The following is a 576,716-nucleotide window of genomic DNA, read 5'->3' as shown; positions in this document are numbered from 1 at the left end:
CAGAATGCTACACAGGGGCAGAATGCTGGACACGCTGGGGCAGAGATGCTGGACAAAGGGGCAGAAAGCTGGACACAGGGGCATTATGCTGGACACAGGGGCGTTATGCTGGACAAAGGGGCAGAATTCTGGACACAGGGGCAGAATGCTACACAGGGGCAGAATGCTGGACACGCTGGGGCAGAGATGCTGGACACAGGGGCATTATGCTGGACACAGGGGCATTATGCTAGACAATGGTGCAGTATTCTAAACACAGGGGCAGAATGTTACACAGGGGCAGAATGCTGGACACGCTGGGGCAGAGATGCTGGACTAAGGGGCAGAAAGCTGGACACAGGGGCATTATGCTGGACACAGGGGCATTATGCTGGACAAAGGGGCAGTATGCTGGACAAAGGGGCAGTATGCTGGACACAGGGGCAGAATGCTACACGGGCAGAATGCTGGACATGCTGGGGCAGAGGTGCTGGACAAAGGGGCATTATGCTGGACACAGGGGCATTATGCTGGACACAGGGGCATTATGCTGGACAAAGGGGCATTATGCTGGACACAGGGGCATTATGCTGGACAAAGGTGCAGTATTCTGGACACAGGGGCAGAATGCTACACAAGGGCAGAATGCTGAACACGCTGGGGCAGAAATGCTGGACAAAGGGGCAGAAAGCTGGACACAGCGGCATTATGCTGGACACAGGGGCATTATTCTGGACAAAGCGGCAGTATGCTGAACAAAGAGGCAGTATGCTGGACACAGGGGCAGAATGCTACACAGGGGCAGAATGCTGGACACGCTGGGGCAGAGATGCTGGACAAAGGGGCATTATGCTGGACACAGGGGCATTATGCTGGACACAGGGGCATTATTCTGGACAAAGGGGCAGTATGCTGGACACAGGGGCAGAATGCTACACAGGGGCAGAATGCTGGACACGCTGGGGCAGAGATGCTGGACACAGGGGCATTATGCTGGACACAGGGGCATTATGCTGGACAAAGGGGCAGTATGCTGGACACAGGGGCAGAACGCTACACAGGGGCAGAATGCTGGACACGCTGGGGCAGAGATGCTGGACATGGGGGCATTATGCTTGACACAGGGGCATTATGCTGGACAAAGGGGCAGTATTCTGGACACAGGGGCAGAATGCTACACATGGGTAGAATGCTGGACACCCTGGGCCAGAGATGCTGGACACAGGGGCATTATGCTGGACAAAGGGAGCCGTATGCTGAACACAGAGGCAGAATGCTACACAGGGGCAGAATGCTGGACACGCTGGGGCAGAGATGCTGGACACAGGGGCATTATGCTGGACACAGGGGCATTATGCTGGACAAAGGGGCAGTATTCTGGACACAGGGGCAGAATGCTACACAGGGGCAGAATGCTGGTCACGCTGGGGCAGAGATGCTGGACACAGGGGCATTATGCTGGACCCAGGGGCATTATGCTGGACACAGGGGCAGTATGCTGGACACAGGGGCAGAATGCTACACAGGGGCAGAATGCTGGACATGCTTGGGCAGACATGCTGGACACAGGGGCATTATGCTGGACACAGGGGCATTATGCTGGACAAAGGGGCAGTATTCTGGACACAGGGGCAGAATGCTACACAGGGGCAGAATGCTGGTCACGCTGGGGCAGAGATGCTGGACACAGGGGCATTATGCTGGACAAAGGGGCAGTATGCTGGACACAGAGGCGGAATGCTACACAGGGGCAGAATGCTGGACACGCTGGGGCAGAGATGCTGGACACAGGGGCAGAATGCTGGAAACAGGGGCAGAATGCTGGACACAGGGGCATTATGCTGGACAAAGGGGCATTATGCTGGACAAAGGGGCAGTATGCTGGACACAGGGGCAGTATGCTGGACATAGGGGCAGAATGCTGGACACAGGGGCAGAATCTTGGACACAGGGGCAGAATGCTGGACACAGGGGCAGAATGCTGGACACAGGGGCAGTATGCTGGACACAGAGGTAGAATGCTACACAGGGGCAGAATGCTGGACACGCTGTGGCAGAGATGCTGGACACAGGGGCAGAATGCTGGACACAGGGGCAGAATGCTGGACACAGGGGCATTATGCTGGACAAAGGAGCATTATGCTGGACAAAGGGGCAGTATGCTGGACACAGGGGCAGTATGCTGGACACAGGGGCAGAATGCTGGACACAGGGGCAGAATCTTGGACACAGGGGCAGAATGCTGGACACAGGGGCAGAATGCTGGACACAGGGGCAGTATGCTGGACACAGAGGCAGAATGCTACACAGGGGCAGAATGCTGGACACGCTGGGGCAGAGATGCTGGACACAGGGTCAGAAAGCTGGACACAGGGGCATTATCCTGGACACAGGGGCATTATGCTGGACAAAGGGGCAGAATGCTGGACACGCTGGGGCAGAGATGCTGGACACAGGGGCAGAATGCTGGACACAGGGGCAGAATGCTGGACACAGGGGCATTATGCTGGACAAAGGGGCATTATGGTGGAAAAAGGGCAGTATGCTGGACACAGGGGCAGTATGCTGGACACAGGGGCAGAATTCTGGACACAGGGGCAGAATGCTACACAGGGGCAGAATGCTGGACACGCTGGGGCAGAGATGCTGGACACAGGGGCATTATGCTGGACACAGGGACATTATGCTGGACAAAGGTGCAATATTCTGAACACAGGGGCAGAATGCTACACAGGGGCAGAATGCTGGACACGCTGGGGCAGAGATGCTGGACAAAGGGGCAGAAAGCTGGACACAGGGGCATTATGCTGGACACAGGGGCGTTATGCTGGACAAAGGGGCAGAATTCTGGACACAGGGGCAGAATGCTACACAGGGGCAGAATGCTGGACACGCTGGGGCAGAGATGCTGGACTAAGGGGCAGAAAGCTGGACACAGGGGCATTATGCTGGACACAGGGGCATTATGCTGGACAAAGGGGCAGTATGCTGGACAAAGGGGCAGTATGCTGGACACAGGGGCAGAATGCTACACGGGCAGAATGCTGGACATGCTGGGGCAGAGGTGCTGGACAAAGGGGCATTATGCTGGACACAGGGGCATTATGCTGGACACAGGGGCATTATGCTGGACAAAGGGGCATTATGCTGGACACAGGGGCATTATGCTGGACAAATGTGCAGTATTCTGGACACAGGGGCAGAATGCTACACAAGGGCAGAATGCTGAACACGCTGGGGCAGAAATGCTGGACAAAGGGGCAGAAAGCTGGACACAGCGGCATTATGCTGGACACAGGGGCATTATTCTGGACAAAGCGGCAGTATGCTGAACAAAGAGGCAGTATGCTGGACACAGGGGCAGAATGCTACACAGGGGCAGAATGCTGGACACGCTGGGGCAGAGATGCTGGACAAAGGGGCATTATGCTGGACACAGGGGCATTATGCTGGACACAGGGGCATTATTCTGGACAAAGGGGCAGTATGCTGGGCACAGGGGCAGAATGCTACACAGGGGCAGAATGCTGGACACGCTGGGGCAGAGATGCTGGACACAGGGGCATTATGCTGGACACAGGGGCATTATGCTGGACAAAGGGGCAGTATGCTGGACACAGGGGCAGAACGCTACACAGGGGCAGAATGCTGGACACGCTGGGGCAGAGATGCTGGACATGGGGGCATTATGCTTGACACAGGGGCATTATGCTGGACAAAGGGGCAGTATTCTGGACACAGGGGCAGAATGCTACACATGGGTAGAATGCTGGACACCCTGGGCCAGAGATGCTGGACACAGGGGCATTATGCTGGACAAAGGGAGCCGTATGCTGAACACAGAGGCAGAATGCTACACAGGGGCAGAATGCAGGACACGCTGGGGCAGAGATGCTGGACACAGGGGCATTATGCTGGACACAGGGGCATTATGCTGGACAAAGGGGCAGTATTCTGGACACAGGGGCAGAATGCTACACAGGGGCAGAATGCTGGTCACGCTGGGGCAGAGATGCTGGACACAGGGGCATTATGCTGGACAAAGGGGCAGTATGCTGGACAAAGGGGCAGAATGCTACACAGGGGCAGAATGCTGGACACGCTGGGGCAGAGATGCTGGACACAGGGGCATTATGCTGGACCCAGGGGCATTATGCTGGACACAGGGGCAGTATGCTGGACACAGGGGCAGAATGCTACACAGGGGCAGAATGCTGGACATGCTTGGGCAGACATGCTGGACACAGGGGCATTATGCTGGACACAGGGGCATTATGCTGGACAAAGGGGCAGTATTCTGGACACAGGGGCAGAATGCTACACAGGGGCAGAATGCTGGTCACGCTGGGGCAGAGATGCTGGACACAGGGGCATTATGCTGGACAAAGGGGCAGTATGCTGGACACAGAGGCAGAATGCTACACAGGGGCAGAATGCTGGACACGCTGGGGCAGAGATGCTGGACACAGGGGCAGAATGCTGGAAACAGGGGCAGAATGCTGGACACAGGGGCATTATGCTGGACAAAGGGGCATTATGCTGGACAAAGGGGCAGTATGCTGGACACAGGGGCAGTATGCTGGACATAGGGGCATTATGCTGGACAAAGGGGCATTATGCTGGACAAAGGGGCAGTATGCTGGACACAGGGGCAGTATGCTGGACATAGGGGCAGAATGCTGGACACAGGGGCAGAATCTTGGACACAGGGGCAGAATGCTGGACACAGGGGCAGAATGCTGGACACAGGGGCAGTATGCTGGACACAGAGGTAGAATGCTACACAGGGGCAGAATGCTGGACACGCTGGGGCAGAGATGCTGGACACAGGGGCAGAATGCTGGACACAGGGGCAGAATGCTGGACACAGGGGCATTATGCTGGACAAAGGGGCATTATGCTGGACAAAGGGGCAGTATGCTGGACACAGGGGCAGTATGCTGGACACAGGGGCAGAATGCTGGACACAGGGGCAGAATCTTGGACACAGGGGCAGAATGCTGGACACAGGGGCAGAATGCTGGACACAGGGGCAGTATGCTGGACACAGAGGCAGAATGCTACACAGGGGCAGAATGCTGGACACGCTGGGGCAGAGATGCTGGACACAGGGTCAGAAAGCTGGACACAGGGGCATTATCCTGGACACAGGGGCATTATGCTGGACAAAGGGGCAGAATGCTACACAGGGGCAGAATGCTGGACACGCTGGGGCAGAGATGCTGGACACAGGGGCAGAATGCTGGACACAGGGGCAGAATGCTGGACACAGGGGCATTATGCTGGACAAAGGGGCATTATGGTGGACAAAGGGCAGTATGCTGGACACAGGGGCAGTATGCTGGACACAGGGGCAGAATGCTGGACACAGGGGCAGAATCTTGGACACAGGGGCAGAATGCTGGACACAGGGGCAGAATGCTGGACACAGGGGCAGAGATGCTGGACACAGGGGCAGAATGCTGGACACAGGGGCAGTATGCTGGACACGGGCAGATTGCTGGACAAAGGGGCAGAATGCTGGACACGGGCAGAATGGAGATACGGGGTATGATGAAAGACATGGGGGCATGACTGGAGACAGATGGGGAAGGATTGGAGACAGATGGGGCAGAATGGAGACACAGGAGGCATGATTGGAGACAAGTGACAGGATTGCAGACATGGGGGCATAATTGGAGACACTGGGGGCAGAATTGGAGACAGATCATGCAGGATCATGGGGCAGGATGGATATGATGTAGACTAATGGGTCAGGATGGGGAGATCATATGGGGCAGAATGGATACTCATAAGGGCAGGATGGGAGAACATATGGCTCACGCAAGGAATGAGACACACGTTGGCCAGGATGGGGAATATTCCATTAGTCCATAGGGACTAATTTAGGGATATTATTACTGCAGTGATGTATTTGTTTTATTTTTTGAGGATACTGTTTTAAATGAGGGGGCGGTCCTGTTACTGTGTAGAGTGATACTATGTCACCTCTTTTTCTTCATGTGGTGTAATGTAGAAGTTGGGAAAAATGAAGTAATGTATTCTACAAGCAGAGCTTGAGATAACTGTGTTATTTCCTGCAGAGACAAGTCCTGGCTGGATGAAATGATGGTGGTCTGTGCTGGATGAAAGATGAAGGACTTCACCTAGAGACGTCACTGGTGAGTCAGTGTGTTACCTATACACTGACAGTATACACTGTATACTGTATACAGAGCTCCTGTGTATAATTTTACTAGTGATTACTGTATTATCTGTACACAGACACTGCATACTAAGTACAGATCTTCTGTGTATAATGGCACGTATGGTGATAGTATGGTGCTTTTTTTATTACTGATCAGAATTGTAGTATTCAGTCACTATATGGTTGTAATATGCGGTCTGGTCATGGTGTAGCGGTATTTGTTCTTTGTATGTGATATTATTCGATCACTGTGGTGGTAATATGTCATCTGGTCATAGTGCTGTGGTATTTGTTCTTTGTATGTGATATTATTGGTCATTTAAAAAATTGAAAAATAAATTAAAATATACCTAAATTGTATTGCATATTTTAACAAATATTTAATAGGTTACAGTAGAGTAGGGCCTGGCCACAATTGTCTACCGTGTTATGGTGGCGGCTTAAAAAATATTTTGACCAAAACAAAAGCTGCTGGCTATATGTGTGATCTGGTGATGGGAACTGTTAATGTGTGATAGGTGAGAAGTGGAGTTTTTCCAAGAGAGAGCGGTGGGACTGTGGACAGTTCGAGGGGTGGAGCGTGGAGGCGGGGCTGGGGTGGAGCATGGGGGGAGTCTCAAGGGGGCCCCAAAAATTTTTCCAGCATAGGGCCCCAAAATTTCTAGTGGCAGCCCTGCTGAAAACCATGAGATTCTATGAGCTGTCCCAGGCCAAAAGTGTAAATGGAGAAGAGCAGGGGCCCTAGAACTGAACCTTGTGGGACTCCGATAGATAGGGGGCGAGGTGAGGTAGTGGTGTGTGAATGGGAGACGCTGAATGTTTGGTCAGTTAGGTATGATGAGATCCTGGATAGGGCCAAGTCTGTGATGCCAAGGGATGAGAGGATCTGTAGTAATAGGGAATGGTCCACTGTGTCAAAGGCAGAAGACAGGTCCAGGAGGAGGAGGATAGAGTAGTGTTGCTTGCTTTTGGCGGTTAATAGGTCATTGGTGACCTTAGTTAGGGCAGTTTCAGTGGAGTGATGTGACCGGAAGCCTGATTGTAAGCGGTCAAAAAGGGAGCAGGAAGATAGATGGGAGGACAGTTCAAGATGGATGTGTTGTTCAAGTAGTTTGTGGCATAGGGGAGAAGAGATATAGGGCTATAGATATAGAGGATGGGTCAAGGGAGGGCTTTTTGAGGATAGGTGTGATTGAGGCATGTTTAAAGCTTGAGGGGAAAACACCAGTTGTTAGTGATAGGTTGAAGAGATGGGTTAAAGTTGGGATGAAGACCGTGGCGAGGTTTGAGATGAAGTGGGAAGGGATCAGGTCAAGTGCACAAGTGGTGAGATGCGATCTTGAGAGTAGAGTGGAGAGTTGATCTTCTGTAATAGCAGAGCAGTTGGTTTTGGAGGTGGAGGGGTGGGTAGTTGGGAGGAAGGGCCCTGGGGGTTGTCGACTAAAACTGTCTCTGATGTTCTGAATCTTCTGCTTGGAAAATGAGGCAAAGTCTTCAGCTGAGATGAGTGGGGAGGGAGAAGGTGCTTGGGGCCGGAGGAGAGAGTTGAAGGCATTGAATAACTGTTTAGGGTTGTGAGACAGGGAGGATATGAGAGATGAGAAGTAGGTTTGTTTAGCTATGGCGAGTGTTGTCTTGAAAGTAGTGAAGGACTGTTTGAATGCGATAAAGTGCTCGTTGGAGTGGGATCTTTTCCATCTCTGCTCTGCAGCCCTGGAAGCTCGCCTCATTTCTTTGGTCAGGCTGGTGTGCCAGGGCTGTCTGTTGATTTTGCAAGCTTTGGTATGTGTGAGAGGGGCAAGAGATTCCAAAGCTGCGGCTATTGTGTTGTTATATAGAGCGGCAACGTCATCCGCATTATGTAGGGAACTTATGTCTGTGAAAGGGAGGAGGGATTCAGAGAGTGAATGTAGATCAAGGTGTTTAAGATTTCTGCGAGGGTGTACAAGTTTGTGGGGTTGGGATTGTAGACAAGGAGTGGAGTGTACGATTACAGCAATATCTCATTTATATCTGTTTTTATGTTTTGGCTCTTTTGTACAAGAAAAACTATTTTAGATAAAAAATAATTAGTTTTGCATTGCTTTATTCTGAGGGCTATAACTTTTTTTTTGCTGATGTTGCTGTTTGGTGGCTCACTTTTTGCGGGACAAGATGACGTTTTCAGCGGTATCATGTTTATTTATATCCATCTTTTTGATCACGTGTTATTCCACTTTTTTGCTTGGCTGTATGATGATAAAGCATTGTTTTTTGCGTCGTTTTTTATTTTATTTTTTTACGGTGTTCACTGAAGGGGTTTATTATTGGGACAGTTTTATAGGTCGGGTCATTACGGACACAACGATACTAGATATGTGTACTTTTATTGTTTTTTATTTACTTTAAGAAATGTATTTATTGGAAAAATATTTATTTTTTATTTTTTTCTTTATTTAGGAATAAAAAAAAATATTTTTACAACTTGTGATTTTTTTTTATAAACTTTTTTACATTGTCCCAGGGTGAGACATCTATAATATAATGCTGAGAGCGTCACTCTGTCCGAAGCCTTTATAGACTGCGCTGGCGCAAGCGTCGGCGCAGTCTGGCCCCCACAGAGTGACGCTCCCAGGAGATCACGGTATGCGTAAGCACTGAACGCATACCGCGATCTCCACCGGAGAGTCAGGGACCGCCAGGAGGGTAAGTATATTCACCTTTCCCCGTTCCAGCGCTGCGTGCGGCTCCGTCTCCCGGCTCCTCTGCTGTGACAGTTCAAAGGGTGCGATGACGCGCTGAATGCGCGCCGGCGCCGCCCTCTGACTTACCAGTCACAGGCAGAGGAGCCGGAGTGTGTCTTCAAGAAAATGGCGTCGGAAAGCGCAGACTGCGCAGGCGCCGATTCCTGCTGCCGGAATCGGCGCCTGCGCAGTCCGCGCTTTCCGGCGCCATTTTCTTGAAGACACACTTCGGCTCCACTGCAGGTGTGTCTTCAAGAAAATGGCGCCGGAAAGCGCGGACTGCGCAGGCACATGACAGAACAGGCGCAGGATGGCAGCAGCACATGACAGAACGGGCGCAGGATGGCAGCAGCACATGACAGAATGGGCGCAGGATCAGAGCAGCACATGACAGAACGGGCGCAGGATGGCAGCAGCACATGTCAGAACGGGCGCAGGATGGGAGCAGCACATGACAGAACGGGCGCAGGATGGCAGCAGCACATGACAGAACGGGCGCAGGATGGGAGCAGCACATGACAGAACGGGCGCAGGATGGCAGCAGAACATGACAGAACAGGGGAGCAGGATGGGAGCAGCACATGACAGAACGGGGGCGCAGGATGTGAGCAGCACATGACAGAACGGGGGCGCAGGATGGGAGCACCACATGACAGAACGGGGGCGCAGGATGGGAGCACCACATGACAGGATGGGAGCAGCACATGACAGAATGGAGGCGCAGGATGGGAGCAGCACATGACAGAACGGGGGCGCAGGATGGGAGCAACACATGACAGAACGGGGGCGCAGGATGGGAGCAGCACATGACAGGATGGGGATGCAGGATGGAGCAGCACATGACAGAATGGGGGCGCAGGATGGAGCAGCACATGGCAGGATGGGGACGCAGAATGGAGCAGCACATTCCAGGATGGAGACCATATACCAATATAAATGCTCGCCACCCGGGCATAGAACGGGTTCAATAGCTAGTTACTATATATTGTCAGATCGCTGATCTGACACTCTGCACAGCACTGTGTCAGATCAGCAATCTGACAGGCAGTGCTGGAGGCTTTCCGGCGCCTGCTCTTATCAGGCGCTCACAAGCCAGCTCCTTGCAGGATCCGGAAGGGCCCCCGCGGCCTTCTTGGATCCAGGACCTGCAGGGAGGAGAACGGAGGAGACTCACGGAACAACGCGATCACATCGCTTTGTTCCGAGGGTCTCAGGGAAGCATGCAGGGAGCCCTCTCCCTGTGCGATGCTTCCCTACACCACGGGTACGTTGTCATCATGATTGATCGCAGTGTTCTGGGGGTTTATGTGCCGGGAGTGGTCCGTGACGGATGTCAGCTGTGATGGCCTACCAGAACGGGTTTTCTCCACCAAACTACCGGTTTCCTTCAACAGCTTATCCCTGGTGCACCATGATTTTACGGACACACTGTATATGTCACTGACATCTTTCTATCTATCTATTCTATCTATATATCCTTTCTGTCTATTGCATTCTTATAGGTCACACAGTGAATTTAATGTACTCAGGTTTTCTAGGATATGGGTGAGTAAAAATTGGGTGGCACATGCATGGTCCATATGCTGTGCAATTTTTTACATGCACCCATTGACTTGCGTTGGCAAATCTCGGACGATATACACTGCCAATCGCAGCATGCTGCGATTTGTTTTTCAGTTTGATTTGAGCTGAGAAAAAAAATCACAGATAAGCTGAAAATCATAGAATAACAATAGTCAGAGCGCAATCTGATTTTTTATCAGCTTGCACTTGTCCATTTTTCACACAGATGAGTATGAGACCTTATAGTGTCAAAAAAGTGCTCAGCTTAGACACTGAAAGCATGGCACTTGGGAGAAAATAAAGTTTATTCCTCCCAGCAGCCACTGGCTTTCAGCCATATGCTATGAGTGGCAGCTGTAATCATAATAATAATCTTTATATAGCGCTAACGTATTCTGCAGCGCTTTACAGTTTTGCACACATTTTCATCACTGTCCCCTATGGGGCGCACAATCTAAATTCCCTATCAGTATGTCTTTGGAATGTGGGAGGAAGCCAGAGTACCCAGAGGAAACCCACGCAAACACGGGGAGGACATTCAAACTCCTTGCAGATGTTGTCCTTGGTGGGATTTGAACCCAGGACTCCAGCAGCTGCAAGGCTGTAGTGCTATCCACTGAGCCACCGTGCTGTAAGCTTGCACTGGCACTTTGACAACTGACTCTTCAGTGCAATAGTTAGCGGTGACTGTAGCAGTGCCTTTACTGTATGGCTTCAAGGAGAAATAAGTTAATTTTCTCCCAGGTGCTGCACTTTCGGTACGTTGGTCAGGAACCTTTCTAAAATGCTATGAACATGAAGATGAATTCTATATCTGTAGGTTAATATCATTATCCAATGACAGGTTCGCTTTTAGTATAAAAATATAGATATATGGGGCCATTGCAATCAAAATGACCTTAACTTGCAAAATAAAGAAAACTTCTTATTTCTACTGAATATTAAAAAATAAAAAGTGCTGTCTTTTTAACCTTTTAGTGTACTAAAAGGTTAAAAGACATAGCAATATGCTACGGACACTAAAACAGTCATGATATATATTTTGACATGTAAATGAATACTAGACACACTATAGCTATAGCATGCACCTCAGAATATTGGCTTATGCAGCATCTGCAAATTTAGAAACTTAGCTTACCAGTAAGATTTATTGAAAGTCTGTGAAGAACACATGTATTTTTTATATTGTTGCTCTACTTTTATACTGTACAATAATGATTATTCTTCTTCCTGCATTTCATTTTACATATTGGAACTCAGTACAAATCTTTAGGCTATTGTATTTTAGGCTTCAAAAAAAAGTTCATTTTTTCACATTAATGTACACTGCACCCCATCCTGACTGAAAAAAAACTGAAATATAGACATGAAATATAATAAAAAAGAAATACTGAAATATCACTTGGTCATAAGTATTCAATTTGCTCAGACACTCGTATTTAAGTCACATACTGTCAATTTCCTTTCCTTTATTGTGATCCTCCTTGTTATGGTTCTACTCCTTCATTGGAGTCCAGCTGTGTTTAATTAAACTGATAGGACTTGATTTGGAAAGGCACATACTTGTCTATATAAGACCTCACAGCTCACAGTGCATGTCAGACCAAATGAGAATCATGAGGTCAAAGGAACTGGCCAAGGAGCTCAGAGACAGAATTGTGGCAAGGCACAGATCTGGCCAAGGTTACAACAGAATTTCTGCAGTACTCAAGGTTCCTAAGAGCACAGTGGCCTCCATAATCCCCAAATGGAAGAAGTTTGGGACCACCAGAAGTAACATAGTAACATAGTAACATAGTAAGGCCGAAAAAAGACATTTGTCCATCCAGTTCCATCCAGTTCAGCCTATATTCCATCATAATAAATCCCCAGATCTACGTCCTTCTACAGAAACCTAATAATTGTATGATACAATATTGTTCTGCTCCAGGAAGACATCCAGGCCTCTCTTGAACCCCTCGACTGAGTTCGCCATCACCACCTCCTCAGGCAAGCAATTCCAGATTCTCACTGCCCTAACAGTAAAAAATCCTCTTCTATGTTGGTGGAAAAATCTTCTCTCCTCCAGACGCAAATAATGCCCCCTTGTGCTTTTGGCTGTCCAGCCAAACTGAGCAATCGTGGGAGAAGAGCCTTGTTGAGAGAGGTAAAGAAGAACCCTGAGATCACTGTGGCTGATCTTCAGAGATGCAGTAGGGAGATGGGAGAAAGTTCCACAAAGTCAACTATCACTGCAGCCCTCTACCAGTCGGGCCTTTATGGCAGAGTGGCTTGACGGAAGCCTCTCCTCAGTGTAAGACATATGAAAGCCCACATAGAGTTTGCTAAAAACACATGAATTACTCCCAGACTATAAGAAATAAGATTCTCTGGTCTGATGAGATGAAAATAGAACTTTGTGGAGAAAAGTCTAAGCGGGATGTGTGGAGAAAACCAGGCACTGCTCATCACTTGCCCAATACAATCCCGAAAGTGAAACATGGTGGTGGCAGCATCATGCTATATGGTTGTCATTGAAGGAAACATGAATGCGGCCAAGTACAGAGATATCCTGGATGAAAACCTCTTCGAGAGTGCTCTGGACCTCAGACTTGGCCGAAGGTTCACCTTCCAACAAAACAAAGACCCTAAGCACACAGCTAAAATAACAAAGGAATGACTTCAGAACAACTCTGCGACCATACTTGACTTGCTCAGCAAGAGCCATGACCTAAACCCTATTGTGCATTTCTGGAGACACCTAAAAATGGCTGTCCACCAATGTTCACCATCCAACCTGACAGAACTGGAGAGGATCTGCAAGGAAGAATGGCAGAGGATCCCAAAATCCAGATCTGAAAAATTGTTGCATCATTCCCAAGAAGACTCATGGCTGTACTAACTCAAAAGGGTGCTTCTACTTAATAACGAGCAAAGGGTTTGAACACTTATGACCATGTGATATCACAGTTTTTCTTTTTAAAAAATGTTCAAATATTATTACATTTCTGTTTTGTTGTTTCAGTCAAGATGGGGTGCAGAGTGTACATTAATGAGAAAAAAAATGATTTTTTTTTAATTTACCAAATGGCTGAAATGAAATAAAGAGTAAAAAAATTTAAATGGGTATGAATACTTTCCGTACCCATTGTGTATCATGATGGGCCAAGGATAAGGACATATAAAACAGGATGGGGTATATATCTTTACTAGGATGGGGCCCAGGAAAAGGGACAGATTTATTCCAATATGGAAGATATGTACCAGGATGGGGCTTAGGGTAGGGGACATATATACCAGGATGGGGCCAGGAAAGGGAGCATATATACCAAGATAGAGTGCATATAAATGTAAGGGAGATCACTGGACCGCGGGTACCTGCGTGCCAGGTCCGGAACTTGAGAGGCTGCATCCACTGTTCCCGGGGGGGGAAGCCTGAGTGAGCCGGACCTTCCTCCTGACCAAGGGGGCAGGTAGAGCCAGAAAAGCACGCGCAGTAGGGAAGAAATAAAAAGAAAAAGCGCACAAAGCAAGTCAGTGTGGCGCCAGCGCAGAGCAGTGAGCAGCACGCCCTGCTTCCTCCATCAGAGAGTGCCGGAGCTGCAGCAGGCCTGAAGTACGGTGACTGCTGCTCAGAGGGGAGTAGTGTGCCCAGCAGCAAACTGGAGAGAGAGACCGCTGTAGAGCAGAGCCATGCAGAGCAGAGCTGTGCAGAGGAGAGCCGTGCAGAACAGAGCCATGCAGAGCTGTGCACACAGAGCAGAGCCGATCCAGGAGTTGCAGCAGCCACTCCACTCCACTGCATTCGGGAGCACCAGTGCCACGCACACCAGCGTCGCCCACCACCAACAGCGGGGACCAGGGAGAGCGGGACATGCGGTGTGTGTCCAGTGACTGCCAGAGTACCGGATGCTGTACACTACGTGACCATGAGTACCGCACATGCACTGCCCAAGAGGGACCTCATATGAGACTGACACTTGCGCTCCTACGTTAGCAGCGAGTAGTTGCCCTGACTTCATCAGTGAAGAATAGTTGTGAAGCCACGTTGAGCTCAGACAGTACCGTGACCCACGCTCCACTGGCCACAGTAGTATACAGACTAGGGGCAATGGAAGGTACCAGAGACCGACCAATGTCACCAGAAGACGGGGTTTTGTTGCATACGGGACCTCCTTGGAAGATATACCGCACCAGCTGTTGCCAGCATTATTGAGTTCCCAGCATGAGTTACAGTTTAAGGACTTCCTAATACATGTGTTACCGAACTGCCGCTATCTGAAACGTTGTTCTTTGCCTCATCTTATCTTTTTGCCATTTATACTGTTAATCCCTTGTTTAACCCATTGCCTCCTTGCGTGGAGTATTCTCCTGTTAATAAATCTGTTAACCCTTGCTCTGCCTCCTGCTCGTCACTGCATCCCACGTCCCTGTGATTCTTACATATACAGTATATATACCAGGGTGGGGCCAGGATTAAGGACATATATACCAGCCTTGCAAAGCGGAGGTGCCGTAAGAAATGAAGAAATTAATATTCGGGATCCCGTGAAAGATGAAGAAATTGATGTTCTGGATGTGACCGAGAAAGATGAAGAAACTGTTGATGTGACTGATACCCTGGATATGACTAATGGACTGAAGGTAATTGACACCGTGATGACAAAGATGGCAACTCTAAAAATGGCAGCAAATGGTGCCAAAATGGTGAACAACAACTTTGATCCCGCCCATCATGACTTAGAAATGGCGTAAAAGAGTGCCTGGCCGAGTCGACAGCCTAACATGGTGTGTCTAAGAAGGAGAATATCTGACCCCTTCCCACAGATTGCAAATGAATGGGTGGAGCTGCCGGAAGCAACCCACCTTGGAATGGGTGGGGCCCAGAAGAAAACCCCTGTACAGCTGTGCAGCCCCATTACAAGCTGCGGGACTGGCAGCGATGGACCACTTGTGTATGCGGTGCTGCAGCGGCATAGGCCGCATTGAGTGGAAGTGAAGACAGGAAGAAGAGAAGACCCGATCCAGGTGACAGAGAGGGGTCGCCGATGAGTTTTGGACTCGGCGTTTCCTTGGTCCAGCGGAGGAGCAGTGCCGGCGGCTGCAGGAGCCAGAATGCCCTCATCGGAGTCCAGAACATCAGCGTCAGGAGTTGGAGGCCTGGGGACCGGAAGTTGCGACCAACACAGAGGAACTCGCTCCGGAGGTGAAAGAGTTGGAGCGCTCAGCTACTACAGTGGAGAAAACCAACAGCCACGGGACAGATGCGGTCCAGTTACGGGAGGTGGTGGTGAATGATCGTCGGCCCCAGATCATAGAGGACAGGCCCGCATTCGGCAACATCACGACCGTGGGCTCATCTCATACCCATCCACCATCGGAGGGCCCTTTCCCATCCCCGAACCAGGCCGCCTGGCTGGAGGAGGTCCTCCTGCAAAAGAAACAGTGGGAGATGAAGGTGTGGGCAGAACTGCGACAACCAGGAGGGGGCACTATGGATGGACGGCGCACCAGCGGGCAACTGGTATATACCAATGTGGGGCATGGCTACGTGTTCATCCAGGAAGACGACACCAACGCTAAGGTGTATGTTAATGCCACCTCTGTAAAATTCGGCAGGCCCCTGAGGGAAGGAGACTGGGTCAATTTCTACCGGGAGGATGGCCCTCGGGGGTATTATGCTGTAGACGTTACTCTACAGGAAGAAGGAGATCGGGGCTTTATGCGGGCTCAGAATCAGCCCAGGCAGATCTCAGTTCCCAGACCATTGCCTGCCAACTAATGCCCCTGCCATGTCTTGGCAGCCTATGATGACTGCGGCCGCAGCGCCATCTTCGGCCCGAACGCAGGCACAGAGTTTAAGAGGAGACTGGGCGAGACCTGACAGATGTCGCTGATAAGTAGACGCCAGTAAACTCTGTCTAGATGTATAGTGCTTGTTGCACCAAAGAAAGTGAGACTGTTCCGTGTCCCGATGAGCAAAGGAGCCTTGTAGCACCAGAACAATGGTGCAGTTAGGCCGGTAAGGCCCAAAGTTTGATGTTTTGTGTGGATCCCCATCTTTAAGTTTTTGTTGCACCTGTTGCACCCCTTCTGCTGGATGGCAGAACTTTGCTCTTAAGGAGAAACGAGTCCTTGGACTAATGGACCATGAGCGGCCATAGCAACAGACTGTGTTTCAGAACCAAGCAGATCATACATGGCTCTCGGAACCATACTCTGCACAAAGGGAGGGGGGAATAAGCCCCTTGGACTAATGACCTGCTGAACAGTTCATGTTATTAAGGAACTGTAAAAGAAAAAAAGTATTGATGGACAGCTTATAAGCTTAAGTCCTGTGAGTAGTTGGGACCGGGGCCATATGGACTAAAGGTGCACCTGAAGGACTATGTGCCAGGCACAGATGTTATATTAAAGGCATTAATGTGTTGTTGTTTTTTTACAATTGGCTCCAACATGGGCCATAAGACTTTCTGCGGTGGGTGTTGGCGGCACCTTTGCCATGCTGAGAGACCTACTACCTGGTTTTACCGTATACCTCCCTGCGTGGAGTATTACATGTATGTAATAAAAGTTTTATAGTGTAATATGGTCAAGGACGACCATAAATAATGGGAGGGGGAATGTAAGGGGTGACAGATTGTCGATGCCCCTACCCCTTTAAATATGTCTTGATAACTGTGTATATGTTGTAATTACTGTGCCTTTTCAAGTGCTGCTGTGTATTATCTTTATGCATATAACATTCAAACACCAAAACATGGAGCAAAGACACCACCAAAAGACCAAAGAATTTTTTGAATAGAAAAATATATTATATTCTTTAATAGCAAAATATAATATAATATTGTAGGGAAAGTGCAGTACTGAAGTTTGCCCACTAGATGGGTTACCTTAAAATAGTGTACAGAGTTTTCTAATAGGAGGAGTCTGCTGTGGGTAAGCCAGGAGCATTTCCTGAATTTAGTCAGTGAAGACAGGGGCCTTGTACAGCTCAGAGGGGCCAGTGAGCCCAAGGTGTCCTGTAGGGCTGTAGAGCCTGGGACAGCACAGCAGCTCCGCAATGTTTTATGAAAAGGGCCTAGCCATCAAGTGTCAGTGGGTCAGAAAGTTACAGCCAAAGAATTGCAGCAGGAATAGGAAGCAGGTTGTTCCAAAATGTGGCAGCTTTCTACATGGGCAGAAGCCCTTCTGTTGGGTTGTGAAACAGACAAGGGAACACCTAAGAATAGTCATGCTGAACAGGGAGGACGCTGCAGGACCGACCGGATCCGGATGAACCGGGTACAAAGTGAAAGACATAGAAGAAAGCACAGGGAAAGTACAGGATGTTAACAGTGCCGTCCGTACTCTGTGTTTATGCTGTAAGTGATGTGGATGTGCTGCGATTGAAACCAAGTAAAGTTACGTTTAAAGTTTGAATTTGACTTTGTCTCTTTGTGGTCATCAACATTAGAGGCCGAACTTCAGCAGCCCCGATGGGACCCAGACGGTGAAGAGGGTGCAGCAGAAGGTATGCAAGAAAAGGGACATTGTTTATACGTGACATGAGGCCAGGGCGTGTGTAACCAGATATGCTCAGCCACAACTACGGCCCTGGCTCTGCCTCTCACAATAATTTAAAGAATCTGTCCACTACTTAGATGTCAGAGCAGAGGGAATCTGATACACAGCACAACTGCTGATCAGTTGTTTGTAATACCATGAAACAGTCTAGCAAGCTATAACAGGAAGATCCATGTATTCGCAGATCTTAGGTGCTGCAGCTCAGGTCATGTTCACTTCAATAGGACCTGAGCTGCAGCACTCAGAAATGGCCTGTCACAGGGTTACCGCAACAGTGCCGAGCCAGAAGACCTTAGAGTCTGATTGCTCCTACTCTGGTGCTGAGAAGAAGCACTTCTCTGTCATATTAAATGTGTGTATTTCTTCTGGAAGAACAGGGGTTAATCGGCCATGTTGGAAATCGCTGTGCTTGGTTAGCCACTCCTTTCAACTATATAATCTGGGCTCTGCTACTAATCCTCATCAGAGGTAGCTTTTGCCATATGGCTAACATAGGGAAAGGAGTGGGTATGAGAAGGAGAGCTGGAGGAATTTTTACCAACTGTTGTTTGGTTTGCATGTGTGGTAATTCCTTATCCTTCTCTATTTTATTTTTGCCTTCCTGCACACCCCTGTGGATTCCTCTGTTATACAGTATGTGAGTGAATACTTTGTGTGTCTGGAATTTCCAGTTAACCCTTGTCTGTGTTGCACCATTTGTCAGGTTTGTGTACTATGGTGCACAGTAATGCCCCCTCTTCCCTGGGTGGGGGAAGGGAACAGATGGAAGGCTAACTTAGGAGATAAGGCAAGGGCAGAGGCCCTGGCATCTTTGCCTTCTGAAGTATCCCAGAGAGCAGGGCGAGCTAGGGCGCTCCCTTGTGTTAGGGCCCGGAAAGGAGCCCCTGGTCCCGGGTCACCCGACAGCTGTATCGTGACATGGCCACTATAAAATGTACAGAGCTATGTTGTTCTGGCTCCATACACTGATGTTGGCAATGCTGCAAACAGCTGATCAGTGGGAGTGCCGGTTGATGGACCTGAACCAATCTCATATTGATTACCTAAAGAGAGGTTATCTATATGTAAGTAGTGGGCAACACCTTTAGAATGTATAAAGAAATAATTTATTGCTTTTGTCAGCTAGCCCAATTTAAATAGCAAGCACTTCAATGGCTCCAATATCAAATGTCATTGTGTACTATATCAATAATTAAAGGATTTTGAAAACAGTATTATACAGCATTAATTCTCATTTCTTTTTATAAACCACTCATAACATTTTAGTCTTGCAATCTAAAAAGACATATCTCTCTAAAAAGACATATCTAATCTGTTGTAAAATGAATAAAATTGTAGCACAATGATACATTTCACAAAGAAACACACATTACAGATCTACTATATACAGTCATGGCCAAAAGTATTAACACCCCTGCAATTCTGTCAGATAATACACAGTTTTTTCCTGAAAATGATTGCAAACACAAATTCTTTGGTATTATTATCTTAATTTAAGTTGTCTTAAATAGGGTTGAGCGACTTTTAGTTTTTTGGGGTCGAGTCGGGTTTCGCGAAACCCGACTATCTCAAAAGTCGAGTCGAGTGAAATCGTCCGATTATCGCGAAAAGTCGGGGATCGACCGAAACACGAAACCCAATGCAAGTCAATGGGGGAGCATAGTCGGCAGTGAGTGGAGGCCAGGAAAACATGTACAGTGCCCATTTTAAAGGCAAAAACATACATTCTTGTTACTTAAGCTTGTCAATCTTAATTTACCTTATAATAATAGTAAGGCATTGGAAATTGGGGGTCATTTGGCTAAAGTTGTGGGGGGTGGGACTGGTTCAAGTATTTAGTGGGCCCAGGAAATCTGAACCACATCACGGCAGTGGAGCAGGGAAGGGTAAGTATTTCAACTTTGCAAGTGCTGTGATCCTGAGCAAGCAGGGGGGAGGGGCCACTCGTTGGCATTGGCACTGGCACAGGGCCCCTCAAAGTACGGCGGTGTGTTTGCACGGCAGGGGCGCCTCCCACCGGCAGCGACACTTTTGCGTACTATGAGGCGCCCTGTGCCAGTGACGTCGCCAACGAGTTCCCCCCCCCACACACCTGATAAAGGAACCTGCACTTTCATCTGCACCTTCCTCTTTGTCCCCGTGTAAGGTGTTATGGTATGCGGGAAGGGTAACCTGACTTTCAGCAGGGTCACAATCTTGCTGTGTAGCGTGCATGGGGAATGTTGCGTTATGGGTAAATGTACCAGCAGACTCATCTATCACTGGCTGGGCAATGGGCAGGATGAGGAGGAAACACAGATATAGGCCCAAATAATAAAGTGGGCTAAATGCAGTTCAAAATTGGTAACAGGACTAACCAGGGGGCATTGCTTTGTTCAGTGGAGTACAACTGTAATGAGAGGCTGACACAGTGAGTAGGCCCAAATCAGTAAGTAGGCTAAATGCAGTTCAAAATTGGTAACAGAAGTAAACAGGCGGCACGGGTTTGTTCAGTGTAGGAGAACATCAAGGAGTGGCAGACACCGTTAGCAGGGCCAACAAAACAAGAAGACCAAATGCAGTGTTATATTAAAAACAATTTAACAAGAGCCTGAAGATAGAAGCTAGAGAAAGGCAACCTGGAGAACACCTTGGAGCGGAAGACACCGTTTGTAGAACCCAGACCCAACTTGTAGGCCTAATGCAGTGTTGTTTCAACAACTACTTAACGAGAGCTTCAAGATAGAAGCTAGGGAGAGGCAACCTGGAGAACACCTTGGAGCGGAAGACACTGTCTCTACAACCCAGACCCAACTTGTAGGCCTAATGCAGTGTTGTTTCAACAACTACTTAATGAGAGCTTCAAGATAGAAGCTAGGGAGAGGCAACCTGGAGAACACCTTGGAGCGGCAGACACCGTCTCTACAACCCAGACCCAACTTGTAGGCCTAATGCAGTGTTGTTTCAACAACTACTTAATGAGAGCTTCAAGATAGAAGCTAAGGAGAGGCAACCTGGAGAACATCTTGGAGCGGCAGACACCGTCTCTACAACCAAGACCCAACTTGTAGGCCTAATGTAGTGTTGTTTCAACAACTACTTAACGAGAGCTTCAAGATAGAAGCTAGGGAGAGGCAACCTGGAGAACACCTTGGAGCGGAAGACACCGTCTCTACAACCCAGACCCAACTTGTAGGCCTAATGCAGTGTTGTTTCAACAACTACTTAACGAGAGCCTGAAAATGGAATTTCAGGACAAGAAACCATGAGAACAGCACGGAGCGGCATACACCGTTAGTAGGCCCCAACCACACTATTAGGCCACATTCAGTGTAATTTAAACAACTACTTAAGGAGAGCCTGAAAATGGAATTTCAGGACAGGAAACCAGGAGAACAGCAAGGAGCGGCAGACACCGTTAGTAGGCCCCAAGCCAACTAGTAGGCCAAATGCAGTTGTTCCATTTAACAACTATTTAACAAGAGCCTGAAGATAGAAGATCAAGAAAGACAACCAGGATAACACCTTGGAGCGGCAGACACCATTAGTAGGCCCCAACCAAACTAGTAGCCCCACTGCAGTTGTTCGATTAAAAAACTATTTAACGAGAGCCTGAAGATTGAAGCTCAGGAAAGGCAACCAGGAGAACACCTTAGAGTGGCAGACACTGTTAGTAGGCCCCAACCAAACTAGTAGCCCCACTGCAGTTGTTCGATTAAAAAACTATTTAACAAGAGCCTGAAGATAGAAGCTTAGTAAAGGCAATCAGGAGAACACCTTGGAGTGGAAGACTCAGTTTGTAGACCACAACGAAACTTGTGGCCCCAATGCAGTTTTATAATTCTGACAGGCTGAAAACCAGCTTTTTTTTTTTTTAGAGGAGGACAGCTGTATTAAGTGGCGCAGACAGACACTGCTAATAGGCCTTACACCACAAAGTAGGCTCACTGCAGGTTGAAAAAAGTTACATGGGTACACGGTCGGCATTGGTGTGCTCAGCGGGGGACAAATGGTAGGAGGGACCGCAGACACACTTAGTAGGCCTAAAATTAAAAAAATAGGCCCAAAGCACCTTCGATTATGTGGCAGGGGTACACAGGCAGCATTGGTGTGGTCAGCGGAGGACGATTGGAAGGAGTGTCTGACACAGTTAGTACTCCCAAAAAATAAATAGATGTTAATGTCTCGCAAAACAACAAAACCAGAAAACAAAAGGGTGGCATACTTAGGTAGAGGGGTGGGCTCCTCTGCTGAGTTTCAGACATAGTAATTTGGTGCTAAGTATTTACTGGTGTCAATATAGGACACTGACCCTGACTATTTTAACTAGCATCATACATGTCAACAAATTGGTATTGTCAGTGCCAGGCATTGAAGGATGTCAGTGCATAGACTAAACATTGTTGGAGCTGTGAGAGATAATTTTGCAAGTGGTAGAGCACTGTTTGAGCTGGGGGGGAACTCTCTTGTGGCCGGCGGTACAGGCCCAGGGCCCCTCATGTTACAATGGTGTGTCTGACGTTGGGTGCGCGCCACCACCGCCAGAGACACTTTATTGTACTATGAAGGACCCAGTGGCAGTGCCGTCGACCAAAAGCGGGCACACCCACCTCTTCAGACAAACGGCACTCTCACGGGTGCTTGCGCCAAGTGGCAAGACCACGGCCCCGTGAGGGGAGTTAGCCCATTTAGGGAGGTGTAAACATGTCGCATGCTGGACAAACAGCTGCTGCAAATTAAGAGATTGGAACAGTCAGTAAGACCAGTCCACAAGCAAGACCTTTTTATAGGAAAGCTAGGTGTCAGTCGGGAAAGGTGGGGCAAAATAATTAGAAATCCATGAGTGGTTCATTTTAATGAAGGTTAGATCATCAACATTTTGGGTAGATTGACGAGTCCTTTTTTTGGTCAGTATTGAACCAGCAGCACTGAATACTCTTTCTGATAGCACACTAGCTGCTGGGCAAGCAAGCTCAGGCAATGCATATTCTGCCAATTCAGGCCAGGTGTCTATTTTGGATGCCCAGTAATCAAATGGGAATGATGGTTGAGGGAGAACATAGATAAGGGATGAAAAATAGTTAGTAACCATACTGGACAAATGTTGTCTCCTGTCACTTTGAATTGATGCTGCAGTACCTGTCCTGTCTGCGGTCATTGCAATATCACTCTACAACCTGGTCAGAAAACCCCTCTGTCCAACGCCACTTCTGATTTGTGCAACTCTAACACCTCTGCCCTGTTGCCCCCTGCAGCTCGTGTGAGAACCATCACCGGCGCTGTGTGCTGGGAATGCCTGAATCAAACGGTCTACAAGAGTTGCTTGTTTGGTTGCTAATATTTGTTCGAGGTTCTCATGTGGCATGATATTTTGCAATTTGCCTTTATAGCGAGGATCAAGGAGGCAGGCCAACCAGTAATCGTCATCGGTCATCATTTTAATAATGCGTGGGTCCCTTTTGAGGATACGTAAGGCATAATCCGCCATATGGGCCAAAGTTCCAGTTGTCAAATCTGCGGTTGTGCTGGGTTGAGGGGCAGTTTCAGGCAAATCTACGTCACTTGTCTCCCTCAAAAAACCTGAACCCGGCCTTGCAACGCCACCAGTTGCTATTGGCCCCAGAGAAGCTTCCTCATTCAAAAAATACTCATCCCCATCATCCCCCTCGTCCTCCTCCTCTTCGCCCGCTACCTCGTCCTGTAGACTGCCCTGACCAGACAATGGCTGACTGTCATCAAGGCTTCCCTCTTCCTCGGCTGCAGACGCCTGCTCCTTTATGTGCGTCAAACTTTGCATCAGCAGACGCATTAGGGGGATGCTCATGCTTATTATGGCGTTGTCTGCACTAACCTGCCGTGTGCATTCCTCAAAACACTGAAGGACTTGACACAGGTCTTGTACCTTCGACCACTGCACACCTGACAACTCCATGTCTGCCATCCAACTGCCTGCCCGTGTATGTGTATCCTCCCACAAATACATAACAGCACGCCTCTGTTCGCACAGTCTCTGAAGCATGTGCAGTGAGGAGTACCACCTTGTTGCAACGTCGATGATTAGGCGATGCTGGGGAAGGTTCAAAGACCGCTGATGGTTCTGCATACGGCTGGAGTGCACGGGCGAACGGCGGATATGCAAGCAAAGACTGCGCACTTGGAGGAGCAGGTCGGGTAACCCCGGATAACTTTTCAGGAAGCACTGCACCACCAGGTTTAAGGTGTGAGCCAGGCAAGGAATGTGTTTCAGTTGTGAAAGGGCTATGGCAGCCATAAAATTCCTTCCGTTATCACTCACTACCTTGCCTGCCTCAAGATGTACAGTGCCCAGCCATGACTGAGTTTCTTTCTGCAAGAACTCGGACAGAACTTCCGCGGTGTGTCTGTTGTCGCCCAAACACTTCATTGCCAATACAGCCTGCTGATGCTTGCCACTAGCTGTCCCATAATGGGACACCTCGTGTGCAACAGTGGCAGCTGCGGATGGAGTGCTTGTGCGACTGCGGTCTGTGGACGAGCTCTCGCTTCTGCAGGAGGACGAGGAGGAGGGGGGGCGAACGCCTACAATTAACTGTTTCCTACACCGTGGGCTAGGCAGAACTGTCCCGAAATTGCTGTCCCCTGTGGACCCTGCATCCACCACATTAACCCAGTGTGCCGTGATGGACACGTAATGTCCCTGGCCATGCCTACTGGTCCATGCATCTGTTGTGCACCTTTGTACTCACAGATTGCCTGAGTGGATGGACGATGCAGTCTTTTACATGCTGGTGGAGGGCTCGGATGGCTTTTCTCGAAAAGAAGTGTCGACTGGGTAGCTCGTAGCGTGGTTCAGCGTAGTCCATCAGGGCTTTGAAAGCTTCGCTTTCAACTAACCGGTAGGGCATCATCTCTAATGAGATTTGTCTAGCAATGTGGGCGTTCAAACCCTGTGTACGCGGATGCGAGGATGAGTACTTCCTTTCCCTAACGAGAGTCTCATGTAGGGTGAGCTGGATTGGAGAGCTGCAGATCATGGAACTAGCGGGGGTGCCGGTGGACATGGCAGACTGAGAGAGGGTTGTAGATGGTATTCTTGCTGGTGCCCTATATGCAGTGTTTCCTACTATGAAACTGGTGATTCCCTGACTGCTTTGGCCTGGCGACGAAATCTGCACATTTACTGCAGGTGGTGCGGGAAATGGTGGGCTTACAGTGAGGAAAGGGATGTAGCGTTGCTGACTAGCTTCATTGGCCGAGGGTGCTACAACCTTAAGGGACGTTTGGTAGTGAGTCCAGGCTTGCAAATGCATGGTGGTTAAATGTCTACGCATGCAACTTGTATTTAGACTTTTTAAGATTCTGACCTCTGCTTAAGGTAGTTGAACATTTTTGACAGATGACTTTGCGCTGATCAATTGGATGTTGTTCAAAAAAATGCCAGACTGCACTCTTTCTACTATCGGATACCTTTTCAGGCATTGCAGACTGAGCTTCTTTAACCGGATGTCCACGCTGTCCTACAACTGGTTTTGGTTTTGCCACGCGTTTTTGGCCAGATACGGGCCTGGCAGATGGAACCTTTTGCGATGTTGATGCCTTCTGCGGCTCCTCCTCCTCCGCTTCAGAGCTACTGCCGCCTGCACCCTGTTCCCCCAATGGCTGCCAATCAGGGTCAACAACTGGGTCATCTATGACCTCCTCTTCTATTTTGTGTGCAACTTCGTCTGTGTCACCGTGTAAGCCGGTGGTATAGCGTTCGTGACGGGGCACCATAGTCTCATCAGGGTCTGATTCTGGATCAGTACACTGCGAGGGCAATGTTCTGGTCTGAGTCAAAGGAACAGCATAGTAATCTGGCTGTGGCTGTGCATCTGTGCACTCAATGTCCGATTCAACTTGAAATGGGCATGGCCTGTTAACTGTTTCACTTTCTAACCCAGGAACGGTATGTGTAAAGAGCTCCATGGAGTAACCCGCTGTGTCGCCTGACGCATCCTTCTCTGTTGTTCTTGGTAAAGAAGACAAGGAATCGACTTGCCCCTGACCGTGAACATCCACTAATGACGCGCTGCTTTTACATTTAGCAGTTTCAGAAGAGAAGGCGAAAGAGCTAGAGGCTGAGTCAGCAAGGAAAGCCAAAACTTGTTCTTGCTGCTCCAGCTTTAAAAGCGGTTTTCCTACTCCCAGAAAGGGGAGTGTTCGAGGCCTTGGGTAGCCAGACAAACCTGGCTCAACAACTTGAGACTTAGGTGCTATATTGCTTTTCCCACGACCACCTGATGCTCCACCACCACTACCATCATTACCAGCTGGCAATGACCGCCCACGGCCACGACCTCCTCCACCAGACTTCCTCATTGTTTAAAAAACGTAACCAAACTAACGGTATTTGTTACTGTAAAACCAGTTACAAAGTGAACTCAAACTTCTGTTAGATTTATATATCCCTTTATAGGTGGGTGAGACTGCAGGGAAAATCAGGCCCAATGTATAACAGTACACAGCTTCAGTGGCAGACAGATATGCCACTAACAGGACTGACACTGATGCAGACACTAACAATTAAAATCTCCCCCTTTTTATTTTTTCTGGGAGAATATTGAAGAAATGTGGCCCACTCTCATACAGTATATGTTCTGTGGCACAAAATTAGAGACAGATGCCACACACAGCACTGGCAATGAGGCAGAATTGCCAATCTTAATCTCCCACTATTTTTTTTTCAGGGAGAATTTAAAAGAAATCTGGCCCAGTATTACACACTAGGTTTAATGTGGCACACAATTTGAGACAAGTGGCACACACAGGAGTGGCACTGAAGCAGAAATGCCAATCTTAATCCCCCACTACTTTTTTTTTTCAGGGAGAATTGAAAAGAAATCTGGCCCAGTATTACACACTAGGTTTAATGTGGCACAAAATTTGAGACAGGTGGCACACACAGGAGTGGCACTGAAGCAGAAATGCCAATCTTAATCTCCCATTATTTTTATTTTTTCAGGGAGAATTTAAAAGAAATCTGGCCCAGTATTACACTCTAGGTTTAATGTGGCACAAAATTTGAGACAGGTGGCACACACAGGAATGGCACTGAAGCAGAAATGCCAATCTTAATCTCCCACTATTTTTTTTTTTCAGGGAGAATTGAAAAGAAATCTGGCCCAGTATTACACACTAGGTTTAATGTGGCACAAAATTAGAGACAGATGCCACACACAGCACTAGCACTGAGGCAAAATTGTCAATCTTAATCTCCCACTATTTATTTTTATTTATGGGAGAATTGGCAAGAAATCAGGCCCACTGTCAGACTGTATGTTTTATGTGCCAGAAAATGAGACACAGATGCCACACACAAGACTGATACAGATTTGCCAATTTTAATCTGCACCCTTTTCTTCTTCAGGGAGACTAGTTGATAAATCTGGGCCACTGTATTAGAGTATATTTTCTGTGGCAGAAAGTGGCTTGAAGAGATATAACGAAACAAAAAAAAAAAAAAGGGACTGTCCTACAATTACTATCTCCCTGCAGTAATCTCAGCAATGTATGGCAGGCAGCAATAACAAGGAGTGGACTGCTGTGTAATAGTATGCAGGTACTGAGTATGTCATCACGGAACAGGCAGACCAACTGTTGAAGGGGATTTATTAACAGGGGTAGAATTCTCCTCGCAGGGAGTAAACAGGGGGTTAATAGAGTGAAGTAAAAGAGTAAACAGTTAAGCGGAATCAAAAGGGTTAACGAGTGTTCTTGTAACTTATCAGCCCAGGTTGATCCTGACTGGAGAGTCCTTTTTCCAATGTGGATACAGTCACCAGCAGGGCTTGAGATCCTGGTCTCTTCTCTGTCTCCTGGAAAGTCCGGAGTTAAATCTCTGCAGCCTGTTCTTCTCAAAGTGAAACTGGAACCATGAAATAGCACAGTCTCTCCATCACTGCTGCAGGAGTCTCCATAAGCCCGGCGGCTTCTCTGTAGTAACGATGTCACACACACTGGGCAGCTACTTATCACACTAAGGGATCTTTGCTTGTCACTGCGGTCACCAGGGCTGCACTGAGTCACTGTCTCTGCACTGTCAGGGGAAGAGTCTTCTCAGATTATGGAGGTTCCCAAGTCCCCACTCTCACTCCAGCCTTAGTGCCCTCACGGGGAGCACTCTGTCATGGGGAGCGTGACGCTGCAGCCTGCCCTCTCTCTGTGCAGCTGTCCCCTCTCTGGCGCGCTCTCTCTCCCGCACTTTTCTGACCACTCCCCTCTCTCTTCCCAGCAGTCTTCCCCCCAACAACTCAGCTGTCTGACTAAGTGGTTCCAGGCAAGGAGCAGGGAAAGCAACCTCCTTACATTCCCCCTCTCTTAATGCTCGCCATTCCACGGGCGAGGACTCTTCGTGCTTCTCTTTGTTCTTTTGAGGGGAGTGGGATACTTGCAATTCTCGCATCTCCTTCTGCCTTTCTTCTTGTACATACTCCCAGACTAAATGGTTTAGGAGCTGCTCATCAGTCCGGTTGAGATATGCTTTCTCTGCTTCATCAACAACTGCTGTCTTCTTCTTCTTCTTCTTCTTCTTCTTAGCTTTGCCACTAGCAGATGTCTGCATAGATGATTCATCCTCCTCCTTGTCATTATCGGAAACTTTATGGACTTCTTGTTCGGGCTCCTCAGTTTGGGGGCTTAATACAAGCAATTCTTCTCCATAGCTCCCCCTCTCTTTGACAGGAGCATTCTCGTCAAAGCTTGAGTCAGATGAATTAAGACCATGCAGGCCGGACTCTTTGTCATCTGCGCCGGGCTCTGCGGGCATCATTTCCCATGGCTTCTCAGCCACACACCCTGTCTCACACAGCTGCTCCATTTCCCCCTGTCGGACCTTGAAAACGTGTGTCGCAGGAACACTTGGCACTTTCTCTCCTTCTTCAGGAACTCGTGCTGGGCAGGGTAGTAAAGCACTTTGGTGGTCTTCTCAAGTGAACGTCACTTTCTTCCCGCCGGACTGAGTCTCACCAACAAAACTTTCAGACCCAGGCTGTAGATCCACCAGGTTCGCCTTTGCGTGTTGGGACAGCGCAGTCATTTCACCAGAGATGCCTGACACCTTCTCCACCTCTCCTTGGCGTCCGACATTGTGGTACTGTCTTGCCCTAGGTGGAACTCTTCAATCTTCCTGCCATACCATTCCCTCCAGGGGCGAAGTTCCCTCCAGTTAGCAGGACCCTCTGAGGGGTGAGCGGATCTCTGCCACCGCTCTTCTCGGGTAGGGCAATTTCTGGACATGTGTCCCACCTTTCTGCACGTCCAGCACTCATGTCTGCATCTGTCTGGAGGGCGCTTCAGTCTGGATCGTCGACCTCGGCGGCGGACATCTCTCATCTGTGGTTGCTCTTTACCCCAGGATACGGAGTTACACTCTGGGGCCACCACCGAAGCAGTCTTCATGCTGCGCACCTCTCCTCGATTTCTTTCTGGCGGCTTCCACATGTTACCTCGGGGTATGCCGCTGGTCTCCAAAACAGCAGTAAGGGCTTTCCCCAGACTCTCAATCTCCTCCCAGATTCTTCTTATCTTCAGCTGGGAATCTCGGGTCCACATCGCCTCCTCTTCATTTTGACTGGGTGCTCCGCAGTTGTAGCATGTAGGCAGTCTTCTTCGCCAAGCGGCACTAGTTTCACTCTGGGGGGTGGTCTCTCTTTCTCGCATCGGAGGGCTGTACTCTGCAGCAGGGATCTTCTTATATTCAGCCACCTCTTCACGGACTCGCTTAACCTCCTTCTTCAAGTCTTCTACCCATGGAGGGGCTGTTACCTCCCTGCTCCATACCTTTCCCACTGGCACTATCATCCCTTGCTCTTGCTCGCGCGTGCGTGCCTCACTCCAGACCTCAGAGAAAGTCATATCTAGCTTTACACGCATGCGCTCTCGCAGGGCCTGTTTCATCAACACATCTCGCAAGCCTGTCACCAGTTGGTCTCGCAGCACAACGTCAACTGACCCCACACCTACGCCGTCCTTCCGTATAATGCCAGTATGAAGCTCCTGCAGTGCATTCATATATTGCGTCATGGTCTCCCCCTCTCTTTGTACCCGGCAGAACAGTCGCATGCGCAGCTCCCCTACGTCAGTGGGGTCCCCATGCGTCTCCTCAAGTATACGTAATACTTTGTCCAGGGTATCTCTCGCCTGGAGGGGTCTGAGCATAACAGAGTCCCGTGCATCCCCCTCTAGGGCCATCACAGCTATTTCCGCCTGCAGAGCCGGTGGCATAGGATGCATCCGCATCATCCCTCGGATGCATTCCGTCCAACTCCACAACATGACATCACTCCCAGAGAATTTTGGCAAGTTAACTAACATGGCTCCCAGGGAAATGCTAGACCTGGGGCCTCCCCCAACTGCTTGGTCTGCCTCTTCCGCGCTACCGTGTGACATCCTGCCGACTACGCCAAGTGTAATAGTATGCAGGTACTGAGTATGTCACCACGGAACAGACAGACCAACTGTTGAAGGGGATTTATTAACAGGGGTAGAATTCTCCTCGCAGGGAGTAAACAGGGGGTTAATAGAGTGAAGTAAAACAGTAAACAGTTAAACGGAATCAAAAGGGTTAACGAGTGTTCTTGTAACTTATCAGCCCAGGGAGATCCTGACTGGAGAGTCCTTTTTCCAATGTGGATACAGTCACCAGCAGGGCTTGAGATCCTGGTCTCTTCTCTGTCTCCTGGAAAGTCCAGAGTTAAATCTCTGCAGCCTGTTCTTCTCAAAGTGAAACTGGAACCAGGAAATAGCACAGTCTCTCCATCACTGGTGCAGGAGTCTCCATAAGCCTGGCGGCTTCTCTGTAGTAACGATGTCACACACACTGGGCAGCTACTTATCACACTAAGGGATCTTTGCTTGTCACTGCGGTCACCAGGGCTGCACTGAGTCACTGTCTCTGCACTGTCAGGGGAAGAGTCTTCTCAGATTATGGAGGTTCCCAAGTCCCCACTCTCACTCCAGCCTTAGTGCCCTCACGGGGAGCACTCTGTCATGGGGAGCGCGACGCTGCAGCCTGCCCTCTCTCTGTGCAGCTGTCCCCTCTCTGGCGTGCTCTCTCTCCCGCACTTTTCTGACCACTCCCCTCTCTCTTCCCAGCAGTCACCTGGTCCCCTCTGTCCAGGGCAGAAAGTCTTCCCCCCAACAACCCAGCTGTCTGACTAAGTGGTTCCAGGCAAGGAGCAGGGAAAGCAACCTCCTTACATTCCCCCTCTCTTAAAGCTCGCCATTCCACGGGCGAGGACTCTCCGTGCTTCTCTTTGTTCTTTGGAGGGGAGTCAGATACTTGCAATTCTCACATCTCCTTCTGCCTTTCTTCTTGTACATACTCCCAGACTAAATGGTTTAGGAGCTGCTCATCAGTCCGGTTGAGATATGCTTTCTCTGCTTCATCAACAACTGCTGTCTTCTTCTTCTTCTTCTTCTTAGCTTTGCCGCTAGCAGATGTCTGCATAGATGATTCATCCTCCTCCTTGTCGTTATCGGAAACTTTATGGACTTCTTGTTCGGGCTCCTCAGTTTGGGGGCTTACTACAAGCAATTCTTCTCCATAGCTCCCCCTCTCTTTGACAGGAGCATTCTCGTCAAAGCTTGAGTCAGATGAATTAAGACCATGCAGGCCGGACTCTTTGTCATCTGCGCCGGGCTCTGCGGGCATCATTTCCCACGGCTTCTCAGCCACACACCCTGTCTCACACAGCTGCTCCATTTCCCCTGTCCGATCAGGAACTGGTGAGCTGACAGCCAGCACATTCTTCACCTCAGGGGACGACATCAGTGGTTCCTCCTTCTCATCGGCTCGGACCTTGAAAACGTGTGTCGCAGGAACACTTGGCACTTTCTCTCCTTCTTCAGGAACTCGTGCTGGGCAGGGTAGTAAAGCACTTTGGTGGTCTTCTCAAGTGAACGTCACTTTCTTCCCGTCGGACTGAGTCTCACCAACAAAACTTTCAGACCCAGGCTGTAGATCCACCAGGTTCGCCTTTGCGTGTTGGGACAGCGCAGTAATTTCACCAGAGATGCCTGACACCTTCTCCACCTCTCCTTGGCGTCTGACATTGTGGTACTGTCTTGCCCTAGGTGGAACTCTTCTCTTCCTGCCATACCATTCCCTCCAGGGGCGAAGTTCCCTCCAGTTAGCAGGACCCTCAGAGGGGTGAGCGGATCTCTGCCACAGCTCTTCTCGGGTAGGGCAATTTCTGGACATGTGTCCCACCTTTCTGCACGTCCAGCACTCATGTCTGCATCTGTCTGGAGGGCGCTTCAGTCTGGATCGTCGACCTCGGCGGCGGACATCTCTCATCTGTGGTTGCTCTTCACCCCAGGATACGGAGTTACACTCTGGGGCCACCACCGAAGCAGTCTTCATGCTGCGCACCTCTCCTCGATTTCTTTCTGGCGGCTTCCGCATGTTACCTCGGGGTATGCCGCTGGTCTCCAAAACAGCAGTAAGGGCTTTCCCCAGACTCTCAATCTCCTCCCAGATTCTTCTTATCTTCAGCTGGGAATCTCGGGTCCACATCGCCTCCTCTTCATTTTGACTGGGTGCTCCGCAGTTGTAGCATGTAGGCAGTCTTCTTCGCCAAGCGGCACTAGTTTCACTTTGGGGGGTGGTCTCTCTTTCTCGCACCAGAGGGCTGTACTCTGCAGCAGGGATCTTCTTATATTCAGCCACCTCCTCACGGACTCGCTTAACCTCCTTCTTCAAGTCTTCTACCCATGGAGGGGCTGTTACCTCCCTGCTCCATACCTTTCCCACTGGCACTACCACCCCTTGCTCTTGCTCGCGCATGCGTGCCTCACTCCAGACCTCAGAGAAAGTCATATCTAGCTTTACACGCATGCGCTCTCGCAGGGCCTGTTTCATCAACATATCTCGCAAGCCTGTCACCAGTTGGTCTCGCAGCACAACGTCAACTGACCCCACACCTATGCCGTCCTTCCGTATAATGGCAGTATGAAGCTCCTGCAGTGCGTTCATATATTGCGTCACGGTCTCCCCCTCTCTTTGCACCCGGCAGAACAGTCGCATGCGCAGCTCCCCTACGTCAGTGGGGTCCCCATGCGTCTCCTCAAGTATACGTAATACTTTGTCTAGGGTATCTCTCGCCTGGGGGGGTCTGAGCATAACAGAGTCCCGTGCATCCCCCTCTAGGGCCATTACAGCTATTTCCGCCTGCAGAGCCGGTGTCATAGGATGCATCCGCATCATCCCTCGGATGCATTCCGTCCAACTCCACAACATGACATCACTCCCCGAGAATTTTGGCAAGTTAACTAAGGCTACGTTCACATTAGCGTTGCGTCGCTGTTGCGTCGGCGACGCAGCAGCGACGCAGCGGCGACGCAGCGGCGACGCGCCCCTATGTTTAACATAGGGGACGCGTGCGTTGTTTGGGTGGCGTTTTTCGCCACGTGCGTCGTTTCCGACGCTAGCGTCGGACGCAAGAAAATGCAACAAGTTGCATTTCCTGTGCGTCCGATTTTCGTCAAAAACGACGCACACGTCGCAAAACGCGCGCGTTTTTCCGTGCGTCGTGCGTTGCGTCGCCGACGCAGGGCGGCGCAACGCTAATGTGAACGTAGCCTAACATGGCTCCCAGGGAAATGCTAGACCTGGGGCCTCCCCCAACTGATTGGTCTGCCCCTTCGGCGCTACCGTGTGACATCCTGCCGACTACGCCAAGTGTAATAGTATGCAGGTACTGAGTATGTCACCACGGAACAGACAGACCAACTGTTGAAGGGGATTTATTAACAGGCGTAGAATTCTCCTCGCAGGGAGTAAACAGGGGGTTAATAGAGTGAAGTAAAACAGTAAACAGTTAAACGGAATCAAAAGGGTTAACGAGTGTTCTTGTAACTTATCAGCCCAGGGAGATCCTGACTGGAGAGTCCTTTTTCCAATGTGGATACAGTCACCAGCAGGGCTTGAGATCCTGGTCTCTTCTCTGTCTCCTGGAAAGTCCGGAGTTAAATCTCTGCAGCCTGTTCTTCTCAAAGTGAAACTGGAACCAGGAAATAGCACAGTCTCTCCATCACTGGTGCAGGAGTCTCCATAAGCCTGGCGGCTTCTCTGTAGTAACGATGTCACACACACTGGGCAGCTACTTATCACACTAAGGGATCTTTGCTTGTCACTGCGGTCACCAGGGCTGCACTGAGTCACTGTCTCTGCACTGTCAGGGGAAGAGTCTTCTCAGATTATGGAGGTTCCCAAGTCCCCATTCTCACTCCAGCCTTAGTGCCCTCACGGGGAGCACTCTGTCATGGGGAGCGCGACGCTGCAGCCTGCCCTCTCTCTGTGCAGCTGTCCCCTCTCTGGCGTGCTCTCTCTCCCGCACTTTTCTGACCACCCCCCTCTCTCTTCCCAGCAGTCACCTGGTCCCCTCTGTCCAGGGCAGAAAGTCTTCCCCCCAACAACCCAGCTGTCTGACTAAGTGGTTCCAGGCAAGGAGCAGGGAAAGCAACCTCCTTACATTCCCCCTCTCTTAAAGCTCGCCATTACACGGGCGAGGACTCTCCGTGCTTCTCTTTGTTCTTTGGAGGGGAGTCAGATACTTGCAATTCTCACATCTCCTTCTGCCTTTCTTCTTGTACATACTCCCAGACTAAATGGTTTAGGAGCTGCTCATCAGTCAGGTTGAGATATGCTTTCTCTGCTTCATCAACAACTGCTGTCTTCTTCTTCTTCTTCTTAGCTTTGCCGCTAGCAGATGTCTGCGTAGATGATTCATCCTCCTCCTTGTCGTTATCGGAAACTTTATGGACTTCTTGTTCGGGCTCCTCAGTTTGGGGGCATACTACAAGCAATTCTTCTCCATAGCTCCCCCTCTCTTTGACAGGAGCATTCTCGTCAAAGCTTGAGTCAGATGAATTAAGACCATGCAGGCCGGACTCTTTGTCATCTGCGCCGGGCTCTGCGGGCATCATTTCCCACGGCTTCTTAGCCACACGCCCTGTCTCACACAGCTGCTCCATTTCCCCTGTCCGATCAGGAACTGGTGAGCTGACAGCCAGCACATTCTTCACCTCAGGGGACGACATCAGTGGTTCCTCCTTCTCATCGGCTCGGACCTTGAAACGTGTGTCGCAGGAACACTTGGCACTTTCTCTCCTTCTTCAGGAACTCGTGCTGGGCAGGGTAGTAAAGCACTTTGGTGGTCTTCTCAAGTGAACGTCACTTTCTTCCCGCCGGACTGAGTCTCACCAACAAAACCTTCAGACCCAGGCTGTAGATCCACCAGGTTCGCCTTTACGTGTTGGGACAGCGCAGTCATTTCACCAGAGATGCCTGACACCTTCTCCACCTCTCCTTGGCATCCGACATTGTGGTACTGTCTTGCCCTAGGTGGAACTCTTCTCTTCCTGCCATACAATTCCCTCCAGGGGCGAAGTTCCCTCCAGTTAGCAGGACTCTCAGAGGGGTGAGCGGATCTCTGCCACCGCTCTTCTCGGGTACGGCAATTTCTGGACATGTGTCCCACCTTTCTGCACGTCCAGCACTCATGTCTGCATCTGTCTGGAGGGCGCTTCAGTCTGGATCGTCGACCTCGGCGGGGGACATCTCTCATCTGTGGTTGCTCTTCACCCCAGGATACGGAGTTACACTCTGGGGCCACCACCGAAGCAGTCTTCATGCTGCGCACCTCTCCTCGATTTCTTTCTGGCGGCTTCCGCATGTTACCTAGGGGTATGCCGCTGGTCTCCAAAATGGCAGTAAGGGCTTTCCCCAGACTCTCAATCTCCTCCCAGATTCTTCTTATCTTCAGCTGGGAATCTCGGGTCCACATCGCCTCCTCTTCATTTTGACTGGGTGCTCCGCAGTTGTAGCATGTAGGCAGTCTTCTTCGCCAAGCGGCACTAGTTTCACTTTGGGGGGTGGTCTCTCTTTCTCGCACCGGAGGGCTGTACTCTGCAGCAGGGATCTTCTTATATTCATCCACCTCCTCACGGACTCGCTTAACCTCCTTCTTCAAGTCTTCTACCCATGGAGGGGCTGTTACCTCCCTGCTCCATACCTTTCCCACTGGCACTACCACCCCTTGCTCTTGCTCGCGCGTGCGTGCCTCACTCCAGACCTCAGAGAAAGTCATATCTAGCTTTACACGCATGCGCTCTCGCAGGGCCTGTTTCATCAACACATCTCGCAAGCCTGTCACCAGTTGGTCTCGCAGCACAACGTCAACTGACCCCACACCTACGCCGTCCTTCCGTATAATGGCAGTATGAAGCTCCTGCAGTACGTTCATATATTGCGTCACGGTCTCCCCCTCTCTTTGCACCCGGCAGAACAGTCGCATGCGCAGCTCCCCTACGTCAGTGGGGTCCCCATGCGTCTCCTCAAGTATACGTAATACTTTGTCCAGGGTATCTCTCGCCTGGGGGGGTCTGAGCATAACAGAGTCCCGTGCATCCCCCTCTAGGGCCATCACAGCTATTTCCGCCTGCAGAGCCGGTGTCATAGGATGCATCCGCATCATCCCTCGGATGCATTCCGTCCAACTCCACAACATGACATCACTCCCCGAGAATTTTGGCAAGTTAACTAACATGGCTCCCAGGGAAATGCTAGACCTGGGGCCTCCCCCAACTGCTTGGTCTGCCCCTTCCGCGCTACCGTGTGACATCCTGCCGACTACGCCAAGTGTAATAGTATGCAGGTACTGAGTATGTCACCACGGAACAGACAGACCAACTGTTGAAGGGGATTTATTAACAGGCGTAGAATTCTCCTCGCAGGGAGTAAACAGGGGGTTAATAGAGTGAAGTAAAACAGTAAACAGTTAAACGGAATCAAAAGGGTTAACAAGTGTTCTTGTAACTTATCAGCCCAGGGAGATCCTGACTGGAGAGTCCTTTTTCCAATGTGGATACAGTCACCAGCAGGGCTTGAGATCCTGGTCTCTTCTCTGTCTCCTGGAAAGTCCGGAGTTAAATCTCTGCAGCCTGTTCTTCTCAAAGTGAAACTGGAACCAGGAAATAGCACAGTCTCTCCATCACTGGTGCAGGAGTCTCCATAAGCCTGGCGGCTTCTCTGTAGTAACGATGTCACACACACTGGGCAGCTACTTATCACACTAAGGGATCTTTGCTTGTCACTGCGGTCACCAGGGCTGCACTGAGTCACTGTCTCTGCACTGTCAGGGGAAGAGTCTTCTCAGATTATGGAGGTTCCCAAGTCCCCATTCTCACTCCAGCCTTAGTGCCCTCACGGGGAGCACTCTGTCATGGGGAGCGCGACGCTGCAGCCTACCCTCTCTCTGTGCAGCTGTCTCCTCTCTGGCGTGCTCTCTCTCCCGCACTTTTCTGACCACCCCCCTCTCTCTTCCCAGCAGTCACCTGGTCCCCTCTGTCCAGGGCAGAAAGTCTTCCCCCCAACAACCCAGCTGTCTGACTAAGTGGTTCCAGGCAAGGAGCAGGGAAAGCAACCTCCTTACATTCCCCCTCTCTTAAAGCTCGCGATTCCACGGGCGAGGACTCTCCATGCTTCTCTTTGTTCTTTGGAGGGGAGTCAGATACTTGCAATTCTCACATCTCCTTCTGCCTTTCTTCTTGTCCATACTCCCAGACTAAATGGTTTAGGAGCTGCTCATCAGTCAGGTTGAGATATGCTTTCTCTGCTTCATCAACAACTGCTGTCTTCTTCTTCTTCTTCTTAGCTTTGCCGCTAGCAGATGTCTGCGTAGATGATTCATCCTCCTCCTTGTCGTTATCGGAAACTTTATGGACTTCTTGTTCGGGCTCCTCAGTTTGGGGGCTTACTACAAGCAATTCTTCTCCATAGCTCCCCCTCTCTTTGACAGGAGCATTCTCATCAAAGCTTGAGTCAGATGAATTAAGACCATGCAGGCCGGACTCTTTGTCATCTGCGCCGGGCTCTGCGGGCATCATTTCCCACGGCTTCTTAGCCACACGCCCTGTCTCACACAGCTGCTCCATTTCCCCTGTCCGATCAGGAACTGGTGAGCTGACAGCCAGCACATTCTTCACCTCAGGGGACGACATCAGTGGTTCCTCCTTCTCATCGGCTTGGACCTTGAAAACGTGTGTCGCAGGAACACTTGGCACTTTCTCTCCTTCTTCAGGAACTCGTGCTGGGCAGGGTAGTAAAGCACTTTGGTGGTCTTCTCAAGTGAACGTCACTTTCTTCCCGCCGGACTGAGTCTCACCAACAAAACCTTCAGACCCAGGCTGTAGATCCACCAGGTTCGCCTTTACATGTTGGGACAGCGCAGTCATTTCACCAGAGATGCCTGACACCTTCTCCACCTCTCCTTGGCGTCCGACATTGTGGTACTGTCTTGCCCTAGGTGGAACTCTTCTCTTCCTGCCATACCATTCCCTCCAGGGGCGAAGTTCCCTCCAGTTAGCAGGACTCTCAGAGGGGTGAGCGGATCTCTGCCACCGCTCTTCTCGGGTACGGCAATTTCTGGACATGTGTCCCACCTTTCTGCACGTCCAGCACTCATGTCTGCGTCTGTCTGGAGGGCGCTTCAGTCTGGATCGTCGACCTCGGCGGGGGACATCTCTCATCTGTGGTTGCTCTTCACCCCAGGATACGGAGTTACACTCTGGGGCCACCACCGAAGCAGTCTTCATGCTGCGCACCTCTCCTCGATTTCTTTCTGGCGGCTTCCGCATGTTACCTAGGGGTATGCCGCTGGTCTCCAAAATGGCAGTAAGGGCTTTCCCCAGACTCTCAATCTCCTCCCAGATTCTTCTTATCTTCAGCTGGGAATCTCGGGTCCACATCGCCTCCTCTTCATTTTGACTGGGTGCTCCGCAGTTGTAGCATGTAGGCAGTCTTCTTCGCCAAGCGGCACTAGTTTCACTTTGGGGGGTGGTCTCTCTTTCTCGCACCGGAGGGCTGTACTCTGCAGCAGGGATCTTCTTATATTCATCCACCTCCTCACTGACTCGCTTAACCTCCTTCTTCAAATCTTCTACCAATGGAGGGGCTGTTACCTCCCTGCTCCATACCTTTCCCACTGGCACTACCACCCCTTGCTCTTGCTCGCGCGTGCGTGCCTCACTCCAGACCTCAGAGAAAGTCATATCTAGCTTTACACGCATGCGCTCTCGCAGGGCCTGTTTCATCAACACATCTCGCAAGCCTGTCACCAGTTGGTTTCGCAGCACAACGTCAACTGACCCCACACCTACGCCGTCCTTCCGTATAATGGCAGTATGAAGCTCCTGCAGTGCGTTCATATATTACGTCACGGTCTCCCCCTCTCTTTGCACCCGGCAGAACAGTCGCATGCGCAGCTCCCCTACGTCAGTGGGGTCCCCATGCGTCTCCTCAAGTATACGTAATACTTTGTCTAGGGTATCTCTCGCCTGGGGGGGTCTGAGCATAACAGAGTCCCGTGCATCCCCCTCTAGGGCCATCACAGCTATTTCCGCCTGCAGAGCCGGTGTCATAGGATGCATCCGCATCATCCCTCGGATGCATTCCGTCCAACTCCACAACATGACATCACTCTCCGAGAATTTTGGAAAGTTAACTAACATGGCTCCCAGGGAAATGCTAGACCTGGGGTCTCCCCCAACTGCTTGGTCTGCCCCTTCCGCGCTACCATGTGACATCCTGCCGACTACGCCAAGTGTAATAGTATGCAGGTACTGAGAATGTCACCACGGAACAGACAGACCAACTGTTGAAGGGGATTTATTAACAGGGGTAGAATTCTCATCACAGGAAGTAAACAGGGGGTTAATAGAGTCAAGTAAAACAGTAAACAGTTAAGCGGAATCAAAAGGGTTAACGAGTGTTCTTGTAACTTATCAGCCCAGGGAGATCCTGACTGGAGAGTCATTTTTCCAATGTGGATACAGTCACCAGCAGGGCTTGAGATCCTTGTCTCTTCTCTGTCTCCTGGAAAGTCCGGAGTTAAATCTCTGCAGCCTGTTCTTCTCAAAGTGAAACTGGAACCAGGAAATAGCACAGTCTCTCCATCACTGGTGCAGGAGTCTCCATAAGCCTGGCGGCTTCTCTGTAGTAACGATGTCACACACACTGGGCAGCTACTTATCACACTAAGGGATCTTTGCTTGTCACTGCGGTCACCAGGGCTGCACTGAGTCACTGTCTCTGCACTGTCAGGGGAAGAGTCTTCTCAGATTATGGAGGTTCCCAAGTCCCCATTCTCACTCCAGCCTTAGTGCCCTCACGGGGAGCACTCTGTCATGGGGAGTGCGACGCTGCAGCCTGCCCTCTCTCTGTGCAGCTGTCCCCTCTCTGGCGTGCTCTCTCTCCCGCACTTTTCTGACCACCCCCCTCTCTCTTCCCAGCAGTCACCTGGTCCCCTCTGTCCAGGGCAGAAAGTCTTCCCCCCAACAACCCAGCTGTCTGACTAAGTGGTTCCAGACAAGGAGCAGGGAAAGCAACCTCCTTACATTCCCCCTCTCTTAAAGCTCGCCATTCCACGGGCGAGGACTCTCCGTGCTTCTCTTTGTTCTTTGGAGGGGAGTCAGATACTTGCAATTCTCACATCTCCTTCTGCCTTTCTTCTTGTACATACTCCCAGACTAAATGGTTTAGGAGCTGCTCATCAGTCAGGTTGAGATATGCTTTCTCTGCTTCATCAACAACTGCTGTCTTCTTCTTCTTCTTCTTAGCTTTGCTGCTAGCAGATGTCTGCGTAGATGATTCATCCTCCTCCTTGTCGTTATCGGAAACTTTATGGACTTCTTGTTCGGGCTCCTCAGTTTGGGGGCTTACTACAAGCAATTCTTCTCCATAGCTCCCCCTCTCTTTGACAGGAGCATTCTCGTCAAAGCTTGAGTCAGATGAATTAAGACCATGCAGGCCGGACTCTTTGTCATCTGCGCCGGGCTCTGCGGGCATCATTTCCCACGGCTTCTTAGCCACACGCCCTGTCTCACACAGCTGCTCCATTTCCCCTGTCCGATCAGGAACTGGTGAGCTGACAGCCAGCACATTCTTCACCTCAGGGGACGACATCAGTGGTTCCTCCTTCTCATCGGCTCGGACCTTGAAAACGTGTGTCGCAGGAACACTTGGCACTTTCTTTCCTTCTTCAGGAACTCGTGCTGGGCAGGGTAGTAAAGCACTTTGGTGGTCTTATCAAGTGAACGTCACTTTCTTCCCGCCGGACTGAGTCTCACCAACAAAACCTTCAGACCCAGGCTGTAGATCCACCAGGTTCGCCTTTACGTGTTGGGACAGCGCAGTCATTTCACCAGAGATGCCTGACACCTTCTCCACCTCTCCTTGGCGTCCGACATTGTGGTACTGTCTTGCCCTAGGTGGAACTCTTCTCTTCCTGCCATACCATTCCCTCCAGGGGCGAAGTTCCCTCCAGTTAGCAGGACTCTCAGAGGGGTGAGCGGATCTCTGCCACCGCTCTTCTCGGGTACGGCAATTTCTGGACATGTGTCCCACCTTTCTGCACGTCCAGCACTCATGTCTGCGTCTGTCTGGAGGGCGCTTCAGTCTGGATCGTCGACCTCGGCGGGGGACATCTCTCATCTGTGGTTGCTCTTCACCCCAGGATACGGAGTTACACTCTGGGGCCACCACCGAAGCAGTCTTCATGCTGCGCACCTCTCCTCGATTTCTTTCTGGCGGCTTCCGCATGTTACCTAGGGGTATGCCGCTGGTCTCCAAAATGGCAGTAAGGGCTTTCCCCAGACTCTCAATCTCCTCCCAGATTCTTCTTATCTTCAGCTGGGAATCTCGGGTCCACATCGCCTCCTCTTCATTTTGACTGGGTGCTCCGCAGTTGTAGCATGTAGGCAGTCTTCTTCGCCAAGCGGCACTAGTTTCACTTTGGGGGGTGGTCTCTCTTTCTCGCACCGGAGGGCTGTACTCTGCAGCAGGGATCTTCTTATATTCATCCACCTCCTCACGGACTCGCTTAACCTCCTTCTTCAAGTCTTCTACCCATGGAGGGGCTGTTACCTCCCTGCTCCATACCTTTCCCACTGGCACTACCACCCCTTGCTCTTGCTCGCGCGTGCGTGCCTCACTCCAGACCTCAGAGAAAGTCATATCTAGCTTTACACGCATGCGCTCTCGCAGGGCCTGTTTCATCAACACATCTCGCAAGCCTGTCACCAGTTGGTCTCGCAGCACAATGTCAACTGACCCCACACCTACGCCGTCCTTCCGTATAATGGCAGTATGAAGCTCCTGCAGTGCGTTCATATATTGCGTCACGGTCTCCCCCTCTCTTTGCACCCGGCAGAACAGTCGCATGCGCAGCTCCCCTACGTCAGTGGGGTCCCCATGCGTCTCCTCAAGTATACGTAATACTTTGTCTAGGGTATCTCTCGCCTGGGGGGGTCTGAGCATAACAGAGTCCCGTGCATCCCCCTCTAGGGCCATCACAGCTATTTCCGCCTGCAGAGCCGGTGTCATAGGATGCATCCGCATCATCCCTCGGATGCATTCCGTCCAACTCCACAACATGACATCACTCCCCGAGAATTTTGGAAAGTTAACTAACATGGCTCCCAGGGAAATGCTAGACCTGGGGTCTCCCCCAACTGCTTGGTCTGCCCCTTCCGCGCTACCATGTGACATCCTGCCGACTACGCCAAGTGTAATAGTATGCAGGTACTGAGAATGTCACCACGGAACAGACAGACCAACTGTTGAAGGGGATTTATTAACAGGGGTAGAATTCTCCTGACAGGAAGTAAACAGGGGGTTAATAGAGTCAAGTAAAACAGTAAACAGTTAAGCGGAATCAAAAGGGTTAACGAGTGTTCTTGTAACTTATCAGCCCAGGGAGATCCTGACTGGAGAGTCATTTTTCCAATGTGGATACAGTCACCAGCAGGGCTTGAGATCCTGGTCTCTTCTCTGTCTCCTGGAAAGTCCGGAGTTAAATCTCTGCAGCCTGTTCTTCTCAAAGTGAAACTGGAAACAGGAAATAGCACAGTCTCTGCATCACTGCTGCAGGAGTCTCCATAAGCCTGGCGGCTTCTCTGTAGTAACGATGTCAAACACATTGGGCAGCTACTTATCACACTAAGGGATCTTTGCTTGTCACTGCGGTCACCAGGGCTGCACTGAGTCACTGTCTCTGCACTGTCAGGGGAAGAGTCTTCTCAGATTATGGAGGTTCCCAAGTCCCCATTCTCACTCCAGCCTTAGTGCCCTCACGGGGAGCACTCTGTCATGGGGAGCACGACGCTGCAGCCTGCCCTCTCTCTGTGCAGCTGTCCCCTCTCTGGTGCGCTCTCTCTCCCGCACTTTTCTGACCACTCCCCTCTCTCTTCCCAGCAGTCACCTGGTCCCCTCTGTCCAGGGCAGAAAGTCTTCCCCCCAACAACCCAGCTGTCTGACTAAGTGGTTCCAGGCAAGGAGCAGGGAAAGCAACCTCCTTACAGCTGCACAAAAAAAGTCAAAAGTGTGGACAAACAAACAAGAAAGCTTTGCAGAAAGGAAGGAGCAACAGGTTTTGTGCTTTGAAAAAAGCAGTTGGTTTGCACAGCGGTGTACAAACAGCAATGCAGCTATCTGGGAGCTTTCTAGGGCAGTCCAATGAGCTACAGCGCTGAGGAAAAAAAAATGTAGCCTCCACTGTCCTTGCTAAGAAAAGTTGGTGTTGGACAGTGGAAATCGCTACAGCACAAGCGGTTTGGGGGTTAATGTACCCTGCCTAACGCTATCCCTGCTTCTGATGAAGCGGCAGCAACCTCTCCCTATGCTCAGATCAGCAGCAGTAAGATGGCGGTCGGCGGGAACACCCCTTTATAGCCCCTGTGACGCCGCAGAAAGCAAGCAAATCACTGCAATGCCCTTCTCTAAGATTGTGGGGACTAAGACCTATGTCATCACGCTGCCCACACTCTGTGTCCACCTTCATTGGCTGAGAAATGGCGCTTTTCGCATCATTGAAACGCGACTTTGGCGCAAAAGTCGCGTACTGCATGGCCGACCCCACACATGGATCGGGTCGGGTTTCATGAAACCCGACTTTGCCAAAAGTCGGCGACTTCTGAAAATGACCAACCCGTTTCGCTCAACATTAGTCTTAAATGAAAAAACACAAAAGAGAATGAAGCAAAAAAGCAAAGCATTGATCTTTTCACACAAAACTCCAAAAATGGGCCAGACAAAAGTATTGGCATCCTCAGCCTAATACTTGGTTGCACAACCTTTAGCCAAAATAACTGCGACCAACCGCTTCCGGTAACCATCAATGAGTTTCTTACAAAGCTCTGCTGGACTTTTAGACCATTCTTCTTTGGCAAACTGCTCCAGGTCCCTGATATTTGAAGGGTGCCTTCTCCAAACTGCCATTTTTAGATCTCTCCACAGGTGTTCTATGGGATTCAGGCCTGAACTCATTGCTGGCCACCTTAGAAGTCTCCAGTGCTTTCTCTCAAACCATTTTCTAGTGCTTTTTGAAGTGTGTTTTCGGTCATTGTCCTGCTGGAAGACCCATGACCTCTGAGGGAGACCCAGCTTTCTCACACTGGGCCCTACATTATGCTGCAAAATTTGTTGGTAGTCTTCAGACTTCATAATGCCATGCACACGGTCAAGCAGTCCAGTGCCAGAGGCAGCAAAGCAACACCAAAACATCAGGGAACCTCCGCCATGTTTGACTGTTGGGACCGTGTTCTTTTCTTTGAATGCCTCTTTTTTTCTCCTGTAAACTCTATGTTGATGCCTTTGCCCAAAAAGCTCTACTTTTGTCTCATCTGACCAGATAACATTCTTCCAAAACGTTTTAGGCTTTTCAGGTAAGTTTTGGCAAACTCCAGCCTGGCTTTTTTATGTCTCGAGGTAAGAAGAGTGGTCTTCCTGGGTCTCCTACCATACAGTCCCTTTTCATTCAGATGCCGACGGATAGTACGGGTTGACACTGTTGTACCCTCGGACTGCAGGGCAGCTTAAACTTGTTTGGATGTTAGTCGAGGTTCTTTATCCAACATCCGCACAATCTTGCATTGAAATCTCTTCTCAATTTTTCTTTTCCGTCCACATCTAGGGAGGTTAGCCACAGTGCCATGGGCTTTAAACTTCTTGATGACACTGCGCACGGTAGACACAGGAACATTCAGGTCTTTGCAGATGGACTTGTAGCTTTGAGATTGCTCATACTTCGTCACAATTTGGTTTCTCAAGTCCTCAGACAGTTCTTTGGTCTTCTTTCTTTTCTCCATGCTCAATGTGGTATACACAAGGACACAGGACAGAGGTTGAGTCAACTTTAATCCATGTCATCTGGCTGCAAGTGTGATTTAGTTATTGCCAACACCTGTTAGGTGCCACAGGTAAGTTACAGGTGCTGGTAATTACACAAATTAGAGAAGCATCACATGATTTTTCGAACAGTGTGAATACTTTTGTCCACCCTCTTTTTTATGTTTGGTGTGGAATTATATCCAATTTGGCTTTAGGACAATTCTTTTTGCGTTTTTTTCATTTAAGACAAATTAAATGAAGATAATAATACCAAAGAATTTGTGATTGCAATCATTTTCAGGAAGAAACTGAGTATTATCTAACAGAATTGCAGGGGTGTTAATACTTTTGGCCATGACTGTAATTGTCTAAGGGTCACTTCGGTCTGTCTGTCCCAGAAATCCCGCGTTGCTGATTGGTCATGGCAAAACAGCCACGACCAATCAGTGACGGGCACAGTCCGGCGGCAAATGGCCGCTCCTTACTCCCCACAGTCAGTGCCCGCGCCATACTCCCCTCCAGTCAGCGCTCACACAGGGTTAATGGCAGAATTAACAGACCGCGTTATGCCACGGTGTAACGCACTCTGTTAACGCTGCTATTAACCCTGTGTGACCAACTTTTTACTATTGATGCTGCCTATGCAGCATCAATAGTAAAAAGATATAATGTTAAAAATATAAAAAAAAATTAAAAATAGTTATATACTCACCTTCCGTTGGCCCCCCATATCCATAAGAGGCCTTTCCCACTCCTCGCGACGCTCCGGTGACCACCCCATGCATTGCGATCTCGCAAGATGATGACATAGCGGTCTCGCGAGAAGGTGAGTATATAACTATTTTTTATTTTAATTCTTTTTTTTAACAGGGATATACTGCCCACATTGCTATATTCTACGTGGGCTGTGCAATATACTACGTGGGCTGTGCAATATACTATGTGGATTGCCAAATATACTACGTGAGCTGTGCAATATACTATGTGGGCTGTGTAATATACTACGTGGGCTGTGCAATATACTACGTGGGCTGTGCAATATACTATGTGGGCTGGGTTATATACTACGTGGGCTGTGCAATATACTACGTGGCTGTGCAATATACTACGTGAGCTGTGCTATATACTACGTGAGCTGTGCTACATACTACGTGGGCTGTGCTATATACTACATGATTGGGTTATACACTACATGGGCTGTTATATACTACGTGGGCTGTGCTATATACGTGGGTTGTGTTATATACTACATGGGCTGTTTTATACACTACGGGGGCTGTGTTATACACTACGTGAGCTGTTATATACTACGTGGGCTGTACTATATACTACGTGGGCTTTGTTACACACTACGTGGGCTGTGTTATACACTACGTGGGCTGTGTTATATACTGCATGTGTGGGCTGTTATATACTACGTGAGCTGTGTTATATGCTATGTGTGCTGTTATACACTCCGTGGGCTATTCTATATACTCCTTGGGCTGTGTTATATACTACGTGGCTGTGCTATATACTCCGTGGGCTGTGCTATATACTCCGTGGGCTGTGCTATATGCTACGTGGCTGTGTTATATACTACGTGGCTGTGCTATATACTACATGGCTGTGCTATGGCTGTACTATGTGGCTGTGCTATGTACTATGTGGGCTGTTATATGCTACGTGGCTGTGCTATACTACGTGGCCACCACGAACAATCAGCGACAGGCGCAGTCCGGTGAATTGGTGCGGGATTTGAACCACGCTTCGCTAATTGGTCGCGGTTGGCCGAATCCTGTGTATTCAATGTATTATTCTAAAATCTTCATAAATAAATTACATACATATTCTAGAATACCTGATAAATTTGTAGGACCCTGATCCAATGGACAGGTCAGAATTCCATGATAATTAGATGGCCGCCCTGCAAACCGCCTCATACCTGTCAACATCACTGGCTCTTCTTTTAATTAGTTAGTCTGGCATGGTGTAATGTATGTGTCATGGCAGAGTTATAGCATTGACCTGCTAATCAAAAGAGGAGCTAGGGATGCAAACAGAAAGAATACGGTTCACACGGCTCCCAACCAGGGACCATGGAATACTAAATTTTAAAGCTTAGAAACCAAAGGTCTACAAGAGGTAGAGATTTTGTGGGGTGCCTATAAAAATCACGGAGGAACATTTGACTATTCCTTAAAACTAATTTGGGTTTGTAAAATTCAATGCACATTGTGCAGAAATAACCTCAAGAAAAAAACAATCAGACTCAGCAATTTCTGTAATAAATCTACTGTGCTAAAAACATACACTTATATTGTCATTGTGCAAGACATACAATATTAGCATTGGCTCATTTAATAATACTGTCTCTTTAAATGTGAGTTCACAAAACAATCAGTGATATATGATAAAATTACTTATTATTACTCGGGCATTCTTGCAGCTCTACCTTATGACTCAGTGTCCAGATATGCAATGTTTGTAATGGGAACGTGAGAAAAATATGATCTTGGTGTAAAATTATCCTGGTGATTCCACCTAGTGATGGAAAAAAGAAAAAAAAAACATGTCACAACATGCCTTTTCTATCTGTAATTCTGGGTAAAAACACAGATCAAACAAAGTTTTCCATCAGTAAGTAAAGCTAATGTATTTCTGCACAGTGCCCCTTTAGGGCTTCTTTCATTGGTTGTTGTTAATCTAACTTTAAGGGGCTGTCAGGGGCTGAGATCGCCTTGATGACTTTGTCTTATCAATGCATCTTTGATGAGCGCTGATCCACTAAATACAAGGCCACCAGTAGTGATTTACCAGCCTATTTACCCAGGCCAGTGGACAATGATGGGGACCAAAAGCGCACTACTGGGCACTACTATCTTGATTCAGTATCATGATATTGGCAGAAGATTCCTTGTTCACATCGGGTGATGTAAAGCCGACAACATTGAGTTTGCTTGTTAATCTGGTGATCTTGGGTTTGATTACACAGGCCGATAATTGATAACAGAAGTTCTAAGCCTGTTTTTCACCAATTCAACTCCTGTAAATACATAATTAGAATTGATGATCATTATCTGATCAGTGATGTCTGACACTCCTTACCCCAAACATCAGCTGATACCTGAGGCACCTGGTTGTGCACAGTGTACAGAACTGGAACACCACAGCTCCGTACTATGTGCAGTCGCTATTTTCAGGTACGGAAGTGCAGCGCCCCAGAGTCCTGGTCGTTGCAGTAATGACGCTCTGCCACTAAGGGGAGTGATGTTATGTCTGATTGCACTAAAGGAGTTCATCTGACCAGGTATCACAGTCACACATTACACTTTACACTCCGGCCACCAGGGGGAACAAAAAGGCACTATGTATTAGGCCACTCCTCACACTGGTAAAACTGGGGGTTGGATAGGAAGTTAGTGAGAACGCAGCCTGGGAGAGCTCCAGGGAGGACTTGCCAGGGGTGGGATCCTGGCAGGGATATAGCAGAAGGACAGAACGCAGAGGAGCCGCACCTGCACTACCTTGCGGCGGCATCCTAAGGAAGGACACGAAGAGAAGGATATTGTGGAGAAGTGAGAAACGAGATTAGAGCACAGAGGAGAGCCAGTAGGAGTCGTGCCCCGAGAACGGCAACATCCTACTGAGGCGCGTAGCCGGTGACTGGAACACCGAGGAAGTAACTGACTCCATGCATTACTTCAAATACCGCAGGACAGTTGATTATAGGTTGGCTGTCTACCATACATCACATAAGAAGACATAGGGGGCAAGCGTGGAGAGGGGCGTCTCTAGGGTCCCAGAATAGCTCCGAGCCTTCCCGTCAAACGGGTGCGTCCTATCCAGATAAACTTGGAGGACGGAGAGAGAGAGAGAGAACGAACGAACATGAGAGTTGTGAGGACTATCCCGAATGCTCAGCAGGGAAGAACTACACACACAGGCGCTAGTGGTAGGCACTGATTTCCACCTGCAAAGGGAACTCTGGATGTGCCTTCGGACAGGCCGGTCTCAGACAGCCCTGTTAGCAGTGCTCTGGATTGTGGATCCCGAAGTCATCAGTAAAAAGGTAAATAGTCTGCAACCCTGTGACTTTGTTATTAACTGTGCCTCACATCATCACCACCTACACTACTGGGAAGCCCTGGGGATATACTTCACCTGTGGGAAGGTATACCATCTAGCTGCCATCACATCACCCCAGTGGACCCCAAGCAGCGTCGGTCACACTGACCGAATACCACAGGTGGCGTCACAAAACCTTAGCCAAATTTCATCACCCCTTTCATTGGACACCCCTTGGCATGGTCACGGACCGGGTCCAGCCACCGTGACAACCCTAGAGCTGAGACAAAGAGGACCGGTACCGAGTAACCCGCGGCCCTGCATCTAGGGGCGCTCCAACTTGGCGTCATGAACAGGATAGTACTTATGCCTGAGGAATCAGGTCATGTGTACCTTGGAACTGTGTTGGAATTGTGCTTGAACTGTGATTTATTGCAAAGACTGTGTATTGCTATATCCCGCAAAGATTCCCGCCAAAACTGCCGCCATTACAGCGCCACGAGGAGCACAGGAGAAGAAGAAGGGCGTGGAGTTGTGGGCGTGAAAGAACTGAGAAGCGCGAAAAGCAATAACCGCCCAGTCCAAATATTTCTGCACGTTGAGGACGTGTCCGTCAGCAGCCGAGATCCACCTCCTGATCCTTAATGGTGGGCGGAGACCAAAGAAACTAAACCGCCCACGGAGGAGAGAGCGGGAAAAGGACGAGGGAGAAGAAGTGGGCCACGTGGGAGACGCCATGGCCAGCCGACCGGGATCGGAGCGTGGGGCCGGAGCACAGGACTCTGTTATGAATTCTGCTCTTGTGCTCCCTCCGGTGGTTATGAGTGGTAGTGTTGCTGTCTTTGGATCGCAGCATTTATCAGGTGTGTCCACTTAATTGCTATTTGGACTAGGCTATTTAGTCTTGCTTCATCCTTTAGTCAGTGCCAGTTGTCCATTGTTTTTGGAGGATTCACATCCATACCTGGTCTCTCCCGTTTTGCTTTTCATTTCAACAAAGATAAGTTCTGGCTTTGTTTTTGCTGTCCACCTGCTGTGGACCTTATAGTTCTGTGCATTTTCATGTTTTGTCTTGTCCAGCTTTGTCTGTGAAGGATTTTTTTTGCAGCCAAGCTGTGTCTGTGGAGATGCAGATATACCCTCCATGTCTTTAGTCAGATGTGGAGATTTGTATTTTCTGTGGTGGATATTTTCTAGTGTTTTGATACTGACCGCATAGTACTCTGTCCTATTCTTTCTTTTTAGCTAGAATGGCCTCCTATGCTAAATCCTGATTTCAAGTCTGCGTATGTTATTTCCCTCTCCTCTCACAGTCAATATTTGTGGGGGGCTGTCTATCCTTTGGGGATTTTCTCTGAGGCAAGATAGTTTTCCCGTTTCTGTCTTTAGGGGAAGTTAGACAAGGAAAATGGTGTGCACTCAGGTCAGGGACAAGGAGGTGCTGGCAAACTGACCGTGAGGTCAAGTCAATCATTCAAAAAAGATTACCGCACACTCAAGACTGGTAGGATGCAAAAGGTGTATGCCAATTTTATTGAAGAAAACAAAACAAAAAAGAAGTGGTTGCCACATTCATATTCATTTGAAATAGACAAAAACCCGACGTTTCGACCCTCCCGGGTCTTACTCATGGGGTTACTCAAGTCCTTTGACATAGATGCATAATAGTGGCAGTGGTAGGGGGTGTACGACCGATCCCTTGTTAAGGCACAACCTTATAATAAAGCCAGTCCGGGCAGAAGTGTCCCGGGAGCACAGAATCTGGGTGGTGAGGGCCGTTAGACACCTAGTGGGTCTGAAAAGGGTCCCTGGGAGGATTAGCGGCGCATCCCGTGCCTTGCTGCGATGTCCTGGGGGGAGACCCGGAAAATGCGGTGCTAGTTCAGGGTTTGCGGTCAGTACAGGTACCACCTTCTCCAGAGTACGTCTCATGCTGCTCCTAGGCCACCAGATCATAACAGTACAACTGGCCAACAATGAGATAATTGCATCTCAGAAGAAGGGAGGAAAGGTTTTGAGCCATTTTTTTTCCCTTAGCCTGTTTTGTCTTTTCCTCCCTCTTAATCTCTGGGTGGCTACGGAACCTAGTAATAACGTGAATGTTCAGGAGTTAGTTTCTCGGGTGGATCAGCTTGCTGCTAGGGTACAGGGTATTTCAGATTATATAATTCAGACTCCTGCCTTAGAACCTAAGATTCCCACTCCTGATTTATTTTTTGGTGACAGATCCAAATTTTTGAGTTTCAAAAATAACTGTAAACTGTTTTTTGCATTGAGACCCCGGTCCTCTGGTGATCCCATTCAGCAGGTTAAAATCATCATATCCCTGCTGCGTAGTGACCCACAGGATTGGGCATTTTCCCTGGAATCTGGCAATCCTGCTTTGCTTAATGTTGATTCTTTCTTTCAAGCATTGGGGTTATTGTATGATGAGCCTAATTTTGTGGATCAAGCTGAGAAGATCTTGTTGGCCCTGTGTCAGGGTCAAGAAGCGGCAGAATCGTATTGTCAGAAATTTAGAAAATGGTCTGTACTGACTAAATGGAATGAGGATGCCTTGGTGGCAATTTTCAGAAAGGGTCTTTCTGAATCCGTTAAAGATGTTATGGTGGGGTTCCCCACGCCTGCTGGTCTGAGTGATTCTATGTCTCTGGCCATTCAGATTGATCGGCGCTTGCGCGAGCGCAGAGTTGTGCACACTGTGGCGTTGTCCTCCGAGAGGAGCCCTGAGCCTATGTAGTGTGATAAGATTTTGTCTAGAGCTGAACGACAAGGATTCAGGCGTCAGAATGGGTTGTGTTTTTACTGCGGCGATTCTGCTCATGTTATTTCTGATTGCACTAAGCGTACAAAGAGAATCGCTAGTTCTGTTACCATCAGTACTGTACAACCTAAATTTCTGTTATCTGTGACCTTGATCTGCTCATTATCGTCATTTTCTGTCATGGCATTTGTGGATTCAGGTGCCGCTCTGAACTTAATGGACTTAGAATTTGCCAGACGTTGTGGTTTCCCCTTGCAGCCTTTGCAGAACCCTATTCCTTTAAGGGGGATTGATGCTACACCGTTGGCTATAAATAAACCTCAGTTTTGGACACAGCTGACCCTGCGCATGGCGCCAGCCCATCAGGAAGATTGTCGTTTTCTGGTGTTGCATAATTTGCATGATGATATTGTGCTGGGTTTTCCATGGTTACAGCTACATAATCTGGTGTTAGATTGGAAATCTATGTCTGTGACTAGTTGGGGTTGTCAGGGGGTTCATGGTCACGTTCCTTTGATGTCAATTTCCTCTTCCCCCTCTTCTGAAATTCCTGAGTTTTTGTCAGATTTCCAGGATGTATTCGATGAGCCCAAATCCAGTTCCCCTCCACCGCATAGGGACTTTGATTGTGCTATTGACTTGATTCCAGGTTGTAAGTTCCCTAAGGGCTGACTTTTCAACCTGTCTGTGCCAGAACATGCCGCCATGCGGAGCTATATTAAGGAGTCTTTGGAGAAGGGCCATATTCGGCCATCTTCTTCACCATTGGGAGCAGGTTTTTTTTTGTTGCCAAGAAGGATGGCTCCTTGAGACCGTGTATTGATTATCGCCTCTTGAATAAGATCACGGTCAAATTTCAATACCCTTTGCCTTTGCTTACTGATTTGTTTGCTAGGATTAAAGGGCCTAGCTGGTTTACTAAGATTGACCTTCGAGGGGCATATAATCTTATTCGTATTAAGCAGGGTGACGAATGGAAAACTGCATTTAATACGCCCGAAGGCCATTTTGAATACCTTGTGATGCCACTCGGACTCTCTAATGCCCCATCTGTGTTCCAATCCTTCATGCATGATATCTTTGGAGTTAACTTGATAAATTCATGGTTGTATATTTGGATGACATTTTGATTTTTTCCGATGATTGGGAGTCTCATGTGAAAGAGGTCAGGATGGTATTTCAGATCCTCCGTAATAATGCTTTGTTTGAGAAGGGGTCGAAATGCCTCTTTGGAGTGCAGAAGGTTTCTTTTTTGGGCTTCATTTTTTCTCCCTCATCTATAGAAATGGATCCGGTTAAGGTTCAGGCCATTCATGATTGGATTCAGCCCATATCTGTGAAGAGCCTTCAGAAATTCTTGGGCTTTGCTAATTTTTATCGTCGTTTCATTGCCAACTTCTCCAGTGTGGTTAAACCTCTGACCGATTTGACGAAGAAAGGCGCTGATGTGACGAATTGGTCCTCTGCGGCTGTTTCTGCCTTTCAGGAGCTTAAACGCCGATTTACTTCTGCCCCTGTGTTGCGTCAGCCAGATGTTTCTCTTCTATTTCAGGTTGAGGTTGACGTGTCTGAGATTGGGGCAGGGGCCGTTTTGTCTCAGAGGGATCCTGTTGGTTCCTTGATGAAACCGTGTGCCTTCTTTTCTCGGAAGTTTTCGCCTGCGAAACGCAATTATGATATCGGCAATCGGGAGTTGTTGGCTGTGAAGTGGGCATTTGAGGAGTGGCGACATTGGCTTGAGGGGGCCAAGCACCGTATTGTGGTCCTGACCGATCATAAGAATCTGATTTACCTCGAGTCTGCCAAACGACTGAATCCTAGACAGGCTCGATGGTCCCTGTTTTTCTCCCGTTTTGATTTTGTGGTCTCGTACCTTCCTGGTACTAAGAATGTTAAGGCGGATGCCCTCTCTAGGAGTTTTTTTCCTGATTCCCCTGGGGTTCTTGAGCCGGTCGGCATTCTGAAGGAAGGGGTGATTCTTTCTGCCATCTCCCCTGATTTAATACCGGGTTCTTCAGGAATTTCAGGCTAATAAACCTGACCGCTGTCCAGTGGCGAAACTGTTTGTTCCTGATTAGTGTTGAGCATTCCGATACCGCAAGTATCGGGTATCGGCCGATACTTGCGGTATCGGAATTCCGATACCGAGTTCCGATACTTTTGTGGTATCGGGAATCGGTATCGGATCCATATTAATGTGTAAAATAAAGAATTAAAATAAAAAATATTCATATACTCACCTCTCCGGAGGCCCCTGGACATCACCGCTGGTAACCGGCAGCCTTCTTTGTTTAAAATGAGCGCGTTTAGGGACTTCCATGACGTCACGGCTTCTGATTGGTCGCGTGCCACTCATGTGACCGCCACGCGACCAATCAGAAGCCGCGACGTCATTCTCAGGTCCTAAACTCCTCATTCTAGGAATTTAGGACCTGAGAATGACGTCGCGGCTTCTGATTGTTCACGTGGCGGTCACATGAGCGGCACGCGACCAATCAGAAGCCGCGACGTCATTCTCAGGTCCTAAACGCGCTCATTTTAAGCAAAGAAGGCTGCCGGTTACTAGCGGTGATGTCCAGGGGCCTCTGGAGAGGTAATTATATCAATATTTTTTATTTTAATTCTTTATTTTACACATTAATATGGATCCCAGGGCCTGAAGGAGAGTTTCCTCTCCTTCAGACCCTGGGAACCATCAGGATACCTTCCGATACTTGGTGTCCCATTGACTTGTATTGGTATCGGGTATCGGTATCGGCGATATCGGATACTTTTCGGGTATCGGCCGATACTATCCGATACCGATACTTTCAAGTATCGGACGGTATCGCTCAACACTATTCCTGATAGATGGACTAGTAACGAATTTCTGAAGTTCATTGTTCTGTGTTGGCTGGCCATCCTGGGATTTTTGGTACCAGAGATTTGGTTGGTAGGTCCTTTTGGTGGCCTTCTTTGTTGCGGGATGTGCGTTCTTTTGTGCAGTCCTGTGGGATTTGTGCGCGGGCTAAGCCTTGCTGTTCCCGCGCTAGTGGGTTGCTTCTGCCTTTGCCGGTCCCTGAAAGACCTTGGACGCATATTTCTATGGATTTTATTTCAGATCTTCCAGTTTCCCAGAGGATGTCGGTTATCTGGGTGGTTTGTGACCGGTTTTCTAAGATGGTTCATTTGGTACCTTTTCCTAAATTGCCATCCTCTTCTGATTTGGTTCCGTTGTTTTTTCAGCATGTGGTTCGTTTGCATGGCATTCCGAAGAATATGGTGTCCGATAGAGGTTCCCAGTTTGTTTCTAGGTTTTGGCGGGCCTTTTGTGCTAGGCTGGGCATTGATTTGTCTTTTTCTTCCGCATTTCATCCTCAGACAAATGGCCAAACCGAGCAAACTAATCAGACTTTGGAAACTTATTTGAGATGCTTTGTGTCTGCTGATCAGGATGATTGGGTGGCTTTCTTGCCATTGGCCGAGTTTGCCCTTAATAATCGGGCTAGTTCTGCTACCTTGGTTTCGCCTTTTTTTTTTGTAATTTTGGTTTTCATCCTCGTTTTTCTTCAGGGCAGGTTGAGCCTTCTGATTGTCCTGGTGTGGATTCTGTGGTTGACAGGCGGAAGCAAATTTGGGCTCATGTGGTGGACAATTTGGTGTTGTCTCAGGAGGAGGCTCAGCGTTTTGCTAACCGTCGTCGGTGTGTTGGTTCCCGGCTTCAGGTTGGGGATTTGGTCTGGTTGTCTTCCCGTCATGTTCCTATGAAGGTTTCTTCCCCTAAGTTCAAGCCTCGGTTTATTGGTCCTTATAGGATTTCTGAGATTATCAATCCAGTGTCTTTTTGTTTGGCCCTTCCAGCCTCTTTTTCCATCCATAATGTTTTCCATAGATCTTTGTTGCGGAATGTGGTGCCCGTTGTTCCCTCGGTTGATCCTCCGGCCCCGGTGTTGATTGATGGAGAGTTGTAGTATGTGGTTGAGAAAATTTTGGATTCTCGTTTTTCGAGGCGGAAGCTTCAGTATCTGGTCAAATGGAAGGGTTATGGCCAGGAGGATAATTCTTGGGTTGTTGCCTCCGATGTTCATGCTGACAATTTGATTTGTGCCTTTCATTTGGCTCATCCTGATTGGCCTGGGGACTCTGGTGAGGGTTCGGTGACCCCTCCTCAAGGGGGGGTACTGTTGTGAATTCTGCTCTTGGGCTCCCTCCGGTTGTTATGAGTGGTAGTGCTGCTGTCTTTGGATCGCAGCATTTATCAGGTGTGTCCACTTAATTGCTATTTGGACTAGGCTATTTAGTCTTGCTTCATCCTTTAGTCAGTGCCAGTTGTCCATTGTTTTTGGAGGATTCACATCCATACCTGGTCTCTCCCGTTTTGCTGTTCATTTCAACAAAGATAAGTTCTGGCTTTGTTTTTGCTGTCCACCTGCTGTGGACCTTATAGTTCTGTGCATTTTCATGTTTTGTCTTGTCCAGCTTTGTCTGTGAAGGATTTTTTTGCAGCCAAGCTGTGTCTCTGGAGATGCAGATATACCCTCCATGTCTTTAGTCAGATGTGGAGATTTGTATTTTCTGTGGTGGATATTTTCTAGTGTTTTGATACTGACCGCATAGTACTCTGTCCTATTCTTTCTTTTTAGCTAGAATGGCCTCCTATGCTAAATCCTGATTTCAAGTCTGCGTATGTTATTTCCCTCTCCTCTCACAGTCAATATTTGTGGGGGGCTGTCTATCCTTTGGGGATTTTCTCTGAGGCAAGATAGTTTTCCTGTTTCTATCTTTAGGGGAAGTTAGTTCTTAGGCTGTGTCGAGGGGTCTAGGGAGTGTTAGGTACTCCCCATGGCTACTTCTAGTTGCGGTGCTAGTTCAGGGTTTGCGGTCAGTACAGGTACCACCTTCACCAGAGTACGTCTCACGGTGCTCCTAGGCCACCATATCATAACAGGACTCCCCCAGCTACCCAGAGAGATACCTCGGTTAAGCGACACCTGTGGGCCCCAACTTCCTGCAGGCCGGAGTGGACGAGCTCAGCGATCAACTCCGGCGGACGCAGCTGAGCACTGAGGCCGGGTGGAAGAAGACCGTCATCGGGGGCCTCACCAGACGTCTGTCGGCAGCCTCGTCTGGTCCGGAGCAAGAAAGAAGTTCCAGCGCTCCGAAGCCAGAAAGCAAGGCCCTGCCGGAAAGCGAGATACTGCAAACAGAGATAACAACGCCACAGCGCAAGGCCCCGCAGTCAGCGTTCCAGAGCCTGCCGTCGGCAGAGTCGGCCGACTCCGAGGACACCGTGGTGGCAGGTAAGGACGCCGACCCTGCCCCAGTGACAGAAGACCTACTGGTAGGCGCCGTAGCAGCGCAACCTGCTGCCATGACTAAGACTAACTCTGAACTGACAAATCCTAATACTACTACCACAGTGGGCATTATTGCCGCTACCGAACCTACTACCAAAATTGACATTCGAACCCAGATTATACCTGAAAAACCTATTAGTGACATTGATACTGCATCGGATGAGAAGTCGTACACAGATCTTTCCAGGCCAGGAAGTGTTCGCTACCAACTGATGCCTTGCAACCTACCGTCGCGAGAATAAACCTCGAAACCTCGACAAATGTAAATAGTAAACTGTTTGTTTCCTGTTCTTTTGCTGTCTAAACCCGTAGGGGTTAGTGAGTCTGAGAACCATAGAGAGATGGTTGATAGAAGGTTGCTGTGAACCTAGAAGAAGAAAGGCAGTAGGCCCGGACGAATAACCAGGCGGTCCTGCATGTGTGTGAAGTCAGAAGAGAGACAGAAAAGTTAGCTTTGTACCATAGTGTTTTGATAGTAAGCCTTTAGTGGGTTCAGCTTATACGCCCTTAAAGGAGAAGTTAAATTATTGTTCAAAGATTTGCACTTAGTAGAATACCCGGCTGGGTAATAGAACTTATCTATAGTCAGTAGGATAGAATGTTATTTAAAATATTTAAACAGGTTTCTGTTTGTAACGTTCAAGCGACCTCACCTCCCATAAAGGGAAGCATGTTATATTTACTTGTTCAAAGCATTCCAAAAATTTTGTATGTCTTTTTTCTAACATGTATTGTTGTTCTTCTTTTCCCAGTCCGGGAGTACTGGATTTAACCGGGGGGGAGTGCAACGCCCCAGAGTCCTGGTCATTGCAGTAATGTCGCTCTGCCACTAAGGGAGTGATGTTATGTCTGATTGCATTAAAGGAGTTCATCTGACCAGGTATCTGTTGTAAATTCTGTGGTCGAGCTCCCTCCCGTGGTCATGAGTGGTACTTCGGCTGGTTTTGTCTATGAGCTTCCTCTGGTGGATGTGAGTGGGGCTGCGGCTTCTGAGTTTCCTTCCTCAGGTGACGAGGTTAAGTCATTAGGTGCTGCTCTATTTAACTCCACCTAGTTCTTTGTTCCTGGCCTCCAGTCAATGTTCCAGTATTGGTCTTGCTCTCTTCTGGATCGTCTTGTGGCCTGTCTGCCCTGCATAAGCTAAGTTCTGCTTGTGCTACTTTTGTTTGCTATTTTTTCTGTCCAGCTTGCTATATTGGTTTTTCTTGCTTGCTGGAAGCTCTGGGACGCAGAGGGAGCACCTCCGTACCGTTAGTCGGTGCGGAGGGTCTTTTTGCGCCCTCTGCGTGGTTGTTTGTAGGTTTTTGTGCTGACCGCAAAGCTATCTTTACTATCCTCGGTCTATTCAGTAAGTCGGGCCTCACTTTGCTAAAATCTATTTCATCTCTGTGTTTGTATTTTCATCTTTACTCACAGTCATTATATGTGGTGGGCTGCCTTTTCCTTTGGGGAATTTCTCTGAGGCAAGGTAGGCTTATTTTTCTATCTTCAGGGCTAGCTAGTTTCTCAGGCTGTGCCCGAGGCGCCTAGGTCTGGTCAGGAGCGCTCCACGGCTACCTCTAGTGTGGTGTGATAGGATTAGGGATTGCGGTCAGCAGAGTTCCCACGTCTCAGAGCTCATCCTATGTTATTAGTAACTATCAGGTCACTTTGTGTGCTCTTAACCACCAGGTCCATTGTGTTTCTGAACCACCAGTCCATAACAGGTATCACAGTCACACATTACACTTCACACTCCGGCCACCAGGGGGAGCAAAAGGCACTATGTATTAGGCCACTCCTCACACTGGTAAAACTGGGGGTTGGATAGGAAGTTAGTGAGAACGCAGCCTGAGATAGGTACAGGGAGGACCTGCCAGGGGTGGGATCCTGGCAGGGACCTAGCAGAAGGACAGAACACAGAGGAGCTGTGCCTGCACTACCTTGCGGCGGCATCCTAAGGAAGGACATGAAGAGAAGGATATTGTGGAGAAGTGAGAAACAAGATTAGAGCACAGAGGAGAGCCAGTAGGAGTCGTGCCCCGAGAACGGCAACATCCTACTGAGGCACATAGCCGGTGACCGGAACACTGAGGAAGTAACTGACTCCATGCATTACTTCAAATACCGCAGAACAGTTGATTATAGGTTGGCTGTCTACCATACATCACCTAAGAAGACATAGGGGGCAAGCGTGGAGAGGGGCGTCTCTAGGGTCCCAGAATAGCTCCGAGCCTTCCCATCAAACGAGTGCGTCCTATCCAGATAAACTTGGAGGACGGAGAGAGAGAGAGAGAGAGAGAGAACGAACGAACATGAGAGTTGTGAGGACTATCCTGAATGCTCAGCAGGGAAGAACTACAACCCACAGGCGCTAGTGGTAGACACTGATTTCCACCTGCAAAGGGAACTCTGGATGTGCCTTCGGACCGGCTGGTCTCAGACAGCCCTGTTAGCAGTGCTCTTGATTGTGGATCCCGAAGTCATCAGTAAAAAGGTAAAGAGACTGTAACCCTGTGTCTTCGTTATTATCTGCGCCTCACATCATCACCACCTACACTACTGGGAAGCCCTGGGGATATACTTCACCTGTGGGAAGGTATACCATCTAGCTACCATCACATCACCCCAGTGGACCCCAAGCAGTGTCGGTCACCCTGATCGAATACCACAGGTGGCGTCACGAAACCTTAGCCGACTTTCATCACCGTTTCATTGGACGCCACTTAGCAGGGTCACGGACTGGGACAACCCTAGAGCTGAGACAGAGAGGACCGGTACCGAGTAACCCGCGGCCCTGCATCTGAGGGCGCTCCAGAAGCTCTTCTCTCATTGAAGCATCTCAGCCACAGGGAGCCTCTTTTACTCTATTACAATTTTACAAATTCGTCTGGTTCTCAAACTATGGAAAATCTATCTATTGGTCCTAATTGCTGGTTGCCTAATTCAGGTCAGTCATTACTTCTATAGGCAACAATTATAACAATGTGACAAAATAGTAAAATGCATATTGGAGCCTCTAAGAAAAGATCATCTCAATATCTTCAAGTTGGTTGTCAATTTCTTTCTATCCATCCATCACCATTTCACATAACTCTTAGGCCGATGACTTTCTCACAGCAATGATTCTCTGTTCTTAAAGAGGTTGTCCAGTCTTAAACTACAAGTATGCAGTCATTCTATGTGACTGCAGACTTGTGAATCCTCACATTGTGCTCACTGCGTTCTGTGAGGGTTCTCCAGTGCCAGCAGTCCTGAGATCGCAAGTACAGTATGTGATATGCAAACTCCCTGCCACATTCTGACTAGACTGCTTCAGGTCTTGCTCAACACACTTGTATTGAGTGAGGCCATGCCCATCTAGTCGGAATGTGGCCGGGAGTTTGCATATCACATACTTGCAGTCACATGATCGCCGTTCCTGGTGCCGGCAACGGAGAATCCTCACAGCGTGCAGTTCACGCAATGTGAGGATTCACAAGTCTGTAGTCACATAGACCGGACAGCACCTTTAAGGGTGAAGGTTGTTCTACATTGGATATAGCTTGGTATATGCATTTGACTTTGGTTGATCCTACCATTATTCTCAAACACTATAATATCTATGAGGTCTGAGAAATGAGAGATGAAACACCTGGTACAGTTGATCTTTCATATCTGGACCACAGAACAAAAAAGCTGGACATTATCTCCACCTGCTCAATCGGGTAGACGTAGATTGATGCATTGTCTAGCAGATGATCACCTAATGAAAACTTTCCACACAACCATAACGTTATCACAATCATCTGCAATTGTGAGAGCTCCTAAAGCTTGGACACATTTATGGTTATTACAAGCCGCATTTTTGGCATTAACTAGTGTATATTTGAAGATTAGTGGTCCTTGAAAAATGTTCTGAATAGCAGAGGCTTCTATGAAGTATTTAACACACCGTGTAACAAGGAAACTAAAGAGTCATTACACAAGGTAAATATTTATTAACTTCCCGAGATAAGATATGAACCATTTGTATAACGTTACATTGCGAGTCATTTCATGCCATGGAACCTTTGGTACTTAGAGGATGTAAGTGCCATGTTAACAGGACCAATGAAATTGAAAACTCATGACAAGTATTTATTGGGTTATAATTACCTAAGACATCATAAAAGAGGGTCAGTCTTAGTTTAACACTGATATAAGCCCTTTACATGTCAAAAACTAACAGTAACATAAAGCCTATATGATAACATAATCCTTTACTCTTAGTTATACATATCATTATACCACAGACATAGAAGGTATTTCACTTGTTTTACAGTGTATAGAGTCTGGGATACAGTATGATCATAACCCTGCAGACAATCACAGGCCATAAATCTGGTTATCATTTTACCATACTGAGACTTACTGGCCGAGTTACAGCGGAGTTTCATCATATTTGTACTGCTAACTAGCACACTTCTCCATGTGACACTATTTTAATGCACATAATGTATATACCAGAAGCGTAGATAGGGCTTTGGTTCGGGGGGTTGGGGGGTGGGTGTTGAAACTTCTGAGTGGGCCCCTAACCAGGTAACCTTGATTATAACTTGGTGACGCACCCTAATAGTGGAGGAGATCCTCAGCACATGACCGCGCTGCTGCTGAAAATAATCTTTATACAAAGACCAACATAGATATTACCGCCATGTGGTCAGTGGTAGATACCAGCCCTACAGAACATACAACAGATCACAGCACCGTTACAGATGGTGACTTACCACTGACGTTCTTTCTGATGGAATTGTTCACTGTATATATATACTGACCCTTTAATATCCCCCAAACTGTTTAATGGCCACAACGCTGTATGATGGTCCTCTCACTGTAATCTCCACACTGTATGATGGCCCCCTACATAGCCACCATATAGCATAATACAACAGATAGTCCTCAATATAGTATAATGCATTCCCCATAGGTCTCCATATTGTATAATGCACTCCCCATGGGTCCTCCATCTCCATATTGTATAATGCACTCCCCATAGGAAGACTCTATATAAAGTATAATGAACTCCCCATAGGGTTCCATATAGTATAATGCACTCTACATAGGCAGACTCTACACTGTATAATGCACTCCCCATAGGGCTCCATATAGTATAATGCACTCCACATAGGCAGACTCTATACTGTATAATGCACTCCCAATAGGCAAACTATAGTATACTGAACTCCCCATAGGCAGGCTCTATAGTGTAATGCATCCCCATAGGCAGCCTCTGTAGTGTAACGCAGCCTCATAGCCACCCTCTGTAGTATTATGCACCCCCATAGCCAACCTCTGTAGTATAATGCACCCCCATAGCCACCCTCTGTAGTGTAAGGCACCCCCATAGCCCTCCTCTGTAGTATAATGCACCACCATAGGCATCCTTTATAATGTAATGCAGCCCCATAGCCACCCTATGTAGTATAATGCACCCCCATAGCCACCCTCTGTAGTGTTATGCAGCTCCGTAAACTAAATACTCACCTCTCTTCCTCCTGGTTCCTGCGCTGCTCCCTGCTACCGCTCTTCTCTGACTGTAGGTGCCAAGTATTGACATCATCACGCCCGCTGTGAGTGTCAGTGCCCGCTGTCAACTGGAGCTCCCTCTGTCATCACTGCTGTCAGCTGTATCGGCATGCAGCAGATACAGCTAACCCTGCGATGATTGGCGTGGGGCCCACTGCTGGCTTAAGTAGCATAGGGTAATGTTAGTAATATATTCCCATCTGGGGCTAGGGGGCAAGTACAGCTCGGGCCTGTGTATTCTCAAATGCCAGTGTTGAACTTCAGACCCAGTCTGTCCCTGCTGCAAGGTCAGACACAGCCATTACTCAATACAAAAAAGGGGCACATGCATAAGATTATCTCAGCACAGGAACATTGGTTTAAGTACATCCAATTATGGAAATTATTATTATTCCAAGATCTATTGATTAAAACTGAGCTCAGTGATTGGCCAGAGCATTTACATGACGTCTGCGCCACAGCCAAAATGTTGACACTGGTGCAGCAATGGAGAGCCAGCATTGGACACAAGAAGGGCGAGTACCTGCTGGGTTTGTTAGTTTATGTAAGGGCTCGGATCGGTCTCACATGTTAATACCCGGCACTGCTGCCGGCGCTCAGATCGGAGCGTGCGGCCGCATAGGAATACATGCAGCCGCACGCTCAGCTCCTCTGTGCCAGGTGCAGTGCCGGGTATTGCCATGCGAGACTCATCCGAGTTTCTCGCAAGTGAGTATGAGCCCTTAGTCACAGAATTGGGGCCCACTTTACTGAAAATGGACAATGACTTTAATAGTTTATTGTTGACCTCATATTGCCTGTTTAAGAACTAAAATCTTAATCCCATTTTACTTAAAAATGCTACATCTTCTAAATATAAGCCCAATAATTATTCAACTAAATATACCCTTAACATAAATAATTGAGTCACCCGCCAGGGCCATGAGGTACTCGGTACCGGGTCCGGTATTTAAAGGGGATGTCACGGTGGCTGCGACCTGGTCCGTGTCCCTTGGTGCCCAAATAAAGGAGAAAGGTCTTTTAAGGGGATTTGAAATAAAGTTTATGTTCATGATGCCACCTGTGGTATTCGGTCAGTGGGGACCGACGCTGCTTAACCCCTTCATGACCCAGCCTATTTTGACCTTAAAGACCTTGCCGTTTTTTGCAATTCTGACCAGTGTCCCTTTATGAGGTAATAACTCAGGAACGCTTCAACGGATCCTAGCGGTTCTGAGACTGTTTTTTCGTGACATATTGGGCTTCATGTTAGTGGTAAATTTAGGTCAATAAATTCTGCGTTTATTTGTGATAAAAACGGAAATTTGGCGAAAATTTTGAACATTTCGCAATTTTCACATTTTGAATTTTTATTCTGTTAAGCCAGAGAGTTATGTGACACAAAATAGTTAATAAATAACATTTCCCACATGTCTACTTTACATCAGCACAATTTTGGAAACAAAATTTTTTTTTTGCTAGGTTAAAATTTGACCAGCGATTTCTCATTTTTACAACAAAATTTACAAAACCATTTTTTTAGGGACCACCTCACATTTGAAGTCAGTTTGAGGGGTCTATATGGCTGAAAATACCCAAAAGTGACATCATTCTAAAAACTGCACCCCTCAAGGTGCACAAAACCACATTCAAGAAGTTTAATAACCCTTCAGGTGCTTCACAGCAGCAGAAGCAACATGGAAGGAAAAAATGAACATTTAACTTTTTAGTCACAAAAATGATTTTTCAGCAACAATTTTTTTATTTTCTCAATGGTAAAAGGAGAAACTGAACAACGAAAGTTGTTGTCCAATTTGTCCTGAGTACGCTGATACCTCATATGTGGGGGTAAACCACTGTTTGCGCGCACGGCAGGGCTTGGAAGGGAAGGAGCGCCATTTGACTTTTTGAATGAAAAATTGGCTGCACTCTTTAGCGGACACCATGTCACGTTTGGAGAGCCCCCGTGTGCCTAAAAATTGGAGCTCCCCCACAAGTGACCCCATTTTGGAAACTAGACGCCCCAAGGAACTTATCTAGATGCATAGTGAGCCCTTTAAACCCCCAGGTGCTTCACAAATTGATCCGTAAAAATGAAAAAGTACTTTTTTTTCACAAAAAAATTCTTTTAGCCTCAATTTTTTCATTTTCACATGGACAACAGGATAAAATGGATCCTAAAATTTGTTGGGCAATTTCTCCTGAGTACATCGATACCTCACATGTGGGGGTAAACCACTGTTTGGGCACATGGTAAGGCTCGGAAGGGAAGGAGCGCCATTTGACTTTTTGAATGAAAAATTATCTCCATCGTTAGCGGACACCATGTCGCGTTTGGAGAGACCCTGTGTTCCTAAACATTGGAGCTCCCCCACAAGTGACCCCATTTTGGAAACTGGACCCCCCAAGGAACTTATCTAGATGCCTAGTGAGCACTTTAAACCCTCAGCTGCTTCACAAATTGATCCGTAAAAATGAAAAAGTACTTTTTTTTCTCAAAAAATTTATTTTCGCCTCAATTTTTCCATTTTCACATGGGCAATAGGATAAAATGGATCCTAAAATTTGTTGAGCAATTTCTCCCGAGTACGCCGATACCTCATATGTGGGGGTAAACCACTGTTTGGGCACACGGCAGGACTCGGAAGGGAAGGCGCGCCTTTTGACTTTTTGAATGGAAAATTAGCTCCAATTGTTAGCGGACACCATGTCGCGTTTGGAGAACCCCTGTGTGCCTATGCATTGGAGCTCCCCCACAAGTGACCCCATTTTGGAAACTAGACCCCCCAAGGAACTTATCTAGATGCATACTGAGCACTTTAAACCCCCAGGTGCTTCACAGAAGTTTATAATGCAGAGCCATGAAAATAAAAAATAATTTTTCTTTTCTCAAAAATGATTTTTTAGCCTGGAATTTCCTATTTTGCCAATGGTATTAGGAGAAATTGGGCCACAAATGTTGTTGTTCAGTTTGTCCTGAGTACGCAGATACCCCATATGTGGGGGTAAACCACTGTTTGGGCGCACGGCAGGGCTCAGAATGGAAGGCACGCCATTTGGCCTTTTAAATGGAAAAATAGCTCCAATCATTAGCGGACACAATGTCGCGTTTGGAGAGCCCCTGTGTGCCTAAACATTGGAGATCCCCCACAAATGACCCCATTTTGGAAACTAGACCCCCAAAGGAACTAATCTAGATGTGTGGTGAGCACTTTGAACCCTCAAGTGCTTCACAGAAGTTTATAACGCAGAGCCATGAAAATAAAAAAAAAATTTCTTTTCTCAAAAATGATTTTTTAGCCCGCAATTTTTTATTTTCCCAAGGGTAACAAGAGAAATTTGACTCCAAAAGTTGTTGTCCAGTTTCTCCTGAGTATGCTGATACCCCATATGTGGGGGTAAACCACTGTTTAGGCACATGCTGGGGCTCGGAAGTGAAGTAGTGACGTTTTGAAATGCAGACTTTGATGGAATGCTCTGCGGGCGTCACGTTGCGTTTGCAGAGCCCCTGATGTGGCTAAACAGTAGAAACCCCCCACAAGTGACCCCATTTTGGAAACTAGACCCTGAAAGGAACTTATCTAGATGTGAGGTGAGCACTTTGAACCCCCAAGTGCTTCACAGAAGTTCATAACACAGAGCAGTGAAAATAATAAATACGTTTTCTTTCCTCAAAAATAATTTTTTAGCCCAGAATTTTTTATTTTCCCAAGGGTTACAGGAGAAATTGGACCACAAAAGTTGTTGTCCAGTTTCTCCTGAGTACGCTGATACCCCATATGTGAGGGTAAACCACTGTTTAGGCACATGCTGGGGCTCAGAAGTGAAGTAGTGACGTTTTGAAATGCAGACTTTGATGGAATGCTCTGCGGGCGTCACGTTGCGTTTGCAGAGCCCCTGATGTGGCTAAACAGTAGAAACCCCCCACAAGTGACCCCATTTTGGAAACTAGACCCTGAAAGGAACTTATCTAGATGTGAGGTGAGCACTTTGAACCCCCAAGTGCTTCACAGAAGTTCATAACACAGAGCAGTGAAAATAATAAATACGTTTTCTTTCCTCAAAAATAATTTTTTAGCCCAGAATTTTTTATTTTCCCAAGGGTTACAGGAGAAATTGGACCACAAAAGTTGTTGTCCAGTTTCTCCTGAGTACGCTGATACCCCATGTGAGGGGGTAAACCACTGTTTGGGCACACGTCGGGGCTCAGAAGGGAAGTAGTGACTTTTGAAATGCAGACTTTGATGGAATGGTCTGCGGACGTCACGTTGCGTTTGCAGAGCCTCTGGTCTGCCTAAACAGTAGAAACCCCCCACAAGTGACCCCATTTTGGAAACTAGACCCCCCAAGGAACTTATCTAGATATGTGTTGAGCACTTTGAACCCCCAAGTGCTTCACAGACGTTTACAACGCAGAGCCGTGAAAATAAAAAATCATTTTTCTTTCCTCAAAAATGATGTTTTAGCAAGCAATTTTTTATTTTCTCAAGGGTAACAGGAGAAATTGGACCCCAGTAATTGTTACGCAGTTTGTCCTGAGTACGCTGGTACCCCATATGTGGGGGTAAACCACTGTTTGGGCACACGTCGGGGCTCGGAAGTGAGGGAGCACCATTTGACTTTTTGAATACAAGATTGGCTGGAATCAATGGTGGCGCCATGTTGCGTTTGGAGACCCCCTGATGTGCCTAAACAGTGGAAACCCCTCAATTCTAACTCCAACACACCCCTAACCCTTATCCCAACTGTAGCCGTAACCCTAACCACAACCCTAACCCCAACACACCCCTAACCACAACCCTAACCCCAACACACCCCTAACCCTAACCACAACCCTAATTCCAACCCAACCCTAACCCTAAGGCTATGTGCCCACGATTCGTATGAGATTTTTCAGCACCATTTTTGAAAAATCCGCGGGTAAAAGGCACTGCGTTTTACCTGCGGATTTACCGCGGATTGCCAGTGTTTTTTGTGCGAATTTCACCTGTGGATTCCTATTGAGGAACAGGTGTAAAACGCTGTGGAATCCGTACAAAGAATTGACATGCTGCGGAAAATACAACGCAGTGTTTCCGCATGGTATTTTCCGCACCATGGGCACAGCGGATTTGGTTTTCCATATGTTTACATGGTACTGTAAACCTGATGGAACACTGCTGCGAATCCGCAGCCAAATCCGCACCGTGTGCACATAGCCTAATTCTAAAGGTATGTGCACACGCTGCGGAAAACGCTGCGGATCCGCAGCAGTTTCCCATGAGTTTACAGTTCAATGTAAACCTATGGGAAACAAAAATCGCTGTACACATGCTGCTGAAAAACTGCACGGAAACGCAGCAGTTTACATTCCGCAGCATGTCACTTCTTTCTGCGGATTCCGCAGCGGTTTTACAACTGCTCCAATAGAAAATCGCATTTGTAAAACCGCAGTGAAATGCACAGAAAAAACGCGGTAAATCCACAGCGGTTTAGCACTGCGGATTTATCAAATCCTCTGCGGAAAAATCCGCAGAGGACCAGAATACGTGTGCAAATCCCGAACCCTAACCCTACCCCTAACCCTACCCCTAACCCTACCCCTAACCCTACCCCTAACCCTAACCCTACCCCTAACCCTACCCCTAACCCTAACCCTACCCCTAACCCTAACCCTACCCCTAACCCTAACCCTAGTTCTTACCCCAACCTTAGTGGAAAAAAAAAATTCTTTATTTTTTTTATTGTCCCTACCTATGGGGGTGACAAAGGAAGGGGGGTCATTTACTATTTTTTTATTTTGATCACTGAGATAACATATCTCAGTGATCAAAATTCACTCTGGAACGAATCTGCCGGCCGGCAGATTCGGCGGGCGCACTGCACATGCGCCCGCCATTTTGGAAGATGGCGGCGCCCAGGAAAGAAGACGGACGGACCCCGGGAGGCTAGGTAAGTATAAGGGGGGGGAGATCAGGGCACAGGGGGGCGTCGGAGCACGGGGGGGTGGATCGGAGCATGGGGGGTGGATCGGAACACAGGGGGGGTGGATTGGAGCACGGGGTGGGGGATCGCTGTGCGGGGAGGTGGATCGGAGCACGGGGGGGATCGCTGTGCGGGGGGGCATCGGAGTGCGGGGGGGTTTGATTGGAGCACGGGGGGTGGGATTGGAGCACGGGGGGAGCGGACAGGAGGACGGGGGAGCGGAGCACAGGATGGAGGGGAGCGGACCACAGATCGGGGGGCTGGGGGGGCGATCGGTGGGGTGGGGTGGGGGCACATAAGTGTTTCCAGCCATGGCCGATGATATTGCAGCATCGGCCATGGCTGGATTGTAATATTTCACCAGTTTTTTAGGTGAAGTATTACAAATCGCTCTGATTGGCAGTTTCACTTTCAACAGCCAATCAGAGCGATCGTAGCCACGGGGGGGTGAAGCCACACCCCCTTGGCTAAACTACCACTCCCCCTGTCCCTGCAGATCGGGTGAAATGGGAGTTAACCCTTTCACCCGATCTGCAGGGACGCGATCTTTCCATGACGCCACATAGGCGTCATGGGTCGGATTGGCACCGACTTTCATGATGCCTACGTGGCGTCATGGGTCGGGAAGGGGTTAGAGGGGTCCTCCTGGGTGATGATATGGCAGCTAGGATGGTATAACTTCCCACAGGTGAAGTAGGTCCCCAGGGCTCCCGGTGTATAGATGAGGATAGTGAGTGGTGCAATAAAGAACGGAGGACACAGGTTTGCAGTCTCTTTACCTGGTTTACTGAAGACTTCAGGCAGCCACAGTCCAGGGCACCAGATCACAGGTACAGGCAGGGTCCGGCCGGCTTGGAGGCGAATTCAGAGTCCCCTTTACAAGGTGGAGTTAGAAGCTTTCCTATTAGCGCGGTGATGTTGTAGTCCCTTACTGCCTATGGCTTCTGGCACGGTCCTTACAATTCTCTCTGTCCTCCATGAAGGTTAGGACACAAACCCGTATGACAGGTGGTTCGAGCCTTTTTATAGGGTTTCTATCACGACCCGGGCTCTATGTGCCACTGTGTCTAATGGGTATTAGGGTAGACAGATGATGTGTAATCCAGCTGTCATGCCGGTTCCTGCTGTGCCTCCTAGAGTCCGACACAACCTCGGTCTTCCGGCTACCGGAATCTGCACTCGGTCAGGGAGGTAGCCCAATGCTGCTATGCTCCCATGGTGTCACTCTTCTGCGCTTCGTTGTCCTGCATGCTCCCTAAACACTGTTCTTCTTTCTCAATTCTCTTTCCCCAGGAGCTGCAGCAACTCTGGCTGCATGGCCCCTTCAGTCCTTCCGACACTCACTGTCTGACTGCTCTCTTCTCTGTCCTCCTGACAGCCTACTCACTCACTTCCCCTCCATCTTTAGGGAAGTTCCCCTGAAAACCGGGTTCAGAGCTCCCCCTTCAGGCCTGGAGTGCAAACATGTTGGGTGCTTTGTGTTTAACACCTGGTGAAAGAGATCTTCCTTTGCTTCCAATGTGACATCACTCTCCCCATGAGGAAAGCAATGCCACTGTAACAACCAGGACCCTGGGGTGTCACATAATTCTTTGCTAAAAACCACATGCAAGAAATAAAGAGATGAATGCTCCAAATGGAATTGACATTAACTGGCTCATAATAATGAAAATTAGTGTACGCTGGTGAGATTGAAAACATCAGAGCGTGTAATGGAAGTGAGCGAATTACTCTGTAGTGGTCTCACAATAATAGACTTACATGAGATATTGAAGCGGGCAGACTCCCATGGATCAGATATGGATAACCTAGCCATCAACATCTAAGGCCTCGTTCACCCGTTCAGTAAGCCAAAATCAAACAATCAGAGGAAAAGTATAATAGAAACACGTCACCACTTCTGTATTTATCACCCACTCCTGGTTTTGGCTTACAGATACTGAGGTAATATACTGACCAAATACTGAACGTGTGAATGTGACTTAAAGGGGAATTTTCACTGCAAGATAATAGTGAATGTGCGCTGCCTATAAACTTTAGATCTTGCTGTGTAAACAGGCTGCCTGTCACCTGATGAATAAGTAAAACACAGCACTCGTTCATGAAGTGAAATGATCGGTTATGCATAATAAAAGATCATCGTTCTCAGTGGTGCATCGTTCTGTGTAATCAGGACTCCCACTGCAAACATCAATGGCAGCTTTTGCGCACTGAGCAATCTACTATAGATCGCAAGTAAAATGGATTGCCGGCACTAACTCCTATGTGGTGTGCAGCCAAATAGAACCTCTAGAGCTTGTGTGCGTGCACCGGACAACGTGAGGAGTACAGGTGCATACCGAGAGCAGAGATATCAGTAATGTCCAGAAAGAGAAAAGGTGGCACTCACCCTCCAAATAAAAGAGTCCTTTCAAACGGTTACAGCGGGAGAATAGTGGCCGTTTCACGCTACCTGTACTTCAACGGGTCCTGTGTCATTGAAACGGAGGTAGCGTGAAATGTTCATCATTCACTGAAGTTATCTACGATTCTCCCGCTGTAACCGTTTTAAAGGACTCTTTTAGTTGGAGGGTGAGTGCCACTTTTTTTCTTTCTGGACCTACAATAGATCATTTACTTTAGTCTGCCCCTGTAAACAGGCATTCAGGTAGGACCGCAGATCATCAAACGTTTACCAATTAGCGATCGTATCGTGACACCAGTCTGGTAGTGTAAGCAAATTCTTAGTCCTGGACAGAGCCTTTAAAACCCACATTTCACCCATGTAGTTTACAACTTCTACCCTCCCTTCTGTTTCTAGGAAGAGACAGGATAACAGGAAGCTAAGTGAGATTCCACAGCCATGATTACCCCCAGACACAGTTGGCGGTGGTGACACATGTAACAAATGTCACGCTGTTTCATTGGCTTGCAAAATATATTGCGGACTGTGAAATGAAGTCAGTAGCTTATGACATGTATGAATAAATCAACAATTTACAATGGTTCTTATTGTATTGCTAAACTGATACCGTGCTGACAATGGATAAAGTATTTGCTGGATAGAGCTAGAATAATTCCGAAAATACTGCAAGGCTTAAATACCAGCCAGCACAAATCTGTAGAAGGGTATGATAATTAGCAGCTAATCTTAGCCTAATACACATTGAAGCGGTGTGCTGTTACTGTAACGTGGCATTGCGGAATGCCTTATGTCGCCTCACACAGTCCGCCAGTGTCTAAGCACACTGACATATTTACTGTCACATTTACTATCTCCACCAAAAAGATGTGTTACGAATCCGCCCTCAACAAGAGGCAATGGAAGCTATTTTAGCTACCTACAAAATTTTTCCAATACTTTCATTTAGGTGAATAAAATTGTCTAGAATCTAGAAGGATGAGGGTCGGTCTATTTTCTCAGATGAAAATCCAATGTCTCAATGTATCGGTAATTGCAGATTTACACTGGGCGAGTACCGTAACAGAGCTTTCTTTGGAACATTTGCTTCTCGATTGTGCAGTGTAAACAGGCTGTAAGTCACCTGAAATACAAGTAAAAAGCTCAATCTTAGGCTGGGGTCACACAGCCGTATTGTCTCTCATCTGAGGGAATCAGGGACATTATGCTAATCACGCTCCGATCAGAGTTTGATTAGAGTGTCATCACAGTGTGATCCAATTTTCTGGGATGTGGAGAAGATGGAAAAAGAAAGATTTTTTGACGGACCCATTGACTTGAATAGCCAAATGAAATCCGACTTTAGGATGCAAATCGTGCATGCTGCGTTTTTTTTCCCTTGGACACACACACTGCCCCATAAAATATCATTCAAAAGCGATCTGATGTTTTGACGGATCGCACTCGGACCAAAAATACAGTCGTCTGCATAAGCACTTAGTCAAACCCTAAGTATGATTAGCATAATCAAACAGATTTTCTGGCATGAGAGAAAATTCAGTTGTGTGACCCTATTCTTAGGGTGAAATGATTTCAAGCTTGCTTAAACCCATTACTTGCCAAATTAGCAATTTTCATTTTTTTTTTAAATGACAGATTTTTTATGATTTTGGGTCCTAAAGAATCTGAAACATAATTTGCCAAATTTTTACAAGTACGGATTTTTCAGAAAAGGGTGTCCCAATATTCAATTAAAAATGACAATGACATGATTTCCTGTTTTGAAAACATTCATTTTACAAACACAACACAAAAAATTGGACCTAATTATAAAAATTATAAAATCTTAGTTGCTAGAAGCAAAAAATTAGGTGTCCCAAAAAAAGGACATTGGTAGATAAAGGGTTAAAAATAATCATTCTCAACAGCACATCGTGTAAATAGATGTAGCTGGTAAGGGATCGTTTATAAGCCGCCATCTAGTTTAAAGACATCCTGAGGCCAGGAACAGACAGTTTATACAAAATAATCAATTTTTCATCCAGAAAAAGGCTGATTTTTCATCCTTTTTATCTGTATGCCATCCATGTGTCCTTTTTTAAATCCGGATGGCATCTGTATAGCATACAGTTTCAACATCAATAATTTAATAAATGAGTACAAGAAAAATAACTTTTCCTATGTTAATTGAAAAGGATCCATAAAAAAACAGATGCGATAAGGATTGTAACCTGTATATGATGTTTTGCATGCACCCATTTAGTTATAATGAGCAAGACAAACCCCCCAAAAAAGGATTAGCGTAGAGCATGCTGCAGTTTTTTACAAGTAGACCATAGGTCCATGTGTAGAAATATTCATATGAACTACCACATTGACTTGCACTGGTCAGTGTGCTGTCCATATGCTTCCCGTTTTTCACACAGATGATATACATAAGCTGCATGTCACGCTGTTAACGGTGATAAAGGGGCAGGATTGCGTACTGGGACCCGCACCTGTCCCTGCCACTATAAAGGGGCCCTGGCTTTCCCTTATCTCACGGGTACCTATGATGGTTAGGAGGCCTGAGCCGCTGTCTCCTGTGCAGGCCCTGTCAGTGGCCCCCTCTCCCCCCAAGGGAGGTGGACTGCACCAGTGTATAAATACAACAATAAACAGGGTATACAGACAAGGTAACTAAAAGTCTCAAACTCACCAAATGCTCACACAACCACAGAGGAAACACAGAGAAGGGAAGAGAAGGAAAAAACTTAGGAAGGAAAACAGTTTTAACATACAACCAAAACAGCAGACACCAATCTCTGTAAATAAACCTCCAATCTCCTAATACCACGATCCTTCACTCTCCAAGCCAGGCAGCTGAACTGATCACTGACAATAGCAGTAGTCAAGGCTGGGTCTATATAGAGGATGAGATTACAAAATCCACTTCAGCTGAGAGACGCAGCTCTCAGCAACTCAGCAAAGGTTAACTCCTGCACTGCTGGCACAAAGAAGCCAGGTCAGAACACAGGAGAAGAGCTTCTGTTCACTGTGTGTGAACAAGGCCCAGAGCGCTGCGGTTCTCTGGAACCTCTCTGTCGCGGTAGCACCGTGACAGTACCCCCCTTCTACGAGGGACCTCCGTAACATCAGGACCAGGTTTCTCAGGATGAGCTGTATGAAATGCCCGAACCAACCTAACCGCATGGACATCGGCAGCAGGTACCCACGTCCTCCCCTCAGGACTGTACCCTCTCCAGTGTACCAGATATTGTAGGGACTGACGAACTAAACGAGAATCCATAACCCTGGAAATCTGGAACTCAAGATTTCCATCAACAAGGACCGGAGATGGAGGTGAAGGGGACGGATTGGATGGCGCCACAACCTTCTTGAGTAAGGAGCGATGAAAAACATTATGGATCTTAAACGACTGAGGCAAAGCCAGCCGAAAAGCAACGGAATTCACGACGGCCACAATCCTATAAGGGCCAATGAACCTAGGGCCCAATTTCCACGAGGGAACTCTCAGCTTAATATTTTTCGAGGACAACCAAACCCAATCACCCACACACAGGTCCGGACCTTCCACACGTCTCTGATCAGCCGCATTCTTATACCTGGAACCCATCTTCTTTGATTTATCAAGAACCCTTTGCCATACGGACGTGATGGATGAAGAAAACCTCTCCTCTTCAGGAACACCTGAGGAATCCCTCCTATTAAATTAACTAAATTGAGGATGAAAACCATATGCCCCGAGAAACGGGGACTTACCAGTAGACTCATGAGTACGATTGTTTATAGCAAATTCTGCTAACGGTAAGTACTTAACCCAGTTCTCCTGATTCTCTGAGATGAAACACCTGAGATAAGTTTCAAGATTTTGATTTACGCGTTCAGTCTGACCATTGGATTGAGGATGAAAAGCTGAAGAAAACGACAAATGAGTCCCCAGCCGGCTGCAAAAAGCCCTCCAAAACTTGGAAATAAACTGCACCCCCCGGTCTGAGACAATATCTGAAGGAATACCATGCAGTCTCACAACCTCCTTGATAAAGACCTGTGCCAGAGTCTTAGCATTTTGTAACGCGGGGAGCGCAATGAAATGAGACATCTTGCTAAATCTATCAACTATGGCTAAAATAACTGTATTACCCTCCGAAACCGGTAAGTCAGTGATGAAATCTATTGACAAATGAGTCCAAGGTCTATTGGGAATCTCCAAAGGTTGGAGAGATCCAGACGGGCGAGAACGAGAGGACTTGGAACGCGCACACACACTGCAGGCAGTGACATATTCCTGTACATCATGTCTTACCCCAGACCACGAAAAACGCCTAGTGAGTAGGTCCGTGGTAACCTTACTTCCATTGTGTCCGGCCAAAACCGAATCATGATGCTCATTTATGACCCTCAGACGCAGAGCAGCTGGAACAAAAAGTTTACCTAACGGACAGGCTGCTGGGGCATCCCCCTGTGCCTCTACCACCTCTTTCTCAAGATCAGAATTAATTGCAGTGACCACTACACCCTTCTGCAGTATAGGACCTGGTTCACAATTATCCCCACCCCACGGGATAACGCCTCAGCCTTGACATTCTTACTTCCTGGCCTGTACGTAATGTATAAATTGAACCTGGCGAAGAACAGAGACCACCTTGCTTGCCTAGGCGTGAGACGCTTTGCAGATACTAAATACAACAGATTTTTGTGATCTGTGATCACCATGACAGGGTGAAGTGCTCCCTCCAAAAAATGACGCCATTCCTCAAATGCCCATTTAATTGCCAACAGCTCCCTGTTACCAATATCATAATTCTTCTCCGTAGGAGATAATTTTTTCGAGAAAAATACACATGGACGCCACTTACTCGGGGAAATCCCCTGTGACAATACAGCTCCCACCCCTACCTCAGAGGCATCCACCTCTACCACAAATGGCTGAGTGATGTCAGGCTGTATTAATATGGGTTCAGTGGAAAAACACTTTTCCAAAGTTTCAAAAGCCTTACAGGCCGCACTGGACCATACAGAGAAGTCCGTGCCTCTCTTGGTCATGTCTGTCAATGGTTTGGCTACCACTGAAAAGTCTTTAATACATTTGCGATAGAAATTTGCAAAACCTAAAAACCTCTGTAAAGCCTTAAGGTCCTCAGGACAATCCCACTCCAAGACCGCCCTGACCTTAGCCGGATCCATACAAAAACCTGTGGAGGACAAAAAAATAACCCAAAAACGGAATCTCTTTAACTGCGAACATGCATTTCTCAAGTTTGGCAAACAATTTATTGTCCCTGAGTACCTGGAGAACCTGCCTAACATGAACATGATGAGACTCGAGGTCAGGAGAATAAATTAAGATGTCACCGAGATATACCACCACAAACCTACCAATCAGGTGACTAAGTATATCGTTGACAAAGTGTTGAAACACGGCAGGGGCATTACATAACCCAAAAGGCATAACCTGATTCTCATAGTGCCCCTCTGGAGTATTAAATGCCGTCTTCCATTCATCCCGCTCCCTCATGCGAATGAGATTATATGCCCCCCTGAGATCCAATTTGGAGAACCACTTAGCCCCCACAATTTGATTAAAGAGATCCGGAATAAGAGGGAGCGGAAAAGAATCCTGGACCGTAATTTGATTTAATTCACGGAAATCTAAGCATGGACGTAAACCCCCGTCCTTCTTCTTTACAAAGAAGAACCCAGCTGCAATGGGAGATGAGGAGGGTCTTATATGACCTTTGGCCAGACTCTCCGCGATATAATCCTTCATGGCTTGTCTCTCAGGGGCAGAGATGTTGTACAGCCTACTCTTAGGCAGTTTAGCACCAGGAATGAGACGTATGGCGCAATCATAAGGGCGGTGTGGAGGTAGCTCCTGACTTCCCTCCTCAGAGAATACATCCTCAAAATCTGAGATGAATTCTGGCAGAACCTGAGAAGCCACCCCGGCCAGCCGGGTGCCCAAGCAATGTTCCTGGCAAAACTTACTCAGTTTAGTAACCTCTCAAGTCTGCCAGTCGAGCACCGGATTGTGTAGCGTGAGCCAGAGTAAACCGAGATCTATAGGCGATGGTAATCCCCCCAACACATAACAATCTATTGACTCGGATTGCAATGCCCCTATTTGCAGGCTCACCCCTCGGACAATCTGGGTGAAAGTCCCTTGTCGCAAAGGTGCAGAGTCAATCGCAATTATAGGTATGGGTCTAGGCAACTCCTGAGCTTTAAACCCCTGGGCCAGCACGAACTCAGCATCGATTAAATTAAACCCTGCCCCAGAGTCTAAGAAGGCAGAAACTAAGAGTTTATTTTCACCAAGACGAATCTCGGCAGGTAAGAAAAATTGTGGCTTACCTATGGAGGACACAAGTACACCCGGGTTGCCAACCTCCCCACAACCTGGGCTCACTAGTTTTCCAGCGGTTGTCTTCTAGAAGGACATACATACGCATAATGACCCTTTCTGCCACAGAAAAAACATACACCTCCCTTATGCCGTACCACTGCTGCCCCCTTAGAACGAGTTGCACCACCTAACTGCATAGGTTCCTCTAGAGACTCAGGTTCTGATAACTCCAAATTCGAGTCACCCTTAAAAAGCGGCGTCTCCTTAAGTCTCTGGCGCAGGCGGCGGTCTACACGAATCGCTAGAGACATAGCAGCCTCCAGAGTGGCTGGTCTCTCCTGTTGGGCGAAGGCATCTTTTATCTTATCAGATAATCCCTGATCGAATTGACTGCGAAGTGCAGGATCATTCCACATAGTATCAGTAGCCCATTTCCGAAACTCAGAGCAGTAATCCTCCACTGGCCGATCTTCCTGCTGGAGATGACGTATTGTGGACTCAGCGAGGGAGATGCGGTCAGGATCATCATACACATGACCCAAGATTTGAAAAAACTCCTCCACAGTCCGTAACGGCAAAGCGTCAGAGGGAAGTGAAAAAGCCCAGGCTTGGGGATCACCTTGTAAGAGCGAGATTACAATCCCGACCCTCTGCCCCTCAGAACTTGAAGTGTGGGGACGCAACCTAAAGTATAATTTACAGGCCTCCCTGAATGTAACAAACTTGTCAAGCCCCCCAGAGAACCTGTCAGGTAATGCAATCTTCGGCTCCAGTGAAGCATGTGGAGGTGTAACAACCCCTGCAGTGGCCACTGGAGTGTGCTGTACAACTGCCGAGCGGAGGTCAGCCACCTCTAGACTGAGTTTCTGCAATTGTCCAGCTAACGCAGCCATGGGGTCCATATTGAACCAAGAAAATTTTTTAGGTCAGTGATACTGTCACGCCGTTAACGGCAATAAAGGGGTAGGATGGCGTACTGGGACCTGCACCTGTCCCTGCCACTATAAAGGGGCCCTGGCTTTCCCTTATCTCACGGGTACCTATGATGGTTAGGAGGCCTGAGCCGCCAGCGTATCCCTGTCTCCTGTGCAGGCCCTGTCAGTGGTCCCCTCTCCCCCCAAGGGAGGTGGACTGCACCAGTGTATAAATACAACAATAAACAGGGTATACAGACAAGGTAACTAAAAGTCTCAAACTCACCAAATGCTCACACAACCACAGAGGAAACACAGAGAAGGGAAGAGAAGGAAAAAACTTAGGAAGGAAAACAGTTTTAACATACAACCAAAACAGCAGACACCAATCTCTGTAAATAAACCTCCAATCTCCTAATACCACGTTCCTTCACTCTCCAAGCCAGGCAGCTGAACTGATCACTGACAATAGCAGTAGTCAAGGCTGGGTCTATATAGAGGATGAGATTACAAAATCCACTTCAGCTGAGAGACGCAGCTCTCAGCAACTCAGCAAAGGTTAACTCCTGCACTGCTGGCACAAAGCAGCCAGGTCAGAACACAGGAGAAGAGCTTCTGTTCACTGTGTGTGAACGAGGCCCAGAGCGCTGCGGTTCTCTGGAACCTCTCTGTTGCGGTAGCCCCGTGACACTGCATTTACACATCTGTATGACTCGTGTGCTGTCCTCTATTTTCTCTAACTGCACACAGACCCATACAGTTTAATTGATCCTTACACAAACATCCATTTTAAATTAACAGATATTTGCACACAAGAACTAGGCACCAATTACTAAAGTTTAGCAGTGTCTTTTTCCAACCAACACCTCATATACCTCCTTTGGATGGCTACAGGGTGGTGCAGTCACATAGATTGTATATAAATGGATCACAAAGACTGAAGGAATTGGAGCACTCACCCGCTCCTAGCTGATGTATTTCTTTTATTCCATTGTTATGATAACATCATAAAATCTTAAAGTGCGGTGAGTAGGTCGCAGGGGAGTTTTGCAGAAGAAAAAGAATAGAGGGGTCCCCAAGCTGTATTTTTAATTATTTAAACAAATAATTTTAAAAAAATAGCGTGGGGTTCCTTCCATTTTGACAACTAGCCAAACTAAAGCAGACAGCTGTGGGCTGATATTCTCAGGCTGGTAAGGGACCATGGATATTGGTCCTTGCAGCCTAAAAATAGCAGCCTGCAGCTGCTTAGAAAAGGCACATCTATTAGATGCGCCAATTCTGCTGCTTTGTCCAGCTCTTCCCACTTGCCCTGTGACGATGGCAAGTGGGGTTCATGTTTGTGGGATTGATGTCACCTTTGTATTGTCTGGTGACATCAAGCCCACAGCTTAGTTATAGAGAGGTATCTGTAAGACACTGATAATTCCAGTACTGTTTTTTCTGGTACTGGTAATATCAGGACGTGTGAAAGAGCCCTAAGTTAAAGCCCTTTAAGGTACAAACAGGAAAACAGGGAGAGAGTGATAGCTCATGAAAGTTCACAAAATATTAATGCACAGTGGCATGGAGAACACGTTACCTATTGTAACGCAAGCATCCCTGCACGCTTTACCTTCTCCCTCCCAGCAGGGACACCAACTTACTCACTGACCAGACTGCCCTATCATGTCTACTGCTCCAGCTCCCGTGTCACAGCGTCTGCGCACTCCATGCAGGTCTCCTGACAGCTCGCATATGGTTCGCACTTCCTGTCTCTTAGAGAAGTAGCATGCACACTCCTAATGTGTCCTCAGCCAATAGCTGGAAGGCACTTAGTACTTAAGGCACCTCCTCTTGTTGGGAGCTGCTTGAGCAACAATTTTCTTAGTCAGTCTGCAAGCTGCTGTTAAGATCCCTGTACCTGTTCAGTTTACTTATAGCAGTGTCAGTCTGGTCTGAATCATATCCTGAAACCACACTTGTGATAACTGATCCTGAAGCCTCACTTGCAGTATGTAAACCTGAAACTGCTCCAGTGGTACCTGATCCTGAAACTGCACCTAAAGTACCTGACCCTCAAACTACTCTGGCGATACCTGATCCCAAACATGTGTCTGAAACCTACATTTTCTCTGGTAGCAATGGTGACGGTCCCATCTAAACCAGCTCCAAAATCTGTTCAATCAGAATCCAGTCCTGCCTTGGATTCTGAGTCCGTGTTTACTGTCCTGACCCTTGGGGTCAGCTGCTGCATTACTAGGATCTATCCTGGAGTTGTACCTGAAATCCACCTGTGGCTCAAGTCTAACACAACCATGAGGGACTCTAGTGAAAGCACCCAATTGCTTGCTTAGTTTCAGGCTCTACCTGGTCCATGGCTCATTGGTCCACACCCACCAGCATGACAGTTTGCTCAGGTCACAGACCCTGATGATCCCAAGACCATACCATTCTTGGAGTTATTTCAAGAGATGTCCCGGCAATGTGATCAGCAGGACAAGCGTCCATACGGGTATTCACTGTACTATCTGCAGACAGTGAATACCCTTTTGGATGCCTTGACGATAGCTCAAGTTGCTTTAGCTGCATTAATGACTACTCTGCTTTCTACTCTTAAATCTGGACTTGCTCCTTATCTGTCTCAATTGCCACATTTCGGCCAGGATCCCAAACAGTGCTGTCGGCTTCTTAACAAGTGCACCCTGCAATATGAACTGCTGGCCCACCAGTTCACTTCTGATGGGACAAAAGTGGCGTTCCTAATGTCTCACTTGGGAGGAGAGGTCCTGGCATGGCTCAATCCCCTATGAGGGAGAAGTGATCCCGTGACCTCAGATTTGCAGGCCTTTCTGGAGGTATTTCATAAGGTCTTCGACGAGCCAGGTCGGATCACTTTGGCAGCCCCTTCCTTCCTCAGACTGTGTCAAGCAGGTCTGACTGTAGGCCAATATGCAGTCCAGTTCCACTTCCTGACTTCCGAACTTAGCTGGAATAACGAGGCACTGGTAGCCACCTTCTGGGAGGGATTGTCTGAAAAAATAAAAGATGAACTGGCTGGCAGAGACATCCCTACTACCCTTGATGACCTAACTTCCCTGGCTATCCATATCTCATACCTCAGGGTCCAAAAACACTACAGAGAGGTGACAGGTGAAAGTAAATTGTTTTGTCTGGTTCCATCCTACCAAAGGTTGCTCACTCCCCAACCATCTGCATCAGCTGTCTCTCCTTAACCCATGCAGGTGGTCCGTGTCAAGCTGGCCGAGCAATGGCAAAAACACTGTTGTGCTAAAGGCAATTGCTTAGCTACTTCTGGGGTAGCACGGAACACGTTATCCGCTCTTATTCCAGGAACTTAGAAATTTCCAAGGCTAGGGTCTATTGGAAAGGCTACCCTGGGTGAAAGTAATACCATTTCCACTGATTCCAGAATTTTTTCATCATCTTAGAGGTGCCAAGATCTTCAACAAGCTCGATCTGAGAGGGACGAATAATCCGATCCGCAATCGCCGAGGAGATGATTGGAAGACCGCTTTCAACTGCCGAGATAGTCAATACAAATATCGTGTTATGCCATTTAGGTCAATAATGCCCCAGCTGTCTTCCAAGATTTTGTGAATGACATATTATGAGATCACCTTTACAACTGTACGGTGGTGAACCTGGAAGATATCCTGGTTTTCTCTCCAAGCCTGATAACATGATCCACCAGGATATCAAGGAATCATCTCCTACATTACAAAACCAATACAGCTTCAAAGGGGAAAGCAATCAGATACAGTACCTCTAGTAGACTCACCTAGTATCCATTGTAGTCACCTACAATCCAACTCTGGAGGTGTGCCTTATTAAAATCTTTATTTCCTGACCTCCACTTTTGTGTTTTAGGCAACTCCCAAATCTAAGAAGCATCATTGTCAGCAGCTCCCTGTTCTATCCAACAAAGCAGGATTTTCAAGATGCAATTCCCTTCCATACCATGCTGTATCTCGCAAAAACAGCATTATGGTTGTTAAATTGAAAATCGTTCATTTTTTGCACTGTCAACCCTCTTCCTGTGTTTCTCTTCCTCTCCTGGGTTTATAGCTGGATGAGGAGAGGGCAGAGCGATATCTTGCTGCTGTGTGAGCATTTGATGTTGGATTCCGGGCGGGCTGCAACAAGACACTATGTCTTAGCTAAATTGTATTTATTTACAGAAGAAAATGAAAGGGTTGGTCCAAAACTAGTATTGATTTAATCATAAATCCCTATCTAATGTAATTATCTAATCTCTTTTCTAATATATTTCAAATAAAAATATCCTACCGTTCCCTCTCTGTTATCTCTGCTTAATTTTTTTTACTTTTCCAGCTATCCCAGTGCATGCTGGGATAATCAAACGAGATGTCATCAGGGGGAAACCTTGGTCCCCACTCTGAAACGAAGCATCATCAGTGACATCCATTTCCGGGGCTGTGCTTGTCTCTGTTCTACTGAGCATGCATCAGTTACCAATACTGATGTATGCTGAGTAGGATCTTGTCTTTGTGCAATATTCTTTTTAATGCAGAGTTAATTTTGAACCACCCTTTTAATCTTTGCCCTGGGTGCAGGTGAAAGCACTTCTGGTGATACCCGCCTCTTAATGGCACCATAAACAACTACCTACCTCGTTTACCGCTCAACTCTGCCCTGAGAAAATAAATTACTGAGTATGATACTTAGTATACAGACCTGTATATTTATTTATTATTATTTCTTTTTAGAGCAGCATTGATTCCATGGTGCTGTACATGAGAGACAACTAATAATGACAGACAGGTACAGAGAGGAAAAGGCCCTGCCCTTGTGGACTTACAATCTACCAGAAAATGGGTAAGGCTAGGTTCACATTGTGTTAATGGGTTAACGCTAATGGACTGCGTTGCACAGCAAAATTGTCACAATTAACGCCGTTAGCGCACCCATTGACAGCAATGTAATTTTTCTCTGTAGCGCATCGCTAGCGCATGCCATTTTCGGCACGCACTAGCGATGTGCCGTTATTTTGTGATGAACCTCGGACGCTGCTTGCAGCGTCCGAGGTGCGTCCGAGGTCCGTTTCTCGCTAGCGCAGATCGGGGATCTGCGCTAGCGGGAACAACAAACTCAATGTGAACCTAGCCTAAGGAGACAGTAGGCTGTAGGGGGTGGTGGTAGCTCCTGTGTTGGTGAGGTGGCATAAGGGTTATTGCAGGCTGTAAGCTTGAAGAGATCAACTTTCAAGTTCCATCTGACAGTTCGAAACTGTCGGATAATCGCACTTGTTTGGGCACAGAATTCCAGAGTATGGTGGATGTTGAGGATAAGTCTTGGAGGCAGTTGGGTGAGGAATTTAAGTATGGTTGACAGAAGAGGGTTTTGAGAGGACCAGAGAATACATGTTGGAAGATATTGGGAGATTAGTTCAGAAATATATGGAGGAGACAGATTATAGATGACTTTGTAGGTCAATGTTAACAGTTTGAACTGGATACACTTGAAGAGCCGATAAAGGGATTTGTAGAGGGGAGAAGCAGAGGAGTAGTGAGGTGAGAGATGGATTAGTTGTGCAGCAAAATTAAGGACGGATTGGATAGGTGCGAGATTGTTAGCAGAGAGGCCACAGCGAGGGATATTGCAGTAATCGAGGCAGGAGATGATGAGGGAATGCACTAGAATTTTAAAAGATTCAGGGTTGAGGAAAGGATGGATTCTGGAAATGTTTTTGAGTTGGAGATTGCAGGAGGTGGCAGAAGTTTGGATGTGCGGTTTAAAGGACAGGGCAGAGTGGAGGGTTACTTAGAGGCAGCAGACTAGCGGTACAGGGGAAAGCGTGACCCCTACAATATAATTTATTGTGATAGATCAGGTATGGGAGTTAGGTGAGATGGAGGTAAGATGATGATGAGTTCAGTTTTGAGTGATCACTTTCTATCACAATCACTTTCTTAAGCGTATATGAAATAGCTAGATTCAGAAGATTAAATCCTGTAATCCCTTATATTATACGTATCACAGACTTGTAACATCGGGTATATACCAACAACATGATATTTACCAAACAGGAGACGATGCAGGCCTACTCTTCTCTGTTTGCACTGACAACACCAGGCCTGATGAGATTGTTTGGGGGCAAACATACTCTCCTCCAACAATGTTTTCTGAAAATATTCAGCTTATTGCCTATTTTCTCAGCAATAGCATAGTTTAGAACACATTGCAGAGAAGACAAGCAGATGTATAAAACTATCACTGAGGAAAAACTCAAATTGTTAATCTCTGTATCAGTCATATGTAGCAATGTGATTCAGAAGAATATACACAACAAACGCTTTCACATAATATTGACACATTCTATGATTCTCCTAGTCTTGTGACAGATCACTACACTGGCACATGCTTGTTTTTTAGCTTTCCTCTAAACATACATAGTATGCGAACAGTCATTGGAGTACTATACTGAAGCTTTAGTTAGAGCTGTTTTATATATGCTTTAAGTTAAATGTAAAATTACCAATTTCCAAAACAAGTGGAAATTCCCCACCACTACATTACAGGAACCATTTAGGCTACATTTCTATGATAAGCCTTTGACGAGTTTTTAATGATGCAGATTTTCTGCATCATTTCTATTAACCCCTTAGTGACTGAGCCAATTTTTACGGTAATGAGCGGGACGAATTTTTAAAATCTGACCATTGTCAATTTATGCCATAACCACTCGGGAATGCTTCAACGTATCCCAGTAGTTCTGAGATTGTTTTTTCGTGACACATTGTTCTTTATGTTAGTGGTAAACTTAGGTCAATATGTTTGCATTTATTTGTGAAAATATCAGAATTTTGACAAAAATTTTAAAACATTAGCAATTTTAAAACTTTCATCTTTTATTTCCCTAGACAAGATAGTGATACTTTACAAAATATTGAATAATTAACATTTCCATATGTCTACTTTACATCTGCATCCATTTTCTAAAGTAATTTTAGAATGACTTTAGAATGATGTCAGAATGGTTAAAAGTTTAGCAGCAATTTTGCATTTTTTAAGACATTTAGAAAACATGTTTTTGGGGACCTATTTAGATTCAAATGGACTTTGAATGGGTCTATATCTGAAACTTCCCAGAAGGGATACCATTTTTAAAACTGCACCCCTCAAATACTTCAAAACTGCTGCTGGGAGACTTATTAACCATTCATGTGCTACACAGGAATTAATACAATGTGGAAAGAAAAAATAATAATTTTTACCGTACATTAGTGCTTTAGCTCCAATTGTTTCACTTTTATTATGGATATCATGAGAAAAGAGAGATCACAATTTGTTATCCAGTTTCATCTAAACGTGCAGATATTGCACATGTGGTCAGAAACCTTTTTTTTTTTAGAAACAGCATGGCTCAGAAGGGAAAGAATACAATTTGAATTGTGAAATTCCTGAAATAGATTGCAGGCACCATATCACATTTGCAGGGCCTCTAAGGTGCCTTATGAGCAGGAACCTCCCACAAGTGACTTTATTTTGGAATCTACACCCCTAAAAGTTTTTATCCAAATGTATAGCGAGCATTTTGAACTGACAGAAACTACACAGAATTTGATAGGACATCCTATAGAACATTTTCATTTTTTTCACAAAAATGTTGTTTTAGCCCAAAACTTTTCCCTTTTGCAAGAGGTGACACAAAAAGTAGTTCTCACAGTTTGTTAGTCAAAAACTTCTGTTTGGACACAAACCAGGGCTTGGAAGGTATGAAGCGACATTTGGTATTTGGAGTGTAAATTTGGTTGCAATAGATTGCAGACACTATGTCTTATTTGCAGTACCCCGAGGTACCAAAACGGCAGAAAATCACACAAGTGACCCAATTTTGGAAACTATACACATCAAGGTAATCGTTTAGGGGTAATTTGAGCATATTGAACTAATGGGTGCTTCACAGAACTTTTTAAAATGTGGATGTGAAAACGAAAATTAATTTATTTCAGCTAAAATGTTGTTTTAGCCCCAAATTTGTAAATTTCACAATGGATATAAGAGAAAATAGGCAAAAAAGTTTGTTACTCAATTTCTCCCAAACGCAATGATACCCCATATGTTGTCAAAAACTGCTGTTTGGACACATGGCAGGGCTTGGAAAGGAAAGAGCGGCAATTGATTTTTGGAGTGCAAATTTGTCTGAAATAGATTGTGAATGCCATGTCGCATTTGCAGAGTTCTTGGAATATTAAAACAGCTGAAACCTTCCACAAGTAACCCCACTTTGCAAAATAGACCATCAAGGAATTCATCTAGTGGTGTTTGAAAAGCAAATTTTGACAGCGTGTTGCATTTGCTGAGCTCCTGAAGTAGCAGAAAGCAGACACACCCACAAGTGACCCCATTTGGCAAACTAAACCCCATAATGAACTTATCTATGGGTATGATGAGCATTTTAACTCACAAATTACATCACAGAAGTTTATAAGATTGGGCTACGATAATCTTTGTCTTTTTTTGGCAAAAATTTTACTTTAGCCTCAAAGTTGAATTTACACAATGGGTAACAGGAGAAAATAGACAGGACAATTTGTTATGCAATTTTTTTCCGAATGTGGCAGTGCCTCATATATACTTGTATGCTACTGTTTGAGCGCATGGCAGGGATCGGATAGGAAGAAACTCTACTTGGCTTTAAGAACACAGATTTTGCTTTAATAGATTGTGGACTCCATGAGCCATGCCCCTGAGGTGCTGTATCAGCGGAACTCCCCACAACCCAAAAGTGGCCTCATATTTGAAACTTCACTACTGCTTAAGGAATTCATGCAAGGCTTTACTGAGTATTTTGAACTTATAGGTGTTTCACAGAATTTTATAACATTTTCGACATGGAAATATAACATTTTACTGTTAAAAGTTAAATTTTTTTATTAGATGCAATTTTGTCAGTTATACAAGGGTTAAGATGTGAAATTATACCCCACAATTTATTGCACAATTTCTTCCGAATGCGGTGATACCCTTTATGTCATCAGAAGCTACTGTTTGGCCACATTTAGATCAGTGCTGAGCAGGAAGGAGCACTAATTGGCTTTTGGAGCGCAGATTTTACTAGAACAGTTTGCCTGCGACGTTTGCAGAGCCCCTGAGGTGCCAGAACACCAGAAAAAAACAAAACTAACAATTTTGTGACATCCATGCTGCGCTTTTTTTTCTAGATAATTGTAAATATGCCAGTTGAGTGCTTGTACATTGTTTCCACCTAGTGCTCCTAGAGACATGCACACCGTAATTTGTTGATTCGGCTCTTCTCACTACAATAATGCCAAACATGAGGCCACTTACTGCGAATTAGGTACAGTGGGGATCAGATGGAGGGAGATATTTGGATTTGGGAGAGCAGATTTTACTGGATTTTATTTCAGAAGGAGGAAGCCACGTTGCTGTTCCAGAGATTTTGTACTACCAGTAGCAGGGTTACCGTGCAATTCCCACAAAAATTTTATTCAGACGAAGTCCTCAGCGGAACCACTCACTATAGTGAGGCAGATGGAGATGCGTTGGACTCCGTTTGGTGTCTGCTCCGGTGAAATCCATCATTTTAGGCATGCACTAAACTGTCGTCGACCAAACTTCTGTTCTAAAAAGATGGAAAAAGTGATGAGACATCACCGGAACAGAGATTAGATAGAGTCCAAAGTGACTTCATTTGCCTCATTATAGTAATCAGAACACCTAACCACCACAAGATAGGAAAACACCAGAAAGTCATACAGCGTTAGGATCAATAATATGCCTTTATTAAATGAAGTGGCAATTTATACATATAGTAAAATGGATATATTTTGTTAAAAATTATATAAAAAAACACACAAAACGCAGGAACAATATTATATGGTACCCAAAACCACCTCAAAAAAAATATATATATGAGCATATGAATAACTCCTCCAAGAAAGATATATAATACTACTACTCACTGTGTCAAAATATAAAATATATATGTATATAAAAAATGATTAATAAAAGGTCACATATGACCTGTAGAGATGTGAAATATTATGTATGTGAAATACAAACACTAAAAAAGTGAAAGTTATAAAGAAAATAAAATTAATTACAGCAAATATGTGTACATAAAAAAAACCCTTTTTGTAAACAGTGAAGCAGTGTATATCCCTATCGGGGGATATAAAATAAAGTGACAACAGTGATGTAGACACAGCGAGGTATATTATCTAAATGGGAGAGTTGTAATAGCACTCTGTGCCCTTATGCAAATAACCGTACAATAATACTCTATATTAAAATATGCCCTGGTACAAAAAGGTTAAATAATAATGCACCCACAGCGAGATAGACTTTTCATGAAGATTACTACATCAGCTCACTGCGAGAAATGTGCACCACATATGGAAATTATAGCAGCGTGTTCAGAAAAGTGCCCAGGTGCAAATAATAAGTGCTCACACAGCAGGGTAGATCTTATGTGTCTGCTTACTGCATAAGACGGTGCCCAAGTATAGCCGACTATCATAAGTAAATGACCATGCGGGCAAATAATTGTAGCAGAAAGTCATGTGGCACTACCTGAGTGGTGAGGCTGGGTCCGGGACCTGCGTGCGCCCGACGCGCGTTTCGGATATATTACCTTCGTCAGGGGGTAGTAAGTAGAGATCCCAGAGGGGGTATTTATAGGACTTTCACCGAGCGCTGCGTTCCGGGTGTGTGCGGCGCATGCGCAGTCTGGAGGTCGGCAACTTCCGGTCCCCGCATCACATGGTCTGTCAGCACAGGAGCAGAGTATCCGGCGTGACCTAGCAACCATGGACACAGAGCGCCGGGACTCACCGACACGGGCCGGGCATGCGCACCACCAGGAGCGCAGTGTAGGTGAAGCGGTCCCAGACTATAAGAAAATATGAATAACATAAAAATGGGGAATTAAGATAAAGACTCAAACATAATACTAGGAGCAATCTGCTCCTTAGGCTGGATGAGTAGGATATAAATGTGTGGTACTGCAGCAGTAATGTATATAATTCCGCTGCCCCATAAATGTATAGGTGTAAATCCCATCTAATATCAGGAGCAATATGAACCTTGGGCTGAATGAATATGTGTAGTACACCAGCAGTAATATATATAAGTCCGCTGCATCGTATGTTTATAACTACACTAAATCCGGTGTATTACATGTAATTGTTCATGTGTATAAAAATTATATTTTGTGCCATAATCATGAACACATTTACACTGTACGTATGAAATTATATAAGATTATATATACCATAAAGGTATTAGATATTATATTAAATATTGTATAAATATACCACCCCACATATGCCATAATGAATATAAATCAATCATTATCCGCCCAAAAACATATGCATACTAATAGATATAAAAAGGCAAAATGACGCGGTTATATATATGGCAACACATAGTACAGTTACCCACGTAAATAATACACCATATACAGATATTATGTGTTCTTCTTTTCTTCATTCTTTGACTGTCATATAATTGGTTGTAGGTTCCATCAGTGCATCAAGCTCTGCAATCAATCCGTCCGACACAGAAGCAAGAAAGCTCCACACAAAGTCCCAATCCATCAGCGGTAAGTATATGACTACAAGTATAAATATAATAAAAGTTAGGGATCATAACATCACAATTAAAAGGATAAAAAAATATAAAAAAAATTTTTAAAAGAAATTTTTTGTTATGTTTTTTAAAAACTATAAAAGATTATATCTAAAAGGGTTACAGAATGGTTATAAAAAAGAAGCAAAACTAAGATTCTCATTCAATCCTTTTGGTGACACCGTCCCTAGGGTCCATATCCATTTTGTTTCTTTCCTAGCTAGAGCCGTACTTATTTCGCCCCCTCTCTCATTCATTTGAATCATGTCTATGCCTGTTACTCTCAACAGGGAGGCATCACAACCATGGTGTAATTTAAAATGTTTAGGGATTGTCTTTAAAGACGATATCTCCTCCACTTCTTTGGCAGCTAAAATTCCCAAAACATGTTCCCTGGTGCGTACTTTGAGTTGCCTGGTTGTCATCCCTATATACACCAGGGAGCATGGGCAAGTGGCATGATAAATAACGGCTTTTGAAGTACAAGTGATGGTCTGTTTGATTTTATACAAAGTAGTACCATTGTGATTACAAAAATTGTTAGTTCTATTAATATTGGTGCAAGCTACACATTGGCCACATGGCTTGCATCCCGGTATGGTCTTTGTATTTGTAAGAAAGGATTGGATTTCTGATTTGTAGGGATAATGACTTCTGACCAATTGGTCCTTTAAGTTTTTGGATCTGCGATATGTAATATTGCATGTTTCACCGATATATTGCGTTAGAATTGGATCAGTTTTTAAAATGGCCCATGATTTATTTATATATGTCCTCATTAACTCGGTTTGGCCATGGTACTGGGTGATATATCTCACTACCTTGTTAGTTTTCTGGGGTCTTGTTCCGTATAAAGCTTGGTGTCTGGTTGTATGTTTAGCACGGTTATACCCCTTCTTCACTGACCGCTTGCTGTATCCTCTTTCCAAAAACCTTTCTTTGAGGTCCATAGCCTGATTTTCAAAGTCTGCTTCGTTTGTACAGATTCTCTTTAGACGAAAAAATTGTCCTATTGGGATCGAATTAATCATGGTTGGAGGGTGTGATGAAGAGGCGTGTAATAGTGCGTTGACCGCCGTAGATTTGCGAAAGATATTGGTGTATAGGCAACCACTCTCATCCCTATATACACCCACATCCAAAAATTCCATAAATTCCATGTCGCACTTGTATGTTAAATGGATATTTAGTTGATTCTGATTTAGATGTTCCATAAAGGTATGGAGTGAGTCCTTGGTGCCCTGCCAGACAAAGAATATGTCATCAATGAACCGCACCCATATAGGGATGCGGTCCATTGACGACTCAAGTCCGGCATGAAATAGGTCCCTCTCCCACAGCCCCAGGAACAAATTAGCATAAGAAGGCGCAAAAGACGCGCCCATTGCTGTTCCCTGGAGCTGTAGGTAGAGGGACCCCTTAAAAAGAAAAAAAATTTTTGAAAGGGAAAATTCAAGTATTTGGACTATAAATTGTTTCATGGATGTGGGTACAGAAGAGGAGTTTAAAAAATATTCCGTCGCCCGGACACCATCGCTATGGCGGATGTTAGTATACAAACTCTCAACATCCCAAGACACTAAAAGTGTGTCCTCTCCAATAAACAGGCCATCAATTTTTTTCAAAAATTCATTTGTGTCTTTTATATAGGAGGGTAAACTCTCGACTAGGGGTTGTAATTTTGAGTCAACGAATTTATTAATTTTCTCAAGGTAATTTCCACATCCAGATATGATGGGTCTGCCAGGCGGTATTTTCTGATTCTTATGTACCTTGGGTAATAAATAAAAGGTCGGTATAGTTGGTTCAGGTACTTGAAGAGCTACATATAGCTCCTTTGAAATGACCTCTGTTTCAAGGGCATCTTTTAGTATCACCAAGAGTTCTGTTTTAAATTTCCCCAAAGGGTTGAATGTCAGTTTTTTATAGTAAATACCATCCCTCAACTGGCGAAATACCTCGGATTCGTACATCTGCCTGGGCCAGATCACGGTATTGCCCCCCTTGTCAGCCGGTTTTATTACCACATCATTTAATTGATCCAAATTTTTTAGAGCTATTTTCTCTTTTTTATTCAAGTTTTCAGTACATGGAAAACGGGGAATTTTATCAAATTCTTTGCTAACAGTTTTAACAAAGATATCAATGATGGGACAGGCTGACAAGGGGGGAAACCTACGAGACCTCGGCCAAAATGGATGAGGGAATCTTACCTCCCAATGGATCGTTGTGCTCTTGGGCCAGTTCCTCCAGAGTCTCTAGTGCCTCTTGCTCCGCCTCTGTGGGGAACAATTTAAATAGTTCTTCATTATGAAAGTGTTTTTTAAACATTAGTTTTCTGGCAAACAAATGTAGGTCTTTGATAGCTATAAACTTGTCAAACTGCGCTGTGGGGCAAAACGTAAGACCTTTTTTAAGAACATTTATTTCGGATTCAGTTAAAACATGATTACTCAGGTTAATCACCTTTAAATTATTATCAGCATTTGGTCGATAGATCCGTTTAGCCGGTGTGTATCGAGGTTCGCGCTTACGTTTCGGTGTAGAAGCCATAAACTTGGCTGGACACCAAGGACTCACTCCATACCTTTATGGAACATCTAAATCAGAATCAACTAAATATCCATTTAACATACAAGTGCGACACGGAATTTATGGAATTTTTTTTATGGAATTTTTGGATGTGGGTGTATATAGGGATGAGAGTGGTTGCCTATACACCAATATCTTTCGCAAATCTACGGCGGTCAACGCACTATTACACGCCTCTTCATCACACCCTCCAACCATGATTAATTCGATCCCAATAGGACAATTTTTACGTCTAAAGAGAATCTGTACAAACGAAGCAGACTTTGAAAATCAGGCTATGGACCTCAAAGAAAGGTTTTTGGAAAGAGGATACAGCAAGCGGTCAGTGAAGAAGGGGTATAACCGTGCTAAACATACAACCAGACACCAAGCTTTATACGGAACAAGACCCCAGAAAACTAACAAGGTAGTGAGATATATCACCCAGTACCATGGCCAAACCGAGTTAATGAGGACATATATAAATAAATCATGGGCCATTTTAAAAACTGATCCAATTCTAACGCAATATATCGGTGAAACATGCAATATTACATATCGCAGATCCAAAAACTTAAAGGACCAATTGGTCAGAAGTCATTATCCCTACAAATCAGAAATCCAATCCTTTCTTACAAATACAAAGACCATACCGGGATGCAAGCCATGTGGCCAATGTGTAGCTTGCACCAATATTAATAGAACTAACAATTTTTGTAATCACAATGGTACTACTTTGTATAAAATCAAACAGACCATCACTTGTACTTCAAAAGCCGTTATTTATCATGCCACTTGCCCATGCTCCCTGGTGTATATAGGGATGACAACCAGGCAACTCAAAGTACGCACCAGGGAACATGTTTTGGGAATTTTAGCTGCCAAAGAAGTGGAGGAGATATCGTCTTTAAAGACAATCCCTAAACATTTTAAATTACACCATGGTTGTGATGCCTCCCTGTTGAGAGTAACAGGCATAGACATGATTCAAATGAATGAGAGAGGGGGCGAAATAAGTACGGCTCTAGCTAGGAAAGAAACAAAATGGATATGGACCCTAGGGACGGTGTCACCAAAAGGATTGAATGAGAATCTTAGTTTTGCTTCTTTTTTATAACCATTCTGTAACCCTTTTAGATATAATCTTTTATAGTTTTTAAAAAACATAACAAAAAATTTCTTTTAAAAAATTTTTTTATATTTTTTTATCCTTTTAATTGTGATGTTATGATCCCTAACTTTTATTATATTTATACTTGTAGTCATATACTTACCGCTGATGGATTGGGACTTTGTGTGGAGCTTTCTTGCTTCTGTGTCGGACGGATTGATTGCAGAGCTTGATGCACTGATGGAACCTACAACCAATTATATGACAGTCAAAGAATGAAGAAAAGAAGAACACATAATATCTGTATATGGTGTATTATTTACGTGGGTAACTGTACTATGTGTTGCCATATATATAACCGCGTCATTTTGCCTTTTTATATCTATTAGTATGCATATGTTTTTGGGCGGATAATGATTGATTTATATTCATTATGGCATATGTGGGGTGGTATATTTATACAATATTTAATATAATATCTAATACCTTTATGGTATATATAATCTTATATAATTTCATACGTACAGTGTAAATGTGTTCATGATTATGGCACAAAATATAATTTTTATACACATGAACAATTACATGTAATACACCGGATTTAGTGTAGTTATAAACATACGATGCAGCGGACTTATATATATTACTGCTGGTGTACTACACATATTCATTCAGCCCAAGGTTCATATTGCTCCTGATATTAGATGGGATTTACACCTATACATTTATGGGGCAGCGGAATTATATACATTACTGCTGCAGTACCACACATTTATATCCTACTCATCCAGCCTAAGGAGCAGATTTCTCCTAGTATTATGTTTGAGTCTTTATCTTAATTCCCCATTTTTATGTTATTCATATTTTCTTATAGTCTGGGACCGCTTCACCTACACTGCGCTCCTGGTGGTGCGCATGCCCGGCCCGTGTCGGTGAGTCCCGGCGCTCTGTGTCCATGGTTGCTAGGTCACGCCGGGTACTCTGCTCCTGTGCTGACAGACCATGTGATGTGGGGACCGGAAGTTGCCGACCTCCAGACTGCGCATGCGCCGCACACACCCGGAACGCAGCGCTAGGTGAAAGTCCTATAAATACCCCTCTGGGATCTCTACTTACTACCCCCTGACGAAGGTAATATATCCGAAACGCGCGTCGGGCGCACGCAGGTCCCGGACCCAGCCTCACCACTCAGGTAGTGCCACATGACTTTCTGCTACAATTATTTGCCCGCATGGTCATTTACTTATGATAGTCGGCTATACTTGGGCACCGTCTTATGCAGTAAGCAGACACATAAGATCAACCCTGCTGTGTGAGCACTTATTATTTGCACCTGGGCACTTTTCTGAACACGCTGCTATAATTTCCATATGTGGTGCACATTTCTCGCAGTGAGCTGATGTAGTAATCTTCATGAAAGGTCTATCTCGCTGTGGGTGCATTATTATTTAACCTTTTTGTACCAGGGCATATTTTAATATAGAGTATTATTGTACGGTTATTTGCATAAGGGCACAGAGTGCTATTACAACTCTCCCATTTAGATAATATACCTCGCTGTGTCTACATCACTGTTGTCACTTTATTTTATATCCCCCGATAGGGATATACACTGTTTCACTGTTTACAAAAAGGGTTTTTTTATGTACACATATTTGCTGTAATTAATTTTATTTTCTTTATAACTTTCACTTTTTTAGTGTTTGTATTTCACATACATAATATTTCACATCTCTACAGGTCATATGTGACCTTTTATTAATCATTTTTTATATACATATATATTTTATATTTTGACACAGTGAGTAGTAGTATTATATATCTTTCTTGGAGGAGTTATTTATATGCTCATATATATATTTTTTTGAGGTGGTTTTGGGTACCATATAATATTGTTCCTGCGTTTTGTGTGTTTTTTTATATAATTTTTAACAAAATATATCCATTTTACTATATGTATAAATTGCCACTTCATTTAATAAAGGCATATTATTGATCCTAACGCTGTATGACTTTCTGGTGTTTTCCTATCTTGTGGTGGTTAGGTGTTCTGATCCCTTTATTTCAGTGGTTTATTCACTGAAGCTTGCACAGTACACCCTATTTCTATTAGGTATATTCCAAACTATTGGACTCTTATATGAGTTAAAATTGTGATTTTAATAGGGTCACTGTGTTCTTTTTAATTACTCATTATAGTAACTAGTTCCGTCAAGGGTTTTGTCTGCTTTGTGGCTTTTAGGATTTACACGGACATCCTGACAAATGCGCTTATCGGAGACCGCAGGATAAATGTAAACTGTCCCTAATTCCGATTTTTGGGAGGTAGAATGAACATATAGACAGTAGTGATAAGTGAGTGTGCTCGTTATTCAGGTTTTCCGAGCATGCTCGGGTGTTTTCCAAGTATCTTTGGCGTGCTCGTAGATTATGTTTGTGTCTCTGCAGCTGCACGATTTGTGGCTGCTAGACAGCATGAACACATGTGGGGATTCCCTAACACAATCAGTCATGTGTTCAGGCTGTCTAGCACGCCCAAGATACTCGGAGAACACCCGAGCATGCTTTGAAAACTCGAGTAATGAGCACACTCGCTCATCACTAATAGACAGCAGTAGACAAATACTTTTTTTTATTTTTGTGCAGTTCATCATATGGCATAACTGATAAGATGGCTATATTCTTCGTGACGGTATGACACCAGATTTATATAGGCTTTTTTCATATTTTGCAATTGTCACACATTAAAAATGCTTTGTAATAAAAAATAGTTTTTTGTTGCCATATTCTGAGAGCTATAACTTTTTTATCTTTTGGGAAACAGAGCTGTGTGTTTATTTTTTTTATGACGAGTTAAAGGGAACCTGTCACCCCCAAAATCTATGATGAGCTAAGCCCACCAACATCAGGGGCTTGGCATTCTGTAATGCTGTAGATAAGCGCCTGATGCATCCTGAAAAATTAGAAAAAGAGGTTAGATTATACTCTCCTGGGGTGGCGGTCCCATCCGATGGGCGTTGCGGTCTGGTCCGGGGCCTCCCATCTTATTATGAGGACGTCCTCTTCTTGTCTTCACGCTGTGGCTCCAGCGCAGGCATACTCAATTACCCTGTTGAGGGCAGAGCAAAGTATTGCAGTGTGCAGGCGCCGGGAAAGGTCAGAGAGACCCAGCGCCTGCGCGATGCACTACTTTGCACTGCCCTCAACAGGTTCAAACAAAGACAAAGTAGGCCTGCGCCAGAGCCGCAGCGTGAAGACAAGAAGAGGACATCATCCTATGAAGATAGGAGGCCCCGGACCAACTGCGACGCCCATCAGACAGGACCGGACCGCAGCAGGACCGCCCCTGGGTGAGTATAATATAACTTCTTCTTCTCATCTTTCAGGATACATCGGGGGCTTATCTACAGCATTACAGAATGCTGTAGATAAGCCCCTGATGCCAGTGGGCTTAGCTCATCTTCGATTTTGGGGGTGACAGGTTCCCTTTTAGCTACCATTTTGAAGTATATAACATATAAGAGCTTTTTATTCAGATTTTCAGATGCAGAATGAATAAACAACAGCAATTCAGTTGTTGTTTTTATTTTTTGTTTTGCGTGGTACATGATCCAGTAAAGGCTCGCTCACACTGGAGCAACATATGGAGGAGTGAAATACGAGAAAATCTCACATTGCACTCTGACCAGTGTTATTCAATGAGGCAAAGCAGATCTGACATGAGAAAAAAAAATCGCAGCCTGATGCGATAGACAGTATATCTCATACGAAGCGCATCTATTTAAGTGAGTGGGTGTGTGCAAAACACAGGATTACAGTCTGATATAGGCAGGATTCACTCTTGAGAGTGTGATGCGAGAAACTTGCGCAAGTCTCTCGTATCAATACCCGATGCTGCCGCTGGCACTTGGGACCGGAGTGTGCAGCTGCATGTATTTCTATGCAGCCGCACACTCCGGTCCCTAGTGCCGGCGGCAGTGCCGGGTATTGATGTGAGAGACTAGCGCGACTTTCTCGTATCACACTCGCAAGTGTGACCTCGCCCATTTGACGAGACAAGCAATGGAGAAGATAGAGAGAGCTCTCCTTCTTCTCCACACCTGTGATTCGATTCTCACATACGAGAGGATCAGAGCACAGAACACCGACACTCATCTCTCGCTCACAGCAGACCTGGAGCCGAGAGTCATTAGCATATCGGATCCAATGCCTTAGCATCTGATGCTATACGATAATGTGACCATGTCCTAAAAATAACAGAATTTTATTCTTCAGGTCAGTACAATTACAGCGATACCAGATTTGTACAGTTTTTTTATGCTATGCTCTAGCAAAAAAAAAAACAGTATTTTAAAAAAATGAATTTTTTTTTTTTTGAATCGCCATATTCTGAGAGCTGCAACAATTTTGTTTTTTTTTTCCTGAATGAGCCATATTAGGGTTTGTTTTTTGGCATTTATACCATTTTTTGACATGACTTTTTGATCGTTTTTTATTAATTTTTTTGCGTCAGTATGATGAAAAAGTTACATTTTTAGAGTGTTTTTTATGTTTTGTTTTAGCGGTATTCACTATATGGAATGAATAACATGACAGTTTTATAGATTAGGTTGTTCCAGATGCGACAATACCAATTATGTGTGCTTTTTTGTTTATTTTTGTTTTAACACAAAAGATGCATTTTTAGTGGCAAAACAGCTTTTCGTGATTTGTGTCTGCTTTTTTTGCTTGCCGGTAATATAGTAATAATTTACTGTGAGCAATTTTCTAATGTGCATTTATAAACACCATATTCACCAAAAAGATGTTATAGGCGCAAATCCTACCTCTAAGATACCCACCCAGTGGAGATTTTAGGAAATTGTGGCAACAGTGCAAACATCAAAAATCCTGTATTTCACAACAATCAAGTAATATGTGCCTGCCCATTTTTTTCTATGCTTGGTCAAACTCCTCTCCACTCTCTTATAAATTTCTGTCCCTACAAGAATAAAAACACAAAAAAAAAATTAACGTTAACTGCAGAAATACAAAGGTACAGTCAGGGACAGGTGTATACTACTGTACTGATATACAAAGATCAATATAACCAATAATAGCACCATACAGTGACCATATGAGAGTCAGATACCAGTTTAACACTAGCAGTCTGCAGAATATTATAAAGCTGCAGACTACCCTAGAAAATACAGTAACTACCAAAATTCACTCTCCACGCAGAGTTGTAAATCAATCCAGATCCCAGATACAACACACAACACGACACCAAGGTATTGAAATTTAAATAATTTTATTAATCTTTAGTCGGCTAAATAGAGGAAATTCACCTTGACCTTCTTCATAGCCTGAGTCTCTACAGTGGGGAAAAAAAGTATTTAGTCAGCCACCAATTGTGCAAGTTCTCCCACTTAATGGAGATGAGAAAGGCCTGTAATTGACATCATAGGTAGACCACAACTATGAGAGTCAAAATGAGAAAAAAAATCCAGAAAATCACCTTGTCTGATTTGGCAAGATTTATTTTGGAAATTATGGTGGAAAATAAGTATTTGGTCACCTAAAAACATGAAAGATTTCTGGCTCTCACAGACCTGTAACTTCTTCAAGAGGCTCCTCTATCCTCCACTCATTACCTATAGTAATGGCACCTGTTTGAACTTGTTATCAGTATAAAAGACATCTGTCCACACCCTCAAACAGTCTGACTCCAAACTCCACTATGGTGAATACCAAAGAGCTGTCGAAGGACGCCAGAAACAAAATTGTAGCCCTGCACCAGGCTGGGAAGACTGAATCTGCAATAGCCAACCAGCTTGGAGTGATGAAATCAACTGTGGAAGCAATAATAAGAAAATGGAAGACATACAAAACCACTGATAATCTCCCTCGATCTGGGGCTCCACGTAAGATCTCACCCCGTGGGGTCAAAATGATCGCAAGAACGGTGAGCAAAAATCCCAGAACCACAAAGGGGGACCTAGTGAATGACCTGCATAGAGCTGGGGCCACTTTAACCCCTTAAGCCCCAAGGGTGGTTTGCACGTTAATGACAGGCCAATTTTTACAATTCTGACCACTGTCCCTTTATGAGGTTATAACTCTGGAATGCTTCAATGGATCCTGATGATTCTGACAATGATTTCTCGTGACATATTGTACTTCATGATAGTGGTAACATTTCTTCGATAAGACTTACATTTATTTGTGGAAAAAAATGGAAATTTGGCTAAAATTTTGAAAATTTCACAATTTTCTAACTTTGAAATTTTATGCCCTTAAATCACAGAGATATGTCACACAAAATACTTAATAAGTAACATTTCCCACATGTCTACTTTACATCAGCACAATTTTGGAACCAAAATTTTTTTTCGTTAGGGAGTTATAAGGGTTAAAAGTTGACCAGCAATTTCTCATTTTTACAACACCATTTTTTTTTTAGGGACCACATCTCATTTGAAGTACTGTATTTTCTGGCGTATAAGACTACTTTTTAACCCCTTCTTCTCAAAAGTCGGGTGTCGTCTTATACGCCAGGTGTCGTCTTATAGGGCAGATGCGGAGTAATCTGCGGTCGCCGCATATTGTGGGGGGAGCGGCCCCAATGACGAGATGAGGGGGCACCTCACCGAGAAGGTGTAAGTGAAGCAGAGGCAGAGAAGGAGATAATAGGATACAAGGGCGAGCCAGATGAGTGAAAGAGGAGTGTTTTTCTAGGCACAGCATCACTCTCTCTCTTTTTTGCATACCCCTGGCATCCCAGACGCTGACAGTTTGCTTCACTTACACATTCCTGGTGAGGCGCTCCGTCACCTCGTCATCGGGACCACTCCCCCCCACTATATACTTCGACCGCAGATTGCTCCGCACCCACCCTATAAGACGACACCTGGCATATAAGACAACCCCCGACTTTTGAGAAGATTTTATATTTTAACTGGAAAAGTTGGGGGTCGTCTTATACGCCCAGTCCAGTCGTCTTATACGCTGGAAAATACGGTAATTTTGAGGGGTCTATATGATAGAAAATAACCAGGTGTGGCACCATTCTAAAAACTGCACCCCTCAAGGTGCTCAAAACCACATTCAAGAAGTTTATTAACCCTTCAGGTGTTTTACAGGAATTTTTTGAATGTTTAAATAAAAATGAACACTTAAATAAACAATTATCAAGAGGGCTCTGCACAAATGCCTGAAACTAATTGCAGCAAATATAAGGATGAAAACCACTCAGTTCATCCATAAAATAAGCAATATAAAAATATATAAAAATATTTGCGCTAAAATTTCAGTAAAAATATAAATAAGGACATAACACCGTGTAAAACTTGCAAAAATATTACCATAGGTGCGTTACCTCAATCTTGTGTGCTCTATGTAAATGCTCTCCCCTGTGTCCTGAAAGGTCCTTCAGATGGCGTCCACTTGTTTTCTATGTCTCAGTTCAGACAGATGCTGGAGGGGAGTGAGTAGTAAAGTGCTAGGCAACAAAAGAGCAATAGTCTGGGGGGCGCCGTCCTGGTCGGTGACAGGCGTACCTCCCAAAGAAAAAGAAAAATCTGCCGTGCACAGACAGAAAAAGCTCTGTCCTAAGATAGAGCCGGCATGGCGCAGCCTGGCTGCAGGACCTTGTGTGACGTCACTGACACATGATAGATCACGTGACCAGCTACGGGGCACACACCAAACCACTTCTCCAACGCGTTTCAGAATCTCTGATTCCTTCTTCAGGGATGGTATGGTTTGCGTTATGTGTGCCTTTCATAAAGTGTCGGATCTCTTACTATTGCCTCATTAGTTAAAAGCGAACAGTTCTACCTCACTGTTTAAACCATATGGTGCCAGGGTGTTCATTTCAAAAATACATTTAGTTTCGCCCGGGACATTTGATGAATAAAATTGCCACCACGTCCATCTTTTTTAACTATTTTAAGTCCGGTGACCTTGATGTTCTTCAATGAGCCCCCATGGTGTGTTGCAAAATGCATAGATAAAGGGTGTCCGGTGAACTTGTTAAGGCCCCTTCACATTAAGCGAAGCTGCAGCGATACCGACAACGATCCGGATCGCTGCAGCGTCGCTGTTTGGTCGCTGGAGAGCTGTCACACAGACCGCTCTCCAGCGACCAACGATGCCGGTAACCAGGGTAAACATCGGGTAACTAAGCGCAGGGCCGCGCTTAGTGACCCGATGTTTACCCTGGTTACCATGCTGAAAGTAAAAAAAAACAAACACTACATACTTACCTACCGCTGTCTGTCCTCCAGCGCTGCGCTCTGCTTCTCTGCTCTCCTCCTGTACTGGCTGTGAGCCGGAAAGCAGAGCGGTGACGTCACCGCTCTGCTTTCCGGCTCACAGCCAGTACAGGAGGAGTGCAGAGCACAGCGCTGGAGGACAGACAGCGGTAGGTAAGTATCTAGTGTTTGTTTTTTTTTACTTTTAGCATGGTAACCAGGGTAAACATCGGGTCACTAAGCGCGGCCCTGCGCTTAGTAACCCGATGTTTACCCTGGTTACCATGCTAAAAGTAAAAAAAAACAAACACTAGATACTTACCTACAGCCGTCTGTCCTCCAGCGCTGCGCTCTGCTTCTCTGCTCTCCTCCTGTACTGGCTGTGAGCCGGAAAGCAGAGCGGTGACGTCACCGCTCTGCTTTCCGGCTCACAGCCAGTACAGGAGGAGTGCAGAGCACAGCGCTGGAGGACAGACAGCGGTAGGTAAGTATCTAGTGTTTGTTTTTTTTTACTTTTAGCATGGTAACCAGGGTAAACATCGGGTTACTAAGCGTGGCCCTGCGCTTAGTTACCCGATGTTTACCCTGGTTACCAGTGAAGACATCGCTGGATCGGTGTCACACACGCCGATCCAGCGATGTCAGCAGGAGTCCAGCGACGAAATAAAGTTCTGGACTTTATTCAGCGACCAACGATCTCCCAGCAGGGGCCTGATCGTTGGTCGCTGTCACACATAACGATTTCATTAACGATATCGTTGCTACGTCACAAATAGCAACGATATCGTTAACAATATCGTTATGTGTGAAGGTACCTTTACTGATGTTCCGTAAATGTTCTCCAATTCTAAGGGTACCGTCACACTATACGATTTACCTATGATCACGACCAGCGATATGACCTGGCCGTGATCGTAGGTAAATCGTAGTGTGGTCGCTGGGGAGCTGTCACACAGACAGCTCTCCAGCGACCAACGATGCCGAGGTCCCTGGGTAACCAGGGTAAACATCGGGTAACTAAGCGCAGGACCGCGCTTAGTTACCCGATGTTTACCCTGGTTACAAGCGTTAAACAAAAAAAAAACAAACAGCACATACTTACATTCTGGTGTCCGTCAGGTCCCTTGCAGTCTGCTTCCCGCACTCAGTGACTGCCGGCCGTAAAGTGAAAGTGAAAGCACAGCCGCTGTGCTCTGCTTTCACTTTACGGCCGGCAGTCACAGTGCGGGAAGCAGAGGCGGCAAGGGACCTGACGGACACCAGAGTGTAAGTATGTGCTGTTTGTTTTTTTTTTTAGTTTAACGCTTGTAACCAGGGTAAACATCGGGTAACTAAGCGCGGCCCTGTGCTTAGTTACCCGATGTTTACCCTGGTTACAAGCGAACGCATCGCTGGATCGCATCGCTAGATCGCTAGATCGGTGTCACACTGTTGTGAGTTCTGTTTTTGGACTCCCTCTGGTGGTTACTGATGGTACTGGGTGACTTGTCTTTCCTGGGTTTCTGGGTTCCACCTGTTCCATCAGCATATGGGAGTTTCCTATTTAACCTGGCTTTGCTGGCATTTCCTCGCCGGTTATCAATGTATCCAGTGTGTCTTGTTACCTCTGCTCCCTGCTCCTAGAACCTTCTGGACAAGCTAAGTTTGGATTTTCCTGTGTTGTGTTTTGCTTAATTTGGTTTTTAGTCCAGCCTGCAGATATGTGATTCTCTGCTGCTGGTTGCTCTAGTGGGCTGAAATTGCTTTTCATGTACCATGAGTTGGCACATGAGTTCAAGTAATTTCAGGATGGTTTTTTGAAGGGTTTTTCGCTGACCGCGCAGTTCACTTTTGTATCCTCTGCTATCTAGCTTTAGCGGGCCTCATTTTGCTGAAACTGTTTTCATACTACGTATGTACTTTCCTCTCATTTCACCGTCATTATATGTGGGGGGCTGCTATTTGCTGTGGGGTATTTCTCTGGAGGCAAGAGAGGTCTGTGTTTCTTCTGATAGGGGAAGTTAGATCTTCGGCTGGAGCGAGACGTCTAGGATCATCGTAGGCACGTTCCCCGGCTACTTTTATTTGTGTGTTAGGTTCAGGGTCGCGGTCAGCTCAGGTTCCATCGCCCTAGAGCTTGTTTGTATCTGTGCTTGTCCTTTTTGTGATCCCCTGCCATTGGGATCATGACAGTATAACCGGCCCACAAAGTGTTAATTGTATTGGCTGAAGTAGGAGGATAAGTAGTCTGAGGAAGTTTTTTTTTTTTTTCCCCTCAGAGTTTGCTGCCTAGCCTTATTGCAGCCTGGCTACTTCCTCCTCCTCTTAATCTTTTAATGGCTCTGATCTCAGCTGTTTATCATGGACGTCCAGAGTTTGGCTTCCAGCCTGAATAATCTTGCCACTACGGTTCAAAATATACAGGATTTTGTTGTACATGCTCCTATGTCTGAACCTAGAATTCCTGTCCCAGAGTTTTTTTCTGGAGATAGATCTCGTTTTCTGAATTTTAGGAACAATTGCAAGCAAGTTGTTTCTTTCTTTGAAATCTCGCTCCTCTGGAGACCCTGCTCAGCAAGTCAAGATAATTATATCTTTACTGCGGGGTGACCCTCAGGATTGGGCATTTGCATTGGCACCAGGGGACCCTGCGTTGCTTAATGCAGATGCGTTTTTTCTGGCATTGGGTTTGCTCTATGAGGAACCTAACCAAGAGATTCAGGCTGAAAAAGCTTTGTTGGCCCTCTCTCAGGGGCAAGATGAAGCAGAAATTTATTGTCAAAAATTTCGGAAGTGGTCGGTACTTACTCAGTGGAATGAGTGCGCTCTGGCTGCAAAGTTTAGAGATGGCCTTTCTGAGGCCATTAAAGATGTTATGGTGGGGTTCCCTGCGCCTGCTGGTCTGAATGAGTCTATGACTATGGCTGTTCAGATTGATCGGCGTTTACGGGAGCGCAAACCTGTGCATCATTTGGCGGTGTCGTCTGAACCGTCACCTGAGATAATGCAATGTGATAGAATTCAGTCCAGAAGTGAACGGCAAAAGTATAGGCGGAAAAAAGGGTTGTGCTTTTATTGTGGTGATTCAGCTCATGTTATATCAGCATGCTCTAAACGCACAAAAAAGGTTGATAAGTCTGTTGCCATTAGTACTTTACAGTCTAAGTTCATTCTGTCTGTGACTCTGATTTGTTCATTATCATCCATTTCCGTCGATGCCTATGTGGATTCAGGCGCTGCCCTGAGTCTTATGGATTGGTCATTTGCCAATCGCTGTGGGTTTAGTCTGGAGCCTCTGGAAGTCCCTATTCCTTTGAAGGGAATTGACTCTACACCTTTGGCTATGAATAAACCTCAGTACTGGACACAAGTGACCATGCGTATGACTCCCGTTCATCAGGAGGTGATTCGCTTCCTGGTACTGTATAATTTGCATGATGTTCTAGTACTTGGTCTGCCATGGTTACAAACTCATAATCCAGTCCTTGACTGGAAATCAGTGTCTGTGTTAACCTGGGGTTGTCAGGGGGTTCATGATGATGCACCTCCGATTTCTATCGCTTCATCTACTCCTTCTGAGATTCCTGTGTTTTTGTCTGACTATCGGGATGTTTTTGAGGAGCCTAAGCTCAGTTCGCTTCCTCCTCACAGGGATTGCGATTGTGCTATAAATTTAATTCCGGGCAGTAAATTTCCTAAAGGTCGTTTGTTCAATCTGTCAGTGCCAGAGCATACTGCTATGCGGGATTATGTTAAGGAGTCCTTGGAAAAGGGACATATCCGTCCATCTTTGTCCCCTTTGGGAGCAGGTTTTTTTTTCGTGGCCAAGAAAGATGGTTCCTTGAGGCCTTGTATAGATTATCGTCTTTTGAATAAGATTACCGTAAAATATCAGTATCCTTTGCCATTGTTGACTGATTTGTTTGCTCGCATTAAGGGGGCTAAATGGTTCACTAAGATTGATCTTCGGGGTGCGTATAATCTTATACGAATAAAGCAAGGTGATGAGTGGAAAACCGCATTTAATACGCCTGAGGGCCATTTTGAGTATTTGGTAATGCCTTTTGGACTTTCTAATGCTCCTTCAGTCTTCCAGTCCTTTATGCACGATATTTCCCGTGAATATCTGGATAAATTTATGATTGTGTATTTGGATGATATTTTGGTTTTTTCTGATGACTGGGAGTCTCATGTTCAGCAGGTCAGGAAGGTGTTTCAGGTCCTGCGGGCCAATTCCTTGTTTGTAAAAGGCTCAAAGTGTCTCTTTGGAGTCCAGAAGATTTCTTTCTTGGGGTATATTTTTTTCCCCTTCTACTATTGAGATGGATCCCGTCAAGGTTCAGGCTATTTGTGACTGGACGCAGCCTACATCTCTTAAGAGTCTACAGAAGTTCTTGGGCTTTGCTAATTTCTATCGTCGTTTTATAACTAATTTTTCTAGTGTTGTTAAGCCTTTGACGGATTTGACTAAGAAGGGTGCTGATGTTGCTAATTGGTCTCCTGCGGCTGTGGAGGCCTTTCAGGAACTTAAGCGCCGGTTTTCTTCTGCTCCTGTGTTGCGTCAGCCAGATGTTTCGCTCCCTTTTCAGGTTGAGGTTGATGCTTCCGAGATTGGAGCGGGGGCGGTTTTGTCACAGAGAAGCTCCGATGGCTCAGTGATGAAGCCATGCGCGTTTTTTTCTAGAAAGTTTTCGCCGGCTGAGCGGAATTATGATGTTGGTAATCGGGAACTTTTGGCCATGAAGTGGGCATTTGAGGAGTGGCGTCATTGGCTAGAGGGTGCTAGACATCGTGTGGTGGTCTTGACTGATCACAAAAATTTGATTTACCTTGAGTCTGCCAGGCGTCTGAATCCTAGACAGGCTCGTTGGTCACTGTTTTTCTCTCGTTTCAATTTTGTGGTTTCATACCTGCCAGGTTCAAAGAATGTGAAGGCGGATGCTCTTTCTAGGAGTTTTGTGCCTGACTCCCTTGGAAATTCTGAGCCCTCTGGTATCCTTAGGGATGGGGTGATTTTGTCTGCTGTCTCCCCAGACTTGCGACGTGCTTTGCAGGAGTTTCAGGTGGCTAAACCTGATCGTTGTCCGCCTGAGAGACTGTTTGTTCCGGATAATTGGACCAGTAGAGTCATCTCCGAGGTCCATTCTTCTGCGTTGGCAGGTCATCCTGGAATATTTGGTACTAGAGACTTGGTGGCCAGGTCTTTTTGGTGGCCTTCCTTGTCGAGGGATGTGCGTTCTTTTGTGCAGTCTTGTGAGGTTTGTGCTCGGGCTAAGCCTTGCTGTTCTCGGGCCAGTGGATTGTTGTCACCTTTGCCTATCCCGAAGAGGCCTTGGACGCACATTTCCGTGGACTTTATTTCGGATCTCCCTGTCTCTCAAAAAATGTCCGTCATCTGGGTTGTGTGTGATCGCTTTTCTAAAATGGTTCATCTGGTACCCTTGCCTAAGTTGCCTTCCTCCTCTGAGTTGGTCCCTCTGTTTTTTCAGAATGTGGTTCGTTTGCATGGGATTCCTGAGAACATCGTTTCTGACAGGGGATCCCAGTTTGTGTCTAGATTTTGGCGGACTTTCTGTGCTAAGATGGGCATTGATTTGTCCTTTTCGTCGGCATTCCATCCTCAGACGAATGGCCAGACTGAACGAACTAATCAGACCTTGGAAACTTATTTAAGGTGTTTTGTTTCTGCTGATCAGGATGACTGGGTTACCTTTTTGCCGCTGGCCGAGTTTGCGCTTAATAATCGGGCTAGTTCTGCTACCTTGGTTTCTCCTTTCTTTTGTAATTCGGGGTTTCATCCTCGTTTTTCCTCTGGTCAGGTGGAACCTTCTGATTGTCCTGGAGTGGACATGGTGGTGGATAGGTTGCATCGGATTTGGAGTCATGTGGTGGACAATTTGAAGTTGTCCCAGGAGAAGGCTCAGCAGTTTGCTAATCGCCGTCGCCGCGTGGGTCCTCGACTTCTTGTTGGTGACTTGGTGTGGTTGTCTTCTCGTTTTGTTCCTATGAAGGTCTCTTCTCCTAAGTTCAAGCCTCGGTTCATTGGTCCCTATAGGATCTTGGAAATTCTTAACCCTGTGTCATTTCGTTTGGATCTCCCGGCATCGTTTGCTATTCATAATGTGTTTCATCGGTCGTTGTTGCGGAAGTATGAGGTACCTGTTGTTCCTTCTCTTGAGCCTCCTGCTCCAGTGCTGGTGGAGGGAGAATTGGAGTATGTTGTGGAGAAGATCTTGGATTCTCGTGTTTCCAGACGGAAACTCCAGTATTTGGTCAAGTGGAAGGGTTATGGTCAGGAGGATAATTCTTGGGTGGTTGCCTCGGATGTTCATGCTGATGATTTGGTTCGCGCTTTTCATAGGGCTCATCCTGGTCGCCCTGGTGGTTCTCGTGAGGGTTCGGTGACCCCTCCTCAAGGGGGGGGTACTGTTGTGAGTTCTGTTTTTGGGCTCCCTCTGGTGGTTACTGATGGTACTGGGTGACTTGTCTTTCCTGGGTTTCTGGGTTCCACCTGTTCCATCAGCATATGGGAGTTTCCTATTTAACCTGGCTTTGCTGGCATTTCCTCGCCGGTTATCAATGTATCCAGTGTGTCTTGTTACCTCTGCTCCCTGCTCCTAGAACCTTCTGGACAAGCTAAGTTTGGATTTTCCTGTGTTGTGTTTTGCTTAATTTGGTTTTTAGTCCAGCCTGCAGATATGTGATTCTCTGCTGCTGGTTGCTCTAGTGGGCTGAAATTGCTTTTCATGTACCATGAGTTGGCACATGAGTTCAAGTAATTTCAGGATGGTTTTTTGAAGGGTTTTTCGCTGACCGCGCAGTTCACTTTTGTATCCTCTGCTATCTAGCTTTAGCGGGCCTCATTTTGCTGAAACTGTTTTCATACTACGTATGTGCTTTCCTCTCATTTCACCGTCATTATATGTGGGGGGCTGCTATTTGCTGTGGGGTATTTCTCTGGAGGCAAGAGAGGTCTGTGTTTCTTCTGATAGGGGAAGTTAGATCTTCGGCTGGAGCGAGACGTCTAGGATCATCGTAGGCACGTTCCCCGGCTACTTTTATTTGTGTGTTAGGTTCAGGGTCGCGGTCAGCTCAGGTTCCATCGCCCTAGAGCTTGTTTGTATCTGTGCTTGTCCTTTTTGTGATCCCCTGCCATTGGGATCATGACACACACACACCGATCTAGCGATGACAGCGGGAGATCCAGCGATGAAAGAAAGTTCCATACGATCTGCTACGACGTATGATTCTCAGCAGGATCCCTGATCGCTGCTGCGTGTCAGACACAGCGATATCGTAACGATATCGCTGGAACGTCACGAATCGTACCGTCGTAGCGATCGAAATGTTATAGTGTGACGGTACCCTTACATGCATTGATCGTATGGTTCGGCCTATATATAATATTCCACATGGACAGGTTAAGCCTCGAATCTCTCCACTAACATGTTTGACTCCATATCATAATCCTCCTGCCTAGAGCAATTCCTGTGTGCTCTTAGAAATTGGCTTTTTGGGACATTCAATAACCAACTTGGGAGGTGGCAATGTAATTCTTAGAATTGGTAGGTTTGTGGTATATCTGAGTCTGGATTGTGTTTTTCTCTACAAAAAAAAATGTAAATCTAAAAACATTTTTAACTACAAAATAAAGAATAAAGTAATAAAGAGATACATTTTTTAGATTTAAAATTTTGATGATCAGACGCCATATTGCATTTGGAGAGCCACTGATGTGCCTAAACATTGAAACCCCCCACAAGTGGCACCATTTTGGAAAGTAGACCCCCTAATGAACTTATATAGATGTGTGTTGAGCACTTTGACCCACCAAGTGCTTCACAGAAGTTTATAATACAGAGCCGTAAAAATAAAAAATCATATGTTTTCACAAAAATCATATTTTTGCCCCCAATTTTTTAATTTCCCAAGGGTAAGAGAAGAAATTGGACCACAAAAGTTGTTTTGCAATTTGTCCTGAGTACGCTGATACCCCATATGTGGGGGTAAACCACTGTTTGGGAGCATGGCAGAGCTCGGAAGGGAAGGAGCGCCGTTTGACTTTTCAATGCAAAATTGACTGGAATTGAGATGGGATGCCATGTTGCGTTTGGAGAGCCACTGATGTGCCTAAACATTGAAACCCCCCACAAGTGACACCATTTTGGAAAGTAGACCCCCTAAGGAACTTATCTAGATGTGTTGTGAGCTTTGAATCCCCAAGTGTTTCACTACAGTTTATAACGCAGAGCCGTGAAAATAAAAATTATTTTTTTCCCACAAAAATTATTTTTCAGCCCCTAGTTTTGTATTTTCCAAGAATAGCAGGAGAAATTGGGCACCAAAAGTTGTTGTCCAATTTGTCCTGAGTACGCCGATACCCCATATGTGAGGGAACCACCGTTTGGGCGCATGGCAGAGCTTGGAAAGGAAGGAGCGCCATTTGGAATGCAGACTTAGATGGAATGGTCTGCAGGCATCACATGTACCTAAATAGTAAAAACCTCCCACAAGTGAACCCTTATTAGAAACTAGACCCCCCATGGAACTTATCTAGATGTGTTGTGAGAACTTTGAATCCCCAAGTGTTTCACTACAGTTTATAACACAGAGCCGTGAAAATAAAAAATCATTTTTTTCCCACAAAAATGGTTTTTAGCCCCCCCAAATTTTTATTTTCCCAGGAATAACAAGAGAAATTGGACCCCAAAAGTTGTTGTCCAATTTGTCCTGAGTACTCTTATACCCCATATATTGGGGTAAACCCCTGTTTAGGCGCACGGGAGAGCTCAGAAGGGAAGGAGCACTGTTTTACTTTTTCAACGCAGAATTTTTGGGAATTGAGATTGGACGCCATGTCGCGTTTGGAGAGCCCCTGATGTGCCTAAACAGTGGAAACCCCCAATTCTAACTGAAACCTAACTCTAGCCCCAACCCTAACCCTAGCCCCAACCCTAGCCTTAACCCTAGCCCTAACCCTATCCCTACCCCTACCCCTACCCCTAACCCTACCCCTAACCCTAACCCTAGCCCTAACCCTAGCCCTAACCCCAAAGGGAAAATGAAAATAAATACATTTTTTTTAATATTATTATTTTTCCCTAACTAAGTGGGTGATGAAGGGGGTTTGATTTTACTTTTATAGCTGTTTTTTTAGCAGGCTTTTATGATTCACAGCCGTCACAGACTAAAACACGCTTTTTATTGCAAAAAATAATTGCGTCTCCACATTTTGAGAGCTTTAATTTTTCCATATTTTAGTCCACAGAGTCATGTGAGATCTTGTTTCTTGCGGGACAAGTTGATGTTTTTATTGGTAACATTTTTGGACACTTGACTTTTTTTGATCGCTTTTTATTCCGATTTTTGTGAGGCAGAATGACCAAAAACCAGCTATTCATGAATTTCTTTTTTTGGGGGTGGGGGCGTTTGTACCATTCCACGTTTGGTAAAATTGATAAAGCATTTGTATTGTTCGGGTCAGTACGATTACAGCGATACCTCATTTATATCTTTTTTTATGTTTTGGCGCTTTTATACGATAAAAACTATTTCATTGAAAAAATAATTATTTTTGCATCGCTTTATTCTGAGGACTATAAATTTTTTATTTTTTTGCTGATGATGCTGTATGGCAGCTCTTTTTTTGCGGGACAAGATGATGTTTTCAGCGGTACCATGGTTATTTATATCCGTCTTTTTGATCGCGTGTTATTCCACTTTTTGTTTGGCGGTATGATAATAAAGTGTTGTTTTTTGCCTTGTTTTTTTTTACCACGTTCACTGAAGGGGTTAACTAGCGGGACAGTTTTATAGGTGGGGTCATTACGGACGCGGCGATACTAAATATGTGTACTTTTATTGCTTTTTGATTATTATTTAGATAAAGAAATGCATTTATGGGAACAATATATATATTTTTTTCTTTATTTAGGATTTTTTTTTTGTTTTTTACACATGTGAATATATTTTTTTTTTTACTTTACAACATTGCCCCGGAAGGGGGGGGGGGGCATATTCTTATTAGTATATACTCACCCTCGGACGCGCCCTGCTTTTTTCCGGCAGCCTTCCTTACTAAGAATCAGCGCTTGAAGGACCTTCGGTGACGTCGCGGCTTGTGATTGGTCGCGTGAGCGGTCACATGAGCCTTCAAGCGCTGATTCTAAGGAAGGAAGACTGCCGGTTAGTACCAGGGCGCGTCAGAGGGTGAGTATAGCAATATTTTTTATTTTAATTCTTTCTTTTACACTTAAATATGGATCCCAGGGCCTGAAGGAGAGTTTCCTCTCCTTCAGACCCTGGGAACCATAGTAACCCATTGCAATGCATTGGGTTTCGGGTTCCGGCCAACCCCGACCCCGACTTTTTTATAGGATCGGCCGATTACACTCGACCCGACTTTTGAGAAAGTCGGGTTTCGTGAAACCCGATCCTATAAAAGTAAAGGTCACTCAACCCTACTTACTACAAAACATTACAGTACAAATCTAACGTTTTCCTTATTTCTTCTAACTTCACACAGATGCAGGACCGCCTGGCTATTCATCTGGGCCTACTGCCTCTCTTCTTCTAGGTCCACAGCAACCATCTCTCTATGGTTCTCAGATTCACTAACCCCTACAGGTTCACTTTCTATCTACAAGGCATCTACTATGCAAACATTATCACTATCTTACTATAACAAATAACATTCCCTTTAAGAGGGGAGATCAATCTTCTCTGAGGTAGTGCAAGCAATAATCAAGTCACTAAGGAACTGTAAGTCTCAGGAAACTTCCACGTCGTTATCTGGAATCGTCTCTTCGCAACGTCTTCTTTCCTTGTAAAACCAGTAGAGAGCACCCTTAAGAGGGTGCGAACTATATACAACACAGTTTGTGAATCATTCACCGCCCATGATTCGGCAGTCTTTTAAACAGTGATGAACTTGTGCAAAAGAGAAAATATAAAACAATAGGGGTCCCGGGTAAACGAAGGGACCCCTTTAAGGATAAACTCTAGACGGGTTTAATGGCTAGGAGCAGGGGACAGTCAACTATATACATATGTCGGGGTTTTGAGGTTTATTTCTATAATATGTGACAAGACATCAGCCGGTAGTGACCACTTCCTGACTGGGGAAGGTCTGGCTCCGTGCTCTCATCCAATACTGTCTTGACGTCTGCGGATTGTCTCTCAGGCATACTCAAGTTGTTAGTGGTCTGGGTACGAACCTCGGTGCCAGTGGCAGACTCCGTAAGCAGGACACCACACGCCGGGGTAGTAGTACTGGGTCCCGCAGAGTCGGGGGTCGGCGGGGTGCCGGCACCAGTTTCGGTCGTGACCGTAGATGGCGCTACCACAAATGCGCATCATTTGGCTCTCTTGGCATACCATCCTCGCTCACTCCAGTGGCGAGTGTAAGTCACATGGTCCCCTCTGTACAAGTTTCCGGTAGGAGGTACGCTGTGGGACTGGGGTTCCACATTACAGCTAGTCACAAAGACTTCAGTCGGCAGCCCTGGCTCCAGTATAAAGCCACAACCCCCTTTGCAGGTGGAAGGCCAGCACTATCCCCTGTTTCACCAAACTCTCAGGGCAACAGTTGATGAGGGGCGTCTGTACCCCTGGTCGGCAGTCTGTTCTGTTCGTTCTCGGTCTTTCCACTGCGAAATCAAGCTTCGCCGATACTGCTCCCAGGTGAGCCCGATGACGTAAGAGCCCTCCTGTCTGGACCCGTCTGGTTGGAACCTTGGAGCATCCCATTCAAAGATCACCCCCTCGGGACTCACGTCTAACGGTTCGCCCATAGATGTCGGTAGCGGGGGCAATATCCCCTTCATGGCGCAAAGGGCTGCCACCACAACCTCGGCAGCGGAAGACCGGTCATAGATGGGATGGGGACAAAGGATATAGTACACCGCACACTCTATGTGATATTTGCAAAGTAGTGGAGAATTTATTTACAAGTGAAACTGTGTTACATGGAAAAGCGACCAGAGGTAATTATAATGACGTTTCGGCCCTACCAGGGCCTTAATCATACAATCGCTTAGATGTGCACAGAGAAGAGGAGAGGAGAAGGTCCTTGTAGATAAAGGCATACACTGCAGTAAAGATATTGCAGACACGTGAGGTTAAGGAAGTACATAGATGGTGGGATTTGGTAATGGTATGAGATGTACCTTAGATGCCTATCAATTGTGCGTGTAGTAACACTAAGGAAGCCCAGAGGTGGGTACTGCTAAGTGGAGAGGCTAAGCGGCGCTTAGCAGCAGGGCGCGGGAGCGCCGCTTAGCCTCTCCACTTAGCAGTACCCACCTCTGGGCTTCCTTAGCGTTACTACACGCACAATTGATAGGCATCTAAGGTACATCTCATACCATTACCAAATCCCACCATCTATGTACTTCCTCAACCTCACGTGTCTGCAATATCTTTACTGCAGTGTATGCCTTTATCTACAAGGACCTTCTCCTCTCCTCTTCTCTGTGCACATCTAAGCGATTGTATGATTAAGGCCCTGGTAGGGCCGAAACGTCATTATAATTACCTCTGGTCGCTTTTCCATGTAACACAGTTTCACTTGTAAATAAATTCTCCACTACTTTGCAAATATCACAGAGTGTGCGGTGTACTATATCCTTTGTACACGTGGGGCTTACAGAGCCCACTACACCAGCACCTCGCTCCCCCATTATCCTGAGTGCGTGCCAATTTTCTTTACATAGATGGGATGGGGAGCAGTCACTGGAGCTGGATCGGTCGGTGGGGCAGGGTCGTTTCTGGTACCTGCGTCTGATGTGGTTTCAACGATGCCGGTCAGTCCCACTGATGAGGACACTGGAGTCTGCTGCGGCTCTGACCACGGCTCTCCCGGTGCGATCTTCTTGCACAGTTCTGACTTCCATTTCTTCGCCGTCACCGACCCCACGTCTGGAGTCGGGCGGTCTGACGCGTCTAGTAGCGGTAGGCTCTGGTCTATGGTTTGCCTCCGGTGGGCTGAGGGGGTCCTGGGCTACTGCGTCGCGGTTCAGGTACCCTCGGGTCGCCGTCTCTACTCCTTGATCTGCGGCGGCACATCTGGTAGCCGTAGTCGGAGGGGGCGGTAGCTACTTTTGTCGCTGCTTTCGCGATCTCTTCCCATGGCATGCCCTCCTTCTTCTCCTGCGCTCCTCGTGGCGCGGCAATGGCGGTGGTTTTGGAGGGAATCTTGGTGGCAAATAGCACTACACAGTCTTTGCAATAAATCACAGTTCAAGCACAATTCCAACACAGTTCCAAGGCACACATGACCCAATTCTTCAGGCTTAAGTACGATCCTGTTCGTGACGCCAAGTTGGAGCGCCCCCAGACGCAGGGCTCTGGGTTACTCGGTACTGGTCCTCTCTGTCTCAGTTCTAAGGTTGTCACGGTGGCTGGACCTGGTCCGTGACCCTGCTAAGGGGCGTCCAATAAAAGGGGTGATGAAAGTCGGCTAAAGTTTCGTGACGCCACCTGTGGTACTCGGTCAGGTCGACCGATGCTGCTTGGGGTCCACTGGGGTGATGTGATGGCAGCTAGATGGTTTACCTTCCTACAGGTGAAGTATATCCCCAGGGCTTCCCAGTAGTGTAGGTGGCGATGGGGTGAGGTGCAGTCAATAACGAGGATGAATGGTTGCAGTCTCTTTACCTTTTACTGAAGACTTCGGGATCCGCAATCCAGAGCACTGTTAACAGGGCTGTCTGAGACCGGCCGGTCCGAAGGCACATCCAGAGTTCCCTTTGCAGGTGGAAATCAGTGCCTACCACTAGCGCCTGTGTGTTGTAGTTCTTCCCTGCTGAGCATTCGGGATAGTCCTCACAACTTCTGTTCTCGTTCTTTCTCTTTCTCTCTCTTTCCGTCCCCCAAGTTTATCTGGATATGACGTACCCGTTTGACGGGAAGGCTCGGAGATATAGAGACCCTAGAGACACCCCTCTCCACTCTTGCCCCCTATGTCTGCTTAGGTGGTGTATGGTAGACAGCCAACCTATAATTAACTGTCCTGCGGTATTTGAAGTAAGGCATAGTCAGTTACTTCCTCGGTGTTCCGGTCACCGGCTACGCGCCTCAGTAGGATGTTGCCGTTCTCGGGGCACGACTCCTACTGGCTCTCCTTTGTGCCTTGATCTCGTTTCTCACTTTCCACAATATCCTTCTCTTCGTGTCCTTTCTTAAGATACTGCCGCAAGGTAGTGCAGGCGCGGTTCCATTGCTTTCTATTCGTTCTGCTAGGCCCCTGTCAGGAACCCACCCCTGAGAGGTCCTCCCTGGACTCTCCCAGGCTGCGTTCTCCACTAACTTCCTATCCGACCCCTAGTTTTACCAGTGTGAGGAGTGGCCTAATACATAGTGCCTTTTGCTCCCCCTAGTGGCCAGAGTGTGAAGTGTAATGTGTGCTTGTGATACCTGGTCAGGTGAACTCCTTTAGTGCAATCAGACATAACATCACTCCCCTTAGCGGCAGAGCGACATTACTGCAACGACCAGGTCTCTGGGGCGCTGCATGAGCACTCCTCCAAGCAGCCAGCACAGGTTTAAAAGATATTAGCCTACTGCATCGAAAACAGTTTGGCACCCAGGATGAGGGAAGAAACCCTGACGTAACTACTCAGCATAGAACACAAAAATGTGATCCCAGCCTTATAATGAAAGTGATCACAAAATATTGCATACCCCAAAATGTTACCAATAAAAACCCTAATTTATCCAGCACAAAACCAAGTTCTAATTGAGGTCCATCACCTATCACTGAAAATATAGGGGGTTCCCACATTACTGATAGTACAAAGGTTTTGGAAAAGCGACATGTCTCTTACATCCACAAATAAATTTCAGTGTAGTCTACGTTCCCAAATCAAAATGCCCCCTCTACTTCTGAGTCCCACAGTGTAAGCGGCCACATGTTTGACATTATTTTAGTGGGCAGAGCCCAATTAATAATTTATGCATGTCTCGAGAATCACATGTTGGGCACTATTTAAATGCACTAAGTTGGGAATTTTACAATTCTTCAGGAAAAAAGAAAAATCTGGTCATTGCAGTATGACACTCTGCCACTAAGGGGAGTGATGTTACGTCTGATGGCACTGAAGGAATTCTACTGACCAGGTATCACCAGCACACATTACACTTTACACTCCGGCCACTAGGGGGAGAAAAAGGCTTTATTTATTGGGCCACTCCTCACACTGGTAAAACTAGGGGTTGGATAGGAAGTTAGTCAGAAGCTTACTGGGTTGGATTCAGGCAACATCCTGTGGCAGGGGGTGTTGCAGGGAGAAGACACAGGGTGGTCCCCTGTCAGGCGTGGGAACCTGGCAGGTGCCTAGCGAACAGGGCAGAACATTATGGAACCACGCCTGCACACCCCGCGGCGGTATCCTAAGAAAGTGACACGAAGGGAAGGATATTGTGGAACAGTGAGAAACGAGATCAAGCACAAAGGAGAACCAGTAGGAGTCGTGCCGTGAGACCGAGGCAACATCCTACTGAGGCGCGTAGTCGGTGGCCGGAACACCGCGGGAGTAACTGACTCTAGGCCTTACTTCGAACTCCGCAGGACAGTTAATTATAGGTTGGCTGTCTACCTTAAATTTCCTACGAAGACATAGGGGGCAACGCATGGAGAGGGGCGTCTCTAGGGTCCCGAAAGAGCTCCGAGCCTTCCCGTCATACCGGTGCATCCTAGCCATAACATTCTGGGGGATGAGAAACTAGTAACATCTGGAACAAGCGAGAGAGAATTAGAAAGAACGAACGAATGAGAACAGCAGTTGTGAGGACTATTCCGAATGCTCAGCAGGGTAGCACTACAGCACACAGGCGCTATTGGTAGACAATGATTTCCACCTGCAAAGGGAACTCTGGAAGTGCCCATCGGACCAGCCGGTCTCAGATAGCCCTGTTAAGCATGCTCTGGATTGAGGATCCTGAAGTCTTCAGTAAAGAGGTAAAGAGACTGCAACCCTGTGTCCTCGTTATTGACTGCACCTCACACCATCACCATCCATCTTATTGGGAAGCCCTGGGGACATACTTCACCTGTGGGAAGGTATACCATCCAGCTGCCATTCCATCACCCCAGCGGACCCCACAGCAGCGTCGGTCACCCTGACCGAACACCACAGGTGGCGTCACGAATCCCTGATAGACTGTACCACCTTTATTGGACACCTCTTAGCAGGGTTGCGGACCGAGTCTAGCCACCGTGACAGCCTCAGAACCGAACTAGAGAGGCCTGGTTCTGAGAACTCGTGGCCCTGTGTCTGGGGGCGCTCTAACTTGGCGTCACGGACAGGATCATACTTAAGCCTGAGAAGCAGGTCATGTGTGCCTTGGAACTGTGATTGAAACGTGTTTGGACTGTGATTTATTGCAAAGACTGTGTATTGCTATCTGCCGCAAGATTCCCGCCAAAACCTCCGCCATTACCGCGCCGCAAGGAGTGCAGGAGAAGAAGAAGGACGTGGAAGTGGGCGTGAAAGAACTGAAGAGCGCGAAAGATAATGCCCGCCCAGTCTAAGTATTGCTGTATCCTGAGGGCATGTCTGTCAGTGGCTGAGGTCCGCCTTCTCATCTTCTATGGCGGGCGGAGACGAAAGAAACGAAACTATGACTCAGACGGAGTGGGGCTGGAAAGCTGGGGAGGCTTGCAGAGAAAGATGGCCCAGTCTAGATCCCCATCACCGGAGGATTATACCGGCATGCCGCCGTTGGAGAAGATCGAGTCCTGGGAGCTGTCCGCAGAGCCCCCGCTGCCTGCACCAGACCAGGAGGCCGCCCCTGAGGAACGGCGTGGAGCTGCCAGAGCCCCCACCTGCAAGCGAGCTCGGTACCCTGGCCGATCGGGGATCGGTGTTCCGCCGACGCATGACCCGACTACCGACGCGGTTGGTGGAGTTCCGGAGTCCGCATCATTCGACCCGGAAACGCGTGAGTGAGAGATGGGCTCCTTCCCCTGGGGGGATTATCGGAAGCACCTCATAGCTGAGTATGCCAGGGACGTGGAATGGGAGGCCCGCGGTGAGCTGCTGGATGGGTCATTGCCAAAATGGGGAGTGGTGATCGTTTACCAGCCCCAGGGAGGAAGAGGCTTTGTCCAGGAAATAGGATCGACAATAAGGGTACATATCACCTGGGAGGTGGTGGAGGCTGGCCTGTGGGGCGACAGTAAGGGTCCCGTCCTGCTGCCGGGGGATGCGGTAAGCTACCGCAGATACCAGAAGGGCCACGGCTGGTGGGCTCGGGATATCCAGCGCTGTACCTCCAACCTGGTTGCTGCCAAGTCCTTGGAGGAAGAACTGGCTGAAGCAGCGGCAGCCGCTGCTGCTGTTCTTTGGATCGTTCACTGGACTCCCGCACTGCCAGAAATAGACCGTGATTTAAGGCTTCCCAGACCCCCGAGGTCTGCCTGCCCGGTTAGGCCCTGGCAGAGGCCACCAGAGCAGAAATAAACCTCGAGGAACCGAGTATGTAAATAGTTAACTGTTTCCTGCTTTTGCTGCTTTAAACCCGTCCAGGGTTATTTCTTAAAGGGGTCCCTTCGTTTACCCGGGATCCCTATTGTTTTGCATTTCTTTTTGCATTGTTTCAAAGACTGCCGGATCTTGAACAGTGAATGATTCCAAAACTGTTTTGTATATAGTTTGCACCTTCTTAAAGGTGCTCCCTACTGGTTTTACAAAAGAAAGAAGACTTTGCGAAGATAATGCTTTTGGACATGACGCAGGAGGTCTTGCTTTCATTGGACTTGCAGACAGAGAGAATCTGCACTATCTCCTAGAGACTCGGCTCCCTCTTAAAGGGAATATGTACATGTTGCCTTAGGAAAGGTTGAAATGTTGATAATGTTGAAATTTAGAAAAGTTTGATAATGTTGATAGAGATTGAGGACAGGAAGGATTGAAAGTGAACCCATAGGGGTTAGAGAGAGAGTCCTCCTGAGAACCGTAGAACGACAGTTGGTTGTTGGAAGAGAAACAATGACAGTAGGCCCAGGCCTGGAGCTAGGCGGTTCTGCATTGGTGAAGCTAGAAAGAAAAGTTGAGTTATTTTATAGTATTTTATAGTAGGCCTTTAGTGGGTTCAGCTTATACGCCCTTAAAGGAAAAGTTAAATTATTGTTCAAAATTTGCACTTAGTAGAATACCCGGCTGGGTGATAAGAGTTATTTATAGTCATAATGTTATTTAAAAATATTTAATCTTGTTTTTGTTTGTAATGTTCAAGTGTCCTCACCTCCCATAAAGGGAAGCATTGTTCTATTTACTTGTTTTAAGCATTTCAAAAATATTGTATGTCTTTTGCTGAAATGTATTGTTGTTCTTCTTCCCAGTCCAGGAGTACTGGATTTTACCGGGGGGGAGTGCAGCGCCCAGGAGATCTGGTCATTGCAGTATGACACTCTGCCACTAAGGGGAGTGATGGTACGTCTGATGGCACTGAAGGAATTCTACTGACCAGGTATCACCAGCACACATTACACTTCACACTCCGGCCACTAGGTGGAGAAAAAGGCTTTATTTATTGGGCCACTCCTCACACTGGAAAAACTAGGGGCTGGGGAGGAAGTTAGTCAGAAGCTGACTGGGTTGGATTCAGGCAACATCCCGTGGCAGGGGGTGTTGCGGGAAGAAGACACAGGGGGGTCCCTGTCAGGCGTGGGAACCTGGCAGGTGCCTAGCGAACAGGGCAGAACATTACGGAACCGCGCCTGCACACCCCGGGGCGGTATCCTAAGAAAGTGACACGAAGGGAAGGATATTGTGGAACAGTGAGAAATGAGATCAAGCACAAAGGAGAACCAGTAGGAGTCATGCCGTGAGACCGAGGCAACATCCTACTGAGGCGCGTAGCCGGTGGCTGGAACACCGCGGGAGTAACTGACTCTAGGACTTACTTCGAACTCCGCTGGACAGTTAATTATAGGTTGGCTGTCTACCTTAAATTTCCTGTGAAGACATAGGGGGCAACGCGTGGAGAGGGACGTCTCTAGGGTCCCGGAAGAGCTCCGAGTCTTCCCGTCATACGGGTGCGTCCTAGCCATAACATACTGGGGGACGAGAAACTAGTAACATCTGGAACAAGCGAGAGAGAATTAGAAAGAACAAACGAACGAGAACAGCAGTTGTGAGGACTATTCCGAATGCTCAGCAGGGTAGCACTACAACACACAGGCGCTATTGGTAGGCACTGATTTCCACCTGCAAAGGGAACTCTGGAAGTGCCCATCGGACCGGCCATTCTCAGATAGCCCTGTTAAGCGTGCTCTGGATTGAGGATCCTGAAGTCTTCAGTAAAGAGGTAAAGAGACTGCAACCCTGTGTCCTCGTTATTGACTGCACCTCACACCATCACCATCCACCTTATTGGGAAGCCCTGGGGACATACTTCACCTGTGGGAAGGTATACCATCCAGCTGCCATTCCATCACCCCAGTGGACTCCACAGCAGCGTCGGTCACCCTGACCGAACACCACAGGTGGCGTCACAAATCCCTGATAGACTGTACCACCTTTATTGAACGCCCCTTAGCAGGGTCTTGGACCGGGTCTAGCCACTGTGACAGCCTCAGAACCGAACCAGAGAGGCCCGGTACCGAGAACTTGTGGCCCTGTGTCTGGGGGCGCTCCAAAAGCATGGAGTGAATTTTGCAAACTGAAAACACCTGTGGGTCCAAAATAGTCACTGCAGCCGTACATGAGTTAATTGTGAGGGTCACCTTAAGGTGTTTTCTGCTGTTCTGGTACCTAATGGGATTTGCAAATGTTACCCACAAACTATTCCCACAAAATCTATGCTCCAAAATCCAAAGAGCGCTTCTTACTAATGCTATAAAATTCTGTAAGGCACATGTGGTTTCAATATGCTCACTATACCTTTTTTGAAATTATAGGGGTCAGATATTTTCTATAGTTCTTGACCAAGTCTGCCCAAACTGTAGCAGGAATTTGGGGCCACTTCTCCATACAGATCTGCTCTAGATCTCACAGGTTTTGCGACTGTTGCTGAGTTTCAGCGCCCTCCAAAGAATTTCTATTGGGTTCAGGTCTGGAAACTGGCTAGGCCACTGCAGGACCTTGAAATGCTTCTTATGGGACCACTACTTAGCTGCCCTGGCTGTGTGTTTTGGGTCATTCTCATGCTGGAAGACCCAGTCATTACCAATTTCCAATGCTCTTACCGAGGGAAAGAGGTTGCTGGACAAAATCTCGTGATACATGACCCCATCCATCTTTCCTTCAATATGGTGTAGTTGTCCTGTCCCCTTTGCAGAAGAGCACCTGAAAAGTATGATGTTTCTCCACCATGCTTTATGCTTGGGACGGTGTCCTTGGGGCTATACTCATCCTTCTTCTTCCTCCAAACATGGCGTGAGGAGTTGATACCACAAAATTCTATTTTGGTCTCATCTGATTTCATGACCTTTGGCCATGCCTCCTCTGGATCATTTAGATAGTCATTGGTGCACTTAAAATGGGCCTGGACATGTGCTGGTGTGGGCAAGGGGACCTTGCATGCCCTGCAGGATCTCAATCCATGATGATGTAGTGTGTTACTAATGGTAATGTTTGAAACTCACATGTAGCTCTGGGCTGCTTCCTGCCCTTTCTCAGAGTCATCATTACCCCACGATGAGAGTTCTTGCATGGAGCCCCAGACTGAGGAAAATTGACAGTCATCTTGTGTTTCTTTCATTTTCTAATAACTGCGCAAACTGTTTTTGCCTTCTCACTGGGCTGCTTTCCTATTGTCCTGTAGTCTATTCCTGCCTTGTGAAAGTCTACAATTTTATCTCTGGTACCCTTAGACAGGTCTTTGGTATTGGCCATGGTGGAGCGGTTGTAGTATAATTGATTTTGTGGACAGGTGTCTTTTATACAGGTAATGAGTTCAAGCAGGTGCAATTAATACAGGCAATGAGTGCAGAGTAGGAGGGCTTCTTAAAGAAAAACTAACAGGTCTGTGAGAGCCAGAATTCTTGCTGGTTGGTAGGTGATCAAATACTTATTTCATGCAATAAAATGGTATTTAATTATTTCAAAATCATACAATATGATTTTCTGTTTTATTATTTTTAGATTCTGTCTCTCACAGTTGAAGTGTACCCACAATAAAAAATTACAGACCTCTCCATTCTTTATATGTGGGAAAACTTGCAAAATCGGCAGTGAATCAAATACTTATTTTCCTACTGTATGGGATATTACCACATTGGTAAAAGTTGCAAAACAAATTGTCTTGTCTATTTTTCCTATTACCCCTTGTGTGAATTAAACCTTTGTGGCTAAAGTAACATTTTAGCGGAAAAACCTAAACTTTTCGTTTTTACAGCCCAATCTTATAACATTCTGTGATGTAATTTGTGGATTAAAAATGGTCACCAAGCTGTGAAATGAATTCCTTATGGTGTTTCAATTGTGATCACTTGTTTCTGCTTTTTGGCACCTCAGTAGCAAATTCATCATGATATCCACATTTGCATTCCTAAAATTAAATATCACTCTTTGCTTTCCAAGCTATGCCATGTTCCCAATCATGAGTTTTTGACCACATATGGGGTATCGTTACATTTGGAAGAAATTGCAACACAGAATTTCAGTGAAAAAAATGTTATTTTTTTCAGGTCCAAATGTTATAAAGTTTTGTGAATCACCTGTGCGATAAAAATACTCAATGTACCACTAGCTAAATTCCTGGTTTCCAAAATGGAGTCACTTATGGTGGATTTCTGCTGTTTTGCTATGGCATGGGCTCTACAAATGTGGCATGGCATTCACAATCTATTCCAGACCAATTTACGATACAAAAATCAAATGGCCCTCTTTTACTTTTTGAGCCCTGCTATGTTCCCAAACTTAAGGGGCATCACTGTGTTCGGGAGAAATTAGCTATGACAATAATCAAAAAGCACAATTTATGTATTAGGGCTGAGAGCATATTAAGGTCAGGCTCTCCCAAAGTATAACCAAACTATAATCACAAAAGTGGAATTCTCCAAAAATGTACCAAGACTAGAAACAAAACGGAGTAACAAGAGACCACCGAAATATAAATATGCGAATAGTATTTATTAGAACATCACATATAAAATCAAATTAAACGCCATACATATAGACATAATAAGAGAACAAATGGAGGAGACATGAAGGTGGGCAAGGGAAAGGCTGAAGAATCAGTATAGGACCTGGGGAAGCAGGGTGAAAAAGATCACAATAAGAGTGCATACAAATGGTTCCTTGCAGCCCCTGACGCACATTTTGCGTGCTTGCTTTATCAAAGGGGAGTGGATAAAGTGTCCTTTCCTATTCACACTAGTTTGGATGTGCCAGTCTTTTTTCTGTCATTTTCATGTTAGCTTATTGACTGAGCACTCCTTCTTTCACCATCTGGTTTTTAATTACATCTATTCACACTTGGTTCCGGCCAACCCATATGTAGGCTTTGCTGAGAGAGGTGTCCATATTCACCCAAGCATGCAGACATTAGCCTTCAGTAAGTATTCACATTTGGACAGGGAGGTCAGGTACCCATCAGTTTTAATGAGGCCACCTTGACGATGGTTGATGGGCTCACACTATTTGGCCAAATTCTGTGCTAAGCGTCTCAAAACATTTTTTCCTAATGTTCAAAAAGCAATTTTGCTATTCATATTTCATGTATTTCATATTTGACGTGTTTTGGCACGATAGAGTGCAACCTTTTTTTTGTATGCAAATTCAGATAAACCGTGTCTTCAATAAAATGGTGCCGGATAGCGTGATATGCGCATGCGCTGACTCTGGCACTATTTTGTTGAAGTAATGTACTACAACGTCAACATATGAGTATGCATGCACCACCTATCGCCATTATCCTTATGACCAGAGCGTGTGCACTGCTATGTTGATGTTGCAGTACACTAGTTCAATAAAATTTTGCTGGAATCAGGAAGTGCTCACACCGCGATCTCCAACGCCATTTTATTCAAGACACGGTATATGCAAAGTTGCAGACATAGTGTCTTTTAAAAAAAAATGGCACTGTATATGTACCAATAAAAATGCTTGCCACCTGGGCGTAGACCAGGTTCAATAGGTAGTTTTAGTTACTGTATTTTTCAGACTATAAGATGCACCCGCCATTTTCCTCCCAAATTTTGGGGTAAAAAAAGGTGCATCTTATAGTCCAAAAAATATGGTCTTAACTCAGTCTTGTCAGAATTTTGAAAATTGTTCTTCTATTCAGTGAGATATTGGTTAAAATCTTACTTTTCAATGGGAATGTACTCTTTTATGCTAATCGCTGTATGTCTACAGTTAACCCTAGAGGAGTTTGTGAGTTTACTGCACACAGTCTAATTACTAATGTGTTGAATTTGGGTAAATGTAACTCACTGATTAACTACGATAATTAAATTATTATTATGCTTGCACCATTTTGTATACTATAATATTACACTTGCAAAGAGGAAAAAGTCAGCTCACCTTCACAGAAGATTCCACGCAGTGCTCCAGTTAGAAGACCATATGAAAAAATAGGTAAAATCCAGGGTGGCAAATATAAAATTGTAATGAATGAGGATTGAATTCCTATGCCAGATTCGCACATTTTCCTTACCCATGCACACTGGTGCGACTTTTAAAATATTTTCAATAAAGATTTCTAATTTTATATTTACCACATTGGATTTTTCCTTTTTTTTTTTAAATATAATATTACACTGGTATGAGAGAACGACCTTCATGTACAATTATAGTGTTATCTATTTAGGTAAAAAAAAAATAGTGTGGACTTATACTCTAGGACTAAAGGGAACCGGTGATTCGAGGCTAACGGCTTGCTGGAGGTTGACATCCTGCCCTGCAAACCGCTGATTGCCATAAAACTAGGTAGTTTCATACACTGAACACTTTATTATGCACGACTTGATTTATTGCATCAGAAGTTTGTTTATGCCAAAGGGAATCTTCCATCAATATATTCGGATTATGATATTTCTAGGTTCCTGAATGTTCTGCTTCTGCCCAACCAAACAATGTTGCCCATAGACGCTCATTGTGAATCAGCAAAACAGTGAGAATTGTAAATATGACAATTGTGCCTCATCTAACAAAATCATTTTAATTGTCATATTTGGCTTCTAAGCATTTGCTAAATATGTAAACCTAATGAATAAGTTGCAGTATATCGTTGATGTTGAGGGAACATACGTTTTTCTGCAGTAAATTACAGTACAGTTCTTTGCGTATTAAGAATACTTCTTAGGGAGCTATTTACCAAAGCTTTGTGCATCAGCAAGGAATGCTGGGAGATTTCAGCTCTGAGGCCAGGATCAGTAAAATGATATGTAATGCTTTGTGTTAACATATAAATGCTTATAACATATGTCATAGAACAGCAATTAATACAGACCAAATGAAGATATTTTAACAGCCAAACTGCATGGAGATTACAAAGATACTCGCAGAGTAATGAAGCTATGAGTCAGTGTGATATTTTTGCTACTCCCTAGAGAAAACAATCCAGTCCTTTACGTGACATAGACTCTGTCTAATGATTTTTTTGCGATGAGCCACCCTGGTGAGTCCGGAACAGATTGTGAGCTATATATAGGGTTACAATGGAGGCTTTCCCTAAAGTATTCGACTTTTCTCTTACATTGCTATTCAAGCTTTACAAGTCTGTGCACATTACAGTTGGTAAAATTAGAAAATCACCATGATATCGATATGTCACAGACCTGACAATCCCAAAACGTAATCATTTACAGAGTTTTCATTATTTTTTTATATTTTTAAATACTATATTCTAGACCTGGAGATGGGGGTTAACATTTATTTGCTGTGGCTGCATGATCCTTCTGCAATTATTACTTATACCGTATTTTTGCCTTTGGCACATGCTCTTCTTTGTGAAAAAATAAGAAAATCAGCCTCACTTATCCCTTTCCTTGTTGCTCCAGTGATGCCGCCCCGCTGCTGCTGCTAGTTTTCTATTAACACGGCTGCTGCAGTGTCATCACAAATACAATGCATTATTGCTGCAGGAAATCACTGTTGTTCTTTTTAACCCCTTCCCGACCTTTGACGCCACGTAGGCGTCATGAAAATCGGTGCCAATCCAACCTGTGACGCCTATGTGGCGTCATGGAGGGATCGCGTCCCTGCAGATCAGGTGAAAGGGTTAACTCCAATTTCACCCGACCTACAGGGACAGGGGGAGTGGTACTACAGCCCAGGGGGGTGGCTTCACCCCCCCGTGGCTACGATCGCTCTGATTGGCTGTTGAAAGTGAAACAGCCAATCAGAGCAATCTGTAATATTTCACCTATGAAAATTGGTGAAATATTACAATCCAGCCATGGCCGATGCTGCAATGGCGGCCATGCCTGGAGACCCCGATCTGGCCCCCCCACCGACTGACGGCGGCGATCTGCAGCCGCAGTCAGTGTTCCATACCCCTCCGTCCTGTCCTAAGCGCCTTCCTCTCCCATCCGACCCTCCCCCGTCCTCCCCTCCGCCCCCTCCCCCGCTGTCCGATTGCACCCCATCATACTTACCTAGTCCCGGTGTCCCTCCCGGTGTCACCGGTCTTCTCCCATGGGTGCCGTCATCTTGGAAAATGCGCAGTGCGCCCGCCGAATCTGCCGACCGGCAGATTTGTTCCCTGTACATTTTAATCGCTGTGATAGGTTCTATCACAGCGATCAAAATAAAAAAAAGTAAATAAAACCCCCCTTTATCCCCCCATAGGTAGGGAAAATAATAAAATACAGAAAATATATTTAATTTTTGTTTTTCCATTAGGGTTAGGGGTAGGGTTGCACTTAGGGTTAGGGTTGCACTTAAGATTAGGGTTGCACTTAGGGTTAGGGTTGCACTTAGGGTTGCACTTAGGGTTAGGGTTGCATGTAATGTTGCACTTAGTGTTAGGGTTGCACTAAGGGCTAGGGTTGCACTTAGGGTTGCACTTAGGGTTAGAGTTGCACTTAGGGTTAGGGTTGCACTTAGGGTTGCACTTAGGGTTAGGGTTGCACTTAGGGTTAGGGTTGCACTTAGGGTTAGGGTTGCACTTAGGGCTAGGATTGCACTTAGGATTAGGGTTGCACTTAGGGATAGGATTGCACTTAGGGATAGGGTTGCACTTAATGTTGCATTTAGCGTTAGGGTTGCACTTAGGGTTAGAGTTGCACTTATGGTTAGGGTTGCACTTAGGGATATCATTGCACTTAGGGTTGCACTTAGGGTTGGGGTTGCACTTAGGGTTAGTGTTGCACTTAGGGCTAGGGTTGCACTTAGGGCTAGGGTTGCACTTAGGGATATTGTTGCACTTAGGGTTGCACTTAGGGCTAGGGTTGCACTTAGGGCTAGGGTTGCACTTAGGGCTAGGGTTGCACTTAGGGCTAGGGTTAGAATTAGGGTTAGAATTAGGGTTAGGGTTGCAATTAGGGTTAGGCCGGTTTCACATGTCAGTGTCTCCGGTACGTGAGGTGATAGTTTCCTCACGTACCGGAGACGCTGACACACGTAGACACATAAAAATCAATGCATTTGTGCAGATGTAATTGATTTTTTGCGGACAGTCTCCGTGTGCCAAACATGGAGACATGTCAGTGTTCGTGGGAGCGCACGTATTACACGGACCCATTAAAGTCAATGGGTCCATGTAAAACACGTACCGCACACGGACGTTGTCCGTGTGCAGTCCGTGTGCCGTGCAGGAGACAGCGCTACATTAAGCGCTGTCCCCCCCACTGGTGCTGAAGCCGCGATTCATATCTTCCCTGCAGCAGCGTTTGCTGCAGAGAAGATAAGAATAATAGTGTTTAAAATAAAGATCTACGTGCCTACCCTGTGCGCCCACCCGCTGTTCTGAAAATACTCACCAAGCTCCCTCGTTGGCTGTCGCTCCTTCCTGTTCTGGCCGCATCTTCTCCTGTATGCGGTCACGTGGGGCGGCTCATTTACAGTAATGAATATGCGGCTCCACCTCCCATAGGGGTGGAGCCGCATATTCATTACTGTAATCGGCGGCCCCACGTGACCGCATACAGGAGATCTTTATTTTAAACACTATTATTCATATCTTCTCTGCAGCAAACGCTGCTGCAGGGAAGATATGAATCGCGGCTTCAGCACCAGATGCTGGTACGTGTGGTACCCAGCACGGTGCGTGTGGTACCCAGTGGTCACACGGTCGGCACACGTGTGCCGCACGTGTGCCACACTGATGTGCCACAGAAACGTAGGGTTCTCCCAGTACAGAGTCTGGACTAGCGGTGGACACCGCGTCTTTATGGCTACCTCCACAGGATAGGACATTGCCCTTACAGCTAGACGATACGCTGTTTACAGCCCCTTGGATATCTTGCCTATTTATAGGAGCACATCCTTTATATAACACACGCCAAGTAGCACGTGACTGATGAAGGTCCATTTTGTTTGGGACCGAAACGTTTTGTTGCTGATTAATAAAATATCTCTTCAGACATTAAGTTGATTGCCAGGTTTTGTCACATACAGAGACGTGGGGGCACACGGACACGGATAATTCCGGTACCGATTTCTTCCGGTACCGGAATTATCTGGACGTGTGAAACCAACCTTAGGGTTAGAATTAGGGCTAGGGTTGGAATTAGGGTTAGAATTAGGCTATGTGCACACGGTGCGGATTTGGTTGTGGATCCGCAGTGGATTGGTGGCTGCGGATTCGTAGCAGTTTTCCATCACGTTTACAGTACCACGTAAAACTATGGAAAACCAAATCCACTGTGCCCATGGTGCGGAAAATAAAGCGCGGAAACGCTGCGTTGTCTTTTCCGCAGCATGTCAATTCTTTGTGCGGATTCCGCAGCGTTTTACACCTGCTCCATAATAGGAATCCGCAGGTAAAATCCACACAAAAAACACTGGAAATCCGCAGGTAAAGCCTGCAGATTTTTCAAAGACGGTGCGGAAAAATCCGCACACTAATCCGCAACGTGGGCACATAGCCTTAGGGTTAGGGCTGGAATTAGAGTTAGGGTTGGAATTAGGGTTAAGACTAGGGTTAGGGGTGTGTTGGGGTTAGGGTTTTGGTTAGGGTTGGGATTAGGGTTAGGGGTTTGTTGGGGTTAGTGTTGGAGTTAGAATTGAGGGGTTTCCACTGTTTAGGCACATCAGGGGGTCTCCAAACGCGACATGGCACCACCATTGATTCCAGCCAATCTTGCGTTGAAAAAGTCAAATGGTGAAAACAACTCTTGGGGTCAAATTTCTCCTGTTACCCTTGGGAAAACAAAAAATCGCGGGCTAAAAAATCATTTTTGAAAAAAGAAATATTATTTTTTATTTTCATGCCTCTGTGTTATAAACTTCTGTGAAGCACTTGGGGGTTCAAAGTGCTCACCACACATCTAGATTAGTTCATTGGGAGGTCTAGTTTCCAAAATGGGGTCACTTGTGGGGGAGCTCCAATTTTTAGGCACACAGGGGCACTCCAAACATGGCATGGTGTCCGCTAATGATTGGAGCTAATTTTCCATTCAAAAAGCCAAATGGCATGCCTTCCCTTCCGAGCCCTGCCGTCCACCCAAACAGTGGTTTATCCCCACATATGGGGTATCACCGTACTCAGGACAAACTGGACAGCAACATTTGGGGTCCAATTTCTCCTGTTACCCTTGGGAAAATAAAAAATTCCGGGCTAAAATATCATTTTTGAGGAAAGAAAAATTATTTTTTATTTTCACGGCTCTGTGTTATAAACTTCTATGAAGCACCTGGGGGTTTAAAGTGCTCACTATGCATCTAGATAAGTTCCTTGGGGGGTCTAGTTTCCAAAATGGGGTCAATTGTGGGAGAGCTCCAATGTTTAGGTATACAGGGGCTCTCCAAACGCGACATGGTGTCCGCTAAAGATTGGAGCCAATTTTTGATTGAAAAAGTCAAATGGCGCTCCTTCCCTTCCGACTTCCGAGCCCTGCCGTGCGCCCAAACAGTGGTTTACCCCCACATATGAGGTATCAGCGTACTCAGGACAAATTGCACAAAACCTTTTGTGGTCCAGTTTCTCCTTTTACCCTTGGGAAAATAAAAAAATTGTTGCTAAAAGATCATTTTTGTGACTAAAAAGTTAAATGTTCATTTTTTCCTTCCATGTTGCTTCTGCTGCTGTGAAGCACCTGAAGGGTTAATAAACTTCTTGAATGTGGTTTTGAGTAACGTGAGGGGTGCAGTTTTTAGAATGGTGTCACTTTTGGGTATTTTCAGCCATACAGACCCCTCAAACTGACTTCAAATGTGAGGTGGACCCTAAAAAAAAGGTTTTGTAAATTTTGTTGTAAAAATGAGAAATCACTGGTCAAATTTTAACCCTTATAACTTTCTAGCAAAAAAAAATTTTGTTTCCAAAATTGTGCTGATGTAAAGTAGACATGTGGGAAATGTTATTTATTGACTATTTTGTGTCACATAACTTTCTGGTTTAACAGAATAAAAAATAAAAATGTGAAAATTGCGAAATTTTCAAAATTTTTGCCAAATTTCCGTTTTTTCACAAATAAACGCAGAAATTATCGACCTAAATTTACCGCTAACATGAATTGCTAGGATCCTTTGAAGCGTTCCTGAGTTATTACCTCATAAAGGGACACTGGTCAGAATTGCAAAAAATGGCCATGTCATTAAGGTCAAAATAGGCTGGGTCATGAAGGGGTTAATAGACAAAAAAATATTTTTTAGGTCTTGTTTTACATATTGTCTTTTTCAGGTGGATTCCTAAATAGACAACCAACTGAAAAACATGTCATAAAATTCTCAAAAGAATGAGCATATGCATTTCTATGTAAAATCAGCATGCTGATCATATGTTCAGTCTTTTTGCTGTCTTTTAACCGCTTCAGGTTTCTAAAAATAATTTTTGAGTATTTTGCCATAGTTTTTGCTTAAAGGGAACCTGTCAGCAGGATTGTGCACAGCAACCTACAGACAGTGTCTGGTCGGCGCCGTTATACTGATTACTATGATATCTTGGTTGATGAAATCTGTCTTGTGGTTGTTGTTTAATCTTTACTTTCAGTTTCGAGTTAATGATTTGCTCGTGCCCCGGGGCAGCCTGTGGGGAGGTCTTCATGTGGTGCTCTGATTACATATTCATAATGCAAGTTGCTGACAGGTCACTGATCCCTCAGCCACCTCATGTCCCCCACATCACTTCCACAGTGGTGATAGAGCTGTCACATGTCCCCATTACCCCTTACATAAGAATACTGTGAAGTGAAAAGTCTATACTCACATGTGTGTGCAAGTGTGTAAGGCCGGCGTCACACTACCGTGTTTTATGGACGTAAGAGGGGTGTTGAAAATACGGATTGCATACGGTAAAATGCTTCTCTATGCCCCTGCTCCTATCAGCCGTATTTTACTGATCCGTATTATACGGTCTTCTCATTTCATGTCGGGTTTAGGAAGGAGATGGCAAAAGCCGGCAATTGAATTACCGGCTTTCTGCTATATAGCGCTGAAATAAATATATATATATGTGTCTCAATGACATACAGTGGGGCAAAAAAGTATTTAGTCAGTCAGCAATAGTGCAAGTTCCACCACTTAAAAAGATGAGAGGCGTCTGTAATTTACATCATAGGTAGACCTCAACTATGGGAGACAAACTGAGAAAAAAAAATCCAGAAAATCACATTGTCTGTTTTTTTATCATTTTATTTGCATATTATGGTGGAAAATAAGCATTTGGTCAGAAACAAACAATCAAGATTTCTGGCTCTCACAGACCTGTAACTTCTTCTTTAAGAGTCTCCTCTTTCCTCCACTCATTACCTGTAGTAATGGCACCTGTTTAAACTTGTTATCAGTATAAAAAGACACCTGTGCACACCCTCAAACAGTCTGACTCCAAACTCCACTATGGTGAAGACCAAAGAGCTGTCAAAGGACACCAGAAACAAAATTGTAGCCCTGCACCAGGCTGGGAAGACTGAATCTGCAATAGCCAACCAGCTTGGAGTGAAGAAATCAACAGTGGGAGCAATAATTAGAAAATGGAAGACATACAAGACCACTGATAATCTCCCTCGATCTGGGGCTCCACACAAAATCCCACCCCGTGTGGTCAGAATGATCACAAGAACGGTGAGCAAAAATCCCAGAACAACGCGGGGGGACCTAGTGAATGAACTGCAGAGAGCTGGGACCAATGTAACAAGGCCTACCATAAGTTACACACTATGCCACAATGGACTCAGATCCTGCAGTGCCAGAAGTGTCCCACTGCTTAAGCCAGTACATGTCCGGGCCCGTCTGAAGTTTGCTAGAGAGCATTTGGATGATCCAGAGGAGTTTTGGGAGAATGTCCTATGGTCTGATGAAACCAAACTGGAACTGTTTGGTAGAAACACAACTTGTCGTGTTTGGAGGAAAAAGAATACTGAGTTGCATCCATCAAACACCATACCTACTGTAAAGCATGGTGGTGGAAACATCATGCTTTGGGGCTGTTTCTCTGCAAAGGGGCCAGGACGACTTATCCGGGTACATGAAAGAATGAATGGGGCCATGTATCGTGAGATTTTGAGTGCAAACCTCCTTCCATCAGCAAGGGCATTGAAGATGAAACGTGGCTGGGTCTTTCAACATGACAATGATCCAAAGCACACCGCCAGGGCAACGAAGGAGTGGCTTTGTAAGAAGCATTTCAAGGTCCTGGAGTGGCCTAGCCAGTCTCCAGATCTCAACCCTATAGAAAACCTTTGGAGGGAGTTGTAAGTCCGTGTTGCCAAGCGAAAAGCCAAAAACATCACTGCTCTAGAGGAGATCTGCATGGAGGAATGGGCCAACATACCAACAACAGTGTGTGGCAACCTTGTGAAGACTTACAGAAAACGTTTGACCTCTGTCATTGCCAACAAAGGATATATTACAAAGTATTGAGATGAAATTTTGTTTCTGACCAAATACTTATTTTCCACCATAATATGCAAATAAAATGATAAAAAAAACAGACAATGTGATTTTCTGGATTTTTTTTTCTCAGTTTGTCTCCCATAGTTGAGGTCTACCTATGATGTAAATTACAGACGCCTCTCATCTTTAAGTGGTGGAACTTGCACTATTGCTGACTGACTAAATACTTTTTTGCCCCACTGTATATATATATATATATACTAGCTGAAGAGCCCGGCGTTGCCTGGGCATAGTAAATATCTGTGGTTAGTTATAGCACGTCACTTCTCTTATTTTCCCATCACGCCTCTCATTTTCCCAATCACATCTTTAATTTTCCCCCTCACATCTCTCATTTTCTCCCTCACACCTCTCATTTTCTCCCTCACTCCTCTCATTTCCCCTAACACTTGTCATTTCGACCTCACATCTGTCATTTTCCGATCACTCCACTATTTTCCCTCACTCCTCTCATTTTGCACTCACACCTTTTCATTTTCACCTCACACCTCTCATTTTCACCTCAGTATATACATGTTTGTCATCTCCCTTATATATAGTATACACCTGTATGTTATCTCCTGTATATAGTATATACCTGTATGTCATCTCCCCTGTATATAGTATATACCTGCTGTGTGTCATCTCCCCTGTATATAGTATATACCTGTATGTCATCTCCTCCTATATATAGTATATACCTGTATGTCATCTCCTCCTATATATAGTATATACCTGTATGTCATCTTCTATATATAGTATATACCTGTATGTCATCTCCTCCTATATATAGTATATACCTGTGTGTCATCTCCTCCTGTATATAGTATATACCTGTATGTCATCTCCTCCTGTATATAGTATGTACCTGTATGTCATCTCCTCCTCTATATAGTATATACCTGTGTGTCATCTCTCCTGTATATAGTATATATCTGTGTGTCATCTCCCCTGTATATAGTATATACCTGTGTGATCTCCTGTATTAGACCTCGTTCACACGTTATTTGCTCAGTATTTTCACCTCAGTATTTGTAAGATAAATTGGCAGCCTGATAAATCCCCAGCCAACAGGAAGCCCTCCCCCTGGCAGTATATATTAGCTCACACATACACATAATAGACAGGTCATGTGACTGACAGCTGCCGTATTTCCTATATGGTACATTTGTTGCTCTTGTAGTTTGTCTGCTTATTAATCAGATTTTTATTTTTGAAGGATAATACCAGACTTGTGTGTGTTTTAGGGCGAGTTTCGTTTGTCAAGTTGTGTGTGTTGAGTTGTGTGTGGGTGTGGTGACATGCATGTAGCGACTTTTGTGAGATGAGTTTTGTGTGGCAACATGCGTGTAGCAACTTTTTGTGTGTCGAGTTGCATGTGACAGGTTAGTGTAGCAAGCTGTGTGCAGCAAGTTTTGCGCATGGCGAGTTTTGCGCGTGGCGAGTTTTATGTGTGGTGCCTTTTGAGTATGTGCAAGTTTTGTGTGAGGCAACTTTTGCATGTGTTGCAAATTTTGTGCATGTGGCAATTTTTCCGCGTGTGCAAGTTTTGCATGTTGCGAGTTTTCCATGAGGTGAGTTTTGCACTTGTGGCGAGTTTTGCGTGAGCCTAGTTTTTGCATGTGGCGAGTTTTGCACGTGGCGAGTTTTGAGCGGCGACTTTTGTGTTTCGACTTTCATGTGGCGAGGTTGGTGTATGTGTGGTGAAATGTGTGCTGAGGGTGGTATATGTGTTCAAGCATGTGGTAGTGTGTGGCGCATTTTGTGTGTGTTCATATCCCCGTGTGTGGTGAGTATCTCATGTCGGGGCCCCACCTTAGCAACTGTACGGTATATACTCTTTTGCGCCATCGCTCTCATTCTTTAAGTCCCCCTTGTTCACATCTGGCTGCTGTCAATTTGCCTCCAACACTTTTCCTTTCACTTTTCCCCATTATGTAGATAGGGGAAAAATAGTTTGGTGAATTGGAAAGCGCGGAGTTAAAATTTCACCTCACAACATAGCCTATGACGCTCTCAGGGTCCAGACGTGTGACTGTGCAAAATTTTGTGGCTGTAGCTGCGACGCCTCCAACACTTTTCATTTCACTTTTTCCCCCATTATATAGATAGGGGCAAAATTGTTTGGTGAATTGGAAAGCGCGGGGTTAAAATGTCACCTCACAACGTAGCCTATGACGCTCTCAGGGTCCAGACGTGTGACTATGCAAAATTTTGTGGCTGTAGCTGCGACGCCTCCAACACTTTTCCTTTCACTTTTTTCCCCATTATGTAGATAGGGGCAAAATTGTTTGGTGAATTGGAATGTGCGGGGTTAAAATTTCGCCTCACAATATAGCCTATGACGCTCTCGGGGTCCAGACGTGTGACTGTGCAAAATTTTGTGGCTGTAGCTGCGACGGTGCAGATGCCAATCCCGGACATACATACATACACACACACACACACATTCAGCTTTATATAGTAGATATATATATATATATATATATATATATATATATATATATATACTGTATATATATAGACAGTATATATGTTTTTATGATTTTTTGAGAACATGGATCCATTGTATGTTCGTATGTCGGTTTAGCAAGCCTGCGAGAAAATCTCGCAGTACGTATGCCATATGGATTACATACGGAGGATGCCATGCGCAAAATACGCTGACACACCCTGCCTACGGAGGAGATACGGACCACTATTTTGGGGACATTTTGCGTATTACGGCCGTAAATTACGGACCGTATTTTTATACGCTGAGTGTGACACCGGCCTAAGTATATATGTGTGTGTGTGTCTACAGTATGTGTATATATATATATATTATATATATATGTACACATACAGTGCCTACAAGTAGTATTCAACCCCCTGCAGATTTAACAGGTTTAATAAGATGCAAATAAGTTAGAGCCTTCAAACTTCAAACAAGAGCAGGATTTATTAACAGATGCATACTGTAAATCTTACAAACCAAAAAGTTTTGTTGTTCAGTTAAATTTGTATAAATTTTAAACATAAAAGTGTGGGTCAATTATTATTCAACCCCTAGGTTTAATATTTTGTGGAATAACCTTTGTTTGCAATTACAGCTAATAATCGTCTTTTATAAGACCTGATCAGGCCGGCACAGGTCTCTGGAGTTATCTTGGCCCACTCCTCCATGCAGATCTTCTCCAAGTTATCTAGGTTCTTTGGGTGTCTCATGTGGACTTTAATCTTGAGCTCCTTCCACAAGTTTTCAATTGGGTTAAGGTCAGGAGACTGACGAGGCCACTGCAACACCTTGATTTTTTGCCTCTTGAACCAGGCCTTGGTATTCTTGGCTGTGTGCTTTGGGTCGTTGTCTTGTTGGAAGATGAAATGACGACCCATCTTAAGATCCTTGATGGAGGAGCGGAGGTTGTTGGCCAAAATCTCCAGGTAGGCCGTGCTATCCATCTTCCCATGGATGCGGATTAGATGGCCAGGCCCCTTGGCTGAGAAACAGCCCCACAGCATGATGCTGCCACCACCATGCTTGACTGTAGGGATGGTATTCTTGGGGTAGTATGCAGTGCCATCCAGTCTCCAAATGTCACTTGTGTGTTTGGCACCAAAGATCTCGATCTTGGTCTCATCAGACCAGAGAACCTTGAACCAGTCAGTCTCAGAGTCCTCCAAGTGATCATGAGCAAAAAAGTAAAGGTACCTTACGGGCTCGTCTGGAACGGAGGCCATTGCGGTGGAGTACGTTACTTATGGTATTGACTGAAACCAATGTCCCCACTGCTATGAGATCTTCCCGGAGCTCCTTCCTTGTTGTCCTTGGGTTAGCCTTGACTCTTCGGACAAGCCTGGCCTCGGCACGGGAGGAAGCTTTCAAACGCTGTCCAGGCCGTGGAAGGCTAACAGTAGTTCCATAAGCCTTCCACTTCCGGATGATGCTCCCAACAGTGGAGACAGGTAGGCCCAACTCCTTGGAAAGGGTTTTGTACCCCTTGCCAGCCTTGTGACCCTCCACGATCTTGTCTCTGATGGCCTTGGAATGCTCCTTTGTCTTTCCCATGTTGACCATGTATGAGTGCTGTTCACAAGTTTGGGGAGGGTCATAAATAGTCAGAAAAGGCTGGAAAAAGAGATAATTAATCCAAACATGTGAAGCTCATTGTTCTTTGTGCCTGAACTACTTCTTAATACTTTAGGGGAACAAAACAGAATTCTGGTGGGTTGAGGGGTTGAATAATAAATGACCCTCTGAAAAGACTTTTCACAATTTAAAAAAAAATAAACAAAGAAATAACATTCTTTTTTGCTGCAGTGCATTTCACACTTCCAGGCTGATCTACAGTCCAAATGTCACAATGCCAAGTTAATTCCAAATGTGTAAACCTGCTAAATCTGCAGGGGGTTGAATACTACTTGTAGGCACTGTATATATATATATATGTATGTGTGTTAACCCACACACAAACCTCAACGTCTGCAGAACAGCATAGTGCTTCTGAAAAACACAAAAATACACACCTCAGTTTCTGCAAAATCTCAAAATATACACCATAGCTATTGCACCTCATTTGTTCGAAAATGATGACCAAACATAAAATCGGCATGAATATGGTACATTTGTATTCGTGATCAGAAACATTCAGAAAAAATCGTAAACATTCAGTAAAAAGTGCAGGAAAATATTTGCTTTGCCACAAAGGTATTTTCAGCATTTTAGCAATGATAATGGGAGTGTATCATGAGCGTTTGGCACAGGTTTGATGAGTGGAGGGGATTTGCAGAGATCAGAGGCGCTGTGTTCTTGTAAACTGTAATTTTTTTTTCTTTTACCTTTATGTGTGCATATTGCAGCTAGCCAATCAGGGCACAGGAAGCACCCACAATGTCCTGACACAACGGCTTGTGTCATTGACTGCTCAAATCACATGTCCTCCATAAAAGAGCGGACATCTTGTTTTAGCTCCATTTTGACAAGCACTGAGAGGCTGCTCCTGAAGCTGGGACTGTTTGCTGCTAGATTTTAGGTGTCTAGCTAAGCGGTTGTTTATTAAACAGATAGTTTAGCTAGGTAGTGTTCTGTGTGGCTGTGAAATCGATCCTCCAGCAGATTTTCTTTTTTACATTACTGAGGTCCACAGACAAAGACAGCAGGGCACATGTCAAACTAGTGTGATGTGCACTGCTTCTATTGTGCTCCATGCATGTGTAAACTGTTATATAACATTTTCTTTCACTTACTAAATGTGAAACAGTATGCCGTATCCCATCCTGTCATTTAGTGCTGTGGTGACATTGTTCTGTGATTTGAGCTGTTGTGCATGAAAACATTTTTTGGGGGGCAGTTGCTACCATGATTCACCATGCCATATCTCACCTTGTTATTTAGTGCCAGTGAAATTCCACTGTCTGCATGTTAGGGCTAGCGGAACGCACCAAATAATAAGACTGATAGTGTACGGTGCGTTCGTAGCCCGGGGTCCACCGTGCAGAGATGGAACCTGCTGCTGAGTAATGACGGACTATATGGCGGTACTCATAAGTATACTCGCGTGGGTTAAACTTCACCCAACGTGAAGGAAGCGATCCTGTTGCGTCACAGGATCGCGGTACCGCACATAGAAGGCGAGCAGTCAGCGAACTTAACCCCAACTAGGATTGAAGTCCGATTAGACCACTTGCTGACACAACACCGCAACAGGGTGTGTTAGGCAACTCTTATAATTAGAGCACCGAAGTGCGAACTGTGCCGTGCTGGCAGGCACCACTAAGCACCCAGACGTGGGTCAGGAAGCGCACTACTGGCGCGTGGCGCCACACTGGTGGTCACAGCAATAGACGCTGATACGTGTGTGACACGTTGAGTGATTTGTCGGGCGCTAGATAGCAGCCATACTCCATACGCGAACAGTCATAAAATAGGGTAGGGGTATTTAATGAACGACTTGCACTCACAACAAACACACGTATTCAATTGTACACTAGCGCATGGCCATGCGGTCATGCGCAGTTTATATAATTGCAGGACAGGAAGTGGCCACAGAAACTTTGCCCTTCCAGGGCCTGCCAAGAGGACCAATGGAATGCGCTGCAGAGCCAGAGCACATGACCCTCGATCTCCAACGGGAGATCTTGCTCTGGGCATGCTCAGTGTGCGCAAACAAGGACTTAGTCCCTGCGTGCGATCCCAAATGTCCCGTGCCTCCACAGCCCAGTCTGCCACCCTGGGATCAGCGGAAGACACAGGCATGGGCACAAGAACACGCGGATGCTGGCCGTAATTTAAGAGGAATGGAGTCTGACCAGTAGAGTCGGCTACGGCATTGTTAAGTGCAAACTCTGCCCACGGTAGCAAGGATGCCCAGTCATCCTGTCTGGCAGAAACAAAATGTCGCAGATATGTGACCAAGGTCTGGTTGGCCCTTTCTACCAACTCATTCGTCTCGGGATGATATGCCGAAGAGAGATTTAACTCAATACTGAGTAGACGACATAGCTCCCTCCAGAATCGAGACGCAAACTGGGGACCCCGGTCACTAACAATTTTGTCTGGCATACCGTGTAAGCGAAAGATATGCTTGATAAACAAGACAGCCAACGCCCGTGCAGATGGTAGCCGTGGAAGAGGCACCAAATGCACCATTTTGGAAAAATGATCGGTGATCACCCAGATAATGGTGCAATTACGAGACTTGGGTAAGCCAACCACAAAGTCCATCCCGACCATCTCCCAGGGCCTGTCAGCCACGGGCAGAGGATAAAGCAACCCAGCTGGCCGTTGCCGAGGAGTCTTGTTCCTGGCGCAAGAGACACACGCCCAAACGTACTCCGCGACATCACAAGCCATATGCGGCCACCAGTATGTCCTCGCCAGTAACTCTGATGTCCTTTTAGTACCAAAATGTCCACCCACCCTGGACGAGTGCGCCCAAGAGAGAACCTCCGGTCGCAAACTAGATGGAACAAAAGTCTTGCCCGGGGGCACAGACTCCAGCGAAACTGGGGCCACGGTTCTCAAACTCTCGGTGGGGACAATAAGCCGAGGCTCCTCCTCCTCCTCCGCAGATGACACAACGGAGCGAGAGAGAGCGTCGGCCCGAATGTTCTTCTCCCCAGAAAGGAAATGGAGGGTGAAATGAAACCGGGAGAAGAACAAGGACCATCTGGCCTGGCGAGAATTCAACCGCTGAGCTGTCTGCAGATACACCAAATTTTTGTGATCTGTGAAGACTTGGAAGGGAAAACGTGCTCCCTCCAAGAGATGTCTCCACTCCGAGAAAGCCAACTTCATGGCTAGCAACTCCCTGTCCCCGATGGAACAATTCCTCTCTGCTGGTGCGAAGGTCTTGGAGAAAAAGAAGCAAGGATGCTTCCGACCTTGAGCATCCTTTTGGAAGAGGACTGCTCCAGCACCAACAGAAGAGGCATCCACCTCCATGATAAATGGCTTATCAACATCGGGGCGATGAAGAATGGGAGCGCTAGCGAAGTGTGACTTTATAGAGATAAAAGCCTTGGAGACCTCCTCAGACCACAATTTGGGATTCGCCCCCTTCTTGGTGAGGGCAACCAAGGGAGCTACCAAAGTTGAGAAATGCGGGATGAACTGGCGATAATAATTGATGAACCCCATAAAGCGCTGCACCGCTTTAAGAGAATGGGGTTCCTGCCAGTCCATCACAGCCTGTAGTTTGGCAGGATCCATAGCCAATCCTTGGGCTGAGATGATGTAGCCTAGGAAAGGTAAGGACTCCTGCTCAAACATACACTTCTCCAACTTGGCATAGAGGGAGTTTGCCCGTAGGAGGTCGAAGACTTTGCAAACATCTCTCCGGTGGGAGTCAATATCTGGAGAGTAGATGAGAATATCATCCAGATAGACTACGACCGAGGTGGAAAGCATATCCCGGAAGATATCGTTCACAAAGTCTTGGAAAACGGCTGGGGCATTACAGAGCCCAAAGGGCATCACCAGATATTCATAGTGCCCATCCCTGGTGTTAAAAGCCGTCTTCCATTCGTCCCCCTCACGGATGCGAATCAGGTTGTAAGCACCCCGCAGATCTAATTTAGTAAATACCCTTGCTCCCCGAAGCCTATCGAACAGTTCAGATATCAAAGGCAAAGGGTATTTATTCTTAACGGTGATGGCGTTAAGACCCCTGTAGTCTATGCATGGACGCAATTCCCCACTCTTCTTCTGCACGAAGAAGAACCCTGCCCCAGCAGGTGACACTGACTTCCTGATGAACCCTCTTGCCAGATTTTCCTGGATGTACTGTGACATTGCCTCCGTCTCCGGGAGAGATGGCGGATAGACTCGACCCCGGGGAGGCTCAGCACCAGGCAAGAGGTCAATAGGACAGTCAAAGGGGCGATGGGGCGGAAGGGTCTCCGCCGCCTTTTTGGAGAATACGTCTGCATACGACCAATACTGCTTGGGGAGAGAGGAAAGATCTGCGGGTACCTCAGTTGTAGCTACCTGAACGCACTCCCTCTGACACCTACCCCCACAAGATTCACCCCATCCCAGAATTCTGCCTGAGGACCACTCGATATGAGGAGAGTGGTACCGTAGCCAAGGTATTCCCAACAGGACTTCATCAATTCCCTCTGGAATGACGAGCAGAGAAATAATCTCCTGATGAGATGGTGACATGGACAGAGTAAAAGGGATGGTCTGGTGAGTTATCTGTGAGGGCAGAGTCGACCCATTCACCACTCGTACCGTTACAGGTTGAGCTAGCATAACCAGAGGTATTGCGTGGCGTTGGGCGAAGGCAGAAGACATAAAATTGCCCTCCGCCCCAGAATCCACGCAGAGCTCTACCGAGTGGGAGAATGAGCCTATAGTAATTGTCCCCTTAAAGGACAATTTAGAGGCAAACGTCGCCGTGTCTAGTGTACCTCCACCTACGACCACTAGACGCTGACGTTTCCTCGACCGCTGAGGACATCTGGTGGCTAAATGTCCAGACTGCTGGCAAACATGACAGACCCTGAGTGCACAAGCGGTCCGGGACTTAGGTCCCGCTTGTGACACTTCCCTGGCCTCATGTGACTCAGGAACCAGGACCGGAGATTCCAGAGGTTTGGCGAAAGTAGGAGCCAGCCGAAACCTCTGCCTACACTGGGCTCGCTCTAACCTCCGCTCGTTAAAACGGAGGTCAATTCGAGTGGAGACTGTTATTAACTCCTCCAGTGTGGCAGGAATCTCCCTAGTGGCCAGAGCGTCCTTTACATGGTCAGCCAAGCCCCTCCAAAATATGGGGATAAGAGCTTTATCCGACCATTCCAGCTCAAATGCTAAAGTGCGGAATTGGACGGCAAAATGACTGACCAAGGACTCACCCTGAGTTAATGCCAGCAGTTGGAGCGCAGTGTCATGGGTGACTTGAGGTCCTAAAAAGACCTGTTTTAAAGTGCTCAAAAACAGAGGAGCACTCTGCACCACATGATCGCCACGCTCCCACAGCGGCGTAGCCCATTCCAACGCCCTGTCCGACAATAGAGACACAATAAATCCCACCTTAGCCCGCTCCATGGGGAAACGTGCAGCCAGAAGCTCGAGATGAATAGAGCACTGACTCACGAATCCCCTACAAAATTTGCTATTACCAGAAAATTTTTCTGGCAGCGGGAGGCGAGAAAATGTCGGAACAGGGGTGGCAATGGACAAAGTTGCTGCAGCCACGCTGGCAGCCTGTACAGCAACTGCGGTAACATCCACAGCTGAGGTTGCGCTCTCGAGAGCCGCCAACCTACCCTCCAGCTGCTGTATATACTGCAGGGATTGCTGTTTGTCCGTCATCACTAGCCAGACCCTGGCGCTAGTGTAATGTTAGGGCTAGCGGAACGCATCAAATAATAAGACTGATAGTGTACGGTGCGTTCGTAGCCCGGGGTCCACCGTGCAGAGATGGAACCTGCTGCTGAGTAATGACGGACTATATGGCGGTACTCATAAGTATACTCGCGTGGGTTAAACTTCACCCAACGTGAAGGAAGCGATCCTGTTGCGTCACAGGATCACGGTACCGCACATAGAAGGCGAGCAAGCAGTCAGCGAACTTAACCCCAACTAGGATTGAAGTCCGATTAGACCACTTGCTGACACAACACCGCAACAGGGTGTGTTAGGCAACTCTTATAATTAGAGCACCGAAGTGCGAACTGTGCCGTGCTGGCAGGCACCACTAAGCACCCAGACGTGGGTCAGGAAGCGCACTACTGGCGCCGTACTGGTGGTCACAGCAATAGACGCTGATACGTGTGTGACACGTTGAGTGATTTGTCGGGCGCTAGATAGCAGCCATACTCCATACGCGAACAGTCATACAATAGGGTAGGGGTATTTAATGAACGACTTGCACTCACAACAAACACACGTATTCAATTGTACACTAGCGCATGGCCGTGCGGTCATGCGCAGTTTATATAATTGCAGGACAGGAAGTGGCCACAGAAACTTTGCCCTTCCAGGGCCTGCCAAGAGGACCAATGGAATGCGCTGCAGAGCCAGAGCACATGACCCTCGATCTCCAACGGGAGATCTTGCTCTGGGCATGCTCAGTGTGCGCAAACAAGGACATAGTCCCAGGGAAGTCCGCTCACCGCTGACCAGCACTGACTTTAATGGCAGGAGCTGAAGAAGCAGCAGTAACTCTCTGTACAGAGTGAGAGCGAGCAAGACACTGGGAGCGACGTCCCTGCTGAGCAGACTCCACTGCGGCTGGAGGAGAATGGGAGACCGCAGCGGAGACGGATCGAGATTCCCCCTGTGCAGCAGAGGAAACTCGACTCCTAACACTGCGTAACTCATGCAGATAAAAAAAAATGTTTCTGTTGCTAAACGTGATACAGCCCACCATATCCCCCCCTGTAATTTTGTGGCAGTGAAATTAAGCTGTCTGTAGACCTCACACACATAAAAAAAAATTTCTGTTGCTAACCGTGATACAACTCGCCATATCCCCCGTTGTAATTTTGTGGCTGTGAACTTGTTGAGTGTGCAGAGCTGTTGCACATAAAAAAAAAATTGAGGGGGGGTTTACAAATGTGATACAGCAGGCTAAATCTGATTTTGAAATTGTTTGGAGTGTATCTTCTAGGTTATACAGGCCTCACCCACTTGAAATAATTTGTTTAGTTATTAAAGTTGTAAAAGTAGGGGAGATCTAGTTTTGAAATTGTTTGTAGCATCTGCGGCATGTTATATAGGCCTCATCCACAGAGGCAAAAACATTTCTTCGGTTACTAATGTCATACAGTAGGGTAGATCTCACTTTGAAATTGTTTGGAGCATCTAGTCTATTTTATACAGTCCTCATCCAGCCCCCCCAAAATATTCTTCTGTTACCAACATCATACACTAGGGGACATCTCACTTTCAAATAGTTGCATCTAGTCTATGTTATACAGGCCTCATCCACAGGCCAAAAAATATTTCTTCTGTTACTAACACGATACAGTAGGGTAGATCTCACTTTGAAATTGTTTGAGGTATCAAGTCTATTTTTTACAGTCCTCATTCACAAGCCAAAAATATTTATTCTGTTACTAATGTCATACAGTAGGGGAGATCTCATTTTGAAATTGTTTGGAGCATTTTTTATTTGCCATACAGGCCTCATCCAAACTCAAACAATTCTTTGTTCTGTGACTAACGCGATTCAGCACGCCATATTTCACCTTGAAATTAAGTAAAAAATCTAATTTTTAGTTATTATTATTATTATTATTTATTGTTATAGCGCCATTTATTCCATGGCGCTTTACATGTGAGGAGGGGTATACATAATAAAAACAAGTACAATAATCTTAAACAATACAAGTCATAACTGGTACAGGAGGAGTGAGGACCCTGCCCGCGAAGGCTCACAATCTACAAGGGATGGGTGAGGATACAGTAGGCGAGGATAGAGCTGGTCATGCAGCGGTTTGGTCGATCGGTGGTTACTGCAGGTTGTAGGCTTGTTGGAAGAGGTGGGTCTTCAGGTTCTTTTTGAAGGTTTTGATGGTAGGCGAGAGTCTGATGTGTTGTGGTAGAGGTTTAGTTGCTAATAGGGTTGAGCGAAACGGGTCGTTCATTTTCAAAAGTCGCCGACTTTTGGCAAAGTCGGGTTTCATGAAACCCGATCCGACCCCTGTGCGGGGTCGGCCATGCGGTACGCGACTTTCGCGCCAAAGTCGCGTTTCAATGACGCGAAAAGCGCCATTTCTCAGCCAATGAAGGTAAACGCAGAGTGTGGGCAGTGTGATGACATAGGTCCTGGTCCCCACCATCTTAGAGAAGGGCATTGCAGTGATTGGCTTGCTGTCTGCGGCGTCACAGGGGCTATAAAGGGGCGTTCCCGCCGACCGCCATGTTACTGCTGCTGATCTGAGCTTAGGGAGAGGTTGCTGCCGCTTCGTCAGAAGCAGGGATAGCGTTAGGCAGGGTCCATTAACCACCAAACCGCTTGTGCTGTAGCGATTTCCACTGCCCAACACCACCTTCGGTGTGCAGGGACAGTGGAAGCTACATTTTTTTTTTTTTCCCTCAGCGCTGTAGCTCATTGGGCTGCCCTAGAAGGCTCCCTGATAGCTGCATTGCTGTGTGTACGCCGCTGTGCAAACCAACTGCTTTTTTCAAAGCACAAATCCTCTTGTTCCTTCCTTTCTGCACAGCTATCTTTTTTGTTTGTCCACACTTTTTATTTAATTTGTGCATCAGTCCACTCCTTATTGCTGCCTGCCATACCTGGCTGAGATTACTGCAGGGAGATAGTAATTGTTGGACACTCCCTGTTTTTTTTTTTTTTGTGGGAGATTAAGATTGACATTTCTGCTAGAGTGCCATCCCTGTGTGCGCCATCTCTCACTCAGTGGGCCATAGAAAGCCTATTTATTTTTTTGCTTGATTTGGGTTATAAAATCTACCTGAAAAAATCACTACATCAATCAGTGGGAGAAAAATATTGGCCTCAGGGCTTGTGTGCCACTATTGACTCCTGTGTGGGCCATCTCTCAGTCAGTGGGCCATAGAAAGCCTATTGATTTTTTTGCTTGATTTGGGTTCTAAAATCTACCTGAAAAAATCACTACATCAATCAGTGGGAGAAAAATATTGGCCTCAGGGCTTGTGTGCCACTCCTGACTCCTGTGTGCATCATCACTCACTCAGTGGGCCATAGAAAGCCTATTTTTTTTTTTTTGCTTTATTTGGGTTCTAAATTCTACCTGAAAAAATCAATAAATCAATCAGTGGGAGATAAATATTGGCCTCTGGGCTTGTGTGCCACTCCTGACTCCTGTGTGCGTCATCTCTCACTCAGTGGGCCATAGAAAGCCTATTTTTTGTTTTATTTGGTTTCTAAATTCTTCCTGAAAAAATCATTTTTTTTTATTATTTTTTTTTTCTAAAGTCTCCCTGGAAAAAAAAAAAAAAAATCAAATCAGTGGGAGATTAATATTGCCCTTTCTGCTTGTGTGCCAGTCTTGACTCCTGGGTGTGCCATCTCTCTCTCTCTCCAATTGTGGGCCATAGAAAGCCTATTATTTTTTTAGCTTGATTTGGGTTCCAAAATCTACCTGAAAAAATCACTACATCAATCATTGGGAGAACAATATTGGCCTCTGGGCTTGTGTGCCACTCCTGACTCCTGTGTGCGTCATCTCTCACTCCGTGGGCCATAGAAAGCCTATTTTTTCTTTTATTTGTTTTCTAAATTCTCCCTGAAAAATCATTTTATTTTATTTGGTTTCTAAATTCTTCCTGAAAAAATCATTTTATTCTATTAGTTTTTTTTCCTAAAGTCTCCCTGAAAAAAAAAAAAAATCAAATCAGTGGGAGATTAATATTTACATTTGTGCTTCAGTGACAGTCCTGCGTGTGTGGCATCTCTCTCATTTGTTGCCACCAGCAACAGAGTGTGTAACATTGTGCCTGATTTTCGTTGTGGTCTCACTCACCTGTAAAGGGGTAGCTAAATCATACTGAAGTTATAGCTCACCGTGTAAGTTGTGTGACAGCAACAAATACCATTAGTTTGGTTACGTTTTTAAAACAATGAGGAAGTCTGGTGGAAGAGGTCGTGGCCGGGGGCGTTCATTGTCAGCTGGTAATGAGGGTAGTGGTAGTGGTGGAGCATCAGCTGGTCGTGGGAAAAAAAATATTGCACCTAAGTCTGGAGCTGTGGAGCCAGGTTCGTCGTCTGGCTACACAAGGCCTCGAACGCTCCCTTTTCTGGGAGTAGGAAAACCGCTTTTAAAGCCGGAGCAGCAAGAGCAAGTTTTGGCTTATCTTGCTGACTCAGCCTCTAGCTCTTTTGCCTCCTCTCGTGAAACTGGTAAATGTCAAAGCAGCGCTTCGTTAGTGGATGTTCACGGTCAGGGACAAGTCGCTTCCTTGTCCTCTTCAGCAAAAACAACAACAGAGAAGAATGCAGCAGGCGACACAACGGGTTACTCCATGGAGCTCTTTACACATACCGTCCCTGGCTTAGAAAGTGAAGCAGTTAACAGTCCATGCCCATTACAAGTTGAATCTGACATGGAGTGCACTGATGCACAGCCACAGCCAGACTACTATGCTGGTCCTTTGACTCAGACCACAACATTGCCCTCGCAGGGTAATGATCAAGAATCAGACCCTGATGAGACTATGTTGCCCCATCACGAACGCTATACCACCGACCGACACGGTGACACAGACGAAGTTGCACACGAGCTACAAGAAGAGGTAATAGATGACCCAGTTCTTGACCCCGATTGGCAGCCATTGGGGGAACAGGGTGCAGGCGGCAGCAGTTCTGAAGCGGAGGAGGAGGGGCCGCAGCAGGCATCAACATCGCAACAGGTTCCATCTGCCGGGCCCATATCTTGCCCAAAACGCGTGGCAAAGACAAAACCTGTTGGAGGACAGCGTGGCCATCCGGTTAAAGCTCAGTCTGCAATGCCTGAAAAGGTATCCGATGCTAGAAAGAGTGCAGTCTGGCATTTTTTAAACAACATCCAATTGATCAGCGCAAAGTCATCTGTCAAAAATGTTCAACTACCTTAAGCAGAGGACAGAATCTGAAAAGTCTCAATACAAGTTGCATGCATAGACATTTAACCACCATGCATTTGCAAGCCTGGACTAACTACCAAACGTCCCTTAAGGTTGTAGCACCCTCGGCCAATGAAGCTAGTCAGCAACGCAACATCCCTTCCGGCAGTGTAGGGCCACCATTTTCCGCATCACCTGCAGTATCTGTGCAGGTTTCTTTGCCAGGCCAAAGCAGTCAGGGTCAGGGAATCACCAGTTTCGTAGTAGGAAACACTGCATCTAGGGCACCGGCGGCAACAATACCATCTCCCACCGTCTCTCAGTCTGCCATGTCCACCGGCACCCCCGCTAGTTCCACGATCTCCAGCTCTCCAGTCCAGCTCACCCTACATGAGACTATGGTTAGAAAAAGGAAGTACTTAGCCTCGCATCCGCGTACACAGGGTTTGAACGCCCACATAGCTAGACTAATCTCGTTAGAGATGATGCCCTACCGGTTAGTTGAAAGCGAAGCTTTCAAAGCCCTGATGGACTACGCTGTACCACGCTACGAGCTACCCAGTCGACACTTTTTTTTCCAGAAAAGCCATCCCAGCCCTCCACCAGCATGTTAAAGAGCGCATCGTCCATGCACTCAGGCAATCTGTGAGCACAAAGGTGCACCTGACAACAGATGCATGGACCAGTAGGCATGGCCAGGGACGTTACGTGTCCATCACGGCACACTGGGTGAATGTTGTGGATGCAGGGTCCACAGGGGACAGCAAGTTTGGGACAGTTCTGCCTAGCCCACGGTCTAGGAAACAGTTGGCTGTAGCCGTTCGCACCCCCTCCTCCTCCTCTTCGTCCTCCTGCAGAAGCGAGAGCTCGTCCACAGACCGCAGTCGCACAACCACTCCATCCGCAGCTGCCACTGTTGCACACCAGGTCTCCCATTATGGGGCAGCTACTGGCAAACGTCAGCAGGCTGTATTGGCTATGAAGTGTTTGGGCGACAACAGACACACCGCGGAAGTTCTGTCCGAGTTCTTGCAGAAAGAAACGCAGTCGTGGCTGGGCACTGTAGATCTTGAGGCAGGCAAGGTAGTGAGTGATAACGGAAGGAATTTCATGGCTGCCATCTCCCTTTCCCAACTGAAACACATTCCTTGCCTGGCTCACACCTTAAACCTGGTGGTGCAGTGCTTCCTGAAAAGTTATCCGGGGTTATCCGACCTGCTCCTCAAAGTGCGTGGACTTTGCTCACATATCCGCCGTTCGCCCGTACACTCCAGCCGTATGCAGACCTATCAGCGTTCTTTGAACCTTCCCCAGCATCGCCTAATCATAGACGTTGCAACAAGGTGGAACTCAACACTGCACATGCTTCAGAGACTGTGTGAACAGAGGCGGGCTGTTATGTTTTTGTGGGAGGATACACATACACGGGCAGGCAGTAGGATGGCAGACATGGAGTTGTCAGGTGTGCAGTGGTCGAAGATTCAAGACATGTGTCAAGTCCTTCAGTGTTTTGAGGAATGCACACGGCTGGTTAGTGCAGACAACGCCATAATAAGCATGAGCATCCCCCTAATGCGTCTGCTGATGCAAAGTTTGACGCACATAAAGGATCAGGCGTCTGCAGCTGAGGAAGAGGAAAGCCTTGATGACAGTCAGCCATTGTCTGGCCAGGGCAGTGTACAGGACGAGGTAGCGGGCGAAGAGGAGGAGGAGGACGAGGAGGATGATGGGGATGATTATATTTTTAATGAGGAAGCTTTTCCGGGGCCACTGGAAATTGGTGGCGCGGCAAGGCCGGGTTCTGGTTTTTTGAGGGACACAAGTGACGTGGATTTGCCTGAAACTGCCCCTCAACCAAGCACAACCGCAGATTTGAGAACTGGAACTTTGGCCCACATGGCGGATTATGCCTTACGTATCCTCAAAAGGGACACACGCATAACTAAAATGATGAATGATGACGATTACTGGTTGGCCTGCCTCCTTGATCCTCGCTATAAAGGCAAATTGCAAAATATAATGCCACATGAGAACTTGGAACTAATATTAGCAACCAAACAATCAACTCTTGTTGACCGTTTGCTTCTGGCATTCCCTGCACACAGCGCCCGTGATCGTTCTCACACGAGCTGCAGGGGCCAGCAGACCAGAGGAGTTAGAGGGGCAGAAATCAGAAGTGGCGTTGGCCAGAGGGGTTTTCTGACCAGGTTGTGGAGTGATTTTGCTATGACCGCAGACAGGACAGGTACTGCAGCATCAATTCAAAGTGACAGGAGACAACATTTGTCCAGTATGGTTACAAACTATTTTTCATCCCTTATCGATGTTCTCCCTCAACCGTCATTCCCATTTGATTACTGGGCATCAAAATTAGACACCTGGCCAGAATTGGCAGAATATGCATTGCAGGAGCTTGCTTGCCCGGCAGCTAGTGTCCTATCAGAAAGAGTATTCAGTGCTGCAGGTTCAATACTAACAGAAAAAAGGACTCGTCTGGCTACCCAAAATGTAGATGATCTAACCTTCATTAAAATGAACCACAACTGGATTTCGAAATCTTTTGCCCCACCTTGCCTGGCTGACACCTAGCTTTCCTATGAAAAGGTCTTGCCTGTGGACTATTCTGAATGCCTTTTCCAATCTCGTAATTTTCTGCACCTGATTGTCCAGCATACGACATGTTTACACCTTACTAAATGGCCAAACTCCCCACACGGGGCCGTGGTATCGACACTTGGCGCCAGCACCCGTGAGAGTGCTGTTTGTCTGAAGAGGTGGGTGTGCCCGCTTTTGGTCGACGGCACTGCCACTGGGTCCCTCCTAGTACAATAAAGTGTCTCTGGCGGTGGTGGTGCGCACCCAACGTCAGACACACCGTTGTAATATGAGGGGCCCTGGGCCTGTACCGCCGGCCACAAGACAGTTTCCCCCCACCCCAGCTCAAACAGTGCTCTACCACTTGCAAAATTATCTCACGGCTCCACCAATGTTTAGTCTATGCGCTGACATCCTTCAATGCCTGCCACTGACAATACCATTGTATTGACATTTTTGTTATGTTAGGCCTTCGAAGCCTGTCTGCGGTCACTGCTTCCACTATGCCTCCACTGACCACACCACTGCTGCCCGTGTACCCCTGGAACCAATTTAAAATTGCCTACAGCCATGTGTTATTATTTTAGGCCTTCGATGCCTGTCTGCGGTCACTCCTTACAATATGCCTCCACTGACCACACCACTGCTGCCCGTGTACCCCTGGAACCAATTTAAAATTGCCTACAGCCAGCCCAATTTTTTTATTTTAGGCCTTCGATGCCTGTCTGCGGTCCATTCTTTCTACTACTACTACACTGACCAGGCCACTGCTGCCCGTGTTCCCCTGGAACCAATTTAAAATTGCCTACAGCCATGTGTTATTATTTTAGGCCTTCGATGCCTGTCTGCGGTCACTCCTTCCACTAGGCCTCCACTGACCACACCACTGCTGCCCGTGTACCCCTGGAACCAATTTAAAATTGCCTACAGCCAGCCCAATTTTTTTATTTTAGGCCTTCGATGCCTGTCTGCGGTCCGTTCTTTCTACTACTACTACACTGACCAGGCCACTGCTGCCCGTGTACCCCTGGAACCAATTTAAAATTGCCTACAGCCATGTGTTATTATTTTAGGCCTTCGATGCCTGTCTGCGGTCACTCCTTACAATATGCCTCCACTGACCACACCACTGCTGCCCGTGTACCCCTGGAACCAATTTAAAATTGCCTACAGCCAGCCCAATTTTTTTATTTTAGGCCTTCGATGCCTGTCTGCGGTCCGTTCTTTCTACTACTACTACACTGACCAGGCCACTGCTGCCCGTGTACCCCTGGAACCAATTTAAAATTGCCTACAGCCATGTGTTATTATTTTAGGCCTTCGATGCCTGTCTGCGGTCACTCCTTCCACTAGGCCTCCACTGACCACACCACTGCTGCCCGTGTACCCCTGGAACCTATTTATAATTGCATAGAGCATCCTTTTTTTAATAGTAGGCGTACAAAGTCTGTCTGCGGTTCACTATTGAAATTGTCCTCCACTGCCCAGAGCACTGCAGCTTGTGTACCCCTGTAACTTTTTTCTGCTGCAGTGAGCCACATTTTTGGTTTGAGTCCTACTACCTGTGTCTGTCTGCGCCACTCAATTCAGCTATGTTCCTTTGAAAAAAGCTGAGCGTCAATAGTCTTGTTTTCAGCCTCTAGGAATTTTAAAACTGCATTGGGTGTACAACTTTGGTAGGGCCTACTAACGGTGTCTGCCTCCCCAAGGTGTTCCCCAGGTTTCCTCTCCATTGCTTCAATCTTCATGCTCTCGTTTAGTAGTTGTTGGAAACTACGCTGCATTAGGCCTACAAATTGGGTATGGGGTGTAGAGAGATGGTGTGTTCCACTCCAAGGTGTTCTCCAGGTTGCCTTTCCTGAGCTTCAATCTTCATGCTCTCGTTTAGTAGTTGTTGGAAACTACGCTGCATTAGGCCTACAAATTGGGTATGGGGTGTAGAGAGATGGTGTGATCCACTCCAAGGTGTTCTCCAGGTTGCCTTTCCTGAGCTTCAATCTTCATGCTCTCGTTTAGTAGTTGTTGGAAACTACGCTGCATTAGGCCTACAAATTGGGTATGGGGTGTAGAGAGATGGTGTGTTCCACTCCAAGGTGTTCCCCAGGTTTCATCGCCATTGCTTCGATCTTCATGCTCTCGTTTAGTAGTTGTTGGAAACTACGCTGCATTAGGCCTACAAATTGAGTATGGGGTGTAGAGAGATGGTGTGTTCCACTCCAAGGTGTTCCCCAGGTTTCCTCTCCATTGCTTCGATCTTCATGCTCTCGTTTAGTAGTTGTTGGAAACTACGCTGCATTAGGCCTACAAATTGGGTATGGGGTGTAGAGAGATGGTGTGTTCCACTCCAAGGTGTTCTCCAGGTTGTCTTTCCTGAGCTTCGATCTTCATGCTCTCGTTTAGTAGTTGTTGGAAACTACGCTGCATTAGGCCTACAAATTGGGTATGGGGTGTAGAGAGATGGTGTGTTCCACTCCAAGGTGTTCCCCAGGTTTCCTCGCCATTGCTTCGATCTTCATGCTCTCGTTTAGTAGTTGTTGGAAACTACGCTGCATTAGGCCTACAAATTGGGTATGGGGTGTAGAGAGATGGTGTGTTCCACTCCAAGGTGTTCTCCAGGTTGCCTTTCCTGAGCTTCAATCTTCATGCTCTCGTTTAGTAGTTGTTGGAAACTACGCTGCATTAGGCCTACAAATTGGGTATGGGGTGTAGAGAGATGGTGTGTTCCACTCCAAGGTGTTCCCCAGGTTTCCTCGCCATTGCTTCGATCTTCATGCTCTCGTTTAGTAGTTGTAGAAAACTACACTGCATTAGGCCTACAAATTGGGTATGGGGTGTAGAGAGATGGTGTGTTCCACTCCAAGGTGTTCTCCAGGTTGCCTTTCCTGAGCTTCAATCTTCATGCTCTCGTTTAGTAGTTGTTGGAAACTACGCTGCATTAGGCCTACAAATTGGGTATGGGGTGTAGAGAGATGGTGTGTTCCACTCCAAGGTGTTCCCCAGGTTTCATCGCCATTGCTTCGATCTTCATGCTCTCGTTTAGTAGTTGTTGGAAACTACGCTGCATTAGGCCTACAAATTGGGTATGGGGTGTAGAGAGATGGTGTGTTCCACTCCAAGGTGTTCCCCAGGTTTCCTCTCCATTGTTTCGATCTTCATGCTCTCGTTTAGTAGTTGTTGGAAACTACGCTGCATTAGGCCTACAAATTGGGTATGGGGTGTAGAGAGATGGTGTGTTCCACTCCAAGGTGTTCTCCAGGTTGCTTTTCCTGAGCTTCGATCTTCATGCTCTCGTTTAGTAGTTGTTGGAAACTATGCTGCATTAGGCCTACAAATTGGGTATGGGGTGTAGAGAGATGGTGTGTTCCACTCCAAGGTGTTCCCCAGGTTTCCTCGCCATTGCTTCGATCTTCATGCTCTCGTTTAGTAGTTGTTGGAAACTACGCTGCATTAGGCCTACAAATTGGGTATGGGGTGTAGAGAGATGGTGTGTTCCACTCCAAGGTGTTCTCCAGGTTGCCTTTCCTGAGCTTCGATCTTCATGCTCTCGTTTAGTAGTTGTTGGAAACTACGCTGCATTAGGCCTACAAATTGGGTATGGGGTGTAGAGAGATGGTGTGTTCCACTCCAAGGTGTTCCCCAGGCTTCCTCTCCATTGCTTCGATCTTCATGCTCTCGTTTAGTAGTTGTAGAAAACTACACTGCATTAGGCCTACAAATTGGGTATGGGGTGTAGAGAGATGGTGTGTTCCACTCCAAGGTGTTCCCCAGGTTTCGTCCACATTGCTTCGGTCTTCCGACTCTCGTTTAGTAGTTGTAGAAAACTACACTGCATTAGGCCTACAAATTGGGTATGGGGTGTAGAGAGACGGTGTGTTACACTCCAAGGTGTTCCCCAGGTTTCGTCCACATTGCTTCGATCTTCCGACTCTCGTTTAGTAGTTGTTGAAAACTACACTGCATTAGGCCTACAAATTGGGTATGGGGTGTAGAGAGATGGTGTGTTCCACTCCAAGGTGTTCCCCAGGTTTCGTCCACATTGCTTCGATCTTCCGACTCTCGTTTAGTAGTTGTTGAAAACTACACTGCATTAGGCCTACAAATTGGGTATGGGGTATAGAGAGATGGTGTGTTCCACTCCAAGGTGTTCTCCAGGTTGCCTTTCCTGAGCTTCAATCTTCATGCTCTCGTTTAGTAGTTGTTGGAAACTACGCTGCATTAGGCCTACAAATTGGGTATGGGGTGTAGAGAGATGGTGTGTTCCACTCCAAGGTGTTCCCCAGGTTTCCTCGCCATTGCTTCGATCTTCATGCTCTCGTTTAGTAGTTGTTGGAAACTACGCTGCATTAGGCCTACAAATTGGGTATGGGGTGTAGAGAGATGGTGTGTTCCACTCCAAGGTGTTCCCCAGGTTTCATCGCCATTGCTTCGATCTTCATGCTCTCGTTTAGTAGTTGTTGGAAACTACGCTGCATTAGGCCTACAAATTGGGTATGGGGTGTAGAGAGATGGTGTGTTCCACTCCAAGGTGTTCCCCAGGTTTCCTCTCCATTGTTTCGATCTTCATGCTCTCGTTTAGTAGTTGTTGGAAACTACGCTGCATTAGGCCTACAAATTGGGTATGGGGTGTAGAGAGATGGTGTGTTCCACTCCAAGGTGTTCTCCAGGTTGCCTTTCCTGAGCTTCGATCTTCATGCTCTCGTTTAGTAGTTGTTGGAAACTACGCTGCATTAGGCCTACAAATTGGGTATGGGGTGTAGAGAGATGGTGTGTTCCACTCCAAGGTGTTCCCCAGGTTTCCTCGCCATTGCTTCGATCTTCATGCTCTCGTTTAGTAGTTGTTGGAAACTACGCTGCATTAGGCCTACAAATTGGGTATGGGGTGTAGAGAGATGGTGTGTTCCACTCCAAGGTGTTCTCCAGGTTGCCTTTCCTGAGCTTCGATCTTCATGCTCTCGTTTAGTAGTTGTTGGAAACTACGCTGCATTAGGCCTACAAATTGGGTATGGGGTGTAGAGAGATGGTGTGTTCCACTCCAAGGTGTTCCCCAGGTTTCCTCTCCATTGCTTCGATCTTCATGCTCTCGTTTAGTAGTTGTAGAAAACTACACTGCATTAGGCCTACAAATTGGGTATGGGGTGTAGAGAGATGGTGTGTTCCACTCCAAGGTGTTCCCCAGGTTTCGTCCACATTGCTTCGGTCTTCCGACTCTCGTTTAGTAGTTGTAGAAAACTACACTGCATTAGGCCTACAAATTGGGTATGGGGTGTAGAGAGACGGTGTGTTACACTCCAAGGTGTTCCCCAGGTTTCGTCCACATTGCTTCGATCTTCCGACTCTCGTTTAGTAGTTGTTGAAAACTACACTGCATTAGGCCTACAAATTGGGTATGGGGTGTAGAGAGATGGTTTGTTCCACTCCAAGGTGTTCCCCAGGTTTCGTCCACATTGCTTCGATCTTCCGACTCTCGTTTAGTAGTTGTTGAAAACTACACTGCATTAGGCCTACAAATTGGGTATGGGGTATAGAGAGATGGTGTGTTCCACTCCAAGGTGTTCTCCAGGTTGCCTTTCCTGAGCCTCAATCTTCATGCTCTCGTTTAGTAGTTGTTGGAAACTACGCTGCATTAGGCCTACAAATTGGGTATGGGGTGTAGAGAGATGGTGTGTTCCACTCCAAGGTGTTCCCCAGGTTTCCTCGCCATTGCTTCGATCTTCATGCTCTCGTTTAGTAGTTGTTGGAAACTACGCTGCATTAGGCCTACAAATTGGGTATGGGGTGTAGAGAGATGGTGTGTTCCACTCCAAGGTGTTCCCCAGGTTTCCTCGCCATTGCTTCGATCTTCATGCTCTCGTTTAGTAGTTGTTGGAAACTACGCTGCATTAGGCCTACAAATTGGGTATGGGGTGTAGAGAGATGGTGTGTTCCACTCCAAGGTGTTCCCCAGGTTTCCTCTCCATTGCTTCGATCTTCATGCTCTCGTTTAGTAGTTGTAGAAAACTACACTGCATTAGGCCTACAAATTGGGTATGGGGTGTAGAGAGATGGTGTGTTCCACTCCAAGGTGTTCCCCAGGTTTCGTCCACATTGCTTCGGTCTTCCGACTCTCGTTTAGTAGTTGTAGAAAACTACACTGCATTAGGCCTACAAATTGGGTATGGGGTGTAGAGAGACGGTGTGTTACACTCCAATGTGTTCCCCAGGTTTCGTCCACATTGCTTCGATCTTCCGACTCTCGTTTAGTAGTTGTTGAAAACTACACTGCATTAGGCCTACAAATTGGGTATGGGGTGTAGAGAGATGGTGTGTTACACTCCAAGGTGTTCTCCAGGTTGCCTTTCCTGAACTTCTATCTTCAGGCTCTCATTAAATTGTAGTTAAATGGAACAACTGCATTTGGCGTACTAGTTGGTTTGGGGCCTACTATCGGTGTCTGCCACTCCTTGCTGTTCTCCTGGTTTCCTGTCCTGAAATTCCATTTTCAGGCTCTTGTTAAGTAGTTGTTAATGTTAGACTGCATTTGGCCTACTAGTTGGGTTGGGGCCTACTATCGGTGTCTGCCACTCCTTGCTGTTCTCCTCAACTGAACAAAGCTGGGCCGCCTGTTTACTACGGTTGCCAATTTTGAACTGCATGTCGACTACTTACTGATTTGGGCCTACTCTCTGTGTCAGCCTCTCATTCCAGTTGTCCTCCACTGCAATGCCCCCTGGTTAGTCCTGTTACCAATTTTGAACTGAACTGCATTTAGCCCACTTTATTCTTTGGGCCTATATCTGTGTTTCCTCCTCATCCTGCCCATTGCCCAGCCAGTGATAGATGAGTCTGCTGGTACATTGACCCATAACGCAAAATTCCCCGTGCACGCTACACAGCAAGATTGTGACACTGCTGAAAGTCAGGTTCCTCTTCACGCATACCATACCACCTTACACGGGGACAAAGAGGAAGGTGCAGATGAAAGTGCAGGTTCCTTCATCAGGTGGGGGGAGGAATACTAGTTGGCGACGTCACTGGCACAGGGCCTCTCATAGTACGCAAAAGTGTTGCTGCCGGTGGGAGGCGCCCCCGCCGTGCAAACACACCGCTGTACTTTGAGGGGCCCTGTGCCAGTGCCAGTGCCAATGCCAACGAGTGGGCCCCCCCTGCTTGCTCAGGATCACAGCACTTGCAAAGTTGAAATACTTACCTCTCCCTGCTCCACTGCCGTGACGTGGTCCAGATTTACTGGGCCCACTAATTACTTGAACCAGCCCTACCCCCCACAACTTTAGCCAAATGACCCCCAATTTCAAATGCCTTCCAATTATTATAAGGTAAATTACGATTGACAAGCTTCTTTAACAAGAATGGATGTTTTTGCCATTAAAATGGGCAGTGTAGGTATTTTCCTGGCCTCCACTCACTGCCGACTATGCTCCCCCATTGACTTGCATTGGGTTTCGTGTTTCGGGCGATACCCGACTTTTCGCGATAATCGGCCGATTCCACTCGACTCGACTTCTAAGATAGTCGGGTTTCGCGAAACATGGCTCGACTCTAAAAAGGTCAAGGTCGCTCAACCCTAGTTGCTAATACTGTGCTCCTAGCCAGGGGTGGATTAAGGGTAGCCAAGGCCCTGGGCTGTTCAGACACTGTGGGCCCCCCGGCCATGTGACGGGGTCAAGTGATGGGGTCATGTGACAGGGTCATTCGATGGGGTCATCATATACCTGAACCAGATTATTCCAGAAAAATAGTTGCTGTATGAAACAATAATCTGTCAAACATCCATTGATCTAATCAATTTACCCTTCAGTTAGGAAGAAAGAAAACACACAATACTATCACCATAAGTGCCAGTATTCACAGGAGATCTGTACTTAGTATGCAGTGTCTGTGTAGAGGTAATACAGTGAGCACCAGTGGTATTATACACAGGAGCTCTGTATATAATATACAGTGTATAGTGTCGGTGTATAGGTAACACTGACTCACCAGTGACATCTCTAGATGAAGTCCTTCATCTTTCATCCAGCACAGACCACCATCACTTTATCCAGCCATGACTCATCTCTGCAAGAAATTACACAGTTATCTCGAGCTCCGCTTGCAGAACACATTACCTAAATTTTTCCCAGCTTCTATATTACACCACATGAAGAAAAAAAGGCGACATAGTGTCACTCTACACAGTAACAGGACTGCCCCCCCATTTAAAACAGTGTCCTCAAAAAATAAAATAAATACATCACTGCAGTAATAATATCCCTTAATTAGCCCCTATGGTAATAATAATATCCCCCATCCTGGCCTCGTGTATCTCATTCCTGGCTCCAGCCATATGCTCTTCCATTCTGCATTCATGAGTACCCATCCTTCCCCATCAGTCTCCATCGTATCCATCCTGCCTCATGATCCTGCACGATCTGTCTCCAATCCTGCCCCATGTCTTTCATTCTGCCCTGTGTCTCCAATCATGCCCTGTATCTACATTCTGCCCATGTCTCCAGTCCTGCACCCAGTGTGTCCAGCATCTCTGCCCTCAGTGTCCAGCATCTCTGCCCCCAGTGTCCAGCATCTCTGCCCCCAGTGTCCAGCATATCTGCCCCCAGTGTCCAGCATATCTGCCCCCAGTGTGTCCAGCATCTATGCCCCCAATGTGTCCAGCATCTCAGCCCCCAATGTGTTCAGCATCCTGCCCCCAGTGTGTCCAGCATCCTGCCCCCAATGTCCAGAATCTCTGCCCCAATGTCCAGAATCTCTGCCCCCAATGTCCAGCATCTCTGCCCCAATGTGTCCAGCATCCTGCCCCCAGTGTGTCCAGCAATCTGCCCAGTGTCTCCAGCATATTGCCCCCAGTGTGTCCAGCAATCTGCCCCAGTGTGTCCAGTATATTGCCCCCAGTGTGTCCAGCATCCTGCCCCCAGTATGTCCAGCATCCTGCCCCCAGTATGACCAGCATCCTGCCCCCAGTGTGTCCAGCATATTGCCCCCAGTGTGTCCAGCATAGTACCCCCAGGGTGTGTAGCGTTAAACTGCTGCAGTGCCGGTAGGGGCCCAGTGAGCAGATGAGACAGGGCCCAATGTGGGCCCCCTCTGCCCACCGTCCCCCATGCAGTAATGCCCTGATGGCGGCTGTCAATCTGAGCGGTAGGCCAGGGCCCCCCACACCACTAGGCCCTGGACTACCACCCAGATTGACCTCATTATAATCCGCCACTGCTCCTAGCACACTATCTGAGCAACAAGACTGGGAAAAAGCGAGGTCGTGATAGAAGGGGGATTAGGCTTGGTGTTCAAGGTGTAATTGGTGTAGGTGGTAGTGTTAGTGAAAACACTAGTGAACCAACATTACATCCTATAAAAAGACAACTGACAACTTCTGTTACTGGTCGCACTACTCCACTATCTTTCTTTGGCAGATGCACAGTGGTATGTGTTGTGAATTCTGCTCCTGGGCTCCCTCCGGTGGTTGTAAGTGGCACTTTTGTGAGTTCTGCTCTTGGGCTCCCTCTTGTGGTTTCAAGTGGTATGGCTGCTCCTTGGAGTTAGCTGTATTCAGCTACCTCCACTTATCGTCTCCTCTCTCGCCTATTTAAGCCTGGCTTTTCCTTCAGCTAGTGCCACTTGTAAATGGTTCCTGGTTGGATTCACATCTCTTTGGATTTCCCTGTTATCCTGACCAGTTCAGCAAAGCTAAGTTTTTGCTTATTTTTTCGGTCCATAGTTTGTGGACTTATCCATTCTGTGCTTTCTTTGTTTGTCCAGCATTTTCAGTTTGAATTATTTTCTGTCTTGCTGGAAGCTCTGGGAAGCAGAGTGACCCTCCACACCTTTAGTCAGATGTGGAGATTTTTTGTTTACTCTGCGTGGATTTTTGTAGTGTTTTATACTGACCGCACAGAGTTCCATCCTGTCCTATCTATCAAGCTAGACTGGCCTCCTGTGCTCATCCTGGTTTCATTCTGTGTATGTCTTTTTCCTCTCCACTCACAGTCATTATTTGTGGGGGGCTAATCTATCCTTTGGGGATTTTCTCTGAGGCAAGATAGTTTTCCTGCTTCTCTCTTCAGGGGTAGTTAGCTCTTAGACTGTGACGAGATGCCTAGGGAGAGTTAGGAGCATTCCACGGCTGCTTCTAGTGTTGTGTTGAGCTTAGGGTCTGCGGTCAGTACAGTTACCACTTCCCTCAGAGCTCATTCCATGTTGCTCCTAGACCACCGCATCATAACAGTACAAGTGGCCAAAGATGAATTAATTGCATCTCAAAAGAAGGAAAAGAAAGTTCTGAACCATTTTTTTTTCTGTGCTCTAGTTTGTCTTTTTTTTTTTCCTCTTGACATCTGGGTGGTTCAAGATATATGCTTTGGCATGGATGTTCAAGGTTTGTTTTCTCGTGTGGATCAACTTACTGCTAGAGTACAGAGCATAGCAAACACTAATGAAAAACATTGGTCAATTCTCAGTAATATACATAAAAAATTATATAGCCAAATTTTCTTAATTTACACCAATTCAATGGACTCAATATGGACAGTCGTTGCTATACGATACAAAACCAGAGGTAAACTACCCCACGACAAAAGCAGTCCAGAGATGTGTAAAAGATATAAATTTTATTGAAAGATTACAAAAAACAGGATAATGTGACAACAGCTGTGAAACTACATAGAGGGCGTTAAAAATGAAACGCTAAAGGTCGGCAGAAACAACAATGAGCCTCATGCAACATTAGAGTACAAAAGAGAGTACAAAGATAGGCGAACAACACACTATATATGTGTATATCCCCATGGGGTATATCGTAATGGGGGTGGATATTTATAGCACTCAATCTAAATCCGCATAGCATGAGGGTGTAAAAAGTATGGACTAATAGTCCCACCTCCAGCTAGCTGCTAGCCGTCCCAAATACAATAGTGCGATATACCGCAATAGTGAAGGTACATAGTTACCTGTGAATGCAGTTGCAAGGATGGCCCAGAGAGACTGCCCGACCGCCCCAACGCGCGTTTCGGTGGGCACCTTCGTCAGGGGGCATGGTTAGGTATCAGGACGCTGGCCTTTTTATACGGATGTGCCGGGAATACCCCCACCGCGCACCGGAAGTGACGCATGCGTCACCTCGGCAACCGCGACGCCGGCCGGCACCCGCGTCATGTAGTCCCGGGCATCAGAAACACGCAAACCCCACGTGATCCGATGCCCAGGGATACATAGAGACGCAGGATCCCGGCAGGCGAAGCGGGGACGAGGCGCGCATGCGTACTGGCCGCGGGGGGGGGGGGGAAAGAAAGGGGAAGGATGGTTTAGAATATGGGAGGAGAATAGTGGCAGATGTAAACAAAAGCTACCTATGACTAATACTGCCATAAAAATGCAAAATAATGTACCATACCTTAGGGGGCAATCAAAATAAATCACTCTATCAATGTCTCAAGGTAATAATTTAACAGCATTAAGAAAATATATATGAATGAAAATAAATAATAAATCATAAAATAGATTTAACAGTTATGATGAACCCAAAAGGAGGATATTGGTTTTGGCAGCCTGTATACGTATACACAAATGATTATACATAAAAATAATCAGAGAACAATATGAACCGTTATATAATATGGACAAAATAGAATAAACTGAACGTTGCACATATTGCTTGATGCCGTGGACTTCCAATGTGGGTGAAGACCAGGATTCAACCAAGATAGATGGAAATGATAAAGACCAGCAAGTGATATAACGATTAATACCTAAGAGAAATAGATATTGATAAGTTAAAATTAACATAAAGATAAAACAATATGTACTAACACCACAACAAGCAAGTGACCGCAGGGTGTATCACAATATATATTACAGAAATGGGGAGAAGGGCAGATACTCATTTAATCCTAAAGGGTGGACGGTTTGTAACGTCCAAATCCACCTGGCTTCTGATTGTGCCAGGCGTTGTGACAACCTACCACCTCTAATATTAATGTCAAGGGAATCTATACCCCTCACCCTTAGGAGGTCACTATTACATTTGATGGAATTCTTTAAAATGTCGGGGTATCGTTGCGAGAGTGGAGGCGTCCGTGTGGCCAGCAGCGGCTCTTATACCAAGCACGTGTTCACGCACTCTTACTTTAAACAAACGTGTTGTAAGTCCTACGTAAATAAGACCGCAGGGGCATACTGCATAGTAGATAACGTATCTTGTTGAGCATGTAATAAACCTTCTAATTCTGTAGCTTTTAGATCCACTAGAATTCGAAAATGTATCACTTCTGTCGATATTGCAACAGGCCACGCAATGGCCACACGGAACACATCCACTTCTACGATTACCCTGATCCAAGAATGTAATTTTAGGTTGCTCCTCATAGTGGCTTTTCGTGAGAAGATCACGTAGATTCTTTGATCTCCTAAACGTTATTGGTGGTTTATCAGGTAAAAATTTGGCCATGATAGAATCAGCCTGTAATACATGCCAAGACCTATTTAGAGCCGATCGTATGGATGCAGAGTGACAATTGAAATTCGTAATGAACCTACTCTGATTATCCATATGTCCACTCTCCCTGTTGTATTTGTATAATAAGTCATTACGGGGGGAGTGCCTCGCCCTATTATAAGCCCTTTTCAAAGTACGACGGCTATAGCCCCGCTCAAGAAACCGATCTTTCAAATCCACCGCCTGTCTCTCAAAGTCTGCATCGGACGAGCAGATACGGCGGAGGCATAGAAATTGTCCGACGGGGACTGATTTAATCATATGCTGTGGATGTGAGGAGGAAGCATGCAGTAACAAGTTCGTGGAGGTTGGTTTCCTAAAGACGTCAGAATTTATTTCCCCGTTAGGGCCTCTTTTTACAGTGACATCCAAAAATTCCCCTGAATCAAAACTGAAGGTATGGGTTAGGCGGATGTTGAGATCATTGCTATTCAAGTCCCTCATGAACAATGAAAGTTCATGAGGAGTATCCTGCCAGACCAGGAAAATGTCGTCGATGTACCGCGTCCATAATAGGACGCGGTCCATCGACGTATGCTGGTCTGACATGAAGAGGTCCCTCTCCCACAGCCCCAAGAACAGATTAGCATAGGACGGTGCAAACGCCGCCCCCATGGCTGTTCCTTGGAGCTGTAGGAAGAAGGACCCCTTAAAAATAAAAAAGTTGTGAGTCAAAGCGAACTCGAGGAGTTCTACTATGAAGTGCTTCATACCCTCGGAAAAAGTAATAATAATAATAATAATAATAATTTTATTTATATAGCGCCAACATATTCCGCAGCGCTTTACAAATTATAGAGGGGACTTGTACAGACAATAGACATTACAGCATAACAGAAATACAGTTCAAAACAGATACCAGGAGGAGTGAGGGCCCTGCTCGCAAGCTTACAAACTATGGGGACATGTCCAAGAAATAGCCAACGGCCCGAAGGCCATCACTGTGTTTAATGTTTGTGTACAATGATTCAACGTCAATTGTCACAAATGCAGAGTCAGATTCAATGGACAGTCCATCTATTTTCCGAAGGAATTCACTGGTATCCTTTAAATATGATGGCAGATTGCAAACCAATGGCTGTAGGACTGAATCTATCCATCGACCAACATTTTCTAGATAATTGCCTCTACCAGATATTATGGGACGTCCTGGAGGGGCATTGATGTTTTTATGTAGTTTGGGAAGGAGGTAGAGGGTCGAGATGGTGGGTTCATGCACCGTTAATGCTAGTGCCAAATCTTTTGTTATAATTTCATTGGTAATGGCCTTTTTAAGAATGGTATCCAGCTTAGAGCAGAAGGCAGACAAGGGGTTGTACGTTAATTTTCTATAACAGGTCTTATCATTAAGTTGGCGAAATGCCTCCTTTTCGTACATGGTCTTAGGCCAAATTACGATGTTCCCCCCCTTGTTTGCCGGCTTTATTACTACGTCAGGCATCTTTTGTAAGGCACTAAGACGATTACGTTCCTCCCTCGTTAAATTATCATACCGTTTAAAATGTGGGATTTTCAAAAAATCTTTTGTGACTAGCTGCACAAACAGGTCAATATTAGTACAGGAGGAAAGTGGTGGAAACTTTTTAGAGTGAGGACGAATTGAGGGAGGTATCTTACCTCCTTCCGGAAGATTATGCTCGATGGATAGATCCTCCAAGATTCTTAACGCAGCTTGTTCTTCCTCTGTGGGGAATAATTGGTGCAAACTGTCATCATAAAAATGGCGCTTAAAGAGCAGTGATCTCGCAAAGATATGTAAATCTTTGATTGCTGTAAATGTGTCAAAACCCATTACCGGAGAGAATGAAAGACCCTTACTTAGTAATGAGAGATCGGTTTTAGACAAAGTATGGTGGCTCAAATTAATTACCTTGTTGTCCTTCCTCCTATATTCAATAGGAGAAGGGTCACGACGTCTATATGGATGAAAGGTATAGTCCGATTGTTTCTTATTAGACACTCCAGAACGTGTGACCATGGACATCGATGGTGCATCAGACTGGTCACTTAGTGAGGAAATAGACGTATGGGAAGACGTCCGCATAATCTGGGTGGAATTAGGAGACTGCTTACGCCATTGATAGACGGATTTATTTCTAAAATCACGCACATCTCGATTAAATTTAGATGTTTGAGACTCATGGATTTTCTTCACTGTTGAATCTAATAGTTTCTCCAACTCATGATTGAAGGTTTGTATTTTCTCAGCTGGACATCCTGTTTTTAATTCAGTCTGGGCAAGGTCGATGGATTTATCCAGGTCACTTATAGTTTTAGTGTTTAGGCCAATCAATAATTGCATGAACACCCCCGAACAGTTACTGCATGCCTCCTCCCAGTTGGTCACGAACATCTCGTCGTCCACCGGAAAGGCAGGGATCACTTTAACACGTAGGCCTCTAGGGATAAGTTTATTAGATATATATCTTTCGAGAAAAGCCCGATTCCACCATAACTTTGTGCGTTTAATGAGTAAGCTCTGAATAGATACACATAGATCTTCCCACTTGTGGTCAATTGGTTGCTGTGTGGCTGTTGCCACATCTCCAAACACCTGATCCATTTGACCGAGCCATGTTTTTTCCTTCGCTCGGTAGTCCATAGTTTCAAAAGAACAACCTGTGCAGAACACAATAATAACATAGCAAACACTAATGAAAAACATTGGTCAATTCTCAGTAATATACATAAAAAATTATATAGCCAAATTTTCTTAATTTACACCAATTCAATGGACTCAATATGGACAGTCGTTGCTATACGATACAAAACCAGAGGTAAACTACCCCACGACAAAAGCAGTCCAGAGATGTGTAAAAGATATAAATTTTATTGAAAGATTACAAAAAACAGGATAATGTGACAACAGCTGTGAAACTACATAGAGGGCGTTAAAAATGAAACGCTAAAGGTCGGCAGAAACAACAATGAGCCTCATGCAACATTAGAGTACAAAAGAGAGTACAAAGATAGGCGAACAACACACTATATATGTGTATATCCCCATGGGGTATATCGTAATGGGGGTGGATATTTATAGCACTCAATCTAAATCCGCATAGCATGAGGGTGTAAAAAGTATGGACTAATAGTCCCACCTCCAGCTAGCTGCTAGCCGTCCCAAATACAATAGTGCGATATACCGCAATAGTGAAGGTACATAGTTACCTGTGAATGCAGTTGCAAGGATGGCCCAGAGAGACTGCCCGACCGCCCCAACGCGCGTTTCTGTAATTTATATTGTGATACACCCTGCGGTCACTTGCTTGTTGTGGTGTTAGTACATATTGTTTTATCTTTATGTTAATTTTAACTTATCAATATCTATTTCTCTTAGGTATTAATCGTTATATCACTTGCTGGTCTTTATCATTTCCATCTATCTTGGTTGAATCCTGGTCTTCACCCACATTGGAAGTCCACGGCATCAAGCAATATGTGCAACGTTCAGTTTATTCTATTTTGTCCATATTATATAACGGTTCATATTGTTCTCTGATTATTTTTATGTATAATCATTTGTGTATACGTATACAGGCTGCCAAAACCAATATCCTCCTTTTGGGTTCATCATAACTGTTAAATCTATTTTATGATTTATTATTTATTTTCATTCATATATATTTTCTTAATGCTGTTAAATTATTACCTTGAGACATTGATAGAGTGATTTATTTTGATTGCCCCCTAAGGTATGGTACATTATTTTGCATTTTTACGGCAGTATTAGTCATAGGTAGCTTTTGTTTACATCTGCCACTATTCTCCTCCCATATTCTAAACCATCCTTCCCCTTTCTTTCCCCCCCCCCCCCCGCGGCCAGTACGCATGCGCGCCTCGTCCCCGCTTCGCCTGCCGGGATCCTGCGTCTCTATGTATCCCTGGGCATCGGATCACGTGGGGTTTGCGTGTTTCTGATGCCCGGGACTACATGACGCGGGTGCCGGCCGGCGTCGCGGTTGCCGAGGTGACGCATGCGTCACTTCCGGTGCGCGGTGGGGGTATTCCCGGCACATCCGTATAAAAAGGCCAGCGTCCTGATACCTAACCATGCCCCCTGACGAAGGTGCCCACCGAAACGCGCGTTGGGGCGGTCGGGCAGTCTCTCTGGGCCATCCTTGCAACTGCATTCACAGGTAACTATGTACCTTCACTATTGCGGTATATCGCACTATTGTATTTGGGACGGCTAGCAGCTAGCTGGAGGTGGGACTATTAGTCCATACTTTTTACACCCTCATGCTATGCGGATTTAGATTGAGTGCTATAAATATCCACCCCCATTACGATATACCCCATGGGGATATACACATATATAGTGTGTTGTTCGCCTATCTTTGTACTCTCTTTTGTACTCTAATGTTGCATGAGGCTCATTGTTGTTTCTGCCGACCTTTAGCGTTTCATTTTTAACGCCCTCTATGTAGTTTCACAGCTGTTGTCACATTATCCTGTTTTTTGTAATCTTTCAATAAAATTTATATCTTTTACACATCTCTGGACTGCTTTTGTCGTGGGGTAGTTTACCTCTGGTTTTGTAGAGTACAGAGCATCCAAGACTATGTTGTCCAGACTCCGGCTTTAGAGCCTAGAATTCCTACTCCTGATTTGTTTTTTGGGGACAGATCCAAGTTTTTGAACTTTAAAAATAACTGCAGATAGTTTTTTGCTTTGAAACCCCGTTCTTCTGGTGATCCCATTCAACAGGTAAAAATCATCATATCCTTGCTGCGGGGTGATCCTCAAGACTGGGCTTTTTCTCTTGAAGCAGGGGATCCGGCATTATTGAATGTTGATGCATTTTTTCAAGCGCTCGGATTATTGTACGACGAACCTAATTCTGTGGATCATGCAGAAAAAACCCTGTTAGCCCTGTGTCAAGGTCAGGAAGAGGCAGAGTTATACTGCCAGAAATTTAGAAAATGGTCTGTGCTCACTAAATGGAATGAAGAGGCTCTGGCTGCTATTTTCAGAAAGGGTCTTTCTGAAGCCCTTAAAGATGTTATGGTGGGCTTTCCTACGCCTACCGGTTTGAGCGAATCTATGTCTCTAGCCATTCAGATTGATCGGCGTCTGCGCGAGCGCAAAGCTGTGCCCCATATGGCAGTATCCTCTGAGCAAAGTCCTGAACCTATGCAATGTGATAGGATTTTGACTAGAATAGAACGGCAGGAATTCAGACGTCAGAATAGGCTGTGTTTCTACTGTGGTGATTCTGCTCATGTTATCTCTGATTGCCCTAAGCGTACTAAGAGAGTCGCTAGGTCTGTTACCATTAGTACTATACAGCCTAAATTTCTCTTATCTGTAACCCTGATTTGCTCATTGTCGTCCTTTTCTGTCATGGCATTTGTAGATTCAGGCGCTGCCCTGAACTTAATGGACTTAGAATTCGCCAGGCGCTGTGGTTTTTCCTTACAGCCTTTGCAAAGCCCTATTCCCTTGAGGGGTATTGATGCTACACCCCTGGCCAAGAATACACCTCAGTACTGGACACAGATGACTATGTACATGGCTCCAGCACATCAGGAAGATTGCCGTTTTCTGGTGTTGCATAACCTGCATGATGTTGTTGTACTAGGTTTCCCATGGTTACAGGAACATAATCCGGTGCTGGATTGGAAAACTATGTCGGTGACTAGTTGGGGTTGTCAAGGGGTACATAGTGACGTTCCTTTGATGTCAATTTCCTCTTCCCCCTCTCCTGAGGTTCCTGAGTTTTTGTCAGATTTCCTGGATGTATTTGATGAGCCCAAGTCCAGTTCCCTTCCTTCGCACAGGGACTGTGATTGTGCTATTAACTTGATTCCTGGTTGCAAGTTCCCTAAGGGCCGACTTTTCAATCTGTCTGTGCCGGAGCATGCCGCCATGCGGAGTTATGTTAAGGAGTCTTTGGAGAAGGGGCATATTCGGCCCTCTTCGTCACCTTTGGGAGCGGGTTTCTTTTTTGTTGCTAAGAAGGATGGCTCCTTGAGACCCTGTATTGATTATCGTCTTCTTAATAAAATCACGGTCAAATTCCAATACCCCTTGCCCTTGCTTACGGATGTGTTTGCTCAGATTAAGGGGGCTAGGTGGTTTACTAAGATTGACCTCCGAGGGGCATATAATCTTGTTCGTATTAAACAGGGTGACGAATGGAAAACTGCATTTAATACGCCCAAAAGCCATTTTGAATATCTTGTGATGCCATTTGGGCTTTCTAATGCTCCATCTGTGTTCCAGTCTTTCATGCATGATATTTTCCGCAATTATCTTGATAAATTCATGGTCGTATATTTGGATGATGTTTTGATTTTTTCCGATGATTGGGAGTCTCATGTGAAGCAGGTCAGGATGGTGTTCCAGATCCTTCGTGATAATGCTTTATTTGTGAAGGGGTCTAAGTGCCTATTCGGAGTTCAGAAGGTCTCTTTTTTGGGTTTTATTTTTTCTCCCTCGTCTATAGAAATGGATCCTGTTAAGGTCCAAGCTATTCATGACTGGATCAAACCCACATCTGTGAAGGGCCTTCAAAAATTTTTGGGCTTTGCTAATTTTTATCGCCGTTTCATTGGCAAGTTTTCCAGTGTGGTTAAGCCCCTTACTGATTTGACGAAGAAAGGCGCTGATGTAACGAATTGGTCCTCAGAGGCTGTTGAGGCCTTTCAGGAGCTTAAACGCCGATTTACTTCTGCCCCTGTGTTGCGTCAGCCGGATGTTTCTCTTCCTTTTCAGGTTGAGGTCGACGCTTCTGAGATTGGGGCAGGGGCTGTTTTGTCTCAGAGGAATCTGATGGTTCTTTGATGAAACCGTGTGCTATTTTTTCCAGAAAGTTTTCGCCTGCGGAACGCAATTATGATGTCGTCAATCGGGAGTTGTTGGCTATGAAGTGGGCGTTTGAGGAGTGGCGACATTGGCTTGAGGGTGCTAAACACCGCGTTGTGGTCCTGACCGATCATAAGAATCTGATTTACCTCGAGTCGGCCAAGCGGCTGAATCCTAGACAGGCTCGATGGTCCCTGTTTTTCTCCCGTTTTGATTTTGTGGTCTCGTATCTTCCGGGATCTAAGAATGTTAAGGCTGATGCCCTCTCTAGGAGTTTTTTGCCTGATTCTCCTGGAGTCCTTGAGCCGGTTGGCATTCTTAAGGAGGGGGTGATTCTTTCTGCTATCTCCCCTGATTTGCGGCGGGTGCTTCAGAAATTTCAGGCTGATAGGCCTGACCGCTGTCCAGTGGGGAAGCTGTTCGTTCCTGATAGATGGACAAGTAAGGTTATTTCTGAGGTTCATTGTTCAGTGTTGGCTGGTCATCCTGGGATTTTTGGTACCAGAGATTTGGTTGCTAGGTCCTTTTGGTGGCCTTCCTTGTCGCGCGATGTGCGTGCTTTTGTGCAGTCCTGTGGGACTTGCGCCCGGGCTAAGCCTTGCTGTTCTCGCGCTAGTGGGTTGCTTTTGCCTTTGCCGGTCCCTGAGAGGTCCTGGACGCATATTTCAATGGATTTTATTTCTGATCTCCCTGTTTCCCAGAAGATGTCTGTTATCTGGGTTGTTTGTGACCGGTGTTATGACCTGGTGGTCAGGACAAAAATGGACCTGGTGGTTAAGAGAACACGGAATGACCTGATAGTTACTGATAATAAGGACGAGCTCTGGGATGTTGGAACTCTGCTGACCGCAATCCCTAAACCTATCAAACACACTAGAAATAGCCGTGGATTGCGCCTAACGCTCCCTATGCAACTCGGCACAGCCTAAGAAACTAGCTAGCCCTGAAGATAGAAAAATAAAGCTTACCTTGCCTCAGAGAAATTCCCCAAAGGAAAAGGCAGCCCCCCACATATAATGACTGTGAGTAAAGATGAAAATACAAACACAGAGATTAAATAGATTTAGCAAAGTGAGGCCCGACTTACTGATCAGACCGAGGATAGGAAAGGTTACTTTGCGGTCAGCACAAAAACCTACAAAAAGACCATGCAGAGGGCGCAAAAAGACCCTCCGCACCGACTCACGGTGCGGAGGCGCTCCCTCTGCGTCCCAGAGCTTCCAGCAAGCAAGACAACAAATTAAATAGCAAGTTGGACAGAAAAATAGCAAACCAAAGAAATACAAGCTGGAACTTAGCTTCTGATGGGAAGACAGGTCACAAGAACGATCCAGGAGTGAACTAGACCAATACTGGAACATTGACAGGTGGCATGGAGCAAAGATCTAAGTGGAGTTAAATAGAGCAGCAGCTAACGAATTAACCTCGTCACCTGTGAAACTCAGAAACACCCACCAGAGGAAGTCCATGGACAGAACCAGCCGAAGTACCATTCATGACCACAGGAGGGAGCCCGACAACAGAATTCACAACAGACCGGTTCTCTAAAATGGTCCATCTTGTACCTTTGCCTAAGTTGCCTTCCTCCTCGGATCTGGTTCCATTATTTTTTCAGCATGTGGTTCGTTTGCATGGCATTCTGGAGAATATTGTCTCTGACAGAGGTTCTCAGTTTGTCTCTAGATTTTGGCGAGCCTTTTGTGCTAGGATGGGCATTGATTTGTCTTTTTCTTCGGCGTTTCATCCTCAGAATAATGGCCAAACTGAGCGAACTAATCAGACCTTGGAGACCTATTTGAGATGCTTTGTGTCTGCTGATCAGGATGATTGGGTGGCTTTCTTGCCGTTGGCCGAGTTTGCCCTTAATAATCGGGCTAGTTCGGCTACTTTGGTTTCACCTTTCTTTTGTAATTTTGGTTTTCATCCTCGTTTTTCTTCTGGGCAGGTTGAGCCTTCTGATTGTCCTGGTGTTGATTCTGTGGTGGACAGGCTGCAGCAGATTTGGACTCATGTGGTGGACAATTTGACGTTGTCTCAGGAAAGGGCTCAACGTTTTGCTAACCGCCGTCCGTGTGTTTGTCCCCGGCTTCGTGTGGGGGATTTGGTTTGGTTGTCTTCTCGTCATGTTCCTATGAAGGCTTCCTCCCCTAAGTTTAAGCCTCGGTTTATTGGTCCTTATAAAATTTCTGAAATTATTAATCCGGTGTCATTTCGTTTGGCTCTTCCAGCCTCTTTTGCCATTCATAATGTTTTCCATAGATCTTTGTTACGGAGATATGTGGTGCCCGTTGTTCCCTCGGTTGACCCTCCTGCCCCGTTGTTGGTTGAGGGGGAGTTGGAATATGAGGTTGAGAAGATTTTGGATTCTCATTTTTCGAGGCGGAGGCTTCAATATCTTGTCAAGTGGAAGGGGTATGGCCAGGAGGATAATTCTTGGGTTGTTGCCTCCGATGTCCATGCCACCGATTTGGTTTGTGCTTTTCATTTGGCTCGTCCTGATCGGCCTGGGGGCTCTGCTGAGGGTTCGGTGACCCCTCCTCAAGGGGGGGGCACTGTTGTGAATTCTGCTCCTGGGCTCCCTCCGGTGGTTGTAAGTGGCACTTTTGTGAGTTCTGCTCTTGGGCTCCCTCTTGTGGTTTCAAGTGGTATGGCTGCTCCTTGGAGTTAGCTGTATTCAGCTGCCTCCACTTATCGTCTCCTCTCTCGCCTATTTAAGCCTGGCTGTTCCTTCAGCTACTGCCACTTGTAAATGGTTCCTGGTTGGATTCACATCTCTTTGGAGTTCCCTGTTATCCTGACCAGTTCATCAAAGCTAAGTTTTTGCTTACTTTTTCTGTCCATAGTTATCCATTCTGTGCTTTCTTTGTTTGTCCAGCATTTTCAGTTTGAATTATTTTCTGTCTTGCTGGAAGCTCTGGGAAGCAGAGTGACCCTCCACACCTTTAGTCAGGTGTGGAGATTTTTTGTTCACTCTGCGTGGATTTTTGTAGTGTTTTATACTGACCGCACAGAGTTCCATCCTGTCCTATCTATCAAGCTAGACTGGCCTCCTGTGCTCATCCTGGTTTCATTCTGTGTATGTCTTTTTCCTCTCCACTCACAGTCATTATTTGTGGGGGGCTAATCTATCCTTTGGGGATTTTCTCTGAGGCAAGATAGTTTTCCTGCTTCTCTCTTCAGGGGTAGTTAGCTCTTAGGCTGTGACGAGATGCCTAGGGAGAGTTAGGAGCATTCCACGACTGCTTCTAGTGTTGTGTTGAGCTTAGGGTCTGCGGTCAGTACAGTTACCACTTCCCTCAGAGCTCGTTCCATGTTGCTCCTAGAACACCGCATCATAACAGGTATGCCTTGCCGATGAGCCCCAGAAAGAGCATGTAATAAAGTGGATGGCAAGAGGCCTCTCCTATTCCTCCACCTCAACACAATACAGTTCACAGAAGTGGCAACCCACTTACCCTTGCCTACCCCCACGTCACAACTCTCCAATGGCCGGACTGTAGGAAATGACAAGTGGGTGAGTCTGATGAGCTGTTCACACATTCTATGCCATGGACATCAGAAGTGTCCTCAAAAGCTTCACAGAGTCAACCGTAGGAAATTATCTGCATTGATGTCCCAATTTTTTTTAACTTGGATCTGGGCAGGACGAAGTAGAATCCAAGCAGCATCCTGACCCTTGTCACCAGCCGCTAATCCCTGTGGGGGAGATGATCCTGATGAGACTCAGATATCTGAGGCATGCACGGACTGTACTGTTCAGTCAGGGCAGGAAGAGGAGGATGGTGACTCTCAGGGCGAGGAATGGGATCACACAGAGGATGATGATGTGCAACAATTATAGTGGAACACTCAGGAACCCTTGGCTTGAGACACATGAGTCAATTGAACAAGAGTACGATTAGCAAGTCTGTTTTACACAAATAAGCGTAAGTGGAGCACTTGAGTAACAGTTCAAGAAAACACAGAAAACAGGGAGATACTAAAAGTAGAAGTCAGCACAGCCATCTCCCAAGAAATTATAGAGCACTTCATACTTCCCTCTGCCGACAAGCTTTGTAAAGAAGGAAATTTCATTCTCCAGCAAGACTTGGCACCTGTCCACACTGCCAAAAGTACAAATACCTGGTTTAAAAACAACAGTATCACTGTGCTTTATTGGCCAGCAAACTCACCTGACCTTAACCCCATAGAGAATTTATGGGGTATTGTCAAGAGGAAGATGAGAGACACCAGACCCAACAATGGAGACAAGCTGAAGGCTGCTATCAAAGCAACCTGGGTTTCCATAACACCTCAGCAGTGCCACAGGCTGATCGCCTCCAAGTCATGCCGCATTGATGCAGTAATTGATGCAAAAGAAGCCCCGACCAAGTATTGAGTGCATTGACTGAACATACATTTCACTAAGCCAACATTTCAGATTTTAAAATAATTTTTCATGCTGGTGTTATAAAGTATTCTAATTTACTGAGATAATGACTTTTGGGTTTTCATTGGCTGTAAGCCTTAATCATCAACATTAACAGAAATAAACACTTGAAATAGATCACTCTATCTGTAATGACTCTATATAATATAGGAGTTTCACTTTTTGTATTGAAAAACTGAAATAAATTAACTTTTTGATGAAATCTAATTTTGTGATAAGCACCTGTATTAGTCAAAAGTGTAAGGTCTATGGAACTGTAGCTAACCTAGACGTGTCCGCAAGATGAAAACTGATGACAAATTAAAGAGACAGATAATATGAATAGGAACTAGTGTTGAGCATTCCGATAATGCAAATATCGGATATCGGCCGATATTCACGGTATTGATTTAATTCAGCCAATGAGGAATCATTAGACGTGTGGGCACATCCTGTTCTGCATGTTAGGCATGTAACTACTGGCATGGCTGTGATTGGCTGCTGAAATGATGTTATGATGCACTATAAAAGCCGCCGCTGCCATTTTGGGTTCACTCTGCTGTGAATTCAGTTAGAGACAGGACGCTTTTGTTCTGACTGAGGGATAGTTTGAGATAGCGATTTGCTTCATTGTGCTCTACCCAGGCTAGTTTAGCAACCACTGTGTGAGAACCTTATTTTTGCCTTGCAGCACTGTTCACGGCTGTCTGCAAGGTGAGTGCAGATCACGCTGTAGTCTGTTCTGCAGCCACAGCTGGTAGCAGTAAGCTCAGCGTGCGTCACTGCCTCATACTGTTCCATTGTCCTTTTTTCAATTAGTGCTGCCTGCTGCACATTTTTCCTGATTTATCCTATTAGTGGGTTTCCATCCGTATCCTGCTAGATTGTGGAAAAACACTATATAGGAGTACATAGAGGAGCTTTTTTTGGCCTTGCAGCGCTGTTCACGGCTTTCTGCAAGGTCTCTGTGTGAGTGCAGCTCACGCTGTAGTCTGTTCTGCAGCCTCAGCTGGTTGTAGTCAGCTCAGCGTGCGTCATTGCCAAAATGCATAAGCTACTGGGAAAATGTACTTTGGAAAAGATTGGAACTTTTTGACAAGTCACATCAGCTCTATGCTTATAGATGCAAATATAAAGCATACAAAGAAAAGAATATTGTACATACTGTGAAATATGGAGGATGCTCAGATGTGTTTTGGGGCTGCTTTGCTGTATCTGGCCCAGGGTGTCTTGAATCTGTGCAGGGTACAATAAAATCTCAAAACTGTCAAGGCTGGAGCAAAATGAGCTGTCTACTAACACATAGCTTGGTCTGAGTTGCAGGTCACAAGACGCCACCAGTCTAATTCACATTCTCATGTGCAAAATGGGTTAAGAGACCGCATTCTCCTGCTGTAGTAAGCAACCAGAGATGTCCACTGGGCACCATTAGTACTTGCCAATCCCTGCTCCTTGTCTGCTTGCTGCTATTGTTCTGTGTGTGGCTGCTCATTTAGTTTATCTGTCAGTAAACCATTTTTCTGTCCATATGAATAGTGGCCGCACAGGCATTGCAGGCCACTTGTGGCCCCTGGACTGCTGGTTGTGCACCCTTGCGTTAGGCAAGCAGTCACCTGGGTGTCTATTTGAGCATTTTCCCAGTTTTTTTACTTCAGAAATCACTAGCTATTCATTGTTAAATGGAGAAAAAAATCAACAACCAAAATATGCCTGCAAAAAAAAGGCCCCAAAACAATTGAAAAACACTTGACAAAAAGGCAAGCAGTCAAAGACGATGATACAAGCACTCAAGAAGTGATCAAAAACAAAAAAAGTTGCTTCAAGACAAAAAATGCTGACATGTCTTGATGTGTTTTCCTCTTGAAAAACACTTTGAATACACTTGAGTTTAAAAGGCATCATGTCCACATACACCTTGGGTGCATTTACACTGCAAGATTTTTAAGGGCGAGTATTCTTAAGAATGTCCGTTTGATGATAATCATGCAGTGTAAACAGGCTGCCGATCACCCAATAAATGGGCAAAACGCTTGTTTGTTTGTTGAAATTATCCAGCAGTCAGACACCACCGCTGCTGCTGCTCTTTCATATGGTGGACTACACTTTTCTCATACCCCAAGATCAGACAACAGAGCAGGTGGAGGCGTTGGTCTGCTAATATCAACCAAATGTACCTTCCAAGTTATCCCCCAAGTGCCCTCCCTTGTCTTCCCTTCCTTTGAAGTCCATGCTGTCAGACTCTACATCCCCATCTCCATGCGAGTGGGGGTGGTGTATCGTTCTCCTGGCCCCTCTCATCAGTTCCTGGATCACTTTGCCACCTGGTTTCCACACTTTCTCTCCTGTGACATCCCCACCCTCATCATGGGTGATTTCAACATCCCTATTGCTTTTTCCCCATTCCCCATCTGCTTCTCACCTTTTATCTCTAACCTCCTCTTTTGGCCTCTCGCAGCATACTAACTCTCCAATGCATGAAGACTTAAACTCCCTCGACTTGATCTTCTTCCGGCTTTGCTCAGTGGACGATTCCACAAACTCCCCTCTCTCGCTCTCTGACCACAAACTTCTTTCCTTCTCTATCAAGAACTGCCATCCCACTCAAGTCACCTCCACTTTCCACATTTATAGAAAAATCCAGGCCATTAACACCCAGAAGCTTATGAAGAACTTGCAGTCCCCATTGGCCCCTATCTCCTCCATCTCATGTCCTGATTCTGCACTGAAGCATTACAATGAAACCCTGCAAAGTGCCCTGGATGAAATTGCACCTCCTATACGTAGAACAACTCGGCACAGATGGCGACAACCGTGGCACACGTTGAAAACACGTTTCCTGCAGCGGTGCTCCAGGTGCGCTAAACGTCTGTGGAGAAAATCTAATCTACCCGAAGATTTCATCCATTATTAGTTCATGCTTAAAACATACAACTCTGCCTTTCACCTCTCCAAACAAACCTATTTTAAACACCCTCATCACCTCACTGTCCAATAACCCTAAAGTCTCGTGGACACTTTTCATTCCCTACTCAACCCAAGAGTGCAGGCCCCAACCACGGATCTCCGTGCTGACGATCTGGCCAATTACTTCAAAGCAAAAATTGACTACATCCGACAGGAAATTATCTCCCAATCCCTTCATACCATACACTGTCCTCCCTCCCCCACTGCATCTAGTTCACTCTCTGACTTTGAACCAGTGACAGAAAAAGAAGTAATCAGGCTCCTTGAATCTTCTCGCCAGACCACTTGCACCAGTGACCCCATTCCGTCACATCTCCTTCAGTCGCATTTCCCAGCTGTCACCTCTCATCTATCAAAAATATTCAACCTTTCTCTCTCTTCCGGCATCTTTCCCTCCTCATTTAAGCATGCCATCATACATCCATTACTTATAAAACCATCCCACGATCAAAACTGTGCTGCTAATTATAGACCTGTCTCTAATCTTCCCGTGATCTCTAAACTCCTCGAACGCCTGGTCCACTCCTGTCTTATCCGCTATCTCTCAGATAACTCTCTTCTCGACTCTCTTCAATCTGGTTTTCGCTCTTTACACTCTACTGAACTGCCCTCACTAAAGTCTCTAATGATCTACTAACAGCTAAATGTAATGGTCACTACTCCATGCTAATTCTCTTGGATCTCTCCACAGCATTCGATACTGTGGATCATCAGCTCTTCCTCACTATACTACACTCCATCGGCTTCAAGGACACCGTTCTCTCCTGGTTCTCCTCCTATCTCTCTGACCGATCCTTCACTGTATCTTTTGCTGGTTCCTCCTCCTCTCACCTTCCCCTTACTGTTGAGGTTCCTCAGGAATCAGTCCTATGCCCCCTCCCTTTCTCTTTGCATATTGCCCCTATTGGACACACAATCAGTAGATTTGGTTTCTAGTACCATCTCTATGCTGATGACACCCAATTATACACTTCTTCTCCTGATATCACGCCTGCCTTTTTAGAAAACATCAGTGATTGTCTTACTACTGTCTCTAACATCACGTCCTCCCTCTATCTGAAACTGAACCTGTCAAAAGCTGAACTCCTCGTGTTCTCTCCCTCTACTAACCTACCTTTGCCTGACATTTCCATCTCTGTGTGTGGTTCCACCATTACTCCCAAGCAACATGCCCGCTGCCTTGGGGTCAAACTTGATTCCGAGCTTTCATTCACCCCCCCACATCCGATCACTGGCTCAATCTTTTTATCTGCATCTCAACAACATTTCTAGAATTCACCCTTTTCTTAATTTTGACTCTGCAAAAACTCTTACTGTTTCACTTATTCATTCTCGACTGGACTATTGTAACTCTCTACTAATCGGCCTCCCTCTTACCAAACTCTCCCCTCTCCAATCTGTCCTGAATGCTGCAGCCAGGATCATATTCCTCACCAATCGTTATACCAATGCCCTACCTTGTGCTAGTCACTACACTGGTTAGCCATCCACTCCAGAATCCAGTACAAAACTACTACCCTCATCCACAAATCACTCCGTGGCTCAGCACCACCCTACATCTGCTCCCTGGTCTCAGTGTACCACCCTACCCATGCTCTCCGTTCTGCTAATGACCTGAGGTTGGCATCCTCAATAATCAGAACCTCCCACTCCCGTCTCCAAGACTTTTCACGTGCTTCGACAATTCTTTGGAATGCACTACCCAGGTTAATATGATTAATCCCCAATCCCCACAGTTTTAAGCGTGCTCTAAAAACGCATTTGTTCAGACTGGCCTACCTCCTCAACGCATTATCCTAACTATCCCTGTGTGGCCCATTCAAAAAACTTAAACCATAATCAGGTTCCTCACATCATGTTCTCATTCACTTTATGCAGTTAATAGCCCTCTGTGTCTGTACTGTTACATATCTAGGCTGTTAACTGGTTCATGCAACTTTATATGAACACCCGATCCTTACACTATGGCTGGTCCGAACAACGAAAGCAATTGTTACCATCCACCTCTCGTGTCTCCCCTTTTTCCTCATAGATTGTAAGCTTGCGAGCAGGTACTCACTCCTTTCGGTATCTATTTTGAACTGTGATTATTGTTATGCTGTAATGTCTATTGTCTGTACAAGTCCCCTCTATAATTTGTAAAGCGCTGCGGAATATGTTGGCGCTATATAAATAAAATTATTATTATTATTATTATTAATGTAAAAAGACCGGTACAGTTGCAATCTATTTTTTTTAGCCTGACATATTATTCATACACTGATCTAAAGGAATTGAAAAAGCCACCTGCTCTCTACGTGCTGCCATGAGGAGCCTCCATCCAGCATCATATTCTTCCCTAGGAGCAATGCTTCTAAGTCAGAGGCTCCTATAATAGTTTTCTAGAGAAACATGCCATCATTTTTTTTTATTATGGATTCCTTCTGGATTTGTGGGAAAAATCATCTGTCTGGCTCGGTAGGAATCGTAGGCATGTAGAAATACAGCCCGGGCCGAGAGATTTCTAGGAGTTCAGTATGATGCAGCCTAAATATAACAATTAGAAAGAATCAATAAGCCATTTCCAAGCAATATAAAGCAAAAAGCGAGTGATCTAGAAAGATTTCTGTTTTTCATTTGTTCATGGTACAAAAAAGCTCAACGTCTGACCTTCAGACATCTGCAGCATACGCCACCTTCTCAAATTAGAGATAACCTCATGTTTGAAGAACACATCATCCTGCTTTACCAAATGATGACTTGAGGGTTTATCCAGCATCTCATCCGGTAAGCTGAGAGTGATTACATCAGAGAGACGGCTGTAAGAGGATGCAGAAATGTAAAGTACAGGCTCAATCAGTTGCTCTTCTGGAAAAGGTTGAGCTATGGCTATATTAAATATAGCCCCTCCTCACATATAAAGCGCCATGGAATAAATGGCGCTATAACAATAAATAATAATAATAATAATTAAATGGGTAATAGGTGATTATTTAATATGTACTGGAAATGCTTAAACACTTAGATATCCTGAAAAAGCATTATACACAGTGGCAACAATGAGGAACAAAAAAAGGCAAGCAGTCAAAAACGATGATAAAAGCCCTCAAAAAGTGATCAAAAACAAAAAAAAGATGTTTCAAGACAAAATTGGAATCGATTGTAAAGAAATTGATAAGTTCAGCTAACTTTGCTCTACTTGTAATATAGCATAATTCTGAAAGAAGACAAACCAGGACTTGCTTCTGTCAAGACCACATCATTGTGCTGCCACTGGCTAAGAGGAATAGTAGCACCTAGTTGATGATGTATTTATTAATATTCAGAAGGAATACCAGAAGGACAGCAATACAAAGGCTTAAAGGGAACCTATCACCAGGTTTGGCCGATATGAGATAAGGCCACCACCTATCAGGCCTGATATACAGCATTCTATATTGCTGTATATCTCCCCCCAACATGAACTGAAAGAGAAGAAAAAGAGCTTTTATTATACTCACCTGCAGAGTGGTGCGGTTCCAGGGGTGTCCCTTTTCTTGTTCGGCGTGTCCATCTTTCTTGTAATGCCATCCTCTTTCGTGCTTAATGTCCACAGTCTCCCCAGCATTGCTCTCCTGCGCAGATGTAGTTCTCTGCCAAAGTCCTGCAGTTCACATGCGCCAGAGCTCTTCCGCCTCTCCCTGCGCATGTGCACTGCAGTACTTTACTCTGGCCTCAACAGGGCACAGGGCAACCTGTGCAGAAGCACAACACCCCTCGGACCAGACCACTCTGCAGGTGAGTATAATAAAAGCTCTTTTTCTGCTTTTACAGGTCGGGTTGTGGGCAGATATACAGAATTATAGAATGCTGTATATCAGCCCTGAAAGGTGGTGGCCTTATCTCATATCATTCAAACCTGGTCACAGGTTCCCTTTAAAGGAAATTGTGTAGAACTGTTATTTTATAGTATTGCAAGTATTAATTAAATAGATAATTCAGATCTGGTTGCAGGTCACATTTTTAGGATATAGCATTTGTGGCACAATAAAGGAAAAATTGTTTTCACCTGGATTGGATGCTGTCCTTCACTTCAACTCATGGTATGTACTCTTCCACTTGGGTCCAGTGGAAATAGAACGGGCGTACGCTTTTGTCAGTTGTGCTGTCAGCCGTCATTTTTCTGTTTTGGATTTTTAGGATATCTGTCATCATAAAAATCTCTTGAACTGCTGTAATGAAATAAACTGGTGTACGTGCGATATGTAAGAGCACATTCACATTGTGGCCATTTCACAGACAAAAAAAAAATAAGAATAAACCCTATAGTAAGTAAATAAGTGAATAGTAATAGTACATGTAAATAACAGAGAGCACTAATGTGGCACCCCTAGGGGTATTTGCCACAAAAATAGTTACTGACAGTAAGTACAAATACTAAAATAGCAAGACTGCACTACCACCTCCGGCCAGAAGGGGGAGCTCCAGAGACTCCCCTTGATCCATTCTGGTCTGAGAGAAGAAATGGCAGTTGGGCCAAGGAGCTGATAGTGAGAGGTCATACAGTTGAATCTCTAACAGCCCTGTGACTGTTACCAGGCCTAAATCTCCGGCCTGAGGAGAAGAGGGATAGAGAAAAAGGACATTGTGAGAACCGGGTAGCATTAATCACTACCCAGAACAGGCGCAAAGACGGATACCGGATCCGTGGCTGTATTCATTATATATAATACAGCAACCGGAAAAACGTGAGGTGATATCAGCTTCACTAGGGTCGGATGCAGCAACAGACACCGAGTTCAGCGGTACTCCCAGAGGGGGTAAACCGATAAAAGGACTCGGGTTGCCCGTCGAACCAGGACCCGGAGGGGACAGATTGGGCCGGCAGCCAGTTCACATACAGCAGCAGGGCCACACAGAAATTGCGCACAATAAGAGGCGAAGACCCCGGCAGGGTCAAAGTAACTCAGAGTTCCCATACAGACTCCGGTGACAGGACTGGTTGTAAATCCTTTTATGTTAAAGTAAACTGGTTAAACGTTTCAGTGCCTCAGTCTTTCATTTGGACAATAGCCATCTATCCAAGATCGAGATCGTCACCGCTGGGAGAACCTGCTGCTGATCAAGTAAGTGCCTGTCCCCTCATGATACCCCTTACACTGTGCATTGCCTGAGGCCACAGCACCGGGTCAAGCCACCCGTGACATCCCCCTCAAGAGACAGACTCCATTGGTCCGGTGCTGGGTATCCCGGTCTCCTGGGCGTCACAATTGGCGTCACGAACAGGATCTAGCCAGCCCGTATACCGGGTATTGTGTGCCGTGATTGGAGCCCAAAACTGTGAAAACTGGGATGAAAAATCTTGAAAATTGACTTTATTAAAGAAAAATCCATTCCCCATTGAAAACTATTGAAAGTGACTTTTCCCCATTGGTTATAATGTAGTAAAGATGGCCGCCATCCCCTGAGGTAATCACTTCATAACCGTTAGGCACGAGACTGTTAATTGAGCTACGCCATCACCTGAGCCCCAGTCTAACTGAAAAACTTCAGAATCCGCCATTACAGAGCGCGGTGGGTGGGAGCAGCAGGGGGCGTGTCATTGTGGGCGGCACCAAGCTGAGCGCTCTGACATCAGAGCAAGGGGAAAATCGATCCTGCTGCACAGCGGAACTAATCTACACTATCCCGACGGAAGCGGAGGACCGGAAGGGTCCGGATTAACTAAGGGGGCACAGTATGTCGCAGCACGGAGACGCCGCAGCACTCGGCAACGCTAATGCAGCTGAAAGACAGAGTGTCAATAGAGAGTCCGGCAGCGCAGCGGTGCAAGGAGTGGCGCCCATCATGCCGGTGCTGATGCCATATACCCCGGGTGGCCCATGGCTTCCAATGTATGAAGGTGAGCCTAATACCCTTGACGATTTCAGAGAAAAGATGCTGGCCCATTTTGACATGTTCCCTGTGGGTGAAGTTCAGCGTGTTAGTCTCCTGATGATGCAGTTAAGTGGCCATGCTAAGCGAGAAGTCACAGCATGGGCAGCTGATCTAAAAGGCACTGTTGAACGCATATTTGCTGGATTAAAAGCTACATTTGAAACCACGGCCAGCAGCAAAGCTAAAATACGATTCTTTAGTTGCAAACAAAAAGCTAATGAGGGCGTGAGAGACTTTGCCTTAAACCTGCAGGAAGCCCTTAAATCACTTACACTGGCTGAACCCATTTTTAACACCGGAGCGGATAAACTGCTAAGAGATCAATTTATTGAGGGACTCTACACCCCTTCTCACCGGGGGCATGTGAGCATGCTTGTTTTTAAGAACCCTGAATTGACATTTGCCCAATTAAAGGAGAGCGCTATACGTCTCCAGCTGGCAGAGGCACCTCGGGATCAGGATCCTGCGCAACCCATGGCAGAGGCACCTCAACAACAGGGAGTGCCAGTGACATCAGCTATGTCTGGGGCCATTGCTAAGCCCCTGGGGCCCAGTACTAATGAGGCTCTTCAACAAAAGCTTGACTCTTTAGCTGATGTTGTTGCTTCAATGGCTAAAACCATGCAGGAGATGAGAGGACACAAGATGGAGTTGGCAAACTGTAGAGAGGATGTTCCATGGATGAGACCCCGGAGATACCCGACATGGAGAGGACGACCCCGCGACCGCTACCAACCGGATGGACAGCCTATTTGCCGCCGTTGCCAGCAGCCGGGCCACTTTGCACGAGATTGTGATTTAAATGGGAATCCCCTGGGAATGCGGGCCGCTTCGCAGGAATGAACTTTCAAGGCCCAACACCCTGGCACGACAGGTACATCGGAGGACGACCCATTATCCCTATCGTGCTGGACGGAATTCCCCTCAACGCTTTGCTGGACACAGGTTCCCAGATTTCATCTATACCGTATATATCCTTTATAAGAGGTACTGGGCTGATGCAGATATTGATAAAGGGCCCTCTGATGTTGAACTAGATATATGGGCCAGTAATGGTAAGTTGGTACCGAAACTAGGATTCAGGGAGATGACCATAAAGATTGGTAAAGTAGAACTGAAGAAACAGGGTATAATTGTTGTTGATGTTGACCGGCGGAACTGTGAACCAACTGTATTGATAGGAATGAATGTGTTAGAGAACTGCTTTTCCGAAGTCATTTCTGTCTTACAGCAAATTGCTGAAACTGCCCAATCCTGCCAGCAGAGAGTTCTCCGGAGGGAAATAAAAGTATTGATGTTAAGGCAACAGGTAGAAGTTGCAGGTGGAGAAATCGGCAGTGTGAGGGTAAGTGATCCAACGTCTATTGTAATCCCACCAAAAACAGAAATGCTGGTATGGTGTAGAGCAGCCATTGGTACTAAGGGACGAGATTATCAAGCCTTAATAGAACCAGTGTACACCGACAGCAGGCCCACTATACTCACAGCACGAGGGATAGTCGAGGTACACCGGGGACGAGTGCCGGTACGACTTTTGAACTGTGGAGAGGAAGAGGTCACTTTGCCAAGGTATGCTACAATGGCAAAGCTATATACTGTTGACAACAATGCCATCACAACCATTGAGCCCTTAGAACCAACCTGTCAGGTGGAAGGCAATGGCTCAGATGGAGAAATGGAGGATTGGTGCCAACAGCTACACGTGGGCATAAATTCAACACCTACCCATCAAAAACAAGGGGTGTATAGGCTAGTAACGGAATATGAACAAGTCTTCAGTAAACACCCATTGGACTTCGGACGGATAGAAGGGGTAGAACACACAATCCCCACAGGTGACCATCCCCCAATAAAAGAAAGATATAGACCCATACCGCCCGCTCACTATCAATGTGCAAAAGATATGCTGAGGGAAATGAAACAGGCCGGGGTAATAAGAGACAGCTGTAGCCCCTGGGCGGCCCCTCAAGTGATTGTCAAAAAAAAGGACGGAACCATGAGAATGTGCGTAGACTACCGGAAGATTAATAACATCACCCATAAAGACGCCTACCCCTTGCCTAGGATAGAAGAGTCCTTAACTGCTTTGAAATCTGCTAATTATTTTTCCACCTTAGACTTAACAAGCGGGTATTGGCAAGTCCCTGTGGCTGAGAGAGATAAGGAAAAGACGGCTTTCACCACACCAATGGGTCTATGTGAATTTAATCGCATGCCGTTCGGACTCTGCAACGCATCCGGTACCTTCCAGCGGCTGATGGAATGCTGCCTCGGACACAAGAACTTCGAGACCGTCCTCCTGTACCTAGATGATGTGATCGTCTACTCAAAGACTTACGAACAACACTTAATAGACCTGGCAGAAGTGTTCGAAGCCTTATCCAGGTATGGCATGAAAGTCAAGCCATCCAAATGTCACCTTCTCAAGCCAAAGGTACAGTACCTGGGACACATCGTGAGTTCGGAGGGAGTAGCACCAGATCCCGAGAAAATAAGCGCCATAAGGGATTGGCCAAGACCTACCAGCGCAAAAGAAGTGAGACAATTCCTGGGATTGGTGGGTTACTATCGCAGATTTATAAAAGGATTTACCAAGTTGGCAGCACCCTTGCAAGACACCTTGGTAGGGCAGACGAAGAAACCTTCAAACCGAAACCCTCCTTTTCAGTGGAACGACGAAAGGGAAGACTCCTTTGAACAACTAAAGAAGGCACTAACCGGAGAAGAGGTTCTGGCATGCCCAGATTACCATAAACCTTTCATCCTCTACACCGATGCCAGTAATGTGGGACTAGGAGCGGTGCTGTCACAAAAGCAAGAAGGTCGGGAGAAAGTCATCGCCTTTGCAAGTAGAAAGCTCCGGCCTACTGAAAGAAATTCAGAAAATTACAGCTCCTTCAAATTGGAACTACTGGCAGTAGTTTGGGCTGTGACGGAGCGTTTCAAACACTATCTGGCCGCTGCAGAATTTATTGTCTATACTGACAACAATCCGTTGACCCACCTGGACACAGCCAAATTAGGTGCATTAGAACAGCGATGGATAGCCCGGTTATCTAATTACAACTTCATAATCAAGTATCGAGCAGGTCGCAAGAATGGAAATGCCGATGCCCTATCCCGGATGCCACACTTGAGAGATGTAGAAGAGGAAACGGGGGAGCTTGAAGAAATTGAACTACCAGCCTTCCATCGTCCCAAGGCAAAACATCATCAGTCAAGTACCTATCAGAAACAACAAGAGGTGAATTTTAATCCGTTAGCACACCATAGATGGGCTGACACCCAAGACAGCAATCCGGCTGTGAAGTTGGTGAAGGAACTGTTGACTGAGCAAAGTGCATATCCCTATGAGGATGCCCCAGAAGAGACGCATCAACTCTGGAAAGAGAGAGGCAAAATGTTCCTGTATCAAGGGAAGCTCTGTAGAAGATACACCAATCCGAAAACACATGAATTGGTTTGGCAGATTATTGTGCCTAAAGAAGATGTGAAGATGGTCCTCGAAGCTTACCATAATGGTGCTGGTCACTTCGGTTGGAAAAAGTTAGAAGTACTTCTAAGAGAAAGATTTTATTGGGTCGGGATGAGAAAATCAATCGAACAGTGGTGCAGAAATTGTGGCCCGTGTAACCTCAGAAGAAACGATCAAAAGAACCAAAGAGCACCACTGCAGCCCATAATCACCAAACAACCACTTGAACTTGTAGCCATGGACCACGTGAAGTTGACACCAAGCCGGTCCGGCTATGTCTATGCCTTGACCATCGTGGACCATTATTCACGTTTCTTGGTAGTAGTACCCGTAAAAGATCTGACAGCAAAAACAGCAGCCAAAGCGTTCCAAACGTACTTTTGTAGACCCCATGGATATCCGGAACAGGTTCTCACCGACCAAGGTACAGCCTTTGAATCAGAGATCTTCAGAGAATTCTGTAATATGTATGGTTGCAAAAAGATCCGGACGACGGCCTATCATCCACAAACAAACGGCTTATGCGAGAAGATGAACCATATTGTAATAGACCTACTAAAGACTTTACCTGAGACAGAAAGGAATCAATGGCCAGAGAAATTGCCTGACTTGGTGGATCTGTATAATCATGTCCCGGTGAGCTCCACCAACTGCACCCCAGCTTACCTTATGCGTGCAAGACCCGGCCAATTACCAATCGATCTAGAAATGGGAATTCTGAAACCAGACGCAGAGGTTCAAGACTCCAATTGGGATATCATACGGCAAAAGCAGTATCGCCAAGTGCAAGAGAGTGTGGAAAGAAGCCTTCAGCAAACTAGAGAAAGACAAGAGCGAACTTTCAACCAGAATGCTCTAGCGACCCCATTAAGACCGGGTGACCAAGTGCTCAAGAGAAATCGTCGAACCAATAAACTGGACAATCAGTGGGAAGCCGTACCCTACACAGTTTTACCAACAAGTGTGGATAATCCTAAAATGTGTCTCATTAGCAAAAACGGAGGCTTAACATCTGTACTAGTGTCAAGAGACAATCTTAAATTATGTCCGGAAGCATTGAAAGAGCCAGACGTTGTCCAGCCAGAACCAGAAGTTATTCAACCCATACAGGTTCAACCAGTAAAGGAAAAAGAAGAGGAAGTGTATCACACCTGTATAGGAGACTTTCCCAAAACCCTACTAACATACCATGGTGCAGTAGTGGTTCCCATGGTGGCCTTTTACCCAACACCGAACCCAATACCAGAAGTCCCAAGACAGGAAGAGGCTGACCCCGTACTACAGGAGGTTCCAGGCCAGGAAGAACAGATTCCTGGTCAGAGTAATCCCATTCACGGTGGACTTGCCAACTCCATAGTCGTGGAATTATCTTTAGCAGAGCGGGCAGATACTATATCCGCAGTAGACAGTAGTACACCACATGAAGAGACACCGCTATTACGTAGATCACAGCGTAGTACCCAGGGTCAATTACCGGCCAGGTATGCAGATTACCAACTATAAAGCTCATAATGTGAATTGTATATATGTTATGCCGTATATAGTTAAACAGAAAATGTAGTATAGTCATTGCTATCAGTCTGCAACGTTTAAGCCCAGTGCCTACAGAGACTTGTCTGTATGAACTTATTGCATATTCTTGAACTTTTTATCAGCCCGGAGGCACTAAATCAAAGCTCCGGAAAGACTGCTTTTTGAACTTTGCTTTTTGCTCTTTTTGAACTTTCTTTAGACTTTATATTAATAACTCCGTTGGAAAAATGGAACTAAATTCCTGGACACTAAGTACAGTGCCGTTCCTAATACCTTCAAGGATAGAACTGTATTAATGGACGCTATTTGAAGTGACTTTTTACAGAACTCTATTTTTGTTTCCTTGAGTGGTTTTTGTAACTTTTCATTTTTAAGACTCTGTACATATTAATTGTTATTTCAAAATGTTATTGTCCCACAGTCCCGGAGTACTGTTCTTAACTAAGGGGGAATGTGGCACCCCTAGGGGTATTTGCCACAAAAATAGTTACTGACAGTAAGTACAAATACTAAAATAGCAAGACTGCACTACCACCTCCGGCCAGAAGGGGGAGCTCCAGAGACTCCCCTTGATCCATTCTGGTCTGAGAGAAGAAATGGCAGTTGGGCCAAGGAGCTGATAGTGAGAGGTCATACAGTTGAATCTCTAACAGCCCTGTGACTGTTACCAGGCCTAAATCTCCGGCCTGAGGAGAAGAGGGATAGAGAAAAAGGACATTGTGAGAACCGGGTAGCATTAATCACTACCCAGAACAGGCGCAAAGACGGATACCGGATCCGTGGCTGTATTCATTATATATAATACAGCAACCGGAAAAACGTGAGGTGATATCAGCTTCACTAGGGTCGGATGCAGCAACAGACACCGAGTTCAGCGGTACTCCCAGAGGGGGTAAACCGATAAAAGGACTCGGGTTGCCCGTCGAACCAGGACCCGGAGGGGACAGATTGGGCCGGCAGCCAGTTCACATACAGCAGCAGGGCCACACAGAAATTGCGCACAATAAGAGGCGAAGACCCCGGCAGGGTCAAAGTAACTCAGAGTTCCCATACAGACTCCGGTGACAGGACTGGTTGTAAATCCTTTTATGTTAAAGTAAACTGGTTAAACGTTTCAGTGCCTCAGTCTTTCATTTGGACAATAGCCATCTATCCAGGATCGAGATCGTCACCGCTGGGAGAACCTGCTGCTGATCAAGTAAGTGCCTGTCCCCTCATGATACCCCTTACACTGTGCATTGCCTGAGGCCACAGCACCGGGTCAAGCCACCCGTGACATCCCCCTCAAAAGACAGACTCCATTGGTCCGGTGCTGGGTATCCCGGTCTCCTGGGCGTCACACTTACTTAGCAATATTTTGATAAAAAAAGCTTAAACACCATCCCACTGCGAAAAAGTGTACCCGCTTGGGATGGTCCTATCCAGTCTCTAGTATTAAGACTTTACCTTGTGTCAGCAGACCTCATTGTAGATAAGGGAATTTCATTGGTTTTGCTGTCGTTTTTTGTGCTTTGTACAAACAGGAGCGTGGCCTCCCTCTTTGTGCTAGGCATTTCATCTATATAACTTCCCATGGGCGGGTGTCTAAACAGCCGGGCCCCTTTCCTGATCTGCCCTTACATTGGCCACATAGTGTATTTTGTCTTTTTTGTCGTATATATTTGGGGGTGTTTCCTTTGGTTTTTATCACATGGAGTGGTAAGACATTAGTGAAAAGAACCATCCATAGTTAGGTAACCCTTTGACGTGGTTGGATGACTCTTGTGCTCTTCGATCAAAAAACAGTAACGAAGTTTTGAACTTTTACAGCAATACAGGGGTTCATGTATTCATTAATTGCAGTGTTGTGATACATCACGTATTCATAGCTTTTACTTTTTGTCTGCTGGCATTCACTAATCTTTTTTGAGCCATATTCATAAAAATGGAGCACATTTTTCATAAGTTTTAAGCAAAGTAAAAAATGGTGGTTTTTTTTGTACTATGTTTCTGACTTCTTACCACAAAAAGTCGCTTGTTTTGCAAAATGTCTCAAAAATTGCTAATTATACATACAATCGATTACCCCAGGTGAGGGAGACTGGAGTGCAACTATTTAAAATGATGAATCAGGGGAAATCATCCGGAAAGAAAAGAAAATTAAAATCTACATAGAAAGTAAATACCAAAAATATATAAAATATAACAGCCTATGAATACCAAAAATAAGAATTCTACAATATTTATTTAAAAGGTAGTAATGTAATAAAGTAATTACTTTATTTATTTGAAAACAAATGCCATGATAATAGTATAAAAAATATATAATTCAGAGAAGACAAGATAAAAGAAAAGGGAATAAAATGAAGGGGAAGGATGTGCCATAACTAAAGGATTAGTCCCTTCTCCAAGATCCTATACCCATATGAAGTAAGGTGTAATAATAACCCTTTAAGCCCCAAGGGTGGTTTGCACATTAATGGGCCAATTTTTACAATTCTGCCACTGTCCCTGTAGGCCCCTTAAAAAATAGTGAGGAAAGAATGGTTGTAGATGACGAGGAAAAAGCTAACATATTAAACACCTTCTTCTCCACGGTATTCACGGTGGAAAATGAAATGCTAGGTGAAATCCCAAGAAACAATGAAAACCCTATATTAAGGGTCACCAATCTAACCCAAGAAGAGGTGCGAAACCGGCTAAATAAGATCAAAATAGATAAATCTCCGGGTCCGGATGGCATACACCCACGAGTACTAAGAGAACTAAGTAATGTAATAGATAAACCATTATTTCTTATTTTTACGGACTCTATAGCGACAGGGTCTGTTCCGCAGGACTGGCGCATAGCAAATGTGGTGCCAATATTCAAAAAGGGCTCTAAAAGTGAACCTGGAAATTATAGGCCAGTAAGTCTAACCTCTATTGTTGGTAAAATATTTGAAGGGTTTCTGAGGGATGTTATTCTGGATTATCTCAATGAGAATAACTGTTTAACTCCATATCAGCATGGGTTTATGAGAAATCGCTCCTGTCAAACCAATCTAATCAGTTTTTATGAAGAGGTAAGCTATAGGCTGGACCACGGTGAGTCATTGGACGTGGTATATCTCGATTTTTCCAAAGCGTTTGATACCGTGCCGCACAAGAGGTTGGTACACAAAATGAGAATGCTTGGTCTGGGGGAAAATGTGTGTAAATGGGTTAGTAACTGGCTTAGTGATAGAAAGCAGAGGGTGGTTATAAATGGTATAGTCTCTAACTGGGTCGCTGTGACCAGTGGGGTACCGCAGGGGTCAGTATTGGGACCTGTTCTCTTCAACATATTCATTAATGATCTGGTAGAAGGTTTACACAGTAAAATATCGATATTTGCAGATGATACAAAACTATGTAAAGCAGTTAATACAAGAGAAGATAGTATTCTGCTACAGATGGATCTGGATAAGTTGGAAACTTGGGCTGAAAGGTGGCAGATGAGGTTTAACAATGATAAATGTAAGGTTATACACATGGGAAGAAGGAATCAATATCACCATTACACACTGAATGGGAAACCACTGGGTAAATCTGACAGGGAGAAGGACTTGGGGATCCTAGTTAATGATAAACTTACCTGGAGCAGCCAGTGCCAGGCAGCAGCTGCCAAGGCAAACAGGATCATGGGGTGCATTAAAAGAGGTCTGGATACACATGATGAGAGCATTATACTGCCTCTGTACAAATCCCTAGTTAGACCGCACATGGAGTACTGTGTCCAGTTTTGGGCACCGGTGCTCAGGAAGGATATAATGGAACTAGAGAGAGTACAAAGGAGGGCAACAAAATTAATAAAGGGGATGGGAGAACTACAATACCCAGATAGATTAGCGAAATTAGGATTATTTAGTCTAGAAAAAAGACGACTGAGGGGCGATCTAATAACCATGTATAAGTATATAAGGGGACAATACAAATATCTCGCTGAGGATCTGTTCATACCAAGGAAGGTGACGGGCACAAGGGGGCATTCTTTGCGTCTGGAGGAGAGAAGGTTTTTCCACCAACATAGAAGAGGATTCTTTACTGTTAGGGCAGTGAGAATCTGGAATTGCTTGCCTGAGGAGTTGGTGATGGCGAACTCAGTCGAGGGGTTCAAGAGAGGCCTGGATGTCTTCCTGGAGCAGAACAATATTGTATCATACAATTATTAGGTTCTGTAGAAGGACGTAGATCTGGGGATTTATTATGATGGAATATAGGCTGAACTGGATGGACAAATGTCTTTTTTCGGCCTTACTAACTATGTTACTATGTTACTATGTCCCTTTATGAGGCTAAAACTCTGGAATGCTTCAACGGATCCTGATGATTCTGACATTGTTTTCTCGTGACATATTGTACTTCATGATGGTGGTAAAATTTCTATGATATTACCATACAGGAAAGAAATATATCTTTGTACCGTGTTAGCCAGTAGATAGAAAAATATTTAGAATTGAGAGTCCTCAGTGGTTGATACCTTTTAATGGCTAACTGAAAAGATGGTAACAAATTGCAAGCTTTCGAGACTACACAGGTCTCTTCATCAGGCAAAGACTAAAACAAATTCTAAAGAATCACATATTTATGCACAACATGGCATAGAAAAAAAAAAAAAAAAAAAAGGGAAAAACCATGGATAAGCCAGGTGACATGAAACAGAATTACCATGGGTGATAAACAGTTACGTCCATAAATATTGGGCCAATTCTTAGATAAGGATTGTTTTATTGTCCTGTGATTAGGGTCTTTGTTGTGATGACCCCACAAGGTCTGATGGGCAAGTTCCTTAGTTGATGTAAAAAGACATAAATCCATGCGACACATTCATTCCTGCAGTCAAAGTGTCAAAGGTCGTCATCAGTTTATATTCCCAGACTCTTCTGTCTCTCTGGGATTTGAAGCTACCTTTTAACACAAGTAATTTCATGCCCATAATGTTATGATTTGGGAGACAAAAATGTATTGCCACAGGTAGATCCATTCTTTTTTCTTTTATTGTTTGTCGGTGAGCGTTCATCCTTGTTCTCAGCTTCTGCCTTGTCTCCCCTACATACAGACCCCCAGTTGTACATTTAGAACAAATAATTAGGTACACCACATTAGAAGTGACGCAGCTGAAAGTACCTGGTATTTTGTAGTCCTGATGTGAATTGGGGATCTTTATCTTGTCCATGGTCATTGTAAATGGACAGCTTTACATTTTTTATGGTTGCATGGAAAGGTACCTGTAGCTGTGGGAGAGGACAGGGAGCTCTTGACAATGATGCTTCTTAGACCCTAATCACAGGACAATAAAACAATCCTTATCTAAGAATTGGCCCAATATTTATGGCCGTAACTGTTTATCACCTACAGTCATGGCCAAAAGTATTGACACCCCTGCAATTCTGTCAGATTGCAATCATTTTCAGGAAGAAAATGAGTATTATCACAAATTCTTTGGTATTATTATCTTCATTTATTTTTTGTCTTAAATGAAAAAACACAAAAGAGAATGAAGCAAGAAGCAAAACATTGATCATTTCACACAAAATTCCAAAAATGGGCCAGACAAAAGTATTGGCACCCTCGACCTAATACTTGGTTGCACGACCTTTAGCCAAAATAACTGCGACCAACCGCTTCCGGTAACCATCAATGAGTCTCTTACAATGCTCTGCTGGACTTTTAGACCATTCTTCTTTGGCAAACTGCTCCAGGTCCCTGATATTTGAAGGGTGCCTTCTCCAAACTGCCATTTTTAGATCTCTCCACAGGTGTTCTATGGGATTCAGGTCTGGACTCATTGCTGGCCACCTTAGAAGTCTCCAGTGCTTTCTCTTAAACCATTTTCTAGTGCTTTTTGAAGTGTGTTTTGGGTCATTGTCCTGCTGGAAGACCCATGAACTCTGAGGGAGACCCAGCTTTCTCACACTGGGCCCTACATTATGCTGCAAAATTTGTTGGTAGTCTTCAGACTTCATAATGCCATGCACACGTTCAAGCAGTCCAGTGCCAGAGGCAGCAAAGCAACCCCAAAACATATGGGAACCTCTGCCTTGTTTGACTGTAGGGAGCGTGTTCTTTTCTTTGAATGCCTCTTCTTTTCTCCTGTAAACTCTATGTTGATGCCTTTGCCCAAAAAGCTCTACTTTTGCCTCATCTGACCAGAGAACATTCTTCCAAAACGTTTTAGGCTTTTTCAGGTAAGTTTTGGCAAACTCCAGCCTGGCTTTTTTATATCTCGGGGTAAGAAGTGGGGTCTTCCTGGGTCTCCTACCATACAGTCCCTTTTCATTCAGATGCCAACAGATAGTACGGTGAGACACTGTTGTACCCTTGGACTGCAGGGCAGCTTGAACTTGTTTGGATGTTAGTCGGGGTTCTTTATTCAACATCCGCACAATCTTGTGTTGAAATCTCTTGTCAATTTTTCTTTTCCGTCCACATCTAGGGAGGTTAGCCACAGTGCCATGGGCTTTAAACTTCTTGATGACACTGCGCATGGTAGACACAGGAACATTCAGGTCTATGAAGATGGACTTGTAGCCTTGAGATTGCTCATGCTTTCTCACAATTTGGTTTCTCAAGTCCTCAGACAGTTCTTAGATCTTCTTTCTTTTCTCCATGCTCAATGTGGTACACACAAGGACACAGGACAGAGGTTGATTCAACTTTAATCCATGTCAACTGGCTGCAAGTGTGATTTAGTTATTGCCAACACCTGTTAGGTGCCACAGGTAAGTTACAGGTGCTGTTAATTACACAAATTAGAGAAGCATCACATGATTTTTCGAACAGTGCCAATACTTTTGTCCACCCCCTTTTTTTATGTTTGGTGTGGAATTATATCCAATTTGGCTTTAGGACAATTATTTTTGTGTTTTTTCATTTAAGACAAATTAAATGAAGATAATAATACCAAATAATTTGTGTTTGCAATCATTTTCAGGAAGAAACTGAGTATTATCTGACAGAATTGCAGGGGTGTCAATACTTTTGGCCATGACTGTATGGTAATTCTGCTTCATGTCACCTGTCGTATCCATGGTTTTTCCCTTTATTGTTTTTTTTTCTATTCCATGTTGTGCATAAATATGTGATTCTTCAGAATTTGTTTTAGTCTTTGCCTGATGAAGAGACCTGTGTAGTCTCGAAAGCTTGCAATTTGTTACCAAATCTTGCCTTGCACAGGCATGTACTATGGAGGACAGAGAATGAACTTCAATCCAATATTGCAGCCAGCATGCAGCCAGCAGGTAAGGAAAGGGTGAATCAAACACCCAAGAACCCCGCCTGCATGGCTAAAGATTGTTCCCTCCAAATTCAGGTGACAGTGTCCCTTTAAATCACAGAGATATGTCACAGAAAATACTTAACAAGTAACATTTCCCACATGTCTACTTTATATCAGCACAATTTTGGAACCACATTTTTTTTTGTTAGGGAGTTATAAGGTTAAACGTTGACCAGCAACTTCTCATTTTTACAACACCATTTTTTTTAGGTACTACATCACATTTGAAGTCATTTTGAGGGGTCTATATGATAGAAAATACCCAAGTGTGACACCATTCTAAAAACTGCTCCCCTCGTGGTGCTCAAAACCACATTCAAAAAGTTTATTAACCCTTCAGGTATTTCACGGAAATTTTTGGAATGTTTTTAAAAAAAAAATGAACATTTAACTTTTTTTCACAAAAAAATTTATTTCAGCTCCAATTTGTTTTATCTTACCAATGGTAACAGGAGAAATTGGACCCCAAAAATTGTTGTACAGTTTGTTCAGAGTATGCTGATACCCCATATGTGGGGGTAAACCACTGTTTTGGTGCACAGGAGAGTTCGGAAGGGAAGGAGCACTGTTTTAATTTTTCAATGCAGAATTGACTGGAATTGAGATCGGACGCCATGTCGCGTTTGGAGAACCCTGATGTGCCTAAACAGTGGAAACCCCCCAATTCTAACTGAAACCATAACCAACCACACCTCTAATCCTAATCGCAAGCCTAACCATAACCCTAACCACACCCCTAACCCGAACATGCCCCTAACCCTAATCCCAACCACACCCCTAACCCCAACACACCCCTAACCCTAATCCCATTAACAACCCAAACCACACCCCTAACCCTGACACACCCCTAAAACTAATCCCAACTGTAAATGTAATCCAAACCCTAACCCTAACTTTAGCCCCAATCCTAACACTAACTTTAGCTCCAACCCTAACTTTAGCCCCAACCTTAACTGTAGCCCCAACCCTAACTGTAGCCCTAACCCTACTTTAGCCCTAACCCTAACCCAAACTTTAACCCCAACCCTAACCATAACTTCAGCCCCAACCTTAACCCTAATTTTAGCCCTAACCCTAACAGGAAAATGGAAATAAATACATTTTATACGATAAAGTCTATTTTATATAAAAAATAATTATTTTTGCATCGCTTTATTCTGAGGACTATAACTTTTTTAATTTTTCGCTGATGATGCTGTATGGCAGCTCATTTTGGGGGAACCGATGACGTTTTCAGCAGTACCATGGTTATTTATATCCATCTTTTTGATCGCGTGTTATTCCACTTTTTGTTCGGCGGTATGATAATAAAGCGTTGTTTTTTGCCTGTTTTTTTTTTTTACGGTGTTCACTGAAGGGGTTAGCTAGTGAGACAGTTTTATAGGTCGGGTCGTTATGGACGCGGTGATACTAAATATTTGGAGCTTTGTATTTAGGAAAGCACGGAATTTGGGCACCTTTGTTGCTCCCACTGTACAGTATCGAGCCCCAGTGGAGAAATACACTGGGCCTTTTAAACAACTTATAAAAGGTTTTTTCCCATGTCGTAAATGCAAGATGTGTAAATCACTGCATTTAACTAAACAGAAGTCTGTGTTATCTCATAATGGCACACAAATAAAAATTACAGACTTCATTACGTGCACCACCCAAAAAGTGATTTATTTGATTGAATGTCCCTGCAAGAAGATGTAGGTAGGGCGAACGAAACGCCCCCTATGCAAGAGAATTCATGAACACTTGCGGAATATAAAGAAAAAGTATGATGACCACCCCCTTTATAACATTTTTCAATTCATCATGGGGGATCCATACATGGGATAAAGGTGTGTGGCATTAAGATAGTGCAAAAATATTGGCGCAATGGTGACTATATAAAACAAATGTCCAGGGAACAAACTCGATTCATCTTTGAACTGGACACCCTTAGGGTATGTGCACACGTCAGGATTTCTTGCAGAAATTTTCCTGACAAAAACCGGACATTTCTGCCAGAAATCCGCATGCGTTTTTTCGCGTTTTTTGATGCGTTTTTGACGCCTTTGACGCCTGAGGCCATGTGCACATGTTCAGTTTTTTCGTGGTTTTTTTCACTTTTTTTGCGCTAAAAACGCTATAAAAACTCATTAAAACGAATACATTATGCATTCTATCATTTAGAATGCATTCTGCATGTTTTGTGCACATGGATATGTTTTTTTCCGCGAAAAAAACGCATCACGGTAAAAAAATGAGCATGTTCATTATTTTTGCGGATTTTCTGTGTTTTTCCCGCAATTCCATGCATTTGGGAAAAAACGCACATAAAGCGCATCAAAAACGCATCAAAAACACGTCAAAAACGCGTCAAAAAACGCGGAAAAAACGCATGCGGATTTCTGGCAGAAATGTCCGGTTTTTGTCAGGAAAATTTCTGCAAGAAATCCTGACGTGTGCACATACCAAGACTAAGGGACTAAATAATGGAGTTGAACTCTTTGCATTTGATTGACATGCAGTTAATGAGCCATGGACATATATAGCCAGTAGAGCACAGCGGGAGCCTACCCTGAAGAAGGAATCCGTGTTATTCCAAAACGCGTTGGTTGTTGTTTGGCTCCTACAGTGCTCCGTACTACCGACAGGGGCACCACGTGACTTACAGGACACGTGACCCGAAGTTACCGCAGGTCCTGTCAGCTGCAAAGAGACAGAGCACCGCGCTCTCACTTACTTTCTACTGCATGGGCGGCTGTCACCGGCCGGGACAGCACGCCGAGGACGATTACTCTGACCACTACAAAGGAAGCGAAGCTAAGTATTAGAAAACTGTGCACGTGTGTGTTGCTCTTATCGATAGTGGACTTTTCCCTAAATATCCTCTGGATCAAGTTGTTCATGCACATATTAGTAGGTACGACTCTCCCCTTACCTTACGTGCACGTCCAATTATAAGGGCACAACTCCGCAAGCCCAGAGTGCACCCGCTGATATTCTTTTGTACAATAAGTAGTATAACTTATAGTTTTATAAACGAAAAGAAAGCGGCAGCACTCACCGGTCTTCTTGCAGGTTATTTATTGGTGAGAAAAATCTTCACGGCACGGGGGTGTGTGGTTACAAAGACATGTGGGGGCTGAACGACGGCCGTTTCGCACCTCCCAGGCGCTTCAACAGGTTCAACAAGTGAGTGGACATGATGCCTTAAGAAGCGTGCACTGAGAGTGCACCTCCCCCCAAGCATCACACCGCCCACCTGTGGTACAAAGTACGTGAATAGTTAAAACTGTGCTGTGACACAAACAGTTAAAAACAACGATAGCAACAAAGCGTGAGTACATACATACCTAAAGTACAAAAAATATATATATATTTATATTTGTATGTTCATTTTAACTCTATATGGAAGTCTATCTAAGGGAGCAATATAATAGCGCTATCCTGAAACATATGTGTTACTACTCCAAATTATCAAAACAATTTAAATACTGTTGGAGTATACCGCGTCAGATATGCAATATGAAGTATAAAATATACCGCAACTCTGACGTGTAGTTCTATAGGACCCACGTCATGGATCGCATAAATATGTCATGACACAAATACCATTATATCATAAAAGATATCAAAAAAGGAGCATCGTCACCGATGAATGCGGAAAATTATTCATTAGACACAAGACTGACAATAGGGTAGGGGAAGGGGAGGAAAAAAAAAAAAAAAACACATTTATAAAAAGATCGACATGTCCGTTTTTTCGTTTAGACCTGCTGGGCCCATAGCTCCTGTCCGCATAATCCAAATAGCTTCTCTCTGAAGTAGTAGATTGTGATGGTCTCCTCCTCTCTTTGGGGTTGGAACTTGCTCTATGCCTGCAAAGGTCAGCGTTCCCAAATTATTATCATGTACATCTCGTATGTGGTCAATCAGTCTTGGTACCCCTTTTCCTGTTTTTATCGATCTACAGTGTTCTGTAAAACGTGTATTGAGAGATCTGATCGTCTTACCTATGTAATATCTCCCACACAGGCACCATATAACATAGACAACGTGTTGTGTGCGACAGGTAATAAAATGCATCACTTTATGTGTGATAGGTCCTATATGTAAGGTTCTGTCAGTTATGTGATATTTGCAATATTTGCAGTGTCCACACCGATAATTCCCTTGAGGGGTGGCTCGTTCTAACCAATTGTTAGTTCTAATATTGGTAACGCGGTTCTGTATTAAAATATCCCTAATCCGAGTACTTCTTCTGTTATTTTAATACAGAACCTGTCGATCTTTTTATAAATGTGGTTTTTTTTTGTTTGTTTTTTTTGCACGCTTCTTAAGGCGTCATGTCCACTCACTTGTTGAACCCGTTGAAGCGCCTGGGAGGTGCGAAACGGCCGTCGTTCAGCCCCCACATGTCTTTGTAACCACACACCCCCGTGCCGTGAATATTTTTCTCACCAATAAATAACCTGCAAGAAGACCGGTGAGTGCTGCCGCTTTCTTATCGTTTATACTCCACATGGCATGTTTTCAGGCTATTAGCACCCGAGGTCTGCGATCCAGCGTAGGTGATCTGACCAGGAAGTGACCACAGTGAGTGGTCGGTGGTGCGGGTTGCTGTTTTCTTTTACGATTAACTTATAGTTTTAACTTGCAGATTCTTCAATATTGATCATTTTGTTAGTATTCCCGGCGTATTGGAACACACTCTCTAGAAAAGTTTTTTTATACATTATATTCCATTGCTTTTTTTGCCTTCAGATTCAGAGTGTTATATCTCTATTCGTATGCAAGTAATACCATCGTCTCTAGTGCCATCTCCTCTTTATCAGGTAATAAGTTACATTCCATTTTATATACTCCTCATGCATTTTTTCTAGCGAAAGTATCATTTTTATTTTCTATTTAAATGTGTACTTTTATTGTTTTTTTTTTTATTTAGATAAAGAAATGTATGTATTGGAACAATATTTGTTTTTTCTCTTTATTTAGGATTTTTTTTTTGTTTACTTTACTTTGTCCCAGTGTGGGACATCACAGTGTAGTGTCAGATCGCTGATCTGACACTTTGCAAAGCACTGTGTCAGATCAGCGATCTGACATGCATTGCTCCAGGCTGGCCGGCGCCTGCTCTGAGCAGGCGCTTGCAAGCCACCTCCCTGCAGGACCCAGAAGGAGCCCCATGGCCATTTTGGATCCAGGGCCTTGAGGGAGGATACGCTTGGAACAATGCAATCACATCGCATTGTTCCAATGGTCTCAGGGAAGCATGCAGGGAGCCCCATCCCTGCGCGATGCTTCTCTATGCCGCCGGAATGCTGCAATCATGTTTAATAGCAGTGTTTCGGGGGTTAATGTGCCGGGAGCGGTCCGTGACCGCTCCTAGCACATAGTGTCAGATATCAGCTGTAATAATCAGCTGACACCCGGCGTCGATCGGCCGCGCTCCCCCCGTGAGCGCGACCAATCACCTATGACGTACTATCCCGTCCCTGGAAGTTAAGTCCCTGGTCACCTCGATGGGATAGTACGTCATATGGGATTAAGGGGTTAATATTACCAAATATCTCCAATTAGAAATGTAGTATAGTTTTTTTTATTAGCGGTCTCTTTCCTCATGTGCAGGCATTCCAGGACCTTAGGTATCCATGGTTACGTCCACTGATAAAGTGACAGCTAGTTGCTAGTGCAGCGCCCCAGAGATCTGGTCGTTGCAGTAACGTCGCTCTGCCACTAAGGGGAGTGATGGTACGTCTGATGGCACTGAAGGAGTTCTACTGACCAGGTATCATCAAGCACACACTACACTTCACACTCCGGCCACTAGGGGGAGCAAAAGGCTTATTTATTGGGCCACTTCTTACATTGGTAAAACTAGGGGTCGGACAGGAAGTTAGGGAGAACGAAGCCTGGGAGAGCTCCAGGGAGGACCTGTCAGAACTGGGAAATCTAGCAGGTACTTAGCGAAAGGACAGATTGTTACGGAACCGCGCCTGCACTACCTTGCGGCGGTATCCTAAGAAAGAGACAAGAAAGGAAGGATATTGTGAAACAGTGAGAAACGAGATCAGCACAAAGGAGATCCAGTAGGAGTCGTGCCCCGAGAACGGCAACATCTTACTGAGGCGCATAGCCGGTGGCCGGAGCACCGAAGAAGTAACAGTCTCCACGCATTACTTCAAACAGCGGCAGGACAGTTAATTACAGGTTGGCTGTCTACCATACAACACCTAAGAAGGACATAGGAGGCAATCGTGGGAGAGGGGCGACACTAGGGTTCCAGAATAACTCCAGGCCTACCTGTCATAAAGGTGCGTCCTAGCCATAACATACCTGGGGGACGGAGAAGAGAAAGATCTAGAACGAACGAGAACAGAAGTTGTGAGGACTATCCTGAATGCTCAGCAGGGAAGCACTACAACACACAGGCGCTAGTGGGTAGACCCTGATTTCCACCTGCAAAGGGAACTCTGGATGTGCCTTCGGACCTAGCCGGTCTCAGACAGCCCTGTTGAAAGTGCCCTGGATTGAGAATCCTGAAACCTTCAGTAAAAGGTAAAGAAACTGAATCATGTGTCCTCGTTATTCCTCGCACTACGCACCATCACCCTTTATTGGACGCCCCTTAGCAGGGTCACGGGCCGGGTCCAGCCACCGTGACAACCCCAGAACTGAGACAGAAAGGAACGGTACCAAGTAACCTGTGGCCCTGTGTCTGGGGGCGATCCACTAGTGGTCGTAACCATGGATATCTAAGGTTCTGCAATGTCTGCACATGAGATAAGACATGATAATGTGTGCAACCGGTAAAGCGCTGTGGAATATGTTAGCGCTATATAAAAATAAAGATTATTATTATTATAGCGAATCATAGCGAATTATAATGAATTATAAGAAATATAAATATATAATTCTAGTGACCAAAAAGAGCAGTAAAATCCATAATGAATCAATGCTAATCAACAGTGCAACCATGTCTGAATAGCAACAGGTAAGATTGAAAAATTGTATGAGTCAATGACAATTTCAAAGAGAAAGTAAACTTAATGGCGATGGGGGTGGCCTGTGACAATGCAATGCCAACCTCTTCCTTGGATTACGGTAAAGAGCATATTTTCAGAACATCGAACATGCAGCATATGGGTCAGTGATCTTCTGGATGAGGTTCATTGACGATATTCTATTTATTCGGCAGGGTTCCAGAGAAGAACTTGAGAAATTCCTTCTTCATCTCAATGATAATATAATGAAAATCAAATTATCTTATAACATCTGACAAGATGCCACTGATTTCTTGGATTTGGGTATCTCGGTTGACAACACAGGACAACTCCACAGTACTATTTACTGCAAAAATACCAGTGTCAATGCCTTTCTGCATGCCAAATCAGCACATGTGATTGTTTTCAATGATTATTTTCAAATTTTCATTCATCTTTTATTACACTGCATCACTCCCATTCATCACTATCTACTATTTATCCCTTCTTTACACTTTGCATCACGCACACTCAATAGTACACTTATTCACTATTTGCTGTTTGTTTTTCATTTTTTGGCGTTTTTTGGGGGTTTAATCACCTCATTGTGTGCTTTTGTGGGTTTTGTATACCTCCACACCTTTTTTTGCCACTTACTATTCATCAAAACCTGTTTTACTTTTTTCATATTTTCACAAATTTAGTTTATATTATTTTTTATTTAGATTTTTTTTTTCCATTATTATGTCTGCATAACACATTCCTGCATTTTTCTTCTTGTTTTTTTTTTCATTCTTATAATTTTGGTATAATGGGGGTATTTTCCCTGCTCAATAATGGCTGTGAGGTCGTTGTGTGCCTCCTTGCGCATGCGCCTGTGCTGCTCTATTAATGGTCTCCTTGTAGTGGTGTCATTAACTGTAACCCCCATCATATTTTGGTGACACCCTCCGGTATGGGAGTTGATCACGGGCATGCACCGGATTTCTTTGATTGTAATTAACAGCAGCTGTTGGTGCCCCATTTATACGACCACTTCCTCTCCACCACACTCCCTGACAAAGCGATAGCGAAACGCGCCTTGGAGTCTTGTGAGGGAGTTATGGTGTGCTCTTTAGTCAGTATTTTTACCCTTCAACTGGCCATTGATTCATGAGTTTTTTTCAACCTTACCTGTTGGTATTCAGACCTGTTTGGACTGTTGAATGACATTAATTCGTTATGGATTTCATTGCTCTTTTTGGTCACTAGACAATGATATATTTATATGTCTTATAATTCATTTTGATATTTTGTCATTTTTAGATATTCATGCACAGTGCACCTTATAATATTGTTTACTGATTAAGTATTATACTAAATCAATTAATTACAGCACATTCTTCTCCCTCATTTTAGCCCCCTCTCTTTTATCTTGTCTTTTGTGATTTATGTTTTTTAAAGAATATCATGTCATTTCAAATATATAAAGTTTTTATATTACACTACTGCTTTTTTATGCATACATATTGTATGAAAACATCCAGAAACCCTAAACCTCACCCACAATGCTGGGAATAAAAGGAAAGTTGAATGCAATAGGAATAAGAAGTAAAATGGGAATAAAAGGAAAGTTGGCCATACACATTTGGAAGCTGTCGGCTGACTCCCTCATGCACAGGAACGTTTGGACCGGCGGAGTATTTTTATGTTCTCTATGGGGAGAGTGGAGTAATCCAATAATCTGCCTGCAGATCCCATGATAACGAGTGAGATTGCACTGCTTAGTGCATAGAGAGCATAGAGGGAATGTTACTGTACACGCTGTTGTCGGGGACATTACTTCCATTATTACAAGACTTTCCACCACTGTTCCACTGCCCATCATCTGCAGTAACTATTGTACCCACAGATTTCCCTACCTGTCGACAGCACCCCTGTCTGCCGTTATCATTCTGCTCTTTGCTGTGATCAGACTCTGTGTGATAACGATTGATACGGAAACTGGAAGCAGGCAGGAAAACTCTTCTGATAAAGTGACACTATGGCCTGGGAGCAGTGTGCACATTATCCGGTCACTCCACAACGGTAAACATGGTCACCACACTGCTCAGAGCAGATAGATCACTTCCACACCGGGGGGGATGTAGCGCTGCGAAGAAACCCGGAAGCTGGCGGGGACTTTCAGTAGATAGTCATATTTACATATCATGGCTGTGCCCCTCAAAGTACTTTACCTGGTGAATTTGTAATCATTTTTATTTTTTTAATCTGTAAAATATTAAAATAATAAAAAATAGGGGTGTTTTTTGATCTGAAAGATAAGAAATGCATATATAAAATCTGGTGATTTTTTTTAATCTATTCACAATATTAAAGGGAACCTGTCATGTTAAATAACGATATTAAGCTGCAGATATGGGGTTATTCCATAGGTTAATTGCATTTTGACGTGAGAGTCCCGCTGCCTGGAGAAACTAACTTTATTCCCACTGGCAGCCTCGCTCTTCCAGTCATAGGTGTGGTTTCAGTCACTCGGTGTATAGAGAGCGGTGGCTGTCACCAAACTCCCACACTGACTGACAGACGACCCTAATGCTGATCCTGCTGTCAGTCAGTTACAGGCGCCGCTTCCGGGGAGAATAAAGTTAATTTTCTCCTGGCAGCAGGACTCTCAGTGCCAACACTGCACAGTGTCAGAATGCTATTAACCTGCAGATTAACCCCATATCTGCAGGTGAATAGTGTTATTTTTCATGACAGATTCCCTTTAACTGGGTTTTCAAGATGACAGCTTAAGCATCTGAAGGTTATTGGCAATTCCATACAGACTCTCCATATACTTTATCCTATAGTTTACAGTATAGACTGCTCTAGTTTTGTCTGTCCTCTTCGCTAATGACGCCATAGTCCCTCAGAATGACAGTCGTGGATCTGGCTTTGTCAGACAGAATTTTTGCCATGTGATAGTTTTTCCTTCCCAACAAAATAACTCAGAGAAACCGTGTCACATGATTCGCTTGTTCATTCAGACTTCAGTTAAGTATTAGATGACATGTGGACACTGGTGAATAAAAATAACCCTGGTTACGATGTCTTGTAAAAGTAGCAGAGCATTAAGTATGTCAGATGGTGGGATTCTATTGCAGGAGGAATCCAAACTGGACTGTCCTTTCACCTCTGCTGGTAAATGCTTTCGTGCGGTTCACAATGTTGAAAATAGCTGCATGTTCCCAGCATCTGCTAAACAGACACTTTTTGTGCTTTCCTTAATGAGTGTTAAGACTTAAAGGGAACCTGTCACCAGGTTGGGCCAAAACTAGTTACGGCCACCCCCTCCCAGGGCTTATATACAGCATTCAATAATGCTTTATATCTGCCCCCAACCCAACCTGTAAGAGAAGAAAAATAACTTTTATTATACTTACCTGCGAGGTGGTCCGGCCTGATAGGCATCGCAGGTCTTGGTCCGGTGCCCATCTTCTTATGATCCCCGCCTCCTGCTTACTTCGTGTGAATGACGCACCCCTGCATCATCCACACAGTCACCTCAGCACTGCGCTCCTGCCCAGGCGCACTTCTCTACCTGCAGAGCAAAGTACTGCAGTTCATCGGGGCTCTTTTACCTTTCCCGGCACCTGTGCACTACAGTACTTTGCTCTGCCCTCAGCAAGGCAGAGAAGTACTCTTGCGCAGGAGCGCGGTGCCGAGTAGACGTGTCATCCACACGAAGTAAGCAGGAGGGCGGTATCGCAAGAAGAAGGGAGGCGCCTTACCAATACCAGCGATGCAGGTGAGTATAATAAATTATTTTTCTTTTCTTACAGCCTGAAAGGTGATGGCCACATCTCATATCGGCCAAACCTGGTGACAGGTTCCCTTTAAGAAAGACTTGATGGTCTTCCTAATTCATCCCAAATAAAAATTATTCTTTGTGCAGAACCCCATAGCTCATTCAGTCTGTCACAAAGATCAGCCTCCTTCCTTCCCCCCAAGCTACATATTTTGGCATAGAGGCCTTTGAAATGTAAATAATCCATCAACACTTTTACATCTTCTATAGCTGTAGAACAAGACAAGGATCACACATCCAAAAATCATAAATTGATCTAATGCCGCTAGACAAAAATTTGCAAAACAGAATATGAGGTTCTTGGTTTTATATTCAGACTGTATGAAGTCCACAACCACGTCACGGTGAACCTCTCAGTTGGTCCCTAGCCTAAAAATTGCAGTACCATGCACTGACCACCGCCAAAGCCACAGAACACAAGCAGGGGGAGCAACCTGGTGCCCCACAGCACTCATAAAGAAAAATTCCCTAACAGCTTTAGATCAATGTCTGATTTTTTGATGTGCAGTCCGTGTATTTTTCTACAGCTATGGTGCATTGCATTTTCCATCTATTTTCTTTTCTTTTACTGGTACCAGCCCTTCTCCCATTTGATCAAGGTGTTTTAATTAGCCGGAAACTGCAATAGAAATTCTGCCTATTTTTGCTCTCGGTTCATAGTCTGAGAACATGTGCAAGGTGAGTTTGTCAGATCTTTTCACTTGGTGTTAGTGCTCTGTGGTGGCCATTGCTCCTGTGGTGGTGTGCCTGTGGGGTGGTGAGACCTGGAGTCATAGGGGCTTATCATTGTATGCTATCGTATTGGCAGTGATTGGCGTATAGCTCTGAAACCATTTAGGTTAGAGCCCCACTGAGTAGTTCATCATGATGTGGTGGTGGGATTCATTCAGTCTGATTTTAATGTAAAACTAAGACCCTCATGTGCAGTTTTGTAAATTTTTAGTCCATGCCTTTTTTTTACAGATATGGTGACTTTTACATCTTCTATCTGTTGCTGCATTCTCATTGATATGCAAATTAGGTGTTAAGTACTCTGGGCATGACAGAGCAATTGAAAAAGCCTCTGCCTCCCCAGATTGTTTTCCTGCCCAGCACCAACCTCTGTAACTTGATTAATAACTCAATGTCTGCCCACATTCACAGGTTCAGTGTTTGGTCAGTATTTTACATCAGTATTTGCAAGCCAAAACCAGGAATGGTTGAACAATTCAGAAGTGATGCATATGTTTCTATTATACTTTTCCTCTGATTGTTCTACTCATGATTTAGGTTTACAAATACTAATGTAAAATACTGACCAAATACTAAATGCACTGAATGAGTGAACATGGTCTCTGTGTGATGTCAGGCACTACGCAAGGAACTCAGACATTGAGCTATCAATGAAGCTAAAGAAACTTGTGGTGAGTGGAAAAACAATCTCAAAAGGCAATGGCTCCTTAAATGCTCAGTGATGCCATGAGCACTTAACACTACCTCATTTGCATATGATGAAAACTGTAATTACTCAGGAATGCAGCAACAGATAAACCATTTAAATGTTTCAATGCATTTTTATATCAAAAACCTTGAGTGCCCATATATGTGGTTTGTGTAAGTCTAGAAGTGGAAACAGAGTGCACAATTGTGTGATACTTTTTGGAGGGAGAGTAGCAGAGTGCTGGTTACGCTCAACTTATGGTGTTGTAACAGGACAACTCCTATGTAGGCAAAAAGAAAAATAGCTTCCACTGCCACGTGACTGGTGGATAAATCCTCCAGGATTTGGATCCAGTTGGATAAACACATAGGTGGGCTGCGCTGCTGCAGTGAGTCAATTCTTCAGAAAGGATGATGAAGAAAAGTCTTTTTATTTACAACGTGTTTTAATGCTTTACCGGCATATTTTTCAAGTGAAATAAACAAATGTCTATATGTAGTTTGGGGTGTTCATCTTACTGACAGAATCCTTTTAACCCTTTAGTGATGCAGCTAATTTTGAGCTTAATAACCATGCAAAATTTTTAAAATCTGATCAGTGTCAATTTATGTGATATTAACTCAGAAACTATTCAATGGATCCCAGTGATTCTGAGATTGTTTTTTGGGACATATTGCACTTAATTTTAGTGGTAAATTTTGGTCAGTATGATTTGCATATATTTATGAAAATATTGAAAATATGACAAAAAATTTTGAAAATATCTCAATGTCCAAACTTTTAATTTTTATGCCCTTAAATCAGATAGGTAATACCACACAAAATTCTCAATTTTACGACAAAATGTACAAAACCATTTTTTTTAGGGACCACACCACATTTGAAGTGACTTTGAGAGGCCACATGACAGAAAATACTGCAAAATGACACCATTCTAAAAACTGCACCCCTCAAAACCAAATGTAGGAAGTTTATAACCCATCAGGTAGTTCACAGGAATTAATGGAATGTAGAAGGAAAAAATACACATTTTCCTTTTTTTAGAAACATTTTTTACTTTCACAAGTTTAACAGGAGAAAATGGACACCAAATTTAGTTGTGTAATTTCTCATGAGTACACTGATACCTAATCTGTGGGGGAAAACTACTGTTTAGGCACATGGCAGGGCTCAGAAGGAAAGCAGCAACATTTGACTTTTTGAATTAAAAAAATGTCTGGAATCGATAGCGGACGCCATGTTGCTTTTGGAGAGGCCCTGATGTGCCTAAACAGCAGAAACTCCCCACAACCCCATTTTGAAAACTATACCCCTCAGGGATTTAAGACTAGGGTATAGTGAGGATTTTTAACCCAAAGTTACTACATAGAATTTGATAACATTAGGTTGACATATTGAATATGTTGTCATTAGTAGGGTTGAGCAAAACAGGTCGGCAATTTTCAGAAGTCGCCGACTTTTGGCAAAGTCGGGTTTCATGAAACCCGACCCGACCCCTGTGTGGGGTCGGCCATGAAGTCGGCGATCTTCTGAATCCGGAATCGGAATTCCGATACCGATTCCCGATATGTTTATTTCGGGAATTGGTATCGGAATTCAGATTTAAGTGTAAAATAAAGAATTAAAATAAAAAATATCGCTATACTTACCCTCTGACGCGCCCTGGTACTAACCGGGAACCTTCCTTCCTTCGAATATATTCCTATTAGGTATATATTCCTATTAGGTATATACTCACCCTCGGACGCGCCCTGCTTCTTTCCGGCAGCCTTCCTTCCTAAGAATCAGCCCTTCCAGGACCTTCGGTGACGTCGTCGTTGTGATTGGTCGCGCGAGCGGTCACATGGGCGGCCGCGCGACCAATTACAAGCCGCGACGTCACCGCGACGTCACCGCAAGGTCCTGGAAGGGCTGATTCGAAGGAAGGAAGGTTCCCGGTTAGTACCAGGGCGCGTCAGAGGGTAAGTATAGCGATATTTTTTATTTTAATTCTTTATTTTACACTTAAATATGGATCGCAGGGCCTGAAGGAGAGTTTCTGCTCCTTCAGACCCTGGGAACCATTGGAAACCCAATGCAATGCATTGGGTTTCGAGTTTCGGCCGACCCCGACACCGACTTTTTTATAGGATCGGCCAATTTCACTCGACCCGACTTTTGAAAAAGTCGGGTTTCGTGAAACCCGACCCGATCCTATAAAAGTAAAGGTCGCTCAACCCTAGTCATTAGTGTTGAGTGCAAGTGCTTGCTACTCGAGTTTGCATTGGGGTGTTTGGGTATGCAGTAAGTATTGTGGGTGCTTGAGCAACCCCGATGCAAACTGGAGTAGCGAGTACTTGCGCTCAACCCAAGTCATCATAGCGTCATCATATTTTTTGTTTTTACTTTTGTAAAACCTAACCCCAATGCTGACCCTAACCCAACCCTAACATAACCCTGGCCAAACCCTAACCTTAACCCTGACCCATCCCTAACCCTAACTTTAGCCCTACCCAATGCTAACCCTAAACACAACGCTAACCCTAATGGCAAAGAATGAAAGAAATACAAATTATAAAATTTAAAAAAATGTAATCTAACTAATGAAATAACACACAGAAAATTGCATACTAATTATTAGCTTTTGATAACTGTGATAGGGTCTATCATAGCAATCAAAATTAACCAATAGGGAAAATCCTTGCAGTTGCCAGGTGCTGGCCAGCAGATTTTGATGGGCGCACTGCCATTTTTTTCAGGAAGAGAAGGTGGAGGGCCAGGGGAAGGAGCTAAAGGGATGGGACATGATGGAGTGGTCATGGGTGGTGGGAATGGGGGAATAATTTCTCTCTACTCTAGCATTTATATCAAGCCAGAAAAGAGGGGAATGTTTTTAACAGCTGGCACACTTTTTTTTTATTTGATCACTGTTATTCATTGAACTGACCCTGATCGTGGTCTCCAGGGTCTGAGCTACTCCCAGTAATTGAAACCACCGAGATTTTCTGACTTGGGGGGACGCTACACCGTTATTTCCAGTTGCCATTTTAAAACAGCAATGAGGAAATAAGGCCCCTTATCAGCCACTGTTTTAATTAATATCGGTGGTCGTCAAGGGGTTAAGTGTCTTAGACTGTTTTAATACCGAGGACTGGACTGTAACTGTGGCATTAGATTGTTTTCTTACATCTTGGCATTTTATGATTCTATTCAAGTAAATGCTTTCTTGACATAAAAAAAAGGTATGAAAAACATTTCAGTTAATCTGTTAATCATATGTTGGTAAACATGAATTTAGCAATATTTTTTCTGCCCCTGTTTTAATGAATATCGGTGGTCGTCAAGGGGTTAAGTGTCTTAGACTGTTTTAATACCGAGGACTGGACTGCAACTGTGGCATTAGATTGTTTTCTTACATCTTGGCATTTTATGGATTCTATTCAAGTAAATGCTTTCTTGACGTAAAAAAGGTATGAAAAACATTTCAGTTAATTTGTTAATCATATGTTGGAAAACATGAATTTAGCAATATTTTTTCTGTTTCTTTTACCTTGCCTCTCAAATTTTCACATCACAATAGGTGGTAGGTATAAATTACCGTAAGTAGAAGCAACCCTGTTTACAAGTGACTACATGGCTTATGAATGAAAATAAATGAAAATAGTCTAATTTTAACCTGTTAAAAAGTGCAGTGATTACCAAGCCTTGTTTGAATAACCATTAACAAAACAATTGTCCCAGTGATAAGCTAACCAGTGGTTTTGACAAGCAAAGCTAAGCTGGAAAGTAAAATGTAAGTGTATTTCACCTTTTAAAATCAGCGCTCCTTCTAGGGCTGGCTTCAGAATTGCCTTCACTGTTTTAGACCCCCTTCACATGTAAGTGTCTCTCGAGTATTAAAGGGGGTGAGAAGAAGACGCTGTGTCAAGAGGGAGTTGAATTTTAAAGTAATGTAGAATAATGCTTTATTGTAATAGGTCTTGTAGGTAAATCTGCATTTTATCCTTATGGCTGGTTTATGTCTCGATTTCCTGGAGGTTTTAACCTTAAGACCGTGGAAGGCATACAGTTAGCAGCATTCAGGGTAAGATATAGGTAAGAGCTTTAAGAGCTTGGGAATAGCCCACATGTTAGGAGGGGTTAGATCTGAAAAATGTAAGGGTCAGCACTTCCTAGTTCAGCAGAGAGAGTAGGCAAGTCTCAGACAGTGTGAAGAGTGACAGGCTCAAGGTCAGCGGATGCATAGACTGAGAAGTGTCCTTTCATTGTCAAGTCTCCCAAACAGACTGAGGACAAATCTGAAGTTTCACACAGATCCCGCAGAGGTCCAGGGCCTAGGGCCCAGAAGAGGCATCGGATTCCATGGCTCTTTCTCCCATAAGTGGAAGAGGTTGGTTGGGTCACAGCGAGAGGGAAAGATGGTGGGCCTCAGAGAAGCTGTAATGCTGGATAGGAAGTTCCTTTTACCAACAGAAGCTGTTGAGGTGGGGGCAGTTCAGGCAGAGCAGAGGCAAGAACTGATAGTATACTGGGCAAAGGGAACACATGTTACAGAACTGCAACACAGAACTAGGATAGAAGTGGGAAAACTGACCCTGCACTGAGACTAGGCTGATACCCTACGATGGAGTGGGCGACCCATTCCTTGCAAATAGACCCACCGATGATCCTAGGTTAATCTCAGCGAAGACCTGTAGATAGGGGGAAGGAGGTCCCTGAAAGATCTAAGGACTGGGTATAAAAACAGGCTGCCTCCTAATAGAAACACAGAGATGACTGCAGAAACCAACTGAAAACAGAAACTAAAGATAGCAAAACCAGAGATGCCAGAACTGCACAATATCAAACACAGAAAGCTATCAATGCACCTAGCCAGAACTCAAGGGGATTAACACTGTTGTCCAGCAAGGAATGGGAGGCAGGTGCTGGGTAATAAACGGTGATACAATCACCTGACCTAAAACAACCCAGCACCAGAGGGAAAAGGCCATTAGCCAGAAAACCATAACAAGATGGCGGATTTTCAAAAAACAAAACCGATTCTAACAGTACCTCCCCTTTTACGAGGATCCTCCAGATCAGGGGTGTTAAACTGCATTCCTCGAGGGCTGCAAAAAGGTCATGTTTTCACGATTTCCTTGTACTGCACAGGTGATAATTTAATCACCTACAGAAATAATGAGTTGGTGATTAAATTATCACCTGTGCAGTACAAGGAAATCTGTTGTGAATTCTGTTGTCGGGCTCCCTCCTGTGGTCATGAATGGTACTTCGGCTGGTTCTGTCCATGGACTTCCTCTGGTGGGTGTTTCTGAGTTTCCTTTCACAGGTGACGAGGTTAATTCGTTAGCTGCTGCTCTATTTAACTCCACTTAGATCTTTGCTCCACGCCACCTGTCAATGTTCCAGTATTGGTCTAGTTCACTCCTGGATCGTTCTTGTGACCTGTCTTCCCATCAGAAGCTAAGTTCCAGCTTGTATTTCTTTGGTTTGATATTTTTCTGTCCAGCTTGCTATTTAATTTGTTGTCTTGCTTGCTGGAGCTCTGGGACGCAGAGGGAGCGCCTCCGCACCGTGAGTCGGTGCGGAGGGTCTTTTTGCGCCCTCTGCGTGGTCTTTTTGTAGGTTTTTGTGCTGACCGCAAAGTAACCTTTCCTATCCTCGGTCTGTTCAGTAAGTCGGGCCTCACTTTGCTTAATCTATTTCACCTCTGTGTTTGTATTTTCATCTTTACTCACAGTCATTATATGTGGGGGGCTGCCTTTTCCTTTGGGGAATTTCTCTGAGGCAAGGTAGGCTTTATTTTCCTATCTTCAGGGCTAGCTAGTTTCTTAGGCTGTGCCGAGTTGCATAGGGAGCGTTAGGCTCAGTCTATCGCCCTACACGTGCCCTCCGTTCTACAAATGACCTAAGACTAACATCCCCCATTATCCGAACCTCGCACCTCCGTCTTCAAGACTTCTCTCGTGCTGTGCCAGCTCTCTGGAATGCACTTCCCCAGACGATCAGACTGATACCTAGCCCCGACCTATTCAAGCGCGCTTTAAAAACCCATCTCTTCAAACAAGCCTACCAAGTCAACTACTCTGTAAACTAACTTTGTCCTGTTCCCTCCTTCCAAATATTATCTGCATGTGAATCTGCACCCTACTATTCATCTGTCTCCACACCCTCCATGCACATGATAACTGCACTTGATGCTTGACTATTGCACTTAAACACACGGGCTGATGACCGGATCATGCAGCTTTATATGAAAATCCCTATTTATTATAATTGCCAGACCTGAAATAACACGCACTTTTCACCTATTGTGTCCCCCCATTTCCTTGTAGATTGTAAGCTTGCGAGCAGGGACCTCACCCCTAATGTCACTGTTTAAATTGTCTTAACTTGTACTGAATTTGTCTGTACATGCCCCCGCTTAATTGTAAAGTGCTGCGGAATTTGTTGGTGCTATATAAATAAAAATTATTATTATTATTATTATTAGGCGCAATCCACGGCTATTTCTAGTGTGGTTGATAGGTTTAGGGATTGTGGTCAGCAGAGTTCCCACATCCCAGAGCTCATCCTTTATTATCAGTAACTATCAGGTCATTCCGTGTGCTCTTAACCACCAGGTCCATTATTGTCCTGACCACCAGGTCATAACAGTACAGGTGGCCCAAAGTACTAATGCATCTCAATAGAGGGAAAAGAAAAGTTTTGAGACCATTTTTTTTTCTTTGCAGTGTGTTTTGTCTCAATTTTCCCCTTTACCTCTGGGTGGTTCAGGACACTGGTGTAAACATGGACATTCAAGGTCTGTCCTCTTGGATGGATAATCTCACTACAAGGGTACAAAACATTCAAGATTTTGTGGTTCAGAATCCGATGTCAGAGCCTAAGATTCCTATTCCTGATTTGTTTTTTGGAGATAGATCTAAGTTCTTGAATTTCAAAAATAATTGTAAATTGTTTCTTGCCTTGAAACCTCGCTCCTCAGGTGACCCTGTTCAACAAGTGAAGATCATTATTTCTTTGTTACGTGGGGACCCTCAAGACTGGGCATTTTCCCTTGCGCCACGAGATCCGGCATTGCGTGATGTTGATGCGTTTTTCCTGGCGCTTGGATTGCTTTATGACGAACCTAATTCAGTGGATCAGGCAGAGAAAATCTTGCTGGCTCTGTGTCAGGGTCAGGATGAAGCGGAGATATATTGTCAGAAGTTTAGAAAGTGGTCTGTGCTCACTCAGTGGAATGAATGTGCCCTGGCAGCAATCTTCAGAAAGGGTCTCTCTGAAGCCCTTAAGGATGTCATGGTGGGGTTTCCCATGCCTGCTGGTCTGAATGAGTCTATGTCCTTGGCCATTCAGATCGATCGACGCTTGCGTGAGTGTAAAGCTGTGCACCATTTGGCGGTACTATCTGAGCATGGGCCGGGGCCTATGCGATGTGATGGGACTTTGACCAGAGCTGAACGGCAAGAACACAGACGTCGGAATGGGCTGTGTTTTTACTGTGGTGAATCCACTCATGCTATCTCCGATTGTCATAAGCACACTAAGCGGTTCGCTAGGTCTGCCACCATTGGTACGGTACAGTCTAAATTTCTATTGTCTGTTACTCTGATTTGCTCTTTGTCATCCTATTCTGTTATGGCATTTGTGGATTCAGGCGCTGCCCTGAATTTGATGGACTTGGAGTATGCTAGGCGCTGTGGTTTTTTCTTGGAGCCCTTGCAGTATCCTATTCCATTGAGAGGAATTGATGCTACGCCTTTGGCCAAGAATAAGCCTCAGTATTGGACCCAATTGACCATGTGCATGGCTCCTGCACATCAGGAGGATATCCGCTTTCTGGTGTTGCATAATCTGCATGATGTGGTCGTTTTGGGGTTGCCATGGCTACAGGTTCATAATCCAGTATTGGACTGGAAATCTATGTCTGTGTCCAGCTGGGGTTGCCAGGGGGTATATGGTGATGTTCCATTTTTGTCTATTTCGTCTTCCACTCCTTCTGAAGTTCCAGAGTTTTTGTCGGATTATCGGGATGTATTTGATGAGCCCAAAGCCAGTGCCCTACCTCCTCATAGGGATTGCGATTGTGCAATTAATTTGATTCCTGGTAGTAAGTTTCCTAAGGGCCGATTGTTCAATTTATCTGTGCCAGAACACGCCGCTATGCGGAGTTATATAAAGGAATCCTTAGAGAAAGGCCATATTCGCCCGTCGTCATCACCGTTAGGAGCAGGGTTCTTTTTTGTGGCCAAGAAGGATGGTTCTTTGAGACCTTGCATTGATTACCGTCTTCTTAATAAAATTACAGTCAAATTTCAGTATCCTTTGCTGTTGCTGTCTGATTTGTTTGCTCGTATTAAAGGGGCTAGTTGGTTCACCAAGATAGATCTTCGAGGGGCGTATAATCTTGTGCGTATTAAACAAGGCGATGAATGGAAAACAGCATTTAATACGCCCGAGGGCCATTTTGAGTACCTGGTTATACCATTCGGGCTTTCCAATGCTCCATCAGTATTTCAGTCCTTTATGCATGACATCTTCCGAGAGTACCTGGATAAATTCCTGATTGTGTGTTTGGATGATATTTTGGTCTTTTCGGATGATTGGGAGTCTCATGTGAAGCAGGTCAGAGTGGTGTTCCAGGTCCTTCGTGCGAATTCCTTGTTTGTGAAGGGGTCAAAGTGTCTCTTTGGAGTTCAGAAGGTTTCATTTTTGGGGTTCATTTTTTCCCCTTCTACTATCGAGATGGACCCTGATAAAGTCCAGGCCATTTACGATTGGACTCAGCCGACATCTGTGAAGAGCCTGCAAAAGTTCCTGGGCTTTGCTAATTTTTATCGGCGCTTCATCGCTAATTTTTCTACTGTTGCTAAACCGTTGACTGATTTGACCAAGAAGGGTGCTGATGTGGTCAATTGGTCTTCTGCGGCTGTAGAGGCTTTTCAGGAGTTGAAGCGTCGTTTATCTTCTGCCCCTGTGTTGTGCCAGCCAGATGTTTCGCTTCTGTTTCAGGTTGAGGTTGATGCTTCTGAGATTGGAGCAGGGGCTGTTTTGTCGCAAAGAAGTTCTGATGGCTCGGTGATGAAGCCATGTGCTTTCTTTTCTAGAAAGTTTTCGCCTGCTGAGCGTAACTATGATGTTGGTAATCGTGAATTGTTGGCCATGAAGTGGGCATTCGAGGAGTGGCGTCATTGGCTGGAAGGAGCCAAGCATCGCGTGGTGGTCTTGACAGATCACAAGAATTTGACTTATCTTGAGTCTGCCAAACGGTTGAATCCGAGACAGGCTCGATGGTCATTATTTTTCTCCCGTTTTGATTTTGTGGTTTCGTACCTTCCGGGCTCTAAGAATGTGAAGGCTGATGCCCTGTCAAGGAGTTTTGTGCCTGACTCTCCGGGTGTTCCTGAGCCGGCGGGTATTCTCAAAGAGGGGGTAATTTTGTCTGCCATCTCCCCTGATTTGCGGCGGGTGCTGCAAAAATTTCAGGCTGATAGACCTGACCGTTGCCCAGCGGAGAAACTGTTTGTCCCTGATAGATTGACTAGTAGAGTTATCTCTGAGATTCATTGTTCAGTGTTGGCTGGACATCCTGGAATCTTTGGTACCAGAGATTTGGTGGCTAGATCCTTCTGGTGGCCATCTTTGTCGCGGGATGTGCGTTCTTTTGTGCAGTCCTGTGGGACTTGTGCTCGGGCTAAGCCCTGCTGTTCTCGTGCCAGTGGGTTGCTTTTGCCCTTGCCGGTCCCGAAGAGGTCCTGGACGCATATTTCTATGGATTTTATTTCGGATCTCCCCGTCTCTCAAAAGATGTCGGTCATTTGGGTGGTTTGTGATCGCTTCTCTAAGATGGTCCATTTGGTACCTTTGTCTAAATTGCCTTCCTCCTCTGATTCGGTGCCATTATTTTTCCAGCATGTGGTTCGTTTACATGGTATCCCGGAGAACATCGTTTCTGACAGAGGTTCCCAGTTTGTTTCGAGGTTTTGGCGATCCTTTTGTGCTAGGATGGGCATTGATTTGTCTTTTTCCTCGGCTTTCCATCCTCAGACAAATGGCCAAACCGAACGAACTAATCAAACTTTGGAAACATATCTGAGATGCTTTGTTTCTGCTGATCAGGATGATTGGGTGTCCTTTTTGCCGTTGGCTGAGTTCGCCCTTAATAATCGGGCCAGCTCGGCTACTTTGGTTTCGCCATTTTTCTGCAATTCTGGTTTCCATCCTCGTTTCTCTTCAGGGCAGGTTGAATCTTCAGACTGTCCTGGTGTAGATACTGTGGTGGATAGGTTGCAGCAGATTTGGACTCATGTGGTGGACAATTTGACATTGTCCTAGGAGAAGGCTCAACGTTTCGCTAACCACCAGCGCTGTGTGGGTCCCCGACTTCATGTTGGGGATTTGGTTTGGTTGTCATCTCGTTATGTTCCTATGAAGGTTTCCTCTCCTAAGTTTAAGCCTCGTTTCATTGGTCCGTATAAGATTTCTGAGGTTATCAATCCTGTGTCATTTCGTTTGGCCCTTCCTGCTTCTTTTGCCATCCATAATGTGTTCCATAGGTCGTTATTGCGGAGATACGTGGCGCCTGTGGTTCCATCCGTTGATCCTCCTGCCCCGGTATTAGTTGAGGGGGAGTTGGAGTATGTGGTGGAGAAGATTTTGGATTCTCGTGTTTCGAGACGGAAACTCCAGTACCTGGTCAAGTGGAAGGGTTATGGTCAGGAAGATAATTCCTGGGTTTTTGCCTCTGATGTTCATGCTGCCGATCTGGCTCGTGCCTTTCATTTGGCTCATCCTGGTCAGCCTGGGGGCTCTGGTGAGGGTTCGGTGACCCCTCCTCAAGGGGGGGGTACTGTTGTGAATTCTGTTGTCGGGCTTCCTCCTGTGGTCATGAATGGTACTTCGGCTGGTTCTGTCCATGGACTTCCTCTGGTGGGTGTTTCTGAGTTTCCTTTCACAGGTGACGAGGTTAATTCGTTAGCTGCTGCTCTATTTAACTCCACTTAGATCTTTGCTCCACGACACCTGTCAATGTTCCAGTATTGGTCTAGTTCACTTCTGGATCGTTCTTGTGACCTGTCTTCCCATCAGAAGCTAAGTTCCAGCTTGTATTTCTTTGGTTTGCTATTTTTCTGTCCAGCTTGCTATTTAATTTGTTGTCTTGCTTGCTGGAAGCTCTGGGACGCAGAGGGTGCGCCTCCGCACCGTGAGTCGGTGCGGAGGGTCTTTTTGAGCCCTCTGCGTGGTCTTTTTGTAGGTTTTTGTGCTGACCGCAAAGTAACCTTTCCTATCCTCGGTCTGTTCAGTAAGTCGGGCCTCACTTTGCTTAATCTATTTCACCTCTGTGTTTGTATTTTCATCTTTACTCACAGTCATTATATGTGGAGGGCTGCCTTTTCCTTTGGGGAATTTCTTTGAGGCAAGGTAGGCTTTATTTTCCTATCTTCAGGGCTAGCTAGTTTCTTAGGCTGTGCCGAGTTGCATAGGGAGCGTTAGGCGCAATCCACGGCTATTTCTAGTGTGGTTGATAGGTTTAGGGATTGCGGTCAGCAGAGTTCCCACGTCCCAGAGCTCGTCCTTTATCAGTAACTTTCAGGTCATTCCGTGTGCTCTTAACCACCAGGTCCATTATTGTCCTGACCACCAGGTCATAACAGAAATCCTGAAAACATGACCTGTTTGCAGCCCTCGAGGAATGCAGTTTGACACCTCTGCTCCAGATCCTCAAGGCCGAGCCTTATTCGGAAATCTCCTTTGTAAAGCCTTAATCAGCCTTGAGGCCGAGACGTCCTCAGCTTTCACCCAGGAATTATCCTCGGGACTGAAACCCTTCCAGGGATACTGCAACCTTCCCCTGTGCCACCTGGAATCTAAAATGCGTGAAATCTCAAACTTGACGTCCTCATCAATTGGCGGAACAGTTGGCATCGCCTCCTTATCTGGTGTGTCAACTTTCTTCAGTAGTATTGAAAGATAGGAGACAAAAAAAAGCGCAACTAGGGTCTTATCCCCAGGATTGTTTCTGATCAATTGTGAGAGAACTGCTCACCTGGTGGTACACAGTACAAGCGTGTAGTTTGTCAGCTGCTGCAGATCCACAGGTCGGCGCTGCGACCTCTCAGAACCGTTATAATAGATGAAATGTGGATTACATCCGCGCTGCTGCGACAAATAATAGATCCAGATATACTTGTAAGATGTTCGGGTGGTTTATTCAACGCGTTTCGAAGCTCATGGCTTCTTCTTCAGGAAGTTTCCACACAGAGACTGTGTGGAAACTTCCTGAAGAAGAAGCCATGAGCTTCGAAACGCGTTGAATAAACCACCCGAACATCTTACAAGTATATCTGGATCTATTATTTGTCGCAGCAGCGCGGATATAATCCACATTTCATCTATTATAACTTTCTTCAGTAAAGATACATGAAAAACTGAATTATTTCTCCAGGACAAGGGGATGTCTAATCTCACCACTGTCGAGTTGACAACCTGAACCACTTTGAAGGGTCCTACAAACTTAGGCCCCAGTTGTTTAGAAGGGATCTTCAAATGCAGATTCCTAGAGGACAACCAGACCATGACCCCAACTGCAAACAACCTGTATAGGATGTCTAGCCCCCTCCAAAGAATGTTGCCAATGCTCATACGTGAATTTAATAGCCAGCAACGCTCTGTTCCCAACATCATAGTTGAGCTCAGTCTACGAAAAAATTTTAGAAAAGAAAGCACAGGGATGCACTTCATCCTCTCCTTCTTGGGACAGAACTGCCCCCACCCCTACTGAAGAGGCATCAACCTCTACCAAAAATGGCTTGGTCTCATCTCTCTGGATCAAAACAGGAGCAGAGCTAAACCTCTCCTTGAGATGCTCAAAAGCCTTAATAGCCTCAGAGGACCATTGGACAGTATTGGAAACCATCTTGGTGAGATCAGTTATAGGTTTAGCGATCACAGAAAAATTCTTTATGAATTTTCTGTAATAATTAGCAAACCCTAAAAATCTATGAACCGACTTCGAACATTCAGGCCTAGGTCACTCCAATACCGCCTCAACCTTCACCGGGTCCATCTCAAACCTATCACTGGAGACAAGGTACCCAAAAAAACTCATTTTCTGTACCGCAAACTCGCACTTCTCTAATTTAGAAAAGAGTGAGTTTTTGCTCAAAATCTGTAGAACTTCGCGGGCTCTCTGCCAATGTGGCTCCAGATCGGATGAGTAGATCAAAATATCATCCAAATAAACAATAACACTCCTACCGATCAACGAACTCAGAATGTCATTAATGAAGTTTTGATAAAAACGCAGGCGTATTAGTAAGGCCAGAATGTATCACCAGACACTGAAAATGACCTTCTGGGGTATTAAAGGCTGTCTTCCATTCATCGCCCTCCTTCACCCGCAGCAAATTATATGCCCCACGAAGGTCAATCTTAGAGAACCACTTCGCTCCGGTAAGTTGGTTAAACAAATCTGGAATGAGCGGCAATGAGTAAGAATTGTGCACAGTGATCTTATTAATCCCCCGAAAATCCAGACACTGCCTAAGGCCCCCATCCTTCTTTTTGACAAAAAAGAATCCTACAGCCACAGGGGATGTAGAGGGTCTTATATGACCTGCAGCTAAACTAGTCTGTAGGTATTCCTTTAAGGCCTCCCTCTCGGGAATCGTCAGATTAAATAAATGACTCTTAGGAAGTGTGGCGCCTGGGACAAACTCAATAGCGCAGTCGTAATCTCTATGGGGTGGTAGAGCTTGCGACTCAACCACCGAAAATACCCTCCAGAAATCCTGAATGGCTTTAGGTAGCTCCTTCTTCACAACAGCAGCAATGTGAAAATTACAACAATTACCATAACACCCCTGACCCCAGGACCTTATAGTACTAGACAACCAGTCCAGCAAAGGATTGTGCATTTTTAATCAGAGTAAACCCAGGATGACTGGGCAAGGTAATTTAGCAAGGACAAACAAGTCTATACACTCCTGATGCTCCATACTCATAGCAAGTGGGAACCCGGTAACATTTTGAGAAATACACCCATGTTCCAGAGGAGTGTTATCAATAGCCACAACAGGAATAGGAGATGACAATGGTGTAGAATCAAACTTATATTTGTCTAGGAATTGTTGATCAATCAAATTCCGTGTAGAACCACAATCCACCATTACTTGAAAAATCAATGGAATGACCATGATATGTGGTATTACCAGAAAAAAATACTCCTACGGATCGATTAACCACAATACGAACTGGAGTGTTACTCCTACTGACCTTCTTTCTTTCCTTATGCGAACCTCACATTGCTTAATAAAATGGTCAGCCTTATCACAATACAAGCATAGCCCTTCAGAAAACCTATTTTCCCTCTCCTGGGAACGAGAGGACATTGCCCCATGTTGCATCGGTTCCCTGCTGTCGACGGGGCTATCCTGAGAGACGGGGTTCAGCATTATAAGAGCCTTCTCTTCATTCTGTCTGTCTCTCAATCTTCTATCCACATGGATAGCTAACTGCATAGCAGTTTCCAAAGTATCAGGTGCAGGATATGCAATGGGCAAATCTTTAACTCTTTCACTGAAACCTGCTAAAAACTGACTCTTGAGCGCTGGGTCATTCCACCTGACCTCTGTGGACCATCGTCTGAACTGGGTGCAATACCTCTCAGCATCAACAGAACCCTGTTTAAGCCGTCTGAACTCTGCCTCAGCTGATGTGACCTGATCAGGATTATCATATAACAACCCAATAGCAGAAAAAAATGCTTCTACTGATGTCAAACAAGGCTCATCAGAATGTAATGAAAATGCCCAGATTTGGGGTTCATTTCGCAATAAAGACATAATCTCCACATGCTGTAATTCACTCCATGAGGATCTGGTTCTAAGCCGAAAATATAGTAAACATGCATTTTTAAATGTAAAAAATTCCTGGCGTTTACAAGAAAAAAACTCCGTTAATACTACCTTAGGTTCTTCAGAGCCTGCTCTAGAGTAATTACTCACGTGCTGTTGCAGGTAGGCTACTTCCAAAGTTAACCCTTGCAAGTGTTGAGCAAGTTCTTGGACGCTGCACATATTGAAGGAATCCGGGAGAGAATTTTTTTTTTGTATGGCTGGACAAACTATTACGGAACTGCAACACAGAACTAGGATAGAAGGGGGAAAACTGACCCTGCACTGAGACTAGGCTGATAGCCTACGATGGAGTGGGCGACCCATTCCGTGCGAATAGACCCACCAACGATCCTAGGTCAATTTCAGCGAAGACATATAGATAGGGGGAAGGAGGTCCCTGAAAGATCTAAGGACTGGGTATAAAATCAGGTCACCTCCTAATAGAAATACAGAGACGCCTGCAGAAACCAACTGAAAACAGAAACTAAAGATAGCAGAACTAGAGATCCCAGAACTGCACAATATCAAACACAGAAAGCTATCAAAGCACCTAGCCAGAACTCAAGCACTCAAGCTCAACACTGTTGTCCAGCAAGGACTGGGAGGCAGGTGCTGGGTAATAAAGGGTGATACAATCACCTGACCTAAGACAACCCAGCACCAGAGGAAAAAGACCAGCAGCCAGAAAACCACAACAAGATGGCGGATGGTCAAAAAACAAAACAGATTCTAAGAACACAAACTGGAGGGGACTCTGTTTCATTCTGTATGCCACAGCTGTATATATCTGAATTGCACAGTAAAGATGAACCTGTTGAATAAGACCAAATGTCTACTGTTAAGTGTGTAGCTGTTTCTCCCAAACGACAAGTGAGTAGAGAACGAATCCCATAGTACAACTCACACATGACAGGTTCCTGTTAAGAAAAGGGATTTCAGGGTGAAGAGAAGTCAGAATCGGCCCACAGCACCGGACATGGCCCTTCCTTCAAGTATATGTGGCAGCCATTTTTTTCACGGATGCCAAGAGTATCCAATATAATCTGTGGTGCTGCACATATGTCTGTGTGTAAAAAAACACACAGAGACATGTTCGTTTTTTAACAGCAGAACAAATGTCAAGGGCCAATACAAGTCTATGGGTCTGTGTAAAACATGTACCGCACACGAATGGCACTCATGTGTCATCCGTGTGCCGTTTGTGTGCTATACATGTTTAACATTGCAAAGTATAGAAGGAGGAATTGATTTTTCTTAGGCCACGCTGGAAAAAAGCAGATGGCACACTGATGACATACTGATGGCTCACTGATCCAAAACATTGATGACACCGGTACTGTGTTTTCTGGTACTGGTATTATACAAATGCGTGAATAGGCCATAGTTGGCAGCACAGCATTTTCTGCTTATTCCAATAGTGAGTCTTGTATAAATCATGCAGAAAATAATGGGGTTAATTTCTTGCTAAGCCCGCTATCCTGCTGGTTGGGGCTTAAACCAAGGGGCTTGAGCTTACTGATCTTTAGTCCAACCACAGACAGAGCACAGCAGATAAGTTTCTACTGCAGCTGGTTGTTTAACAGCCGCACACAGGACAATGAGGAGGAGCATGAGGGACAGAGCTGACACACAGAAATTATTTCTTTATGTATCTCTCAGTTTTAATTTAGAAGCAAAATAAAATAAGGAAGGATGAGATTAAGGGAGAAATTTCTGGGATTTTTTTTAATTCTGTATTTTCCTAGATTATTATTCATTACACTATTCTGATTGATAGGCAAAAAAATGTTGTTTGGTGAATATTATAGATTTAGCTTTATAGAATAGAAATCTAGAATTGTTTATCACTACGAAACATAGGAGGTGCAGGGCCTCATAAATTTAGGAAAATAAAGTTAGTAACTATAAAGGATTGCTATTTCTGTTAATAGGGTTCTTTATCCCTTAATTTTCCTTGATGGATGTACTGTATAAGGCTGGGGTCACACTTGCTAGTGTTATACGAGAAACTCGCGCATCAATATGCAGCACTTCCGCCATCACTCGGGACCGGAGCGTTCGGCTGCATGTATTTCTATGCAGCCACACACTCCAGTCACGAGCGCTGGCGGCAGCGCCAGGTATTGATGCCAGAGACTAGCGTGTGTTTCTCGCATCATACTCGCAAGTGTGACCTCGGCCTAAGTCATGAAGTGGGTCAGGGTGTGTAGAGCTTAACCAGCCAGCACCTGACTAACAACAGCCACCAGAGCTAGCTCCAATTGCCGCATCTAAACCCTTGTCATTTAAAGGGATTGTCCACTACTCAGACACCCCCTTTTCAATCCATGTCTCCCTCTTGTAAAATAATAACACTTATACTCAACTCTAGCCCCAGCGCAGTTCCAGCAATGTCGGCACTTGCTCTTTGGGGATTGCATGTTTGCCGCTCTCACTTTATCCAAATGTATGTGATTGATCCAAAGACAAAGAGAGTGAAGTCAACTCTGATTGGCGGCAAGGATCGAGTGGCATAGCAATGTCACACAATCCCAGGGAAAGCCAGTGCCAACACTGATGGAACAATGTTAATACCGGATATGAGTATAAATATTATTTTACAATAGAGCTATATAGGGGCCGAGCAGAGGTTGTCTGTGTAGTAGAAAAACACTTTAAACTGTGCAAACCTGTCTCGGCATTTATTCTTGGCAGCCACCAGCCCATCCATGATGTGATCGAAGGATGCTGATGGATTATCAAAGCAGCTGGAACCGTCAAGGCCATGAGTTTCATAGGAGAGTGTCAACAGCATTGTTTTAGCAAACATTATCTGTGATAACTCATATCAGGGTCAAATTGATTAACTGGACAGTCCAGAACTGCTTGATCTCTTTTTGACCCTCAGAAAATTACTTATGACCAGGTGAATAACTCCCAATACGCCTTATACCAATCAGGTTAATTCTTTTTTATATTGATAGATCGGGCGATTTTGAACGCGATGATACCAAATACGTGTATGTAGGATTTTTTTAATTTTAATATTTTGAATGGGGAAAAAGGTGTGTGATATGCACTTTTATATATTTTTTTATTTTTTTTAATATTTTTAAAAACGTTTTTCTTTTTACATCAATAGTCTCCATGGGAGACTAGAAGCTACAGTTGCCTGATTGCCTGTGCTACAGATAGGTGATGATCAGATCGCCTGTGTGTAGCCGAAATTATCACTTGATATGAGCGCAGACCACGGGGCGGCGCTCATAGCAGTCTGGCTATGACAACCATAGAGGTCTGCTGGAGACCTCTGGTTGTCATGCCAGCCCATCGGTGACGGGGTCACCGATGAGTGAGATTTCCGGTGCGCTTACTGGAAGCTTGAGATACTGTAAATGCCGCTGTCAGGGATTGACAGCGGCATTTAACAGGTTAACCCCTTTATCCCATATGACGTACTATCCCATCGAGGTGACCTGGGTCTTAATTCCCCCCCCAAAAAAATGTTGTTTGGTGAATATTATAGATTTAGCTTTATAGAATAGAAATCTAGAATTGTTTATCACTCCGAAACATAGGAGGTACAGATCCTCATAAATTTAGGAAAATAAAGCCTCCCTGCAGTGCCTATCAGATCGCTGATCTGACAGTGCATTGCAAAGGGTCAGATCAACGATCTGACACTATAGTATGATGTCCCCCCTGGGGTAATGTTACAAAGTAAAAAAAAAATATTTGTATGTGTAACAAAAAAAATCCTAAATAAAGAAAAAGAAATATTGCTCCAATAAATACATTTCTTTATCTAAATTAAAAAAAAAACAGTAAAGGTACACATATTTAATATCGCTGTGTTCGTAACGACATGACCTATAACACTGTCCCACTAGTTAACCCCTTCAGTGAACATTGTAAAAAAGAAAAAAAAACTAGGCAAAAAAACAACGCTTTATTATCATACCGCCAAACAAAAAGTGGAATAACATGCGATCAAAAAGATGGATATAAATAACCATGGTACCGCTGAAAACATCATCTTGTCCCGCAATAAAAGAGTCACCATACAGCATCATTAGCGAAAAAATTTAAAAAAGTTATAGTCCTCAGAATAAAGCGATGCAAAAATAATTATCTTTTATATAAAAGAGATTTTATCGTATAAAAGCGCCAAAACATAAAAAATGATATAAATGAGGTATTGCTGTAATCGTATTGACCCAAAGTATAAAACTGCTATATCAATTTTACCAAACACGGAACGGTATAAATGCCCCCCTTTCCCCCAAAAGAAATTCATGAATAGCTGGTTTTTGGTCATTCTGCCTCACAAAAGTCGGAATAAAAAGCGATCAAAAAATGTCATATGCCCAAAAAATGTACCAATAAAAACGTCAACTCGTCCTGCAAAAAACAAGACCTCACATGACTCTGTGGACCAAAATATGGAAAAATTATAGCTCTCAAAATGTGGAGACGCAAAAACTATTTTTTACAATAAAAAGCGTCTTTTAGTGTGTGACAGCTGCCAATCATAAAAATCCATTAAAAACACTATAAAAGTACATAAAACTCCCTTCATCACCCCCTTAGTTAGGGAAAAATAATATTTAAAAAAAATGCATTTATTTCCATTTTCCCATTAGGGTTAGGGCTAGGATTACATTTACGGTTGTAATTAAGGTTGGGAATAGGGTGTTAGGTGTCGAGTTCCCACTTCTGCACAGAAGGAATCTTGAACCATCTCCGCTGCGGTCTCCCATTCTTCTCCAGCCGCAGTGGAGTCTGCTCAGCAGAAACGTTGGTCCCAGAGTCTTGCTCAGTCTCACTCTGTTAATAGAGTTACTGCTGCATTTCCTGCTTCTGCCATTGTACTCAGTGCTGGGAAGCGGCGAGAAGACGCTTTTGGGACTAAGTCCTGCTTTTCGCGTTCTGAGCATGCCCAGAGTGAGATCTCTCAGTGGAGATCGAGGGTCACATGATCAGATACTGCAGCTAGCTCATTGGTCCTTCTTGGAAGGTCCTTCTGGGTGCTAGGACTAAGTCCTGTTTTGCACTCTGAGCATGTCCAGGGCAAGATCTCTCAGTGGAGATCTGGGGTCACATGCCCAGGTACTGCAGCAACTCCATTGGTCCTTCTCCGAAGGTCCTAAATGTGCTGCAACTATTTAAGGCTCGCATGGCCGCACGGCCATGCGCTAGTATAGTCTTGATAATGTGTGTGTGCTGATGGATGTATGTCGATGGATGAAAGTCGTTCTTTAAAATCCCCTTCCTATTGTATGACTGCTCGCGGAAGGTGGATGATTGCTACCTAGCGCCCGACTTAACCATCAGCACGTTACACACCTAACAGCCTCTAATTGCTGTGACCGTCAGTGCGGCACCGTGCGATTTCACAGCGCTTTTCTGACTCAAGCCTGGGTGGTTAGTGGCGTTCGCCAGTGCGGCACCGCATGCACTCTTGTGCTTCTTTATTATAATTATTTCAGTCACTCTGACACCTCAGTAGCGGTGTCGAGCGCATGAGGTCTTTATGTACTCAAATCCTGTTTCTTGGGATTGAGTTCTAAGACTCCTTGCTTGCGCTTTTGGTGCGGTACCGCGGTCCTGTGACGCAACAGGGTTCGCTTCCTTCACACAGGGTGAGGTTAACCCGTGTGTGTATTCATATTGTACCGCCATATAGTCCGTCATTACTTGGCAGCAGGTTCCATCTCTGCACGGTGGACCTGGGGCTGCGAACGCACCTTACTCCATCTGTCTTATTATTTGGTGCGTTCCGCTAGCCCTAACATAGGGTTAGGGGTGTGTTGGGGTTAGGGGTGTTTTGAGGTTAGGTTTGTGGTTGGGATTAGGGCATGTTCAGGTTAGGGGTGTGGTTAGGGTTATGGTTAGGGTTGGGATTAGGGTTAGGGGTGTGTTTGGGTTAGGGTTTCAGTTAGAATTGGGGGTTTCCACTGTTTAGGCACATCAGGGGATCTCCAATCGCGACATGGCGTCTGATCTCAATTCCAGCCAATTCTGCTTTGAAAAAGTAAAATAGTGCTCCTTCCCTTCCGAGCTCTCCCGTGCACCAAAACAGTGGTTTACCCCAACATATGGCATATGAGCATACTCAGGACATATTGTACAACAACTTTTGAGGTCCAATTTCTCCTGTTACCCTTGGGAAAATACAAAACAGGGGGCTGAATATCATTTTTGTGGAAAAAAATGTTTTTTTATTTTCACGGCTCTGCGTTATAAACTGTAGTGAAACACTTGGGGGTTCAAAGTTCTCACAACACATCTAGATAAGTTCCTTGGGGGATCTAGTTTCCAATATGGGGTCACTTGTGTTTTTTTTTTACTGTTTAGGTACATCAGGGGCTCTGCAAATGCAACGTGACTCCTGCAGACCAATCCATCTAAGTCTGCATTCCAAACGGTGCTCCTTCCCTTCTGAGCTCTGCCATGCGCCCAAACGGTAGTTCCCCTCAAATATGGGGTATCATCATACTCAAGACAAATTGGAAAACAACTTTTGGGGTCCAATTTCTCCTGTTACTCTAGGGAAAATACAAAACTGGGGGCTTAAATATCATTTTTGTGGAAAAAAATGTTTTATTTTCACGGCTCTGTTATAAACTGTAGTGAAACACTTGGGGTTCAAAGTTCTCACAACACATCTAGATAAGTTCCTTAGGGGGTCTACTTTCTAAAATAGTGTCACTTGTGGGAGGTTTCAATGTTTAGGCACATCAGGGGCTCTCCAAACGCGACATGGCATCCCATCTCAATTCCAGTCAATTTTGCATTCAAAAGTCAAACGGCGCTCCTTCCGAGCTCTGCCATGTGCCCAAACAGTAGATTACCCCCACATATGGGGTATCAGCATACTTAGGACTGTCACGCTCACGCCCTGACTGGTGGGCGTGAGCTCGGGGGGTTTGTGGCCCCACTGCGCCACAAACCAGACTACCCTGGAAGGGGCGTGACTATGACAGCTGCCTGGGTTTTCACTGGAGCCTCTGATGGTGAGGTAAGGCTTGTGCAGCAGGCAGCTGCCAGGTGCTACTCCAGAGTGGTGTCCGGCTGTGGCTGCTGATCCCACTTGGGAGACAGGAACACCAGGATTGGTGCGGGCATCAGGCAGGACTGGCAGAAGAGCACGGCTGAAACTCAGACGAGTAGGCTGGCATGGCAGAGAACACAGGGCTGGCAGAGACACGGCAGAGAACACAGGGCTGGCAGAGAACACAGGGCTGGCAGGGACGGCAGGAAACACAGGACTGGCTAGGATGGCAGGAAACACAGGACTGGAAGGCACGGCAGGACTGGCAGGAACACTGGATTGGAAGGCATGGCAGAGAACATAGGACTGGTTGATGTGGTGTATGAAGGAACAGGTAGGGACCTGTTCACACAGGAGGTGCAGGTATGGATATGTAGAATGAATAAACAGGAAGGGACCTGTTCACACTGGAGGTGCTGGTACGGAAATGCAGTATGGAGGAACAGGTAGAGACCTGTTCACACAGGAGGTGTAGATAAGGAAACAAGCAGAAAGTAGTAAAAGGGAACAGGTTGGGACCTTTTCACACAGGAGATGCTGGTACGGAAACAAGCCAGAAGGAAAGGAGCATGAAGGAACAGGTTGGGACCTGTTCACACAAAGAGAAGTGCAAGACTGCAGATAGGAGCGGAAGAGCAGCAAGATATAGCGTAGCAAAAAAAGCTAAGCAAAGCAGAACCGCAAGGAATGCGGAGAAGAGCTGCAGCAAGAGGTTTCTGCAGCAACGGGAGCGGAGCAGAGTAGAACGGAGCAGAACGTAAAGCCACTCTGTATCTTAGTGGCTTTATGTAAAGCCACTAAGATACAGAGCAGGCAGAGCCGCAAGAGTGTGGAGTGTAAGCAGACTGAGAACACAAGGAAAGACACAGCAGGGAAGGAAGCCACAGACAAGGAGACCGAGATGGGACAAAAAAAGGGGAGAAGCCAGCGCAGCCTAAAGTTAAGACGCAATACATAAAGTGCAAATGCACATATTAATTTCTAACTGTATTATCAAAATGAGACATTTAGCAAACAATTGATCAATTCTTTGAGCCACCCCGCCTCTTCACGGCAATCTCATATTGGGGCAGTCCTACACTACGAGATGGGACAAAGTGCAGACAAGGCAATGGAACAAGACACAAAGACAAAGGGACCAGGATATTCTGCCTCCTGGAGGGCGGGCAACAAGATCAAGGCAATCAAGGCAAAAGCACAGAGAAATGCCTCCAGAGAGGGAGTAACTCAGAGCAAGGCCTGGCAAACTCATCAGCTAAACACTAACTGAGCTAACACATTGCACAGGCCCAGACCACAGGGTGGAGCTGCACTACATACTGGAGGCCTCTTGGTAATTGGTCAGGAACAGATTAGACAGATGCACCTGATTCCTATAAGAACCAGAGAGTTCAGGCGCTGGCCCCCTACACACACAGCCATGAAGCATGCAGAGGGCAGAGGCACAGAACATGGAGCTGGCAACAGAAACCACATCCTGACCTGGAGCAGTGGGTAAGATAGTGTGAGAGATGCGAGGCCATGCCGTGATGCCAGCAGAGTTGTTACAAGGACAAATTTCACGACAACTTTTGGGGTCCAATTTCTTCTGTTACCCTTGGGAAAATAAAAAATTGGAGGCGAAAAGATCATTTTTGTGAAAAAATATGATTTTTTATTTTTACGTCTCTACATTATAAACGTCTGTAAAGCACTTGGTGGGTCAAAGTGCTCACCACACATCTAGATAAGATCCTTAGGGGGTCTACTTTCCAAAATGGTGTCACTTGTGGGGGTTTCAATGTTTAGGAACATCAGAGGCTCTCCAAACGCAACATGGCGTCCCATCTCAATTCCAGTGAATTTTGCCTTGAAAAGTCAAACGGTGCTCCTTCCCTTCTGAAGTCTGCCATGCACCCAAACAGTGGTTCCCCCTACATATGGGGTATCAGCGTACTCAGGACAAATTGGACAACAACTTTTGGGGTCCAGTTTCTCCTGTTACCCTTGGTAAAATAAAACAAATTGGAGCTGAAGTAAATTTTTTGTGAAAAAAAGTTAAATGTTCATTTTTTTTTTAAACATTCCAAAAATTCCTTTGAAACTCCTGAAGGGTAAATAAACTTCTTGAATGTGGTTTTGATCACCTTGAAATGTGCAGTTTTTATAATGGTGTCACACTTGGGTATTTTCTATCATATAGACCCATCAAAGTGACTTCAAATGTGATGTGGTCCCTAAAAAAAATGGAGTTGTAAAAATGAGAAATTGCTGGTCAACTTTTAACCCTTATAACTCCTAACAAAAAAAAATTTTGTTCCAAAATTGTGCTGATATAAAGTAGACATGTGGGAAATGTTACTTATTAAGTATTTTGTGTGACATATCTTTGTGATTTAAGGGCATAAAAATTCAAAGTTGGAAAGTTGCAAAATTTTCAAAATTTTCACCAAATTTCCATTTTTTCACAAATAAACGCAGGTAATATCAAAGAAATTTTACCACTATCATGAAGTATAATATGTCATGAGAAAAAAAATGTCAGGATCCGTTGAAGCGTTCCAGAGTTATAAAGTCGTAAAGGGACAGTGGTCAGAATTGTAATTATTGGCCCGGTCATTAACGTGCAAACCACCCTTGGGGTTAAGGGGTTAACAGGTCCTTAACAGGTTCTTAAACTGAATAAAATGCAAGAAAATAGTTTTATTCAAGAATGACCTATGTTCTAGTTATCATCTGTAAAAGATCACCATATCCAGTTGGAGCGCCCCCAGACACAGGGCCATGAGTTCTCGATACCGGTTTGTGACCATGCTAAGGGGCGCCCAATGAAGAGTGATGGTGTGATGCGTGGTGCGAGGCGCGATGAATAACAAGGACACAGGGTTGCAGTCTCTTTACCTCTTTACTGAAGGCTTTGGGATCCGCAATCCAGAGCACTGCTAACAGGGCTGGCTGAGACCGGCCGGTCCGAAGGCACATCCAGAGTTTCCTTTGCAGGTGGAAATCAGTGCCTACCCACTAGCGCCTGTGTGTTGTAGTCCTTCCCTGCTGAGCACCACGGGATAGTCCTCACAACTGTTGTGTCTGTGTTCATTGTTCTTGTAAGTATTCGGACAGAAATCCGAGAGTGGACCCTCTGGGTCGTGACTCTAGAGCCCCCGGGGTCGAGCGGACCAGATGGAATCACCCCCTATACAGGGAGTGTTAGGAGCAGGACCTCGGGGGAATGGAGACACAACAGCTAGAGCCAAAGGGACGACCCAAAATAAAGAAGGAAACCACAGGCTATAAGGATGGCAGGGAATTATAGGAAAACAAGACTTAACTGAAAGAATGTCTGGAACACGGAACGGCAGGACTCAGCAGGAACATGGACCGGCAGGATACAACAGGAACACGGACTGGCGGGATACAGCAGGAACACGGACAGGCAGGATACAGCAGGAACACGGGCTGGCAGGACACAGCAGGAACACGGACTGGCAGGATACAGCAGGAACACGGACTGGCAGAATACAGCAGGAACACGGACAGGCAGGATACAGCAGGAACACGGACTGGGAGGATACAGCAGGAACACGGACTGGGAGGATACAGCAGGAACACGGACTGGCAGGATACAGCAGGAACACGGACTGGCAGGATACAACAGGAACACGGACTGGCAGGATACAGAGACAAAGCAAGGACTGGGCTGAGAAAAGACACTGGTACAGGGGAGCCTAGGGCATAGGGACACTGACGGCAGACAGTGCACCTACAAAGCAAAGGCGTCTTACCTAGGAAGACGCCGGGAAGAAATACCCGATGGGCGCCGCCATGTTGGGGCGGAGCCACCGGGTCGCGACCTCCCAGAAGGCTCAGCGACGGGGGAGACGCGACCGCGCATACGCGAAGAGACCAGACGCCGAGAGCCGGCGAAGGAGGAGGCAGAGTGGCGCGGGACAGGATCGTGAGCGCGCCGAGGGATGGGAGAAGCCGGGTAAGTATGTGCGGGCATGACAGTACCCCCCTCCTTAGTCCCCCTCCTTTTAAGGCTAGAAAGGAATCTTTTCATGATAAGGGGAGCGTTGATGTTCTCTCGGGGCTCCCAGGACCTCTCCTCAGGGCCAAATCCCTCCCAATCAATCAAAAAATAAGTTTTACCCCTAACTACTTTTTTGGCAAGAATATCTTTAACATTAAAGATTCCATCAGAAGTACAGAGCTGAGGAGAGGAAGAGGTAGCGGAGTGAAAACAATTAAAGACTGCGGGTTTAAGAAGAGACACATGGAAGGCATTGGGGATGCGCAAAGAGGCAGGTAGCTTCAACTTATAAGAGACATCATTAATGCGACTCAAGATAGGAAAAGGACCAATGTAGCGAGGACCCAGTTTGTAAGAGGGAATTTTAAGCTTGATATAGCGAGAGGAGAGCCAAACTTTATCACCCGGAGAATATGGCGGAGCATCCAAACGCTTCTTGTCAGCAAACCTTTTCATATTAAGGCTAGCTTTCTCAAGAGCCACTTTGGTCTCATTCCAAATCGTAGAGAATTCCCGGGACAAGAAATCCGCTGCCGGTACCCCCGAGGAAAGAGAAACAGGAAGAGGAATGTTCGGATGTTGACCATAGACTACGAAAAAGGGAGATTTGGAGCAAGACTCGCTGGGAAGATTGTTGTAAGAGAATTCAGCCCAAAGGAGAAGAGAGACCCAGTCATCTTGGTGTGCATTGGTGAAGTGTCGCAGATATGTAGTCAGAACTTGATTAACTCGCTCCACTTGTCCGTTGGACTGAGGGTGATAGGCGGAAGAGAAGTCCAAGTTAACCTTTAATAGAATGCAGAGAGCTCTCCAAAAACGTGAGGTAAATTGTACTACACGGTCTGAGACAATATGATGTGGAAAACCATGAAGATGGAAGACTTGGTGTAAAAAGATCTTTGCCAACTCAGGAGCGGAAGGCAGACCAGGCAAAGCGATGAAGTGAGCCATTTTAGAGAACCGATCTACAACAACCAAGATGACAGAGCAATTCAAGGAAGAAGGTAGATCAGTGATGAAGTCCATAGCGATATGACTCCATGGAACGGAAGGCACAGGCAGAGGATGCAGGAGACCGGAGGGAAGCTGCCTAGGGACTTTATTTTTAGCACAAGAAGGACAAGAAGCGATGAATTTGGTGACGTCTTGACGGAGAGATGGCCACCAGTAGTGCCGAGAGATAAGAGACAGTGTCTTCTTGACTCCTACATGTCCTGCAATTTTGGAGGAGTGACCCCAACGTAAAACTCTCTCCTTGTCTTGATTAGCCACAAGAGTCTTGCCAGGAGGAGTAGGAATCACTCTTAGAGGAGCAAGAGTGACGATCCTCGCAGGATCAATGATGTGAGCCGGAGAATCCTCCATGTCCTGAGGTTGAAAGGATCTCGAAAGAGCATCTGCTTTGACATTCTTATTTCCAGGTCGGAAATGAAGTTCAAACTCAAATCGTCCGAAGAATAAAGACCATCTGGCTTGTCGTGGATTTAGTCTTTGGGCAGACTGAATATAGGCCAGATTCTTGTGGTCAGTGTAAATGATGAATGGATGAAGAGACCCTTCAAGAAGATAACGCCATTCTTCCAAGGCTAGCTTGATAGCCAATAGCTCCTTATCCCCTATAGAGTAGTTACGCTCAGGAGCAGAAAAAGTTTTAGAAAAGAAACCACAGGTCACCAAACGTCCGGACGAAGATCTTTGCAAAAGTACTGCTCCAGCTCCAATAGAAGATGCGTCGACCTCAAGGACAAACGGTCTATTAGCATCAGGACGATGAAGCACAGGGGCCGTAGCGAAACTTTGTTTAAGGGACAAAAAAGACTCTTCAGCCTCAGGGGTCCAAAGGCTGGAATTGACTCCCTTGCGAACTAGGGCAGAGATAGGCTTGGTCATGGAAGAAAAATGAGGAATAAATTGTCTATAGTAGTTGGCAATGCCAAGAAAACGTTGGATTGCTTTTGTTCCAAGAGGACGAGGCCAATTCAGGACAGCAGAAACCTTCTCTGGATCCATCTCTAAGCCAGATCTTGAGACAATATACCCAAGGAAGGGAAGAGAGGACTGTTCAAAGACGCACTTTTCAATCTTAGCGAACAGATGATTCTCTCTTAGCCTTTGCAGGACTCGGCGGACATCTCGCCTGTGAGTGGAGAGATCCGGAGAGAAGATGAGGATGTCGTCAAGGTAAACCACGACTGAGGAGTAGAGAAGATCCCGAAATACATCGTTCACAAATTCCTGGAAAACCGCGGGGGCGTTGCAGAGACCAAACGGCATAACCAAGTATTCGTAGTGACCGTCACGAGTATTGAAGGAGGTCTTCCACTCATCGCCTGCACGAATACGAACCAGATTGTATGCGCCACGTAGATCTAATTTGGTAAAGATTTGCGCACCCCAAAGACGGTCGAAGAGTTCCGGAATGAGTGGCAGAGGATATTTGTTCTTCACCGTGATGTTGTTTAGGCCTCGATAATCAATGCAGGGACGGAGGGAACCGTCTTTCTTCTTCATGAAAAAAAACCCTGCTCCGGCCGGAGAAGAAGACTTGCGGATGAAACCTTTAGCAAGATTTTCTTGAATGTACTCAGACATAGCTTGAGTCTCAGCAGGAGAGAGAGGATAGATTCTGCCCCTGGGCGGGTTAGTTCCAGGCACGAGATCTATGGGACAATCATAGAGACGGTGAGGCGGAAGCTCCTCAGCCTCCTTCTTGTTGAAGACATCAGAAAAAGCGCTGTAGACAGAGGGTAAGGCGGGAAAGGAAGAAGAAGGAGAAGAATTAGAGGAATATCCCACAGGACGCACCGGAAGCAGACAACGTTCCCGACAAAGCTCACCCCAGCGCAAGATATTACCATTGCGCCAATCTAAAATGGGCTCGTGGCTCCGTAACCAAGGAAGACCTAAGAGCATAGGATGAGACAGACCCGCTAAAACATAAAATGCAATTCTCTCCTTGTGCAGAGCCCCAACCTGAAGTTCCACCTCAAGTGTCACTTGAGTAATGGTCTCCTGTAAAGGTTTACCATCCACAGATGCTAGAATCACAGGAGCCTCTAAGGTTCTGACTGGAACGGAGAATTTCAAAACCTCTTCCAACCTAATAAAATTCCCTGCAGCGCCCGAATCCACATACGCATCCAGAGAAACGCCCTTGCCCGCAATATGCAAAAGAACGGACAAAGTAAGGGGTTGAGAGGAATCACACACACCTAGGGAGGCCTCTCTTACCTGACCTAGGCGGAGGAGTTTTCCGGACGTTCAGGGCAAGAGCGCAATAAATGAGCAGCACTTCCGCAGTAAAAACATAACCCCTAAGTGCGCCTCTCTTTACGACGTTGTTCGGACATTTTAAGACGGTCCACTTGCATAGGTTCCGGTGCGGACGCCTGAGAGGAGGTTCTAGGCTGTGGACTGAGTGGCTTACGGGTGGCAGAAGAAGGACGAAGAGACCTCCGCTCGCGAGCGCGTTCTTGGAACCGAAGGTCAATACGGGTCGCTAAGGAAATTAATTCCTCCAAAACCGTAGGGGTGTCCCGACCAGCTAACTCATCCTTTATGCGCCCAGAGAGACCCCGCCAGAAAGCACCCACCAACGCCTCATTGTTCCAGCCCAAGTCAGAGGAGAGGGTGCGGAACTGAATAGCGTACTGGCCTACGGATAACGATCCCTGATGGAGAGAGAATAGGACTTCAGTTGTAGAGGCCAGTCGTCCAGGTTCGTCAAAGACAAGACGGAAAGTCTCCAAAAATTCAGACAACCGGGAGACTAGGGGATCGTCTCGCTCCCAGAGTGGATTAACCCATGCCAAGGCGTCACCCTCTAGATGAGAAATCAAAAACGCAACTTTGGACCGATCCGTCGGGTAATGCTGGGGCAGAAGCTCAAAGTGAAGACGGCATTGGTTTAGAAATCCTCGGCAGGACTTAGGATCCCCATTGTACCGAGGCGGTTTAGCCAAGCGGGGTGGAGGGTGGGAAGCAGGAGCAGACGTAGAAGCGGCTGTCTGGATGGAAAGCAGCCGATCGTCAATAGAAGACATATAACTAAGTATATGGGCCTGGGTGTCACGCTGCTGAGCTAACTCTTGCTGTAAGCCAATGAGTAGAGCGGCGTTGCCAGGATCGGAGGACTGGAGCGTAGACAAACGAGAATCCATAGCCTTCATAAAGGACATCATACGGGACTGATTCACCCGCAAAAAGAGTAGCTCTTTTTGCGTAGCAGAGGCCCCAGCGGGGTCCATGGCCTTTGCTTCCTGTAAGTATTCGGACAGAAATCCGAGAGTGGACCCTCTGGGTCGTGACTCTAGAGCCCCCGGGGTCGAGCGGACCAGATGGAATCACCCCCTATACAGGGAGTGTTAGGAGCAGGACCTCGGGGGAATGGAGACACAACAGCTAGAGCCAAAGGGACGACCCAAAATAAAGAAGGAAACCACAGGCTATAAGGATGGCAGGGAATAATAGGAAAACAAGACTTAACTGAAAGAATGTCTGGAACACGGAACGGCAGGACTCAGCAGGAACACGGACCGGCAGGATACAACAGGAACACGGACTGGCGGGATACAGCAGGAACACGGACAGGCAGGATACAGCAGGAACACGGGCTGGCAGGACACAGCAGGAACACGGACTGGCAGGATGCAGCAGGAACACGGACTGGCAGAATACAGCAGGAACACGGACAGGCAGGATACAGCAGGAACACGGACTGGCAGAATACAGCAGGAACACGGACTGGCAGGATACAGCAGGAACACGGACTGGCAGGATACAACAGGAACACGGACTGGCAGGATACAGAGACAAAGCAAGGACTGGGCTGAGAAAAGACACTGGTACAGGGGAGCCTAGGGCATAGGGACACTGACGGCAGACAGTGCACCTACAAAGCAAAGGCGTCTTACCTAGGAAGATGCCGGGAAGAAATACCCGATGGGCGCCGCCATGTTGGGGCGGAGCCACCGGGTCGCGACCTCCCAGAAGGCTCAGCGACGGGGGAGACGCGACCGCGCATGCGCGAAGAGACCAGACGCCGAGAGCCGGCGAAGGAGGAGGCAGAGCGGCGCGGGACAGGATCGTGAGCGCGCCGAGGGATGGGAGAAGGCGGGTAAGTATGTGCGGGCGTGACAGTTCTTTCTCTCTCTCTTCGTCCCCCAGATGATATGGTTAGGACGCACCCGTATGACGGGTAGGCCTGGAGTTATTCTGGGACCCTAGAGACGCCCCTCTTCCACAGTTGCCTCCCTTGTCTGCTTAGGTGATTTAGGTGAGACAGCCAACCTATAATTAACTGTTCTGCCGTGTTGAAGTAATGCGTAAAGTCTCTTACTTTCTCGGTGCTCCGGCCACCGCTATGCGCCTCAGAAGGATGTTGCCTCGGTCTCACGGCACGACTCCTACTGGCTCTATCTCCTTAACACTGTGATCCCGTTTCTCACTTCTCCACAATCAACTTCGCTTCGTGTCCTTTCTTAGAATACCACCGCAAGGTAGTGCAGGCGCGGCTCCGTAACGATCTGTTCTCTTTCTAGACCGCTGTCAGGATCCCACCCCTGACAGGTCCTCTCCCGAACACTCCCGGGCTCTTTCTGTCCAACTTCCTGTCCAACCCCCAGTTTTACCAGAGTGTGAAGAGTGGCCTACTAGATAGAAGTGTGAAGTGTCATGTGTGTTTGTGATACCTGGTCAGAACTCCTTTAGTCCCATCAGACATACCATCACTCCCCTTAGCGGCAGAGTGTCATACTGCAACGACCAGATCTCTGGGGTGCTGCACTCCCCCCCGGTTAAATCCAGTACTCCTGGACTGGGAAGAAGAAGAACAACAATACATGTTAACATAAAACATAAAATTTGTGAAACATTATGAACAAATTAGCATAACAGTACTACCCTTTATGGAAGGTGAAGAAGCTTGAACGCTGCAAAAGTTTGGTCACACACAGTTGATGACTCTCAGTTCAGTTGGGTGCCACTTTAAAGCAGCAGGGACCCCGTGTAAACAAAGGGGCCCCTGTGAAGTTTTTGAAGCAATTCACTGTCCATTACTCCGTTGGCCATTTTTAAACTTGTAACAAAGATATTTACACAAACAATAGCACTTATCATTAGTATCTCCAAGCTTTGTAGTGAAGAGGAGTCTGATTCTGGGTGCTACGTGTGGACCTCCGCAGTGCAGGGGCTGTTATGGGCCTAACAGGGCCCGCTAAGTTTGCTATCGCTGGTGTAGTGCACTGTCTTCTAGCTACACTCCTAGTGAGTCTGGGCAGTACTGGCACATTGGAGTTCTCAAAACCGCTACTACTACCGATGGGCATGGCAGATTCACCATTAGCGGAGAGAAGACTTGCCGGTTCAGCAGTTGGCATGGCATCTTCTGGTGAGGTCTGTTGTGATGGTGGATCGGGATGACCTGGCTCCACATCTAGTTCTGGCAGAGTCAGTTGGCGAAACGTCAGGACAGGTACCACGATGGCCTGATTTATTTGCATCCAAGACTGGGGAAAGTCACCAAGAACAGTGTGTATCATCTTTTCTCCTTCCGCGGCCGGATTCATCCCAGGGTCGGCTTCCCCATCTCTCAGTTTATCAGGGCCAGGGCATATCTTAACGTGGTCCCTGGATATTGTCGTTGTGGTTTCCCCTCCATCTTTGCTGATGAGACAGACCTTTGTATTGTCGAAATCAGACGCAGAATGATATATGGTTCCGCTTCCCATTGGTCATCCAGCTTCTGTAGCCTCCTCTTCCGTTTGAGTACTTGCTCTCCAGGGGACAAGAAAGCCGCTGGGGCATGCTGGTTGTACTCCCTTTCTTGTTTCTGTCTGGCTTGGGCAAGGCTTCTTTCCACACATTCCTGTACTTTGCGGTACTTTTGCTGCCTCTCCGTATCCCAATCCACATTGGGCGAGATATCTTTGGGGTCAGGACCCCCATGTCCAGGTCCACAGGTAACTTACTAGACCTCCCTCACATCAGGTATGCTGGGGTGCAATTGGTGGAATATACTGGGATGTGGTTGTACAGATCCACCAGGTCTGGCAACTTTGTGGGCCACAAGTTCCGTTCCTCCACAGGTAAGGTCTTCAGCAAGTCGATCACTACCTGGTTCATCTTCTCACACATCCCGTTGGTTTGTGGATGGTATGGCGTGGTTCTGATCTTCTTACACCCGTACAGATCACAGAACTCCTGGAACACCTCCGCCTCAAATGCTGGCCCCTGATCAGTTAGTACCTTCTCCGGGTACCATGGGGTCTACAGAAGTACTGCTGGAAGGTTTTGGCAGCTGTCCTAGCCGTTAGATCCTTGACCAGCACGACTACCAGGAATCTGGAGTAGTGGTCCACGATGGTGAGAGCGTAGGTATAGCCTGACCGGCTGGGCGTTAACTTCACGTGGTCTAATGCAACCAACTCGAGCGGTCGTTTGGTGATGATGGGTTGCAAGGGCGCCCGTTGGCTGTCACGATCCTTCCTGCATAGGCTACAGGGGCCACACGCTCGACACCACTTCTCAATGGCTTTCTTCATGCCAATCCAGTAGAACCTCCCACGGAGTAGCCTCTCCAGCTTCTTCCATCCGAAGTGCCCCGTCCCATCGTGGTATGCCCCCAGGACCATGGGCAAATCTTGTCTTGGGACCACGATCTGCCACACCAAATCATGAGTGCGTGGGTCGATGTTCCTCCGGCACAGCTTTCCATCATGAATAAACAGCTTGCTCCTCTCCTTCCACAGCTGTAATGTCTCCGGTGGATCATCCGGGCCAGGATGCAATCCTGCCTGCGTCAGGAGCTTTCACTTGACGGACCGCAGGGTCACCATCCTGGTTCTCTGCCCACCCATGATGGGGCAGGGGGTTCAACGGGGCGCCCTGTTTACACTTGCGCCTATTCTCCACCTGATGAGAACACTGAGTCGGCTTGGGGCGATGGAAAGCGGGCAGTTCCACCTCTTCAAATGCTTCTGGGTCTTCCTCCATTTCGGGCAAGTGAGGCATGTGTGACAATGCATCGGCATTCGCATTCTTGTGCCCTGCCCGGTATTTGATGGTGAAGTAGTAGTTGGACAACCGGGCCATCCACCGCTGCTCCAGGGCACCAAGTTTTGCTGTGTCCAAGTGCGTTAATGAGTTATTATCCGTGAAGACAGTGAATTTCGCGGAGGCCAGGTAGTGCTTGAACCTCTCTGTCATGGCCCAAACGACGGCGAGGAACTCCAGCTTAAAGGAACTGTAGTTGTCAGGGTTCCTTTCAGTGGGGCGAAGTTTCCTGCTGACATAAGCGATTACTCTCTCCTTACCCTTCTGGATTTGGGATCGCACGGCTCCCAGTTCCACATTGCTGGCATCCGTATACAATACAAATGGCTGGTCATACTCAGGGTAAGCCAGCACCTCTTCTGCCATCAGCGCCGACTTTAAGCAGGTGAACGATCCTTCCAGTTCGTCGTTCCAGTCAAATGGGGCATTTTTGCCCTTGGGTTTCTTGGACTGGCCCACCAACAGGTCTTGCAATGGCGCGGCCTTCTTGGTGGAGTCCTTGATAAACCTCCGGTAGTAACCCACCAATCCAAGGAATTGCCCAACTTCATGGAGGTTACCGGGCTGCGGCCAGTCCTTGATCACCGTGACTTTGTCAGGGTCTGGGGCCACTCCTTCGGCACTCACCACATGGCCCAGGTACTGCACTTTGGGTTTTAGCAGATGGCATTTGGATGGTTTCACCTTTAAGCCAAAATTGGACAGAGCTTCAAACACCTCGGCCAGGTGCTTCAAGTGGTCTTCATAGGTCTTGGAGAAGACAGTGACATCGTCCAGATATAGCAACACGGTTTCAAAGTTCTTATGCCCCAGACAGCACTCCATCATCCTCTGAAACGTTCCCGGAGCATTACACAATCCGAAAGGCATGTAGTTGAACTCGCAGAGGCCCATCGGTGTTGTGAAGGCCGTCTTTTACTTGTCTGGCTCCGCCACGGGAACCTGCCAGTACCAACTGGTAAGATCTAAGGTAGAAAAGTAGTTAGCGGACTTTAAGGCAGCCAAGGACTCCTCTATCCTGGGTAGGGGATATGCATCCTTATGTGTAATGCGGTTTAGTTGCCTATAATCCACACACATCCTCATGGTGCCATCTTTCTTCTTAACGAGAACTAATGGGGCTGCCCAGGGGCTACAGCTGTCCCTCACTACCCCAGCCTCTTTCATCTCTCGCAACATGTCCTTGGCGCACTGATAATGAGCTGGGGGCACAGGACGGTACCTCTCTTTTATGGGCGGGTGATCTCCTGTGGGGATGTGATGTTGAATCCCTTTTACCTGCCCGAAATTTAGAGGGTGCTTGCTGAATACCCGCTCATACTCATGAACCACCCTGTAGGCCCCCTGTTTCTGGTGAGACGGGGTAGAGTCAATGCCCACGTGCAATTCCCGGCACCAATCTTTTGACTGTCCTGCAGAGCCATTGTCCTCCGCCGGTTCGGACGGAATCAAGGGTCCATGTGTACATTATTACTAACAGTGAACAGCTTGGCAAGTGTGGCGTATTTGATCAAGTGGACTTTTTCCTCCCCACAGTTAAGGACGCGTACTGGCACCCTCCCTTGGCGGACGTCGACCACCCCTCTGGCTGTCAGGAGAGTAGACCTGTTATCTGAATACACCGGCTCTACCAGGGCCTGATAATTTTTACCCCTAAGGCCTATGGCTGCCCGACACCATATTAACATTTCACTCCTGGGGGGTATCGCAATGGGGTTTGAATCACTCACTGTGACCCGGCCAATTTCACCACCAGTCAACTCCACCTGCTGTCTCTGCATCAGAGCTCTGATCTTTATCTGCAAGGCACGCTGTTCGCTGTAACCAGCTGTTTCGGCTACCTGCTGCAACAAGACAATAACTTCTGCAAGACAATTTTCTATAACGTTAGTACCGATAGTCATCATGGGGTTACATTCACGTCGATCAATATCAACAATAATGCCCTGGGCCTCCAATTCTACCCGCCCCACTTTGATGGTGACCTCCTTATACCCCACTTGTGGCAGTGGCTGACCATTACTAGCTATGATGGTGAAATCTTCATCGGGGCCACGGGTAATGTCGGTGTCCTCCCAATAGCGTTTATTGAGGACGTAGGGCATAGTCGTCACCTGGGAACCGGTGTCCAACAGAGCGTTCATGGGGATACCGTCAATCACGATGGGGAGAACTGGTCGTTCTCCGATGTATTTGGCTCTCCAATGTTGCGGGCCTGATCGTCCTATTCCTGGGGGTTGGCCCTTTGCCCCAGGGGTTGCTCGTTTAAAGGACAGTACCTTGCAAGATGGCCCACTTGGTGGCAGCGGCGGCAAATCGGTCGTCCATCCCGATGGAAGCGATCGTCGTCTCGGCCTCTGGGCGATGGGATCCTCCTCTGTCGCTGCCAGGGGACATCCTCCGGTCTGGAAGCCAGCTGGATCTTCTCCTTCGGGGCCTCCTGTAGGGACTGGACGGTCCGGGCTAGGGCAGCAACGCACTTGGTCAGCTCTTGCATCTGGAGGCATAGTCCTGCAGGGGAGTCATCATCCAGAGTCTGGGCATCGGCCTCAGCAGAGACGGGTGTTTCTGGCGCCACCTCCTGGTGGTACGTGAGGGCTTGACGCCTGGGGAGTACAGCATGGCTGGGCTGTCGCTCTGGGAGCGCTTGGATGGCTTTATCTTTGAATTGCGCAAAGGTCAGGTCTGGGTTCTGCATGGCTAAGAAATATAACTGAGCCCTTTGGTTACTGCACAGGAGCCCCTCGATGAACCGCTCTTTCAGGAGTTTATCTTCATCTTGCATGCTGCTGGGGTCACTCTGCTTGATGGCCCGCAGTACCTCCTGAAGATTGAGGGCATAGTCTCGTAAGCTATCCTGCGGCCTCTGCTTGCACCCATAGAATGTCAATTTAATTTCCGTAGCGGTGCGGGTGTCAAAGGTGGTTTTTAGCTTTGCAAGGACCTGCTGTGCAGTTTTCTTATCCGCGGCGGGCCAGGACTTCGCTTCTCTAAAAGCCATGCCAAAGAGCTGTCCAGTTATCATATGAACCTTCCGAGGCTCTGTCAGGGGATAAAACTCGAGCAGGCTGCAAATCCCCTCTTTAAAGTCAGTGAACGTGTGGGCTTCTCCGGAGTATCGCGGGAGCCAGGTGGCTCCTGGTAGGTACGGCATGGAGAAGGGCATTATGGCTCTTGTGGCTGCAGCAGTGTCCAGCTGGCCGATGGGAGAGGCAGGCCCCGCGGCTTTCGGTGGTGGTACCAGGCCCGTGGCTGCGTCTACTATGGGGTCTGGAAGTGCCCCCGCGGCTGTGGCCGCCGCTTCTCCTGGATCTGACATGGCCGTTCCTCCTTCCTGCTAACCCCCCCCCCCGGGTCGGAGTTCCACTTCCGTAATCGGCACTTCACCGCGTCTTTTCGTTCCGCGCTCTTTTCGGCCGGCTCCGCCCACGAAACAATGGCTCCTCCCCTCGCACCCCACACGGCGTGGCAATGGCGGATTTTGGCGGCAATTAGCAATACACAGTCTTTGCAAGGGATCACAGTTCAAGTACAATTCAACACAGTTCCAAGGCACACATGACCTGATTCTTTCAGGCTTAAGTAGGGTCCGTGACCCTGCTAAGGGGCGCCCAATGAAGGGTGATGGTGTGATGCGTGGTGCGAGGCGCGATGAATAACAAGGACACAGGGTTGCAGTCTCTTTACCTCTTTACTGAAGGCTTTGGGATCCGTAATCCAGAGCACTGCTAACAGGGCTGGCTGAGACCGGCCGGTCCGAAGGCACATCCAGAGTTTCCTTTGCAGGTGGAAATCAGTGCCTACCCACTAGCGCCTGTGTGTTGTAGTCCTTCCCTGCTGAGCACCACGGGATAGTCCTCACAACTGTTGTGTCTGTGTTCATTGTTCTTTCTCTCTCTCTTCGTCTCCCAGATGATATGGTTAGGATGCACCCGTATGACGGGTAGGCCTGGAGTTGTTTTGGGACCCTAGAGATGCCCCTCTCCCACAGTTGCCTCCCTTGTCTGCTTAGGTGATTTAGGTGAGACAGCCAACCTATAATTAACTGTCCTGCCGTGTTGAAGTAATGCGTAAAGTCTCTTACTTTCTCGGTGCTCCGGCCACCGCTATTTGCCTCAGAAGGATGTTGCCTCGGTCTCACGGCACGACTCCTACTGGCTCTATCTCCTTAACACTGTGATCCCGTTTCTCACTTCTCCACAATCAACTTCGCTTCGTGTCCTTTCTTAGAATACCGCCGCAAGGTAATGCAGCGCGGCTCCGTAACGTTCTGTTCTCTTTCTAGACTGCTGTCAGGATCCCACCCCTGACAGGTCCTCTCCCGAACTCTCCCGGGCTCTTTCTGTCCAACTTCCTGTCCAACCCCCAGTTTTACCAGAGTGTGAAGAGTGGCCTACTAGATAGAACCACTCCCCCTGGTGGCCGGAGTGTGAAGTGTCATGTGTGTTTGTGATACCTGGTCAGAACTCCTTTAGTGCCATCAGACGTACCATCACTCCCCTTAGCGGCAGAGTGTCATACTGCAACGACCAGATCTCTGGGGCGCTGCACAATAATAAACGGAGATGACTTGTAAAGGCAATGTGCATGTGTCTCTCTGATTATTTTCCTCTTTTCTTAGGTACCTGAGCTATAACAATACCTGAGGTTGGATCATAACAGAAAAATCCTGTCATTGACACGGGTGGATCACGATTCCACACACGGCTGTTAGAGGCACATGTCAGCTGTTCAAAACAGCTGACATGTGTCGGGAAAGATATGAGCTCAGCGCCGGAGCCCACATCAAAGGGAGGGATTCCGACGTGGGCGTACTATTACGCCCAACGTCGGAAAGGGGTTAATATATCAACAACATAATTTTACAGTATGCAGAATAAGCAATGAAATGATCAAATGCAATAAATGTATATGAGATAAAATGTAAATTAATAAAAGTTAAAAACTCAAATTACACTTCCCCCCCATTTTTTCCCAGTTAAAGAGAAAAAACTAATAAACACATTTGGTATCAACATGTCCTTAAAATCTGAGCTATGGGAATGTGTAATTGTTTAATTCACACAGCATTGTAAGGGGAAAAAAAAGTGCAACTTCAATTCAGTTCTTTTTTTGGTCGGTCGGTTCACCTTCCCCAAAATAACGAACAAATGTATCCCCAAAAGTAAACCACTAAAAACTATATTTTGCAACGTGAAAACAAAGGAAAAGTAAAAAAAAAAATTGGTGGCACAAGCCAAACTTCTTTTTAACTAAGTTTATAATTTTTTAAGCCACTAGAGTATTAAAAAAAAGTATATGTTTGATATTGTTGTAATTGTACTCACATGGAGAAGCATGTTGCCAGTCGTTTTCTTTTTTGTACAATTAAAAACATGAATATATATGAACATTAGAATGTACAGTATTCCTACAATGTAGAGGTTTAAGAAGGTTTACATAAAAAGAAAATCAGAAATAATAAGAAAAGCCTAAAAAGGGAGACTTGATCAGTCAGTGGCTTTACTAATAGTTAACTGAATAACTGATCTCCAGTGAGAACCGAGTTAGGAACCGACATGCTCCATCCTTCCTTTACTCGACATCTGCCATCTAAGCAACATCCAGCCATGCTCCATCCTTCCTTTACTCGACATCTGCCATCTAAGCAACATCCAGCCAATCAGTGAGCAGATTTATGATGACGCTCTGAGTGATGGGGGTCTGACTGCTGGAACTCAAACTAACCCTGAGAATGGTTTCCCATGACTGCTATTATTACATTTTATGTTTATGGGGCTTCTCGGCTATCTCTGGCAGTCCCATGAACAATGAATGGTAGTGGAATTAATGTGTAGCCTCGGCTCAATAGTAACAACGCATTTCAGTGTCTCATTCCCAGGATCGGTGGGGTCATAGCGGAATTGTGAATAACCCTTTAACAAGCACATAGCTAAAGGAGTTTCCCAATACATTTTCAGAGGTGCTACACTGGATACACTAAAGATAAGGGTTATAATTTATCTAGCCTTTTCTGTTTGAATTTATTCTATAGGAAAAATTAGGAAATCAACAAGAAAAGAGGTGGGATTCAGTATAAGTGGAAAGATGAGACTGTAGTACAGACAGATGCATGGCTGAGGATTGCACAAATGGGTTTGTCGACAACAGCTTCCAATTCTAACACTTTGGTCTATCCTATCATGGAATTTCGCATTTAAAGGGAATCTGTCACTAGGATTAACCCTCTATCTGTGCATGAAGATCATACAAGATTGAATTAAATTGTACCTTGATATATGTGACTCAACATCTTATTCCAAAGAAATCCGCATTTTTCTTAATATGTAAATGGGATGTTTAGATCTATGGGACAAAGATCTGGAGACTCCTCCAGAGCTTATTTTAAATGATAGGTACCAGTGTGAGTCATGTAACTCAGGAGAACAGACTGTCAAGTTATTACATGTCTCACACTGGTAATGGCCTTTTTAATTTCAAATAAGCTTTGGAGGTAGATTCTTGGGTAGATCTAGATCCGGCTCATAAATCTTAACAGCTCATTTACATCTTAAGAAAAAAGGGGATTGCTTTGGAATAAGACGTTGGATTGCAGATAGCAAGGTATCATTTTATTCAGCTTCCTATGACCTACATGCCAATATAGATGGGACTGTGGATCCTACTGACAGATTCCCTTTTAATATTGAAGGATTTGTTTTGTCGTGCAAAGATTAAAGGCAATCGCATTATAGATCCATCTCTCATCAATAGTTAATGGCATTATCAAACGCAAATGACTGTTTTGGGAAAACAAGTTGCAGCTAATTATTCATGTTCATCATAGTCACAAGTTGGACAAAGTTCTAACAATTAGCGGAGAAATACGTTAGTGTCTCAGTTGTTGTTGCCAAACATGCTCATCTGTCTTACTGTCAACACATTTCTGCTTTGCTTTACTGACCCAAATGGAAAATGTTTTAGTAGACAGTTGCCAACTGCTGAGAAGAAGGGAAGACATAAACTTATGTTACATGCTGATCAGCAAAGTGTACGAGCTCACCGCTGAGTCCTATTTACTCACGTCTCCAGAGTTAGACTTTCTGGAAGTTACATGCTATACTCTTTATCCATTAACACAAGGAACATGTATGCAAGTTCTCTGGTGGTACCATTAGATTTATCTTAAATATAAGAGTTTATGTTCTTCCAATGACAACTTAGTAATGTATATGTCACGCATGCGCCCAGACTGGTTGGCGCGGGCATACGGGGGTGTGGCCCCACTGGACCACAGACCAAACTTCCCTGGAAGGGGCGTAACTAAGTAGCTTCCTAGGTGTTCGCTGGAGCCTCTGATGGTGAGGTCAGACTTGTGCAATAGGAAGCTACCAGGTGCCACTCCAGGGTGATGTCTGGCTGTGGCTGCTGATCCCACTAAGGAACGGAGCGGGCACAGCTGGCACTCTGGCTGACAGGCGGGCACGGCTGGGACACAGGCAGGCAGACGGGTACAACAGAGACACTGGTGGGCAGGCGGACACGGCTGGCTCTCTGGTAGGCAGGCGGGTACGGCTGGAACATAGGAAGAACCGGTAGGGACCGGCCTGCAGGCAGGTATGTGAAACAGGTTGGAACCTGTTCAGACAGGAGGACTAAGTAACAAGTAGAGAAAGACCGCAAGAGCGGATGCAGAGCGAAAGCACAAGAGCTGGAACCAAGAACAGAAACGCAGGAGGCTGAGTACGAGTAGAAGGTGGAACTAAGAGAAGAGAAGGAGAAGGCAGAGCCAAGGGCGGAGCCGCAAGAGGCGAAGCCAAGGGCGGAGATGCTGGAGGCGGAGCCAAGAGCAGAGACGCTGGAGGCGGAGCCAAGAGCGGAGACGCTGGAGGCGGAGCCAAGAGCGGAGACGCTGGAGGCGGAGCCAAGAGCAGAGACGCTGGAGGCAGAGCCAAGAGCAGAGACGCTGGAGGCAGAGCCAAGAGCAGAGACGCTGGAGGCGGAGCCAAGAGCAGAGACGCTGGAGGCGGAACCAAGAGCGGAGACGCTGGAGGTAACGCCAAGAGCGGAGACGCTGGAGGCGGAGCCAAGAGCAGAGACGGAGCCAAGTGCAGAAACACAGGAGACGGAGCCAGATAGAACTGCAAAGAGCGGAGCCAGATAGAACCGCAAAGAGCGGAGCCACAGAGTAAAGCCAGAGAGTGCGAAGCAAGGTCTGAGTGCAGAGCCGTAAGAGTGCGGAGTGTAAGCAGACTGAGAACACAAGGAAAGACAAAGCAGGGAAGGAAGCCACAGACAAGGAGACCGAGAAAAGACAAAGTACAGACAAGGCAATGGAGCAAGACACAGGGACAAAGACACAGGGACCAGGATATTCTGCCTCCTGGAGGGCGGACTACAAGATCAAGGCAATAGCACAGAGAAAAGCCTCCAGAGAGGGAGTAACTCAGAGCAAGGCCAGGCAAACTCAGCAGCTAAACACTAACTGAGCTAACACATTGCACAGGCCCAGACCACAGGGTGGAGCTGCACTAAATACAGGAGGCCTCTTGGTAATTGGTCAGGAACTGATTGGACAGATGCACCTGATTCCTATAAGAACCAGAGAGTTCAGGCGCCGGCCCCCTATACACATAGCCATGAAGCATGCAGAGAGTAGAGACACAGAACATGGAGCTGGCATGAAACAGAAACCACATAATGGCCTGGAGCAGTGGGTAAGATTGTGTGAGAGATGTGAGGCCATGAAGTGATGCCAGCAGAGTTGTTACAGTATATCATATCCAAGTGTCAGTTACTTCACTATTTTTTTTACAGGTGTCGGGGACTGGATTCTAGGATGGGCATTGATCTGGAGAACTAGTCTGATTGCTGTATGTGGAGATGGGAAGGAATATTTCTCCTAATATGGGGTAATTAGCATCTGCCTCATGGGGTTTTTGCCTTTCCTCTGGATTATAGGCTGAACTTGACGGAAATGTGTCTTCTTGCAACCTTAAAACTATGACATTTTCAGCCCGTAGCTGTGTAACACTGTTGGGGAAACATTCCAGTATTTTTAAGAATCAGTATAGCCCGTGTATAAGAACCACAAACACGAAAAATATCACATTTCCAGTGCCCGCTCTTGCACCATTTCCAGCATCGACCATTGTATCAGCCCATATCCGATCCCTAGTCATAGAATGCAGACTTGTGTAACCTTCCTCTATGTTTCAATAATGGTAGGCACTAGGAATTTAATTTCTCAATTACCTAAATTGTTCCTGCTTGCAGCAATTCAGCTAATAGAAGTATAATATTTCATTCGAAAGGCTGATGCCGCAGTGCACCATACGCAACCGGACTGTGCGGATTTGTCACCGATTTCCCTACAGATTCTGACATTCTACTTTGAAATTGGAATGATCAGCAAAGCAGTTTTTCTGCAAAAAAAATCTCATATAATTGCTGGTACTGTGTTTTACTATTGCTTTCTGTCAGAAAACATATTTTGCATACATGTAGACTGTAAGTGGAAAAACTGTAGACATATTCCCTATTGTTAACACATTATTGGATTTGCTTCTTGAGATACAGTATCAAGCTCATTTCTCATCTACTTTATTATTTGATTTTGATTATTATTATACAGTGAATAAAATGTATGCACATTAACATGTTTTAAAGGGAATCTGTCACCAGGCTTTTGCTATATAATCTGTGAGCAACATAATATAGGCATAGAGTCCCTGATTACCGTGATGTATCACTTACTAGGCTGGGTTTTGTTATTTCAATACAATCAGTATTTTATCAGCAGGAGATTATCATTGCAGGACAATGTGGCATGTGTAGGGTATTCCAGCCACGCCCCCAGCACTGATTAGCAGCTCTTTGTCACTATACATTGTACACAGAAATCTATGGTGTAGGCAGGTTATACACAGATCAACATCTGAGCTCCGCTCAATCTGCAGCAGAGAAAACTGACTCTATTCTAACTGCTGCACCCAATACATTTAACTGATATATCACTAGAGCCTCATGGTGAAGTCAGATTATATAGTAAAAACTTTCTGACAGATTCCCTTAAAAAACAATGGCCACCCTTGACAAGAAATCCTTTGTATATATAGTTCTCTATAATAGGTGTTTCTAGAATCATTACTTATAACTTATCCACGGAATTGTCTGTGTGCTTGGGGTCCTTTTTTTGTGCTGATCACATAGACTTTAAATTTATTTATTATTCATTCCTTCATTTCTTTACTGCTTCTGTAAAGTGCTGCAGAACGGTAGCTATAACCAAGCTGCTGTCCAGTTACTCTCTGGCACTTTACAGGCAAATGGTGTCCCAGTCCCAATGTGCTGTCAGGTGTGGGGTGCATCACACTAACTTGAAGGCCACAGGCCTCCGCTGCCTTCGGGCTTCCATCCTAAGGAGCCACCGCACACAATTCAGGGAGACGTTCTTTACAACAGGCAAACAATTACTGGTCAGTTCAAGTTCATCAGGTTGTGACATGCGGGATAGGGCACAACAATTCATGATTCCTCCCTCCTTAGTACAATACCTCTTCAGCCTGGCCACCAGCTCACCCTGGACCTCCACCAAGCCCACTGATAGCATCAGCCTCAGGGATTCCTTGTCCACTCCGGCAGTGCACCCGGGACCGGCCATCTGCCCCCTACGTAATTCCACGTCCACTCATTTCGATATGTCAGAAGATGAGGACCACTCCTTGGTACCTGGCTTGAGCCCTAGGCTTCAGACGTTACAGGAATGTCCATCGGCGAGCTCAATATGGCCTCCCACTGCCTCGAACTATTGGCTTATGCTGCCCCAAGCAGCCCTCTGCACATGAACTTGACCTGCACACTGAATTTCTCTAACCACACACTATCAGGAAGTGCCCCCTTTTTATCAATATTAATTCCAATCTACTGGGCTAGTTCTATCATTAACTATTTCCTATCTTATATACTAAACCTATTGTTCCTCTGCTATGTCCAATATTGTTGCTTAACCACTTGCTATATTACTGTACTGTATGCTTATCCCGCACTATAAACTACTCACATTCTATATTACCACTTTACATGACTCATATGCTGTACATTACCATAGCACAGTACATAAGGCGCACATCACTATTACATATAAAACTGCATGACACCATACACATGGCGTGACTGTTAACTTCAGGGTCAGGAATAATTTAAGAGCGTCCACATTGCTACCTTCATCCCCTCTTTGAACATGGTCGTCATCGACCATTTTGGAACCTGGAAGACAACAATAGGCATATAAAATTCACATAAAACACATAAAATTGGTAGTATTTTCTTTACAGGATATACTGTAGAGTGTCCGAAGAGTGTACTGACCCCGGTATAAAAGAGCACAAGTTCTTGGGCCCGTAGGCCAACATAACAACCACCCAACCACCCAACTAACAACCACCCAACAGTCCTTGGGCGCTTACCAAGGCCTTTTCCTGCACAATGCTTTAATCAGACGGTCCTCTCGGGTTAGAACCGCAGAACAAATATCCATCTAAGTCCATATGTTCTATAAAACAATGGTCCTTAGGCCCACACAACAACAGTTGCCCAACACTTCATAGGCATAGTCCAGTTTCTTCATGCGGTAGCGATATCGTGTCGTCCATTTGTCTCCATGGGTCCACATGACTCCACATGACCCCGGTCTCACCAGCTTGAAACACCCAAATATAAGTGTCCAGGTTCTTTGTAATCACAGGTCCATTGGGCAACACTTCGACAGCTTCAGTACTCCAGAACAACAGTCCATACAGTCCTTTATGAGTCTTTTAAGACAAGGGTACAGTTCACAAGTCCTGACCTGGCTCGAACACTTCGGGTATTCCGTTTCCTCCCCTCCCCATTTTGTGAACAACAGTTCCTTTTAATTGCACAGTCAATAAGGACAGAAAGGGTCTGAGACCATTGAGTGGTTCATAGCTCCTCAATCCAGCAGGTGGGTATGCTATGCAACTATGCATAAAACAAACTGGGAGAAGGGGCGGGGGAAACACATAACTTTGGCTGTCTTGGTCAACATTAGGGGGTTCCTCACACATTTAGGGCCACATTCCCTCTGGAAAGCAGGATAATTCCTTTAGTGCTCTCTTCTTGCAACAAGCACAAGTGAGCTTGCACAATAGGCTCACCTTCTCTTTTTCAGGTCAGGCATTTTTTCTCTTTCTGGGTTTCTTCTCCTCAAGTATGGAGTGGGCTCCTAATTCACAGGCAAAGGCCACAGCCCTCCCTTCACCACCTGGCCTACATCAGACCACTGAGAAGCTGATGATGGCTTGTCCCTTGCATAAGAAATGCACCTTCAACCGAATTTCAGTGGTGGTGTCCACATCACCAATGCCTTCGCTCCTAATGGTGTCACCGGGCCATAAGTCTACTTCCTGTGTGGCCTGTAGCATCACCTCCATTTCACCTGAGTAACAAGAGTTGCGTACGCCGAATCAAAGTTCACATCTGGTAGGGTGTAGGAGCCTTCGGATTCAGCGAGAGATCCTCTGGCATCTGGGCTTGTGGGGTCTCCAGGCGCTTGGACCCATCGCAGGCTGCCGTCAATGGCTCAAGCTCCTACTCAGCCTCGACCCTCTCCAGTCGCGTACCGCATGGCCGATCCCACACAGGGATCGGGTCGGGTTTCATGAAACCCGACTTTGCCAAAAGTCGGCGACTTTTGAAAATGAACGATCCGTTTCGCTCAACCCTAATCCTTAGTTTTGGTTCTATCCTATGTCCTATACTGTTGCTAAACCACTTACTATATAAACCGCACTTATGCTATCCTAAGCTGATCCTATGCTTATACACTACTCACATTATACATTAACATTTGACATGACTCATATGCCATTCATTACCAAAACACATTACATAAGATGCACATCACCATTACATATAAAACCGCATGGCACTATACACATGGAGCAACTGTCTTCAGGGGCAGGAACAGGGTAAGACAGTACACATCCCTATACTTTTTCCATCAAATATAAACCCTGTGTGATCTCTACATTTCACATATTGACATAAAGAGCAGGCCGGAGCGAGCCGTCCACTCCCCCCAGATGGCGTACGTGCAGGCCGACATAACAGGGGTTTGGAGCAGAAGGGTAGAGGGTGGGGTTATGTTTAAGGGGAGGGGGGTAATATGCATTATGGGGGGGTTATAGGGCAATGAGGGGGTGAGGTTTGACCAGTTCCCGCTCTGGAGGCCAATCAAGAGAGACGTACCTGATGGCGTCGGTTGAGCAGGTGCTGCAGAGACTGCAGGTGGCTGCTGCAAATCAGCCTCTCGGCTGGCTGGAGGCCCAGGTAACTGGCATATTGGGCGAAGGCAGCAGGGATGTCCCGTCGGTGGCTGGAGGCAAGCATCGCTCCCAGAGGGTAAGGCCCCCAGAGCAATTGTCTCCGGATGCGCCTCAGCCTCAGCGCAGGCGCAGGAGCCCCTCCAGGGACCCTCCGGACCGAGTGCCTGCTCGCAAGCGCCCGAGCAGGGCCGGGTCTGGGAGGAATCCACTTGCCATGCTGGGGCCTGCGGCGGTGGATAGGCCCTCTCCTCCTTCGCTCCGGGGGGCAGGACCTTCATGCACCGGATCGTCGGGTACTTCCGGTGACGTCACGGCGGGGCGCCGCGGGGATGCTGCCGCCGGGTGGCCCGCTTCCCCAGCATGATCCAGACAGAGGGGGAGAGCTTCTGTGGCTGCAGTGGCGGGCAGCGCCGCCGAACTCGCGGGGCTGCCGTACCCGACCAGGGGCAATGGACCTTCTCCTGCATCGTTGGCCGGATCTGGAGCGAGCCGTATCCAAGGGTCTGTTGGCAATGTATCAACCAAATACCCTGTTTTTTCCATCTTTTTACTAGCACTTGCTGTCCACTGTGATTTTTTTTTTGCAACAGAGTGTTTTTTGTTTTACTGTGCTTTTTTGTGTTTTCATCTATTAACGTAAAACCCACCATTCCAATAACAACCCAACAGCCTCACACTATCCGGATGAATGGGTAATAAATGAAAAGCCGACTCAATATCGGTCTTGGCCAACAGCGCACCCCTACCACAACTACGCACCCAGCATGCAGCCTCATGAAAAGACGTATAAACCACGGAGCAAAGCTCCTTGTCTATCCCATCGTTCACGGACCTCCCCCTAGGGTAAGACAAATTCTGAATCAGCCTAAACTTGTTTGGTTCCTTCTTCGGAACCACGCCCAATGGCGAAACTATGAAATCCTCTAGCGGCGGAACGGGAAAAGGTACATAATGGAATTCGGTTAGATAGACCCCCCGACATTTTAGTTTTGCACGTCGGGGGAAATGATTTGGGGTACGCCCATGTCGTGAATTAATACGGGATATTAAACACGATCTGCTCAGGCTATGGGTGTCTTTCCGAGATTTGCTCGTTTTATGGTCCGGTATTGTCCCGAGGAGGTGCTGGCGACACGCTAGATCTGTGGACAGAATTAACAAAGCTAGAATTAAAGGGAGTCTGTCACCTGAATTTGGAGGGAACAATTTTCAGCCATAGAGGCGGGGTTTTCGGGTGTTTGATTCACCCTTTCCTTACCCGCTGGCTGCATGCTGGCTACAATATTGGATTAAAGTTCATTCTCTGTCCTCTGTAGTACATGCCTGCACAAGGTGGTAACGGCTGGGAGTAAATTATGGTCTGTTTTCTGTCCACTCTATATTATGGTTTACCACCAGTTTGGAGCTTCAAGGACCTCCCCACGTTACTTTACTGTTATGTTTGTATGTTTATAATAAAGGCAGCTGTGGCCAATTATTATCCAAGTTTTGAATCCTGTCGTTATTGGGGATGGGGTTTATCTGGGAAATTGGGGGTAGGGGGCTAAAAGGTGGGAGAATCCTACCGAGCTATCGAACAATACCAATGTCAAGAGCAGGCCGGAGCGAGCCGTCCCCTCCCCCCAGACGGCGTACATGCAGGCCGACATGACAGGGGTTTGGAGCAGAAGGGTAGAGGGTGGGGTTATGTTTAAGGTGAGGGGGGTAATATGCATTACGGGGGTTTATAGGGCAATGAGGGGGTGGGGTTTGGCCAGTTCCTGCTCTGGAGGCCAATCAAGAGATCCCGCCCGCCTGCCGCCCTGTTTTTTGTTTTTTCGTTTGGAGGGTTTTTTCTGGGCTAGTTGCTCTGGGTCATAGTGGCTGGTGGCGGTGGGAGGGGTCCTTGGAGTTGGTACTAAATTGGCCTGGGGGATCCGTCGGGATACGAATTCTGCAGTTGGTATAAAGTTTGGTTTTGAATCTGGTGGTTTGGGGGGATCCTGGCAACGGTGGGCCGGATTCCCAAGTGCTAAGTGGACAATTGTCACGCTCACGCCCTGACTGGTGGGCGTGAGCTCGGGGGGTTTGTGGCCCCACTCTGCCACAAACCAGACTACCCTGTAGGGGCGTGACTATGACAGCTGCCTGGGTTTTCACTGGAGCCTCTGATGGTGAGGTCAGGCTTGTGCAGCAGGCAGCTGCCAGGTGCTACTCCAGAGTGGTGTCTGGCTGTGGCTGCTGATCCCACTTGGGAGACAGAAACACCAGGATTGGTGCGGGCATTAGGCAGGACTGGCAGAAGAGCACGGCTGGAACACAGACGAGTAGGCTGGCACGGCTGAGACAGGGCAGGCAGAGACACGGCAGATAACTCAGGGCTGGCAGAGACACGGCAGGAAACAGGACTGGCTAGGACAGCAGGAACACAGGACTGGAAGGCAGGGCAGGAACGGCAGGACTGGCAGGAACACAGGATTGGGTGGCACTGCAGAGAACACAGGACTGGAAGGCAGGGCAGGAACGGCAGGACTGGCAGGAACACAGGACACACAGGACTGGTTGATGTGGTGTATGAATCAGGCTGCATTCAGATGACACCCAAGTGCAGTCCTATTGTGAGAGTGATGAAGGAACAGGTAGGGACCTGTACACACAGAAGATGCAGGTACGGAAACAAGCCAGAAGGAAAGGAGAATGAAGGAACAGGTAGGGACCTGTTCACACAGCAGGTGCAGGAAAGGAAACAAGCAGAAAGGAATGAGGTATGAAGAAACAGGTAGGGACCTGTTCACACAGGAGGACCAAGTAACAAGTAGAAGGTGGAACTAAGAAAAGAGAAGGAGAAGGCAGAGCCAAGGGTGGAGACGCTGGAGGCGGAGCCAAGAGCGGAGACAAGAGCGGAGACGCTGGAGGCGGAGCCAAGAGCAGAGATGCTGGAGGCGGAGCCAAGAGCGGAGACGCTGGAGGCGGAGCCAAGAGCGGAGACGCTGGAGGCGGAGCCAAGAGCGGAGACGCTGGAGGCGGAGCCAAGAGCGGAGACGCTGGAGGCGGAGCCAAGAGCAGAGACGGAGCCAAGTGCAGAAACACAGGAGGCGGAGCCAGATAGTACCGCAAAGAGCGGAGCCAGATAGAACCGCAAAGAGCGGAGCCACAGAGCAAAGCCAGAGAGTGCGAAGCAAATTCTGAGTGCAGAGCCGCAAGTGTGCGGAGTGTAAGCAAACAGGAAACACAAGGAAAGAAAGCAGGGAAGGAAGCCACAGACAAGGAGACCGAGAAAAGACAAAGTACAGACAAGGCAATAGAACAAGACACAGGGACAAAGACGCAGGGACCAGGATATTCTGCCTCCTGGAGGGCGGACTACAAGAACAAGGCAAAAGCACAGAGAAAAGCTCAGAGGGAGTAACTCAGAGCAAGGCCAGGCAAACTCAGCAGCTAAACACTAACTGAGCTAACACATTGCACAGGCCCAGATCACAGGGTGGAGCTGCACTATATACAGGAGGCCTCTTGGTAATTGGTCAGGAACTGATTGGACAGGTGCACCTGATTCCTATAAGAACCAGAGAGTTCAGGCGCCGCCCCCCTATACACATAGCCATGAGGCATGCAGAGAGCAGAGACACAGAACATGGAGCTGGCATTAAAGAGAAAGCACATCATGGCCTGGAGCAGTGGGTAAGATTGTGTGAGAGATGTGAGGCCATGCTGTGATGCCAGCAGAGTTGTTACAACAATGGTAACCCTTCGGGGTATTTTGGTGCTCCCGAGCCAGGTGGTAACGGCTGGGAGTAAATTATGGTCTGTTTTCTGTCCACTCTATATTATGGTTTACCACCAGTTTGGAGCTTCAAGGACCTCCCTGTTGTGAATTCTGCTCCTGGGCTCCCTCCGGTGGTTGTAAGTGGCACTTTTGTGAGTTCTGCTCTTGGGCTCCCTCTTGTGGTTTCAAGTGGTATGGCTGCTCCTTGGAGTTAGCTGTCGTCAGCTGCCTCCACTTATCATCTCCTCTCTCGCCTATTTAAGCCTGGCTGTTCCTTCAGCTAGTGCCACTTGTAAATGGTTCCTGGTTGGATTCACATCTCTTTGGAGTTCCCTGTTATCCTGACCATTTCTGCAAAGCTAAGTTTTTGCTTACTTTTTCTGTCCATAGTTTGTGGTCTTATCCATTCTGTGCTTTCTTTGTTTGTCCAACATTATCAGTTTGAAGTATTTTCTGTCTTGCTGGAAGCTCTGGGAAGCAGAGTTACCCTCCACACCTTTAGTCAGGTGTGGAGATTTTTTGTAAACTCTGCGTGGATTTTTGTAGTGTTTTATACTGACCGCACAGAGTTCCATCCTGTCCTATCTATCAAGCTAGACTGGCCTCCTGTGCTCATCCTGGTTTCATTCTGTGTATGTCTTTTTCCTCTCCACTCACAGTCATTATTTGTGGGGGGCTAATCTATCCTTTGGGGATTTTCTCTGAGGCAAGATAGTTTTCCTGCTTCTGTCTTCAGGGGTAGTTAGCTCTTAGGCTGTGACGAGATGCCTAGGGAGAGTTAGGAGCATTCCACGGCTGCTTCTAGTGTTGTGTTGAGCTTAGGGTCTGTGGTCAGTACAGTTACCACTTCCCTCAGAGCTCGTTCCATGTTGCTCCTAGACCACCGCATCATAACACCTCCCCACGTTACTTTACTGTTATGTTTGTATGTTTATTTTAAAGGCTGCTGTGGCAAATTATTATCCAAGTTTTGAAACCTGTCGTTATTGGGGATGGGGTTTATCCGGGAAATTGGGGGTGGGGTCTAAAATGTGGGAGAATCCTACCGAGCTATCAAACAATACCAATGTCATGATGAGGAGTATGAGATCTCTCTCCTCTCTGATGTTTCCTTTGTGATCTGTCCTTCCTTCCCTTGGAGATTCTTTCTTAAGGTACCCTCTCTCACTAAATAGCCTGTATAATCTCACTGCTGCAAACCTTGGGATGTTTCATCTCTCACATATTTTGCTGTGCACTATGCAGCTCCACAATATTGAGAAATGGAAGGTGTAGGGCAGAGACACCAGATGATCAGATGATGTCCAGGCTACGCGGACCGCAGCTAGAAGCAGTGGTCTATGTCAGAAGCTGCAGCTCAGACAACTATTTGCAGGAGTTGCACAGGCTCTATTGCAGTGGTGGGACATTTTAACCCCTCTGTGACCTTAGACGTACTATCCCGTCGAGGTGCCCTGGGCTTATCTGACCCTGGACGGGATAGTACGTCATAGCCGATCGGCCGCGCTCACGGGGGGAGCGCGGCCGATCGCGGCCGGGTGTCAGCTGCTTATCGCAGCTGACATCCGGCACTATGTGCCAGGAGCGGTCACGGACCGCCCCCGGCACATTAACCCCTGGCACACCGCGATCAAAGATGATCGCGATGTGCCGGCGGTGCAGGGAAGCACCGCGCAGGGAGGGGGCTCCCTGCGTGCTCCCTGCGGGCTTCCCTGAGACCCCCGGAGCAACGCGATGTGATCGCGTTGCTGCGAGGGTCTCACCTCCCTCCCTGCTCCCTCCAGCCCCGGATCCAAGATGGCCGCGGATCCGGGTCCTGCAGGGAGGGAGGTGGCTTCACAGAGCCTGCTCAGAGCAGGCACTGTGAAGCCTGCAGCGCTGCATGTCAGATCAGTGATCTGACAGAGTGCTGTGCAAACTGTCAGATCACTGATCTGTGATGTCCCCCCCTGGGACAAAGTAAAAAAGTAAAAAAAAATTTTTCCAAATGTGTAAAAAAAATTAAAAAAAATATTCCAAAATAATGAAAAAAAAAAAAAAATATTATTCCCATAAATACATTTCTTCATCTAAATAAAAAAAAAAAACCAATAAAAGTACACATATTTAGTATCGCCGCGTCCGTAACGACCCGACCTATAAAACTGTCCCACTAGTTAACCCCTTCAGTAAACACCGTAAGAAAAAAAAAAAAAAAAAAACGAGGCAAAAAACAACGCTTTATTATCATACCGCCGAACAAAAAGTGGAATAACACGCGATCAAAAGGACAGATATAAATAACCATGGTACCGCTGAAAGCGTCATATTGTCCCGCAAAAAAAGAGCTACCATACAGCATCATCAGCAAAAAAATAAAAAAGTTATAGTCCTGAGAATAAAGCGATGCAAAAATAATTATTTTTTCTGTAAAATAGTTTTTATCGTATAAAAGCACCAAACCATAAAAAAATGATATAAATGAGGTATCGCTGTAATCGTACTGACCCGAAGAATAAAACTGATTTATCAATTTTACCAAACGCGGAACGGTATAAACGCCTCCCCCAATAGAAATTCATGAATAGCTGGCTTTTGGTCATTCTTCCTCACAAAAATCGGAATAAAAAGCGATAAAAAAATGTCACGTGCCCAAAAATGTTTTCAATAAAAACGTCAACTCGTCCCGCAAAAAACAAGACCTCACATGACTCTGTGGACCAAAATATGGAAAAATTATAGCTCTCAAAATGTGGTATTGCAAAAAATATTTTTTGCAATAAAAAGGGTCTTTCAGTGTGTGACGGCTGCCAATCATAAAAATCCGCTAAAAAACTCGCTATAAAAGTAAATCAAACCCCCCTTCATCACCCCCTTAGTTAGGGAAAAATAAAAAAAATGTATTTATTTCCATTTTCCCATTAGGGCTAGGGTTAGGGCTAGGGTTAGGGCTAGGGCTAGGGTTAGGGCTAGGGTTAGGGCTAGGGTTAGGGCTAGGGTTAGGGCTAGGGTTAGGGCTAGGGCTAGGGTTAGGGTTAGGGCTAGGGTTAGGGCTAGGGTTAGGGCTAGGGCTAGGGTTAGGGCTAGGGCTAGGGTTAGGGTTAGGGTTAGGGCTAGGGTTAGGGTTAGGGCTAGGGTTAGGGCTAGGGTTAGGGCTAGGGTTAGGGTTAGGGTTAGGGTTAGGGCTAGGGTTAGGGCTAGGGTTAGGGCTAGGGTTAGGGTTAGGGTTGGGGCTACAGTTAGGGTTGGGGCTAAAGTTAGGGTTAGGGTTTAGATTACATTTACAGTTGGGAATAGGGTTGGGATTAGGGTTAGGGGTGTGTCAGGGTTAGAGGTGTGGTTAGGGTTACCGTTGGAATTAGGGTTAGGGGTGTGTTTAGATTAGGGTTTCAGTTATAATTGGGGGGTTTCCACTGTTTCGGCACATCAGGGGCTCTCCAAACACGACATGGCGTCCGATCTCAATTCCAGCCAATTCTGCGTTGAAAAAGTAAAACAGTGCTCCTTCCCTTCCGAGCTCTCCCATGCGCCCAAACAGTGGTTTACTGCCACATATGGGGTATCAGCGTACTCGGGACAAATTGGACACCAACTTTTGAGGTCCAATTTCTTCTCTTACCCTTGGAAAAATAAAAAATTGGGGGCAAAAATATAATTTTTGTGAAAAAATATGATTTTTTATTTTTACGGTTCTGCATTATAAACTTCTGTGAAGCACTTGGTGGGTCAAAGTGCTCACCACACCTCTAGATAAGTTCCTTAGGGGGTCTACTTTCCAAAATGGTGTCACTTGTGGGGGGTTTCAATGTTTAGGCACATCAGTGGCTCTCCAAACGCAACATGGCGTCCCATCTCAATTTCTGTCAATTTTGCATTGAAAAGTCAAACTGCGCTCCTTCCCTTCCGAGCTCTCCCATGCACCCAAACAGTGGTTTACTGCCACATATGGGGTATCAGCGTACTCAGGACAAATTGGACAACAACTTTTGCGGTCCAATTTCTTCTCTTACCCTTGGAAAAATAAAAAATTGGGGGCAAAAATATAATTTTTGTGAAAAAATATGATTTTTTATTTTTACGGTTCTGCATTATAAACTTCTGTGAAGCACTTGGTGGGTCAAAGTGCTCACCACACATCCAGATAAGTTCCTTAGGGGGTCTACTTTCCAAAATGGTGTCACTTGTGGGGGGTTTCAATGTTTAGGCACATCAGTGGCTCTCCAAACGCAACATGGCGTCCCATCTCAATTCCTGTCAATTTTGCATTGAAAAGTCAAATAGCGCTCCTTCCCTTCCGAGCTCTCCCATGCGCCCAAACAGTGGTTTACTGCCACATATGGGGTATCAGCGTACTCAGGACAAATTGGACAACAACTTTTGCGGTCCAATTTCTTCTCTTACCCTTGGAAAAATAAAAAATTGGGGGCAAAAATATAATTTTTGTGAAAAAATATGATTTTTTATTTTTACGGTTCTGCATTATAAACTTCTGTGAAGCACTTGGTGGGTCAAAGTGCTCACCACACATCCAGATAAGTTCCTTAGGGGGTCTACTTTCCAAAATGGTGTCACTTGTGGGGGGTTTCAATGTTTAGGCACATCAGTGGCTCTCCAAACGCAACATGGCGTCCCATCTCAATTCCTGTCAATTTTGCATTGAAAAGTCAAATAGCGCTCCTTCCCTTCCGAGCTCTCCCATGCGCCCAAACAGTGGTTTACTGCCACATATGGGGTATCAGCGTACTCAGGACAAATTGGACAACAACTTTTTGGGTCCAATTTCTCCTGTTACCCTTGGTAAAATAAAACAAATTGGAGCTGAAGTAAATTTTTTGTGTAAAAAAGTTAAATGTTCATTTTTATTTAAACATTCCAAAAATTCCTATTAAACACCTGAAGGGTTAATAAACTTCTTGAATGTGGTTTTGAGCACCTTGAGGGGTGCAGTTTTTAGAATGGTGTCACACTTGGGCATTTTCTATCATATAGACCCCTCAAAATGACTTCAAATGAGACGTGGTCCCTAAAAAAAAATGGTGTTGTAAAAATGAGAAATTGCTGGTCAACTTTTAACCCTTATAACTCCCTAACAAAAAAAAAATTGGTTCCAAAATTATGCTGATGTAAAGGAGACATGTGGGAAATGTTACTTATTAAGTATTTTGTGTGACATATCTCTGTGATTTAATTGCATAAAAATTCAAAGTTTGAAAATTGCGAAATTTTCAAAATTTTCGCCAAATTTCCGTTTTTTTCACAAATAAACGCAGGTACTATCAAAGAAATTTTACCACTATCATGAAGTACAATATGTCACGAGAAAACAATGTCAGAATCACCAGGATCCGTTGAAGCGTTTCGGAGTTATAACCTCATAAAGGGACAGTGGTCAGAATTGTAAAAATTGGCCTGGTCATTAACGTGCAAACCACCCTTGGGGGTAAAGGGGTTAATGTAGAAAGTGTAAAAATAAAAATAAAAGCCTTTACTATCAGACCACATACCTTCTTTATAGATATATTTGACATTTTTGAACTAAAGGTTGCAAAATTGATGACTAGTGATGAGCAAACGTGATTGGCCAAGGTGCTATCCGATCATGCTTGCGGGTGCTAGCCCAGTGACTTCGGCGTGCTCGAAAAATATGTTTTAGTCCCCGCGGCTGCATGTCTTGTGGCTGTTCGACAGGCACTAGACATGCAGAAATTGCTTGTTTGTCAGAAGACGTCGAAGACACTCGGTTAGCACACGAGCATGCTCAGATAACACCTTATCCCAGCACGTTCGCTCATCTGATCTGCACTAATCTTTCTGAATCTCGATGAAACATTTTAGTTTGAAATAAATACTGTAAGAACTAAATGTTAAAATTTAACTTAGTGGAGATCTGAACTGTATTTTAAGCACATTAAAACAAAATTGTCAATATTATAAATAAATGAAGAGGAAGCTGTACTTTAGGCTTCTACTACATAATATTTTGAATTACTCTTACCCCCTCTCTCTATTATATATACAGTATATATATATATATATATATATATATATATATACACTAGATGGTGGCCCGATTCTAACGCATCGGGTATTCTAGAATATGCATGTCCACGTAGTATATTGCACAGCCCACGTAGTATATTGGCCAGTCACGTAGTATATTGCCCAACCACGTAGTATATTGCCCAGCCGCGTAGTATATTGTCCAGCTGCGTAGTATATTGCCCAGCTACGTAGTATATTGCCCAGTGACGTAGTATATTGCCCAGCCACGTAGTATATTGCCCAGCCACGTAGTATATTGCCAGCCACGTAGTATGTTGCCCAGCCACATTGTATATTGCTCAGCCACGTAGTATATTGCCCAGTCACGTAGTATATTGCCCAGTCACGTAGTATATTGCCCAGTCACGTAGTATATTGCCCAGCTACGTAGTATATTGCCCAGTGACGTAGCACATTGCCCAGCCACATACTATATTGCCCAGCCTCGTAGTATATTGCCCAGTCACGTAGTATATTGCCCAGTGACGTAGTATATTGCCCAGCCACGTAGTATATTGCACAGCGACATAGTATACAGCACAGAGCCACGTAGTATACAGCACAGACACGTAGTATACTGCCCAGTCATGTAGTATATTGGCCAGTCACGTAGTATACCGGCAGCTTCCGGTCCCAGGGTTGGTATGAGCGCAGGACCTGTGATGTCACATGACCGTGACATCATGGCAGGTCCTTCTCGCATAGCATCCTTAGCATCGGAACCTGCAGCTTGCACTGCCGAGGATAGTGCCATGACAGAGGGTGAGAATAACCTTTTTTTTATTATTATTATTATTTGTAACATTAGATCTTTTTACTATTGATACTGCAAAAGCAGCATCAATAGTAAAAAGTTGGCCAAACAGGGTTAATAGCTGCGTAACCGGAGTGCGTTACACCGTGCTCCGGTAACGCTAGCATTAACCCTGTGTGAGGGATGACTGGAGGGGAGTATGGAGCGGACACTGACTGCGGGGAGTGTTATGAAAGGCAATTCAGTACCAAAATGGACATAGCGGTCAGAGCACATACAGTGATCTGACAATAACTCAAAATCATAGAACGAGCTCTGAGACGTGGGAACTCTGAAGACCGCAATCCCTAATCCTCTCCAAACAACACTAGAGGCAGCCGTGGATTGCGCCTAACTCTGCCTATGCAACTCGGCACAGCCTGAGAAACTAACTAGCCTGAAGATAGAAAATAAGCCTACCTTGCCTCAGAGAAATACCCCAAAGGAAAAGGCAGCCCCCCACATATAATGACTGTGAGTAAGATGAAAAGACAAACGTAGGGATGAAATAGATTCAGCAAAGTGAGGCCCGACTTTCTTAACAGAGCGAGGATAGGAAAGATAACTTTGCGGTCTACACAAAACCCTAAAGAATACCACGCAAAGGGGGCAAAAAGACCCTCCGTACTGAACTAACGGCACGGAGGTACACCCTTTGCGTCCCAGAGCTTCCAGCAAAACAATTAGACAAGCTGGACAGAAAAAATAGCAAACAAATAGCAAAGAAGAACTTAGCTATGCAGAGCAGCAGGCCACAGGAATGATCCAGGGAAAAACAAGTCCAACACTGGAACATTGACAGGAAGCCAGGATCAAAGCATTAGGTGGAGTTAAGTAGAGCAGTACCTAACGACCTCACCACATCACCTGAGGTAGGAAACTCAGAAGCCGCAATACCACTTTCCTCCACCAACAGAAGCTCACAGAGAGAATCAGCCAAAGTACCACTTGTGACCACAGGAGGGAGCTCTGCCACAGAATTCACAACAGGGGAGGAAAGAGCGGCCATATTGCTGCTGGACTGTGGCCATTGCTGATTGGTCGTGGCAATGGTCGTGGGCGTTTTGCCACAACCAATCAGGACTTAGATTCCATGACAGACAGAGGCCGCGACCAATGAATATCCATGACAGACAGACAGAAAGACAGACAGAAAGACGGAAGTGACCCTTAGACAATTATACAGTACTAGATTGTGGCCCGATTCTAACGCATCGGGTATTCTAGAATATGCATGTCCCCGTAGTATATGGACAATGATGATTCCAGAGTTCACGGCAGACTGTGCCCGTCACTGATTGGTCGAGGCAACCTTTATGACATCATCGTCGCCATGGCAACCATTATGACATCTACGTCGATACTGTGCCCGTCGCTGATTGGTCGAGGCGAATTCGCGGCAGACTGTGCCCGTCGCTGATTAGTCGAGGCAACCTTTATGACATCATTGTCGTCATGCTGTGCCCGTCGCTGATTGGTCGAGGCAACCTTTATGACATCATCGTCGTCATGCTGTGCCCGTCGCTGATTGGTCGAGGCCTTGCGGCCTCAACCAATCAGAGACACGGGATTTCCAGGACAGACAGACAGACAGAAAAACCCTTAGACAATTATATATATAGATATATATATAAGGAAGACACATTTGGGTGAAACAATCAACTAACAGTATAAAGTTGATTATTTGTACTGTACAATATGTGAGCAGGTTGTAGGATGCAGTGATGGACAGGAGACAGAGCAAGGGTTAACAATTTTAATTAACACTGAGATACTCCACCCAGGGAGGTTAAAGGTTAACTAGGGGTTTGGATAGGCAGTTCAAAATATAGCTAGTATGCAGGAGCTAATGCACAGTGAAAAAGGTATTAACAGTTCTTGGGGGGTTAACTTATCCTGTCAGATGTTTATCAAGATGTGGTAGTCCCGGAGCAGGTGATGGCGCCAACAACAGCTGACGCGGCGCTTTTCTGATATGGTCCTGTAGATAATGACTATCCGTCTTCTGGCGGCAGCGATTGGTCTCTGGTACCTTCCGCTTAGCCACAAGTCCATATACTGATGTGGCTGGAGGAGAGTGGGCCACGGCACTGTCTGAGCCAGACATGGCCCGGCAGTCATACACTGGTGAATGAGGGCACAGATGGCAGTTCTGCGCCCGGTCTCTCTCTGGCAGCATGCGTACAGTACTCACTAGCCCAGCACGTTCAACACCGTGCTTTGTGGTGACCAACAGGCACACTTCACGTCTCTCCTCACAGTCTCTGTCAGCGGTAGCGGGGAAGCTCGAGAACGGGTCTGCGCTCTGTTCATGCTCGAGGGCTGGAGCACTCACGTCCCACTGCTGCGTGCTGTCTCTTCCCACCAAGTCTGCCCATTTCCGCGCACGCTGAGTCTGTAACCACTTACCGTCATAGTTGAGAGCTGTGGAGGGGTGTGTTTCGGGAACAACTTGTGTTCTCTCTGTTTGGTCAGGGTCTTGTGACAAGCAAGGACGTAACATGTTCAGATGATTTACTCGAGTGGAAGCGTCTTCTTCCCCCTCAGGTTGGACCTCATAGATGAGACCTTCAGATCTGATTCTGCGTTTTACCCGATAAGGGGTCTTTTCCCACCGATACTCCAACTTGCTTCGAGGGCGTTTGTTTCAGACTAACACACGGTCCCTGGTCTTAAGAGCTGTTCCTCACAGGGGGGTCACTTCATGATGTTCCAGTTCCTGGAACTTGGTCTGCATAAGTCGATGTAGAGTCTGCAAATGGTGATGATGTTCACCGACCCAGGTGGACACCCCCGTCCGTGGGTAGTCCCCCTCTGGATCAAATTCCAGCTCAGTGATTTCTCGCCCTTTTCAGCCGAACAGGAGAGTGTATGGCGTATATCCAGTTGTACTGTGCACCCAATTGTTGTACACCCAGACTAATTCAGCCACAAACTCGGGCCAGCAAACTGTCCTGTCTTCCTCCAGGTTTCTCAGCATCTAAATCAGTGTCCGATTAAAGCACTCACAGGCCCCATTCCCTTGTCGGCGGGAGTCATCCTGGATTTCACAATCTGATGCAGGCAATTTAGTTCTTAAATAACCGTCCATGAAAACAGGCACCTTGGTCAGAGTGAATTCTCTTTGTACACTTGGATGAAGTCTCTGCAAATGGCCTGTACCGCCGCCTCAGCATTCTCATCCCAAGTTGGAGTTACCACTGCGAATTTAGTGAAGTGATCGGTCATTACCAGACAGCGTTCATATCCAAGGTGGGCTGGGCCCACAGTCAAGTAGTCAATCATCAACACCTCTAGAGGAGCAGAAGGCACGATGGTTTGCATAGTGGTCCTCTGTTTTGGAGGCTTCGCTAACTCACAGCTCCTGCACTGTTGACATGCTTCATCTACTGTCACTTCCTGTCGAGGATGGTAGACCAACTTCTGTAGTCACTGGAACATCTTTTCTGGGCCAAAGTGGGCTCCTCCCTAATGAGTTTCTGTGGCCACCTCACAAAGCAACTTTTCCAGGGGCACCACCTGCCAGGTGACCCCCAACTCCTGTGCCAACTGCATCTTCCTATACAGCAGGCCGTCTTCCAGCTGGAGTCTGTCCCACTGCCAAAGGATCTGCAGAGCTCTCAGGACAGGGCGTCTCTTTCTCATTGGCTGGGGAGTTGTCTTAAAACCACCCAGCCCCTCATCTGAGCGAGTTCCCTATCTTCCAGCTGAAGCCGTACCCAGTCATCACGGGGTCGCCCTAGTGTGTGTCTTCTGGACATCTCCCCGATCTGTCCCTGCATTGCCACCATTGTCCTAGCGGATTTACGAAACTCAGGGATCCCTTCGGCCTCCAGCTCTTCGTTCCGGTAATGTCCAGGTTGTCCATGAGACACTCTGGATAAAGCATCAGCATGTGTGTTCTCTGCTCTTCTCCGATAGGCAATCTTGAATCGGTACTTAGCCATGCGGATCCCCCCATCTCTGCTCCATAACAGCTGGTTCTATCTGAACTTCAACTCCTTCAAGAGGGGTGCAAGCTTGGATAAGTAATGTAAGCACGATCTGATCTGGTGGCAAGACGAATTTGGTGGTGTTGGAATCTGTTTAGTTTGTGACTATCCACCATTTTCTTGTGGTGTTCTGGCTGCTGGTCTTTTCCCTCTGGTGCTGGGTTTGTCTTGGGTCAGGTGATTGTATCACTTTTTACTAACCAGCACCTGCCTCCCAGTCCTTGCTGGACAACAGTGTTAATCAACTTTAGTCCTGGCTTGGTGCTTTGCTTTGTTTTCTGTGTGTATAATTTGTGCAGTACTGGGACGTCTGGTTCTGCCAGTCTTAGTTTCTGTTTTCAGTTGGTATCTGCAGCCTTCTCTGTTTTTTCAATTAGGAGGTGATCCGTTTTTATTTCCAGTCCTTAGATTTTTTAGGGAGCCCCTTCCCCCTATCTATAGGTCTTCGCATGAGATTAACCTAGGATTGTCGGTGGGTCTATTCGCAAGGAATGAGTATCCCACTCCATCATGGGGTATCAGCCTAGTCTTAGTGCAGGGTCAGTTTTACCCCTTCTACCTGTGTTGCAGTTCCGTAACAGTTTGCCCAGCCACACATATAAAAAAAAATAAAAAATCCTCTCCCGGATTCCTTCATTATGAGCAGCATCCAAGAACTTGCTCAACGCTTGCAAGGATTAACTTTTGAAGTAGCCAACCTGCAACAGCACATGAGTAATTACTCTGGAGGACGCTCTGAAGAACCAAAGTTAGGATTACCCGAGTTTTTTTTCTGGTAAATGGCAGGAATTTTTTTACATTTAAAAATGCATGTTTACTATATTTTCGGCTTAGACCTGGATTCTCGGGGAGTGAATTACAGCATGTGGGGATTATTATGTCTTTATTGCGAAGTGAACCCCAAATCTGGGCATTTTCATTACATCCTGATGATACTTGTTTGACATCAGTAGAAGCATTTTTTACTGCTATGGGGTTGTTATATGATAATCTTGATCGGGTCACATCAGCTAAGGCAGAGCTCAGATGGCTTAAACAGGGTTCTGTTGATGCTGAGAGGTATTGTACCCAGTTCAGAAGATGGTCCGCAGAGGTCAGGTGGAATGACCCAGCGCTTAAGAGTGAGTTTTTAGCAGGTTTGAGTGAAAGAGTTAAAGATTTGCTCATTGCATATGCTGCACCTGATACTTTGGAAACTGCTATGCAGTTAGCATAGAGGATTGAGAGACAGGCAGAATGAAGAGAAGGCTCTTATAATGCTGGACCCAGTCTCTCAGGATAGTCCCATTGACAGTGGGGAACTGATGCAACTTGGGGCGATGTCCTCTCATTCCCAGGATAGGGAAAGGAGGTTCTCGCTAGGGCTATGCTAATATTGTGGTAAGGCTGAAGATTTTATTAAGCAATGCGAGGTTCGCATAAGGAAAGAAAAAAAAAAGGTCAATCACAGTATCCCTCCCGTTCGCATTGCATTTTACGGTCCGCAAGAGTTTCTTTTTCTGGTAGTTCTACCTGTCGTGGTCCTTTGATTGATTTTCAAGTGATGGTGGACTGTGGTTCTGCACTTAATTTGATTGATCAACAATTTCTAGAAATGTATAAGATTGATTCTGTACCTTTAATGCAGCGCCCCAGAGTCCTGGTCGTTGCAGTAATGTCGCTCTGCCACTAAGGGGAGTGATGTTATGTCTGATTGCACTAAAGGAGTTCACCTGACCAGGTATCACAGTCACACATTACACTTCACACTCCGGCCACCAGGGGGAGCAAAAAGCACTATGTATTAGGCCACTCCTCACACTTTGGTAAAACTGGGGGTTGGATAGGAAGTTAGGGAGAACGCAGCCTGGGAGAGCTCCAAGGAGGACCTGTCAGGGGAGGGTTCCTGGCAGGTACCTAGCAGAAAGGACAGAACGTTACGGAGCCGTGCCTGCACTACCTTGTGGCGGCATCCTAAGGAAGGACACGAAGCAAAGGATATTGTGGAGAAGTGAGAAACGAAATCGCAGCACAAGGAGATACCAGTAGGAGTCGTGCCCCGAGATCGGCAACATCCTACTGAGGCGCGTAGCTGGTGGCCAGAACGCTGAGGAAGTAACAGACTTCAAGTATTACTTCAAACAGCGGCAGGACAGTTGATTATAGGTTGGCTGTCTACCTTACATCACCTAAGCAGACATAGGGGGCAAACATGGAGAGGGGCGTCTCTAGGGTCCCAGAATAGCTCCGAGCCTACCCGTCATACGGGTGCGTCCTAGCCAGATAAACTTAGGGGACGGAGAAGAGAAAGAACGAATATGAAAATTGTGAGGACTATCCCGAATGCTCAGCAGGGAAGGACTACAACACACAGGCGCTAGTTGGTAGGCACTGATTTCCACCTGCAAAGAAAACTCTGGATGTGCCTTCGGACCGGCCGGACTCAGCCAGCCCTGTTAACAGTGCTCTGGATTGCGGATCCCGAAGTCTTCAGTAAAAAGGTAAAGAGACAGCAACCATGTGTCAGTCTGTCCTGAGGAAGTGGTGTGATCACCACGAAACGCGTAGAAATAAAGTCTATTCTTATTACTTCTATTTGGACTTCTCTGGTACATTATCCTGACAGGCGAGCAGCGCAGTCTGATGCCCCATTCTCTTCATCTAGCCAAGGATATTGCTAACTGCTGCAAGATTCCCGCCAAAACTGCCGCCATTGCCGCGCCACGAGGAGCGCAAGAGAAGAAAAAGGGTGTGGAGTTGTGGGCGTGAACGGACTGAGAAGTGCGAAAAGTAATGGCCACCAAGTCTAAATATTTCTGTACCTTGAGGACGTGTCCGTCAGCAGCCGAGATCCGCCTCCTGATCCTCAATGGGGGTCGGAGACCAAAGAAACGAAACCACCTACGGAGGAGAGAGCAGGAAAAGGACAAGGAGGGAGAAGAAGTGAGCCACGTGGGAGACGCCATGGCCAGCCACCCGGGTTCGGAGCGTGGGGTCAGAGCCGAGGACTCCCCCAGCTGCCCAGAGACATACCGCAGCCAGGCGTCACCTGTTGGCCCCGACTTCCTGCAGGCCGGAGTGGACGAGCTCAGCGATCAACTCCGGCGGACGCAGCTGAGCACTGAGGCCGAGTGGAAGGAGACCGTCATCGGGGGCCTCACCAGACGTCTGTCGGCAGCCTCGTCTGGTCCGGAGCAAGAAAGAAGTTCCAGCGCACCGAAGCCAAAAAGCAAGGCCCTGCCGGAAAGCGAGATACTGCAAACAGAGATGACAACGCCACAGCGCAAGGCCCCACAGTCAGCATTCCAGATCACAGCGGAGACGGAGCAGGCCGGCACCGGAGGGACCGGATCTGAAGCAGGTATGAAGAACGACCCTGCCCCAGTGACAGAAGACCTACTGGTAGGCCCCGTAGCAGCGCCACCTGCTGCCATGATTAAGACTAACTCTGAACTGACAAATCCTAATCCTACTACCACAGTGGGCATTATTGCCGCTACTGAACCTACTACCAAAATTGACAATCGAACCCAGATTATACCTGAAAAACTGATTAGTGACATTGATATCGCATCGGATGAGAAGTCGAACAAAAATCTCCCCAGGCCAGGAAGTGTTCACTACCGACTGATGTCTTGCAACCTACTATAGCAATAAACCTCGAAACCCCGAATATGTAAATAGTTAACTGTTTCCTGCTTTTGCTGCCTTAAACCCTTCTAGGGTTATTTCTTAAAGGGATCCCTTTGTTGACCCGGGATCCCTATTGTTTTATGTTTTTGTACAAGTTCATCAGTGTTTCAAGAGACTGCCGAATCATGGACGGTGAATGATTCACGAACTGGTTTTGTAAATAGTTTGCACCTTCTTAAAGGTGCTCCCTACTGGTTTTACAAGGAAAGAAGACTTTGCGAAGAAACTGTTCCTGATGACGACGTCAAAGTTTCTCTTGTCTTAAAAGTCTATTAGTGACTTGTTGATTGATTGCACTACCTCAGAAAAGACTGATTTTTCCTCTTAAAGGGAATGTTTACTTGTTGCACTTGATAATGTTACCTTAAGTAGTAAGATAGTAATAATGTTTACGTGTAGCTAGAGAGCTAGTAAGTGAACCCGTAGGGGTTAGTGAATCTTACTGAGAACCATAGAGAGATGGTTGCCGTGGACGTAGAAGAAGGGATGCAGTAGGCCCAGACAAGTAGCTAGGTGGTCCTGCATATGTGAAGCCGAAGAAGTAAAGAGAATGTTATCTTTGTACCATAGTGTTTTATAGTAAGCCTTTAGTGGGTTCAGCCTATACGCCCTTAAAGGAAAAGTTAAATTATTGTTCAAAGATTTGCACTTAGTAGAATACCCGGCTGGGTAATAGGAAGTTATTTATAGTCAGTAAGTTGGAATGTTATTTAAAATGTTTCAATATGTTTCTGTATGTAACGTTCAAGTGACCTCACCTCCCATAAAGGGAAGCATTGTTATATTTACCTATTCATAGCATTTCAAAATTTTGTATGTCTTTTTTTTCTAACATGTATTGTTGTTCTTCTTTTCCCAGTCCGGGAGTACTGGATTTAACCGGGGGGGAATGCAGCGCCCCAGAGTCCTGGTCGTTGCAGTAATGTCGCTCTGCCACTAAGGGGAGTGATGTTATGTCTGATTGCACTAAAGGAGTTCACCTGACCAGGTATCACAGTCACACATTACACTTCACACTCCGGCCACCAGGGGGAGCAAAAGGCACTATGTATTAGGCCACTCCTCACACTTTGGTAAAACTGGGGGTTGGATAGGAAGTTAGGGAGAACGCAGCCTGTTAGAGCTCCAAGGAGGACCTGTCAGGGGAGGGTTCCTGGCAGGTACCTAGCAGAAAGGACAGAACGTTACGGAGCCGCGCCTGCACTACCTTGCGGCGGTATCCTAAGGAAGGACACGAAGCAAAGGATATTGTGGAGAAGTGAGAAATGAAATCGCAGCACAAGGAGATACCAGTAGGAGTTGTGCCCCGAGATCGGCAACATCCTACTGAGGCGCGTAGCCGGTGGCCGGAACGCCGAGGAAGAAACAGACTGCAAGCATTACTTCAAACAGCGGCAGGACAGTTGATTATAGATTGGCTGTCTACCTTACATCACCTAAGCAGACATAGAGGGCAAACGTGGAGAGGGGCGTCTCTAGGGTCCCAGAATAGCTCCGAGCCTACCCGTCATACGGGTGCGTCCTAGCCAGATAAACTTGGGGGACAGAGAAGAGAAAGAACGAATACGAAAGTTGTGAGAACTATCCCGAATGCTCAGCAGGGAAGTACTACAACACACAGGCGCTAGTTGGTAGGCACTGATTTCCACCTGCAAAGGGAACTCTGGATGTGCCTTCGGACCGGCCGGACTCAGCCAGCCCTGTTAGCAGTGCTCTGGATTGCGGATCCCGAAGTCTTCAGTAAAAAGGTAAAGAGACTGCAACCCTGTGTCCTCGTTATTAACTGCGCCTCACATCATCGCCACCTACACTACTGGGAAGCCCTGGGGATATACTTCACCTGTGGGAAGGTATACCATCTAGCTGCCATTCCATCACCCCAGCGGACCCCTAAGCAGCGTCGGTCACCCTGACCAAATAGCACAGGTGGCGTCACAAACCCTTGACAAACTTTAATCACCCTTTTATTGGACGCCCCTTAGCAGGGTCTCGGACTGGGTCCAGCCACCATGACAACCCCAGCACCGAGTCAGAGAGGACCGGTACCGAGTAACCCGCGGCCCTGCATCTGGGGGGCGCTCCATTAACATGCCCTTTTCCTGTAGTGGCGATTGACAACACTCCTCTAGAGCATTTGTGCGTTTCTCGAAAGGTCACCGGGTTTAGCCTCACTGTGAATATGGAACACCAGGAATGTTTAGATTTGTTTGTACTTGATAAATTGCCTTTTCCAGTTGTTCTGGGGTTACCCTGGTTAAAGATGCACAATCCTGTACTGGACTGGTCGTCAAGTACGATAAAATCCTGGGGTAAGGAGTGTTATGGGAAATGTTGTGATGTACACATTGCTGCTGTGGTGAAAAGTGAGCTACATGAAGCCATTCAGGAATTCTGGAAAGTATTTTCAGAGGTGGAGTCACAAGCTCTACTACCTCATAGAGGTTACAATTGCGCTATTGAGTTCATCCCAGGTGCTACTCTCCCTAAGAGTCGTTTATTTAATCTGACGATTCCCGAGAGGGAGGCCTTAAAGGAATACCTGTAGACTAGTCTTGCTGCAGGTCATACTGTATAAGACCCTCTAAATCCCCTGTGGCTGTGGGATTCTTTTTTGTAAAAAAAAAAAGATGGGGGTCTTAGGCCGTGTCTGGATTTCAGGGAGATTAATAACATCACTGTGCGCAATCTTTACCCCTTACCGCTAATTCTGGATTTGTTTAACCAATTTGTAGTAGCCAAATGATTCTCTAAGATCAATCTCCGTGGGGCATATAATTTGTTGCGGGTAAAAGAAGGCGATGAATGGAAGACAGCCTTTAATACCCTGGAAGGTCATTGTGAGTGTCTAGTAATGCCTTTTGGCCTTGCAAATGCTCCAGCGTTCTTTCAAAATTTCATTAGCAACATTCTGAGGCCATTGATCGGTAGGAGTGTTATTGTTTATTTGGATGATAATTTGATCTACTCACCCGATCTAGAGTCGCATTGGCAGAGAGTCCGCGAGGTTCTGCAGATTATGAGAGAAAACACACTCTTTGCTAAACTGGAGAAATGCAAGTTTGCGGTACAGAAAACTAGTTTTTTGGGGTACTTTACATCCAGTGATGGTTTTGAGATGGACCCGGTGAAGGTTCAGGCAGTATTAGAGTGGCCTAGACCTGAATGCTTGAAGTCGATTCAGAGATTCTTGGGGTTTGCTAATTATTATAGAAAATTCATAAAGAATTTTTCTGTTATCACAAAACCTCTTACTGATCTGACTAAGAAGGGTTCCAATACTGTCCAATCGTCCCCTGAGGCTGTCAAGGCTTTTGAACATTTCAAGGAGAGGTTTAGCTCTGCTCTTGTTTTGATCCAGACAGATGAGAATAAGCCCATTCTGGTAGAGGTGGATGCCTCATCATAAAATGTGGGGGCTGTTCTGTCACAGGAAGCAGAGAATGGGGTGCATCCCTGTGTGTTCTTTTCTAAGAAATTTTCGGAGGCGGAGCTCGACTACGATGTTGCGAACAGAAAATTGCTGGCTATTAAGCTTGCATTTGAGCATTGGTGAAATTTTTTGGAGGGCACCAGACATCCTATACAAGTCTTTACTGATCATAAGAATCTGATCTACCTGGATGGTGCTAAACGTTTGAATGCCCGTCAAGCTAGCTGGGCTTTGTTTTTTGCCCGGTTCCATTTCTCTGTGACATATATCCCTGGGAGAGGAAGAACCAGGAAGTTGAGCAGTTTTTGAGATGTTTTGTAGGGGACAATCAGAAGATGTGGTCGGAATATCTACCATTAGCTGAGTTTGCTCTCAATAATCATACGTCTTCTTTGGCTGGATGTTCTCCTTTCTTTTGTTGTACTTTGAAGCATCCATCTTTCGGTACTTTTTCTAGGATGGGGGGCAGCGGTGCCTGAGGAGGAGAGTTTTTCTGGAAATTTGGAAAAAGGTTGAGAACAGTGTGCGTCATAATCTGAAACAGGCTAATAGGAGGTCTAAGAAATATTTTGACAAGAGAAGAAGGGAGGCGAGGTTTGTTGTTGGGGACATGGTTTGGTTATCCTCTAGGAATCTGCGTTTGAAGAACCCTTCTAAAAAGTTGGGGCCTAAGTTTGTAGGACCCTTCAAAGTGGTTCAGATTGTCAACTCTGCAGTGTTGAGATTAGACATCCATTCATCCTGGGAAATGAATTCAGTGTTTCAAGTACCTTTGCTGAAGAAAGTTGACACACCAGATAAGGTGGCTATGCCGTCTGCTCCTCCAATTGATGAGGACTGCGAGTTTGAGATTTCACGCATTCTTGATTCCAGGTGGCACAGAGGAGGGTTACAGTATCTTGTGTCCTGGAAGGGTTTCGGTCCCGAGGACAAATGCTGGGTTTGTCTTGAGTCAGGTGATTGATTCACTCTTTATTAACCAGCACCTGCCTCCCAGTCCTTGCTGGACAACAGTGTTAATCAGCTTTAGTTCTGGCTTGGTGCTTTGCTTTGTTTTCTCTGTGTATAATTTGTACAGTACTGGAACATCTGGTTCTGCTAGTCTTAGTTTCTGTTTTCAGTTGGTATCTGCAGCCTTCTCTGTGTTTTCAATTAGGAGGTGACCCGTTTTTGTACCCAGTCCTTAGATTTTTTAGGGAACCCCTCCCCCCTATCTATAGGTCTTCGCTTGAGATTATCCTTGGATCGTCGATGAGTCTATTCGCAAGGAATGGGTCGCCCACTCCATCATAGGGTATCAACCTAGTCATAGTGCAGGGTCAGTTTTCCCCCTTGTACCCTAGTCCTGTGTTGCAATTCCGTAACAGGTGGAGGCTGGAATGATTACCTTGCCTAATGTTCTACCTTCACTCGATGTGTCCCTGGCTTGAGCCACTCGCATCAACTGTTCAAACACTTTTCTCTGAGGGTTGCAAGGGCTCTATCGATTCAGAAATACATTGGCTGACTCGCTGACCAAGATGTTTCCCATTTCCTTCAGTGCGATCATTCATAAAGTTACAGTGGGGCCACTACCAGGATCTCCGGTGGTTAGCACAACTCCCTTCCGGCCCACACCTTTGCTGCACTCAGTGATTTGCATCCAGACCACCCCTGCGATTAGGATTGATCACGGGACCCCATTCAGGTCGCATCGCCTCATGGAACTGATGTCTGAAATAAGTCTCGGGCATCATAGTTACTTGAGAGCCGGTATCAACTAGACAGCAGACAGCCCAGCCATTCATTTTGGCCCAAACAAGATGACTCAAAGAAACTAAACTTATGGAACTTCCTTCTCTCCTTCTTGGCTGCTCAAGCTCCGAGCGGCATCCCCCAGCCACGTAGCTTAATGGACAGCGGTGGAGGGGCCTTCCCTGGCGTGCACCTTCTTTAGCATAATGTCACCGCAGTTGAAACAGGTCGGCGTCCCTTCTACGCGTTGTGTTCTCGGTCCCTGGTGAGGCTCAGACCAGTTCTGCCTCTGGAGGGGTTCAGGGGCACCGAAGGTTTCTTCTTCAGGTCAGACCATTACTCTCATATGTCTTGGATTTCCTTCCGAAATTCTTTCACCCAACTTGGTTCGGTTGCCAACGGGGTGGATACCTCTCCGCTCTGAACCTTCCCTGTTGGGCCTGCCACCCTCTGCTTCTGCTCTTGCACATGCGCTTCGGCCCCTATTCCCAAAAAGGACATGTATGGATTAACCCACAAGTGCTCTTGCAAGGCCTGTTTAAGCAATGTGTCTGTAAAGCCAGCTGATCTCTCAGAACATTTTCAAGGGTCCTACACCTATGCCATCTCGCTTAGCGATCGCAGCATGAATCTCCTGCAGTGCATTCATGTACAGGGTCACGGACTGCACCTCCCCTTGGACATGGCTAAACAGGGGCATGGGCAACTCTACCAGATCCGTTGGGTCTCCATGCATTTCTTTTAAGATTTGTAGTACCTTGGTGAAGGTATCTCGCTCATGAGGGGCCAAAATATGATGGAGCTCCTCGCCTCTCCATCCAGGGCCATCATAGCAATCTCTGCCTCCATTGCGGGGGTCGTGGGGTGCATCCTCAACATACCCCTGACCCACTCAATCCAGTCCCACAGCAGACTGTTGCCTCCTGTAAACTTTGGGAGGTTGCTCAACATTGCCCCAGAGGTATACTAGCCCTTGGGGTACCTATGACCGCTTGGTCTGTCCACCCTGTGCCCGTAGACTGCATGCCTCAGACTACACCAAGTATGAGCAGGTTGCAGGATGCAGTGATGGACAGGAGACAGAGCAAGGGTTAACAATTTTAACTAACACTGAGATACTCCACGCAAGGAGATTAAAGGTTAACTAGGGGGTTGGGCAAGTAGTTCAAAATATAGATAGTATGCAGGATTAAAGAACAGTGAAAAAGGTATTAACAGTTCTTGGAGGGGTAACTTATCCTGTCCCAGAGCAAGCGATGGTGCCAAGAACGGCTGACGCGGCGCTTGTCCAATATGGTCGTGTAGGTAACGATGATCCATCTTCTGGTGGCAGCGGTTGGTCTCTGAATACCTTCCGCTGAGCCCTTAGTCCATATACTGATGTGGCTGGAAGAGTGTGGGCCACGGCACTGTCTGAGCCTGATGTGGCCCAGCAGATATACACTGGTGAATCAGGGCGCAGATAGCAGTCCTGCACTCGGTCCCTCTCTGGCAGCACGCACGCCGTACTCACTAGCCCGGAATGTTCAACATCGCGCTTTGTGTTGACCAACAGGCACAATTCACGTCTCGCCTCACAATCTGTGTCAGCGGTCGCAGGGAAGCTCGAGTGTGGGCCTGCACTATTTTGATGCTCGATGGCCGGAGCAATCACGTCCCACTGCTGCATGCTGTCTCTTCTCACCAAGTCTGCCCATTTCCACGCACGCTGAGTCTGTTAGCGCTTAGCCACACCCCCCATTTCCGCATGCAATGATTGGTCCGTTCTCTTAAGCTTTCCCCTGGACAACAGAGGAGACAGTACCGACAGTTCCGGACCTGGCACAACAAAGGCACCCGCGGCATGGTCCCTCTTCTTACACAATATACTGAGGGTGGCACCGGCGCGGGTTGTGTCACCGATCTGTGTATAGAGAGGCAGCTATAACCACAATCCTGACTGACACTGGCTCTGCATTGGGGCTGGTCTGTTAGAGTCGCTGCTCTCTATAGTCAGAGCTGTGACTTAAACCGCACCAGCATTGCCCTCGTTACTGAAACCAGAACGCTGCCGGTGTTAATAAAGTTAATTTTCTCCCTGAAGCGTTTCGCTAAGTGCAGGCACCAGGCAGGTTCATAACACTATTATCCTGCAGATTAACCCCAAATATGCAGGTTAATAATGTTCTCTGGGGCCAAGTTCTCTTTAACCCCTTACCGGCATCGGACGTACTATACCGTCCGATGCCGGCTCCCCTGCTTTGATGCAGGGCTCCGCGGTGAGCCCGCATCAAAGCCGGGACATGTCAGCTGTTTTGACAGCCCGCACCTATTAACTAGTTAAATGCCGCTGTCAAACGCAGACAGCGGCATTTAACTACCGCTTCCGGCCGGGCGGCCGGAAATGACGTCATCGCCGACCCCCGTCACATGATCGGGGGTCGGCGATGCTTGTATATTGTAGCCATAGAGGTCCCAGAGACCTCTATGGTTACTGATGAGTGGTGGCTGTGAGCGCCACCCTGTGGTCGGCGCTCACAGCACACCTCCATTTCTGCTACATAGCAGCGATCAGCAGATCGCTGCTATGTAGCAGAGCCGATCGTGCTGTGCCAGCTTCTAGCCTCCCATGGAGGCTATTGAAGCATGGCAAAAGTTAAGAAAAAAAGTTTAAAAAAATGTGAAAAAAATAAAAAAAAACATAAAAGTTTAAATCACCCCCCTTTCGCCCCAATCAAAATAAATCAATAAAAAAAATATCAAATCTACGCATATTTGGTATCGCCGCGCTCAGAATCGCCCGATCAATCAATTAAAAAAAAGTATTAACCTGATCGCTAAACAGCGTAGCGGGAAAAAAATTCGAAACGCCAGAATTACGTTTTTTTGGTCGCCGTGACATTGCATTAAAATGCAATAACGGGCGATCAAAAGAACGTATCTGCACCAAAATGCTATCATTAAAAACGTCATCTCGGCACGCAAAAAATAAGCCCTCAACCGACCCCAGATCATGAAAAATGGAGACGCTACGAGTATCGGAAAATGGCGCAATTTTTTTTTTTTTTTTTTAGCAAAGTTTGGAATTTTTTTTCACCACTTAGATAAAAAATAACCTAGTCATGTTAGGTGTCTATGAACTCGTACTGACCTGGAGAATCATAATGGCAGGTCATTTTTAGCATTTAGTGAACCTAGCAAAAAAGCCAAACAAAAAACCAATGTGGGATTGCACTTTTTTTGCAATTTCACCGCACTTGGAATTTTTTTCCCGTTTTCTAGTACACGACATGCTAAAACCAATGATGTCGTTCAAAAGTACAACTCGTCCCGCAAAAAATAAGCCCTCACATGGCCAAATTGACGGAAAAATAAAAAAGTTATGGCTCTGGGAAGGAGGGGAGTGAAAAACGAACACGGAAAAACGAAAAATCCCCCGGTCATGAAGGGGTTAAATAAGCTCCTAAGCTTCCCCTAGTGGCAACTGAAGGCAGCCAGAAAATTATAGTTTATTTATGCAGAAACTATGGAGCTCTGTATCAGACAAACAAAGCTCTGGTCAATATAAAGATATATTAGCCCCATTATGACCAGGACTGAAAAGCCCTAATAACTAGTAAATATTTTTCAATTTTTTGCTGTTTCCTTTTCAACAGCTACAACTGTATTGATTTTTTCGCTGACATGGCTATATGAAGCTTTGTCTTAGCTCTGTTTTAGGATACATATAAATGACTGAAAAATTTATGTAATTTTTTTGTAATTTTTTGTCATGTGAATTTAGAAAATAAACTATTTTTGGTTCCGTTTTTATTGGCTCAATATTTTTTTTCCTATTATTGTTCATGTGTAACACAAAATAGCACGTTGATTGAATTATCCAGTTTATTACAGTTGTGTGGATATCTGTGTTTACATCTTTTGTTGCTTGCTCTATGCATGTAGTAAAATGTATTTTATATGCATTTTCTCGGCGGGTGGGATGGGGCGATACATCTGAGAGGGCCCCTAACCAGTAGCCTTGATTGCAACTATGCTTACACACCCTGATGATGGGTTTAGGAAAGCTTCAGCAGATGACCATGCTATTACAGAAAATAAATCCCAATACAGAGACTGACACCGATATTACCACCATACGGTGACTATAAAGTGGTAGATACCATTCCTGGAGAACATACAAGTGATTACAGCACAGTTGTATATAGTAACTTACAGGCAGATGTTCTTTCTGATGGCGTCGTTCATTGTTCCCATCTTTTCTATCTGGCCCAGACCGACATGACAACTTCTCCAACCATGACTCATCTGCAGAGATTACAGCAAAGACACATTTGACTTCTCACATTTCCTGCAACATCCCCATCTATTCCCAACCTGTACAAGCCCAACATCCTACTGATACGCCAATGCTGAGCTACTGCTATTGTGTCCCTACTACTGCATCTGCTCTTTGGCTTAATAACAATGCTCAATCATCCACATGATGATGTCCACCACTGTTCCCCTTACATAGTAATAAATGCCTCTTTTGTGCTCTTTAGATGGTAAAATTGCCCCTTAAAATATTAATGCCTTATGCAAATGCTCTAGAAAACATTTCCCTAATATGCAGCTCCTCTATACACCATATAGTGGGCTCACAGCTCCCATATAAGAGCATTATGTTGGCCCACAGCTCCCTACAACATAATGCCTGTGCTGTGCTGTGGTCCTAGGAGAGCCTGAAGGGGCTTGACTAGGTGAACACCTTACTTTTCACTGGATCCACTGATCGTGGGATTAAGCTTGGCTCCCAGTGGACACCAGGTGCTACTCCAGAACAGACCACGGATGCCTCTTTAAGAAAGAGGGAGCACGAACGTGCCCTAAACACAGCTCCTGGGAATCTACACACAGAGTAAGGAGGAAGTGCAGTGAGTGAGTTGGCGACCCTGATGAGGAAGAGGGGCAGCGTGCAGTAACGCCAGAGCTACACCTATACATTGTATGGTTGGACCATAATTCTATTATGCACAGTATGATACCCCCACAGCTCCCCTATACATTGTATGATGTCCTCACCATTCCCCAAAACAGTATAATGACCCCCACAGCAGCCCCCAAACTGTATAATGACCCCATCTTAGCCCCAAAACACTGTGCAATGGCCCATAGATTAGCCCCCAAATGGTTTAATGGCTCCACAGTAGTCCCTGCAATGTATGAGGGTCCCCCATACTCCTTCAGTGTCCCCCAAAATAACCCCCACACCTACAATGCCCCACAGTCACACTTCAAGTTTCAATTAAAACAAAAAAACTTATACTCAACTAATCCAGGATACTGACGAGTACATAGGGCAGACTAACACGCTGTTATAGTCAATAGCATGATGTAAGGATGCTCAGTTTCTGCAAATTCCTCCTCATAATCTCAATTCTCAAAATTGCAAGGATTTTTACGTTTTAACATAGCCATGGAGCACGTTATAGATTGCTGCATGTGTATAAGATCAAAACCGCAGTCAGCACATGAGTGCAGCGCCAGAACCACCATCAGTACATAAATTTTGCACTAAAACCACTGTCTGTATATGAATACCTCACCAGAACCACTTTCAGTATATGAATAATTCACCAGAACCACTGTCAGTACATGAATGCAGCTTGGGAACCACCATTACTACATGACTGCTGCATGAGAACCAATGTCAGTACATGACATTGTCAGCACTACTACTACTAAGGGGATTTAAAGAGGATTTTGCACTTTTATTTTCCGTTCTCTGATATGCATCCACTCCGTACTCTGGCGGACCAAGTGACTAACCTTACTCAGATGATGGCTGAGTTATCTGTGCAGAACAGGGCTTTGGTTACTTCCCAGAAGCAGGTGCAGAGGGAAATGGCTGAGAAAGTTAAGATAGCCCGGGGGGCTCCCTCTGTCAGTAAGTCTTTTGAGGTGACTGACATGTCTCTGCACTCTCCTGAGCCTTCTGTGAAACTCCCTGACACCTTTTCTGGCGAGAAGGATAAGTTCCGCATGTTCAATGAGGGTTGCAAACTGCTATTTTCCCTTAGACCCTGATCTTCAGGGGATGAGAGTCAGTGGGTGGGGATAATTATATCTTTTTTGAGGGACGCGCGTTTCGGATTACTCCTTCGTCACGGGTGGAAGGAGTAATCCAAAACACGCGTCGGGGTGCGCTGTGCTTGGAGGAGCGGACCATTGAAGGTAGTGACTATTGTTATAGCGATATCGCGATCATTTGGTTTATATATATATAGACTGTCCTGGAGCCTGGCGGTTTTCATTTATGCTGTGAGCACATAGTATCCAACCCATATAAATGCAGCCAAGGAGGATGAAACCTATGTGAATACTACTAACACATAGGAGCTTTGCGGCACATATATACACACAGTCTTATTATTTTGCACTTAGGCACTTTTTGGTTTTTCATACACATATTTATGCGCTTAGTAACCCGATGTTTACCCTGGTTACCGGCATCGTTGGTCGCTGGAGAGCTGTCTGTGTGACAGCTCTCCAGCGACCAAACAGCGACACTGCAGCGATCCGGATCGTTGTCGGTATCGCTGCAGCGTCGCTTAGTGTGACGGTACCTTAAGATTACTAAGCCTATTCGTATATAAGCTTCGGCCACCGCCATCAGGGGCTTATCTACAGCATTCATGTAGTGCTGCAGATAAGCTCACTTCCCCTCTCCCCCCCCCCCCCCCCCCCCGATGTAATCTGAAACATAAGAAAAACAAGTTATCTTATAATCACCTGGCGGGGTGGTCCGGTGCAGTCCTGTCTGACGTTGAAGGCAGAGCAAAATACTGCAGTGCGCAGGCGCCGGGAAAGGTCAGAGAAGCCCAGCTCCTGTGCACTGCAGTACTTTATGCTGCACTCAACAGGTCAGATAAAGTACGCCAGTGCAGGAGCCGCGACAGGAAGCAAGGAAGAGGACGTCATCACATGAAGATGGGAGGTGCCGGACTCGGACCATGATGCCCATCGGACCGGACCACACCGGGCCACCCCCCAAGTGAGTATAATATAACTTGTTTTTCTTATCTTTTAGGTTACATCGAGGGCTTATCTACAGCATTACAGAATGCTGTAGATAAGCCCCTGATGGCGGTGGCCAAAGCTTATATACGGAAAAGTAGGTGACAGATTCCCTTTAAGCAATTCTGGACTGCCCATATGATGTCACATGTTCGGAAACTTCTGATAGGATGTTTGTCAACATCTGAGTTATTAGAGACACAGCTGTGGATGTATTTTATTGTATGCACACCTGAAACACACTATTCTTTGTGCAGCATTATGGGAATGTCTAAAGAAATCAGCCAAGATATCAGGAAGAGAATTGTGGACTTGCACAAGTTTGGCTCATACTTGAGTACAATTTCAAGATACCTGAAGGTGCCTTGTTCATCTGTAGAAGCAATTATACGCTAGTACAAATTAGATGGGAATGTCCAGCCATCATACAACTCAGGAAGGAGACGTGTTCCGTGTCCCAGAGATGAACGTGCTTTGTCCGACTTGTACATATCAACCCAAGGAAAAAAAAAGCAAAAGACCTTGTGAAGTTGATGGCGGAAGCTGGTAAGATTGTCAATATCCACAGTGAAACGAGTACTGTATCAACATGGGCTAAAAGGCCACTCTGCCAGGAAGAAGACATCACTCCAAAAGAAACATAAAAAAGCCAGATTAATGTTTGCAAATGCACACAGGAACTTAGACCTTAATTTTAGGAGACATGTCCTGTGGTGTGATGAAACTAATATTGAACTTTCTGGGCATAATGACAATTGTTACGTTTGGAAGAAAAAGGGAGAAGCTTGGAGGCCTAAGATCACCATCCCAACTGTGAAACATGGGGGTGGCAGCATCATGTTGTGGAGTTGTTTTGTTGCAGGAGGGACTGGTGCACTTCAGAAGATGGCATCATGGAAAAAGTACATTACGTGGCAATACTGAAGCTACATCTCAAGACATCAGCCAGGAAGTTAATGCTTGGGCGGAAATGGGTCTTCCAAACGGACAGTGACCCGAAGCATACTGCCAAAATGGTAACAAACTGACTTAAGAGTAACAAAGTCAATGTTTTGGTGTGGCCATCACAAAGTTCTGATCTCAATCCTATTGAAAATTTATGGGCAAAGCTGAAAAGGCACGTGTGAGCAAGGCGACCTACAAACCTGGATCAGTTACACAAGTTTTGTCAGGAGGAATAGGCTTAAATTCCTACCAACAATTGAGAGAAGCTTCTGTAAGGTTTATTCTGATTTCATGTCAGATATTGAGAAAAACATTCATATGTGTCTTTTTTTATAGTGTATGTAAACTTCTGGTTTGAACTGTAGATAGATAGATAATGGATGGATAGATAGATAGATAGATAGATAGATAGATAGATAGATAGATAGATAGATAGATAGATATGTAGGAAGATGGACCAGAATAGTAGTCTCTCCTGCGTGTCTGGGCCAGAACTATCCGGTTTGTCACCTTTGTTGCTGGAGGGAAGCACATACTGAGTGGGATAGACCTTTGTACCTGACTTCTGGGGGCAGGTGTGATATAAAGGGGACTGCACGCATGGAAACAGGGCTTTTGGCGGGGACCCAGCGAGTGCGACAACAGAAGGTTGACAGACCGACAACAGCTTACAGGCCCGCTTTTACAGAATTACATCTCCTGCAATCCCAGAGGCTAATCCCCCATCAACTCCTGACCCTAATGGCACCAACTGGTCAGTACAACTGATATCCGCTGACTCTTTTGTCAATGCTGACCCAGCGACACGTGCGGTCCGTATCTTTGGGACTGCGGCCTTCACCCCGAGAGTTTGTACTTTTTTGGCTGTGCAGCAATCCTTCCCCCATACTGCATCTCGTTCCTGGATCACCAATCCATGTATATGAAGATCAGGATACTTCATCGCCGTACAGAGACATTGCTTTAGCTTTCTCCAGGACCGGCTCTGAGACGTCACGTGCCAGCTATGGGGCCATCATGGGATGGGCAGCACGGTGGCTCAGTGGTTAGCACTGCAACCCTGGAGTCCTGGGTTCAAATCCCACCAAGGACAACATCTGCAAGGAGTTTGTATGTCCTCCCCATGTTGGCGAGGGTTTCTTCTGGGTTCTCCAGTTTCCTCCCACATTCCAAAAGACATACTGATAGGGAATTTAGATTGTGAGCCCCATCTGGGACAGCGATGATAATGTCTGTAAAGCGCTGTGGAATATGTTAGCGCTATATAAAAATAAAGATTATTATTATTATTATTATTATTATCTTCCAACCACTATCATCCTGGAACCAGAGTCTGATAAGTTAACCCGTTGTTTTACACCTGTTGCAACTTCATTATTGATAAATATATTTTGTGGGCCCGTATGCTTACACCCCCAAACTCCCTGCATGGAGTATTCACTGTTGGGTCTGCTATAAAATTTGTTAACTCTTGCTCTGCCTCCTGCTTGCTACTGCATCCCACATTCCTGCTAGTACTTTACACATAGATAGATAGATAGATAGATAGACAGACAGACAGACAGACAGACAGACAGACAGATAGATAGATAGATAGATAGATAGATAGATAGACAGATAAAGAGATACTTACTGTACATACATAGATTTCCCATTAATGTTCTCCCTATTAACAAACTTATTAATTAGACAACTGTTGTATGAATTAGAATTGAAATCATATACTGTATCACTGTGCACAAGTAGGCTGTAGAAATCCTCACATTTAACGTGTTAGTGACGTCTGACAATTATTGCAATACTTTCTGTGACCTTGTGTACAACATCAGTATGTCATCAGTGGCGTAGGAAGTGGGGTGCGTGGGGGGCGGTCCGCCCCGGGCGGCACAATGCGGGGGGCGGCCGGCGCTGCAGGAGGAGAAAGAAAGAAAAAAAAAAAAAAGACGCCCCTTTAAATCTTCGGGCGGCGCTGTCCGCCGTCACGACCAGGCTCCCTCCACCCCGGGCCCCCGCCCCCCGCTCTAATACTCACCTCTCCTGGTTCCTGCGGCAGCTACAGCGTCCTCTGACTCTGGAGACCATGGGGCAGATTGCTGGACACACTGGAGCAATACTGGAGACCATGGGGCAGATTGTTGGACACACTGGGGCAATACTGGAGACCATGGGGCAGATTGCTGGACACACTGGGGCAATACTGGAGACCATGGGGCAGATTGCTGGACACACCGGGGCAATACTGGAGACCATGGGGCAGATTGCTGGACACACCGGGGCAATACTGGAGACCATGGGGCAGATTGCTGGACACACCGGGGCAATACTGGAGACCATGGGGCAGATTGCTGGACACACTGGGGCAATACTGGAGACCATGGGGCAGATTGCTGGACACACTGGGGCAATACTGGAGACCATGGGGCAGAATGCTGGACACACTGGGGCAATACTGGAGACCATGGGGCAGAATGCTGGACACACTGGGGCAATACTGGAGACCGTGGGGCAGAATGCTGGACACACCGGGGCGATACTGGAGACCATGGGGCAGATTGCTGGACACACTGGGGCAATACAGGAGACCATGGGGCAGATTGCTGGACACACTGGGGCAATACTGGAGACCCTGGGGCAGATTTCTGGACACATTGGGGCAATGCTGGAGACCCTGGGGCAGACTTCTGGACACACTGGGGCAGATTTCTGGACATACTGGGGCAATGCTGGAGACCCTGGGGCAGATTTCTGGACACACTGGGGCAATGCTGGACACTGGGGGTAATATGTTGGACACACTGGGGGTAATATGCTGGACACACTGGGGCAATGCTGGACACTGGGGGTAATATGCTGGACACACTGGGGGTAATATGCTGGACACACTGGGGCAGACTGCTGGACACACTAGGGCAATGCTGGACACGGGCAGATTGCTGGACACACTGGGGGCAGTGCTGGACATACTGGGGCAGATTTGTGGACACACTGGGGGTAATATGCTGGACACACTGGGGCAGATTGCTGGACAACATGGGGGTAATATGCTGGACACACTGGGAGAGATTGCTGGACACACTGGGGCAATACTGGAGACCGTGGGGCAGAATGCTGGACACACCGGGGCGATACTGGAGACCATGGGGCAGATTGCTGGACACACTGGGGCAATACTGGAGGCCATGGGGCAGATTGCTGGACACACTGGGGCAATACTGAAGACCATGGGGCAGAATGCTGGACACACTGGGGCAATACTGGAGACCATGGGGCAGAATGCTGGACAAACTGGGGCAATACAGGAGACCATGGGGCAGATTGCTGGACACACTGGGGCAATACTGGAGACCCTGGGGCAGATTTCTGGACACATTGGGGCAATGCTGGAGACCCTGGGGCAGACTTCTGGACACACTGGGGCAGATTTCTGGACATACTGGGGCAATGCTGGAGACCCTGGGGCAGATTTCTGGACACACTGGGGCAATGCTGGACACTGGGGGTAATATGTTGGACACACTGGGGGTAATATGCTGGACACACTGGGGCAATGCTGGACACTGGGGGTAATATGCTGGACACACTGGGGGTAATATGCTGGACACACTGGGGCAGACTGCTGGACACACTAGGGCAATGCTGGACACGGGCAGATTGCTGGACACACTGGGGGCAGTGCTGGACATACTGGGGCAGATTTCTGGACACACTGGGGGTAATATGCTGGACACACTGGGGCAGATTGCTGGACAACATGGGGGTAATATGCTGGACACACTGGGGCAATACTGGAGACCATGGGGCAGATTGCTGGACACACCGGGGCAATACTGGAGACCATGGGGCAGATTGCTGGACACACTGGGGCAATACTGGAGACCATGGGGCAGATTGCTGGACACACCGGGGCAATACTGGAGACCATGGGGCAGATTGCTGGACACACCGGGGCAATACTGGAGACCATGGGGCAGATTGCTGGACACACTGGGGCAATACTGGAGACCATGGGGCAGATTGCTGGACACACTGGGGCAATACTGGAGACCATGGGGCAGAATGCTGGACACACTGGGACAATACTGGAGACCATGGGGCAGAATGCTGGACACACTGGGGCAATACTGGAGACCGTGGGGCAGAATGCTGGACACACCGGGGCGATACTGGAGACCATGGGGCAGATTGCTGGACACACTGGGGCAATACTGAAGACCATGGGGCAGAATGCTGGACACACTGGGGCAATACTGGAGACCATGGGGCAGAATGCTGGACAAACTGGGGCAATACAGGAGACCATGGGGCAGATTGCTGGACACACTGGGGCAATACTGGAGACCCTGGGGCAGATTTCTGGACACATTGGGGTAATGCTGGAGACCCTGGGGCAGACTTCTGGACACACTGGGGCAGATTTCTGGACATACTGGGGCAATGCTGGAGACCCTGGGGCAGATTTCTGGACACACTGGGGCAATGCTGGACACTGGGGGTAATATGTTGGACACACTGGGGGTAATATGCTGGACACACTGGGGCAATGCTGGACACTGGGGGTAATATGCTGGACACACTGGGGGTAATATGCTGGACACACTGGGTCAGACTGATGGACACACTAGGGCAATGCTGGACACGGGCAGATTGCTGGACACACTGGGGGCAGTGCTGGACATACTGGGGCAGATTTCTGGACACACTGGGGGTAATATGCTGGACACACTGGGGCAGATTGCTGGACAACATGGGGGTAATATGCTGGACACACTGGGAGAGATTGCTGGACACACTGGGGGCAGGACTTGAGGCATGGGCAGAATGTAGATACGGGGCATGATTGGAGACACGGGGCAGGATTGGATCATGGGGCAGAACGGATACGATGGAGGCTGGTGGGGCAGGATGGGGAGATCATATGGGGTAGAATGGATACTCATGAGGGCAGGATGCGAGAACATATGGCTGGAGCCAGGAATGAGATAAACGGGGCCAGGGTGGGGAATAGTGTTACCATAGGGGCTAATTAAGGGATATTATTACTGCAGTGATGTATTTATTTTATTTTTTGAGTATACTGTTTTAAATGGGGGGGGCGGTCTTGTTACTGTGCAGAGTGACACTATATCACCTTTTTTTCTTCATGTGATGTAATGTAGAAGTTGTGAAAAATTAACTGTGTTATTTCCTGCAGAAACGAGTCCTGGCTGGAAGGAATGATGGCGGTCTGTGCTGGATGAAAGATGAAGGACTTCACCTAGAGACGTCACTGGTGAGTCAGTGTTACCTATACACTGACACTATACACTGTATACTACCGTGTTTCCCCGAAAGTAAGACAGTGTCTTACATTCTTTTACCACTCAAAAGTCCCACTACGTCTTACTTTCGGGGTATGTCTTACATTGGAAAAAAAACGCTGCGTTTTTTTTCCCAACGTACAGTTTACTACCGTACTAGTGTTGAGTGATACCGTCCAATACTTGAAAGTATCAGTATCGGATAGTATCGGCCGATACCCGAAAAATATCGGATATCGCTGATACCGATACCAATACAAGTCAATGGGACACAAGTATCGGAAGGTATCCCTGGATGGTTCCCAGGATCTGAAGGAGAGGAAACTCTCCTTCAGGCCCTGCGATCCATATTTAAGTGTAAAATAAAGAATTAAAATAAAAAAATCGCTATACTTACCCTCTGACGCGCCCTGGTACTAACCGGGAACCTTCCTTCCTTCGAATCAGCGCTTCCAGGACCTGCGGTGACGTCGCGGCTTGTGATTGGTCGCGCGACCGCCCATGTGACCGCTCGCACGACCAATCAGAAGCCGCGACGTCACCGCGACGTCACCGCAGGTCCTGGAAGCACTGATTCGAAGGAAGGAAGGTTCCCGGTTAGTATCAGGGCGCGTCAGAGGGTAAGTATAGCGATATTTTTTATTTTAATTCTTTATTTTACACTTAAATATGGATCGCAGGGCCTGAAGGAGAGATACCTCTCCTTCAGACCCTGGGAACCATCGAGTTTCGGCCGACCCCGACACTACTCAGCACTACGGTATTTACTACGTCTTACTTTCGGGGTACGTCTTACATTAGCCGACCCCGCTAAAACCCCCACTACGTCTTACTTTCGGGGGTGTCTTACTATCGGGGAAACACGGTATATACAGCGGTCCTGTGTACAATGTCACCAGTGATCACTGTATTATCTATACATTATATACACTGCATACTAAGTACAGATCTCCTGTGAATACTGGCACTTATGGTCATAGTTAGGGTTGAGCGAAACGGGTCGAAATTGTTCAAAAGTCACCGACTTTTGGCAAGGTCGGGTTTCATGAAACCCGACCCGACCCCAGTGGGGGGTCGGCCATGAAGTCGGCGATCTTTTGAATCTGGAATCGGAATTCCGATCCCGATTCCCGATATGTTTAAGATATCGGGAATTGGTATCGGAATTCAGATTAAAGTGTAAAATATAGAATTAAAATAAAAAATATTGCAATACTTACCCTCTGACGCGCCCTGGTACTAACCGGCAGCCTTCCTCCTTCGAATCCGCGCTTCTAGGACCTTGCCGTGACGTCGCGGTGACGTCGCGGCTTGTGATTGGCCGCGCGGCCGCCCATGTGACCGCTCGCGCGGCCAATCACAAGCCGCGACGTCACCCGCGACGTCACCGAAGGTCCTGGAAGGGCTGATTCTTAGGAAGGAAGGCTGTCGGAAGGAAGCAGGGCGCTTCCGAGGGTGAGTATATACCTAATAGGAATATACTCGCCCTCGGAAGCGCCCTGCTTCCTTCCGACAGCCTTCCTTCCTAAGAATCAGCCCTTCCAGGACCTTCGGTGACGTCGCGGGTGACGTCGCGGCTTGTGATTGGCCGCGCGAGCGGTCACATGGGCGGCCGCGCGGCCAATCACAAGCCGCGACGTCACCGCGACGTCACGGCAAGGTCCTAGAAGCGCGGATTCGAAGGAGGAAGGCTGCCGGTTAGTACCAGGGCGCGTCAGAGGGTAAGTATTGCAATATTTTTTATTTTAATTCTATATTTTACACTTAAATATGGATCCCAGGGCCTGAAGGAGAGTTTCCGCTCCTTCAGACTCTGGGAACCATGGAAACCCAATGCACTGCATTGGGTTTCGAGTTTCGGCCGACCCCGACCCCGACTTTTTTATAGGATCGGCCGATTTCACTCGACCCGACTTTTCCAAAAGTCGGGTTTCGTGAAACCCGACCCGATCCTATAAAAGTGAAGGTCGCTCAACCCTAGTCATAGTATTGTGTTTTGTTTTTTTTTATTACTGATCAGTATTGTAGTATTCAGTCACTATGTGGTGGTAATATTTGGTCTGGAAATGGTGTTGTGGTATTTGTCCCTTGTATGTAGTATTATTCGGTCACTATGTGGTCTGGTCATGGTGTGGTGGTATTAAGTCACAGGTTTGGCATGTGGGGGTGACACCATTAGGCCCAGTTTAAGTTCTACAAAACAGGAAAACCATTTTTGGTGACCTTTGTGTGTATTGAGACGGGGGAGGGGGGGGGGGCGCCAAACTCGGGAACAGCCCCGGGCGGCAAAAGCTCTAGCTACGCCTCTGTATGTCATGAATGCTAGCGGTGGTCCTGTGATTGCATTAAACGATTTTCACAGAACGTCATCCTCTTTAGGAAAGGACAGAACAAGGTGGCCTCTAGTGCCCCAGCCAAATCTTGATTTTAAAAGCAACACACAAATTCTATGCGCTGACTTATCACAGAATCACAGAAAGTCAATAGAATAATCAAATAATAAAAATGGCAACAAGGCTACATTCCTACGATGAGCTTTTGGTGACTTTTTGATGTTGCCGATTTTCTGCACCATTTATGCACATAGGAGACATCGGGTTTAATGTATATACATCACATAGAAGACACAGAGACTGCTGTATATGCATCACATAGGAGACACTGAAACTGTTGTATATACATCACATAGGATACACTGGTGCTGGAGTATATGTATTGGGGAAAATAAGTATTTAATATACTGCCAATTTTGCACGTTTCCCCACCTACAAAAAATGGAGAGGTCTATAATTTTCATCATAGATAAACTGCAACTGTGAGAGATAGAATCTTTTAAAAAATCCAGAAAATCACATATGATTTTTACTTAAATAATTTCCATTTTATTGCATGAAATAAGTATTTGACACAATAGAAAAACAGAACTTAGTATTTGGTACATAAACCATTGTTTGCAATTACATAGGTCAGATGCTTCCTGTAGTTCTTTACCAAGTTTGCACACATTGCAGCAGGGATTTTGGCCAACTTCTCCATACAGATCTTCTCCAGATCTTTTAGGTTTTGGGGCTCCCTCCAAAGATTTTATATTGTGTTCAGGCCTGGAGACTGGCTAGGCCACTCCAGCACCTTGAAATGCTTCTTACAGATCTGCTCCTTAATTGCCCTGGCTGTGTGTTTCAGGTCATTGTCATGGTGGAAGACTCAGCCATGACCCATCTTCAATGCTCTTACCGAGGGAAGGAAGTTGTTGGGTTGTTGGCCAAAATTTCGCAAAACATTCATCCTCCCTTCAATATGGTGCAGTCGCCCTGTCCCCTTAGCAGAAAATCATCCACAAAGTATGATGTTTTCCCCACCATGCTTCATGGTTGGGACGATGTTCTTGGGGTTGCGCTCATCCTCATTCCTCCAAACTCGGCGAGTGCAGTTGATACCAAAAAATTCTGTTTTTGTCTCATCTAGCCACATGACCTTCTCCCATGCCTCCTCTGGATCATCCAGATGGTCAACTTCAAACAGGCCTGGTCATGTGCTGGCATGAACAGGGGGACTTTGCGTACCCTGCAGGATTTTAATCCATAACTGCTTACTGTGTTACTAATGGTAATATTTGAGACTGTGGTCCCAGCTCTCTTCAGGTCATTGACCAGGTCCTCCCATGTAGTTCTGGGCTGATTCCTGACCTTTCTCAGAATCATCCTTACCACACAAGGTGTGGCCTTGCATGGAGCAACAGACTGAAAAAGATTGATAGTCATTTTGTGCTTCTTCCATTTCCTAATAATTGTGCCAACAGTTGTTGCCTTCTCACAAAGCTGCTTGCCTATTGTCCTGTAGCCCATCCCAGCTTTGTGCGGTGGACAATTTTGTCCCTGGTGTGCTTAGACAGATCTTTGATCTTGCCCATGGTGGAGAGGTTGGAGTGTCATTGATTGCGTGTGTGGATAGGTGTCTTTTATACAGGTAACACGTTCAAACAGGTGCAATTAATACAACTAATGACTGCAGAGTAGGAGGGCTTCTTAACCCCTTAAGCCCCGAGGGTGGTTTGCATGTTAATGACCGGGCCAATTTTTACAATTCTGACCACTGTCCCTTTATGAGGTTATAACTCTGGAACGCTTTAACGGATCCCGGTGATTCTGACATTGTTTTCTCGTGACATATTGTACTTCATGGTAGTAGTAAAAAATTTTCGATATAACTTGCGTTTATTTGTGAAAAAAACGGAAATTTGGTGAAAATTTAGAAAATTTCGCAATTTTCCAACTTTAAATTTTTATGCCCTTAAATCACAGAGATAAGTCACACAAAATACTTAATAAGTAACATTTCCCACATGTCTACTTTACATCAGCACAATTTTGGAACCAAAATTTTTTTTTGTTAGGGAGTTATAAGGGTTAAAAGTTGACCAGCAATTTCTCATTTTTACAACACCATTTTTTTTTTAGGGACCACATCTCATTTGAAGTCATTTTGAGGGGTCTATATGATAGAAAATACCCAAGTGTGACACCATTCTAAAAACTGCACCCCTCAACGTGCTCAAATCCACATTCAAGCAGTTTATTAACCCTTCAGGGGTTTCACAGGAATGTTTGGAATGTTTAAATAAAAATGAATATTTAACTTTTTTTCACACAAAATTTATTTCAGCCCCAATTTGTTTTATTTTACCAAAGGTAACAGGATAAAATGGATGCCAAACGTTGTTGTACAATCTGTCCTGAGTATGCTGATACCCTATATGTGGGGGTAAACCACTGTTTGGGCGCATGGCAGAGCTCGGAAGGAAAGGAGCGCCATTTGACTTTTCAATGCAAAATTGACAGGAATTGAGATGGGACGCCATGTTGCGTTTGGAGAGCCCCTCATGTGCCTAAACATTGAAATCCCCACAAGTGACACCATTTTGGAAAGTAGTCCCCTTAAGGAACTTATCTAGATGTGTGGTGAGCACTTTGACCCAACAAGTGCTTCACAGAAGTTTATAATGCAAAGCCGTAAAAATAAAAAATCATATTTTTTCACAAAAATGATCTTTTTGCCCCCAATTTTTTATTTTCCCAAGGGTAAGAGAAGAAATTAGACCGCAAAAGTTGTTGTGCAATTTGTCCTGAGTGCGACGATACCCCATATATGGGGGTAAACCACTTTTTGGGCGCATAGCAGAGCTCGGAAGGGAAGGAGCGCCATTTGACTTTTCAATGCAAAATTGACTGGAATTAAGATGGGACGCCATGTGGGTTTGGAGAGCCCCTGATGTGCCTAAACATTAAAAACCCCCACAAGTGACACCATTTTGGAAACTAGACCCCCTAAGGAACTTATCTAGATGTGTTTTGAGAGCTTTGAACCCCCAAGTGTTTCACTACAGTTTATAACGCAGAGCCGTGAAAATAATTTTTTTTTTTTCGCAAAAATTATTTTTAGCCCCCAGCTTTGTATTTTCACAAGGGTAACAGAATAAATTGGACCCCAAAAGTTGTTGTCCAATTTGTCCTGAGTACGCTGATACCCAATATGTGGGGGGGGGGGAACCACTGTTTGGGCGCATGGCAGAGCTCGGAAGGGAAGGAGCGCCATTTGGAATGCAGACTTAGATGGATTGGTCTGCAGGCGTCACGTTGCATTTGCAGAACCCCTGATGTACCCAAACAGTACAAACCCCCCACAAGTGACCTCATATTGGAAACTAGACCTCCGAAGGAACTTATCTAGATGTGTTGTGAAAACTTTGAACCCCCAAGTGTTTCACTACAGTTTACAACGCAGAGCCGTGAAAATAAAAAATATTTTTTTTTCCCCACAAAAATGATTTTTAGCCCCCCAAATTTTTATTTTCCCAAGGATAACAAGAGAACTTGGACCCAAAAAGTTGTTGTCCAATTTGTCTCGAGTACGCTGATACCCCATATGTTGGGGTAAACCCCTGTTTGGGCGCACGGGAGAGCTCGGAAGTGAAGGAGCACTGTTTTACTTTTTCAATGCAGAATTGGCTGGAATTGAGATCGGACACCATGTCGCGTTTGGAGAGCCCCTGATGTGCCTAAACAGTGGAAACCCCCCAATTATAACTGAAACCCTAATCCAAACGCACCCCTAACCCTAATCCCAACTGTAACCCTAACCACACACCTAACCCTGACACACCCCTAATTCTAATCCCAACCCTAATCCCAACCGTAAATGTAATCCAAACCCTAACCCTAGCACTAACCCTAGCCCTAACCCTAATGGGAAAATGGAAATAAATACATTTTTTTTAATTTTATTATTTTTCCCTAAGGCTAGGTTCACATTGCGTTAGGGAAATCCGTTTAGTGCTAGCGGATTGCGCTAACGCAATGTCTTTTTAGGTGTCGCGTTTAGTGGTCGCGTTAACGTCCCCGCTCTGGAAGATCGGGGATCGGACCTCGGGCGCGCCGCGGATGCTGCAAGCAGCGTCCGAGGTGCGCCACAAAAGAACGGCACCTTGCTAGCGCGAGCCGAAAATGGCAGACTATAGCGATGCGCTACACCCAAAAATCACATTGCTGTCAATGGGTGTGCTAACGGACCCGTTGCACGGTGTTAATTGTGACATTTTTGCCGTGCAACGCTGTCCGTTAGCGTTAACCCATTAACGCAATGTGAACCTAGCCTAACTAAGGGGGTGATGAAGGGGGGGTTTGATTTACTTTTATAGCGTTTTTTATATCGGATTTTTATGATTGGCAGCCGTCACACACTAAGGCTACGTTCAGACTAGCATTGTGCGCCGCTGCGTCGGCGACGCACGCAAAAACGCGGCAAAACGCACGCAAAAATGCTGCGTTTTGCGACGCGTGCGTCGTTTTTTGCCGAAAATCGGACGCAAGAAAAATGCAACTTGATGCGTTTTCTTGGTCCGACGCTTGCGGCAAAAAAGATGCATGCGTCGCACAACGCAACAAAAAAAAATGCATGCGTCCCCCATGTTAAGTATAGGGGCGCATGACGCATGCGTCGCCGCTGCGTCGCCGCTGCAAATCCGACGCACATTAGCTTAACGCTAATGTGAACGTAGCCTAAAAGACGCTTTTTATAGCAAAAAAGTTTTTGCGTCTCCACATTTTGAGACCTATCATTTTTCCATATTTTGGTCCACAGAGTCATGTGAGGTCTTGTTTTTTGCGGGACGAGTTGACGTTTTTATTGGTAACATTTTCGGACACGTGACATTTTTTGATCGCTTTTTATTCCGATTTTTTGTGAGGCAGAATGACCAAAAACCAGCTATTCATGAATTTCTTTCGGAGGCAGACTCCAAACCGTTCCGCGTTTGGTAAAATTGATGAAGCAGTTTTATTCTTCGGGTCAGTACGATTACAGCGATACCTCATTTATATCATTTTTTTTATGTTTTGGAGCTTTTATACGATAAAAGCTATTTTATAGAAAAAATAATTATTTTGGCATCGCTTTATTCTGAGGACTATAACTTTTTTATTTTTTTGGTTATGATGCTATGTGGTGGCTCGTATTTTGCGGGACAAGATGACGTTTTCAGAGGTACCATGGTTATTTATATCCGTCTTTTTTTTTTTTTGATCGCGTGTTATTCCACTTTTTGTTCAGCGTTATGATAATAAAGCGTTGTTTTTTGGCTCGTTTTTTTTTTTTTTTTTACGGTGTTCACTGAAGGGGTTAACTAGTGGGCCAGTTTTATAGGTTGGGTCGTTACGGACACGGCGATACTAAATATGTGTACTTTTATTGTTTTTTTTTTTTTTTTTTAGATAACGAAATGTATTTATGGGAATAATATTTTTTTTTTCTTCTTTATTTAGGAATTTTTTTTTTTTTTTATACGTGTGGAAATTTTTTTTCTTACTTTTTCACTTTGTCCCGGGGGGGACATCACAGATCACCGATCTGACAGTGTGCACAGCACTCTGTCAGATCGGTGATCTGACATACAGCCGGGCAGGATTAGAGCTGCAGCTGCAGCCTGATCCTGACCCGGAAGTGCTCCCTGCAGGACCCGGATGCAGCCCCGCGGCCATTTTGGATCCGGGGCCTACAGGGAGAAGATGCTCGGTACACGGTGAGTACATCACCGTGCACCGATTGTCTCAGGGAAGCAAACAGGGAGCCCCCTCCCTGCGCGATGCTTCCCTGCACCGCCGGCACACCGCGATCATCTTTGATCACGGTGTGCCGGGGGTTAATGTGCCGGGAGCGATCCGTGTTATGAACAGGTGATTCAGAACCACAATGGACCTAGTGGTTAAGAGCACACAAAGTGACCTGATAGTTACTAACATAGGACGAGCTCTGAGACGTGGGAACTCTGCTGACCGCAATCCCTAATCCTATCATACCACACTAGAGGTAGCCGTGGATTGCGCCTAACGCTCCCTATGCAACTCGGCACAGCCTGAGAAACTAGCTAGCCCTGAAGATAGAAAAATAAGCCTACCTTGCCTCGGAGAAATTACCCAAAGGAAAAGGCAGCCCCCCACATATAATGACTGTGAGTTAAGATGAAAATACAAACACAGAGATGAAATAGATTTTAGCAAAGTGAGGCCCGACTTACTGAATAGACCGAGGATAGGAAAGATAGCTTTGCGGTCAGCACAAAAACTTACAAACAACCACGTAGAGGGGCAAAAAGACCCTCCGCACCGACTAACGGTACGGAGGTGCTCCCTCTGCGCCTCAGAGCTTCCAGCAAGCAAGAAAAACCAATATAGCAAGCTGGACAGAAAATATAGCAAACAAAAGTAACACAAGCAAAACTTAGCTTATGCAGGGCAGACAGGCCACAAGAACGATCCAGGAGAAAGCAAGACCAATACTGGAACATTGACTGGAGGCCAGGAACAAAGAACTAGGTGGAGTTAAATAGAGCAGCACCTAACGACTTAACCTCGTCACCTGAGGAAGGAAACTCAGAAGCCGCAGCCCCACTCACATCCACCAGAGGAAGCTCATAGACAGAACCAGCCGAAGTACCACTCATGACCACAGGAGGGAGCTTGACCACAGAATTCACAACAGTACCCTTCCCCCTTGAGGAGGGGTCACCGAACCCTCACCAGAGCCCCCAGGCCGACCAGGATGAGCCAAATGAAAGGCACGAACCAGATCGGCAGCATGAACATCAGAGGCAAAGACCCAGGAATTATCTTCCTGACCATAACCCTTCCACTTAACCAGGTACTGGAGTTTCCGTCTCGAAATACGAGAATCCAAAATCTTCTCCACTATATACTCCAACTCCCCCTCAACCAAAACCGGGGCAGGAGGATCAACGGATGGAACCACAGGTGCCACGTATCTCCGCAACAATGACCTATGGAATACGTTATGGATGGAAAAAGAAGCTGGAAGGGTCAAACGAAAAGACACAGGATTAAGAACCTCAGAAATCCTATACGGACCAATGAAACGAGGCTTAAACTTAGGAGAGGAAACTTTCATAGGAATATAACGAGATGACAACCAAACCAAATCCCCAACACGACGTCGGGGACCCACACAGCGCCTGCGGTTAGTCCAAATCTGCTGCAACCTATCCACCACAGTATCCACACCAGGACAGTCAGAAGACTCAACCTGCCCTGAAGAGAAACGAGGATGGAAACCAGAATTGCAGAAAAACGGCGAAACCAAAGTAGCCGAGCTGGCCCGATTATTAAGGGCGAACTCAGCCAAAGGCAAAAAGGACACCCAATCATCCTGATCGGCAGAAACAAAACATCTCAGATATGTTTCCAAGGTCTGATTGGTTCGTTCAGTCTGGCCATTTGTCTGAGGATAAAAAGCCGAGGAAAAAGACAAATCAATGCCCATCCTAGCACAAAAGGCTCGCCAAAACCTCGAAACAAACTGGGAACCTCTGTCAGAAACGATGTTCTCCGGAATGCCATGTAAACGAACCACATGCTGGAAGAACGATGGCACCAAATCAGAGGAGGAAGGCAATTTAGACAAGGGTACCAAATGGACCATCTTAGAGAAGCGATCACAAACAACCCAAATGACCGACATTTTTTGAGAGACGGGGAGATCCGAAATAAAATCCATAGAGATATGTGTCCAGGGCCTCTTCGCGACTGGCAAGGGCAAAAGCAACCCACTGGCACGAGAACAGCAGGGCTTAGCCCGAGCACAAATCCCACAGGACTGCACAAACGAACGCACATCCCGCGACAGAGACGACCACCAAAAGGATCTAGCCACCAAATCTCTGGTACCAAAGATTCCAGGATGCCCAGCCAACACCGAACAATGAACCTCAGAGATAACTCTACTCGTCCATATATCAGGGACAAACAATTTCTCCGCTGGGCAACGATCAGGTCTATTAGCCTGAAATTTTCGCAGCACCCGCCGCAAATCAGGGGAGATGGCAGACAAAATTACCCCCTCTTTGAGAATACCCACCGGCTCAGACAAACCCGGAGAGTCGGGCACAAAACTCCTAGACAGGGCATCCGCCTTCACATTTTTAGAGCCCGGAAGGTACGAAACCACAAAGTCAAAACAGGAAAAAAACAGTGACCAACGAGCCTGTCTAGGATTCAACCGTTTAGCAGACTCGAGATAAGTCAAGTTCTTGTGATCAGTCAAGACCACCACGCGATGCTTAGCTCCTTCAAGCCAATGACGCCACTCCTCGAATGCCCACTTCATGGCCAGCAACTCTCGATTGCCAACATCATAATTACGCTCAGCAGGCGAAAACTTCCTGGAAAAGAAGGCGCATGGTTTCATCACCGAGCCATCAGAACTTCTTTGCGACAAAACAGCCCCTGCTCTAATCTCAGAAGCATCAACCTCGACCTGGAATGGGAGCGAAACATCTGGTTGGCACAACACAGGGGCAGAAGAAAAACGACGCTTCAACTCTTGAAATGCTTCCACAGCAGCAGAAGACCAATTGACCACATCAGCACCCTTCTTGGTTAACTCAGTCAACGGTTTAGCAATACTAGAAAAATTATTGATGAAGCGATGATAAAAATTAGCAAAGCCCAGGAACTTTTGCAGACTCTTCACAGATGTCGGCTGAGTCCAATCATAAATGGCCTGAACTTTAACAGGGTCCATCTCGATAGTAGAAGGGGAAAAAATGAACCCCAAAAATGAAACCTTCTGAACACCAAAGAGACACTTTGACCCCTTCACAAACAAAGAATTCGCACGCAGAACCTGGAACACCATTCTGACCTGCTTCACGTGAGACTCCCAATCATCCGAGAAGACCAAAATATCATCCAAGTATACAATCAGGAATTTATCCAGGTACTCTCGGAAGATGTCATGCATAAAGGACTGAAACACTGATGGAGCATTAGAAAGCCCGAATGGCATAACCAGGTACTCAAAATGGCCCTCGGGCGTATTAAATGCTGTTTTCCATTCATCGCCCTGTTTAATACGCACAAGATTATACGCACCACGAAGATCTATCTTGGTGAACCAACTAGCCCCCTTAATCCGAGCAAACAAATCAGACAGCAGCAGCAAGGGGTACTGAAATTTGACCGTGATTTTATTTAGAAGGCGGTAATCAATACAAGGTCTCAGCGAACCATCCTTCTTGGCCACAAAAAAGAACCCTGCTCCCAATGGCGACGACGACGACGGACGAATATGACCCTTCTCCAAGGATTCCTTTACATAACTCCGCATAGCGGCGTGCTCAGGCACAGACAAATTAAACAGTCGACCTTTAGGAAACTTACTACCAGGAATCAAATTGATAGCGCAATCACAATCCCTATGCGGAGGTAGGGCACTGGACTTGGGTTCATCAAATACATCCCGGTAATCCGACAAGTACTCTGGGACCTCAGAAGGGGTGGATGATGAAATAGACAGAAAAGGAACATCACCATGTACCCCCTGACAACCCCAGCTGGACACAGACATTGTTTTCCAATCCAATACTGGGTTATGGACTTGTAGCCATGGCAACCCCAACACGACCACATCATGCAGATTATGCAACACCAAAAAGCGAATATCCTCCTGATGCGCAGGAGCCATGCACATGGTCAGCTGGGTCCAGTACTGAGGCTTATTCTTGGCCAAAGGCGTAGCATCAATTCCTCTCAATGGAATAGGATACTGCAAGGGCTCCAAGAAAAACCCACAGCGCCTAGCATACTCCAAGTCCATCAAATTCAGGGCAGCGCCTGAATCCACAAATGCCATGACAGAATAGGATGACAAAGAGCAGATCAAAGTAACGGACAAAAGAATTTTCGACTGTACCATACCAATGGTGGCAGACCTAGCGAACCGCTTAGTGCGCTTAGGACAATCGGAGATAGCATGAGTGGAATCACCACAGTAAAAACACAGCCCATTCTGAAGTCTGTGTTCTTGCCGTTCAGCTCTGGTCAAAGTCCTATCGCACTGCATAGGCTCAGGTCCATGCTCAGATAATACCGCCAAATGGTGCACAGTTTTACGCTCACGCAAGCGTCGACCGATCTGAATGGCCAAAGACATGGACTCATTCAGACCAGCAGGCATAGGAAATCCCACCATGACATCCTTAAAGGGACACTGTCACCTGAATTTGGAGGGAACAATCTTCAGCCATGGAGGCGGGGTTTTGGGGTGTTTGATTCACCCTTTCCTTACCCGCTGGCTGTATGCTGGCTGCAATATTGGATTGAAGTTCATTATCTGTCCTCCATAGTACACGCCTGCGCAAGACAAGATTGCCTTATGCAGGCATGTACTACGGAGGACAGAGAATAAACTTCAATCCAATATTGCAGCCAGCATGCAGCCAGCGAGTAAGGAAAGGGTGAATCAAACACCCAAAAACCCCGCCTCCATGGCTGAAGATTGTTCCCTCCAAATTCAGGTGACAGTGTCCCTTTAAGGGCTTCAGAGAGACCTTTTCTGAAAATTGCTGCCAGCGCACATTCATTCCATTGAGTGAGGACAGACCACTTCCTAAACTTCTGACAATATATCTCTACTTCATCCTGACCCTGAGACAGAGCCAGCAAATTTTTCTCTGCCTGATCCACTGAATTAGGTTCATCATACAGCAATCCGAGCGCCAGAAAAAATGCATCAATATTACATAATGCAGGATCTCCTGGCGCAAGGGAAAATGTCCAGTCTTGAGGGTCGCCACGTAATAAAGAAATAATGATCTTAACTTGTTGAACTGGGTCACCATAGGAGCGGGGTTTCAAAGCCAGAAACAGTTTACAATTATTCTTAAAACTCAGAAACCTAGCTCTATCTCCAGAAAACAAATCAGGAATAGGAATTCTTGGCTCTAACATAGAATTCTGAACCACAAAGTCTTGAATATTTTGTACTCTTGCAGTGAGATGATCCATAGAAGAAGACAGACCTTTAATGTCCATCACTACACCTGTGTCCTGAACCACCCAAATGTCTAGGGGAAAAGAAAGACAAAACACAGTACAGAGAAAAAAAAATGGTCTCAGAACTTCTCTTTTCCCTCTATTGAGAAGCATTAGTACTTTGGGCCTCCAGTACTGTTATGAACAGATGATTCAGAACCACAATGGACCTAGTGGTTAAGAGCACACAAAGTGACCTGATAGTTACTAACATAGGACGAGCTCTGAGACGTGGGAACTTGTTGTGAATTCTGTGGCTGAATTCACTCCTGTGGTCACAAGTGGTACTGCAGCTTCTGAGCTTCCTCCCTCAGGTGTTCTGGTGAGCTCGTTAACTGCTTCATTACTTAACTCCGCCTGATGCTGCTATCCTTGCTCCTTGTCAATGTTTCAGTGTTGGATCTGAGCTTCTCCTGATTGTTCCTGTGACCTGCTGCTCTGTATAGCTAAGTGCTTTTTGCTTTTTTGTTGCTTTTTTTCTGTCCAGCTTGTCTTTTGTTTTGCTGGAAGCTCTGAGACGCAAAGGGTGTACCGCCGTGCCGTTAGTTCGGCACGGTGGTTTTTTTTTGCCCCCTTTGCGTGGTTTTGCTTTAGGGTTTTTTGTAGACTGCAAAGTTCGCTTTACTGTCCTCGCTCTGTCCTAGAATATCGGGCCCCACTTTGCTGAATCTATTTCATCCCTACGTTTTGTCTTTTCATCTTACTCACAGTCATTATATGTGGGGGGCTGCCTTTTCCTTTGGGGAATTTCTCTGGGGCAAGTCAGGCCTATTTTTCTATCTTCAGGCTAGCTAGTTTCTTAGGCTGTGCCGAGTTGCCTAGGTAGTTGTTAGGCGCAATCCACAGCCGCTTTTAGTTGTGTTTAGGATAGGATCAGGTGTGCAGTCTACAGAGTTTCCACGTCTCAGAGCTCGCTCTTGTATTTTTGGGTATTTGTCAGATCACTGTGTGCGCTCTGATCGCTAAGCACACTGTGTTTCTGGATTGCCTTCATAACACCTGTCATTAGCAAACATAACAGTACAAGGAGCCAAACTAATGATTCTCAATAGAGGGAAAGAAAAAGTTCTGACATCATTTTTTTTCTCTGCTCTGTGTTCACTTTTTTTTTTTTTTCCCCTAGACATTTGGGTGATTCTGGACACAGGTGTGGACATGGATATTCAGGGTCTGTGCTCTTCAATGGATAATCTCGTTATAAATGTACAAAAAATTCAAGATACTATTGATCAGAAATCTATGTTAGAACCAAGAATTCCTATTCCTGATTTGTTTTTTGGAGATAGAACTAAGTTTCTAAGTTTCAAAAATAATTGTAAGCTATTTGTGGCCTTGAAACCTCATTCTTCTGGTAATCCTATTCAACAGGTTTTGATTATTATTTCTTTTTTGCGCGGCGACCCTCAAGACTGGGCATTTTCTCTTGCGCCAGGAGACCCTGCATTGAGTAGTGTCGATGCGTTTTTCCTGGCGCTCGGATTGCTGTACGATGAGCCTAATTCAGTGGATCAGGCTGAGAAAAATTTGCTGGCTTTGTGCCAGGGTCAGGATGATATAGAAGTATATTGTCAGAAATTTAGGAAATGGTCAGTACTCACTCAGTGGAATGAATCTGCGCTGGCAGCTTTGTTCAGAAAGGGTCTCTCTGAGGCTCTTAAGGATGTCATGGTGGGATTTCCTATGCCTGCTGGTTTGAATGAGTCTTTGTCTTTGGCCATTCAGATCGGTCGACGCTTGCGCGAGCGTAAATCTGTGCACCATTTGGCGGTACTGCCTGAGGTTAAACCTGAGCCTATGCAGTGCGATAGGACTATGACTAGAGTTGAACGGCAGGAATACAGACGTCTGAATGGTCTGTGTTTCTACTGTGGTGATTCCACTCATGCTATTTCTGATTGTCCTAAGCGCACTAAGCGGTCCGCTAGGTCTGCCGTCATTGGTACTGTACAGTCCAAATTCCTTCTGTCCATTACCTTGATATGCTCTTTGTCGTCGTTTTCTGTCATGGCGTTTGTGGATTCGGGCGCTGCCCTGAATCTGATGGATTTGGATTATGCTAAACGTTGTGGGTTTTTCTTGGAGCCTTTGCGGTGTCCTATTCCATTGAGAGGAATTGATGCTACACCTTTGGCCAAGAATAAACCTCAATACTGGGCCCAGCTGACCATGTGCATGGCTCCTGCACATCAGGAAGTTATTCGCTTTCTGGTGTTGCATAATCTGCATGATGTGGTCGTGTTGGGGTTGCCATGGCTACAAACCCATAATCCAGTATTGGATTGGAATTCCATGTCGGTATCCAGCTGGGGTTGTCAGGGGGTACATGGTGATGTTCCATTTTTGTCGATTTCGTCATCCACCCCTTCTGAGGTCCCAGAGTTCTTGTCTGATTATCAGGATGTATTTGAAGAGCCCAAGTCCGATGCTCTACCTCCGCATAGGGATTGTGATTGTGCTATCAATTTGATTCCTGGTAGTAAATTCCCTAAAGGTCGATTATTTAATTTATCCGTGCCCGAACACGCCGCTATGCGCAGTTATGTGAAGGAATCCCTGGAGAAGGGACATATTCGCCCATCGTCATCACCACTGGGAGCAGGGTTCTTCTTTGTAGCCAAGAAGGATGGTTCGCTGAGACCGTGTATTGATTACCGCCTTCTTAATAAGATCACTGTTAAATTTCAGTATCCCTTGCCATTGTTATCTGACTTTTTGCTCGGATTAAGGGGGCTAGTTGGTTCACTAAGATAGATCTTCGTGGTGCGTATAATCTGGTGAGAATCAGGCAAGGAGATGAATGGAAAACTGCATTCAATACGCCCGAGGGTCATTTTGAGTATCTAGTGATGCCGTTCGGACTTGCCAATGCTCCATCTGTGTTTCAGTCTTTTATGCATGACATCTTCCATGAGTATCTGGATAAATTCCTGATTGTTTACTTGGATGACATTTTGATCTTCTCAGATGATTGGGAGTCTCATGTGAAGCAGGTCAGAATGGTTTTTCAGGTCCTGCGTGCTAACTCTTTGTTTGTGAAGGGATCAAAGTGTCTCTTCGGTGTGCAGAAAGTTTCATTTTTGGGGTTCATCTTTACCCCTTCTACTATCGAGATGGATCCAGTTAAGGTCCAAGCCATCCAGGATTGGATTCAGCCGACATCTCTGAAAAGTCTGCAAAAGTTCCTGGGCTTTGCTAATTTTTATCGTCGCTTCATCTGTAATTTTTCTAGCATTGCCAAACCATTGACCGATTTGACCAAGAAGGGTGCTGATTTGGTTAATTGGTCTTCTGCTGCTGTGGAAGCTTTTCAGGAGTTGAAGCGTCGTTTTTGTTCTGCCCCTGTGTTGTGTCAGCCAGATGTTTCTCTTCCGTTCCAGGTTGAGGTTGATGCTTCTGAGATTGGAGCAGGGGCGGTTTTGTCACAGAGAGGTTCTGATTGCTCAGTGATGAAACCATGTGCTTTCTTTTCCAGGAAGTTTTCGCCCGCTGAGCGTAATTATGATGTGAGCAATCGAGAGTTGCTGGCCATGAAGTGGGCATTCGAGGAGTGGCGTCATTGGCTTGAAGGAGCTAAGCATCGCGTGGTGGTATTGACTGATCATAAGAACTTGACTTATCTCGAGTCTGCCAAGCGCTTGAATCCTAGACAGGCCCGTTGGTCGTTATTTTTTGCCCGCTTCGACTTTGTGATTTCGTACCTTCCGGGCTCTAAAAATGTGAAGGCGGATGCTCTGTCTAGGAGTTTTGTGCCCGACTCTCCGGGTTTATCTGAGCCAGCGGGTATCCTCAAGGAAGGAGTCATTGTGTCTGCCATCTCCCCTGATTTGCGGCGGGTGCTGCAAAAATTTCAGGCGAATAAACCTGATCGTTGTCCAGCAGAGAAACTGATCGTCCCTGATAGGTGGACTAATAAACTTATCTCTGAACTTCATTGTTCGGTGTTGGCTGGTCATCCTGGAATCTTTGGTACCAGAGAGTTAGTGGCTAGATCCTTCTGGTGGCCATCTCTGTCACGGGATGTACGTACTTTTGTGCAGTCCTGTGGGATTTGTGCTAGGGCTAAGCCCTGCTGTTCTCGTGCCAGTGGGTTGCTTTTGCCCTTGCCGGTCCCAAAGAGGCCTTGGACACATATTTCGATGGATTTCATTTCTGACCTTCCCGTTTCTCAAAAGATGTCAGTCATTTGGGTGGTCTGTGATCGCTTTTCTAAAATGGTCCATCTGGTGCCCTTGGCTAAATTGCCTTCCTCCTCTGATTTGGTACCTTTGTTCTTTCAGCATGTGGTTCGGTTGCATGGCATTCCTGAGAATATTGTTTCTGACAGAGGTTCCCAGTTTGTTTCAAGGTTTTGGCGAGCCTTTTGTGGTAGGATGGGCATTGACCTATCCTTTTCCTCGGCTTTCCATCCTCAGACTAATGGCCAGACCGAACGAACCAATCAGACCTTGGAAACATATCTGAGATGTTTTGTTTCTGCAGACCAGGATGATTGGGTGTCCTTTTTGCCTTTGGCTGAGTTCGCCCTTAATAATCGGGCCAGCTCGGCTACCTTGGTTTCTCCATTTTTTTGCAATTCTGGGTTCCATCCTCGTTTCTCTTCAGGACAGGTTGAGTCTTCGGACTGTCCTGGTGTGGATTCTGTGGTGGATAGGTTGCAGCAGATCTGGACTCAGGTAGTGGACAATTTGATCTTGTCCCAGGAGAAAGCTCAACTTTTCGCTAATCGCAGACGCCGTGTGGGTCCCCGACTTCGTGTTGGGGATCTGGTTTGGTTATCTTCTCGTCATATTCCTATGAAGGTTTCCTCTCCTAAATTTAAACCTCGTTTTATTGGTCCGTATAGGATTTCTGAGGTTCTCAATCCTGTGTCTTTTCGTTTGACCCTCCCAGACTCCTTTTCCATACATAATGTATTCCATAGGTCGTTGTTGCGGAGATACGTGGCACCTATGGTTCCATCTGTTGAGCCTCCTGCCCCGATTTTGGTGGAGGGGGAATTGGAGTATATTGTGGAGAAGATTTTGGATTCTCGTGTTTCTAGACGGAAACTCCAGTATCTGGTTAAATGGAAGGGTTATGCTCAGGAAGATAATTCCTGGGTTTTTGCCTCTGATGTTCATGCTTCCGATCTTGTTCGTGCCTTTCATGCGGCTCATCCTGGTTGGCCTGGGGGCTCTGGTGAGGGTTCGGTGACCCCTCCTCAAGGGGGGGGTACTGTTGTGAATTCTGTGGCTGAATTCACTCCTGTGGTCACAAGTGGTACTGCAGCTTCTGAGCTTCCTCCCTCAGGTGTTCTGGTGAGCTCGTTAACTGCTTCATTACTTAACTCCGCCTGATGCTGCTATCCTTGCTCCTTGTCAATGTTTCAGTGTTGGATCTGAGCTTCTCCTGATTGTTCCTGTGACCTGCTGCTCTGTATAGCTAAGTGCTTTTTGCTTTTTTGTTGCTTTTTTTCTGTCCAGCTTGTCTTTTGTTTTGCTGGAAGCTCTGAGACGCAAAGGGTGTACCGCCGTGCCGTTAGTTCGGCACGGTGGTTTTTTTTTGCCCCCTTTGCGTGGTTTTGCTTTAGGGTTTTTTGTAGACTGCAAAGTTCGCTTTACTGTCCTCGCTCTGTCCTAGAATATCGGGCCCCACTTTGCTGAATCTATTTCATCCCTACGTTTTGTCTTTTCATCTTACTCACAGTCATTATATGTGGGGGGCTGCCTTTTCCTTTGGGGAATTTCTCTGGGGCAAGTCAGGCCTATTTTTCTATCTTCAGGCTAGCTAGTTTCTTAGGCTGTGCCGAGTTGCCTAGGTAGTTGTTAGGCGCAATCCACAGCCGCTTTTAGTTGTGTTTAGGATAGGATCAGGTGTGCAGTCTACAGAGTTTCCACGTCTCAGAGCTCGTTCTTGTATTTTTGGGTATTTGTCAGATCACTGTGTGCACTCTGATCGCTAAGCACACTGTGTTTCTGGATTACCTTCATAACACCTGTCATTAGCAAACATAACAGGAACTCTGCTGACCGCAATCCCTAATCCTATCATACCACACTAGAGGTAGCCGTGGATTGCGCCTAACGCTCCCTTTGCAACTTGGCACAGCCTGAGAAACTAGCTAGCCCTGAAGATAGAAAAATAAGCCTACCTTGCCTCAGAGAAATTCCCCAAAGGAAAAGGCAGCCCCCCACATATAATGACTGTGAGTTAAGATGAAAATACAAACACAGAGATGAAATAGATTTTAGCAAAGTGAGGCCCGACTTACTGAATAGACCGAGGATAGGAAAGATAGCTTTGCGGTCAGAACTAAAACCTACAAACAACCACGCAGAGGGGCAAAAAGACCCTCCGCACCGACTAACGGTACGGAGGTGCTCCCTCTGCATCTCAGAGCTTCCAGCAAGCAAGAAAAACCAACATAGCAAGCTGGACAGAAAATATAGCAAACAAAAGTAACACAAGCAAAACTTAGCTTATGCAGGGCAGACAGGCCACAAGAACGATCCAGGAGAAAGCAAGACCAATACTGGAACATTGACTGGAGGCCAGGAACAAAGAACTAGGTGGAGTTAAATAGAGCAGCACCTAACGACTTAACCTCGTCACCTGAGGAAGGAAACTCAGAAGCCGCAGCCCCACTCACATCCACCAGAGGAAGCTCATAGACAGAACCAGCCGAAGTACCACTCATGACCACAGGAGGGAGCTTGACCACAGAATTCACAACAGGTCCATGACCGCTCCTGGCACATAGTGCCGGATGTCAGCTGCGGCCGATCGCATATGACGTACTATCCCGTCACTGGGAATTAAGTACCAGGTCACCTTGACGGGATAGTACGTCATATGGGATTAAGGGGTTAAAGAAAAACCAACAGGTCTGTGAGAGCCAGAATTCTTGCTGGTTGGTAGGTGATCAAATACTTATTTCATGCAATAAAATGCAATTTAATTATTTAAAAATCAAACATGATTTTCTGTTGTTATTTTTTTATTTTTAGATTCTGTCTCTTACAGTTTAAGTGTACCTACGATAAAAATGACAGACCTCTCCATTCTTCGGAGGTGGGAAAACTTGCAAAATCAGCATATATGTATAAAATATTTACTTTCCCCACTGTACACCACAGGAGACAAGGGTTTCCAACATACATATCACATGAGACATGGAGCTGCAACACAGACAACACAGGAGACATGGGCTGCGGCACAGACATCACAAGAGATGTTGGAGCTGTGGTTTATACATCACAGGAGACACTGGCAATGTGGTTTGTACATCACTGGAGACATTGAGGCTGTGGTATAAACATCACTGGAGACATTGAGGCTGTGGTATAAACATCACTGGAGACATTGAGGCTGTGGTATAAACATCACAGGAGACACCGGGGTTGTGGTACAGACATCACAGGAGAAGCTGGGGTTGCAGTATAGACATCACAGGAGACATTGGGACTGCAGTATTGACATCACAAGAGATGCTGGAACTGTGGTATAGACATTATAGGTGACACTGGGGCAGTGGCATGGATGTCAAGGAGAAGTTGGGGTGCCATTGCTGTCTTGTTCTGTGGGATGGAAGTCCATTGCATGCTAACTCTGCCCACAGAGTACATCCAGACAATGGCACATGTTTGGAAGTAAACTTTCATTGTAGTGAATGCAGTGTGCACATGCTTGCAAAGCAAGAAGAAATTAAAGGGCTGCCAGCTGTCAAAACTCCCAAGCACTGCGGTCCCCAGGAATCTGCCTGGGGGTCAGAGAATAGGTTATCACGTGCTGTAAACGGTCCGTGGACCTAGTATTCCCCAGCTTCGCTATAGATCTCGGGCTGCCTGCAAATAGTAAAATATTTTCAAATAACTATGAAAACTGTAGGCCTCCGTGCAGATGACAGTAAAGTTAGCTGATCCCACTGATTTTGGCATGACTAACCAAACATCTAGTAGGTATAGCCTTCGGACTCTGTAACAGATGATGCTGGAACAAAAAAGGATCAAGCAATTTTAGTTTCAATATCTAGACCTTGATGAGGGTATGTGCACACGTTGCGGATTTCCTGCGGATCCGCAGCGTTTTTTACCGTGCAGAAACGCTGCAGATCCGCAAGTGATTTAGTACAATGTAAATCAATAGGAAAAAAATGCTGTGCTAATGGTGTGGAAAATTCCGTGCGGAAACACTGCGGACTAAAAGAAGTAGCATGTCACTTCTTTTTTGCGGATCTGCAGCGTTTTTGTACCCATTCCATTATAGAAATCCGCAGGGTTCAAAAACTCAGTAAATCTGCACATAATCCGCAGTAAATCTGCAGCAAATACACACAAAAAAACGCGTCAAATCCGCACCTGCATTTTCTGCCAAGAGATGCAGAATTCGCACCAAAAATTCCAAAGCCTAATCCGCAACATGTGCACATGGCCTTAAGGAGACAAACAAATGACTGACCATTTCTTTTTGTTCATTAGTGACAAAGTACCAGCTAAGGCTGCATTCACATTAGCGTTGCGCCGCCCTGCGTCGGCGACGCAACGCGCGACGCACGGAAAAACGCGCGCAAACGCGCGCAAAAACGCGCGCGTTTTGCGACGCGTGCGTCGTTTTTGACGAAAATCGGACGCACAGAAAATGCAACTTGTTGCATTTTCTTGCGTCCGACGCTAGCGTCGGAAACGACGCACGTGGCGAAAAACGCCACCCAAAAAACGCACGCGTCCCCTATGTTAAACATAGGGGCGCGTCGCCGCTGCGTCGCCGCTGCGTCGCCGACGCAACAGCGGCGCAACGCTAATGTGAACGTAGCCTAACTACATTTTGTGCCAGTTTATCATGCAGTTTATCGGTCTTTCTAATTGTAAAACTTTGCTGGCTTTAGCAGCACAAATTCACGTTTTGTTGTCTTCAGTCACAGCACTTAAAGGAAGGTTGGTCAAGAAGGGCAGCAGAATGGATGACCAGCTGCTATTTAAAGACCCATGCATATCACTTAAGAGATGATTTATTAACCAACATTGTGTGCTTCAGTAAATTGTCGCACACGTAGCTACCTTACAAGAAGTTACAAATGAAATATCATGGCACATTTCCAAAAGCTCTTATTTCACAAAGACATTCAATGTATGGAGCTTGATGAAGATTAAAGTAATACAGTATTTTATGGTTTAGGTCAGTCATGTAGCAACAGGCAGACAGCTGCTCTAAAAGTGGTATTTGTGGTGTCTCAATGACATAACAGGCCCAAACTCTGTACACAGTAACCTCATCATACAGTGACATCACATTCTTCAATCTGGTTCATATAAATATTAAGGCTGCATGTCTCATAGATGTTATGTGGATTTATAAAGAAATATAATGGGTAGTCAAGATGTAATTAGTTCTTCATAAAACAGAGGATACAGCATTACGTAACCCAGATAGATGTGGCTAGGGGTGTGATGTTTCAATGCATCATACATTGTCGAGGCGATGTCGTGTCACTCAAAGATAGGCTAAGTGTTAGGCCATGTTCACATGTTCAGTATTTGATCAGCATTTTGCATCACATTTGAAAGCCAGGACCAGGAGTGGATGATAAATACATAAGGGGTGATGTGTTTCTATTACACTTTTCCTCTGATTACTCGTCTCCTGGTTTTGGCTTACAAATGCTGAGGTAAAATGCTGACCAAATACTGAATATATGAACATGGTCTTAGGGTGCCATTGAAGCAAAAGAGTCGGGATACTTCAGGGCTTTATGAACACACAGGGAACACCTGTCTGCTAATATTAACGAGACACATTCAGTATTACTATTTTCTCCTTTTTTCAGGACAGTAGAATCAACGATAGATATCGTTGAACTACGCAGCACTTTGTCAGTTGTTTGGTGGACTCAAACCTGCCAGTATAATTCTTCCACATCTGTATGAATGATCGTTCCCAATCAATTGTGTAAACAGAAGCAGTAATAATTTACTTGATTATTAATCATCTCATAGTTTTTGCTTACATGAAGATCATTGCTCGTCGACACGTAAACCTGTGTATAATAAATCATGTGTAACTGCAATAATTTTCTGGGAGAAATACTTCATTTTCTGGAACAATTTCAAGGGTGCCAACACTTTCGGCCATGACTGTATCTGTTTTTGCGTAATTACACTGCACAAATTATGTACTGAAGAGTTCTCAGAAAGCAAAAAATAGGGAACACATGTGCCTCTGACACTTGACTAGGTGATACTGATAAATGCTTTGCAAGGGTGTTGAAAATAATGACTACAGAACATGTCAAACACTTCATGGAAAGAGAGGTGATATTTCTGAGTAGTTTGGATGTAATTACAAGACATACGCATGGTGACAAATGTCTTGAACAGGGTGACGTTAAAAACATTTTATAAGACATTGACATTTTCACCTCTTAGGCTACTTTCACACTTGCATCGTGTGACAGCCGTCGCAATGCATCATTTTGGAGAAAAAACGCATCCTGCAAAGTTGCCAGCAGGATGCGTTTTTCTCCATAGACTTGCATTAGCGACGCATTGCGACGTATGGACACACGTCGCATCCGTCGGGCGACAGATGCGTCGTGTTTTGGCGAACCGTCGGCACAAAAAAAGTTACATCTAACATTTTTTTGCGTCGTGTCCGCCATTTTTGACTGCGCATGTGCGACCGAAACTCCGCAACCTCCTCCCCGCAACTCATAATGGGCAGCGGATGCGTCTGAAAACAGCATCCGCTGCCCACGTTGTGCTCTATTTTGCACAACGTCCCTCGGTACGTTGGGCCGACGGTTTGCGATGGCCCTGTACCGACAGAAGTGTGAAAGTAGCCTTAGAATGGAGGATTATATGTAGCGTTCTGTTTGTTAAAAAAGTACAGATGAGTATTAAATCCTATTCATGTGTCGCCTGTACTAATGTTTTTCTAATTTTGGCCTTCCTATTCATAAATGTAGAAGTCATTTTTCTATCAAGTGGCATTTGGATTGCCAATCTCATACACATAAATCACTGGTTAATATTCGTACTGTGACTATGTGTTTGCCAGATGGATTATAAGAGCTGAATATTCACGGTATGTAAGAAGTTGTCCGTCTTTATTCCTGCATCCTCCAGACAAAGAAAAATCACAAAAATTTAGCTTGATTTACTGTAAGTTGGTATACATGCAGCACATAAACACAGGTTCACTTTGGCCATAAAGCATACAAAAGCTACAAGAAGCAAAATAAACATAACTGTAACTAAACTGTAACTGTAACTAAATAAGTAAAAAGCAAAAGTGAATTTAAATAACGCAGGGTTCTTAGTAATACTATTTTTGATCAAAAAGAGCACAAAAGCCATCCTACTGTTGACAAGGCGACCCTGATCGGGACGGTCCTATGCTGTCTAATATTAAAAACCTTACCAGGTGTCAGAGTTGACCTCAATGTGTGAATAAGGGCAGACAAAAGGACGGGGCCCTGACCTGCGGACATCAGTCTGGGGAAGCCCTTAAATTTTATTTCCAGCTCAGGAGAGAGGGAGGCGACACCCCGGATTATAAGAGCTGAATATTCACGGCATGGAAGAAGTTGTCCGTCTTTATTGCTGCATCCTCCAAAAAAATGCAATGCCAAATAATGCTGTGATATAATCAAGAATTTGGAGGCTATGGGCCAATTTCATCAACAGTCTTTGCTCCACAATTATAAAGTGAGCGGATGGGGTGTAGTGAAGCTGCTTGGAAAACTCATCAAAATTCATTACAGTCCCTGACTGAAGTAGCATTTTTGGTGAGGTGCACACCTCTGATAAGATTCTCTGAATTCATTAAGTGGTGTGCACTAGAGTTGAGCGACTTTTACTTATTTAGGATCGAGTCGGGTTTCGCGAAACCCGACTTTGTCAAAAGTCGGGTCGGGTGAAATCGGCCGATTATTTTGAAAAGTTGGGGGCCGACCGAAACACGAAAAACCCAATGCAAGTCAATGGGGAATCAAAGTCGGCAGTAAGTGGAGGACAGGAAAACACCTACAGTGCCCATTTTAATGCCAAAACATCAATTCGTATTACTGAAGCTTGTCAATCTTAATTTACTTTATAATAATAGTTAGGCATTGAAAACAGGGGCTCATTTGGCTAAAGTCGTGGGGGGTAGGCCTGGCTCAAGATTTTCATGGGCCCAGGAAATGCGGAATACGTCACGGCGGTGGAGCAGGGAGAGGTAAGTATTTCAACTTTGCAAGTGCTGCGATCCTGAGCAAGCAGGGGGGCCCATTAGTTAGCACTGACACAGGGCCCCTCATAGTACGGCGGTGTGTTTGACAGCGGGCGGCGCCTCCCACTGCCAGAGACACTTTTGCGTACTATGAGGGGCCCTGTGCCAGTGCCAACGAGTATGCCCCCCAACCTGATGAAGGAACCTGCACTTTCATCTGCACCTTCCTCTTTGTCCCCGTGTAAGGTGGTATAGTATGCGGGAAGGGGAACCCAGCAGGGTCAGATTCAGGCTGTGTAGAGTGCAAGGGGAATGTAGTGGTCTGGCTCAATGTGCCAGGAGACTCATCTAGCAGTGGCTGGGCAATGGGCAGGATGAGGAGGAAACACAGAGGCCCAAAATGAAAAAGTAGGCTAAAAGCAGTTCAAAATTGATAACAGGACTAAACAGGCGGCATTGCTTTGTTCAGTGGAGGACAATTGTAACGAGTGGCGCAGACAGACTTAGTAGGCTGTTGTGAATTCTGTGGTCAAGCTCCCTCCTGTGGTCATGAGTGGTACTTCGGCTGGTTCTGTCTATGAGCTTCCTCTGGTGGATGTGAGTGGGGCTGCGGCTTCTGAGTTTCCTTCCTCCAGTGACGAGGTTAAGTCGTTAGGTGCTGCTCTATTTAACTCCACCTAGTTCTTTGTTCCTTGCCTCCAGTCAATGTTCCAGTATTGGTCTTGCTCTCTCCTGGATCGTTCTTGTGGCCTGTCTGCCCTGCATAAGCTAAGTTTTGCTGGTGTTACTTTTGTTTGCTATTTTTTCTGTCCAGCTTGCTATATTGGTTTTTCTTGCTTGCTGGAAGCTCTGAGATGCAGAGGGAGCACCTCCGTACCGTTAGTCGGTGCGGAGGGTCTTTTTGCGCCCTCTGCGTGGTTGTTTGTAGGTTTTTGTGCTGACCGCAAAGCTATCTTTCCTATCCTCAGTCTATTCAGTAAGTCGGGCCTCACTTTGCTAAAATCTATTTCATCTCTGTGTTTGTATTTTCATCTTTACTCACAGTCATTATATGTGGGGGGCTGCCTTTTCCTTTGGGGAATTCCTCTGAGGCAAGGTAGCCTTATTTTTCTATCTTCAGGGCTAGCTAGTTTCTCAGGCTGTGCCCGAGGTGCCTAGGTCTGGTCAGGAGCGCTCCACGGCTACCTCTAGTGTGGTATGATTGGATTAGGGATTGCGGTCAGCAGAGTTCCCACGTCTCAGAGCTCGTCCTATGTTATTAGTAACTATCAGGTCACTTTGTGTGCTCTTAACCACTAGGTCCATTGTGGTTCTGAATCACCGTTCATTACAGTACTGGAGGCCCAAAGTACTAATGCTTCTCAATAGAGGGAAAAGAGAAGTTCTGAGACCATTTTTTTTTCTCTGCACTGTGTTTTGTCTTTCTTTTCCCCTAGATATTTGGGTGGTTCAGGACACAGGTGTAGTGATGGACATTAAAGGTCTGTCTTCTTGTGTGGATAATCTCACTGCAAGAGTACAAAAGATTCAAGACATTATGGTTCAGAAATCTATGTCAGAACCTAGAATTCCTATTCCTGATTTATTTTCTGGAGATAGAGCTAAGTTTCTGAATTTCAAAAATAATTGCAAACTGTTTCTGGCTTTGAAACCCCGCTCCTCTGGTGACCCAGTTCAACAAGTTAAGATCATTATTTCTTTATTACGTGGCGACCCTCAAGACTGGGCATTTTCCCTTGCGCCAGGAGATCCTGCATTATGTAATATTGATGCGTTTTTTCTGGTGCTCGGATTGCTTTATGATGAACCTAATTCAGTGGATCAGGCAGAGAAAAATTTGCTGGCTCTGTGTCAGGGTCAGGATGAGGTAGAGATATATTGTCAGAAGTTTAGGAAGTGGTCTGTGCTCACTCAATGGAATGAATGTGCGCTGGCAGCAATTTTCAGAAAGGGTCTCTCTGAAGCCCTTAAGGATGTCATGGTGGGATTTCCTATGCCTGCTGGTCTGAATGAGTCTATGTCTTTGGCCATTCAGATCGATCGACGCTTACGTGAGCGTAAAACTGTGCACCATTTGGCGGTATTATCTGAGTATAAACCTGAACCTATGCAATGTGATAGGACTTTGACCAGAGCTGAACGTCAAGAACACAGACGTCGGAATGGGCTGTGTTTTTACTGTGGTGATTCCACTCATGCTATTTCCGATTGTCCTAAGCGCACTAAGCGGTTCGCTAGGTCTGCCACCATTGGTACGGTACAGTCGAAATTTCTTTTGTCCGTTACTTTGATCTGCTCCTTGTCATCCAATTCTGTCATGGCATTTGTGGATTCAAGCGCTGCCCTGAATTTGATGGACTTGGAGTATGCTAGGTGCTGTGGGTTTTTCTTGGAGCCCTTGCAGTATCCTATTCCATTGAGAGGAATTGATGCTACGCCTTTGGCCAAGAATAAGCCTCAATACTGGACCCAACTGACCATGTGCATGGCTCCTGCGCATCAGGAGGATATTCGCTTTTTGGTGTTGCAGAATCTGCATGATGTGGTCGTCTTGGGGTGCCATGGCTACAAGTCCATAACCCAGTATTGGATTGGAAGTCTATGTCTGTGTCCAGCTGGGGTTGTCAGGGGGGTACATGGTGATGTTCCATTTCTGTCTATTTCATCATCGACCCCTTCTGAGGTCCCAGAGTTCTTGTCGGATTACCGGGATGTATTTGATGAGCCCAAGTCCAGTGCCCTACCTCCGCATAGGGATTGCGATTGTGCTATCGATTTGATTCCTGGTAGTAAGTTTCCTAAAGGTCGACTGTTTAGTTTGTCTGTGCCTGAGCACGCCGCTATGCGGAATTACGTAAAGGAATCCTTGGAGAAGGGTCATATTCGCCCGTCATCGTCGCCATTGGGAGCAGGGTTCTTTTTTGTGGCCAAGAAGGATGGTTCGTTGAGACCTTGTATTGATTACCGCCTTCTAAATAAAATCACAATCAAATTTCAGTACCCCTTGCCGCTGCTGTCTGATTTGTTTGCTCGGATTAAGGGGGCTAGATGGTTCACCAAGATAGATCTTCGTGGTGCGTATATTCTTGTGCGTATTAAACAGGGCGATGAATGGAAAACAGCATTTAATACGCCCGAGGGCCATTTTGAGTACCTGGTTATGCCATTTGGGCTTTCCAATGCTCCATCAGTATTTCAGTCCTTTATGCATGACATCTTCCGAGAGTACCTGGATAAATTCCTGATTGTATACTTGGATGATATTTTGGTCTTCTCGGATGATTGGGAGTCTCACGTGAAGCAGGTTAGAATGGTGTTCCAGGTCCTGCGTGCGAATTCTTTGTTTGTGAAGGGGTCAAAGTGTCTCTTTGGTGTTCAGAAGGTTTCATTTTTTCCCCTTCTACTATCGAGATGGACCTTGTTAAAGTTCAGGCCATTTATGATTGGACTCAGCCAACATCTCTGAAGAGTCTGCAAAAGTTCCTGGGCTTTGCTAATTTTTATTGTCGCTTCATCAATAATTTTTCTAGTATTGCCAAACCTTTGACCGATTTAACCAAGAAGGGTGCTGATGTGGTCAATTGGTCTTCTGCTGCTGTGGAAGCTTTTCAGGAGTTGAAGCGTCGTTTTTCTTCTGCCCCTGTGTTGTGCCAGCCAGATGTTTCGCTCCCGTTCCAGGTCGAGGTTGATGCTTCTGAGATTGGAGCAGGGGCTGTTTTGTCGCAAAGAAGTTCTGATGGCTCGGTGATGAAACCATGTGCCTTCTTTTCCAGGAAGTTCTCGCATGCTGAGCGTAATTATGATGTTGGCAATCGAGAGTTGCTGGCCATGAAGTGGGCATTCGAGGAGTGGCGTCATTGGCTTGAAGGAGCTAAGCATCGCGTGGTGGTCTTGACTGATCACAAGAACTTGACTTATCTCGAGTCTGCCAAACGGTTGAATCCTAGACAGGCTCGTTGGTCGCTGTTTTTCTCCCGTTTTGACTTTGCGGTTTCGTACCTTCCGGGCTCTAAGAATGTGAAGGCGGATGCCCTGTCTAGGAGTTTTGTGCCCGACTCTCCGGGTTTGCCTGAGCCGGCGGGTATTCTCAAAGAGGGGGTAATTTTGTCTGCCATCTCCCCTGATTTGCGGCGGGTGCTGCAAAAATTTCAGGCTAATAGACCTGACCGTTGCCCAGCGGAGAAACTGTTTGTCCCTGATAAATGGACGAGTAGAGTTATCTCTGAGGTTCATTGTTCGGTGTTGGCTGGGCATCCTGGAATCTTTGGTACCAGAGATTTGGTGGCTAGATCCTTTTGGTGGCCGTCTCTGTTGCGGGATGTGCGTTCGTTTGTGCAGTCCTGTGGGATTTGTGCTCGGGCTAAGCCTTGCTGTTCTCGTGCCAGTGGGTTGCTTTTGCCCTTGCCGGTCCCGAAGAGGCCCTGGACACATATCTCTATGGATTTTATTTCGGATCTCCCCGTCTCTCAAAAGATGTCGGTCATTTGGGTGGTCTGTGATCGCTTCTCTAAGATGGTCCATTTGGTACCCTTGTCTAAATTGCCCTCCTCCTCTGATTTGGTGTCGTTGTTTTTCCAGCATGTGGTTCGTTTACATGGCATTCTGGAGAACATCGTTTCTGACAGAGGTTCCCAGTTTGTTTCGAGGTTTTGGCGAGCCTTTTGTGCTAGGATGGGCATTGATTTGTCTTTTTCCTCGGCATTCCATCCTCAGACAAATGGCCAAACTGAACGAACCAATCAGACCTTGGAAACATATCTGAGATGTTTTGTTTCTGCTGATCAGGATGATTGGGTGTCCTTTTTGCCTTTGGCGGAGTTCGCCCTTAATAATCGGGCCAGCTCGGCTACTTTGGTTTCGCCGTTTTTCTGCAATTCTGGTTTCAATCCTCGTTTCTCTTCAGGGCAGGTTGAGTCTTCGGACTGTCCTGGTGTGGATACTGTGGTGGATAGGTTGCAGCAGATTTGGACTCATGTAGTGGACAATTTGACCTTGTCCCAGGAGAAGGCTCAACGTTTCGCTAACCGCAGGCGCTGTGTGGGTCCCCGACTTCGTGTTGGGGATTTGGTTTGGTTGTCGTCTCGTTATATTCCTATGAAAGTTTCCTCTCCTAAGTTTAAGCCTCGTTTCATTGGTCCGTATAGGATTTCTGAGGTTCTTAATCCTGTGTCTTTTCGTTTGACCCTTCCAGCTTCTTTTTCCATCCATAATGTATTCCATAGGTCATTGTTGCGGAGATACGTGGCACCTGTGGTTCCATCCGTGGATCCTCCTGCCCCGGTTTTGGTTGAGGGGGAGTTGGAGTATATAGTGGAGAAGATTTTGGATTCTCATATTTCGAGACGGAAACTCCAGTACCTGGTTAAGTGGAAGGGTTATGGTCAGGAAGAGAATTCCTGGGTCTTTGCCTCTGATGTTCATGCTGCCGATCTGGTTCGTGCCTTTCATTTGGCTCAACCTGGTCGACCTGGGGGCTCTGGTGAGGGTTCGGTGACCCCTCCTCAACGGGGGGGTACTGTTGTGAATTCTGTGGTCAAGCTCCCTCCTGTGGTCATGAGTGGTACTTCGGCTGGTTCTGTCTATGAGCTTCCTCTGGTGGATGTGAGTGGGGCTGCGGCTTCTGAGTTTCCTTCCTCAGGTGACAAGGTTAAGTCGTTAGGTGCTGCTCTATTTAACTCCACCTAGTTCTTTGTTCCTTGCCTCCAGTCAATGTTCCAGTATTGGTCTTGCTCTCTCCTGGATCGTTCTTGTGGCCTGTCTGCCCTGCATAAGCTAAGTTTTGCTGGTGTTACTTTTGTTTGCTATTTTTTCTGTCCAGCTTGCTATATTGGTTTTTCTTGCTTGCTGGAAGCTCTGAGACGCAGAGGGAGCACCTCCATACCGTTAGTCGGTGCGGAGGGTCTTTTTGCGCCCTCTGCGTGGTTGTTTGTAGGTTTTTGTGCTGACCGCAAAGCTATCTTTCCTATCCTCGGTCTATTCAGTAAGTCGGGCCTCATTTTGCTAAAATCTATTTCATCTCTGTGTTTGTATTTTCATCTTTACTCACAGTCATTATATGTGGGGGGCTGCCTTTTCCTTTGGGGAATTCCTCTGAGGCAAGGTAGCCTTATTTTTCTATCTTCAGGGCTAGCTAGTTTCTCAGGCTGTGCCCGAGGCGCCTAGGTCTGGTCAGGAGCGCTCCACGGCTACCTCTAATGTGGTATGATAGGATTAGGGATTGCGGTCAGCAGAGTTCCCACGTCTCAGAGCTCGTCCTATGTTATTAGTAACTATCAGGTCACTTTGTGTGCTCTTAACCACTAGGTCCATTGTGGTTCTGAATCACCAGTTCATAACAGTAGGCCTAAAATAAAAAAGTAGGCTAAGTGCAGTTCAAAATTGGTTACAGAACTAAACAGGCGGCATTGCTTTGTTCAGTGGAGGAGGACAACTGTAATGAGAGGCTGACACAATTACTAGGCCTAAATAAGTAAGTAAGCTAAATGCAGTTCAAAATTGGTAACAGGAGTACACAGGCGGCATAGCTTTGTTCAGTGGAGGACAACTGTAATGAGAGGCTGACACAGTTACTAGGCCCAAATAAGTAAGTAGGCTAAATGCAGTTCAAAATTGGTAACAGGAGTACACATGCGGCATTGTTTTGTTCAGTGAAGGACAACTGTAATAAGTGGCTCAGACAGACTTAGTAGGCCTAAAATAAAAAAGTAGGCTAAATGCAGTTCAAAATTGGTAACAGGACTAAACAGGCGGAATTGCTTTATTCCTGAGTAGCAGACAGTGGTAGTTGGCGCAAAGTATTAACTGGTCTAAATGGAGGCCAGGGCCCCTGTTAATTTTTACTATCATCTATCATTTCAACAAATTTGTATTGGCAGTGCCATTGAAGGATTTAATAGCACAGACTACACAGTGGTGGAGCAGGGAGAGGTAAGTTTTGCAAGTGGTAGAGCACTGTTCGAGCTGGGGGGAAACACTCTCTCGTGGGCGGCGGTACTGGCACAGGCCCCTCATATTACGACGGTGTGTCTGACGTTGGTTGTGCATCACCACCATCAGAGACACTTCATTGTACTATGAGGGACCCTGTGCCAGTGCCGTCGCCCAAGAGTGGGCACATCCACCTGTCCAGGCAAATGGCACTCGCACGGGTGCTTGCGCGAACTGGTGACCACGGCCCTGTGGGGGGAGTCAGCCCATTTAGGGAGGTATAAAAATGTCCTATGGTGGACATTCAGCAGCTGCAAAAGGAGGAATTGGAGCAGTCAGTAAGAGGAGGCCAAAAGCAAGACATTTTTCAGGCAAGTTACGTGTCAGCGTGGGAAGGTGGGACAAAATAATTTGAAATCCATGATTTCGGTCAGTATTGAACCAGCAGCACTGAAGACTCTTTCTGATAATATACTAGCAGCTGGGCAAGGGAGCTCCTGTAATGCATATTCAGCCAATTCAGGCCAGTTGTCTATTTTAGATGCCCAGTAATCAAAGGGGAATGACCTGTGAGGGGGAACATCAATAAGGGAGGAAAAATAGTTCGTATTCATACTGCAATGTTGCTCCCTACTGCTCGTGTGAGAACCATCACCACCGCTGTGTGCTGGGAATGCCTGAACCAAATGGTCTACAAGAGTTGCATGTTTGGTAGCCAATATTTGCTCAAGGTTCTCATGTGGCATGATATTTTGTAATTTTCCTTTATATTGTGGATCCAGGAAGGCAGGCCAACCAGTAATCATCATCGGTCATCATTTTGATAATGCGGGGGTCCCTTTTTAGTATATGCAAGGCATACTCAGCCATGTGGGCCAATGTTCCAGGTGTCAATTCAATGATTCAATGCTTCTGTTGGGTTGAGGAGCACTTTCTTACAAATCAACATCACTTGTGGCCCGCAAAAACCCTGTACCTGACCTTGCAACACCAACAGTTTCTTTTGCCCCCTGAGAAGCATCCTCCTCCCATAAATATTCATCCTGATCATCCTCCTCCTCCTCTTCATCAGCCACCTCGTCCAGGAGAGTTCCCTGAGCAGACAATGGCTGACTGTCATCAAGGCTTCCCTCCTCCTCAGCTGCAGATGCCTGCTCCTTAATGTGCATCAAACTCTGCATCATCAGACGCATTAGTGGGATGCTCATGCTTATGATGGCGTCGTCTGCACTGACCAGCCATGTGCATTCCTCAAAACACTGAAGGACTTGACAGAGGTCTTGTAGCTTCGACCACTGCACACCAGACAACTCCATGTCTGCCATCCAACTGCCTGTCCGTGTATGTGTATCCTCCCACAAATAAATGACAGCACGCCTCTGTTCGCACAGCCTCTGAACCATGTGCAGTGTGGAGTTCCACCTTGTTGCAACGTCGATTATTAGGCGGTGCTGGGGAAGATTCAGCGATTGCTGATGGTTCAGCATACGGCTGGAGTATACGGGCGACCAGCGGATGTGCGAGCAAAGTCTTCGCAACTTCAGGAGCAGGGCTGGTAACTACGGATAATTTTTCAGGAAGCACTGCACCACCAGGTTCAAGGTGTGAGCCAGGCAAGGTATGTGTTTCAGTTCTGGAAGGGCTATGGCAGCCATAAAATTCCTTCCGTTATCACTGACTACCTTGCCTGCCTCAAGATGTACACTGCCCAGCCATGACTGAGTTTCTTGCTGCAAATACTCGGCCAGTACTTCCGTGGTGTGTCTGTTGTCGCCCAAACACTTCATTTGTAGCACAGCCTGCTGACGTTTACCACTAGCTGTTCCATAATGGGACACATCGTGTGCAACACTGGCAACTACGGATGGAGTGGTTGTGCGACTGCGCTCTGTGGATGATCTTTCGCTTCTGGAGGAGGAGGAGGAGGAGGAGGAGGGGTGGCGAATGCCTACAGCCAACTGTTTCCTAGACCGTGGGCTAGGCAGAACTGTCCCACTATGGCTGTCCCCTGTGGACCCTGCATCCACCACATTAACCCAGTGCGCCGTGATGGACACCTAACGTCCCTGGCCATTCCTACTGGTCCATGCATCTGTTGTGAGGTGCACCTTTCTACTGACTGATTGCCTGAGTGCATGGACAATGCGGTCTTTGACATGCTGGTGGAGGGCTGGGATGGCTTTTCTCGCAAAGAAGTGTCGACTGGGTAGGTCATAGCGTGGTACTGCGTAGGCCATCAGGGCTTTGAAAGCTTCGCTTTCAACCAACCGGTAGGGCATCATCTATAACGAGATTAGTCTAGCAATGTAGGCGTACAAACCCTGTGTATGCGGATCACAGGATGTGTACTTTCTTTTCCTAATGAGAGTCTCTTGTAGGGTGAGCTGGACTGGAGAGCTGCACATGGTGGAATTAGCGGAGGTGGTGGTGGACATGGCAGATTGAGAGAGGGTTGGTTGGTGATGGTATTCTTGATGTTGGCCTACATACAGTGTTTCCTACCAAGAACCTTGTGATTCCCTGACTGCTTTGGCCTTGCTTCAATACCTCCACATTTGCTGCTGGTGTTGTCCTAACCGCTGGGCTTACAGTGAGGGAAGCAATGTAGCGCTGCTGTCTATCTTCATTCTGAGCATGTGCACCAACGTTACAAGACGTTTGCTATTTAGTCCAGGCTTCCAAGTGCATGCTGGTTAAATGTCTAAGCATGCACGTTGTATTTAAATTTTGGAGATTCTTCCCTCTGCTAAAGGTCTTTGAGCATTTCTTACAGATAACTTTGCACTGATCATTCAGATCTTGGTTAAAAGATTCACACACTGCACTCTTCCTACTATGGAATACCGTTTCAGGCATTGCACGCTGTGCTACTTTAATCGGATGGCCACGCTGTCCTAAAACTGTTTTTGGTTTTGACAAACGTTTTTGGCCAGATAGGGGCCTGCCAGATGAAAGCTGTTGCGATGTAGATGGCTGCTGCAGATCATCCTCCTCCGCTTCTGTGCTACTGGCAGCGGCACCCTCTTCCCCCAATGGCTGCAAATCTGGGTCAACAACTGGGTCATCCATCACCTCCTCTTCAATTTCATGTGCACCTTCCTCTGTGTCACCGTGTAAGGTGCTATAGCGTTCGGGATGGGGCACCATAGTCTCATCAGTGTCAGATTCTGGCTCAGTACACTGCGAGGGCAATGTAGTGATCTGAGTCAATGGAACTGCATAATAATCTAGCTGTGGCTGGGAATCTGTGCACTCCATGTCCGATTCATGTTGTAATGGGCTTTTAACAATTTCCCTCTCTAACCCCGGGATGGTATGTGTAAAGAGCTCCATGGAGTAAACTGTAGTGTCGCCTGCCGCATCCTTCACTTTTGGTTTGGGTGAAGGACACAAGGAAGCGACTTGTTCCTGACCGGGAGCATCCACTGACGACTCGCTGCTTTTATATTTCGAACTTTCTGAAGAGGAGGCAAAAGAGCTAGAGGCTGAGTCAACAAGGAAAGCCAAAACTTTTTCCTGTTGCTCCGGTTTTAAAGGCTGTTTTCCTACTCCAAGATAAGGGAGCCTTCATGGCCTTGTGTAGCCAGACGATGACGCTGGCTCAACGCCTCGAGCCTTTGATGCTATTTTGCTTTTCCCACTACCACCAGATGCTCCACCACCACCACCACCATCAGTACCAGCTGGCAACGACTGCCCACGGCCTCTTCCACCAGACTTCTGTTGTGAATTCCGCTCTTGGGCTCCCTCCGGTGGTTGTAAGTGGCACTTTTGTGAGTTCTGCTCTTGGGCTCCCTCTTGTGGTTTCAAGTGGTATGGCTGCTCCTTGGAGTTAGCTGTCATCAGCTGCCTCCACTTATCGTCTCTTCTGCTCGGCTATTTAGGCCTGGCTGTTCCTTCAGCCAGTGCCACTTGTAAATGGTTCCTGGTTGGATTCACATCTCTTTGGATTTCCCTGTTATCCTGACCAGTTCAGCAAAGCTAAGTTTTTGCTTGCGCTCTTCTGTTCACAGATTGTGGACTTATCCGTTCAGTGCTTTCTATGTTTGTCCAGCGTTATCAGTATGAATTAATTCTGTCTTGCTGGAAGCTCTGGGAAGCAGATTTACCCTCCACACCTTTAGTCAGGTGTGGAGATTTTTTTGTAAACTCTGCATGGATTTTTGTAGTGTTTTATACTGACCGCACAGTATTCCATCCTGTCTTATCTATCAAGCTAGACTAGCCTCCTGTGCTCATCCTGGTTTCATTCTGTGTATGTCTTTTTCCTCTCCACTCACAGTCATTATTTGTGGGGGGCTAATCTATCCTTTGGGGATTTTCTCTGAGGCAAGATAGTTTTCCTGCTTCTGTCTTTAGGGGTAGTTAGCTCTTAGGCTGTGACGAGATGCCTAGGGAGAGTTAGCAGCATTCCACGGCTACCTCTAGTGTTGTGTTGAGCTTAGGGACTGCGGTCAGTGCAGTTACCACTGCCTTCAGAGCTCGTTCCATGTTGCTCCTAGACCACCGCATCATAACAGTACAAGTGGCCAAAAATGAATTAAATGCATCTCAAAAGAAGGAAAAGAAAGTTCTGAACCATTTTTTTTTCTGTGCTCTGGTTTGTCTTTTTTTTTCCTCTTGATATCTGGGTGGTTCAGGATATATGCTTTGGCATGGATGTTCAGGGTTTGTTTTCTCGTGTGGATCAACTTGCTGCAAGAGTACAGAGTATCCAGGACTATGTTGTCCAGACTCCGGCTTTAGAGCCTAGAATTCCTACTCCTGATTTGATTTTTGGGGACAGATCCAAGTTTTTGAACTTTAAAAATAACTGCAGATTGTTTTTTGCTTTGAAACCCCGTTATTCTGGTGATCCCATTCAGCAAGTAAAAATCATCATATCCTTGCTGCGTGGTGACCCTCAAGACTGGGCTTTTTCTCTTGAAACAGGGGATCCGGCATTATTGAATGTTGATGCATTTTTTCAAGCGCTCGGATTATTGTATGACGAACCGAATTCTGTGGATCATGCAGAAAAAACTCTGTTGGCCTTGTGTCAAGGTCAGGAAGCGGCAGAGTTATACTGCCAGAAATTTAGAAAATGGTCTGTGCTCACTAAATGGAATGAAGAGGCTCTGGCTGCTATTTTCAGAAAAGGTCTTTCTGAAGCCCTTAAAGATGTTATGGTGGGCTTTCCTACGCCTGCCGGTTTAAGCGAATCTATGTCTCTAGCCATTCAGATCGATCGGCGTCTGCGCGAGCGCAAAGCTGTGCACCATATGGCAGTATCCTCTGAGCAGAACAGAACGGCAGGAATTCAGATGTCAGAATAGGCTGTGTTTTTACTGTGGTGATTCTGCTCATGTTATCTCTGATTGCCCTAAGCGTACTAAGAGAGTCGCTAGGTCTGTTACCATTAGTACTATACAGCCAAAATTTCTCTTATCTGTGACCCTGATTAGCTCATTGTCGTCCTTTTCTGTCATGGCATTTGTGGATTCAGGCGCTGCCCTGAACTTAATGGACTTAGAATTCACCAGGCGCTGTGGTTTTTCCTTGCAGCCTTTGCAGAGCCCTATTCCTTTGAGGGGTATTGATGCTACACCCTTGGCCAAGGATAAACCTCAGTACTGGACACAGATGACTATGTACATGGCTCCAGCACATCAGGAAGATTGCCGTTTTCTGGTGTTGCATAACCTGCATGATGTTGTTGTACTGGGTTTTCCATGGTTACAGGAACATAATCCGTTGCTGGATTGGAAAACTATGTCGGTGACTAGTTGGGTTTGTCAAGGGGTACATAGTGACATTCCTTTGATGTCAATTTCCTCTTCCCCCTCTTCTGAGGTCCCTAAGTTTTTGTCGGATTTCCAGGATGTATTTGATGAGCCCAAGTCCAGTTCCCTTCCTCCGCACAGGGACTGTGATTGTGCTATTAACTTGATTCCAGGTTGCAAGTTCCCTAAGAGCCGACTTTTCAATCTGTCTGTGCCAGAGCATGCCGCCATGCGGAGTTATGTTAAGGAGTCTTTGGAGAAGGGGCATATTCGGCCCTCTTCATCACCATTGGGAGCGGGTTTCTTTTCTGTTGCTAAGAAGGATGGCTCCTTGAGACCCTGTATTGATTATTGTCTTCTTAATAAGATCACGGTCAAATTCCAATACCCCTTGCCTTTGCTTACTGATTTGTTTGCTCAGATTAAGGGGGCTAGTTGGTTTACTAAGATTGACCTCCGAGGGGCATATAATCTTGTTCGTATTAAACAGGGTGACGAATGGAAAACTGCATTTAATACGCCCGAAGGCCATTTTGAATATCTTGGGATGTCATTTGGGCTCTCTAATGCTCCATCTGTGTTCCAGTCTTTCATGCATGATATTTTCCGCAATTATCTTGATAAATTCATGGTCGTATATTTGGATGATATTTTGATTTTTTCAGATGATTGGGAGTCTCATGTGAAGCAGGTCAGGATGGTGTTCCAGATCCTTTGTGATAATGCTTTGTTTGTGAAGGGGTCTAAGTGCCTATTCGGAGTTCAGAAGGTCTCTTTTTTGGGTTTTATTTTTTCTCCCTCGTCTATAGAAATGGATCCTGTTAAGGTCCAAGCTATTCATGACTGGATCCAACCCACATCTGTGAAGGGCCTTCAAAAATTTTTGGGCTTTGCTAATTTCTATCGCCGTTTCATTGCCAACTTTTCCAGTGTGGTTAAGCCCCTTACTGATTTGACGAAGAAAGGCGCTGATGTGACGAATTGGTCCTCTGAGGCTGTTGAGGCCTTTCAGGAGCTTAAACGCCGATTTACTTCTGCCCCTGTGTTGCATCAGCCGGATGTTTCTCTTCCTTTTCAGGTTGAGGTCGACGCTTCTGAGACTGGGGCAGGTGCCGTTTTGCCTCAGAGGGAGTCTGATGGTTCTTTGATGAAACCGTGTGCTTTTTTTTTCAGAAAGTTTTCGCCTGCGGAACGCAATTATGATGTCGGCAATCGGGAGTTCTTGGCTATGAAGTGGGCGTTTGAGGAGTGGCGACATTGGCTTGAGGGAGCTAAACACCGCGTTGTGGTCCTGACCGATCATAAGAATCTGATTTACCTCGAGTCGGCCAAGCGGCTGAATCCTCGACAGGCTCGATGGTCCCTGTTTTTCTCCCGTTTTGATTTTGTGGTCTCGTATCTTCCGGGATCTAAGAATGTTAAGGCTGATGCCCTCTCTAGGAGTTTTTTGTCTGATTCTCCTGGAGTCCTTGAGCCGGTTGGCATTCTTAAGGAGGGAGTGATTCTTGCTGCTATCTCCCCTGATTTGCGGCGGGTGCTTCAGGAATTTCAGGCTGATAGGCCTGACCGCTGTCCAGTGGGGAAGCTGTTTGTTCCTGATAGATGGACAAGTAAGGTTATTTCTGAGGTTCATTGTTCAGTGTTGGCTGGTCATCCTGGGATTTTTGGTACCAGAGATTTGGTTGCTAGGTCCTTTTGGTGGCCTTCCTTGTCTCGCGATGTGCGTGCTTTTGTGCAGTCCTGTGGGACTTGCGCCCGGGCCAAGCCTTGCTGTTCCCGCGCTAGTGGGTTGCTTTTGCCTTTGCCGGTCCCTGAGAGGCCCTGGACGCATATTTCCATGGATTTTATTTCGGATCTTCCTGTTTCCCAGAAGATGTCTGTTATCTGGGTTGTTTGTGACCGGTTCTCTAAAATGGTCCATCTGGTACCTTTGCCTAAGTTGCCTTCCTCCTCAGATCTGGTTCCATTATTTTTTCAGCATGTGGTTCGTTTGCATGGCATTCCGGAGAATATTGTCTCTGACAGAGGTTCTCAGTTTGTCTCTAGATTTTGGCGGGCCTTTTGTGCTAGGATGGGCATTGATTTGTCTTTTTCTTCGGCGTTTCATCCTCAGACTAATGGCCAAACTGAGCGAACTAATCAGACCTTGGAGACCTATTTGAGATGCTTTGTGTCTGCTGATCAGGATGATTGGGTGTCTTTCTTGCCGTTGGCCGAGTTTGCCCTTAATAATCGGGCTAGTTCGGCTACTTTGGTTTCACCTTTCTTTTGTAATTTTGGTTTTCATCCTCGTTTTTCTTCTGGGCAGGTTGAGCCTTCTGATTGTCCTGGTGTTGATTCTGTGGCGGACAGGCTGCAGCAGATTTGGACTCATGTGGTGGACAATTTGAAGTTGTCTCAGGAAAGGGCTCAACGTTTTGCTAACCGCCGTCGGTGTGTTGGTCCCCGGCTTCGTGTGGGGGATTTGGTTTGGTTGTCTTCTTGTCATGTTCCTATGAAGGTTTCTTCCCCTAAGTTTAAGCCTCGGTTTATTGGTCCTTATAAAATTTCTGAAATTATTAATCCGGTGTCTTTTCGTTTGGCTCTTCCAGCCTCTTTTGCCATTCATAATGTTTTCCATAGATCTTTGTTGCGGAGATATGTGGTGCCCGTTGTTCCCTCGGTTGACCCTCCTGCCCCGGTGTTGGTTGAGGAAGAGTTGGAATATGAGGTTGAGAAGATTTTGGATTCTCGTTTTTCGAGGTGGAGGCTTTAGTATCTTGTCAAGTGGAAGGGTTATGGCCAGGAGGATAATTCTTGGGTAGTTGCTTCCGATGTCCATGCCACCGATTTGGTTCGTGCTTTTCATTTGGCTCATCCTGATCGGCCTGGGGGCTCTGGTGAGGGTTCGGTGACCCCTCCTCAAGGGGGGGGTACTGTGGTGAATTCCGCTCTTGGGCTCCCTCCGGTGGTTGTAAGTGGCACTTTTGTGAGTTCTGCTCTTGGGCTCCCTCTTGTGGTTTCAAGTGGTATGGCTGCTCCTTGGAGTTAGCTGTCATCAGCTGCCTCCACTTATCGTCTCTTCTGCTCGGCTATTTAGGCCTGGCTGTTCCTTCTGCCAGTGCCACTTGTAAATGGTTCCTGGTTGGATTCACATCTCTTTGGATTTCCCTGTTATCCTGACCAGTTCAGCAAAGCTAAGTTTTTGCTTGCGCTTTTCTGTTCACAGATTGTGGACTTATCCGTTCAGTGCTTTCTATGTTTGTCCAGCGTTATCGGTATGAATTAATTCTGTCTTGCTGGAAGCTCTGGGAAGCAGATTTACCCTCCACACCTTTAGTCAGGTGTGGAGATTTTTTTGTAAACTCTGCGTGGATTTTTGTAGTGTTTTATACTGACCGCACAGTATTCCATCCTGTCCTATCTATCAAGCTAGACTGGCCTCCTGTGTTCATCCTGGTTTCATTCTATGTATGTCTTTTTCCTCTCCACTCACAGTCATTATTTGTGGGGGGCTAATCTATCCTTTGGGGATTTTCTCTGAGGCAAGATAGTTTTCCTGCTTCTGTCTTTAGGGGTAGTTAGCTCTTAGGCTGTGATGAGATGCCTAGGGAGAGTTAGCAGCATTCCACGGCTACTTCTAGTGTTGTGTTGAGCTTAGGGACTGCGGTCAGTACAGTTACCACTGCCTTCAGAGCTCGTTCCATGTTGCTCCTAGACCATCGCATCATAACAGACTTCCTCATTTTTGGAAAAATCTAACCAAAATAACAACCGTTATATAGTACTGTGAAACAAGGTAGAAGGTGTATATAAACTTGTTGAGAATTTAAATCTCCCTTTATTGGGGGGGGGAGATTGCACCAAAACTCAGGCCCAGTGTATTACACTACACAATGTAAGTGGCTGAACGTGGCTGGAAGATGTACGACAAACTAACAGAACTGACGTAGATCCACTTAGTGCCAATTTAAATCTCCCTTTTTTGGGGGGGGAGACTGCAACAAAACTCAGGCCCAGTGTATTACACTACACAATGTAAGTGGCAGAACTTGGCTGGAAGATGTACGACAAACTAACAGAACTGACGTAAATCCACTTAGTGCCAATTTAAATCTCCCTTTTTGGGGGGGGAGACTGCAACAAAACTCAGGCCCAGTGTATTACACTACACAATGTAAGTGGCAGAATGTGGCTGGAAGATATATCAAAAAATACAAGGGCTGTAGTACAATTTCAGTCTCCCTACAATGATCTCAGGAAAAGTATGGCAGCAATAAAACGGACTGCTGCACCAAAAGTGTGGACAAATAAACAAGATAACTGTGCAGAAAGGAGCAACAGGATTTTTGCTTTTAAAAAAGCAGTTGGTTTGCACAGCGGCGTACAAACAGCAATGCAGCTATCAGGCAGCCTTATAAGGCAGCCTAATAAGCTACAGTGCTGATGCACAAAAATATAAACTCCACTGTCCCTGCAAAGAAAAGGTGGTGTTGGATAGTGGAAATCGCTACAGCACAAGCAGTTTTGGGGTTAATCTTCCCTCCCTAACTATATCCCTTCTTCTGATGCAGCTGCAGCAACCTCTCCCTATGCTAAGATCGGCAGAAGATGGCGGTCGGCGTGCACGCCCCTTTATAGCCCCTGTGACCCAACAGAAAGCAAGCCAATCACTGTCATGCCGTTCTCTAAGATGGTGGAGACCGAGACCTATGTCATCACGCTGCGCACACTCTGCGTCCTCCGTCATTGGATGAGAAATGACGCTGAAAACATCATACGAAACGCGACTTTGGTGCGCTGATCGCCGACCTCGTGGCCGATCCCACACTAGGATCGGGTCGGGTTTCACGAAACCCGACTTTGCCGAAAGTCGGCGATTTTTGAATTTGTCCGATCCGTTTCGCTCAACCCTAGTCCTATATATTTAGTATCATACCATATTGCTTGCTATTTTCACACATGTATTATCTAAGACTAGGTATTCATACTCATATTGTGTTGCCAATCCCTTTGGTGTTCTCATAGTGTCCTTGACACTTTTCGAGGTATTTATATTCTACTGTGAGCACAAACACCCATACTCAATCCCCAGGTTTCCTAAGTCAAACGACTATCTTGTCTAGATCATGCTTCCTGTGCCCTGAGGAGGCTGTTTTTTTTTTACCTGGCCCCCAACTTTAGTACCCGGACCCTAGCACAATTATTGGCACCAAGTTCTAGTTTTGGGGAATCAAAATTGTTCATCCTTACTTTTCTCCAAGTATTCTCTTGTCCGGTCCCACATATCACTTACCAGTGATTCCTAACACCTTAACCCTTTGCTGCTCCACTAAGTAAAACCTCTTGGCACTCTATCAGTGCTAGAGCCTTTTCCAGGCGTCATATCACTGAGGCTAGGTACCTCGGTGACACATCACTTCATCTTGGATTTATCAGCAGCAGACAGCATCTTGCTGCCTGTCTACGATGTTAAAAAGAGACATATTTAAAATGTTACTCCGATTACAGTGAATAGATGATTTAGTAATAACGAAAGGTTAGTCTCATTTCATCAGCTTTAAATTGGCCGACCATCTTGTAGACAAACTTTTATTTAGTCATTGAGACCTGAGATGCTAATTTGTTTCACTTTAATTATAGCAAGACCACGAGCATGATAGCTATTTTTAGAGCTTCAAAGATTACTCTGAATGAGATTATTAGTTTGAACTGTTCTTCAAAATTTGATACCTTGAGCTATAAAAAGTTTTGCTTCATCTGTCCTATTTTTACACACATGTACAACATGATATTTAATTCTATATGTTAACATTCGTCATAGGATTTCTATTAATACATGACAAGATAGTTTAGTGAAATATTTCTTTCTGACATTGCGGGTAATCAGTTTTAAATGTAGTGTCGCCCTTGCTATGAAGCCACAAGGCCACTTATCTGATACTTTCCTACATTTACCAATTAGTTTTTAGAGCCAATGACCTATCTGTAGTTAGGGCAGCACGGTGGCTCAGTGGCTAACACTGCAGCACTGGGGTCCTGGGTTCAAATCCCACCAAGGACAACTTCTACAAGGAGTTTGTATGTTCTCCCCTTGTTTGTTTGGGTTTCCTCCAGGTTCTCCGGTTTCCTTCCACATTCCAAAGACATACTGATAGGGAATGGAGATTATGAGCCTCAGCGATGATAATGTCTGTAAAGCGCTGCGGGATATGTTAGCGCTACATAAGGAAACCATGATAAATAAATAATAATAGTTTTCTACATTCTCAATAATCTTGGACTAAAATAATTCTCTCATCTCATAAGACACATTCTAACTACAACACCCAGGTCAATGAAATTAATTGCATAATGTAAGTTAGAAAACTGATCATCTTGCATAATATCATACTCGTGCATTAAGTTGTGCTAAGACTAAACAGTGTGATTTACAGCAAAAAACACACTATAAAGTCTAAGGTGGTTTCATAAGTATGTTCTACTGTCTGCACTGCAGAAGTTCAGTTACATCACAGTCCTGGGGTCCTGGATTCCAATCCCACCATGGAGATTGTATTCTCTTCATGTTTGCATGGGTTTTCTCTAGATTCCCTCTTTCTCCCACACTAAAAAACATAATGATATGTTGGCCATAGAGATTGTGTCTGACACTGTGAGGGACTGATGTAAATTGGGACAATTAGACAAACAAGAGAATACAGCAGCACTCTGTAAGCACTAAGATGTAAGCAAACACTGAATATATGAAATTGTAACTGCATTATTGCAATATAGAATATACTTCTAAAAATGTACTTAGTGCATAAATAGCTCAATTAATGAGTGCCCATCAGCAATGGACAAGGTGTACCTTTGTTTGATGGGATTGTAAGCCTAATATTTGTCAAACAAGTCTCTCCTGGGCTAAAAGCCTACAAATTTACAAAGCAGGTAGGATCCAGCATTAATTAAAAACAGCCTTGATGAGAGGAGTGCTCACTCAGAAAAGGAGGCAGTCACAATCACCAATAATATACTGCAAAAACCAGAAGGGTCACTTTGGCACGTCTGATGGGCTCTCATGAACTGGACAATTTATGTACTAAGTACCTTAATTTTAATAAGTACGGTATATTCTATATTTCAGTAATGCAGTTCAAATCTCATATATTCAATGTCTGCTTACATCTTAGCACTTACTGCTTGCTGTATACTATTGATTATATATGTATTCAGTCAAGCTGTTCACATTTACTTTCTTCTGTTCAAAGGTGTGGGTCAGTTTTTTGGCTTTTGTAGTGACAATTGGAGATGATCAAATCTTTTTAAATTTGATTACCTTTTTTAGAATATTTTCCAAAAGATTGATTTGTAGCATATCTTAAGTAGCCCAATGGCTTTGGACTGGTGTATAGCCATGGGGGAAAAGCAAGAGAGAGAGGCCAAACTTTTAGACTGCAAGAAGGGTGAGAAATGTTTGTTATTGGAATTAGTGATGAGCAAATCATTTTGGATAAGAATTTGCTGGCTTTGTCATATTTTTCCCCAAAATTTAATTTGTGCTGAATACATTTGGCATGAATTGAGTAAGCCTTATTATGCTCTTGAGTCTTTCCAGATCCTAAAACATAATAAATGTAAGATGTAGAAAACAAAAAACTAATACCTCACTATTCACCTCTCAATGCAACTGTTGCCTGTTCGATCACTCAATCCGCTAGTCTCTAATTGAAATACATTAATCAACTACACTGATACTACTTCTGCCACCTGCTGTCAGTTTTAGCGAGGCTGGTTATCAAGAATTGAGGGGTCTCCATCACAGTTCAAGCTTAGTGTCTTCACAGAAGATCACCGTGAGAATTTTTCACGGTAATCTGCTGTAGAGACACTGAGCTTGAACTGTGGTGACCTCATCACTGGCTTTTTCCCACTGTGCTGAGATCACCGCAGTTCAGCATGGCTGGGAACGCAGCCTAACTGACTAGCGGTAACCTCGATTATATCACCGCTGGTCAATGATGCTGCGCTCACAGCAGCTCATTCACCAGTGGTTCTCAGCCTGGACGGTCACATCCAGGTTGAAAACTGTTTATCCTCCAGACATGTATTACGGCATGGGACAGAAGTGAACGACAGAGAGGTGAGGGATATTGTTTTTTTATTTTTGGTTTATTACAGGAGACCAGGGCTTTGGTGTAATTAGGTGTTAGGTGAGCATAACTGTGTTTATCATTTTTTGATAAAAATGGAAAATTGTATTTTGTTTTATTTCTAATAAAAGACTTTATTCTTATAGAAACCTCTCCATTACTAAGCCATGGGCTTGATGTAACCTGACAATACAAAGGTGACATCAATCCCACAAATATGAACCCCACTTGCCAATGCTACAGGGCAAGTGGGAAGAGCTGGACAAAGCAACAGAATTGCCGCATTTTATGGATGCACCTTTTCTGGGCAGCTGTGGGCTGCTAGATTTAGGCTGGAGAGGTTTATATCAATGGCCCCTTTCCTGCCTGAGAATGCCAGCTTACAGCTTTCTGCTTAAAAAGGCAGGTTGTCAAAAATGAGGGGGCCCCCCACACCATTTTCTAAAATTATTTATTTAAATAATTAAAAAATACAACGTGGGGACCCCTCTGTTCTTGATAACTAGTCTTGCTGAAGCTGACAGCTGTGGGTTGCAGCCCCCAGCTGTGAGTTTTGCCTGGCTGGTTATAAAAGATACATGGGAACCCAGGCCGGGTTTTTTTTATTTATTTATTTATAGCGCTGGCGGTGGGTGAGGAATAGCTGCTTATTCTGTCATTGTTATTAGCGGCAGCAGGTGTAGGCTGATGGGGATCCCACCAGCCACCACCTGCTGTCATTGTTCTCACTTGAATGCAACTCTCACCATGCTCCTCTGCTAGCGCTGATCACCGGCAGAGCAGGGGAGAATGATGAGAGAGCCATGATCAGCACACGGCGCCGGGGAACAATGCTTACTGTAATGCTTCTTCCCTGGCGCCGATGCGTGTTACATGGATGACATCCATGTGTGTCATCAGAGTCCATAGGTGCGGGACGTTTTGCGACCCATGCTGACAGTAAAAAATGGACACAACAGCCTGTTTTGCCCACATACACTTGAAAGGGTCTACGTGTGTCAGTGTTTCTGGAACGGTTGAAAACTGTCATCACACTTACCAGAGACACGGACGTGTGAATGAGCCCTCACATTGTTTAGATCAAAACAGTGTTAACAAAGTGTTAGTGTTGGCGGAACGCACCGAATATATTTATTAGGGGAGATTGGTGCGTTCGCAACCCGGGATCCACCGTGCAGGAAAGAACCTGCTGCTAAGTAAACGGCGGCACTATGTGGCGGTATGAACCAGCTCTGTTAGCTTCACAGAGCAGCCAAGAAGGCAAGGCTCTGTGCCCTGTTAGACTTTCACAGAGGCACAGGCTAACTACCCAAATGAGAGCAGTCAGTGGTCATGTACTCCTCGCCGGAGGTGCCAGCATTCTAGGGGCTTATTTCAGCCGGGTCCCTGAACACACATAACACAATCTCCTCGCCGGAGGTGCCAGCATTCTAGGGGCTTATTTCAGCTGGGTCCCTGAACACATACGAACAAATGACCACACTGGCGCAAAGCACATAACATATGAAGATACTAGCGCATGGCCATGCGATTCTTAAATAGCTGCAGCACGTTCAGGACCTTTCAAAGAAGGACCAATGGAGTTGCTGCAGTACCTGAGCATGTGACCCTAGATCTCCACTGAGAGATCTTGCCCTGGGCATGCTCAGTGTGTGCAAAGCAGGAATTAGTCCTAGCACCTACAGGACTTTCCAAGAAGGACCAATGGAAGCTGCTGCAGTACCTGAGCATGTGACCCTAGATCTCCACTGAGAGATCTTGCCCTGGGCATGCTCAGTGTGTGCAAAGCAGGACTTAGTCCCAGAAAAGCCTGCTCGCCGCAGATCAGTGCAGGGTACAATAGCAGAGCCTGGAGAGGCAGTAGTAACCCTTTGCACCATATCAGTCTCAGTGAGATGCTGGGAGCGACGTCTCCGCTGAGCAGGCTGCACTGCGGCCGGTGCAGAATGGGAGACCGCAGCAGACACGGATCGAGATTCCCCCTGTGCAGCAGAGGAAACTCGACTCCTAACACAAAGTTCCTTATGTTACTTACATGTACTATTACTACTGTGTCTCTCCGAAAAAAAGTCAAGGTCTTATATTATTATTTGTTCCAAAAATTGGGTTAGGGTTTATTTTCAGGGAATGTTTTATTTTTTTCCATGAACAATAATTCACATTTATCGCTGAACAAAAAAAAATCATAATTTAGTACATCCCGGTTGCTGCACTGTGTAAGGATAATTTTGTTTTGCTATGTGTATGGTATCTTCTAGTTAAGTAAATAAGGCAGCACACTGCAGTGCTAGAACATACAAACTTGAAAAACGAAATTTGAACTGCATTACTCCACTAGAAATATGAAAATTGAGAGCTTTTAGCGCATAAAAATGGCCAATTTTATGTGTACCTGGTAGCCCTTTTACGGCATCTCTCTTATACCAGGTCCTACACTTGCCTTACCTCGCTGAGAATAAACGTCTCCATCTGAATGGGTACATGTGAAACCTCTTCCTAGACCAAAATTCTCTCTCTCTGTGGAGGGGTATCGGACCTGCTGTAATTAAAACACCTGTGGCTAGGAGGCAGAGTGCACGATCAGAAGGCTAGAGAATACATTTCAAAAACCTGACCGGCACATCCAAACATAGACTCAGTGTGAACAGGTGCTGAACCTAGGGTCGCCAACTCGTATATAGTTAAGTAAATAAGGCAGCACACTGCAGCGCTAGAACATACAAACTTGAAAAACGAAATTTGAACTGCATTACTGCACTAGAAATATGAAAAATGAGAGCTTTTAGCGCATAAAAATGGCCAATTTTATGTGTACCTGGTAGCCCCTTTACGGCATCTCTCTTATACCAGGTCCTACACTTGCCTTACCTCGCTGAGAATAAACGTCTCCATCTGAATGGGTACATGTGAAACCTCTTCCTAGACCAAAATTCTCTCACTCTGTGGAGGGGTATCGGACCTGCTGTAATTAATTTCGTTTTTCAAGTTTGTATGTTCTAGCGCTGCAGTGTGCTGCCTTATTTACTTAACTATATACGAGTTGGCGACTCTAGGTTCAGCACCTGTTCACACTGAGTCTATGTTTGGATGTGCCGGTCAGGTTTTTGAAATGTATTCTCTAGCCTTCTGATTGTGCACTCCGCCTCCTAGCCACAGGTGTTTTAATTACAGCAGGTCCGATACCCCTCCACAGAGAGAGAGAATTTTGGTCTAGGAAGACCCATGTACCCATTCAGATGGAGACGTTTATTCTCAGCGAGGTAAGGCAAGTGTAGGACCTGGTATAAGAGAGATGCCGTAAAGGGGCTACCAGGTACACATAAAATTGGCCATTTTTATGCGCTAAAAGCTCTCATTTTTCATATTTCTAGTGCAGTAATGCAGTTCAAATTTCGTTTTTCAAGTTCGTATGTTCTAGCGCTGCAGTGTGCTGCCTTATTTACTTAACTAATACGAGTTGGCGACTCTAGGTTCAGCACCTGTTCACACTGAGTCTATGTTTGGATGTGCCGGTCAGGTTTTTGAAATGTATGGTATCTTCTAAAAGTTTGCTGTTATATGAATGCATTATACTACTGTGTATAGTGTTTTTCCATAATTATATAGGGACAGTGTAGTACCTTAGTTAGGCCACAAGATGGGTACATAATAAGTAGTGGATTATAGGAGGAGTTCACTGGGGTAAGGCAGGAACAGTTTCCTGGTTAGTCAGAGGAGCTAGCGAGCCAAACAGCTTGGGTGAGCCTTAGAGTCCGAACTACACAGTAGTTCCGTAACATTGAAAGAAATGAACCCAGCCATCCAGGGTCCAATGGGACAGAAGTACAGCTTGAGCAATAGTGTTCCAGCAGTGGTGGAGCAGAATCTACAATGCAGGTCACAGCAGTACGGGGATGCAGGTGGCTCTATAATGTGGCAGCTCACTGCATGGGCAGATGCCCTCAGGTCTGGTGTGAAATGGACGAGGGAACCCTGAGCATAGTGAATCTGAACAGGGAGGATGTTGCGTTACCGCAAGAGGCAGTAGGACACGGGCACGTACTGAAGACCGTAGGAAGAGATGCAGGGAAACTGGACAATGACGACTGTATGGAACCCTATGCTGTTGTTGTCTCAAACAAGGATGTGCTGCGATGAGAATCAAGTAAAGTTATACATTTTAAATTACAACTGGACTGTGTATCTGGTTGTGCGCCAATGTATGGAGAAGGTTCTCAGCAGCTCGGAAGAGCTCCTGAAGTGGTGGAGAACAGAGAGGCAAGTGCACTGATAAAGGGACATTGTTTGTATGTGACGGGAGACCAAGGCGCGCAAGAGCCATTAGTCTCAGCCATGACTACAGCCCTGGCATCCCCTCACACTTAGCGTAGTCGGCAGAATTCCGCAGCCTTTCAAAGCGGAGATGCCTTGAAGAAAGAAGAAATTGAAACTCTGGATGTGACTATTGAGACTTTGGACTTCTCTGACACTGATTGTGACTAAGATGGCAGCATTGCAAACAATGGATGATGGCGCCTATAGAGAGAACATCATGGGCGTGACAACGCAGAGATGGTGCAAAATTCTGGCCAGCAATGCCCCTCGCCCTACCCATGGAGGGTGCACCGTAGGAAAATAAGACCACACCCTCTGCCACAAACTGCTAGAAAAAGGGTGGAGTGGCTGGAAACGACCCCACTTTGGAGCGGGCGGTGCCCACAAGAAAACCTTGCATACTGCGGCGCGGTGCCATTATGAGACATGGCATTGGCAGCGATGGAGCACTCCTGCACTCATCATTGCAGGGGCGTACGCCAGGTGGAATGGAAATGGTGGCAGGAAGAGGAGAGGACCCAATCCGTACAGAAAGGAGGAGATGTGCACGAGTCCAGGACTCACCGCTTTCAAGTGCTTCCACATGAGCAGAGCCGGCGGCTGCCGGAGTCAGAACATCAACGGGAGCCGGAGCCTTTTCTTGCAGAGCCGGAGCTTCGACATCTTCCAAAGTGGGAACCTCTTCGCCAAGAACCGGTACAGAGTCATCGGGAGCTGGAGCCTGGCGGACCAAAAACAATGACCACCCCGGAGGAACCTATGCTGGAAGTAAAAGTCGAGCTGAGGGACTTCAGCTTCAGGAGACCGACTGTGCAGCTGTGACCACGGAGTAATCCAACGGACACGGGATGGGCATGCACAGGCTGCTAAGACCAGAGGTGGTGAGTATGCCTTAACCCTTGTTCTCGGAAGGCTGGTCTTTGCCTCGGCCCTCCGCCACCAAAGGCCAGTCAGTCCCCCAGTCTCGTAGTCCAGGGAGTGAGCTACATCATAGCGACCCAGGACCCCTTGACCTGTCGCACAAGCATCATGCTCAGGAAGCCCGATCCATCAACAGTGTCGGCATAACATTGGGTGCATCATGCGTCCATCAAGCTGTGGAGGGTCCATTTCCCTCCCCCGGACAGTCTGCCTTTATTGCGGGCGTGATGGAAAAAAAGAAGCAGCGGGAGATCTGTGCAGAGCTACGCCAACCAGATGAGGACTCTATGGCCGGTTGACGTACTCATGGCCAGCTCATGTATGCCGATGTTGATCGAGGTTTTGGTTTCATATGTGAGGCGGGCACTAATGATAAAGGAGACTGTGTCTCCTTCTATAAAGAGGACTGCCCGAGGGGCTATTTTGCAGTGGCAGTAACTTTATGTTCAGAGGAGGACTTGGAATTGTACACGTGCTCGGACCAAGCTCGATCGGCACCCTGTACCTCATTTACCTCTCAGTACAACACTGCCTCTGCTGCAACTTGGCAGTCTACGAACTCTGCGGCTGCAGAGTCCTCGTCAGCTCGAACGTGGGCCTAGAATGTTAAGTCAGAGAAAGTGGCACGGGACATGTGCTGTTGAACCTATGTTACATTTCGGGAGAATTTTGGTGCTTGTTGCACTCTATAACGTTGGTTAAAATAAAGAAATATACAGGACTGTGTCACATCCCTGTGGGCATAGGAGCCCTGGAACACTCCTAGAGTCAGGGGTAATGCAGCCAGTAATGCCAGAATTGACTGTTGTGTTGATTTTTAGTTTTGTTGCGCCTGTTGCGCCCTTTTTGCTGGAAAGTAGGAATTTGCCCTGGGACTGTGTGCAACTGCGGCAACAGACTGTACTCAGGACAAGCAGTGCACCTGTCATTCAAGGGCAGTGCTTTGTTTAAAGGGAGGGGGACGCCTTCCCCAAGGACTGTTAACCTTACAGAAAGGTCATGTGTATATACGTTGGAATATATACTGTGGGTTTCACCTGCAGGACTGAGTGCCAGGCACCTCAAAAAGGGAGAAGAAACTCTAAAGCATTGTAAATAAAAGGACTTTTTTATGCTGAGCAGTGTATATTTATTTCTCTTGTCTCCCTGCATGGAGTATACATTGTTTATAATAAAGTTTTATATGTGAATGATCAGGGATGACCATTTTTAAAGGAAGGGGGAATGTAAGGGGTCACAAAGACTGGTACACGCCACTACCCCTTTAATTACGTCCCGAGTGCTGCACTGTGTAAGGATGATTTCATTCTGCTATGTATATGGTGTCTTCTAAATGTTTGCTGTTATATGTATGTGTTATACTTCTGTGTAAAGTGTTTTTCCATAATCATATAGGGACAGTGTAGTACCTTAGTTGGGCCACAAGATGGGTACATAATACATAGTGGATTATAGGAGGAGTTTACTGGGGTAAGGCAGGAACAGTTTCCTAGTTAGAGTCAGAAGGGCTAGAGAGCTCAAATAGCTTGGGTGAGCCTTAGAGCCAGAGCTACCCAGTAGCTTTGTAACGTTGAAAGCAAAGAACCCAGCCATCCAGGGTCCAGTGGGACGGAAGTACAGCTTGAGCAACAGTGTTCCAGCAGTGGTGGAGCAGAATCTTCAGCACAGTTCACAGCAGTACGGATACGCAGGTGGCTCTATATTGTGGCAGCTCACTACATGGGCAGATGCCATCAGATCTGATGTGAAACAGACGAGGGAACCCTGAGCATAGTTAATCTGAACAGGGAGGATGTTGCGGGCACGTACTGAAGACCGTAGGAAGAGATGCAGAGGAAGTGGAGAATTAGGACTGTATGGAACCCTATTCTGTTGTTGTATCGAACAAGGATGTGCTGTGATGAGAAACAAGTAAAGTTATACATTTTAAGGTACAACTGGGCTGTGTCTCTGTTTGTGCGCCAACGTAAAGAGAAGGTTCTCAGCAATTCGGAGGAGCTCCTGAAGCAGTGGAGAACAGAGAGGCAAGTGCATTGATAAAGGGACACTGTTTATATGTGACAGGAGACCAAGGCACGAAAAAGACATTAGTATCAGCCACGACTATGGCCCTGGGGTCCCCTCACAATGTTTTAACCTCAGAACAGAAATGCTTGTGGTCCCTACAAGAGTGGTCGCAATAAGAAGTTGCCCAGTTCACCCTGTCTTCTCTCTAATGCTGGTTTTGCATGTCAGCCTGTATCCTCTTCATTTCCTTTAGAATCCTGCACTTAAAGGACTTTTGGTGAAATCCTGGTCCCCCAAAAAAATTGCCGATCCTGACTGTATCTTTCAGGTATATGCTGATTTTGTTTTTTTTCTTGGGTTCTGCCTGTGAAATGGCCACAGTGGGAACGTGCTTCTACAGATTGCAAGAATACCAACAAGCTAATTTTTTCTGTAATTCCCATCATTTGCTACATAGGAAGTTTGGGATGCTATAGCTACAAAGCATTATGCTGAAGCCTGCTAGGCTGTGCCTGTCGTCATTAGCCTGTTTTGCAACTCTTCAGCAGTGTTTGAAATGGCTTTTTTTTGTCAAGCTGAAATGGCTTTTTTTTGTCGAACTATGCAAATCAAATACCAAACTGTTTGAATTTGTGGGGACCTGCGAATTTTAGGAAATGCAACTCAAATTCAATTTGCCACACATTTTTTTTAAAGATTTTAAAGCTTCTTCCCTCAGCTGCCCTGGATAGACAGGTCTCTCCTGAGGCCTCTCAATCCACGGCACTGGGTGGGAATAAGCCACCGGGGACAAACCTGTCTGAATAGTCTCGAGCGCTTCTCAACCCATGTTGGCTTTTTTTTTTCTTTAGTCATACAGCTTTTATACTTTTTGGCATAAAGTACAATGACTCGACTTCTGTAATTCCCCGCCTTTGATCCTGGCCAATATCACTCTTTTTGTCCCCTTTGTATTTGACTTTGTTAGTCTTATGATTCGGTCCCTGATTTGTCCTTTCTGTTATAGACCTGGCTAGTATTACCAGCCTTGCCTCAGGCTTGCTCCTCCGGCCAGCGGAGACTTCTTGCATGCAAACGAGTGGACCCCACAGTAAGTCCAGATCCCTGTATAGGTATTAAAAAGTGAAGGCCAGGATTTCTCTGGGATCTGCTAGATAGCATGGCTTGACCGAAGTTTGTCCAAGATAGTCTTTATGGGTTTCTGAAACACTTTACTACTGTAATAATAGATCACCAGTAGTGTTGAGTGATACCTTCCGATATCGGAAAGTATCGGTATCGGATAGGATCGGCCGATATTCAAAAAATATCGGATATCGCCGATACCGATACCCGATCCCAATGCAAGTCAATGGGACCAAAATATCGGAATTAAAATAAACCCTTTCTTTCCTTGTAGGTTCATTCTACTTGAAGGAAAACAACTAAGAATAATGCAGGATGTATTTGGGGAGGTGGCGGAGACATTAAAGTCATAGAGGTTTAGCCCAATCAAATAGAATAGCATGTTTTTTTGTTTTTTTTTAAAGACGTTCGGAGTGACAAAGATATTGACTATGTAAATTTTTTTTTTATTTTGTCAGATATTGATGTTTCACTATTCCACGCCCTTCCCCTTCTTTTTTTTTTACTTTTCCCACACTTTCATCTTCATCATCATCAGCATCTTTGACATCAACTTCTTCTTCACCTTATTCATCTTCTTCTTCATCCTTTACATATTCATTTTATTCAACTATTATTATTCTTCCTATTCTACATATTCATATTATTCAACTGTTATTATTCTTCCTATTCTACTTCTTTATCATATTCTCATTTGTGACAGGCATTCCCGTAGTTGTTATCTATAAAAGTTGGAAGATTACACCTTCCGTTCTGCCAGTCACAAAAGTTACATTTGTCCGCGTTCAGTTTGGCCTGCAGCATCAGGCTTTATCCAGGGGCACCACGAGGAGGAACGGACTCACCCCCATACACTGCTTAGTCTTCTTCTGCATATAATTTAGATAATATCTTTTGCTCTGATATTAAGTGTTATGCTTAATGTTCTTCTGCTCTTTGTTCTGCAGCCTCTTGTTCTTCTGCTTCTCGTTCTTCCATGTCGTCGTCTCCAGGGTCGTCGTCTCCAGTGTCGTCGTCTCCGCCGTCGTCGTCGTCGTCGTCATCGGGGTGGTCTTTCTGGTCGTCGACGTTAGGGTCTTCAACTTGGAAATGTAGCAGAAGGTACAAGAAGGCTGAGAAAATGCCAAGAACCAGCTGATGGAACTGGAACTCGGATGGCTACCCAAAGGTTCAAGAGCCTATGGAACTACCGAGGACCAGCTGACGTTACTGGAACCCGGTTACTAAGCAGGAGGTACCCGTGCTAAAAAGCACTACCAAGGACCGCCTGACGTTGGCGGAACTCGGATACCCAGAAGGAGGCACCTAAGCCAAAGGCTCTGCCCGGAACCAGCTGACGGTACTGGAACCAGGATGGGGAGCAGAAGGTACAAGAGCAAAAGACACTGCCGAGAACCAGCTGACGGTACTGGAACCCGGATGGGTAGCCGAAGGTCCAAGAGCCAATGGAACTACCGAGGACCAGCTGACGTTACTGGAACCCGGTTACTAAGCAGGAGGTACCCGTGCCTGAAAGCACTACCAAGGACCACCTGACGTTGGTGGAACTTGGATACCCAGAAGGAGGCACCTAAGCCAAAGGCTCTGCCCGGAACCAGCTGACGGTACTGGAACCAGGATGGGGAGCAGAAGGTACAAGAGCAAAAGACACTGCCGAGAACCAGCTGATGGTGCTGGAACCAGGTGGTGGACCCGAAGGCCCACAGGAGAGGAGAGAACAGCTAGGCCGCGAGGCAGCCGCAGTTACCGAACCCCAACAGTCCTACAGGGGGAGCTGGGCCTACTGGCACTACAGAACCAGCCTTGACTACCAATTCATGCAGCCCACATAGGAAGCTCCTAAACTGGAGGCACCCTGGAGTTGGCTAACCCGACCGCAACACGACGGGGCAAGCATAGGCGTCTCAGCGAGTTTGACACAACCCGGAAACAGCTGACGGTGCTGAAACCAGGTTTGGCACGAGGGAGTACCTGTGACAAAAACACTGCCGAGAACCAGCTGGCGGTGCTGGAACCCGGATGCGTTGCCCCAGTGTGCAAGAGCCAATGGCACGACCGAGGACCAGCTGACGGTGCTGGAACCCGGTTACTAAGCTGTAGGTGCCCGCGCTTAAAAGCACTACCGAGGACCGCCAGGGGTTGGCGGAACTCGGATACCCAGGAGGAGGCACCTAAGCCAAAGCCTCGACCGGAACCAGCTGACGGTGCTGGAACCAGGTGGTGGACCCGAAGGCCCACAGGAGAGGAGAGAACAGCTAGGCCGCGAGGCAGCCGCAGTTACCGAACCCCAACAGTCCTACAGGGGGAGCTGGGCCTACTGGCACTACAGAACCAGCCTTGACTACCAATTCATGCAGCCCACATAGGAAGCTCCTAAACTGGAGGCACCCTGGAGTTGGCTAACCCAACCACAACACGACGGGGCAAGCATAGGCATCTCAGCGAGTTTGACACAACCCGGAAACAAAAAACACCTAAAGGTATCCAATATATAGATGATCATGAAGGGAATAACAATTGAAAAACCACCAAAAAATCATCCTTCAAACTACAAATAAAATCAATATATACTTTATTAAAGACATAATTAAAATATACACCAGAGAAGTAACCACAACACAAGCACAAGGTGGGTTACACAAGGAAGCAAACTCCATACAAAAATAGTAGCAAAGATACAGTCATATAACAGTCAGTAGGCTGATAGTTGTGCTAGGTGACCATGTACTAACCAGCAGTTCAATAAATAACCAATAATGTCATACAAGTGTAATGATAATAATAATAGCTGATAGTCACCTATGGAGAGCTCCTTGTGTCCCACCACACCCGACGCGCGTTTCGCACTGAAATGCTTCGTCCAGGGGTGGTTGGGAACTGGCCAGTAACGGTATATATCACACTAAGGACCAATGAGAAGGGTGATTCGGTAAAGTGGATAATGCACTACTCCTGTGCACGCATGCACAATGTCATCCATGTTACCCAATGAAACCGGAGAAGCAAAACCTATGCGGTAAAGAAAACCGCTAATACTCAAAGAAAGACATTAAACATCAGTAAATATCAAAATAAAAACATACGGACTGAAGATCTCTTCTGATTCCTGTAACGCACATATATCAGACTCTCGCCGTTGCCGCTGTATCCATGGAAACGTATAGTCAACGCAACTTCCGGTGCGCGGAGTCCGATGGCCATGGTAACACAACACAGTAACAGGCTGACACTTAATAGCGCGCCGCCGACGTAACATCCGGTGCACCGCAACAAATAAATAAACAATTGTGCCGCTGAAATGGCACGTAGTGTCACGCCACCAGCGTAACATCCGGAACGCTGTAGAGGGTATCCATGGTACCATTCCTAACGCTATGTCGGCACAGAACCCACGCACCGGCGCAGAAGTACCTCATAGCCGCCCATCGATAACATGGGGAAAAGGATACAATATATATGTCACACCACCAGTAGAAAAATAAAAAAATATAAAAAAATATATAAATAAACTAGAGTGTATGACAAAAATAAGTAAATAAAATGAAAAAATATATAAAAAATATATATATAAAAAAAGGTGCATAATTGTGAACTATACAGTGCGCAGTGACCCGAAAAAAGCTGAAAAGGAAAATAATGAACAACATATATAACAAGACATACAAAATTGAACAAACAAAAACATGATCACAACATAATACAATATGTGAAGCCTACTGTAATAATAATAACCCACTAACCCAGTAGTGGGGTACTACATAAAGTGCAACCTATCGTAATAATAAGACCCTACATAAACAGTAGGGATACTTCCTAAAGTGCAAAGTGCAATTGAAATTGCCTAATAAGTACATGGGCACCAGCACACAAACACCCACACAGACAAATAACATCCCTATCAGGAACAACAGCCAATGTGAAGAGATGGTAGATCCATAAGTAAATTGCAACTCCCAGCTTCCATATCCAATACCGATATCAAGGTCCTAAAATAGACACAAAAAAACAACAAATAATTAAAACCAGCTAAAAACCAATCCAAAGGAGAACAGACAAGAGAATCCTATACAATATCCGGGAACAAAACAATAAGCATATCCAGAACCCAATCCGAAGGACTAAACAGGCAAGAAAGGGGCATAACTGTTGTGATCATTAAGGCCAAGAGGTGTGATGGTATTCAGTTTGTAAATCCACCTAGTTTCCCTCTGGGCCAACATCTTCTTCCAATTGCCACCCCTCTGTCCCAGAAAAATCCGATCAATGCCTTTAATGCGCAACCCATTAGGATCACACCCATGTAAGGCCTTAAAATGCCTTGGGATAGGTTTTATTCTGAGAGGGTCATCCACGGTCAACGCCCCTTTAATATCCAAGACGGTGCTGAAACCAGGTTTGGCACGAGGGAGTACCTGTGACAAAAACACTGCCGAGAACCAGCTGGCGGTGCTGGAACCCGGATGCGTTGCCCCAGTGTGCAAGAGCCAATGGCACGACCGAGGACCAGCTGACGGTGCTGGAACCCGGTTACTAAGCTGTAGGTGCCCGCGCTTAAAAGCACTACCGAGGACCGCCAGGCGTTGGCGGAACTCGGATACCCAGGAGGAGGCACCTAAGCCAAAGGCTCGGCCCGGAACCAGCTGACGGTGCTGGAACCAGGTGGTGGACCCGAAGGCCCACAGGAGAGGAGAGAACAGCTAGGCCGCGAGGCAGCCGCAGTTACCGAACCCCAACAGTCCTACAGGGGGAGCTGGGCCTACTGGCACTACAGAACCAGCCTTGACTACCAATTCATGCAGCCCACATAGGAAGCTCCTAAACTGGAGGCACCCTGGAGTTGGCTAACCCGACCGCAACACGACGGGGCAAGCATAGGCGTCTCAGCGAGTTTGACACAACCCGGAAACAGATGACGGTGCTGAAACCAGGTTTGGCACGAGGGAGTACCTGTGACAAAAACACTGCCGAGAACCAGCTGGCGGTGCTGGAACCCGGATGCGTTGCCCCAGTGTGCAAGAGCCAATGGCACGACCGAGGACCAGCTGACGGTGCTGGAACCCGGTTACTAAGCTGTAGGTGCCCGCGCTTAAAAGCACTACCGAGGACCGCCAGGCGTTGGCGGAACTCGGATACCCAGGAGGAGGCACCTAAGCCAAAGGCTCGGCCCGGAACCAGCTGACGGTGCTGGAACCAGGTGGTGGACCCGAAGGCCCACAGGAGAGGAGAGAACAGCTAGGCCGCGAGGCAGCCGCAGTTACCGAACCCCAACAGTCCTACAGGGGGAGCTGGGCCTACTGGCACTACAGAACCAGCCTTGACTACCAATTCATGCAGCCCACATAGGAAGCTCCTAAACTGGAGGCACCCTGGAGTTGACTAACCCAACAGCACCACGACGGGGCAAGCATAGGCGTCTCAGTGAACTTGACACAACCCGGAAACAGCTGACGGTGCTGAAACCAGGTTTGGCACGAGGGAGTACCTGTGACAAAAACACTGCCGAGAACCAGCTGGCGGTGCTGGAACCCGGATGCGTTGCCCCAGTGTGCAAGAGCCAATGGCACGACCGAGGACCAGCTGACGGTGCTGGAACCCGGTTACTAAGCTGTAGGTGCCCGCGCTTAAAAGCACTACCGAGGACCGCCAGGCGTTGGCGGAACTCGGATACCCAGGAGGAGGCACCTAAGCCAAAGGCTCGGCCCGGAACCAGCTGACGGTGCTGGAACCAGGTGGTGGACCCGAAGGCCCACAGGAGAGGAGAGAACAGCTAGGCCGCGAGGCAGCCGCAGTTACCGAACCCCAACAGTCCTACAGGGGGAGCTGGGCCTACTGGCACTACAAAACCAGCCTTGACTACCAATTCATGCAGCCCACATAGGAAGCTCCTAAACTGGAGGCACCCTGGAGTTGGCTAACCCGACAGCACCACGACGGGGCAAGCATAGGCGTCTCAGTGAACTTGACACAACCCGGAAACAGCTGACGGTGCTGGAACCAGGCTGGGCACGAGGGAGTACCCGTGACAAAAACACTGCCGAGAACCAGCTGGCGGTGCTGGAACCCAGATGCGTTGCCTATTAAAGATTGTCTTCCTAGAGCCCCAACTAGCGGTGCTGGAGCAAAGGGTAAGCAGGGGGAGCAGAGTGTAGGCCGAAGCCTGCACTGGAGGCAGCTTTGTGTCTGCGTTGCGTTTGCAGGACACTTTGCCGGCTACACAGTGGGGGAACAGCTGGCGTTGCTGAACCCCACTAACACAATGGCGGGTGTTTTTCTCTGTGCAGCTAGCACTTGCGGGCAAAAACTAGCGATGTTAGAGCCCGTGGTGAAGCAGGAGGAGGAGGAGAGGAGCCGAGTGTAGGCCGAAGCCTAGTTGAACCAATTTCAAAGGAAACCTTTAACCCCCCCTCAGGTGTTACAAAGTACAAGAGACACACCTTGTGCAGAATTAATGCTGCACAAGTGAAAGGTTGCTCTATTAATTTGTCTACTTGCACACGCTGAATGAAAGACGTACACAATTTAGCCCATTCTACAGTCAAACTGTAGTGGATGCGTGACTTGGCTTTTTAAGGAGACGCAGCACAGGTGTCCCAAATAATGCCTTGGTGCTTGGCGCAGCTTCCTGAGCGTTGTTATTTGCTGTACAGGAGTCTGCGCTCTTGTGTTATCCCTTGGCAATGCCCTGTTAGCGCTGCCCGTCTTATGACCTCATTTCATGTTGGCCGATGCGGTTAACGATGGCCATAAATCCCAGACCCACAGTGCCTTTTCATAAAGTCACACTGCGGTGCTGGGATTCGTGGCCTTGAGCAGTAAATATTTTGGCAGCTCACACACGTCCTTACACCTGCTTCAGACTGGGCGGCCTCTGCTGATCCCTTCTCGCATGCCGCGGCCATGAGGCTGCACAGTCTGAAGAAGGCGGAAGGAGATGAGTGACGACAGGCGAACATATGCACTGCTCGTGCCCATAAACCACACCCTCGCTGACAAAATAAATAAGAAACCGAGGGGCGTTGTTTGGAGCAGGGCGGACGCACAGGCGCAGCCAGCTAACCAATGATGTCAAAAGATGGGAAGCGCTACCAAGGGTGGTGCTGCGTATCATTAGAAAGGAAAGTCACACCTCAGGGACAGTGGAATGGTCTCAATGAGACACATTTTGTACGTGTTGAGTTCCACGTGGGCAAGTAGAAAAAGTCAGCCACCTTGTACAAATGCAGCAGTACTGCTGTACAAGGTGGCTGTTATACATAGAAACACCTGGGGGTGGGGCGCAGGCTTCCTTCAATTTCAGTTAATGTGCCGGCATGGCGTTTGCAGGTCACGTTGCCGGCTACACAGTAGGGGAACAGCTGGCGTTGCTGAACCCCACTAACACATTGGCTGGTGTTTTTCTCTGTGCAGCTAGCACTTCCAAGCCAAAACTAGCGGTGTTTGAGCCCAGGGGCAGCAGCAGGAGGAGAGGAGCAGAGTGTAGGCCGAAGCCTGCACTGGTGGCAGCTTTTGGTCGGTTGTGCCAGCGTGGCTTGTGCTGGACACGATGCCGGCTACACAGCAGGGGAACAGCTGGCGGTGCTGAACCCCACTATCACATTGGCTGGTGTTTTTCTCTGTGCAGCTAGCACTTCAGGGCAAAAACTAGCGGTGTTAGAGCCCAGGGTCAGCAGGAGGAGGAGAGGAGCAGAGTGTAGGCCGAAGCCTAGTTGAACCAATTTCAAAGGTAACCTTTAACCCCCCCTCAGGTGTTGCAAGGTACAAGCGCCACACCTTGAACAGCATTAATGCTGTACAAGTCAAAGGTTGCTCTCTTAATTTTGCTCCTTGCACACACTGAATAAAACACGTACACTATTTAGCCCATTATACTGTCAAACAGTAGTGGAGGCGTGACTTTTCTTTTGAAGAAGACGCAGCACAGGTGTCAAAATTTACACCTAGGTGCTGGGCGCAGATTCCTTACCGTTGTTATTTGCAGTACAGGAGACTGCGCTCTTGTGTTATCCCTTGGCAATACCCTGTTAGTGCAGGCCGTCTTATGACCTCATTTCATGTTGGCCGGTGCGGTTAACGATGGCCATAAATCCCAGACCCACAGTGCCTTTTCATAAAGGCACACTGCGGTGCTGGGATTCGTGGCCTTGTGCAGTAAATATGTTCGCCGCTCACACATGTCCTTACACCTGCTTCAGACTGGGCGGCCTCAGCTGATCCCTTATCGCCTGCCACGGCCATGAGGCCGCACAGTCTGAAGAAGGCGGAAGGAGGGGAGTGAAGACAGGCGAACATATGCACTGCTCGTGCCCATCAATCACACCCTCGCAGTCAAAATATATGAGACAACGAGGGGCGTTGTGTCGGGCAGGGCGGACGCACAGGCACAGCCAGCCAACCAATGGTGTCAGAAGACGGGCAGCGCTAACAATGGGGGGGGCTGCGTGTCATTAAAAAGGAAAGTCACACCTCAGGGACATTGTAATGGTCTCTAATGAGACACATTTTGTACGTGTTGAGTTCCACGTGGGCAAGGAGAAAAAGTCAGCCACCTTGTACAAATGCAGCAGTACTGCTGTACAAGGTGGCTGTTATACATAGAAACACCTGGGGGTGGGGGGCAGGCTCCCTTTAATTTCAGTTCATGTGCCTGCGTGGCGTTTGCAGGACACGTTGCCGGCTACACAGCAGGGGAACAGCTGGCGGTGCTGAACCCCACTAACACTTTTTCTGGTTTTTTTCTCTGTGCAGCTAGCACTTCCGGGCAAAAACAAGCGGTGTTTGAGCCCAGGGTCAGCAGGAGGAGGAGAGGAGCAAAGTGTAGGCCGAAGCCTGCACTGGTGGCAGCTTTTGGTCGGTTGTGCCAGCGTGGCTTGTGCTGGACACGATGCCGGCTACACAGCAGGGGAACAGCTGGCGGTGCTGAACCCCACTTACACATTGGCGGGTGTTTTTCTCTGTGCAGCGCGCATTTCCGGGCAAAAACTAGCGGTGTTTGAGCCCAGGGGCAGCAGGAGGAGGAGAGGAGCAGAGTGTAGGCCGAAGCCTGCACTGGTGGCAGCTTTTGGTCGGTTGTGCCAGCGTTGCTTGTGCTGGACACGATGCCGGATACACAGCAGGGGAACAGCTGGCGGTGCTGAACCCCACTAACACATTGGCGGGTGTTTTTCTCTGTGCAGCGCGCATTTCCGGGCAAAAACTAGCTGTGTTTGAGCCCAGGGGCAGCAGGAGGAGGTGAGGAGCAGAGTGTAGGCCGAAGCCTGCACTGGTGGCAGCTTTTGGTCGGTTGTGCCAGCGTGGCTTGTGCTGGACACGATGCCGGATACACAGCAGGGGAACAGCTGGCGGTGCTGAACCCCACTAACACATTGGCGGGTGTTTTTCTCTGTGCAGCGCGCATTTCCGGGCAAAAACTAGCGGTGTTAGAGCCCAGGGTCAGCAGGAGGAGGAGAGGAGCAGAGTGTAGGCCGAAGCCTAGTTGAACCAATTTCAAAGGTAACCTTTAACCCCCCCTCAGGTGTTGCAAGGTACAAGAGCCACACCTTGTGCAGCATTAATGCTGCACAAGTAAAAGGTTGCTCTATTTATTTTGCTCCTTGCACACACTGAATAAAACACATACACTATTTAGCCCATTATACTGTCAAACAGTAGTGGAGGCGTGACTTGTCTATTTAAGGAGACGCAGCACAGGTGTCCAAAATAACACCTTGGTGCATGGGCGCAGCTTCCTGAGCGTTGTTATTTGCTGTACAGGAGTCTGCGCTCTTGTTATCCCTTGGCCATGCGCTGTGAGCGCTGCCTGTCTTCTGACCTCATTTCATGTTGGCCGGTGCGGTTAGCGATGGCCATGAAACCCAGACCCGCAGTGTCTTTTCTTTAAGTCACAGTACGGGGCTGGGATTCGTGACCTTGCGCAGTAAATTTTTTCGCCTGTCACTCATGTCCTTACACCTGCATCAGACTGGGCGGCCTCAGCTGATCCCTTCTCGCTTGCCGCGGCCATGAGGCCGGACAGTCTGAAGAAGGCGGAAGGAGATGAGTTAAGACAGGCGAAGATATGCACTGCTCGTGCCCATCAATCACACCCTCGCAGTCAAAATAAGTAAGACAACGAGGAGCATTGTTTCAGGCAGGGCGGACGCACAGGCGCAACAAGCCAACCAATGATGTCAGAAGACGGGAAGCGCTACCAAGGGGGGTGCTGCGTATCATTAGAAAGGAAAGTCACACCTCAGGGACAGTGGAATGGTCTCAATGAGACACATTTTGTACGTGTTGAGTTCCACGTGGGCAAGTAGAAAAAGTCAGCCACCTTGTACAAATGCAGCATTACTGCTGTACAAGGTGGCTGTTATACATAGAAACACCTGGGGGTGGGGGGCAGGCTCCCTTCAATTTCAGTTCATGTGCCTGTGTGGCGTTTGCAGGTCACGTTGCCGGCTACACAGCAGGGGAACAGCTGGCGGTGCTGAACCCCACTAACACATTGGATGGTGTTTTTCTCTGTGCAGCTAGCACTTCCGGGCAAAAACTAGCGGTGTTTGAGCCCAGGGGCAGCAGGAGGAGGATAGGAGCAGAGTGTAGGCCGAAGCCTGCACTGGTGTCAGCTTTTGGTCAGTTGTGCCAGCGTGGCTTGTGCTGGACACGATGCCGGCTACACAGCAGGGGAACAGCTGGCGGTGCTGAACCCAACTAACACATTGGCGGGTGTTTTTCTCTGTGCAGCTAGCACTTCCAGGCTACAACTGGCGGTGTTATAGCCCAGGGTCAGCAGGAGGAGGAGAGGAGCAGAGTGTAGGCCGAAGCCTAGTTGAACCAATTTTAAAGGTAACCTTTAACCCCCCCTCAGGTGTTGCAAGGTACAAGAGCCACACCTTGTGCAGCCTATATGCTGCACAAGTAAAAGGTTGCTCTATTACTTTTGCTCCTTGCACACGCTGAATAAAACACGTACACTATTTAGCCCATTATACTGTAATACAGTAGTGGAGGCGTGACTTGTCTTTTTAAGGAGACGCAGCACAGGTGTCAAAATGTACACCTAGGTGCTGGGTGCAGCTTCCTGAGCGTTGTTATTTGCTGTACAGGAGTCTGCGCTCTTGTTATCCCTTGGCCATGCGCTGTGAGCGCTTCCTGTCTTCTGACCTCATTTCATGTCGGCCGTTGCGGTTAGCGATGGACATGAATCCCAGACCCACAGTGTGTTTTCAAAAAATCACACTGCGTGGCTGGGATTAGTGGCCTTGTGCAGTAAATATGTTTGCCGCTCACACATGTCCTTACACCTGCTTCAGACTGGGCGGCCTCAGCTGATCCCTTATCGCCTGCCACGGCCATGAGGCCGCACAGTCTGAAGAAGGCGGAAGGAGATGAGTGAACACAGGCAAACATATGCACTGCACATGCCCATCAATCACACCCTCGCTGTCCTAAAAAATAAGACACCGAGGGGCGTTGTTTCGAGCAGGGCAGACGCACAGGCGCAGCCAGCTAACCAATGATGTCAAAAGACGGGCAGCGCTACCAAGGGTGGTGCTGCGTATCATTAGAAAGGAAAGTCACACCTCAGGGACAGTGGAATGGTCTCAATGAGACACATATAGTACGTGTTTATTTAAACGTGGGCAAGGAGAAAAAGTCAGCCACCTTGTACAAATAATAATAATATAATATAATAATAATTTTTATTTATATAGCGCCAACATATTCCGCAGCGCTTTACAAGTTATAGAGGGGACTTGTACAGACAATAGACATTACAGCATAACAGAAATACAGTTCAAAACAGATACCAGGAGGAGTGAGGGCCCTGCTCGCAAGCTTACAAACTATGGGGAAAAGGGGAGACACGAGAGGTGGATGGTAACAATTGCTTTAGTTATTCGGACCAGCTATAGTGTAAGGCTCAGGTGTTCATGTAAAGCTGCATGAACCAGTATGTAGCAGTACAGACACAGAGGGCTAATACTGCATAAAGTGTATGAGAACATGATGCGAGGAACCTTTTTTTTTTTTTTTTTTTTTTTTTTTTATTTATTATAAATAGGCCACACAGGGATCGTTAGGTTAATGCATTGAGGCGGTAGGCCAGTCTGAACAAATGAGTTTTTAGGGTACGCTTAAAACTGTGGGGATTGGGGATTAATCGTATTAACCTAGGTAGTGCATTCCAAAAAATCGGCGCAGCACGTGTAAAGTCTTGGAGACGGGAGTGGGAGGTTCTGATTACAAATGCAGCAGTACTGCTGTACAAGGTGGCTGTTATACATAGAAACACCTGGGGGGTGGGGGCTGGTTCCCTTTAATTTCAGTTCAGGTGCCTGCATGGCATTTGCAGGACACGTTGCCAGCTACACAGCAGGGGAACAGCTGGCGGTGCTGAACCCCACTGACACATTGACTGGTGTTTTCTCTGTGCAGCTAGCATGTCCAGGCAAAAACTGGCGGTGTTAGAGCCCAGGGTCAGCAGGAGGAGGAGAGGAGCAAAGTGTAGGCCGAAGCCTGCACTGGTGGCAGCTTTTGGTCTGTTGTGCCAGCGTGGCTTGTGCTGGACACGATGCCGGCTACACAGCAGGGGAACAGCTGGCGGTGCTGAACCCCACTAACACATTGGCTGTTGTTTTTCTCTGTGCAGCTAGCACTTCCGGGCAAAAACTAGCGGTGTTTGAGCCCAGGGGCAGCAGGAGGAGGAGAGGAGCAGAGTGTAGGCCGAAGCCTGCACTGGTGGCAGCTTTTGGTCGGTTGTGCCAGCGTGGCTTGTGCTGGACACGATGCCGGCTACACAGCAGGGGAACAGCTGGCGGTGCTGAACCCCACTAACACATTGGCTGGTGTTTTTCTCTGTGCAGCTCGCATTTCCGGGCAAAAACTAGCGGTGTTAGAGCCCAGGGTCAGCAGGAGGAGGAGAGGAGTAGAGTGTAGGCCAAAGCCTAGTTGAACCAATTTCAAAGGTAACCTTTAACCCCCCTCAGGTGTTGCAAGGGAAAAGAGCCACACCTTGTGCAGCATTAATGCTGCACAAGTCAAAGGTTGCTCTCTTAATTTTGCTCATTGCACACGCTGAATAAAACACGTACACTATTTAGCCCATTATACTGTCAAACAGTAGTGGAGGCGTGACTTGTCTTTTTAAGGAGACGCAGCACAGGTGTCAAAATTTACAACTAGGTGCTGGGCGCAGATTCCTGAGCGTTTTTATTTGCTGTACAGGAGTCTGCGCTATTGTGATCCCTTGGCCATGCGCTGTGAGCGCTGCCTGTCTTCTCACCTCATTTCATGTTGGCCGGTGCGGTTAGCAATGGATATGAATCCCAGGCCCGCAGTGTGTTTTCAAAAAATCACACTGCGTGGCTGGGATTCGTGGCCTTGTGCAGTAAATATGTTTGCCGCTCACACATGTCCTTACACCTGCTTCAGACTGGGCGGCCTCAGCTGATCCCTTATCGCCTACCACGGCCATGAGGCCGCACAGTCTGAAGAAGGAAGAAGGATATGAGTTAAGACAGGCGAACATATGCACTGCACATGCCCAACAATCACACCCTCGCAGCCAAAATATATGAGACAACGAGGGGGGTTGTGTCGGGCAGGGCGGACGCACAGGCACAGGCAGCCAACCAATGATGTCAGAAGACGGGCAGCGCTACCAAGGGGGGTGGTGCGTGTCATTAAAAAGGAAAGTCACACCTCAGGGACATTGTAATGGTCTGTAATGAGACACATATTTTACGTGTTTAATTCAACGTGGGCAAGGAGAAAAAAGCAGCCACCTTGTACAAATGCAGCAGTACTGCTGTACTAGGTGGCTGTTATACATAGAAACACCTGGGGGGGTGGGGCCAGGTTCCCTTTAATTTCAGTTCATGTGCCTGCGTGGCGTTTGCAGGTCACGTTGCCGGCTACACAGCAGGGGAACAGCTGGCGGTGCTGAACCCCACTAACACATTGGCTGGTGTTTTTCTCTGTGCAGCTAGCACTTCCGGGCAAAAACTAGCGGTGTTTGAGCCCAGGGTCAGCAGGAGGAGGAGAGGAGCAGAGTGTTGGCCGAAGCCTCCACTGGTGGCAGCTTTTGGTCGGTTGTGCCAGCGTGGCTTGTGCTGGACACGATGCCGGCTACACAGCAGGGAACAGCTGGCGGTGCTGAACCCCACTAACACATTGGCGGGTGTTTTTCTCTGTGCAGCTAGCACTTCCAGGCTACAACTGGCGGTGTTATAGCCCAGGGTCAGCAGGAGGAGGAGAGGAGCAGAGTGTAGGCCGAAGCCTGCACTGGTGGCAGCTTTTGGTCTGTTGTGCCAGCATGGCTTGTGCTGGACACGATGCCGGCATCACAGCAGAGGAACAGCTGGCGGTGCTGAACCCCACTGACACAATGGTGGGTGTTTTTCACTGTGCAGCCAGCACTTCCGGGCCCCAACTGGCGTTGTTAGAGCCCAGGGTCTGCAGGAGGAGCAGAGTGTAGGCCGAAGCCTAATTGAACCAATTTCAAAGGTAACCTTTAACCCACCCTCAGGTGTTACAATGTTGAAGAGCCACACCTTGTGCAGCAGTAAAACTACACAAGTTAAAGGTTGCTCTTTAAGTTTTGCTCATTGCACACACACAATTTAGCCCATTGAACAGTAGAACTGTATTGGAGGCGTGACTTGTCTTTTTAAGGAGACGCAGCACAGGTGCACATAAATAACGCCTTGGTGCTGGGCGCAGCCTCCTGAGCGTTGTTATTTGCTGTACAGGAGTCTGCGCTATTGTGATCCCTTGGCCATGCGCTGTGAGCGCTGCCTGTCTTCTCACCTCATTTCATGTTGGCCGGTGCGGGTAGCAATGGCCATGAATCCCAGACCCGCAGTGTGTTTTCAAAAAACCACACTGCGTGGCTGGGATTCGTGCCCTTGTGCAGTAAATATGTTTGCCACTCACACATGTCCTTACACCTGCTTCAGACTGGGCGTCCTCAGCTGATCCCTTATCGCCTACCACGGCCATGAGGCCGCACAGTCTGAAGAAGGCGGAAGGAGATGAGTTAAGACAGGCGAACATATGCACTGCACATGCCCATCAATCACACCCTCACAGCCAAAATATATGAGACAACGAGGGGGGTTGTGTCGGGCAGGGCGGACGCACAGGCACAGGCAGCCAACCAATGATGTCAGAAGACGGGCAGCGCTACCAAGGGTGGTGCTGCGTACCATTAGAAAGGAAAGTCACACCTCAGGGACAGTGGAATGGTCTCAATGAGACACATTTTGTATGTGTTAAGTTCCACATTGGCAATGAGAAAAAGTCAGCCACCTTGTACAAATACAGCATTACTGCTGTACAAGGTAGCTGTTATACATAGAAACACCTTGGGGTGGGTGGCAGGGTCCCTTTAATTTCAGTTCATGTGCCTGCGTGGCGTTTGCAGGTCACGTTGCCGGCTACACAGCAGGGGAACAGCTGGCGGTGCTGAACCCCACTAACACATTGGCTGGTGTTTTTCTCTGTGCAGCTAGCACTTCCGGGCAAAAACTAGCGGTGTTTGAGCCCAGGGGCAGCAGGAGGAGGAGAGGAGCAGAGTGTAGGCCGAAGCCTGCACTGGTGGCAGCTTTTGTTCTGTTGTGTCAGCGTGGCTTGTGCTGGACACGTTGCCGACTACACAGCAGGGGAACAGCTGGCGGTGCTGAACCCCACTGACACATCAGCTAGTGTTTTTTCTGTGTAGACAACACTTCCAGGTGGCAACTGACAGTGTTGAAACCCAGGGAATCAAAGAGGAGCAGAGTGTAGGCCGAAGCCTGCAGTGGAGAAAGTTGAAAGGGAACCTTTAACCCCCCCCCCGGCATTTGTTGCTGAAAGAGCCATCTTGTACAGCAGTAATACTGCACATGGAAAATGGTGGCTCCGAAAATTATGCTCCTTGCAAACGCTGAAGTACACACTCATATAATGTGTCCCCTCACACCGTCAAACCGTCCCGGAAGTGGGATTTTACTTTGTAATGTGACACAGCACAGCCGTCATTCCAACCCCCTTGGTGCCATGCGCCACCTCCTCAACGTTGTTTGGTTCTGTCACGGAGCCCGCGCTGTAATGTTATCCCTTGGCCATGCACAGTTAGCGGTGCCCGTCTTCTGACATCATTTAGGTGTCAGGCTGGCAGTGCCTGTGCGTCCAAGCTGCCCGAGATCCAACCTCGCAGTGTCATCTAATGTAATCCCACTGCGGGCCAGGGATCCATGGGCATGCGCAGTGCATATCATCGCCTCTCACTCACCTCCTTCCTGCTTCTTCAGACTGTGTGGCGTCACGGCCGTGGCATGCTATTAGGCATCAGCTGACGCCGCCTAGTCTGAAGAAGCGTGAAGAAGGGGAGTGAGAGGCTAGTATATGCACTGCGCATGGCCATGGATACCAGGCCCACTATGGGATCACATTAGACGACACTGCGAGGTGGGATTTCGGGCAGCGTGGACGCACAGGCGCAGCCAGGACGACAACAAATGATGTCAGAGGACGGGCAGCGCAAACTGTGCATGGCCAAGGGATAACATAACAGCGCAAGGTCCAGGACGGAATCAAACAACGCTAAGGAGGCAGCGCACGGTGCCAAGGGGGTAGCAATGACGGCTGTGCTGCGTCACATTACAAAGGAAAGTCCCACCTCAGGGACAGTTTGACGGTGTGAGGGGACACATCACATGAGTGTGTAGTTCAGCGTTTGCAAGGAGCATAATTTCAAGAGCGACCTTTTCCTTGTGCAGTATTAGTGCTGCACAAGGTGGCTCTTTCAGTAACAAACGCCTAGGGGGGGGACAGGTCCCCTTACATTTTAGTTGTGCCAGCGTGGCGGTCGCATGACACGTTGCCGGATACACAGCTGGGGATCAGCTGACAATACTGAACCCCAATAGCAGAGGAGCGACTGTTGACTGTGCAGACAGCACTTCCAGGCACCAACTGGCGGTGTTAGAGCCCAGGGACAGCAGGAGGAGCAGATTGGAGGTATTGCCGCACACACAGCTGGGGATCAGCTGACGTTACTGAACCCCAATAACAGAGGAGCGACTGTTGACTGTGCAGACAGCACTTCCAGGCACCAACTGGCGGTGTTAGAGCCCAGGGACAGCAGGAGGAGCAGAGGAACAGAGTGTAGGCCGAAGCCTGATTGGAGCAAGTTGAAAGGGAACCTTTAACCCCCCCCCCCCAAGATGTTTGTAGCTGAAAGAGCCATCTTGTGCAGCACTAAGGATGCAAAAGGAAAAGGTTGCTCTTTTAATTATGCTCCTTGCAAACACAGAAGTAAACACTAAAAATGTGTCCCCTTATACCGTAAAACCGTCACGGAGGTGCGAATTTCCTTTGTAATGGGACACAGCACAGCTGTCATTCCTATCCCCTTGGTGCCGTGCGCTGCCTCCTCAGCGTTGTTTTAAGCTGTCATGGAGCCTGCGCTGTTCTGTTATCCCTTGGCCATGCCCAATTAGCGCTGCCTGTCTTCTGACATAATTTGGTGTCAGGCTGTCAGTGCCTGTGCGTCCACGCTGCTCAAGATCCCACCTCGCAGTGTCGTCTAACGTAATCCCACTGCGGGCCTTGGATCCATGGGCATGCACAGTGCATATCCTCGACTCTCACTCCCCTCCTTCCCTCTTCTTCAGACTGTGCGGTGTCACGGCCGTGGCATGCTATTAGGGATCAGCTGACGGCGCACAGTCTAAAGAAGGCGGAGGGAGATGAGCGAGAGCCCGAGGGGAAGATATGCACTGCGCATGCCCATGGATCCAAGGCCCGCAGTGTGATTCAATCAGAAGACACTGCGAGGTGGGATCTCGGGCAGCGCGGCCGCACAGGCGCAGCCAGCCTGACACCAAATTATGTCAGAAGACAGGCAGCGCAAATAGGGCATGGCCAAGGGATAACAGAACAGCGCAGGCTCCGTGACAGCTTAAAACAACGTTGAGGAGGCAGCGCATGGCACCAAGGGGGTAGGAATGACGGCTGTGCTGCGTCACATTACGAAGGAAAGTCCCAGCTCCGGGACGGTATAACGGTATCAGTGAACACAATTTATAAGTGTTAAGTTCTGCGTGTGCAAGGAGCTAAACCAAAAGAGCTACCTTTTCCTTGTGCAGCATTACTGCTGCACAAGATGGCTCTTTCAGTAACAAACGCCGGGGGGGGGGACAGGTTCCCTTACATTTAGGTTGTTGTGCCAACGTGGCGGTCGCAGGACACATTGCCGGCTACACAGCTGGGGATCAGCAGATGTTACTGAAACCCAATAACACTGGGTCGTATGTTTTTACTGTGCAGCCTGCACTTCTGAGCCGCAACTGGCGGTGTTGGAGCCCAGGAATAGCAGTTCAGGTGGTAGAAAGATGAACACATCAGGAGACCTGGATGACACCCAATTACTTAATCAGGCAGAGGAGTGGCAAATTCCTGCGAGATCCAGGCCTGGTTCATTTTCAGGAAAGTAAGCCGGTCAACGTTATCGGAGGATAGTCGCATGCGACGGTCTGTTAGTACACCACCTGCGGCACTAAAGACACGTTCCGATAAGACACTAGCCGCAGGGCAAGCCAGCACCTCCAATGCATACTGGCTTAGCTCTGGCCATGTATCCAGCTTAGAGACCCAAAACTTGAACGGGGAAGAGCCGTCTGGGAGTACAGTAAGAGGGCAAGCCATGTAGTCTGTCACCATCTGACGGAACCGTTGCCTCCTGCTGACTGGAACCGCCGGTGATGGTGTAGACATTTGGGGCGGGCACACAAAAGTGTGCCAGAGTTGTGCCATACTGGGCTTGCCTTGGGCAGAGGCACTGCTTCTGCTCCCTCTTTGGGCAGAGCCTCCCCCACTGCCTCGACGCACTGAGCTGCTTTGTAAAGCACTAGCAGCACTCCTCTCAGTTGGACTGTAGAAGATGATGGAATTCACCAGTGTGTCGTGGTACTCCCGCAATTTACGCTCCCGGATCAACGCTGGGATGAGGTTTTGGACGTTGTCCCGGTAGCGAGGATCGAGGAGGGTGAACACCCAATAATCAGGCATGTTGAGAATGTGGTCGATGCGGCGGTCATTTCTCAGGCACTGCAGCATGAAATCCACCATGTGCTGCAGACTGCCAACTGGCCCAGAAATGCTGTCCCCTGCTTGAGACATGATCTCTGCCCGCTCGTCATCACCCCACCCTCGCTGTACACACTGACCACTGGACAATTGTGTCGCTCCCTCCTCTGGACGGAGCTCTTCCTCCTCCATTGACTCCTCCTCATCCTCCTCACAAAGTGGCCCCTGCGTACCCCTTTGTGAGGAACCACGTGGCGCTGACTCTCCAGCAGCTGATGGAAAAGGTGACTCCTCATCCTCCACCTCTTCCACAACATCATCCCTTAACCCTTGCAAAGTTTGCTGAAGCAGGCAGATAAGGGGGACAGTCATGCTGACTAGTGCATCATCTGCACTTGCCGTCCGCGTGGAATAATCAAAAGGACGCAAAACCTGGCAGACGTCCTTCATAGTGGCCCACTCTGTGGTTGTGAAGTCTGATCGGCGCTGACTGCGACTTCTTTGCGCCTGATGCAGCTGGTACTCCATAACTGCTTGCTGCTGCTCACACAACCGCTCCAACATATGTAACGTGGAATTCCACCGGGTAGGTAGGTCACATATGATGCGGTGTTCCGGAAGGCGGAATCGGCGCTGCAGAGCAGCAATGCGGGATCTTGCCAAGCTGGAACGCCGCAAGTGAGCACACTCTAGGCGGACCTTGTGCAGCAGGGCATCAAGATCCGGATAGTCCCTCAGAAAACTCTGCACAACCAAATTGAGCACATGTGCCAGACATGGGATGTGAGTGAGGTTGCCAAGGGCCAAAGCTGCCACCAGATTTCGGCCATTGTCACACACTACCATGCCTGGCTGGAGATTCGCTGGCAGTAACCACACATCGCTCTCCTGCTTGATGGCATTCCAGAGCTCCTGCGCTGTGTGGCTTCGATTCCCCAATGAAACTAGTTTCAAGACGGCCTGCTGACGTTTGGCCACGGCTGTGCTCATGTCGGTCATAGGTAAACGTTCACGGGTCCATGTGGAGGTGGACTGTGACGGATCCTGCAGAGATGATTCTGAGGAACTTGTGTAAGAGGAGGAGTCAATGCGTACAGACTGGATTCCTGCAATCCTTGGAGTGGGCAGGACACGTCCTGCGCCACTTGCACGATCTGTACCTGGCTCAACAACATTAACCCAATGGGCAGTGAGGGAAACGTATTGCCCCTGTCCATGCTGACTGGTCCACGCATCGGTGGTGAGGTGGACCTTGCTACTGACGGCTGTCATGATCCCAATGGCAGGGGATCACTAAAGGACAAGCACAGATACAAACAAGCTCTAGGGCGATGGAACCTAAGCTGATCGCGACCCTGAACCTAACACACAAATAAAAGTAGCCGGGGAACGTGCCTACGATGATCCTAGACGTCTCGCTCCAGCCGAAGATCTAACTTCCCCTATTAGAAGAAACACAGACCTCTCTTGCCTCCAGAGAAATCCCCCACAGAAATAGCAGCCCCCCACATATAATGACGGTGAAATGAGAGGAAAGCACATACGCAGTATGAAAACAGTTTCAGCAAAATGAGGCCCGCTAAAGCTAGATAGCAGAGGATACAAAAGTGAACTGCGCGGTCAGCGAAAAACCCTTCAAAAAACCATCCTGAAATTACTTGAACTCATGTGCCAACTCATGGTACATGAGGAGCAATTTCAGCCCACTAGAGCAACCAGCAGCAAGAATCACATATCTGCAGGCTGGACTAAAAACCAAATAAAGCAAAACACCAAAACAGGAAAATCCAAACTTAGCTTGACCAGAAGGTTCTAGGAGCAGGGAGCAGAGGTAACAAGACACACTGGATACATTGATAACCGGCGAGGAAATGCCAGCAAAGCCAGGTTAAATAGGAAACTCCCATATGCTGATGGAACAGGTGGAACCCAGAAACCCAGGAAAGACAAGTCACCCAGTACCATCAGTAACCACCAGAGGGAGCCCAAAAACAGAACTCACAACAGTACCCCCCCCTTGAGGAGGGGTCACCGAACCCTCACGAGAACCACCAGGGCGACCAGGATGAGCCCTATGAAAAGCGCGAACCAAATCATCAGCATGAACATCCGAGGCAACCACCCAAGAATTATCCTCCTGACCATAACCCTTCCACTTGACCAAATACTGGAGTTTCCGTCTGGAAACACGAGAATCCAAGATCTTCTCCACAACATACTCCAATTCTCCCTCCACCAGCACTGGAGCAGGAGGCTCAAGCGAAGGAACAACAGGTACCTCATACTTCCGCAACAACGACCGATGGAACACATTATGAATAGCAAACGATGCTGGGAGATCCAAACGAAACGACACAGGGTTAAGAATTTCCAAGATCCTATAGGGACCGATGAACCGAGGCTTGAACTTAGGAGAAGAGACCTTCATAGGAACAAAACGAGAAGACAACCACACCAAGTCACCAACAAGAAGTCGAGGACCCACGCGGCGACGGCGATTAGCAAACTGCTGAGCCTTCTCCTGGGACAACTTCAAATTGTCCACCACATGACTCCAAATCCGATGCAACCTATCCACCACCATGTCCACTCCAGGACAATCAGAAGGTTCCACCTGACCAGAGGAAAAACGAGGATGAAACCCCGAATTACAAAAGAAAGGAGAAACCAAGGTAGCAGAACTAGCCCGATTATTAAGGGCAAACTCGGCCAGCGGCAAAAAGGTAACCCAGTCATCCTGATCAGCAGAAACAAAACACCTTAAATAAGTTTCCAAGGTCTGATTAGTTCGTTCAGTCTGGCCATTCGTCTGAGGATGGAATGCAGACGAAAAGGACAAATCAATGCCCATCTTAGCACAGAACGTCCGCCAAAATCTAGACACAAACTGGGATCCCCTGTCAGAAACGATGTTCTCAGGAATCCCATGCAAACGAACCACATTCTGAAAAAACAGAGGGACCAACTCAGAGGAGGAAGGCAACTTAGGCAAGGGTACCAGATGAACCATTTTAGAAAAGCGATCACACACAACCCAGATGACGGACATTTTTTGAGAGACAGGGAGATACGAAATAAAATCCATGGAAATGTGCGTCCAAGGCCTCTTCGGGATAGGCAAAGGTGACAACAATCCACTGGCCCGAGAACAGCAAGGCTTAGCCCGAGCACAAACCTCACAAGACTGCACAAAAGAACGCACATCCCTCGACAAGGAAGGTCACCAAAAAGACCTGGCCACCAAGTCTCTAGTACCAAATATTCCAGGATGACCTGCCAACGCAGAAGAATGAACCTCGGAGATGACTCTACTGGTCCAATTATCCGGAACAAACAGTCTCTCAGGCGGACAACGATCAGGTTTACCCGCCTGAAACTCCTGCAAAGCACGTCGCAAGTCTGGGGAGACAGCAGACAAAATCACCCCATCCCTAAGGATACCAGAGGGCTCAGAATTTCCAAGGGAGTCAGGCACAAAACTCCTAGAAAGAGCATCCGCCTTCACATTCTTTGAACCTGGCAGGTATGAAACCACAAAATTGAAACGAGAGAAAAACAGTGACCAACGAGCCTGTCTAGGATTCAGACGCCTGGCAGACTCAAGGTAAATCAAATTTTTGTGATCAGTCAAGACCACCACACGATGTCTAGCACCCTCTAGCCAATGACGCCACTCCTCAAATGCCCACTTCATGGCCAAAAGTTCCCGATTACCAACATCATAATTCCGCTCAGCCGGCGAAAACTTTCTAGAAAAAAACGCGCATGGCTTCATCACTGAGCCATCGGAGCTTCTCTGTGACAAAACCGCCCCCGCTCCAATCTCGGAAGCATCAACCTCAACCTGAAAAGGGAGCGAAACATCTGGCTGACGCAACACAGGAGCAGAAGAAAACCGACGCTTAAGTTCCTGAAAGGCCTCCACAGCCGCAGGAGACCAATTAGCAACATCAGCACCCTTCTTAGTCAAATCCGTCAAAGGCTTAACAACACTAGAAAAATTAGTTATAAAACGACGATAAAAATTAGCAAAGCCCAAGAACTTCTGTAGACTCTTAAGAGATGTAGGCTGCGTCCAGTCACAAATAGCCTGAACCTTGACGGGATCCATCTCAATAGTAGAAGGGGAAAAAATATACCCCAAGAAAGAAATCTTCTGGACTCCAAAGAGACACTTTGAGCCTTTTACAAACAAGGAATTGGCCCGCAGGACCTGAAACACCTTCCTAACCTGCTGAACATGAGACTCCCAGTCATCAGAAAAAAACAAAATATCATCCAAATACACAATCATAAATTTATCCAGATATTCACGGAAAATATCGTGCATAAAGGACTGGAAGACTGAAGGAGCATTAGAAAGTCCAAAAGGCATTACCAAATACTCAAAATGGCCCTCAGGCGTATTAAATGCGGTTTTCCACTCATCACCTTGCTTTATTCGTATAAGATTATACGCACCCCGAAGATCAATCTTAGTGAACCATTTAGCCCCCTTAATGCGAGCAAACAAATCAGTCAACAATGGCAAAGGATACTGATATTTTACGGTAATCTTATTCAAAAGACGATAATCTATACAAGGCCTCAAGGAACCATCTTTTTTGGCCACGAAAAAAAAAACCTGCTCCCAAAGGGGACAAAGATGGACGGATATGTCCCTTTTCCAAGGACTCCTTAACATAATCCCGCATAGCAGTATGCTCTGGCACTGACAGATTGAACAAACGACCTTTAGGAAATTTACTGCCTGGAATTAAATTTATAGCACAATCGCAATCCCTGTGAGGAGGAAGCGAACTGAGCTTAGGCTCCTCAAAAACATCCCGATAGTCAGACAAAAACACAGGAATCTCAGAAGGAGTAGATGAAGCGATAGAAATCAGAGGTGCATCATCATGAACCCCCTGACAACCCCAGCTTAACACAGACATTGATTTCCAGTCAAGGACTGGATTATGAGTTTGTAACCATGGCAGACCAAGTACTAGAACATCATGCAAATTATACAGTACCAGGAAGCGAATCACCTCCTGATGAACGGGAGTCATATGCATGGTCACTTGTGTCCAGTACTGAGGTTTATTCATAGCCAAAGGTGTAGAGTCAATTCCCTTCAAAGGAATAGGGACTTCCAGAGGCTCCAGACTAAACCCACAGCGATTGGCAAATGACCAATCCATAAGACTCAGGGCAGCGCCTGAATCCACATAGGCATCGACGGAAATGGATGATAATGAACAAATCAGAGTCACAGACAGAATGAACTTAGACTGTAAAGTACTAATGGCAACAGACTTATCAACCTTTTTTGTGCGTTTAGAGCATGCTGATATAACATGAGCTGAATCACCACAATAAAAGCACAACCCTTTTTTCCGCCTATACTTTTGCCGTTCACTTCTGGACTGAATTCTATCACATTGCATTATCTCAGGTGACGGTTCAGACGACACCGCCAAATGATGCACAGGTTTGCGCTCCCGTAAACGCCGATCAATCTGAACAGCCATAGTCATAGACTCATTCAGACCAGCAGGCGCAGGGAACCCCACCATAACATCTTTAATGGCCTCAGAAAGGCCATCTCTGAACTTTGCAGCCAGAGCGCACTCATTCCACTGAGTAAGCATCGACCACTTCCGAAATTTTTGACAATAAATTTCTGCTTCATCTTGCCCCTGAGAGAGGGCCAACAAAGCTTTTTCAGCCTGAATCTCTTGGTTAGGTTCCTCATAGAGCAAACCCAATGCCAGAAAAAACGCATCCGCATTAAGCAACGCAGGGTCCCCTGGTGCCAATGCAAATGCCCAATCCTGAGGGTCACCCCGCAGGAAAGATATAATTATCTTGACTTGCTGAGCAGGGTCTCCAGAGGAGCGAGATTTCAAAGAAAGAAACAACTTGCAATTGTTCCTAAAATTCAGAAAACGAGATCTATCTCCAGAAAAAAACTCTGGGACAGGAATTCTAGGTTCAGACATAGGAGCATGTACAACAAAATCCTGTATATTTTGAACCTTAGTGGCAAGATTATTCAGGCTGGAAGCCAAACTCTGGACGTCCATGATAAACAGCTGGGATCAGAGCCATTCAAAGATTAAGAGGAGGAGGAAGTAGCCAGGCTGCAATAAGGCTAGGCAGCAAACTCTGAGGGAAAGAGAAAGAGAAAAAAAAAAACATTTCCTCAGACTACTTATCCTCCTACTTCAGCCAATACAATTAACACTTTGTGGGCCGGTTATACTGTCATGATCCCAATGGCAGGGGATCACTAAAGGACAAGCACAGATACAAACAAGCTCTAGGGCGATGGAACCTAAGCTGACCGCTACCCTGAACCTAACACACAAATAAAAGTAGCCGGGGAACGTGCCTACGATGATCCTAGACGTCTCGCTCCAGCCGAAGATCTAACTTCCCCTATTAGAAGAAACACAGACCTCTCTTGCCTCCAGAGAAATCCCCCACAGAAATAGCAGCCCCCCACATATAATGACGGTGAAATGAGAGGAAAGCACATACGCAGTATGAAAACAGTTTCAGCAAAATGAGGCCCGCTAAAGCTAGATAGCAGAGGATACAAAAGTGAACTGCGCGGTCAGCGAAAAACCCTTCAAAAAACCATCCTGAAATTACTTGAACTCATGTGCCAACTCATGGTACATGAGGAGCAATTTCAGCCCACTAGAGCAACCAGCAGCAAGAATCACATATCTGCAGGCTGGACTAAAAACCAAATAAAGCAAAACACCAAAACAGGAAAATCCAAACTTAGCTTGACCAGAAGGTTCTAGGAGCAGGGAGCAGAGGTAACAAGACACACTGGATACATTGATAACCGGCGAGGAAATGCCAGCAAAGCCAGGTTAAATAGGAAACTCCCATATGCTGATGGAACAGGTGGAACCCAGAAACCCAGGAAAGACAAGTCACCCAGTACCATCAGTAACCACCAGAGGGAGCCCAAAAACAGAACTCACAACAGACGGCGTTCAGTAGTGCATGTTTTATGTTTCCCTCAACATGCCTGTGCAGGGCAGGGACAGCTTGCCTGCTGAAGTAAAAGCGGCCGGGCACCTTGTACTGTGGGACTGCCAATGCCATCAAGTCACGGAAGCTGTCAGTCTCCACCAGCCTGAATGAGAGCATTTCCAGGGACAACAGTTTGGCAATGCCTGCATTCAGAGCCTGTGCTCGGGGGTGGTTGGCCGAGAATGCCCGCCTTTTCTCCCATGCCTGTACTACCGATGGCTGTAGAGTAGACTGGGAGTGTGAGGATGACTGGGAAGGTGGTGCTGTGGGTGGAATTACACAAGGTCTCTGGACAACAGTGCCAGAGGTTCTTCCATGGCGATCCTGGGAGGAAGCCAAACCAGCTGTGCGTGAGCTGGAGGAAGAGGCAACACGAGCTGAAGAGGTGGTAGCTGCCGCTGTTGGTTGGCCTACATCTTCAGTGTGTTTCTGTAACTCCACCGCGTGCCTGGTCCGCACATGTTTCCACATATTTGTGGTATTGAGGTTGCTGACATTTTTCCCTCTTTTTACTTTCTGATGACACAGCTTGCATTTGACAAAACAAATGTCATCTGCAACTGTGTCAAAAAAGGACCAGGCACTGCAAGTCTTGGGAGCGCCCTTTTTGGCTTTGGAAAGAGACAGGCTCCTAACGGGTGCCAAAGTGGAGGCTACAGGCTCCGCAGTCTTCCCCCTCCCTCTCCCTCTTTGGCCCGTAAGGGGAATCTTTTCCTCAGAGCTGCTCCCACCACCTTCCTGTTCCTCACGCCACGATGGGTCAACGACCTCATCATCTCCACTACCCTCTGCCACCAACTGCTCCTCCTGGGTAGTCTCGGCAGCACAGTACGCACCAGAAAGCGGCACCTGAGTTTCATCATCAGATGCGTACTGCGTTGTGGTCACCGGAGGCACTGGCCCACCCGCCTCTTCAGAGTCAAAGAGACAAAGCTGTTGGGCATCACTGCACACTGCTTCTTCTTCCATTTCTCCAATGCTGCTTGGCTGGCCCCCTGTTTCCAAGCCAAGAGATTCAGAGAACAGAAGTAGAGACGGCTCCTGTCCTGGGCTCTCTGACTGCCTGGCCAATTTGGCAGGTGGTGAAGAGACAGATGGCTGCTCTCCAGTGCTCTGTGCCTGAGAGGATGTGGCACTAACTGAAGTCGATGCCGAGGCGTTAGCTGCCATCCACCCGACAACGGCTTCAATTTGGTCTTCACGCAGCAGCGGTGCACGGCGCTCTCCGACAAAGCTGCGCATGAAGGACTGTTCCCTGCTGAAACTGAGTGACGACGAGTCACCGGTGCCCGCAGCAGGCACAGAATCACCACGTCCTCTCCCTGCTCCTCTCCCTGCTCCGCGCCCATGCCCACGTGCCTTACTCCCTGCCCTCTTCATCTTGGTTGACAGATAAAGATAAGCAGAAAAGTACTAAGGCCTTAGTGGGCTTATTCCTGAAATGCTCCTCCTAACAGGTGTAAGAAACACTAATGTGGTAAAGTGTGGACTAAACTTTATTATTTTTCAAATGTGGCCTACACAAGTGTTAAGTTGTGTTTGGTGAACTTTCCTTTTTTTTTTTTCTGCAGATCGGACTACAGAGCAAGTTTAACTCACACGGGGACCGTGCAGACAGCTGTAAACGGCGCTGCAAGGCCCAAAAACCCTCCTCTAGGTTATCCTATGTAGTATTTTTCCACTATTTAGCTGGAGACGGGTGGATAGACACTAATAGGAATGTTTTTTTTTAAATTTGAAACAGGCTGCACTATTTGAAAAAAAGGACATTTTTTTTCAAGGTATGAGGCAGTAACGCACCCTGAGCTGAATCCAACCGGCTATGGCTGCACACAGACTACAGGGCGAGCTGCGCTCACACAGAGACCGTGCAGACAGCCGTAAACGGCGCTGCAAGGCCCAAAAAAACCCCTCTAGGTTATCCTATGTAGTGTTTTTCCACAATTTAGCTGGAGACGGGTGGAAAAACACTAATAGGAATTTTTTTAAAAAAATTTTAAACAGGCTGCACTATTTGAAAAAAAGGAAATTTTTTTTCAAGGTATGAGGCAGTAACGCACCCTGAGCTGAATCCAACCGGCTATGGCTGCACACAGACTACAGGGCGAGCTGCGCTCACACAGAGACCGTGCAGACAGCCGTAAACGGCGCTGCAAGGCCCAAAAAACCCCCTCTAGGTTATCCTATGTAGTGTTTTTCCACAATTTAGCTGTAGACGGGTGGAAAAACACTAATAGGAAAAAAAATTTTAAAATTTTAAACAGGCTGCACTATTTGAAAAAAAGGGAAATTTTTTTCAAGGTATGAGGCAGTAACGAACCCTGAGCTGAATCCAACCGGCTATGGCTGCACACAGACTACAGGGCGAGCTGGGCTCACACGGAGACCGTGCAGACAGCCGTTAATGGCGCTGCAAGGCCCAAAAACCCCCCTCTAGGTTATCCTATGTAGTGTTTTTCCACAATTTAGCTGGAGACGGGTGGAAAGACACTAATAGGAAATTTGAGAAAAAATGTGCAGCAGGCTGCACTATGAGCAAAAAAAGACAACTGTGTGAGGCAGTGTGAACCCCCCCTGAGCTGAATACAACCGGGTATATGGCTGCACACAGACTACAGAGTGAGCTGCACACACACACACACAGAGACCTTGCAGAACGCTGTTAAAACAGCGCTGCAAGGCAAGAGCAAGGTGAACAGTGAAGAACACAGAGCGTTTTGCTAAATTAGCCTTGGGAAAGGAAAATAAAGCAATTAGCTATCTCAACTGGCCCTCAGTTAGAACACAGCGTCCTGTCCCTAACTGAAATCACAGCAGAGTGAGCGCAAAATGGCGGCAGCGTTTTTTATAGTGCAGAGTGACATCATTTCAGCAGCCAATCACAGCCTTGCCAGTACTTACATGCCCACCATGCTAAACAAGATGTGCCCACACTTCCATTCATTCCTCATTGGCTGCTGCGTTCAGTTTGAATTCTGGGAACTTCCGATTCCGGTATCCGATACGCGGGAAGTATCGGAATTCGGTATCGGAATTCCGATACCGCAAATATCGGCCGATACCCGATACTTGCGGTATCGGAATGCTCAACACTAATCACCAGGAATTTGGCTGTAGTAGCTGAACAAAGCAGTGAAGTAAAATGTCAAACTCGATCATATATTGGGCATTTTTATTTTGCCGATGATATTTATAGCAAAAATACTCTACCAATCTTCAAAGATTATTAACTTGGTTGTAGAACAGAGTAATGAACTTGCACATTTTTTGAAATAAATTACAATATGTTCTTTATACATTATAATGATGTCTTATCTTTAGATTATTTAGAAAATACATTTACCGGCACATTGCCTATTCTACAAACTAGACTATTTCAATCTATAAAAAAAGTATATTTCATTTTATCTTCTGCTCAAACTGATTTATGACAGAAGGAACATTTGGTATTACCTAAGGTCCTGGACTTTTTGTTATGCTAAAATCTAATGCTAACAAGTTATCTGCCTTCACTGTAAAATGAGGATTCCTACGGCTTAAAATAATAATGAAAAAAATACTGTACACTAGTTTTATTTTAGACATTGTTTTAGTAAATATTTTAGTGTCTCATTTCTTGTCTTGTAGTAATATTTTTTAAGCATTATGACAGATATAGTATCAAAATAATTACTAGCCGCGTGAACATTTAACTAGCTCCAGTCATTAATTTATAAAGATTGGTGATTCCTTAAACATTAGAAGAAATCATAGATGAAAATTTGAAATGTTATTTTTTACAAATAGATGTTGTCATTGAATTTTTATTTTTTTTTAAATCCAAGACAAATAGATAAGGGTCAGACTACATATAGAAAGTTACAGTATGAAACATAAAATATATGAAGAAGTTATATGAATTTATGACCAGTTAAAAGGACTTGGCAGAATAACATTAATTCCCTGCCAGATTGGCCAGCCACAAAAAAATGATATCCGGTGACATCTTAATTTGACCACCTCCTTTAATTGCACTGATTTATTGCCAAGAATTTCAGTAGAGTAATTAACACAGAAGTACATGTGAATAATAATAATGCATACATGGAAGGGCATACCTATGAGAACATTTGTTTAAGCTGCCTACTAATATATAGAGATTTCTTTTTTTTTCATCACTGGTAGGTCTCTTTTTCTGCTCAATAAAAGCACTAAGAGTCAGTAACAACTCAACACCTCCTACATGTACTTTGATTAATGAGACCAATACCCCCTGAATAGCAAGCTGGAACCGTCCCAGTACATCTTTATTTGTACCAAACATTACTACATGGATTACATTTAGTAGATTAGGGTTACTGAATTGTGCAAACTGACTGTAAATAAGAACCTCGAAAAATTGGCTACTCATGGACTTTGAGATACGTGCCAAGTGTCAATACATCTACAAAAGCCTAAGTAGTGTAAAATATATATTACAGGCCATTGTTCTTAGCTTTACAAAATAACCCTGATGGGAACTGATGGGGCATGGCCCTTGGAAAAGAGCTGAAGAGTTCTCATTGCTGGGGGTCTCCTTGATTTTTGACATGTCTGAGCATGGCAAATTGTGTACCTAGGTAATATTTAAGAAAGACTAAGGGTGGTTTCACACTTGCGTTTTTGTCTGCAGCGTTTTTTGCAAAAAAAACGCATGCGTTTTTTTCCTATATTTAACATTGAAAACGCATGCGTTTATTGGTGTACGCGTTTGCATGCGTTTTTGAACGCATGCGTTTTTTTACTGCATGCGTTCATTTCCAGAAATGCAACTTGTAGTATTTTTGAGAGGCGTTTTTTGGACCAAAAAAAACGCATGCGTTTTCATGCGTTTTTTTTGGGTCAAAAAATACATTGGAGTCAATGGGGACGCATGCGTTTTTTTGTGCATGCGTTTTTTTGCTTTAAAAATGCATGCGTTTTTCTATTAAAAAACCAGAAAACACACTGATATGGCACCCCCAAACATAAAGGTGATAAAGGGATCCTAACCCTAACCCTACCCCTAACCCTAACCCTAACCTTACCCCTAACCCTAAACCCTAAGGGATCCTAACCCTAACCCTAACCCTACCCCTAACCCTAAGGGATCCTAACCCTAACCCTACCCCTAACCCTACCCCTAACCCTACCCCTACCCCTAACCCTAAGGGATCCTAACCCTAACCCTACCCCTAACCCTACCCCTACCCCTAACCATAATCCCTTTAGGGTTAGGGTTAGGGTTAGTGGTAGGATTAGGGTTAGGGTTAGGATCACTTAGGGTTAGGGTTAGAGGTAGGGTTAGGGTTAGGGGTAGGGTTAGGGTTAGGATCCCTTAGGGTTAAGGTTAGGGTTAGGATCCCTTAGGGTTAGGGGTAGGGTTAGGGTTAGGATCCTTAAGGGTTAGGGTAGGGTTAGGGTTAGGATCCCTTAGGGTTAGGGTTAGCGGTAGGGTTAGGGTTAGGATGCCTTTAGGGTTAGGATTAGGGTTATGATCCCTACCCCTAACCCTACCCCTAACCCTAACCCTAACTATTTCTGTTTATAGTGGGTTTTTTACTTTATTTTGATGATTGGCAGCTGTCACACATTTCTCAGCATGCGTTTAAAAAACGCAAATGCATGAAAAAACGCATGTAAACGCGTCAAAACGCCGCGTTTTTTTCACCACATGCAAAAACGCATGCGCCAAAAAAACGCAGCGTTTGCACGCGTTTACATGCGTTTTTTCACCATGCTTTTTTTTGCGTTTTTTACCGCAAAAACGCACCCAAAAAAATGCAAATGTGAAACCAGCCTATGGCTACTTTCACACATCAGGTTTTTTGCTTCAGGCACAATCTGGCTCTTTTTTTTTGAAAAATCGGAAACGGCGAAATAAAAAACCGGATCCGTTTTTTCCATTGACTTGTATTAGCGCCGGATTGTGCCGCATTGCCCACCATTCCTTCCGTTTTTTTCCAGATCTGGCAAAAATTTCCATTTCGGCGTCTGGAAAAACGTCTACAGTAACGTTTTTTGTCTCCGGCGAAAAAGCCAGAAGTGTCGCATCCGTCACTTCCGGCTTTTGCCAACAATTCAAGTCTATGGGTGCCAGAATGCGCTGGATCAAGAAAAAGACAGATCCAGTGACCTGATCCAGTTTTTTAATCTGAGCATGCTCAGAACCAATTGGCCGGCCCCCAGGACACATATATAAACAATGCCAGTGAGGCCCTCACTCATCCATTTACCAGCCAGCAAGAGAGCCAGCAAAAGAGCCAGCAACAGAGCCTGCCAGCAACAAAGCCTACCAGAAACAAAGCCTGCCAGAAACACTCTGCCAGCCACTGCCAGCCACAGACTCTGCAAGCCACTGACAGCCATCAGCCATGTCTTCTTCTGGGAGCCCTCCCCCGCGTCGGCAGTGCATTGAGGTAAATAACTGTTTTGATTTTAATGATAGGCAAAAAAAATCTATCTATCTATCTATCTATCTATCTATCTATCTATCTATCTATCTATCTATCTATCTATCTCTCTATCCCATATCTCATATCTATCCCATATCTTATATTTATCTATCTATCTATCTATCTATCTATCTATCTATCTATCTATCTATCTATCTATCCCAGTATTTCCCAAACTCCAGTCCTCATGGACCCCACAGGTCATGTTTTCAGGATTTCTTTAGTATTGCGCAAGTAGTGGAAGTATCATCAAGGCATCAGGAATTGTCTCACCTGTGCAACACTATGGAAATCCTGAAAACATGACCGGTGAGGACTGGAGTTTGGGAAATACTGATCTAACCCATATCTATCTATCTATCTATCTATCTATCTATCTATCTATCTATCTATCTATCTATCCCATATCTATCTATCTATCTATCCCATATCTATCTACCGTATATACTCGAGTATTAGCCAAGATTTTCAGCCCAAATTTTTGGGCTGAAAGTGCCCCTCTCGGCTTATATTCAAGTCACGGTCGGCGGTGGGGTCGGCGGGTGAGGTGGAGAGGGCGCTGAGGTATACTTACCTAGTCCCAGCGATCCTGGCGCTCCCCCTGCCGTCCCATGGTCTTCGGTGCTGCAGTTCTTCCTCTATCAGCGGTCACGTGGGACCACTCATTAGAGAAATGAATAGGCGGCTCCACCTCCCATAGGGGTGGAGCCGCCTATTCATTTCTCTAATCAGCGGTAACAGTGACCGCTGATAGAGGAAGAAGCTGCGGCACCGAAGACAGCTGTGCGGGAGAAGGAGCTGGACGCCAGGACCAGGTAAGTATGTCATATTCACCTGTCCGCGTTCCAGCCGCCGGGCGCCACTCCATCTTCCCGGCGTCGCTCCATCTTCCCGGCGTCTCTGCGCTCTGACTGTTCAGGTCAGAGGGCGCGATGACGCATATAGTGTGCGCGGCGCCCTCTGCCTGATCAGTCAGAGCGGAGACGCCGGGACGAGACGCCGGAACGAGACGCCGGGAGCTGCAAGCAAGAGAGGTGAGTATGTGTTTTTTTTTTTTTTTTTTTACTGCAGCAGCAGCAGCAGCGACAATGGCACAGCTTTCTATGGGGCAATATGAACGGTGCAAGAGCACTATATGGGGCAGAGCTTTCTATGGGGCAATATGAACGGTGCAGAGCACTATATGGGGCAGAGCTTTCTATGGGGCTATATGAACGGTGCAAGAGCACTATATGGGGCAGAGCTATAGGGCAATAATGAACGGTGCAGAGCACTATATGGGGCAGAGCTATAGGGCAATAATGAACGGTGCGGAGCACTATATGGGGCACAGCTATAGGGCAATAATGAACGGTGCAGAGCACTATATGGGGCACAGCTATAGGGCAATAATGAACGGCGCAGAGCACTATATGGCACAGCTATGGGGAAATAATGAACGGTGCAAGAGCACTATATGGGGCAGAGCCATAGGGCAATAATGAACGGCGCAGAGCACTATATGGGGCAGAGCTATAGGGCAATAATGAACAGCGCAGAGCACTATATGGCACAGCTATGGGGAAATAATGATCTATTTTTATTATTGAAATTCACCGGTAGCTGCTGCATTTCCACCCTAGGCTTATACTCGAGTCAATAAGTTTTCCCAGTTTTTTGTGGCAAAATTAGGGGGGTCGGCTTATACTTGGGTCGGCTTATACTCGAGTATATACAGTATCTATCTATCTATCTATCTATCTATCTATCTATCTATCTATCTATCCCATATCTATCTATTTATATATATCTTTTATGAATTTATGTATTTATGAATCTATAATTTTTGTATAGCAGGAAGCTGCAGCAGCAGAAGAGGTGCTTCCAGAAGAAGACCGAAGGGGTGGAGAGATTTCTGGAGTGGGCTCACAATTCGTAAGTTTCTTGCATGCATCGCAGAACCACAACCTCAGGCCGGTTCCACACGTCCAGATAATTCCAGTACCGGAAAAAATCGGTACCGGAATTATCCGTGTCCGTGTGCCCCTACGTTTCTGTGGCACATCAGTGTGGCACACGTTCAGCACACGTGTGCCGCCCGTGTGCCCACTGGGTACCACACGCACCGTGCTGGGTACCACACGTACCAGCATCTGGTGCTGAAGCCGCGATTCATATCTTCCCTGCAGCAGCGTTTGCTGCAGAGAAGATATGAATAATAGTGTTTAAAATAAAGATCTCTACAGGAGAAGATGCGGTCAGAACAGGAAGCAGCGACAGCCAACGAGGGAGCTGGGTGAGTATTTTCAGAACAGCAGGGGGGGGGGGGGCACAGGGGGTGGGAGGGCGGGGGGCACATAGATCTTTATTTTAAACACTATTATTCATATCTTCTCTGCAGCAAACGCTGCTGCAGGGAAGATATGAATCGCGGCTTCAGCACCAGTGAGGGGGACAGCGCTTAATGTAGCGCTGTCTCCTGCACGGCACACTGACTGCACACGGACAACGTCCGTGTGCGGTACGTGTTTTACACGGACCCATTGACTTTAATGGGTCCGTGTATTACGTGAGCTCCCACGAACACTGACATGTCTCCGTGTTTGGCACACGGAGACACGGTCCGCAAAAAATCAATGACATCTGCACAGATGCATTGATTTTTATGTGTCTACATGTGTCAGTGTCTCCGGTACATGAGGAAACTGTCACCTCACGTACCGGAGACACTGACGTGTGAAACAGGCCTCACACAACACACAACACATAAAAAAACAGATCATTACAGACATAACACTGCACACAACACATACAAACTGATCATTACAGACATCACACAACATACAACACATACAAACTGATCATTATAGACATGACACTGCACACAACACATAAGCCAACATAAAAGCACATAATTTTTTTCTTAGTCTTCTGATTCTGGTGCTCGATCCAGAGGTCCTCAGAGCGGCTCCCAGGGTCATCGGCGTGCGAGTCAGGTGGTCATCGGGTAAGCATATTATTTTTTTTTTATTTTGTTTTAAACTTTATGTTGTTTTGAGTCTAATGTCTTTGTTTTTTGTCTTTTTAACAGGCTTAACTGCGTGCTCCTGACTCGGACGGTAAGGAGGCCTGGCTAAATATTGACCTCTTCATCGATCTGATCCGAGAGAGGGAGCTGCTGTGGAACATGGGTGACCGCCGCCACGCCGATATAGTTGTGACCCGTCGGCTCTGGGAGCAAGTATGCCAACAGCTTGTAGACAACTGGGAGGACCTCGATGATCGGGCCCAGAATCAAGCACGTAAGTATACTCAGTTCAGTTATGTTGCTGAATTTAAAGTGTTGTATACTAACCAATTTGTGCTTTCACTTTTCAGGTGAGAGAATTGTCAAGCGGTGGCGGTCAATCAGGGATCGCTTTAAGGCTGCCATCACACTAGCAGTATTTGGTCAGTATTTTACATCAGTATTTGCAATCCAAAACCAGGATGGAGGAGAGAAGGTTTTTCCACCAACATAGAAGAGGATTCTTTACTGTTAGGGCAGTGAGAATCTGGAATTGCTTGCCTGAGGAGGTGGTGATGGCGAACTCAGTCGAGGGGTTCAAGAAAGGCCTGGATGTCTTCCTGGAGCAGAACAATATTGTATCATACAATTATTAGGTTCTGTAGAAGGACGTAGATCTGGGGATTTATTATGATGGAATATAGGCTGAACTGGATGGACAAATGTCTTTTTTCGGCCTTACTAACTATGTTACTATGTTACTGACCAAATACTGCTAGTGTGACGGCAGCCTAAGAAGGAGTTCAACAAAGAAATGCGGGCCCCGAGTGGATCTGGAGGACGCAGGAGCAAGTATAAATATGCAAGGGCCCTGTCGTTCCTCAGGTCAACGATGGTGACCCGAAGGTAAATATTACCTACCCCATTTAATAGCAAATGTTTACATGTCTAACCCTTTTTCTATGTTTCAGCCAGGGCCATCAATATATTAATTATATATTTTTTTCTCTTTGTTCCACAGCACCCTCGGCAGCACTCGGGAGCCTGCAGCAGAGTTGTACTCTTCTGGGGTGATCCCTCAGGAGTCCTCCATCGAGGGACACTTCGCCAGTCCCGGCCCCTATGCACCTTCCCAGCCTTCCCTCAAATCTGATCCCTCGGTCCCATCCACCAGCGCTGGAGCATCCTGGCCACATGTTTTGCATGAATCTGCTGGTGAGGATATAGCTTTCCTGTACCCCACCCCTCTGATGCTGCCACCTATAGTACACCTGCGGGTTCTGGGCAGCAGCACCAGAGGGGTCAGGTACAGAGCTATGCGCCCGAGTTCTTGCAGCTGAATGCATCCTTCCAGAACTGTCTGAAACTTTTGCCTGAGCAAATGAACACAGGTTTTAATTTGATAAATTAAAGTCTTCTTGAGTTGCAGACACTTCTGCAACGGATGCATTCAGATGCAAGTAAATCACCGAACCACACATTTTTCCTGTCGGTACTCAAGCGCATGGATAAGCTATCTCCTGATCAGCAGATGCAAGTAATGCAATCGTGCCAGTCTGCTCTAGCGCTTGTTACCTCCCAAGCCATCAATCTGCCCCCCCTCCTGCACCTGCCCCCCCTCCAGCCACTGTCCCTCCCTCCAGCCACTACCAGCACCCTGTCCCTTCCCCATATCAGCATCCTACCCCGTACCAACATCCTGCCCCATACCAGTTCCCACTAACATCATCCGCGCCTCCTCTCCCTGCCCACTACCACCAGTCTCCTTCACCCATCATGCCACTACAACCCCCTTCTCCACCCATCACCTCTTCTGCCTCCCAATCCACCCACTCCACCTCTCCAACCTTCCAAATTCCCATCTCTACTCCTGGTTTCATGTCCACCGGTTCTATTTCTTTATCCACCCCCTCATCTGTTTTACCTACTGGTCCTTCACCACCACCATCACATTCCTCTCTCCACACTCCCACTGTTGAAGTGTCCCAATCTGACAGCCCCTCCAGCAATATCACCACCCGAAACTATTTAAACTTATAATTTTTTTATTTGTTAAAAAATGTGGTTAATAAAACTGTTTATTGTTTAAAAATTTTGTCTTTAATTTATTTATAAGGTTTATAAGGTTAAATACAGTGGGTAAAATAAAGTTTAATAATGTTGTTAAAGGTTAAATATTTTGGGTACAACCCAAACAGGTACATAACTTGCGTAAAAGAAGGTGAAATACTTTGGGTACAACCCAAACAGGTACACAATTTGGGTAAAAGAAGGTGAAATACTTTGGGTACAACCCAAACAGGTACACAACTTTGGGTAAAAGAAGGTTAAATACTTTTGGTTACAAGGTCCAAGACAAATTGTTCAAACTCTCTCACCCTGCCAGTCTACTATTCTTTCAGGTGAAATAAAGTATTCTGCAAATTTGTCCCTCATTTGGGAAACTGAACATAGAACTTCAAAATGTAATGTTTAGTGATGAGCGAGCACTAAAATGCTCGGGTGCTCGTTGTTCGGGTCAAGCAGACTGGAACATTCAGGTACTCGGCCAAAACAAAGAGCCCAATGTAAGTCTGTAGAAGACCCGAGTATTTTTAGCGCAATCCCCCCCTTCCCTGGGGGTCCTTTTATGGTCTAAAGATGTCTGGAAAAGATGGAAACACTGCTCAAATGAGACAGGAACATCATGGGGATCACCCCTGGCAGCATTCCTGACTCCTAGTTCATAGCTGTAAACTTTTTTTTCCGAGATTGACTCCATTTTTCTCGGTGCCACACTAAAACAAAACCAAAATGGATTTTGCTGGGAAATATGTAAAAGGTATCTCATTTGCAGGTTAATGACTTGCATGTAAGGCCAAATTATTAACCCCAGAACGAAAATTTCTTCCCCCACTTAGGCTTAGTTCAGATGCAGCGTTATTGAAGCGTTTTTCAACTTTAACATTGCTTTCAACCACTACAAATGCGTTCACTGGGAAATGTCATTGTAACATTTAACAACCCTAGCTGGCCATGTGGTGTGTGCCCAATTCCCAAATCATGCCCAATTCCACAATGTGGGTTCCCTTTTTACAAAATAAGAGTGCCATCACATCCCCCTTGCCTAAAATGCACCGTACAGAGCACGTTCACCCTGGTGATCTAGTGGCAGTTAAAGGACACATTGCAGGAGACAGAATGAAGAAGTAGGCCCAATGTTATGCCATGCCCAATTCCCCGATGTGGGGGCCTTTTTAAAAAAATTAAAATAGTGCCATCACAGCCCCCTTGCCCAAAATGCACCGTACAGAGCACGTTCACCCTGGTGATCAAGTGGCAGGTAAAGGACACATTGCAGGAGACAGAGTTAAGAAGTAGGCCCAATGTTGGGGTGTGGGTCTCTTAGACTTGTAATGGAGTGCCTGGCCTGACAAGCATTTGCTCATGGATGATTAAATTTTGAAAAATATTTCATGTGGATCCTAGACACTCTTTTCCAAAAGTTGACTGCCTGTAGAAGCACGGAACACGTGAACCCTGGTGATCTAGTGGTGGAAAATGAGGAGACATTGCTGAAGGCCTCATTAAAACCTAGGCCCAATGTAAAGGATTGTGTCTCCTACACTTGTAATGCCCATACACTAAGTGCCTATGGGCTGACAAACATTTCCCCAAGGGGGATACATTTATTGAAAACATATTATGGGCATCCTACACACCCTTTCCAAAAAATTTACTGTCTGTAGCAGCACGGAACACATGAACCCTGATGATCTAGTGGTGGAAAATGATGAGAGGTGGAGGAAGGCCTTATTAAAAAGTAGGCTCAATGTCAATGAGCAGGTCTCCTTGACTTGTAATGCCCATATACTAAGTGCATGGGCTGTCAAACATTTCCCCATGGGGGGGTTATTTTTAAAAAAAAGTTATTTACGGGCATCATAAACAACTTACAAAACTGTAAAGTGGTTTCCTACACAGTTGCTGCTGGGAAGGCACATTGTTTTGTTTAAAAAAATGTCGGACGAATCGTTGGATGAAGTGATCAGGAAAAGGGGCATGGTGATGACAGGAATGGGAATGTACATCATTAAAAATAGCGGTGGCTATGGGAGGTATGAAATCCAGGATACAGCCTACAATGATTAGTTGTTTAGCCACCACCAGTTACCAGAATGTGTTTCATGCCCATCAGAAGATCGGTGTAACAGATGCGAGTGTATGACTCGGCCTAAAAAATGCCTGTCAAAAATATGTTGCCAAACCAAAGACGCACGTGTCTGTCTAAAGGGAAAAGTGCAACATGTTCGTGAGATGCTGAATTATAGAAAGCTGATCAGTGTTGGAGGAAAGCCATACAAACTGATGGATGCTTATGAAAAACTAAGTTTAAAGAGGAGTGCACCATCCGTAACTATAAACACACCCGTGGCACAAGCATCTTCATCTTCACTCATACATATTACCAATAATATCCAAATGTCAAAGTTGAAAATTATTTGCTCTAGTGTAACGAACACTGTTAAAGGAATGCCACTAAACGTAGATAACCACGACCCTGGGAAACACAAGATATGGACGATGATGGTATTGATGAAAACATTGAAATTTACCACATCAACACCAAGAAAGTGAAGATCACAGCTGCAAAAAATGTGCAAAAAAGGCCGTAAATGTCTGGAAAATCATTTTCCCTTGGGCAAACTTTCCCTCTTACTAAAGTGGTACCGAATGATACATAAACAGCTTTCATGTCTATTTAGCATGAGATCGTTGAAAGATGATGTATTCTGTTTTGTCCATGTCCACTTTTTGAAAGCGAGCATAAAAGAAGGATAAAATAGCGGCAAGACTTGTGATTTTGGTCAGTAAAGAGATAATGTCAGGTACAGATAGGTAGATCTGCATGTCATTGGCGTACTGATGATATTGCAAACCGTGCCTTCAGCTGTGCCAGGCTGAAGGTGTAGATGGAGAAAAGTAGGAGTCCTAGAACTGAGCCTTGGGGAACACCAAAAGACCGTGGTCGAGGTCAGGAGGTGGTGTGGGAGAAGGAGACACTGAATGTCCCCATAACACCCTGGTTGTTTTTTTAAAGACTCTGCCGATAACCCCCAAAAGGCCATTTGCACCAACGGCCATGCCCGCATCAGCAGGGGTAGCAAAGCTCCCATCCTAACCACCACAAGCATGATCAGGCACATAACAGCAAAGCACCCGACTTTGTTGGTTGAACACAATGTTCCATGAACAGTGTCTGCAGGTGATACCACTGCTTCTTCCGATGTTGTGCGTGCAAGCCAATCCCCTGTCCATGGTGCATGCAAAGATGCCTCATGCCCTGCATCTGCAGTTGCACACAAACTCAAGTAGCACCATCAACAAGCATGTCCACGTCCTTGTCCCAGCGCAGCGTTCAATTGTCCATACCCCAGTATGATTCCTGGTAGTAAGTTTCCTAAGGGCCGTCTGTTTAATTTATCTGTGCCAGAGTACGCCGCTATGTGGAGTTATATAAAGGAATCCTTGGAGAAGGGTCATATTCGCCCGTCATCGTCACCATTGGGAGCAGGGTTCTTTTTTGTGGCCAAGAAGGATGGCTCTTTGAGACCATGTATTGATTACCGCCTTCTTAATAAGATCACAGTCAAATTTCAGTATCCTTTGCCGCTACTGTCTGATTTGTTTGCTCGGATTAAGGGGGCTAGTTGGTTCACCAAGATAGATCTTCGAGGGGCGTATAATCTTGTGCGAATTAAACAGGGCGATGAATGGAAAACAGGATTTAATACGCCCGAGGGCCATTTTGAGTACCTGGTTATGCCATTCGGGCTTTCTAATGCTCCATCTGTGTTTCAGTCCTTCATGCATGACATCTTCCGAGAGTACCTGGATAGATTCATGATTGTATATTTGGATGACATTTTGGTCTTTTCGGATGATTGGGAGTCTCATGTGAAGCAGGTCAGAATGGTGTTCCAGGTCCTTCGTGCGAATTCCTTGTTTGTGAAGGGGTCAAAGTGTCTCTTTGGAGTTCAGAAGGTTTCATTTTTGGGTTTCATTTTTTCCCCTTCTACTATCGAGATGGACCCTGTTAAAGTTCAGGCCATTTATGATTGGACTCAGCCGACATCTGTGAAGAGCCTGCAGAAGTTCCTGGGCTTTGCTAATTTTTACCGTCGCTTCATCGCTAATTTTTCTAGCATTGCTAAACCGTTGACTGATTTGACCAAGAAAGGTGCTGATGTGGTCAATTGGTCCTCTGCGGCTGTAGAGGCTTTTCAGGAGTTGAAGCGTCGTTTTTCTTCTGCCGCTGTGTTGTGCCAGCCAGATGTTTCGCTCCCGTTTCAGGTCGAGGTTGATGCTTCTGAGATTGGAGCAGGGGCTGTTTTGTCGCAAAGAAGTTCTGATGGCTCGGTGATGAAAACATGAGCCTTCTTTTCTAGAAAATTCTCGCCTGCTGAGCGCAATTATGATGTTGGCAATCCAGAGTTGTTGGCCATGAAGTGGGCATTCGAGGAGTGGCGACATTGGCTTGAAGGAGCTAAACATCGCGTGGTGGTCTTGACGGATCACAAGAATTTGACTTATCTCGAGTCTGCCAAACGGTTGAATCCTAGACAGGCTCGATGGTCGCTCTTTTTCTCCCGTTTTGATTTTGTGGTTTCATACCTTCCGGGATCTAAGAATGTGAAGGCTGATGCCCTGTCAAGGAGTTTTGTGCCTGACTCTCCGGGTGTTCCGGAGCTGGCGGGTAATTTTGTCTGCCATCTCCCCTGATTTGCGGCGTGTGCTGCAGAAGTTTCAGGCTGATAGACCTGACCGTTGTCCAACGGAGAAACTGTTTGTCCCTGATAGATAGACTAGTAGAGTTATCTCTGAGGTTCATTGTTCGGTGTTGGCTGGTCATCCTGGAATCTTTGGTACCAGAGATTTGGTGGCTAGATCCTTTTTGGTGGCCTTCTTTGTCACAGGATGTGCTTTCTTTTGTGCAGTCCTGTGGGACTTGTGCTCGGGCTAAGCCCTGCTGTTCTCGTGCCAGTGGGTTGATTTTGCCCTTGCCGGTCCCGAAGAGGCCCTGGACGCATATTTCCATGGATTTTATTTCTGATCTCCCTGTTTCTCAAAGGATGTCGGTCATTTGGGTGGTTTGTGATCGCTTCTCTAAGATGGTCCATTTGGTACTCTTGTCTAAATTGCCTTCCTCCTCTGATTTGGTGCCATTGTTTTTCCAGCATGTGGTTCGTTTGCATGGCATTCCGGAGAACATCGTCTCGGACAGAGGTTCCCAGTTTGTTTCGAGGTTTTGGCGGTCCTTTTGTGCTAAGATGGGCATTGATTTGTCTTTTTCTTCGGCTTTCCATCCTCAGACTAATGGCCAAACCGAACGAACTAATCAGACTTTGGAAGCATATCTGAGATGCTTTGTTTCTGCTGATCAGGATGATTGGGTGTCCTTCTTGCCTTTGGCTGAGTTCGCCCTTAATAATCGGGCCAGCTCGGCTACTTTGGTTTCTCCTTTTTTCTGTAATTCTGGTTTCCATCCTCGTTTCTCTTCAGGGCAGGTTGAGCCTTCGGACTGTCCTGGTGTGGATACTGTGGTGGACAGGTTGCAGCAGATTTGGACTCATGTGGTGGACAATTTGACATTGTCCCAGGAGAAGGCTCAACGTTTCGCTAACCGCCGGCGCTGTGTTGGTCCCCGACTTCGTGTTGGGGATTTGGTTTGGTTGTCATCTCGTCATGTTCCTATGAAGGTTTCCTCTCCTAAATTTAAGCCTCTTTTCATTGGGCCATATAAGATTTCTGAAGTTCTTAATCCTGTGTCATTTCGTTTGGACCTTCCAGCTTCTTTTGCCATCCATAATGTGTTCCATAGGTCGTTGTTGCGGAGATACGTGGCGCCTATGGTTCCCTCCGTTGATCCTCCTGACCCGGTGTTGGTGGAGGGGGAGTTGGAGTATGTGGTGGAGAAGATTTTGGATTCTTGTGTTTCGAGACAGAAACTCCAGTACCTGGTCAAGTGGAAGGGTTATGGTCAGGAAGATAATTCCTGGGTTTTTGCCTCTGATATTCATGCTGCCGATCTAGTTCGTGCCTTTCATTTGGCTCATCCTGATCGGCCTGGGGGCTCTGGTGAGGGTTCGGTGACCCCTCCTCAAGGGGGGGTACTGTTGTGAATTCTGTTGTCGAACTCCCTCCTGTGGTCGTGAATGATACTTCGGCGAGTTCTGTCCATGGACTCCCTCTGGTGGCTGTGAGTGGAGCTGCTGCTTCTGAGGTTCCTTACACAGGTGACGTGGTTTATCCTTTGGTTGGCTGCTCTATTTAACTCCATTCAGATCGTTATTCCATGCCAGCTGTCAATGTTCCTGCATTTGTTCAGTTCGCTCTTGGATCTTTCTGGTGACCTGTCTTCTCCAGCAGAAGCTAAGTTCCTGATAGTTATTATTTGTTCATTGTTTCCTTGTCCAGCTGGATATCATGATTTTGCCTTGCTAGCTGGAAGCTCTGGGATGCAGAATGGCATCTCCGCACCGTTAGTCGGTGTGGAGGTCTTTTTGCACACTCTGCGTGGTCTTTTGTAGTTTTTTGTGCTGACCGCAAAGATACCTTTCCTATCCTCTGTCTGTTTAGTAAGTCTGGCCTCCCTTTGCTGAACCCTGTTTCATTTCTGCGTTTGTGACTTTCATCTTTACTCACAGTCAATATATGTGGGGGGCTGCCTTTTCCTTTGGGGAATTTCTCTGAGGCAAGGTAGGCTTTATTTTCTATCTCTAGGGCTAGCTAGCTCTTAGGCTGTGAAGAGGCGTCTAGGGAGTGTCAGGAACGCTCCACGGCTATTTCTAGTTGTTGTGATAGGATTAGGGATTGCGGTCAGCAGAGCTCCCACCTCCCAGAGCTTGTCCTGTGTGAGTTTAACTATCAGGTCGTGCCGGGTGCTCTTTACCACCAGGTCCATAACATCAAAGGTCACCAGATCATAACAGAGGTGCCAGATCTGCTAGGAAAAGTACGAGGCTCTGCGTACCCATTTTAGAAAGTCAGCTAGAGCTTCATCTGCCCTTGCCGTGCTTCTGCAGCGCTTGCAGCTTCTGGCTCACCAACTGGTGTGTGATGTCTTCCCCATGCATTGGAACTCTACACTGCATATTTTGGAAAGGATTTGTAAGTAGAAGAGGGCAGTTGCTGACTACCAGCATCAACAAGGCCATTGGTATTTAGTTCTGACTTCACACATAAGATCTCAGGAGTGGACATGGATGTCAGACATATGTACCATCCTTCAAAACTTTGAGGAATTCACCAAGATGGTGAGCAGCAATGACGCCATAATTAACATCTCCATCTTGCTTCTCTGTAATCTAATATTAATATTTATAGTTATTTATCTAGCGTCAACATATTTACAGTTTTAAACACAACAGTACTAAGTAACACCGATAACAATAATACAATAATTAACCAGAAATAAAACAACCCTGCTTGTGACAGCTTACAATCTACACTAAGTAACAACGATAACAATAATTTAACCCAAAAAAACCATACCATCCTGCTCGTGACAACTTACAATCTACAAAGAGGTGGGGGAGATAAAAACTCCAGGGGAATGTATTTACAATGATGTATTTACAATGATATTACTGAGGTTTGTCGAAACTTGTGGAGGCCTGAGGACAAGGAGGAGGTGGAGAGCATTGTCAGATGTCCTCTTGGTGATGACACGGAAGTATTGACTGTTAGCAGTCTTGCACGCATGGCTGAGTTTATGTTCCGCTACCTTTCCCGTCACCCTCGCGTTCTCAAAATTTTAAGTGACAGGGAATACTGATTGGTGACACTTCTAGACCCACGCTACAAGGAGAACTTTATTTCTTTTATTGCAGAGGCAGACAGGTGTACTACAATGTTGGAGGAACATAGGGCCTTTCTTGCTGAAGTATTAAAAAAATTCCCATCTGAAAACACTGGCAGAAGAGGTCACAGTTTGTTGGCCAAGCAAAGAGTACAGGTCAGAGAGTCACAGCTCCAATCTAGCAGAGGCAGTGGAACACTGACAAAGTTCGGGGAGAGTTTTCTCAGACCCTCCTATCGCCCTGGCCCTGAGGCTTGGGGGACTCTCACAAGGAGTGCTTTGTTTGGGAAAATACTGAGGGAGTACCTTGCTGACCATACCAACATCCTCTCTCATTCCTCTGTGCCCTTTAATTATTGTTTTAGAAAGCTGAACAAGGAGTATGAACTGTCTCTCTCTCCTGCGAACATGCACTGTACTCACGGTCATGGAGCACACGGTGCCTCACTCTCTGGCGCTCACTGTGAACATGGCTCCTCGCTTTCTGGCAGTAACATTTTTTTTGGCGGGAGCACACACCTTCGTAATACAGAAACAGAGTACAACACCGCCCAAATGTTCACACTCTGCTCCTCAGACTTTCTATGTGCGCAGTCATAAAGCAGCCATAACAACTTGAAAGAGAAGCATTTTTAACGAGATACCACACTGTTCGATATGTGGCCTGTATTGGTTAATTTGGTAAACTAAAATAGTGTACCGAACTAGGGCAACAGACGGCAAATAATGCTGAATGTAGGCCTGAATTTCCACATTTTGTAGGCCACAAATACATCAGATGTCTGACAGCGATAACACAATGGCAAATATGTGGCCTTTTTATATATTTTTTATGCTAAATAGTGCTGTATATAATTTCAGTAACAGACAGCAGAAAAAGTGGTCCTCTGGTCTCCAATGACCAAACTTGGAGCACACAGATATATGAGGGCTGTCATGGAGATAAGATACTGGCAAATATGTGGCCTTTTTATATTTTTTTATGCTAAATAGTGCTGTATATAATTTCAGTTTCATACAGCAAAAAAGTGGTACACCGGCCTACAATGAATAAACTTGGAGCATGCAGATATATGAGGGCTGTCACAGAAATACCATACTGGCAAATATGTGTCCTTTTTATATTTTTTTATGCTATATAGTGCTGTATATAATTAGAGTAACAGACAGCAAAAAAAGTTGTCCTCCGGCATACTATGACCAAACTTGGAGCACGCAGATATATGAGGGCTGTCATGGAAATATCACACTGGCAAATATGTGGCCTTTTTATATTTTTTTATGCTAAATAATGCTGTACATAATTTCAGTTTCAGACAGCAAAAAAAGTGGTCCTCCGGCCTACAATGCCCAAACTTGGAGCACACAGATATATGAGGCCTTTTTTGGTGAATTTAAAACACATAAAAAAAAATTGTCACAATGCTAGCACACACAACTATACTAAGTATGCCTGACAAACTATGATTTTTAAACAAGCCTCTGTCTGACAGAACACACTGTATATTTTTTAGGGGGGTGATTTTTTTGGAAAAAAAATGCAACTAGATATATAGTAAAGAACCTGCAGCAGCCGCAGACACTTATGGAGCTTTGGGAGGAATGCAGTGCGAGCAATGATGCACATACGTCTGCAGGCCTTGCACTTATGTGGATATGCTGTGCCCTGCCTACCTAGCGCTGCAATATCAGGACTCATGAATTAGCCCTAAAAAGGACTGTTGGTTTCTCAGGAGTTGTGGATTTAAGAGTTGCAGACCTACACTACCTCTGAAAACCACGATTCTGACCCTATCTCGACAGCAGCTCTCCCTACTCTCGATGAATCCGGAGCAGAATTCGGTGAGCAGGGCGGTGCCAGGTTTCTTATACTCGGGATGATGATGTGCAGCCAAACCAATCACTGCACGATCACAACAAAGATGGCTGCGGTGTTTCATGGCCTGGCAGATGTGGCACCCCTAGGGGTATTTGCCACAAAAATAGTTACTGACAGTAAGTACAAATACTAAAATAGCAAGACTGCACTACCACCTCCGGCCAGAAGGGGGAGCTCCAGAGACTCCCCTTGATCCATTCTGGTCTGAGAGAAGAAATGGCAGTTGGGCCAAGGAGCTGATAGTGAGAGGTCATACAGTTGAATCTCTAACAGCCCTGTGACTGTTACCAGGCCTAAATCACCGGCCTGAGGAGAAGAGGGATAGAGAAAAAGGACATTGTGAGAACCGGGTAGCATTAATCACTACCCAGAACAGGCGCAAAGACGGATACCGGATCCGTGGCTGTATTCATTATATATAATACAGCAACCGGAAAAACGTGAGGTGATATCAGCTTCACTAGGGTCGGATGCAGCAACAGACACAGAGTTCAGCGGTACTCCCAGAGGGGGTAAACCGATAAAAGGACTCGGGTTGCCCGTCGAACCAGGACCCGGAGGGGACAGATTGGGCCGGCAGCCAGTTCACATACAGCAGCAGGGCCACACAGAAATTGCGCACAATAAGAGGCGAAGACCCCGGCAGGGTCAAAGTAACTCAGAGTTCCCATACAGACTCCGGTGACAGGACTGGTTGTAAATCCTTTTATGTTAAAGTAAACTGGTCAAACGTTTCAGTGCCTCAGTCTTTCATTTGGACAATAGCCATCTATCCAGGATCGAGATCGTCACCGCTGGGAGAACCTGCTGCTGATCAAGTAAGTGCCTGTCCCCTCATGATACCCCTTACACTGTGCATTGCCTGAGGCCACAGCACCGGGTCAAGCCACCCGTGACATCCCCCTCAAGAGACAGACTCCATTGGTCCGGTGCTGGGAATCCCGGTCTCCTGGGCGTCACAATTGGCGTCACGAACAGGATCTAGCCAGCCCGTATACCGGGTATTGTGTGCCGTGATTGGAGCCCAAAACTGTGAAAACTGGGATGAAAAATCTTGAAAATTGACTTTATTAAAGAAAAATCCATTCCCCATTGAAAACTATTGAAAGTGACTTTTCCCCATTGGTTATAATGGAGTAAAGATGGCCGCCATCCCCTGAGGTAATCACTTCATAACCGTTAGGCACGAGACTGTTAATTGAGCTACACCATTACCTGAGCCTCAGTCTAACTGAAAAACTTCAGAATCCGCCATTACGGAGCGCGCGGCGGGCGGGAGAAGCAGGGGGCGTGTCATTGTGGGCGGCATTAAGCTGAGCGCTCTGACGTCAGAGCAAGGGGAAAATCGATCCTGCTGCACAGCGGAACGAATCTACACTATCCCGATGGAAGCGGAGGACCGGAAGGGTCCGGATTAACTAATGGGGCACAGTATGTCGCAGCACGGAGACGCCGCAGCACTCGGCAACGCTAATGCAGCTGAAAGACAGAGTGTCAATAGAGAGTCCGGCAGCGCAGCGGTGCAAGGAGTGGCACCCATCATGCCGGTGCTGATGCCATATACCCCGGGTGGCCCATGGCTTCCAATGTATGAAGGTGAGCCTAATACCCTTGACGATTTCAGAGAAAAGATGCTGGCCCATTTTGACATGTTCCCTGTGGGTGAAGTTCAGCGTGTTAGTCTCCTGATGATGCAGTTAAGTGGCCATGCTAAGCGAGAAGTCACAGCATGGGCAGCTGATCTAAAAGGCACTGTTGAACGCATATTTGCTGGATTAAAAGCTACATTTGAAACCACGGCCAGCAGCAAAGCTAAAATACGATTCTTTAGTTGCAAACAAAAAGCTAATGAGGGCGTGAGAGACTTTGCCTTAAACCTGCAGGAAGCCCTTAAATCACTTACACTGGCTGAACCCATTTTTAACACCGGAGCGGATAAACTGCTAAGAGATCAATTTATTGAGGGACTCTACACCCCTTCTCACCGGGGGCATGTGAGCATGCTTGTTTTTAAGAACCCTGAATTGACATTTGCCCAATTAAAGGAGAGCGCTATACGTCTCCAGCTGGCAGAGGCACCTCGGGATCAGGATCCTGCGCAACCCATGGCAGAGGCACCTCAACAACAGGGAGTGCCAGTGACATCAGCTATGTCTGGGGCCATTGCTAAGCCCCTGGGGCCCAGTACTAATGAGGCTCTTCAACAAAAGCTTGACTCTTTAGCTGATGTTGTTGCTTCAATGGCTAAAACCATGCAGGAGATGAGAGGACACAAGATGGAGTTGGCAAACTGTAGAGAGGATGTTCCATGGATGAGACCCCGGAGATACCCGACATGGAGAGGACGACCCCGCGACCGCTACCAACCGGATGGACAGCCCATTTGCCGCCGTTGCCAGCAGCCGGGCCACTTTGCACGAGATTGTGATTTAAACGGGAATCCCCTGGGAATGCGGGCCACTTCGCAGGAATGAACTTTCAAGGCCCAACACCCTGGCACGACAGGTACATCGGAGGACGACCCATTATCCCTATCGTGCTGGACGGAATTCCCCTCAACGCTTTGCTGGACACAGGTTCCCAGATTTCATCTATACCGTATATCCTTTATAAGAGGTACTGGGCTGATGCAGATATTGATAAAGGGCCCTCTGATGTTGAACTAGATATATGGGCCAGTAATGGTAAGTTGGTACCGAAACTAGGATTCAGGGAGATGACCATAAAGATTGGTAAAGTAGAACTGAAGAAACAGGGTATAATTGTTGTTGATGTTGACCGGCGGAACTGTGAACCAACTGTATTGATAGGAATGAATGTGTTAGAGAACTGCTGTTCCGAAGTCATTTCTGTCTTACAGCAAATTGCTGAAACTGCCCAATCCTGCCAGCAGAGAGTTCTCCGGAGGGAAATAAAAGTATTGATGTTAAGGCAACAGGTAGAAGTTGCAGGTGGAGAAATCGGCAGTGTGAGGGTAAGTGATCCAAGGTCTATTGTAATCCCACCAAAAACAGAAATGCTGGTATGGTGTAGAGCAGCCATTGGTACTAAGGGACGAGATTATCAAGCCTTAATAGAACCAGTGTACACCGACAGCAGGCCCACTATACTCACAGCACGAGGGATAGTCGAGGTACACCGGGGACGAGTGCCGGTACGACTTTTGAACTGTGGAGAGGAAGAGGTCACTTTGCCAAGGTATGCTACAATGGCAAAGCTATATACTGTTGACAACAATGCCATCACAACCATTGAGCCCTTAGAACCAACCTGTCAGGTGGGAGGCAATGGCTCAGATGGAGAAATGGAGGATTGGTGCCAACAGCTACACGTGGGCATAAATTCAACACCTACCCATCAAAAACAAGGGGTGTATAGGCTAGTGACGGAATATGAACAAGTCTTCAGTAAACACCCATTGGACTTCGGACGGATAGAAGGGGTAGAACACACAATCCCCACAGGTGACCATCCCCCAATAAAAGAAAGATATAGACCCATACCGCCCGCTCACTATCAATGTGCAAAAGATATGCTGAGGGAAATGAAACAGGCCGGGGTAATAAGAGACAGCTGTAGCCCCTGGGCGGCCCCTCTAGTGATTGTCAAAAAAAAGGACGGAACCATGAGAATGTGCGTAGACTACCGGAAGATTAATAACATCACCCATAAAGACGCCTACCCCTTGCCTAGGATAGAAGAGTCCTTAACTGCTTTGAAATCTGCTAATTATTTTTCCACCTTAGACTTAACAAGCGGGTATTGGCAAGTCCCTGTGGCTGAGAGAGATAAGGAAAAGACGGCATTCACCACACCAATGGGTCTATGTGAATTTAATCGCATGCCGTTCGGACTCTGCAACGCATCCGGTACCTTCCAGCGGCTGATGGAATGCTGCCTCGGACACAAGAACTTCGAGACCGTCCTCCTGTACCTAGATGATGTGATCGTCTACTCAAAGACTTACGAACAACACTTAATAGACCTGGCAGAAGTGTTCGAAGCCTTATCCAGGTATGGCATGAAAGTCAAGCCATCCAAATGTCACCTTCTCAAGCCAAAGGTACAGTACCTGGGACACATCGTGAGTTCGGAGGGAGTAGCACCAGATCCCGAGAAAATAAGCGCCATAAGGGATTGGCCAAGACCTACCAGCGCAAAAGAAGTGAGACAATTCCTGGGATTGGTGGGTTACTATCGCAGATTTATAAAAGGATTTACCAAGTTGGCAGCACCCTTGCAAGACACCTTGGTAGGGCAGACGAAGAAACCTTCAAACCGAAACCCTCCTTTTCAGTGGAACGACGAAAGGGAAGACTCCTTTGAACAACTAAAGAAGGCACTAACCGGAGAAGAGGTTCTGGCATACCCAGATTACCATAAACCTTTCATCCTCTACACCGATGCCAGTAATGTGGGACTAGGAGCGGTGCTGTCACAAAAGCAAGAAGGTCGGGAGAAAGTCATCGCCTTTGCAAGTAGAAAGCTCCGGCCTACTGAAAGAAATTCAGAAAATTACAGCTCCTTCAAATTGGAACTACTGGCAGTAGTTTGGGCTGTGACGGAGCGTTTCAAACACTATCTGGCCGCTGCAGAATTTATTGTCTATACTGACAACAATCCGTTGACCCACCTGGACACAGCCAAATTAGGTGCGTTAGAACAGCGATGGATAGCCCGGTTATCTAATTACAACTTCATAATCAAGTATCGAGCAGGTCGGAAGAATGGAAATGCCAATGCCCTATCCCGGATGCCACACTTGAGAGATGTAGAAGAGGAAACGGGGGAGCTTGAAGAAATTGAACTACCAGCCTTCCATCGTCCCAAGGCAAAACATCATCAGTCAAGTACCTATCAGAAACAACAAGAGGTGAATTTTAATCCGTTAGCACACCATAGATGGGCTGACACCCAAGACAGCAATCCGGCTGTGAAGTTGGTGAAGGAACTGTTGACTGAGCAAAGTGCATATCCCTATGAGGATGCCCCAGAAGAGACGCATCAACTCTGGAAAGAGAGAGGCAAAATGTTCCTGTATCAAGGGAAGCTCTGTAGAAGATACACCAATCCAAAAACACATGAATTGGTTTGGCAGATTATTGTGCCTAAACAAGATGTGAAGATGGTCCTCGAAGCTTACCATAATGGTGCTGGTCACTTCGGTTGGAAAAAGTTAGAAGTACTTCTAAGAGAAAGATTTTATTGGGTCGGGATGAGAAAATCAATCGAACAGTGGTGCAGAAATTGTGGCCCGTGTAACCTCAGAAGAAACGATCAAAAGAACCAAAGAGCACCACTGCAGCCCATAATCACCAAACAACCACTTGAACTTGTAGCCATGGACCACGTGAAGTTGACACCAAGCCGGTCCGGCTATGTCTATGCCTTGACCATCGTGGACCATTATTCACGTTTCTTGGTAGTAGTACCCGTAAAAGATCTGACAGCAAAAACAGCAGCCAAAGCGTTCCAAACGTACTTTTGTAGATCCCATGGATATCCGGAACAGGTTCTCACCGACCAAGGTACAGCCTTTGAATCAGAGATCTTCAGAGAATTCTGTAATATGTATGGTTGCAAAAAGATCCGGACGACGGCCTATCATCCACAAACAAACGGCTTATGCGAGAAGATGAACCATATTGTAATAGACCTACTAAAGACTTTACCTGAGACAGAAAGGAATCAATGGCCAGAGAAATTGCCTGACTTGGTGGATCTGTATAATCATGTCCCGGTGAGCTCCACCAACTGCACCCCAGCTTACCTTATGCGTGCAAGACCCGGCCAATTACCAATCGATCTAGAAATGGGAATTCTGAAACCAGACGCAGAAGTTCAAGACTCCAATTGGGATATCATACGGCAAAAGCAGTATCGCCAAGTGCAAGAGAGTGTGGAAAGAAGCCTTCAGCAAACTAGAGAAAGACAAGAGCGAACTTTCAACCAGAATGCTCTAGCGACCCCATTAAGACCGGGTGACCAAGTGCTCAAGAGAAATCGTCGAACCAATAAACTGGACAATCAGTGGGAAGCCGTACCCTACACAGTTTTACCAACAAGAGTGGATAATCCTAAAATGTGTCTCATTAGCAAAAACGGAGGCTTAACATCTGTACTAGTGTCAAGAGACAATCTTAAATTATGTCCGGAAGCATTGAAAGAGCCAGACGTTGTCCAGCCAGAACCAGAAGTTATTCAACCCATACAGGTTCAACCAGTAAAGGAAAAAGAAGAGGAAGTGTATCACACCTGTATAGGAGACTTTCCCAAAACCCTACTAACATACCATGGTGCAGTAGTGGTTCCCATGGTGGCCTTTTACCCAACACCGAACCCAATACCAGAAGTCCCAAGACAGGAAGAGGCTGACCCCGTACTACAGGAGGTTCCAGGCCAGGAAGAACAGATTCCTGGTCAGAGTAATCCCATTCACGGTGGACTTGCCAACTCCATAGTCGTGGAATTATCTTTAGCAGAGCGGGCAGATACTACATCCGCAGTAGACAGTAGTACACCACATGAAGAGACACCGCTATTACGTAGATCACAGCGTAGTACCCAGGGTCAATTACCGGCCAGGTATGCAGATTACCAACTATAAAGCTCATAATGTGAATTGTATATATGTTATGCCGTATATAGTTAAACAGAAAATGTAGTATAGTCATTGCTATCAGTCTGCAACGTTTAAGCCCAGTGCCTACAGAGACTTGTCTGTATGAACTTATTGCATATTCTTGAACTTTTTATCTGCCCGGAGGCACTAAATCAAAGCTCCGGAAAGACTGCTTTTTGACCTTTGCTTTTTGCTCTTTTTGAACTTTCTTTAGACTTTATATTGATAACTCCGTTGGAAAAATGGAACTAAATTCCTGGACACTAAGTACAGTGCCGTTCCTAATACCTTCAAGGATAGAACTGTATTAATGGACGCTATTTGAAGTGACTTTTTACAGAACTCTATTTTTGTTTCCTTGAGTGGTTTTTGTAACTTTTCATTTTTAAGACTCTGTACATATTAATTGTTATTTCAAAATGTTATTGTCCCACAGTCCCGGAGTACTGTTCTTAACTAAGGGGGAATGTGGCACCCCTAGGGGTATTTGCCACAAAAATAGTTACTGACAGTAAGTACAAATACTAAAATAGCAAGACTGCACTACCACCTCCGGCCAGAAGGGGGAGCTCCAGAGACTCCCCTTGATCCATTCTGGTCTGAGAGAAGAAATGGCAGTTGGGCCAAGGAGCTGATAGTGAGAGGTCATACAGTTGAATCTCTAACAGCCCTGTGACTGTTACCAGGCCTAAATCACCGGCCTGAGGAGAAGAGGGATAGAGAAAAAGGACATTGTGAGAACCGGGTAGCATTAATCACTACCCAGAACAGGCGCAAAGACGGATACCGGATCCGTGGCTGTATTCATTATATATAATACAGCAACCGGAAAAACGTGAGGTGATATCAGCTTCACTAGGGTCGGATGCAGCAACAGACACAGAGTTCAGCGGTACTCCCAGAGGGGGTAAACCGATAAAAGGACTCGGGTTGCCCGTCGAACCAGGACCCGGAGGGGACAGATTGGGCCGGCAGCCAGTTCACATACAGCAGCAGGGCCACACAGAAATTGCGCACAATAAGAGGCGAAGACCCCGGCAGGGTCAAAGTAACTCAGAGTTCCCATACAGACTCCGGTGACAGGACTGGTTGTAAATCCTTTTATGTTAAAGTAAACTGGTCAAACGTTTCAGTGCCTCAGTCTTTCATTTGGACAATAGCCATCTATCCAGGATCGAGATCGTCACCGCTGGGAGAACCTGCTGCTGATCAAGTAAGTGCCTGTCCCCTCATGATACCCCTTACACTGTGCATTGCCTGAGGCCACAGCACCGGGTCAAGCCACCCGTGACATCCCCCTCAAGAGACAGACTCCATTGGTCCGGTGCTGGGTATCCCGGTCTCCTGGGCGTCACACAGACAATCCCTGCATTGTGATTGGGTCTCTAATGTCCGTCAAAAATGCTGGGTGGAGACACCAGTTACCGCCGAATAATCCCAGAAATGCTCGGTGCTCGCCGAGTACACTGAGCATAGTGATACTCGGGCGAGTATCACTATTATCACTAGTAATGTTGTGATAATCAGGCAAGGTCGTTTCCTCAGAGTGGTCTTCAATGGAAATCTGTTCCTTGGTTATCACATAATTGTGCAGGACAACACACGCTTTCACCACCTCATCAACAGTGTCAGTCTTCAAGTTTATAGCTGTCAATTGAACTCGCCATTTGGTGGTCAGAATCCCAAAAGCGAACTCCACCATTCTCGGTGCTCGTGTGAGGCGGTAATTAAAAATTATTTTAGGTTGCGTTAATCCACTAATGGAGTAGGGTTTCAGCAGATGTGATGACAGTTGGAATGCTTCATCCCCAACACAAACAAATGGCATTAGTGGCCCAGAAGTTTGAGGCAGTGGTCTTGGTGAATTGGAAGGTGTTTCCATAGAGATGACGGCCCACAGCAGACAATTTGAAAACTTTGAAATCATTGGAGCGGCCATACGCCCCAATATCCACCGCTTTAAGTTTGTATTCCCTGTCTGCGATGACCATCAGCACAATGGAGAAGTAGTTAAAATATTCAGAGCCAAATCAAGCCGATTTCGCGATGCGGATATGTTTCTCGTCCACAGCACCCAAGCAATTGGGAAACTGACAAACTTGCTGGAATTTATCGGCTATTTCCAACCATCTCTCCATTGTAGGATGTGGTATATACTCGCCATGAAAAGAGTCCCACAATGCACGGTAGGTGTGCTTGGCAATTCCCGATATGGTGGAAATTCCCAACTGAAATTGAAAATGTAGTGATGAAAGGGATTCTCCAGTTGCAAGGAATCTGTGAATAAAAGCAAGGCAAAATTTATTACAACATACCAGCAATAACATTACAGTTATAAGTCAGTTAATACAGTAGGAGATACAATAAAAACAATTCATAAAAAATACCATCGATAACATTACAGTTATAATGCAGCTTTAACTGTATGAAATACACTAAAAATTATTCTAAAAACATACCAGCAACAACATTAAAGTTAAGGGTGCTTTACAGGAGGGGATACAATAAAAATGGCATACCGAAGAGTGACCATCAGAAGCTCCACCGGTGAAATGGAGAATCAGCAATATGTGTCACTCTTTCGGATGAGATGTCCAATTCGGTCCACCAACAGATCGAAGTTCTCCGCTTTCATCCGCACATAGCTGAAAAACTTCTCTGGGTCTCCTCGTAGCTCCATGTCTAAAGTAGAAAAGACTCCACACTCTGTGCAGTGATGGGGTGGATCCACAAATGCCGTCGGCGCAGATGCATAATGACCTGTCTCTCTCGCTCCTTCTCCAGAACTATTGTTTTCAAGCGATTTGCCTCCACAGTAAAATCCACGTTGATCTCCAGAATATTCGCAATAACGACATCCATCTTGCTCTCCAAACACTTGCTCATGTACAACCTGTCACAGATGGGCTGAAGGAACACTGTATATATAGGTTTTCAGTAGCCAATCACATTTGGGTGCCTCCCAGGGGCGTTTTTAAAAACCGGATCCGTCAAAAAACGGATTAAAAAAATGAAGAAACGGATGCAAAACTGATGAAATGGATCTGGGTTTTCGCCGGTTCAGCTAGTCGGAACTGGTGGAAAACCTGATCCGTTTAATCAGTTTTCCACATTTTACGCCGGATCCGGTGCGATGCCGAAACCGACAATGCAGCAAAAACCTGATGTGTGAAAGTAGCCACATGCGAGTTTATCTTTGTATTTGGTTTGTGCACACAGAAGTCTGAATAATGATATCGCAACTTCACAATCTGTGTCTGTAATCCATCATTGCCTTTTTGAAGCTTTCATTTTTCAGCTATTCAACACTCAGTTAAAAGTGACATTAGCAGTCAAAAAGGTTATGAAAATTCTAAAACCTTATGGAATATAAGTAAGATGTCATATTTTATATTGAGCCTCCAACAGATCTGTGGCCAGTGGCGCAACTACTGACAATTGCTTTGACCCAAGCTAAAATCTCTTGATTACAGTGTTATTGCAGTAGTACTAGAGCTCACTTTTTACTTTGAAACCTCATAGAAATTATTGCAGGGCTTCAAGATCAGCATCATTGCTCTAGACAATGTGATCAGATTTTTTAACAGGATGCAAATGTATCCTGAATAATACGTTGGAATTTAGCCATAAAATCCATCCATGTGTACAGTATCATGTACAATTAATTCTTTCTACAAGAATCGGTTTCTACCTCGTCTTCCATACACTTATACTATTATAAAGGATGAGAAAATTTCAGATAGACAATCAACATGCACAAGCAAAGCAATTAACGCTTTCATAACCTATTTTTGTAACTGAACAGACTCTAGATCATTTACAGTTAGTGGGACAGTATATGCTTATAGTTTATTTACGGTAAATAGTTTCTTGATGCTGGTGAGATGCCCATAGTTGAATACTGAGTACAACAACCTCAACGGTCTGATGCAAAGTATACAGAGAGGGGGTCAAGGTGTAAACCAAGGAACTCGAAATAAACCCACTAAAATATCCTTATTAAGTATGCATAAAACATGAAAAATTAGTGCAAAAGATAAAAAAGTTAGAAGTAAGATAAGAGATAGATGAAGGACAACATACAGTAGCTAGCGAAAGTATTCACTTGCCTTGTTTTTTTTTTTTACCTTTTTTGTTACATTACAACCCATGTTTCAATATTTTTGTAATCCGATTTGTGTGTGATGCATCAGCACTAGTGTTGAGCATTCCGATACTGCAAATATCGGGTATCGGCCGATATTTGCTGTATCGGAATTCCGATACCGAGTTCCGATATTTTTGCGATATCGGAAATCGGAATAGGAAGTGTTCTTCCGATTCCGACGCTCGCAGCGGTGACAGCCAGGGTCCTTCAGAGGGGTGAGTATAGCCATATTTTTTATTTTTATTCTTTATTTTTTACATGAATATGGATCCCAGGGCCTGAAGGAGAGTTTCCTCTCCTCCAGACCCTTGGAACCATCCAGGATACCTTCCGATATTTGTGTCCCATTGACTTGCATTGGTATCGGGTATCGGTATCGGCGATATCCGATATATTTTGGATATCGGCCGATACCATCCGATACCGATACCTTTGAATATCGGAAGGTATCGCTCAACACTAATCAGCACTAAATAGTCTAAGTTGGTGAAGTGAAGTGAGAAAAATATAGGCATAAATAAATTTATGGGATCAAATTACTAAATATTGGCATGTGGATATATTCTTACCCCTTTTACTATGAAGCCCCTAAAATTTCAGGTGCAAGCAGTTACCTTCATAAGTCACATACTTAGCAAAAAGAAGTCCACCTGTGTGTAATCTGTCACATGGTCTTTCAGCACATATACACCTTTTCTGAAAGGCCACAGAGTCTGCAACACCATTAGGGACACCACTAGCCAAACAACACCATGAAGACCAAGGAGATCTCCAAAGAAGTAAGGGACCAAGTTACTAAAAAGTACAAATCCTAGTACAATGGTCCTAGTCAAGGAGATGATGGATGGTGCGAATCACAGGGATATTCTTGAGCAAAACCTGTTTCAGTCTGTCAGTGATTTGAGACTGAGACGGAGGTTCACCTTTGAAGAAGAGAATGACCCAAAGCATAATGCAAAAGCATCATTCCAGTGGTTTAAGGGGAAATGTGTAAATGTTTTGGAGTGGTCTAATCAAAGCCCAGACCTTAATCCAACTGAGAATTGTGGTTAATTGTGGTTAGACTTGAAGATTGCTGTTCACTTGAGGAAACCATCTGACTTGAAGGGACTGGATCTGTTTTACCTTGAGGAATGGGCAGAAATACCAGTGGCAAGATATTGAACGCTCATAGAGACTTATCCAAAGCGACTTGCAGCTATAATTGTCGCAAAAGGATGCTCTACAAAGTACTGAGTTTAGAGGGGTGAATAGTAAGTAAAGGCTTTTTCTTGTCACTTTTCCATAAAGGCTACCTCTATGGAGCGTGCAGGTTATTCTGGTTGTACTAGATGGTGGCCCGATTCTAATGCATCGGGTATTCTAGAATATGCATGTCCACGTAGTATATTGCCCAGCCACATAGTATATTCCCCAGCCACGTAGTATGTTGCCCAGCCACGTAGTATATTGCCCAGCCACGTAGTATATTGCCCAGCCACATAGTATATTGCCCAGTCACGTATTGCCCAGCCACATAGTATATAGCAGAGCCACGTAGTATATTGCCCAGTCACGTAGTATATTGCCCAGCACAGAGCCATGTAGTATATTGCCCAGTCACGTAGTATATTGCACAACCCACGTAGTATATTGCCCAGCCACATAGTATATTGCACAGCAATGTAGTATATTGCCCAGCCACGTAGTATATTGCCCAGCCACGTAGTATATTGCACAGCGATGTAGTATATTGCCCAGCCACGTAGTATATTGCCCAGCCACGTAGTATATTGCCCAGCCACGTAGTATATTGCCCAGCCACGTAGTATATTGCCCAGCCATGTAGTATATTGCCCAGCCACGTAGTATATTGCACAGCCCACGTAGTATATTGCCCAGCCACGTAGTATATTGCCCAGCCATGTAGTATATTGCCCAGTCACGTAGTATATTGCCCAGCCACGTAGTATATTGCCCAGCCACGTAGTATATTGCCCAGCCACGTAGTATATTGCCCAGCCACGTAGTATATTGCCCAGCCACATAGTATATTGCCCAGTCACGTAGTATATTGCCCAGCCACGTAGTATATTGCCCAGCCACGTAGTATATTGCCCAGCCATGAAGTATATTGCCCAGCCACGTAGTATATTGCACAGCCCACGTAGTATATTGCCCAGCCATGTAGTATATTGCACAGCCACGTAGTATATTGCCCAGCCACGTAGTATATTGCCCAGTCACGTAGTATATTGCCCAGCCACATAGTATACAGCAGAGCCATGTAGTATATTGTCCAGCCACGTAGTATATTGCCCAGTCACGTAGTATATTGCCCAGTCACGTAGTATATTGCCCAGCACAGAGCCACGTAGTATAGAGACTTAAAAAAAACAAAAAAATATATACTCACCTATAGCCCATTGAAGTCCTGCTATACTTATCCTCTGCCACCTTTCTCGCTCCTCTCCACGCTCCCGGCACCGCTCCATTGCAAGCGGCAGCTTGCGGTCCCGTCCCAGGGCTGGTGTGAGCAGGACCTATGATGACGTCGCGGTCACATGACCGTAACGTCATGGCAGGTCCTTGTCGCACACCAGCCCTGGGACGGGACCGGAAGCTGCCGCTTGGAGAGGAGCAAGAAAGGCGGCGGAGGGTGAGTATAGCAGGTTTTTTTTTTTTTTTTAATTATTTTTAACATGACATATTTTTACTGTTGATGCCGCATAGGCAGCATCAATAGTAAATAGTTGGGGACACACAGGGTTAATAGCAGCGGTAACGGAGCGTGTTACACCGCGGGCCGTTACCGCTGCCATTAACCCTGTGTGAGCGGTGAGTGGAGGGGATTACGGAGCGGGCACCGGGCAGTGAGTGCAGGGGTGTAGGGGAGGGACTAATCGGACTGTGGCCGTAGCTGATTGGTCACGGCAGCCATGACAGGCAGCTGCCGAGACCAATCAGCGAACGAATAGCCGTGACAGAAGGACAGACAGACAGACGGAAGTGCCCCTTAGACAATTATGTATATTGATGGACAGATACTCCAGTCTCTGGGAACTCTGCAGCTTCTGAGAGTTTTGGTGGGTAGCTCTCTCTTGGCAAGTTTGTTGTGATACCATGTTTTTTCCACTTGATGATAATGGATTTGATGGTGCTCTGGAGGTTCATCAGAGATTGGGACATTTTTTCATAACCCAACTCTGACTTGTACTTTTCAACAACTTTGTCCTTGACTTGTTTGGAGATCTCCTTGGTCTTCATGGTGTTACTTGGTTATTGGTGGCGCCTAATGGTGTTGCAGCCTCTGTGGCCTTTCAGAAAAGGTGAATATATACTGACTGACCATGTGACAGACTACACACAGGTGGACTTCCTTTTGCTAAGTATGTGACTTATGAAGGTAACTGCTTGCACCTGAAATTTTAAGGGGCTTCATAGTAAAAGGAGTGAATACATATGCACATGACAATTTTTAGTAATTTGATCCTATAAATGTAATTTATGCCTACATTGTTTTCAATTCACTTCACCAATTTAAGACTATGTAGTGCTGATGCATCACATAGAAATCAGATTACAAAAATATTTAAACACAGGTTGCAATGTAACAACATAGGTAACAAGCCAAGGGGGTGAATACTTTCGCAAGCCACTGTACCTGTAAATAACATTTCTTGTATTTATGCTATATTAACAAAACTATTATTCACAACATAAAAGATTAACATCTGCATAAAATATGTGCAATAATTCATCCCTATAGTTTATGGATTAGAAACATTTCCGTGTCTGACTATAGCACATTTTTTTCATCACTGGAGCACTGCATGTCTGAACGATTGCCTTTTGTTTGTTGCTAGAGACCACATGCATCTGTCAAGTCATATTATTTCACTAGAAACAAAAATGTTGCTCTTCAAAACCTGGATCAAAACATGTTGTTTTTTTTACTGTGTAAGTGAGCTGTCAAATGCTTCGAATGCAGAATTCGGCAATGTACAGGATATATAAAGCATTTCTGTTAATTATTAACAGTGGTGACTTTCTAAAGCTTGAGTCATTCATTGGCGGTGTTCCAGGTAGAGAATAAGACACACTAATAATAGTATACCGGTTTTATAAAAATACCACTGTTTTTCCAACACTGTAAAAAAATCCTGTTTACTTAGAAACAATATAAGCGACCTTAGTTTTTTAATTTCCTGGTATACTGAAGGTCAGTTGTGCAGTTTTAAAGAAGCACGACCATCAAAGTTTTTATCCTCTTAATATATTGCAATTGTTAAATTATACAGCACTGGGTACTTACAATTGCTCATTTTGTATTTCTACTGAGTTAATTCTTCTCTTTTATCTTCTCTATATGTGATGCAGCTGCAGTGCAGTTTAGCGCAACTTCCACCAGGGGGTGATGGTGATGGAAGAGAGGTTGCACGCTCACAGTGTAGCAACACTGAGCAGCCGCACAGGTGTCAGGCTATGTGCACACGTATTCTGGTCCACTGAGGATTTTTACGCAGCGGATTTGATAAATCCGCAGTGCAAAACCGCCGATGATTTATCCCGGATTTACCGCGTTTTTTCTGCGTTTTTTCTGCAGATTTCACTGCAGTTTTACAACTGCGGTTTTCTATTGGAGCAGCTGTAAAACCGCTGCGGAATCCGCAGAAAGAAGTGACATGCTGCGGAATGTAAACCGGTGCGTTTCCGCGTGTTTTTTTCCACAGCATGTGCACAGCGTTTTTTGTTTCCCATAGGTTTACATTACATAGTAACATAGTAACATAGTTAGTAAGGCCGAAAAAAGACATTTGTCCATCCAGTTCAGCCTATATTCCATCATAATAAATCCCCAGATCTACGTCCTTCTACAGAACCTAATAATTGTATGATACAATATTGTTCTGCTCCAGGAAGACATCCAGGCCTCTCTTGAACCCCTCGACTGAGTTTGCCATCACCACCTCCTCAGGCAAGCAATTCCAGATTCTCACTGCCCTAACAGTAAAGAATCCTCTTCTATGTTGGTGGAAAAACCTTCTCTCCTCCAGACGCAAAGAATGCCCCCTTGTGCCCGTCACCTTCCTTGGTATAAACAGATCCTCAGCGAGATATTTGTATTGTCCTCTTATATACTTATACATGGTTATTAGATCGCCCCTCAGTCGTCTTTTTTCTAGACTAAATAATCCTAATTTCGCTAATCTATCTGGGTATTGTAGTTCTCCCATCCCCTTTATTAATTTTGTTGCCCTCCTTTGTACTCTCTCTAGTTCCATTATATCCTTCCTGAGCACCGGTGCCCAAAACTGGACACAGTACTCCATGTGCGGTCTAACTAGGGATTTGTACAGAGGCAGTATAATGCTCTCATCATGTGTATCCAGACCTCTTTTAATGCACCCCATGATTACATTGTAATGTAAACTCATGGGAAACGCTGCAGATCCGCAGCGTTTTCCTCAGCGTGTGCACATACCCTCACAGGTAACGAAAGAGTGGAAAGACGAGCAGAGTCAGAAACTGTCATGAGAAGAAGTACTAGGGGTCACAGCAATGTACGTAGTCAGAGACAAGCCAGAAGTCAGACCCAAACGGGAGTGCAGTATCCAAAATGTGAGACGTAAGATGAAGTCAGGGTACAAGCCAGAAGTCAAAGCTAGTCAGGGAACGAGGTATCAGAGGCGGAACGCTAGAGGCGGGGTTCAGAGATCAGGCCGAGTCATACACTGTAAGGAAAACCACCAGATGAACGCTAAGTCAGGGATAGGGAATGGGTCTCACACAAATATGGGAAGTCAGATGCAGAAGGATCACCAGGGTATACGGGTCAGCTGTTCTAGCCTGCAAGCATGAACTATCACTGACACTGGCCAGCAGACTAAAGAGGACTGAAAAAGCCCAGCCAGCTCCAAAACGAGGCAGAGAGGGTTAACCCTCTTATGACCAGTCCACAGAGAGGATAGCAGAAAAAAACTGGATCATGACAGTACCCTCTCTCAATGGGGGGCCACAGAACCCCCAGGCTTCCCTGAGCGTGAATGAGCGTGAAAGGCCTGGACCAACCGATCCGCATGTACCGACATCCACGACTGGTCCTCAGGACTGTAACCTTTCCAATAAACCAAGTACTGAAGTGAACGGTGGAGCATACAAGAATTCACCACCCGTTCCACCTTATACTCGGTCTGGCCATCCACCACAACAGGCTGCGGGTGCAAGGGAGACTCACCTGAGGAAGACACCAATGGCTTCAGAAGAGCTTTATGGAACACACTGGGATCCGCAATGATGGAGGCAAGCGCAGGCGAAAGGCCACAGGATTAGCCACCTTTAAAATTTCTCAAGGGCAAATAAATTTGGGACCCAAGTTAGCAGAGGGAATCCTCACTCTTATATTCTTGGTGGATAACCATACCTTAACCCCCACCTGGTAAGCCAGCCCCACAGAACGTCGTTTATCTGCAAAAAATATATATTTGCCCTGAGCATCCGCAATGTTTTTCTGAACCTCCCTCAAGACCTCCCCCAACCGCAGGAAGGCTGAATCAGCCCCTGGACACCCCAAATCCAGAAGGGAAAATTCAACAAAGTGGGGGTGAAAACCACAGTTGAAGAAGAACGGGGAAGTAGGAGTGGACTGATTGATATGATTATTGAAAGCAAATTCCACCACGAGTACCGCAGAGCACCAATCATCTTGTCTAGACGTGGCCAGACACAGTAATGTCTGCTCCAAAGACTGATTGGTCCTGGGATGGTAGGCCAATGAAAAGGTTAGACTGATACCCAGCCTTTTATAGAAAGCCCTCCAGAATTTGGCCACAAATTGCACCGCTCTATCAGACACCATACTGACAGGCACATCATGCAACTGGACCACATGCTCAATGAATAGTTTAGATAGAGTCTCAGAATTAGGGAGGCCCACCAACGGTACAAAATGCGCCTGTTTATTGAACCTATCAACAACTACCCAGATCATGGTTTTGCCATTAGAGGGGGGAAGATCAGTGATAAAATCCTTGGACAGATGAGTCCACGGTCTATCTGTAATTAGCAGCGGCACCAATTCCCCAGCTGGCCGGTTACGGGTGGTTTTTGTGCGAGCACAAGTTTCACAGGAGGACAAAACCCCAGTGACATCAGAAGCCAACGAGGGCCAAGTATGTCCATCCAGAGCCGAGTAATGGAACTCCCGAAGCTCCCTTAACCTCTTTACCCCCAAGGGTGGTTTGCACTTTAATGATTGGGCCAATTTTTACAATTCTGACCCCTGTCCCTTTTGTTGTAAATTCTGCTTTTGGGTTCCCTCCAGTGGTTGTAGGTGGGAATGCAGTTGTCCCTGAGTTGCAGTCCTGGCCAGGTGTATCTGCTGATTGCAGTTCTGACTGGGATATTTAGGTGTGCAGGTTTCATTAGTCCTTGCCAGTTGTCCATGGTTCTGGGAGGTTTTGGATCTTTGTCTGGTTCCTCCTGCCTTGCTGCCAATTCAGCAAAGATAAGTGTCTGGTTTTTGTTTCTGTGGCACACATGCTGTGTGCTTAATAATTCTGTGCTATTCATTTGTTTTCTCTTGTCCAGCTTAGATTGTGTCAGTGTTTTCTCAGTCTTGTTGGATTCTCTGGAGTTGCAGATATACGCTCCACATCTTTAGTTAGATGGTGGAATTTTTTGTATTTTCTGCTGTGGATATTTTAGGAAGGGTTTTAATATTGACCGCTTTGTATTCTGTCCTATCCTTTCCTATTTTAGCTAGAGTGGCCTCTTTTGCTAAATCCTCTTTCCTGCCTGCGTGTGTCTTTTCCTCTACTACTCACAGTCAATATTTGTGGGGGGCTGCCTATCCTTTGGGGTTCTGCTCTGAGGCAAGGTAGATTTCCTATTTCCATCTATAGGGGTATTTAGTCCTCCGGCTGTGTCGAGGTGTCTAGGATTTGTTAGGCACACCCCACGGCTACTTCTAGTTGCAGTGTTAAGTTCAGGATTTGCGGTCAGTACAGGTTCCACCAACTCAGAGAAAGATCCATGCGGCTCCAAGGTCACCGGATCATAACACCCTTTATGAGGTTATAACTCTGGAACGCTTCAATGGATCCCAGTGACTTTGACCATGTTTTCTCATGACATATTGTACTTCATGATAGTAGTAAAATTTCTTTGATATTACCTGCATTTATTTGTGAAGAAAAATGGAAATTTGGCGAAAATGTTCAAAATTTCACAATTTTCCAACTTTAAATTTTTATGCCCTTAAATCACAGAGATATGTCAAACAAAATACTTAATAAGTAACATTTCCCACATGTCTACTTTACATTAGCACAATTTTGGAAACAAAATTATTTTTTGTTACGGAGTTATAAGGGTTACAAGTTGACCAACAATTTCTAATTTTTACAACACCATTTTTTTTAGGGACTACATCACATTTGAAGTCACTTTGAGGGGTCTATATGATAGAAGATACCCAAGTGTAACATCATTCTAAAAACTGCACCCCTCACGGTGCTCAAAACCACATTCAAGAGGTTTATTAACCCATCAGGTGTATCACAGGAATTTTTGGAATGTTAAAAAAAATGAACATTTAACTTTTTTTCACCAAAAATTTATTTGAGCTCCAATTTGTTTTAATTTACCAAGAGTAACAGGAGAAATTGGACCCCAAAAGTTGCTGGACATTTTGTTCTGAGTATGCTGATACCCCATATGTGGGGGTAAACTACTGTTTGCATGCATGGCAGAGCTCAGAAGGGAAGGAGTGCCATTTGGCTTTTGAATGCAAAATTGACTGGAATTGAGATAGGACGCCATGTCGAGTTTGGAGAGCCCCTGATGTGCCTAAACATTGAAACCCCCCACAAGTGACACCATTTTGGAAAGTAAACCCCCTAAGGAACTTATATAGATGTGTGGTGAGCACTTTGACCCACCAAATGCTTCACAGAAGTTGATAATGTAGAGCTGTAAAAATAAAAAAATCTTATGTTTTCACAAAAATGATCTTTTCGCCCAAATTTTTTATTTTCCCAAGGGTAACAGAAGAAATTGGACCCCAAAAGTTGTTGTGCAATTTGTCCTGAGTACGCTGATACCCCATATGTGGGGGTAAACCACTGTTTGGGTGCATGGCAGAGCTCAGAAGGAAAGGAGCACCATTTGGCTTTTGAATGCAAAATTGACTGGTATTGAGATAGGACGCCATGTCGAGTTTGGAGAGCCCCTGATGTGCCTTAAAAATGAAACCCCCCACAAGTGACACCATTTTGGAAAGTAGACCCCCTAAGGAACTTATCTAGAGGTGTGGTGAGCACTTTGACCCACCAAGTGCTTCACAGAAGTTGATAATGTAGAGCTGTAAAAATCAAAAAAAATCTTATGTTTTCACAAAAATGATCTTTTCGCCCCAATTTTTTATTTTCCCAAGGGTAACAGAAGAAATTGGACCCCAAAAGTTGTTGCCCAATTTTTCCTGAGTACACTCATACCCCATATGTTGGTGTAAACCCCTGTTTTGGCGCACGGGAAAGCTCAGATGGGAAGGAGCACTGTTTTACTGCTTCAACGCAGAAATGGCTGGAATTGAGATCAGATGCCATGTCGCGTTTGGAGAGCCCCTGATGTGCCTAAACAGTGGAAACCCCCCAATTCTAACTGAAACTCTAACCCAAACACACCCCCAACCCTAATCCCAACCCTAACTATAACCCTTACCACACCCCTAACTGTTATGTTTGCTAATGACAGGTGTTATGAAGGCAATCCAGAAACACAGTGTGCTTAGCGATCAGAGCGCACACAGTGATCTGACAAATACCCAAAAATACAAGAACAAGCTCTGAGACGTGGAAACTCTGTAGACTGCACACCTGATCCTATCCTAAACACAACTAAAAGCGGCTGTGGATTGCGCCTAACAACTACCTAGGCAACTCGGCACAGCCTAAGAAACTAGCTAGCCTGAAGATAGAAAAATAGGCCTGACTTGCCCCAGAGAAATTCCCCAAAGGAAAAGGCAGCCCCCCACATATAATGACTGTGAGTAAGATGAAAAGACAAAACGTAGGGATGAAATAGATTCAGCAAAGTGGGGCCCGATATTCTAGGACAGAGCGAGGACAGTAAAGTGAACTTTGCAGTCTACAAAAAACCCTAAAGCAAAACCACGCAAAGGGGGCAAAAAAAAACCACCGTGCCGAACTAACGGCACGGCGGTACAACCTTTGCGTCTCAGAGCTTCCAGCAAAACAAAAGACAAGCTGGACAGAAAAAAAGCAACAAAAAAGCAAAAAGCACTTAGCTATACAGAGCAGCAGGTCACAGGAACAATCAGGAGAAGCTCAGATCCAACACTGAAACATTGACAAGGAGCAAGGATAGCAGCATCAGGCGGAGTTAAGTAATGAAGCAGTTAACGAGCTCACCAGAACACCTGAGGGAGGAAGCTCAGAAGCTGCGGTACCACTTGTGACCACAGGAGTGAATTCAGCCACAGAATTCACAACAGTACCCCCCCCTTGAGGAGGGGTCACCGAACCCTCACCAGAGCCCCCAGGCCGACCAGGATGAGCCGCATGAAAGGCACGAACAAGATCGGAAGCATGAACATCAGAGGCAAAAACCCAGGAATTATCTTCCTGAGCATAACCCTTCCATTTAACCAGATACTGGAGTTTCCGTCTAGAAACACGAGAATCCAAAATCTTCTCCACAATATACACCAATTTCCCCTCCACCAAAACCGGGGCAGGAGGCTCAACAGATGGAACCATAGGTGCCACGTATCTCCGCAACAACGACCTATGGAATACATTATGTATGGAAAAGGAGTCTGGGAGGGTCAAACGAAAAGACACAGGATTGAGAACCTCAGAAATCCTATACGGACCAATAAAACGAGGTTTAAATGTAGGAGAGGAAACCTTCATAGGAATATGACGAGAAGATAACCAAACCAGATCCCCAACACGAAGTCGGGGACCCACACGGCGTCTGCGATTAGCGAAAAGTTGAGCTTTCTCCTGGGACAAGATCAAATTGTCCACTACCTGAGTCCAGATCTGCTGCAACCTATCCACCACAGAATCCACACCAGGACAGTCCGAAGACTCAACCTGTCCTGAAGAGAAACGAGGATGGAACCCAGAATTGCAAAAAAATGGAGAAACCAAGGTAGCCGAGCTGGCCCGATTATTGAGGGCGAACTCAGCCAACGGCAAAAAGGACACCCAATCATCCTGGTCTGCAGAAACAAAACATCTCAGATATGTTTCCAAGGTCTGATTGGTTCGTTCGGTCTGGCCATTAGTCTGAGGATGGAAAGCCGAGGAAAAGGATAGGTCAATGCCCATCCTACCACAAAAGGCTCGCCAAAACCTTGAAACAAACTGGGAACCTCTGTCAGAAACAATATTCTCAGGAATGCCATGCAACCGAACCACATGCTGAAAGAACAAAGGTACCAAATCAGAGGAGGAAGGCAATTTAGCCAAGGGCACCAGATGGACCATTTTAGAAAAGCGATCACAGACCACCCAAATGACTGACATCTTTTGAGAAACGGGAAGGTCAGAAATGAAATCCATCGAAATATGTGTCCAAGGCCTCTTTGGGACCGGCAAGGGCAAAAGCAACCCACTGGCACGAGAACAGCAGGGCTTAGCCCTAGCACAAATCCCACAGGACTGCACAAAAGTACGTACATCCCGTGACAGAGATGGCCACCAGAAGGATCTAGCCACTAACTCTCTGGTACCAAAGATTCCAGGATGACCAGCCAACACCGAACAATGAAGTTCAGAGATAAGTTTATTAGTCCACCTATCAGGGACGAACAGTTTCTCTGCTGGACAACGATCAGGTTTATTCGCCTGAAATTTTTGCAGCACCCGCCGCAAATCAGGGGAGATGGCAGACACAATGACTCCTTCCTTGAGGATACCCGCTGGCTCAGATAAACCCGGAGAGTCGGGCACAAAACTCCTAGACAGAGCATCCGCCTTCACATTTTTAGAGCCCGGAAGGTACGAAATCACAAAGTCGAAGCGGGCAAAAAATAACGACCAACGGGCCTGTCTAGGATTCAAGCGCTTGGCAGACTCGAGATAAGTCAAGTTCTTATGATCAGTCAATACCACCACGCGATGCTTAGCTCCTTCAAGCCAATGACGCCACTCCTCGAATGCCCACTTCATGGCCAGCAACTCTCGATTGCCCACATCATAATTACGCTCAGCGGGCGAAAACTTCCTGGAAAAGAAAGCACATGGTTTCATCACTGAGCAATCAGAACCTCTCTGTGACAAAACCGCCCCTGCTCCAATCTCAGAAGCATCAATCTCGACCTGGAACGGAAGAGAAACATCTGGCTGACACAACACAGGGGCAGAACAAAAACGACGCTTCAACTCCTGAAAAGCTTCCACAGCAGCAGAAGACCAATTAACCAAATCAGCACCCTTCTTGGTCAAATCGGTCAATGGTTTGGCAATGCTAGAAAAATTACAGATGAAGCGACGATAAAAATTAGCAAAGCCCAGGAACTTTTGCAGACTTTTCAGAGATGACAGCTGAATCCAATCCTGGATGGCTTGGACCTTAACTGGATCCATCTCGATAGTAGAAGGGGTAAAGATGAACCCCAAAAATGAAACTTTCTGTACACCGAAGAGACACTTTGATCCCTTCACAAACAAAGAGTTAGCATGCAGGACCTGAAAAACCATTCTGACCTGCTTCACATGAGACTCCCAATCATCTGAGAAGATCAAAATGTCATCCAAGTAAACAATCAGGAATTTATCCAGATACTCACGGAAGATGTCATGCATAAAAGACTGAAACACAGATGGAGCATTGGCAAGTCCGAACGGCATCACTAGATACTCAAAATGACCCTCGGGCGTATTGAATGCAGTTTTCCATTCATCTCCTTGCCTGATTCTCACCAGATTATACGCACCACGAAGATCTATCTTAGTGAACCAACTAGCCCCCTTAATCCGAGCAAACAAGTCAGATAACAATGGCAAGGGATACTGAAATTTAACAGTGATCTTATTAAGAAGGCGGTAATCAATACACGGTCTCAGCGAACCATCCTTCTTGGCTACAAAGAAGAACCCTGCTCCCAGTGGTGATGACGATGGGCGAATATGTCCCTTCTCCAGGGATTCCTTCACATAACTGCGCATAGCGGCGTGTTCGGGCACGGATAAATTAAATAATCGACCTTTAGGGAATTTACTAGCAGGAATCAAATTGATAGCACAATCACAATCCCTATGCGGAGGTAGAGCATCGGACTTGGGCTCTTCAAATACATCCTGATAATCAGACAAGAACTCTGGGACCTCAGAAGGGGTGGATGACGAAATCGACAAAAATGGAACATCACCATGTACCCCCTGACAACCCCAGCTGGATACCGACATGGAATTCCAATCCAATACTGGATTATGGGTTTGTAGCCATGGCAACCCCAACACGACCACATCATGCAGATTATGCAACACCAGAAAGCGAATAACTTCCTGATGTGCAGGAGCCATGCACATGGTCAGCTGGGCCCAGTATTGAGGTTTATTCTTGGTCAAAGGTGTAGCATCAATTCCTCTCAATGGAATAGGACACCACAAAGGCTCCAAGAAAAACCCACAACGTTTAGCATAATCCAAATCCATCAGATTCAGGGCAGCGCCCGAATCCACAAACGCCATGACAGAAAACGACGACAAAGAGCATATCAAGGTAATGGACAGAAGGAATTTGGACTGTACAGTACCAATGACGGCAGACCTAGCGGACCGCTTAGTGCGCTTAGGACAATCAGAAATAGCATGAGTGGAATCACCACAGTAGAAACACAGACCATTCAGACGTCTGTATTCCTGCCGTTCAACTCTAGTCATAGTCCTATCGCACTGCATAGGCTCAGGTTTAACCTCAGGCAGTACCGCCAAATGGTGCACAGATTTACGCTCGCGCAAGCGTCGACGGATCTGAATGGCCAAAGACAAAGACTCATTCAAACCAGCAGGCATAGGAAATCCCACCATGACATCCTTAAGAGCCTCAGAGAGACCCTTTCTGAACAAAGCTGCCAGCGCAGATTCATTCCACTGAGTGAGTACTGACCATTTCCTAAATTTCTGACAATATACTTCTATATCATCCTGACCCTGGCACAAAGCCAGCAAATTTTTCTCAGCCTGATCCACTGAATTAGGCTCATCGTACAGCAATCCGAGCGCCAGGAAAAACGCATCGACACTACTCAATGCAGGGTCTCCTGGCGCAAGAGAAAATGCCCAGTCTTGAGGGTCGCCGCGCAAAAAAGAAATAATAATCAAAACCTGTTGAATAGGATTACCAGAAGAATGAGGTTTCAAGGCCAGAAATAGCTTACAATTATTTTTGAAACTTAGAAACTTAGTTCTATCTCCAAAAAACAAATCAGGAATAGGAATTCTTGGTTCTAACATAGATTTCTGATCAATAGTATCTTGAATTTTTTGTACATTTATAACGAGATTATCCATTGAAGAGCACAGACCCTGAATATCCATGTCCACACCTGTGTCCAGAATCACCCAAATGTCTAGGGGAAAAAAAAAAGTGAACACAGAGCAGAAAAAAAAAAAAAAAATGATGTCAGAACTTTTTCTTTCCCTCTATTGAGAATCATTAGTTTGGGCTCCTTGTACTGTTATGTTTGCTAATGACAGGTGTTATGAAGGCAATCCAGAAACACAGTGTGCTTAGCGATCAGAGCGCACACAGTGATCTGACAAATACCCAAAAATACAAGAACGAGCTCTGAGACGTGGAAACTCTGTAGACTGCACACCTGATCCTATCCTAAACACAACTAAAAGCGGCTGTGGATTGCGCCTAACAACTACCTAGGCAACTCGGCACAGCCTAAGAAACTAGCTAGCCTGAAGATAGAAAAATAGGCCTGACTTGCCCCAGAGAAATTCCCCAAAGGAAAAGGCAGCCCCCCACATATAATGACTGTGAGTAAGATGAAAAGACAAAACGTAGGGATGAAATAGATTCAGCAAAGTGGGGCCCGATATTCTAGGACAGAGCGAGGACAGTAAAGCGAACTTTGCAGTCTACAAAAAACCCTAAAGCAAAACCACGCAAAGGGGGCAAAAAAAACCCACCGTGCCGAACTAACGGCACGGCGGTACACCCTTTGCGTCTCAGAGCTTCCAGCAAAACAAAAGAAAGCTGGACAGAAAAAAAGCAACAAAAAAGCAAAAAGCACTTAGCTATACAGAGCAGCAGGTCACAGGAACAATCAGGAGAAGCTCAGATCCAACACTGAAACATTGACAAGGAGCAAGGATAGCAGCATCAGGCGGAGTTAAGTAATGAAGCAGTTAACGAGCTCACCAGAACACCTGAGGGAGGAAGCTCAGAAGCTGCAGTACCACTTGTGACCACAGGAGTGAATTCAGCCACAGAATTCACAACACCTAACCCGAACATGCCCCTAACCCTAATCCCAGCCACATCCCTAACCCCAACACACCCCTAACTCTATTCCCAACCCTAACCACACACCTAACTCCAACACACGCCTAACCCTAATCCCAACAATAACCCTAACCACAACCCTAACCCTGACACACCCCTAACCCTAATCCCAACCCTAATCCCAACCGTAAATGTAATCCAAACCCTAACACTAACTTTAGCCCCAACCCTAACTTTAGCCCAAACCCTAACCCTAACTTTAGCCCCCCCTTAACCCTAACTTTAGCCCCAACCCTAACCCAAACTGAAGCCCCAACCCTAACTGTAGCCCTAACCCTAACCTTAGCCCTGACCCTAACTTTAGCCCCAACCCTAACCCTTACTTTAGCCCCAACCCTAACCCTAACTTTATCCCCAACTCTAACCCTAACTGTAGCCACAACCCTAACCCTAACTGTTGCCCCAATCCTAACCCTAACTGTTGCCCCAACCCTAACCCTAACTGTATCCCCAACCCTAACTGTAGCCCTAACCCTAACTTTAGCCCCAACCCTAACTCTAACGTTAGCCCCAACCCTAACCCTAACTTTAGCCCCAACCCTAACCCTAATCCTAGCCCTAACCCTAGCCCTAACCCTAACCCTAATGGGGAAATGGAAATAAATACATTTTTTAAATTGTATTATTTTTCCCTAACTAAAGGGGTGATGAAGGGGGGTTTGATTTACTTTTATAGTGGGTTTTTTAGCAGATTTTTATGATTGGCAGCTGTCACACACTAAAAGACGCTTTTTATTTCAAAAAATAGTTTTTGTGTCTCCACATCTTGAGAGCTATAATTTTTCCATATTTTGGTCCACAGAGCCATGTGAGGTCTTGTTTTTTGTGGGATGAGTTGACGTTTTTATTGGTACCATTTTTGGGAACGTGACTTTTTGATCACTTTTTATTCCGATTTTTGTGAGCCGTTTATACCATGCGACGTTTGATAAAATTGATGAAGCAGTTTTATTCTTTGGGTCAGTACGAGTAAGCCGATAGCTCATTTGTATAATTTTTTTATGTTTTGGCACTTTTATACGATAAAATCTATTTCATATAAAAAATAATTATTTTTGCATCGCTTTATTCTGAGGACTATAACTTTTTTATTTCTTTGTTCATGACACTGTATGGCAGCTCATTTTTTGCAGGACAAGATGAAGTTTTCAGCGGTGCCATGGTTATTTATATCCGTCATTTTGATCGCGTGTTATTCCACTTTTTGTTTGGTGGTAAGGTAACAAAGCGTTTTTTGCCTCGTTTTTTTTTTTTGTACGGTGATCACTGAAGGGGTTTAACTAGAGGGACAGTTTTAAAGGTCAGGTCGTTACGGACACGACGATACTAAATATGTGTACTTTTATTGTTTTTTTATTTAGACAAAGAAATGTATTTATTGGAACAATATATATATATATTTTTTTTCTTTATTTAAGATTTTTTTTTTACACATGTAAAATATATTTTTTTTACTTTGTAACATTGCCCCAGGGGGGACATCATGTTACAGTGACAGATCGCTGATCTGACACTTTGCAGTGCACTGTGTCAGATCAGCGATCACACAGGCACTGAAGGATGTTTCCCGGTGCCTGCTCTGAGCAGGCGCTTGCAAGTCACCTTCCTGCAGGACCCAGAAGGCCCCCCGCAGCCATTTTGGTTCTGGGGCCTGCAGGGAGGAGGAGGTAGGGGACCCTCGGAGAAACGCGATCACATCACGTTGCTCCGAGGGTCTCAGGGAAGCTGTTGTGATTTCCGCTCTTGGGCTCCCTCCGGTGGTTGTAAGTGGCACTTTTGTGAGTCCTGCTCTTGGGCTCCCTCCGGTGGTTTTAAGTGGTATGGCTGCTCCTTGGATTTAGCAGTCTGCAGCTGCTTCCACTGATTGTCTTTCTGCTCGGCTATTTATGCCTGGCTCTTCCCTTCAGCCAGTGCCACTTGTCAATGGTTCCTGGTTGGATTCACATCTCTCTTGGATTTCCCTGATATCCTGACCAGTCCTGCAAAGTTAAGTCCTTGCTTTGCTCTTTTCTGTCCACATGTTGTGGACTTATTCGTTCTGTGCATTCTATGTTTTGTCCAGCTTGTTAGTATTGATTAATTCAGTTAAGCTGGAAGCTCTGGGAAGCAGATTTACCCTCCACACCTTTAGTCAGGTGTGGAGATTTTTGTAAACTCTGTGTGGATTTTTGTAGTTTTTAATACTGACCACACAGTAATCTATTCTGTCTTATCTATCTAGCTAGACTGGCCTCCTGTGCTACATCCTGGTTTCATCCTGTGTATGTCTTTTCCCTCTCCACTCACAGTCATTACTTGTTGGGGGCTATCTATCCTTTGGGGATTTTCTCTGAGGCAAGATAGTTTTCCTATTTCTATCTTTAGGGGTAGTTAGTTCTCAGGCTGTGATGAGGTGCCTAGGGAGTAACAGGAGCATCCCACGGCTACTTCTAGTGTTGTGTTGAGCTTAGGGACTGCGGTCAGTACAGGTACCACCTCCTTCAGAGCTCGTCCCATGTTGCTCCTAAACCACCAGTTCATAACAGGAAGCACACAGGGAGCCCCCTCCCTGCATGATGCTTCCCTATGCCGCCGGAACGCTGCGATCATCTTTGATCACTGTGTGTCGGGGGTTATGTGCCAGGAGCAGTCCGTGACTACCCATGGCACAAAGTGCCAGATGTCCGCAGGGGGGAGCACGGCGATAGGCCGCGCTCCCCCCGTGAGTGCAGCCGATTGCCTATGGGAAGTAGGGCCCACCCCACATGGACGGAATAGTACATCTAATGACAGAAAGGAGTTAATCAATACTGAACAGGCACAAAGAGATTATTATCAGGCATGGACAAAGGAGCTAGACATTGGGCTTCACAAATCTCTCGTTCCAATGCCGAGGACACCGTAGCCACCACCACTTCATGCTGAAGAATGGAGGAAGGAGGTTCAGGAGGTGATATTGGATCTAGGCTACGAGATAAAGCATTAGCCTTCACATTCTTGGACCGTGGTTTGAAAGTAATAGAAAACTGAAATCAGGGGGAAAAAAAGTGACCACCTTGCCTGTCTTGGAGTTAAGCGTTTGGCGGACTCGATGTAAGACAGGTTCTTGTGATCCTTAATGACAGTGATACGATGGGCAGCCCCCTCCAAAAAATGCCTCCATTCTTCGAACACCAATTTAATGGCCAATAGCTCCCGGTTAACCACATCATAATTCCTCTAAGCAGAGGAAAATGTTTTAAAAATGAAGGCCCAGGGTCTTTATTTAGTCAATGTGGTGGTCCCCTGGGACAACACAGCCCCTGCTCCCACCTTCGAGGTGTCCACCTCTACAATAAATGGTTTAAACAAATCAGGTTGAACCAATACAGAGGCAGTCATGAAGAAGTTCTTCAAGGAAGAAAATGCCGCCACAGCTGGAGCTAACCAGTTCTTGAGATCAGCCCACTTGTGAGTTAAATCCGTGAGGAGTTTGACCACCTGTGAAAACCCCTTAACGAACTTTCTATAATAATTAGTGAAACCCAGAAAACGCTGAAGACCCTTGAGATCTCTGGGTTGCACCCAATCCACAATATCCTGTAGCATCCTAGGGTCCATGCGAAACCGCTCAGCAGACAAAATTTCTCCAAGAAAGGACAATTCTTGGGCAAAAAATGAACACGTCTCCCATTTAGCAAATAGTGATTTCTCCCTAAGCCTCTGAAGAACCGCCCGGAGGTGGCCCATGTGACTCTGTTTGTCAGAAGAACATATGAGGATATCATTCAAATAAATTACCATAACACGCCCAATAAAACCTGATTCATGAAATTCTGGAACACTGCTGGCGCGTTAGGCCAAAGGGCATAACCAAATTTTCAAACACAACCTCAGAGATGAGAAATGCAGTTTTCCACTCATCCCCCTCATGCATACAGATGAGATTGTATGCTCCCCTGAAGTCCAACATAGAGAACCACCTGGCCCCCGAAAATTGATTGTACAAATTGGGTATAAGTGGGAGGGGATAACTGTTTCTTATAGTGATTTTATCCAGTCCTCGAAAATCAAAGCATGGGCGTAAACCACCTTCCTTTTTCTTCACAAAAAGAACCCCACCACCACGGGAGAGACAGATGGCCAAATGTGCCCTTTATGGAGGCTATCAGAGATATACTCCTGCATAGTGACCCGCTCAGGACCGAAAAGGTTCTACAAATGGGCTTTGGGCAATTTGGCACCTGAAACAAGATCAACAGCACAATCGAATGGGTGGTGTGGTGGTAGAACCTCAGCCTCCTTTTCAGAGAACACTTCCTCAAAGTCCTTCAGGTACTCCGGAATACCATCCAGACTGACGGATGACACAAGTACAGTAGTGAGGGAATTTTTACTACAATAAGGACCCCAGTTAACAATGTCCCAAGATTCCCAGTTTATCACAGGATTATGTAATTGTAGCCAGGGGAACCCCAACACCAGGCCCACAGGCAGATTGTCCATAACAAAACATGAAATATGTTCCTGATGTAGGGAACTCACTTTAAGGAGAAACTCCTCTGAAACAAATTTGATGACATTCTTAGCCAGTTGTGTTTTGTCCATGGCAACAACATGAATAGGAGTCTCCAGCCTAACTGTCCCTAAGTTACACTTGGACATCAAGTCTGAGTCAATAAAGTTCATTGACAACCCGCAATCCATGAAGGCAGAAGTTGGCACGAAGCCACTCCCACAACAAAGTTCCACTTCCAACAAAATTTTGATAATGCAAAAAACGGTGCCTGAGAGTCTGGGTGACTTCCATGACAATCACCCAGACTTAGCCGCTTGGTAGTCGGTGGGTTGGAGGTGCAGTCCTTTTTCCAAAGTCCGGGATCTCCACAGCAATAACACAGCTTTCCTACACAGTGCCGTCTCCTCTCCTTCTCCTCGAGGTTGGGAGCCCCCACCTCCATAGGTTCAGATGGAGGCAAAACAACAGAACCAGCAGGGAGCAATGGACCATCTCGCTGTGTAACACCTCTCTCCCGCAGCCTCCGATCCATACGGATAGCCTGAGTCATGGCTTCCTCCAATGAGCTGGGAGGTGGATGGAGAGCCATAGCTTCCTTCAGGTAACCTGACAGTCCACTCCTGGACTGACATCTCAGAGCGGCATCATCCCAGGACACATCAGTGGACCATCGACGGAACACGGAGCTGTACCACTCGCCTGAGAGCTTTCCCTGAACCAGACCCATAATACTGTCCTCTGCCAACCTGACACGGTCTGTTTTGTCATAGATAGGTTCTTTGAGGCCCTAGGACTTATCTATTGACATCTGTTCAGGAGCAGTAGGGGGCAGCGAAAAAGCCCAATATTGGAGACCCTCCCTAAGTAAGGAGATAATAATCCCTACCCTCTGAGTCTCATTCTCAGATGATAGGGGTCTAAGAGAAAACAATAATTTATAACTCTCCCTGAATGTACAAAATTATTTTTATTTGCCAGAAAAGGTGTCAGGAAGCTTAAGGCTAGGGTCACATTGCGTTAGTGCAATCCGTTTAGCGCTAGCGCTAGCGGATTGCGCTAACGCAATGTTTTTAACGGGGCCTCGTTCCGGGGTCGCGGTAACGTCCCCGTTCTCGCAGATCCCCGAACATGGCACGCGCTAGTGCTGCGCGTTCCCATTGCCGTGAATGGGCGCGCTAACGGACGCGTTGCACGGCGTTAATTTCGCCATGCAACGCTGTCCGTTAGCGTGTTCCCATTAACGCAATGGGAACCTAGCCTAACCGAGGGTTCGGGAGAGTGCAAAACAACATCTACTGAATCACCAGGTCGACTAGCAGCATGAATGATGGTTCCCTGCACAGTCTTAACAGTCTATGTCAGCTTTTTTCTGAAGTCAAAGGTCCAATGTTCCACAGAAAAATCCTGAATCATCTGTGTCAAACTGGATACTTGATCCGCCAAGTTACCAAATGGATCCATGACCAGAGAAAGAAAATGCAAAATCCCCTTTTAAATGTGTGGTCAGTGACAATATGATGTGGCTGCAGTGCAGTTTGGCTCAACCTCAACCAGGGAGTGCTGGTGAGGGAAAAAGGTTGCACACTCACAGTGTAGCAACACTGAACAGCCACACAGGTGTCACAGGTAACGAAAGAGTGGTCAGACGAGCAGAGTCAAAAACTGTCAGGAGAAGAAGTACCAGAAGTAACAGCAATGCACATAGTCAGAGACAAGCCAGAAGTCAGAGCCAAATGGGAGCGCAGTATCCAAAACTTGAGACATAAGACAAAGTCGGGGTACAAGCCAGAAGTCAAAGCCGGTCAAGGAATGAGGTATCAGAGACAGAAAGCAAGAGGTGGGGTTCAGAGATCAGGCCGAGTCATAAACTGCAAGTAAAACCACCAGACGAACACTAAGTCAGGGGTAGGGAACGGGTCTCACACAAATACGGGAAGTCAGATGCAGAAGGATCACCAGCAGGGCCGCCATCAGGGCATTACTACCCTTACTGATGTATGGAGCCTGGTGAACAGCAGTACACAGAGGGGCCCGCAGGCCCAGGACCCCACTTATGTGTTACTGTTCATCGGGCCCCATCGTGCAGCAAAGTGGTGCACGCTGCGGCGCACACGTCATCGCTGGAGCCCGGGAGCTTTCCCGGAGCTGTGCACAGTGATCTTACCTTGACTTCTGCGCAGCTCCTGCTCCAGTGCTCCCTCTGTCTTCTGTGTACTTACTGTCAGGTGACGGCGAGTATGCGATGACGTCATTGCGTATGCGCCGCCCGACATGTACCGGACGCTGGAGGCAGAGTAGCGCTGCTGGTGAGCAACTGTGAGGTAAGTATACAAAACTTTTTTTGTTTTCTGTACAAAATGAATTAAATGGGTGTGGGGAGGAGGAGGAGGAATTGCACATGATGACGGAGGAAGGAGTAAGGGGGATTGCACATGATGATGTGGGGAGGGGGGTTAAAGGGGGACTGCACAAGATGATGTGGAGAGGGGGGTTAAATGGGGACTGCACATGATAATGTGGGGATGGAGGTTAAAGGTGGACTGCACATCATGATGTGGGGGGTTAAAGGTGGACTGCACCTGATGTGGGGGTTAAAGGTGGACTGCACATAATAATGTGGGGGGTTAAAGGGGTACTGCACATGATGATGTGGAGAGGGGGGTTAAAGGGGGACTGCACATGATGATGCGGGAAGGGGGGGTATAGGGCAACTGCACATGATGATGTGGAAAAGAGGGGGTCGTGCTCATAACATGGTAAGGCCAAAAAACCATTCACAACAGAGAATATGAATAATTAAATTTTTATTTATTACATGGTATAGATTAATTTATAAAAATCAATATTAAAAACAAAATATCATTTCATATATATGTATGTAACAATTATATTAGTGCCCATACCTATTTGGCTACCATCGTATATATTATATGTATGTTTATACCCGTAAGGACTTACTATATAAAAAAAAATGGCAGTGTAAAAATCGAAAAAACATTTTTTTGCAAAAATGTGTAAAAAAAAGCTCTTTTTATAATAAAGTGCAGCAATGTGCTTGTAAGGAGGGGAGCAAAATAAGGTGCAATCAGTGAAAAAGTGCAAATGCATTAAGTGCAGAAAACCTAAATGGGTAAAGTGCTATTAGTTGTACCAACATATGAAGTCACTTACTTTGGGATATATAGAATGATAGACGGATCGCCAATGCGGTATGGTGCACCCCGATGCGCGTTTCGGACGCACAGCTCCTTCGTCAGGGGGTTTAGGTATGTTGTCAGTATCTGGGGTTTTTTATATTGCCATAATTAGGTATGGCGCCGATGTCCACAGCTGCAGTATGTACGGCGCATGCGCAGCCCGGGTAACTCGGAAATCAGGAACAGCCGCATCACGTGACCGGACGCACAGGATGTGTACCTGGCGTTGCCAAGGGCACAGAGTCGCAGCAGCCCCGATCTCAGGGTCCCGACGGCGCATGCGCACAACTAAAGATGCAACATGGGCCTACAAAGAGGGAACTACATTTTGAACTGCACAATATGTATATAATACTAGAGGGGCAGAATCTTGTAAGTATTCAAAGTAAAAAATATATATATATATTTTACATGATTGTGCACCATCAGGATGGACACCATATCATGAGACCGCATCACTAAATCTCAGATTATGTTCTGTACGTAGAATTACTATTTGTGCATGCCTACATATATTAATCATGTGCTGAAGAATTATATGCACAGATCAATTCATAATATCATGGAAATAACAGCACTATCATTAGATCATAAAGATCCGACATTTTGTGTAATGTGTATAAAGGGGCAATATTACAGAGGGTTAATACGATTATTATGTGTACTATAATAAGGAAGGGTACATTACTTATATAAAAAAATAATAATAATAATAAATGAAAAAAGTGAAAATTGTATAAAAAAATCAGAAAAAGAGAAACGTGTCATGTGACCAAAATTGCTGTCCAAGAGCCAAAATTTTAGCCATTCGAATCTAAGTGATATAGTAACCAAAATGGCTATAAAAATGTATTTCTATATAAATAAAGTGGGGGAGGAGGCAAAATACTTAAAAAGAGAAATAAACCATATAATATACTTCCCTAATATAATTAAGACACAGAATTGCAAACATTCAGATTGCATAATATATATATATATATATATATATATATATATATATAGTGAGGCAGTGACCGGTGTCATATGCGAGGGTCGCTATGTGTCCCCCAGGATGTGCTTAGAAGCATATTAGATCCGCTGGAGTGCCCTGTGCTCACAGCAGGTTTGCCTGTGAGACACAGGGAATTATAAAAGTGAGTGTGAACTGGATCAAGTTATTTGACCCAGAAATTATTCAGGAAAACCCGGTATGGGTAGTGTTGAGCGATACCGTCCGATACTTGAAAGTATCGGTATCGGAGAGTATCGGCCGATACCCGAAAAATATCGGATATCGCCGATACCGATATCCGATACCAATACAAGTCAATGGGACATCAAGTATCGGAATGTATCCTCATGGATCCCAGGGCCTGAAGGAGAGGAAACTCTCCTTCAGGCCCTGGGATCCATATTAAAGTGTAAAATAAAGAATTAAAATAAAAAATATTGTTATATTCACCTCTCCGGCGGCCCCTGGACATCTGCGGGAGGATCCGGCGTCCGGCACGGCTTCTTTCTTCAAAATGCGCGCCTTTAGGACCTGTGGAATGACGTCCCGGCTTCTGATTGGTCGCGTGCCGCCCATGTGACCGCCACGCGACCAATCAGAAGTCGCGGCGTCATTCCTCAGGTCCTAAAAGGCGCTCATTCTAGGACTTTAGCTGAGGAATGATGTCGCGGCTTCTGATTGGTCGCGTGGCGGTCACATGGGCGGCACGCGACCAATCAGAAGCCGGGACGTCATACCACAGGTCCTAAAGGCGCGCATTTTGAAGAAAGAAGCCGTGCCGGACGCCGGTTCCTCGCGCAGATGTCCAGGGGCCGCCGGAGAGGTGAATATAACAATATTTTTTATTTTAATTCTTTATTTTACACTTCCGATACCGATACCCGATATCACAAAAATATCGGATCTCGGTATCGGAATTCCGATACCGCAAGTATCGGCCGATACCCGATACTTGCGGTATCGGAATGCTCAACACTAGGTATGGGCTTTTATTTTTGAAACGGACTGCAGGAAGGTAGTGGGGCTGGTCCGTTTCCTCCAGCCCAGATCTTATAGTGGCCCATGGCCATAGAATCTGGAGGAAAGAAAAAAAAACCCTGCAAGAGTTTGGGTGTGTCAGTGTTGGTCTGGGAGTCAGACCTAGCAGGAGGCTTATGAGGAGCTCCTTCCGTGTGGAGAAACACGGGCCAGGCAGAGCCTGAAAAGCCAGACACCCCAGCGTACACGGGGGTGTAATACGCTCACGGCAGCGGATTGTGGACTGTTGTTATTTTTTCCCGGCTGCATACCGAAGGACTTGTTTGCTTTCTTTTCCGGTTTGTGAGTATGCTGTGAAATAAACAAGACTTTGTTTGAACTTTATATGGGTCACTGCCTATTCACTGCACAGCAAGGACATCGCTACATCACAATATATATATATACATATATATATATATATATATATTCATTGGCCCAATATTTGTATTTACAACCTATGTGTATATGATCATTGCTTAGAGAAATTACAAACAAAATTTGTTGAAAAAAATCATGGAAATTATAATACATATACTTGAATGTCCAATTCCCTTGTAGGTAAGAAATCCACAAAAAGGGGGACAATTTCTTCATATCCGGACCAATGTCCAGAAGGGATCCATGATAGAGTCCATGCTAAGGCCTATGTGTTCATCCAATCCCCTCCACAGCACCGAAGAGCCAGAGGATCCGAATCCACATATAAGGACATCAGAACCAGCAACCAAGCCAGCAACACATAGAAATTTGAACGGTAAGTATTATATAATAACCTATGATAGAAGAACATAATAATTAATACCTATATCAACCAGATACATTATCACTAATTAAAAAGATAAAACAGAATAAAAGTTTAGCCTGGAGGTGTGTTTGGGGTCATAGTCCTGTTGAAAAAGAAATGATGGTCCAACTAAATGCAAACCGGACGGAATAGCATTCCCCTGCAAGATGCTGTGGTAGACATGCTGGTTCAGAATGCCTTCAATTTTGAATAAATCCCCAACAGTTTCACCAGCAAAGCACCCTCACACCATCACCCCTCCTCCTCCATGCTTCACAGTGGGAACCAGGCATGTAGAGTCCATCCATTCACCTTTTCTGCATCGCACAAAGACACGGTGGTTGGAACCAAGGATCTCAAATTTGGACTCATCAGACCAAATCACAGATTTCCATTAGTCTAATGTCCATTCCTTGTGTTCTTTAGCCCAAACAAGTCTCTTCTGTTTGTTGTCTGTCCTTAGCAGTGGTTTCCTAGCAGCTATTTTGCCATGAAGGCCAGCTGCATAAAGTCTTCTCTTAACAGTTTTTGTAGAGATGTGTCTGCTGCTAGAACTCTGTGTGACATTGACCTGATCTCTAATCTGAGCTGCTGTTAACCTGTGATTAATGAGGCTGGTGACTCGGATAAACTTATCCTCAGAAGCAGAGGTGACTCTTGGTCTTCCTTTCCTGGGGCAGTCCTCATGTGAGCCAGTTTCTTTGTAGCGCTTGATGGTTTCTGGCACTGCACTTGGGGACACTTTCAAAGTTTTCCCAATTTTTCAGACTGACTGACCTTCTTTTCTTAAAGTAATGATGGCCACTCGTTTTTCTTTACTTAGCTGCTTTTTACTTGCCATAATACACATTCTAACAGTCTATTCAGTATGACTATCAGCTGTGTATCCACCAGACTTCTACTTAACACAATTGATGGTCCCAACCCCATTTATAAGGCAAGAAATCCCACTTATTAAACCTGACAGGGTACACATGTGAAGTGAAAACCATTTCCGGTGACTATCTCTTCAAGCTCATCAAGAGAATGCCAAGAGTGTGCAAAGCAGTCATCAAAGCAAAAGGTGGCTAATTTGAAGAACCTAGAATATAAGACATATTTTCAGTTCTTTCACACTTTTTTGTTAAGTATATAATTCCACATGTGTTAATTCATAGTTTTGATGCCTTCAGTGTGAATGTACAATTTTCATAGTCATGAAAATACAGAAAAATCTTTAAATGAGAAGGTGTGTCCAAACTTTTGGTCTGTACTGTATACCGTATATATTTTTTACTTTGAATACTTACAAGATTCTGCCCCTCTAGTATTATATATATTGTGCAGTTCAAAATGTAGTTCCCTCTTTGTAGGTGCATGTTGCATCTTTAGTTGTGCGCATGCGCCGTCGGGACCCTGAGATCGGAGCTGCTGCATCTCTGTGTCCTTGGCAACGCCAGGTACACATCCTGTGCGTCCGGTCACATGATGCGGCTGTTCCTGATTTCCGAGTTACCCGGGCTGCGCATGCGCCGTACATACTGCAGCTGTGGACATCGGTGCCATACCTAATTATGGCAATATAAAAAACCCCAGATACTGACAACATACCTACACCCCCTGACGAAGGAGCTGTGCGTCCGAAACGCGCGTCGGGGTGCACCATACCGCACTGGCGATCCGTCTATCATTTTATATATCCCAAAGTAAGTGACTTCATATGTTGGTCCAACTAATAGCACTTTACCCATATAGGTTTTTTGCACTTAATGCATTTGCACTTTTTCACTGATTGCACCTTATTTTGCTCCCCTCCTTACAAGCACATTGCTGCACTTTATTATAAAAAAGAGCTTTTTTACACATTTTTGCAAAAAAATTTTTTTCGATTTTTGCACTGCCATTTTTTTTATATAGTAAGTCCTGACGGGTATAAACATACATATAATATACACGATGGTAGCCAAATAGGTATGGGCACTAATATAATTGTTACATACATATATATGAAATGATATTTTGTTTTTAATATTGATTTTTATAAATTAATCTATACCATGTAATAAATAAAAATTTAATTATTCATATTCTCTGTTGTGAATGGTTTTTTGGCCTTACCATGTTATGAGCACGACCCCCTCTTTTTCAGCTCTTTGTAGTGTTATACTACGCCTCTGACACATTTGGTGTTCCTGGGTATCTTGATTTTACAATATATGATTTTATACTTTATATTTATTAATATTTTATATTATACCTTGGTATAACATGATGATGTGGGGAGGGGGGTTAAAGGTGGACTGCACATGATTATGATTTGGAGAGGAGGGTTAAAGGGGGACTGCACATGATGATGTGTGGAGGGGGTTAAAGGGGGACTGCACATGATGATGTGGAGAGGGGGTTAAAGGGATACTGCACATGATAATGTGGAGAGGGGGTTAAAGAGGGACTGTACATGATGATGTGGGGAGGGGATTAAAGTGGACTGCCCATGATGATGTGGGTGGTTAAAGGTGGACTGCACATGATGATGTGGGGAGGGGAGTTAAAGGGGGACCTGCACACGATGATGTGGGGAGGGGGTTAACGGGGGACTGCACACGATGATGTGGAGAGGAGGGTTAAAGGTGGACTGCACATGATGATGTCGGGGGTTAAAGGTGGACTGCACATGATGATGTGGGGGTTAAAGGGGGACTGCACATGATGATGTGGAGAGGATGGTTACAGGGGAACTGCACATGATGATGTGGGGAGGGGGGTTAAAGGGGGACTGCACATGATCACCTTATCATCTCCCGCCATGACTACTGCAACCTTCTACTCTCTGGCCTCCCCTCTAGCACTCTGGCACCACTCCAATTTATTCTGAGCTCTGCTGCCCAACTAATCTACCTGTCTCCCCGCTATTCCCCAGCCTCTCCCCTATGCCAAGCCCTTCACTGGCTTCCTATCGCCCAGAGACTCCAGTTCAAAACTCTTCCAACGACATACAAAGCCATCCACAACTCTTCTCCTCCATACATCTGTGACATGGTCTCCCGATACTTACCTACACGCAACCTCCGATCCTCTCAAGATCTACTTCTCTACTCCCCTCTCATCTCTTCTTCCCATAACCGCATCCAAGACTTCTCCCATGCTTCCCCCATACTCTGGAACTCTCTGCCCAAACACATCAGACTCTCGCCTACCATAGAAACCTTCAAAAAGAGCCTGAAGACTCACCTATTCTGACAAGCCTACAGCCAGCAGTGATCCTCAACCTACTGAACCGCCGCACAACCAGCTCTACCCTCTCCTAGTGTATCATCACCCATCCCCTGCAGACTGTGAGCCCTTGAGGGCAGGATCCTCCCTCCTTATGTACCTGTGTGCTTTGTTTTTTGCTCATGTTTAATGTATTTGTCTATATTTGCTTCCTTTTCACATGTAAAGCGCCATGGAATAAATGGCGCTATAAAAATGCATAATAATGATAATAATAATAATAATAATGATGATGTGTAGAGGGGGTTAAAGCGGGACTGCTCATGATGATATAGAGAGGGGGGTTAAAGAGGGACTCCACATGATGATGTGGAGAGGGGGTTAAAGGGGGACTGCACATGATAATTTGGGGAGAAGGGGTTAAAGGGGGACTGCACATGATGATGTGGAAAGGGGGCTAAAAGGGGGACTGCACATGATAATATGGAGAGGGGGGTTAAAGTGGGACTGCACATGATGATGTAGAGAGGGGGGTTAAAGAGGGACTTAACATGATGATGTGGAGAGGGAGTTAAAGGGGGACTGCACATGATAATTTGGGGAGAAGGGGTTAAAGGGGGACTGCACATGATGATGTGGAGAGGGGGTTAAAGGGGGACTGCACATGATGATGTGAGGAAGGGGATTAAAGGTGGACTGCACATGATGATGTGCAGAGGGGGGTTAAAGAGGGACTCCACATGATGTGGAGGGGGGGTTAAAGGGGGACTGCACATGATGATGTAGAGAGGGGGTTAAAGAGGGACTCCACATGAAGATGTGGAGAGGGGGTTAAAGGGGGTGTGCACATGACAATGTGGGGAGAAGGGGTTATAGGGGGACTGTACATGATGATGTGGAAAAGGGGATTAAAGGTGGACTGCAACTGATGATGTAATAGAGTGCAGGGTTGAGTATGTCACCATGGAACAGACTGACCAACTGTTGAAGGGGATTTATTAACAGGGGCAAAATTCTCCTCGCAGGGAGTAAACAGGGGGTTAATAGAGATAAATTAAACAGTAAACAGTTAAGCGGACTCAAAAGGGTTAACGAGTGTTCTTGTAACTTATCAGTCCAGAGAGGTCCTGACTGGAGGGTCCTTTTTCCAACGTGGGTACAGTCACCAGCAGGGCTTGAGATCCTGAAGTCTCTTCTCTGTCTCCTGGAAACTCTGGGGTTAAGCCTCTGCAGCCTGTTCTCCCTGTGCAGCTGGAAGCAGGAAGTCACACAGCCACTCTGCTGCAAGTTTCTGGATATTAGGCTGACAGTCTCTCTCTCTGCAGCATGAACACACACACACTGAGCAGTTTCCTTAGTCACACTCAGGGGTCCTGGCTTGTCACTGCGGTCACCGGGGCTGCGCGCTCAAGTCACTATAAGGGGATACGTTGTCTCTGATAATGGAGGCTTCCAAGTCCCCACTCTCACTCCAGCCTTAGTGCCCTCACGGGGAGCACTCTGTCATGGGGAGCGTGGCGCTTTAGCCTGCTTTCTCTCTGGCACGCTGTCCCCTCTGGCGCGCTCTGCTCTCCTGCACTTTTCTGACCACACCCCCGTCTCTTCCTCCCTGCCCCAGCCGTCACATGGTCCTTTCTCTCCAGGGCAGAAAGTCTTTCCCCCGACAACCCAGCTGTGTGACTAAGTGGTTCCAGGTAAGGAGCAGGGAAAGCAACCTCCTTACAATGATGTGGAGAGGGGGTTAAAGGAGGACTGAACATGGTGTGGAAGTGGGTTAAAGGGGGACTGCACAAAATCATGTGGGGGGTTAAAGGGGAATGCACATGATGATGTGAGGAAAGGGGTTAATGGTGGACTGCACATGATGATGTGGGGAAGGGGGTTAAAGAGGCACTGCACATGATGATGTGGAGAGGGGGGTTAAAGGGTGACTGCACATGATGATGTGGGGAGGGAGTTAAATAGGGGCTGTACATGATGATGAAGAGAGGGGGTTAAAGAGGGACTGCACATGATGTGGGAGTGGGTTAAAGGGGGACTGCACATGATGATGTGGGGAAGGGGGTTAAAGGGGGACTGCACATGATGATGTGGGGGGTTAAGGGGGACTGCACATTATGATGTGGGGGTTAAAGGGGGAGTGCCCAAGATGTTTGGAGGGGGTTAAAAGGGACTGCACATGAAGTGGGGATTAAAAGAAACTGCAATGGATAATATGGGGGTAAAGGGGACTGCACATGATTTAGTGGGGGGAGTGGGACTGCACATGATGAAGTGGGGGAGGGGACGGGAGACTTCTAATGAAGAATTGAGAGTGAGTGAAAATTGACAAAAATTGAATTGAAGGTGGGGAGAGCAAATGATCGGGATATTATTTTGAGAGGGGGTTAAAGGGGGATTGCACATGATGATGTGGAGGGGGTTAAAAGAGGGACTGTACATGATGATGTGGGGAGGAGGGTTAAAGGGGGACTGCACATGATGATGTGGAGAGGGGGGTTAAAGGGACTGCACATGATGATGAGGGGAGGAGGGTTAAAGGGGGACTGCACATGATGATGTGGAGAGGGGGGTTAAAGGGACTGCACATGATGATGAGGGGAGGGGGGTTAAAGGGGGACTGCACATGATGATGTGAGGGTTAAAGGGGGACTGCACGTGATATGGGGAGGGGGTTAAAGGGGACTGCACATGAAGTGGGGGTAAAAAGGAACTGCAATGGATGACATGGGGTAAAGGGGACTGCACATGATTTAGTGGGAGGAGGACGACTGCACATAATGAAGTGGGGGAGGGGACAGGAGACTGCAAATGATGAATTGAGAGTGAGGGAAAATGATGAACTTTGAGGGTGGGGGAGTAAATGATGTATTGAATGTGGGGGTAGAGTTGTTGATAATGAATAGAGGATGGGAGAGAGTAGACATGACAATAAATTGGGGCAGAAGGGGCATGTAAATATGTAAATGGATAAAGGGGTCCTTAAAATCTAATATATAAAGCTGAATGTATGTGTGTGTGTGTGTGTGTATGTATGTCCGGGATTGGCATCTGCACCGTCGCAGCTACAGCCACAAAATTTTGCACAGTCACACGTCTGGACCCCGAGAGCGTCATAGGCTATGTTGTGAGGCGAAATTTTAACCCCGAGCTTTCCAATTCACCAAACAATTTTGCCCCTATCTACGTAATGGGGAAAAAGTGAAAGGAAAAGTGTTGGAGGCGTCGCAGCTACGGCCACAAAATTTTGCACAGTCACACATCTGGACCCCGAGAGCATCATAGGCTATGTTGTGAGGTGAAATTTTAACCCCGCGCTTTCTAATTCACCAAACAATTTTGCCCCATCTACATAATGGGGAAAAAGTGAAAGGAAAAGTGTTGGAGGCGTCGCAGCTACAGCCACAAAATTTTGCACAGTCACACGTCTGGACCCCGAGAGCGTCATAGGCTATGTTGTGAGGTGAAATTTTAACCCCGCGCTTTCCAATTCACCAAACCATTTTGCCCCTATCTACATAATGGGGAAAAGTGAAAGGAAAAGTGTTGGGGGCAAATTGACAGCTGCCAGATGTGAACAAGGGGGACTTAAAGAATGAGAGCGATGGCGCCAAAGAGTATATACCGTACAGTTGAACACACACACAAAATGTGCTTGAACACATCACCCTCAGCACACATTTCACCACACATACACCAACCTCGCCACATAAAAGTCGAAACACAAAAGTCACCGCTCAAAACTCGCCACGCGCAAAACTCGCCACATGCAAAAACTAGGCTCACGCAAAACTCGCCACAAGTGCAAAACTCACCTCATGGAAAACTCGCCACATGCAAAACTTGCACACGCGGAAAAATTGCCACATGCACAAAAGTTGCAACACATGCAAAAGTTGCCTCACACAAAACTTGCACATACTCAAAAGGTACTACACAAAAAACTCACCACGCGCAAAACTCGCCATGCGCAAAACTTGCTGCACACAACTTGCTACACTAACCTGTCACATGCAACTCGACACACAAAAAGTTGCTACACGCATGTTGCCACACAAAACTCATCTCACAAAAGTCGCTACATGCATGTCGCCACACGCAACTCAACACACACAACTTGACAAACGAAACTCGCCCTAAAACACACGCAAGTCTGGTATTATCCTTCAAAAATAAAAATCTGATTAATAAGCAGACAAACTACAAGAGCAACAAATGTACCATATAGGAAATACGGCAGCTGTCAGTCACATGACCTGTCTAATATGTGTATGTGTGAGCTAATAAATACTGCCAGGGGGAGGGCTTCCTGTTGGCTGGGGATTTGTCAGGCTGCCAATTTAGCTTACAAATACTGAGGTAAAAATACTGACCAAATAACGTGTGAATGCGGTCTAATACAGGAGGAGATGACACACAGGTATATACTATATACAGGAGAGATGGCACACAGGTATATACTATATACAGGAGGAGATGACACACAGATATATACTATATACAGGAGGAGATGACACACAGATATATACTATATAGAGGAGGAGATGACATACAGGTATATACTATATACAGGAGCAGATGACCTACAGGTATATACTATATACAGGAGGAGATGACACACAGGTATATACTATAAACAGGAGCAGATGACCTACAGGTATATACTATATACATGAGGAGATGACACACAGGTATATACTATATACAGGAGGAGATGACACACAGATATATACTGTACTATATACAGGAGGAGATGACACACAGATATATACTATATACAGGAGGAGATGACATACAGGTATATACTATATACAGGGGAGATGACATACAGGTATATACTATAGACAGGAGCAGATGACCTACAGGTATATACTATATACAGGAGGAGATGACACACAGGTATATACTATAAACAGGAGCAGATGACCTACAGGTATATACTATATACAGGAGGAGATGACATACAGGTATATGCTATATAGAAGATGACATACAGGTATATACTATATACAGGAGGAGATGACACACAGATATATACTATATACAGGAGGAGATGGCCTACAGGTATATACTATATATAGAAGGAGAAGACATACAGGTAGATTCAAGATTCAAGATTCAAAGAAGCTTTATTGGCAGGACCAAATACACATCAGTTTTGCCAAAGCAAGTGTATAGAGGCAATAGGGATAGGGACTGAGGGGATGTTGGGTAGGAGCTGTGGGGGGAGGTGGATGGGGCAGATCCAGGGTGGGGGCTATAGTCCATGGCATAGGGGAGGTGGATGGGGCAGGTCCAGGTTGGGGGCTATAGTCCATGGCATCATAGTTCTCTTTCTCGTAGTCTATGACATTCGCTCACATACCGCGCTGCTATCTCCACCGCTCTCTCTTCTTCTCCCAGCAAGATATAGGTTTTCTCTTCCTCCTTCATGGTGATGAAGTCTGGGAAGAGATGTGAGAGTCTCCTGAAGTGAGTCTCCCTCACTGCTGAGTATTTGGAGCAGTGTAGCAGGAAGTGGGTTTCGTCCTCTATGGCCTCCTGATCACAGTGTTGGCACAGTCTTTCCTCCCTGGGCTTGTAGCTCTGCCTGTGTCGGCCACATTCGATGGCCAGACTGTGGGCACTGAGTCTATATCGGCTCAGGATCTGGCGGTCTCTGGGGTCCGGGAGTTTCTCCAGATATGGGGCCAGTCTGTAGTCTCTCTGTAGGCTCCGGTACATGGTCAGTTTCTGTGAGCTGATGATATCATTCTTCCAGTCACTGACATACCTCTCCTGGCCTTCATCTGCCATCTTCCTAATTCCGGCTTTTGTCAGGTTGTTGTGATTGGTGTTCTGCTCCGGTTGGGTTTGGCTGGGCTGTTCCGGGGGTTCTGGTTTTTCTGTTTCACCTTCATGTATCAGGGCTTTATGGTGGTGGGAGCTTGGATTGCTCCTATGCAGGTGAGCCCGGAATGACAGCGCCCTCTTTAGAACTGTTAGGTGTAGAGGGAATCTGCCCAGCTCGGCCCGACAAGCACTGTTGGAGGTGCTCCGATGGACCTGGAGAAGGTGCTTGCAGAATTCCAGGTGGAATATTTCTGTTGGACTGGAGTCCCACTTTGACCAGTCTGGGTAGGTGTGAGGACCCCAGACTTCGCTGCCATACAGGAGGATTGGGGCGATGATGGAGTCGAAGATTTTTAGCCAGACCCTCACTGGTGGCTTCAGATGGTAGAGTGTCCTTCGGATGGCATAGAAGGTTTTGCAGGCCTTGTCTTTCAGGGTCTCTATGGCTTGTTTGAAGTTCCCTGACCGGTGAATCTCTAGGCCCAGGTAGGTATATTTGTCCGTTCCTGTGAGGTCGCAGTTGTTGAGGATAAATGATGGGTGTTGGTCTGATCTTCTCTTTCTCCTCTGGAACACCATGGTGTTGGTTTTCTTTAGGTTGACCGGTAGGGCCCAGGTGGAGCTGAATTTCTCTAGGATTTTCAGGTTGTCCTGGAGGCCTTTCTCGGTTGGTGACAGCAGCAGCAGGTCATCTGCATACAGCAGGAATTTCACCTGGGCGTCGTGGAGGGTGAGACCTGGTGCTGAGGAGGATTCCAGGGCGGTAGCCAGCTCGTTGATGTAGATGTTGAAGAGCGTTGGGCTTAGGCTGCAGCCTTGTCTTACTCCGCGGCTCTGCTGGAAAAAAGCCGTTCTTTTGCCGCTCACACTCACGCTGCAGCTGTTCTCGGTGTAGGAGCTTTTGATGACATCGTAGGTCTTTCCTCCTATTCCACTCTCCAGCAGTTTCAGGTATATACTATATATAGGAGGAGATGACATACAGGTATATACTATATACAGGGGAGATAACACACAGCAGGTATATACTATATACAGGGGAGATGACAAACAGGTATATACTATATACAGGAGATGACATACAGGTGTATACTATATATAAGGGAGATGACAAACATGTATATACTGAGGTGAAAATGAGAGGTGTGAGGTGAAAATGAAAAGGTGTGGTTGCAAAATGAGAGGAGTGAGGGAAAATAGTGGAGTGATCGGAAAATGACGGATGTGAGGTCGAAATGACAAGTGTTAGGGGGGAATGAGAGGAGTGAGGGAGAAAATGAGAGGTGTGAGGGAGAAAATGAGAGATGTGAGGGGGGAAATGAAAGATGTGATTGGGAAAATGAGAGGCATGATGGGAAAATAAGAGAAGTGACGTGCTATAACTAACCACAGATATTTACTATGCCAAGGCAATGCAGGGCTCTTCAGCTAGTATATATATATATATATATATATATATATATATATATATATATATATATATATATATATATTAATGAGCAAATTCTTATGTAACTGTAAAAGTCAGGGGAACAAATTATGGAAATCAGGTGAGTCCTGAAATAAAATCCATCCACTCCGAATCCTTCTAAATTTATTGTTTGTTCCATTGCAGTCTGCAGACAGCTCCTCCATTCTACACAGATTGACTATTTCCTTATACCAGTCTAATATGTCAAGGGGGTTTGTAATTTTCCAAAACCGCGGGATTACCATTGGTGCTGCTGTTAGACAAAACCGAAGAATATCTCTTTTCTGAGTCCCTATTGAAGAGGGTAAAATTGACAGACGAGTTATTTGAGGGGACCTTGCTACATTGTTGCCAGTGATTTGTTGATAACTATCAAAAACCTTCTCCCAGAATGGCTTGATATTAAAGCACTAGCAAGTCAGTTTTTAATCACATGACGTCATAGACCTAATGGAAAAGAGAAGAATTAACTGGGTAGAAGGGCAAAATGAGCAATTGAAAGTATACAGTAACTTTTAGACAGTGTTTTACACTTACTAACTGAAATAAAAGTATTATTAGCAGTCTACCATCTTAGTTACCGGTCGCTGTCATTTGACACTGGGTGGTGTAGGACTGGTGTTTTTAAAGCTACTTCTCCAGTAGTGTGGCATGAGAGATAGGGACCATGAGGAAAAGCTAGGAAACTCTTTACAGCCGCTAAAGTCTTCTCATATTCAGCCAGTGATTTTATCGTCACCAGTGCTCATTACCGTGAATACTGTATAGCGCACGTGTCGCAAAGAGAGAACCGAGTACTGGATAGACTCGTGTAACCCACCTTACCAGCATATACTTTCCTGCTCACAGAAGACCCTGATTTTGCCTGTTTATATTTACTGAGCCTCATTGGGCTCGTACAGGACTGTGGCCCGCACCCTTATCAGACACTGTAGTATATGGACTAGGCTCAGCGTAAGGTACCAGAGACCAACCGCTGCCGCCAGAATATGGGGCATTGATGACCACAGGACCTTCCTAGAAAAGACACCGTGCCAGCCGTTGCCAGTGCTATTGAGTTCCCAGCAGGAGTTACAGTTTGAGGAACTTCTGACACAAGTACTTCACAGGAACTGCCGATAACTGATCCTTTCTTTTTGAACTATCCTTTGCAAACTGAACCATTTATTCCCCTGTTTAACCCATTGCCTCTCTGCGTGGAGTATTCCCCTGCTATTAAACTTGTTAACCCTTGCGCTGCCTCCGGTCTGTAACTGCATCTCTTGACACCTGCTCACAACTATCATCAGCCACAGCAAGCCTACCATAGCTACTTGTTCCATCTACGAGCCCGAGGCCACCATGCTTTTGGGTCATATGCTGATGTAACAGGTCATGACATGGCAATCTCCTCCTAAATATAGATCTCTCTGAAGATTGTACAGATCACGTTACACAGTTCATTCAGTGCCGGACTGTTAGTCCTTGCAAATATTGTGCAGATAAACATCATGCAATTATTTCTGTCAGATATAGTAGACAGTTTTCAAGCTTCCAGTGCTGACCTGTAGAACTACAGCTACCATCATACCTGCAATAAAAAGTTATGTGAATTAGTTAGTTTCACCGTAGTTATTTTTCAACCATAAATGTAAACGGTTCTCCTAAAACATATAACCCTTTGGTAATTACTAATTGCAACTAATGGTGATAGCCAATGTAACAATGTGAACACGTGATAATCTGCTGTGAAATGCATCTTATAGGAAATTGGACGGTCCCTAGAAATCAATAAACATCTTGTGATTTTCTATTGTAGTTGATCGTTTCATTAATGGCTTTTGGTTTATTATGTGATATCAGTGTTTTTTACCTGTAGGGTTTAGGCTAAATTCACATGCACATGTAAATTCGCAAATTCCCTTTGTCTGTTCAGTTTCAGTTTTAGCAAGACAAATGAATTTCTTGGGCAAAAGTGATCCATTGCCTCAATTACCATGGGCAGCATTGTTCCTTTACAGTATTGGTGGCTTAAACCCAGAAGGATCCCATAATAATCAGTGGTGCCCCTCTGCCTCCATTTTAATAACTAAGGCAATATAGCACTTTTGGATGGACAAGAAATCCATTTTAGGAAAAGACATGTGGATCGCCCTACCAGGGCAATGGGGTACTCAGTACTGAGTCTTAAAGGGGATGTCACGGTGGCTGCGACCCGGTCCATGGCCCTGGGCGCCCAATTAAAGGGGAGAGGTCTTTAAGGGGATTTGTAATGTCTATGTTCATGACACCACCTGTGGTTCTCAGGCAGTAGGGACCGACACTGCTTAAAGGGGTCCTCTGTGGTGATGGTATGCAGCAAGATGGTGACGCTTCCCACAAGTGAAGCGGGTCCCCAGGGCTTCCCAGGTGTGAGGCACGGATGGTGTGGTGGATGGCATGGGAAAGAATGAGGACACAGGTTTGAAGTCTTTACCTGGTTTACTGATTATAGCAGTCCTCAGTCCAGTGTACAAAGTGCAGGGTAGTTATGGTCTGGCTGGCTTGGAGGCAATAGGAGCTCCCTCTCCCAGGTGAGGTCCATAAGGCTTTCCTACTTGCGCTATTTAGTTGATTAGGTCCCTGCCGCTTGAAGCTTATCACGACCCGGGCTCTCAAGTTACTGCTTCACCTCAGACTTGGTGCATGCAATTGACATACAGTTCTATGCCCTCCGGTTCTGTCGCACATCCTGGAGAACAACACAACCTCGGGCTCCCGCTACCCGGCTTCTGCGCTCTAGCTCCCAGGGTGTCCTTCTGCTGTTCCCTTGCTGAACCTCTTCCTCCTCTGTGCTTCTTCCCTCTAAGCTCATCCACAATTCAACTCTCCTTTGGATTCTCACTCTTTCTAGGGGTAGCAGCTCCCTCGTGGCTGCTCGGCCCCTACGTTTGCTCCAGACGTCCTTCTACTCTCCTCTCCTGTCTCAGACTCGCTCAGACTGACTCTCTCAAACTGTCTCTCTCAGACTGGCTGACTCCTCCTCCAGACCAGGATACATAAAGTCTAAGGAAGCTCCCCTGAATCCGGGTCCTGAGCTCCCCCTCCTGGTCTACATTCAGATGTGTTGAATGTGAGTGCTTTACCTGATAGAAAGAATCTCCCTTGCCTCTAAGCGTGACATCACCCTCCCTGAAAGGAAGGCAACATCACTGCAACAACCATTTACCTGGGGTGTTGCACATGTCAATGTAGTTCAAAGATGTCTGCTGTGGAAATACAACCCTCATATGGCTTGTAGTATCACATCATGTGACTTGTAGTTTTACCATAAAGTTTTACTTCTAATGAATGAATTATGTTGGAACTTCAAATAGCTATCACAGAGGAGAGTTACAAGGGAGGGGGGAGGCGACAGCAATCAGAAGGAAAAGACTGATGGGAAGTGTAGTTTGTGATAAAACACCCATTAGGAGGGTGTATGTTATGAACTGGTGATTTCAGAAACACAATGGACCTGGTGGTTAAGAGCACACAAAGTGACCTGATAGTTACTAGCAACATAGGACGAGCTCTGAGATGTGGGAACTCTGCTGACCGCAATCCCTAATCCTATCACACCACACTAGAGGTAGCCGTGGAGCGCTCCTGACCAGACCTAGGTGCCTCGGGCACAGCCTGAGAAACTAGCTAGCCCTGAAGATAGAAAAATAAGCCTACCTTGCCTCAGAGAAATTCCCCAAAGGAAAAGGCAGCCCCCCACATATAATGACTGTGAGCAAAGATGAAAATACAAACACAGAGATGAAATAGGTATTAGCAAAGTGAGGCCCGACTTACTGAATAGACCGAGGATAGTAAAGATAGCTTTGCGGTCAGCACAAAAACCTACAAACAACCACGCAGAGGGCGCAAAAAGACCCTCCGTACCGACTAACAGCACGGAGGTGCTTCCTCTGCGTCCCAGAGCTTCCAGCAAGCAAGAAAAACCAATATAGCAAGCTGGACAGAAAAAATAGCAAACAAAAGTAACAAAAGCAGAACTTAGCTTATGCAGGGCAGACAGGCCACAAGACGATCCAGGAGAGAGCAAGACCAATACTGGAACATTGACTGGAGGCAAGGAACAAAGAACTAGGTGGAGTTAAATAGAGCAGCACCTAACGACCTAACCTCGTCACCTGAGGAAGAAACTCAGAAGCCGCAGCCCCACTCACATCCACCAGATGAAGCTCATGGACAGAACCAGCCGAAGTACCACTCATGACCACAGGAGGGAGCTTGACCACAGAATTCACAACAGGTGTAAACAAATAAAGGCAAGGTGTTTACCTGCAGAAAATTATTTTCTATCTTTATGAATGATCAAAATTGAACTACACAGGCATGTTGTAAGGCTTTTAGATTTTCACATGGATCTCACAAAACCCCTTTTAAACTAAAGTACTATAATAGTTGTGTATATGTCAAAATATTATTACTAATTATTAATACTATCTTGATGAAGTTTAAAGGGAATATGTCAGCATGTTTTTTCTATGTAATCTGAGGGCAGCTTGAGGTAGGGGTGGAGATGCAGATTTTAAGAATGTGTTACTTATTAGGATTTTGTCATGGTCTCATATTTTACCATGGCCTAGGGTCACTGTTAGTGAGAACTCAGCCACCCTATTGCATCTGTGGTGTTTTGGACTGTTGGTTTTGTGAATGAGAGTTCAGTCATCTAATCAGATCCTGGGATGTGATGGGCTGTTTGTTTTGATTGACAGCCCTGCCGTTCAATCTGGTTCTGCCTGCTGGTATATCCTCAGGTGCCTCTTGTTCTCAAATGATTTGCTGGGTATTTAACTGACTAGCTGTTAGTAGTCAGTGTTAGTTGTAGATTTTCTATTGTCTCACCCCTTTGTAGCATTCCTGGTATCTGACCTCAGACTTCTTGACTACTCCGTGTCACATTACAACTGACCGTATAGAGTTTTTTTCACCAGTATGGAGCCTGTTCACATACTCCAGGTGACGAATTTGACTGAGACGATGCAGGATTTGGCTAAGGAATGCCAGAGTCTGGAATCGTCACAATATCTGTTGTTTGCAGGATCAAATAAGTAGTTTTACAAAAACTTCCTCTAGCCCTTCACAGCTAGCAGAGACTGCGATGTCTGTCCTGTAAGATGTTCAGTGGGTCCTGTTTTTAAAGTGGGTGATAAGATCTGGCTATCATCCAGAAACATTAAACGTAAGGTACCATCGGCGAAGTTAGGTCTGAAATTCATTGGTCTCGATGAGGTCCTGGATGTGGTCAATCTCGTGGCATTTAGGTTGCAATTTCCTCCATCTATCCAAACCCTAATGTCTTCCATAGATCTCTAATGAAGGAATTTGTTCTCCCTGTTGTGTCTCCCTCATCCTCGCCTCCGTTTCCTGTCCATGACAGTCTAGAGTATGAGGTACAGAAGGTTGTGGATGCCCATAAGGTCTTAAATTCCCTGCAGTACCTCATACATTGGAAGCAATTTGGACAGGGGGAGAGATCCTGGGTTCCAGCCCTATCCGTGAGGGCCGATCAACTGATCATGGCCTTTCATACTATTATTATTATTATTATTATTATTAATTTACATAGCACCATTGATTCCATGGTGCTGTACATGAGAAGGGGTTACATACAAATTACAGAAATCACTTACAGTAAGCAAACTAACAATTACAGACTGATACAGAGGGGCGAGGGTCCTGCCTTTGCGGGCTTACATTCTACAGGATGGTGGGGAAGGAGACAATAGGTTGAGGGATGTAGGAGCTCCTGTGTTGGTGAGGCGGTAGCTTCAGTAGTGGTGAGGAGGCAGCGGGTTCAATGCAGGCTGTAGGCTTTCCTGAAGAGGTGGGTTTTCAGGTTCCATCTGAAGGATCCAAATGTGATTGATAATCGGATGTGTTGGGGCAAAGAATTCCAGAGGATGGGGATATTCTGGAGAAGTCTTGGAGGCGGTTGACTGAGGAGCAGATAAGTGTGGAGGAGAGAAGGGGGTCTTGGGAGGACCAGAGATTACATGAGGGAAGATATCGGGAGATTAGTTCAGAGTTATATGGAGGAGACAGGTTATGGATGGCTTTGTAGGTCAGTATTAGTAATCTGAACTGGATACGCTGAGGGAATGGGAGCCAGTGAAAAGATTTGCAGAGGGGGAAGCAGAGAAGTACCAAGGAGAGAGATTAATTGGTCGGGCAGCAGAGTTAAGGATGGACTGGAGAGGTGCAAGGGTGTTAGCAGGGAGGCCACAGAAAAGGATGTTGCAGTAGTCAAGACGGGAGATGATGAGGGCATGCACAAGCTTTTTAGTAGATTGACGGTTGAGGAAAGGACGGATTCTGGAGATATTTTTGAGCTGGAGGCAACAGGAGGTGGATAGAGCTTGGATGTGCGATTTGAAGGACAGGGCAGAGTCAAGGGTTACTCCGAGGCAGAGGAAGCCTGGGGGTCCGGAAGCCTGGGGGTCCGGTAGGTTCCCTAGAACAGGGCTAGTGTCACAATTTCATATCTGACTGTAACCTAGGGACACTGTAAGAGACAATCTGATCCTGGGGCGTGCTGGGCTGTCAGCAGTTTCCTCAGGTGTCTCATGTCCTCAAATGTTTTGCAGGGTATTTAACTGGCTAGCTATTAGTAGTCAGGGTCATTTGTAGATTTGCTATAGTTAGGTGTGTATGCTTGCTCTCTGTCTGACTTCTGATCTAATCTTGTTGATGACCCTGGATTTTGTTGTGTATACTCTTGTGAATTATCCCATTTGTTTTTGATGCTCTCTTACTTAAGGTATCTGACCCCAGACTTGGTCTCTGACTATCCGTTTGTTGCACTCCCTGGATTTTAAGTACCCTCCTGGAATTTGACCTCGGACTGTTACCTGGCCACACCTTGTCTCACACCTCTGTACTAAAATGTCCTCCAAATATCTGACCTTGGACCTTCTGACTACATTGTCTCTGGGCTTGACTCCGCCTCACAGCTTTGTGCTGTTGTTTTAATTCAATGAGTGTGTTATCACCAGGAGATTATCACTGCCTGGAGGCCTGGTCTGACCACGTCCCCTCCTGTGATAAGCAGCTCATTGTCAATATACATTGCACACAAAGAGCTGTGGAGTGGGTGGGATTAGCTTTTCAGCTCTGCTGTATGCTACATCTAAGAACTGTTGTACCCATTGAATTAAGTCATACGATGTTGGATTCAGGGTCTCTTTCTCTATATTACATTGCTCTCAGATGAGGTTGCGAAAACATGGTGACATATTCCCTTTAATTTACATTGTTATTGAAAATTGATGTACCTGATCCACCATTGGACTCGGTGAATTTCAGTTTTGCTTTTAAAGTTAACAGAAATTCTAGAAGACTGTACTTCCAGTATCCATCTGTTTGTCTATTTGTCAGAATCCATTACACACATTACCAACTCTTCCACTTCCTTTTTATTTATAGTGGGAAAAGTATTTACTGCTTAAAAATATGGAAAAGAAATGCATAGGAAACTGACCTCTAACCATTAACATCTTCTTTCAATTATGTCCCAAACAATTGTACGCATTTGTGAACAGACCATAGAAGATATTCTGCCCAAAAGATGCCACTGGGCAAAGTAAAAAAAGGAGACACAGTTCCATATTTGTATATGACCAGAGTTACATTTCTGCTTTATTTTCAGTTTATTGTTGTTGCAAAAGGAACTGATGATAACAAGTGAGACAATAGTCCTATTTATTTATATGGAACTAAATCTGATATTATAGTAGGACTTTCAGGAAAATACAGCCTACATTAAGGTCAATAGGTTACAGATTAAAGAAGTAATGGAAACTGATGTAAGGTTGCCAGCTTTTTAATCAGTTTAGATTTGTATGCGGATGTATCAGTGATCCAGACAACAAAAGGATCTATACTCTATGGTTTTATTCATGAGGCCTTCAAGAGAAACTGCTGCAAAGTAGGGATGATCTGATGCCTTATTGACCAGGTCCTTTACAGTCGCTTTACAATCATTTATATGACTCTTGCATTTGCTTAGTAGCAACCGAAATGTATTCTTATCACCATAACAACCTTTGTCTAACATATGCAGACTTTCATGCTCCACTGGAGGCCTGCATACATCACCTGGATCAATACCTGCTCCCAACACTTTATTGTCCGGCACCGGTGAGAGAGAAAACTGCTCCTATTATGGAAACCTAGGTACGTAACTATTTATCTTTCTTTACGGTGGTGTTATAGAGACTTATTAACACCTCTGATATTGCCTCAAGCAGGCATGTTTCAGCTGTCCAAGGTCCAATACTGTTTAGATAATAGGGGGATATATCAGGGTCCACTAACATTACTCTAATATGTATAGACACATTTATTGTACATGTCCAGAAAGAAAAGAGGCAATTACTGTTACGGGCGTTGATTCTTTATTCACAAGCAGGTAAAAACATTGTTTTGTGGTAGAAGAGCTGGAAATAATGTAAGACTACAACCGTTTCGCACTGCAAGTGGGTCCAAGGAGGGTCATATTCGGCCCTTCTCAAATTGATTACATTTATTGTACAGCATGTGATAAAACAATGACATGATCACATGAAAAGCTTACAGGAAAAACACTGGAGTAGGACCTGCAGATTTCCTTAATAGATGCAAATTCATTAATCAGGTGCCATAAAGCTGTATATTTGGCTGTAAACCTTTTTTCCTTAGTAGGACCTAACCTATTATATACGGTGGAAATAAAAATGTCTACATACCCCTGTTAATATACTAGCTGTTCCTCACGTGGTTGTGGAACCTCTGTGCCATGGTCTGGGGAGAGCCTGGAGGGGTGTAACTAAGCGAACAACTGACTCTTCGCTAAAACACAATGAATCACTAAAGTTGTTAAGGCACCTCCCAATAGGGAAGGATGCTTTATACACCAGACATCTCCCAGCAATTGGCTGTGGATGTTTTTAGGAATGCAATCTGACCACTTAAGAGGCCGGGAGCGCACGAGCGCCCTAAGCACACTCCCAGGAGGCCTACATGTGCATGCCATGCGCAGGTCCTGGGAGGGAGCAGACACTGAGGGAGCATGGACAGGTGAGTGCACACGCCAGCGTCCCTGCAAGAGGAAACAAGCTCCATCATTTCCTTACGCATGGCTGGCAACCAGTAGTGAAGAGATATGAGCTGCAAGTCTATTTCTTCATGGCACCTTGAATGAATGCCAAAATTTCAGAACTCACCTCTTGTATGATCCTGACAGCAAAGTCTTTCCCGGCGGAATTTTGTACATATATACCAAAGCCACAATAACCATCTTGGATGAGTTAATGTTGAGTTGAGGTTGTTCCTCTAGACTGGCGAGCAGGAAGGAGCTGGAAAGTCCATCAACTTTGACGTTCTTATAAGTAGAGATGAGTGAATTTGATCGGGTCTCTGCTTATTCGGCAAGCTATAGCGCCTACCAAATAAGCCGCTGAGGGAACCCGGCTTCCTGAATCACTCCGGCTGATCAGCTGTTCGACTCCACAGCTGCATGTGTCGTGACTATGTGACAGTCAAGACACATGTATGGATAGCCTGTTTGGTAAGTGCTATAGCTTGCCGAATAAGCAGGGACTCGATCAAATTCGCTCATCTCTACTTATAAGCAGGCCAAAAATGCAGAATGAAATCAAAACATGCAAAAAATGGCGACCAACTACCTTGATGTGGGTTCAGTCTTTGTGTGGACTGCAAATAGGCCAGGTTCTTGTGGTCAGTATAAATGACAACAGAATGGACTGCTCCCTCGAGAAGGTAGCCGCACTCCTCAAGAGCCATCTTATTTGCTAACAACCCCCAGTTGCCAATCAAGTATTTGTGCTCTGGGGCAGAGAAGACCTTGAAAAAGAAACCACAGGTCACCATATGGCCGAAAAGAGTATTCTGGGTTAAAACGCTCCAGCCCCAGAAGATGAGGCGTCTACCTCCAACTGTTAGTTTACATCTAGTATATGTAATACTAGAGCAGAGGAGAAAGCCTGCTTTAACCCCTATCTGACCTCGGACGGGATAGTATGTCCGAGGTCAGATCCCCTGCTTTGATGCAGGGCTCCGCGGTGAGCCCGCATCAAAGCCGGGACATGTCAGCTGTTTTGAACAGCTGACATGTGCCCGTAATAGGCGCGGGCAGAATCGCGATCTGCCCGCACCTATTAACTAGTTAAATGCCGCTGTCAAACGCAGACAGCGGCATTTAACTACCGCTTCCGGCCGGGCGGCCGGAAATGACGTCATCGCCGACCCCCGTCACATGATCAGGGGTTGGCGATGCGTCTCCATTGTAACCATAGAGGTCCTTGAGACCTCTATGGTTACTGATCGCCGGTGGCTGTGGTCGGCGCTCACAGCACACCTCCATTTCTGCTACATAGCAGCGATCGGCAGATCGCTGCTATGTAGCAGAGCCGATCGCGTTGTGCCTGCTTCTAGCCTCCCATGGAGGCTATTGAACCATGGCAAAAGTAAAAAAAAAAAAGTTGAAGAAAATGTTAAAAAAATAAAAAAAATATAAAAGTTTAAATCACCCCCCTTTCGCCCCAATCAAAATAAATCAATAAAAAAAATATAAAATCTATGCATATTTGGTATCGCCACGCTCAGAATCGCCCTATCTATCAATTAAAAGAAAGCATTAACCTGATCTCTAAACAGCGTAGCGGGAAAAAAATTCAAAACGCCAGAATTACGTTTTTTTGGTCGCCGCGACATTGCATTAAAATGCAATAACGGAGATCAAAAGAACGTATCTGCACCGAAATGCTATCATTAAAAACGTCATCTCGGCTCGCAAAAAATAAGCCCTCAACCGACCCCAGATCACGAAAAATGGAGACGCTATGGGTATCGGAAAATGGCGCAATTTTTTTTTTAATTTTTTTTTTTAGCAAAGTTTGGATTTTTTTTTCACCACTTAGGTAAAAAATAACCTAGTCATGTTAGGTGTCTATGAACTCGTACTGACCTGGAGAATCATAATGGCGGGTCAGTTTTAGCATTTAGTGAACCTAGCAAAAAAGCCAAACAAAAAACAAGTGTGGGATTGCACTTTTTTGCAATTTCACCGCACTTGGAATTTTTTTCCCGTTTTCTAGTACACGACATGCTAAAACCAATGATGTCGTTCAAAAGTACAAATCGTGCCGCAAAAAATAAGCCCTCACATGGCCAAATTGACGGAAAAATAAAAAAGTTATGGCTCTGGGAAGGAGGGGAGTGAAAAACGAACACGGAAAAATGAAAAATCCCAAGGTTATGAAGGGGTTAAGGAGAGAAAAGCGTTATCTGCTTCTGAAGACCATCAGCACCCTTACAGATCATGGTGAGATGAGAGAGAAATGCGTAATGAATTGCTGGTAGTAGTTTGTGAATCCCAGGAATCACAGCTTTAACGCTGTCAGGATGCAGTCACTCAAAGATAGAAGTCACCTACTCTGGATCCATATCCAGGCCTGTGTCTGAGATGATACAACCTAGGAAAGAGAAAGAAGATCGTGCAAAGACACATTTTTCTAATTTAGCATACAGTCGATTCTCTCTGAGTTACTACAGGACTTGATGGATGGTCCGCCTATGAGAGGGCGTGTCTGCACAGAAGATCAAAATATTGTCCAGGTAAACCATGACACAAGTGTAGAGGAGATCTTGAAAGATATCTTTCACAATTTCTTGGAAGACAATTGCTGAGCCCAAACGGCATAACTCAATATTCATAATGACTCCACAATAGAAGTACAAGCCATTGAATCGATGGGTCTCCTGCAATTTCTCAGCTTGACCCATGTTGTCCACTTACATAGGTTCAAGACATGCTGCAGATGCGTTAGGCTGAGGAGTGAGAGGCCTTTGGAAGGAAACGGCCAGACGAAGTGGTTTTAACTCACACACTGTTTCTCGGGAGTGCTGCTGGAACCGGAGGTCAATTCAGATGGCCAGAGCACTGGTTCATAAAACTTCCGCATTGCTTCGGATCTCTATCAAAACATGGTAGTTCAGACATATGGGGACTAGGACTTGAAATAAGACTTGTGGATTGAATGGTCACTGCCAAGCTTGCCACAACTTGAACAGGAGTGAATGCGGCAGCTGATATCAGAGCGTCTAGGTGGGTGTTACCTGTTCTCAGGTAAGATAGGATCTTGTCTTGCTGATCCCTCTGATGGGTCATTTTATGGTACAGGTCCAAGACTGGAGTGGTATAACATTCAGTGGACTCCAAGGCCTTTCAAACTGTTACACATATGGTTGTGGAACCACTGTGCCATGGTCCAGGGAGAGCCTAGAGGTGCGTAACTAAGTGAACCCCTTGACTCTTTGCTAGAGCACATGATGGTGGGGTTAGACTTAGTGAAAGGTGAATGCAGTGTCACGTGTTTACCATGACAGAGAGGAGTCAGAAGATTGCAGTATCTGATTTCTCCTACTTCTGCACTGACTAGAAGCACTTCACTGTTGTGAATTTGCTTTTTGGCTCCCTCTAGTGGTTACTAGTTTTTTGACTCTGGTTTTTCTGTCTTTCCTTTTATCCGCACCTGGGTCGTTAGTTAGGGGCGTTGCTTTATAAGCTCCCTGGACACTCAGTTCTATGCCTGGCAACGTAGTTATCAGAGCTAATCTGCTGTGCTCTTGTCTACTGATCCTGGTCCGGTTATTCAGCTAAGTCTTTTACTTTGCTTTTTGCTATTTGTTTTTGGTTTTGTATTTTTGTCCAGCTTGTTCCTAATCTGTATCCTGACTTTTGCTGGAAGCTCTAGGGCGCTGGTGTTCTCCCCCCGGACCGTTAGACGGTTCGGGGGTTCTTGAATTTCCAGTGTGGATTTTTGATAGGGTTTTTTGTTGACCATATAAGTTACCTTTCTATATTCTGCTATTAGTTAGCGGGCCTCTCTGTGCTAAACCTGGTTCATTTCTGTGTTTGTCATTTCCTCTTACCTCACCGTTATTATTTGTGGGGGGCTTCTATCCTGCTTTGGGGTCCCTTTCTCTGGAGGCAAGAGAGGTCTTTGTTTTCCTCTACTAGGGGTATTTAGATTCTCCGGCTGGCGCGAGTCATCTAGGATCAACGTAGGTATGACCCCCGGCTACTTCTAGTGTTGGCGTTAGGAGTAGATATATGGTCAACCCAGTTACCACTGCCCTATGAGCTGGATTTTTGTATCTTGCAGACTTCCACGTTCCTCTGAGACCCTCGCCATTGGGGTCATAACAGTTTGCCAGGCCAATATTAAATGTTTAATGCATTGCAAAAGAGGGATTATAAGAAAGAAGATTCTGAGTTTTTTTTTTTTCTCCTCTCTCATTTTTTTTTTTTTTTTTTTTTTTTTCTTCATCCCCTTTACCTCAGAGTGGCTTATGCTTGCTGCAGACATGAATGTCCAGACCTTGATTACAAGTGTGGACCAGCTGGCTACTCGTGTGCAGGGCTTACAAGATTATGTTATCAGAAGTCCTGGGTCAGAACCTAAGATACCGATTCCTGAACTGTTTTCCGGAGACAGGTTTAAGTTTAGGAATTTCAAGAATAATTGTAAATTGTTTTTGTCCCTGAGACCCTGTTCATCTGGAGACTCCGCTCAGCAAGTAAAAATTGTTATTTCGTTCTTACGGGGTGACCCTCAAGATTGGGCTTTTTCGCTGGCGCCAGGAGATCCGGCATTGGCTGATATTGATGCGTTTTTTCTGGCGCTCGGTTTACTTTATGAGGAACCCAATCTTGAGATTCAGGCAGAAAAGGCCCTGCTGGCTATGTCTCAGGGGCAGGACGAGGCTGAAGTGTATTGCCAAAAATTTCGGAAATGGTCCGTGCTGACACATTGGAACGACTGTGCACTGGCCGCTAATTTTAGAAATGGTCTTTCTGATGCCATTAAAGATGTTATGGTGGGTTTTCCCATTCCCACAGGTCTGAATGATGCTATGGCACTGGCTATTCAAATTGACCGGCGATTGCGGGAGCGCAAGACCGCAAATTCCCTCATGGTGTTGTCTGAACAGACACCTAATTCGGTGCAATGTGATAGAAAAACCGCAAATTCCCTCATGGTGTTGTCTGAACAGACACCTGATTTAATGCAATGTGATAGAATCCTGACCAGAAATGAGCGGAAAATTCATAGACGCCGGAATGGCTTGTGCTACTACTGTGGTGATTCTACACATGTTATCTCAGCATGCTCTAAACGTATAGCTAAGGTTGTTGGTCCGGTCACCGCTGGAAATTTGCAACCTAAATTTATTCTGTCTGTAACTTTGATTTGCTCACTGTCGTCTTATCCTGTCATGGCGTTTGTAGATTCAGGTGCTGCCCTGAGTCTTATGGATCTGTCATTTGCTAAGCGCTGTGGTTTTACTCTTGAACCATTAGAAAATCCTATTCCTCTTAGGGGTATTGATGCTACGCCATTGGCAGCAAATAAACCGCAGTATTGGACACAGGTTACCATGTGCATGACTCCTGAACACCGCGAGGTGATACGTTTTCTTGTTTTACATAAAATGCATGATTTGGTTGTTTTAGGGCTGCCATGGTTACAGACCCATAATCCCGTCCTGGACTGGAAGGCTATGTCAGTTTCTAGTTGGGGCTGTCGTGGTATTCATGGGGATATCCTGCCTGTGTCTATTGCTTCTTCTACGCCTTCGGAAGTTCCGGAGTATTTGTCTGATTATCAGGATGTCTTTAGCGAGTCCAGGTCCAGTGCATTGCCTCCTCATAGGGACTGTGACTGTGCTATAGATTTGATTCCAGGCAGTAAATTTCCTAAGGGAAGACTCTTTAATCTGTCGGTACCTGAACATACCGCTATGCGTTCGTATATCAAGGAGTCTTTGGAGAAAGGACATATTCGTCCGTCTTCTTCCCCTCTTGGTGCAGGATTTTTTTTTGTGGCTAAAAAGGACGGATCTTTGAGGCCTTGTATTGATTATCGGCTTTTAAATAAGATCACTGTCAAATTTCAGTATCCTCTGCCGCTGTTGTCTGACTTGTTTGCCCGAATTAAAGGTGCCAAGTGGTTCACCAAGATAGACCTTCGTGGTGCGTACAACCTTGTGCGCATTAAGCAAGGTGATGAATGGAAAACCGCATTCAATACGCCCGAAGGTCATTTTGAGTACTTGGTGATGCCTTTTGGGCTCTCCAATGCGCCTTCAGTTTTTCAGTCCTTTATGCATGACATTTTCCGGAAGTATCTGGATAAATTTTTGATCGTTTATCTGGATGATATTTTGGTTTTTTCTGATGATTGGGACTCGCATGTGGAGCAGGTCAGGTTGGTCTTTAAAATTTTGCGTGAAAATTCTTTGTTTGTCAAAGGCTCAAAGTGTCTCTTTGGTGTACAGAAGGTTCCCTTTTTGGGGTTTATTTTTTCCCCTTCTGCTGTGGAGATGGACCCGGTCAAGGTCCGAGCTATTCTTGATTGGACTCAGCCCTCGTCAGTTAAGAGTCTTCAGAAGTTCTTGGGTTTCGCTAACTTCTACCGTCGTTTTATCGCTAATTTTTCTAGCGTTGTGAAACCTTTGACGGATATGACCAAGAAGGGCTCCGATGTAGCTAACTGGGCTCCTGCTGCCGTGGAGGCTTTCCAGGAGTTGAAACGCCGGTTTACTTCGGCGCCTGTTTTGTGCCAGCCCGATGTCTCACTTCCCTTTCAGGTTGAGGTGGATGCTTCGGAGATTGGAGCAGGGGCCGTTTTGTCGCAGAGAGGCCCTGGTTGCTCTGTTATGAAACCTTGTGCCTTTTTCTCTAGGAAGTTTTCGCCTGCCGAGCGAAATTATGATGTGGGCAATCGGGAGTTGTTGGCCATGAAGTGGGCATTTGAGGAGTGGCGTCATTGGCTCGAGGGTGCTAAGCATCGTGTGGTGGTCTTGACTGATCACAAAAATCTGATGTATCTCGAGTCTGCTAAACGCCTTAATCCGAGACAGGCCCGCTGGTCATTGTTTTTCTCCCGCTTTGATTTTGTTGTCTCGTATTTACCAGGTTCAAAGAATGTGAAGGCCGATGCTCTTTCTAGGAGCTTTGTGCCTGATGCTCCTGGAGTCGCTGATCCTGTTGGTATTCTTAAGGATGGAGTTATCTTATCAGCTATTTCTCCGGATCTGCGACGTGTGTTGCAGAGATTTCAAGCTGATAGGCCTGAGTCTTGTCCACCTGACAGACTGTTTGTTCCGGATAAGTGGACCAGCAGAGTCATTTCCGAGGTTCATTCCTCGGTGTTGGCAGGTCACCCGGGAATTTTTGGCACCAGAGATCTGGTGGCCAGGTCCTTTTGGTGGCCTTCTTTGTCAAGGGATGTGCGGTCATTTGTGCAGTCCTGTGGGACTTGTGCTAGAGCTAAGCCTTGCTGTTCTCGTGCCAGCGGGTTGCTCTTGCCCTTGCCTGTCCCGAAGAGACCTTGGACACATATCTCCATGGATTTCATTTCTGATCTTCCGCTATCTCAGGGCATGTCTGTTATCTGGGTGATATGTGATCGCTTCTCCAAGATGGTCCATTTGGTTCCTTTGCCTAAGCTGCCTTCCTCTTCCGATCTGGTTCCTGTGTTTTTCCAGAACGTGGTTCGTTTGCACGGCATCCCTGAGAATATTGTGTCAGATAGAGGATCCCAGTTCGTTTCCAGGTTCTGGCGATCCTTTTGTAGTAGGATGGGCATTGATTTGTCGTTTTCCTCTGCTTTCCATCCTCAGACTAATGGACAGACGGAGCGAACCAATCAGACTTTGGAGGCTTATTTGAGGTGTTTTGTCTCTGCTGATCAGGACGATTGGGTGACATTCTTGCCGTTGGCTGAGTTTGCCCTTAATAATCGGGCTAGTTCCGCCACCTTGGTTTCGCCTTTTTTCTGCAACACTGGTTTCCATCCTCGCTTTTCTTCAGGTCATGTGGAGTCTTCTGACTGTCCTGGGGTGGATTCTGTGGTGGATAGGTTGCAGCGGATCTGGAATCATGTGGTGGACAACTTGAAGTTGTCACAGGAGAGGGCTCAGCGCTTTGCCAACCGCCGCCGCGGTGTGGGTCCCCGACTACGCGTTGGGGATTTGGTATGGCTTTCTTCCCGCTTTGTTCCTATGAAGGTCTCCTCTCCCAAATTTAAACCTCGTTTTATTGGTCCTTACAAGATATTGGAAATCCTTAATCCTGTATCTTTTCGTCTGGATCTTCCTGTGTCGTTTGCTATTCACAATGTATTTCATAGGTCCTTGTTGCGGCGGTACGTTGTGCCTGTAGTCCCTTCTGCTGAGCCTCCTGCTCCGGTGTTGGTTGAGGGCGAGTTGGAGTACGTGGTGGAGAAGATCTTGGATTCTCGCCTCTCCAGGCGAAGACTTCAGTACCTGGTCAAGTGGAAGGGCTATGGTCAGGAGGATAATTCCTGGGTGGTCGCCTCTGATGTTCATGCGGCCGATTTAGTTCGTGCCTTTCATGCCGCTCATCCTGATCGCCCTGGTGGTCGTGGTGAGGGTTCGGTGACCCCTCACTAAGGGGGGGGTACTGTTGTGAATTTGCTTTTTGGCTCCCTCTAGTGGTTACTAGTTTTTTGACTCTGGTTTTTCTGTCTTTCCTTTTATCCGCACCTGGGTCGTTAGTTAGGGGCGTTGCTTTATAAGCTCCCTGGACACTCAGTTCTATGCCTGGCAACGTAGTTATCAGAGCTAATCTGCTGTGCTCTTGTCTACTGATCCTGGTCCGGTTATTCAGCTAAGTCTTTTACTTTGCTTTTTGCTATTTGTTTTTGGTTTTGTATTTTTGTCCAGCTTGTTCCTAATCTGTATCCTGACTTTTGCTGGAAGCTCTAGGGCGCTGGTGTTCTCCCCCCGGACCGTTAGACGGTTCGGGGGTTCTTGAATTTCCAGTGTGGATTTTTGATAGGGTTTTTTGTTGACCATATAAGTTACCTTTCTATATTCTGCTATTAGTTAGCGGGCCTCTCTGTGCTAAACCTGGTTCATTTCTGTGTTTGTCATTTCCTCTTACCTCACCGTTATTATTTGTGGGGGGCTTCTATCCTGCTTTGGGGTCCCTTTCTCTGGAGGCAAGAGAGGTCTTTGTTTTCCTCTACTAGGGGTATTTAGATTCTCCGGCTGGCGCGAGTCATCTAGGATCAACGTAGGTATGACCCCCGGCTACTTCTAGTGTTGGCGTTAGGAGTAGATATATGGTCAACCCAGTTACCACTGCCCTATGAGCTGGATTTTTGTATCTTGCAGACTTCCACGTTCCTCTGAGACCCTCGCCATTGGGGTCATAACACTTCACCTTCATAGTAAATGGTGCAGGTTATTTTTAGCAGTGCGGCGGTTAATCTTCTAAGTTGAGAGCTCCTGGAAGCTTTCCTGCATAAAGTCTCAGATGTTCACTGTTAGCAACTCCCATCTCCTATATAATCTGGGCACTGGCTAGCACTCATTGTCAGAGTAGCTTTTGCTGGCATAGATGGAGGTTGTTGGTGGTTGTTATTTGAGAAGGCGTTTTGTGGATTTATCTGTGACTGTTGCTATGTTTTGGGTGTGTGATAATTCCCTTTCTTCTTCTACTTTGGTTTAACCCCATCATCGACTACCCAGTGCATTCCTCTGTTTGTTTGGGTGAGTATGTTTGTATGATTGGCATTTTTCGTTATCCCTGTTCGTATTACCTTACTAATCTGGTTGGTGTATTACTGTACATTACAACTCCCCTCTTCCTTGTGTGAGGGAGGGAAGGGTACAGACTGAGGACAGATTCAGAAGCTAAAGCAAGGTATGTGGCCGTGGCTTCTTCACCATCAGAAGTAAACCAGAAAACAGGGCAACCTGGCGCACCCCTAGCATTAGGGACAGGGAAGGAGCCTCTGGTCCTGGGACACCCAACAATACAGTCATGACAGCTAGGTGCCACTTCAGGATGGACTCACAGAGCCATGGCAGCTGACCACCAAATGGGACAGGGAAGCAGGACTGGCCAGGAACTGGTTAGTGTGATGGTACAGCTGGAAGACCGGTGTTGGATCCGGCACAAGTATGACTGGTACAGGAACATGAAACAGCCACTGCTACGGTACCACAGATGTAGGTTCACAGATGCTGGTTCAAACTGAGCAGGTGAGGTTAACGGCACAGATGCAGGTCAGACAAATCAGGATCAGGATTAGACACAGGCAGGGCAGATAGGATCTGAGAGCATGGGTACGGGGACCTAACAACCAGATAGCAGGATACACACAGAATCACTAAATTTGCTAAGGCAGATCCCAATAGGGGAGGATGCCTGTTGTGAATTCTGTTGTCAAGCTCCCTCCTGTGGTCGTGAATGGTACTTCGGCTGGTTCTGTCCATGGGCTTCCTATGGTGGTTGTGAGTGGGGCTGCGGCCTCTGAGTTTCCTTCCACAGGTGACGAGGTTAATTCGTTAGCTGGCTGCTCTATTTAACTCCACTTAGATCTTTGCTCCATGCCACCTGTCAATGTTCCAGTATTGGTCTTGTTCTCTCCTGGATCGTTCTTGTGACCTGTCTTCCCAGCAGAAGCTAAGTTACTGCTTGTTTTTCTGTTTGCTGTTTTTCTGTCTAGCTTGCTATTTTGATTTTTGTCTTGCTTGCTGGAAGCTCTGGGACGCAGAGGGAGCGCCTCCGCAGGGTCTTTTTGTAGTGTTTTGTGCTGACCGCAAAGTTGCCTTTCCTATCCTCAGTCTGTTCAGTAAGTCGGGCCTCACTTTGCTAAATCTATTTCATCTCTGTGTTTGTAATTTTCATCTTTACTCACAGTCATTATATGTGGGGGGCTGCCTTTTCCTTTGGGGAATTTCTCTGAGGCAAGGTAGGCTTATTTTTCTATCTTCAGGGCTAGCTAGTTCCTTAGGCTGTGACGAGTTGCATAGGGAGCGTTAGGAGCAATCCACGGCTATTTCTAGTGTGTGTGATAGGATTAGGGATTGCGGTCAGCAGAGTTTCCACGTCTCAGAGCTCGTCCTATATGATTAATAACTATCAGGTCATTCCGTGTGCTCTTAACCACCAGGTCCATTATTGTCCTAACCACCAGGTCATAACAGTACAGGTGGCCCAAAGTACTAATGCATCTCAATAGAGGGATAAGAGAAGTTCTGAGACCATTTTTTTTTCTTTGCAGTGTGTTTTGTCTCTCTTTTCCCCTTTACCTCTGGGTGGTTCAGGACACAGGTGTAGCTATGGACATTCAAGGTCTGTCCTCTTGTATGGATAATCTCTCTACAAGGGTACAAAACATTCAAGATTTTGTGGTTCAGAATCCGATGTTAGAGCCTAGGATTCCTATTCCTGATTTGTTTTTTAGGGATAGATCTAAGTTTCTGAATTTCAAAAATAATTGTAAATTGTTTCTTGCTTTGAAACCTCGCTCCTCAGGCGACCCTGTTCAACAAGTGAAAATCATTATTTCTTTGTTACGTGGCGACCCTCAAGACTGGGCATTTTCCCTTGCGCAAGGAGATCCGGCATTGCGTGATGTTGATGCGTTTTTTCTGGCGCTCGGATTGCTTTATGATGAACCTAATTTAGTGGATCAGGCAGAGAAAATCTTGCTGGCTCTGTGTCAGGGTCAGGATGAGGTAGAGATATATTGTCAGAAGTTTAGGAAGTGGTCTGTACTCACTCAGTGGAATGAATGTGCCCTGGCAGCAATTTTCAGAAAAGGTCTCTCTGAAGCCCTTAAGGATGTCATGGTGGGATTTCCCATGCCTGCTGGTCTGAATGAGTCTATGTCTTTGGCCATTCAGATCGATCGAAGCTTGCGCGAGCGTAAAGCTGTGCACCACTTGGCGGTATTATCTGAGCATAGACCTAAGCCTATGCAATGTGATAGGACTTTGACCACAGCTGAACGGCAAGAACACAGATGTCGGAATGGGCTGTGTTTTTACTGTGGTGATTCCACTCATGCTATCTCCGATTGTCCTAAGCGCATCAAGCGTTTTGCTAGGTCTGCCACCATTGGTACGGTACAGTCAAAATTTCTTTTGTCCGTTACTCTGATTTGCTCTTTGTCATCCTATTCTGTTATGGCATTTGTGGATTCAGGCGCTGCCCTGAATTTGATGGACTTGGAGTTTGCTAGGCGCTGTGGTTTTTTCTTGGAGAAAAAAACAGCAGCAAAACAAGGCAGAGCTTCTTACCTGCCTAGGCCTCTAAACAAATGCACTATCAGGATGCAGTGGACCCACATGGGTCCACTGCATCCTGATAGTGCATTTGTTTAGAGGCCTAGGCAGGTAAGAAGCTCTGCCTTGTTTTGCTGCTGTTTTTTTCTATTTTTTGGAGGATCTCTGAATCCTCTTCTTGTGTTCTTGCTGTTTTTTCTTGGAGCCCTTGCAGCATCCTATTCCATTGAGAGGAATTGATGCTACGCCTTTGGCCAAGAATAAGCCTCAGTACTGGACCCAATTGACCATGTGCATGGCTCCTGCACATCAGGAGGATATTCGTTTTTTGGTGTTGCATAATCTGCATGATGTGGTCGTTTTGGGGTTGCCATGGCTACAGGTCCATAATCCAGTATTGGATTGGAAATCTATGTCTGTGTCCAGCTGGGGTTGTCAGGGGGTACATGGTGATGTTCCATTTTTGTCTATTTCATCATCTACCCCTTCTGAAGTCCCGGAGTTTTTGTCGGATTACCGGGATGTATTTGATGAGCCCAAATCCAGTGCCCTACCTCCTCATAGGGATTGCGATTGTGCTATCAATTTGATTCCTGGTAGTAAGTTTCCTAAGGGCCGACTGTTCAATTTATCTGTGCCAGAGCATGCCGCTATGCGGAGTTATGTAAAGGAATCCTTGGAGAAGGGTCATATTCGCCCGTCGTCGTCACCATTGGGAGCAGGGTTCTTTTTTGTGGCCAAGAAGGATGGTTCTTTGAGACCTTGTATTGATTACCGCCTTCTTAATAAGATCACAGTCAAATTTCAGTACCCTTTGCCGCTGCTGTCTGATTTATTTGCTCGGATTAAGGGGGCTAGTTGGTTCACCAAGATAGATCTTCGTGGTGCGTATAATCTTGTGCGTATTAAACAGGGCGATGAATGGAAAACAGCATTTAATACGCCCGAGGGCCATTTTGAGTACCTGGTTATGCCATTCGGGCTTTCCAATGCTCCATCAGTATTTCAGTCCTTTATGCATGACATCTTCCGAGAGTACCTGGATAAATTCCTGATTGTATATTTGGATGATATTTTGGTCTTCTCGGATGATTGGGAGTCTCATGTGAAGCAGGTCAGAATGGTGTTCCAGGTCCTTCGTGCTAATTCTTTGTTTGTGAAGGGGTCAAAGTGTCTCTTTGGTGTTCAGAAGGTTTCATTTTTGGGTTTAATTTTTTCCCCTTCTACTATCGAGATGGACCCTGTTAAAGTTCAGGCCATTTATGATTGGACTCAGCCGACATCTGTGAAGAGTCTGCAAAAGTTTCTGGGCTTTGCTCATTTTTATCGTCGCTTCATCAGTAATTTTTCTAGTGTTGCTAAACCGTTGACTGATTTGACCAAGAAGGGTGCTGATGTGGTCAATTGGTCTTCTGCGGCTGTGGAAGCTTTTCAGGAATTGAAGCGTCGTTTTTCTTCTGCCCCTGTGTTGTGCCAGCCAGATGTTTCGCTCCCGTTTCAGGTAGAGGTTGATGCTTCTGAGATTGGAGCAGGGGCTGTTTTGTCGCAAAGAAGTTCTGATGGCTCGGTGATGAAACCATGTGCCTTCTTTTCTAGAAAGTTTTCGCCTGCTGAGCGCAATTATGATGTTGGCAATCGAGAGTTGTTGGCCATGAAGTGGGCATTCGAGGAGTGGCATCATTGGCTTGAAGGAGCCAAGCATCGTGTGGTGGTCTTGACGGATCACAAGAATTTGACTTATCTCGAGTCTGCCAAATGGTTGAATCCTAGACAGGCTCGTTGGTCGTTATTTTTCTCCCGTTTTGATTTTGTGGTTTCGTACCTTCCAGGCTCTAAGAATGTGAAGGCTGATGCCCTGTCAAGGAGTTTTGTGCCCGACTCTCCGGGTGTTTGAGCCGGCGGGTATTCTCAAAGAGGGGGTAATTTTGTCTGCCATCTCCCCTGATTTGCGGCGTGTGCAAAAATTTCAGGCTGATAGACCTGACCGTTGCCCAGCGGAAAAACTGTTTGTCCCTGATAAATGGACTAGTAGAGTTATCTCTGAGGTTCATTGTTCGGTATTGGCTGGTCATCCTGGAATCTTTGGTACCAGAGATTTGGTGGCTAGATCCTTTTGGTGGCCTTCTTTGTCACAGGATGTGCGTTCTTTTGTGCAGTCCTGTGGGACTTGTGCTCGGGCTAAGCCCTGCTGTTCTCGTGCCAGTGGGTTGCTTTTGCCCTTGCCGGTCCCGAAGAGGCCCTGGACGCATATCTCTATGGATTTTATTTCTGATCTCCCTGTTTCTCAAAGGATGTCGGTCATTTGGGTGGTTTGTGATCGCTTCTCTAACATGGTCCATTTGGTACCCTTGTCTAAATTGCCTTCCTCCTCTGATTTGGTGCCATTGTTTTTCCAGCATGTGGTTCGTTTACATGGCATTCCGGAGAACATCGTTTCGGACAGAGGTTCCCAGTTTGTTTCGAGGTTATGGCGAGCCTTTTGTGCTAGGATGGGCATTGATTTGTCTTTTTCCTCGGCTTTCCATCCTCAGACAAAGGGCCAAACCGAACGAACTAATCAGACTTTGGAAACATATCTGAGATGCTTTGTTTCTGCTGATCAGGATGATTGGGTGTCCTTTTTGCCTTTGGCTGAGTTCGCCCTTAATAATCGGGCCAGCTCGGCTACTTTGGTTTCGCCGTTTTTCTGCAATTCTGGTTTCCATCCTCGTTTCTCTTCAGGGCAGGTTGAGTCTTCGGACTGTCCTGGTGTAGATACTGTGGTGGATAGGTTGCAGCAGATTTGGACTCATGTGGTGGACAATTTGACATTGTCCCAGGAGAAGGCTCAACGCTTCGCTAACCGCCGGCGCTGTGTGGGTCCCCGACTTCGTGTTGGGGATTTGGTTTGGTTGTCGTCTCGTTATGTTCCTATGAAGGTTTCCTCTCCTAAGTTTAAGCCTCGTTTCATTGGTCCGTATAAGATTTCTGAGGTTCTCAATCCTGTGTCGTTTCGTTTGACCCTTCCAGCCTCTTTTGCCATCCATAATGTGTTCCATAGGTCGTTGTTGCGGAGATACGTGGCGCCTGTGGTTCCATCCGTTGATCCTCCTGCCCCGCTGTTGGTTGAGGGAGCGTTGGAGTATGTGGTGGAGAAGATTTTGGATTCTCGTATTTCGAGACGGAAACTCCAGTACCTGGTCAAGTGGAAGGGTTATGGTCAGGAAGATAATTCCTGGGTCTTTGCCTCCGATGTTCATGCTGCCGATCTGGTTCGTGCCTTTCATTTGGCTTGTCCTGGTCGGCCTGGGGGCTCTGGTGAGGGTTCGGTGACCCCTCCTCAAGGGGGGGGTACTGTTGTGAATTCTGTTGTCAAGCTCCCTCCTGTGGTCGTGAATGGTACTTCGGCTGGTTCTGTCTATGGGCTTCCTCTGGTGGTTGTGAGTGGGGCTGCGGCTTCTGAGTTTCCTTCCACAGGTGACGAGGTTAATTCGTTAGCTGGCTGCTCTATTTAACTCCACTTAGATCTTTGCTCCATGCCACCTGTCAATGTTCCAGTATTGGTCTTGTTCTCTCCTGGATCGTTCTTGTGACCTGTCTTCCCAGCAGAAGCTAAGTTACTGCTTGTTTTTCTGTTTGCTGTTTTTCTGTCCAGCTTGCTATTTTGATTTTTGTCTTGCTTGCTGGAAGCTCTGGGACGCAGAGGGAGCGCCTCCGCACCGTGAGTCGGTGCGGAGGGTCTTTTTGCGCCCTCTGCGTGGTCTTTTTGTAGTTTTTTGTGCTGACCGCAAAGTTGCCTTTCCTATCCTCAGTCTGTTCAGTAAGTCAGGCCTCACTTTGCTAAATCTATTTCATCTCTGTGTTTGTAATTTTCATCTTTACTCACAGTCATTATATGTGGGGGGCTGCCTTTTCCTTTGGGGAATTTCTCTGAGGCAAGGTAGGCTTATTTTTCTATCTTCAGGGCTAGCTAGTTCCTTAGGCTGTAACGAGCGTTAGGAGCAATCCACGGCTATTTCTAGTGTGTGTGATAGGATTAGGGATTGCGGTCAGCAGAGTTTCCACGTCTCAGAGCTCGTCCTATATGACTAATAACTATCAGGTCATTCCGTGTGCTCTTAACCACCAGGTCCATTATTGTCCTAACCACCAGGTCATAACAGATGCCTTACAATCCAGATGTCTCCCAGCTATTGGCTGGGAATGTTTTTAGCAACGTGTGCTGCCCCTTTAAGATATCAGGAGAACATGCGTGCATGCTCTCTAAGAGCCCTCTCAGTAGACGTGAATGCTGTGCGCAGATCCTTGGAGGGAACAGATGTCAAGGGAGCGTGGACAGGTGAGTGCATATGCCGGTGCCCCTGCAAGGGGAAGAAAGAGGACATGTGCAGGGATGCCGGCACTGCTGTAACCCTAGGTTTTTGTCATGTAAAAAAAATCATGCTAAGAAGGATCATTTCAGAACTTTTTCCACTTTTAATGTTACTCATAATCTTTTTGAGTGGAAAAAAGAAAAATATAGAACTAAACTAATAAAATATGCACACCATTATACTAATACCTTGTTGAAGTACGCTTTGAATTTATGACACTATTACGTCTTTCTAAGTAGAAGTCTGTAAGCATGGCACATCTAGATTTGGCAATCTTTGTACATTCTTCCTTGTAGTAACTACAAATGTTACACATTGTGAGGTCATCTCCTGTGTACTGTCCTCTTCAGGTCAATCCACAGATCTTTAATTGTTTTCACGAATGGGCTCTGGTTGGGTCATCTAAAACGTTCATCTTCTTCTGGCAAAGAAATTCTTTAGTTGATTTGGCGGCATTCTTAGGACTGTTGTTAACATAACATTCCTCTTCAGCTTTTTAGCAAAGGCCTGAAGGTTTTGTTGCAAAATTGACTGATATTTGGAACTGTTGAAGATTGCTTCCACCTTGACTAAATCCCCATTTTCAGCTGTAAAAAAACAGCTCCAAAGGGTAATGCTGGGTCCACCATGCTTTACTGTGGGTATTGTGTTCTTTTGGTGATGCAAAGTTGTTTGCTTTGCCACTCTATCCCACAGGTCAAACATATGAAGTCTACAAAAGAATGTTGTCACATGCAGTACACAACTAGTATGGTATCAGTTTCATTGATGACATCGTTTTTATCTGGTCAGATGGACCTGACACTCTTAATAAATTTTTAAATGATTTAAATAAAAATGATTTCTTTTTAACCCCTTTCTGACATCGGACGTACTATCCCGTCCATGTGGGGTGGGCCCCTATGACCATGGACGGGATAGTACGTCCAGTGCTCACGGGGGGGAGCGCCGCCGATCGTGGCCGGGTGTCAGCTGCCTATCGCAGTTGACATCCGGCACTATGTGCCAGGAGCGGTCACGGACCGCCCCCGGCACATTAACCCCTGGCACACCGCGATCAAAGATGATCGCGATGTGCCGGCGGTGCAGGGAAGCACCGCGCAGGGAGGGGGCTCCCTGCGGGCTTCCCTGAGCCCCCCGCAGCAACGCAATGTGATCGCGTTGCTGCGAGGGTCTTACCTCCCTCCCTCCCTGCTCAAGCCCCGGATCCAAGATGGCCGCGGATCCGGGTCCTGCAGGGAGGGAGGTTGCTTCACAGAGCCTGCTCAGAGCAGGCACTGTGAAGGCTGCAGCGCTGCATGTCAGATCAGTGATCTGACAGAGTGCTGTGCAAACTGTCAGATCACTGATCTGTGATGTCCCCCCCTGGGACAAAGTAAAAAAGTAAAAAAAAAAATTTTCAAATGTGTAAAAAAAAATAAAAAAAAATATTCCAAAATAATGAAAAAAAATATATATATTATTCCCATAAATACATTTCTTTATCTAAATAAAAAAAAAAACAATAAAAGTACACATATTTAGTATCGCCACGTCCGTAACGGCCCGACCTATAAAACTGGCCCACTAGTTAACCCCTTCAGTAAACACCGTAAGAAAAAAAAAAAAAAAACGAGGCAAAAAACAACGCTTTATTATCATACCGCCGAACAAAAAGTGGAATAACACGCGATCAAAAAGACAGATATAAATAACCATGGTACCGCTGAAAACGTCATCTTGTCCCGCAAAAAACGAGCCACCATACAGCATCATCAGCGAAAAAATAAAAAAGTTATAGTCCTGAGAATAAAGCGATGCCAAAATAATTATTTTTTCTATAAAAGAGTTTTTATCGTATAAAAGCGCCAAAACATAAAAAAATGATATAAATGAGGTGTCGCTGTAATCGTACTGACCCGAAGAATAAAACTGCTTTATCAATTTTACCAAACGTGGAACGGTATAAACGCCTCCCCCAAAAGAAATTCATGAATAGCTGGTTTTTGGTCATTCTGCCTCACAAAAATCGGAATAAAAAGCGATCAAAAAATGTCACATGCCCGAAAATGTTACCAATAAAAACGTCAACTCGTCCAGCAAAAAACAAGACCTCACATGACTCTGTGGACCAAAATATAGAAAAATTATAGCTCTCAAAATGTGGTAACGCAAAAAATATTTTTTGCAATAAAAAGCGTCTTTCAGTGTGTGATGGCTGCCAATCATAAAAATCCGCTAAAAAACCCGCTATAAAAGTAAATCAAACCCCCCTTCATCACCCCCTTAGTTAGGGAAAAATTAAAAAAATGTATTTATTCCCATTTTCCCATTAGGGTTAGGGCTAGGGTTAGGGCTAGGGTTAGGGCTAGGGTTAGGGCTAGGGTTAGGGCTAGGGTTAGGGCTACTGCTAGGGTTAGGGTTAGGGCTAGGGTTAGGGCTAGGGCTAGGGTTAGGGTTAGGGCTAGAGTTAGGGTTAGGGCTAGGGTTAGGGCTAGGGCTAGGGTTAGGGTTAGGGCTAGGGTTAGGGCTAGGGCTAGGGTTAGGGCTAGGGTTAGGGTTAGGGCTAGGGTTAGGGCTAGGGTTAGGATTAGGGTTAGGGCTAGGGTTAGGGCTAGGGCTACAGTTTGGGTTGGGGCTAAAGTTACAGTTAGGGTTTAGATTACATTTACGGTTGGGAATAGGGTTGGGATTAGGGTTAGGGGTGTGTCTGGGTTAGAGGTGTGGTTAGGGTTACTGTTGGGATTAGGGTTAGGGATGTGTTTGGATTAGGGTTTCAGTTATAATTGTGGGGTTTCCACTGTTTAGGCACATCAGGGGCTCTCCAAACGCGACATGGCGTCCGATCTCAATTCCAGCCAATTCTGCGTTGAAAAAGTAAAACAGTGCTTCTTCCCTTCCGAGCTCTCCCGTGTGCCCAAACAGGGGTTTACCCCAACATATGGGGTATCAGCGTACTCAGGACAAATAGGACAACAACTTTTGGGGTCCAATTTCTCCTGTTACCCTTGGGAAAATACAAAACTCGGGGCTAAAACATATTTTTTGTGGGAAAAAAAAAGATTTTTTGTTTTCACGGCTCTGCGTTATAAACTGTAGTGAAACACTTGGGGGTTCAAAGTTCTCACAACACATCTAGATTAGTTCCCTGGGGGGTCTAGTTTCCAATATGGGGTCACTTGTCACTTGTGGGGGGTTTCTACTGTTTAGGTACATTAGGGGTTCTGCAAACGCAATGTGACGTCTGCAGACCATTCCATCTAAGTCTGCATTCCAAATGGCGCTCCTTCCCTTCCGAGCTCTGCCATGCGCTCAAACGGTGGTTTCCCCCAACATACGGGGTATCAGCGTACTCAGGACAAATTGGACAACAACTTTTGGGGTCGAATTTCTCCTCTTACCCTCGGGAAAATACAAAACTGGGGGCTAAAAAATAATTTTGGGGGGAAAGATTTTTTTTTTTAATTTTCACGGCTCTGCGTTACAAACTGTAGTGAAACACTTGGGGGTTCAAAGCTATCACAACACATCTAGATGAGTTCCTTAGGGGGTCTAGTTTCCAAAATGGTGTCACTTGTGGGAGGTTTCTACTGTTTAGGTACATTAGGGGCTCTGCAAACGTAATGTGACACCTGCAGACCATTCCATCTAAGTCTGCATTCAAATGGCACTCCTTCCCTTCTGAGCCCTCCCATGTGCCCAAACAGTGGTTCCCCCCACATATGGTGTATCATCGCACTCAGGACAAATTGGGCAACAAATTTTGGGGTCCAATTTCTCCTGTTACCCTCAGGAAAATACAAAACTGGGGGCTAAAAAAATAATTTTGTGGGAAAAAAATTTTGTTTTATTTTTACGGCTCTGCATTATAAACTTCTGTGAAGCACTTGGTGGGTCAAAGTGCTCACCACACCTCTAGATAAGTTCCTTAGGGGGTCTACTTTCCAAAATGGTGTCATTTGTGGGGGGTTTCAATGTTTAGGCACATCAGTGGCTCTTCAAACGCAACTTGGCGTTCTATCTCAATTCCTGTCAATTTTGCTTTGAAAAGTCAAACGGCGCTCCTTCCCTTCCGAGCTCTCCCATCCGCCCAAACAGTGGTTTACCCCCACATATGGGGTATCAGCGTACTCAGGACAAATTGTACAACAACTTTTGGGGTCCAATTTCTTCTCTTACACTTGGGAAAATAAAAAATTGGGGGCGAAAAGATAATTTTTGTGAAAAAATATGATTTTTTATTTTTACGGTTCTACATTATAAACTTCTGTGAAGCACTTGGTGGGTCAAAGTGCTCACCACACCTCTAGATAAGTTCCTTAGGGGGTCTACTTTCCAAAATGGTGTCACTTGTGGGTGGTTTCAATGTTTAGCCACATCAGGGGCTCTCCAAACGAAACATGGCGTCCCATCTCAATTCCAGTCAATTTTGCATTGAAAAGTCAAATGGCACTCCTTCGCTTCCGAGCTCTGCCATGCGCCCAAACAGTGGTTTACCCCCACATGTGGGGTATTGGCATACTCAGGACAAATTGTACAACAATGTTTGGGGTCCATATTCTCCTGTTACCCTTGGTAAAATAAAACAAATTGGAGCTGAATTAAATTTTTTGTGAAAAAAAGTTAAATGTTCATTTTTATTTAAACATTCAAAAAATTCCTGTGAAGCACCAGAAGGGTTAATAAACTTCTTGAATATGGTTTTGAGCACCTTGAGGGGTGTAGTTTTTAGAATGGTGTCACACTTGGGTATTTTCTATCATATAGACCCCTCAAAATGACTTCAAATGAGATGTGGTCCCTAAAATAAAATGGTGTAGAAATGAGAAATTGCTGGTCAACTTTTAACCCTTATAACTCCCTAACAAAAAAAATTTTGGTTCCAAAATTGTGCTGATGTAAAGTAGACATGTGGGAAATGTTACTTATTAAGTATTTTTTGTGACATATCTCTGTGATTTAATTGCATAAAAATTCAAAGTTGGAAAATTGCGAAATTTTCATAATTTTCGCCAAATTTCCGTTTTTTCACAAATAAACGCAGGTACCATCAAAGAATTTTTACCATTGTCATGAAGTACAATATGTCATGAGAAAACAATGTCAGAATCACCAGGATCCATTGAAGCGTTCCAGAGTTATAACCTCATAAAGGGACAGTGGTCAGAATTGTAAAAATTGGCCCGGTCATTAACGTGCAAACCACCCTTGGGGGTAAAGGGGTTAAAATTTACTTCCAATATCAGTACGAATGTCATCAATTTTTTAGATTTACAGATTTTTATTGATAATAGCACTATCCAGACTCGGACTTTCTATAAACCTACGGATACGAACAGTTTTATTCCGTTAGGTAGTTGTCACCTCCCTGCCTGGTTGTTGAATATTCCTAAAAGTCAATATATGCGTATTTATCGGAACTGCTCGAGGATTGAAGATTTTAACATCGAGGCTGAAACTATGACAAAAAAATTCTTGCAAAAAGGGTATAAGCAAGACACATTGGGAATGTCTAAAGACAGTGTTCTCATAAAATCACGTCAGGATCTGATCATTTCTACTGGAAAACAGAAGGCTACCAATGAATTTATCCCCACAATCACCCAATACAATGCCAATTCATATTTGTTACGCAAAATTGTAAATAAACATTGGCATCTATTAAAAGATAAGATCATTGGGGATAAAATGTCTACCTATTCCAGATTCATATATAAGAAGGCTTTGAACTTGGGAAATATGATTGCTTCCTCCTACCATTCAGAATAAATCCCTCCCTGTCAATAATTCCTCTTTTTTTCATAATTTATTAAAAGGTTTTTTTCCATGTCATAGGTGTAATATGTGCAATCAAACTAACACACACAAAACCACCAGTATAGATAAAGGGGATCTGAATTTTAAGATAAATGATTTTATTACATGTTCAACCACAGGAGTGATCTATACCATTAAATGTCCATGCCAAAAACTGTATGTCGGGCGAACAAAAAGGCCCCTGAAAGTCAGAATCAACGAGCACATACGCAATATCAGGAATAGATTTATGGGTCACCCACTTTCTAAACACTTTATAGAAATTCATGGAGGAATGACCCATACAATGGAAATTTCTGGGATTGAAATTGTACATCCACACTGGAGAGGTGGCAACTATATAAAAGCCATGTCTAGGACTGAAAGTAAGTGGATCTTTTTACTTGACACATTGACCCCCAGAGGACTTAATTGTGGAGTTGAGCTGTTCGGCTTCCATTAACAAACAGGATCGTGGAGGTTATAAAAGGACTCCGTAGCTGGGCAAGGACCAGCCCTGAGGAAGAAAACAGTAGTTTTCGAAACGCGTTGGTTTTTGTTGGTCCTTACAGCGATCCGTACGGAATTCTCCAGTCACGTGGGGCGGTCACTTGATCACTACGTCACGCAGGTCCTAGACACGCCGCTCACATCATTCGCACCTCGCGGCGTTGCCGGACCAAGACGGAGGATCTCCGCCCCCTGCTGGAATCTGACACACGGAGGCAGCTGCCACCGACTGGGACAGCTCTCCGGCATCACGTTCTCTGTAGACTTTGCACGTGCTACCCAGTGCCTCTGAAAATCTTCTCAAACCGGGAGATGATCTACTTTTATTTCTCAAGGTATTGACTACTACATTATTTTATGTGACCTTTTATACTATAGCCCTAGTAGGAGACCGTAGCGCCCACTATTTGGCTACAGTATTTGTTTTCCTATCTCCGCATGGATTATAAACTGATATGTATGCACTAAAAACTATTGACTGTATATGTATTGTGGAAGGCATCTACATACACATTGAGGTCTTGTTAGCCACATATTATATATGGTCCTTTTTTAATCAACTCTGGCAGATTCAGTTGTAATTATAAACCTAGGGTATACCAGCGTGAATTTTTTCTATATGTTGTTATCCGTTTTTTTTACAATCTTGTGATTGTTTTAATTTGCTGCAGGTATTTCTATACCCCATATCACCAGCGCTGCTTTCACTCCTCCTTTTTGTATGATATTTGGAACTGTTGAAGATTGCTTCCACCTTGACTAAATCCCCATTTCAGCTGTAAAAAAACAGCTCTAAAGGGTAATGCTGGGTCCACCATGCTTTAATGTGGGTATTGTGTTCTTTTGGTGATGCAAAGTTGTTTGCTTTGCCACTCTATCCCACAGGTCAAACATATGAAGTCTACAAAAGAATGTTGTCACATGCAGTACACAACTAGTATGGTATCAGTAATTCTTACAGCTCATCAATTTTTGAGGGACGTACAATTCTAGGTAATGTCACTATTGTGCCAAATTTAAGTCACTTCTTGTTGACCAGCTTCACAGTGTTCCATGTTATATCTGATGCCTTGGGAATTTTTTGTACCCTTCCCCTGACTAATAACTTTAATCAATGAAATTCCTTTAATGTGTTGTAAGCTGTTTATGTATAAAGGCTTTTGTTGTAAAATGCAACCAAGAAAATCTCAGAAAAATGCTACAGATAAACTTTATATGGGATAATATGAATCATTTTAAATTATGGCAGCTGTGTACTGACTAGTGACTACTATTTAATATGGGTTTAAATGTGATTAGAAACCACATTATTTTAGGCTTTTCACTTGTATTTTTCCCCTCAAAATGATTTCAGTTTTTTTCTCAATGGATTTGTACAGATTATGGGTGCAATTAAAGGAATTAAAATTTCTAAAATAATTCAACTTGGTACGATTTTTTTCACATGAAAAAAACAACAACATTTTAACAGGGGTGTGTAGACTTTTTTATTTCTACTGTATTTAATTTACTAAAGCATGAAGTTCCAAGAAAATTTTAAAAGAATGTCCTGATGTGAAATATTTGGACAACGGCGCAGCTGCCGTCTTTTCAGTCAAAGCTGCTTCAAGAAAATGCAGTTGTTTTCTTGAGGTGGCTTTTCTGTCATTCTCACAGCGTCTCTGCTACCAGCAACCTTCACTCTATAATGTCAAATATAGACATTGTGGCTTCCAAGCAAAAGCTGCCAGAAGAATGAGAATTTCACTACTTTAACCACTCCAGGATTAAAACAAGATGGAACTTTTCCATAGGCACTTTTGCAACTCTTTTTTAGCATTGCAAAACGCTCCCAGATGGAATCTGCTTGAAAAAGTGGTCATGTGTACATAGCCCTGAATTCAAAAACTCCTCAAAAACTTGGATTGTCCAATCCACAATCTCAATAAAAGCACTCAGTGTGTACAAATCCTTAATTTTTTTAAAAAAAATCCATGAAGAATAGACAGTGTGACTTTTTTAGACAATGAAAAGGACAGTAAAGTCTTAAAATATATACATTTTTGTGACAATGTGTTATTTTAGTTAAGTGTTGTTTTTGTGCCTTATACCTTGAAAAGAACCAGAAAACTACTGCTGTAACCATGAAGCACGAAAAAAAAAACTTAGCATACCATATGTCTTTTTTTTGCAAAATGCGAGATAAAACACATCTAGAAAAAGCCCAAACAAAAACACATTGAAATTGTATGAAAGTAGCAACAAAAACACTATAAAAACCTGACCTAAGGGCTATTAGTAAATCCAGCCTAACAACACAGCAGCAAGTACCAACACGTTGTAGTACTGACTAGAGACATTACTTTCAGCTCCTGCACCAGAATATACTTCCATCTACCATGTGTGATACTCGTGCCTGCTTATACATAATATGGGCCATTGGGTTGCCAGGGCCGGACTGGCCATCTGGCAATTCTGACAAATGCCAGAAGGGCCTGTCTGGTCATGGGCCACCTTGTCTGCTATGTCGTTAACAAAATTGGTGTTCTCAAAACACCCATACTGTTAAGAGTTGTGAAGGAGGTATCATTAGAAATATTGGTCTTGTAGTAAATCTTGCTTTCCTCCATCCAGGGTAATATTAGTAATATATACCATCTGGTGCTTGAGGATGGGGAAAGCATGGGCCTGTGTGATTTCAAATGCCAGGGCTGAATTTTAGCCCCAGTCCATACCTGTTGGGTACCCACATGCACCATGGCAAAGGATATATTATGCCATATCCCTGGTGCCCAATGAGATTGTTTTCATGTCCTGACATTTTTTGATACTTGGAACGTCCAGTGACAGAAAATGTGCACTACCTATTTTTTGAATTGTTCAATGTCTTGCATCATTGTTTCGAGAATGCAAAGTATTCTTGTATGTCCTGATCTGGATTAATACCTCACTCCAATGTTCCAGAATCCTATGATTTCTCAGTTAGTACCCATGTATAACTGTTCTGCTACTTCCCAGGTGGTCACAAATTGCTTATAGGCCATTGGCTAGCAGTGCACTAAAAATGGCTAACACATTGTAACTGAGAATTTTGTGAGCAGGGATCAGTCAGGAACAGATTGTATTTACAGAGAGCAAGCAAAGTTTTCTACATCAAGTTGCATATCTTTTTATCATACCATTGTGAGCCTAAAGTGGATCTCTCACTATAAGGCCAGCTTCACACTTGCGAGTTTTCCGGACGTATGAGCGCAGAAACTACGTCCGTAAAATTCGCAAAACATACGGCACAATTATTCTCTATGCCCCTGCTCCTATCTGCCGTATTAAACTGATCAGTATTATACGGCTTTCTACGGCCGTAGAAAATCGCAGCATGCAGCGTTTGTCACCGTATTGCGCAAATAAAACGTCAATGAAAGTCTATGGAAGCCCCAAAAATACGGATCACACACGGACCAGCAGTGTGACTTGCAAGAAATACGCAGCGGTGTTAGCGAGAAAAGCCGGTAATTCATTGCGGTGTACAGTAAAATCACACTGACAGCTTCCAGTAGAATAGGTAGAATAAATGTCTACACATAGAATAGGTATATATATAATGTCAGTGAGACACATATATATATATATATATATATATATATATATATATATATATATATATATATATATATATATATACTTCCAGCGCTAGACAGCTTTAAAGCCGGTAATTCAATTACCGGCTTTTGCTTTCTCCTTCCTAAAACCCGACATGATATGAGACCTGGTTTACATACAGGAAACCATCTCATATCACCATTTTTTTTGCATATTCCACACTACTAATGTCAGTAGTGTGTCTATGCAAAATTTGGCCGTTCTAGCTAGTAAATTAAGGGGTTAAATGGCGGAAAAAATTGGCGTGGGCTCCCGCACAATTTTCTCTGCCAGAGTAGTAAAGCCAGTGACTGAGGGCAGATATTAATAGCCTGGAGAGGGTCCACGGTTATTGCCCCCCCTGGCTAAAAACATCTGCCCCCAGCCACCCCAGAAAAGGCACATCTGGAAGATGCACCTATTCTGGCACTTGGCCACTCTCTTCCTATTCCTGTGTAGCGGTGGGATATGGGGTAATGAAGGGTTAATGCCACCTTGCTATTGTAAGGTGACATTAAGCCAGATTAATAATGGAGAGGCGTCAATTATGACACCTATCCATTATTAATCCAATACTAGTAAAGGGTTAAAAAAAATACTCAAACACATTATTAAAAATTATTTTAATGAAATAAAAACAAAGGTTGTTGTAATATTTTATTGAATGCCCAATCCAATCACTGAAGACCCTCATTCTGTAACAAAAAAAACATAATAAATCAACAATATCCTTACCTTCCGCAGATCTGTAAAGTCCAACGATGTAAATCCATCTGAAGGGGTTAAAATATTTTGCAGACACGAGCTTTGCTAATGCAACATTGCTCATGTCTGCAAAACCCCAGAGAATGTAGGTAAAGTAGGTCAATGACCTATATTTACCTGCATTTGCGGTGAGGCGCCCTCTGCTGGCTGTTCCTAGATCGTGGGAACTTTCCTAGAAAGCTCCCTGGCTCGAGTTCATATGAGGACAACCAGCAGAGGGCGCCCTCTTATGAACTCGGCTTCAGGAAAATGGCCGCCGCGATCTCCATCTGCGCACGCGCGGCATCCCACGGCCATTTTCCTGAAGCCCCGGGCAGCAGAGGACTCCATATGCGCACACGCAGCCTGAGGAAGATGGCCGCCCCCACAGATCACCAGGGAAATAGCGCAGATCGTGCGTTTTTTCTTCTGCCCAGTGGATTCAGAAGATGGGCATGCGCAAACCACCACTACGCCACCAACGGAAAGATATGCAAGATCTGGGGGAAGAAACAGCGATGTCGCCACGCCCATATGACCTGACCAGCCTGATTGACAGGCGAAAACGGCGACTTTGGTAAGTTATTTCGGCAACATAGGAGGGGAATCAGAGTACACAAAATACACTATAGTAACGCACAGCTCAGGCCCTATTTAATAGTATTTTTATCTCATACTGAAAAAACGGGGTGACAGGTTCCCTTTAATCAATATTCATAATATTCATTTTCAGCTCCCGCTCCCTCCCCAGCTCTGTGATTCACAATTTAAATCTTTGTGAATCTGGGGCAGATCTAACATGTTCTACCATATACAGTATATAATATACAGTACATATATGCAGTTATCCTTGGGGAGCTTGGTTCTTGCAGCAGATGGTGTTAAAAACTATTATCAAGGTATGTTCTCAAGTGGCATTTATCACGTTTTTATATGTGCTTTTTACAACATTTTATTTGTGCTGCAAAAACGTTGAAAGAATTGAAGGTAAATTATCACCTGATTTAACAATATAACCCATATACATATTCTATTTTATGATGTATATAGGTTATATTTTTAAATAAGGTGATAGTTTCTCTTTAATACTTCTAAATGTGTCTTGTGTAAATTTTACATCTGTTCTCCTGTTAGTGTCTATTTCTCCAGACAATGACTATGTAAAACATTCTGCACATATGATTTCACAGCCCTAAAATCATCCACTTGTTCATTCATAAAGTGTAACATCATCCAGAGAGTATTTTGTCTGACTAGTGAATTAATCTTAAACCCCTAATCACTTGCTACGTATTCAGACTTTAGCTGCGGGTACTAAATTGTAAAGCCAAAATACCCCTCCCGCCACATTTGCACAGAATGTGATGAGTTTGGATTTGTGATCATTCAGACATAAGCTGCTTCTGATCAGAGTGTAGTACAGATGAGATCAGTAGATTAGTCACTGAACAGAAGGAATCATGCTTAGGTCACTACTGACCCAGGTCATATTCAGGTTTCTTGGTTTCATATAACTGTGCATAATCCATAATTAGCAGAGTAATTTTAGTAACTAGAGTTTACGATGTCTGCATACATAGTCTGTGTCACTGACACGAGCATGTACTCTGGAAACACAAAATCTTTCTTTCTTAATCCAAAATAACTAAGAATATACTTTATCTAATAATTTTGTTCCCCACACACAGTAGTGCCAATGGCATTCACGGTGACAATTTTAAGGAGGTATTCTCAAGTTCTTAAATTGCTTGAATTAGGTAGACAGTGTGAAAACATGACCGTGTATGGCCAATATGGCTCCTTCTTAGCCACCAAACCTCTCCCCAAAAAAACCCGCGTACACAAAACACCACACTTTAAATGAAAACAAACACAATAATTTCTTTGGATAATTTTGGCCACAGCGGCCAGTTTATTAACAAACAATAACAAACATTTTTCTTAAGCATGAACATAATTTATGCAAAAATTCGAGGGGAGGGTTCTTGGAGCCCACCAGGAAAAATTCTGGCTTAAAATATTTTGGCAAAAAACAAAAACAAAACTTGAACACCTCAAATTACCCTCAGCCGTACCACCAGCTCGAGGGTACCATAATTCCCATTTCGGGAAAATAACCACCACCAGCTCCCAGGGTAAAAACCCCATCCAGAGCCTGTAACCAAAATGCCAGAACAAAAACTAACTGTCTGGAATTTCCTTCAAATTCTGTCCCCGCTGAATCCACATCAACTCCAAGAACCCCACCCCCCGCCAACAGCCACTGTGACAATTTAATCACCATCCCTCAAAATTGGTCCGCCACCCTCTAATCCTAAACCCCAACCTATGGTTAAAGCTGCCAACGAAATATGCATAACCTCATATAAATATACATCTAACCGCCTATCTAAAAAAGGGGAGGGTGGGTGGGTCTCTTCTCACTAGCTTTCCAGCATAAAAAGTGCCACTTTTCCCGCACTTTTCCCATTATGTACCCCATGCCCCCCACTAAAACCCCTCCCTAGGCTACCCTTCTACCCAATCATCTTACCCCAGGCACCATTTTAAATAATGCCAATGTCCAAGCACAGTCATGGGGGGCCTACATTTAGCTGTGTTTATTCCTGCCCCCTCCTAGAAAGTTTGGAATGGGCTTCCTTTTTCTATCTGCTGTAATTCTCCTGCAATGAGAGCTTTTATTTTTCATAGTGTACAGCTTGTTTCCATGGAGATCAGTCTCCAGAATCTTGCCAAGAGTGAGCAGTAGTTACACTCCAGGAGGAGAGTTAACACCTAACATCCCAGCAACCTCTCTATCCATTGATTTCTATACATCAGCTAGCTGCTCACCTCCTTCCCCCTTTCTCACATAATCTGATGAGATGCTGTTATAAATCTTGCAAAATCAGTTTTCAGAACAGGTCTGCAAATCTCTTTCAGCTCTCATTGTCCTGAGCCTGCCCTGAGCCGTGTGCTTGTTCACATTCCCTGTTATCTCTATGTGCAAATATAGTAATAACAGTGTAGACTCCAGAACAAAACTACTGATAGCTGAATGTATTAAAGCAGAACGTGTGCTGAGCTTTATACAGTGGGTACAGAAAGTATTCATACCCCTTTAAATTTTTCACTTTTTGTTTCATTGCAGTCATTTGGTAATGGAACGCCCACCAGGGCAGTGGGGTACTCGGTTCCGGGTACGGTACGTAAGGGGATGTGTCACGATGACAACCCGGTCCGTGGCCCTGGGCGCCCATGTAAAGGGAAATTGATGAATAAAGTTTGTGTTCGTGACGCCACCTGTGGTTCTTGGTCAGAGGGGACCGACGCTGCTTAAAGGGGTCCTCTGGGGTGATGTTATGGCAGCTAGATGGTATAACTTCCCTCAGGTGAAGTTGGTCCCCAGGGCTCCCGGTGTGTAGCTGGAGATGGTGAGTGGTGCAGTAAGAATGGAGGACACAGGTTTGCAGTCTATTTACCTGGTTTACTGAAGCTTCAGGCAATCGCAGTCCAGGGCACCATGTCACAGGTACAGGCAGGGACCAGCAGCCAGCTTTACCAGGTGGTGTTAGAAGTTTTCCTATTAGCGCGGTGATGGTGTAGTCCCTTACTGCCTATGGCTTCTGGCAAGATCTTCACAGTTCTCTCTGTCCTCCATAAAAGTGAGACACAAACCCTTATGACAGGTGGCTCGAGCTTTTTTACAGGGTCTCTATCACGACCCGGGCTCTATGTGCTACTGTGCCTCCTGGGCATTAAGGCAGACAGGTGATATATAATCCAGCTGTCCTGCCGGTTTCTGCTGTGCCTCCTAGAGTCCGACACAACCTCGGTCTTCCGGCTACCAGAAACTGCGCTCGGTCAGGGAAGGAGTCCAAACGCTGATATTCTCTCCTGGCGTCTCTCTCCTGTGCTCCACGCTCCTACACGTCCACCAACAGTGTTCTTTCCTTCAGTATCTCTCAATCCTGGAGCTGCAGCTACTCTGGCTGCACAGCCCCAAACACGTCTCCCTGCCTCAGACTGCTCCAGTCTGCTGTCTGGCACTAACTGTCTCACTTTCCCTTCAGGCCAGAATCTATATAAGGGAAGTTCACACTTATTCCGGGTTCAGAGCTCCCCTTTCTGGCCAGGAGTGTGAAGATGTTGTGTGCATTGTGTTTTCCTGATAAAAGGAATCCTTCATCGCTTCCAAGCGTGACATCACTCTCCCCGTCCTGGACGTCACAGAGGCATTGCTTTCCTCACGGGGAGAGTGATGGGGCATCACACTAAATTCTAAAAAGTTCTTTTTTTCTCATTAATGTACACTCTGCACCTCATCTTGACTGAAAAAAAAAGAAATATAATAATTTTTGCAAATTTATTAAAACGAAAAACTGAAATATCACATGGTCATAAGTATTCAGACCCTTTGGTAAGTATTAAGTAGAAACACCCCTTTGAGCTAATACAGCCATGAGGGAATGATGCAACAAATTTTTCACACATGGATTTGGCAATCCTCTGCCATTCTTCCTTGCAGATCCTCTACAGTTTCTGCCAGGTTGGATGGTGAACGTTAGTGGACCCTTTACCTTTATAATATCAATAGTTAAATGGTAAATAGTTTAATGTGTGGCATTAAACTGACTTTACATAAGCTGATTTTTATGAACGAGCTTTTCTTGGAATACTCATTTCCAGAATCTATATAAACAGGCTACGGATCACACAAGGGACAAGCAAAACCAATTGTTGAAATGACTTCTACACAGCAGCACATCATCCTTTGTAAATAGGACATGTGCTGTGGAGAACAATGACAGTCTATGCACATAGGACGATCTATGACTCATTATGTGGTTGGCTATTGAAAAGGTGGTCCATTACTTGAACAATCCTTTTTCAAGCAAGTAATCATCTTTATAAAATAAAAATTACATATTCACCTCCTACATTGGAGCTAGGGATCATGTGACATTATGTCACATGAGCCCTGCAGCCAGTCAGTGACCACAATTGGGCTGCTGCACACTTACCTCAGACAAACAGAAGTAATGAAAGAGAAGCAGACCAATCGGTTTTTGACAACTATGAGAGACAATTACCTTTCACAACTGGTTCAGGACCCAACAAGAAGGGGGGCACTGCTAGACCTAATATTAACCAACAGGCCAGACCGCATATCAAATATAAGGGTTGGGGGTCACTTGGGGAATAGTGATCACAAAATAATAAGTTTTCATGTATCCTTTAATAAGATGGGTAGTAGAGGGGTTACAAGGAAATTAAACTTCAGGAGTAGAGTTGAGCGACCTTGACCTTTTTAGAGTCGAGCCGGGTTTTGCGAAACCCGACTATGTCCAAAGTCGGGTCGAGTGAAATCGGCCGATTATGACGTAAAGTCGGGATCGACCGAAACACGAAACCCAATGCAAGTCAATGGGGCAGCATAGTCGGCAGTGAGTGGGGGCCAGGAAAACACCTAGAGTGGCCATTTTAATGTCAAAACCATCCATTCTTCTTAATGAAGCTTGTCAAGCGTAATTTACCTTATAATAATTGGAAGGCATTTGAAATTGGGGGTCATTTGGCTAAAGTTGTGGGGGGTAGGGCTGGTTCAAGTAATTAGTGGGCCCAGGAAATCTGGACCACGTCACGGCAGTGGAGCAGGGAGAGGTAAGTATTTCAACTTTGCAAGTGCTGTGAACCTGAGCAAGCAGGGGGGGCCCACTCGTTGGCATTGGCACTGGCACAGGGCCCCTCAAAGTACAGCGGTGTGTTTGCACGGCGGGGGCGCCTCCCACCGGCAGCAACACTTTTGCGTACTATGAGAGGCCCTGTGCCAGTGACGTCGCCAACTAGTATTCCTCCCCCCACCTGATGAAGGAACCTGCACTTTCATCTGCACCTTCCTCTTTGTCCCCGTGTAAGGTGGTATGGTATGCGGGAAGAGCAACCTGACTTTCAGCAGGGTCACAATGTTGTTGTGTAGCGTGCACGGGGAATGTTGCGTTATGGGTCAATGTACCAGCAGACTCATCTATCACTGGCTGGGCAATGGGCACGATGAAGTGGAAACACAGATATAGGCCCAAAGAAGAAAGTGGGCTAAATGCAGTTCAAAATTGGTAACACAGGAATAACCAGGGGGCATTGCAGTGGAGGACAACTGGAATGAGAGGCTGACACAGAGAGTAGGGCCAAATCAGTAAGTAGTCGAAATGCAGTTCAAAATTGGCAACCGTAGTAAACAGGCGGCACAGCTTTGTTCAGTGGAGGAGAACAGCAAGGAGTGGCAGACACCGATAGTAGGCCCCAAACCAACTAGTACGCCAAATGCAGTTGTTCCATTTAACCACAATTTAATGAGAGCCTGAAGATAGAAGCTCAGGAAAGGCAACCTGGGGAACACCTTGGAGTGTAACACACCATCTCTCTCCACCCCATACCCATTTTGTATGGCCTAATGCAGTGTACTTTTCTACAACTACTAAACGAGAGTCGGAAGACCGAAGCAATGGCAAGGAAACCTGGGGAACACCTTAGAGTGTAACACACCCTCTCTCTACACCCCATACCCAATTTGAAGGCCTAATGCAGTGTAGTTTCCAAGAACTACTAAACGAGAGCCGGAAGATCGAAGCTCAGGAAAGGCAACCTGGGGAACACCTTGGAGTGTAACACACCCTCTCGCTACACCCCATACCCAATTTGAAGGCCTAATGCAGCGTAGTTTCCAACAACTACTAAACGAGAGCCGGAAGATCGAAGCTCAGGAAAGGCAACCTGGGGAACACCTTGGAGTGTAACAAACCCTCTCTCTACACCCCATACCCAATTTGTAGGCCTAATGCAGCGTAGTTTCCGACAACTACTAAACGAGAGCATGAAGATCGAAGCTCAGGAAAGGCAACCTGGGGAACACCTTGGAGTGTAACACACCCTCTCTCTACACCCCATACCCAATTTGTAGGCCTAATGCAGCGTAGTTTCCGACAACTACTAAACGAGAGCCGGAATATCGAAGCTCAGGAAAGGCAACCTGGGGAACACCTTGGAGTGTAACACACCCTCTCTCTACGCCCCATACCCAATTTGTAGGCCTAATGCAGCGTAGTTTCCGACAACTACTAAACGAGAGCCGGAATATCGAAGCTCAGGAAAGGCAACCTGGGGAACACCTTGGAGTGTAACACACCCTCTCTCTACACCCCATACCCAATTTGAAGGCCTAATGCAGTGTAGTTTCCAAGAACTACTAAACGAGAGCCGGAAGATCGAAGCTCAGGAAAGGCAACCTGGGGAACACCTTGGAGTGTAACACACCCTCTCGCTACACCCCATACCCAATTTGAAGGCCTAATGCAGCGTAGTTTCCAACAACTACTAAACGAGAGCCGGAAGATCGAAGCTCAGGAAAGGCAACCTGGGGAACACCTTGGAGTGGAACACACCATCTCTCTACACCCCATACCCAATTTGAAGGCCTAATGCAGAGTAGTTTCCAAGAACTACTAAACGAGAGCCGGAAGATCGAAGCTCAGGAAAGGCAACCTGGGGAACACCTTGGAGTGTAACACAACGTCTCTCTACACGACGGAAGGGCTGATTCTTAGGAAGGAAGGCTGTTGGAAATAAGCATTGCGCGTCCGAGGGTGATTATATTCTTATTAGGTATATACTCACCCTCGGACGCGCCCTGCTTCTTTATTTGGAATGAATGTTTATTTGCAATGTGGTGTTGACTTTCTCTATTATTTTGGTAATTAATGATTTTATTATTTTCATTATTTTGCATCTTCTCGGCAATAATATAAAGAAGACGCGACAGGACAACACTCGGTGGATGCCATATGTGTGTTTTCAATTTAAAAAAACTTTCAGTTAACTACTTGCAGGAGAAAGTAATTGTAGCTGGTGGCCATTTTTAGTACTGTACCAGATTAGAGTTGTGTGTTTGTTTTTAATGTTAAAATGTCTGCATTTGATATCTCACCAGTATTTTCTTTTTTATAAGCAAAATACTTATTTTTATATTTTCTGATGTTGGTTCCAGGGGTACACGGCCAGCAGTGCCCTGGTCAGTGTAGTAGTAGTTGAAAGAATGGACCGCAGACAGGCATCGAAGGCCTAAAATAATAACACATGGCTGTAGGCAATTTTAAATTGGTTCCAGGGGTACACGGACAGCAGTGGTGTGGTCAGTGGAGGCCTAGTGGAAGGAGTGACCACAGACAGGCATCGAAGGCCTAAAATAATAACACATGGCTGTAGGCAATTTTAAATTGGTTCCAGGGGTACACGGGCAGCAGTGACCTGGTCAGTGTAGTAGTAGTTGAAAGAATGGACCGCAGACAGGCATCGAAGGCCTAAAATAAAAAAATTGGGCTGGCTGTAGGCAATTTTAAATTGGTTCCAGGGGTACACGGGCAGCAGTGGTGTGGTCAGTGGAGGCCTAGTGGAAGGAGTGACCGCAGACAGGCATCGAAGGCCTAAAATAATAACACATGGCTGTAGGCAATTTTAAATTGGTTCCAGGGGTACACGGGCAGCAGTGACCTGGTCAGTGTAGTAGTAGTTGAAAAAATGGACCGCAGACAGGCATCGAATGCCTAAAATAATAACACATGGCTGTAGGCAATTTTAAATTGGTTACAGGGGTACACGGACAGCAGTGACCTGGTCAGTGTAGTAGTAGTTGAAAGAATGGACCGCAGACAGGCATCGAAGGCCTAAAATAAAAAAATTGGGCTGGCTGTAGGCAATTTTAAATTGGTTCCAGGGGTACACGGACAGCAGTGGTGTGGTCAGTGGAGGCCTAGTGGAAGGAGTGACCGCAGACAGGCATCGAAGGCCTAAAATAATAACACATGGCTGTAGGCAATTTTAAATTGGTTCCAGGGGTACACGGACAGCAGTGGTGTGGTCAGTGGAGGCCTAGTGGAAGGAGTGACCGCAGACAGGCATCGAAGGCCTAAAATAATAACACATGGCTGTAGGCAATTTTAAATTGGTTCCAGGGGTACACGGGCAGCAGTGACCTGGTCAGTGTAGTAGTAGTTGAAAAAATGGACCGCAGACAGGCATCGAATGCCTAAAATAATAACACATGGCTGTAGGCAATTTTAAATTGGTTCCAGGGGTACACGGGCAGCAGTGACCTGGTCAGTGTAGTAGTAGTTGAAAGAATGGACCGCAGACAGGCATCGAAGGCCTAAAATAAAAAAATTGGGCTGGCTGTAGGCAATTTTAAATTGGTTCCAGGGGTACACGGACAGCAGTGGTGTGGTCAGTGGAGGCCTAGTGGAAGGAGTGACCGCAGACAGGCATCGAAGGCCTAAAATAATAACACATGGCTGTAGGCAATTTTAAATTGGTTCCAGGGGTACACGGACAGCAGTGGTGTGGTCAGTGGAGGCCTAGTGGAAGGAGTGACCGCAGACAGGCATCGAAGGCCTAAAATAATAACACATGGCTGTAGGCAATTTTAAATTGGTTCCAGGGGTACACGGACAGCAGTGGTGTGGTCAGTGGAGGCCTAGTGGAAGGAGTGACCGCAGACAGGCATCGAAGGCCTAAAATAATAACACATGGCTGTAGGCAATTTTAAATTGGTTCCAGGGGTACACGGGCAGCAGTGACCTGGTCAGTGTAGTAGTAGTTGAAAGAATGGACCGCAGACAGGCATCGAAGGCCTAAAATAAAAAAATTGGGCTGGCTGTAGGCAATTTTAAATTGGTTCCAGGGGTACACGGGCAGCAGTGGTGTGGTCAGTGGAGGCCTAGTGGAAGGAGTGACCGCAGACAGGCATCGAAGGCCTAAAATAATAACACATGGCTGTAGGCAATTTTAAATTGGTTCCAGGGGTACACGGGCAGCAGTGACCTGGTCAGTGTAGTAGTAGTTGAAAAAATGGACCGCAGACAGGCATCGAATGCCTAAAATAATAACACATGGCTGTAGGCAATTTTAAATTGGTTACAGGGGTACACGGACAGCAGTGACCTGGTCAGTGTAGTAGTAGTTGAAAGAATGGACCGCAGACAGGCATCGAAGGCCTAAAATAAAAAAATTGGGCTGGCTGTAGGCAATTTTAAATTGGTTCCAGGGGTACACGGACAGCAGTGGTGTGGTCAGTGGAGGCCTAGTGGAAGGAGTGACCGCAGACAGGCATCGAAGGCCTAAAATAATAACACATGGCTGTAGGCAATTTTAAATTGGTTCCAGGGGTACACGGACAGCAGTGACCTGGTCAGTGTAGTAGTAGTTGAAAGAATGGACCGCAGACAGGCATAGAAGGCCTAAAATAAAAAAATTGGGCTGGCTGTAGGCAATTTTAAATTGGTTCCAGGGGTACACGGGCAGCAGTGACCTGGTCAGTGTAGTAGTAGTTGAAAGAATGGACCGCAGACAGGCTTAGAAGGCCTAACATAACAAACTTGGGCTGGCTGTAGGCACTTTTAAATTGGTTCCAGGGGTACACGGGCAGCAGTGGTCTGGTCAGTGGAAGTCTAGTGGAAGGAGTGACCGCAGACAGGCTTCCAAGGCCTAACATAACAAACTTGGGCTGGCTGTAGGCACTTTTAAATTGGTTCCAGGGGTACACGGGCAGCAGTGGTCTGGTCAGTGGAAGTCTAGTGGAAGGAGTGACCGCAGACAGGCTTCCAAGGCCTAACATAACAAACTTGGGCTGGCTGTAGGCACTTTTAAATTGGTTCCAGGGGTACACGGGCAGCAGTGGTCTGGTCAGTGGAAGTCTAGTGGAAGGAGTGACCGCAGACAGGCTTCCAAGGCCTAACATAACAAACTTGGGCTGGCTGTAGGCACTTTTAAATTGGTTCCAGGGGTACACGGGCAGCAGTGGTCTGGTCAGTGGAAGTCTAGTGGAAGGAGTGACCGCAGACAGGCTTCCAAGGCCTAACATAACAAACTTGGGCTGGCTGTAGGCACTTTTAAATTGGTTCCAGGGGTACACGGGCAGCAGTGGTCTGGTCAGTGGAAGTCTAGTGGAAGGAGTGACCGCAGACAGGCTTCGAAGGCCTAACATAACAAAATTGGGCTGGCTGTAGGCACTTTAAATTGGTTCCAGGGGTACATGGGCAGCAGTGTATGGTCAGTGGAAGTCTAGTGGAAGGAGTGACGGCAGACAGTCTTCGAAGGCCTAACATAACAAAATTGGGCTGACTGTAGGCACTTTTAAATTGGTTCCAGGGTAACACGGCCAGCAGTGGCCTGGTCAGTGTAGTAGTTGTAGAAAGAAGGGACCGCAGACAGGCTTCGAAGGCCTAACATAACAAAAATGTCAAAACAATGGTATTGTCAGTGCCAGGCATTGAAGGATGTCAGCGGCTAGACTACACATTGGTGAAGCTGTGAGAGATAATTTTGCTAGTGGTAGAGCACTGTTTGAGCTGGGGGGGGGAACTGTCTTGTGGCCGGCGGTACAGGCACAGGGCCCCTCATATTACAACGGTGTGTCTGACGTTGGGTGCGCACCACCACCGCCAGAGACACTTTATTGTACTATGAGGGACCCAGTGGCAGTGCCGTCGACCAAAAGCGGCCACACCCACCTCTTCAGACAAACAGCACTCTCAAGGGTCCAAGCGCAAAGTGGCGATAGCACGGCCCCGTGTGGGGAGTTTGGCCATTTCGTGAGGTGGAAACATGTCGTATGCTGGACAATCAGGTGAAGAAAATTACGAGATTGGAAAAGTCATTCAGAATAGTCCACAGGCAAGACCTTTTCATAGGAAAGCTAGGTGTCAGCCGGGCAGGGTGGGGCAAAAGATTTTGAAATCCAGTTGTGGTTCATTTTAATGAAGGTTAGATCATCTACATTTTGGGTAGCCAGACGAGTCCTTTTTTCTGTTAGTATTGAACCTGCAGCACTGAATACTCTTTCTGATAGGACACTAGCTGCCGGGCAAGCAAGCTCCTGCAATGCATATTCTGCCAATTCTGGCCAGGTGTCTAATTTGGATGCCCAGTAATCAAATGGGAATGACGGTTGAGGGAGAACGTCGATAAGGGATGAAAAATAGTTTGTAACCATACTGGACAAATGTTGTCTCCTGTCACTTTGAATTGATGCTGCAGTACCTGTCCTGTCTGCGGTCATAGAAAAATCACTCCACAACCTGGTCAGAAAACCCCTCTGTCCAACGCCACTTCTGATTTCTGCCCCTCTAACACCTCTGGTCTGCTGGCCCCTGGAGCTCGTGTGAGAACGATCACGGGCGCTGTGTGCAGGGAATGCCAGAAGCAAACGGTCAACAAGAGTTGATTGTTTTGTTGCTAATATTAGTTCCAAAATCTCATGTGGCATAATATTTTGCAATTTGCCTTTATAGCGAGGATCAAGGAGGCAGGCCAACCAGTAATCGTCATCGTTCATCATTTTTGTAATGCGTGTGTCCCTTTTGAGGATACGCAAGGCATAATCCGCCATGTGGGCCAAAGTTCCCGTTGTCAAATCTGCGGTTGTGCTTGGTTGAGGGGCAGTTGCAGGCAAATCTACGTCACTTGTGTCCCTCAAAAAACCAGAACCCGGCCTTGCCACGCCACCAATTTCCCGTGCCCCCGGGAAAGCTTCCTCATTAAAAATATACTCATCCCCATCATCCTCCTCATCCTCCACCTCCTCTTCGCCCGGTACCTCGTCATGTACACTGCCCTGACCAGACAATCGCTGACTGTCATCAAGGCTTTCCTCTTCCTCTGGTGCAGACGCCTGATCCTTTATGTGCGTCAAACTTTGCATCAGCAGACGCATTAGGGGGATGCTCATGCTTATTATGGCGTTGTCTGCACTAACCAGCCGTGTGCATTCCTCAAAACACTGAAGGACTTGACACATGTCTTGAATCTTCGACCACTGCACACCTGACAACTCCATGTCTGCCATCCTACTGCCTGCCCGTGTATGTGTATCCTCCCACAAAAACATAACAGCCCGCCTCTGTTCGCACAGTCTCTGAAGCATGTGCAGTGTTGAGTTCCACCTTGTTGCAACGTCTATGATTAGGCGATGCTGGGGAAGGTTCAAAGAACGCTGATAGGTCTGCATACGGCTGGAGTGTACAGGCGAACGGCGGATATGTGCGCAAAGTCCACGCACTTTGAGGAGCAGGTCGGATAACCCCGGATAACTTTTCAGGAAGCACTGCACCACCAGGTTTAAGGTGTGAGCCAGGCAAGGAATGTGTTTCAGTTGGGAAAGGGAGATGGCAGCCATGAAATTCCTTCCGTTATCACTCACTACCTTGCCTGCCTCAAGATCTACAGTGCCCAGCCACGACTGCGTTTCTTGCTGCAAGAACTCGGACAGAACTTCCGCGGTGTGTCTATTGTCGCCCAAACACTTCATAGCCAATACAGCCTGCTGACGTATGCCAGTAGCTGCCCCATAATGGGAGACCTGGTGTGCAACAGTGGCAGGTGCGGATGGAGTGTTTGTGCGACTGCGGTCTGTGGACGAGCTCTTGCTTCTGCAGGAGGACGAGGAGGAGGAGGAGGAGGGGGTGCGAACGGCTACAGACAACTGTTTACTAGACCGTGGGCTAGGCAGAACTGTCCCAAACTTGCTGTCCCCTGTGGACCCTGAATCCACCACATTTACCCAGTGTGCCGTGATGGACACGTAACGTCCCTGGCCATGCCTACTGGTCCATGCATCTGTTGTCAGGTGCACCTTTGTGCTCACAGATTGCCTGAGTGCATGGACGATGCGCTCTTTAACATGCTGGTGGAGGGCTGGGATGGCTTTTCTGGAAAAAAAGTGTCGACTGGGTAGCTCGTAGCGTGGTACAGCGTAGTCCATCAGGTCTTTGAAAGCTTCGCTTTCAACTAACCGGTAGGGCATCATCTCTAACGAGATTAGTCTAGCTATGTGGGCGTTCAAACCCTGTGTACGCGGATGCGAGGCTAAGTATTTCCTTTTTCTAACCATAGTCTCATGTAGGGTGAGCTGGACTGGAGAGCTGGAGATCGTGGAACTAGCGGGGGTGCCGGTGGACATGGCAGACTGAGAGACGGTGGGAGATGGTATTGTTGCCGCCGGTGCCCTAGATGCAGTGTTTCCTACTACGAAACTGGTGATTCCCTGACCCTGACTGCTTTGGCCTGGCAAAGATACCTGCACAGATACAGCAGGTGGTGCGCTAAATGGTGGTCCTACACTGCCGGAAGGGATGTTGCGTTGATGACTAGCTTCATTGGCCGAGGGTGCAACAACCTTAAGGGACGTTTGGTAGTTAGTCCAAGCTTTCAAATGCATGGTGGTTAAATGTCTATGCATGCAACTAGTATTGAGACTTTTCAGATTCTGACCTCTGCTTAAGGAAGTAGAACATTTTTGACAGATGACTTTGCGCTGATCAATTGGATGTTGTTTAAAAAAATGCCAGACTGCACTCTTTCTAGCATCGGATACCTTTTCAGGCATTGCAGACTGAGCTTTAACCGGATGGCCACGCTGTCCTCCACCAGGTTTTGGCTTTGCCACGCGTTTTGGGCAAGATACGGGCCCGGCAGATGGAACCTGTGGCGATGTTGATGCCTGCTGCGGCCCCTCCTCCTCCTCTGCTTCAGAACTGCTGCCGCCTGCACCCTGTTCCCCCAATGGCTGCCAATCGGGGTCAAGAACTGGGTCATCTAATAACTCTTCTTGTACCTCCTGCGCAACTTCGTCTGTGTCACCGTGTCGTTCGGTGGTATAGCGTTCGTGATGGGGCAACATAGTCTCATCAGGGTCTGATTCTTGATCAGCACCCTGCGAGGGCAATGTTGTGGTCTGAGTCAAAGGACCAGCATAGTAGTCTGGCTGTGGCTGTGCGTCAGTGCACTCCATGTCAGATTCAATTTGTAATGGGCATGGACTGTTAACTGCTTCACTTTCTAAGCCAGGGACGGTATGTGTAAAGAGCTCCATGGAGTAACCCGTTGTGTCGCCTGCTGCATTCTTCTCTGTTGTTGTTTTTGCTGAAGAGGACAAGGAAGTGACTTGTCCCTGACCGTGAACATCCACTAACGACGCGCTGCTTTTACTTTTACCAGTTTCACGAGATGAGGCAAAAGAGCTAGAGGCTGAGTCAGCAAGATAAGCCAAAACTTGCTCTTGCTGCTCCGGCTTTAAAAGCGGTTTTCCTAATCCCAGAAAAGGGAGCGTTCGAGGCCTTGTGTAGCCGGACGACGAACCTGGCTCCACAGCTCCAGACTTAGGTGCAATATTTTTTCCCCCACGACCACCTGATGCTCCACCACTACCACTACCCTCATTACCAGCTGACAATGAACGCCCCCGGCCACGACCTCTTCCACTAGACTTCCTCATTGTTTTAAAAACGTAACCAAACTAACGTTATTTGTTGCAGTCACACAACTTACACGGTGAGCTATAACTTCAGTATGATTTAGCTACCCCTTTACAGGTTGGTGAGACCACAGCGAAAATCAGGCCCAATGTTACACACTCTTTTTTTGGTGGCTGCAAATTAGAGAGATGCCCCACACGCAGGACTGTCACTGAAGCACAAATGTTAATATTAATGTCACACTATTATTTTTTTTTTATTTTTATTTTTTTCAGGAACACTTTAGAAACCCCCCAAAAAAAAAAAAATAGATTTTTGCAGGGAGAATTTAGAAAACAAATGTAACAAACTATATGCTTTCTATGGGCCACTGACTGAGAGATGACGCACACAGGAGTCAGGAGTGGCACACAAACCCAGAGGCCAATATTTTTCTACCAATGATTGATATAGTTATTTTCTCTGGTAGATTTTAGAACCCAAATCAAGGAAAAAAAATATAGGCTTTCTATGGACCACAATTGGAGAGAGAGAGAGAGAGAGAGAGAGAGAGAGAGATGGCACACCCAGGAGTCAAGACTGGCACACAAGCAGAAAGGCCAATATTAATCTCCCACTGTTTTTTTGGTTGTTTTTTTTTTTTTTTTTTCAGGGAGACTTTAGAAATAAAAATAATAAAAAAAATATGATTTTATCAGGAAGAATTTAGAAACCAAATAAAATAAAATGATTTTTTCAGGGAGAATTTAGAAAACAAATAAAACCAAAAATATGCGTTCTATGGCCCACTGACTGAGAGAGAGAGAGAGATGGAACGCTTAGTACTGGCACACAAGCCCAAAGGGCAATATTAATCTCCCTTTTTTTTTCCAGGGAGAATTTCTGAAACCCAAAAAAAAAATAAAATAGGCTTTCTATGGCCCACTATTTGTGAGAGAGATGGGACGCTCAGGACTGGCACAGATGGCACGCTCAGGACTGGCACAGAAGCCCAGAGGCCAATATTAATCTCCCTTTTTTTCTGGGAGAATTTATAAAACCAAAAAAATATTTAAATAGGCTTTCTATGGCCCACTATTTGTGAGAGAGATGGCACGCTCAGGACTGGCACAGATGGCACGCTCACAACTGGCACACAAGCCCAGAGGCCAATATTAATCTCCCTTTTTTCAGGGAAAATTGATAAAACAAAAAAAAAAATTAAATAGGCTTTCTATGGCCCACTATTTGTGAGAGAGATGGCACGCTCAGGGCTGGCTGGCACAGATGGCACGCTCAGGACTGGCACACAAGCCCAGAGGCCAATATTAATCTCCCTTTTTTTCTGGGAGAATTTATAAAACCAAAAAAATATTTAAATAGGCTTTCTATGGCCCACTATTTGTGAGAGAGATGGCACGCTCAGGACTGGCACAGATGGCACGCTCACAACTGGCACACAAGCCCAGAGGCCAATATTAATCTCCCTTTTTTCAGGGAAAATTGATAAAACAAAAAAAAAAATTAAATAGGCTTTCTATGGCCCACTATTTGTGAGAGAGATGGCACGCTCAGGGCTGGCTGGCACAGATGGCACGCTCAGGACTGGCACACAAGCCCAGAGGCCAATATTAATCTCCCTTTTTTTCTGGGAGAATTTATAAAACCAAAAAAATATTTAAATAGGCTTTCTATGGCCCACTATTTGTGAGAGAGATGGCACGCTCAGGACTGGCACAGATGGCACGCTCACAACTGGCACACAAGCCCAGAGGCCAATATTAATCTCCCTTTTTTCAGGGAAAATTTATAAAACAAAAAAAAAAATTAAATAGGCTTTCTATGGCCCACTATTTGTGAGAGAGATGGCACGCTCAGGGCTGGCACAGATGGCACGCTCAGGACTGGCACACAAGCCCAGAGGCCAATATTAATCTCCCTTTTTTTCAGGGAGAATTTATAAAACCAAAAAAAAAAATAAATAGGCTTTCTATGGCCCACTATTTGTGAGAGAGATGGCACACTCAGGACTGGCACACAAGCCCAAAGGCCAATATTAATCTCCCACTGTATTTTTATCAGGGAGAATTTATACACCCCACAAAAAAAAATACAGAAAAATGAAAAGGCTTTCTATGGCCCACTATGTGAGAGAGATGGCACACACAGGGATGGCACTCTAGCAGAAATGCCAAATTGCCAATCTTAATCTCCCACCAAAAAAAAAAAAAAAAAAAAAACAGGGAATGTCCTACAATTACTATCTCCCTGCCTGCAGTAATCTCAGCCAGGTATGGCAGGCAGCTACTATCTCCCTGCCTGCAGTAATCTCAGCCAGGTATGGCAGGCAGCAATAAGGAGTGGACTGATGCACAAATGAAATAAAAAGTGTGGACAAACAAAAAAGATAGCTGTGCAGAAAGGAAGGAACAAGAGGATTTGTGCTTTGAAAAAAGCAGTTGGTTTGCACAGCGGCGTACACACAGCAATGCAGCTATCAGGGAGCCTTCTAGGGCAGCCCAATGAGCTACAGCGCTGAGGGGAAAAAAAAAAAAAAAAAAACTTCCACTGTCCCTGCACACCGAGGGTGGTGTTGGACAGTGCAAATCGCTGCAGCACAAGCGGTTTTGTGGTTAATGGACCCTGCCTAACGCTATCCCTGCTTCTGACAAAGCGGCAGCAACCTCTCCCTAAGCTCAGATCAGCAGCAGTAAGATGGCGGTCGGCGGGAACGCCTCTTTATAGCCCCTGTGACGTCGCAGACAGCAAGCCAATCACTGCAATGCCCTTCTCTAAGATGGTGGGGACCAGGACCTATGTCATCACGCTGCCCACACTCTGCGTTTACCTTCATTGGCTGAGAAATGGCGCTTTTCGCGTCATTGAAACGCGACTTTGGCGCGAAAGTCGCGTACCGCATGGCCGACCCCGCACAGGGGTCGGATCGGGTTTCATGAAACCCCGACTTAGCCAAAAGTCGGCGACTTTTGAAAATGTTCGACCCGTTTCGCTCAACCCTATTCAGGAGGGCAAATTTCCAACGGATGAGAGAGGATCTTGGTGCAATTAACTGGGACGATATCCTGAGAGATAGAAATACCCAAAGAAAATGGGAGACATTTATTAGCATCCTGGATAGGACCTGTGCACAGTATATACCATATGGGAATAAACTTACTAGAAATAGGAGGAAACCAATATGGCTAAATAGAGCTGTAAGGGGTGCAATAAGGGACAAAAAGAAAGCATTTAGAGAATTAAAGGAAGTAGGTAGTGATGAGGCATTAAATAAATACAGAAAATTAAATAAATTCTGTAAAAAGCAAATCAAGGCAGCAAAGATTGAGACAGAGAGACTCATTGCCAGGGAGAGTAAAAATAATCCCAAAATATTCTTTAACTACATAAAAAGTAAGAAACTAAAAAATGATATTGTTGGCCCCCTTAAAAATAGTCTGGGTGAAATGGTGGATGAGGATGAGGAAAAAGCCAATATGCTAAATTACTTTTTTTTCATCAGTATTTGCACAAGAAAATCCCATGGCAGACAAAATGACTAGTGATAGAAATTCCCCATTAAATGTCACCTGCTTAACCCAGCAGGAAGTACGTCGGCGTCTAAAAATCACTAAAATTTACAAATCTCTGGGCCTGGATGGGATACACCCCCGAGTACTGCAGGAACTAAGTACAGTCATTGATAGACCATTATTTTTAATCTTTAAAGACTCCATAATAACAGGGTCTGTACCACAGGACTGGCGTATAGCAAATGTGGTGCCAATATTCAAAAAGGGGACAAAAACTGAACTCGGAAATTATAGGCCAGTAAGCTTAACCTCTACTGGGGGTAAAATCCTGGAGGGCATTCTAAGGGACGCTATACTGGAGTATCTGAAGAGGAATAACCTCATGACCCAGTATCAGCACGGGTTTACTAGGGACCGTTCATGTCAGACTAATCTGATCAGCTTCTATGAAGAGGTAAGTTCCGGACTGGACCAAGGGAACCCAGTAGATGTAATGTATATGGACTTTTGAAAAGCTTTTGATACGGTGCCACACAAAAGGTTGATACATAAAATGAGAATAATGGGGATAGGGGAAAATATGTGTAAGTTGGTTAAGAGCTGGCTCAGGGATAGGAAACAAAGGGTGGTTATTAATGGAGCACACTCGGACTGGGTCGCGGTTAGCAGTGGGGTACCACAGGGGTCAGTATTGGGCCCTCTTCTTTTTAACATATTTATTAATGATCTTGTAGGGGGCATACAGAGTAGAATTTCAATATTTGCAGATGACACTAAACTCTGCAGGGTAATCAATACAGAGGAGGACAATTTTATATTACGGGATGATTTCTGTAAACTAGAAGCTTGGGCTGATAAATGGTAAATGAGCTTTAATGGGGATAAATGTAAGGTCATGCACTAGGGTAGAAGTAACAAGATGTATAATTATGTGCTTAATTCTAAAACTCTGGACAAAACCGTCAATGAAAAAGACCTGGGTTCAGTGGCCAGTGTCAGGCAGCTGCTACAAAGGCAAATAAAATAATGGGATGCATTAAAAGAGGCATAGATGCACATGAGGAGAACATAATTTTACCTCTATACAAGTCACTAGTTCGACCACACTTAGAATACTGTGCGCATTTCTGGTCTCCGGTGTATAAGAAAGACATAGCTGAACTGGAGCGGGTGCAGAGAAGAGCGACCAAGGTTATTAGAGGACTGGGGGGTCTGCAATACCAAGATAGGTTATTACACTTGGGGCTATTTAGTTTGGAAAATGAAGACTGAGGGGTGATCTTATTTTAATGTATAAATATATGAGGGGACAGTACAAAGACCTTTCTGATGATCTTTTTAATCAAAGACAAAAAATGTTAACACTAAAGGGGCAATATATATCTGTACCAGATGTAATATATGTGTTGGAATTTTACTTATAGAGACCCCAGTGAAAACAAGTAAAGTCAGTGGGAACCACTCAAAAGCAGTAAAAACCAACCACCAGAGCTAGGGACCTAAAGGTACCTTCACACTGAACAACTTAACAATGATATCGCTAGCGATCCGTGACATTGCAGCGTCCTGGATAGCGATATCGTTGTGTTTGACACGCAGCAGCGATCTGGATCCTGCTGTGACATCGTTGGTCGGAGCAGAAAGGCCAGAACTTTATTTCGTCGCTGGATCTCCCGCAGACATCGCTGAATCAGCGTGTGTGACGCCGATTCAGCGATGTCTTCACTGGTAACCAGGGTAAACATCGGGTTACTAAGCGCAGGAGTGTGTTCCAGGGTTATTTGACTCTATTACTCATTCATTGAATTGGGATATGTTACTTGTACCCTCATGTGAATTCTTTTCTCTGGAAATGCTCTATTTCATATGTTAGCTCTCTCAGGTGCCACTATATTTAGTATTGTTGTCTGTGGGCTAAGGTTTTTTGTGGTTCCCGGTATTACGGGCACCTCTGTATGTGTTTTTTAATTGTTTTTAATTGTATTGTGCGCTTACTGGACTGTTCATTAATAAATACTTTTTGATAATTATGTATATTTGTCCTGTTGATCTCCTGCACAACATGTCTTCTGTCTATGTGGTTAGTAACCCGATGTTTACCCTGGTTGCCAGTGTAAATGTAAAAAAAAAAAAACACTACATACTTACATTCCGATGTCTGTCGCGTCCCCCGGCGTTCTGCTTCCTGCACTCACTGTGAGCGCCGGCTGGCCGTAAAGCAGAGCGGTGACGTCACCGCTCTGCTTTACGGCTGGCACTTACATAGTGCAGGGAAGCAGAACGCCGGGGGACGCGACGGACACCGGAATGTAAGTTTGTAGTGTTTTTTTTTTTACATTTACACTGGTAACCAGGGTAAACATCGGGTTACTAAGCGTGGCCCTGCGCTTAGTAACCCGATGTTTACCCTGGTTACCCGGGGACTTCGGCATCGTTGGTCACTGGAGAGCTGTCTGTGTGACAGCTCTCCAGCGACCACAAAGCGACGCTGGAGCGATCGGCATCGTTGTCTAGATCGCTGCAGCGTCGCTAAATGTGACGGTACCTTTACTCCAAGAAAATAACATGGCAAGGATATACGTATAATCACAATAATTCTTTATTGGTAATTGTAATAGCATATATATATGTGCACATATTGGAAGGATATATAAAAAGCATATGATAAACACAAAGGTAAAATCACAAAAATATATATAAAAATCTGGATAGGTATAAGGTATGCCAAAAAGGAAAGGGTTAATATCAGGATAAAAAATGGTGTGTACCACAAGTGCTAAAAAACGGTAAAGATATCAAAAGTGAGCATATAACACCAAAAATATCTATGGGGTTTAAGTAAAATGACCCATAATATAATATAACCAGGCCATATGGCCAACCACCATGTGGAAAAGTGCAATGTGCAAAGTGGTAAGGAACCAGGAAGTAAAAAATGTGCAAAATAAGCAATACATATGAACAAGGGGTGAAGGCAGATTATTAAATGAGTACCTGTACCTTACTGGCGTCACTAAATCCAACCAATGCGCACTCCGACGCGCGTTTCGGATATAAAATCCTTCGTCAGGGGGTGGCAGAGGTAGAGAGCAAGGGGTTGATCTTTTTAATCATAGACCTGAGACAGGGACAAGGGGGCATCCTCTACGTCTGGAGGAAAGAAGGTTTAGGCATAATAACAGACGCAGGTTCTTTACTGTAAGAGCAGTGAGACTATGGAACTCTCTGCCGTATGATGTTGTAATGAGTGATTCATTACTTAAATTTAAGAGGGGACTGGATGCCTTTCTTGAAAAGTATAATGTGACAGGGTATATACACTAGATTCCTTGATAGGGCGTTGATCCAGGGGACTAGTCTGATTGCCGTATGTGGAGTCGGGAAGGAATTTTTTTCCCCAAAGTGGAGCTTACTATTTGCCACATGGGTTTTTTTTGCCTTCCTCTTGATCAACATGTTAGGGCATGTTAGGTTAGGCTATGGGTTGAACTAGATGGACTTAAAGTCTTCCTTCAACCTTAATAACTATGTTACTATGTAATAATGACTGCTGATTGGCTGCAGGGCTCACTTTGGTACAATGTCATATGACCCCAAGGAGACTTGGCGCTGATGCAGGAGGGGAGTATACTGTCCCTTTAAATAGGCTATTAACCCCTTCATGACCCAGCCTATTTTGACCTTAAAGACCTTGCCGTTTTTTGCAATTCTGACCAGTGTCCCTTTATGAGGTAATTACTCAGGAACGCTTCAACGGATCCTAGCGGTTCTGAGATTGTTTTTTCGTGACATATTGGGCTTCATGTTAGTGGTAAATTTAGGTCAATAAATTCTGCATTTATTTGTGAAAAAAAACGGAAATTTGGTGAAAATTTTGAAAATTTCGCAATTTTCACATTTTGAATTTTTATTCTGTTAAACCAGAGTGTTATGTGACAAAAGTTAATAAATAACATTTCCCACATGTATACTTTACATCAGCACAATTTTGGAAACAACATTTTTTTTTGCTAGGAAGTTATAAGGGTTAAAATTTGACCAGCGATTTCTCATTTGTACAACGAAATTTACAAAACCATTTTTTTTAGGGACCACCTCACATTTGAAGTCAGTTTGAGGGGTCTATATGGCTGAAAATACCCAAAAGTGACACCATTCTAAAAAATGCAAGGTACTCAAAACCACATTCAAGAAGTTTATTAACCCTTCAGGTACTTCACAGCAGCAGAAGCAACATGGAAGGAAAAAATGAACATTTAACTTTTTAGTCACAAAAATTATCTTTTAGCAACAATTTTTTTATTTTTCCAATGGTAAAAGGAGAAACTGAACCACGAAAGTTGTTGTCCAATTTGTCCTGAGTACGCTGATACCTCACATGTGGGGGTGAACCACTGTTTGGGCGCACGGCAGGGCTTGGAAGGGAAGGAGTGCCATTTGACTTTTTGAATGAAAAATTGGCTCCACTCTTTAGCGGACACCATGTCACGTTTGGAGAGCCCCCGTGTGCCTAAAAATTGGAGCTCCCCCACAAGTGACCCCATTTTGGAAACTAGACCCCCCAGGGAACTTATCTAGATGCCTAGTGAGCACTTTAAACCCTCAGGTGATTCACAAATTGATCTGTAAAAATGAAAAAGTACTTTTTTTTCACAAAAAAATTCTTTTCACCTTAATTTTTTCATTTTCACATGGGCAATAGGATAAAATGGATCCTAAAATTTGTTGGACAATTTCTCCCGAGTACGCCAATACCTCATATGTGGGGGTAAACCACTGTTTGGGCACATGGCAGGGCTCGGAAGGGAAGGCGCGCCATTTGACTTTTTGAATGGAAAATTAGGTCCAATTGTTAGCGGACACCATGTCGCGTTTGGAGAGCCCCTGTGTGCCTAAACATTGGAGCTCCCCCACAAGTGACCCCATTTTGGAAACTAGACCCCCCAAGGAACTTATCTAAATGCATATTGAGCACTTTAAACCCCCAGGTGCTTCACAGAAGTTTATAATGCAGAGCCATGAAAATAAAAAATAATTTTTCTTTCCTCAAAAATGATTTTTTAGCCTGGAATTTCCTATTTTGCCAAGGATAATAGGAGAAATTGGACCCCAAATATTGTTGTCCAGTTTGTCCTGAGTAGGCTGATACCCCATATGTGGGGGTAAACCACTGTTTGGGCGCACGGCAGGGCTCGGAAGGGAAGGCACGCCATTTGGCTTTTTAAATGGAAAATTAGCTCCAATCATTAGCGGACACCATGTCACGTTTGGAGAGCCCCTGTGTGCCTAAACATTGGAGATCCCCCAGAAATGACCCCATTTTGGAAACTAGACCCCCAAAGGAACTAATCTAGATGTGTGGTGAGGACTTTGAACCCCCAAGTGCTTCACAGAAGTTTATAATGCAGAGCCGTGAAAATAATAAATATGTTTTCTTTCCTCAAAAATAATTATTTAGCCCAGAATTTTTTATTTTCCCAAGGGTTACAGGAGAAATTGGACCCCAAAGTTGTTGTCCAGTTTCTCCTGAGTACGCTGATACTCCATGTGTGGGGGTAAACCACTGTTTGGGCTCACGTCGGGGCTCAGAAGGGAAGTAGTGACTTTTGAAATGCAGACTTTGATGGAATGGTCTGCGGGCGTCACGTTGCTTTTGCAGAGCCCCTGGTGTGCCTAAACAGTAGAAACCCCCCACAAGTGACCCCATTTTAGAAACTAGACCCCCCAAGGAATTTATTTAGATATGTGGTGAGCACTTTGAACCCCCAAGTGCTTCACAGACGTTTACAACGCAGAGCCATGAAAATAAAAAATCATATTTCTTTCCTCAAAAATGATGTTTTAGCAAGCATTTTTTTATTTTCACAAGGGTAACAGGAGAAATTGGACCCCAATAATTGTTGCGCAGTTTGTCCTGAGCATGCTGGTACCCCATATGAAAGGGTAAACCACTGTTTGGGCTCGGAAGTGAGGGAGCACCATTTGACTTTTTGAATACAAGATTGGCTGGAATCAATGGTGGCGCCATGTTGCGTTTGGAGACCCCTGATGTGCCTAAACAGTGGAAACCCCTCAATTCTACCTCCAACACTAACCCCAACACACCCCTAACCCTAATCCCAACTGTAGCCATAACCCTAATCCCAACTGTAGCCATAAGCCTAATCACAACCCTAACCACAACCCTAATTCCAACCCTAACCCTAAGGCTATGTGCCCACGTTGCGTATTCGTGTGAGATTTTTCAGCATCATTTTTGACAAATCCGTGGGTAAAAGGCACTGCGTTTTACCTGCGGATTTACCGCGGATTTCCAGCATTTTTTGTGCGGATTTCACCTGTGGATTCCTATTGAGGAACAGGTGTAAAACGCTGCGGAATCTGCACAAAGAATTGACATGCTGTGGAAAATACAACGCAGCGTTTCCGCGCTGTATTTTCCGCACCATAGGCACAGCGGATTTGGTTTTCTATAGGTTTACATGGTACTGTAAACCTGATGGAACACTGCTGCGAATCCGCAGCGGCCAATCCGCTGCGGATCCGCAGCCAAATCCGCACCATGTGCACATAGCCTAATTCTAAAGGTATGTGCACACACTGCAGAAAATGCTGCGGATCCACAGCAGTTTCCCATGAGTTTACAGTTCAATGTAAACCTATGGGAAACAAAAATCGCTGTACACATGCTGCGGAAAAACTGCACGGAAACGCAGCGGTTTACATTCCGCAGCATGTCACTTCTTTCTGCGGATTCCGCAGCGGTTTTACAACTGCTCCAATAGAAAATTGCAGTTGTAAAACCGCAGTGAAATGCACAGAAAAGCCACGGTAAATCCGCGATAAATCCGCAGCGGTTTAGCACTGCAGATTTATCAAATCCGCAGCGGAAAAATCCGCAGAGGAACAGAATTCGTGTGCACATACCGAAACCCTAACCCTAGCCCTAACCCTAACCCTAACCCTAGCCCTAACCCTACCCCTAGCCCTAACCCTAACCCTAACCCTAACCCTAACCCTAGCCCTACCCCTAGCCCTAGCCCTAACCCTAACCCTAACCCTACCCCTAGCCCTAACCCTAACCCTAGCCCTAACCCTAACCCTAGCCCTAGCCCTAACTCTAATCCTATTCTAACCTTAGTGGAAAAAAAAATTCTTTATTTTTTTATTGTCCCTACCTATGGGGGTGACAAAGGGGGGGGTCATTTATTATTTTTTTTATTTTGATCACTGTGATAGATTATATCTCAGTGATCAAAATGCACTTTGGAACGAATCTGCCGGCCGGCAGATTCGGTGGGCGCACTGCGTATGCGCCCGCCATTTTGGAAGATGGCGGCGCCCAGGGAGAAGACGGACGGACCCCGGCAGGATTGGTAAGTATGATGGGGTGGGGGGGAGCACGGAGGGGGGGATCGGAGCATGGGGGTGGGATCGGAGCGCGGGGGTGGAACGGAGCACGGGGGGTGGAACGGAGCACGGGGGGGTGGATGATGCACGGGGGGGATCGGAGTGCATGGGGGTTGGATCGGAGCACGGGGGGTGATTGGAGCACGGGGGAGCGGACAAGAGCACGGGGGAGCGGACAAGAGCACGGGGGGAGTGGAGCACAGGACGGAGGGGAGCCGGAGCAGTGTACCGGACTGATCGGAGGGCTGGGGGGGCGATCTGTGGGGTGGGGTGGGGGCTCATTAGTGTTTCCAGCCATGGCCGATGATATTGCAGCATCGGCCATGGGTGGATTGTAATATTTCACCAGTTTTAATAGGTGAAATATTACAAATCCCTCTGATTGGCAGTTTCACTTTCAACAGCCAATCAGAGCGATCGTAGCCACGGGGGGGGGGTGAAGCCACCCCCCTGGGCTGTACTACCACTCCCCTTGTCCCTGCAGATCGGTTGAAATGGGAGTTAACCCTTTCACTGGATCTGCAGGGACGCGATCTTTCCATGACGCCACATAGGCGTCATGGGTCGGATTGGCACCGACTTTCATGACGCCTACGTGGCGTCATGGGTCGGGAAGGGGTTAATGTACCACCAATCAGCAAAAAAGTACATGGAAATGGATGTTTAAACCCCCAAGTTGGGTGGTCTGAACACGGCCTTAGTGTAATGACGATGTGATGGGCTAATGTATGTAAATTAACTAGAAGCAACACTTAACACAAAATAAAATTGTGCAATTGAAAAAAATAGGTATTGATTGATTATAGTTAAATAAACAACAATAAACTTTCCTATAGCAAATATGAAGCTGTTTGCCTCCATCCAGCCTGACTGGACTGGTTTTAGGCCAATTGCCATCTATTACCTAACGCTGTTTGCTTTTGGAGTCTGCACAACAATGTCTATTTCTACCACACTGCTCAATGTCTACTTATTTGTATACTTTGATAGGAATTCAGAAGGATTGTAAGATCTGGTCTAAAAAGTTGTAGTCACCCGTGTCACTACCTTTGTGAGATACTTTTCTTTATACCAACGATTACTACTATAAGGTTATATTCACACATGGTATTTTTGCAGCATTTTTTGCAGCATTTTTTTTGCAGCCAAATCCTTCTCTCTTGATAGTAAAATCACTGAGTAAATAGCTATTGCTGCATTTTTGCTGTTTTTTTTCTGCAGATTACATGTGTGAATTGTCTTTTTTTATGACGGTAGTTTTATTCGCCAACAATGCAGCAAAAAATGTGCAAAAAAAGCAGCAGATCATGTTTCTTGCGTTTTTTGCAGCATTTTTTAATTTTCTCTTTGCTTTCCAATGGGGGAAAATGCTGCAAAAATGCTGAAAGAATTGAGATGCTGCAGGTTTCAAAAATGCTGCAGTGCTCAAACTCAGCAGTGACCCGGTCCGTGTCCCTGGGCGTCCAATAAAAGAGTCAATAAAATTAAATTAAAGGGGAAATAAAGTTTATGGGAAAAGGGCAATTGTTTGTGACACCATCTGTGGTGTTCGGTCAATATAGCTGACGCTGCAGTTCAGATCCACTGGGGCAGTTGGTGAGGCAGCGAAGATGTTTCAGCTCTCTACGGGCAGAGCTAGTCCCCAGGGCAGAAATAGGTGTTAATTGTGATGATGGTGGTTGTGGTAGTTGTAGTGCAGGGCAAGTGACGCAGGAATCATTCAGAGGACACAGCTGGGTGCAGTTTTCAACTCTTTACTCACAGTTCTGCAGAATACTGACTCCAGCCGTGTGCTCCGGGTCTGTGGTCCAGCCTACCTCCAGATGATTTGGGGTACACTTTTCCAGGACTCCTTTCTTAAGTTCCTTCCCTGGCCGTCTCTCTACACTGGCTCTCTCCTCTCCTACCCTGTGCCTTCACACAGTGTCCTAAGCCAGCGGCCTGAGATCTTATTGGGCGATGTCTCTCTAGTCCCCTTGGTCCTATGCGGCTACCTTTTCAGCGAGTGTGTGTGGTTGTGGCTATGGCACATATAGATACCACAGCCTCCGGCTGGCTAGCTGGGCCTTGTAGTTCTCCACTAGGCTGGGGGCCGGTTCCCCACTGTGACCTGGTCCCTCCACCTGGCGATGGTCAGTGTGGATGAAGGCTCCACGGGTGGATTGCTCACTACCCATTCCCCTTCTTCCTGGAGCTTCCCTCTCCTCACTCTTCTTTCTCTAGCTCCCTCTGACAGGGAGCTCCTTTCTGCATGTCTCACTTCATTCAGCTCCTCTCAGCATCTCCCTACTTTCCCTCCTAATTAGGTCCTCCCCAAACTACTGGCTCCACCCACACCCTCTACCTAGTTGGCCTCTCCAGACTGGGATGAGGCCATCCTCCCAAAGGGTACGCCCAGGTGCCCTGACTGGAGTGGTGAGGTGTTGGATGCTGGTGTTAGAGTCCTGGGTAGTGCCCCTTCCTTACCTGAGAGTGGGATACCACACCTCTGGATAAGGTGCAGTACCTCTGTGGCGACTGAACCCTCAGGGGCACCACATCATTCAGACTAGAATATAATATGGAAATCGGACAGTATACTGACCAATATGCCCAAAAAATAGATACCATACGAAATATCATGGTTGCACAGAGGTGTCACAGGGCAGATTACCTGCAATTGCAGACGATGTACTTTTTGATGCATCCATGCTAGACAGTTATGAGATCTAAGATCTAAGATGACAGGATCATAATTTACCCCTCAACGATATTCACCATATATTGTTCAGCCAGTGTCTTACTGGGGTGCCAAGGGCCCACCACTAAAAAACTCCAGGGCCCCACTTTTCAGCTACATGCAAATGTAACATTATCAGTTCTCATGCTTCGCACTGACAAAGGCCAACAGCCCAAAACACTGTGTCTTTGAATTGAGATACTGATTTGGCTTTTATCCTAAGTCATATTGTAAGACTCGTTAAAGGGTTAATTGTGACTTATATGATCGCTACTTCCAATGGGTGGCGCTATAGAGTTCAAGTCCTCTTTTTCTCTGAAGAGGCAAATTTCTTCAATCACAAATTTATATAACAATAGAGAGGGTAGATTGGTAAATTAATAAGATGCTGCCTTTGTCTGTACATAGTGATTCTAGTATATTGTGCCAAGTACTGCTCATATAAGAGGGTGGTGGCCCACTCCTGCTCAGGGGCCCACTGGAGGATTGTCCTATTCTCCTGCGGGCGAGTCCAAGCCTGTGAACAGTGCAAGTCAAAAGCGGGTATGTGGAGCGGGCTCACAATGCTATGACAACCCATGGTCTGTTGTAGACCTTCATGCTTGTCATTACAGAGCTCCCTTGAAACTTTGCCTGTCTCTAAGTGTCAAAGGAGACCATGACTTTTCCTATATACAAAATTGCTGTGACGTTGCTGTATATAGCACAAGCAATTATACAATCACAGCTTCAAGTCCCCTAAGGGGACTAACATGAACAGCAAAAAGTAAAAACAGTTTTAAAAAATATAAAAAAAAAAAAAAACTTAAAAGTTCAACTCACCATCCCTCTCCCCATTAAAAATAAAGGTAATATAAATAATACACATATGGGGCATTGCCGCGATCAGAATGTCCAATCTATCAAAACATAAAAATAATTAACCTGATTGGTAAACACCGTAAACAAAAAAATTCAAGAACGCCAAAATTACGCTTTTTTGGTCTCTGCAATACAAAAAAATGCTGTAACAACTAACAAGCGATCAAAATTTTACATCTATTCCAAAATAATAGCAATAAAAACAGTGTCCTCACTGCAAAAAATAAGCCTTCATACAGCTCCATTGACAGAAAAATGAAAACGTGAAACAACCCAAAAATATTTTTTTCAAACTTCTGTTTGAGGAAAGGAGAGGGAAAAAAAACAAAACTGCAAAAACAGACATTGACCACATCATGAAGGATTTAAAATTGTATAGCATAGCCTATTACCCACACAGGTATAGTTTATCAACATTATGTATAGTTTTATAATAGCAGTTAATGAAGTAATGCTCGTGAAAATATACATGTATATACACTGCTCAAAAAAAATAAAGGAAACACTAAAATACCACATCCTAGATATCTCTGAATGAAATATTCCAGATGCACATTTTTATTCTTTGCATAGTAGAATGTGTTCAGAACAATAAAACATAACAATTATCAATGTAAATCAAAATTAATACCCCATGGAGGTCTAGATTTGGAATGATACTCAAAATCAAAGTGGAAAATAAAATTACAGGCTGATCCAACTTCAGTGGAAATGCCTCATGACAAGGAAAAGATGCTCAGTATTGTGTGTGGCCTTCACGTGCCTGTATGACCTATGATGTGCACAACGGATTCAGGTCTGGGTAACGGGTGTGCCAGTCTATAGCTTCAATGCCTTCATCTTGCAGGAACTGCTGACACACTCCAGCCACATGAGGTCTGGCATTGTCCTGCATTAGGCAGAACCCAGGGCCAACCGCACCAGCATAAGGTTTAACAAGGGGTCTGATGATCTCATCTCGGTACCTAATGGAAGTCAGGCTACCTCTGGCGAGCACATGGGGGGCTGTGCAGCCCTCCAAAGAAATGCTACCTCACACCATTACTGACCCATTGCCAAACCGGCGGTCATGCTGAAGGATGTTACAGGCAGCAGATCGCTCACAAATCCAGGTGTTCTGTGGTAAATGCCAAGTGTCCTGCACGATGTTGGGCTGTGAGCACAACCCCATCTGTGGACATCGGGCACTCAGACCATCCTCATGTAGTCGGTTTCTAACCGTTTGTGCAGACACATGCACATTTGTGGCCTGCTGGAGGTAATTTTGCAGGGCTCTGGCAGTGCTCCTCCTGTTCCTCCTTGCACAAAGGCTGAGTTAGCGGTCCTGCTGCTGGGTTGTTGCCCTCCTATGGCCCCCTCCATGTCTCCTGGTGTACTGGCCTTTCACCTGTGAGGGCCTCAAGCCTCTGGACACTACGCTGACAGACACAGCAAACCTTCTTGCCACAGCTCACATTGATGTGCCATCTTGGATGAGCTTCACTTGTGTGGGTTGTAGAGTCCGTCTCATGCTACCACGAGTGTGAAATTACAACCAACATTCAAAAGTGACCAAAACATCAGCCAGAAAGCATTGGTACTGAGATGTGGTCTGTGGTCCCCACCTGCAGAACCACTCCTTTATTGAGTGTGCCTTGATAATTGTCAATAATTTCCATCTATTGTCTATTCCATTTGCACAACAGCATGTGAAATTGATTGTCAATCAGTGTTGCTTCCTAAGTGGACAGTTTGATTTCACAGAAGTTTGATTTAGGCTGCCGTCACACTAGCAGTATTTGGTCAGTATTTTACATCAGTATTTTTAAGCCAAAACCTGGAGTGGGTGAAAAATGCAGAAGTGGTGCATATGTTTCTATTATACTTTTCCTCCATTTGTTCCACTCCTGGTTTTGGCTTACAAATACTGATGTAAAATACTGACCAAATACTACTAGCATGACGGCAGCCTTACTTGGAGTTATATTCTGTTGTTTAAGTGGTCCCTTTATTTTTTTGAGCAGTGTGTATATATGTAGCGTTCTCATGTGGTGTATGGCTGAGGGTTGTACTCCTGATAGGGTATGAGGTATCTTATGGTGGCCAAGCTTTCTGTCAGGAGAAAAGTCTTTCCTTCTCAAATTACACATACACAAGAAACTCCACAATACAATGTTTGCACAGTAACTGCCTCTAGGCAGAAGATGATGATGGTGGTAGTAGTTGGTGCATTTGAGCCCCAGTCATGAAGCAGCCATAAAAGTTTAAAACAGAAGTCTTGTATGTAATGGGGCAAATTATTATTTACAAACAGCAGGAAATTGAGGTACAGGATTGCTGATGATTGCTGTGTACATGCAGATAGGCAGATCTTCGTAGCCTCTGGTTTTATTAAGTCTGAATATTTCTTCTTTAGTACTGTGCTCTGTTTCTGCCCTGATGTAATTCTTCCTCCTAGAGGTGCAATGGTAGTCTTCCTCATATAAAGACTATTAACTCCCCTTATCGTGTCAGCCCCCTTTTTAAGCAAAGCAGGCAGGGAGAAGGTAGGTAACTCCTTCACCTACAAAATGGTTTCCTCTTCTCAAGATGTCCGTCCACCAACTGCCAATTCAAATTAAACTACTGTATCTCACAGGACTTGGCTCCTCCCCTTCTATGTGACTGTAGAGCTGCAGTCATTGCCTGACTGCCCTGAGGCGTTTTTCCAGAACCTTCTGCATATTAAAACAGAGCTGGGTCACCTGATCAAGGTTGCAAAAAGATTAACCCCTTTTGTGCTGCCTGTCAGCAGGTCTGTTGTGAATTCTGCTCTTGGGTTCCCTCCAGTGGTTGTAGGTGGGAATGCAGTTGTCTCTGAGTCGCAGTCCTGGCCAGGTGTATCTGCTGATTGCAGTTCTGACTGGGATATTTAGGTGTGCAGGATTCATTAGTCCTTTCCAGTTGTCAATGTTTCTGAAGTGTTGGATCACTTTCTGGCTTCTCCTGCTTAGCTGCCAATTCAGCAAAGATAAGTGTCTGGTTTTTGTTTCTGTGGCACACATGCAGTGTGCTTAAATTCTGTGCTATTCATTTGTTTTTCTCTTGTCCAGCTTAGACTGTGTCAGTGTTTTCTCAGTCTTGTTGGATTCTCTGGAGATGCAGATATACGCTCCACATCTTTAGTTAGATGGTGGAGTTTTTGTATTTTCTGCTGTGGATATTTTTGGAAGGATTTTTAATACTGACCGCTTAGTATCCTGTCCTATCCTTTCCTATTTAGCTAGTGTGTGCCTCATTTGCTAAATCCTGTTTCCTGCTTGCGTGTGTCTTTTCCTCTACTACTCACAGGCAATATTTGTGGGGGGCTGCCTATCCTTTGGGGTTCTGCTCTGAGGCAAGGTAGAAATTCCTATTTCCATCTATAGGGGTATTTAGTCCTCCGGCTGTGTCGAGGTGTCTAGGTTTTGTTAGGCACACCCCACGGCTACTTCTAGTTGCGGTGATAAGATCAGGGTTTGCGGTCAGTATAGTTACCACCTACTCCAGTGTAAGTTTTCATGCTGCTCCAAGGTCACCTGATCATAACACAGGTCTCACCATGTATTTAAAATGCAAAGTCCACAAAAAAAAATTCACAGCATTTATATGAAGACACAATATATATCAGGTATCCCATGGAAATGACCACTTTGTGGGATACCATATATATATATGTATATATACTAGATGGTGGCCCGATTCTAACGCATCGGGTATTCTAGAATATGCATGTTCACGTAGTATATTGCCCAGCCACGTAGTATATTGTGCAGCCACGTAGTATATTGCCCAGCCACGTAGTATATTGCCCAGCCACATAGTATATTGCGCAGCCACGTAGTATATTGCCCAGTGATGTAGTATATTGGCCAGCCACATAGTATATTGCCCAGCCACGTAGTATATTGCCCAGTGAGGTAGTATATTGCCCAGCCACGTATTATATTGCACAGCGACGTAGTATACAGCACAGAGTCACGTAGTATATTGCCCAGTGACGTAGTATATTGCCCAGTGACATAGTATATTGGCCAGCCACGTACTATATTGCCCAGCTACGTAGTATATTGCACAATGACGTAGTATATTGCCCTGTGACGTAGTATATTGCCCAGCCACGTACTATATTGCCCAGCTACGTAGTATATTGCACAGCGACGTAGTATACAGCACAGAGCCACATAGTATATTGCACAGCAATGAATATCCGTGACAGACAGACAGAAGGACAGAAAGACGGAAATGACCCTTAGACAATTTTATAGTAGATATATATTAGATTTGCATATTTTTGACTATTACAAGTGTAAAAGAAGACCCTGGATGCCTTTCTTGAAAAATGTATTTCAGGCTACAGGTACTGAATTCTGTGATACAATGTTGATCTGGAGAACTAGTCTGATTGCCATATGTGGAGTTGAGAAGGAATTTTTCTCCTAATATAGGGCAGTTATCAGCTGCCTCATGGGGTTTTTGCCTTTCCCTGGACCAACATGCTAAATACAGGTACCAGTGGCGTATCTAGGGGGGGGCAGCTGGGGCTTGTGCCCCGGGCATAGCCAACAGGGGGGGCGAAGTCGGGCCGACTAATTCGGTGGTCCGCAATGTCTCCCCCGGCGGCTGCATTCTGCCGCCCCCCGGATTGAGAGTCGGCTGTTCTTTGTGTTGATTGTCAAGCTGACAGCCAGCACAGATAAGCTGCAGCATGCCGACTCCCAACATGTGTGGACATACCACATTTGCAGCCTGTGTGACTGCAACGGGGTCCGGCAGAGATGGAGGGGGGCCCCTGCAAGGTGGTTGCCACGTGCAGGGAAAAATCCCTGCAGCTCCGCTGCCTACAAGAGAAAATAGCAGCGGAGCTGCAGCGATCTTACTTCCTGCCCGCGCTTCCTCTCACACAGGCAGCGCCGCTGGATGACGTCATCATTCAGCAGCTGGCTGTGTCAGAAAAAGACGATGAGATGCTGCTGCAGAGCATGTGGAGAGGTGAAAAGTGCTGTGTGTGTGTGTATATAGAGGTGCTGTGTGTGTGTTGTGTGTGTGTCTGTATAGAGGTGAGAGGTGCTGTGTGTGTATATATATATAGAGGTGAAAGGTGCTGTATGTGTGTTGTGTGTGTATATATAGAGGTGAGAGGTGCTGTGTGTGTGTGTGTGTGTGTGTTGTGTGTGTGTATAGAGGTGAGAGGTGCTGTTTTTGTGTTGTGTGTATATATAGTGGTGAGAGGTTTGTGTGTGTGTTGTGCGTATGTGTACATGCGTGCATGCGTAGCGCTGCGGGTGAATGTTCAGAGAGGTAAATGGTTTTGTGTGTGTGTATGGGGTGGAGAGGTGAGGGCGATAATTGGGATGGAGGGGGAGGAGGAAATGATGGATATGGTAGAATGGGCAATGATGAAGGCGGCAATGATGGAGGTGGAATGGGCAATGATGGGGGTGGGGGGCAGGAAATTATGGAGGTGGTGGAATGGGCAATGATGGGGGTAGGGGGAGGCAATGATGGAGGTGGAAATTGGAATGGGCAATGATGGTGGGGGAGGAGGAAATGATGGAGGTGATGGAAAGGGCAATAATGAGAGGGGGAAGAAATGATGGAGGTGGTCGAATGGACAAGGATGGTGGTGGTTTAAAGCACACTGATAATATTGGAGGAGAAAATGATGGATGAGGTGAAATGAGCAAGTATGGTGATGGCGGCGTAAAAGGACAATGATGATGGTGGTGGAAAGGGAAATGGTGGGGATGGTGGGGGAATACAAAATGATGGATGTGGTGGAAAAGGTAAAGGAGGAAATGATGAAGGTGGTGGAATGGGCAATGATGGGAGTGCTGGGGAAGGAGGAAATGATGGAGGTTGTGGAATGGGAAATTATGGGGTGGTGGGGGAGAAAGCAATGATAGTAGTGGTGAAGAAGGCAAAGATGGAGGTGGTGAAGAGAGCAATGATGGGGTGGGGTAGAGGAAAAGAATGGGCATATATGAGGAAACAGTACAGGAGAATGGGGGGCATGTATGAGGAAACAGTATGGGGGAATAGGGGGCATATCTGAGGAAACAGTATGGGGAATGGGTGCAGACAGTATGAGGAGCGAACGGGGGAATGTATGTGGATACAGTATGAATAGCGATGTGAAAAATGTATGTGGACAGAGTACGGGGAGTGAGGGTGATGGGATGTGTTCAAACACAGTATGGAGAGTCAGGTGAGCAGGCAGTGTAGAAAGTGAGGGGGTAAATATATGAGGAGACAATATGGTGAACAGGGTGATGTTAGAAGAGACTTTATGAGGAGGGAGGGAATAGTGTGAGGAGACAGTATGGGGCAGAAAAGTGATTGGACACAGAATAGAAACTGAGTAGTGGCAGCATAGCATGGAAGGACAGTGTAAGGGCACAGCCAGGAGAGGACAGTATACCAAGGAGGGGGAGTGTGATGAGAGTACAGTATAACTACTGAGCCCTATAGGGGGACACAGTATGAGAGGACAATGTGAAGAGGGGGCCGGTATGGAAAGGAGAGATCAGTGTGAAGAGCATGAACCATAAGAGGGACAGTGTGAGGGGCCATATTTTGTGCAGACAATATAGTGAGGAGCAGTTTTTTTATACAGGAGCATTATAATGACACTTGTATCTTTAAGGGCATTGTGTGGAGATTTTCTGCAAAAGAGCGGAGAAGATGGAAGTCTGCAGCGATGGCTGTGGATGAGAAAACTCATCATGGGGTCTGGACAAGATGAAAAGAAGGAGAACGACTCCAGAGACGACGTCATCTATAAGGTACCTGGATGTAAATGTTATTTGTGATACTGACTAACTCATGTTTTTATTTATGTTAGGCGCATTAAAGGGGATGTCCAGATTTGTAATGAGTCTGCAGTTATTCTTTGTGACTGCAGACTTCTCACAGTGCGCACTGCACGCTCTCTGGAATCTGTCGTGCTGGCGATTTACATACATGCGGTCACTTGCCAACTAGACATGTGTGGCCTCACTAAATGAAAATGAACTTAGAGAGGCCGGGCATGTCTAGTCGGAATGTGGCCAGAAGTATACAAATCACCTACTTGTGTTGAGATGACCGTCCACCGGCCAGGGAGAATCTTAAAAGTGTGCAGTGCATTAGTTGTGAGAATTCAGAAGCCTGCAATGTCAGGGTTCAGCTCTGCAGGTTCCAGTAGTCGTCACATGGACACTTCACTCACATGCGATTTTCATAATTATGTTATGGTCCTGTTGCAATGAGCTTCTCTTCCGCTTCTCTCAGTTTTTCACTGAATATTGAGAGCATTAGGGAGAGGAGCTTGTGGGTACATGACTAAGAGTGCAAATCACATATGTCCTGGGGGGGGGCGCCAAAATGTATTCTTGCCCCAGGTACCAGAAACCATAGATACACCTCTGGCAGGTGCAGATGGCCATAGAGTCTCTCGTCCAAGAGAATCAGGCCGATTATGCTAATCACACTCTGATCACAGTTTGATAAGACTGCGATGAGAATGTGCTATGTTTCGCTTGGATGAGGAGAAGATGGAGGAAAAAATGTCTCCATCTTCTCCGTTCTGTCAGATCGTGGAAATCAGACTGCACTTAGATATAATCCGAGTGCACTCCAATGTTTTCAACGTACTCAGTGACTTGCATGGACGAGTGCGATCCGAATATCAGATTAAACTCAGGCATACAGCAAATGTTTCCTCCGACAGGCTCGGTCTGGGGAAAAACTCTGACGTGTGCGTGGCCCCATATAATAACATTGGTCCAAGTGCAATCCAATGTTTTGTTGGATTGCACATGGACTGAAAATACAGTATGGTTGTCTGCTCCTGCCTTAAGGTAGAGCTTAATCTAGAAACTATGAAAGTATCATTCACAAGCACAGAGTAGTAGAAAATATTTACTGAGCAAACATAGTTTTCCGTCATATACATTTATTTGGGCTCAGCACACATTGCAGTTAAGTGATATGGTTTATTACTATTGCAAATCAAAAAATGTTTGTATGAGATTTGTATCCATTGACTTTTATAGTTCGAGATTTCTCAAGCTTTATTTACATACAATAAAAATGTGCATTCAAGAGGCATTTACAACAGGGCAAACATGCCGTATGTCTCACCACTACTAAGCTGCAGCTCCTTGTATTGTAGAAGTTGATCCTAAACAAAATTAGCCAAACCGCCACAGTATGTCTCCCAACAGTGGATATAATGATATTCTGAGTGTCCCCATATAAAAAAAATGGCATAATCGGTAATTTTTTTCAGAATTTATCAAAAACATTTCATCCATTAAGTATACAAATACTTAATAATTTCATAGCAATAGATACACCACTGTGAACAATAAATCCAGGCTGCGATCTTCTGAGTAAACAGATCATCGGTTGTGTTGTTCATGCACACATCTATGAAAGGAACAGGAGGGCAGAGGCACAGGTTTCGGGGGACCTTCCCCTTTCTCAATCCCGAGTGTCCTCCTCATTCACGTTACAAACTATCTTGAAAATGACAAGGAATTGAAAACCAAGTATAATGAAAAAAAAACATAGATATGATTGGTTAAAGGATATCTGTCAGGAGGACTTCACACCCCAAAATATTTGTATTTGCATGTAACTCTTTCAAAGGCAAGTCCAGCAATATCTTTACATGGCTAGTCCATTTCTCCATTACTGAGAAATCAGTGTTTGAATTGATGTGCAAATGAGGCTGAAGGGCTATGGTAGATCTGAAGCCTCTGTCACTCCAGCTCTCTTCCTGGCCCAGTGCCACCTTCGTCAGCTTCACTGACAGCCTCTATGCTGTATGACTTAAGAGTCAACAACCAAGCAGAAGGCAGCAGCACTGGGCTGTAAAGAGAGCTGGACAGAGGCTTCAGATCTAGTGATATAGGACTTCAGCAATCAGTAGGATTTGAAGATATTATTTATTCATCTGTTGAGTAGCGTGGCTGACGTCACTATAGAGAAGGCATCATATATTCTCAGTAGCTATATCAAAAAAGGGGGATCTTAAAACATAACCTTTATTATACCAGTTAAAACACTAATTGTAAAATACAATCTGACACACACAACATATAAATAGTAGGTCAGATATCACAGACAGTTACCAATGCATAACAGCCAAAAGAAAAGGAACCTGTAATTAGAACCTCCTCTTCCAGGTTGCATGCAACATATGTTATATGAGGTGAGAAATATGTATCAAACAAACTAGCAAAATATTATTCCACCACAAATAACCAAAAGGCCTAATAGCCTCTATACATATATTGCTGAAAATCTACAGCTTGAATCCCTTGATTCCTAATAAATTCCTCCTCAAATGCCTCCTCCTCAAATGCCTATGTAGGGGAGCCTAGGATTCAAGTTAGTGGTATATCAGTTAATAGCCCTCTGTGTCTGTACTGTTACATACTTAGGCAGTTAACTGGTTCATGCAGCTTTACATGAACACCCGAGCCTTACACTATGGCTGGTCCGAATAACTAATGCAATTGTTACCATCCACCTCTCGTGTCTCCCCTTTTCCTCATAGTGTGTAAGCTTGCGAGCAGGGCCCTCATTCCTCTTGGTATCTGTTTTGAACTGTATTTCTGTTATGCTGTAATGTCTATTGTCTGTACAAGTCCCCTCTATAATTTGTAAAGCGCTGCGGAATATGTTGGCGCTATATAAATAAAAATTATTATTATTATTATTATTACATATGGCTAATATACAAGCATGTCTACCTCTCAGATGGATGATGCTATCCATGCTATGTTCCATCTCTATAGAAAGGTAAAATCATGATAGGAAACATGACCACAATATCTCCTGCCTGGTACCTCCAGGGGCAAAAATATCCTGAATATTGGGGATCTCATAAGCTTCTAGAAGACCTGGCACCTTCTCTGATCATCCCCCATATGAGCTCACCAAGCGGAGTTATGTGGATGTAACCTTGATCTGATAAACGTTTTCTAAGGAATGTCTCCCTCCACTAAGCTCTGAGCCATTTACTTGACACAGGTTTAGTACTTTTTCCTTCTTATCCCTTTTATATGATTGCACATACCGTATTGTTTTGTTCCCATTTTGTAACATCTTTGTAAATTTTTTACAAATACTGCATACCTTTCCGGGTCAAATATATAAAACTTAATAGCTCTGTTCCTCGTGCTCTGTAAACCGCATATCTGTAGCCATACGCTACCTGTAACGGGTGTTCAATTGGCCTGTATAAATGATTGATGGTGGCAAATACCGTATTTTCCGCTTTGTAAGACGCACTTTATTTCCCCCAAATTTGGGGGGGAAATGTGGGTGCGTCTAACAAAGCGGATATACCGCTTACCATTACAGGCTGGGAGGAGGGGGTGTCCGCCGCCGCTACCGCCTGCCGCCGCTGTCGTCCGCCGCCACTGCCGGGGTTGTCCGCTGCTGCCCCGGGTGATGCTGAAGGCTCCGGTGCTGCGGGGGGCTCTGGCGACATATTGTGAAAGACCAGAGCCCCCCGGCAGTTCTTCCATGCGTTCCAGTATGACTAATTCCGGGAAAATGGCCGCCGGAATCTCGGGAGATGAGATTTCAGCGCTGAGATCTCATCTCTCGAGATTCCGGCGGCCATTTTCCCGGAGTTAGTTCCAGTATGACTGACTCCGCGAAAATGGCCGCCGGAATCTCGGGAGATGAGATTTCAGCGCTGAGATCTCATCTCTCGAGATTCCGGCGGCCATTTTCCCGGAATTAGTCATACTGGAACGCATGGAAGAACTGCCGGGGGGCTCTGGTCTTTCACAAAATGTCGCCAGAGCCCCCCGCAGCACCGGAGACAGCCCTACAGCACAGGAGCCCCCTGCAGACCCCTCATCCCAGCCTGCAGCAAAGGAGCCCCCTGCAGACCCCTCATCCCAGCCTGCAGCAAAGGAGCCCCCTGCAGACCCCTCATCCCAGCCTGCAGCACAGGAGCCCCCCTGCAGCACAGGAGCCCCCTGCAGACCCCCTCATCCCAGCCTGCAGCAATGCTCCACTCCTGCCTCCGGCAACGAGCCTGGGACCCTGATCCACCACAACCACAACCCCCGGTAAGTAATAAGACGCATGGATTATAAGACGCCCCACCAATTTATTAAAAAATAGTTTTTTCCTATTTTTCTCCTCAAAATTTGGGGTGCGTCTTATAATCCGGAGCGTCTTACAAAGCGAAAAATACGGTAGTAGTTTCTTTTGTTATTGTGGAGTTGGCAGTGATTGTATAGGGGTAAATATATACACTGCTCAAAAAAATAAAGGGAACACTAAAATCCCACGTCCTAGATATCACTGAATAAAATATTCCAGTTGTAAATCTTTATTCATTACATAGTGGAATGTGTTGTGAACAATACAACCTAAAAATGATCAACGTAAATCACAACTAATATCCCACGTAGGTCTGGAGTTGGAATGATGTTCAAAATCAAAGTGGAAAATGAAGTTACAGACTGATCCAACTTCAGTGGAAATGCCTCAAAACAAGGAAATGATGCTCAGTACTGCGTGTAGCCTCCACATGCCTGTATGATCTCCATACAATGCCTGGGCATGCTCCTGATGAGGCGGCGGATGGTCTCCTGAGGGATCTCCTCCCATACCTGGACTAAAGCATCCGCCAACTCCTGGACGGTCTGTGGTGCAACGTGACGTTGGCGGATGGTGCGAGACATGCTATCCCAGATGTGTTCAATCAGATTCAGTTCTGGGGAACGGGTGAGCCAGTCCATAGCTTCAATGCCTTCATCTTGCAGGAACTGCTGACACACTCCAGCCACATGAGGTCTGGCATTGTCCTGCATTAGGAGGAACCCAGGGCCTTTCCTTTTGTAGGATGAAATTGGCCCCAATCAAGCTCTGTCCACAGGGTACAGCATGGCACTGCAAAATGGAGTGATAGCCTTCCTTATTCAATATCCCTTTTATCTTGTACAAATCTCCCTCTTTACCAGCAGCAAAGCAACCCCAAACCATCACATTACCTCCACCATGCTTGACAGATGGCGTCAGACACTCTTCCAGCATCTTTTCAGTTGTTTTGCGTCTCACAAATGTTCTTCTGTGTGATCCAAACACCTCAAACTTGGATTCGTCTGTCCATAACACTTTTTTCCAATCTTCCTCTGTCCAATGTCTGTGTTCTTTTGCCCATATTAATCTTTTCCTTTTATTAGCCAGTCTCAGATATGGCTTTTTCTTTGCCAGTCTGCCCTGAAGGCCAGCTGTTATGGCCGGCAATCAGGCAACACAGTGTGCAGTAATCAGCGCACATACAGAGATCTGGCAATAACCAAAAACAATAGGACGAGCTCTGAGACATGGAATCTCTGTAGACTGCAGTACCTAATCTATCCTCACACAACTATAAGCAGCAGTGGATTGCGCCTATCACTACCTATGCAACTCGGCACTGCCTGAGGAGCTGACTAGCCTGAAGATAGAAATACAAGCCTGACTTACCTCAGAGAAATACCCCAAAGGAATAGGCAGCCCCCCACATATAATGACTGTTAGCAAGATGAAAAGACAAACGTAGGAATGAAATAGATTCAGCAAAGTGAGGCCCGATATTCTAGACAGAGCGAGGATAGCAAAGAGAACTATGCAGTCTACAAAAAACCCTAAAACGAAAACCACGCAAAGGGGCAAAAAGACCCACCGTGCCGAACTAACAGCACGGCGGTGCACCCCTTTGCTTCTCAGAGCTTCCAGCAAAAGTTAATAGCAAGCTGGACAGAAAAAACAGAAAACAAACTAGAAGCACTTATCTAGCAGAGCAGCAGGCCCAAGGAAAGATGCAGTAGCTCAGATCCAACACTGGAACATTGACAAGGAGCAAGGAAGACAGACTCAGGTGGAGCTAAATAGCAAGGCAGCCAACGAGCCCACCAAAACACCTGAGGGAGGAAGCCCAGAGACTGCAATACCACTTGTGACCACAGAAGTGAACTGAGCCACAGAATTCACAACAGTACCCCCCCCTTGAGGAGGGGTCACCGAACCCTCACCAGAACCCCCAGGCCGACCAGGATGAGCCACATGAAAGGCACGAACAAGATCTGGGGCATGGACATCAGAGGCAAAAACCCAGGAATTATCTTCCTGAGCATAACCCTTCCATTTGACCAGATACTGGAGTTTCCGTCTAGAGACACGAGAATCCAAAATCTTCTCCACAATATACTCAAATTCCCCCTCCACCAAAACAGGGGCAGGAGGCTCCACAGATGGAACCATAGGTGCCACGTATCTCCTCAACAACGACCTATGGAATACATTATGTATGGAAAAGGAGTCTGGGAGGGTCAGACGAAAAGACACCGGATTGAGAATCTCAGAAATCCTATACGGACCAATAAAACGAGGTTTAAATTTAGGAGAGGAAACCTTCATAGGAATATGACGAGAAGATAACCAAACCAGATCCCCAACACGAAGTCGGGGTCCCACACGGCGTCTGCGATTAGCGAAAAGCTGAGCCTTCTCCTGGGACAAGGTCAAATTGTCCACTACCTGAGTCCAGATCTGCTGCAACCTGTCCACCACAGAATCCACACCAGGACAGTCCGAAGACTCAACCTGTCCTGAAGAGAAACGAGGATGGAACCCAGAATTGCAGAAAAATGGAGAGACCAAGGTAGCCGAGCTGGCCCGATTATTAAGGGCGAACTCAGCCAACGGCAAAAATGACACCCAATCATCCTGGTCAGCGGAAACAAAACATCTCAGATATGTTTCCAAGGTCTGATTGGTTCGTTCGGTCTGGCCATTAGTCTGAGGATGGAAGGCCGAGGAGAAAGATAGGTCAATGCCCATCCTACCACAAAAGGCTCGCCAAAACCTCGAAACAAACTGGGAACCTCTGTCAGAAACAATATTCTCTGGAATGCCATGCAAACGAACCACATGCTGGAAGAACAAAGGCACCAAATCAGAGGAGGAAGGCAATTTAGACAAGGGTACCAGATGGACCATCTTAGAAAAGCGATCACAGACCACCCAAATGACTGACATCTTTTGAGAAACGGGAAGGTCAGAAATAAAATCCATCGAAATATGTGTCCAAGGCCTCTTCGGGACCGGCAAGGGCAAAAGCAACCCACTGGCACGTGAACAGCAGGGCTTAGCCCTAGCACAAATTCCACAGGACTGCACAAAAGCACGCACATCCCGTGACAGAGATGGCCACCAGAAGGATCTAGCAACCAACTCCCTGGTACCAAAGATTCCTGGATGACCGGCCAGCACCGAACAATGAAGTTCAGAGATAACTTTACTAGTCCACCTATCAGGGACGAACAGTTTCTCGGCCGGACAACGATCAGGTTTATTAGCCTGAAATTTCTGCAACACTCTCCGCAAATCAGGGGAGATGGCAGACACAATGACTCCTTCCTTGAGGATACTCGCCGGCTCAGATAACCCCGGAGAGTTGGGCACAAAACTCCTAGACAGAGCATCCGCCTTCACATTTTTAGAGCCCGGAAGGTATGAAATCACAAAATCAAAACGAGCAAAAAATAACGACCAACGGGCCTGTCTAGGATTCAAGCGCTTGGCAGACTCAAGATAAGTAAGGTTCTTATGATCAGTCAATACCACCACGCGATGCTTAGCACCCTCAAGCCAATGACGCCACTCCTCGAATGCCCACTTCATGGCCAGCAACTCTCGGTTGCCCACATCATAATTACGCTCAGCAGCAGAAAATTTCCTGGAAAAGAAAGCACATGGTTTGAACACTGAGCAACCAGAACCTCTCTGTGACAAAACCGCCCCTGCACCAATCTCAGAAGCATCAACCTCGACCTGGAACGGAAGAGAAACATCAGGTTGACACAACACAGGGGCACAGCAAAAACGACGCTTCAACTCCTGAAAAGCTTCCACGGCAGCAGAAGACCAACTAACCAAATCAGCACCCTTCTTGGTCAAATCGGTCAATGGTCTGGCAATGCTAGAAAAATTACAGATGAAGCGACGATAAAAATTAGCAAAGCCCAGGAATTTCTGCAGACTTTTTAGAGATGTCGGCTGAGTCCAATCCTGGATGGCCTGAACCTTAACCGGATCCATCTCGATAGTAGAAGGGGAAAAGATGAACCCCAAAAATGAAACTTTCTGCACACCGAAGAGACACTTTGATCCCTTCACGAACAAGGAATTAGCACGCAGTACCTGGAAAACCATTCTGACTTGCTTCACATGAGACTCCCAATCATCTGAGAAGATCAAAATGTCATCCAAGTAAACAATCAAGAATTTATCCAGATACTCACGGAAAATGTCATGCATAAAAGACTGAAAAACAGATGGAGCATTGGCAAGTCCGAACGGCATCACGAGATACTCAAAATGACCCTCGGGCGTATTAAATGCAGTTTTCCATTCATCTCCCTGCCTGATTCTCACCAGATTATACGCACCACGAAGATCAATCTTAGTAAACCAACTAGCCCCCTTAATCCGAGCAAACAAGTCAGAAATCAATGGCAAGGGATACTGAAACTTAACAGTGATCTTATTAAGAAGGCGGTAATCAATACACGGTCTTAGCGAACCATCCTTCTTGGCTACAAAAAAGAACCCTGCTCCCAATGGTGACGACGATGGGCGAATATGTCCCTTCTCCAGGGACTCCTTCACATAACTGCGCATAGCGGTGTGTTCAGGTACGGACAAATTAAATAAACGACCCTTAGGGAATTTACTACCAGGAATCAAATCGATAGCACAATCACAATTCCTATGCGGAGGTAGGGCATCAGACTTGGACTCTTCAAATACATCCTGAAAGTCCGACAAGAACTCTGGGATGTCAGAAGGAATGGATGACGAAATAGACAAAAATGGAACATCACCATGTACTCCCTGACAACCCCAGCTGGTTACCGACATAGAGTTCCAATCCAATACTGGATTATGGGTTTGTAGCCATGGCAACCCCAACACGACCACATCATGCAAATTATGCAGTACCAGAAAGCGAATAACTTCCTGATGTGCAGGAGCCATGCACATGGTCAGCTGGGCCCAGTACTGAGGCTTATTCTTGGCCAAAGGTGTAGCATCAATTCCTCTCAACGGAATAGGACACCGCAAAGGCTCCAAGAAAAATCCACAACGTTTAGCATAATCCAAATCCATCAGATTCAGGGCAGCGCCTGAATCCACAAACGCCATGACAGAATACGATGACAAAGAGCACATTAAGGTAATGGACAAAAGGAATTTGGACTGTACAGTACCAATAACGGCAGAGCTATCGAACCGCCTAGTGCGTTTAGGACAATTAGAAATAGCATGAGTAGAATCACCACAATAGAAACACAGTCTGTTCAGACGTCTGTGTTCTTGCCGTTCTACTTTAGTCATAGTCCTGTCGCACTGCATAGGCTCAGGTTTACTCTCAGACAATACCGCCAGATGGTGCACAGATTTACGCTCGCGCAAGCGACGACCGATCTGAATGGCCAAGGACATAGACTCATTCAAACCAGCAGGCATAGGAAATCCCACCATTACATCCTTAAGAGCTTCAGAGAGACCCTTTCTGAACAAAGCCGCTAGTGCAGATTCATTCCACAGAGTGAGTACTGACCACTTCCTAAATTTCTGACAATATACTTCTACATCATCCTGACCATGGCATAAAGCCAGCAGATTTTTCTCAGCCTGATCCACTGAATTAGGCTCATCGTACAGCAACCCAAGCGCCAGGAAAAACGCATCGATATTACTCAATGCAGGATCTCCTGACACAAGAGAAAACGCCCAGTCCTGAGGGTCGCCGCGCAAAAAAGAAATGACGATCCTAACCTGTTGAATTGGGTCACCAGAAGAGCGAGGTTTCAAAGCCAGAAATAGTTTACAATTATTTTTGAAACTCAGAAATTTAGTTCTGTCACCAAAAAACAAATCAGAAATCGGAATTCTTGGTTCTAGCATCGATTTCTGATCAATAGTATCTTGAATCTTTTGTACATTTACAACGAGATTATCCATTGAGGAGCACAGAGCCTGAATATCCATGTCCACAGCTGTGTCCTGAAGCACTCTAATGTCTAGGGGAAAAAAAAGACTGAAGACAGAGCTAAGAAAAAAAAATGATGTCAGGATTTCTTTTTTCCCTCTATTGGGAATCATTGGTGTGGCTCCTTGTACTGTTATGGCCGGCAATCAGGCAACACAGTGTGCAGTAATCAGCGCACATACAGAGATCTGGCAATAACCAAAAACAATAGGACGAGCTCTGAGACGTGGAATCTCTGTAGACTGCAGTACCTAATCTATCCTCACACAACTATAAGCAGCAGTGGATTGCGCCTATCACTACCTATGCAACTCGGCACTGCCTGAGGAGCTGACTAGCCTGAAGATAGAAATACAAGCCTGACTTACCTCAGAGAAATACCCCAAAGGAATAGGCAGCCCCCCACATATAATGACTGTTAGCAAGATGAAAAGACAAACGTAGGAATGAAATAGATTCAGCAAAGTGAGGCCCGATATTCTAGACAGAGCGAGGATAGCAAAGAGAACTATGCAGTCTACAAAAAACCCTAAAACGAAAACCACGCAAGGGGGCAAAAAGACCCACCGTGCCGAACTAACAGCACGGCGGTGCACCCCTTTGCTTCTCAGAGCTTCCAGCAAAAGTTAATAGCAAGCTGGACAGAAAAAACAGAAAACAAACTAGAAGCACTTATCTAGCAGAGCAGCAGGCCCAAGGAAAGATGCAATAGCTCAGATCCAACACTGGAACATTGACAAGGAGCAAGGAAGACAGACTCAGGTGGAGCTAAATAGCAAGGCAGCCAACGAGCCCACCAAAACACCTGAGGGAGGAAGCCCAGAGACTGCAATACCACTTGTGACCACAGAAGTGAACTCAGCCACAGAATTCACAACAGCCAGCATCCCGGAGTCGCCTCTTCACTGTAAACATTGACACTGACAAGTTGTGTGTACTATTTAATGAAGCTGCCAGTTGAGGACCTGTGAGGCGTCGATTTCTCAAACTACAGACTCTAATATACTATCTTGCTGCTTAGTTGTGCAGTGGGGCCTCCTAGTTCTCTTTCTACTCTGGTTAAAGCCTGTTTGTGCTCTCCTCTGAAGAGAGTAGTACACACCACTGTAGGAAGTCTTCAGATTCTTGGAAATGTCTCACATAGAATAGCCTTCATTTCTAAGAGCAAGAATAGACTGTTGAATTTCACATGAAAGTTCTTTTTTCTGGCTATTTTGAGAGTTTAATGGAACCAACAAATGTAATACTCCAGATTCTCAACTAGCTCAAAGGAAGATTAGGTTTATACCTTTTTTAATCAGCCAAACTGTTTTCAGCTGTGTTAACATACTTGCACAAGGGTTTTCAAGGGTATTCTAACCACCCATTAGCCTTCTTACACAGTTAGCAAACACAAAGTACCATAAGAACACTGGAGTGATGGTTGTTGGAAATTGACCTCTATACACCTATGAAGATATTGCATTACAAACCAGACGTTTGCAACTAGAATAGTCATTTACCACATTAACAATGTATAGAGTGTATTTCTGAATCATTTAATGTTAGCTTCATTGGAAAAAAAAAGTGCTTTCTTTCAAAAATAAGGAAATTTCTAAGTGACCCTAAACTTTTGGACGGTAGTGTACCTGTTTTTCCATCGCTGCTGGACAACCACTTTTTTTTACATGATTATATCTGCCTGGACTAGGGCGGGTCCCTGCAGTGCATCCTGCTGACAAGGTGCTTTAGATTGCACTGAGCTGACATTCTTTTGTTCCCTCACCCCCTTTTATGATATTCATTTTTGACATTTTTCTCTCTGCCACCTATAATAAATCATACAGTTCAGTTCCATTTGCATCCAAACAAGATACATGTGAGGTAATGGAATTTTTTGTTTACCTCCTTCCTGTTGAGGACTCTGAACACTTCTTGCTGTGAGTAACTTTCTATAACTATATCGACAGATTTTGTAAAATATCTGTATGCACAATGCAGGTTAATGTACTGTTATTGACTATACTGTACAACTGTGCGAAATGGGCTGTATAAACACAAATGTAAAATATTTTACTGTTCCTTTTCTCATAGTCTGCACTACAATAAAGTTGTGCCCACTTATAAAAGCAAATTCCTCACATGTACACATATTTCTTGTTTTCATTACACAGATGAATAAGAGATATTCCAATGTACTCTCAGAGAAGCAAAGGGCACTATTATACTTGTGATCTACAATGGCCTCATCTTTATTTATTGAATGTTCAAAACCTATGAAGTGGAAGAATCTCGTAGGACAAATACAAATCTGACAGGTTTTATCAGCGAAATTCAGAGGAAGAAAAATGCCACCATTCATACGCGGTACATGACAGATTTAAGATTAGTCGATTCTATAGAGCACACACATGAATGAGTCCATAGATTTATTTCAGACAATATCAAAATTAGTGGATTTTAGAAAGTGCTACAAATTTTCAAATCCTCAGCATGGCTTACACGTAGGCTCAGAATTGCCTACATCGGAAAAGGTAAATCCTCTAGGTGGCCCCTGTGCAGGCATGTGGGTCATCACCCAACTATATGAGCAGAAGTTGGTCCAATACATTTGATTCACTATGTACAGAAAAATGCAGCATCTCATAGTTCATTTAAAAAAAAACTACCAAATATTATTAATATATAAAAGAATTTGTGATTGAGGGTAATGTAATATTTGCATGTGGCTGAGCAGGAGGCCACTAGAGTTAGTGTTACTGATGGGTCCTTGGCATCCCAGCCCACCACTTTTGACGTGTCTAATATTTAGAACAGATATTTTGTGAATGTGAAATGTTACATGTAGAGTTGAGCGACTTTTACTTTTTTAGGATTGAGTCAGGTTTCACGAAACCCGACTTTGTCAAAAGTTGGGTCGGGTGAAATCGGCCAATTATTTCGAAACACAAAACCCAATGCAAGTCAATGGGGAATCAAAGTCGGCAATGAGTGGAGGACAGGAAAACACCTGCAATGCCCATTTTAATGCCAAAAACATGTCAATCTTAATTTACTTTATGATAATAGTTAGGCATTGAAAACAGGGGGTCATTTGGCTAAAGTTGTGGGGGGGTATGGCTGGCTCAAGATTTTCGTGGGCCCAGGAAACGCGAAATACGTCACAGCGGTGGAGCAGGGAGAGGTAAGTATTTTAACTTTGCAAGTGCTGTGATCCTGAGCAAGCAGGGGGGGCCCACTTGTTGGCACTTGGCACTGGCACAGGGCCCCTCATAGTACCGCGGTGTGTTTGATGGCGGGTGGCGCCTCCCACTGCCAGAGACACTTTTGCGTACTATGAGGGGCCCTGTGCCAGTGACGTCGCCAACGAGTATGCCCCCCCACCTGATGAAGGAACCTGCACTTTCATCTGCACATTACTCTTTGTCCCCATGTAAGGTGGTCTAGTATGCGGGAAGGGGAACCTGACTTTCAGCAGGGTCAGATTCAGGATGTGCAGAGTGCAAGGGGAATGTAGTGGTCTGGGTCAATGTACCAGCAGACTCATCTAGCAGTGCCTGGGCAATGGGCAGGATGAGGAGGAAACACAGATATAGGCCCAAATAATGAAGTAGGCTAAATGCAGTTCAAAACTGGTAACAGGACTAAACAGGCGGCATTGCTTTGTTCAGTGGAGGACAACTGTAATGAGTGGCGCAGACACATTCAGTAGGCCCAAAATAAAAAAGTAGGCTAAATGCAGTTCAAAATTGGTAACAGGACTAAACAGGCGGCATAGCTTTGTTCAGTGGAGGACAACTGTAATGAGTGGCGCAGACACAGTTAGTGGGCCCAAAATAAAAAAGTAGGCTAAATGCAGTTCAAAATTGGTAACAGGACTAAACAGGTGGCATAGCTTTGTTCCGTGGAGGACAACTGTAATGAGTGGCGCAGACACAGTTAGTAGGCCCAAAACAAAAAAGTAGGCTAAATGCAGTTCAAAATTGGTAACAGGACTAAACAGGCGGCATTGCTTTGTTCAGAGGAGGACAACTGTAATGAGTGGCGCAGACACAGTTTGTAGGTCCACAATAAGAAAGAAGGCTAAATGCAGTTCAAAATTGGTAACAGGACTAAACAGGCCGCAAAGCTTTGTTCAGGGTAGGACAACTGTATTGAGTGGCGCAGACTGTTGTGAATTCTGTTGTCGAACTCCCTCCTGTGGTCGTGAGTGGTACTTCAGCGAGTTCTGTCTATGGGCTCCCTCTGGTGGCTATGAGTGAAGCTGCTGCTTCTGAGGTTCCTTACACAGGTGACGTGGGATGTCCTTTGGTTGGCTGCTCTATTTAACTCCTCTCAGATCGTTACTCCATGCCAGCTGTCAATGTTTTTGCATTTGTTCAGTTCGCGCCTGGATCTCTCTGGTGACCTGCCTTCTCCTGCAGAAGCTAAGTTCCTGATAGTCATTATTTGTTCACTGTTTTCTTGTCCAGCTGGTTTTCATGATTTTGTCTTGCTAGCTGGAAGCTCTGGGACGCAGAGTGGTCCCTCCGCACCGTGAGTCGGTGCGGAGGTCTTTTTTGCACACTCTGCATGGTCTTTTGTAGGTTTTTGTGCTGATCGCAAAGTTACCTTTCCTATCCTCTGTCTATTTAGTAAGTCTGGCCTCCCTTTGCTGAAACCTGTTTCATCTCTCCGTTTGTGACTTTCATCTTTACTCACAGTCAATATATGTGGGGGGCTTCCTTTACCTTTGGGGAATTTCTCTGAGGCAAGGTAGGCTTTATTTTCTATCTCTAGGGCTAGATAGTTCTTAGGCTGTGACGAGGCGCCTAGGTCTGGTCAGGAGCGCTCCACGGCTATTTTTAGTGTGTGTGATAGGATTAGGGCTTGCGGTCAGCAGAGCTCCCATATCCCAGAGCTCGTCCTGTATGAGGTTTAACTATCAGGTCATTCCGGGTGCTCCTAACCACCAGGTCATAACAGCAGACACAGTTAGTAGGCCCAAATAATAAAGTAGGCTAAATGCAGTTCAAAATTGGTAACAGGACTAAACAGGCGGCATAGCTTTGTTCAGTGGAGGACAACTGTAATGAGTGGCGCAGACACAGTTAGTAGGACCAAAATTAAAAAGTAGGCTAAATGCAGTTCAAAACTGGTAACAGGATTAAACAGGCGGCATAGCTTTGTTCAGTGGAGGACAACTGTAATGAGTGGCGCAGACACAGTTAGTAGGCCCAAAATAAAAAAAGTAGGCTAAATGCAGTTCAAAATTGGTAACAGGACTAAACAGGCGGCATTGCTTTGTTCAGTGGAGGACAACTGTAATGAGTGGCGCAGACACAGTTTGTAGGTCCACAATAAAAAAGAAGGCTAAATGCAGTTCAAAATTGGTAACAGGACTACACAGGCCGCAAAGCTTTGTTCAGTGTAGGACAACTGTATTGAGTGGCGCAGACACAGTTATTAGGCCCAAATAATAAAGTAGGCTAAATGCAGTTCAAAATTGGTAACAGGACTAAACAGGCGGCATAGCTAGGTACTAAGGTAGGCTCCTCTGCTGAGTAGCAGACAGTGGTAGTAGGCGCAAAGTATTAACTGGTCTAAATGGAGGCCAGGGCCCCTGTATATTTTAACTATCATCTATCATTTCAATAAATTTGTATTGGCAGTGCCATTGAAGGATTTAACAGCACAGACTACACAGTGGTAGAGCAGGGAGAGGTAAGTATTGCAAGTGGTAGAGCACTGTTCGAGCTGGGGGGAACACTCTCTCGTGGGCAGCGGTACTGGCTCAGGGCCCCTCATGTTACGACAGTGTGTCTCACGTTGGTTGTGCACCGCCACCATCAGAGACACTTCATTGTACTATGAGGGACCCTGTGCCAGTGCCGTCGCCAAAGAGTGGGCGCACCCACCTGTCCAGGCACACGGCACTTGCACAGGTGCTTGCGCCAGGTGGTGACCACGGCCCTGTGGGGGGAGTCAGCCCATTTAGGGAGGTATAAAAATGGCCTATTATGGACATTCAGCAGCTGCAAATGGTGGAACTGGAGAAGTCAGTAAGAGGAGGCCAAAAGCAAGACATTTTTCAGGCAAGCTACGTGTCAGCAGGGGAAGGTGGGGCAAAATAATTTGAAATCCATGATTGGTTCATTTTAATGAAGGTTAGATCATCAACATTTCTGGTAGCCAGACGTATCCTTTTTTCGGTCAGTATTGAACCAGCAGCACTGAAGACTGTTTCTAATAGCACACTAGCAGCTGGGAAAGCGAACTCCTGTAATGCATATTCTGCCAATTCAGGCCAGGTGTCAATTTTAGATGCCCAGTAATCAAAGGGGAATGACCTGTGAGGGAGAACATTGATAAGGGAGGAAAAATAGTTCGTAACCATACTGGACAAATGCTGTCTCCTGTCACTTTGAATGCAGCAGTACCTGTCGTGTCTGCGGTCATTGCAAAATCACTCCACATCCTGGTCATAAAACCCCTCTGTCCAACACCACTTCGGATTTGTGCACCTCTAACTGCCATGTTGCCCCCTACGGCTCGTGTGAGAATCATCACCGTCGCTGTGTGCTGGGAATGCCTGAACCAAACGGTCTACAAGAGTTGCTTGTTTGGTAGCCAATATTTGCTCAAGGTTCTCATGTGTCATGATATTTTGTAATTTTCCTTTATGTCGTGGATCCAGGAGGCAGGCCAACCAGTAATCGTCATCAGTCATCATTTTGATAATGCGGGGGTCCCTTTTTAGGATACGTAAGGCATACTCAGCCATGTGGGCCAATGTTCCAGGTGTCAATTCACTGCTTGTGCTGGGTTGAGGAGCACTTTATTGCAAATCAACATCACTTGTGTCCTGAAAAAACCCTGTACCTGACCTTGCAACGCCACCAGTTTCTATTGCCCCCTGAGAAGCATCCTCCTCCCATAAATATTCATCCCCATCATCCTCCTCCTCCTCCTCTTCATCCGCCACCTCGTCCAGGAGAGTTCCCTGATCAGACAATGACTGACTGTCATCAAGGCTTCCCTCCTCCTCGGCTGCAGACGCCAGCTCCTTAATGTGCGTCAAACTTTGCATCAGCAGGTGCATTAGCGGGATGCTCATGCTTATGATGGCATCGTTTGCACTTAGCAGCTGTGTGCATTCCTCAAAACACTGAAGGACTTGACAGAGGTCTTGGAGCTTCGACCACTGCACACCAGACAACTCCATGTCTGCCATCCAACTGCCTGCCCGTGTATGTGTATCCTCCCACAAACTAATTACCGCACGCCTCTGTTCGCACAGCCTCTGAATCATGTGCAGTGTGGAGTTCCACCTTGTTGCAACGTCGATTATTAGGTGGTGCTGGAGAAGACTCAGCAATCGCTGATGGTTGAGCATACAGCTGGAGTGTATGGGCGACCGGCGGATGTGCGAGCAAAGTCTTCGCACCTTCAGGAACAGGGCTGGTAACTCCAGATAATTTTTGAGGAAGCACTGCACCACCAGGTTCAAGGTGTGAGCCAGGCAAGGTATGTGTTTAAGTTCTGAAAGGGCTATGGCAGCCATAAAATTCCTTCCGTTATCACTGACTACCTTGCCTGCCTCAAGATGTACACTGCCCAGCCATGACTGAGTTTGTTGCTGCAAGTACTCGGCCAGTACTTCCGCGGTGTGTCTGTTATTGCCCAAACACTTCATTTCTAACACAGCCTGCTGACGCTTACCACTAGCTGTTCGATAATGGGACACCTCTGTGGACGAGCTTTCACTTCTGGAGGAGGAGGAGGTGGAGGAGGGGTGGCGAACGCCTATAGACAACTGTTTCCTAGACCGTGGGCTAGGCAGAGCTGTCCCACTATGGCTGTCCCCTGTGGACCCTGCATCCACCACATTAGCCCAGTGTGCCGTGATGGACACGTAACGTCCCTGGCCATGCCTACTGGTCCATGCATTTGTTGTGAGGTGCACCTTTCTACTGACTGATTGCCTCAGTGCATGGACAATGAGGTCTTTGACATGCTGGTGGAGGGCTGGGATGGCTTTTCTTGCAAAGAAGTGTCGACTGGGTAGGTCATAGCGTGGTACTGCGTAGGCCATCAGGGCTTTGAAAACTTCGCTTTCAACCAAACGGTAGGGCATCATCTCTAACGAGATTAGTCTAGCAATGTGGGCGTTCAAACCCTGTGTACGCGGATGAGAGGATGAGTACTTTCTTTTCCTAATGAGAGTCTCTTGTAGGGTGAGCTGGACTGGAGAGGTGCATATGGTGGAACTAGCGGTGGTGGTGGTGGTGGACATGGCGGATTGAGAGAGGGTTGGTGATGGTATTCTCGATGTTGGCCTACATATAGTGTTTCCTACCAAGAACCTTGTGATTCCCTGACTGCTTTGGCCTTGCAACGATACCTCCACATTTGCTGCTGGTGGTGTCCTAACTGGTGGGCTTACAGTGAGGGAAGCAACGTAGCGTTGCTGACTACCTTCAATCTGAGCACGTGCACCAACGGTACGGGACGTTTGGTAGTTAGTCCAGGCTTCCAAGTGCATGCTGGTTAAGTGTCTAAGCATGCACGTTGTATTTAAATTTTGAAGATTCTTCCCTCTGCTATAGATCTTTGAGCATTTCTTACAGATAACTTTTGACTGATCATTCGGATCTTGGTTAAAAAATTGCCACACTGCACTCTTCCTACTATGGAATACCTTTTCAGGCATTGCATGCTGTGCTACTTTCACCAGATGGCCATGCTGTCCTAAAACTGTTTTTGTTTTTGACAAACGTTTTTGGCCTGATACGGGCCTGCCAAATGACAGCTGTTGCGATGTAGATAGCTGCTGCGGATCGTCCTCCTCCGCTTCTGAGCTACTGGCAGAGGCACCCTCTTCCCCCAATGGCTGCCAATCTGGGTCAACAACTGGGTCATCTATCACCTCCTCTTCAATGTCATGTGCACCTTCCTCTGTGTCACCGTGTAAGGTGCTATAGCGTTTGGGACACAGCACCATAGTCTCATCAGGGTCAGATTCTGGCTCAGTACACTGCGAGGGCAATATAGTGATCTGAGTCAATGGAACAGCATTATAATCTAGCTGTGGCTGTGCATCAGTGCATTCCATGTCCGATTCATCTTGTAATGGGCAGTTAACAATTTCCCGTTCTAACCCAGGCACGGTATGTGTAAAGAGCTCCATGGAGTAACCTGTAGTGTCGCCTGACGCATCCTTCACTTTTGGTTTGGGTGAAGGACACAAGTTAACGTCTTGTTCCTGACCGTGCGCATCCACTGACGACTCGCTGCTTTTATATTTGGAACTTTCTGAAGAGGAGGCAAAAGAGCTAAAGGCTGAGTCAGCAAGGAAAGCCAAAACTTTTTCCTGCTGCTCCGGCTTTAAAAGCCGTTTTCCTACTCCCAGATAAGGGACCCTTCGAGGCCTTGTGTAGCCAGATGATGACGCTGTCTCAACACCTCCAGCCTTAGGTGCTATTGTGCTTTTGCCACTACCACCAGATGCACCACCACCACCATCCGTACCAGCTCGCAACCATCGCCCATGGCCTCTTCCACCTGACTTCCTCATTTTTTGGAAAATCTAACCAAAATAACAACCGTTATATGGTACTGTAAAACAAGGTAGAAGGTGTATATAAACTTGTTGAGATTTTAAATCTCCCTTTTTTTGGGAGGAGACTGAACAAAAAATCAGGCCCTGTGCAAAAAACAACACAATGTAAGTGGCTGAAAGTGGCTGGCTGATATGCGACAATCTAACAGGACAGAACTATATCCACTTTGTGAGAATTTGAATCTCCCCTTTTTTTTTGGGAGACTGAACCAAAACTTAGGCCCAGAGTATATAACAACGCAATCTAAGTGGCAGAAAGTGGCTGGCAGATATACGACAAACTAACAGGACAGAAGTATATCCACTTTGTGAGAATTTGAATCTCCCCTTTATTTTTGGGAGACTGAACCACAACTTAGGCCCAGAGTATATAACAACGCAATCTAAGTGGCAGAAAGTGGCTGGCTGATATACTGTATGAAAAACAAACAGGACAGAAGTATACCCACTTTGTGAGAATTTGAATCTCCCGTTTTTTGGGGGGAGACTGAACCACAACTTAGGCCCAGTGTATATAACAACGCAATCTAAGTGGCAGAAAGTGGTTGGCAGATATACGACAAACTAAAAGGACAGAAGTATATCCACTTTGTGAGAATTTGAATCTCCCTCTTTTTTTGGGAGACTGAACCACAACTTAGGCCCAGTGTATATAACAACGCAATCTAAGTGGCAGAAAGTGGTTGGCTGATATACGACAAACTAACAGGACAGAAGTATATCCACTTTGTGAGAATTTAAATCTCCCCTTTTTTGGGGGAGACTGAACCACAACTTAGGCCCAGTGCATAAAACAACACAATGTAAGTGGCAGAAAGTGGCTGGCTGATATACGACAAACTAACAGGACTGAAGTATATCCACTTTGTGATCATTTGAATCTCACTTAATTTTTTGGGAGACTAAACCAAACCTCAGGCCCTGTGCATAAAACAACACAATGTAAGTGGCAGAAAGTGGCTGGCTGATATACCACAAACAAACTAAACAGAAAAATATCCACTTTAGGATAATTTGAATCTCACTTTTTTGGGGGGGAGACTAAACCAGATGTTAGGTCTCGAGTTCCCATTTCTGCACAGGGGGAATCTCGAGCCATCTCCGCTGCGGTCTCCCATTCTTATCCAGCCGCAGTGGAGTCTGCTCAGCAGGGACGTCAGTCCCAGCGTCTTGCTCAGTCTCACTCTGTACAGAGAGTTACTGCTGCTTCTTCAGCTTCTGCCATTAAAGCCAGTGCTGGTCAGCAGCGAGCAGACTTCTCTGGGACTAAGTCCTTGTCTGCACACACTGAGCATGCCCAGGGCAAGATCTCCCGTTGGAGATCGAGGGTCATGTGCTCAGGTCCTGCAGCACATTCCATTGGTCCTCTTGGCAGGTCTTGGAAGGGCAAAGTTTCTGTGGCCACTTCCTGTGCTGCAAATATATAAACTGCGCATGACCGCACGGCCATGCGCTAGTGTACATTTGCTTATGTGTGTTTGTTGTGAGTGCAAGTCGTCCTTGGATACCCCTTCCCTATTGAATGTCTGTTCGCGGAAGGTGTATGGTTGCTTTCTAGCGCCCGACTTATCCTACAGCACAAATCACACATTACAGCGTCCAGTTGCTTTGACCGCCAGTACGGCGCCGTGCACTTCCTCTGTGCTCTCCTTACCCAAGCCTGGGTGGTTAGTGGCGTTCGTCAGTGCGGCACCGCATGCACTCTTGTGCCCTAATATTGCTATTTAGCTTCCTTACACACCCAGTTGCGGTGTTGTGCCAGCAAGGGTCTAATCGGACTTCAATCCTAGTTGGGGTTGAGTTCGCTGACTACTTGCTCGCGCTCTATGTGCGGTACCGCGATCCTGTGACGCAACAGGATCGCTTCCTTCACGCTGGGTGAATTCTAACCCACGTGTGTATACTTATGAGTACCGCCATACAGTCCGTCATTACTTGGCAGCAGGTTCCATCTCTGCACGGTGGATCCCGGGCTGCGAACGCACCATACTCTATCTGTCTCATTATTTGGTGCGTTCCGCTAGCCCTAGCATTACACTAGCGCCAGGGTCTGGCTAGTAATGACGGACAAACAACAATCCAGCTGGAGGGTAGGTTGGCGGCTCTTGAGAGCGCAACCTCAGCTGTGGATGTTACCGCAGTTGCTGTACAGGCTGCTAGCGTGGCTGCAGCAACCCTGTCCATTGCCACCCCTGCTCCGACATTTTCTCGCCTCCCGCTGCCAGAAAAATTTTCTGGTGATAGCAAATTTTGTAGGGGATTTGTGAGTCAGTGCTCTATTCACCTCGAGCTCCTGGCTGCACGTTTTCCCACAGAGCGGGCTAAGGTGGGATTTATAGTGTCTCTCTTGTCGGACAGGGCATTGGAATGGGCTACGCCGCTGTGGGAGCATGGCGATCATGTGGTGCAGAGTGCTCCGCTGTTTCTGAGCACTCTGAAACAGGTCTTTTTAGGACCTCAAGTCACCCATGATACTGCGCTCCAACTGCTGGCATTAACTCAGGGTGAGTCCTTGGTCAGTCATTTTGCCGTCCAATTCCGCACTTTAGCTTCTGAGCTGGATTGGTCGGATAAAGCTCTTATCCCCATATTTTGGAGGGGCCTGGCTGACCACGTAAAGGACGCTCTAGCCACTAGGGAGATTCCTGCCACACTGGAGGAGTTAATAACTGTCTCCACTCGAATTGACCTCCGTTTTAACGAGCGGAGGTTAGAGCGAGCCCAGTGTAGGCAGAGGTTTCGGCTGGCTCCTACCTTCGCCAAACCTCTGGAATCTCCGGTCCTGGTTCCTGAGTCACATGAGGCCAGGGAAGTGTCACAAGTGGGATCTAAGTCCCGGACCGCTTGTGCACTCAAGGTCTGTCATGTTTGCCAGCAGTCAGGACATCTAGCCACCAGATGTTCTCAGCGGTCGAGGAAACGTCAGCGTCTAGTGGTAGTAGGTGGAGGTACACTAGACACGGCGACGTTTGCCTCTAAATTGTCCTTTAAGGGGACAATTACTATAGGCTCATTCTCCCACTCGGTAGAGCTCTGCGTGGATTCTGGGGCGGAGGGCAATTTTATGTCTTCTGCCTTCGCCCAACGTCACGCAATACCCCTGGTTATGCTAGCTCAACCAGTAACGGTACGAGTGGTGAATGGGTCGACACTGCCCTCACAGATAACACATCTGCAAAGAGTTTGTATGTTCTCTCCATGTTTGCGTGGGTTTCCTCCGGGCACTCCGGTTTCCTCCCACATTCCAAAGACATACTGATAGGGATTCTAGATTGTGAGCCCAATCGGGGACAGTGATGATAATGTGTGCAAAACTGTAAAGCGCTGCAGAATATGTTAACGCTATATAAAAATAAAGATTATTATTATTATTATTATAACACACCAGACCATCCCTTTTACTCTGTCCATGTCGCCATCTCATCAGGAGATTATATCTCTGCTCGTCATTCCTGAGGGAATTGATGAGGTCCTGTTGGGAATACCTTGGCTACGGTACCACTCTCCTCATATCGAGTGGTCCTCTGGCAGAATTCTGGGATGGGGCGAATCTTGTGGGGGTAGGTGTCAGAGGGAGTGCGTTCAGGTTGCTACTACAGAGGTACCCGCAGATCTTTCCTCTCTCCCCAAGCAGTATTGGTCTTATGCAGACGTGTTCTCCAAAAAGGCGGCGGAGATCCTTCCGCCCCATCGCCCCTATGACTGTCCTATTGATCTCTTGCCTGGTGCTGAGCCTCCCCGGGGTCGAGTCTATCCGCTATCTCTCCCGGAGACGGAGGCAATGTCACAGTACATCCAGGAAAATCTGGCAAGAGGATTCATTAGGAAGTCAGTGTCACCTGCTGGGGCAGGGTTCTTCTTCGTGCAGAAGAAGAATGGGGAATTGCGTCCATGCATAGACTACAGGGGTCTTAACGCCATCACCGTTAAAAATAAGTATCCTTTGCCCTTGATATCTGAGCTCTTCGATAGGCTTCGGGGAGCAAGGGTATTTACTAAACTAGATCTGCGGGGTGCTTACAACCTGATTCGCATCCGTGAGGGGGACGAATGGAAGATGGCTTTTAACACCAGGGATGGGCACTATGAATATCTGGTGATGCCCTTCGGGCTCTGTAATGCCCCAGCCGTTTTCCAAGACTTTGTGAACGATATCTTCCGGGATATGCTTTCCACCTCGGTCGTAGTCTATCTGGATGATATTCTCATCTACTCTCCAGATATTGACTCCCACCGGAGAGATGTTTGCAAAGTCTTCGACCTCCTACGGGCAAACTCCCTCTATGCCAAGTTGGAGAAGTGTATGTTTGAGCAGGAGTCCTTACCTTTCCTAGGCTACATCATCTCTGCCCCGGGATTGGCTATGGATCCTGCCAAACTACAGGCTGTGATGGACTGGCAGGAACCCCATTCTCTTAAAGCGGTGCAGCGCTTTATGGGGTTCATTAATTATTATCGCCAGTTCATTCCGCACTTCTCAACTTTGGTAGCTCCCTTGGTTGCCCTCACCAAGAAGGGGGCGAATCCCAAATTGTGGTCTGAGGAGGTCTTCAAGGCCTTTAACTCTATAAAGTCACACTTTGCTAGCGCTCCCATCCTACATCGCCCCGATGTTGATAAGCCATTTATCATGGAGGTGGATGCCTCTTCTGTTGGTGCTGGAGCAGTCCTCTTCCAAAAGGATGCTCAAGGTCGGAAGCATCCTTGCTTCTTTTTCTCCAAGACCTTCTCACCAGCAGAGAGGAATTATTCCATCGGGGACAGGGAGTTGCTAGCCATGAAGTTGGCTTTCTCGGAGTGGAGACATCTCTTGGAGGGAGCGCGTTTTCCCTTCCAAGTCTTCACAGACCATAAAAATTTGGTGTACCTGCAGACAGCCCAGCGGTTGAATTCTCGCCAGGCCAGATGGTCCTTATTCTTCTCCCGGTTTCATTTCACCCTCCATTTTCTTTCTGGGGAGAAGAACATTCGGGCCGACGCTCTCTCTCGCTCCGTTGTGTCATCTGCGGAGGAGGAGGAGGAGCCTTGGCTTATTGTCCCCACCGAGAGCTTGAGAACTGTGGCACCGGTTTCGCTAGAGTCTGTGCCTCCGGGCAAGACTTTTGTACCATCCAGTTTGCGACCGGAGGTTCTCTCTTGGGCACACTCGTCCAGGGTGGGTGGACATTTTGGTACCAAAAGGACATCTGAGTTACTGGCGCGGACATACTGGTGGCCGCATATGGCTCGTGATGTCGCAGAGTATGTTCGGGCGTGTGTCTCTTGCGCCAAGAACAAGACTCCTCGGCAACGGCCAGCTGGTTTGCTTTATCCTCTGCCGGTGGCGGACAGGCCCTGGGAGATGGTCGGGATGGACTTTGTGGTGGGCTTACCCAAGTCTCGTAACTGTACCATCATCTGGGTGATCACCGACCATTTTTCCAAAATGGTGCACTTGGTGCCTCTTCCACGGCTACCTTCTGCACGGGCGTTGGCTGTCTTGTTCGTCAAGCATATCTTTCGCCTACACGGTATGCCAGACAAAATTGTTAGTGACCGGGGTCCCCAGTTTGCGTCTCGATTCTGGAGAGAGCTTTGTCGTCTACTCAGTATTGAGTTGAATCTCTCTTCAGCATATCATCCCGAGACGAATGGGTTGGTAGAGAGGGCCAACCAGACCTTGGTCACATATTTACGACATTTTGTTTCTGCCAGGCAGGATGACTGGGCATCCTTGCTACCGTGGGCAGAGTTTGCACTTAACAATGCCGTAGCCGACTCCACCGGTCAGACTCCATTCCTCCTAAATTACGGCCAGCATCCGCGTGTTCCTGTGCCCATGCCTGTGTCTTCTGCTGACTCCAGGGTGGCAGACTGGGCTGTGGAGGCACGGGACATTTGGGACCGCACGCAGGATGCCATTCGGGCCTCCAAGGAGAGAATGAGGTCCTCCGCCGATGTTCATCGGCGCCCCGCTCCGACCTTTGCTCCTGGCGACTTGTTGTGGCTCTCCGTCCGTAACATCAGGCTGCGAGTTGAGTCCACTAAGTTTGCTCCTCGCTACTTGGGTCCCTTCAAGGTTCTCGAACAGGTTAATCCTGTGGTCTACCGTTTGGCTCTTCCTCCACGTTTGGGTATCACCGACACCTTTCATGTGTCCCTCTTGAAACCCGTATACATGTCCCGGTTTTCCGAGTCATCTGCCGGGACATCGGGTTCGTCTACGGACGATTACGAGGTGAACGCTATTTTGGGGTGCAAGGTGGTACGCGGCAAAAAGTTCTATCTGGTGGATTGGAAGGGTTATGGCCCAGAGGACAGGTCATGGGAGCCTGCTGAAAACATTCGGGCCCCACAGCTCATTGCTGCCTTCGAGCGTAGCGAGGCCCAAGGAGGAAGGGGGCCCTAGGAGGGGGGGTAATGTTAGGTCTCGAGTTCCCGCTTCTGCACAGGGGGAATATCGAGCCATCTCCGCTGCGGTCCCCCATTCTTATCCAGCCGCAGTGGAGTCTGCTCAGCAGGGACGTCGGTCCCAGCGTCTTGCTCAGTCTCACTCTGTACAGAGAGTTACTGCTGCTTCTTCAGCTTCTGCCATTAAAGCCAGTGCTGGTCAGCAGCGAGCAGACTTCTCTGGGACTAAGTCCTTGTCTGCACACACTGAGCATGCCCAGGGCAAGATCTCCCGTTGGAGATCGAGGGTCATGTGCTCAGGTCCTGCAGTACATTCCATTGGTCCTCTTGGCAGGTCTTGGAAGGGCAAAGTTTCTGTGGCCACTTCCTGTGCTGCAACTATATAAACTGCGCATGACCGCACGGCCATGCGCTAGTGTACATTTGCTTACGTGTGTTTGTTGTGAGTGCAAGTCGTCCTTGGATACCCCTTCCCTATTGAATGTCTGTTCGCGGAAGGTGTATGGTTGCTTTCTAGCGCCCGACTTATCCTACAGCACAAATCACACATTACAGCGTCCAGTTGCTGTGACCGCCAGTACGGCGCCGTGCACTTCCTCTGTGCTTTCCTTACCCAAGCCTGGGTGGTTAGTGGCGTTCGTCAGTGCGGCACCGCATGCACTCTTGTGCCCTAATATTGCTATTTAGCTTCCTTACACACCCAGTTGCGGTGTTGTGCCAGCAAGGGTCTAATCGGACTTCAATCCTAGTTGGGGTTGAGTTCGCTGACTACTTGCTCGCGCTCTATGTGCGGTACCGCGATCCTGTGACGCAACAGGATCGCTTCCTTCACGCTGGGTGAAGTCTAACCCACGTGTGTATACTTATGAGTAACGCCATATAGTCCGTCATTACATGGCAGCAGGTTCCATCTCTGCACGGTGGACCCCGGGCTGCGAACGCACCATACTCTATCTGTCTCATTATTTGGTGCGTTCCGCTAGCCCTAACACCAGACCTCAGGCCCTGTGCATAAAACAACACAATGTAGGTGGCAGAAAGTGGCTGACTGATATACCACAAACTAAAAGGACTGCAGTATATCCACTTTGTGATAAATTGAATCTCACTTTTTGGAGGGAGACTAAACCAAACCTCAGGCCATGTGCATAAAACAGCACAATGTAAGTGGCAGAAAGTGGCTGGCTGATATACCACAAACTAACAGGATTGAAATATATCCACAAAGTGATAATTTGAATCTCACTTTTTTTTTTTGGGGGGGAGACAAAACCAAACCTCAGGCCCTGGGCATAAAACAACACAGTGTAAGTGGCAGAAAGTGGCTGGCTGATATACCAAAAACTAACAGGACTGCAGTATATCCACTTTGTGATAAATTGAATCTCACTTTTTTGGGGGGAGACTAAACCAAACCTCAGGCCCTGTGCATAAAACAACACAATGTAAGTGGCAGAAAGTGGCTGGCTGATATATCACAAACTAACAGGACTGCAGTATATCCACTTTGTGATAATTTGAATCTCACTTTTTTGGGGGGAGACTAAACCAAGCCTCAGGCCCTGTGCATAAAACAACACAATGTAAGTGGCAGAAAGTGGCTGGAAGATATATGAAAAAATACAAGGACTGTAGTACAATTTCAATCTCCCTACAATGATCTCAGGACAAGTATGGCAGCAATAAAAAGGACTGCTGCACACAAAAGTGTGGACAAATCAACAAGATAACTGTGCAGAAAGGAGCAACAGGATTTTTGCTTTTATAAATGCAGTTGGTTTGCACAGCGGCATGCAAACAGCGATGCAGCTATCAGGGAGCCTTATAAGGCAGCCTGATAAGCTACAGAGCTGATGCACAAAAATATAGCCTCCACTGTCCCTGCTAACAAATGGTGGTGTTGGACAGTGGAAATGGCTACAGCACAAGCAGTTTTGGGGCTTAATCTTCCCTCCCTAACTATATCCCTTCTACTGATGAAGCTGCAGCAACCTCTCCCTATGCTACGATCGGCAGAAGTAAGATGGCGGTCGGCGTGCACGCCCCTTTATAGCCCCTGTGATGCCGCAGAAAGCAAGCCAATCACTATCATGCCCTTCTCTAAGATGGTGGGGACCGAGACCTATGTCATCACGCTGCCCACACTCTGCGTCCTCCTTCATTGGCTGAACAATGGCGCTGAACGCGTCATGCGAAACGCGACTTTGGCGTGAAGATCGCCGACCTCATGGCTGACCCCATACTATCATCGGGTCGGGTTTCATGAAACCCGACTTTGCCGAAAGTTGGAGATTTTTGAATTTGTCCAATCTGTTTCGCTCAACCCTAGCTGGATATTCTCTCTTTTCGCCTGGGTAGTTTCACCCACGTACAATAGCCCACATGGGCATTTCATAATGTATACCACAAAGTTGGTTTCACAGGTATAGTAGTCTCTGATCGGGTATGACTTCCCAGTAAGAGGATATATTACTTTGTTTCCCTTAATGATGTTTGAGCAACTCATGCAGCTCAAGCAGGGAAATGTGCCCTGGTCCTGTCCTGGTGAGATATGTTCTTTGTGATCCTAGACCCGCTCTTACTACTTTATCCTGTATGTTTTTGGGTCGTCTTGTATACATCAATGGTGGATCTTTAAAAATGGGAATAGTCGGATAAGCCTTGCTCAGAAGGGGCTAATGTCCCCGAATGAGGTTGTGTACCTTACGCATGGTGGGGTGATGGTTGTGTACAAAAGGAAGTCTCAGGTTTTTTTGTAGAGTGGCAGCCATGAGGAGGTTGGTTGGATAATTACGGGCCTTGAATTTATCTTTCCTGTATTCTAGTTTCTCTGGTTGAGGGGTTGGGAACAATTCTGGTCACTCTTTTAAATTTTGATCTAGGGAGGCTATCTTTAGTAGACTTTGGATGACAGCAGTTATACAATAGGAGGCTGTTACAATCCATCAGTTTCATGTAGATGTCTGTGCTGAGATTGCCCATGGCATCCTTGAGCACTTTTGTGTCTAGGAACATGACCTTGTTTGTGTGGTGTTTGTTATGATGCGGTGGTCTAGGAGCAACATGGAACGAGCTCTGAAGGAAGTGGTAACTGTACTGACCGCAGTCCCTAAGCTCAACACAACACTAGAAGCAGCCGTGGAATGCTCCTAACTAGGGTTGAGCGAAACGGGTCGAACATTTTCAAAAGTCGCCGACTTTTGGCTAAGTCGGGGTTTCATGAAACCCGATCCGACCCCTGTGCGGGGTCGGCCATGCGGTACGCGACTTTCGCGCCAAAGTCGCGTTTCAATGACGCGAAAAGCGCCATTTCTCAGCCAATGAAGGTAAACGCAGAGTGTGGGCAGCGTGATGACATAGGTCCTGGTCCCCACCATCTTAGAGAAGGGCATTGCAGTGATTGGCTTGCTGTCTGCGACGTCACAGGGGCTATAAAGAGGCGTTCCCGCCGACCGCCATCTTACTGCTGCTGATCTGAGCTTAGGGAGAGGTTGCTGCCGCTTTGTCAGAAGCAGGGATAGCGTTAGGCAGGGTCCATTAACCACAAAACCGCTTGTGCTGCAGCGATTTGCACTGTCCAACACCACCCTCGGTGTGCAGGGACAGTGGAAGTTTTTTTTTTTTTTTTTTCCCCCTCAGCGCTGTAGCTCATTGGGCTGCCCTAGAAGGCTCCCTGATAGCTGCATTGCTGTGTGTACGCCGCTGTGCAAACCAACTGCTTTTTTCAAAGCACAAATCCTCTTGTTCCTTCCTTTCTGCACAGCTATCTTTTTTGTTTGTCCACACTTTTTATTTCATTTGTGCATCAGTCCACTCCTTATTGCTGCCTGCCATACCTGGCTGAGATTACTGCAGGCAGGGAGATAGTAGCTGCCTGCCATACCTGGCTGAGATTACTGCAGGCAGGGAGATAGTAATTGTAGGACATTCCCTGTTTTTTTTTTTGTTTTTTTTTTGGTGGGAGATTAAGATTGGCAATTTGGCATTTCTGCTAGAGTGCCATCCCTGTGTGTGCCATCTCTCTCACATAGTGGGCCATAGAAAGCCTTTTCATTTTTCTGTATTTTTTTTTGTGGGGTGTATAAATTCTCCCTGATAAAAATACAGTGGGAGATTAATATTGGCCTTTGGGCTTGTGTGCCAGTCCTGAGTGTGCCATCTCTCTCACAAATAGTGGGCCATAGAAAGCCTATTTTATTTTTTTTGGGGTTTTATAAATTCTCCCTGAAAAAAAGGGAGATTAATATTGGCCTCTGGGCTTGTGTGCCAGTCCTGAGCGTGCCATCTGTGCCAGCCCTGAGCGTGCCATCTCTCTCACAAATAGTGGGCCATAGAAAGCCTATTTATTTTTTTTTTGGTTTTATAAATTCTCCCTGAAAAAAAGGGAGATTAATATTGGCCTCTGGGCTTGTGTGCCAGTCCTGAGCGTGCCATCTGTGCCAGCCCTGAGCGTGCCATCTCTCTCACAAATAGTGGGCCATAGAAAGCCTATTTAATTTTTTTTTTTGTTTTATAAATTTTCCCTGAAAAAAGGGAGATTAATATTGGCCTCTGGGCTTGTGTGCCAGTCCTGAGCGTGCCATCTGTGCCAGCCCTGAGCGTGCCATCTCTCTCACAAATAGTGGGCCATAGAAAGCCTATTTAATTTTTTTTTTTGTTTTATAAATTTTCCCTGAAAAAAGGGAGATTAATATTGGCCTCTGGGCTTGTGTGCCAGTTGTGAGCGTGCCATCTGTGCCAGTCCTGAGCGTGCCATCTCTCTCACAAATAGTGGGCCATAGAAAGCCTATTTAAATTTTTTTTTGGTTTTATAAATTCTCCCAGAAAAAAAGGGAGATTAATATTGGCCTCTGGGCTTCTGTGCCAGTCCTGAGCGTGCCATCTGTGCCAGTCCTGAGCGTCCCATCTCTCTCACAAATAGTGGGCCATAGAAAGCCTATTTTATTTTTTTTGGGGGTTTTATAAATTCTCCCTGAAAAAAAGGGAGATTAATATTGGCCTCTGGGCTTGTGTGCCAGTCCTGAGCGTGCCATCTGTGCCAGCCCTGAGCGTGCCATCTCTCTCACAAATAGTGGGCCATAGAAAGCCTATTTATTTTTTTTTTTTGTTTTATAAATTTTCCCTGAAAAAAGGGAGATTAATATTGGCCTCTGGGCTTGTGTGCCAGTTGTGAGCGTGCCATCTGTGCCAGTCCTGAGCGTGCCATCTCTCTCACAAATAGTGGGCCATAGAAAGCCTATTTAAATTTTTTTTTGGTTTTATAAATTCTCCCAGAAAAAAAGGGAGATTAATATTGGCCTCTGGGCTTCTGTGCCAGTCCTGAGCGTGCCATCTGTGCCAGTCCTGAGCGTCCCATCTCTCTCACAAATAGTGGGCCATAGAAAGCCTATTTTATTTTTTTGGGGGGTTTTATAAATTCTCCCTGAAAAAAAGGGAGATTAATATTGGCCTCTGGGCTTGTGTGCCAGTCCTGAGCGTGCCATCTGTGCCAGCCCTGAGCGTGCCATCTCTCTCACAAATAGTGGGCCATAGAAAGCCTATTTATTTTTTTTTTTTGTTTTATAAATTTTCCCTGAAAAAAGGGAGATTAATATTGGCCTCTGGGCTTGTGTGCCAGTTGTGAGCGTGCCATCTGTGCCAGTCCTGAGCGTGCCATCTCTCTCACAAATAGTGGGCCATAGAAAGCCTATTTAAATTTTTTTTTGGTTTTATAAATTCTACCAGAAAAAAAGGGAGATTAATATTGGCCTCTGGGCTTCTGTGCCAGTCCTGAGCGTGCCATCTGTGCCAGTCCTGAGCGTCCCATCTCTCTCACAAATAGTGGGCCATAGAAAGCCTATTTTTTTTTTTTTTTGGGTTTTAGAAATTCTCCCTGGAAAAAAAAAGGGAGATTAATATTGCCCTTTGGGCTTGTGTGCCAGTACTAAGCGTTCCATCTCTCTCTCTCTCTCTCTGTCAGTGGGCCATAGAACGCCTATTTTTGGTTTTATTTGTTTTCTAAATTCTCCCTGAAAAAATCATTTTATTTTATTTGGTTTCTAAATTCTTCCTGATAAAATCACATTTTTTTTATTATTTTTTTTTCTAAAGTCTCCCTGAAAAAAAAAAAAAAAAACAGTGGGAGATTAATATTGGCCTTTCTGCTTGTGTGCCAGTCTTGACTCCTGGGTGCGTCATCTCTCAGTCAGTGGGCCATAGAACGCCTATTTTTGGTTTTATTTGTTTTCTAAATTCTCCCTGAAAAAATCATTTTATTTTATTTGGTTTCTAAATTCTTCCTGATAAAATCACATTTTTTTTATTATTTTTTTTTCTAAAGTCTCCCTGAAAAAAAAAAAAAAAAACAGTGGGAGATTAATATTGGCCTTTCTGCTTGTGTGCCAGTCTTGACTCCTGGGTGCGTCATCTCTCAGTCAGTGGGCCATAGAACGCCTATTTTTGGTTTTATTTGTTTTCTAAATTCTCCCTGAAAAAATCATTTTATTTTATTTGGTTTCTAAATTCTTCCTGATAAAATCACATTTTTTTTATTATTTTTTTTTCTAAAGTCTCCCTGAAAAAAAAAAAAAAAAACAGTGGGAGATTAATATTGGCCTTTCTGCTTGTGTGCCAGTCTTGACTCCTGGGTGCGTCATCTCTCAGTCAGTGGGCCATAGAACGCCTATTTTTGTTTTTATTTGTTTTATAAATTCTCCCTGAAAAAATCATTTTATTTTATTTGGTTTCTAAATTCTTCCTGATAAAATCATATTTTTTTTATTATTTTTTTTTCTAAAGTCTCCCTGAAAAAAAAAAAAAAAAAACAGTGGGAGATTAATATTGGCCTTTCTGCTTGTGTGCCAGTCTTGACTCCTGGGTGTGCCATCTCTCTCTCTCTCTCTCTCTCTCTCCAATTGTGGTCCATAGAAAGCCTACATTTTTTTTCCTTGATTTGGGTTCCAAAATCTACCAGAGAAAATAACTCCATCAATCATTGGTAGAAAAATATTGGCCTCTGGGCTTGTGTGCCACTCCTGATTCCTGTGTGCGTCATCTCTCACTCAGTGGCCCATAGAAAGCATATAGTTTGTTACATTTGTTTTCTAAATTCTCCCTGCAAAAATCTTTTTTTTTTTTGGGGGGGGGTTTCTAAAGTGTTCCTGAAAAAAATAAAAATAAAAAAAAAATAATAGTGTGACATTAATATTAACATTTGTGCTTCAGTGACAGTCCTGCGTGTGGGGCATCTCTCTAATTTGCAGCCACCAAAAAAAGAGTGTGTAACATTGGGCCTGATTTTCGCTGTGGTCTCACCAACCTGTAAAGGGGTAGCTAAATCATACTGAAGTTATAGCTCACCGTGTAAGTTGTGTGACTGCAACAAATAACGTTAGTTTGGTTACGTTTTTAAAACAATGAGGAAGTCTAGTGGAAGAGGTCGTGGCCGGGGGCGTTCATTGTCAGCTGGTAATGAGGGTAGTGGTAGTGGTGGAGCATCAGGTGGTCGTGGGGGAAAAAATATTGCACCTAAGTCTGGAGCTGTGGAGCCAGGTTCGTCGTCCGGCTACACAAGGCCTCGAACGCTCCCTTTTCTGGGATTAGGAAAACCGCTTTTAAAGCCGGAGCAGCAAGAGCAAGTTTTGGCTTATCTTGCTGACTCAGCCTCTAGCTCTTTTGCCTCATCTCGTGAAACTGGTAAAAGTAAAAGCAGCGCGTCGTTAGTGGATGTTCACGGTCAGGGACAAGTCACTTCCTTGTCCTCTTCAGCAAAAACAACAACAGAGAAGAATGCAGCAGGCGACACAACGGGTTACTCCATGGAGCTCTTTACACATACCGTCCCTGGCTTAGAAAGTGAAGCAGTTAACAGTCCATGCCCATTACAAATTGAATCTGACATGGAGTGCACTGACGCACAGCCACAGCCAGACTACTATGCTGGTCCTTTGACTCAGACCACAACATTGCCCTCGCAGGGTGCTGATCAAGAATCAGACCCTGATGAGACTATGTTGCCCCATCACGAACGCTATACCACCGAACGACACGGTGACACAGACGAAGTTGCGCAGGAGGTACAAGAAGAGTTATTAGATGACCCAGTTCTTGACCCCGATTGGCAGCCATTGGGGGAACAGGGTGCAGGCGGCAGCAGTTCTGAAGCAGAGGAGGAGGAGGGGCCGCAGCAGGCATCAACATCGCCACAGGTTCCATCTGCCGGGCCCGTATCTTGCCCAAAACGCGTGGCAAAGCCAAAACCTGGTGGAGGACAGCGTGGCCATCCGGTTAAAGCTCAGTCTGCAATGCCTGAAAAGGTATCCGATGCTAGAAAGAGTGCAGTCTGGCATTTTTTTAAACAACATCCAATTGATCAGCGCAAAGTCATCTGTCAAAAATGTTCTACTTCCTTAAGCAGAGGTCAGAATCTGAAAAGTCTCAATACTAGTTGCATGCATAGACATTTAACCACCATGCATTTGAAAGCTTGGACTAACTACCAAACGTCCCTTAAGGTTGTTGCACCCTCGGCCAATGAAGCTAGTCATCAACGCAACATCCCTTCCGGCAGTGTAGGACCACCATTTAGCGCACCACCTGCTGTATCTGTGCAGGTATCTTTGCCAGGCCAAAGCAGTCAGGGTCAGGGAATCACCAGTTTCGTAGTAGGAAACACTGCATCTAGGGCACCGGCGGCAACAATACCATCTCCCACCGTCTCTCAGTCTGCCATGTCCACCGGCACCCCCGCTAGTTCCACGATCTCCAGCTCTCCAGTCCAGCTCACCCTACATGAGACTATGGTTAGAAAAAGGAAATACTTAGCCTCGCATCCGCGTACACAGGGTTTGAACGCCCACATAGCTAGACTAATCTCGTTAGAGATGATGCCCTACCGGTTAGTTGAAAGCGAAGCTTTCAAAGACCTGATGGACTACGCTGTACCACGCTACGAGCTACCCAGTCGACACTTTTTTTCCAGAAAAGCCATCCCAGCCCTCCACCAGCATGTTAAAGAGCGCATCGTCCATGCACTCAGGCAATCTGTGAGCACAAAGGTGCACCTGACAACAGATGCATGGACCAGTAGGCATGGCCAGGGACGTTACGTGTCCATCACGGCACACTGGGTAAATGTGGTGGATTCAGGGTCCACAGGGGACAGCAAGTTTGGGACAGTTCTGCCTAGCCCACGGTCTAGTAAACAGTTGTCTGTAGCCGTTCGCACCCCCTCCTCCTCCTCCTCCTCGTCCTCCTGCAGAAGCAAGAGCTCGTCCACAGACCGCAGTCGCACAAACACTCCATCCGCACCTGCCACTGTTGCACACCAGGTCTCCCATTATGGGGCAGCTACTGGCATACGTCAGCAGGCTGTATTGGCTATGAAGTGTTTGGGCGACAATAGACACACCGCGGAAGTTCTGTCCGAGTTCTTGCAGCAAGAAACGCAGTCGTGGCTGGGCACTGTAGATCTTGAGGCAGGCAAGGTAGTGAGTGATAACGGAAGGAATTTCATGGCTGCCATCTCCCTTTCCCAACTGAAACACATTCCTTGCCTGGCTCACACCTTAAACCTGGTGGTGCAGTGCTTCCTGAAAAGTTATCCGGGGTTATCCGACCTGCTCCTCAAAGTGCGTGGACTTTGCGCACATATCCGCCGTTCGCCTGTACACTCCAGCCGTATGCAGACCTATCAGCGTTCTTTGAACCTTCCCCAGCATCGCCTAATCATAGACGTTGCAACAAGGTGGAACTCAACACTGCACATGCTTCAGAGACTGTGCGAACAGAGGCAGGCTGTTATGTTTTTGTGGGAGGATACACATACACGGGCAGGCAGTAGGATGGCAGACATGGAGTTGTCAGGTGTGCAGTGGTCGAAGATTCAAGACATGTGTCAAGTCCTTCAGTGTTTTGAGGAATGCACACGGCTGGTTAGTGCAGACAACGCCATAATAAGCATGAGCATCCCCCTAATGCGTCTGCTGATGCAAAGTTTGACGCACATAAAGGATCAGGCGTCTGCACCAGAGGAAGAGGAAAGCCTTGATGACAGTCAGCGATTGTCTGGTCAGGGCAGTGTACATGACGAGGTACCGGGCGAAGAGGAGGTGGAGGATGAGGAGGATGATGGGGATGAGTATATTTTTAATGAGGAAGCTTTCCCGGGGGCACGGGAAATTGGTGGCGTGGCAAGGCCGGGTTCTGGTTTTTTGAGGGACACAAGTGACGTAGATTTGCCTGCAACTGCCCCTCAACCAAGCACAACCGCAGATTTGACAACGGGAACTTTGGCCCACATGGCGGATTATGCCTTGCGTATCCTCAAAAGGGACACACGCATTACAAAAATGATGAACGATGACGATTACTGGTTGGCCTGCCTCCTTGATCCTCGCTATAAAGGCAAATTGCAAAATATTATGCCACATGAGAACTTGGAACTAATATTAGCAACAAAACAATCAACTCTTGTTGACCGTTTGCTTCTGGCATTCCCTGCACACAGCGCCCGTGATCGTTCTCACACGAGCTCCAGGGGCCAGCAGACCAGAGGTGTTAGAGGGGCAGAAATCAGAAGTGGCGTTGGCCAGAGGGGTTTTCTGACCAGGTTGTGGAGTGATTTTTCTATGACCGCAGACAGGACAGGTACTGCAGCATCAATTCAAAGTGACAGGAGACAACATTTGTCCAGTATGGTTACAAACTATTTTTCATCCCTTATCGACGTTCTCCCTCAACCGTCATTCCCATTTGATTACTGGGCATCCAAATTAGACACCTGGCCAGAATTGGCAGAATATGCATTGCAGGAGCTTGCTTGCCCGGCAGCTAGTGTCCTATCAGAAAGAGTATTCAGTGCTGCAGGTTCAATACTAACAGAAAAAAGGACTCGTCTGGCTACCCAAAATGTAGATGATCTAACCTTCATTAAAATGAACCACAACTGGATTTCAAAATCTTTTGCCCCACCCTGCCCGGCTGACACCTAGCTTTCCTATGAAAAGGTCTTGCCTGTGGACTATTCTGAATGACTTTTCCAATCTCGTAATTTTCTTCACCTGATTGTCCAGCATACGACATGTTTCCACCTCACGAAATGGCCAAACTCCCCACACGGGGCCGTGCTATCGCCACTTTGCGCTTGGACCCTTGAGAGTGCTGTTTGTCTGAAGAGGTGGGTGTGGCCGCTTTTGGTCGACGGCACTGCCACTGGGTCCCTCATAGTACAATAAAGTGTCTCTGGCGGTGGTGGTGCGCACCCAACGTCAGACACACCGTTGTAATATGAGGGGCCCTGTGCCTGTAACGCCGGCCACAAGACAGTTCCCCCCCCCAGCTCAAACAGTGCTCTACCACTAGCAAAATTATCTCTCACAGCTTCACCAATGTGTAGTCTAGGCGCTGACATCCTTCAATGCCTGGCACTGACAATACCATTGTTTTGACATTTTTGTTATGTTAGGCCTTCGAAGCCTGTCTGCGGTCCCTTCTTTCTACAACTACTACACTGACCAGGCCACTGCTGGCCGTGTTACCCTGGAACCAATTTAAAAGTGCCTACAGTCAGCCCAATTTTGTTATGTTAGGCCTTCGAAGACTGTCTGCCGTCACTCCTTCCACTAGACTTCCACTGACCATACACTGCTGCCCATGTACCCCTGGAACCAATTTAAAGTGCCTACAGCCAGCCCAATTTTGTTATGTTAGGCCTTGGAAGCCTGTCTGCGGTCACTCCTTCCACTAGACTTCCACTGACCAGACCACTGCTGCCCGTGTACCCCTGGAACCAATTTAAAAGTGCCTACAGCCAGCCCAAGTTTGTTATGTTAGGCCTTGGAAGCCTGTCTGCGGTCACTCCTTCCACTAGGCCTCCACTGACCACACCACTGCTGTCCGTGTACCCCTGGAACCAATTTAAAATTGCCTACAGCCAGCCCAATTTTTTTATTTTAGGCCTTCGATGCCTGTCTGCGGTCCATTCTTTCAACTACTACTACACTGACCAGGTCACTGCTGCCCGTGTACCCCTGGAACCAATTTAAAATTGCCTACAGCCATGTGTTATTATTTTAGGCCTTCGATGCCTGTCTGCGGTCACTCCTTCCACTAGGCCTCCACTGACCACACCACTGCTGTCCGTGTACCCCTGGAACCAATTTAAAATTGCCTACAGCCATGTGTTATTATTTTAGGCCTTCGATGCCTGTCTGCGGTCACTCCTTCCACTAGGCCTCCACTGACCACACCACTGCTGCCCGTGTACCCCTGGAACCAATTTAAAATTGCCTACAGCCAGCCCAATTTTTTTATTTTAGGCCTTCGATGCCTGTCTGCGGTCCATTCTTTCAACTACTACTACACTGACCAGGTCACTGCTGCCCGTGTACCCCTGGAACCAATTTAAAATTGCCTACAGCCATGTGTTATTATTTTAGGCCTTCGATGCCTGTCTGCGGTCACTCCTTCCACTAGGCCTCCACTGACCACACCACTGCTGTCCGTGTACCCCTGGAACCAATTTAAAATTGCCTACAGCCATGTGTTTTTATTTTAGGCCTTCGATGCCTGTCTGCGGTCCATTCTTTCAACTACTACTACACTGACCAGGGCACTGCTGGCCGTGTACCCCTGGAACCAACATCAGAAAATATAAAAATAAGTATTTTGCTTATAAAAAAGAAAATACTGGTGAGATATCAAATGCAGACATTTTAACATTAAAAACAAACACACAACTAAAATCTGGTACAGTACTAAAAATGGCCACCAGCTACAATTACTTTCTCCTGCAAGTAGTTAACTGAAAGTTTTTTTAAATTGAAAACACACATATGGCATCCACCGAGTGTTGTCCTGTCGCGTCTTCTTTATATTATTGCCGAGAAGATGCAAAATAATGAAAATAATAAAATCATTAATTACCAAAATAATAGAGAAAGTCAACACCACATTGCAAATAAACATTCATTCCAAATAAAGAAGCAGGGCGCGTCCGAGGGTGAGTATATACCTAATAAGAATCTAATCACCCTCGGACGCGCAATGCTTATTTCCAACAGCCTTCCTTCCTAAGAATCATCCCTTCCGTGGTGTAGAGAGACGTTGTGTTACACTCCAAGGTGTTCCCCAGGTTGCCTTTCCTGAGCTTCGATCTACCGGCTCTCGTTTAGTAGTTGTTGGATACTACGCTGCATTAGGCCTTCAAATTGGGTATGGGGTGTAGAGAGATGGTGTGTTCCACTCCAAGGTGTTCCCCAGGTTGCCTTTCCTGAGCTTCGATCTTCCGGCTCTCGTTTAGTAGTTCTTGGAAACTACACTGCATTAGGCCTTCAAATTGGGTATGGGGTGTAGAGAGAGGGTGTGTTACACTCCAAGGTGTTCCCCAGGTTGCCTTTCCTGAGCTTCGATATTCCGGCTCTCGTTTAGTAGTTATCGGAAACTACGCTGCATTAGGCCTACAAATTGGGTATGGGGTGTAGAGAGAGGGTGTGTTACACTCCAAGGTGTTCCCCAGGTTGCCTTTCCTGAGCTTCGATATTCCGGCTCTCGTTTAGTAGTTGTCGGAAACTACGCTGCATTAGGCCTACAAATTGGGTATGGGGTGTAGAGAGAGGGTTTGTTACACTCCAAGGTGTTCCCCAGGTTGCCTTTCCTGAGCTTCGATCTTCCGGCTCTCGTTTAGTAGTTGTTGGAAACTACGCTGCATTAGGCCTTCAAATTGGGTATGGGGTGTAGCGAGAGGGTGTGTTACACTCCAAGGTGTTCCCCAGGTTGCCTTTCCTGAGCTTCGATCTTCCGGCTCTCGTTTAGTAGTTCTTGGAAACTACACTGCATTAGACCTTCAAATTGGGTATGGGGTGTAGAGAGAGGGTGTGTTACACTCTAAGGTGTTCCCCAGGTTTCCTTGCCATTGCTTCGGTCTTCCGACTCTCGTTTAGTAGTTGTAGAAAAGTACACTGCATTAGGCCATACAAAATGGGTATGGGGTGGAGAGAGATGGTGTGTTACACTCCAAGGTGTTCCCCAGGTTGCCTTTCCTGAGCTTCTATCTTCAGGCTCTCATTAAATTGTGGTTAAATGGAACAACTGCATTTGGCGTACTAGTTGGTTTGGGGCCTACTATCGGTGTCTGCCACTCCTTGCTGTTCTCCTCCACTGAACAAAGCTGTGCCGCCTGTTTACTACGGTTGCCAATTTTGAACTGCATTTCGACTACTTACTGATTTGGCCCTACTCTCTGTGTCAGCCTCTCATTCCAGTTGTCCTCCACTGCAATGCCCCCTGGTTATTCCTGTGTTACCAATTTTGAACTGCATTTAGCCCACTTTCTTCTTTGGGCCTATATCTGTGTTTCCACTTCATCGTGCCCATTGCCCAGCCAGTGATAGATGAGTCTGCTGGTACATTGACCCATAACGCAACATTCCCCGTGCACGCTACACAACAACATTGTGACCCTGCTGAAAGTCAGGTTGCTCTTCCCGCATACCATACCACCTTACACGGGGACAAAGAGGAAGGTGCAGATGAAAGTGCAGGTTCCTTCATCAGGTGGGGGGAGGAATACTAGTTGGCGACGTCACTGGCACAGGGCCTCTCATAGTACGCAAAAGTGTTGCTGCCGGTGGGAGGCGCCCCCGCCGTGCAAACACACCGCTGTACTTTGAGGGGCCCTGTGCCAGTGCCAATGCCAACGAGTGGGCCCCCCCTGCTTGCTCAGGTTCACAGCACTTGCAAAGTTGAAATACTTACCTCTCCCTGCTCCACTGCCGTGACGTGGTCCAGATTTCCTGGGCCCACTAATTACTTGAACCAGCCCTACCCCCCACAACTTTAGCCAAATGACCCCCAATTTCAAATGCCTTCCAATTATTATAAGGTAAATTACGCTTGACAAGCTTCATTAAGGAGAATGGATGGTTTTGACATTAAAATGGGCACTCTAGGTGTTTTCCTGGCCCCCACTCACTGCCGACTATGCTGCCCCATTGACTTGCATTGGGTTTCGTGTTTCGGTCGATCCCGACTTTACGTCATAATCGGCCGATTTCACTCGACCCGACTTTGGACATAGTCGGGTTTCGCAAAACCCGGCTCGACTCTAAAAAGGTCAAGGTCGCTCAACTCTACTCCTAACTCTTCCTATGCATCTCATCACAGCCTAAGAGCTAACTACCCCTAAAGACAGAAGCAGGAAAACTATCTTGCCTCAGAGAAAATCCCCAAAGGATAGATTAGCCCCCCACAAATAATGACTGTGAGTGGAGAGGGAAAAGACATACACAGAATGAAACCAGGATGAGCACAGGAGGCCAGTCTAGCTTGATAGATAGGACAGGATGGAATACTGTGCGGTCAGTATAAAACACTACAAAAATCCACGCAGAGTTTACTAAAAATCTCCACACCTGACTAAAGGTGTGGAGGGTAAATCTGCTTCCCAGAGCTTCCAGCAAGACAGAATTAATTCATACTGATAAGCTGGACAAACATAGAAAGCACTGAATGGATAAGTCCACAATCTGTGAACAGAACAGAGCAAGTAAGAACTTAGCTTTGCTGAACTGGTCAAGAAAACAGGGAAATCCAAAGAGATGTGAATCCAACCAGAAACCATTTACAAGTGGCACTAGCTGAAGGAACAGCCAGACCTAAATAGCCGAGCAGAAGAGAAGATAAGTGGAGGCAGCTGATGACAGCTAACTCCATGGAGCAGCCATACCACTTGAAACCACAAGAGGGAGCCCAAGAGAAGAACTCACAAAAGTGCCACTTACAACCACCGGAGGGAGCCCAAGAGCCGAATTCACAACAGTGTTACAATGTAAAAGACAGTTCTGGAATGACTGTGTTGATGGTCTCAAAGAACTCCAAAAGGCTGGGGCAGGATATCAGCTGACTACTGCAGCTGACATACGGCACTATGTGGCAAGAGTGGTCACGGACAACTCCTGGCACATTAAACCCCGGAACACTGCGATCAAACATGATCGAAGTGATCCTGTGGCACAGGGATGCATCGCGCAGGGAGGGGCTCCCTGCGTGCTTCCTTGAGACCCTCGGAGCAACATGATGATTGCGTTGCTTCGAAGGTCTCCTACCTCCTCCTGCCTGCATGCCCCGGATCCAAAATGGCCACGGGGGCCTTCCGGGTCCTGCAGGGAGGTGGCTTGCAAGCGCCTGCTCAGAGCAGGCGCAGGCAAGCCTCCTTCAGTGCCTGTGTGATTGCTGATCTGACACAGTGCACTGCAATGTGTCAGATCAGCGATCTGACACTATAGTATGATGTTCTGCCCTGGGGCAATGTTACAAAGTAAAAAAAAATATTTACACATGTAAAAAAAAAAATCCGAAATAAAAAAAATATATATATTGTTCCAATTAATACGTTTCTTTGTCTAAATAAAAAAAAAATTAAAGTACACATATTTAGTATCGCCGCATCCGTAACGACCTGACCTATAAAATTGTCCCACCAGTTAACCCCTTCACTGTAAAAAAAAATGAGGCAAAAAACAACGCTTTATTATCATACTGTCGAACAAAAAGTGGAATAACACGCGATCAAAAAGAGGATTAAAAAAACATGGTACCGCTGAAAACGTCTTCTTGTCCCGCAAAAAAAAAGCCGCCATACAGCATCATCAGCGAAAAAATAAAAAAGTTATAGTCCTTAGAATAAAGCGATGCAAAAATAATTATTTTTTATATAAAATAGATTTTATGGTATAAAAGCGCCAAAACATAAAAAAAGATATAAATGAGGTATTGCTGTAATCGTACTGACCCAAGAATAAAACTGCTTTATCAATTTTATCAAACGTGGAACGGTATGAACGCCCCATGAATTGCTGGTTTTTGTTCATTCTGCCTCATAAAAATCAGAATAAAAAGCGAACAAAAAATGTCATGTTCCCAAAAATGGTACCAATAAAAACATCAACTCGTCCCACAAAAAAATTACTCTGTGGACCAAAATATGGAAAAATTATAGCTCTCAAAATGTGGAGACGCAAAAACTATTTTTTGCAATAAAAAGTGTCTTTTAGCGTGTGGCAGCTGCCAATCATAAAAATCCACTAAAAAACCCGCTATAAAAGTAAATCAAACCTCCCTTCATCACCCCCTTAGTTAGGGAAAAATAATAAAAATTTAAAAATGAATTTATTTCCATTTTCCCATTAGGGTTAGGGTTAGGGCTACAGTTAGGGTTAGCGCTACAGTTAGGATTAGGGTTGGGGCTAAAGTTAGGGTTGGGGCTAAAGTTAGGGTTAGAGCTGGGGCTAAAGTTAGGGTTAGGGCTACAGTTAGGGTTGGGGCTACAGATAGGGTTAGGGTTGGAGCTACAGTTAGAGTTAGGGTTGGGGCAACAGTTAGGGTTAGGGTTGGGGCTACAGTTAGGGTTAGGGTTGGGGCTACAGTTAGGGGTAGGGCTACAGTTAGGGTTAGGGTTGGGGCTACAGTTAGGGTTAGGGTTGGGGCTAAAGTAAGGGTTAGGGTTGGGGGTTTCCACTGTTTAGGCACATCAGGGGCTCTCCAAATGCGACATGGCGTCCAATCTCAATTCAAGCCAATTCTGCCTTGAAAAAGTAAAACAGTGCTCCTTCCCTTCCGAGCTCTTCCTTGTGCCAAAATAGGGGTTTACTCCAACATATGGGGTATCAGCGTATTCAGGACAAATTGGACAACAACTTTTGGGGTCCAATTTCTCTGGTTAACATTGGTAAAATTAAAATTTGGGGGGCTAAAAAATCATTTTTGTGGGAAAAAAAATATTTTTTTTATTTTATGGCTCTGCATTATAAACTGTAGTGAAACATTTGGGGGTTCAAAGTTCTCACAACACATCTAGATAAGTTCCTTGGGGGGTCTAGTTTCCAATATGGGGTCACTTGTGGGAGGTTTCAACTGTTTAGGTACATCAAGGGCTCTGCAACCCAATGTGACGTGTTGTGAATTCTGTGGCTGAATTCACTCCTGTGGTCACAAGTGGTACTGCAGCTTCTGAGCTTCTTCCCTCAGGTGTTCTGGTGAGCTCGTTAACTGCTTCATTACTTAACTCCGCCTGATGCTGCTATCCTTGCTCCTTGTCAATGTTTCAGTGTTGGATCTGAGCTTCTCCTGATTGTTCCTGTGACCTGCTGCTCTGTATAGCTAAGTGCCTTTTGCTTTTTTGTTGCTTTTTTTTCTGTCCAGCTTCTCTTTTTTTTTGCTGGAAGCTCTGAGACGCAAAGGGTGTACCGCCGTGCCGTTAGTTCGGCACGGTGGGTTTTTTTTTTTGCCCCCTTTGCGTGGTTTTGCTTTAGGGTTTTTTGTAGACTGCAAAGTTCGCTTTACTGTCCTCGCTCTGTCCTAGAATATCGGGCCCCACTTTGCTGAATCTATTTCATCCCTACGTTTTGTCTTTTCATCTTACTCACAGTCATTATATGTGGGGGGCTGCCTTTTCCTTTGGGGAATTTCTCTGGGGCAAGTCAGGCCTATTTTTCTATATTCAGGCTAGCTAGTTTCTTAGGCTGTGCCGAGTTGCCTAGGTAGTTGTTAGGCGCAATCCACAGCCGCTTTTAGTTGTGTTTAGGATAGGATCAGGTGTGCAGTCTACAGAGTTTCCACGTCTCAGAGCTCGTTCTTGTATTTTTGGGTATTTGTCAGATCACTGTGTGCGCTCTGATCGCTAAGCACACTGTGTTTCTGGATTGCCTTCATAACACCTGTCATTAGCAAACATAACAGTGACGCCTTCAGACCATTCCATCTAAGTCTGCAATCCAAACAGCGCTCTTTCCCTTCTGAGCTCTGCCATGCGCCCAAACAGTGGTTTCCCCCAACATATGGGGTATCAGCGTACTCAGGACAAATTGGACAACAACGTTTAGGATCCAATTTCTCCTGTTACCCTTGGAAAAATACAAAACTGACGGATAAAAAATAATTTTTGTGGAAAAAAAATAATTTTTACATTTTTATTTTCACAGCTTTGCGTTTTAACCTGCAGTGAAAAACTTGGGGGTTCAAAGTTCTAACAACACATCTAGCTTAGTTCCTTGGCGGGTCTAGTTTCCAATTTGTGGTAACTTTTGGGTGGTTTCTACTGATTAGGTACATCAGGGGCCCTGCAAACTCAGTATGATGCCTGCAGACCATTCCATCTAAGTCTGCATTCCAAATGGCCCTCCTTCCCTTACAAGCTCTGCCATGCGCCCAAACAGTGGTTGCCCAACACACATATGGGGTATCAGCGTACTCCGGACAAATTGGACAACAACTTTTTGGATCCAATTTCTCCTATTACGCTTTGGAAAATACAAAACTAGAGGCTAAAAAATAATTTTTGTGGGAAAAAAATAAATTTTATTTTCACGGCTCTGCGTTATAAACTGTAGTGAAACACTTGGGGGTTCAAAGTGCTCACCACACATCTAGACAAGTTCCTTAGGGGGTCTAGTTTCCAAAATGGTGTCACTTGTGGGGGGTTTCAATGTTTAGGCACATCAGGGGCTCTCCAAACGCGATATGGCGTCCCATCTCAATTCCAGTCAATTTAGCATTGGAAAGTCAAACGGCGCTCCTTCCCTTCCGAGCTCTGCCATGCACCCTAACAGTAGTTTACCCCCACATATGGGATATCGGCGTACTCAGGACAAATTGCACAACAACTTTTTGTGTCCAATTCCTTCTGTTACCCTTGGGAAAATAAAAAATTGGGGCGAAAAGATCATTTTTGTGAAAAAATATGATTTTTTATTTTTATGGTTCTACATTCTAAACTTCTGTGAAGCACTTGGTGGGTCAAAGTTCTCACCACGAATCTAGATAAGTTCCTTAGGGGGTCTACTTTCAAAAATGGTGTCATTTGTGGGTGATTTCAATGCTTAGGCATATCAGGGGCTATCCAAACGCGACATGGCGTCCCATCTCAATTCCAGTCAATTTTGCATTGGAAAGTCAAACGGCGCTCCTTCCCTTCCGAGGTCTGCCATGCATTCAAACAGTGGTTTACCCCCACATATGGGGTATCAGCGTACTCAGAAGAAATTGGACACAAAACTTTGTTATGCAATTTGTCCTGTTACCCTTGGGAAAATAAAAAATTGGATGCGAAAAGATCATTTCTGTCAAAAAATATGATTTTTTATTTTTACAGCTCTACATTATAAACTTCTGTGAAGCACTTGGTGGGTCAAAGTGCTCACCACACATCTAGATAAGTTCCATAGGGGGTCTACTTTTCAAAATGGTGTCACTTATGGGAGGTTTCAATGTTTAGGCACATCAGGGGCTATCCAAATGTGACATGGCGTCCCATCTCAATTCCAGTCAATTTTACATTGAAAAGTGAAATGGCGCTCCTTCCCTTCTGAGCTCTGCCATATGCCCAAACAGTGGTATACCCCCACGTATGGGGCATCAGCATACTCAGAACAATTTGTACAACAACTTTCAGGGTTACTCTTGGTAAAATAAAACAAATTGGAGCTAAAGTAATTTTTGGTGAAAAAAAGTTAAATGTTCATTTTTTTTTAAACATTCCAAAACTTCCTGTGAAACACCTGAAGGATAAATAAACTTCTTGAATGTGGTTTTGGGCACCTTGAGGGGTGCAGTTTTTAGAATGGTGTCACACTTGGGCATTTTCTATCATATAGACCCCTTAAAGTGACTTCAATTGTGATGTAGTCCCTAAAAAAATGGTGTTGTAAAAATGAGAAATTCCTGGTCAACTTTTAACCCTTATAACTCCCTAACAAAAAAATATTTTGGTTCCAAAATTGTGCTGATGTAAAGTAGACATGTGGGAAATGTTACTTATTAAGTATTTTGTGTGACATAACTCTGTGATTTAAGCGCATAAAAATTCACATTTGGAAAACTGCAAAATTTTCTAAATTTTTGCCAAATTTCCGTTTTTTTCACAATTAAACTCAGGTAATATCAAATAAATTTTACAACTATCATGAAGTACAATATGTCACGAGAAAACACGGTCAAAATCACTGGGGTCCGTTGAAGCGTTCCAGAGTTATAACCTCATAAATTGACAGTGGTCAGAATTGTAAAAATTGGCCCGGTCATTAACGTGCAAACCACCCTTGGGGGTAAAGGGGTTAGCTAGCATGACACTTTTATAGATCAGATTGTTCAGGATGCGGCGATACCAAACATGTGTACTTTTTTGTTTAATTTTTTTTTTTTTACATAAAAATTTGTATTTCTTAGTGGATTCATTTATTTATTATTATTATTATGTAATTTTTTTTACTTTTTTAAATTTTTATTTTCCTTTTTTACCTAGTCCCTTTATGGAAATTTCACTTTTGGTGAAAGACTTGGTGTCTTGGGGGTCGTTTTGACAACTCCGGGTCACCATGGCAATTATCGGACCCCCTCGGTCACGTCACAAGACGCTGATCTGAAGGCAGATGGAGCTCCCGTCCCTCTGCCTCCCTCCTTAATGCTGCTATCACATTATATCTCAGCATTTAGGGGGTTAACAGCCAGGGTCGGCGCTGACATCGCTCCTGGCTGTTATTGCTGACGCTCGGCGACGGCCACTGCTACAGCTGAGCTGCTGCACTGATCGTGCAAGAAAGTGCTGATATTTCAGCAACTCCTGACGATCATGCTGTGATCGGTCAGTCAGAATGACTGACCAATCACAGCAATCTGAGTGTGGGGACCGGCAACATGGCTCCCCGTAACTCTTCCCGTGCCTCTCAGCTGTCACAGACCGCCGTCAGCACTGAATTGTCACTGCTTGTTTACATGCAGTGACAGTCTAAATGCATGACGGATACAGTCCGTCCTGATGAGGGAACTGACACCCGACCATGATGGACTGTCAGTGGATGTTAAGGGGTAAATTAATGATAGGCAATGTGCACACCTGCATTTTTGCTGCCTTTTATGCCAATTAAAAGCTGTTTTTTATAGTACCAGCAAAAGCTATGAGATTTCAGAAATCTCATTGACATGCTTGTTTTTTTTCGTGACTGAATTGGAAACCTGCTGCGTTTTTTAAAACAGTAACATGTCCATTCTCTCAGTCAGCATTTTTGCAGCAGTTTAAACCATAATGTCTAATGGTATCCTCACATTAGCATGGCTATTAGTATTAGTACAGCTTAATGAAATTAGTAATATGTGTTAAATTAAACAAAATTTCACCATTTCAATTCCCTACCAATGTGTGAAAGTAAACTATGCCTGACCAACTCAATGCACTGTCAGTGTGCTAAGTAAACTATGGCCTGCCTATTCAACTTCCCCCAGCTGTTTTTATATTTGCAATTGTATATTTTTTCATGAACTTTTTGTTCAGAAAAGTCACATTTATTCCACCATAAAAAAACATTTTCCACTAGATAATTTGATTACATTGTCCTTTTTTCCAAAAATGCTTTATGGTTCTGCATACGTCTTGCATTGGTGGCTTGTATTGTTCATGCTTGCATGGTGGAAGCAAAGCTAAACTTTGGAATCCTGAAAAAGGAAGGCAGCAAAAATGCCAGCAAAACCTGTGTTTTTTTTATTACCAATAGATCAGGTTTTAGCTGCAGCAAAAAAGCAACGTGTTAACATAGCTTAAGTTTGTCCAAAGCAGAGATGCCAGCCTTGCCCTTGAGGAGTAGGAGCTAAAGAGCAATGAAGAGAAGACGCCGAGAGAAGACATTGCACAGAGAGAAGTGAATGAGTGGAATTTGCAACAAATACTTGACATGATGGGACAGCGGGCCTGAGCCCTCAAATTGGGACTTTCCCACTGAATTCAAGACTGTTGGGATATTTGGTGTCATTAAAACATTCTTAGATGGCGATGTAAATGCAAATATAAAAAATCTTACAGCTCTTGGAAGTAGGGTAAGAAAAAACAAAAATGCCTAACTCCTCCCGATCCAAAAGTGGTTAAGGTGCACAAGTAATATTTAAGTTACCGTACTATTTAAGGCATTCACAAGCGGTTATTAGAAAAATTTTGATTAGTTAGCATGACCTTCCATAATATGTTTTTTTGCTTACCTCTATAAAATGCACGTCGCTCTACGTTATTGATCAACATTTGAGATTTCTTGCTGTAAAATAAAAATGTGATGATTAGGCATTACGAATAGATCATTCCACCTTTGATTAGTAATATTGCACCCAGTAAAACTATTACTGTGTGCTATGATCACAGACAGCTGAAATATTAAACTCTGGCACTGGGGCCTCTCTGGCTGTTACATAAGGTATCCTGTTATGTGACATTGCTCAGAAGAAAACACAACAGGCAATGAAAAATGAAAAGATTCTCTTCTAATGATGTACAGTTGACATTGTCACTAGTGATGCACATCTATATCTGTAGCAATTTGCTCTTGTGTCACTATTGATTTCACATATATTTTTGGGAGCAAAGCAATGGAAAAATGTTTTAATGATTGCTCATAGCATGAATGAAGGGCAACTGGCTTCATCTGGTAAAAGTCAAGTGCTTCAGAGGATTAGTGAAAACCTGAAACTCCTGCTGTGTTCCTCCTTCAAGGCTTGGTTATTCTAAAACTATTCCATTAGAGAGCACTGAAAACCAGCTATACATATAGCCATTGTGTCACTCAGAGTTTTCGGCACTGTTACGGCTTGTGATAAAAGTTCTCATTCAGGATTTATAAAAGAATCTGCTCTCAGACTTGCCTCCGTGGTGGCTGGTAATTAATATCAGAGCTTTTGAAATCAGGAGTAAAGCTATCATCCAAGTGTGAAATTTTACCACTCGTGTTATCACTTCTCAGAATGGGTCAGTTGAGTTTAACACCTAGTAAGCAGTCTGTTTACTGATCATTGATATCAGTGCTGGAAATAAAATAAAGGTGTAATCGCCATTCATAGCACAAAATTCAGAGGTTACTTTGGAAAAATGATCTAGACAATTTATAGAGGGTTTACAAATAGAATTAATTGTACAGTTAAAATATATACAACCAGTAGGGTACATAAAAGAAAGTGTGCCACATAGCAAATAGCAATATAGGCCACCATTATGATGCCTACTTTTCTTATATAGGACAGAAGTTGCTGGTGTTTATTTCCACTATGACTTTTCAATGACCCTTTGACATAATTTCTATACACCTAATTGTTAATAATGAAGTTTCACTGACATGGGAAGTCCTCCACAGGTTCCTGTCACCCAATAAAAAAAGATGGGACTGATACAAACTGGGTCCCAATTTTCAAGTATCGTAGCATCCACAGTGTGAAAAAGTGTTTGCCCCTTCCTGATTTCCTATTCTTTTGCATGTTTGTCACACTTAAATGTTTCAGATCACCAAACAAATTTAAATATTTGACAAAGATAACACAAGAAAGCACAAAATGCAGTTTTAAAGTTAAGGAATTTATTATTAAAGAAAAAGAAATCCAAACCTATAGGGTCTTGTATGAAAAAGTGATTGCCCCCTAAACCTAATAACTAGTTGGACTGCAATCAAGCATTTACGATAAGACAATGAGTCTTTTACAACGCTCTGGAGGAATTTTGTCACACTCAACTTTGCAGAATTGTTGTAATTCAGCGACATTGGAGGGTTTCTGCCTTTTTAAGGTCATGCCACAGCATCTCAATCGGATTAAGGTCAGGATTTTGACTAGGCCACTCCAAAGTCTAAATTTTGTTTTTCTTAAGCCATTCAGAGGTGGACATGCTGGTGTGTTTTGTATCATTGTCCTGCTGCATAATCCAAGTGCACTTCAGCTTGAAGTCATGAACAGATGTCCAGACATTCAGCTTCAGGACTTTATGGTAGACAGCAGAATTCATGGTTCCATTTACCATAGCAAGTCTTCCAGGTCCTTAGGCAGCAAAACAGACCCAGACCATCACACTATCAGCACCATATTTTACTGTTGGTATGATGTCCCTTTTCTGAAATGCCATGTTACTTCTACGCCAGATGTAATGGGACATACACCTTCCAAAAAGTTCAATTTTTGTCTTGTCAGTCCACAGAGTATTCTCCCAAAAGTCTTAGAGATCATCTAGATGTTTTCTGACAAAACGTAGATGAGCCTTTATGTTCTTATTGCTCAGCAGTGGTTTTTGTCTTGGATCTCTTCCATGCAGGCCATTTTTGCCCAGTCTCTTTCTAATGGTAAAGTCATGAAAACTTATCTTAACTGAGGCAAGAGAGGCCTGCACTTCTTTGAATGTTATTGTGGGGTATTTTGTGAACTCCTGGATGAGTTGTTGTTGGGCTCTTGGGGTAATTTTGGACTGCTGTCCACTCCTGAGAAGGTTCACCACTATTCCTTGTGTTCTCCATTTGTGAATAATGGCTCTCACTGTGTTTCAAGAGAGTCCCAAAGCTTTAGAAATGGCTTTATAACCTTTTCCAGACTGATAGATCTCAATTACTTTGTTTCTCATTTGTTTCGGAATTTCTTTGAAACACTGCATAATATCTAGCTTTTGAGGATATTTTGGTCTACTTCACTTTGTCAGGCAGGTCCTATTTAAGTGATTTCTTGATTGAGAACAGGTGTGGAAGTAATCAGACCAGAGTGTGACTAGGGAAACTGAAACTCAGCTTCCCAAATATGCAATAAACCATAGTTAATTTATGCTTTAATGGGGGGAAGCAATCACTTTTTCACACAGGGCCCTGTAGATTTGAATTTCCTTTTCCCTTAATAATAAAGACCTTAATTTAAAAATGGCATTTTGTGTTTACTTGTCTTATCTTTGTCTAATATTTTAACATTTGTTTGGTGATCTGAAACATTTAAATGTGACAAACATGGAAAACAATAGGAAATCAGGAAAGGGCAAACACACAACTGTATATGGCCTATCTCTACAGTATGTTCACCCATTGTCCCATTTTAACATTTATCTCATAAATGATATTTGTTAAAAGAGTTTGAATTTAACGTAATACATTTTCAGTATCTTCTACCATGGGCAGTATATATTTGTTAAAAATAAAAACATGATGGAGGATGGAAAAAAGCAGGACATTGGTAGGACCATCTTGAGGTCCATGTCTAATTCTGGCTTGTATGGAGGCATATTTGCAATATCTAAGACTTTTAACTAGGTGTGCTTAAAGCAGTATAAGATCTATTTTTTGTTCTATGGCATTCTAATTTTAGGAATTTAGTATTTTTAAAGATTAATGGAACCTCGTATATCACAATAAAATTGTTTCACTACAAATGGCACCCATGCTTTCATGCGCAGTGCATGGTCTTGAAGCTCAACCCCATAATAAATAGGACTGGTCTATAGCCCGGAACACACCACACAGATGGGAGAAACAAAATTTTTGACCAGTTATATCCTGATCACTTAGCCTAATATTTAAAGCACCACTCCAGCATTTTTTTATTGGACTGCTTCATATAGTCTGATATGTAACAGCCTCTGTCTTCATCTGCTATCAGGCCTTTCTGGTTGGTCTTCTACAAGTTGCTCCAGTGTTTGGTGGATGAACCAAGATCACTTTTTACTGTTATGAAATTATTAAACAAATCCCAGGAACATTCTAAGTGTGTATATATATATATATATATACATATATATATATATATATATATATACACAGTGGGGCAAAAAAGTATTTAGTCAGTCAGACATCACTGCTCTAGAGGAGATCTGCATGGAGGAATGGGCCAACATAGCAAAAACAGTGTGTGGCAACCTTGTGAAGACTTACAGAAAACGTTTGACCTCTGTCATTGCCAACAAAGGATATATTACAAAGTATTGAGATGAAATTTTGTTTCTGACCAAATACTTATTTTCCACCATAATATGCAAATAAAATGTTAAAAAAACAGACAATGTGATTTTCTGGATTTTTTTTTCTCAGTTTGTCTCCCATAGTTGAGATCTACCTATGATGTAAATTACAGACGCCTCTCATCTTTTTAAGTGGTGGAACTTGCACTATTGCTGACTGACTAAATACTTTTTTGCCCCACTGTATATATATATATATATATATACTCGAGTATAAGCCAAGATTTTCAGCCCAAATTTTTGGGCTAAAAGTGCCCCTCTCGGCTTATACTCGAGTCACGGTCAGCGGCAGGGTCGGCGGGTCATTTCTCTAATGAGCGGTAACGGTGACCGCTGATAGAGGAAGAGGCTGCGGCACTGAAGACCAGCTGTCCGGGGGAAGGAGCGGGACGCCGGGAGCAGGTAAGTATAACATATTCACCTGTCCGCGTTCCACACGCCGGGCGCCGCTCTGTCTTCGTGTCCTCTTGCAGTGACTGTTCAGGTCAGAGGGCTCAATGACGTACTAGTGTGCGCGCCGCACTCTGCCTGATCAGTCAGTGCAGAGAGACGCCAAGACGGGACGCTGAGGAGCTGCAAGCAAGAGAGGTGAGTACGGCATTATTTTTTTATTGTAGCAGCAGCAGCAATGGCACAGCTTTCTATGGTACATCTATGGGGCAATAATGAACGGTGCAGAGCACTATATGGCACAGCTATGGGGCAATAATGAACGGTGCAGAGCACTATATGGCACAGCTATGGGGCAATAATGAACAGTGCAGAGCACTATATGGCACAGCTATGGGGCCATAATGAACGGTAGCTGCTGCATTTTCCACACTAGGCTTATACTCGAGTCAATAAGTTTTCCCAGTTTTTTGTGGCAAAATTAGGGGGGTTGGCTTATACTCGGGTCGGCTTATACTCGAGTATATACGGTATATATATATATATATATATATATATATATATATGTATGTGTATATATATATATATATATATATATATATATACTAGATGGCAGCCCGATTCTAAAGAATCGGGAGTCTAGAATCCATATATACTTTATTTATTCAAATGTAAGAATAATACAATTAATAAATAATAGTAAGAAAGAACAAAAATAATAGGCAGTATATGGAGAAAACACCAAACAAAAGTTCAAAATTGGTGTGAAAATGTCACTGAACCACTTCAAAACTAAATATATATAGTTTTGGTAAATGGTATTATCATTTTTTTGACGAAATTCGGCAGGAGCTTGAAGAGCAACGTCACTGGGCCCGCCTCCACGCAGTAGAAACTTGCTGTGAGGTAAAAATTCAAAAATCACACCAAAATGGCGGGCGGAGTGTGTCACAGTACGGCACGTTTCTGATTGGTCGCTCGCAGCAGGCGGCAACCAATCAGACACTGGACACTGTTGACGTCACTTATCTCCGGACATTAGCTCCGGACATTAGCTCCGGACATTAGCTCCGGACAAAGCCACGGAAGTTGGCACAAATTGCAGGAAGTAGTATTCTAGGCAATTATATATTAGATAGTCATCATTTGACCTTAAATTCATCTAATAATATTAGAAGGTACATCAAAAGATTATACTGCCCAGACAATCGGCAAAACTTCCAAAATCAAATATGCATCAAAAAAGGAGAATAGGAAGTGATGAGCCATAAAATAACATGATTTTGATTAGTACAAATATGTTTAAAAACAATTAAAAATTAATATGAAGCAGGGACAATGCTATGCAAAAAACACCCATCAAATAATGGCAAAGTATTGCTAATAAGTAAGGTGTAAAAAAGAGTAGTAGGAAAAAAACTCCAAAATAAACGGAGTTGTTGACAAGGCCTACATATACAGTGGGGCAAAAAAGTATTTAGTCAGTCAGCAATAGTGCAAGTTCCACCACTTAAAAAGATGAGAGGCGTCTGTAATTTACATCATAGGTAGACCTCAACTATGGGAGACAAACTGAGAAAAAAAATCCAGAAAATCACATTGTCTGTTTTTTTAACATTTTATTTGCATATTATGGTGGAAAATAAGTATTTGGTCAGAAACAAACAATCAAGATTTCTGGCTCTCACAGACCTGTAACTTCTTCTTTAAGAGTCTCCTCTTTCCTCCACTCATTACCTATAGTAATGGCACCTGTTTAAACTTGTTATCAGTATAAAAAGACACCTGTGCACACCCTCAAACAGTCTGACTCCAAACTCCACTATGGTGAAGACCAAAGAGCTGTCAAAGGACACCAGAAACAAAATTGTAGCCCTGCACCAGGCTGGGAAGACTGAATCTGCAATAGCCAACCAGATTGGAGTGAAGGAATCAACAGTGGGAGCAATAATTAGAAAATGGAAGACATACAAGACCACTGATAATCTCCCTTGATCTGGGGCTCCACGCAAAATCCCACCCCGTGGGGTCAGAATGATCACAAGAACGGTGAGCAAAAATCCCAGAACCACGCGGGGGGACCTAGTGAATGAACTGCAGAGAGCTGGGACCAATGTAACAAGGCCTACCATAAGTAACACACTACGCCACCATGGACTCAGATCCTGCAGTGCCAGACGTGTCCCACTGCTTAAGCCAGTACATGTCTGGGCCCGTCTGAAGTTTGCTAGAGAGCATTTGGATGATCCAGAGGAGTTTTGGGAGAATGTCCTATGGTCTGATGAAACCAAACTGGAACTGTTTGGTAGAAACACAACTTGTCGTGTTTGGAGGAAAAAGAATACTGAGTTGCATCCATCAAACACAATACCTACTGTAAAGCATGGTGGTGGAAACATCATGCTTTGGGGCTGTTTCTCTGCAAAGGGGCCAGGACGACTGATCCGGGTACATGAAAGAATGAATGGGGCCATGTATCGTGAGATTTTGAGTGCAAACCTCCTTCCATCAGCAAGGGCATTGAAGATGAAACATGGCTGGGTCTTTCAACATGACAATGATCCAAAGCACACCGCCAGGGCAACGAAGGAGAGGCTTCGTAAGAAGCATTTCAAGGTCCTGGAGTGGCCTAGCCAGTCTCCAGATCTCAACCCTATAGAAAACCTTTGGAGGGAGTTGAAAGTCCGTGTTGCCAAGCGAAAAGCCAAAAACATCACTCCTCTAGAGGAGATCTGCATGGAGGAATGGGCCAACATACCAACAACAGTGTGTGGCAACCTTGTGAAGACTTACAGAAAACGTTTGACCTCTGTCATTGCCAGCAAAGGATATATTACAAAGTATTGAGATGAAATTTTGTTTCTGACCAAATACTTATTTTCCACCATAGTATGCAAATAAAATGTTAAAAAAACAGACAATGTGATTTTCTGGATTTTTTTTTCTCAGTTTGTCTCCCATAGTTGAGGTCTACCTATGATGTAAATTACAGACGCCTCTCATCTTTTTAAGTGGTGGAACTTGCACTATTGCTGATTGACTAAATACTTTTTTGCCCCACTGTATAAAGAATTTCTCAAGGTAGTTAATTCAAAAAAACTTCTCATAGGTATAATGGACCCAAGGAAGGGTTAAATAAGAAAAACACCTAATGGAAGCAATGACCCAGCAAAAAAAAGCCGCCTGTGTGCTGACTGGGTACCACACAGAGCGTGCAGGAGACAGCGCTAGAGATAAGCGCTGTCCCCTGCATCTGGTGCTGAAGCGGCCATTCATATCTTCTCTCCAGCAGCGTTCGCTGGAAAGAAGATATCAAAAATCCTTTTTTTTTGTCCTCGTGTGTAAAATAAAGATCCCTGTCGCCAGAAAGCCCTCCCACCCCCTGTGCGCCATCCCCCCCCCCCGCTGTTACTAAAATACTCACCCGGCTCCCTCGCAGCGTCCTGTCCTTGCCGCACCTTCTCCTGTATGAGTGGTCACGTGGTGCCGCTGATTACAGTAATGATATGCGGCTCCACCCCTATGGGAGGTGGAGCCGCATATTCATGACTGTAATCGGCGGCCCCACGTGACCCCTCATACAGGAGAAGGTGCGGCGAGGACAGGATGCTGCGAGGGAGCTGGGTGAGTATTTAAATAACAGCGGGCGGGCGCACAGGGGGTGGGAGGGGGGTGGCGACAGGGATATTTATTTTAAACACGAGGACAAAAAAAAAGGATTTTTCATATCTTCTTTCCAGCGAACGCTGCTGGAGAGAAGATATGAATGGCCGCTTCAGCACCACGTGGGGGGGACAGCGCTTACAGTAGCGCTGTCTCCTGCACGGCACACGGACTGCACATGGATAGCGTCCATCTGCGGTACGTGTTTTACACAGACCCATTGACTTTAATGGGTCCGTGCAATCCGTGCCCTCCCACGAACACGGACATGTCTCCGTGTTTTGCACACGGACACACGGTCCGTGAAAACACGCTGACATGTGCAGTGACACATTGCTTTCAATGTGTCTACGTGAGTCAGTGTCTCCAGTACGTGAGGAAACTGTCACCTCACGTACCGGAGCCAATGACGTGTGAAACCGGCCTTAATGAGAGAGAAACCAGGAGTGTTTTGAGCTTAAAAAATCAATTTTATTCAACCAAAAATCACATAAAAAAAACCTCCAGGATAATATTAAAAAAGAGCACAAAAGTGGTAATTAATACTGAAAGGACAATCTCTGTACAGGTAGGTATTCAAGTAATGTGAGTCAGAGAAAAAGTTTAAACAACAAATCTATAATGCTATTTTTCATCCTTTTTATAATAGACTTCTCAATGTAAGTCTGTGAGAGCCAGAACGAGACTCTCATGGACATATATTTTAGAGCTTGTGACCATTAGCTCTGACTTACGGTCAGTCAGAAGTTATGGCTACATCATGGCGGATCAGGACCGGAGAGGCGCCGGGAAGAGCTGAAGTTGGCGGCTGGTGAGTAAAATACTAGTGTCAGGGAACTTAGATTAATGGATTAATGGCACCATGTCAAAGCAAAAATAAAAAAAACTGTAGTGATGCTTTAAATTAATATTTTATAAGTTACTCCCATTACAGATGTGAAAATATATTGGCTTGATCCTGCTTTCATGAGCACCACTGGTGGACACAGACAGACGTGGGCCCCTGTGCAAGAACAAGATTTGGGCACTTGGCAGCCCAAGAGCTCCTCATGATGCACAATTCCACTGGCTTTGGAGGTAAAAATGGGCCCCCTTACATCTTAGACCCCTGTGTAACTGCACAGGTTGCAGCAATCATATGTCCATCCCTAAAATGAAGAAAAATAGCAGCAACACTCCAAATGTTGGTGAAAAAAATCCTTAGTCCTTTATTTTACAAAGAATTGCATAGACAAGGTTGTGCGGGCAAGGACAAGTGCAGATTATGCAGAAAAGAGAAACAGGACGATGGCCGTTTCATGTTATTCACGCTAGTGCAGCGCCCCAGAGTCCTGGTCGTTGCAGTAATGTCGTTCTTCCACCAGGGGGAGCGATGTTACCTCTGATGGCACCAAAGGAGTTCACCCTGCCAGGTATCACAGCCACACACACACTTCACACGCCGGTCCACCAGGTGGAGCTAAGGGTTCTGTTCACTAGGCCACTCCTCACATAGGGTAAAACTGGTGGGTTGGTTAGGAAGTCAGGCAGTTGGAGTCAGGAGAAGGAGAGGGAGAGAAGCAGACTGGGCTCGGCCCAGGGAATTCCTGTCAGGCAGACAGAGGAAAAAGGAAGAACATCAGCAGCTCAGTGGGAAAGAAGGACACGGAGCTGCGCCTGCAACCCATGTGGCAGCCTCCTAAGAAAGGACACGAAAGGAAGTGTGCTGTAGTGAGTGAGCACAGAGGTCATAACAACAGGAGTGAAACATCAGTGGGAGACCAGCTAGAAGCAGGCTGCCTCCATCTGAAGCGCAGATCCGGTGGCTGGAACACCGAGGGAGTAATACACTCTATGCTTTACTTCAGAGACCGGCAGGACAGTCGATTCCAAGTTAGCTGTCCGACCTAAACACCTAAGCAGACAAGGTGGCAACGCAGAGGAGGGGCGACACTAGGGTCCCTATAAAATAGCCTCAGGCCACCACCGTCATACGGGTATGTCCTATCCATCTGGGGGACAGAGAGAGAGAGAAGTAACAACAGTGAGGACCTTATGGTAGCTAATGCAAGTAGGGACCTACTACGTTACTGTGTGCAAGGGGAAGGCTACTGATTTCCACCTGCATAAGGGGACTCTGGAATTGCCATCAGACCGCCCAGACCCTGCCTATCCTGTCATCCGGTACTCTGGACTGTGGATGCTAAAGCCTTCAGTAAAGGTAAAGAGACTGCACCCATTGTGTCCTCGTTATTCACCGCGCCTTGCACCATCCACCATCAACATCTACACTTCTGGGAAGCCCTGGGGATATACGTCACTTGTGGGAAGGTACACCATCTAGCTGCCATTCCATCACCCCAGTGGACCCCCAAGCAGCGTCGGTCACCCTGACCGAATACCACAGGTGGCGTCACGAACACTACCGTTATCTACGAACTCTGTCTTTTATTGGGTGCCCCTCATAGGGTCATGGTCCGAGTCGGGCCACCGTGACATCCTCGCTGAGGGAACTGAAGGACCCGGTACCGAGTACCCCATTGCCCTTATGTGGGGGCGATCCAAATCTTGGCGTCACAAACAGGATCTACTTAAGCCTGAGAATTCGGGTCATGTGTGCCTTAGAACTGTGCCAGAATTGTATTTGAACTGTTTCTGCTGAAAGAACTGGGTATTGCCGTTTACCGCCAAGAATTCCCACCAAAACTGCCGCCATTACAGCGCCACGAGGAGCGCAGAAGAAGAAGAAGGGCGTGGAGTTGTGGGTGTGAACGAATTGAGAAGCGCGAAAAACAATGGCCGACCAGTCTAAATATCTCTGTACCTTGAGGACGTGTCCGTCAGCAGCCGAGATCCGCCTCCTGATCCTCAACGGCGGGCGGAGACAAAGAAAACGAAACCGCCCCAGAAGAAGAGAGCGGGAAAAGGACGAGGAGGACAACAGCCACATGGAGGACACCATGGCCAGCCGCCCGGAACTGGAGCGTGGGGTCGAAGCAGAGGACTCCCCAAGTTATCTGGAGAGGCACCGAGACCAGGCATCCACAGTTAGCACCGACTTCCTGCAGGCTGGAGTGGACGAGCTGATTGAACAGCTTCTGCAGCTGTGGGTGAAGACCAAGACCCTGTACCGAACACCGCTGCCAGCACCGCTGCCAGCACCGCTGCAGACGCCGCCGCCAGTGGAACCGACCGGTGACGGAGGGACCGCATCTGAAGCAGGCATGACAAACAACCCTGCCCTGTTTACCGACACCACTCCAGCGACTGCTCCTGCCACAGCTACTGACTCCATTCCAGTGACTGATCTTGCAGCAGCCGCTCCCTCTGCTGCAGCAAATGCCCATACTCAAGCTACGCAGACCCCCATCTGGAGTGAGGGAGCCCCCTATGTAGCACCTGGTAGCCGCCAGTATCCAGCCGGGCTACCTCCACCTGTGCTACCTCCAGAACTCCAGTAAACCTTGAAAAACCGAAACTGTAAATAGTTAAACTTTTCTTTCTCTGCTTTAAACCCGTTCAGGGTTAATCCTTATAGGGATCCCTTCGTTCACCCGGGATCCCTATTTGTTCCAGTTTTGCACAAGTTATCATGGTTTTAAAGAACTGCGGAATCATGAACTGAGCATGGTCACAAACTGTTCCTGTAAATAGTTTGCACCTTCTTAAAGGTGCTCTCTACGGGTTTTACAAGAAGGAAGACTTTGCGAAGAAACTGTTCCTGATGATGACGTGAAAGTTTCTATGGTCTTAAAGTTTATAACTGACTTGTTGATTGTTTGCACTACCTCAGAAAAGACTAGTTTCCCTCTTAAAGGGAATGTTCGGTTGTTGCACCTTAATAATGTTTACATAGCTGGTAATATGTAGCTAGATAGTGATAGAAAGCTTGATGATGTACTCTAAATAAAAATGAGGTTTTAGGAAGAAAGATGCAGTAGGCCCGTGGGGTAGACAGATAGTCCTGCATGTGAATAAAAAGAATAAAGACAATGTTGAAATTGCACATTAAGGGTTAATGATAGTATACCCTTAGAGGGTACTTGCACTTAGTAGATAGAATACCTGTATGGGTAATTGTGTTTCATAGTTAGATAGTAATTGTTTTCCAATTTGCCTTTAAAAGTCAAATGCACAATGTAAATATGTTCTTGTTTGTTACGTTCAAGTGTTCCCACCTCCCATAAAGGGAAGCACTGTTAAATTAATTTGTTTTATAGCATTTCAAAATTTTGCATGTCTTTTGCTAACCTGTAATTCTTGTGTTCTTTTCCCAGCCCGGGAGTGCTGGATTTAACGGGGGGGGGGGGGGGGGGAACGCAGCGCCCCAGAGTCCTGGTCGTTGCAGTAATGTCGTTCTTCCACCAGGGGGAGCGATGTTACCTCTGATAGCACCAAAGGAGTTCACCCTGCCAGGTATCACAGCCACACACACTTCACACGCCGGTCCACCAGGGGGAGCTAAGGGTTCTGTTCACTAGGCCACTCCTCACATAGGGTAAAACTGGTGGGTTGGTTAGGAAGTCAGGCAGTTGGAGTCAGGAGAAGGAGAGGGAGAGAAGCAGACTGGGCTCGGCCCAGGGAATTCCTGTCAGGCAGACAGAGGAAAAAGGAAGAACATCAGCGGCTCAGTGGGAAAGAAGGACACGGAGCTGCGCCTGCAACCCATGCGGCAGCCTCCTAAGAAAGGACACGAAAGGAAGTGTGCTGTAGTGAATGTGCACAGAAGTCATAGCAACAGGAGTGAAACATCAGTGGGAGACCTGCTAGAAGCAGGCTGCCTCCATCTGAAGCACAGATCCGGTGGCCGGAACACCGAGGGAGTAATAGACTCTACGCTTTACTTCAGAGACCGGCAGGGCAGTCGATTCCAAGTTGGCTGTCCGACTTAAACATCTAAGCAGACAAGGTGGCAATGCGGAGGAGGGGTGACACTATGGTCCCTATAAAATAGCCTCAGGCCACCACCGTCATATGGGTATGTCCTATCCATCTGGGGGACAGAGAGAGAGAGAAGTAACAACAGTGAGGACCTTATGGTAGCTAATGCAAGTAGGGACCTACTACGTTACTCTGCGCAAGGGGAAGGCTACTGATTTCCACCTGGATAAGGGGACTCTGGAATTGCCATCAGACCGGCCGGTCCCTGCCTACCCTGTCATCCGGCACTCTGGACTGTGGATGCTGAAGCCTTCAGTAAAGGTAAAGAGACTGCACCCATTGTGTCCTCATTATTCACCGCGCCTTGCACCATCCACCATCAACATCT

The sequence above is a fragment of the Ranitomeya imitator genome, chromosome 4 (genome assembly GCF_032444005.1).
Source record: "Ranitomeya imitator isolate aRanImi1 chromosome 4, aRanImi1.pri, whole genome shotgun sequence".
Taxonomy (NCBI): Eukaryota; Metazoa; Chordata; class Amphibia; order Anura; family Dendrobatidae; genus Ranitomeya; species Ranitomeya imitator.
Note: the sequence above shows the minus strand (reverse complement) of the source record.